The sequence below is a fragment of the Dermacentor variabilis genome, chromosome 7 (genome assembly GCF_050947875.1).
Source record: "Dermacentor variabilis isolate Ectoservices chromosome 7, ASM5094787v1, whole genome shotgun sequence".
In the NCBI taxonomy this organism is placed as follows: domain Eukaryota; kingdom Metazoa; phylum Arthropoda; class Arachnida; order Ixodida; family Ixodidae; genus Dermacentor; species Dermacentor variabilis.
The window spans coordinates 1,728,492-2,305,207 of NC_134574.1; the positions used below are offsets into that span (position 1 = coordinate 1,728,492).

The 576,716-nt window shown below is 46.0% G+C and overlaps 3 protein-coding genes across 10 annotated transcripts; 2 read left to right on the plus strand and 1 right to left on the minus strand.

Moving 5' to 3' along the window:
- Window positions 1-29,790: 29,790 nt before the first annotated feature.
- On the minus strand, window positions 29,791-408,214 carry LOC142587282 (uncharacterized). Of its 7 annotated transcripts, none has more exons than XM_075698154.1 (19): window positions 408,110-408,213; window positions 406,029-406,136; window positions 386,217-386,267; window positions 324,828-324,940; window positions 292,824-292,851; window positions 279,815-279,963; window positions 265,114-265,312; window positions 251,475-252,429; window positions 250,225-250,384; window positions 225,060-226,379; window positions 211,903-212,756; window positions 180,160-180,211; window positions 159,944-160,030; window positions 125,756-125,913; window positions 119,278-119,458; window positions 114,448-114,555; window positions 86,956-87,056; window positions 76,806-76,917; window positions 29,791-32,644 (listed from the first exon to the last, which is right to left on the minus strand). In XM_075698154.1, exons 2-19 carry the CDS (start codon window positions 406,099-406,101, stop codon window positions 32,033-32,035), a joined length of 5,313 nt encoding a protein of 1,770 aa, XP_075554269.1. In that variant the 5' UTR covers window positions 406,102-406,136; window positions 408,110-408,213; the 3' UTR covers window positions 29,791-32,032. The 7 variants fall into 7 exon arrangements, with proteins under 7 accessions (XP_075554269.1, XP_075554268.1, XP_075554273.1 ...); XM_075698153.1 differs by having other exon boundaries at window positions 180,127-180,211; XM_075698158.1 differs by lacking the exon at window positions 408,110-408,213 and adding an exon at window positions 393,105-393,242 and having other exon boundaries at window positions 180,127-180,211.
- On the plus strand, window positions 242,144-242,791 carry LOC142587967 (uncharacterized). The gene has a single exon (XM_075699367.1). The coding sequence runs from the start codon at window positions 242,144-242,146 to the stop codon at window positions 242,789-242,791; it is 648 nt and encodes a 215-aa protein (XP_075555482.1).
- A 51-nt stretch (window positions 408,215-408,265) lies between the features above and the next one.
- Window positions 408,266-480,496, plus strand: l(2)k10201 (zinc finger protein 511 lethal (2) k10201). Of its 2 annotated transcripts, XM_075698162.1 has the most exons (3): window positions 408,266-408,833; window positions 478,904-478,961; window positions 480,099-480,283. In XM_075698162.1, the coding sequence occupies exons 1-3, from the start codon at window positions 408,403-408,405 to the stop codon at window positions 480,141-480,143; spliced, it is 534 nt and encodes a 177-aa protein (XP_075554277.1). In that variant the 5' UTR covers window positions 408,266-408,402; the 3' UTR covers window positions 480,144-480,283. The 2 variants fall into 2 exon arrangements, with proteins under 2 accessions (XP_075554277.1, XP_075554276.1); XM_075698161.1 differs by lacking the exon at window positions 478,904-478,961 and having other exon boundaries at window positions 480,099-480,496.
- The last annotated feature ends 96,220 nt before the right edge of the window (window positions 480,497-576,716 follow it).

Sequence of the window (576,716 nt, forward strand, 5' to 3'; positions counted from 1 at the left end):
TGAATCACGGCTGGACTACAGGCAGCAGCGTGCGCTTTTTTCTTGAATTTGCGACTTTTGGGGCACTCCGGCGTCAATAATTTATTCGTCACGGACTTCGTGCACTTTGACCTTTCTCTTACTAGCCAGCGAATCGTCGGAGAAAAGAAACCTGCGGCTCCGCGGACGTCATGGTGCCCTTGCCTGTATGTGAGTGCTCTTTGTCCCGCATACCGTGAATCGTACATCGCACCATGGTGTACTGTTGTGTTCCGTTTCGCAAATCACGGTCCGGGAAGAGTCCCGGTGTTTCTTTCATCAGTTTCCTAGTGATGCAGAACTTTGCGCTAAGTGGCTGAAGAACATTTCGAGAAAAAATCTCGTCATCAATGGAAAGTCTGCATCGATTGTAGTATGCAGCAAGCACTTTCGTGACAGTGATTAGGCTCCCTGATGTCGCATCAAAAAACTCCTCCCAGGGGCTGTTCCGACCGTTTTTGAAGCGTACCCCTCTTATCTGGCACCTTGCTCTAAGAAAGCTCGGAAAGATCCCACAGATCGAGACCGTGTTCCCCCTCGGATACCAGTCAAGCGGAAAGCAGACGCAGCAGAATGTGAGCATGATGTTTCCAGCACAGCCAACGATGTCCCTGAAAAGCGCACGATGCATGATATCAGCACACAAACGACAAACAACGGCACTCAGCGCGCCAGTCGATACCTTGCAGTGATCGGAAGACTTCGCTCGCAGGTTACGTATCGCCGTTCTAGGTATACGAAGGTCCTGCAAGATCTCACAGCCGAGAAGAAAGTGGTCGAGTACTACCGTAACAGCAAAAGCCATGCTTCGGTCAAGAAGATTGTTGCGGATTCGCAGGAAGGAAACAAGAAGGCAGTATTCCTCCTTCATCAGATTGAAAGCTATGGACTGCAACGACCATGCTACCCAGAGGAAATCATTCGAGAGTGCGTGATATGGAGATTTCTATCGCCAAAAGGCTATGACCACGCCCGAAAATCCGGTCTTCTAACACTGCCAGCCAAGTGCACGATCCAGAGATACATGGGCCCAACTCCAACGTCATCGGGGATGAGCTCCGCGATGCAAGATAGGCTGATTCACGAAGCTTCGATGCTTAGCAGCAAGCAGCACATGGCTTCGCTAATAATAGACGAGGCTGCTATAAAGTCTAAATGTCTTTTTGACAGAAAAGCTGACACAGTATTTGGCTTCAAAGACAGACCGAACGACAACGTGCCATCCTGCTTAAAGGCCACTCTAGCAAACAGAGTCTTGTGCTTTGTGCTCCACGGTATCACTAGCCAGTACAAAATACCGTGCGCTTACTATTTCACCAGGCATCTGAGTGGAAAGGACTTGCTAGCATGGGCGAAAGAGGTCATATCAGCTGTGGAGTCATGTGGCTTCATTATTGTTCGCATTGTTACGGATAATTACTCTGCCAACACGACAATGTTCAAGCACTTGGGTAACGGGTGCCTCTCGACGGTACTGGAACACCCCCATGATAAGGACCGAATAATCTTCTTAAGTTTCGACCCAGTTATGTATCAGTGATGTTTTGCCATTTATATTACTTTCGCGGCCACAAGCAGCATTTACTGAGTTGTGCGTTTTCCTGTCATAGGTTGACTCGTGCTTGCCGCCGTGTGCTGCCTGGCCGCCCATCATCAGAAACTGAAGCTCTGCATCACCTGAGCCTTATCTTGGTTCCGCAGCGAACTTCACTGAGTCTGCGTCGCCGGTATCGGAAGCAGCGCCACCTGGACCTATAAAAGGACCAGCACTGCAGCAACTCGTTGGGATTCGCGGCCACAAGCAGCATTTACTGAGTTGTGCGTTTTCCTGTCATAGGTTGACTCGTGCTTGCCGCCGTGTGCTGCCTGGCCGCCCATCATCAGAAACTGAAGCTCTGCATCACCTGAGCCTTATCTTGGTTCCGCAGCGAACTTCACTGAGTCTGCGTCGCCGGTATCGGAAGCAGCGCCACCTGGACCTATAAAAGGACCAGCACTGCAGCAACTCGTTGGGATTCGCGGCCACAAGCAGCATTTACTGAGTTGTGCGTTTTCCTGTCATAGGTTGACTCGTGCTTGCCGCCGTGTGCTGCCTGGCCGCCCATCATCAGAAACTGAAGCTCTGCATCACCTGAGCCTTATCTTGGTTCCGCAGCGAACTTCACTGAGTCTGCGTCGCCGGTATCGGAAGCAGCGCCACCTGGACCTATAAAAGGACCAGCACTGCAGCAACTCGTTGGGATTCGCGGCCACAAGCAGCATTTACTGAGTTGTGCGTTTTCCTGTCATAGGTAGGCCATAATTTTGAGTTGTTCGTTTAGCCCTAGGTGATTTTTGTTTTGGCCGTTGATCCCCCCGTGTATGTGCCTTTTTTGATGTTCAAATGGGTGTGGATCTGTGCACATACCGCGCACGCATTGGTTTGTTTGCATGCCGCAGTCACAGTGGGGTTGAACTTTTACGTGACAGCTCGTGCTTTATTCACACGCTTAGCCCCAGACCCTCATTGACATTGCTGTGCATTTGTCTCGCTCTGCTCTTGCTTCGAGCTGGAGACGTGGAGAGTAACCCCGGGCCCAAGATTGAGGACGTACTGACCTTTCTGAAAGAGTTTCGTGAAGAAATTTCATCCGATTTAAAACAAGTTAACGACCAAATTGCAAGCTTAAATACCCGGGTCACTGCCATTGAAAAAAAGATTAGTAGCGTACCGGAAATCAAAAAGCACTTTGACGCTGTCAAAAATACTGTTCAGGAAGTTAAGACAAACATATCGAAAGCAAATGAAGAACTCGTCGATGTTGTGGACGACATAAGCAACAGAATGAGGCGCAACAACCTTATAATCAAGGGTATACCCGAAGAGGGCCATGAAGGATACGCCGAATCCGAAGCCATTGTGAAGAAATTTTGTTCCACTCACTTGAAGGTCAACGTTGGAGACATTGAGCGTGCTCACCGTATTGGCCAGCGCCGTCACGGTTTTCCCCGTCCTATTATAATTAAATTCCTCAACTTTAAATCTAAAACAGAAGTCCTACAAAATGCCCATAAACTGAAAAATCTCGAGTCCCCTAAAGTGTGGATAGAAGAAGACTTTTCGCCTAAGGCACAGTTGGCTCGTAGGAAGTTGCGCGAGTTTGCTAAGAGCAATCGTGAGGGAAACGAACGTTTTTCTATTCGTTATATGTCTCTACACTTTAAAGATTCTGTTTACCGGTTCGATTCACTCACTAATAATGTTGTACAGGTTGCTTCAAGGAACCAACCTTCCAGTAATTGACGAAAAACAACTGAGAGGCGTAAGTTCACGCCCGTACATGCAGTCTCGTTGCTCTTGGCAAATTTCCGCAGCCTTTTTCATAAAATTGATGCGCTGAAAACGCTCATACATACTTGCACCACAGATATAGTAATAGGTACGGAAACGTGGCTTTCCAGTGACATCACTAATAGCGAACTTGCACTTGATCCATCTTTTGTAATCTTTCGAAAGGACCGGGAAGGCTTCCGAGGAGGCGGAGTTATTTTGGTCATTAAAGATGACTATCAACCGTCTCTAGTGATAATCGACTCTCCTCTTGAAATAGTGTGGGTCTCTGCACGTATCGGACATGCGCAATGTGTCATTGGTGCATGCTATCGTCCACCCGATAGCCGTTTGGAATTTGTTCATTTTTTCAATGATGCTTTACAACAGGTCTTATCCCAGTTTCCAAAATGCATACTAATATTAGGGGGTGATTTTAATTACCCAGGTATCGAGTGGTCAACTTCTTCGTTAAAGGTAAATTGCAACAGATCTGAGTGTCTTCATTTTCTACAAACCTTGTATTTTCATCACTTAACTCAAGTCGTGCGCGAACCAACTCGGGGTGAACACATACTAGATATTATTTTAACAAATCATCCAGACCTTGCTACGACACATGTGCTAGAACCATTAAGTGATCACAGGGTGGTGCAATGTTCCTTTTCATTGAAACCTGCCAAGAAATATACAGCGAAAAAATACATTCTCAACTACGCACGCGCCGACAATGGCAGAATAATTGATATGTTAGCCTCATTTACAGCAGACTTTGCAAACAATTTTCAAAACAGAACGGTACATGATAACTGGAGCTTGTTCCGCGATAAACTCAAAGAAGTTGAAACTACATGCATACCAAGAATGACCATCAGCTCAAGGCAGAACGATCCGTGGTTTAACCGCGAAGTGAAGAAGTGTATAAACAAGAAAAAAAGAGCGTTCAGAAAAGCTGCGCGAACAAATGCTCCAGAAGACTGGCAAAATTACAAAACCATAGCACGCCATACAGAAACAACAATTATCGAAGCTAAACACAAGTTTTTTAATTGCACCCTTCCCAATATGATAAAAACTGATCCGAAAAAGTTTTGGCAAGTAGTTAACCCAAAAGCAGATCACACTGCTCCCTTACTACTTTCCGAAAACGGGGCAGTGCTCAACACAAAAGATAGCACTGAGCTATTTAACAAATGCTTCTCTGCAGTTTTTACTAACGAACTGCCACTTGATAACACTCACATACTTGAACAACCATCTATTCGATTCCCTTTTTCATCCATCATAACGGAACATGGTGTTTCTCGTGCCATTGACAGGCTTCCTCATAAAACGAGCCCAGGTCCTGACGGTATAAGCGCTAAACTTCTAAAATTAACCTCGCACTACTCTTCAGTTTTGTTATCTCTAATATTTCAGCAATCACTCGATACAGGGTGCTTACCGGAAGATTGGAAAACAGCATTAGTGATACCGGTATTTAAATCAGGTAATACAGCAGACCCTAATAATTACAGACCTATATCACTGACATCTGTCTGCTGCAAATTACTGGAACACATCCTATACTCTCACATTATAGCCTATCTTAACGATAATAACCTGCTCCTCAATAACCAACATGGCTTTCGCCAAAATCGCTCATGTCAGACGCAACTTTATGAACTCGTAACAGATATTCACATTTCTTTGCACAGATTGATTAGTACAGACGCCATTTTTATTGACTTTTCTAAAGCTTTCGACCGAGTACCTCATAATCGACTAAAACTGAAAGTTAGTAACCTACAGCTTAACTACAACACGACGCGATGGATTGAGGAGTTCCTAACGAACCGATTTCAAGTAATCAGTCTCGACAACTGCTTTTCTAACCGCACTCACGTCACTTCGGGAGTTCCTCAAGGATCCGTCCTTGGGCCACTGCTATTTTTAATATACATAAATGACATCGCAACTAATATTACCTCACACATACGTCTCTTCGCAGATGACTGCGTCTTATATAATGAAATAAGCTGCCCTGCCGACATCTCTGTGTTGCAGTCTGATTTAACAAAACTAACTGGCTGGTGTGACACATGGCAGATGGAAATTAACATAGCCAAAACTAAACACGTAAAATTTGCTTCGATACCTCAACCTACCTCTGACCAATATGCAATACGCGGTATTACTGTTGACTCAGTATCTTCAATCAAGTACTTGGGTGTCCTGTTTACCTCCAATTTAAGCTGGAATGCTCACATTGAACACATCACCACAAAAGCATGCAAAAAACTTGGTTACCTGAAACGTCACTTACACCTTGCTAACACAGATACCAGACTTCGAGCATACAGTACTCTTATCAGGCCTTCTTTAGAATATGCGTCAATAATTTGGCACCCCCATCAGTCTAATCTCACGAACCTACTCGAATCAGTTCAAAATAAAGCTGCGCGGTTCATCTTAACTTCATACTCGCGATATCAAAGTGTGTCCGCCTTAAAGAAATTACTTAATCTCCCTTCACTTGGCATGCGCAGGAAATTATCACGGTTGACCTTCTTCCATAGCCTTTACCACAGCAACACTGCATTCGCTCGAGCCCATATTCTTCCCGCTCCCCACATCTCTACCCGCACAGACCATGTTCATAAAGTAAAACCTATATTTGCCAGGACTAACGCTTATCAAAATTCGCCTCTCGTTTTATCTATTGCCGAATGGAACTCGCTACCTGCAAACATTGTCTCGCTTACGGAATCATCATCATTTCATGCAGCACTACTAACCTGTTTAGAGTGTGTCAACCTGTCAGAACCCACATTTTCTTGAATATTTACTTAAACAGCGTTTTAAAGTGCTTGGCATTGTGTAAAATTCACTCCGTTTCATCTGCTATGTATCTGTGTCGGCTGTTTACCTAAACGTTTATTTGATTTGAGTACCCATCGTGTTCCGATGGGTACTGATTGTTTGCATCACATTCTAGGTTCTTATGCGTGTTTCACACTACTAAACATTGTATAAATTTCGTTACCCTTTTCTTTCTTTCTTTCTTTTTTTTGTTTGCTTCTGCTAGATGTTTTTTATGGTTCCTAATGCCTTCATATATTTACATTGTACAGATTTCTCTCATGCTTGAACTTTTTCGTCCCCCCCTATGTAATGCCCTAATGGGCCCTTAGGGTACTCAAATAAATAAATAAATAAAATAAGGAAGCTTGCTCATAGTGTCAGCTATCATTGATGTGCACTGAACCGATAAATTGGTTTACTGTAAATAAAATATCTGTTAAACATTTTATTCTGTGTTCTTTAGTAAGGGGAGCGTTAACGCTTCCCTTTCTTCATTACAAAATTTGAGCAGAGTGTTACCGTTTACCGGTATCGTTGCCGTATGGCGGTGCACGTGCCGCTCAGATCCGCAGTACCTAAGGGCAGCTAGAGCCTGACGTAACGGTAACTGCTGCAGAATCCGGTCCCGCTCTGCATTACATCCCACGTATGGCGGAACGCGAAAAAAAGCATTTTCTAAGTGGCGATAGACATTACATTTAAGTCTCCCAGTTACTGAAACTGAAGAATTAAGTTGTACCAGTCAGAACTGCGTCGCGGGGTGATAGTGCTGCTATTTCGCAGCTTATCAGCACAGCAGCTGGGTATGGGCTGATTTCCTGATACTAGAAAGAAAAAGTCAAGCATGAAGCATTTCTGCGCACTGCTGCCTGATGCTGCGCAATAGTAACAAGCCCCAAAAGCCCGAAAACCTTTCAAAATTGATGCTGCAGCGAACGCGCGCATACATTCCGCGCCGGCGGAGGGGCTAAAGCCCCTCAATTTTTCAAAAGTAGCGCCATTCTTAGATCTTTCCGCCACCCCGCTCACCCTGGCGCGTCCTCCTCCACGCTTCCTGTCGCCCCGGCCTCCTCCGCTCCCCCATTGGCCAATCTGTGTCACGTGGAAGCAGGCGCCGCGCTTTTGTATATTTTTTCTTTCCAGCGCGGAGCAGGCGCCGTGCTTTTGTATATTTTTTTACTTTTCAGCGCGCGCCGACCTCCATTGTTGGGCCTGCGCGACGAAAGCACAGCAGGCGGACTGACGGAGTGCGTTAGCTTAATACAATGTGTAGGGCCGAGAACGTAATTGCGATGCCATGCTGCTGCGCCTTCGGTTGCCGCAACAGACACAGCGAGGGCAAAAAGCTTTTTGCTTTGCCGTCCGGTGGGCGCAACGCAAAATGAAGTGTGGATTCGCAGGATCAGGTGGGCTGACTTCGAGGAAGTGGCAAAGAACGCACGGCTTAGTGAAGTAAGGGCCATGGCTACTCACAACCTCTTATTTCGAGCCTAGATCACGCCTTCCGTTTCGAAAAAGTGTGTGTTCATGCTCTGTGTGGTTTTTAGCGCGTTGTCTGACTTTTTTTTTTCGAATGTGCTCTCTTTGTTTCATGTAGTTTCGTCTTGCGGTGAAATGCACGCATCTGCAGCTGGCCTGTGACATAAAAGCGACTTTATTCAGGGTGTGTTTTGAGCTCCACCAGAAGTTAGCACATTCTCGACGCTTTTGCAAGACTCAGTATGACTTACGATGCAGTCTTTTAGCTTCGAATGTACGCCCGCATGTATTGATTTGGTTTGTGGTGATTAACGTTTTTAACGTTCCGAAGCGACTAAAGCTAGAATGCAGGACGTAGTGGATGGCTCCGGATAACTTAATCTAGCTCGCCTGGGGATGTTTAACGTGCACTTTGATCGTAGAGTCGTACGTGGGCCGGTAAATTCCTCGATGGCGTTTCAGAATACTCGCGCGTGCGCGCTAGCGCTGCTTTAGAAGTTGGCGCCTCGGCGCGATTGTATTTCTTCAGTAAATTTTATTTACTAGTTGTAACACCTTGTCATTCTTTCGTATTATTGACGGCGCCTCCAGGGCACCAAAGCGGCAACGGGAACACCAAAGCTAGAAGCAGGGCTGGATGGGGCTCGCCGTAGCCTGTGCATGCCAAGGGGTTATAAGATCGCGGACAGCCAACACCTTGTCATTTTTTCGTATTATTGACGGCGCCTCCAGGACACCAAAGCGGCAACGGGAACACCAAAGCTAGAAGCAGGGCTGGATGCGGCTCGCCGTAGTCTGTGCATGCCAAGGGGGTATAAGATCGCGGACAGCCAATTTTGCATGTGAACACTCCCTGTGACGCCTGCATTATTGTAATGTCACGTGCTCTTCAGAGGCCTCCGTTAGCCATTACATTACACAGCCATTCCGGCTGTGTGCGGTCAGCAATCTCTCACGCACCGGCCGAGCAAAAGTATCCTGCAGGTACGTAAATGAACCTACGAAACCACGTACACATACTTTCACGCTGTCAACACCTGAAACTTTGGTAATTACGCGCGTGTTTGAGTACACCGCGAGCTTGCGTCGTGTTTCAGCAACACGAACTCTCAACGTCGCGCGCTTTACGCCTTAAATACGCCTTGAATAATGGTCCTTTTCTCTAGTTCTTCCGCAATTCCAACACTAAATTCTAAAGGCCAGTTACCGACTGACGAAGAAAGATCTCGATTGAAAAAACTGCTCCGCAGGGCTCGAACGAACTTTTCTGCGGATTTCCTCCCGTAGCGCGTTAGCCGTCGTCTGCTACGGCAGGCCCACCACCGGCGGCGCCACCGTCAAGGCCGCGCCGAGCGGAGGAGGAGGGAATAGAATGGCGCTACTTTGGGAGATTCAGGGGTTTTAGGAGGGGCAGGGCTGCAGCGCCCCGTCAAAGCTGCGGCCGCAGGCGGCAACTACCCCCATTGCGCAGGCCGTAACAAGAACGCGCGCCGCTGCCGCTCGAGTCCGGCCGTGCAAGTACCATAGAGTTTCTCAATGTAGTGAGAAACTCTATGGCAAGTACCGTTCCGTCTGTCACAATGATTCATTTTCTACTAGAACAGCACGTAAAAAGCTGTTTTAGCTTTATTATTACGCGAAAACATGTTTTGTCTAACTATGAGAACTTGTTATTGTGTGTACGACTACATGTTACGTAAAAAGTATCAGCGGGCCGCTAAAGTTGGAGGACAGACTACAAGGTTCGCGCTCGCTTTGAAAGAGTTGGTCGTCTGTTCTTGCTTTTCTTCGCTTGGTCATGCATCGTGGGTGAGTAAAGATGTAATATGCGTGAATGGAAACGTTTTATGAAGATTTTACTTTGAGAACGCGTTATTTGCGTAGCCATATCCACGTTTTAGACGAAGCCTCTTACAACACCAGCAAACACGAGCCTCGCAGACACATATACCGTCATTCCCATGACGGCACGCTGCCCCCTTAAGAAAGTCCCATAGACAGTGGCGCCAGATTACCCTCTAGGTGTTATAGCGTAGAGTTAGTATACTGACTCTAGAGGACAAGCTACCCATAGCATAGAGTTAGTAGAACAACTCTAGAGGAAAAGCTGGGCCGGAAAAGTGGGAACCTCTAGGGCGCCGCCCTGTTGCTACTGGTCAATGTGGCCAGCGCAATTACTATTGAAAGAGCTGAAAACAAGTACAGGTCACCTTATGGTTTGTCATCTAAAAACGCATACCTGATGGCTTTATGAGGATGGTACGTCAATATTAAGTTTACAGAAAGCGATCGCTAAGTCTGCAACTTATGTAAATCACGATGTACGCATTCATGCAATAAAAGATGACGCGAATTTCGGTTTCGAATCTGTTTTTTGGATGCGTAGTAGTTTCGCACAGATTAGGTTTGACATGCGATCGCGCGTCGACAGCGGACGCTAAGGCACACTCGTGCCTTATGTGCCACCGAAGCCCCGAAGTGCTCTGGCATATTGGCGGCGAGGAGTTACGGAGTCGCCATCTATCGGAAGCGCCTCGCTGTCGTAGTATGAGGGATCACGTGGCGCGCTCCTCATGGGTTTTGATGTCAGCGCTCACTGAAAACCACGCGCGAGCTCTCCCGGACATTTCTGTAAGTACTTTCGAAACGAGAGAAGTTTTTTACTGTCTAAATAATAATCTTGGGCAAACTGAAATCACAGACTCGTTTACAGACGCTATCTCTTTACCGAATACGTACTAGTGAACGCCACTGCGCGCGGTCGCGGCCGCGATGGAGACTTCCGAACCGGCTTTCTTACGTGAAAGGTGGGTAAACGCTGAGAGCAAACTATGTGAAATATGTTCTTATAGTGTTTGAATAACTAAATGTAGCGTAATAGAATGAAGCCTCAATGCAGCAGTCGCACAGATTCGCAGCGACCGACTGCGCGTCTGCATGCTTGTCCGCGCACTGTTTCGCTTTCGCCGCGTGCGCGCTTTCGCACCGTGCCATGAGCTTTAGGCCGCAGAATATAAGCATTTGACAGTATACAAGCAACCATTGTTGCGTGGGCGCTATCAGAGCTGCTCAAAAATAATTTCATTGTAGAGACTTCAACGTGATGTGCCGTCATGACGATTCAATCTTTTTTTTTCTTCTAAATTCTTGGACGTTTCAATATTATTTCTCGAGTTGCGTCGCACTGTATGTTTATCGGTGTTTTCAGCGTGCGATTTCCCACTGCTTCTTTTTTGTAATCCAGTGCACAGAATTCATAACACGAACATGACCATATGCCATGCTTTTTTTAATGTGCTTCTTACCGCTCCCTTACCACTCCAGTGAACTTGCCAGTATCTATAGCATCGACAAGTTCATAGACCAAACCGTCATGACATTAGTCGGGCAGCGGATTCGGGCGAGCGTCTCAGCGCGCGTTTTCTGAACATCGCAGACCCGGCGCCGTAGCAGAAATCTTCCTCGCGTCTGTGCTTGCTGCATACCCGAGTTGTAGCCGATGACTGTTTGCTGGTTTTATGTTTCGCGAGCCAAACTTCACGCAGCTTCTTGTCCTGCGGCTACGTGTGAATAAGGCTGACACCGGCCTCCGTTACGTGTGTCCGGCCTTGCGGCGCCGAGCAGTAGCCTACCATGTTGCGCGCCTTCAAAGGCAGCCACTACCTATTGTAGTGCTTTCAAGCGTTGTAAAGGAGACACTCGAAGCGGAAAAATTTCGCCACTAAATGAGGACCGCAGCGTACGAGGGAATTCAAACTCGTTTTCAGCTCGCTTCGGCGCTCCCGAAGCAGCCGACGCGGCCGCTATGTCCACGTGATCCCTCCTACCACGTCACGCCGACGGTGGCGCCAGCTTTTCCAGTGGTGGAGCTCGAGGCCAATACCGTCACATGTAAGTAAACGAATGTATCTCCTTGTTGAGACTATCACGCGAGTATGCAGCTCTTGTGGTGCATCACAATCGTTTGAGAAGCGTCACAGTAGAGCATTTTTCTACATGCGGAGCGGTGTTTTTATTTGCAGGTTTCCCTTCAGTAGGAAATTGCTGGACAGGCGGACCAGCGCACCGGAATTGTGCTGGCGAAGCCACAAGCAACTCATAAAATCTGTTTCATTGTGAGCAATCACTTTGAGCAATCATGCTTCTACAAAGGCCACACAGCAGAAAAACAGTGTGATGCCGAGTATTTCTGTGCCACGAAGTAATCAAGAGGCGAGTGCCTAATGCGGACGAAATCGAGTGCATCGAGACTTAGAACGACAGAATGCTGGGCTAGTTGGTAAGGATTCATTATGCAAAACAGAGGTGAGGCGTGCAGACAGGACACAAGAGTAGAGAAGTGGACGGCGCTCGTGTTGTCCACTTAGACTCTACTCTTGTGTCCTGCCTGCACGCCTCACCTCCGTTTTGCATAACGAGTGCAGCAACCCATATATTAATAGCGTAGGCGTTTTATTAACTGTGCAATATTTTCAACACTTCCTTGCATGCCATTTCATGTGGCATATCTTTTCTCCATGGTCACAAATATTTGTGCAGCGAATCTATTTGCATGATCGACTCCGCGCCTGTGGGACCGTTCACTTGCACTTGATGCTGAGTCTTTTACATGTATCCATAAACTGCAGATATTCACATCAGATCCCTGCGAGCATTTTCAAAATTCAATTATTTTAGACAACAGGCACATATGCAATACTGACATAATCTCAAATACCACTAAGCAGCTGGGACACATTTTTGTTGACCATACTCGCAGGTAAAATAAGTAGATCATGTGGACAGCTCCAGCTCATTTTCCTTAAATCAGTGTGTACAAGGGGTATGCAAAAATAATTTTTTTCTCGCGCACCGATTATTTTGCTGTATAAGCAAGAGAACCCACCACGCTAGTGTAACATATCTTGTACATCACACTAATATGTGCTTTAATTTACCAAGTGAGATGAGTTACTTTTATGGCTCATTCAGTCAAATCACGCTGCAAGCTGCATTCATCAATCTTCAATTGGATTTTGCAAATGTTTAATGAAACATGTTTCCCTTTTATGCAGATATGCAAGCCCTTCCGTGTGTTCCAAAGGTAAAATTTAAGCTCTAAATTAAAGAAGACATTTCTAGTCAGAAACAAGCAAAAATGGTGAATGCAGAGTATCAGAAGCCCAAGGTACAGAAATTATGAGAAGTCTTAAATGATTTTAAGGAAAGAATGCTATTTCAAAATGCAAAATTCTTTAGTGGAGGTCAAGCAAGTCACTATAGGTAGAATACTCTGCAAAATTATGCGAGTGAGGGGATGTCAAACAATGGGTCAGGAAATGCATTGTTTTTCTGCAAAACAAAAGCTGATTGCCATTACATGAGTCACTTTCGCATCATGACACTGCTGCTTGATAAATTCAGAAATAAACCAAAAACAAGACACGCAAAAATAAAAAAAACAATTTAATGATGCTCTATCCACACTGGGATAAATAAAAACAAACACATCAAATCTAATGTGGACATTTTATACACTTGTGAAACACTAAAGGAAAAATTCAGTTTCAAGCTATGGTACTTGCCGCATAGATGTGGGGGGCTTGGCACTAATAGTGATGGTTACCACTGCATTTAGAAATTGAAAGCATTCATGCAGACAAGGATGATCCTTTATATTTTTGGCTACCACTTCAAATGCCTCCACCAAGTGTTACAATGCTGCACGCAGCCATACTAAGGATCTCGCAGCAACACCTGCTGGTAAAAAGCAGAAGCAGTCAAAGTGTTGGTGTGTTCTGGACACTATGTTTGAAAACTTTTAGGTAAGAAGAGTGCAAGAAGCAGACATAACAACTGCATTTATTTCCATAATTCCCCATTTGAATGGCCTTTTCTTTTCGCTTAGATAATGCCTATGCCTAGCCACAGCAGCTCCCTCATACAGACTCCGCAAGCCAAGAGGCCATGGAGGCAAATGCAGGTAAGAGGCAAGAAGCAATAGCACTGGTATCGACATTCATCTAATTTCTTTCTTTTTCTTTCGTTTAGGCAGCCAGCACACCTCGAACAGCCACCTTGACTGCGGGTGTGTCACCCTAGTCGCCAAGGAAACATTTGAGGAAAAGCGGCAGGCAATGTGAACAGCCACTTCTCCATGTAAACGATACTCTTTCTCTCGGATGACTCCTACGCCTCGCCACGCCAGCACACTTGTGCACAAAGATGCCGTGGAGGCACGTGCAGGTCAGAGGCAAGAAGCAGTGGCACTGGTGTCGACATTCACCCAATTTCTTTTTATTACACTGAGGCAGCCAGCACACCTCAAACAGCCACCTTGACTGCGGGTGTGTCAGTAGATTCCTGTTGTACATATGCTCATAATAAACTTCAGTAAACTTGAACTTGATAATAAACTTGAAGGCAAATGGGACGTTGATGCATTGTTATTTTGAACATTTATTGTACACATACAATATATGTTATACTTTGCAGTGCTACAGAGCGTATTTTGAAGCTTCCCCCTATATTTTGCACCTTTAATTACGTATGTGTTGTGTGGCCCTCAATGCAGTTCATGTTGTAGAAGCTGCTTTGTCTGTGTATCGCACATTGGCTTAAGCTCGTGATATCCATACTTCTCTCAAATATACAAAATAAAGTTCCATGTAGTCCTCAGTGTTACAACAAAAAGTGAAAGTAAACAATCCGATCGTGGAATTGTATTTATTACAGTGATTCCCATGACAGTTACTGACAAGTTGACAACTTGAACTGGTCAATCCGTCCACAGCCTCCTCTATTTTTCAAAAATAAAGGAGGCTGTGATCCGTCATGGCAAGGAATTGTATGTATACATTTAAAAAAAACGGGTGTGTGTGCGTGTTTGTAGTGGGGGGTATAGGATTAGGGCGGTACGAAAAAATGTACCAACACCGTCCTCTAGTCCCATTGCGTTAAGGTACCGTAACAAAGCGTATTATGCATAAAGTTCATACAACCAACTCTGATATTACTACACACGCCAGGCGACGCGAGCTACATTTGTCATGACGCATTCGCGACTGCACCAGATGCCCTACATATTATTCTCGTTAATCGTGCTCACTGCACCGAGGCAAAAGAAAGATCATGGGCGCAGGCGCCTTTAAAGTATCTCGACCTTGCGAGGCACTGCTGCGCGTGCCAGGGGAGCTGTCCGTGCGAACACTCCCTGGCACACACCTGCCTCGGCGGCCCCAACCTACGTACCGTTCTGCTTCGAGCTTTGATCCTCCCACTGTCCCTTGGGTGCCCTGGAGTTCCTGTGCCGCCTGCTTTATTATAATCTCAGGTGCTCTCCTGAGACTTCTGTTTGTCGGTTACTGCCCTACAGCTGGATCAGTACTTATAATAATAAAGAAACCCGATCTATCGTCGCGACGATAGATCGCGAAAGCGCCTTTTGCAACATACCGCGCCCGTGCGAAGAGAATTACGGAACGCCAACGAGGAATCTGACCACAGCTTCGAGCTCGTAACCTCGTCGAGTGACACTCCCGCAACAGGCGTGACCGCTGAAAACCGCATACCGCCGGAAACTTAAACAGGATCATCCCTCGGTTGCATAACTGCCACCTGTACGGTCAACATGGACCACACCCACACCGTCCCGCAACATAGAATAAAGAACCAACTTATAAAGCCCAAACACACGGCAGCACCCACACATCACGCCACTACAAGTATAGAGGCTAGCCTCTATACTACGAGCGAGACGCTTGTAGCAGCGACACGCCGTAGCAGCGTAGCAGCCATGCTGCTACGCTGCTACGGTTGCCGGATTAAAACTGACTACTGTCACCAAGTCTAGCAAGCGTCTCAGGAGCTGGCAACCTCGGCGCGTAGCAACATGGCGCCGCTCTTGCGGTTCCCGATTTCAATGCATGGGCCTAAAGTGTACTAGACATTCTAGTACACTTTACATGGGCCCTATGGTCATAGAGTTTCCTACAAAATTTTGTAGGAAACTCTATGCTATGGGTAGCTTGTCCTCTAGAGTCAGTATAGTAACTCTATGACCCATAGGGCCCATGCATTGAAATCGGGAACCGCAAGAGCGCCGCCATGTTGCTACGCGCCGAGGTTGCCAGCTCCTGAGACGCTTGCTAGACTTGGTGACAGTAGTCAGTTTTAATCCGGCAACAGTAGCAGCATGGCGTCTCGCTTGTACTGTCGTGATGTGTGCGTGCAGCCGTGTGTTTGGGCTTTATAAGTTGGTTCTTTATTCTATGTTGCGGGACGGTGCGGGTGTGGTCCATGTTGGCCGTACAGGTGGCAGTTATGCAACCGAGGGATGATCCTGTTGAAGTTTCCGGTGGTATGCGGTTTTCAGCGGTCACGCCTGTTGCAGGAGTGTCACCCGACGAGGTTACGAGCTCGAAGCTGTGGTCAGATTCCTCGTTGGCGTTCCGTAATTCTCTTCGCACGGGCGCGGTATGTTGCAAAAGCCGCTTTCGCGATGTATCATCGCGACGATAGATCGGGCTTTTTTATTATTATAAGCACTGATCCAGTTGGGGTAGGGCACATGTAACCTACAAACGGAAGTCTCAGGAGAGCACCTGAGATTATAATAAAGCAGGCGGCGCAGGAACTCCAGGGCACCCAAGGGACAGTGGGGGGATCAAAGCTCGAAGCAGAAGGGTACGTAGGTTGGGGCCGCCGAAGCAGGTGTGTGCCAGGGAGTGTTCGCACGGACAGCTCCCCTGGCACGCGCAGCAGAGCCTCGCAAGGTCGAGATACCTTAAAGGCACCTGCGCCCATGATCTTTCTTTTGCCTCGGTGCAGTGTGCACGATTAAACAGAATAATATGGAGGGCATCCGGTGCAGTCGCGAATGCGTCATGACAAATGTAGCTCGCGTCGCCTGGCGTGTGCAGTAATATCAGAGTTGGTTGTGTGAACTTTATGCATAATACGCTTTGTTACGGTACCTTAACGCAATGGGTCTAGAGGACGGTGTTGGTACATTTTTTCGAACCGCCCTAATCCTATACCCCCTACTACAAACACACACACACATACCCCCCTCTTTTTATGTATACATACAATTCCTTGCCGTGACAGATCCATAGCCTCCTTTATTTTTGAAAAATAGAGGAGGCTATGGACCAATTCACCAGTTCAAGTTGTCAACTTGTCAGTAACTGTCATAGGAATCACTGTATTAAACACAATTCCACGATTGGATTGTCTACTTTCATTTTTTGTTGTAACACTGAGGACTACATAGAACTTTATTTTGTATTTGTGAGAGAAGTATGTGGATATCACGAGCTCAATCCAATGTGCGATACACAGACAAAGCAGCTGCTACAACATGAACTGCATTGAGGGCCACACAACACATACATAATTAAAGGTGTAAAATATAGGGGGAAGCTTCAAAATACGCTCTGTAGCACTGCAGAGTGTAACATATATTGTATGTGTACAATAAATGTTCAAAAATACAATGCATCAATGTAACATTTGCTTTCAAGTTTATTATCAAGTTCAAGTTTACTGAAGTTTATTATGAGCATATGTACAACAGGAATCTACTGACACACCCGCAGTCAAGGTGGCTGTTCGAGGTGTGCTGGCTGCCTCAGTGTAAGAAAAAGAAATTGGGTGAATGTCGACACCAGTGCCACTGCTTCTTGCCTCTGACCTGCACGTGCCTCCACGGCATCTTTGTGCACAAGTGTGCTGGCGAGGCGTAGGAGTCATCCGAGAGAAAGAGTATCGTTTACATGGAGAAGTGGCTGTTCACATTGCCTGCCGCTTTCCCTCAAATATTTCCTTGGCATCTAGGGTGACACACCCGCAGTCAAGGTGGCTGTTCGAGGTGTGCTGGCTGCCTAAACAAAAGAAAAAGAAAGAAATTAGATGAATGTCGATACCAGTGCTATTGCTTTTTGCCTCTTACCTGCATTTGCCTCCACGGCCTCTTGGCTTGCGGAGTCTGTATGAGGGAGCTGCTGTGACTAGGCGTAGGCATTGTCTAAGCAAAAAGAAAAGGCCATTCAAATGGGAAATTATTGAAATCAATGCAGTTATGTCTGCTTCTTGCACTCTTCTTGCCCAAAAATTTTCAAACAGTGTCCAGTACACACCAGGACTTTGACTGCTTCTGCTTTTTACCTGCAGGTATTGCTGCGAGATCCTCAGTATGGCTGCGTGCAGCATTGTAACACTTGGTGGAGGCATTTGAAGTGGTAGCCAAAAATATAAAGAATCATCCTTGTCTGCACAAATGCTTTCAATTTCTAAATGCAGTGGTAACTATCACTATTAGCGCAAGGCCCCCCACATCTATGCGGCAAGTTCCATAGCTCGAAACTGAATTTTTCCTTTAGTGTTTCACAAGGCGTCTGATATGTCCACATTAGATGAGATGTGTTTGTTTTTATTTATCCCAGTGTGGAGAGAGCATAATTAAATTGTTTTTTTTTTATTTTTGCTTGTCTTGTTTTTTGGTTTATTTCTGAATTTATCAAGCAGCAGTCTCATGATGCTAAAATGACTTATGTAATGGCAATCAGCTTTTGTTTTGCAGAAAAACAATGCATTTCCTAACCCATTGTTCGACATCCCCTCACTCGCATAATTTTGCAGAGTATTCTACCTATATTGACTTGCTTGACCTCCACTAAAGAGTCTTGCATTTTCAAATACGACTCTTTCCTTAAAATCATTCGAGACTTCTCATAATTTCTGTACCTTGGGCTTCTGATACTCTGCATTCACCATTTTTGCTTGTTTCTGACTAAAAATGTCTCCTTTAATCTTAAATTTTACCTTTGGAACACACGGAAGGGCTTGCCATTGCATATCTGCATAAAAGGGAAACATGTTTCATTAAACATTTGCAAAATCCAATTGAAGATTGATGAATGCAGCTTGCAGTGTGATATGACTGAATGAGCCATAAAAGTAACTCATCTCAAGCACATATTAGTGTGATGTACAAGATACGTTACACTAACGTGGTGGGTTCTCTTGCTTATACAGCAAAATAATCGGTGCGCGTGAAAAAAAATTATTTTTGCATACCCCTTGTACACACTGATTTAAGGAAAATGAGCTGGAGCTGTCCACATAATCTACTTATTTTACCTGCGAGTATGGTCAACAAAAACATGTCCCAGCTGCTTATAGTGGTACTCGGGATTATGTCAGTATTGCATATGTGCCTGTTGTCTAGAATAATTGAATTTTGAAAATGCTCGCAGGGATCTGATATACATATCTGCAGTTTATGGATACATGTAAAAGACTCAGCATCAAGTGCAAGTGAACGTTCCCACAGGCCCGGAGTCGATCATGCAAAAAGATTCGCTGCAAAAATTTGTGACCAGAAAAGATATTCCACATGAAATGGCATGCAAGGAAGTGTTGAAAATATTGCACAGTTAATAAAACGCCTACGCTATTAATATGTGGATTGATCCACTCGTTATGCAAAACGGAGGCGAGGCGTGCAGACAGGACACAAGAGTAGAGTATTTACAAGCAAACAACACGAGCGCCGCCCACTTCTCTACTCTTGTGTCCTGTCTGCACGCCTTACCTCTGTTTTGCATAATGAATCGTTACCAACTAGCTGAGCTTTCTGTCGTTCTACGATTTTGACGATTTCCTCCAAACGTACAGAGTCGTTAGAGTAGGTCCTTCTGATCATTACATTAACACCGCTCCGCATGTAGAAAAATGCTCTACTGTGACGCTTCTCAAACGATTGTGATGCACCACAAGAGCTGCCTACTCGCGTGATATTGTCAACAAGAGGATACATTCGCTTACTTACATGTGAAGGTATATGCCAGAGCACTTCGGGTCTTCGGTGGCACATAAGGCACGAGTGTGCCACCGATATCGACGCGCGATCGCATGTGAAACCTAAACTGTACGAAACTACTACGCATCCAAAAAAACAGATTCGAAACCGAAATTCCCGTCATTCTTTATTGCATGAATGCGTACATCGTGATTTACATAAGTCACGGACTTAGCGATCGCTTTCTGTAAACTCAATATTAACGTACCACCTTCATAGAGCCATCAGGTATGCGTTTTTAGATGACAAAGCATAAGTTGAACTGTACTTGTGTTCAGCGCTTTCAATAGTAATTGCGCTGGCCACAATCACAAGTGGCAACAGGGCGGCGCCCTTGAGGTTCCCACTTTTCCGGCCCAGCTTTTTCTCTAGAGTTGTTCTACTAACTCTATGTGTTATAGTGAGAAACTTTATGGCTGTGAGCATAGAGTTTCCTACAAAATTACGTAGGAAACTCTATGGCTGTGAGGGTGAGCACTGGCGGCCTCTACCGGCACGCTTGGTCCCTACTCAATGATCACGTGGTATTTCTTCGCCCGCGCGCTGCCGTAGGCGACCACGGGATGCGCAGGTCGCCTTTTATACAGTAGGTCGTGTGATTGAGTGTGGCCGTAGTAGTTCTGCCTATGTAGTGTTTTGCAGGCTTCACCTGTGCCTGTGACTGATCGTGTTGCTCAATAGCTTTGTGGAAAGTGACGTGGTATGTGTGAATGTCATCACAGTCATCGCGAGAAACTTGACCGATTTTTGTGTAAACAACGTGGACGTCTCGAAATGTTAGCTAAAAAATCAACCAGCAGCAAGCCAAGTCTGTGTTTTGTGGTTTTGCGAGCTTATGCTCGTGCGAGCAGCAGAATGACGAAAGATCCGTTACGTAATGTCAGTTCCACAAAATTAGCTTTGCTGCAATACAGTCATGTTATGCAGTGAAGCATACGTAATGTATTGCGGTAAAGTATATGTAAAAGTAGGCAGGGACCACTGCGTTACTGTGGCAATTTTCTTGTTTCAAGGTCACGCCCGTGCGCTGTTAAAAGGCGCGAACAAGGAAGGATCACGGTCGAAGCGTGTGGTAGAAACCTTGCCAATGTTTCAATTTGAAAAAAAAAAGGAAGCGATTTGGAGTGGGTGATGCCAAAACCAAAGCCTTGACTTTTGTATCATCAAAGAAGTTCCAAGAATATTCAATCATATTCCAAGCTCCTGCCTTATTTATGATTGTTTAAGTATATGTAAAGTATATGCATATATTGTGCACCAGCCTTAGCACCAATTCTAATGTACTTTAATGATGTAAGTTTAATAACACGTGACAAATATATAATTTGTGTTGTATGGTAAGCTCATTTATGTGTGTGTGTGCGTTCCTTTGACAGGAATAGTAAAGATTGGTTTGGCAAGCTGGCACCTGTACCTCGAGGTTGTGGTTCTTTCTCAGCGAGATACAAGGAGGTAATAAAAACATGTTTCAATTGAGAATTTGTGAAATAAACGGGTAAGCTTTTTATTGACAAGCCTGGCCAATCAAAGCAAGTTTTTATTGTGGATATGTTTACGGTACGGGAATAAGCAGCTACAATAAAATGTACAAGTTGTCTTTGTATGGCTTCAACTAAATATGAGAGATGTTTTTTATAGGTGTATCCCTGATTGATGAAGTATACCCTAGTTTTGAAGTTTGAAGTTTATTGAATACTTAGTGCAGATACAAAAATATTGATATTTAGTAGAGAAAAAGGTCCCATAGTGTAAACACTGTAGGGGGACCTTTTATAATGTTAAAAGAACACTAATACTACTTGACAGCAATAAAGCAGTGAGTTATAAAAATACGAAAATGCAAATAGAATATGATGCAAAAGAATAATACAATGGAAAATATAAAACGGTAGGGATAAGGCTTAAGCAGAAGTAAGAAACGAAGCAAACAGTATTAGAAACGACAGAACTGAAGATGTGTTTTAAAAGATATATTCAATAAACGGAGCTATAGGTTAAACATGAAATTGTGAAGCTGATGTTTGAATGACGATATAGAAAAGGCACATTTAATGTTAAAAGGCAATGAATTCCAAAGTTTGATTAAGACAAATGCTACTCTTTGTGAACCATAGTTAGTTCGTACCTTAGGGAGGACAAAATTGTCATTGGAGAAAAAGCGCGTAATATTTGAGTTAGTAAGATAAGAACAAATTGAGAAGGTTATGGTCTTTAACTACTTGATAAGCAAATGTGCAGACATTAAATTTGATTAGATTGTCAATATTCAGTATGTGCAGTTCCCAGTACAGATCGGTAACATGTGAATCTTGGTTGCTCCAGGTGAGAATGCGAATGGCTTGATTCTGTACCTGTTGGAGGGATGAAAGGTGGCAATGATATGTTTGACCCCAGGAAGCAATACAATAATTTAGATGACTGTGAATGAATGCATAATATAAGGTGACCAAAGTAGTAAAGTCAAAGTAACATCTAGCTTTTAGTAATACCCTAATACCATAGGAAGTTTTCCGCTGTAGCTCATTAATATGCAAATTAAATTTTAAGCGGGAATCAAGTTTGATACCAAGGAAGGAACATTGATCTGACAGATGAATAGGATGTGTGTTTATAAAGAGGGGCATAACTTGCGCGTTATTTATTGACCTGGAATAGAAAATTAGGAACTTACTTTTCGAGGGATTTATCAAAATCTTATTTTTAGCACACCATGTGCTAACGTTAATAAGTTCAGCGTTAAGGGTTGTTGAAATGTTGCTTAGAGAATTACTCGAACATAAGACAGTCGTGTCGTCAGCATATAAGATGCACTCTGATAATGTGGTTAGACACTGTGGAAGGTCATTAATGTATAGTAAAAATAAAAGCGGGCCTAGAATTGAGCCTTGCGGAACGCCGATGTTAATAATTTCTTTAGTGGAATAGATGCCGGAGATGAATACTAATTGCTCACTATCAGAAAAGTAACTACGGAAAAGATTGAGAGAGTTGCCAATAATGCCATAAGATGCAAGTTTAGAAAAAAGAATGTCATGATCAAGTGTATCAAAAGCTTTAGTAAAATCTAGAAAAACAGAACCAACGAAGTTACCATTGTCAATTTCTAGTTTACATTTTTCTGTGAAGTAAATGAGGGCTAGGTTAGTTGAATACTCTTGTCTAAACCCAAATTGTTTTGGATGAAGTAGGTTAAATTTTGTTAAGTAGCTAGACAGGCGAACATGTATTATTTTTTCAATTACTTTGCTAAAGAAAGGGGAGAATGGGTATCGGCCTATAATTAGAAATTAAGCATCTGTCACCTTTTTTAAATAGCGGGATAACCCTACTCATTTTTAACTCATGGGGAAATACACCGGTTTCAAAAATTAGATTGATTATGTAGGTGAGCACATCCGCAATATGATCAACAATCATTTTCACGTGGTTAGCAGAAATATTATCGATACCTGCGCTGGAGGACGTTATACTAATAATTGTTCTTCTTACCTCATCCGGGGTAACATGAAAAAGAAAAAATGAGTGACCACAATGATCAAGTTCGTCATGCGTACTGGCTGGAACGGGTATGGGAGAGTAGTAGTCACTAAATGCATTGGCGCTATCATAACAGATCCTTCATGATTAATGTTGGCTATAGGCGGGTTAATGGGTTTTTTGAGAAAGGAAAAGAAAGGAATATCTGAACCAGTACAATTAATTTCGTTTTGATAATAGCGCTTTTTGGCATTCTTCATTAGAATATTAAGTGTGTTGCAATATTGCTTGTAACGGTCAAGTAGATGCACATTAAATGGCTGTCTTTTTGTTTTTTTATATAGGTTATCTTTCTTATGCAGGCTATTAAGTAATCCCTTTGTTAACCATGGGTTTCTAGGTGAAGAATAACGTTTATGGCACTGTACACATGTTGTCGATGAAGATACAAAATTGGATATTGTAGAAATGAAAGCGGTGTATGCTGATTCAACATTATTCATTAAAGTAACACAAGACCAATCAGAATTAGATACCATTTCTTTGAATTTGTTGCGATCAAACTTATTTTTAACAAAGCTTACACTATTTGTGCGAGGACCGTTCTCAAAGAAAAGTGCAACTGGGAAATGATCTGTGATATTGCTTTGAAGAATATGAATGCGGAGGGAGGATGAAGAAGGTTCGAAAGTGCATGGTCAATAAGTGTTCCTAAACCGTTATTAGTGCAACGGGTGGGAAGGGAGAGTAGAGATTCAAGACCATAACCTTGGAAACAGCTGACATACTGAGTTAGATAAGAGGAGGAAGTATCAAGTAAATTAATGTCAATGTCACCCAAGATGACAACGGACTTTTTTTCTGTTGAAAGAATGTCAAGAATACTGTCAAGTGCTTCACAAAAAGCAGGAATTGGCGAATGTGGTGATCTATAGATGGTACCAAAGACAATATGACTATCAATGCCTATTACAGAATGATCAACCTCAATCCACACGGACTCACAACTTGCAAAAATATTATACAGTGTAAGTTTAAGGGAAGCAGAGTCCAAGAAAACTTGCAGCACAAAAAGCCATGTGTTCAGTTATTAGCATTAGTCAAAAAGTTGATATGCATTTGCATTGAAAGATCCCTAGCAAAAAATCTGATAGTATAAACTAATAAAAATTCTATCAGTTTTTTCTATTGCATTATGAAACGATACAACTGATACACTGATAAAATTCCTTTTAGTTCTATTCTTGACTTATCTGTGCTATTCTGCTTGTACAAGTCTACTAGTGTATTCTTTTTAATAGTGTAATAGTGTATTCGTATTAGTTTGCCAGATCTGTTGTCTATCAGTTTTTATGTGTGTTGTATAGGTGTAATGTGCTTCAAGGAGAAGCGAGCTTCCTCGTTTGCCCAAAAAATGAGTCAGAAATAATGTATTTATATTATCACAAAAGGCAATACATATAAATCAAATATGAAGCCCAGGATTTGCAAAGGAAAGATTATTGGAACAAATATACACCATACAACAGCTTAAAAAGAATAAAAATGTGATCACATTTAAAAGGGAAAAGATGTTTACATTGGCACACAAAAAAGTTTAGCCTCTTTAAACAGAATGTTATTGGCAATCAAGCCACCGAATTTGTTCACACGTACGCTACGGAGATTGTCAGAATTCACAATATGGAAAGCTAGTGAATGGAAGTGGTGGGTTCTTCATTATTCATAACCATGCCTACATGGCTTCATGGCAAACAGTTTTGTTAGGCACTGGAAAGCTGTGCCTGAACTTGGACGAAAGTGAAAAACAGGCTGTAGTCCACAACCCTGGCTGTGACTCAGCAAGTGTCACCGAATATTACCGCATGGTCATCAACCAACGAACACTCTACTTTCTCCAGTACACTTGGACTATAAAGACAAAAACAGTGCATTTGTGAGCTTCTCAAGTGCGTTTTTTCTTATTTGTAGAATTCTTACTGGAGCGAATTCTTGTATAAATCTGCAATGCCAGAAACTATTTCCTGTTGAAATTCTCCATCAAAAGCACCTTTCAGTCTGCGTCAGAAGAGAAGAGCCACTAGTTTATGTAACACTCATTGAAGTTATGCACCGTTGTGTGTTTATGGAAATGGACCACAATATTTTTGTAGCGACAATGCCAAACCTTTATGAAAGAGACTAATTCCCGTACTCAAGACATGGTAACGATAAGCAGTATGTCTTCAGCCATGGTACATGAATGTGTGGTAATAACAGTTTATAGCTTTAAGAAACAGCAGTTGGCAACAGTGCACCATGCTTTATGGCGTTCTGTAAGAATCAGCTTTTTGATGTTTGAATATATTAAACAAGCCAGAGCCATCAAAATTCTAGAGCGTTTAATTTTTCTTGCGATAGCTTCTTGTTTTCCTAATGAACCAGCTCGCTCAATTTGCCACTCTTCATTATTGTACTCTTGTTGATCAAATGCTTGGGTAATTGCATAGTCTGCATGTGGGCAGTAGTGATGCAGCTGCTGATGAATAGTCACAGTATCCAAAACATGACTATATTTTACATGACTTATGCATGGTTTCGGATCGGTGCCCTTACATGTAGCGAAAGACCCTACTTAACCGTGTGACTGCCTTGAGTGGGTGATCACAGTGAACAAACAGTGCTTCACTCGCAGATGGTGACGAGGTAAAGCTTCTCACTCTGTATCCAGAGGCATATAAAGCAGCTGAATAATGCCTTAAGTGAGCAGTTGTTGTATCAAGTTGAGCACTTGATACAACAGCATCACTTTTACATCATGCATCTGTCTTCCTCACTTTATTTTCTCCTTTGACTCAATGTAGCTGGCGCAATTTTATCCCTTAACTGTGACGGCATGACTAAGACACTGTCTTTTTCTGGATGAAGAAGCAAACTCTGAAATTTTATTTTAACAGTGTATTACGGTTTGAATCAAAGACCCCAAACACTATATATGAAGCCTGTTGCTGATAGTCTTCTTTGCTGTCGCGTGCTGAAGGCTACGCAGGTTAAACTGCTTTTACACATTTCGACGTGCGGTGGTTGAACTAGCACCCACACCCGCCGTGGTTGCTCAGTGGCTATGGTGTTACGCTGCTGAGCACGAGGTCACGGGATCGAATCCCGGCCACGGCGGCCGCATTTCGATGGGGGCGAAATGCGAAAACACCCGTGTACTTAGATTTAGGTGCATGTTAAAGAACCCCAGGTGGTCAAAATTTCCGGAGTCCCCCACTACGGCGTGCCTCATAATCAGGAAGTGGTTTTGGCACGTAAAACCCCATAATTTAATTTTTTTTAACTAGCACCCAGTGAAGAATTGTGTCTTCTGATTTTGCAATATGTGCACTGATGTTTAGCTGTTTTTGTTCATGAATATGTGGTTTTAAAAATGGTAAATCCATGTTCTTACATGAATAAGTTCTCAGATCTGTACTCACTTTTGCTTAAATAATATTGCTGTATTGTCATGTTCTGATATATTGCTGTAGATCTTGTACCAATAGCGATGCTTGTCCTGTTTCCTTGCTTCCTGTCAGTGTGCCATGCTAAGCTCACTTGTGTTCTGTCACATATCACAACACTTTTGGGATGAATGCCAAGGTGCATAGTCTGGAGAAAATGGCTTCATATGAAGTTGCAATATGATAAAAACGTGCCAATTAGACCTGGCGTTCTATACAGCATCTGCGAGCACAAATGGGCATGGTGAAGTTGGCAATTAATTCAGGCTGTGTTCTTCCTCTTATGTGTTTGTTTAAATGTGGCTAAAGTTGCTTGCTTATTCTTTGGATAATGGAGTGTAAAATAAACCCTAGTCATGTTTGTAGTCATGTTGCTTCTGTCTTGTCCTTGTTCCTTTGTGGATGGATGCGTTAGCGTTGTTATAATTTTCAAATCAAGTATGCATCAACTAACCCAGAAAGCAGCTTTAATAAAATCACGGCAGTGTCTAATTTATGGCGATCACAAACTCAGCCTGACATTTTAGAGCTGCAGTTAGTATCCACAGTTTTGAAAGTGCTTTGTTTTGCGTTTGTAAATAAACTTTATTGCAACAGTAGGAACATACCTATGAAAAGCGAGGACTAAGGGTACCTCAAGCTGCCTCATTGCAGCTTTTATCTTAGCCCCCGCCATTGTATTTTTAAAATGGAAACAATTAAAGAAAGAAATAAAGAAAAGAAAGTAGGAAGATACCTATGAAGAAAGGGGTCAGACAAGAAGACAGAATCCCTCCAATGCTAATCACTGCGTGCTTGGAAGAAGTATTCAAGCTATTAAACTGGGAAGGTTTAGGAGTAAGGATCAACAGCGAATACCTCAGCAACGTTCAGTTTTCCGATGACATTGCTCTATTCAGCAACACTGCAGACGAGTTACAACAAATGATTGAGGACCTCAACAGGGAGAGTGTAAGAGTGGGACTGAAGAATAATATGCAGAAGACAAAGATTACGATAAATAACTGGGAAAAGGAACAAGAGTTCAAGATTGCTAGTCAGCCTCTAGAGCCTGTGAAGTACGTTTACCTAGGTCAACTAATCATAAGGAACTCTGACAACGAGAAGGAAATTCACAGAAGAATAAAAATGGGTTGGATCGCATATGGCAGACATTGTGAGCTCCTGACTGGGAGCTTACCATTATCGTTGAAAAGGAAAGTATACAATCAGTGCATTTTACCATTGCTGACATATGGCACAGAGACTTGGAGACTGACAAAGAAGCTTGAGAACAAGTTAGGGACCATGCAAGGAGTGATGGAACGAAGAATGCTAAGTACAAATTTAAGAGACAGAAAGAGAGCGGTTTGGATAAGAGAGCAAACGGGTATTGATGATATTTTAATAGACATCAAGAGAAAAATATGGCGCTGGGCAGGTCATGTAAAGCGCAGACTAGATAACTGTTGGATCATTAGAGTGACAGAATGGGTACCAAGAGAAGGGAAGTGCAGTAGAGGATGGCAGAAGACAAAGTGGCGCGCCAAAATTAGGAAATTTGCGGGTGCTAGTTGGAACCGCGGTTGTCACAGGACAGGGGTAATTGGAGATCGCAAGGAAAGGCATTCGTCTTGCAGTGGACATAAATAGGCTGATGATGATGATGACGACGACGACAGTAATCCTGTTTTGGATATGTATTAAATGTTGCACATCAGTCTCGCAAAATTTGTAAATGTAATTTTGTCTTAAAGGAACTAGAGCATACCTGCTACAAAAATGGACTGATACTTTCCTCATGCAACTTCCCCAATGTAGTTTCACAGACTAAGTAACGCTGCTGTGCTTTGAAAACGAGTGCTTTAATTTATGTTGAAACATGTTAAGGATAATATATCTGCATACAAGCTGTAAAAAGTTTTGATAATTGAACAGTTTACACAGTTCATTTTTATTTGATACTCTAATGACCCAACTGTGTTTGTTAATCTGTTCACGTGGCAGGCAATGCATTCGGGCTTGTATATTCAGTTCATTTTAAAAACACCTCTTCATGTGTGCCGGCACCAGTCTGTGTGCTATTTCTAACATGCTTTATCAGTGCTTCAATTAGATTTCTGTTTGTCGTATGATGATCTCTATCTGGGTTTAAAAGACTGATACATCATGCTACTTGGTCTTGTATCTTTTAGGCAGCACAGTGAGATCGATCTGCTGCCTACCAGTCTGGTAAAGAGTTCTATGGGTCAGGTAGGAATATATATCACTCTTAGAAGGACCCGTACAACCTATACATATTTCTAAGAGACTTGTAGAAATTTCTATCAGTTTTTTTTGCTGGGGTACTGATGTTAGGTTTTTAACTATGGATGGCACTCGGAAGAGATATTAGTGGATATTAGGCTGAATATACAAACTCCCCATTATCTATATGTCACCGACCAATAATTTGGGTTTGACTGGGACTGCCTAGAAGTCTGAATAATCGGGAGTTTGAAATATCAAAATTCGCCAGAAAACAAGTGACTTTTATTCCACAAGTGGCTCCATGAGAAAGTGTGCTGTATTCTTGGATGACCACTTTCGAAGATACCTTGTATTTTTTGCGTGACTGCAGCATAAAATGCCATCTAAGAGCAATAGCATTCTTGGCACTGTGCCAAGCATGCTATCCTTTATCAACGTGTCTGGTTCTAGTCACGTGAAATGTGAAAGTATCCCTAAAAGGTCCAAAAATAAGGCCCAAGTTTGTCAACGGTTGCTGTGCACACACAGCAGTCATGGTCCAGCACTGGTCACCTCTACCAGAGTCGGGCAGATCTGGCGTTCCTCCAACTGCAAGGCCAGACACACCGCTGGGATGAGGGTTTGTAGAGATGCCATTGTGCAGTGGCCTAGGTCTTTGGTGGACCAATTAAGCGTTAAGGGCGTGAGAAAAACCAAGCACAAGATACCGTTTGGGTTCGATGCATGCACTGTGGTGAGATGCTAGTTGTTAGGGGGCCCCTTATTTTTTGGGGCCCCTATTCCAAAATAGCCTATCAGCAAGGTGCATCATGAATGTATGTTGCTAGTCGACAGAATAAGTCACTGTGCCGACGCCATTTTCCAACTGCTTAGCGGATCAATTCAGCAAAAGCTCAGGTTGTACTGCTGACTATCGCAAGTCAAATGAAAGGGACAACTTAAATTTCTACTTATTAATTCTGGTGGATGCAAGTGATAGTCACGTGATGGAAGTTAGCAGAGCTATGCCGGTGTTGCACGTAACTTCAGGTCGCGGTCGGGCAGAATCTGCACCCTTAAGCGCAGTATTCTGAAAAACGCTAAAAATAAAGTGAAGACTACTTAAAAACGTTTAAAAAACCTTTTTATTGGCAATAGTACACTATGAAATTCAAATATTGTCCAAATGTAACCTCATTTTGCAAATCTGCATTTGTAGCCAAGGCATTATGTTCCGAGTTTCAGACGCTAACTCGATCCGGATCACTGGACCATGCAGCAGCAACCACTGTTGATCGCGATCAAGAAATCAGAGGCCCTGATAGTGATCGGAAGTGTACATGTGACACTGGTATCAAATGCGGCAAAATTCCACTTGGATGAAGCACAGCTTTAAACACTACATTATTTATAAATAATGTAGTGTTGAAAGCTGTGCTTTTGAATATATTCAAATAAATCAAATGAGATTTGTAGCTTGAAGTTCAAAGGCATCCTCAAAGCACCTTGTATTCGAAGTGCACAAACAATACAGCAAACGGCACATGTTCTTTGCTTTTGTACACAATGACAAGGCACAGAAAAGAGAAATTCACAATTACAAAAAATGTAATTTCTGTCATACCTTCTTTTTTCATCTTTTTGTTTCTCACCATTTCATTAAGGACGAACTCGCTCAGTTTGCAATTTTACTGCATCTAAGCAAGTTAAGACACATTCACCAAAAGAATTGCGTATAGTGCTCAGTGTGAAACGTAAATGAATTTTGAAAAAAAAGAAAGGGAAAAAAAGTCTACTTGAGGCTTCTTTAATGGTACAAACATCTCTCATAATGAATGTGCTCTATGCTGTCTCAGTGACTAACAAGACGAACAGGAACATGTCAAGGATGAAAAAAAGGAAAGCTATGCAATTCTTTACAAAGCTGTTCTTGCACACAAACACTGGCACAAATGTAAATACACAGGTGCCTAATCATAAGAAAGCACACACTTTGCCAGGCATATATGTATGTGAAATGCTCACTCAATATGAAAAAAGTAACTTCATCCTTCACAGTTAATTGCCTCGTCTTGCATATTTTACACAGAATGTCACAGCCATCTAAGTGCCGTATACTATGATGCAGCCCAACTTCAGAGCCCTGACTACAATAATACAATTAATATAAGACTAGCAGTCATTAACTAATGTAGCCATTTTTTACAGTCACAGCAATAACAATGAGAAGACTGATACGATTTAATGGAACTTCATATTATAGTTCCTCATTTGAGGTTGTCATAGAACAATTGCACATCATCAATGAACTAATTCACAGCTGTAACTTTTTAGATGGTTTATGTCAGTAGTGCAAAAAAAAACAAAACAGCTGAACACTTTCTCAAAAAAATTTGATGCCACAAGAATACAAAAAATAGAGCCATTCGAGCAGAGTAGCTTTAAAGCAGAGTGTAGCATTTCAATCCCTCCACATTGAGAGCAAAATACAGTGGCAATCAATTTTATTTACCTGACCTGTTGTGTTATTGTGTGGATGCTATGGCTTGTTCTTACCGCACTTTTTTAGACAATCATGCCACAGGGACAAACAGAAGGATGATAACGTACAAGTACTAACGTTGTCACTGCCACATGGCATACACGAAACACCTCGGCAAAGCCTGTTTCTTTTCAGAAGAATGCTCACACAACCAGAGCACAACTTTGATCAACTGTACTTTTATAGGTCGAGCTAGTTGGTGAGATAAATTGATGCCAAGGAAAACAAACAGAAGCACCTGCTTTCATCTCTTTTCGTGTGTTTCGTTTAATGTTTTGTGTGTTTATCAGAGCATATGTAAGAGAAAGTATTGCGATTGTGCTCTGGTCATGTGAGAATCCCCTCTGAGCATCTATCCAATAAGGAATCAGCTTTCCTGAAGTGATTTGCATACGTCCAATGGCAGTGAATTGGTTGTACAAACATCGGTTGTTGGTGATAAAATGCTGTTGATGGTTAGTGCACATGCGTCATCTTCATTGTCACAGATTGTGAATGCAGCCTGCGCTACGGTATTTTCTTTTTTTCATGGCCCACATATTATATGAGACACAAACATACTGAAGCTGCAAAGTATGATGTTCACGGCTTGCGTTTTGAAAGAAAAGACAAAATCATAGCACTTGTGAGCAATGGGGTTGTAGCACTGCTGTGCTACGTAGCAGCACAAAACAGTAACATTTTGACTTTATGAGAGAAGAAATAGCAAATGTACTTAGCTCCATTAAATAGTCCCAAGGCAAGGATAATGATCGTGATCATAAAAGAAGTTTCAAGTTGTGTTTACAGCAATGCGATACCAGCACACATCACCGACTCACTGTTCGTTACTCAATGCGAACACAGACGCAAACATCTCTGTTTGGTCCAAGGCAGTGCTTAAGCCCCTGGCACAACTGTCGCGGTGTCATGTACCACGTCTGGTGCATGCTTGGCCTCCACACTTCGAGCAGTGTTTTTGCAAGTGCACAACAGGGTGCCACGGGCAGGGTGGTGCTCTTCAAATGCAGTTGTTCAGATGACATAGAAGAATTACTCGCAGTCTCTGTCGAGTGAACAGGACTAGCACCACCGACACATCGAGGTTTGACAGATTTGCGACAGGAAGGAGAGATGTCACCAGTGGGGCTTTGTACAGACGGGGCACTGCTAACTTCCCTGCTGTCCAAATCGAGTGTGCTCTTTCGAGCTCCGGGGCTCAGAACTTTTGGGATGTCGTTGGCAGCCGACTCCGGAACAGAGGCATAGCAGGAGGCAGCGACAAGTGGCGGACATTCGCACAGGGTTCCCGACTCAAAGGCCAAGTTCATGTCCAGTGCCACCTGCTGAATGCTGATCGGAGCCCCCAGCTTCTTGCAGCTCACAACCCAGGTTATCCGCTTCAGCCTGGGGCCGGTTGCCAGGCACGAACGCAAGATATTCCTGTTTGTTTTCACAGTCTGCATAGAAAGATGCGATTGAACTGTATTTTTTTGATATCCCAAAGCTGTCAAGAGATGCTATAGTGGAAGTGACAATTTGTTATGAATTTAAACACGTTCACAAGCCATTTGGGAGTGAAAAAATATTTTAGTGCAGAAAAGAAAAGAAAAAACCGACTAATTTCTTTTGACAACAGGCACTATCACGGTTCACTCATGACTAGAGGTTAGCAAATAGTCCAATGCCTTGTGCTGGCTGGTGGCGTCGAGACAAATCCTGGACCTTCCACAGCTGCACTACTCAATGCATTAAAGGAACTGCAGCCTGGACAAAATACAATCCTTGACTAGTTAAAAACAATCCAGGTGATGTTTACTGACCATGAAAAGACATTTGGCGACTTGAAGAGTAGACTAAAATTGAATCGGATTGTGCATCTCTTGCAACATTGCAGAGCCAAGTGGATAATTACATACGGACTGTTAGCTCCAACTGTATGTCTTCAAATCTTGAGATTGACGGCCCGCATGGATGGCAAAGAAAATATATCTAGATGGTTCAACCTTATATGTTACAGGCTCAAAGATGCACAAAACAAAACCTGGTAGGATTCAGAAAAACTGTTAATCGAACACTGCAAGTTGCACCTCAGCGCTGTTGTGCAAGCACAAGACTTCGAGTGTGCTCACCAACTAGGTACATTCCATCAGGATAGGTCAAGACCAATTATTGCTAGACTTGCCCATTTCAAAGAACACTTGCTGTCTTTAGGAAGTAAGCTAAAGGGCACAACTTATGGCATCAGCGAAGATTTCTCGCCTTGTGTCCGTCTCGACTTCAGTTTGGTAAATCCATGCAAGCACCCTTTCAAGCTCCGCTTCGACAAGCTTCTATGCGATAAAAAAACCTATATATTTGACCCTGCTACAGAAAAAGTTGTTGAAAAATCAAACTAGCATTTTCCCATGACTCTCAAACAATCTACACTCAACCATTGCTCCCAACAGAACCACGTTCCCCTATCTTTCTTGTTTACTAACGTACACAGTGTCATTGCTAAGTCTGACCTCTTATGTGATCTCATCTGTTCATGTAGCTCTAACATAGTTCTGTTACCTGAAACATGGCTCAACTCATCAGTCAACAATTCAAAAATCCTACCTGCCTTCAATAATTATGCAATCTTTTGTAAAGGCAGGTAGAACAACCTACGTGGTGGTGGTGCCCTCATCGATCGCAGCCCATCACCAATTACTTTGCTCTCCAGTTGAGTTAACAACTCCCTTAAAAATGTTCTCAGTTTGCTGTAAAGCTACCTTTGCACACCTACTAATCGGTATCTGCTGTCGTCCACCCAGCACCAATTCATCATTCATGCCACTGTTGCATGACGCTATGTGCACCATTTCCACTACCTGTGCAAATTCGCCCAGTCCACTTTTCGGCAATTTCAATTTTCCTTTCATAGACTGGTCTGATATAGAAACTACGTTATCAAGAAACAACTTGGCTAGCGAGTTCGTGAGTGCATGTCTAAACTTCGGGCTATCCCAAATAATCAGTAAATCAACGCGCATGACTACCCACTCTGCCAACACTCTCGACCTTATACTAACCATACATTCCAATAACTTATCCGATATCACATCGAACTTCCCAGGCTTTAACAATCACATAGTCATCCTTAGTACATTCCCTTGCAATTTACTTACCAGTGAAAGAGCTAAAAAGACACTCCCCCTTTACAATAAAGGTGACTATATAAGCATAGATAATGAAATACCAAAGTAATGTGAGCATTTTGCACCTGCTTTTCATTCACAGACCGTCAAGTCAAATGGGCAGCTATTCAAATCTGAAATCCTGCATTTATTTAACCAAATATTGCGACTAGAAAAGTAACTGAACACGCATGATCTCCATGGTTCAATAGAACTTTGAAAAGAATGAAATATAAGAGAAAAAAAAAACATATTTCGCTCATACAAGTCCCCGGGTTCTTTTTTGGAATGTTGATTAGCATGGCAAAAGTATCACAATGCAATGAATGATGCATTGTGACTTGCTTACATCCATAACCAAATGCAATTTCTTTTCCATTACACGCCCCTCGATGTTACGCAGCAATTGAAAAAATTTCTGGCGAATCATTAACCCTCATCAGGAGAGAATCATTTTACTTTGTGAAGACATGGGCACTATTATGCCGGAAAGAGAAGTTTATAATGTCCTAAACATCACATTCTCTTCAGTTATTACTAATGAATCCATTGACAATATGCCCCGACATCTCTTCATACACTGATACCCATATGAATAACATTACGTTTGACCCACCTGGCATTGGTAAAGTCATTAATTCACTAAAAAATTCATCATCAACCGGAATTGACGGAACCAATGCCAAGGTATTAAAAAACACTAAGCATCATTCCAACATCATCCTTGCCAAAATTTTTCAGCAATCTCTTAATGCGGGTACTATATTGGTTGACTGGCGTGTTCCCAGTAATCCTAGCTTTTAAAAAAGGTACAAGTCTTGTCGCAAAAATGATAGAAAAAACTAGCTTTAACACTTCCTTTTCATTTAATGCCCACTTTCTAGGCGATGACTCTGCTGTTTGTACAGCTTTCAATGACCATTTCAAAGCTGTTTTTATGACAGATAATAATTGTCCTCCAATGTTCAATATGTTTTTACAACCTATGCCGGATGTGAAAATTTCTGAGCATGGCATTTTCAAACTATTGCTGAAACTAGATGTTAAAAAATCTCCTGGCCTGGATGATATCCCAAATGCCTTATTTTTAAAAGGTATGCAGAACGGTGAGCAAAGTACTTGTTTGTATTGTTTAATAAGTCTCTCAAAGATGAGATGTTGCCTGATGACTGGAGGACAGTTAGAATAAACCATCACACAAATCCAGTGACAAATTAATACAAAAATTTAATGACCCATTTCATTAACATCTACTTCTTGAAAAATTTTTGAGCACATAATTTATAAACATATAGTTGATTTTCTTGAACAACACAAAGTGCTAACATATGCTCAACAGATGCAGTTACTCAACTAACACACAACTAATTGGAATTATGCCCGATTTCACAGCTGCAAAAAATAAAGGAAGACAAACAGATGTTATATTCATGAATTTTATGTTGAATTCCAATGGCGGAGTCGGAGTGGCCGACGGACTCCGCAAGCGAGCACTCGGCTCTGGCGTAGAGCAACACCTCTAAATCCGCGAGTGGAACACAACCTGCGTCGCCGGAGCAAGGCAGAAGCGGAACTTTTATCGCAGAGTTATCCAGGATGCCTTGCGTGTTGTCATTTCCTTCCGCTGTTTGCTCCCAGCACTACCGCACCGGTCACTTGTCTCTTCAGCGCCGTTCACCTGTTGTTGTTTTTTTAAAAGTGCGGAATGGATATCTCACCAAGCGTGCAGCAGCTTTTGCTTCCTCGCAAGTCGTGACCGGTAGCACCTACCAGCAGGCAAACGTGGTAAAGGAAATACGTCACGTAGAGTTCCAGTCCACTCCGCCGATTTTGGTGGAGCATCTCTTTCTGCTCCACGGAGTGACTCCCGCTCTGAATCCACTCCGACTCTCTCACTGGAACACCTTACTCCCACCCTCACTCTGTCATTGGAACAAACGTGCTCCGAAACAAGCAGAAAAACTTGCTCCGACTCTGCCATTGGAATTCAACATTAGTGAGCCATTTGACAAAGTCTCTGGCAATAAACTACTACATAAATTAGGTTTTATAATAACCAATTACAAACTGCAAGCATGAATTAGAGCTACTTTTTGAACCGCTATCAGTACATTTCCCTAAACGGCTCTCTCTCAAATTGCGTTGGCACTGAATATGGTGTTCCCCAGGGGTTTGTGCTTGAGCCTCTATTGTTCTCAATCTTTATAAATGACATCATTACTGATATTAATGTTAATATTAAAGGATATGCAGATCACTGCTTGATTTATCAAACAGTTAGTTCAATTGAAGATCAAGTCAGCTTAAACAAGAACCTCTAAAAATCATATCATGGTGTGAGGAGTAGCAAATATCTATTCTTTTGAAGAACAAAAATCTTTTTATGCAATTAACTCATAAGAAGAAGCCACTCTTTTTTCATTACGGAGCAAAAAGCACAGCTCTTTCAGAGGTAACAGAATATAAATATCTGGGCTTATGGATCACAAATAATCTGTCTTGGACAAAGCACATAGACGTGATTACAAGAAAAGCGCTATGCAAATTGTTTTTCTTGAGAAGCTCTTTCAAATTATCCACGCCTGCTGTACGCCTCCTTACATATCAGTCTATTACACGTTCTATACTTGAGCATGCATTGCCCGTTTGGGACTTGTACACAAAGACAAACATCAACAAACTGGAAATACAAGAAAAGGTAATACTGTATATTCATAACTTTTACGGGCGTGAGTAAGTTACTGAACACATCAAACAAAGAGGATTAAGCATAACTGAGAGTCGGCCTAGTTGGGACACATTCATCTTAATACTTTTTGTGCGCAAAGAAACAGGGACGAAGAAAAGTGCTCGTCCTTCTGATGCTCCTATTCTTCGTCCCTGTTTGTTTGTGCACAAAAAGTTTTAAGTTGAAAGTGGATTGATTACCTTCAGCTATAAATAGAAATTTAATTTGTTGACTAAAGTTCTTCTAACAGCTAGGAAAAGAATTGCCACATGTACCTGTTTCTCTTTATCGGGCGGCGTTTCAACGTCTAACAAATGTTATTGCACAGCGCAGGACGCGCCTGCATGTATCGGAAGTTTCTGGAATGTTATCGATGCTTTCATCCGCTGTCTGTGACCGAACCTTGTGTAATCTGATCGCATGTGTGCACGACGCGAATAATGTAGAACTTTGTGGAAGGCACGCGGATCCCAGCAATTACTCTGGAACATTCGACGACGGATGTATAAAAGCCGACACGCTTGACCCACAGAGCAGATTTTCGACGTTCGCCGCTATCGTTGCGCTATAAGTGTAGCCTGTTTTTGTGGGCACAGGTTCGCCCAATAAGTTAGTTTTGTCTTTCACAGTATTGCTACTGTGTTCTTCAACGTCACTACCACGTGACAATACTATAACATAGATACATCACATATTATCAGTTACTCCGGAGGCTATGCTACCGGACTACATTCCTTTACAATAACACTTTCAGTTACATGAAATAACTATTTTAATACTCTATTCTTCGCAGAACCATTGTTCAATGGAATAGCCTTGCCGATCGTGTTGTGATCCAAGATTTATTGTCTTCAATTGAATAGAATCCTAGGGTTTGATGTGCCATAACCACACTTTGATCATGAGGCACGCCGTAGTGGGGGACTCCAGATTAATCTTGGCCACCAGGGGAATGTGCCCCCCATGCACACGACACATGCGTTTTTGCATTTTGCCCCCATTGAAATGTGGCTACCATGGCCAGGATTTGATCCCGCGACCTCGTGCTTAGCAGCACAACAACTGGTGAGCCTAATGGTGGGCCCGGTGACTGCACGTTGGCGCAGTTCGCCAACTGCTTTGCTCTCGCCATGCAGAAGGTCATATATCTCATCAGAGAGAGAGAGAGACTCTTTATTAGAAAAATAGATAATTTTGCGGGTGCGTATAAAACCACTGGCATGCTACTCTGTATAGGGATGGGGAATGTGACTAAATGATTCCAGAGGAGCGTGGGAGAAAAAGAGAATAAAAATATATATGAAATGTGCAAGGGGAATTGATACTAATATTTACAGGTGACATGGCGGATAAATTTAGGCTTTTGTATATGAAATGTTCAATCTTTAAAGCTTTCCTATTAGACCAATTTCTCACAGGTATTTGAACAATAAATCCAAAACCCGCCGCTGTTCTGAAGGGCCGGACATTGGGCCTAAGATGCTAGGTAATGTTAACGGATCGTGGCAAATCATGTCCATTTGTTGCTTAAAATATTGTCTCTCGTCGCGGCTCGCGGGGCATTCTAGTAATATCTGCTTCACTGTCTCTAAGTTGCCATAGTTATCACAGTAGGGGTTAGTGGTAAGCCCTATGCAGTACAGATAATTGTACAGTCGTTCAGACGTTCAGTTGAAGACGATGGTACTAAGTGTCGAGGAAGTGGTCGTGGAATTTTCGGTTTCATTTCTGGGTCAATGTAACGCAGGAGGTTATCTTGGTGAAGTGGCAGATTCCAGATGTGGTCTTTTTCTTGGTAGGCATATTTTTTTTGCCATGTTTGAAGCATCGGCTTTTGTAAAAGATGTTCTTTTGAAATTGCGGTATTGGAATCCATTTTGGGGCAGCTTCATCCGCTTTTTCATTTCCCAAAATACCGGCACAGCCAAGTATCCACTGCAACTTTATGCAACGCCCAGCCATCTTAGCCTTGTGGTGAAGATAAGCAATGTAAAATGCTGCAGGTTGATTATTACAACACTTGTGCCTGTTCCACATAATTTGTAGGGCTGCTTTTGAATCCGTGAAAATCACCCGTGTTTAGGGGCTGCTGTTGAAGTACAGACACAATAGTCAAGTGTTCGTCGAAAACTCGTCTGGCGAGGAAACATAATGGTGCGAAAAAAATGTGCACTGGCCAAGAATAAAATAAAAATATAGCACCTATACTTATATTTTTATGAACCTATATTTAAGAACCTATATTTTTATTTTATTCTTGGCAAGTGCACGTTCTTTAGCACCAGTACATACACAAGGGCCATAATGCCATATAGCTCTACTGAAGTACATGATATCACTCGCTCAAGATGAAACGAGAATTGCTGCCCTGTAGAGGGAATGAAAAGTCCGCACGATGAGCGATGTGGAGTTTAGAGCCATCTGTGAAAATGTGCGTAGCAGCTGCATTATTTTTTGTGCATATATTCCAAAGCTATCTGATAAGGCGCTGCTTGAGGCATTTTCTTTTTCGCACTGATTTCAGGGATATATGGCATGATTTCCAGTGGGGACAGTGTCCATGGTAAAATGTTTCGTGGAATAATTTGTGACACATGAGCAGGAATCGAAATAGATGTGCTTCCGACGGCCTGTCCTAAGCTAGATGTAGCACTGGTTCTAGAAATATCCTTTAAAAAGTGGGCCTTCGTACGAATGACGTGTCAGAGGTGAATTCGGAGTGTCACCTGCAAAGATAGCACTTCCAAGAGGCAGGCATCCAGCTTCTGCTATAGTTTCTGAGCGGGACGACCCCTTTGGAAGGCCAAGACATACGTGAAGGCAGTTGTTCGGTGCTGTCTCAAGTTTTCTCTTGCTTGTGAGAGACATTTTGTGCAGGATCAGGAGGTAAAACCGTAGTGTTCCATCGACATAGGCCTTATGGAGGAGCACCATTGATCGATAGTTGCTGCCCCCACTGTGATCCGGCTAAAAATCGGAATACGTGCGACGCCGAGGAAATCTTCTCACTCAGTTTTTTCACTTCAGGCAACCATGCGAGGTTCCTATCGATCATCACTCCAAGAAACCTTTGCGTCTTGACGTATGAAAAGGTACGACCACCCAACACTAGTGGGTATTTTTCCATAAACCTCGGCAGAAAAGCCATAGCAACGCTTTTGTCGGGGGACAATTTCAGACCCCTTGGATTTAGGTAGGCCAATATATTTGCCAGCGCTCTCTGGAGATGCTGTCGGGTGGTACTGTGGTAACGCTCAGCGCTCCAAATGCAGATGTCGTTTGCATACAATGTAATTTTGACACCACAGGGCAGGTTTCTTCTCAGATAGATGAGGACTAAATTAAATAATACCCGCCTTAACACAGCTTCTTGTGGCACTCCCTTCTCGACGGCATAAAGCGCCGTGGGGCCATCTGGTGTACACATGAAAAGCTGGCGTCCTTGAAGATAGTCTTCCATCCATGCGTAAAGCCATCCTCCAAGACCAAGGGTTTCCAAAGCGTCAACTAGTGCTTTATGACAGACTGAATCATATGCTCACATGTTGCCCTAATGTCCAAAAATAATGCAGTAGGTGTGTTTCCACAGACCAATTCCTCTTCAATTGATGAGACCAAGGCAAAGACATTATCAATTGCAGACCTATTTTGCCGGAAGCCATTCATTTCCTCCTGATAAACTTTTGTTGTTTCCAGGAACCAATTTCGTCATTTGTGAATCATTTTTTTGAATAGCTTCCCTACGCAGCTAAGCAGAGATATGGGTCTGAAGGAGGTATAATTTGTCGGCTGCTTCTCTGGCTTCAATATAGGAATAACTTTTGCACGCTTCTATTCCGTAGGAACCTCCCCAGTTAACCCCCCACCCCCATGAAGCGTTGTAGTACTCCAGAAGGTGTAGGCAAGATGCGTGGCGTAGATTTGCGAGGGCTTCAAAACTCGCACAGTCATGGCCAGGTGATGATCGCTTGTCTGCGTCGCCAATTGCTGCCATGAGCTCTTCAATTGTAAAAGGTAACTGTAAGTCAGGAAGGGTCGCACTAGGCTGATGACTTCCAATATGCCGAGAAGGTTGTGCCCTGCTGGAAAGAAGCCTACAGTACTGCTCTGCCACCTCTTTCAGAGATGTGCACTCATGTAATAAAAGGGTGATAAAAGGATAAAGCTGTTGTGGCTTTTTGCGAATGCCTCTGATGACTCGTCAGATTTTGCCCAGCGGTTGTTGTATGTCCAATGTCCCACAAAAGCCCCTCCACCTTTTTCAGTTCAGTTTGCCGTATATGTCTTTGTGCCTGTCGAAAAGTTCTGAAGTCTTCGATATTCTTAGTACGTAGAACCTTCCTTTCGGCACGCCTTCGAATTGCACATAACCTTCCGAATTCCTCGCTGTTAGTAGGTACATTACAATTAGTACATGACCAGGGTTGTTGGAGAAGTATGGGAGAGGCCTTTGCCCTGCAGTGGGCGTAACCAGGCTGATGATGATGACACAATGCTTAGTGGCAGAGCAGGTACTTTGCTTGAGGCAATGAGCTATTGTCGGTATTAATTCTGCTTTCGTAGTTGAGGCTGCGATCCCTTTGTCTACGGCTGCTGTGTAAGCTTCCCAGTCTACTGACTTCATTATGCAAAATAGAAGTGAGGCGTGCAGACAGGACACAAGAGTAGAGAAGTGGACAACATGAACGCCGTATCAACTGAAGGGGGCACTGAGGCGAAAAAAGAAAGAAGGCACAAAACTCATCTGCGCATGCTCAGGAATGGTAACACCACGTGTCAATCGGGTAAACGTGCCGGCCTACGTGAGAGATAACTGTTAAGGTACTTAATCTCTTCCTTACGTAAAGTAATCGAAGGCCGACTCACGCACGCACTTCCACCATTATAGATATGCCATGCCTCTACCATAAGATGCGTATCTTCATTCTTTTGCCTGTACAATATCGCGCATTCATCTAACTCTGACGTGCAGTTACAATCTCGGCAATGAAGCGAAAGATTAGAAGGCGATCCACCGGTTAACGACCTTTTATGTTCCATTAGCCTCTGATTGATACACCGTCCCGTTTGCCCTACGTAGAACTGGCCACAGCTAAGGGGAATTTTATAAACCACACCCATATGACAGTCAGTAAAACAGTTGTTCTTATTGTGCTTCACTGGACAAATATCTGTTCGTTTTTTGCCTTTTACCCGCTCCTTTTTATTCTGTACGGCAGCGCATATCTTACCTAGCTTATTGGGAGCAGTGAAAGCAACATTAACATCATATCTAGTAGCAACTTTTTTAAGCCTGTGCGACACTGAATGAATATACGGAATAGCCACTACTCTTTTTTTGCTATTACTGCTTTCTGTAATCACGTCCGTCCCTCTCGAAACCGACTTCTTTAGGCGCTCAGCCACAGTGGCCACCGCTACACTAGGATACCCTGCTTCTAATAGGCGCCGGACCTGCGCATTAAAACTGGCGCTCATTTTGTGCATGCACGATCTGGTGAGGGAAGACTTAAGGCACGACATGGCAATTCCGTTTTTTACTAATTTAGAATGCTTGTATTGAAAGTTTAGCAACGGCTTCGAAGATCTTGGGGAGTACTGCCAACAAACATGATTTTGTTCGAAAATCAAAGAAATGTCAAGAAACTGAATTACGCGTCGCTGAGGAAATTCCTTGGTAAACTTTAATCCTCCCCCATAAAGTTTAAATTGCTCACTTACTGAGGTAGCAGCGGAATCGAATTCTTCCCTATTCCAGAAAATCAGGTAATCATCAACGTAACGAAATATCTTGATAACACTATCACCTAAGGCTTTCTCTAAGCAGTTGTCAACCTTACTCAGGTAAATGTTGCTAAGAATAGGGGCAGCCTTTGAGCCAATACAAATGCCTGATTTCTGCAGAAAAACGCCATCTCTCCACCCAATCAGCGTCGACTTCAAGTACATTGAAAGAATTTCTAGAAAAGCTCCCGTGGAAACACCGCATCTGTCAATAAAAGCCGACTCTTGCACTTGTTCTTTAATGCACTCATTTACGGAATTTAGCAACCCGTCATGCGGCAAGGAATAATACAGGTCTTCGATATCCATACTAAAAGCAGTACGTACAATCACCAGGATGTAATAGGGAAGAATTCGATTCCGCTGCTACCTCAGTAAGTGAGCAATTTAAACTTTATGGGGGAGGATTAAAGTTTACCAAGGAATTTCCTCAGCGACGCGTAATTCAGTTTCTTAACATTTCCTTGATCTTCGAACAAAATCATGTTTGTTGGCAGTACTCCCCAAGATCTTCGAAGCCGTCGCTAAACTTTCAATCCAAGTATTCTAAATTAGTAAAAAAAATTACCGACGATTACGTTACTTCCTAATGCGAAATTTGAGCGCAGCAAATAAGCTGTTTCACCTTTTGGATAGATTGAGGCAAAGAAATCGAGCAACACATGTATGCGCTATCACATAAATTTTTTTTTATTTTTCACACGTATTCCTTTAACAAAGACTCCACTAACAGTTCTTGACAGTCATGAAGGAAGCTTTGTGGTCGGAGAAATAGACTGATATATGTTCGACTTGGTACACCAATGCTTGATTCTCAAAGACGAGATCTATACAAGTGCCTCGCGAGGTTGTCACAGCCGTGGGGGAAGCAGAGGCTAAGCGCCGCCGCCGAGAAGACCCTGCCGTTCGCGCCGCCGAAGCGGAGGCTCATCGCCGCCGTCGAGAGCAACCAGCAGTAAGCGAGGCTGAAGCAGAAGCTCATCGCCGCCGCCGAGAAGACCCTGCAGTTCGCGCCGCCGAAGCGGAGGCTCATCGCCGCCGTCGAGAGCAACCAGCAGTAAGCGGAAGCGGAGGGGGGCGGCGTGTACACCCAGCGGCAAACGATGGGGGCAGAAGCGCGCGCAGCAAGCGGACAACACGATAAAGGGAGGAGGGAAGAGATAGCAGCGACTGACTGATGCCGCTGACGGCGATAGTGAGTCAACCCCAGCTATCCGCCACACAAGAACAGGGGGGGGGGACCCTTTCCTCCTCTTTCTGCATGGCGGCGACGGTGTTCTATGCAGTCACGTTATCTTGACTCTCTAGCGGCGTCAGCGGCATCCAGCGGTATCAGTCGGTCGCTGCTAGCGCTGGGGGGATGAAAGGGGGGCGGAGCTGGTTACGAGGCCGACGACGACGACGCGAAACCCAGGAACGGACGCCAAAGAGCTGCGCTCTAAAACGGAATTGCCATGCCGTGCCTTAAGTCTTCCCTCATCAGATCGTGCACGCACAAAATGAGCGCCAGTTTTAATGCGCAGGTCCGGCGTCTATTAGAAGCAGGGTATCCTAGTGTAGCGGTGGCCACTGTGGCTGAGAGCCTAAAGAAGTTGGTTTCGAGAGGGACGGACGTGATTACAGAAAGCAGTAATAGCAAAAAAAGAGTAGTGGCTATTCCGTATATTCATTCAGTGTCGCACAGGCTTAAAAAAGTTGCTAGTAGATATGATGTTAATGTTGCTTTCACTGCTCCCAATAAGCTAGGTAAGATATGCGCTGCCGTACAGAATAAAAAGGAGTGGGTAAAAGGCAAAAAACGAACAGATATTTGTCCAGTGAAGCACAATAAGAACAACTGTTTTACTGACTGTCGCATGGGTGTGGTTTATAAAATTCCCCTTAGCTGTGGCCAGTTTTACGTAGGGCAAACGGGACGGTGTATCAATCAGAGGCTAATGGAACATAAAAGGTCGTTAACCGGTGGATCGCCTTCTAATCTTTCGCTTCATTGCCGAGATTGTAACTGCACGCCAGAGTTAGATGAATGCGCGATATTGTACAGGCATAAGAATGAAGATACGCGTCTTATGGTAGAGGCATGGCATATCTATAATGGTGGAAGTGCGTGCGTGAGTCAGCCTTCGATTACTTTACATAAGGAAGAGATTAAGTACCTTAACAGTTATCTCTCACGTAGGCCGGCACGTTTACCCGATTGACACGTGGTGTTACCATTCCTGAGCATGCGCAGATGAGTTTGTGCCTTCTTTCTTTTTTCGCCTCAGTGCCCCTTTCAGTTGATAGTCGGCGTTCGTGTTGTCCACTTCTCTACTCTTGTGTCCTGTCTGCACGCCTCACTTTTATTTTGCATAATGAATACTTACCAACTAGCTCAGCTTTCTGTCGTTCTACCGACTTCAGTTTCACTTTTCTGGGCGACATCCAAAAATGAAGGGCAGGGATTAAGATCGGGTAGTGATCACTACTTCGAGTCTCGAAATCTGTACACCATCTGAACATAGGGGCAACTTGACTTGATGCAAATGTGATGTCAATGCAGCTACAGTCTTTGGATTTTTCGGGTATGTTATGCTGCCATCGTTCAGGGCTCTGTATTGTATCTTGCAAGAAGTTTGCATCTTTGTATCTTGCAAGAAGCACCCTGAGCACACGTATGTGAACTGCTCCAGATCTTGTTATGTGCGTTAAAATTGCCACAAATAATATGGGCAGACTAAGCGCTTGTCAACAAGTTTTCCAATCTTGATACGTCAAAAGGTGATCCTGGTTCTAAGTAGATGCCGATCAGGGTAAACACTTTAGATGCGATCACTGTGGTTGCGCAAATATATCAATTCTTATGTGGTGCTACGTCAATCACAGAGGCAGGCACGTCGTTGCGAAATCCAACGAGCAGTCGGCCAATTTCGTTTTGTCGCCTTGAATGATGAAAATAATAGCCCTTTATCCTAAACTGCTCATCGACACGAGACTCGGAAATGGCCATAAGAGAGAATCGGTACACTCGCGCAAGATACTTAATGTCTGCTAACTTCAAGCGCAAGCCCCGAGCTTTCCACTGGAATATAGTACATGTGTGGAAGTGTTTGTTGGTGGACAGCACTTGTGAGATGATTGTTGGCGAAGCCATTGTTGCTATTTCGAAGAATCACGTCGTTGCGCCGTGAAAGAAGACGACACCAGCAGTTCCAAAGCCAGGACGGCCTTTACCTCAAGGATGCTTTTAAATGATGGACTGGCACGGAGAATAGCCTTGGCTGCTGCAAACATCAGGGGAATCAGCATACTTGATATCTCATTTACAGCGCTACCATCTAACAGCTTTTCTTGGGTCTTCTTCTTCTGCTGCTGTCACCTTGGGGACACATGTTGTTGTGAGGTTGAGGCTACTTCACTTGAGGGCTTTGATTGACTCTTTGCAGATGAAGGCCTTTGCTGGTTTTGCCTCACGAGTGAGGCGAAGGAAGATTAGCAAGGGTCTGGACTTTGACTCATCTACTGGGACCCTGCTGGGAAAGCCAACAATACCCTTGACCAGCAACAAAATTCCGGAATCTTGCTATGCTATGTCTTTATGTTAGGAGGAATTTCTACTCGGTGGAAACAGACGGTAGCTCACGAGTTTACTGGTCATTCTTTCCGAGCTGACGTAGTAAAGAAAAAGGTCAGTACGATCATAAGTGCCTGTGAAGATGCTGGTGTTAAAATACATGCTGTTGTGACTGACATGGGGCCATGCAATCAGGCACTCTGGAGGCTATTTGGCATCACTGTCACAAAAAAAGCTTGAAAGTGCCATGCTCCTGACCCATGTGATAGTAACAGGTGGCTATATTTTATTGGTGACGCGCCACATGTGTTGAACTTGAGAGGGCATTTCACGATAGGGCACAAAATTCACCTTCCAGAAGATATTGTGGAAAGGAATGAACTGCCAACGGCAGTGGTCTCCACAGACCATGTCGAGCAACTTCTTGAACTGGAGGAAGACAACGAGTTTCGCCTGGCCCCAAAATTAAGCAAAACCTGCCTGAGCCCAGGGCATTATGAAAAAATGAAGGTAGGCCCTGCATACTCGCTCACACATCATGACACCGCTGCTGCTCTGTAGTGCTACGTCGAAAAGGGAAATCTTGAGAGGGACGCTCAAATAACTACATGGTTCTTTGACAAGATGCACACTTGGTTTACGCCAATCACGTCCAGAACCCGGAAACTGGCTGAGAGACATCTTGGTGTGAGAGGCGATGCCTTTTTTCAAGAAATAATTGGCCTCGTCGAAGCAATGAAAATTGAACAAGGCAGCCGTGGATGGAAGCCAGTGCAGACAGGAACCATCCTGACCACAATGGCAGTCATGGAACTGCAGGAACACCTTGTAGTGAAAGAGAGGTTCCACTTTGTGCTCCTTTCCAGACTAGGGCACGATGCATTGGAAAACTTCTTCTCAACGATAAGAATGAGGAACCCTGTTCCATCTCCTCGCGAATTCAAGTCCGCACTGCGCACTGCCTCTCTTGCTCAGTTTCTTCGGTGGAATCCCAGAGGGAACTACGAACGTTCAGACGCAGAGGAACTAATTAGATTTCCTGACAAAGTACAGCAGCCTTGTTCTGTTATTATATATCACCCAGCACCACAGAAAGTGGAAAACATGGAGTTAGACGACGCCTTCCTGTATGCGTGCGGCTATGCTGTAAGAAATGTAAAAAAGAACTGCAGCACATGTCGCATATGTGCAGATGCTATCACAGGTGAAGCTCTTGATGCCGCAGAAAACAAGTGGCTGCGGCTAAAGTCGTATTTGCCCGAAAAAATTCCGCTTGAATCGGCATCAAAAGCAGCACAAGGTTTGCTGAAGTACTGCGAGGCCTCATTTAAGATGCATGAGCAGAGCTTTTTAGGTGGAAGGATTCAGCTGCAGCATCTCACAGATGAAATTCTCAAGAACACAGTAAATGCAATACCCACATGCCATGATGTACCCCGCAAACTAGTGAATTGTTTTTTGAAGATGAGGATGCACATATTCTGCAACCACCGAAATGAGACAATAAAAAAGGATGCTGCAACAGCCAAATTCAGCAGCAGAAGCATTGGAATGCATCAAGCCGCTCAAGCCATTCGATGACTGAAGAATGGTGACATGCAGTTGTAGAAAAAAAATGTGCCGACTGTCACCTTTCTCCTGAAATTAAGTGTTTATGCAAGTGGAACTTTTCGTTGCTGTATGTGATTTAGTTTTCAGAAGCGATTGGGAAATGACAGTCTAAAAATAATACAGGACTGCACGTAAGAGAAATATATATCGCCTGGAGAGCAGTGCATGAAATCGAGCTAGTCATCACACTCTAGTCAGATTATTCAGACAGTTGGGAATGTGATATTTAAGTATTCAACTGGCATTTTTTTTCCGTGGTAGTTCATTGGGCATTTCACGATACAGCGAAGTTGTTCCTATGTCTCAAATAACCAGCTAGCACATTGTCAGGTCACATGCTTTACTTTGAGGTTCAAGTTATACATTGGGTTTAGCTGAGTGGACCATCTGCAACGTCGTAAAGACGAGAATATACTCCTGTGACCACCAAAAATGACGTATCAAAGATGCCTCAAGACCTAATTATAGCAGGAAAAAGCATCGGAATGCATCAAGCTGCAAAAGCCATTAGAAGACCAAGGAACTATGTTGTTACAACGCTGAACGGAAGGTTGAAGGAGAGTGCAAGCTTGCAGTTAAAGACGACGTTATGGACTTGCCTGCTCTGCCATTCACGTGTATATAACCTGCAAATAGATTTCCCTGTTTTTTGCTACTTGTATATTCAGGATCTTCTTGCCCTTTGCCGCAAGGTGGACGAGCGAATGCCAAAGAAAAGGCGAACCATGTACTGAAGGGCATAACAGATGACACATTTAACCTTCTAGCGTACAAGAACTTACCAGCAGCGACGACATAAAATGAATGCCAGTGAAGCTAAAAGCTGTCGAATTGTGCATCTGTATACCCGTCTTCCAAATATAGCCGCTACATCATTGTGTGAAGACCATTTCGCACCTCAGCCAACCACATCCGAGAGCTTTGTTCGAATCGTTTGCAGAGAGATGGACATTGCGTCGCTGGTTAGCTCCCAGACGTCTGCCCCTCAGCTATTTACACGCCAGAGTCGTTCGCCTTCCCTACCACCTATCGACCTTGACTATCGAAATGTTGTCATCTCGCAGTAATTTTTTGTATTCTTCGCCAACTGCCTTACCGAACTTCCCAAATATGATCTGTACTGATCGTCCGCCTCAGCACGCCGACCAGTTACGTCGGTTCCTTGCCTCGTTCAGCGAAATGTTTGACCTGAATGGTCGCCCTTTAGGTCCGACTTCCATCGAGGAGCATATCATTGACATTTAGGATGCCAATCCAATTCACCAGAGACCATACCGTGTGGCCTTGAATGAGCCACAAGTGATTGGAACGGAAGTAGAAAAGATGCTTCCTCAAGGAATCATTAAGCCATATTCCAGCTCGTGGGCATCACCTGTAGCCCTAGTTAAAAAGGACAAAGCCTGGTGCTTCTGTCTGGATTACCGGCGCCTGAACAACATAGTAAAAAGATGTTTACCCTATCCCACGCATCAATGACATCCTTGACTACCTTCACGGCGCAAAGTATTTTTCTTCCACCGTTCCTCGTTAGGCTACTCGCCGATAGCTGCAGACATGTACCGCGAGAAGACGGCCTTTGTAACACCGAGAGGTATTACTCAATGCAAACGCACGGCAATCGTGACATGCAGTTCTGGAGAGGAAAGCAGTGGGTATCACCTCACTTCTATGATTTCAGAGCTTATGATTTCAGAGCCTTGCTGTCTGTGATCGAGCCTTCACAAGGTATTGCAAAACAATGGCCCAAAAAGAATGCGGGAGCACACTTTAAAAAAATAGACTAGCCGGTAGGGCAATATGCGAAATCTGTCAGTTTGTTGCTATCTAGTCTAGTACCTAAGTGGGCTATATGCAATGTCTTTCAAATGCTTTATGAAATACTGGCAATTGTAAAAAAAAAAAATGCAGGGAAGGAAGAGCAATACAGTAATGATGTTCGATAAACATTTGTCAGCATTATCTAGCAGATGACACGCACTTTAGCATTCTCAACACTTGTTGCAGGAACTCTTCAAAATGTACAACTGTAGATTTATGTTATAAAGTGACATACATGAGATTAGTGGTCTTATGGATTGCTTTACAAGCTGTATGCTGTGAACTGAAAAGTGAAGTAAATGCAAAATTTTGTACTGGTCTTGCGATAGTTTTGCACACAGTTCTGCTTTACTTTGAACGCATTTGATCAGGGTGGAGGACCAAAGTTCCGATTTCTAGAGAGGGACAAATTTTTCAACTGCGAGGCAGAGAGCAATGGTCCCTGTGATAAGACTTCGTTTAGCTAGATGATTTCTGCAGAACATATTTGATTTTAATGCCCTGCACTGCAGAACAGAGCACTTGGAAATTAGTTCTGTGGAAGCCCACAAGGTAGACGAAGAATTGTGAAAGGGAAAGTTTGTCATTCACCCAAGCGTAGCCGAAGCAATAAAAATGTTGACTGACGTGGCTGCTTGGGCATGTTGACACAACATGATTGAAGCTTTTAGCACACAAGACTAGGACGAGAAGTAGGCATGAAGCACATGGGTACTGACTATCGTGTCCTGTCATGCGCGAAAAGCTTCAATGATGAAAGAAGCCTGCATGGGTATATCTTATTGGAACAATTTAGTTTGAAGCACGGGCCCAACATGTAGACCAATTTGAAACACGGGACCATATGTATAGGCACAACCCTGTTTCACTTCATGCAAGTATGACAGCTCTTTTAGGGATAGAGCGATAGACGGTTTTGCCACACAGGTATTGCCTAACCGGTCGATGGATTCTGCCTTGATAATTCCTTACTGTGCGGCAAACCTGTCTATTGCTCTATCTCGCAAGGGGCTATTGGACTTGCATGATGACAAAAAATGTCTGCAGGTTGTGCATACGTGATGTAAAATAGGGTTTTGCCTCTTTGTATGGTCCCATGCTTCAAAATAAACTTGTATGTCGGCGCTTGTGTGCTTCATATCTACTTCTCGTCCTAGTCTTGTGTGCTAAAAGCATCAGTTATGAAAGAAGCCCATATTGGTATATCCTGTATGAACTTTCTTTGTACTGCAAGGTGGAGGACAGTTAGCCTTTACGAACAGAATATATACAAAATGTAGGCATATGAAATGTTGACAGAGTGGTACATGCAACGCACAGTATTTGTTGATACAATAGCAGTAGGTAAAAGCCAATTTCACATTTACTTCACAAAGCTTGGATAGCTCTTAAACATTCAGCAAATCAACGCTGCTTCACTTCACCAAACAAGTAGATGTCATTTCGACCAATAACTAAACTGCCGTACATCAAAATTTGAAAGCTCTGAGTAAAGTTGAGTAAGTAAGGCTAAATAAAGCCCCTCCATCCTCGCTCCTGCCGGCATAAAACTTCGGTGGCGTGTAGATGGAAGTGCTTTAGCGCTGAGGCCAGGGACGGATGCAAGCGCGACAACAGAAGTATGACACACCTACCGCCCGAAATACTGCCGTGTTCGCCTCCTGAACACTCGCAATAAAAAAAAAAAAAGAAATAGCCATTGTAATTTCACGTTGCAACACACGATTCGCCGAACACCTTTGCTCACGCCACAACACACGAACATAATTTGCCGTACACATCTGCTCGCGTCACAACAATAACACAATTCGCAGTGCGCATCTGCTCACGTCATCCACATAATTCGCCATACACCTTTGCACGCGTTACAACATGCGCGCGCACACACACCAATTCACTGCACACCTACGCTCATATCACACAAGAAAAGCACACTTGTTTTCACCATGTCACTGAATGCCCTCCACGCAAATTTTAACTTGTTATATTTCACAGCTTCACGTCATTGCAGTTCTTCACGTAGTGCACGCACTTGGGACGTTCGTTACCTTCGATCTGCCGTACGAGACAAGGTTCAAACTCAGAATCAACAGCATAAACTCTATGCGTCTGCCGTACAAATTGGCGTCGCGAAATCCTTCATACCTCCATACGTGCTAGCTGGGGAGGATTTATGCTTCAAAACAAGTAGAATTCAAAAGGGACAAGCTGTTGTATTCCGCTGAAGTAGTAGTTTGCGGTCGCTGTTTTCCAATTGCACAAAAAATGGGAGCGGTCTCCAAGCACCCAGGCACTACGTTCTACTGTACGTTGTCTCTCGTGGCAAAACCCGTCGCAGGTTGACGCGAAGCAGCGAACACGGCCAGATCGCAGATTACAATAGGCGGTGGTTCTTAGATGGAATCGCATTAACAGTTTCAACCACTGCTGGTGCAATTAAAGCCTCTCTATCGACGCGAAAGCAAACAACGCTAAAAAACATAGCGTCACTTCCACTCGGAACAGGAAGCTGAAGCTACGTAAGTTCCGCTTGACGCCGGAAGCTAAGGGGGTGAGTGGGAGAGGAGCGAGGAGGAGGAGGGTAGGTTGGCGGTACTTAACCTGGTCGGCGGAGACGTGTATGGAGGGATTTTAGGTCGACCAAGTCTTTCAGCTTCTCTTTGCATGTGTCCCTGTCATTAAGCTCTTCCTTGTGGTTGTCATACCACACCTTTGCCGTGCCTTGTAGGTAGAATACCAAGTTAGCCAAAATAATTGTTGGATCCCATTTGCTGTGGGGACTTATATGCTCATATGTGGCGATACAGTCTTCCATGTCAATGTGGTCGGTGTCGCAGAACGTTCTTGGATCCCGCGGCTGAGCTAGCACAGCCGTTGAGATTGTAGGCATTGATGTGGGCCGCGCCATGTCGGGTCCTGTTTTGTCCATCATGTTGTCCAGTCCGAGGTGGTGACCACTGCGGAGCTTTGTTGTTGTTTCTCGTGGGTAACCCGCACCTCCACCAATTTGTTACAATGCAGAAGTCGCATATGAAAATGTACTTACAATATTTACAAGAGAGAACGATGCATGAACAACATGGCTTTTGAGACTGATTCCACCTCTATACGTCAAATCGTCTTCTTCTGAGTGGCGCCACTCTTGGTTGCACCATAACAATGCAACCGTATTCTAAGCACTGTAAACATCCCCGCCTTTCCTTGCTTGTCTCTCTCTCTACCTCATATAAAGCATATGCAATAATGTGGAAAGCAGGCAAATACCTTGTTTTTATAAACAATAGACAACAGATTAAACAAAAGCGAATCAAAATTGTGCAATGAAGTCAGCCAGTTGCATCCCTTCCTGCAAATGCTAGCATCCTTTCGAGTGCAGATGGTTCTTGCATGCCCACAACTAACCAAATGTGCAGACGTATCAGGATGCACAAGCCATGCCCAACAAGACAGAAGCAATGTTGTTAATGAGTCTGCAATTATATGTATTACTGCATAAACTAATAGCCATATCCCATCGTTACTGCCTTTAAAATTAAAGTATCATGCAACTTGCAAGATATACAATGACATTATGACATTTTTGTATCTGAATCTTTTTGTTAGATTGTGAGCTGCAGTTGGTTACTGATTTATACTATCATTTGATTTAATGGCACACATGTGCAGACTCATCAAAATTGCACTCTGCCGAGCCCATTTCATTGTTTGTCAAGTGGTTCATTTTTCGCACAGTCACTTGTTCTATCAATTTTATCGGTGTGTGACTATCAGAGATTTTAGATTTGATGCAGATGATGTTCTTAGATGCCCTTTTTTTCCGTGTTATTCATTGGTCATTATTCCCATAGTCGTGTAGGTTTTATCACTGGCTGGTCCTTAGGCATTTGCATGGAGCTATGTGTTGGATATTTTGCTAGTGAAGCATAGATGGTGCTTGCTATGTCAACTTTTTTTTTCTCCCCGGTGGCTTGGTAATGACTGTGTTCGATGAATTGCTTCCTCCGCTGCTCCATGTGTGGTTCTTGCTTGCTGATTTAATCTATTGTGCCAGATATAATTCCTCAGTGGTCGATGGATTGCTGTATTTTACTTCTAATGTTTGATGTGTGATTGGCTTGGTTCACCTGCATAAGGCAGGCTTGATGCGGAAATAAACTTAGTTGTGAGTGGCGCCGGTCCTGTCGTTTGTGTTCTTCTCGAGTCCTAATCCATTGCGCCTTGTGCTTTACTCATTCAGGCTCTTGCCATTTGCTATAGATTTTGCCGCCATGCACCACCACAGCACCGTATATAGGCATGTCCAAAATAAATGCTGACACCAAGAAAACCACTTACACAGAAGCTCCATGTCGTTTATAAAGTGTAATGTTTGGTTTTGATTGTTTTTCATATTGTTACGTAGGAAGATGCAGACCAAGAGCTATATACAAGTATATTTACAAGGGAATACGCCGCACTTGGCCAAGCGGACACAGCCCACGCAAGCCTCTAATCATCATCGTCTTCTCACTGTTTGCCTCTTCGTCATTGTAAACACCGTTCCGTAGCACTACCCCCGGCGGCAAAAGTGCCATCCCAGAGCAAGTAAAGGTCGGAAACAGTGTAGTAGGCCTTGAGCCTACTGACGTGCACGACATCACTAGAGGCCAGAGTAGAGGACGAGGTTGAGCTCACAGGAGCAATTTCGTACGTCACAGGCGTCACCTGGCGCAGCACGTGGTAGGAACCTGTGTATCGCGAAAGGAGCTTTTCTGAAAGTCCGACATGATGAGAGGGCAACCACAGGAGCACGAACACACCAGGCGAAAACTGTACGTCACGGTGGTGGGCGTTGTACTGATGCTGCTGAGTGGTTTGCGAGGCCGTCAGTCGAGCACAGGCAAGCTGGCGTGCATGGTTGGCGAGGGCGATGGCGTCGCGCGCATACTTGCTTGTTGAGATCGCAGCAGGATGAAGTGCCGTGTCAAGGGGCAAGGTCGGTTCGCAACCGTACAGTAGGTTAAATGGAGAAAATTCGGCGGTGTCGTGCCGGGAAGAATTGTAGGCCAATGTGACGTAAGGAAGGGCAATGTCCCAGTCGTGGTGATCCTTGGAAACGTACTTGGAGAGCATATCGGTAAGAGTACGGTTTAACCGCTCTGCCAGACCATTGGTTTGAGGATGGTATGAGGTAGTCAGCTTGTGTTGAGTGGAGCAGGAACGCACAATGTCGTCTATAACTTTTGAGAGCAAGTTACGACCACGGTCAGTAAGCAGCTGTCGCGGGGCACCATGAAGTAAGATAATGTCACGCAAGAGAAAGTCCGCGACGTCAGTGGTGCAACTGGTAGGGAGAGCTCGCGTGATAGCATATCGGGTGGCGAAATCAGTTGCAACGGCTACCCATTTGTTCCCAGAGGATGACGTGGGAAAGGGACCGAGGAGGTCTAATTCAACACGAAAGAACGGTTCCACAGGGACGGTGATTGGCTGGAGATGACCGGCAGGTAGCACCTGAGGTGTTTTCTGACGCTGGCAGGGATCACAGGCAGCAACATAGCGTCGGACGGTGTGAGCGAGACCAGGCCAATAGAAGCGACGGCGGATGCGGTTGTATGTGCGGGTTACCCCAAGATGTCCTGCAGTGGGTGCGTCATGCATCTCAAAGGGCACAGTCTGTCGTAGATGTTTTGGCACGACAAGAAGAATATCAGATCCGTCAGGGAGGAAGTTCCTTCGGTACAGAATGCCGCCCTGGAGGGCATATCGGCAAACGGATGCGTCGGTAGGTGTAGAGCGCAGACGCTCAATGAGTGCTCACAGCGATAGGTCTCGGTACTGCTCATCGGCGTGGTTCGCGAAGGCAGACACAGAGAAAATGCCGTTGCCGGTACTACTGTCGGCGGCGTCAGGCTCGTCTACCGCGTAATGAGACAGGCAGTCAGCGTCCTTGTGTAGGCGGCCAGATTTGTAGGTGGCAGTATACGAATATTCTTGGTAGGGCCCAGCGACCAAGTCTTCCTGCAGGATCTTTCAGTGAGCATAACCAGCAAAGTGCGTAATGGTCTGTCACAACGGAAAAGGGTCGGCCATATAAGTATGGGCGGAACTTTGCAACCGCCCAAACTAGGGCCAGACACTCACGCTCAGTGATGGAATAGTTGCGCTCCGCGGGTGAGTGGAGCCTGCTGACATAAACGATAACACGGGCGTTGCCACGCTGGCGTTGGGCCAATACTACGCCAATTCCGTGACCACTGGCATCAGTACGGACTTCGGTAGGTGCAGAAGGATCGAAATGGGCCAGAACGGGAGGCGTTGTGAGAAGGTCGATTAGATGCGATAATGCAGAGGCCTCGTTATCACCCCACTGGAAAGGGGCGTCTTTTTTCGAAAGCTCGGTTAGTGGTCGTGCTATGGCCGAAAAATTTTTCACGAAACGGCGGAAATACGCACATAGGCCAACGAAGCTGCGCACATCCTTGACACGCTTCGGAACAGGGAAGTGCGTAACAGCATGGATCTTGACTGGGTTCAGTTGCACTCCGTTCGCTTCAACGAGATGCCCAAGGACGGTAATCTGGTGGCAGCCGAATTGGCACTTCGATGCGTTGAGTTGCAGACCGGCTCGACGAAAAACGTCCAGGACTGCTGAGAGGCACTCGAGGTGCGTAGCGAACGTTGGGGAGAATACTATAACATCGTCCAAGTAGCACAGGCACGTCGACCATTTGAAACCGTGAAGAAGGGAGTCCATCATGCGTTCAAAAGTGGCAGGAGCGTTACATAGACCGAACGGCATCACTTTGAATTGATAAAGACCGTCGGGTGTTACAAAAGCAGTCTTCTCGCGGTTGAGATCGTCCACCGCAATCTGCCAGTAGCCAGAGCGAAGGTCAATAGAGGAGAAGTAGCGAGCACCGTGGAGGCAGTCAAGGGCATCATCAATCTGAGGCAGGGGATACACATCCTTTTTGGTAACCCTGTTTAGGTGCCGATAGTCCTCGCAGAAGCGCCATGAGCCATGCTTCCTTTTTACCAGTACAACAGGTGACGCCCATGGACTACATGACGGTTCTATGATGTTCTTGGCAAGCATTTTGCGAACTTCTGCGTGAATAACTTGACGCTCAGCCAGTGACACTCGATATGGGCGGCGATGAATAGGAAGGGCATTGCCGGTATTAATTAAACTACAGCGTATTAACAGCTGTAGTTTGGGCCAAAGGAGGATCGTTAAAGTAAAAAATATCTTATAGGAAAACAGGGATGTAGTGGGGCGCCGACTAGTGCGGACAAGCAAACATCGGCTCCCGATATCATCAATGATTTCACGAGGTTATTCACCCCAAATCGAAGTGAATTGCACACCAACGAAAGCATCAAGTTATACGGATTCCGTGGATACCGGATTTATTTCGGTGGGTGGACCCTTTCTTAACATCTTCTGCGTTCGAATTTTCAACCTCAGCGTGCAAAGGCAGGTAGGCCTAGGGCGACCACCGCACGTCACTCACTACCGCCATGGAAATCGTCACCGGTGAGACAATATCGCCGGAAGACGAGAATGACCCGGGCTGGATCGCGGCATATAACCGCAAACCACGCAAGGGCAAGGCCAGTCAACCCCAAGGAGCAAGTTCGTCATGTACACGTAGCAGACAAAGGGACGGCGATCGCACCGCCGGACCGAACAGTGCATACCAGCGCCTCGTCGCTACCTCGAGACTCCCTCAGCTACCGAGGGACACGTTCCGTATCATCGCGAGACCCCGAGACGGTCTCAACGTGGCCAAATCCACACCAGTGCAGGTTGAGCAAGCCCTGGCAATGGCGGCAGCTCTGGCTCCTCAAGACCTCACGGAAGACTCCATTTGCCCCAACATAACTCAGAATATCTTCATCATCTGCACCCCCAGCGAACGTAACGCAAGAGCATACGCCACGGTGCAACAGATTCGCATTAAAGACACCACGTATCAGGTCGCGGTATACCCTGCCCCACCCGATAATACCTGCAAAGGCGTATTCCGAGGCATTGACCTCGAGCTCAACGACTCCCAACTCCGAGAACTGATCGTCACGAAACGCAACCCCAATGCCTTGGAGGTGAAGAGAATCAAAAACAACCACAGCCGTGACAATCCTTTTCCAAGGAATGCTAGTACCAAGTTACATCTACTGCGGAGCAAGCATTGTTCGATGCACGCTCTTTCGACGACACACGGAAATTTGCTACAACTGTGGCAACATCGGTCACCGCGCGGATGTCTGTCCTAACCCCAGCACCACGTGGTGCTGGAAGTGTGGCCTCAAAACACCACCAGATGATCACCAGTGTACTCCTCACTGCACCCTGTGCGGCGGAGCACACCCTACCGCCGACAAGGACTGCAAACGCAAGTTTCAAGTCCCCTACATCCTGCGACAGAGACGCCGCCGTAGACGCAACCAACGCAGCCGCAACCGCTCCCGAGGACCGAGTGGCGCCAGTCACCGCGATTCGAGCGCCATCTCGGGAATTTCCGTAGCGACCACAAGGAGTCGCTCAGTCACATTGACACCCGAGCGCCGCAGCGCCCTCCGCAGCAGCCGCTCCCACTACAGGGGACGACGCAACAACCGCTCCCGCTCCAGGGGGCGCCCTACAACCGGCCACACCGAACTGACGTGGGCCGACCGAGTGCGAGGGAAACACCACCAGCAGCAGCAACAGGACACCTCATCTACCAAACAGGTAACGCGGTCTTCATTGCCCGAGCATGAGAGCGAGATAGTCACAGCTCTACGACAGGGACTCATGGGTCTCCGAGCCACCATACAAGTGCTTACAGCGCAGCTTAATGACGCGAAACAGGAGATTCAAAACCTTAAAACTCCCGAACAAGCACCACCCCAAGAGACAAACGTAAAAGTAAGCACAGTGAAATGCAAACCCCCTCCGCTCCCAGAGACGGAAGAAGAGTATAATGCACCGCAAGACACCCTAGACGAAATTCTGCGCCTCACGCGAGAGAACCTACAAAGTATTCATACCCTAACGAATCGTGTAGAAGTTCTCGAAAACAAAGTCGCCGTAAAAATTAAAAACAAAGCTAGTCGGCCACAACATATGGACACGACTACGCACCCTTCGGCGCCAACAGATTCCTCCTAAAACCATCATGGCTAACACGTCACGTAGAAATTTGGCAGTGGAATTGCGCTAGCTACGCGAAACGCAAATCCTCGCTGCAACAGTACCTCAAAATTCAACCCAAAAGACCGCACGTAATACTATTACAGGAAACCCTATGCGATACGCTTACGCTCTCAGGGTACTGCACCGTCTCAAAAAGAGGAGGGGACGCCAGGAGAGGCATCGCCACGCTCGTTAGTAGAAAATTCTCGCACATCGTTCACGACGTCCTACCGAAAAACAGTCGCATAGAGGCGATCCTAATCGAGCTCGTACCTAACTGACTCTTAAAGGGACACTAAAGGTTACTATTAAGTCAACGTGGACTGTTGAAATACTATCACAGAAACCTCGAAACGCTTGTGTCGTGCCAAGGAGAGACTTATTTTAAGAGAAAATGTGTTCTGAAGCGTCCGCGTACCTCTAGCGCAGTTCAAATCGCCCGCCCTCTGATTGAGGAGTACTGACATCATGGTCTCACAGTGACGTTGCGCCATCGGTGAGTAGAACGGCGTCCGCAGACGGCGCTACGGCTTTTCTGCGCAAAACGCGAACGCACGGCCAGAAACAAAGCCAAGACAGAGCCGACAGCAGAGCGAAAGCGGGAGTATGGTGGCTAGCGGAAGGAGGAACGAATTACGTCCCACATTACATCCCACGGCACACGGAGAGTCCGTTTTCGTTAAACTATAGGCTGCGGCGAGCTCGCAGCGTGGTCGGCGTGGTCTATGAGAAGCGACGAGCCTTTTCGCACTCGCAACAGGGCATAAAAATGTGCGAATAGACGCAAAACTCGGCCTAGAAACGTGCTTCGCCACAGCCAGGGCTCAATACGACCCAAGCTGGCACGACCCAGACGTCGCTTCCCGCACCGCCACCAGGCGCCGCTACTATACCTCAAACTCCAGCGCAAGACGCCCATAAGCTGGAACTTCATTCTGTGACGCTAACTTCGACGCTCGTCGCAATGGACCCTGACACCGACAGATTGGCTCGCGATGGTGGGCTCAACTTCAGCGATTTGAGCACCGACGAGTGCGACCTGCTGCTGAGGGCTCGCACTGCCGGCGTCGTTGCGTACTACGACGGCGGCCTCGACACCGGCTCTCCGGAGCGGGAAAGCAACGAGGGCTTCCCACGACATCACATGGACGTGGCATTCTCGCTGATTGTTCCAAATGAAAGTTTCACGAGCCAGGAGAACCCTCACAGCACGACGCGATAACGAAACTACTGAAACTCCAAAGCGTGCGCGGCGCAGAGTCGAGCGCGCAGAGTCGAGCGAAAACGAAACCTTTCGAACACCCATATTACTGAAGGGTAACGTCAAAATGTTATTTTTTCTTAGAATCGAATAGACGTAGACAAGTAGCATATTTTTCCGTCTTACAATCGAATGAAATGATATTTTTAATACGAGTAGTTGAGTATTAGTAACACAAATTATGAGGAGTCCTTTCGTCATCGGGCTAGTACCGGAATGTCGCTGGGGGGTCTCAAATCGTGTCATGCATTTACCTCAATTTCTCGGTTACTAAAGCTCTGTTCGCGATTATATTGACGCCTTAGACGTTCTAGAACATTGCTCTACCACTTTAACTTGAGTTTCTGGTAACCTTTAGTGTCCCTTTAAAACAAAGTGTTTTTGTATTAAACGTCTACAGTTCCCCCGCGCACTACAACCAATCCTTCCATGCGATCCTTACTAAAGCCACGTCATTGGCACGAAACTCACCGTTCATTATCGCAGGTGACTTCAACGCCCCCCACCCGTCGTGGAGTTACCCCACAATCAAGCCTAGCGGCAACAACCTCTCGCGCGCAATAGATGACCTGTCCCTCACCCTGGTGACGGACCACAGGTTCCCCAGCAGATTGGGTACGTCGACGCAGCGCAATACTACGCCGGACCTCACGTTACTCCGAAATGCTGCAAACTACACATGGACGAACACGCAAGAGAACCTAGGCAGCGATCACTTCGTCATACGCACAGAAATACCAAACACGACGGCCCCACCCCGATCTTTCACCCTCACAGACTGGGATACCTTCCGTAAGTTACGGAAGGAAGATACGAATACATATGAATCCTTCGCGGAACTCCTCTCTGCGATAAAGGGCGACGTAATTAGAGCCACGAAAACCATACAAACGGAACTTGAAGTCCCAAGGGTTAACCCTGACCTCGCACACTTACTCGAGGCCAAGGCTTCAATACTTGCGCGATGGAGGAAGCAACGTCTCAACAGACGCCTGCGCAAATGCATCGCGATCCTCAACCGAGACATAGACCAATACTGTACGGAGCTCACAAGACTCCAATGGCATGAACTGTGTTCGGCAGTCGATGGCCGCATGCGGACAGGAGGTAAGTGGAATCTCCTGAAACGCATGTTAGACGACAGCCAAACGAAGGATAATCAAAGCCACGCGCTAGACCGACTTCTACACTTACATAAAGAGAAAGGGGGAACGGAAGAGTCCTTCCTGGAAGAAATTGCCAAACGGTACCTTCTGCTAGGCGACGCTCACCCCAGCGATTACCCAATCATAAAGTGCGAAACCACTCCCAAACTAGACGCTGCTTTCACGGAAGCAGAAGTGCGAGAGGCGCTACACAACCTAAACAGCAGGTCTGCTTCAGGACCCGACGGGGTAACCAACCGACTGTTGCGTAAGTTAGATGACCAAGCCATTACATTACTCACGAAAGACATCAACCACGTATGGGAAACAGGAGAGGTACCAACGCAATGGCGCACTGCCACGGTGGTCCTCATCCCAAAACCCGGCAAACCACTTAACCTCGACAATTTATGCCCCATCTCTCTTACTTCATGCGTGGGTAAAGTAGCCGAGCACGTAATTTAAAACCGAGTGTCACGCTACATTGAGGAACACGAACTCCTCCCACACACCATGGTAGGGTTTCGACCCCATCTATCCACCCAAGACGTCATGTTACTCCTAAAGAGACAGATCTTCGACGTTAAAACAAGAGACGTTCGAGGCATCCTTGCCTTCGATCTCACGAAAGCACTCGATACCGTCTCGCACCGCTTCGTACTGGAGTCTGTGGCAGGGCTCGGCCTCGGCCAGAGATTACAGGAGTAGGTACGCTCCTTCCTAAAAGACAGAGAAGCCCGACTGCGAGTCTCGCAACTTAAGTCGGACCCCTACATGCTGGGCTCCGTCGAAACACGACAAGGCTCAGTTATCTCTCCATTACTATTTAATATAGTGATGAAGGAACTCGCAGACAACCTACGAAACATCCCAAACGTAAACTGCGCTCTATACGCAGATGACATTACCATCTGGAGCCCGGGAGGCTCCCTGGGAGACATGGAGCAGGCATTACAGTCTGCCCTAGATGCCACGGAAGGGTACCTACTAAACACAGGAATGAAACTATCCTCAAAGAAATCGGAATTATTACTATTTCGCAAGTCTTGCCAAGGAGTCCGCTGCCTAACACCTCTAGACGAACTTCCGATCGCACTACACACTAGAGACTGACAACAGATTCCGCGAGTCAACCACATACGCATTCTTGGGCTCCTAATCGAAGCCACTGGATGCCACGGACAGACGATCAAACACTTAACCGCCAAAACCGAAAACATGATCAGACTCATCCACAGAGTCTCGGGGCGCAGGAAGGGTCTCTGCGAAGATAACCTTCTGCGCGTATACCACGCGTTCCTTATGAGTCACATTAATTACGTCGCCTCTGCCCACAACTGGACGAAAATAGAAAAGACGAAGCTAAACACACTCATGCGCAAGAGCATCAAACAGGTCTTGGGCATTCCACAAAGAGCAAGTACAGCAAAGGTTGACCAGCTAGGCATTCACAACAACATCGACGAAGTGATCGAGGCTCAGACTATGGCGCAAATACTCCGCCTATCCTCGTCCAAAGCCGGTAGGCTAATCTTAAATGAAGCCAATGTCTCCCCTTCTCCCTATCTCGAGCACGCGGTTACCCAACCGAGCGAAATTAGAGACAAATACAAAGTCTCACCGTTTCCCAGAAACGTCCACCCACAACACAACGTGGGTAGGCGCAGGGCCCGCGCCCGCGCGATTCTCGACCGCATCCACGCGGATCGTGAAGCCACCACATTTGTGGACGCGGCCCAGTACGGCAGCACATCCTCTTTCGCAATAGCAGTCGTGGACGGCAACGGAACGCTACAATCATCCGCATCGGTTAAAACGAGCACCAGCGCTAAAGTAGAACAAATAGCCGTAGCCATCGCCATGGCAGACCCCACATTTACTTACGTCTTCACGGACTCGCGTGCCGCGATTCGGGCCTACGAATGCGGCAACGTATCTAAAGAAGCAGCGCGTATACTACTAGCGAGCACAAAAGAGGGCAAACGATGCCTCTCCTGGTTCCCCGCTCACATGGGGAAAGACATTCACCTGCAAAAAGCTAACTTCAATGAAACGGCCCACGACCGTGCGCGAGAACTTGCCCGCCGCGACGGTCCCACGGCTTCTGAGGGGTTGGACATTCAGTTTAATGACCCGCTGCTCACTTACCAAGAAATCACTTCCCACTATCGGAAACGCAGAACCAAATTCCCGCTCCCACACGCCAAACTCTAACGCGCGCAGGCGGCCGCGTTTAGAATGCTACAAACGGACTCGTATCCGTCACGAGGCCTACTAAGCCACTACAACTCAGAGATCCCGGCAAATTGCCCAGACTGCCCAGAACTTTATTGCTCACTCTCGCACATGCTATGGCAATGTACCGCGTTACCAAAGGGCCCTCTCTCCAGTGAGGCCGAATGGGAAGAAGCCCTCAAAAGCCCGGATCTCAAATACCAACTCAAGGCCGTCCAGAGGGCCCAAGAACTGGCGAAGCGTCACCATGTTCCCGTCCCGACTTGGGCGTCCCCTACGGTTTCGGCCGGAGGAGTTCCCCGCCTGGGATCTTCAACGGCTTGAAACTCCTCAGGACTTCAATAATGTTCTTGACTGACTGATAGGAAAACAGAACGCGGTAGAGCTCACGAGCGTGCTCGGACGGTATGTCGGGCGCAACAATCTTATGTAAGTCGGCGATGGTACAAGTTGCCAACTACGATGGTAGAGGAGGATTAGCTGAATTGTCTTCTACTGCGATAGATGCTACTGAGTGATCTTCGAATGAGCAAAGCTGGGCCAGAGACATCCTCCGTGGCAGCACTTGTGCCATCAAGCCAAAATTGACCACTGGCAGGCACACGCAATTCGCCGTGACAGATAAAACTGTAGAGGTATTGTGATCCCGTATGTAAGTAGGATGTCTTGCATAGGAGCCGCGATGTAGTGGCCGTCAGGCACTGGTGGGGATGACAGTCAACGTAAGTCAGTGCCGAAGGTGGCAAGCGAATGAAGTCGACAGAACTGAGGCGACTGGGGTGTGGTTCAGCGGGATCCAGAACAGGCAGGTCAAGGCGGAGAGTACTGACGGAACAATCGATGAGAGCAGAATGTGTGGAGAGGAAGTCTAAGCCGAGGATGATGTCGTGGGGACAGTGGGTGATGACTGTAAATAGCACGATAGTGGAGTGATTGGCGAAGGAGACGCGGGCGGCACACATACCAATTACAGGGGCTGTTCTGCCATCGGCGACATGGACAACAGGCGTCGTGGCAGGCGTGATTATTTTCGTAGCAATATTCCTTGCCATGGACACCACAACTATCTCACTCAAGTGGACACCTGAACTATTACTCCAAAAGTAAGCGAGTGTAAACGACACCATCCAGAAAGTGCAATTGTGTGGCATCCTGCAGGCATGGAGGTTACAATCCTCCGCGCGCGTAGCTGGTATTGCTGCAGAAAGAAGTGTGAAAGAAAGAAGAGATGCTCCTCTGTTGCTACGGGACACTTGTCTGGACAGAGCATGCGTTTGCGAAACCTGATGCATCGTCGCCTCCGCGATAGAATGAAAGAAAAAAAAGTCCCTCTGTTGTATCCTTAGTTTCAGTTTCGGATTGTCTTGATTGCTAGCTCCATGCCTCCCGAAACATTGTATGTGTACTGCGTCAAGTTCCCTTTCCCCTCTGCTGAATAAACCCAGTCTATGTTTGGTCCCCGTACAAGGAATTCCTCTTTCTTCTGTGGTGCTCTATGCACCTGGCCTTTGGCCTTACTTTGTAGGCCCTGTGTTCCGGCCATCCCGTCAAGGCAACACTACAACTTCGAAATACAACTCATGACGAGGTAAAACTTGCACTACTATTTATATTCCCTCCTGTTTCTTCTCTGCTAACAAAGCGAAACTAGAAAATGTCCAATGCAAGGCAGTCAGGTTTATATTTAATTGTTAGAGCTGGAATATAAGCCCAACAGCCCTACTGCACACCGCAGGACTTGAACAGCTGGACATCCGACGTCACCGCCGACTAAAATTAATTTACTTAGATTCTCATAATAAAATAAAGCTAATAAATAAAGCTAATAAAATAAGCATTTTAGTTCACTTCCTTACCCACCGCCCTACGCGGTCCTATCATTCTAAAAAAAAGGTCGGCGCATTTCTGTGTAAAAAAATGTTTTTAAATACTCATTTGTTCCTCGCACCATTGTTCAATGGAATGGTCTGCCTGGAAACGTGGTCAGTTCCGAAACTGTGAACTTGTTTTTAGAAGACCTGAGTGAAGAAAAGGCGACCCCTTAGCCTCCCCCCTTTAATCCAGCGCTGCTGGCCACCAAATCCCATGCGAACATGAAAAGGCGCGAGATCGAGAACAGTGCATAGCCACTCATTTCACGTGAAAATGACGGCACGCACAGTTTCTTATTCCGGTACCAGCAAATCTCTTCCCCGGTCGTCGCACGCCATGTTCACTGCTATCGCCAACAAACCTATTGCTATAAGCATCTTCTCCTATCTGTTTCACAGGGCGTGGTATGTAGTGCCATTGGTAGCATACTGCACACATTGGTAGCGTACTAACGCGTCGTCATTTCTTGCTGCAGCCAGCACAATGTGGGCATCAAGTTTTGCTTCGGTGGCACCCATTGTTGCCCACCAGCTCGATTTCGTTTCGGTTTCCAATTGCCCCACCAAAGCACCACGCAATAGGAAACCAACAAAACGCATCTTGGGCCACCCGATGACCACCAGCTTGATGCGCATCGGTGCCTTGTGCCATAACTATCTGCACGATGCTTCGCATTACGTAGATATTAACAATAGTTGAGTCTGTCAAAGTTTCTTTTAGTTACTTAAAATCGTACATTTTCCCGGTTAGTAAGATTTTTCTTGCGTTTTTTTCTAATACGTATGGACGAGCTTCTACTGTATATCCGTAATATATTTCTAATAATATATTATATAGCACTGATGCTGAATTCCAATGGCAGATTTAGAGTACACCTGGATCAAAAGTTATTGTTCTTTTTTGATCAAGCCTGTTTCAACGGCAGATCAAGGGCTGATCTTGACCCAAGATCACACCGCAGAGCACTCTAGACAGCTCCACTGATAGGCAAATTTTACCGGAAGTTTGTGATGTAGCTCCTGCAGCAGCCATTGACTGGGTCGTCCCAGTAGCAGATGGCATAAAGACAGTGCAGACAATACAGGACAGCATGCAAGCAATTCCTTGTTTGTCAGTAACAACAGATGGTAGTTGCTCCGAAAAAAAAGAAAAAAAAGGAAAGAAAAAACATGCTCCTGTGTACTATTGACACAGCAAGCATGTTAAAGCATGACACAGCTTACACAGTACTATTGACAGCAGCGGTACCAGTTTTAGAATGCAATACAAACTCGCCCAAACCTCAACCCTAGTGGCCCTTACACTCTTGGTATGCTTCACCGCAATGCTTTGAGTACGCTCCGCCGCGTAGCACTTCTGTATTGAGGCAAAGCTAACATTAAAAAACCAGCATTATGCTACGCTTCGTGCTTTCCTAGCTTCGAAGCCATTGGCGAGGATTGCAAAAGCTAAGTCGGCACCATTGCTAATAGCGGCAAATTGTTTCAATGAAAAACACACCACCGAACAGTAAGGAGCTTGGTAGCAAATGTCGGAGTAGCTAGGCCTAGCATTACTGCAGTGGTGGCTGCGGCTGCCAGTGGATCTGCGTGTGAGAGCACCGGTTCGAGGTGGCGAGATAATCAACATGGCAGTGGCTTCGATTAATGCTGTTTCGGACCTCCAGTGATGGTAAAAAAAGCCTGGAAAATCAGACGGCCAGAAGTTTTCCATCTGAAATTCCAGATGTTCTCATACAATGACTCTGTGGGGTACGTGGTGGTTCTGCGAAGGCGGCCGAATTATCGGGCATGTCGAAAAAATCGGTCGTTGACTGTAATTACACATAAAAGGCGTTCCGTACGGTACAAGAGCAAAACCAGAGACCAGAGTGACAACAAGATAATGATCGAAGCACTGAGCGTGAGGGAAGAACAGCCAACTAAGCTTCCAGTTCGCTTGCAGCACCCTCGGCCTACTTTCCGTTGTTTTGCGCCTCAGCCAGGGAGCGCCACGCTGCTCGGTGCGCTAAGCTGCGTCCACCGTACACATCTGCCTCGGCTGTTTTGACAACAGTGACGACAGCCGAAAGCGGCGAAAAGTCCAGTGTTATAAACGCGAAAATTACGAGAAACTATGCAGGAGGAGCCGTCGCGCAGTGTGCGGAATGTGGAAGACTGCACTCTTCTTTGGAGAGTGATTTCGTTCGCTGTTTGTGGCCACTGCCACAGCCCACATGCCGAAGCAGTTCTGGTGCAGCGTGGCATACTTTTGGTAAATTTTCTGTTTGGCACAAGAATTGGCATTTGTATCAAAATGGCGTGACTGGCACAGGATTCCCACTCCTGCTATATTAAATCAACTAGCTCAACAACATGTTTTGATGTGAACATCATTTTATATTGTTACGTGTGGAAAGACAAAAGACGAAAGAGGCTATTTACAGGCTATTTACACTGGAGCCAGAGAGCCAGGCCGACGCTCGCGCCAAGGGCACAGACCCACTTCGTCGTTCTCGCGGCGGCTCGTCTCTTGAGCATCTCGCGGATAATATCGTAATGCTACCCCCCTGGCGGCAAAAGTGCCGTCACGGTGCTGTTAAATATCCAAGGCGCGTGGAGAGGTGTAGGGCTTGAGTCGGGCGACATGGACAATGTCACTGGTTGTCACAGCGGAGGACGTAGTGGACGTGGCTAGAACGATTTCATAGGTGACATCGGTCACTTGGTGGAGCACGCGATACGGGCCTGTGTAACAGGAAAGCAGTTTTTCACAAAGGCCAACTTTACGCGATGGTGACCAAAGCAACACGAGGGTGCCGGGCACAAAATGGACATCCCGGTGACGGAGGTAGTAGCGTTGCTTCTGTTTCTCTTGAGACACTTCAAGCACGTGCAAGTTGGCGAGCATGGTCAGCACGGGCAATGACATCACGGGCATAATCGCTAGTTGAAGCTGTGGCGGACGGAAGCACAGTGTCCAGTGGTAGCGTCGGTTCGCGGCCATACAAGAGGTAAAACGGGGGAAAGCAAGCAGTTTCGAGACGGGAAAAGTTGTATGCAAAGGTAATGTAAGGTAGAGCCAGGTCCCAGTCACAGTGGTCGTCTGAAACGTATTTGGATAGCATGTCTGTAAGAGTGCGGTTCAAACGCTCAGTGAGGCGGTTCATTTGGGGGTGGTAGGAGGTGGTAAATTTATGCTGTATTGAGCAGGCATGCATGATATTGTCAATGACATTTGCCAAAAAGGTGCGGCCGCGGTCTGTAAGCAATTGATGCGGAGCACCATGCATAAAAATGATATCATGTAGGAGGAAGTCTGCAACATCAGTTGCGCAACTGGTCGGAAGAGCATGGGTTACGGCGTTGCGGGTCGCGTAGTCCGCCGCGACTGCAACCGACTTGTTTCCTGATGTATATTCCGGAAATGGGCCGAGAAGGTCCAAGCCGACACGATGGAAGGGCTCGGCGGGGATGTCGAGCGGCTGCAGGTAACCAGCAGGGAGCTGGGAAGGCTTCTTGCGTCGTTGGCAAAGTTTACAAGCGGTGACGTAACGTCGTACGAAACGGGCAAGGCCCGGCCAGAAATAAATGGCGACGTACACGGTCATAAGTTCGAGATACGCCGAGGTGTCCTGCTGCTTGTGTGTCGTGAAGCTTTTCTAGAACGGTGGAGCGGAGGTGTTTAGGTATTACAAGCAGGAACTCAGAGCCGTTCGGATGAAGGTTACGACGGTACAGAGTACCGTCGCGGAGGACGAAGAGGCGAAGAGCAGCATCGGCCGGAGGCGGGAGACGGTCGATGAGTGCTCTGATGCAGGCGTCACGGCGTTGCTCATCGGCGAAATGAAGCAGCTGGGATACAGAGAATACGCAAGAAGCACTGGCAATATTGGAGGAGTCAGAGTCGTCAACAGGGTAACGCGACAAAACAAACTGTCAGCGTCTTGATGCAGGCAGCCAGACTTGTACACCACGGAATATGAAAATTCCTGTAGCCTCAAAGCCCATCGACCAAGCAGGCCTGTGGGATCTTTTAGCGAGGAGAGCCAGCAGAGAGCATGATGGTCAGTGACTACGGAAAAAGGGCGACCGTAAAGGTAAGGACGGAACTTTGCAACCGCCCAGACAACAGCAAGGCATTCGCGTTCCGTAATGGAATAGTTGCGCTCCAATGGTGCTAGGAGGCGGCTCGCATAAGCAATAATGCGATCCTTGCCACGTTGACGCTGGGCTAAGATGGCACCTACGCCATGACCACTGGCATCTGTACGTAATTCTGTAGAGGCATCAGGGTCAAAGTGGGCGAAAATGGGTGGTGAGGTTAGAAGAGTGACGAGACAAGAGAAGGCGGCACCTTCTGCAGCACCCCACGAGAATTGTACGCCTTTCTTCAAAAGATTAGTTAGGGGCCTAGCAATTGTCGCAAAATCTGGAACAAAACGACGAAAGTACAAGCACAGCCCTACAAAACTTCGAACGTCTGCGACTGTCTTCGGAACCGGAAACTCTCAGACAGCGCGAGTTTTGTCGGGATCAGGCTGTACTCCGGAAGCGTCAACGAGATGGTCCAGAAGAGTAATTTGTCGGTGGTCAAAACGACATTTGGACGAGTTAAGTTGCAGCTTCGCCTTTCGAAATACATCAAGTATAGTTGTGAGACGCTCAAGGTGAGTGTCGAACGTTGGCGAGAAGACGATGACGTCATCGAGGTAGCAGAGGCATGTGGACCATTTGAAACCTTGGAGCAAGAAGTCCATCATACGCTCAAAGGTGGCAGCGGTGTTGCATAATCCAAACGGCATTACTTTAAATTGGTATACGCCATCAGGTGTGACGAACGCGGTTTTTTCTCTGTCCATATCGTCAACAGCAATCTGCCAATATCCCGAACGAAGATCAATTGACGAGAAATAGCTGGAACCGCGCAGGCAGTCAAGGGCTTTGTCTGTACGTGGGAGCGGGTAGACGTCATTCTTTGTAATGCTGTTCAGATGACGGTAGTCTACACAGAAGCGCCACGTGCCGTCCTTCTTATTAACCAACACCACAGGTGACGCCCAGGGACTCAATGAAGGCTCAGTGATGTTTTTATCAAGCATTTTGTTCACTTCATCTTGAATTACTCGGTGTTCCGACACAGAAACTCGATGCGGTCGTCGGTGAATAGGCGCAGCATCGCCAGTAAGAATGCGATGCTTGACCGCGAGCGTCTGGCCTAAAGGGCGATCGTCGAAGTCAAAATATCGCGGTAGGACGATAATACTTGGCAAAGGTCTTCAGTCTGCGCAGAGGACAGGTCCGTCGCAACCATTTTCTTTATGTTTGAATCGGCGCCCGAGGCTGGCGCGGGGGGCCTGCGAAGCTCGCAAAAACCATCGGTCAATAACACTGCCACGTGATGGTCGGCGAGAAAATCAATGTTGGCAAGGCAAATACCTTGCGGTATAATTTGCTTTGCCAATCCAAAGTTAAAGAAGGCATGCGAGTGTGGTTCGCAGTAATAGTAAGTATACTGTGAGGCACCGTAACGTCAAACTAGAGTGGAATGTCAGGCAGAGGAGTGACGAGGTACTCGCCATCAGGAACTGGTGGGGAAGACAACAGTTAAATATAGACTATTGACTTTGGCAGCAGGCGAAGAAAGCAGGTGGGGCATACGCGGCACTGGGGTGTGTCAGAAGGTTCTGCCAGAATCGGCAACTCAAGGCGAAGGGTACTGGCAGAGCAGTCAATAAGAGCAGAATGCGCGGAGAGAAAATCGAGGCCGAGAATGAGGTTGTGGGGGCAATGAGCAATCACGGTGAAGAGGACAGGAGTGTGGCGGCCAGCGATGCTGACACGCGCCGTACACATGCCGATGATAGGCACAGTACCGCCATCTGCAATGCAGACGACGCATGCCGATGCTGGGGTGAGGAGCTTGTTCAGTCGTCGTCGGAAGTCAGCACTCATATTAGAAAGATGTGCTCCTGTATCGATGAGTGCCGTGACAGGATAGCCTTCAATGTCAACATCAAGAAGGTTTTGGTTCGTAGGTAACGTGAGCAGAGGATTTGAGGGCATATATTGTATATGTATATTGTATATTGGGCATATATTGTAATTTTGTATATGTATATTTCTAGCCCACTTATATTTTTACTTCATGTTCATCTCGGCCTGCCGATCATATTTTTCTCTATTTCGTTCTGTCCTTCTTTACATAATTTACAGGTTGTGTTGTACGCCGATATTATTTTTATTTTTTGTTAGTAGTACTGTACATTGTAATCATATTCACTTTTCTGTTGTTGCACTAGAGCTCTTCGTTTCTGTAAGTGTACATTCTATAAATTTTATTTCTGTCCTGCCACCTATGTAATTTTTTTTCTTATAATTACCCACCGAGGGTCCCGGTTACAGTCTTCGACTTTGGGACCCTCGTCTGTAAAACGAAAATGTAACCGTTTCTTTGTGTGTAATGAATAAACTTGATTTGATTTGATTTGATTTGAGTCAACAACACAGCTTCACCTCCAGAAGCTGCAGTGCCTAGTTTTCCGGCTGGATCCGGGAGGCGATAGGCGGTCAAGAGGAGCGACGGGGTTGGGGTGAACGAGACTGATGGCGTCGAGGTGAGGGCGAGCGGCTGTAGCGAAGGTTCAAAGCAGGAGCATCAGCGGCAGTGGGTTCATGGCGGGTAGTATAGGGAACAGAAGGTCCAAAGGTGCGGGAATAAGCGGCAGCGTATGTCCGAAGAGGTGGTGACCATCGGTTGCGGCAGTGAAGAGCGACGTGGACGATGTGTCAGCAGTGAAAGCAGATTTGCCTGTCATCAGGGGTACACCATTCGGACGGGTTGGGGCGAGATGTGCCAGAATAAGACTGCCGGGGACGAGAAGGGCCGCAAGAGAACTGGGGAACGCTGGGTTAAGAAGTTGAACACACGGAGTTCAGACCCATGTTCTCAAATTCCTGTCTGATGACGGCCTGAACCATCACAATCGTGGTTGCTGGTGGATCGGGAGGCGTCGCTGAGAAAGCTGGCGAACAGGCGGCTTCGAGTTCGCAGCGATCAATACAGGTTACGTCGTCACAGATGGTAGTCTGAAGCGGTCGACCCTCACATGTCGACGTAGCAGCAGTGTTGGGTAGCCGCGTGATGTGGTGCAAGATACGGTGGCTCTTCGCTTGTTGAAGGCGACGGCATTCCTTTATGATGGCATCGATAGTCGAGACATTGCTGAAAACAAGCAAATTGAAAGCGTCGTCGGCGATGCCTTTTAGCACATGCGCCACTTTATCTGCTTCAGACATAGCATCGTCAGCTTTGCGGCATAGAGCCAAGATGTCAAGTATGTACGAAACGTATGGCGCTGTAGGTGTCTGAACACGAGACGCAAGAGTTTTTCTTGTGGCAACCTTGCGCGCAATGGGGTCGCCGAACAGTTCCCGTAGCTTTTCTTTGAAACTGTCCCAACTGGTTATCTCGTCGTCATGCGTTTGGTGCCACATGCGTGGGGTGCCGCCGAGATAAAAGATGACATTGGCAAGCATAATGGTTGGGTCCCGCCTGTTATTAGCGCTGGCATGTTCATAAAGCTTGATCCATTTGTCAACATTCTGTCCCTCCAGGCCAGAGAACACACCAGGGTCACGATGTTGGGCAACTGTGACGACTGGAGCAGTCGGGCAAGCTGAAGCCGTTGCAGAGGCGGTCTTGTCACCGGGAGGCATGGTGACAAGCTCGATGTACTGACCACTTCGGAGTTCCGTGGCGAGGACGGGGACCGCTAACATCCACCAGAATGTTACGCGTGGAAAGACAGAGATGAAAGAGGCTATTTACAGGCTATTCACACTGGAGCCAGAGAACCAGGCCGACACTCACTCGCGCCAAGGGCACAGACCCACTTCGTATGTTCTCACGGCGGCTTGTCTCTTTAGCATCTCGTGGATAATATTGTAATAATATTAATGGTGAAAATGGCCGTTCACTATTTTCAAACTGTAGGGAGCGTTCCGCTGCAAGAATTTTTCAAATTGGTTCATTAATAGCCGAGATAGAAATATTTCAGTGCCGCGAACCCATGGTTTCAGGAGGTGAGGGCCACTGCCAGGAGAGGCACTTCTTCCACTTGCCCCGTCTAGGCTCCGCAAGCGAAATTCTTTTCCTGTGTTCTCCCATACCGGAGCTCAAGGATCGTGTGACACGTATGTCACAAGCACACCTTCATTTTTTTCCCTTGCTTTTTTTGCTGCTCAGTGCACTTCTGCTGACAGTGTCGCGCTTGAGCTGTTGCGTTTGTCTCATATTGCGCAGCACAGGATTTATCACGCTGTACACAAGTACACCCGACTAGCGGTATAAGCCAGTGCTTCATGAATACTGAGGGGGACGCAAGCGGATCATACAGCATGATCGCATGCTCAAACATTGTAAAAAATAACATACTTTCAGTGTCTGCACACGTGAATTCACAACGTGGGAACATGCAGATGAAACAGAAGTAAATCTCTCTTGCAGTGGTGCAAAGTAAAATACAAACACACAGACGTTCAGTTTGTATGTTTTATTATTTCTCTAAACTTTAGTTCGCCTATTGAAGCAACAGATCACACAAATAATGGATGTTGCCTTGAATAATTCTCAAAGTCACATGTCACTGTGAGCAACGTCACAGCTGTGCGATGTACAACCGTGAGCAAAATTATACGGACCAGGGATTGTGCAATAAAGCCGATTTTTTTCCACAGCCTAGCAATGCAAATTGAAACTGAGGACCCCAGTCCAAGAATTGGAAACTTTTCAGTCTACTCGTCAATTTCAGTTTATGCATGCTAATGACAAGGAAATTTAGTTTTTTGGGAGACCCTGTGGTCCATATACTTTTGCTTACGGGTGAAGTAGGCGTACTTGTGCGATTACGTCCGCTCTACGACTGGGAGCACGGCGCCGCGAGGAGAATAGCAGACAGCATTTGGTTTGAAATTTCAGCTTTGTCCGAGGCATGTAGCGATGTAATACCGAGCAGACATGATCGTTAGAGTGCGTAGTATGCGCGGTGCGTGTCAGCTCAAAATGGCCAGACCTGGTGAGCGGCCCTTTAAGGGCTCAAATCACCGCAGGCACATCCAAAAAAGCTTGGAAGGCCTGCCAGTACACTAATTAGGCATATTGGTGCTCGTACTGTTATAGGAGATGGCAGGTGCATGCGTGTGTCATTAAGGAATGCATTCATAATGCAAAGAAGGGGTAAGGCGTGCAGACATGGACACAAGAGAAGTGGACAACACGAATGCCGACTGTCAACTGAAGAAACCACTGAAGCGAAAAAAGAAAGAAGACACAAAACTCATCTGAGCATGCTCTGGAATGGTAGCACCACGTGCCAGCCGGGTACACATGCCAGTCTACGTGAGAGGTAACTGTTGAGGCATTTGATCTCTTCCTTACGCAAGGTAATTGAAGGCCGACCCACTTCACTTCCACCATTGTAGATATGCCATGCCTCGACCATAAGACGCGTATCTTCATTCCTATGCCTGTACAATATCGTACATTCATCTAACTCAGGCGTGCAGTTACAATCGTGGCAGTCTTGACAATGTAAGGAAAGATTAGAAGGCAATCCACTGGTTAACAACCTTTTATGTTCTTGGAAAGCATATTTAGTGCCAGCAAACAAGGACAGAAGAGAGATTACATCAATCCTGAAAGTGTTTCCTGAAAATCAAGTTGTTGAGTTAGCGCATTGTGGTGTCGTCTCCCTTCTGTCCTTGTTTGCTGGTGCTAAATATGCTTTCCAAGTCAGTTTACCAACATGCCCAACAAATGGCAATGCTGGCTTTTACGTTTCATTAGTCTCTGATTGATACACCGCTCCATTTGCGCTACATAGAAATGGAAACAGCTAAAGGAAACTTTACATACCACACCCATACGACAGCCAGTAAAATTGTTGTTCTTGATGTGCTTCACTGGAAAAATTTCTGTTCTTTTTTGCCTTTCACCTGCTCCTTTTTTCTCTGCACAGCAGCGCATATCTTACCTAGCTTATTGGGAGCAGTAAAAACACATTAACACTATATCTACTTGCAACTTTTTAAAGTCTGTGTGATACTGAATGAATGTAAGGAATAGCCATTACTCTTTTCGTGCTATTACTGCTTTCTGTAATCACGTCCATCCCCCTCGAAATCGACTTCTTTACATGTTCAGTCACAGTGGCCACTGCTACGCTAGGATAACCTGCTTGTAATAGGTGCCGGACCTCTGCATTAAAAGTGGGGCTCATTTTGTGCATGCGCGATCTGGTGAGAGAAGACTTAAGGCACGACATGTCCACTTCTCTTGTGTCTGCACGCCTTACCCCTTCTTTGCATTATGAATCCTTACCAACTAGCTCAGCTTTCTGTTGTTCTAAGACATACTGTGTCCCATGACAATTGCCCCCTTACCACTTTTGTTATGCTTCAACAAGTAGCACTGGTGTACTGAGGTGAAGCTGACTGTTGGAAACCGGCATTATGCAATGCGTTGTGCATTCCGAGCTTTCAAACAAATCGCGAGGACCACAAAGGTGGAGTGAGTGCCGTTGCTGACAGAGGCGAATTCTTTAAATGAAAAGCGTGGCACAGAACGGCAAGAAGCTTAATAACGAACATCGAAGCAGCTAGGCCTAGCGTTGCCACGGGTGTGGCTATGGCTTCCAGCAGATCTGCGTGCGATAGAACTGGTTTGAGGCGGCAAGGTAATCAAAATGGCGGCAATGGTGGTGGCTTTGATTAATGCTGTTTCGGAGCGGATGTCACGGCAAAAACTTGGACGACGAAGGGTTCTCGCGTCCGAAATTTCAGACGTTCTTATACACTGACATTGACATTATACATTGGGCACGTGGTGGCGCCGCAAAGCCGTCCAAATATCGGACATGTCCCAAGAATCGGGTATTCGGAAAGTCGGTCATTGAGGGTACACTGGCAACTCCTCCAGCGGACGACACGGAGTCAAAGGGGATCTGTTACGATTCCTCTTTGTTACTCGAGCCAGCATTACCGCGACTTTCGTTCCATTTCAACAAAATTGCTGCTCATTTTCCCTGACACAAGCGCAAGTTCCCCCGAGTTTTCCCTGAGTGTTTCCAGATTATTCAACATGCCTGAGAATTCCCAGTTTTCCCTGTCATTAGACACCCTGAATTTGTTTCTGGTATTCGAACTTGATTAGAATTTGCACATCTGTGGATTTGATGCCCACACTACCGGTGCAGCCTTAATTGGTGCCAACTTTATCAAGCAGAGACAGAAGTCCAACAAAAGGTACCCACCAGACCACTGGTCAAAGGCCAGAACAGTAGATGACGCAGCTCACTCATTTTGCACAGCGTATCTGCAAGGCTGTTACGAAGCGTCCACCGCTTGAGATCTAGCCTTTGCAGCCTGCACAAGGGAGAACACACATTGCATCTTGTCAGCCAAGAATACTGTTACCAGACCAGTCAACCTAAAGATATGGAAATACTACAGTAGAAGAGAAATTGTCTAATTACTCCACATCTTTGTTGTTATGCAGGGATGCTGTGCAAACAACACTCTGTTCTATATACAGTGAAACCTCATTAATATGTACTCAGTGGAAATTTGGCATAAGTATATACAAACTGGCACGTGCAAGTTCGCATCTTTTTGCCATGTGCTGCAGCATAAAAAAAAAAAGAAATGGAATGCCACAGTAAATGTTACCTAAAATTCGCACTAAAATGTTATTTTATTGTTTTTTATATTTTCCCCAGCAGTAAAAATCAATTCCCATTTTTTTTTGTGCAACCCTAGTTAATAGAGCACCGGTGATAGCAATCCAGAACTTTAGTAGGCAGCACAGTAATAGCAGAGTGGACAATATATAGCATCAACTCATCTGAATTTCCTTGATGCGTGTGTGCACATTTCTCATACACTGATCTGAGAACTGACGCGGCTCCTGTGAAATGCAGCATCACCTGTTATGCAGCTCCAATCATTCTACGTAATTTCTGTGCAGTGCGTTGCCTTAAAGGCACACTTAAGAGAAAAATTATTTTAGCTACGTTAGTACAAAATAACAAAAAGCCACTCTTACTGCGAGATGCAAAGGGTGGCGATGCTGCCTTGTAGTTCTCGCTCGCTGTGACGTTTGTGGCCGTCAGTTCAAGCCTACTTAAATGTTTATCGAAAAAAATATGCTACTTTTTATTCTGAGAGAGTGAAAGACTGATTTCAGGGAGCTTAAGAAACTTTTACTGAACTACAGCAGCTAAAATACGAAAAAATACTTTGCAATCCACGAGTTCAGACTGACGTACTGGCCTTGGGGTTTTGGCATGCAACTCAAAAATCAAACTTCGACCGTCACTTTCTTCTTTATCGGTCAAATTTATTCTGTGACACTAACAAAAGAGTTAATCAAGAGTACTTTATCAATCCAAACTAGTTTAATGTTTCTTTTCACTGTCTTTTGAACACTATACTGTGCCTTCATGCGCATTTATTCTGTGCACTCTTCGTACCCACACCATTTCTAGCTGCACAAGCGGTGCATGAGTGCACTAGAAAACTTGGTGAGTCAACACAGTGATTGATGTGATGCACACGTGATGGACACGCGGACTGGTAATGCGGCAAAGAATGGCGGCGCATTTGGGCGGCGCATGCAAGGGCCACACCCCCGGCCCCAAATTCGGAAAAAAGAATTTCCAGCAAACACATTCAGCGGCCCGATGGCGCGCGCATGCATTGGCAAATTTTTGCGCACTGCGTACTTGCGCGTGCAGACACCAGATGGCGAAAGCTGTGCATCGACTTCTGACGCAATGGTAAATGCAGAGATCTGGTGTCTGCACAAATTGCCGGTTGTGCCGGCACCATTTTAACCAAAAGGTTTGGTCCCATGTAAGGGCTGCACCACATCAAAATTGTGATAGAAAAGTGCAGCCCTTATACGAGTTTATACGATATCCTGTCAAGCAGATAGATGAAGATGCTTATGTTGACGGTGATAAAGGCAAACCCATTGTTGGCTATCTTTTTTGGCGAGGCTGCTGCCACTTCTCAGAGCATTTCTGATGCTTAAAACCATGCTGACGCTGGAGACCGGTCTCCGCACTGTCAAGAAATGCCTCGTATTATTTTGCAGCACAGCACGTCTGCATCCACATTGCAAATCGAGGCGACATAGTTAGCCTCTGTGAGAAAAAATAAAAACTGTCATGGGTGCACACCAACCAGCAGGCATGCAATGAGCCATTTCCGTCTTTCCTGCCTTGGTCTTCCTTCTTCCACAACACTTCTGTGCTCCCCTTTGCAAGATACATTACAGCTTAAGCAGTCAGCCAATACATTCGACTGTACGAAGACTAGGTCAGGGATTCATTAAACAATGTTTTAATGATTATGTGGTTTTAAGCAGGTACATATTAACAGTGTTTTAATATAACAGCAGCAAGGATGACCTGCACAGCAAAAAAGAAATGTTTACAACATTCACAACCTAATTTTGTAATAGTGGCTGATTTGCTTTATAAAATTTCTGCTGTGGGTATGTTGGAATAACTAGCAGATCCAAAAAGATAAGACTTCGAAAAAGCAGGCCGTGACTGCATATGTACTCTTTTGCCGTAAACTGGATATAAATGAAAAATTGTGCAATTATTGGTGCCAATGTGACAATTGCAAATAAGGTCTAAAAATTAAGGATTCACCATAGAAGTTTCTAGGTAGGTCTTTTCCAACCACTTGTGGCAATTTTACGACATACCAGTTCACAGCTCCCAAACTGCAATGAGAAAGCCAAGCATGCAAAGTCACCTAATGAAATTAAAACATGTCAGCAGGTCTGAATCTGTCGCATCGGAAACGACACTAAGCCCACAGAGTTGCCAATAAGGCTGAACCAGGCAAAAAACTCTCATGGCTTTCAGGCATCCAGGGGCAGTCGTAATCTCTACAAAGCCAAATGTTTTGTGATTTGCCACAAGATTATGAACACCTGCATACATTATGAATGTGGAAGCTCATATTGAGGCAACCAGCAATTTGAAAAGAAAAAAAAAAGAAAGAGGGGAAAAGACGGAAAAAAAAAAACTGTCTCTTTAACGTGCCATGCAAGAGGTTTAAATTGCACTGGGGAACATGAGGAAGCTATCAAAGTTCTGGGCGAATACTCTCACCCTGAACCTCGCAAGATAATCTAGAACATCCAATCACTGCCTCTTGCAAGGTGAGCCCGTTTAAGAGGTCGCTGTTGAAATATGCCAGATTGTGGATGGCTGCAATTCTGGTGAGGCATGCTTGACCAGACGCTTCACGACAGGATGGACTGTGGTGTTAGGTCAAGTGCTTTGCAGAAGTAGTTGCTCAACGAAGAGAGAGAAAGGAACTTATTTACAGAAATGAGGAGGTTGGCCACTTTTGGCATGCACTGGGAGAAGAATGATGAGTGAGAAACTTAACATTACAACATTACAGAAAGCTGAAGCCACATTAAAAGAGTCAGATGAAAGTGATGCAATGAAGATATCTTGCATTTAGAAGAGCAGAGAATTGGGCAAGATGGTTAAGATTCGTGGTTGGGGGCAGTGTGAGGGACGAGGAAAGCAAGATGACTTACAAATGTGTTTGTCATCCAGCTTTCTGGGTTTCCTTCTCTTGTGCTGTCACCCACCAAGATATCCTCTAATTGTGCTGACATGACAAGCGAATGCCAGTGCACCAGCATTGTATGCAGGTGTCACAAACATAACAATGCTTGCAGCTCAGCGAGCGCTCACTGCTGCTGCTACAGCGGGCACGGTCACCTTGCAATGAGGTGCCTTAGTGAACGGAACACAAATGTGTGGACATTAACTGCGCCTTGCGCAAAGGACAGTTAAAGCTTCTGATTTGTTGGACATATACCCGGTGTAATACTGATACACCAATGGCAGTGGGCAGCAGTTCATCCATCGCCATAGTGCCCACAGAACTGTCTGAGAAGAACCGAGAACAGTAAGCTCCCGTTAAACCTTGTATTCACACATTTTTTTCGTCCCCTTAAACCCCTTGTGTGCTACGATATTACAGCAGAATCTCGATGATGGGATCATGCCTTATACGAATTTACTAAACGTCCCAGCCGAAAGTCCATTAGCTTACATTGTGCTAAATTTCGGATGTTGTGAACTCGTACCATGGGGATGGTACGAGCAATCAAGCTGCCACTTGGGGGAGCCGACGAGGAGTGGCGTGCCGGGCACACTAGCTTTGCCAAGGTGACCTCCGCCCCGCTTTGAGTGTGAACAGCATTTGCTTATTTTTTGTCATCATAAAAACATTTATGGCATGCAGACAAAAGCTTTACTGTACTGCTCAATGCTTCAGGACTTACCTGAATAGGCCTTAAAGTTGCCTCCTTCCATTACATTTGAACATGAAACCAAAACTGCAATAGTGGCATTGGCCTACCATCAGAGTCGTCAGTGCCATCGCAAGATAGCATAGAGCACGTTTTCATGAAGGCTGCTGTGGGTTATGCTCGACTACGATCTGAAATGGTATTCGTGGTCAATCACTTTCCGAGACCCGTGTCACCTTCACGAGATTTCACGAGACCAGTTGCATTGGCACATCTACGGCCGAATGCATTTCGGGCACTGTGCCAAGCCTGCACAGAGCGGCATGAACGCAGTCTGCACACTGTGACAAGTCCACTGATCTCTACTGTGTTTAATGCACACGTTTGATGCACAGTCATGTGAAATCATACGAAAGTGATAGCAGTACCTCTAAAACTGATCGCTTGAGGATGCCAAAACTGTGTGCTTGGTATCTGCGGTCAATAAAGAGCAAATGGTGACGACAATGTGCTGCATTAATTAAGAAAGCTTATTAAAGAAGTTCCCTTCTGTGAAGGTAAATTCTGCACAACTTTTTTTCTGATCGTAAATGTGGTGGCCATGCCACATTTTTATTTTGCAACAATGTTAGCGGAATGTGTACTTGAATATCACATTACCTGTTAACCTGAGTTGCAATGATGTTTTGTATTCATTTGCATGGGCCCAGAACTAGCAGTATTGCTAAGGGCCCAGTTGATCTTCAGCAAGGTTTGTAATCATAAATAGAAATAAGCAGAAAAATTATTATGCACTTCTATTTTCTTTCTTTAAACCCGCCAAAACTGAGTGCATGTTAAAATCGGGTAAATATGATATTTGATAAAACAGAACGATTCTACCTTCATTAATTGTGAAATGGCAAAGGAATGAGTGAAAACAACTGCTTGAAAATTCCAAATTGAGAAAATGGTGTCTGAAGCTTTATTTATCGAAATGATTGCAAGAGAGCCATAGAGTAGCTAAATCTTGCAGGGAAAGTAGTCCTTTGCCAGTAAGGTCCTGTTTTCTTTACATGTCTATGCAATCCTTGGCTTTCTTTAGCAGTGTCATGCTAAATCGGCTTGACCATTTTCAAATGCCTTGCAACTATATTAACGGCCGGCAATCACATGCAACCCAGTCTTGCTGCATCAGCAAGATCAGCAGCATTCACTTCCATGGGTAGCCTTATCTCAGTATTCTACGCCTTTTGTGGTGGCTGATGACAATTGCCAATGACTATTCAAAAGTTCGAAATCTGATCGCACAATACAAAGCAGCTTTGCCGCACCAAAGAAAAGTAAGCAGGTTCCTATACCTCGTGCAAATCATGTCCTTATCACTATCGGGCAGCAACTGGGACTCGGCAATGAAATGCACTCGAGATAACTAGGCAAATTTTGAAATGGTGGCCTCAGAACACGCAATATGCATGGCTCGCTGCTGCCAAGGTGTGTATGAAACAAGGACGCCAGCGATTCTGCATCAGCCAAGAGGAGAACTCCCTGCATGCCACGTGACTGCAGTAATGACTCATGACGCTAATTTTCCATTCTTTTGGGCTAGCTTTTTTGCTTTTACTTCTGTACGGAGAAATGCGGCACAGCAGTTATCTGAAGTTCCGATCCCATGTTTACAGCGATGCCAAGATGGCAGTGCTACAGTGAGGCAAAGCGTGCAACCAGTGGCGACCTCCTGAAGCCCAATTTTCTTCTCAATTTCTAAGCAACACACTGAAAAAGTTAAATCTGCTCAAACGCTGTTGTGTATTTCCTCCTAGTAATATTTCGGCATCAAATAAAGCAAGGCCCTAGGATGGTGGGAAAAAATATATTAAAAGATGAGAAATCTTGACCAAAGCATGGCTATGTCCCCTCTTAATTTCCCTATATTTTATTACCTTTCTGGGTGAGAAAAACTTTTTGCATCGTCCTGAGAGATTCGTATCTTCAAGAATCTACTGTATCTGTAAGTCTGAGCAAAAACAGCCAAATCCTTTTATAGCAGAAATTTTACAATGATTTAGCGTTTACTCATTCAAAATGTCAAAATTGGAGATCAACGGCACTCTACCGTGCAATACTCAGAAGAATACCCGAGTGCAATGAGAATCTCGGTCACTCAAACAGCAGTACGGTCCATTTTCAGGATCCCTCAATTCATCACTGATGCCAGCTTTCTTTTCTGGTGGCACTACTTTTGAAGACCTCAGTTGCCGACATGTTTTACTTCGTCCACAAAAATAAACTCACTCCTGCTTGTGCTGCCGTCTAGCAGAAGCATGACAAAGCACTAAGACAAAACCAGCTTGTTCATAGCACTGCTAGCAAATAAAAAGTAGTATTGACGAGCATAGATTAGCCCTTGCTATCGAAACGCATGTACTAACCAAGCTCGTTCAAGGCACAGAAGGGGCTAAATGGCTGCCAGTGCTCAGGAGATGAGGTACGCGGTGGCCTACAACAAAAAGGCTCGTTGATAAAGCGGCATGCTCCAAGCCAAGTGATTGGTGCTCAACGTGTCCGTGCAGATCGGGAAGCTCCTCCGATGCTGTCCTTGTCGAGAGCGTGGCCCAATGGAAGGAGCCCCAGTCCTCCTCCTCAACACTATAGCAAAGAAGGAGCTGTACCAACATTTCGTAAGACCTGTTCTTTTTCTCTTTTGCCTTACATAACAAAATTTCCAAAGGGGTTGGGCAATCTTTGGAGTACATTAAAACTCTGCCAAAACGAAATTAAATGTGTGCGCAAAAATGATTTATTGGGCAAACTTATTGTTGTGATAATATCAACATTGGCCTTACACTGCAATTTGCTAGTCTCCTCATTAACTAATAGGATAGAGCACTTCGGGGGTAACACAAGGGCCTGTTTTAGGACCGCTTTTATTCCTCATATACATCAATCGCATCACCACGAATATTGCCTCGAAAATACGGTTATATGCTGACGATTGCATGGTTTATAGGGACATAGACAGTGATGTTGATGCTTTGTCCCTGCCCTGCAGAGTGACCTTGAGCGAATACTTGCTTGGTGCCGTAAATGGCACATGAACCTTAATCCCAGTAAATGTACTTATATTAACTTTAGCAGAAAGCGAGCTAACATTCTCCACAACTATAATTTAGACAATGTTTTAATCGAAAAAGTAGATCAGGCAAAATATCTTGGTGTTTTCTTTTCTTCAGATCTTTCGTAGAATAAACATGTGGACTACATCACCTCAAAAGCTGGACATGTTCTTAATTTAATTAAAAGGAATTTTAAAAAAGCCCCTCAAGATGTCAAACAACTTCTGCACTTTTCTAATGTTCGGTCAATTCTAGAGTATACTGCAGAGGTCTGGGACCTGAACACTAAAATTATTTTGTAGAAGTTGGAGGCAATACAGAATAATGCTGTGCGGTTTGTTACTAACAAGTATAATCATGATGTTAGCGTTACAGTCCTAAAGCACACTGTCTCGTGGGACACTCTAAAAGTCCAGCACAAATTTTCTAGGTGTTCATTTTTCAAACAGATTGTGTGTGAAGAGGTGGCATTAAATCGACAAGTGTGCCTTCAGCCCCCCACATACATATCCAGATGAAGGGACAACAGCAAAAAAAATAGGCGAATATTCACACCGTACATCTGCGTTCCAAGCGTAATTTTTCCCCAAACTATTGAAGAGTGGAACGCCTTTCCCGACACTGTTGTCACGGCCCATACTGAATTGTTTTCTGCTGCACTCTGGCAGCATTTGCGCATTTATTTATTTATTTATTTATTTATTTATTTATTTATTCATACTGCAGGCCAACATACTGGCCCACGTAGGAGGGGCAATACAGTTTATAAGGTAATGACAATGCAACAAAAATAATAATAAATGTATGTATATATAAACAGTGCATTAAAAGGATGCAGCCCATAGCCACGTTACAAAAGTCAAAATGCTTGCCTTAGCACAGTAACTACAACAAAAAGAATTGCACATTCGAATTTATATGTGGATAAAAATGCTGTGGCAACAACAATCGGGCCCTGTAGGAAAAATACAGGAACTTTCACATAAAAAATGAGAAAAATAGTGAGAAATACTGCTTATGGTTGAGTTATTGTATGTGAAAAATATTTTTCCAACACATTTGTGAAGTTCCCCGATTGAAGTACATCAAAAGGGAGAGAATTCCATTCGTTTATAGTATGCGGATAAAAACTATTTATGTGAGATTTTGTTTTAACAAATAATGGTGTAAGGGAAAAGTTGTGTCTATGTCTTGTTTTTCGTGCATTAAGAGGCATTACATAATGAGGCATTTGAAGCCCGATTTTTTCATTTATGATGTCATGTAAAAACTGGATACGACTAACTTTACGCCTGTGTTCCAGTGAACTGATCTCATTTCTACGCATTAGTCGGATGGGGAATCTTCTCTTTTATATTTTCCAAAGATAAATCTAACGGCCTTCTTTTGTACATGTTCCAAATTCATGATGTCCTTTTGGTATGAGGATCCCATACAACTGCTGCGTATTCAAGTTTCGATTGCACGAATGTGTTAGCTGCTAAAATTTTGGTGTTTATCGGTGCCTTTTTAAGTTTACTTCTCAAGAACCATAATTTGCGCAAGGCTGCTGAACACGTGCAACGTGACTTGAACTGTTTTCATTGAGTGTGCGGCTGTCACCTGCTGGTTATACTGTCATCAGTGTCCACTGCTGTAATTACGTGAAACATTTTTTTTTTATGACGTGCTTGTAACTTTTTGCTTTATACTCACGTATAACACCCCCCTACAACAATGCCTGAGGGCGAATGTAGGTATGTTAATAAATAAATAAAGAGACTGCTCTGGAAAGGTCCAGGTTCAATGCCCAGCTAGGACATGTTTTTTTTGTCTGCTGAGAAACCTGTTTCCTTGCACCACTCTTGGGTGCATGACAATACAGTCGAACATCGTTATAATGATACAGGATATAACGAACTAAATGAAATTCCTTTTGAAATACCCATAGTGATCCATGTATTGAAAAACTTGTTTCAATGAAGTTAAATTGTCCTGCCAATGGATATCTCTGTCTCCAAAACACACACACAAAAAGAAAAAGAACCCGAGTGTGACGCCTCCTATACATTGCTTTCCGCAAGTTTTAGCACTCGTTCGCCGTGTCAGTTCAAAACAAGTGCGTTGAATGTGTCGTTGAGCAACATTGGTCTTTCTCACTGTCGCATGCACCTACGCACAAGCAACTCGGCGTCTCCACTTCTCTCTTGCCCATGCCTGGCTGCACGAGAAGTGGAGCGAAGAGATTTGAGCGCACGCTTTTGCACGGCATGCAGCACTGGCAGGTGCAGCTGAGCATGGCCTCCGAGATCTCCCCGGTGCCAACTCGTGGGTTGCATGCAAGCCGGCACAAGCTGCGCCATACTGCGCGGCTATGTGCGGTCATGGGAAATATTAGTGCATTCACTTCTCTATTTCTCTACAGCGCACCGATGGCCTGGCCTCAGAGCAATGCGTTGGTTCGGGCTAGCTGGTAATCCACATTTAATACTGTTTTAGTGCAGAATTTTACCTCAGAGATCTGCCCGGCGCAATCTCTAGGGTCGTGCCCGAGCAGTGCGTGTGGAGCGCCAAGTGGGCTGGGCGCGGCCTCTGAGATTGAAATGCTGCAGCCACAGAGGCCACCGGCTGAGCGAGCCATGGCGAAGCTGGCCACAGCAGAAGCAGGGTGCCACGTGCTGCTGGACCACGCAAAGTGGAAAGCGGATGAGATCACAATTGGAACACAAGGCAGCCATCTAAAGGCTGTCGCGTCAGGTGCCAAGTTGTTTGTTGCACACGCTGAAGATTCCTTCGTTGTATCATTCACATTTCATTGCATGTGTGGCCATGAAACAATACGGGGGCCACAAAGCGGTCTTCTTATTTACATGTTTACAATTGTGCACCCTATTATGCATATATTGCATTAAATGGCTATAATGGATATAACAATGTAACGGATATAACAAAGTCGTTAAAGCTTCCCTTCAACTTCGTTATAATGAGGTTCGAGTGTATTTCGCAAAAAGCTGTTATGTTAAAGCAGATGCTTACTTGTCCAACCTCAGCAGCATCGATCGGAAACCATCGTTGTCTTCACCACGCTCCAGTGTCAGCCGCCGAAGCTGCTTCAGCCTCCCAATGTTGACAAATGACTGTAGTAAAGAAAGCATGGCACCACTTAACGAGTTGTCCACAATACATCAATCCAGTAAAATAAGGAAAAATTGAATAGGTCAGAATCGCCCTCTGGTACTGGCAAGTGTATGCATCATTTGACGCAGTGGTGGAACAGCCATTTCACCTTTCGGCACATGTCCTGGTACAAGCAAAAAGCTGATTTGGCGCAGCAGCAAGCACTTTTGGTGCCGGGTCCAACACACATGTACTTAACATATACCATGCAAATTTTAACTGATAGAGTCAATATGTTGTGGAGACGGGTTTGCGCGAGGCTCACCATGCAAGTGTGGTCAGGAAAGGACATGATGCTCCTCCACACCGCAACACAGAGGGCACTATGGCCAGGTTCGTCGATACGGTACAGACAGGGCATTAAAGACAGATTGTGAACAAAAGCGTGTTTATTATCCCAGGATGCAACACAGTGCGACAGTGACGGCATGTGGGCAAAGGCTCACCGCAAGGCTTCTCTGCGCTATTTTATCCAAATAGTGCAGCAACCCGATTCGACACAAAAGTTTTGTGTCAACGAACATGGTGACACCGATCGTAGTGCTGGCACTCGCCGTGTGCCACATTTGACCTCATTCGCTATTACCATTCTTAACTATGCACCATGTGCGATTCTGATTGCAGCAGCACTTTTGCAAAGCCTCGCTATCACAACTAACCATCTAAGAAGCTTACCTTTAATCCCAAAATGTGACATTCTCCTTTGGCAAACTCCGCGGTACCATGTGGGCGAGTTCAGTGAATGCCAAAATAAAGTGCCAGCAAGACGGTACAGTGGCACTGCATTGGACGTCCGACAGAGAAGAATGTGTGAATGAAGAACCAGACAACTCCGGCGGGCCTTTAGAGTTTCTCTCTATTGGTAGCGAGGACTTACACAGTCACCATCTGTCGGATGCACCTCACTTGCATAGTATGAGATATAACGCGACGCGCTCCTTATAGGTTTGGCTGCCGGCGCTCAATAAAAACAGCATGCGAGAGCCCTTCTGGGCATTTTTTAGGCTTGTAGCGCAGCTCAGAACGAGCAAAAGGGAAGGTGTAATGAAAAGGAACGGAGAACAGAGTGACCGCTACCCCTTCACTACCCCTCCGAGCGGATGCAGGAAAAAGCATGCCAAGCAGTTCACTGCTGTACAGGGGTCACGTACAAGATCCCATTGACCTGTGGGATGGCTTACATAGGTCAGACTGGGTGCTGCATAATGACTGGGATAATTTGAGGGCTATTAGGGGACGTGGGACAAATTTGGCTGATAATTGCGCCAACTGCACAGCGTGTGAACCGCTACCGAGTGACATAAGAATCCAAGGCAAAGGTTGCGATAAGACTGCGCGTGAATTATTGGAAGCCTTTTATATCAGGAAAAGGGGGGATAAATGTGTGAGCTATATGTCTGTGAAACTCTTCAGGGCAGAAATCTAGTTTCTTGAATGTGTGTTGTAGTTTTAATGATTTGGGTTGCCTTGTCACTACATTTTTTCCATTGTTGTTATGCACTGCGCATGTCATCTTCTCTGCATATATTTGCCGGCGTGGCTGCAAATAAAATAGATGTCAGTTAGCGCCTGTCCTGTGTCTTTCTTGTCTGTTGTGTGTGTTTTCCAGCACGCTTACTTTTGAGCGATCTGCAATGCACCATCTAGCCCGTATGCTGGTGTTGTTAAAATGCCCCTTCCACCTTTCTTTTTGCTCGTTCTGAGCTGCGCTATAAGCCTGAAAAGTCACGATGTACCAACTCGCCCAAACTGCTACACTTTTGACTTTTGGACATTTCTGTAAGTACTCTCCAAATGACAGAAGTTCTTTACTGTCAAAATATTAATCTTGGGCAAACAGAAAGCATAGAAATGTTTACAGACGCTATCTCTTTGCCGAATACTTACAGTGAATGCCCACTGCACGCGGGAAGCGCGATGAAGTCCCCCAAACCAGTTTTTTGAGTGAATGATAGGCAATCGCTGAGAGCAAACTATGTGAAATATGCTCTTATAGTGGGCTGCCTGTATAACCAAATAAAGCATAATAGAATGAAGCCTCAATGCAGCGACCGCACGGTTCGTAGCGACCAACTGCACGTCTGCATGCATGTCCACACACAATGTTTTGCTTTCACTGCGAGTGCGTTTTCTCATTGTGCCGTGAGCTTTAGGCCAGAGCATACGAGTATGTGAAAGTAGTTAAGCAACCATTGTTGTGTGGACGCTATCAGAGCTGTTCAAAAATAAGTTTGTTATAACTAACGACTTCGGACATCTATATACGACTTGTGATGTGCCGTCATGACAATTGAATCATTGTTCTTTTTTTTCCTTTCTTCTAAATTCTTGGACGTTTCAATATCATTATTTCTCAAGTTGCATCGCAATGTATATTTATCGGTCTTCTCAGCAAGCAAGGTACAGCTACTTCTTTTTCTTAATCCAGTGTACATTCGCTGTTTGGCGCTAACACAAACATGAGCATATGTCATGCCTTTTTTAATGTGCTTCTTACCGTTCCCTTTCCATTCCGGTGAACTTGCCAGTATCAAGGATGAACAAGTTCATAGATCAAAGCTTCATGACATTAGCCAGGTAGTGTGCGGGTGAGTATCTCAGTGTGTGCTTTCTGCTACTCACCGAACATTGCAGCCCCGATGCCGTAGCAGAAATCTTCCCAGAGGAAGTGCCTGCTGCACACCTGAGTTGTAGCCGATGGCTGTTTGCCAGTTGCAAGTTTCACAATCCATGCTCCATGCAGCCCGCGGGTGTGTGTGAAGGCCGACACCGGGCTCTTCCGGCACATCATCACCGAGCAGCAGCCTACCATGTTGGACACCGCCTTCAAAGGCAGCCCATTGTAGGGATTGCAGGTGTTGTCAAGCAGGAGCGGGAAAAACTCCCCACTTATTCAGAACTGCAGCGCAGGTGGAACTTTCAGCTTTTGTCTTCTGCTCGCTCCGACACTTCCAAAGCAGTCTACGTGGCCTCCGTGTCCACGTGATCCCTCATACCACGTCATGCTGACGGCAGTGCCAGCTTTTCCAGTGGTGGAGCTCGCCCCCAATACAGTGAGAAACTCTATAGATGGGCCTCTACTTTCTTCTATGATTAATAAAGGGAAAAATCAGACATCTACCCATTCTTAGCAATTGCTACAACTGAAACTCATACGGGTTCCTCGAAGGAAAAGCCTCAGAGTTAAGAAAAATTTGTCCTGGTCCGGGACTCGAACCCGGGACAACCGCCTTTCCGGGGCAGCCACTCTACCATCCGAGCTAACCAGGCGGCTAGCAGATGGCAGGGCGAAGTCGAATTTGTCGATAACACAAAACAAAGGCAAGTGTCTGACATAGTAGTTTGACGTAGATGATGATGCTGATAGCGTGCTATTGGTTTTGGTTTCAGTTTTGCTAGCTACAAAGCATGAACGGAAGGAGGGTTTTACTCTCACACATGCCCTGGCGCAGGATGGCGCAAAGGGCCATTCTCGGTGCAGCTGTTCTACCACTGCCGATGGCACCAAACGCCTGTCAATTCAAAGGTACTAGGCACTGGTTAATTCCGACAACTGCCCCAGGCACACAGAGTGTCAAGCAAATAAAAAGCAGCACTGGCAGTGTAAGCCAAAATGAAGCAATGGAGTCCACATCACCACAGCAAGCAGAAATCCATCTGAAAATGACGAGTACATATTTTAAATTTGTTTATTTTTCTAGAATAGCAGCTTGGGCTTGTTGGTTTTCCATCCTGCTGTTAACAGCGCAAAATGTAGACGAGACACGAGACGAGAAGACGACACCACAAGCGCCGACTTTCAACAATGTTTATTCGAAAGAAACATGGCTTCTTAAACCATTGCCCACACATGTCTCTGTGACGTGATCGCACATCACGTGAAACACGCACTTTTTCTTTGTTTGCACTCATGATAGTGGTTGTACGTGCAAAAGCTCAAGTTCTTTTTTTGTCAGTAACAAGGACGGCATGCCAACACATTGGTCACGAAGTCTGGTAATCTTGGCTGCCTCAATTATCTCCCGGACCAGCTGGTCATTGTGTTTCTTCAGCACTTCACAGCGTCTGAATTCTGCGGCGCAAGCTTTAGAGGGGCAATCCCTGACATGGATACCTAGATTCCAGTTAGCCTGCTCGATGCTAAGTTTATGTTCCTTTAGTCTTTCGTTTGTGCATCTTGAAGTTAGCCCTTTATACTTTTTTCCACATTTTTGCGCCGCACATGACACTGCATTGTTCTTGTGCATTCAGGAAGTCACCATCTGTGGTAGCTACTGTCATCATGAGAATAAATCAATCTGCTGCAGACAACAGGCATTTGCAATTGAGTCTTGAATCTATGCACAGATGCTCACGAGACTGCCCCTAAAAACATCACCCTGATAATGTGCAGACATGTATGCTGCAAGGAGTCTTAACTATGCAAAGTGCTTTCCCGGTTCCTAGTGCTTCATTCGTGTTTTCAGTAAAGCATGAATCCTAATGTGGCATGTGTTACCAAGTTATAAAGCGATCTTGCAACACTACAGGGAATTCAGAAGGCTCTACCCAGCCCCGCATAGGAACCTTTCAGCCGCGGACTCAGCAACGTTACGCAGGCTCTAAACGGACACGTACATAAACCTACATAAATTGCACATATACTACCCAACAGCATACAAAAACATATGCCTGTGGTGTGGGAGCACACCAACGCTCTACCACATCACATGGGAATGCACAGCTCACACAGAAGAACAGGAAGATGATAACACGAGAGCGAGGTGGGAGGCATTGCTATCCAGCTCCGCCCTCGGGGATCAGCTCAGGCTCGTCCGGAGGGCAGAAAGGATGGCGAGGGCCAGCGGTGCCTTGGAATAGGGGCCCGACCACACGGCGTTACCCCGTTTTAGGGGCAACGAAGTTCTTTCTACCAATAAAGTTTTGTTCTTCTTCTACCAGAAGTTTGCTCATGCTGCGATAATAATAATAATAATATTTGGGGTTTTACGTGCCAAAACCACTTTCTGATTATGAGGCACGCCGTAGTGGAGGACTCCGGAAATTTTGACCACCTGGGGTTCTTTAACGTGCGCCTAAATCTAAGCACACGGGTGTTTTCGCATTTCGCCCCCATCGAAATGCGGCCGCCGTGGCCGGGATTCGATCCCGCGACCTCGTGCTCAGCAGCCCAACACCATAGCCACTGAGCAACCACGGCGGGTGCTCATGCTGCGAATATTAGAATGTGAACACTGCTTTATATAAACAACTAAAAAGGCTGTTAATTTTTCAAGAGCTATTCAATATTCAATTTTTATATGGTTCTATCGGATTTGTACTTGGTTCAGTCTGAAAAATGACGATTTGTATGATCCTAGCTATTTTAACCACGAAGAACTGGAACCATCTTTCTGCTAAAAGAAAGCATTTATCACTCTGGACTTTCAAGGCTTTTATCATCCGCTACCATGCCTCATGCATTGCCCCAAATTGGTGCCTTTGAGGCATAAATAAAATCAAAAGCATGAGGGCAGACATTCTTGTTCAAATGAGGCTGCCCTGTCTGAACTAGTACAGAGAGTAAAGCCCAGAGGAATAGACCTACAATAAATTTTGATTAAAAAATATTAATAATTAAGCATTACCATAATAAATACAGGAAGTTATGTCTTGAGAAAAAGGAGCCCAGCTTTTTTTTATATCACACAGAAATACTAACTGGCAATTTGAAACCATCAATTACGTTCAAAGATAACAAGGTACTAGAAAGTCACCTAATAATGTAAAAATAAAATAAAAAAAGAAGCAGACTCCTTAGACTCGGTAAACTTCCACCTTCTCAACACAATTTTCGTAGGAGACTTTCATGTGAAACACAACTAATAATCTTCCTTTATGACCTGCACATTAATCTTGATAATAACCTTCAAACTGATGCTATCTTTCTAGACTACTCTAAAGCTTTTGATACGAGTTTTGCATCACCACTTACTACTGAAATTATCTCGATTCTCACTAAGTGAAATGGATAAAAGAAGTACTATCTAAATGTTTCCAGTTCGTTTTTGCCAATAGCTACTCGTCCAAACTCGTTCCTGCTACATCAGGCATCCCTTAGGGCTTAGCCTTGGGACTGCATTTTTGCCTGATGTACACAAACGACCTCTGCTGCATGTATCCTATTCTGCATGTCCTATTCGCACGTTTGCTGGCGACTGTGCAATTTACCATAATGTGACCAACTTTTCCTTTACAAACATCTCTACAGAATGACCTTGATAACACACAAAACTGGTGATGATGATGGTGATGTATGGGGTTTTATGGCACAAGGGCCAGGTATGGGCCAAAGAGCACCATGTCTGTGGTAATGAGTTTGCAGTGTAATTATGATTACTATGAAGTTGGTGTGACGTGGCTGTAAAGGGGCCTTAAAATATACGCTCTAATATACGCTCTAAAGTGAGTAAAATCTGTATAATAAAATTATGGCGATGACGTATCACTTGTACTATGAACATTTAGATGCATTTAAAAAGAATGATATGAAAGGTAAAATATATCAGATTATAAGAAATGCTAGAGCACTGCTGCCTCCTTAGAGCCCTTGAGACACAAGGGCCTGGAGGCATGTGCTATATAAAACAACTATCACAGCGGCATCCTCTGGAAAGAGGATGCGCTACGAATTTATTGGGCTCATAACATGCAGGACAACCTCATTTAAAAAATTGAGGACTATTTTGGTGTTGAAAAATGGTTCCTTACCAAGAAACATAGCTGGGTGAAGAGGTATGCAGTAACGATATGCAAGAGGAAAATGTTTCTTTCTTTCAGATTCGGCTTTGCGACACTCCAAGAGGATGTGGAGGACAGTCAGCCTCTCACCACATCGACCACAGGTTGGCGGTTCATTTCCAGTAAGCAGAAAATTGTGTGTACCAAATGTGTGCCCTATTCTGGGGCGGCAGAATAGGACATCTGTTCACCGTGACTTTGTTGGGGAGGGCCAAAAACCTAACTGTGGCTTTATAACGTGCAGTCTTTCACACACTGTAATGTTGCAAGATCTCAAACCTATCTGTATATCATCTACGTAGATGGAATAAAAAATGGCCGGTGGCAGTGAAGGACGAAGTGTGTTCATTTTAACGATAAAGAGAGTGCAACTGAGTACTCCTCCCTGGGGTACACCTGTTTCCTGTATAAAAGGTCGCGACAATACATTGCCGATTTTCACGCGGAAGCTACGATCTGACAAATAGCTTTCAATTATGTTCAGCATATTTCCACGGATGCCCATCTCCGACAGGTCTCTCAAGATCCCGTAACACCATGCCGTGTCATACGCTTTTTCCATGTCAAGGAATATCGATAGGAAATACTATCCATGTATAAATGCATCGCGGAAATTTCCTTCAATGCGCACCAGATGATCAGTTGTCAACCGCCCCTCTCTGAAGCCACACTGATAAGGATCGAGCATATCGTTGAGCTCAAGGAAATGTATAAGTCTGCGATTTATCATTTTTTCAAAAATCTTACACATGCAATTTGTCAGAGCTATCGGACGATAACTTGTTGCCAAGGAGGGGTCTTTTCCCTGCTTTAGAACAGGAACCACAATTGCTTCTTTCCATGCGGATGGGAGGTATCCTGAAGCCCAAATAGTGTTGAATAGTGTAAGAAGTGTAACTTGTGCATCAGTATGTAGGTTTCTGATCATGTCATACATGACTATCAGGTCCCGGTGCAGTGCTTTTGCATGTATTCAAGGCAGCTCTCAACTCAGCAATACTGAAAGGCCGGTTATGAGATTAATTCTGTCTGGATTTTCATATTAGTGGCTTACATTCTTGTATTTGTTTGTATTTCAAAAAGGATTGTGAATAATGGTTTGAACTCGACACGCTCTCGAAGTGTTCCCCAAGTGAGTCTGCCTGATCTTTCAGTGTTTCACCTTGTGTGTTTACCAAAGGAAGTGAATATGTTTGTCGCCCTTTTATCCTATTAACCTTGTTCCAGACTTTGGCCTCATCTGTATAGGAATTTATACTCGATAAAAACTTCTCCCAACTTTCTCTTTTAGCCTGTCGACGGGTTCCTCTGCCTTGGGACTTTGCTTTCTTAAAGTTAATAAGATTCTCCGCAGTGGGAGAGGCGCGTAGCAACCCCCATGCTTTGTTCTGTTTTTTACGAGCGATCCTACAATTGTTGTTCCCCCACGGGACACGCTGTTTGCATGCCAGGCCAGTTACTTCTGATATGCATTTTGATGCAGCATCTATTATAAAGGCTGTAAAATACTCAACAGCAGCATCAATTCCTAACGACGACATGTCATCCCATGATATACTAGTTAGGCTTCGGAATTTCTCCCAGTCAGCTGTGTCAATCTTCCACCTAGGAGCATGTGGTGGATATTCGTTTTCTTTAGGTGATCTTAGCAGTATGGGGAAGTGGTCACTTCCGTAAGGATTGTTGTTAACTTCCCATTTAAGTTCAGACAGTAGTGACGGGGAAACTGGGCTAAGATCAATTGAAGAAAACTTTTTTGTTTGCAAGAGAGTAATATGTGGGTGCCTTCTTATTAAGCAGACACGAACCGGAAGAAAAAAGGAACTGTTCAACGAGACGACCTCGCGCATCGATACGAGAGTCTCCCCACAGGCTGCTGTGCGCATTGAAATCGCCAAGAACAACATAAGGTTCTGGCAATTGATCTATCAAGGACTGAAATTCATGTTTGTTTAGTTGGTAATGAGGGAGTATGTAAAGGGACCAAATGGTGATGAGTTTGTTTAGTAGGACAGCTCGAACCGCCACTGCTTCAAGGGGCGTTTGTAGCTGTAAAGGTTCGCACGCTATACTTCTATGATTGACTATGGCAACACCGCCCGATGATGCGACGGCATCATCGCGATCTTTGCGAAAAGTTATATACTGTCGGAGAAAGTTCGTGTGTTTGTTTTTTAAGTGTGTTTCCTGTAAACACAGCACTTTTGGATTGTGTTTTTGGATGAGTTCCTGCACATCATCAAGGTTTCTAAGAAGACCTCTGACGTTCCATTGAATTATCTGTGTATCCACGTTGGTAGTAAATAGGTGCTGTGTGTACAGAAACAGAAGTGTTATTTACAGAGATTTCAGAGATTAGATTACAGAGCTCTTTCGAGGCCCTGTAACAGGGGTTCTGCCCTTTCTGGAGCGTTTGAGGGAGCCTTGCCGCTCCTTAGGCGCTTGGCGCGCCGTGAGGAAAGGTGTAGTGTCCATTGCCTCTTGTGAGGTGCCGGATGCATGCTCTTGCGAGCGAGATGTCAGGGAGGGTCCCGCCTTGGAGGGCAAGACCCCTGCGCCCACCAGCCCGGCGGTCGATGGGGCTCCCTGGGGGATTTGGCTGCGCCGGCCGTTGCCAGTGCTGGAAGGGACCTGGGAGGTTGAGGCAGCCTCGGCTGCGCCCACCTTCGGGGTCGATGGTCCCTTCTCCTCGGTTAACGGAGCAGCGCTAGCTGCAACCGCCGCGGGGGCAGGTGGCGTGACTGCCTACTCACGGCTTGTGGGTCGGACAGCCGCCGGAGGCCGTTGTGACACTGCCCCCTGATGCGCCACTTCGGCAAAGCTTTTCTTTGGCAGGTATGCTACCCGCTTGCGTGCCTTCTTGAAACTTATGTTTTCCTTGGCTTTGATTGTAACAATTTCCTTTTCTTTTTTCCAGGATGGGCACGACCGCGAGTACGCGGCGTGCTCCCCATCACAGTTTGCACAGTGGAGAGCGTTCGCACAAGCTTCAGTGGTGTGTTCGTGGGCACTGCATTTCGCACATGTTTGGCGGCCCCGGCAGCTCTGCGAACTGTGGCCGAAGCGCTGGCATTTGAAACATTGGAGTGGATTGGGCATGTAAGGCCTAACAGGGAGCTTTATGTACCCGGCCTCGATTGACTCGGGTAGGACACGAATTGAAGGTCAGTATTATGTGTTTGGTCGCAATCTCTTTACCATCCCGCCTCATCTTTATTCTTTTCACATTGACAACATTTTGCTCACTAAAGCCCTACAAAAGCTCTGCGTCTGTCAGCTGAAGCAAATCATCGTCTGAGACAACGCCGCGGGTAGTGTTCATAGTGCGGTGCGGAGTCACTGTCACTTGAACGTCCCCAAACGACACGAGACTGGGTAACTTTTCAAATTGTTTCAGATTCTGGAGCTCCAAGAGGAGGTCTCCACTTGCCATCCTTGTTTCCTTGTAACCTCGAGCAAGAGCCTCAGTCAAAGACTTTGAAACTAGAAATGGGGAGATGGTGCGTACTTGTGTGTCTGACTTTTCCGAGTGAATCACATGAAATCGTGGGAAGTTGGGTCTTTCACGACCAAAGGACTTGAATACATCTTCGGTGCACCCTCTTTTCTGAGGGCGATCAAGGAGGGGTGGGAAGAACTTCGCCATAGGAGAACTTAATTTTCGGCAATAACACCACCCACCCACCGTGGAGCCCTACAGGGGGACGCTACAGGTACTGTAAAAAACAGGTCCTGGAAACGCCAGCTGTACGTTATCACTATAACCAAATATGAGATAACCTAGGTTGGCTATTCACACAAGGTTAACCCTCGCTGCCTGGAAAAATTGGAAGTAAGCGGAAGCTAGGAGAAGACAGGAAAGATGGAAAAGTCACAGAAAGGCGAAGGCTGGAGGGAGAGAGAGACAGGAAAAGGCAACTACCGATTTCCCCCGGGTGGGTCAGTGCGGGGGTGCCGTCTACGTGAAGCAGAGGCCAAAGGGGTGTGTTGCCTCCGCCGGGGGACCTTAAAGGTCCGAACACCCTGCATCGGCTACACCTCCAGGATCCCCTTTTCCCCGGACACGGCTAAGCTGCGCACGGTTACACGCGGGAGGGTCCAACCCTCGTGTGCTCGGGTACGTGGTGTCGCAGCACACCAAACGCCTGCTGAGGCAGACGCCCCTGCGGGGCACAAAACTGGTGCAAGCTTTGGCAAAGGACCTTGAGCCCTAACAAATGCAAGCGTGTTTCCTTTTCCTGCTGTCCTAACCCCCTTCTCTCTACTTACACGATTGCAGGTGCCCCAGTGGAATCAGTTCTAACATATTTAGGCACAACCTTGTCCCAAGGCTTTTCCTGGAATGCGACTAACATCATTTCGTCAGCAAAGAGTACCTTAAGGGGGGATGTTAGGCTGAAGGGTTAACTTTTGAAGCGCTCAACCAATTAAATTTCGTGAAATCTTCGGGGGTAGTTGATCTAGTTGTCATTAGTAGATCTTCCAAATATCAGCACCCTAGCGTAACAAGAAAGAAAGGTATAGCTGTGAAATTGAGCAATCTTGTGTGTCAACTTAGGAAAACTATCGTTTACAAAATAATGAAAATATACAAATTATTTGTGATTAGATACCTTCTAGATGGTTTAGAGTGCAGGATAAGGTCAGTTGCACATTTTTTATGTCATTTCTGTAAAAATGCCATCACTCTGAAAATGAAGTTTATTTTTTCGCTGCCATTACATGTCAAAGATCTGCTAAATATTATATGTTGAAAAAAATTTTGGCATCTGAAAAGTACTTTATCTTGTTCCTCACAAAATTTCAGTCTAGAAAAAACGTTGGAAGTAGCATTTGGTGAAGCAGTGTGGAAATTATACTTTTCCTAAAGCTTTTTTTTTTTTGCAAGAAGTGCGAACTGAGAAAAATCAGTTAAAAGATTTCAGAGCATGGCATTTATTCTTATGATCATAAAAAAATTAATCAAAGTTCCCTTCTGCATATGTCGGGCTCTCCTCTTCAACACGACGCTGCTCTGCGGCGATCGCTTGAAGGCGTCGTCTCTTTTTTTCAGCTTTAGAGCTATCCATCGCTCTTGCCTGCGCTCATGAAATGGCTTGCTTCGTTGCTTCCTGAACGTGCTTATTCGTCTGGACTCCATGTTCAAGTTCCAGCTTGTCGAGAACTCTCTTGATGCCACGTGCTCCATCATTGAATTCTAGCACAGCCAGGGCTGCTGCAGTCTCCACTGTTCTCAGTGATGCAAATTCTGTCTTTGGAGACCTTTTCCATACAAGAGCATTGAAGGACTCGTTTGCATTCTGTGTCTGCATTCTTGAACATCATGCAAGAAGCTCTGGCTTACTAAGCTTGCTGTAGAGAGGCACCAGCTCTTTGGCAATGTCTCTGCTGAAAGCTGGACGATGGGATCTTGGCACTCATGGCTTGTCCACGGCAACTAGGGCTCTGTGACAATTGTAGTGACACTAAGAGTCCTCACCAACTGGGAAAGCGTCATGTCGTGGGACTTCATCTGTTGAGTAGGAGTGAAAAAGCATCACAAATACTCCTCGTTGCATTTTTTTTACATCTGGAGCATTGTCTTTCAGGGCAGATGCATAGTAAGCACATGTTTTTTTACAACACTTTGTGTCAGCTTCCCCTTGTCTCCTAGACGTTTCGTCGTTTTCTTTAGTTTCTCAATTCCAGCGTACACTCGTTTCACAACATGGTTTATAAAGTCAAGCAAACTTCCTAACGTGGGCATTCACTTTGCGTTTCGTTTCTTGCCCACTATGCGGCCGCGTCTGGAAAAACAGCGTTCGGAGTCGCGTTCGACGGGAAATGCGCGCCACCAACTTGTGAGAAAAGTTAATTTTCTTCCTTTCTACTGCTCAGATAACTACCAAACTTGGTGAGAAGATTCTTTATTAAACAAGCAATTCAGAACAACTCAGAATAGAAAACACGTTTTTTTTTTCACCGAAATAGGTATTTTAGCCCCGCATCCCCCCTTAAGGTTTACGATACAGTAAAAGCTCGTTAATTCGACACCCGTTAGTACAGAAATTTGGATCATTTGGGACGGCTTTATTGGTCCCTGCCAAAGTACATGTTAATCTATGGGACCAAAACTTTGTTAATTCATTAGAATTTGGCCCCGCACCACTTAATTCGGACAAATGCTGATAGCTGCCACTACATGAAAGTGTGGTAAAGCAGCGCTGGCACCACTGGAGTGAAACTGAAAACTGAGAGGCATTGTCATCGTCATCAATTAATCGGGGCGACCACAGTGTCACTGAACGTCAGTGTATTCTTCCTTCGCTCCACTGTGCCTTCGATGCCATTTTCCCATGTGTTGTCGAGTCGGCATCATCTCTTCTTGCGGAGTTTACTTTTTTCATTGTGACCGTATTTTGCATGCCACCACCATCGTGCGCTATAGTGATTGCAATGATGGCAAAGTGGCAGAAGTACAAAGCCAAGAACTTGGCGACTATGTTGGAAATTTTGCAGACTTTGAACAGCGAATCGCGACAGCACGTTATGACCAAGTACAACGTGAAGCGGAGCACGTTGGGAATGTACGTGAAAAATGAACAGCAGATTCTCCAAGCCTTTGAAAGAGAGAAGTTTCATGCATCAAGAAAGCGGCTGCAAACCGCAGCTCATCTCCAGCTCGAAGCTTTGCTCCAGTGGGTTACTGACTGTCGCAACGCGCATCTACCTTTGAGCAGACCTCTCATCATGACACAAGGTGAGAAGTATGCTGCAATGATAAACACTGAATCGTTCAGAGCTTCAGAAGGGTGGTTCGTGAAGTTTCAAGAGGCACACGAACTCGTCTTCAGAAGTGTTTGCGGCGAAAAGGCCAGCGCTGACGAAAGCGTGACCACCCAGTGGAAAAATGTGAAGCTGCTTGAGCACATCGCCGCATATGAACCAAGCGACGTGTTCAATTCAGACGAAACTGCTCTATTTTTCAGAGCTCTGCCCGACAAGACGGTGACTTTCAAGGGGGACCCGTGCATTAGTGGCAAGAAGTGCAAGCAAAGGATAACTGTGCTTCTTGCTGCCCATATGACTGGCACGGAGTGCTTGTCACTTGTTGTCATCGGGAAGGCGCATAAGCCACATTGTTTTAAAAACACCAAAAGCCTTCTTGTCAAGCAGAGAGTGAAGAGGAAGACTTGGATGACCTCGGACATTTATAGAGGCTGGCTGCAGCAGTTCGACCGGCACTTCACGTCAAAGGGCCGCAAGATAATTATGGTTGTTTACAACTGCAGTGCACATAACTGTACAGTCAAACTGAGGAGTGTCAAGGTAGTTTTTTTGCCGCCAAACACTACATGTGCCCTTCAGCCAATGGACCAGGGCATTATTTACAACATGAAGTCGAAGTACCGAAAGCACTTGCTACAGTGAATGAGCTTATGCTCAGAAGTTGGAAAGCTGTATGAAGTGGACTTACTCGGCGTAGTGCACATCATACCCCACGTGTGGAAAAGATACACCTCCGCAAGTCATCGCCAACTGTTTTCGGCACAGCAGTTTTGTGAGGCCCGAGCATGCGACAGTAGCTGACAAGGTGTCAGCAGAGTCTGTCAATGATGACTGCCCGGCCTTCGATGCTGTCCTTCCCATAGATGTGACTTTTCAGGACTACATCGCGATTGATGATTGTGTCGCCACGACTAGTCTCCTGACTGATGAAGAAATTATTAATGACGTCACGGGTGCCTGGGAAGACTGATTCAGACGAAGAGTCATGCGAGGAGGTGCAGCTGCGACCTCATCGCACCTCACAAGAAGTCCTGGAGGCGCTTTGGATATGGGAGGGCGTCTGCCTGAGCACTTCCGACAGTTTGCGGGCTGTTGGCCACTTGGATGAATTAAGAAAAATTGTGATGTCAGCCAGAATCTGGGCGAAAAAGAAGACGACTATTGCAATATACTTCAGTAAATAAAGGTGTGCTTCTCCAACTTGATCCTAAGGTTGTCTTTCCTGATCATTTGTTAAATCGGCATTCGGATAATATGTACATTTTTCCCCGTCCCATGAGATCCAAATTAACAAGCTTTTACTGTACCTTTGTCATGCTCTGCAATATGTCAAGTTACTCGCGCAAATACAAATAATTTGTCCGACCTCAACTCGAATACGCTGCTGCTACTTGAAACGCTCACTAAACATATACCATCAACGTAATGAAGAGTTCGGCAAAAGCCCGTCTGGTCGGGATAAAACAAGACAAAAGAAAGACGCACACCGACCAAATAAAACTTTAAAAGGCAAGACGTTTCAACTGCCATACGGAAGCCTTGTTCACAATGGGGCAAAAAAATAGAAGTGCCTGCTTAAGTAGGTTTTAGCATGTGACGCAAGCACCACGTGTAGCATGGGGGGAAGGTTCCTTCGTTTTGATGGAGCACGTGTCCTGTTGATCATATCTCGAGGGACTCCAGGTACAGGTGTGACTTCTAGTTTGTTTCCTAGGCGATACACAAGCCCACGTCAAGTTTCTCTGCTGAAGCCATTCCCCTACTGGAGCAAGGCGAGCTTTCACGAGTCGTCACAACCGTCTCCTCCGCTTATCGCTTTGTTAAGCTGCATGCTACTCACGTTGCACGTGGCCGCTTCTTTATTCGTTTCACGCGAGAAGATCAGCACTGGTTGAAGGAGGGATGTCTCTCAAGCCAGCGTTTTAACAATGGGACTTGTCATTGTAGGGGCAACAGTCGCCGAGGATGCTCGATGAAAACACAGAGCTACGAAATTGCTAAGTGGACGAGTATAGTGTATAATGACAAAAGTCTAAATGTTAAAAAATGGGAGTGTGCTGGCCGCAGAAGGGGGCGGAAAGAGGGAGTGAAGTGGGAAGCTGCAGCTGATTCTTTCAAGCGACTGTAAGAATGCAAAATAGACAAGAGCCCGCACATGTAAGCAGTGCTTGCCAGTCCCAGGTGCTTAATTTTTTCATGAGAATCTTTTCATAATTTTTTTCATGAGGAAGTAGAGATATATTGTTTAAGAGTTATAAACATGAGCAATAAAAAAAAAATTAAGAAAAAGGTTAGCAGAAAGTGAGTTGTATCAACAGACTCACATTGGAGCTCATTGCTTTCATTTCACATTTGCTCCGATTAAGGTACGTCCTCACTTGTGGAAATAAGCGATCCCAAGGCGGCGTGCTTAAAGAAATGCGTCGCGTTTCGAAGGACGCATCACTGCATGTTTGCGGTTGTGGAGAGCGGCAGTAGCGGTGGGCAGGCGAGAGTTCTCGCCCTCTCTCGAGATGACTTGGGAGCCTGCAAGAATTCCTGCGCACTTCAGTCGTTGTTGCCGGCGAGAACAATGACCTCACCGCCCACGTGACAACTTTGGCACCTGTGATTGGCTTGCTTGGGTTTGCGGAAAGCGGCACTGCAAAAGAAATGGGTTTGGGACCCATCCTCCCGCGGCAGAAAATTCTTGCCGCGAAAGCGCCTTTCGTGGTGCGCATCTTTAGGCACGCCGCCTTGCGCGCACTTATTTCCGCAAGTGAGGACGTACCTTTACTCGGTACGCTCGGTAGCTATACAGCGTTGCGTTGCTTAGCACGAGGCCATGGGTTCGATTCCTGGCCATGGCTGCTGCACTGCCAGAGATTTAACGCAAGAAATGCTCATGTACCGTGCTTAGGGTGCGCAGTCAAGAACACCAGATGGCGAAAATAAATACGGAGGCCTCCACCACAGTGTCCCTCATTGTCCACTTTTCAGCTTCTCAATGTTAAACCTAACAGTTTAACATAACCTAACACTTCTCACACTGCTATGCTCTGAAAGAACAACACAATGTTATGCATATTTATCACAAGCGGGATAACAGAGGAAAGTAGTGTGAATGACTTGTTAATTTTGCACACATATCACAAAACAAACGCCGCATACAGAGTGAGGATCATTAAATCACAGCCTTCCGGCTCTCAAAGTGTGGAATGTAAATTCAACAGGACACCCATGAGATCAATAAATACCCACAGTCGCTGCAGACTCATGCGGGTGAACATAACCTCCTGCTGACTCACATTTTATTTAGAAGCATGAAACTGCCATGAGTGTCCACGCTCGCCTTCATCTAAGGGGCGATGCGGTCAAATTGTCAAAATGTCCAATTTTCTGATTTATTTATTTTTTCGCGATCCTGAGACCATTATTTACCACGTGGTCAAACATTATAACAAAATACACAGTAGAAATAGAGGAAACAGTACTTTCCTAGAGTGCTATCATCAATAACTGTGAAAGAAATTTGGCTTCAAAAGGCCCCATCACACCCTGGATCGCCCGGCTATCCGTTGATGCAGTGCCGCCATCTTGGTATCATTGTCAAGAGGAGAGATCAGGGTTAAAGACAGCCGAGTGACACATTTCTCCACCAAAAAATAAACCAGCAAACGCAAGCGAAAAAAGGCAAATGCGGCATTGCGATTGGGCAAAGCAGACTTGTGGGGCACAGGGCAAGTTCCTATTGGCTATTGTAGATTTGAATTGCTAACGAACCTCTGTTGCACGCGTTTGTGCAGCAGCAAGCTGGGCGTCATAGCAGCTTACGCACCTTTTCCATCATGAGCCCCAAGGAATCAAGTTCCGAACGGCCCACATGTGCGAAAGACCACGAAAGGCGTAGAAAACAGGGAGGAAACTACTTGTAGAAGCGTATGCCGCCGAGCTTGTTGACGAGGCACGACCGGCACACATGGGCGACTGGGAAAGTGTGCCCGCGTGCAGTATGCGACCACAGAACATTGCGAGCGATGATGAAGGTGCATCCTCGAGTGAGAGTGAAGGCGCATCTGCAAGTGAGCGTGAAGGCGCATCTGCGTGCGATGGTGAAGGCGCGTCTGCAAGCGATGGTGAAGGCGCGTCCGCGAGCGATGGTGACGGCGTGTCCGCGTGTGGTCGTGACAGCAACGCGACATTGGCGAAGGAGAAGTCGCGTTTAATATTCAACTGCGGATTTCAGCTCCAACTCTCCCTAATAAAAAGGTTGTGCAATGAGAGACAAGAGCGGACGTTTTGAATGCCCAGTCAACCATCCATCATGCCTCTGCATGATGGATGGTTGCACAATGATCAAAAAGGCAACCTAGGTGCACAAAACTGCTGCAAGAACGCAAAAAAACGACACCAAAATGTAAAGTAGATGTGTCCTCACAGGCAAAGGACTACATCTCAGGAGGGTTTTAGGTGCTCAAAGCATAAGTAAAGATTTGAATGTTTACAACAAATGAAGCTTTGAGCTACGTTTTCTCAGTTTTCATTTCTTATGCAGTTGCTTTCAGTGATTGCAGTGCCATTTCACAATCAATGAAGACAAAATTATTCTGTCTTTTGCACTAAGATCCTGGAACATTGAGCAGTGTAATAAAGCTGTTCATTTTTAACTGCAGCTCATAAAAAAGATAGTTTTTTTGCAGAAGTTGTTAGTAAGACAATATGCGTAGGAAAGCTAAAAAACTATTTTTGTGCTCATTTTGGCATTTAAAAAATAAACTAATAGCTTTATTGAATAGAATGGTCCTTTGTGAACATGCAGATGTAAAAATCTTGGCAAACTTATGTGTAATGAATTAATTAACTTGGGGAAAATAATTAATTTACTTAATGAATTATTTAAATTAAAATTGCTTTACATACTCATTTTTTTCCCAGGGTCGTAAATGAATGGAATCAGCTGTCCAACGATGTGGTGTTGCAGCCATTCCTGAATTTGTTTATGTCCCATATTGTGTAATTTCCTTATTTTTCGCTCTGTTACATTTGCACTTGCAGTAGATGCATTGATTCAGTTGTACTCGAAGCGTATCTTTTATTTCATGATGTCTGTATTGTCTTTTTACTAGCACATGTAATTTTTCTTTTGTTAGCCCTGCTAATCATGTCATAATGATGTATCCCCATCCTGCAAAAAACCTGTAACGGGATCGCAGTATTTGTAAGTAAATAAATAAATAAATAAATAAATAAACAAATAAATTACCATTAGAGACTATCAATTGTAACTCGAAAACTATAATAAATAGCACAAAACTAATTTCAGTTATGATATCAGCATAAGTCACCCTGCATGCCAAATTTAAATCAATCAATCAATCAATCAATCAAAAAATTGTATTCCATCCACAAATCTGTTCTTTTGTGGAAGACGAGGGCTCGAAAAAAAGTGGATCTATCCACTTGAGAAGCTTCGAGCCCCCGTTTACATGGCCTACAGTGAGAGAGTGGAAATACAAAAAAAAAATGGGTGTACACATTGAACAATGATAATTCCCTCAGGCATTCATGACAATAAATTCATCGATGCTTTATACAATTGTAACACTGCAAAAAATAATAATTCGGAAATCTGGAACAATATTGTACATAAATATGTAGCTTTCATACAAAAGAAATGGATCAATCTTTCGCAACAAAATATGCCTGGATTGCACGGTTCCCAGTTGTTTCTAATTTTATTCCGTATTGATGAAGTTCGTTTAACAGCTTTGGAAGCGTGTGACGAAGCATTTGTTTTGTTAACATAAGGCGTGCAAAGGGTATTTTCCAGGTATCATCTCTGCGTGAATTATAAGACCTTGTGAGTGGTATCAATTCTGAAAGTGTACGTAGAAGACCGTCTGAATCATATTTATATTTTCTAGCTAGATTTAGAGGGTACAATTTATGCACAGTGACAAGATTGTATTTTATAAATAGAGGTCTTGTGTGCGCAGTATATTCAATGCATGCAATGTGACGAAGTGCTTTCTTTTGCAACATAAGCAACTGGTTCAGGTTTGTTAACGTGGTTGTGCCCCATACTAAACAGCAATAATTCAAATGTGAAAAAAGTAGTGCGTTATAAATATGAAGTTTGACAGCTATTGGTAAGTGGAACTTGAATTTCGCCAGAATTCCTACTGCCTTAGCAATTTGCGTAGCAACGTGGTTAACATGGATGTCCAAGACATATGCTTTTGGAAAACTACACCAAGTGACTTTACTGAGTCAACAATTTCTATACGTGAATTCCCTAAGATTAGGTTCAAAGTGGGTGTTGCAGGGGACTGTCGAGGTGTGAAGATAATAGCTTTTGTTTTATTTATGTTAATTTCAAGTGAATTTATTATGCTCCACTTGTGTAAATCACGGAGAGCTTCATTAATTTTACTTTCAAGAGTTTCATAATGTTGAGTGCGAAGAAAAATTGTTGTGTCATCTGCATAAGTTATGTACTCTGCGGCGTGGTTATGTTGTGTAATGTCATTGATATAGAAATTAAATAGAAGCGGTCCAAGTATGCTCCCTTGGAGGACACCTGAGGTAACTGCGTTGCACGTAGATAAATTTCCCTGAATGCAAACACATTGCATTCTATGTTGCAGGTAGGACGTTATAAGCGCAAGAGGTGTGCCTCCAATTCCGTATACTTCATTTTTTAGTTAGTGTTAAGTGGTTTAGACGGTCGAACGCCTTTGAGAAATCGATATATATACCAGCTATCAGGCGTTTTTCATCGAATGCTTTCAGAATGATTTCTTTTTGCATGACAAGTTCTGTAGACCTGCCTTTTCTGAATCCGAATTGGGTGGGGCTGATCAAATTGTATTTGTTGGCAAACCCAATTATTCTAGCGTACATTATTTTTTCTAAGCCTTTGGAGAACATGGGTAGTATGGATATCGGCCTGTAATTTGATAAGTTGTTCCTTTCTCCGCCCTTGAATATCGTAATAACTTTTGCTATTTGCATTTTCTTTGGAAAAAACACCTGTCGAGAGAGCTAGATTATAAATATGCATGAGCTGTGTCAATATGATGTCAAGAACGTACTTTACTGGCCTGATTTGAATGTTGTCGATATCACATGTTAAGCTGTTCTTGAGAGATTTGTACACATTATTTATTTCACTATCAGTTGCGGGATTCATATATATGCTGGTAGAATTTCTCGAGATCCCATTTACTGCCTCCGGAGAATGAGAGCTAGTGACTAGATTTGTGAAGTAGTGATTAAATTCTTCTGCTAATTCAGCTCCTTGTTTAAGTTGATTGTTCAGCGTTATTTCACCAACCTCTGCATTTTTTGGTACCCGATTTAGCATCTCATTAATTTTCCTCCACATTAAGTCCAATTTCTGTTTTCTCCCTATATCGAAGCAACTGTAGAGATAGTTTCGCTTTGTATTCCGTAATAAGGCATTAGTTTTGTTTCTGTGTGTCCGAAATATGTCCCAATCATCAGTGTTATGCGTTTGGAGGAACCTGTTAAAAAGCTTATCTTTCTTTTTAATCATTTTAAGGCATTCCTTATTTATCCAAGGCTTGTGCGCTTTTTTACTTTTCTTGTGTACGATATATGGAAATGACTTCATGTACGCATCAAGAAATAGGCGCAAGAATTCGTCATATGCATCGTCAGATGTATGAGACATGTATACGGCATCCCATTTTATTTTTATAAGGTGATTGCGAAAGTTCTGCAATGTTTTTTCGCAAATATCTAGAATTTTCTTGGTTTGTGGAAGTGTCGTACGGTCTCTATTAAGCACTTTTGCCAACAAAAAAATAGGTAAGTGGTCGCTAATGCTTGATGCCAATACACCACCAATAACTTTGTGCTCTGGTAGGTTTGTTATAAATAGGTCAATTGATGTATTCGTTGTGTTTGTCACTCGTGTGAAATCTCTAATTACATTAGTCGAACAGTATGAAGATAGCATTGTCTGTAACTTGCTTTGAGCATTTGAGTAATTCAGCATGTCGATGTTACAAACACCCCCCAGTATTAGTACCAGGTCGTTTTCACTTGCATAATTCAATAAACCTTCCAAATACACAATGAATATATCCACAATTCCATCTGGAGGGCGGTACATTACAGCTACAATATATTTCTGTGATACAATAGCAACACACTCTGCATCACGTGTTATAAAGGAAAATTCAGGAAGTAGGTCACAGGTAATGCACTTCTTGATATTCAGTAACACTCCTCCACCACGTTTGTCTTGGCGGTTTAGACGAAAGGTCTGATAATTATCAATCTGTATGGCATCGCAGTCCGAATTAAACCACGTTTCGGTCAGCATAATTATGTCGAATTTAAAGCAAAATTGGTCCAGGAAGACGTTTAGCAAGTTGTGTTTATGGTAGGCAGATCTGATGTTAAGGTGGAAGCATGTTAGTCCAATATCGTTTTCGGAAGCTGCAAGACTGTTAACGTCTTCGGGTTGCAATGCCATGATGAATAGGAGTGATCTTCAATAGCCTGACGCCATTCACCTAAACTATTTTTCCGATGTCACTTTCGGTGCTTACGCGAATCACTGTGGACTGCTCGTCCTTTCGAGCAAAAATCTTACCATCTCTCGTCCATACGAATTTCCATTCTTACTGATTGCCATTCCAAGCAATTTCTTGAGAGTAGGGCAGAGATGCTCATTAACAAATATTGGCTTATTGCTTGAGCGACCAATGTCATTTGCTGAGAGCCTAGATTTCTTGCTTTAAGCAGAAAGGCGTCACGCTTTGAGCGGCTCTTAAATTGCACTATTATGTCAGAACAAGAATCATTCCTGGTTTTCACTCTGTGGCAAACATCAATGTCGCTCACGGTTACTGGTTCATTCAGAGCTGCACCCACTTGATTCAGTATTTCATGCAGATTTTCATTCCTATCCTCCTCTATCCCCTTGATTTCCACATTGCGGTTCCTAGAGTATTGCTCGCTATTTGCGATTCTTGATTCATGATCTGCAAGCTTTTTCACAGTCTTATCGCATTTCATCAATTTATTCGCATAAATAATAAAAAAAAATGTTTTCATTGCCACGTTGCCCCTTAAGGAGACACTAAAGGCAAATGTTAAGTCAAGCTAGAATGAAAGGACACAGGATGAGCGCTGACTCACAACTACGTTTGCTGAAACACACATCAGTTATATAAGCAACACAGGTTATCACATACATGGTCAATCGAGGAAAGCACAATTATACCTGATGTGTGTTTCAGTAAACGTAGTTGTGAGTCAGCGCTTGTCCATTGTCCTTTCACTACGTCGTCGTCTTGTTCACGCTGTTCCCATTATGAATGTACACCAACTCGCCCAACTTTCCACTTTAATAAATCAAGTTAGAATGATGGATTAGTGCTCGAGAATATTTAAGGTGTCAATATTATCGGGATTAGAGCCTTAATAATAGAGAAATTGAGCTAAATGCAGGACATGGTTAGAGACTCCCCAAAGACATTCAAGCACTTTCCCAATGACGAAAGCACTCCTCAGTTAACTTCTGTCACTAGTACTCAACCAGTCGATGCAAAGAGCATCTTAGTATTGAATTACAAGATGAAATAAAATGCTACTTGTCCAGTTCTATTTCATTTTTAGAAAAAAGAAGTAATTGGAATGACATAGGTGGACGAAAGGTTTTGTTTTCACTCGACTGCGCGCCGCCCACACTTTCATGCTTCCGTAGTTTCGTTATCGTGTAATGCTGCACTGGTTTTGCTGGCTCATGAAACACGCACAAACTGCAAGTAGCAGAGAATTCAACTTCCACGCTATGTAGCAGGATGCTCGAATGGTCTACGCCACTTGACCAAAAAGCAGCTGCAGCGGTGAATCCACCACTCTGGATGGATGTTATGAGTGTCTCCTTTGGAATGAGGCGGTGGGTTGCGCCACCAAGCTCTTGCTATTATGCTGCTTAATGTCCTACCTAGGTTGAACAATAAAAAAACAAAAAAGGACTATGAACTCCCACAACCAAATTTTCTGATCCCCTACTGCGCACTGTGCTTTTGTACGCCACTGTTGTTAGTCGTTTCCCTACTTCCACCAATCTTGCAATCGCCTCTAACTAATCTCTATTGCGGACATGTTTACTTTCCCCCTGCTCTTACTCAACCCAAAGGCTCAGGAGGCCAGAGGTGCCTAAATCAACTGCTGGGCAGACACCTTCACATTCTAATAAAAGATACTCCATCATTTCCCAAGATTTGCCACAGCAAGCACATCCTTCCATGTTGAATCTCGCTTTATAAGTCCGTGTTCTAATGCATCCTGATCTCGCTTCAAAAGGTAATGAGCTTCCCTCTGAGTTATAAATTGTTTCTTTCCTGATTTCGTTTTTTCCTCTTAAGTAGTTACTCATGGCAGGTTTCCTTTCCATTGCTGCCACTCATGAGATTATCTCAGCCTCTATGATTTTCCGCTTGACGTTCCATGTTGTTGCGTTGCTCACCATACAAGCCGCATACTTGCTGGTAAGCTTCCTATTTCTTTTCCTCCACTGTGAATCAATGTTATTCCTGTACAAATACCTGAACCCTCTCCCAGCCCACTTATTTTCTTCCATATTCCTCAGTCGTTCTTCATAATTAATTTTACTGCGGGCTTCCCTCACTTCAACACTTGTCCAGGCCATATCACCCTGCACAGCTTCATTTGTAATGTTCCCGTGAGTGCCCAATGTGAGGCATTAACGATTAATTAATCTGTAAAATCCAACGTGGACAGCAGAGGGACATCCCGTTTATGTATCTTCGGTAAGCCATAAAGTGCAGAGGGTACACACCGTCATGTCAAAGAAGTGACTAATTGAGGGAACTGTGCTCAGGAGAAACAAAGTGGGACACATCTGCTAGGAGTCTCTGCAGTTCCTTCTGTGCCCTCAAGGTAGGGTCCAAGGTGAGCCAGATGCAAGTGTCCTGGTCCTCAAGCAGATCCAACATTTTTATTTTGAAGACGGACGTATCCAGGAGAAACTGTGGCCTTGTCAGCAGGTACAATGACGATCTCAGAGTCGTCACGAAGCCGTTGAGGTGGCTCTTGTGTGCAAACTGAGGCACGCACTTGCAAGTGAAGCTACGGAAAGACTGGTATTGTTTATACAAGATCTCCAGTGTTGATTGCAATATATTAGGGAGACTTTAAACAGCAGCTGCACCAACACCATAATAATGTGCACAAGAAAAGAGTGGTGTCAAATGCTTTGGCAGAGCATGCAGCAATGACTAAGCACAATATAGACTGGGTGAACTCTAGTATAATTAGTCAGGAAAGAAACTGGAAGTCGCACTTCTACCTGGAGTCCCTCGAGATACAATCAACAAGACACAGGCTCAATCGAAATGAAAGAACCCCCGCCCCGTCTTACATGTGGTGCTTGCGTCACATGCTAAAACTTACTTAAACAGGCAATTCTACTAAATTTGCCCCATTGTGAACAAGGCTACCATATGGAAGCCGAAACAGCTTGCTTTTTAAAGTTTTATTTGGTCGGCGTATGGTTTTCTTTTGTCATATACCTTCAATGCGCTCAAATCTGTACTGAATCACGTGACTGCATTCATTCATTCTTCCTATTCGTATGACGTCAGCATTCATTGTTAAAAGCAGAATTTGGCTTGACACCTTTTTTTTTTTTTGTTGCCGTATTTCCATGCTCTCTTTCTATCAGAAATTCTTTTACAGCTCACTTAATCACCCTCCTTACATTATTCAGGGTGTCTACCAAGTTGACATTTCCAAATTCCCTGAGTTTTCCAGGTTTTCCCTGGGTGCCTTTGCCCATTTCCCTGAGTGATGCAAAACTATGTTTTATGTCAAGACGGGCTGAAACCATATCGCCTGATGCTGTCACTCTCGAGTGAGCACATGAAAAAAATTAAAAAGCGACTTAATCCAATTTGAATACTAAGGAGTAGTGTTTATGTTATTCAAAAAGAGAATAGAAGGCGGGGGTTAGTAAAATGCACAGCAAATAAAGTGTCTTCGAAAAAAAATTGCAAATAAGTTGGACATTCACAAATACGAATAAAAAGGAGATGCACATAGAAGCGAATATATTTGAATATATGAGCGATTTCTATCAACTGATAGCAAGCTCAGTGGTATCAGGCCCGAACTCTGTCACAATTGAGATTCTCTCTCAACCGCTCGTAAGTCAACCTCAACTGTCCTGACATACTCTCAGCCCGCGCACGACGCCCGAGTGTTGTGTTTCACTGCTTTAAAGAGTTTATTTTGGCTTGGATGCGGGGCACCTGCATCTCGGCATCAGCCAAAACTTTGTTTTTTGAGCTCAGGCTCCTTCAAAACGGCGGCAGCAAGCTTCCTTTCCCATTTATTCCTCAATGCGTACATCATTTCTGTTCTTGTCCTCCTTCTGCCACTCGTTTGCCCCCAAGGACCATTTGAAGCATCTTGGTCAGTTGCACAGTCCACGGCCGATTTTTAGAACTCCCTAGGGGTCGCGAAAACATTCGAAAAATCGGCCAGTTGGAAAAAAATAAATGCGTGTCATTTACTGCCCTTAGGGGCTCAAACCGCCACAGGCACGTTCGAAAACGCTCTGAAGGCCTGTCAGTACACATATTAGGCATATCGGCGCTCGTAATGTGACAGGAAATACCGGGTGCACGTGTGTATAATTAAGGAATACATACTGTTTTCCGTGGCAATAGCCCCTTCCCACGCTTGTTATGCTTCACTGCAATACTTTTGCGTATGCTTCACCATGTAACATTTCTGTACAGAGGCGAAGCTGACTTCCGGGAACCGGCATTGTGCAACGCACCGTGTTTTCTAAGTTTCTAAGCCAATCGCGAGGACCACAAAAGCGGAGTCCGTGCCATTGCTGACAGCAGCTAATTTTTTCAATAAAAAACTCGGCACCAAAACGGCAAGAAGCTTCATAGCGAACGTCGAAGCAGCTAGGCCTAGCGTTGCCGCAGTGGTGGCAACGGCTGCCAGCGGATCTGCGCGCGAGAGTGCCGGTTCCCGGTGGCGAAGTAATCGAAACGGCAGCGGTGGTGCCTTTGATTATTGCCGTTTCGGACCTGCGGTCACGACAAAACGTCCGGAAAATCGGACGGCGAAGGGTTTTTGCGTCCGAAATTTCACACGTTCTGATGCGTTGACTCTATGGGGTACGTGGCGGTGCCGCGAAGCCGTCCAAATTATCGGGAATCCGGAAAGTCGGTCGTTGACTGCACACTGGCAACTCATCCAGCCGACAACAGGGCGTCAAAGACGATTCACTGCGATTCCTGTTTGCTGCTCGAGCCAGCATTACCGCGACTTTCGACCCTTCCAATAATATTGCCGCTAATTTTCCCTGATAGAAGCCCAAATTCCCTGAGTTTTCCCTGACTTTTTCCAGACTACTAAAAATACCTGAGAATTCCCGGTTTTCCCGGTTTTCCCGGTTGGTAGACACCCTGATTATTCCATGTTCTTCACACACACATAACACCGCACCAGCCATCAACTGCAAGTTGCTCATTCTCGCACACATACCGTCACATTTCAAGCTTCATTTTTTCCTTGCGAACTAAGGACTGAAACAACTTTCCTTGCAATGTTACCGCCATCATGTCACTCAGAATTTTTGGAACCTGTTTTGATTGAATTTCACCGCAGCCACCTGCTTTTACCTAAGTACATGTTTATGTAATACACTGAACAGGGTTGTTAAGGAAATAAAGTGACTCGAGCAATTCCTTTGGATCTCCCTGGAGCATGCTAAGAAGAACATTCTTGTTTTAAGCCCACCATTTCAGACCAGTTGATGCAGTCACCCAAGTGCAGCTCTTCTAGGCCATGCAGGAGGCTGACAAGGAACACCACAGCTGGGGTCATGTTCTGCACGGTCACCAGAGACTGCAAGTACGCAGGAGACAGATCAGATCGCATCAAGTGCCATAGCTCTTCCAAGGAACCCCCAATGCTAGGTCATCACACGTTAGGTTAATCACATGTAGCCGGAAGAAGTGGAGCCGAGACGCGAGCTTACAGCGAACACAAAACAAAATGTTTATTGCCTCATCCAAACTCCCCAGCCCTGCTCTCGTCACTCCCTCTTCTGCTCACAGCAGTAGGTGGCGCTAGTAGCCGGTGGCGCTAGTAGCCGGTGGCGCTAGCAGCACAACACTAAAATTGCCACACTCCTCCCCCTTTAGTTCTTGTCATGGAGAATACCGGTTCACAGGGTGTCTTGTGCGGGCACCTTTTTGCAGTGCAACAGAGCTTTCTCCCGATAGGACGACTGCTGCTGGCAGCCCAGTCCTGTTGTGTGGCTGACTTTGTGGCTGTTCTGGCTCAGCAGCAGCTCCTGCAGGCTCCACAGGCACTGTTGCTTGTTGCTCAGCTGGCTGATCTAGAGGCACAGTGTTTGCAGATGGTGGTGGCTGTACAAGGTTAGGGCGAATGTGGTCCCCATGTCTGTGCCACACAGTTCCATCTTGTAATACAACCTCAGATGAAGCGTAGCTCGTAGGACCGCTAACAGGAGCAGGTACCCATGGTGGACCTGATCGGAAGTTGCTGGTAAACACTGGGGCACCCGAGTTCATTATTGGCGCACTGCGGCAACCCTCGTCCGCATGCAGTTTTTGCTTTACCTGCTTCATTTGAACAGATGATAGAAGACTTGGGTGCATGACATCCAGGGGTGTCTTGATTCTTCTTCCCATGAGCAACTCGCACGGTGCACGGCCTGTTACTTTATGAGGCGTAGTGGAAGAGCACCCTGGCCACTTGTGTCCTGAATTCACCCGGTGTGCTTTTCTTCAGTTTATCTTTGATAGTCTGTACTACCCACTCTGCAGCCCCGTTGGAAGCAGGGTGATATGGAGGCACCAGCATTCGATGGATGCCATTCCTGTTCAGGAAGTCAGTGTACTGTCTGCTGGTGAATTCGGACCCATTGTCGGAAACAATGATGTCTGGCAGACCATGTTAAGAAAAGGCAGTCCTGAACACAGAGATTGTGGCCTCTGCAGATGGTGATGGAACAGGATGAACTTCTACCCACTTGGAAAAAGCAACCACCATCACGAGGAAGTAGTGTCCCATGAGTGAACCTCCAAAATAAACATGGATCCTGGACCATGGCTTGTCAGGAAATGGCCATGGCATAACTGGTATCCTCTGGCCAGACTTCTGGTGCGCTTGGCAAACAGGACAGTTCCACACCTGGTTCGTCATGTCATTGTCGATTCCAGGCCACCACACATGGGACCTAGCAATCATCTTTGATTTCTCAATTCCAGGGTGGCCAGCATGCAAAAGCTTAAGTATTTGGGATTGCAGGGACTTGGGAATGATGACACGGGCTCCCCACAAGTGGCATCCTTCATGCAGACTAAGTTCATTGGTCCTCATAGCATAAGGGCCCCGTCTCCTCCTTCCGGAAAAGGGCTTCCAGTCAGGACAGCCTCAGCCACTTGTGACAGCATGGGATCCCTTGCTGTAGCATGTCTTACGACTGCAGGTGACAGGACATCAGGGTATGCTTGTTCTAACATGAAGACATTGGCAGGCGTAGAGTCATGAACCTCAGTTACGGGAAGAGGTAGCCGGCTGAGTCCATCAGCATGGCCTAGCATACTGCCTGGCTTGTAGACGAGCTTGAATTGATAGCTTGATAGTGTGAGTGCCCACCTGAGGACTCTCGGTGATGCCTGGCTTGGCACACCTCGACTTGAGCCGGAGTCCTAGCAATGGCTGGTGGTCTGTTACAGCGGTGAATGGCCTTTCCCACAGGTAGTGATGAAATTTGGGGACACCAAACACCAAAGCAAGACCTTCCTTGTCAGTTTGACTATAGTTCCGCTCAGCAGCAAGCATAGTATGTGAAGCAAAAGCTACAGGTCTTTCGGTTCCATCTGCTTCGGTCTGTGCCAAGACTGCACCAACACCATAGGGTGACGCATTGCAACTGAGCACAAGTGGTTTCTCAGAACTGTAGTGGACCAGACCAGGTGCATCTGACAAGAGCCTTTTACTTGTGATGAATGCTTGCTGTTGCTCTTTCCCCCAGCTGCACTTTTCGCCTTCAAGAAGCAGCTGATGCAAGGGACACAGTCTCGTTGAGATGTTTGACAAAAGCAGTCTGTAGAAAGCAGGCCAAGATAGCTTTGAAGCTCCTTCACATTCTGTGGCTCTGGTGCATAGATGATGGCCTCTACCTTCTCGGGGTTGGGCTTTAGACTTTGCTGGCATATAATGTGGCCCAAATATTCCACTTCGGGAGCGAAGAAAACGCACTTCTCCAGCTTCAACCTAAGGCCCACTTCCCAAAGTTTCTGCAAGACAATCGTCAGATTCACCAAGTGGTCTTTGTCATCAATAACAATATCGTCAAAGTACACAGCTGTTTTCAGCACACCACGAAGCAGATTTTCTATCCCTCGCTGAAAGATAGCAGGTGGAGCAGAGACACAAAAAGGTAAGCGTGTATACTGGAAGAGATCCATGTGTGTGTTGATGGTCACAAATTCCCGGCTTTCTACATCCAAAGATATCTGCTGGTAGGCGTCTCGCAGGTAAAGTTTGGTAAACTTCTGACCTCCCAACATGGCTGCCCACAGCTCTTCAGCCCGCGGAACTGGGTAGGTTTCCATGAGCGACACAGCATTGACTGTTTGCTTAAAATCCCCGCAAATTCTTATTGTGCCATTCTTTTTCTGAACTGGCACAATCGGCGCTGCCCATTTGGCTGCCTTCACAGAAACGAGAATGTTCTCACACTGAAACCTCAGGATCTCCTGTGTTATGAGGTCCACCAACGCGAACGGAAGTGGGCGCAGTTTGCAGAATTTCAGCACTGCATCTGAAGGCACAAAAATTTTGGCGGAAAATCCCTCGCACGTGCCAATGCCCTCTGCAAACACTTCAGGAAAATGAGCAATCAGTTCGCTGACATCATTAACTTGGTTAATCTGTTTGAATCCTTCGACACCAATGCCCAAAGCTTGGAACCAGTTGCGCCCGAGCAACGTTGGAGCAGTGCCGCTCGTGAGGTACAACAAGAGGACCCGTTCGTGCCCCTTGTATCCGATGCAAACGTTTGCCTTGCCCTTTACTTGCTCAAGCTCCCCACTAAACCTGCGTAAAAATATGTTTGAATGTTCTAGACTCACTTCTGGAAAGGCCCGTTGAAACTTGTCTACTGGCACTACAGAGACGCTTGCACCGGTCTCCGATTTCATCAGAAATGGCTTCCCGAACATTTCCACGGTGATGAGGAAGGGCGGCACAGTCAGCTTACCGCTTAGGTGCCACATGTCAAAAATATCAGTGCCGCGAGGAACATGAAGCACGTTGGTGTCGTCAACAGTGTTTACCTGTGCGGTACATGTTGATCGTGTTGGAACAGTCCTCACAGCAGATGTGTTTTCCTTCGCAAATGTGTTGGCCTTCCGCGAGTTGCAGACGACCGCCAAGTGCCCCACTTTCTTACAGTAGTGACACTGTGACTTGCTGTGTCTACATTGCGACGCTAAATGACTACTATAGCTGCAGTGGTAACACGCTATGCTCTTAGTCGCAGACGCTACCCGGTGAGTAGGCAAACCCAGTAAACTATTTGCAGTTGCCTCACACAGTTCACCGACATCCTTTTTAGCGGCTTCCATCGCCAGGGCAGTTTTCACTGTGTCCTCGAATGTGAGGTCAGAACTCTCGAGTAGCCGCGTCTGAACCGGTGCGTTGGTTATACTATTCGGTCTCTCAGCATGTTGTTGAGTTCGGTTCCATAATTGCAGTGTTCAGACGAACACTTCAGGGCTGCAACAAAGTCGCTGACTGCTTCTCCTTTGGAATGCCCCCTTGAATTGAAGCGAAACTGTTGCACAACGATGGATGGGGTGGGGGTGTAGTGCCTGCAAAGTACGGCCAGTATCTCGTCGAGCGTTTTATCTTGGGGCGTTTCCGGCTTAAAAAGGTTGCGAAGTAGTGCATAGGTACGAGGCCCGCAGCAGCTCAAAAATATTGACCTTTTCTTTGCTGGCACAGCGTCGTTGGCTTCGAAGAACTCTTGAACGCGCGTAAGCAGGCCAAGCGTCGCCTTCTCCCTCGAACGCTTCAATCCTACCAAAAGTAGGCATGGTTGTTCATGCAGTTCGGTGCATCTTCGTCGCCAGTTTGTCGCATGTAGCCGGAAGAAGTGGAGCCGTGACCCGAGCTTACAGCGAACACAAAACGAACTGTTTATTGCCTCAACCAAACTCCCCAGCCCTCCTCTCGTCCCTCCCTCTTCTGCTCGCAGCAGCAGGTGGCGCTAGTAGCCAGTGGCGCTAGCAGCACAACACTAATAATTGCCACATTTGCTCTTGTGCTCACTGAACCTTGAGTCAGACTACCTGGCATTGGCCAGAGAATGTCAGTTTTACCCTAGGTCTAGTTGTGCCAAAGCTTACATCTCAGCAACACTGTTAGCAAACTAGCTCAATACCACATCTCCCTGGGCTTTGCCATCATTCATTACTCAAAATACTACACACATCCAGTGGGTATTATTGTAGCAGTACTGTTAACAGTAAAAACACGATGCAGCCAAAAGAGAATATGAAAGCACAGGCATCAGATGGCTTCCCTCACCAGTGCTCGCAGATTCTGGCACCGCTGGGCCAGGTTGTGCGCCGGCATGGTCAAGGGGAGGAGAGCCAAGCCATGGGCCCCACGCAGCTCCAGCCTCTCCAGGCCTGCCACGCATAGCAGCTCCGACAGGCCACCCAGGGATGCTGGATGGTGCTGTGTCTCTCGGCCCACTGCCCCGCCCCTAGCAGAGAGGGCCCTTTCAAGTCAATGACCCTCCACGTTTATGCACAACAAAGGGAAGCTACACTCTGAATGTGTTCCAATGTCGGAAAGCATTGGAGACAGTCCACGTAGACAGCTAAAAGAGACAGCTTCGAGCCCAAGTAATAGAATGCATCCGAAAACATCTGGAATACTCTGGAACATGAAACCACCTCGTGGCAACAAGAAAAAGCTAATAAAACCACATATTATGGCTGTATTGTAACGCTTTGCATGTGCGGACCTATAAATAACACAATGTAGCTTACATTAGGTGTAAGCACTACATTAGGTCGCACTTTCCATTACATAGGAAAGTGCGACTATGTTTTCTTGTGTGCAGACGGCCTTCCTGTTAAGTTTCCAAGCCGTCTGCTCAGCCACCATTTTGTTTGGATAACAGAGCAGCTTGCATCACTTACGACTTTGATACTGTCTTCGAGAAGCTGTCTTTTTTGACAGCTCTGTTACAATTGGAATGAGACTTAATATGGCTACTGTCTGCTTAGTGCTCTACTTTACCATCTACGGTGAATATTGGAACACAGCCTATGAATGGACTGCTCACAGAGATGTAAGGTCACTCTTGAATACCCTGTGCCTGAAGATTTTGTACCATGCATAAGTGCAGATTTCAGTCTGCAGGTGAGTTCATTATGACAGAAAATATTTATCAGTATAAAACTAATGGTTGCACTCCAGCTGTTATATCCTGTATTACTTTCAGCAGTACAGTCGTGGACAATATGAGTGGGAACATGGAATTCGTTACAAACATTGATTACCCGTGTGCTGTAGATTCTGATCTGACATGTTAGAAAGTACGAAGCAGCTCTTTTGTTGGAAAATAAGACTCACTGAACATGTTTATGTGGGATATGTCCATTTAACCCTTACAACAGAGATGAAAGCAGCCAAGGAAGCTTCAGAGAAGCTCTCGGAGCAGCAAATTTGGCACTTTGGAGCAAGTTTGGAGCATGAATGGTCTGTTTTGGAGCAGTAAATATGCGTCTTGGCACAGCTTGGTAAATGCCAACATGAGTGAAATACAGGCAGACAAAGAAAAGGTATGCTTTATTTGGCTCTGCAGAACACTATTAGGTTACGGCAGATCAGTTCTTCGGAAGCCTGCTAGGCGAGCAAAATTCATACCAAGGAAAAATTGTCATAAACTCTACTGTAGCAAGAAACTAGAAAGCAAGCCTGTAGCCGTTTCTCAGAAACCACCATAAAGTTACATAAAAGATGTGTGAACTAAATCAATTGTACAATAAAATGCACAATCAGTGCATTTTACCAGTGCTGACAGATGGGACAGAGACTTGGAGACTGACAAAAAAGCTTGAGAACAAGTTAAGGACCGCACAAAGAGCGGTGGAACGAAGAATGCTAGGCATAACGTCAAGAGACAGAAAGATAGTGGTTTGGATCAGAGAGCAAATGGGCAGAGACGAAATCCTAATAGACATTAAGAGAAAAAGATGGCACTGGGCAGGTCATGTAAAGCACAGATTAGATAGCCGTTGGACCAATAGGGTGACAGAATGGGTACCAAGTGAAGGGAAGCGCAGTAGAGGACGGCAGAAGAATAGGTGGTCTACGAAATTTGCTAGTGCTAGTTGGAATCGGTTGCAGAACAGGGGTAATTGGAGATCGCACGAAGAGGCCTTTGTCCTGCAGTGGACATAAAATAGGCTGATGATGATGAAGGAGGGTAGTGCCTATCAACAGCATTTAGCCAAACAGGAATACTCTATTGGCAACCATGGAATAAAATATGGAAGCTTAAAGGGAAGCTGAAGAGTCTGTCGAATTCAATAAGACGCTCATATACGGATGCGGGAACCTTATAAACCATGTAGGTAAAATTTGGGGTTTTTTTTTCAATTAGGAGCGACGTAATCGTCGGTTAAAATTGCGCTTTAGCTCCGCCCCCCGTCGAATGCCGCGCGCTGCTGCTGACGCTGACGATGCGAGCGGAGACCGGAAACCGCGGTGTTGTGACGTCAACACTAGTGTTCCGTTCCTTCGCAGCCTCCGCGACCGTGCCTGACCGTGCTTGTTTCTGCGTGCGTGCCATCGTAATCTGCTTCGATCGACCCTGCATTCCTTTGTTGGTGCGTCTGCGTGTATGTAGAGTGGTAGTATGCGGCCAGCCCTGCAATTCGGCCTGCGCAGTTGCTGTATATGGCCACAGAATGAGAGAGGACTACTTGCCACTAGCAGCCTTTCTAAACGCAGCGCGAAAAGATCGGAGCAACGAAAACAAAGACGGCACAAGTGCGGACTGACTGATGATAACTGGTGTTGGAAGGCCTTATGAATACACGAACTCGCCCAAACCTGGATTTTGATTTACTGTGAGCTCCTTCGTGTTAGCACGCTGAACGGAAGGTGCATGCTTATCTCCCGCCCTTGACGCAGGTTTCGTCGCAAAGTGCCACGAATTTTCTATTTGCACGTGTGTTGTAGCACAGCCTGCATGCAGCTACCATAACGCAGTGCAAATGTAGAGTTTGCATGTGCTGGAAAGCCGGCGCATGCCAGGACGCTACGCTCCCCCCTTCTCTCGCGCACAGCAAGAAACCGACCGTCTCACGTAGCCGACGGAATTCGCCGCCTTTACGACTTCGGTTATGAGTAGTGTGCGGATGGTGCACAGATGAAGGTCACTACACGTACTGCATGAACCGGGAAGCTTTTCACGCGTTTAAACCGTCTTTGTAGATTGCCGACAGCTTTGGACAGTGCACAAATGCCGACGATCGCATCCCCGCTTACGTTCCACGAGGAAGCATGCAGAAACACAACACTACAATTGTTTGACCGGAAACGAGCTCACTAGATCGGCGAAAGATCGGCGAGATCACTAGATCGCTTTGCAAAAAACATACTCACCAAAGAGCATTTCCAACACATGGAGATCCCAAGACTTCGCTTTCGTTCACGTCGAAAGCACTGCTCGCACCAGCATCGTTTGCTTCTTCGAGAGGCCGGCTCTTCGCAATCGGCTCGTACATGTAGGGAGTAACGCCGAACTCCTCAGAAAAACGCAGTCTCTCTAAATTTTCCATTACCGTCTCAGAAAAACAGCACCAAACTACCTGGCACCGCGCTTCATGTGTAGCGGCAGCGGTCGGTTCGGACGAACACTAGTGTTGACGTCACGAGGCACCCTACCAATCACAGGCGGAAACGAGACGCGCGAGCTGGCCGCGTCCGCTGCTGCACTTTTCGTCGAAATAAAATATATTTGCGCTTTCTTTCGCTCAATTTCGATACGATATTCGAATTCGGAGGGTTGAAAACCATTATTTATACATGTTCACTCATTTTTTCTGGAACACCTTTCAGCTTCCCTTTATGCAACAAGCTTGTATCCACCCTAATCTAATCAATCAGACCACATCCCGGTCTACGGGAACAATAAACCGTTGACAGTCCATCGTGAGATGGGTTTTTATAAAAAAGCACTAAAGACGAAGACAAAGTCGAAGTAACACATACGACAGCACTGGCAAATTGTCTTTAGCACTTTTGTATGAAAACAGTCACGATGAACCAACTCGCCCAAATCAAGGTATTGTTGCGAGATGGGTTCTGCCGAGTTTTATTGCTAAAGCCCAAATGTAAAAGCAACAGAATAAATGTACTGTTTTTACAGAGCTCATTTAAGAACAATGAAATAAATGTAGCATAAGACCAGTGCAACATATGTATTTGTATGCATGACCCGGCAGTGCACTAGACGAGGCTGCCGCGCAGCAGTGAGAGTGCGCTATTTGCTGTCATTTGCCAGTGTCCGATATAAATTGCGAAAAAATGTTTATTTTATTGATACAGTTGAACCTCGCTACAACGAAACTGACGGGGCGCGCGAAAAATTTCGTTAAAGCGAAATTTCGTTGAGGCGAAAACAGGCCAAAAACACTGTCAGGTTGGACCACATAGTCCCAAAACATCATTTATTTCCAAAGAAGTCGGTCAGCTTCTTCTGCTTCTTTTTTTTTGCCACGAGTGCAGTGGCGCGGCTTTCGCACTCGGTGAACAGTTGCATCGCGACGTCGTCATCGTGAGCACCGAAAAATCTGCGGATCACATCAAAAGCATCCATCACTTTTATTGCAGGTGGTGGCGCTAAGTCCTCCGCGTCGCTGTCATCATCCGATGATGCGTCGTTGTGGCGAACGCCCTCAATTATAGCTTCGTCACTCAGCTCCTCGTGAGCTAGCACTTCACTGTCAACAGCGATGTAGTCGCCGATGTGAACATCGGCCGGCACATCTCCGGAGTCCTGAAGGGCTGCCCATGCCGCATTGGCCTCTGTGGAGGGTGGAGCAATTGTACTGCAGCCTTCCTCGTCCGACGTGGAGTTCGCTGCCAGTTGAGCATCGGAGTGAAAGCCGGCGTGCACAAAACAGTTGTAGATGATACTGCGACTGGTTGCCGTCCACGCTGCTGAGACCATCTGTACAGCCATGTACAAATCCACTTCGATTGCCCGACCGGTGTCGATGTTTAACACCAGCCGCTGAATCAGTCGCTGTCGATAAGCGCTTTTAACGCTATTGATGATACCTTGATCCAGCGGCTGGATTAAAGCCGTGCAATTCGGCGGGAAGAATCTTACTTCCACGCTTTGAAGCTGAACGTCTTCAACGTTATGCGCTGAGCAATTGTCGATGAGCAAACAAACCTTACGTTTCTTTGCCGTCATGTCACGGTCGAAAGCGGTTAGCCACTCTTTGAAAACGGCCCGTGTCATCCAAGACTTCTTATTGGCAACATATTTGACGGGCAGGCTCTTGCCACCTTTGAAGCACCGCGGCTTCGCACTTTTGCCTATCACCAGTGGGCAGCGCTTGTCAGACCCGTCCATGTTGCAGCACAGGAGCACAGTCACACGCTTTTTGCTATGCTTCCCTCCGCTGCATGGCTGGCCCTTCATGTGAAGCGTCTTGGAGGGGAGGAGCTCGAAGAAAAGTCCCGTTTCATCGGCATTGTATATGTCTGATGTGGCATATTTCTCCATTAATTCCGGCACAGTAGCTGATGCCCAAGCAGATGCAGCGTCGGCGTCTGATGAGGCCGACTCCCCACACAGCACTTTAGCGACGATTTCATGCCTGGCCTTAAAACGGGTCAGCCACCCTGAGCTGGCTTTGAAATCATTGATGCCCAGCATACAGGCATAGCCAAGTGCCTTTTGCTGCAACATGTTTCCGCTGACCGGCATCTTCTTTGCGCGCACGTCGAGGAACCACGTGTACAGAGCCTTCTCAAGGTCCTCATGAGCCGCTTGCGTCAGCTTTTTCCGCTTCGCGGATGTCCCCGAAGAAAGAGCTTGCGCTATCGCGTCTTTCGACTTCAAGATCGTTGACAGCGTGCTCTGTGAGATGCCGAAGTCCGCTGCAACATCTCCCTTTTTCCTGCCACTGGATGCCGCGCTGATAATCCGTGCCTTCTCTTCAAGCGAGAGGAACTTCCGCTTTCTAGATGAAGTCGCCATGCTCGCATTCATTACAGCGCACTAGCAGCACAAGCACGAGTGAAAAAAACTAGGGCAAACGCGCTGCTGTTGCCAGGCTGCTGCGTCCTTTGGCAACGGATTGGTTGCGGCTCTGAATTGGATTGGAAGAAAACGGGAGCTTGCCCCCGCGCCTTGTCGCAAGGCAGCCAGCCCGATAGTCATCAACACCAAGCTATGGCGGTGATCATGTGCGTTTCAGTGAGTGGATTAGTTTGGTCCAGCGAATGTTTAGCGAAACAAAGCAGCGTGGGCCTATGGAAGTACATAGATGGGCGGCGATATGCTTGTTTTATTGTAAGATATATTTTTAAATCGAGCTTCGCATAGCAAAAATTTCGTTGAAGCGGAAACGCGCCCCAAAAATGGTTCGTTGTGATGAGAAATTTGTTCCATTACTTTGTATAGCGAGCTGACGGGGAATTGGAAATATTTCGTTGAAGCGACGTTCGTTGTAGCGGGGTTCGACTGTACCTTCAATAATTCGACATTCGGTTAGATGGGTCAATTTTTTCGGCCTAGTGAAACTTGAATAACCAAGGTTTTATTGTACCGACTATGGGTGATAACAATGGGATTTTCCTGGCACTTGATTACTGCTATAAGTGGGTTCGAATTGTATAGAATTAAAGTACTACAGCAAATTAAGGTTATTTCAGTGTTTCGCAGTTTGATGTGGATGCTACGTGGTCGGGGTTTCGATGTGCAACAGGCTGAGGCAATGTGGATTTAAGCGCATGGGGGTCTCACCCTTTCCGGGTGATCGTAGCAGACAGGCTTCGGAGGCGAGGGAAGGCCCCGGCGAGGCACACAAGCTGCAGCGGGTTCACCTCCAGCACTACCAGCTGCACTGCCTCCAGTTGGCTGTTGCGAGACAACACAGGATCCAGGCTATCTTTATCCAGCACCTGTGCAAACAGGGGGACGCTCAAAAGAGTTCACGGTTCAGTTACTATGCAGTCCAGGCCAGCCTGTGCCGTCACTTAGCACAGGAAGCCAAGAGCCTGGAGAAATTGTATCTGTTCAGAAAAAATGATTTATTTATTTATTTATTTATTATTACTTTCAGGGCCAAAGCCATTAAAGAGGGGAGTGGGTTACAGCAAATGAGAAAAGGAAGCAAATAAATGTAGTTAGAATGTTTAAGTACAAAGCTTTTGATTATACAGTTTTAGCTAGGGTTTGCAATATTCATGGTTATATTGCGCTCAGTTTTACACAGACAATATTAAGTAAAGGGCAGGACGTGGACGGACGTAGTGCAATTGCGCTACGTCTGCGACTGCATATTTTTAGATTTTCAAAAAGCTTTTGATTCTGTCGCAGATAATTTATTATTACTGAAACTGTCTACCCTCAACGTTCCAGCCACCCTGCTGAAATGGCTCGAAGCGTACCTCGCCGGTAGAAAGCAAAGCATTGTTCTTGAAGGCACAAGTTCATCTGATATTGCAGTCTTATCGGGTGTTCCCCAGGGATCAGTTTCGGGCCCTCTTCTTTTTTTAATATTTATCAATGATATAGTTGACCGGGTTTCCAGTCGGGTTAAATTGTATGCTGACGATTGTTGCATTTACCGTGACGTCACATGTACAAGCGACTCTTATGAATTGCAAAGCGACCTCAACTCTGTCTTGGCATGGTGCGAAACATGGAACATGACATTAAGTTTTTCAAAATGTAAAGTTCTGCAATTTACAAATAAAAAGCATCCATTACCTACCCAGTACTCTTTAGGCGACATAAACTTATCATTTGTTAACAATTACAAGTACTTGGGTGTTATCTTCACAAACAACCTTTCTTGGAACAACCATGTAAACCATATTGCTGCCAAAGCTAGCCGTGTGTTAAACATTCTAAAACGCAATTTCAAGCAGGCCCCTGCTGATTTGAAGGAGGCACTCTACTTTACAAACGTGCATCCCATCTTAGAATATGGTTGTGCGACTTGGGACCCTGAAACAAAAACACTTATCAGCGAACTTGAACGAATTCAAAAACGAGCAGCAAGGTTTGTGTCCGCAAACTATGATTTCACGAAAAGCAGCTCTCAGATGTGCAAAAATTTGGGCTGGCTTCTATTGCAAGACAGACGCAAATACCTTAGACTTAAGCTATATTACAATATTTTTATAGGCGCAACAGGTTTGTCTAAAGAGTCATACATGAAAGCCCCCAGCTATATATCCTCCCGTTTAGATCATTTTTTAAAGGTTCAAGAATACCAGTGCCATATAAATGTCTTTAAAAACTCAATTTTTCCCAAAACAGTGCATGACTGGAATGAATTGCCAGAAGAAGTTGTGAGCTTCGCAATCTTCTTTTGAAAATGCTCTGTCACTCCTTTGTTGAATTAACTTTTATTAAACTAAATTTTTGTGCTGTGTTGCTGTGCGTTTTCAAATTTTTTGCATACACTTGTTCATGTGACAATATTTACGTATTTCTTGCTTTCATGATTCTTTTGTTATCAGTTTGCTCAGTATTGGAATGCGTTGTATTTTTATTGTTTGTCGTTTGTTATTTACAGTGTCATCTGCATGACGATGTATGTTTTGCAACTGTATCCCCCCTACAAAAATGCCTTCAGCGGGCGCTGTAGGTACCTGAATAAATAAATAAATAAATAAACATCACGAGAAATTGGTAGCAAACTAAGATAGTAACATGGTAAATACAAAATCAGGGTGTCTACCAATTTGACATTTCTAAATTTCCTGAGTTTTCCAGGTTTTCCCTGAGTGCCTTTGCAAAATTACCTGATTGATGCTGAACTATGTTTTATGTCAAGACAGGCTGATCTTAAAACTTTTTGAGCGCAAACAAACAGGGACAAAGAATAGGGGCAACACAAGGACGAGTGCTTTCTAACAACTGGTTTTATTTCTGAAGAACTACCTGCTTAAATACCTACAGATCTGCGCGATCTAGTCACCAGAGCACGTCTATAGTACATATAACACTTGTGATAAAAAGACGTGGACAAAAGCCACTCGGTCAACCTGAAAACAGCAAGGTGCATAAAACAACCACTTACAATAAAATGCGTTAAAGATGTGATGATAGAAGTGAATTTTCTTTATCTAACAATGAAACAGAAGGATGGATGATGCATTTTTCTTTTTGTTTTTCAATCCAGTGTGCTTCCACAATTTCCCTAGCGGTTTGATTCCTATGCCTATACAATATGCCTGTGCTACTAAGACAAGGTGAGTAATCATGTTCTTGGCAATGCATTGCCAAATGCATACTAGGGCAACCTTTCAGACTAGACAAGTGCTCCCTTAACCTCGTGTTAATGCATCTCGCAGTCTGCCCTGCGTACACATGACCACACGTAATAGGAATCTGGTAAACAACATTCTTCGCGCAATCAACAAATTGGTTCTTGCACGGATGTTTAACCCTACATTCTTTCTTTACATCATCCTTACTTTCAAACTTCTTTTTAACCTTAGAACACACACTACCTATTTTCTTTTTTGCCGAAAATACCACTTTTACTGCATAACTACCAGCCACCTTTTTAATTCTGTGTGAAAGGCCGTGCACATACGGAATCACTGAAACCTTGGAAGCTACATCCTTCTGCCTTTGATTCTTTGTGCATTGTCCTTTATTCTTTTTAAGTTCTTTCATTAGTCTAGCGCACGACGCCAGCATCACAGCGAGCGGGTACCCAGCCTTTCTCAACCTATCAACTTGCTGAAAAAATGCAATCTTTACAGTGTGGTGACATGACTTCAACAACGCTGACCGGAAACACGAAATGACTATCCCATTCTTCAGAAGCCTGGAATGGTTTGGGGCATAGTTCATTAGCGGTTTTCCAGCTCGGGATGAGAATGACCAACACACATGTTCCGGTAGAAATTCTAACTTGACATCAAGAAACTGTAGCTTATTATCTACCGGTACTTCCGAAGTAAATGTTAAGCCCTTGCCCAGAGAATTGAAGGCTTCTACAACCCTATTCCTGCAAGCACCCCTGTCTACAGGACAGCCTAAAATCAAGTAGTCATCGACATATCTGTTTACCTTACTTACTACACCTTCCAAATCTTTGGCCAACTCTCTGTCTATGCTTCCCAAAAAAATGCTACTTAGGATGGGAGCTACCTTTGACCCGATGCACACACCCCTTGCCTGTATATACGTTTCACCACAGAATCCTACATGTGTATTCGCTAAATAAAAATGCAGAAGTTCAAGAAAGGATTCAACGGCCATGCCGCACGTATTGCGGAATGACACCTCGTTATTATTATTTGTTATGCAATCTTTAACACTGCACATTAGGGGTCCATGCGGTGAGGAATAGTAGAGATCTTGAGCATCTATGCTGAATCGCCAGCTGCAGCTTGTACTATCTGATGCCAGACAATTCACAAGGCCTTCAGAGTTTTTCAATAAGTACGGATCCTGCACTTCTAGGGAATTAAACATTTTTTGCAGGAACTCCGCGACCAGAACTTGCCAACACCCTCGCTCAGACACAATTGGCCTAAACGGAATTTCTTGCTTGTGGGTTTTTGCCATAAAAAATATCTCCAATTTCATTCCTTTTGAGTTCTTTACACGTGACGCAAGCTTATCTTGGTCACATTCTTTCAATAGCTCCACCGCTTTCTTTTTTACATTTTCTACATTCACGTCACATTTCTTAAAGCACTTATTCACCACTAAGAAAGCCTTTTCTAAGTAACAATCATTTGGTACAACAACCAGAAAGCCTTCCTTGTCTGCTTGAACAACACGCAGATTATTCTCAACCAAATACTTAGCAGTCCTATCAACATTGGGTCTGGATCTGTCACTTACCGAAGCTTTGGCCAGCGCGTCCACACATTCCACCACCACATTGTTCTTTTTCTTTCTCTGGTACACTCCTAGCAATGTCCCTTGTAAGTGCTAACCTGTCGACGATGTCGATCCTTGGTTCCACGCAGAACTTTGGCCCCAACTTGAGAACCTGTTGATGCCATTCTTCCACCGTTGCACCCCCTAGTAATAGAAGGCGTCCCTCTGGCACTTCCCTTTTCTTCTTCTTCGGCAATTTTCGACGAACATCGTTCCATATAGCCTCAGTCACAATGTTTGCCTGTTGGCACCAGTCCCGAAAAGCCTTTACGTTGAAAACACCATCGGAAGTAGACGAACAGGCCACCTTTAGACATTCTTTGAAATGTCTAACCTGTCTCCGGCTCTCTGATCGCAAGATCTTGATCATTCTTCTCCCGTGTCCTGCAGATGGGGGCAACCATTTGGTCAACAACACCTCATCAGGGCATCAGGGCAACACCTCAAACGGGTCCCGGATCAGGACGAATTTTTCTACAACTATGAGGCTTTTCTTTCGAGGAACCCGTATGGGTTTCCTTTGCAGCAATTGCTACGAGCGGGTGGATGTCTGATTTTCCCTTTATTCATTACTTCTCTCCACCTTGCGGGCTTCCGCAGAACTACTACGTCAAACTCTTGCCTTTGCTTCATGTTGTCGACAAATTCGACTTCGCCCTGCCATCTGCTAGCCGCCTGGTTAGCTCAGATGGTAGAGCGGCTACCCCGGAGAGGCGGTGGTCCCGAGTTCGAGTCCCGGACCAGGACGAATTTTTCTACAACTACGAGGCTTTTCTTTCGAGGAACACGTATGGGTTTCCTTTGTAGCAACTGCTACGAACGGGTGGATGTCTGATTTTCCCTTTATTCAAACTAAGGAGTAGTGTTTACGTTACTCACGAAAGATAATAGAAGGGAGGGTTTAGTAAAATCCACAGCAAATAATATGTCTTAAAGGGACACTAAAGCGAAACAATAAATCAGTTTAGAATAATAAAGCATTGTTTGAGAATCCTCCTGGCAGTCATTTAAAAAAAAATAGTTTGATTATTAGATGAGAAAATGAAGGTCCAAGTATCAGTATTTGAATTTCGCGCCGAAACCCCAGTGCTGGTACGTCAGCGTGACGTCAGGGATTCCAAAGTATGTTTTCGCATTTGGGCCGCATTGGCTGAGTAAAGGTTTCGGAAACTTGCCATATTTAATATTTGGTTCCTTTAGAACACAATGTAGTCAATCCGTACCACTATATATAATTAGTAGGCCCTAGAAGATGCCATCAAAATCCAAGACGTTACAGCCCCCGGGAGCGGGAACTTAAGTAGACGTCGCCACCCGTATTTCGTTCTTGCACTTTTTCTGGCTTACCAAACGTCTTATCGTTGTAAGAGCGGTGTTTTTGGTGTTGTAGAACGGTGATTTACTGATGCAGAAGAAATCATTTTTCACTTTAATGTCCCTTTAAAAGAAATTCCAAATCGAGTTGGACATTCTCGAATACAAATAAAGAAGAGATGCATACAGAAGCAAATATTCCCCCCCTAATGTGAGCTATTTCTATCAACTATTAAGCTCAGTGGCATGAGGTCCAAACTTTGTCACAATTGAAATTTTCTCTCAACAGCTCATAAGTCAACCTCAACTATCCTGACATACTCCCAGCCCGCGCACGACACCTCAGGCTTGTGTTTCACTGTGTTAAAGAGTTTATCTTGGTTTGTACGAGGGACACCTGCATCTCGGCATTAGCCAACACTGTTTTTTGAGCTCAAGCTCTTTCAAAACAGCGGCAGCAGGCTTCCTTTCCAGTTCATTCCTCAATGCGTAGGTCCTTTCTGTTCTTGTCCTTCCGCCACTCGTTCGCCCCACGAACCATTTGAAGCAACTTCTTGGTCAGTTGTACAGTCTTAGAGGCCTGGAGTGCGGCCTGATACCAGTGACCAGAACCGCTAACGCACTCCCTCACCAGAGCAGGATTGGCCACCCTGGTGCAGTACTTGGCCCCAACCTCCCATATGAATACAACAATCAAACCCTGGCCCTCAGTCCCCAGCAGCTGCGAAGCAACTGACCACGGCGGTGGTCAGACCTGTGACGCAGCAGAGGGTGCTAAGAATCCCTGGATCCGGACAGAGCGCCATTGGAATCTGAACCTGGAAACGTTTAACGCTAGAACGTTATCTAGTGAGGCGAGTCTAGCAGTGCTTTTGGAGGAATCAGAGGGCAGCAAATGGGACATAATAGGGCTCGGTGAAGTTAGGAGGACAAAAGAAGCATATACAGTGCTTAAAAGCGGGTACGTCCTGTGCTACTGGGGCTTAGCGGAGAGACGAGAACTAGGAGTTGGATTCCTGATTAATAAGAATATAGCTGGTAACATACAGGAATTCTATAGCATTAACGAGAGGGTGGCAGGTTTTGTTGTGAAACTCAATAAGAGGTACAAATCGAAGGTCGTACAGGTCTATGCCCCTACATCTAGTCATGATGACCAGGAAGTCGAAAGCTTCTATGAAGACGTGGAATCGGCGATGGGAAAAGTCAAAACAAAATACACTATACTGATGGGCGACTTCATGGCCAAGGTAGGCAAGAAGCAGGCTTGAGACAAGTCAGTGGGGAATATGGCATAGGCACTAGGACTAGCAGGGGAGAGTTATTAGTAGACTTTGCAGACCAGAATGATATGCAGATAATGAATACCTTCTTCCGCAAGCGGGATAGCCGAAAGTGGACATGGAGAAGCCCGAATAGCGAGACTAGAAATGAAATAGACTTTATACTCTGCGCTAACCATGGCATCATACAAGATGTGGACGTGCTCGGCAAGGTGAGCTGCAGTGACCATAGGATGGTAAGAACTCAAATTAGCTTAGATCTGAGGAGGGAACGGAAGAAACTGGTACATAAGAAGCCGATCAATGAGTTAGCGGTAAGAGGGAAAATAGAGGAATTCCGGATAAAGCTACAGAACAGGTATTCGGCTTTAACTCAGGAAGAGGACCTTAGTGTTGAAGCAATGAACGACAATCCTGTTGGCATCATTAAGGAGTGTGCAATAGAAGTCGGTGGTAACTCCGTTAGACAGGAAACCAGTAAGCTATCGCAGGAGACGAAAGATCTGATCAAGAAACACCAATGTATGAAAGCCTTAAACCCTACAGCTAGAATAGAGCAATGAAGGGGGCTAGTTGGTGAACGTTCATGGTTATATTGCGCTCAGTTTTACACAGACGATATTAAGGAAGGACAGGACGTGGACGGACGTAGCGCAATACTGCGCTACGTCCATCCACGTCCTGTCTTTCCTTAATATTGTCTGTGTAAAACTGAGCGCAATATAACCATGAGCTAGAATAGAACTGGCAGAACATTCCAAGTTAATCAACAAGCGTAAGACAGCTGACATAAGGAAGTATAATATGGATAGAATTGAACATGCTCTCAGGAACGGAGGAAGCCTAAAAGCAGTGAAGAAGAAACTAGGAATAGGCAAGAATCAGGCATTAAGAGGAGACTGTACAACTGTTCTGGAGTGTACTTATATATTGACATTATTTGTTCTATTGTTCCATTGTTGTATTTGCACAACCTCTTCTTAATTTTTTTTGAACTGCATATTTTACTTGATTATTGTAAATTTGTTTTTGAACGTATGAATCGTAATACCGCTGTCATGTACGTGGGCCTTTAGGTATTTTCAAGTAGTGTTACTACCGCTTTTCGCCTAAGGGGCCCCCAACTGTCGTTGGAAATAAAGATTTGATTGATTGATTGATTGATTGATTGAGGCAAATCCAGCAATATCATTACTAATATGGATGAGATAGTTCAAGTGGCTGAGGAGTTCTATAGAAATTTGTACAGTACCAGTGGCGCCCAGGACGACAATGGAAGAGAGAATAGTCTAGATGAATTTGAAATCCCACAAGTAATGCCGGAAGAAGTAAAGAAAGCCTTGGAAGCTATGCAAAGGGGGAAGGCAGCTGGGGAGGATCAGGTAACAGAAGATTTGTTGAAGGATGGTGGGCAGATTGTTCTAGAAAAACTGGCCACCCTGTGTATGCAATGCCTCATGACCTCGAGCGTACCGGAATCTTGGAAGAACGCTAACATAATCCTAATCCATAAGAAAGGGGACGCCACGGACTTGAACAATTATAGACCAATCAGCTTACTGTCCATTGCCTACAAAATATTTACTAAGGTAATCGCAAATAGAATCAGGAACACCTGATTCCTGCCAAGGAAAGGACCAGGCAGGATTCCGTAAAGGCTACTCAACAATAGACTATATTGTCACGTGGTATTGACTGTGAAGAAAGAAGCCAAACTGAGAAAGACTGAACTAGCATTTTATTGGGCGAACTTGTGCTCTCAAAAACAGGCTACACTCAAAGAACAGCGACAGTGGCGAACACAGCAGACGATCGTTGAAAATCTGATCAGCGGGTCAAGCGCGTCGGCTTTTATAGATCAGTCGCCGAATGTTCCAGAGGAACCGCTGGGACCCACGTGTCTTCCACAAAGTTCTACACTATTCGCGTCACGCATACGTGCAAACAGATTACACAAGTTGCGGGGAAAGGCAGCAGATGGAACCATCGATAACATTCCAGAAACTTTTTTCACATGCAGGCGCGTCCTGCGCTGTGCGATAACATTTGTTAGGTGGTGAGAAATGGTCGCCCGATAAAGAAGTACACGCGTCATTACCCCCCTATTAAAAAGCATCGTCCCGATGCTACAAATATAAGAGACCAAAACACAACAGGACCCTTATTAAACAAAAGTGACAAAACAACGAAAAGAAACAAAGTTCCAAGGTCAGTTAGGCGAAGTCCCAAAGTTCATTAACGCTGGCAGTACGGCTTGAGTCGCACAACGTGGACTATTTCAGGTCATGAGCAGCGCCGCTGTGATAGCGAAATGCCGTCTGGCACAACCTCATCGTCCAGTGTGCCAATACATCGGAGGATTTTGTGCGGTCCAAAATAGCGGCGCAAAACCTTCTCGCTCAGTCCTCGTCAATGTATAGGGGTCCAAACCCAAACACGGTCACCAGGCTGGTACTCGACGAAGCGTCGTCGAATGTTGTTGTGTCGGCTGTTGGTACGCTGCTGGTTCTTGATCCACAGGCGGGCGAGCTGTCGGGCTTCTTCAGCATGCTGGAGATAGGTAGCGAGGTTAAGTTTCTCCTCGTCAGTGACGTGCGGCAGCATGGCATCGAGCGTCGTCGTCGGGTTCTTGCCATAAACCAGCTTAAACGGCGTGATCTGTGTTGTTTCTTGCAACGCCATGTTGTAAGCAAAAGACGAAACTAGCGTTTTATTGGGCCAACTTGTGCCCTCAAAAACAGGCTACACCCAAAGAACGGTGACAGCGGTGAACACAACAGGCTATCGTTGAAAATCTGATCAGCGGGTCAAGCGCGTCGGCTTTTATAGATCAGTTGTCGAATGTTCCAGAGTAACCGCTGGGACCCGCGTGTCTTCCACAAAGTTCTACACTATTCGCGTCGCACATACATGCAATGAGATTACACAAGTTGCAAGGAAAGACAGCGGATGGAACCATCGAACATTCCAGAAACTTCTTTCACATGCAGCCGCGTCCTGCGCTGTGCGATAACATCTGTTAGGTGGTGAGAAATGGACGCCCGATAAAGATAAAGAAGTACACGTGTCAATATTCAGACTATCAATCAGGTGATAGAGAAATGTGTGGAATATAGCCAACCCTTATATTGTCACCCAACTATTACAACTAAAATAGTTTACCACCAACAGATTGGCAAAAAACGTCTGCCTTTTTGCGATGGCTGGTCCTCAGAGAGCTCACGCGCAACCACGAACTTCGTCGTTCTCGCCTTAAGGGTCCTGTGTCATCATGTGCCAACTTATTTTGCGTCATTGCTCCCCTCTCAAAAGCGACCGGCCCAATCGCTTCAAGGGCAGCGGGCGCGCACTATGAGCGAGAGTGCCAACATGAAAAGGCAAAAAAAAAACAACATACAGGAATGTACACAATGCTGAAGCGGTTTGAGAGGATTGCTTATCCCTCGCGTGTGTAGTACGACTTCATCCGTACTACGTGGACAACTTCAGCATGGGGACAGCGTCGGTTCGAACCAGGTTCAGAGCTTTGAGGCACCACCTCGTAGTTCACATCACTGAGGTGGCGTACAACTTCATAGGGGCCGAAATAGCGGCGCAACAATTTCTCTGAGAGCCCACGGTGTCGGATAGGTGTCCACACCAACACGCGGTTGCCTGGTAAGTACTGGACATTCCGTCGGGTCCAGTTGTAACGGTAGGCGCCGGTATTCTGCTAGGTGCGGATGCGATTCCGAGCAAGCTGGTGAGCTTCCTCAGCTTTCTCGACGAAATCTTCAGTGGTGTCATTCCTTGTGGCTCCGTGGTCTACTGGGAGCATGGCGTCTAAGGGGGTTGTAACGCGACGTCCGTAAACAAGCTCGAATGGCGTCAACTCGGTTGTCTCCTGCACAGAGGTATTGTAAGCAAACGTGACGTATGGCAAAATTTCATCCCATGTTTTGTGTTGCACATCAATGTACATGGAGAGCATGTCGGCTAATGTTCTGTTTAGGCGCTCTGTTAAGCCGTCAGATGATAGGCTGCGGTCTTTCTGTGGTCGGTGTGCGTCAGTGTGACAACTTGTTGCAATAACTCCGCTGTAAACGCTGCACCGCGGTTAGTAATGAGTACAGCGGGTGCACCGTGGCGAGGCACGATGTTGTGGTCAAAGAAACTGGTGACTTCAGCAGCAGTTCCCCGCGGCACAGCTTTCGTCTCTGCATAGCGAGTTAAATAGTCAGTTGCCACGATTATCCACTTATTTTGCAAGGATGACGTGGGGCCGGCCCAAGAAGATCCATTCCCACTTGCTGGAATGGCGCTGGAGGCGGATCCAAAGGCTGAAGGAGGCCGGCAGGCTTGACGTGTGGAACTTTACGCTTCCGACAGTCACGGCACGTTCGCACATAGCACTGAACCGACGAAAATAGGTGTGGCCAATAGTATTTTTGCCATATGTGCACTAATGTCCTTGCAAAGCCTAAGTGGCCAGCACAGGGATCGTCGTGACACGCCTGTAAAACTTCCTCGCGCAGTGCCGCCGGAATAATGAGAAGGAACGTTTCCTGGCTGTTCTCGAAATTTTTCTTGTACAGGACATCGTTTCGCAGGCAGTACGACGTCAATCCTCATGAAAGTGGGCGTGGGACAACGTCAGCTCCCTCGAGATATCGGATGACTGGAAGCAGCTCAGAGTCTGCATGTTGATAGTCAGCCATGCGCACGACGTCGACGACACCAAGTAACAGCAAATCTAGCTCCAAGTCGGAGGATGTCAAGGGAATAGGAGAATGTGACAAGCACTCAGCGTCGCTATGCTTATGGCCAGATCTGTAGACAACAGTTATGTCGTATTCCTAGAGGCGGAGGCTCCAACGAGCGAGGCTACCTGATGGGTCTCGTAGATTGGCAAGCCAGCAGAGCGAGTGGTGATCGCTGATCGCTCGAAATGGCCGGCCGTATAAGTAGGGTCGGAATTTGCTGATGGCCCACACGACTGCTAAGCATTCTTTTTCGGTTGTTGAATAATTACCTTCTGCTTTCGTCAGACTATGACTCGCATACGCAATTACACGTTCTGCGCCACCTTGCCATTGAACCAGAATGGCACCGAGTCCAACGTTGCTGGCGTTGGTGTGTATTTCAGTTGGCGCGGTGTCATCAAAGTGCACCAGCACTGGATCAGATTGAAGGCGTTTACGCAATTCGGTGAAGGCCTGCTCTTGGTCTTCCGTCCACGCAAAGGGCACATTTTGTCGCGTCACTCTCGTGAGCAGTTCAGGAATCCTTGAGAAGCCTTCAACGAAACGATGGTAGTAAGTGCAGAGGCCCAGGAACCGCTGAACTGCCTTTTTTTCTTTAGGACGAGGAAACTCGGCAACGGCAGCGAGTTTTTCTGGGTCTGGTCGTACTCCTTGGGAGCTGACCACGTGGCCTAGAAACTTGAGTTCCTGGAAGCCAAAGTAACATTTTGCAGGCTTGATGGTGAGGTTGGCCTTGTGTATTGTGGTAAGGACACTTCGTAGCCGGGTGAGATGTTCATCTAACATGCTGGAAAACACAACAACGTCGTCTAGGTACACTAGACACCTCTGCCACTTTAGTCCAACGAGTACAGTGTCCATCATTCGTTGGAACGTAGCAGGAGCGGAACAGAGACCGAAAGGCAGCACTTTAAATTCGTACAGCCCATCGAGAGTCACGAAGGCGGTTTTTTCACCGTCACGTCCACTTCGGTTTGCCAGTAGCCTGACTTTAGGTCTAACGAAGTAAAGAACTGAGCAGGACGCAGACGGTCCAAAGCGTCATCAATCCGTGGCAGGGGATAAACGTCACGTTTGGTGACTCGGTTAAGCCGTCTGTAGTCAACACAGAAGCAGAGTGTGTTGTCTTTCTTTTTTACTAGTATGACAGGCGATGCCCACGGACTTGTCGACGGCTGGATGATGTCATCATTTAGCATTTCTTGAACTTGACGCTTAATCGCCTCCCGGTCCATAGGTGACACGAGATACGGATGCTGACGAACAGGCTGCGCCGACTCCTCTGTAACGATCCGGTGTTGCGTAACGGAAGTGCACTGGACTTTGGATTCCGTGGAAAAACAGCCGGAGAATTCTGTCAGTAGGCCCAGCAGCTGATCCTTCTGTACATCTGCTAAGTCAGCATTAATGTGGAGGCAGGTATTCAGGCTGGCGTGAGTTGATGCATCCGGTGAAGTCACTTGTAATGTGCCGATGTCGGAGAAGTCAGCAATGTCGTTCAGGAATGCCACAGCTGTACCTTGAGGGACGTGCTGATACTCATGGCTGAAGTTTGTCAAGAAAACTTGCGAGCACTTATGCTGCATTCGAACAAGGCCCCGGGCGATGCAGATGTGTCTTTCGAGCAGCAGCAGGATATTTGCCTCGGCAATACCCTCATAGCCGTCGAATGCATCGCAGGTGACGAGGGTCACTACACTGCTCCTTGGCGTGACCATGATGTTCTCGTCAACAATCCTCAAGGCGCTGACACACGTGTCGTCAGTGCTGCTCCCTGCTAAGGCCTGCGCCGTCAAAACGTTACCCGCGACTTTTATAAGTTAATCACAGCTCCATTAGCCTGCAGAAAGTCGATTCCCAGAATTAGGTCCCTCGAACAGCTTGGGAGGACAACGAAATCTCCGAGGTACGTAAACCCACGAATGCTCACTCGCGCTGTGCATCTTCCTACCGGGGTTAGCAGATGGCCTCCTGCAGTGTGAGACCCAGTCCACTCGGTAGAAACTTTCTTCAGCTTGCAGGCAAGGTCCATGCTCATAACTGAGGTGTCTGCTCCAGTGTCGATTAACGCCGTTATTTCTTCGTCGTCTATGGTGACGGGAATGTTCGACGTTACTACCTCTCGTAAGGTGTTTGACTCCGTCTGTACGTCTGCATCGTTCTGTTTTCGTCGTTGTCGTCGTAGTGGAAGATCTTGCGTACGGTCGTTGTCAGCGGCCTCACCTCCGGAAGTCGCTGAACTCAGTTTTCCCGACCTGCCAGGCTAGGAGAGCGGCGTCTCAGAGCGCCGTGAGTAAAGGCTTGGCTTGGTGATGGTGACCTGTAACGAGCAGGAGACGACGAACGGGGCTCCTGCCATCGCTGACCAACATTGCGACGATTCCCAATGAAACTCTATTTCCGGCGGCTGCTCACCAGGTCGTGGACGAGGTGCATTCGGCGAGAATCCACGGAGACCCACATGACGATAAGGACACATTGTGTAGATGTGTATGGCTTCGCCACAATGAAAACAAAGGGGCTTGTAGTCTGTGGTGCGCCAGACGTCGCTCTTCCTAGTCCTTGCTTCGGCGATGTGCGGTGGGCTGCGAGGCGGCCTGAAGCTTACGTCCATTTGTTGAGTGGGGTGTACCATGCTGCACGCACTTGAGGGTGGCAGACGGCGTACTGCTTCAGCGTAACTCATTTCGGCTTGCGGTCCCTGCTGTGGTGCCTCGTACTGTCCAGGAATATGGACGGCCTGTCAGACCTGGGCGCGCACCATTTCCGCAATGGAAAGTTGTCCCACAGGGGCAGTGGGCATCTGCATCTTCTGGAGTTCCTCCTTGACGACAGCCCTGATGAGTTCTCACAGGTGCCAACGTCGTTACCGAGGGTAACGGCAGAGAGCTCCCTTGAAATCATGGCGTTGCGGTTGTTTTGCCTGGCCCGCTGTTGAAGGACCTTTTCCATAGTAGTGGCTTCGTCATGGAACTCTGCAAGTGTCGTCGTCGGATTTCGAATGAGGCCAGCAAAGATTTCCTCTTTGACACCGCACATGAGATGGCGCACCTTTTTTGTTTCAGTCATAGAAGGATCCGCACGTCTGAAAAGCCGACTCATGTCTTCTATGTACGCTGTCACTCGCTCATTCGGGTCTTGAATTCTTGCCTCCAATGCTAACTCCGCCCTCTCCTTCCTGTCCGCCCTGGCGAAGGCATTGAGGAACTGCCTACGAAATTCTTCGCATGACGTCAGTGTCACCTCGTGGTTCTCAAACCATGTTTTCATGGAAGCCTCAAGAGCGAAGTACACATAGCCTAGCTTATGCTCGTGGTTCCAGTCGTTGAGGTTTGCAACCCGGTCAAAATGGTCAAGGCAGTCGTCAACGTCCTCTGAAGCAGTTCCATGGAAGAGATTCGACCTCCGGATGTGATTGACGACAACGTGCAATGCTGCAGGAGTGGCAGGTGGTGGTTGGTTTGTCATTCTAGTTCGTTCGGGTAGTGGACCGTGCTGTGGCTGGAGTCCCTGGAGACGTCGGCTGGCACGTAAGCTCGGCTGAACTACTCGCTGGGCTTAGGTCTGGGGTATGCTCCGGAGATCTTAACATCGACCGTACCCCGCATGTTCACCAGAAATGTCACCCAGCTATTACAACTAAAACAGTTTACCACCGACAGATTGGCAAAAAACGTCTGCCTTTAGCGATAGCTGGTCCTCGGAGAGCGTGCGCGCAACCACGAACTTCGTCGTTCTCGCCTTAAGGGTCCCGTTTCATCACGTGCAAACTTATTTCGTGTCAATATATAGCTTTCATTGATTACGAGAAAGCATTTCATTCTGTCGAAACCTCAGCAGTCATGGAGGCATTACGGAATCAGAGTGTAGATGAGCCGTACGTAAAAATACTTAAAGGTATCTATAGTGGCTCCACAGCCACAATAGTCCTCCATAAAGAAAGCAACAAAATCCCAATAAAGAAAGGTGCCAGGCAGGGAGATACGATCTCTCCAGTGCTATTCACAGCGTGTTTAGAGGAGGTATTCAGAGACCTGGATTGGGAAGAATTCGGGATAAGAGTTAATGGAGAATACCTTAGTAACTTGCGATTCACTGATGATATTGCCTTGCTTAGCAACTCAGGGGACCGACTGCAATGCATGCTCACTGACCTGGAGAGGCAAAGCCGAAGGGTGGGTCTGAAAATTGATCTGCAGAAAACTAAAGTAATGTTCAACAGTTTCGGAAGAGAACAGCAGTTTACGATAGGTAGTGAGGCACTGGAAGTGGTAAGGGAATACATCTACTTAGGGCCGGTAGTGACGGCGGATCCGGATCATGAGACGAAAATAATCAGAAGAATAAGAATGGGCTGGGGTACGTTTGGCAGGCATTCTCAGATCATGAACAGCAGATTGCCATTATCCGAGGGAAATTGTGTAACAGCTGTGTCTTACCAGTACTCACGCACGGGGCAGAAACCTGGAGGTTCGTCAAAAGGGTTCTACTTAAATTGAGGACTACGCAACGAGCTATGGAAAGGAGAATGATGGGCGTAACGTTAAGGGATGAGAAAAGAGCAGATTGGTTGTGGGAACAAACTCGAGTTAATGGCATCTTAGTTGAAATCAAGAAAAAGAAATGGTCATGGGCAGGACATGCAATGAGGAGGGAAGATAACCGATGGTCATTAAGGGTTACGGACTGGATTCCAAGGGAAGGGAAGCATAGCAGGGGGCGGCAGAAAGTTAGGTGGGCGGAGGAGATTAAGAAGTTTGCAGGGACGACATGGTCACAATTAGTACATGACCGGGGTTGTTGGAAAAGTATGGGAGAGGCCTTTACCCTGCAGTGGGCGTAACCAGGCTGCTGCTGCTGCTGATGATGATGAACAAAACGGTGCGATTTTATGAGAAGAAAGTGTGGCAAATGGAAGATTGTTTTTCATGGCGGACACACTTGCAATTCTTTTGTAATTAAGTAAGATAAAACGAATTGAATTATTTTGCCTGAGTTCTGATGAATTAATTAGTTTTTCAATGGCAGGATCCCAAGCAGCGCATGGATATTCTAGTTTTGGACGTATAAAGAAGCATATTTAGGTACAAAGGGGTGGTTGGAAAGTTACGGCGTAGGTAGCCCAGCATGCGGTTAGCATTTTGGATTACGTAAGTGGTATGACCATTCCAAGATAAGTTAGCAGAGATATGCACACCTAGGTATTTATGAGAGTGAACTAATTCCAAGGGAACATTATTTAGGTAATATTCATGCTGTTAGTTATTCGGGATAAACATCACTTTAGATTTTCCAACGTTTAGTCCCCTTAGCCTGTCTGCACCAGTTATCTACGCTATTTAGATCAGACCGAAGGTGGATAGCATCCTCAACATTAGTTATTTCACAAAAGATTGCACAATCATCAGGAAACAAGTGAATGTTAGATGACAGTGGGGAAGAAAGGTCGAAGGAAGGAGGCCTGCGGCTTTGTCAAGGTGTCATTTATGACAGTTTTTACTGCTGGCTTCCAGTGTCATATACCCTACATGACGATGAGCAAAACGAGAACAAGGTGAAAGCAGGAGCCAATGTTTTGACAAGTAGACTTGTCTTCTTGAAGGTGACCATACGCTTTCCTCGCCACAGCATATATAGGTGGGGTCATATATACTGTGGCGAGGAAGGCATATTTCGCCTTGAAGAACACACGTCCGCTTGTCGAATCACTGGCAGCTGCTTTCACCTAGTCCTCGTTTTGCTCATCGTCTTGAATTTCTATCTCCAGCCGTCCCCGTGTTTTCCCGTAAACCCTACATGTGACGCAAATAAAGGCCTTATTATAATTATTATTATTATGAAGGGCAAACAAAAGAGGACCGAGCCCTGAACCTTATGGTACACCGGGAGTTACACTTTGAAGTGGTGAGTTATGGCCGTTTGCGGTTACAAAGTGAGTGCGATTTGGTAGGAAGCATTCAATCCACATTAGCATCTTAGTGTCAAGGTTCAGCTAACTTAGTTCATAAAGTAAAAGTTTATGACAGACCTTATCAAATGCTTGGGTGAAGTCTAAAAAATGCAATCTGCAAATGATGAATGATCGAGAATACTGTCACATGGTAGCGGCGGTAAATAATACAGTAAAACCTCGTTAAGCCGTACCCGCTTAAACTGTAGTTTCGTTTTAAAAGTAGTAAAGTCAAATCCCCGACTCAGCAGCCATTGAACATAATGTGTTTTGTATCCGCATAAACCGTACCAGCTTACTGCGTACGCATTGGTTAAAAAGTAGCATTTCCTCTTTTCGTTGCGCAAACACAGCGGTGCGTCATCTCCATCGGGTGGCTCGGCAGAACAACAAGCCTCAGAGATTGGAACAACGGCCTCCAAGCGCCCTGTACATTTGCGCATGAAGCCACAACAACATCAACATCATTTCGACGCCGTGCCAGAGAGCGTTCTGGCGTTGTGGTCAAGACTGTGGCATGTGGCGTGTTTCGCATCCAAGCCTTGGAGTGGCGCCACCATCGAAACGACTACAGCGCACTGCCGGCGGCTGTAATCAAAACGCCAGCTAAGAATTTATTATGTAAACTTTATTTGCAACGCATCAAACCAGCACGCACAGAAAAACATTTCTATCTGAAATTATAAACCTTTCAAAGCAAATTCAGCTTAAACGCTTAAACTTTTTCTAACGTGCCTTCTCGAATGTTTAACTGCAAGAGAGAGAGAGAGAGCAGGCATTCTGGACCAGAAGACGAACAGTTGCGACAGAATTCGCCGTTGTGAAAGCTATGTGTTTCGGCTCAAACAGGAGGCACTCGCTCAAATCAAGGTGCAGTTTATGAATATTGAGAACGAAGTGGCGTGACATCTTCACCTACAGAATTGGAGGAACTTTAGCAACATACCAGCGTGGGACGGCTTTATGTGGTCAGATGTATTTCTTCACTCAGCGGCGGTCAGCTTGTGTTCACCAGAAATGTGTGGCGAGACTGTACGTAGTATCTTTTTGCACATAAACAACTATGCATGTTACGCACCAGTATATCTTCTGAAACGCTATTCACGTGCTTTTTATTTCATGTAAACATCGATGATGTTCTAATAAAGCTGTTTATTGGCCGCAAGTTAGCGTCGTGATTTCTCTCGGCCTATGCAGCAGTGCCAACCGTCAAAGGTAAATGTACAAGCTAATTCTGAGTCCTAAATAAGAATATATATATATAGTGGCATATACCTGGCCAACGCAAGCGGGCAGCGCAAAAGCGATAGCAGAAGCAGACGACGCTGGTGTCGGTCGTCTGCTGTGCGGTATTCCTCGCAAGCATCATTGCGCTTTCGATACACATGTAACTTTCTAAGCAACTAAAAATTATTCAGATGTCGTCTTTCATCTTTAAATTGAGATTGAAAGGGAATAATATTCAAAACATTATCTATTATTAGTTAGTAAACATTATTCTGGTATCAGTGCAACTACCGTTAGAATCCAGGCGGTGCTAGCGTCGCCTCTGAAAATCGGCCCCATTGGTCTTATGGAAAAGTCACGGGCTTGTTGTGGTGTCGAGAATGCGAGGACTCACGTCATGCCGAAGCTCGGATAAAAGAGACGCCGGGTGCTCAGCATCGAAGAAAAATTGGACATCGTCCGTGCTGTCGAACGTGACACGAAGTCGGCACTGGCACGTGACAGGGATCTGCTGTTGACTACAGTGTGTGGCATTTGGAATGTGAAGAAGTTGCTCGCCAGCGCTGCTGCGACTGCGAAGAGATGTCAGCTATGGGGTTTGACTTTTTGCCATCGTTGCCTCTGTTGTTGCCGAAGTGTCAACTAGCGACAGTGATGAGGACGACACGGAAAGCGACAGCACGGCGACTCAGGCCCGACAGTGGCAGAAGCTGCATGTTACGGCAGCCTCATGAATACAATCGTTGCGACGAGAACAGGGGCACGATAACTTAACTATTCCAAACGAAAAGTATTCCAAACTCTGACACCAGGCAATGAAAAAGGCACCCCGGGGCTTCTGCAGCACTACCGCGTGCATGCGCGGAGAATACGTAACGCATGCGAGTGTTTGCTGAGAAGAGGGGGCTGGCTGAAAAGCTGGCACGCAGCTTCAGTAAGTTTGAGGCCGCTGTCGTCGTGCTAGGCCGCCGCGGCATGAAACGAAAATAACACTTTTGTCGGGCAAAGTGAATAAATACTGCATGTTTCTTTCCCCTTTCATCGCACTCTCTCTGAGTTCCGTTTTCGACAGGTAAGTGTACAAGCTCATGCTATTTCGGTTAAACAGTACTACATGTACAGCACTAAAACTGTGAATGACGAAACTGACTTTTTATTGGGCGAATTTGTGCCCACAAAAGCAAGTTACACTCAAAGTGCAGCAAGAGCGGCAAACAGGGTCAGCGATCTTCGAAAATCTGATCTACCGGTGAAGCGCATCGGCTTTTATACACGAGTCATAGAAGGTTCCAGAGTAATCGGCGGTGCCTGCATGTCTTCCAGAATGTTCTACACAATTCACGCTGCGCATACATGCAATCAGATTACACAAGGTTCAGTGACAACACACAGCAGATAGAACCACTGATAACATTCAAGAAACTTCTGATACATGCAGACACGTCTCGCGCTGAGCAATAACATTTGTTAGACGGTGAAAAGTGCTGACCCGTAAAAGATAAGCAAGTCCACCTGTCAATGCTCCCATCTCAAAAAGCATCGTCCTGATGGCACAAACCCAACAAGAGAGCGAAACACAAAAGGACACTTATCAAAGAAACAAAGTCCAAAAGGAACACTGTCGAAAAAAAAAGTCCGAAGGTCAGCTACACAAAGCCCCAAAGTTCATTAGCGGGGGGTAGAATGACTTAACTCACACAACGTGGTTATTTCAGGTCGTGAGTGGTGCCGCTGTTATAGCGAAATTCCGTCTGGTACGACCTCATAGTCGAGTGTGCCAGTGCATCTGATATCTTGTAGGTCCGGCACAGTGCCGCAATAGTTTGTCACCGAGTCCTCGTCTGTGTATTGGGGTCAAACACAAACACAGTTGCCAGGCTGGTACTCAACGTAGCTTCGTCGGAGGTAGTAGTGTCGGCTGTCGGTACGCTGCTGGTTCTTGATCCGTAGGCGGGCGAGCTGTCTGGCTTCTTCGGCATGCTGGAGATAGGTGGCGATGTCAAGATTCTCTCGAACGGTGAAGTGCGGCAGCATGGCATCGACAGTTGTTGTTGGGTTCCTACCGTAAACCAGCTTGAATGGTAAGATCTGTGTTGTTTCTTGCACCGTCGTATTGTAAGCGAAGGTTACATAGAGCAAGGCAGTATCCCAGGTCTTGTGTTCAATGTCAACGTACATTGCTAGCATGTCAGTGAGGGTCTTATTCCGGTGCTCCATAAGACCATTTGTCTGCGGGTGATAGGCAGTTGTCCTTCTGTGGTTTGCGTGGGTATATTGCAGAATGGCTTGGGTGAGCTCCGCTGTAATGGTCGTTCCTCTCCAGGGTGTCTACCAAGTTGACATTTCCAAATTCCCTGAGTTTTCCAGGTTTTCCCTGAGTGCCTTTACAAAATTCCCTGAGTGACACAGAAGTTTGTTTTACGTCAAGACAGGCTGACCCTATGTCGCCCGATGTTGTCACACTCTAGTAAGCATGCTAAGAAATGACTTAATCCAGTTTGAATAGTAAGGAGTATATATAAAAAGAATCTGTAGCGAGGGGTTAGTAAAATGCACAGTGAATAAAAAAACTTAGAAAAAAATGGTAAAACTCATTGCAAATTGAGTGGAAATTTCTCAAATCTGAATAAAAATGAGATGCATACTGTCACGTGGTAGTGACGGTGAAGAAAGCAGCCCAAATGAGAATGACAAAACTAGCGTATTATTGGGCGAACTTGTGCCCTAAAAAATAGGCTACACTCAAAGAACGGCGAAAGCGCGAACACAGTCGGCGATCGGCGAAAATCTGATCAGCGGATCAAGCGCGTCGGCTTTTATACATCAGTCATCGAATGTTCCAGAGTAATCGCTGGGACCCGCGTGCCTTCCACAAAGTTATACATTATTCGCGTCGTGCACACACGCGATCAGATTACACAAGGTTCGGTCACAGACAGCGGATGGAAGCATCGATAACATTCCAGGAACTTCCGATACATGCAGGCGTGTACTGCGCTACGCGATAACATTTATTAGGAGGTGAAATGTGTCGCCCGATAAAGACAAACAAGTACACGTGTCAATACCGCCCTCTTAAAAAGCATCGACCCGGTGCTGCAAACGAAAGTAACAAAAAACACCCGTAGCAAAGAGAACAACAAAACAAGGAAGTTCGTCAGCATCCATAAAACGATTTAAGACGCACCACATGGACCACTTCAGATCGTGCGCAGTACCGCTGTGAATGCGAAATGCCGTCTGGCACGACCTCATAATCCAGTGCGCCAATACGTCAAATGACCTTGTAGGGCCCGAAATAGCGTTGCAATCGGGGTCCAAACCCAAACACGGTTACCGGGCTGGTACTCGACGAAGCGTAATCGCAGGTTTTAATGTCGGCTGTCGGTACGCTGCTGGTTGTTGATGCGTAGGCGGGTGAGCTGTTGGGCTTCTTCGGCGCGCTGGAGATAGGTAGCGACGTCAAGATTCTCTTCGTCAGTGACGTGCGGAAGCATGGCGTCAAGCATCGTCTTTGGGTTCCTCCCACCAACCAGCTTAAACGGCATGATCTGTGTTCTTTCTTGCACCGCCCTGTTGTAAGCGAATGTTACGTACGGCAGGACGGCATCGCAGGTCTTGTGTTCGACGTTGACGTACATTGCTAGCATGTCGGCGAGGGTTTTATTCAGGTGCTCCGTAAGACCATTCGTCAGTGGGTGGTAGGCAGTTGTCCTCCTGTGCCTTGTCTGACTGTACTGCAGAATGCCTTGGATTAGGTCCGCCGTAAAGGCCTTCCCTCTGTCGGTGATGAGGACTTCTGGGGCGCCATGTCGCAGCAGGATGTTCTCGACAAAAAAGTTTGCCACTTCGGCTGCGCTACCTTTCGGCAGTGCTTTCGTTTCAACGAAGCGGGGTGAGGTAGTCTGTCGCCACGACGATCCACTCATTTCCAGTTGTTGACGTCGGAAAGGGTCCCAACAAGTCCATCCCGATCTGCTGAAACGGTAGGCAAGGAGGCTCGATTGGCTGTAGTAATCCCGCTGGCTTTGTCGGTGGTGTCCTGTGTCGCTGCTGACAGTCTCGGCATGTTCTTACATAACGGGCGACGTCAGCGGTCAGGCACGGCCAATAATACCTTTACTGTATCCTCGATAGTGTCCTGGAGAATCCGAGGTGCCCAGCGGTCGGGTCGTAATGTAGAGCGTGCGATACTTCTGGACGCAGCCCTGAGGGAATAAGAAGGTAGTTGGCGCGAACTGGTGAGAAGTTCTTCTTTATGAGTAGGTTGTTTAGAAGCGAGAACGATGACAATCCTCGCCTAAAAGCCCTAGGGACAACGTTGGTGTGCCCTTCCAAATACTCGATGAGGTTTTTCAGCTCCGGGTTTGCTCGTTGCTGTTCAGCGAAGTCTTCCGCGCTTAATATGCCAAGGAAGGCGTCGTCATCCTCCTCATCTTGCGGCGGCGAGTCAATGGGGGCGCGATAGGCAATCGGCATCAGAGTGTTTTCGTCCGGACTTGTAGGTTACAGTGATATCATATTCTTGCAGTCTTAGGCTCCACCGCGCCAGCCGTCCTGAAGGGTCCTTTAAATTCGCTAGCCCACACAAGGCGTGATGGTCGCTTACGACTTTGAATGGCCTGCCATATAGGTAAGGGCGAAATTTCGCTGTAGCCCAAACGATGACGAGGCATTTCTTTTTGGTTGTAGAATAATTGCCTTCCGCTTTTGACGACAGGCGAGCGTAAGCTATCACGCGTTCAAGTCCGTCTTTTCTCTGGACTAGGATGGCACCAAGGCCTAGTCTACTTGCGTCAGTGTGGATTTCAGTATTGGTGTCCCCCCCGTCGACGTGTGCAAGCACCGGTGGTGAATGCATGAATCTTTCCAGAAGAGGGTTATAGCGCCGAAAAAACACAACACACAGCAAGCGAGACGGGACAGGCGCGATGGACAGGCGGGATGCGCCTGTCCCGTCTCGCTTGCTGTGTGTTGTGTTTTTTCGGCGCTATAACCCTCTTCTGGAAACATGCACCAACTAGCCCCCCAACAAGTATTACTCAATGCATGAATCGTTTGAGTTCTTCAAATGCGTCGGCCTGCGGCGTTTCCCACTTGAACTTGACATCACATTTTGTTAGATAAATCAGCATCATAGCAATGCATGAAAATTCCTTGACAAAGTGCCTGTAGTAGGCACACATGTCAAGGAATCGATGCACTGCCTTCTTGGCAATGGGCTGTGGGAACATTGTGATGGCAGCAGTCTTCTGCGGGTCGGGGCAGACTTCGGACTTCCTGATGACATGACCTACGAACAGAAGCTCATTGTAAGCGAAGCGGCACTTCTCTGGCTTCAGAGTGAGCCCTGATGACTTGATGGCCTCTAGTACTGTCCCAAGCCACCTAAGGTGATTGTCAAAATTTCCGGCGAAGACGACGACGTCCTCCAAGTAAACATGACAGGTCTGCCACTTCAATCCTGCTAACACAGTGTCGATGACGCGCTGCAACGTTGCAGGCACCGAGCAGTCCGAATGTCATGACCTTGAACTCGTAGAGGCAATCTGGTGCGATGAAGGCGGTCTTTTCGCGATCTCTCTCGTTGACTTCTATTTGCCAGTAGCCAGACTTGAGATTCATCGACGAGAAGTATTTTGTGTTGCAGAGCCGATCTAATGCGTCTATCCGTGGAAGGGGGTGTGCATCCTTCTTGGTGATCTTCTTAAGTCGATGATAATCGACACAGAAACGTAGGGTTCCGTCCTTTTTCTTCACCAAGACTACAGGAGATGCCCCCTGGCTTTTTGATGGCTGTATGATGTCGTCGCGCAGCATTTCATCGATTTGTTCTCTTATAGCTTGACGTTCTCGCGTCGAAACTCGTTAAGGGCTCTGGTGGAGTAGTCGAGCACACTCTTCAGTGATCATGTGATGCTTTGTGACTGGTGTTTGTCGAATCATCGATGACGTCGAAAAACAGCCTTTGTATCGTTGGAGCAGACTTCTGAGCTGTTGCTGCTTAATCATGGGGAGACTTGGATTTATGTTGAAGTCTGGTTCGGGAATTATGGTCGTCGGGGTACAACGTGCGACAGAATCCGAGAGGACAAACACGTTACTGGTTTCCAAAATTTCCTCAATGTACGCGATCATAGTGCCCTTGTTGATGTGTTTGAACTCCTGGCTGAAGTTTGTCAGCAACACTTTAGTTTTTCCTCCATGCAGTCGAGCGATCCCTCTTGCGACGCAAATTTCAACAATAGACGTTGGTCACCCTCGATGACGCCTTTTACGTTGGCAGGTGTTTTGGCGCCGACGGAAATGACAATGCTGGAGCAAGTGGGATGCTGACTTGACTTTCAAGCACGCTTAAGGCATGGAGACTACAAGAGCTCTCCGGCGGTATTGCACGATCTTCCCTCAGCATTATTTACTTCAACTTCAGGTCAATGATTCCACCATGTTGGTTCAGGAAGTCCATGCCGAGAATGACGTCTCGTGAACACTGCTGGAGGATAACGAAGGTGGCACGGTAAGTCCGGTCATGAACGGTAATTCTTGCCGTGCAGATTCTGGTCGGCGTGATGAGGTGTCCTCCAGCGGTCCGAATTTGAGGGCCTTCCCATAACTTTCTTCAAGTGGGCGGCGATGGGTCCACTCATGACGGAGTAATCAGCTCCTGTGTCCACTAAGGGACATGTAAACCTTGCAAACGCTGTAAGATTTGTCGGACGATCCCACCGCTGGCATACAGTTGTAAAAGTTGTCGGACGATCTCGCCGATGTCACTATTTGTAAGGGTTGAAGGTCGTAGAGAGGAACTTGGGAGGAACTAGGTGAACAGGGTTTATTTACACTATTTACATATTAAAGAAGAGATACATTCGACAGTCTAAGCGTGGCTCCCAAATGGAGCACGCAAGACGAGCATACAGCACACAGCTTATGAGCACACAGCTCACGAGTACATTGACGAGCACGAGCACGACGATGAGCACACTGTAGCAGCGACAAACAGCTGCATATAAACACTCCGTTCGACGTCATCATAGACTACTTGCCTTTTGGGAGGAGGAGGGCTCACACACACACGTACGCACTTTTACTGCCCCCCATGAGGGCAGACGACCTTCGCAGCACTCGGAGCTGACCTTCGCAACGCGGCCATCGTGGTGTCCATTGTCTTGCGTCCCCGTAGCCAGATGGTCACGTACGACCCCAGCCGGCACCTCTAAATTCCAGAGCTGCCTTTCTCCTGCAGTCGCCACATGTGTCAGCAGACTGTGATGAATCCTGCGGCCCCCGCACCGCAAAGCACCCTTCTTTTTTTGGGGGGTGGGGGTGGGGGGGAGGGACTCTTCTTGCTGCCGTAGTCCGCAGCTCTCTGAAGTAAGTTCATGGTTGGTTAGCGCTGTCCTCGCTGGTCCTCTGAAGGGCGCCCCACCTCGGGTCGATCGAAACACGTGCAGCGGGCTGAAATAGCTTTGCAGAGCAGTACCCCTGCAGGCCGATCTTCACAACGCATAAACCGCTCCCTTTTCGGTACTGACATGTCCACATTGAAATCACCAACAATGACAACAGCAGTAGCGTCATCGCAATGAATTCATGCAAAGTGAGTAGCCATGAACCTTACGGGACTATGAGTCATTGCATTTTTTGCTTGCTTACGAGGGTATGAACCATTGCTCACAGGGGTATGAGCCATTAATTGATGATGAGTTTCCAACACACTGTTCTTAATGTTGTACGAAGACGATGAAGGGAGCGAGCGGATGCATCTCAACTGGGCTCAATGTTTTTGCTTTGAACTGCCGGATTTTTGAGTCGCACCTTTATGAAAGTGAATCGACCGGATGCATGAAGTTGTGTGGACCATCAGGAACCTAAATTCCGAGGTAGGGGACCGTTTTTCCGAATTTAAAGGACTTTTGTGTGCCGAAAGGAGTGTCCGCCACTGGACCTAACGTCGACTTCGGCCTTGGCCGGCGAAGTGGTAGGCCCAGCCCGAGCCTCGGTGAAGCCGCCAGTGGAACATCGAATCATCGGTGATTACGCAAGTGAGCACTGACCTAAGATGATTACCACTATGCGTGTAGAGGTGGACGGCATCGAAATTTTGCCGTACCAGTGCACAAGATCGCAAGGCTGGAAAACTGCGTGAGAGAGTCAGGCACAAAGGCATGGGCAAGATAGGTCTAAATCATCATCATCATCATCACCATCATCCTGGTTATGCCCACTGCAGGGCAAAGGCCTCTCCCATACTACTCCAACTACCCCAGTCATGTACTAATTGTGGCCATGTTGTCCCTGCAAACTTCTTAATCTCATCCGCCCACCTAACTTTCTGCCGCCCTCTAAATCCCGTACTTCAAACGAGCCAAGATGGCGCCAAGGCCACGGCTGATGTCAACACTCAGAGATACAACCTCGGCGGTGGCGCCACTGGCAGTGATACACGTCACTCAAGGGCGAAACGTATAAACAAGGGCAAATTGTTGAGGCGCGTGCATGCCAGATTTGCCGCGCGGCGACATAAAGATGGTGTTCCGACAGCGAGGCGGGCTCCACGTGAGCGACGTGATGCGCATTGAACTAAGTCCTGCAATTACGGCGGTGGCACAGATCCCCGCCAATGAAGCAAGTGAAGACGTCATGTGCCCCAACCTACAGCAAAATATTGTAGTGGTGAGAACCTCCAAGAGAGAGCACGCCGACCGATACGCTGCAGTAGGAAGTATCAACACACGCGGCATGGCACACGAAATAAGTACCTACGAAGCGGCCCCCCCCCGACATGGTGAAGGGCGTCATAAGGGGCATCTCGCTCGAGGATACAACCTAGGAGATTCAGGACAATGTTGTGCACAAGCATAACCCAACGGCCCTACAGGCAAACCGAATAGGTAAGACCCGATCAGTCGTCATTGCTTTCGAAGGGCACAAAGTACCCAATTAGGTGAGATACAGTAACATGCTCACAGAGTGCACATTGCACAGAAAACAAATCGACATATGCTATACGTGAGGAAGAGTGGGCCACAGAATGGACATGTGCCCGGATCCTTCGAACACGATCTGCCAAGGGTGCGGAATTTACAACCCCGCCGGAGACCACAGATGTGTCCCCAAGTGTGGCCCGTGCAGAGGCAAACACCTGACCATGGACAAGGCCTGCAAAGCCCGCTTCAAGATGCCCTACTTCGTCCGCCGGCGACGCTGGGAACGGCGCCGAGCAGAGGAAGAAGACGCCAGGAGAAGGAACCGAGACAAGAGAGGTCCTGCAGGCGGACCCCACCATAGTGCATCCAAACAACAGGGCCAGTCACACGTGCCAGGCCACAGCAGCAACAACAGTGGCGGCGGAAACGGGTGCGAGAGTCGCGCCCGATTGAAGAAACCATCCGGGGGTCGCAACGGCGGCGGCAACCACTGCTTGTGCTCCCCTACCAATTCGAGATTCGGGGCCACTTCGAGGTCCCGGAGCGAGTCAACTGGACGCCTGCTGGTCCCTGCTGACAACTGGAGACCTGCTGGTCCAGCCCACAAAGGTGGGCTGGACCAGCAGGTCTCCTGTCGCTCGAACCAGCGACACCGAATTCCCATCGCTCACCCCTTCCCAACCACTTAACTCACAAGCGAATCTGCAAAAGGACAGTAGTGAAGTGATAGAACTTAAGAGGATCATAGAGCGCCAAAACGCTCCGATCCAGGAGCAGAAAGCCCTAATACGGGCGCTTATGAATAAGATTGGAACGCTGGCGAATAACGGCAGCTCGGAAAATGCAAGCCCCCAAAACAACAGCATGGCAGGAAACAACGCCACAGGCTTGCGCAGGTTGCCACGGAGGGACTCCCCCTTGCCCCACCTAGGGTGGGCGGCGGGAGAGGCTGGGGCCACGCAACGTGCATCAAGTAATCAAGAGGCGATGGATGCCGAAATGAGCCCCGCGAGCGGAGAGGAAGCGGTGACCGCAAAGACCACGACCACGGCAATGACACAGATCCCGCGAGGAGAGCTGGCAGCCACTTTGGCCACAATTTTCCAAATTAATGAAAGGCTAGACAAAATGGACGCCTGACTCGAGGCTGTCAAGAGTCGGCCTCACACGCCATCAGTGAAGCACAAGCGCCTAGCGCCAAAAGTAGCCTCAACATCGGTGAAGAACCGCTTCGCGTTCCTGAAAAAGGACCGATCCGAAAAAATCAAAGGTGCGATCACACAAAAGTGCAATCAACTTGAGATGTTTGGAAAGCATGATGCAGAAGCCAAGTAAGAAGCACGCGAAGAAAACCAAGGGCGGGGAGGGGATACCACCGTAATTTATCGATGGAACTGTCGTGGGATTTGCAACAAAGAAGCGGAACTATTATTACACATTGACGAGCAAGAAAACAAGCCCGATGTAATTGTTCTACAAGAAACAAACAGGAAACCAAGACTCCCAGGGTACGTCACTTACACGGACCCCACGGAGAACGGGACGGCGGTGCTCGTCTGCAGCAACGTGGCGGCAACTCAACATGTCATGGCACAGGGTGGGTGCGAGCATACGCTGGTCGATATTCATGTGAGAGAAATTGGCAGCTCAGGCAATTTATTTGTAATGAGCGCGTACTGCCGGCCGTCACAACGGCAGTACGAATTTGACCGCATCGTGAGCTAGGCGAAAGGGTTGGCGGGGACCAGGCCGTTCCTGATCCTTGGCGACTTTAACGCCCCTCACACAACGTGGGGCTGTAAGTTTCAGTCCAAGAGAGGAAAAGAATTGGCCAAAGCAATGGAGGATCACGAGATGGCCCTCCTGAACGAGCTGGACGTAACCACCAGAAGAGGCAACAGTGCCGCAAGGGACACCACGCCAGACCTGTCGTGGTTATTGGGCACACTAGACGTCTCCTGGAGAAGCGAAGAAGTGGACCTGGGGTCTGACCACAGCGTGATCGGCATCACGATCCGAGGCTCCCAATATCGGGCTGTGCTGGGGATGGCGCGGATCACGGATTGGGACAAGATGAGAAAGTTTACCCAAGAACAAGAGGAGGTGCCGAGGAAGAATTGGGACAAGCTGAAACACAAAGGACCTACTACACTGAATGGGTGAGGGACCAGAAGAAGGCCCTCAATAAATTTAGCCAAGAAATCGCAACGATGTCACAGACACCGTACGTGGACGCCAGACTGACCCCCATGTGGGTGGCCCGACACTCGTTAATGCGGCGGTGGAAACGTCAGAGACACAATGGAAAGCTGGCCAAGCGCATAGCAGTCTTGAACAAACAGATCGCCGAGCACCCGGCCAAACTATGTAAGGAAAATTGGCTGAAGACCTGTGACGGCCTACAGGGCAAGCTCTCGACATAGAAGACGTGGTGTCTCTTGAGGCATCTGATCGGCCCGCTGGGTAGCAAAACTGTGACCAATCGCAACCTCACCAAAGTATTGAACACGTAGAAGGGAGACGGCCACAGGCTCCTGGAAAACCTGAAGGCCAAGTACCTAAAGACATAGAAGGGCCAGTACCCGATGCCCGAGAAGTACAAAGGACCCGACAACGAAAAACTGGACCAGTTGTTTACCATGACGGAACTGTGGACAGAGATAGATGACAGTAACAAGAGAAGTGCACCCGGCAGGGACGCCAGAACTTACAAATTACTCGGTAACATGAGCGGTAGAGCGGTCCGCGGCCTCCAAGAGCACATTAACGAAGCCTGGGAGAGCTCGCAGTTGCCGAAGGAATTGAAGGACGCCGAGGTACGCTTCATTCCAAAGCCCGGCAAGGTCCTCACAATAGACAACATGCGGCCCGTCTCCCTCACATCCTGCGTGGGGAAGGTGATGGAGCATATGGTCCTTCACCGGCTGCAGAAGCACCTCGAAGAAACGGATCAGATTCCAGAGACGATTTACGGCTTCAGGCAACATCTCAGCACCTAAGACGTGATGATCTAACTCCACGAACTAGTCGTCAAGCTGGCAACGAGGCAAGCGCCGTGCGGGATACTCGCCCTCGATCTGAAGGGAGCATTTGACGTGTCCCATGCGAGCGTGTTGCAGAATCTAAACAAGACCCGGTGTGGCTGAAAGACATTTGGCTACATAAAAGATTTTCTGTCAAACCGAACGGCGACCATCAGGATAGGGGAGGAGAAGTTGGACCCTGTCGAGCTTGGTGATATGGGCACCCCTCAGGGATCGGTCTTGTCACCCCTGCTCTTTAATCTGGCCCTGCTGCCCCTGCCTGATCTACTCAAGCAAATCGAAGGCATTGACCACACATTCTACGCCGACGATATTACGGTGTGGATGGCCCGAGCCGGATCCGATGCCTGGATGGAGGAAGTCTTACAGTGGGCAGCAACGACCATGCACGAGTACGTAGAGTCGTGCGGACTGAGCTGCGTTCCCCGGAAATCAGAGCTGCTCATGATCCAACCGGGAAAATCCAAGAAGGAGCTGCCACCGAACGTGATTACCACCATCGCCAGAACGAGCATCAAGCCAACACAGCAGATTAGGATTCTTGGCCTACTACTTCAGAGCGACGGGAAGGCACAGGCTGCCATCACAAAGATCAAGACTACAGCCGGACAGATACTATCTAACAGAAATCGAGGCCTTAAAGAGGACGATGCCATGCGCCTGGTATGCGCGTTCGTCGTGTCACAGGTTAGCTACTCCGCCCCGTATTTCCAGCTGACGAAGGCAAATAGGGACACCCTAAACACAATGCTTTGTCAGGCAACGAAACAAGCACTGGGCATGCCCATATACTCGTCCATGCGAAAACTGCTAGACATGGGTGCCCACAACACGGTGGAGGAGGTCATCGAAGCCCACCTCTCTAAGCAGAGAATCCGGGTCAGTCACATGGAACATGGACGAGCAGTCCCACGCAAGATAGGATGGCAGATCGAGCCAGTACCTATCAAGACGGCCCTTCCGGAAGACAGGAAAATGATCATTCAGACCAAACCCCTTTACCGGAACATGACGCCGGGCAAGGACGACGAGAGGCACACCGCGAGAGCCAAAGCCCTAGCCCGGAAGCTGGAAGAGAACCCCGGGGTCCTCTACGTGGACGCCTCGGTCTGAAAACACAGTGACCGTGCAGCGGTGGTGGTTACATCAAAAGACAGGCTGATCGTCAGTGCATCCCTGAAGACAGCAGACCCCGCAGTTTCCAAAGAAGCGGCCGTGGCCCTTGCACTCACACAGCTGAGCGTGGACACCATAGTCACCGACTCAAAGACAGCCTACAGAAGCTTCCACAGGGGGGTAATCTCCTCTGCGGCCCGAGCCATTCTAGCCAAGCACAAGCCTCCGGGAAGAGCCATGGAGCTTGTGTGGGTCCCGGCTCACTCGCAGGTAGCAGGCAACACCATCGTCGACTACCATGCCTGAGAAATGTCAATCCGGACCGAGCCCGAGCCAGAAGAGCTACTGCACCCGGTTACCAGCTTTCGGGACATTACCCGGATGTACCGAGAGGAGAAGTGCAGACTGCCAGAACCGCACCCCAAACTCACCAAGCAACAACAGACGATCCTGCGTCGAGCGCAGGCGGGATCGCTTGCGCATCCCGTACTGATGAACCGCATGTACCCTGCGGAATATGATATGCTTTGTCCTTTTTGCAGAAGGGAAAAGGGCACCCTGCCCCACATCTTGGCAGAGTGCACAGAACTCAAGACCCGCCTCCTCCCCTTCCCACCAACACCCCCAATCATCAACCCCTTGACGATGGGAGACCTTGTTATCCAGCCCCGCCCTACCGATCCAGCTCGCACTGATGGACAGGGGCCAGGAGCTGCTGGGAACATATGGGTCCTGTAACTAGGGAACCACCCCGTCTGGTGCCTTGCACCACCGATTTATTTCAGGCCCAGTAAATGTTGCTTCATCATCATCTGTATGTTGTATGCATGATTAGAAAGAATTTAGGCACTGTTCGCTTCACTTTGCTGAGTACTTGTAGCCTCTACCTTACGGGGCTATGAGCCATTGCATTTTTTGCTTGCTTACAGGAGTATGAATGCTTATGTGGGTATGAGCCATTAATGATGATAGCTTTTGTTCCCAAAGAACAAAAATGCATGAAACTCTAGCCATATACAGCTTCGCTGTAGAAAGGCATGCCATATGCTTATGCTTGTGTAGCACCAAACAATGAAAGGTATTGGATTAAGAAAAAGAAGCAGCAAATTGCTCACTGACAAGACCGATAAACATACAGTGCGACACAACTTGAGAAACAACTATATTGAAAGATCCAAGACTTTAGAAGAAAAGAAATAAAAATATTGAATCATTGCGATGGGACATCACAAGTTGGCGTCGTAGGTGTCAAAGCCCCTAGCTATAATTATTTTTTGGACAGCTCTGATAATGTCCACGCAACAATGGTTGCTTTTGTACTGTCAAATGCTCATATGCTGAGGCCAAAAGCTCATGGTATGGTGCAAAAACGTGCTCGCAGCGAAAGTAAAACAATGTGCATGGACATGCATGTAGATGCGCACTAGATGCGCCGTGAACATGTGCGATCACTGCATTTGGCTATACCGACAGCCCACCATAGGAACATGTTTACTGCACGTATTTGGCAAGAATATGGTGCCTGTAAACCATTCTGTGATTTCTATTTGCACAAGATTATTATTTTGTCAATAAAAACTTCCTTTGTTTCGAGAGAACTTACAGAAATGTCCAGGAAAGCTTCTGCGTGGTGTTCTTATTGAGTGCTGACAGCTAAACCTATGACGAGCGCATCCCGTTATCCCTCATACTGAGCAAGCGAGGCGCTTCCAACATGGTGACTCCGTAAGTCCTCGCTCCCAGTAGACATTGTTCTTGCCAACGTGACGTAGTGTGTGCGCACGCACACTCCGGCTACATCGGGCTAGATACGCGCTTTAACCGTGCTATTATTTCTCTGACTTTCATTAGTTTGAATTTTGTATAATTCGAATTTTTGTAGCAATTAACAAGCTTTTACTGAAAAATGTATTGTCACCATCAGAACGAGTTATGTATGAGGTGTACTGCAGCAGGACTCCTCTTTTGTGCTTCTGTAACACTCGGCAACATCTAGCACTGCCAGAATGTATTGTCTGGGTTGTTGCCAGTTGGTAGTTCACAATTACATGCTGGAGCACAAAACAAGACAGCACACAAAACATGGAGCAAAAGATCCTCTTCTGCAACTTCCACTTCCTTCCTGTCCTGAATTCTGTCTTTTCCAGTGCTGCAGCATTTAATCATAACACACCTGAACACAAACTAGCCGAGAAGATGTTTTTCACTGACGAGGTAAAATGCATAGCATACCTGTGTTTCAAAAGTACATAAATATACATATCATAAGAAGCCAACAAACACTGGCACCATGGACAACACAGGGGAAATTACTTGTGCTTAATAAATGAAATAAAAGATTGATAATTTAATAGAAATGAAAGTGGATGAAAAAAAAAAAACTTGCCGCAGGTGGGGAACGATCCTACAACCTTCGCATTACGCGTGCGATGCTCAAATGGTAGAGTACAAATTCATGGCGTAACTTACGAGCTCTTCGGTCTGCATATGCTTTAACTTGGCCACGCACGTGTCCCAGTTATGCACATGGAGCTGCCTGAAGTCGACCCGCTTCCACTGCAAAAACAATCATGCAATGTAGAGAAAGGCCTGCTAATCTAGAAACGCAAACTTGAACCAAGCCTAGCACATCACATCTTCTAATTTTAATGTGCTGTTCAGCATCAAACTCAATATTCATATTTATTAATGGAAAGAAAACATATTTTCACATGGCGAAGACGTGCAAAGCATCTGCTGTTATTTAATTCTTTCAATGTCACTGGTACATTTCAATTTTCCTGTCCTGCCATGTAAATGCACTGCGCACTAACACAAAGTTGGCAAGCTCAGAGTTGATTCTACTGTACTGGTATAGAAGCGTACTTTCTTTTCTCTATCGGTTTTCTCAGTCTGGATTTTTGCTAGTGTGCTGTGGAATGCGCCCCTTCATGGATGTGGTTTTGGCATGCGGAGCGTCCGTTTGCAGATGCTCATCTGCACCTGCACAGGGAGGACACTTGCATCATTACGATGGCGATTCTTTGTTAAAATACTCGAACCGTAATGCACCACTCTAATGTGTTTCTGCCATCTGATGTGTGTTTATACAAGGTCTTTTTTCCTTCACATCTTTCGATATCTTTGCGAAAGCGTGCCTCCTTTACAGAGGTGCGGGAGCTTCTGTCGTCAGTGTGCTTTCTCCAGGATGGCTTTACCCTCTGTCGCGTCTTTTTCATCATTTGCTCTCTCTTTCATCTTTACTCTCTTTGCTTTGTGTGGCCAAGCTCGAACAAACAAGAGTGCTCCTTCCTTATTTTCACAATACTGCGGACATCTGTCCAAGCAGGAGGGCGCTCATGAGCAAATACAGTCAATTCTGGATATATCGAACTCAAAGGGGATCGCGAAATAATTCGATATATCGATAATTCGAAATATAAAATATGCATGTCAAAAGCTTTTCTAACAACTCCACACATCTCAAGGCAGTTTCCTGATGTCGTGATTAACGGGAACTTACCGATCTGTGCCTCCAAGGCGCGTAAAAAAACAAAAACACAGCCCGATGACCAGAGCACTTTATTTTGGAAGAAAAAAATCTGTGACCTTTGCTTGCTTTTTCTTCTGCACCATCAAGTTCATTAAGTTGTCCTCAAGCATGTTGACAGTGTCCAAATGAGAAAAGCCAGCTCCTTCCATTGTGCCACAACAGCGGCGGATGACGCTGAAAGCTGATGCAAGTTCAGCTGCAGTGCATAGTGGTTGGTCCTCTTTGTCGGAACCTTCGCCGCTGCTCTAGTCTGCATCCTCGTCACCCACAATCTCCGCATCAGCGTGATTCCGCTACAGCTTGCACGCCGTCATCAGCGCTGACAAAATCGCGTGCTGTTGCCAGGAATGCCTCAGGGTGTTGCGAGGAATTCCGAACACCGCGGCAACCGACGACTTTTTCTCGCCGGCCTCCACCCATTGAATGATGTCTGCCTTTGTTGAAAAATCCAAATTCTTGCGTATTTTCCCGGCCATGGCTCCAGAACACGTGCCAAAAGCGGAAAGAAAAACGAATTGCACCACACAAGTCTCAAGCCTTCGTGTTGGCCTCGTGAATTAAAGGAACAAAGCGAATCAAAATACGCACCGCTCCACATCTCCACACTACCACAAGCCCAAGCTGCACTGACCTCGTTCGTCTCGCTGCGCCAGCGGTGTCAGCCAACCAAAACACAGGAAACAGGCACCTGCGGTCAGCGTGGTTTCTCCCTTCTGTGTCCTTTTCACACCCAATCGCACTCCAAGTGCTCCTCGTCACGTGCCTTTTACCCACAAGCTCCTTTCTTAGAGTGCGAGGCGGCGCGCGTGAGATTGCGGGAACATCGCGAGAGCTTCGTGAGGAGAAGCGTACTGGCGGAGGTGGGGTGCGATGGGAGGAGCGTACTTGCAGGGGTGGGATATGGCGGGAGAAGCGCACTTGCCGGGGCACAGCTTAGCATGGAGTTCGATACATCGATACGCCGGTGCACGAGAGTTCTATTTACGCGAACATAAGCGCTATACTTTTGCATGGGATTCCCAAAGGGATTTTTCAACTGTTCGATATAGGCAATAATTTGACATAACCGGGTTCAATATATCCGGGATCGACTGTACAACCAAAAGCGAACATACAAAGATATACAAGGGTCACGAAAAGCAAGAGTCAACAAAATACATCAAGTGGTTGGCTGTGACCAGTTGGAATTTCCGGGCAGGGCATTCCAATCATTGATTGTTTTTTGGAAAAATGAGTATTTAAAGAAGTTTTTCATGCAAATATTGGCTTTGAGTTTGAGTTTATTGAACGTTACATTGAGGGAGTTACATATGGACAAAGGTATACAGAAAGAGGTCCCTTAATGTGAACACTGCAATGGGACCTCTTGTTAAAATATGCATAAACATAAAACAAAATAACAGAAGCAATTAGTGAAATGCACACATACAATACAAGCAAACAGAATCAGCATAGGGACTAACAAACAAAACAACTAATCAAAATTGAAGAACATATGCGAATAAGTGAGTAAATAAGTGAAGGGATAATGAAGAGTCACATATGCAAAAAAACATCAAACACTAATAAATCACACGACATGAAGTAACTGAATGAACATAAATAAGTATACACAAAATGCACTGGAGAGGAGAAAAGTAACGACAACGATCGTCATATAAATCGACCAGTCATGAACAGGCGAACTGAACATTTCAAAACAATTAATGAGGATGAGGTTTTAGCCTCCAACTATTCCACAGTTTGATGGTACTGAAACTTGTGGTATTTTTCCCATAATTGGTGCGAGTCTTAGGCAATAAATTTATTATTGTGGGAAAAACGTGTATTATTAGAGTTAGTCGTAAATTTCTTTCCTATAACATAAAGAAGACTTGGATTACACACGATGCGGTAGGCCACAATGAATAAATTAAAGAAAATAATATTTGAAATACGAAGAATATTTAATAAGGAAAATAGTGGAGCCGAATTAGTGAGATATACGCTATTGGTTACTATACAGAGTGGCTGTTTTTGGATATGTTCAAGAGGGCATAAGTAAGTTTTATGTGTAAGGCCCCACGACTCGGTAGAATAAGTTAATTGACTATGAATAAATGCAAAATAGAAAGAAGTTAGAATACGGAGCGCGAAATATTGACGAGCTTTGAGAACACGAATGCCGTAAGCAGTTTTCCTTTTTATTTGATTAATGTGCATGTTAAAGTTTAACAAACAGTCAAGTTCGATACCGAGAAATGTGCATTGATTAGATGGGTATATTGCATAGTTATTGACATACACCGGGAGTAAGACACACTGCTTTTTAGACCTAGAACTGAAAACAACGTACTTTGTCTTAGATAGAATAATAACAAGCTTATTTTTATGGCACCAAATAGTAACGCTCTGCAGATCACTGTTTAGCTGGGAAGTTAAGCTTGAAATGGAGTCACCTGAAGTGAAAATGGTGGTGTCATCAGCGCAAAGTAAGGATTCTGTGTGTGGTGAATACAGTCTCATAGGTTATACATGTAGAGGAATAGAAGAGGGCTTATGTGGCCCTCCATGTGGCCCTCTATGAGGGACCCCTATGTTGGTTGTCTTGGTGTCAGAAAGCACGCCTGAAATAGATACAGTCTGAGTACAATTAAGGAAGTAGTTAGAAATCCTTGACACGAGGACACATGGGTGGTGATATTCTGCATTGTAATTTGGAAAGCAAAACAAGTTTTCATCGGAATCGATAAGCCAAGTCTCAGAAATGCGGATTATCGAAAAAGGGAAGCGAAGGGAACAAAAAAGAGCCAGGAAATCATCAAAACGTTTGCGGAGGCTGCGCGTGTTGAAGTGGATGACAGAGTTTAAGTTTGAGATGATACAGAATGAAAGTTATTAGAATCGATATAAGGCATTGTGATGACAGGATATCAGATAAGATTAGTTCAAAGAGATGCTTAGGTCAGCTTCATTTCGAATTCGGAAGGCACGGCTGTCACGTTTTACATGCCTCGATGAAACAGTCATCCGTCTATAAAAATTGCCTTTTTCTTTGTTTTTTCAGTTTTAGGGTCACTGATAAAATCTTTTCATTCTGCTGGGTCAAGTGATCGTGCACATGCACGGGCTGAACATCATTTCCTGAAAAGCCAAAGTCGTTAGTCTGCAGTTGTGTCCTTTGTGCCTTGCCCATGAACTCAGCCTTCTTTATTTGGGAATGGAAACGTGCTATCAAGTATTTCGAATTCGAGCTTAAAGGAACACTATGAACTATGTCTACGTCAGTGTCACAAATGGGGCATCGAATTTAGTCACCAATGCTAAACTTGCTAAAGTTAGCTGAACAACTTTCACCCTCTGTGCACGGAACACACTTCATTTTTAAATTATTTTTGTGAGAGTATTGTTCCATCCCAGCAATTCTTTTTCTAAGTTCAGAATTCCAGGCACTCAAAGTCTTGTTTTCAGCTAACAAATATTCATGTTCAGATTTCAGCTTCTCTACTGTTTCATTAAGGAAATTCACATTGATTTGGAACTCGTCAATTTCTTTCCACATATTATCAGTCAATGGGCTTGGGATAGTAACCATCCTTGTATCAGCACAAGAAACAACTTCATCAACAACTTTAGCAATTTTGTTCTGAAGAATTTTTTCCAAGACTTCTATGCAATCTGCAAGTTCAGCACAGGTAGGCATAGCTAAGTTTGCACAAAATCCCAGAAGCAGCAGCAGACTTAATATACTTAATACTACAATATAATATACTTATATATAGCAATATATTTATATACTTATTATACTGGCTGTGTTAGGAGCAAGAAATTCGAGATGTGTCCTTAATAATATAGTCGTGTGGTTTTATTCCTAGTTTCCCATCGTAAAGCTGGCGAAATAAATTTAATCTGGCAGTTTTTCTTCGGCAAGCTAGTGGTTATTAGTTTGCAGTTTCCAGCATACTGGTTGGGGAATCACACTGTTTGAAGCATTTATATATGAAGCAAGCGGCTAACCTTTGAATTCTTTCTAGTTTTTCAATACCTTTCGGCAACAGCGCACCGTCCTACAAAGGTAATAGCCATCGTCTGCTTTCACAAGAAATTTATATTTAGTAGCCTTATTTCTTGAGGCTTCTGTGGTCACGAACACTTATGCGGCCCAGCTTGGCGGTTAATGCGCGCTTCAGCCCATCTATCTGCCCCATAGACGTGCCTCCGATTGGTGGGCTCAAGCCGTTGGTCCATGTGACGTCATCACAAGCAATCTTCGGTGAAGATTCCAAAACATAACACGTGCTGCCTGTAGTGCTTGATACTGCGCTTTGGGACATTAGCGGCACAGGGTGTCTACCAAGTTGACATTTCCAAATTCCCTGAGTTTTCCAGGTTTTCCCTGAGTCCCTTTGAAATGTTTCCTGAGTTACACAGAACTTTGTTTTATGTCAAGATGGGCTCCGTACATCATGTCGCCCAATGGTGTCACTCTCTAGTAAGCATGTTAAAAAATTAAAAAAAAACAACTTAATCCAGTTTGAATAGTAAGGGTAGTGTTCATTTCATTCAAAAAGAAAACAGAAGAGAAAAGTATATAATAGCTGTGTCTTACCAGTACTCACCTATGGGGCAGGAACCTCGAGGCTTACGAAAAGGGTTCTACTTAAATTGAGGACGACGCAACGAGCTATGGAAAGAAGAATGATGGGTGTAACTTCAAGGGATAAGAAAAAAGCAGATTGGGTGAGCGGAACAAATGTGAGTTAATGACATCTTAGTTGAAATCAAGAAAAATAAATGGGGCATGGGCAGGACATGTAATGAGGAGGGAAGATAACCAATGGTCATTAAGGGTTACGGACTGGATTCCAAGGGAAGGGAAGCGTAGCAGGTGGCGGCAGAAAGTTAGGTGGGCAGATGAGATGATGTTTGCAAGGACAACATGGCCACAATTAGCACATGACCGGGGTAGTTGGAGAAGTATGGGAGAGGCCTTTGCCCTGCAGTGGGCATAGACAGGCTGATGATGATAATATCAGAAACAGTGTCTGCCCCAAGACCGACACCTGAGGAACGCTGGACGTAACCGGCAATGATTCCGACAGCTCATTATAAATTCCTACGAACTGTTGTCGATTCTTTAAATTAGCCTGAACCCATCTTACTATTTTTGGACTAAGACCAGTGTCATACAGCTTGTGCACGAGTTTTGCACGGCAAACCCTGTCAAATGCCTTAGAAAAATCTAAGGCTATGACATCTATGTCTTCTTTGTTGTTTATGGCTAACGCAAAGAATTCAACTGTCTCAAACAGCTGGGTCAATGTGGAGAGGCGCCTTCGAAATCCATGTTGTTTAGCACAAAAGATTTTTTAAATTTCCGTGTGTTATACACTTGCGAAAGGTGTGTTCCAACAATTTACAAACAGTACATAGTAATAGAAATAGGACGGTAATTGTTCACGTTGAATCTGTCTCCTTCTTTGAATGTTGGCACTACCCTGCCCATTTAGCCAGCCATCAGGTAAAGTACCGGTGTCTAATGATGCCCTAAAAATTTTTTCGTCACTATAGCGTTTCAGAAATTCATTTGGTATGTCATCTGGCCCTGATGGCTTCTTAGAATTTAGTTTCAATAGGAGCTCTAATACTCCTCCCTCCGAAATTTGAATTTCGTCTCCGCAGGTGTCCCATGATTCCTGTATCGGGGGTTGATTTGACCAGACGAGAACACTGAGCAGAAGCAATTAATGAATTCCTTTGCCATGCGGTCTGGCTTGCTCCAAGTGCTATCATTCACGCAAACTGCAGTTATTGCTGGTCTTGAACCAGTCATCTGTCCGGGCTATTAGCATGTAATTGGTCAAAGCAGTTGAAATGAAAGTTGCCCTGGCTGTATTTAATTCAGTTCGAACATGCCCGTTAAGAACAGATATCATGTCAGGGTTTCTTGGCGTTGCCTGCCGAGCATGCATTACTCGGCATTTCAAGTGAACAACGGTTCTAGTGATCCACGGGCTTGCCTCTTCTACGTGTTTCCGTTTGACAGGTACAGGTTTGACGGTGGTATGCTACCTCCGACTGTTGACTTAAAATACGTCCAAAGACGCTGCACATCATTTTCCTCAGATATCGTGTCAAGGACTATCTCTAGATGATTGAGGATTGATGTGTCATCTGCCCTTCGAAAATTTAGCACATGCATATTACAATGTTTCGCAAAATCCTTATCGTCTATCCTAAGGGTGGCGCCTATGGTTTTACGGTCCAATATTCAATTTTCTACATCGATTTGGCAATTAAAGTGGTCATCCCATAAAAATATCAGATCAAGTATTGAGCGGCATTGGCCCTGTATTCGCGTTGGTTCATTTACCACTTCAATTAGACTATGTTTTGCCATTATTTCCAACATACAGTCCGCATGTAGCCTATCAACAGTAGTTGATATGCGTGCGTTTCATTTAACACCAGGCAGGTTAAAATCGCCCCTTAGTATTAACCTACTACGTTTGTTAGTTATGCTTACAATGTAATCATCAAGCTTTTGAAGAAACTCTGAGGAGCTGCCAGGGGCATGAGAAATAACACCAATTATTAAAACGAATCTATCTATGAATAATTTGCACCATATGCTCTCGAGATCCTCAATGACAGGAACTGGTTCGTACTTAATTGAGTTCTTGATTAACAAGGCAATGCTACTACCCCTTGTTCTCCTGTCATTATGTATGACGAAAAGAATTAAGGAAAACTTCTTCATTTTTAATGTCGCGTTGTAACTATGTCTCTGTGATGCCAACCACATGAGGGTCATGTATTAAAGGGACACTAAAGCAAAACAATAAATCTGTTTAGACTAATAAAGCATTGTTTGAGAACCCTGGGGGCACTAATTTCAATGTAATAGTTCGATTATTAGATGAGAAAATGAAGGTAGAAGTATCAGTATTTGAATTTCGCGCCGAAACCCCGACGCCGGTACGTCAGTGTGACGTCAGGGATTCCAAAATATCTTTTCGCATTTGGGCCACATTGGCTGAGCAAAGGTTTCCGAAACTTACTATGTTTAATATTTGGTTCATTGAGAACACAATGTAGTCAATCTGTACTGCTGTATAAGTAAGTAGGCCCTCAAAGATGCCATCAAAATTCATGACGTCACAGCAACCAGGTGCGGGAACTTCAAGGAGGCGTCACCACGCATCTTATTGTGGTAAGAGTGGTGTTTTCAGTGTCATAGAAAGGTAATCTGCTGATGCAGAAAAAATGATTTTTCCCTCTAGTGTCCCTTTAAAGATAGGCATTTGAATGGTTCATGCTTAATAACAATGCTTCAGGCATTTATATTTAGTAGCCTTATTTCTTGAGGCTTCTGTGGTCACGAACACTTATGCGGCCCAGATTGGCGGTTAATGCACGCTTCAGCCCATCTATTTGCCCCATAGACGTGCCTCCGATTGGTGGGCTCAAACCGTCGGTCCATGTGACGTCATCACAAGCAATCTTCGGTGAAGATTCCAAAACATAACACGTGCTGCCTGTAGCGCTTGATACTGCGCTTTGGGACATCAGCGGCACAGGGTGTCTACCAAGTTGACATTTCCAAATTCCCTGAGTTTTCCAGGTTTTCCCCGAGTCCCTTTGCAATGTTTCGTGAGTGACACAGAACTTTGATTTATGTCAAGATGGGCTCCGTACATCATGTCGCCCAATGGTGTCACTCTCTAGTAAGCATGTTAAAAAAAAAAAAAAAAACAACTTAATCCAGTTTGAATAGTAAGGGTAGTGTTCATTCTATTCAAAAAGAAAACAGAAGGGAGGGGTTAGTAAAATGCACAGCGAATAAAATATCTTCTAGGAAAATAGTAAAACCCATTGCAAACTGAGTCGGACATTTTCAAATGTGAATAAAAAGAAGATACATACAGAATATTTTCGACTATGAGCTATTTCTATCGATTGATAGCAAGCTAACTGGTATGCAGCCCGAACTTTATCACAAGTTAGATTCTCTCGCAACAGCTGGTAAGTCAACCTTAACTGTCCTGACATACTCAGCCCACGCACAAGGCCTCAGTGTTGCGTTTCACTGCTTTAAAGTTTTTTTTTTTTTTTACTTGGGTGACAGACACCTGCATCTCCGTGTCCGCCAACACTTTGATTTTAGAGTGCAAGCTCCCTCAAATAAAGCGGCAGCATGCTTCCTTCCCCGTTCATTTCTCCATGCCTAGGTCCTTTGTCTTCTTGTTTTCCTTAGGCTGCGCATTCGCCACACGGACTATTTAAAGCATCCTCTTGGACAATTGTGCAGTCAGCGTTCGATTTTTCGGAGTACCTAGGGGCCGACAAAACGTAAAAAAAAAATGAATGCATGTCTTTCACAGCCCTTAAGGGTTCAAATCGCCACAGGCACGCCCGAAAAAGTGCTGAAGGCCTGCCAGTACACTAACAAGGCATATAGGTGCTCGTACTGTGACAAAAGATGGCGGGTGTACGTGTGTATAATTAAGGAATATATGTCATACTGTGTCCCGTGACAGCTGCCCCTTCACACACTTGTTATGCTTCACAGCATAACACTTCTGTAATGCGTTGAGGCTAACTTTCGGGAACCGGCATTATGCAACGCGCCGTGCTTTCCGCCACTGCTGATAGCGGCGAATTCTTTCAATGAAAAACACGGTACAGAACGGCAAGAAGCTTAAGCTAGGCCTCGCATTGCTGCGGTGGTTGCTACGACTGCCAGTGGTTCTGCGTGCAAGTGTGTCGGTTCGAGGCGGCGTGGTTATCAAAATAGCGGAGGTTGTCGCTTTTATTAATGCCATTTCGGACCTGCGGTCATGGCAAAAGGTCTGGAAAATTTGACGGCGAAGGGTTCTTGCGCCCGAAATTTCAGCGTTCTTATACACCCTATGGGGTACGTACTGGTGCCGCGAAGCCGTCCGAATTATCTAGCGTCCGGAAAATCGCTCGTTGACTGTACTCTGACAACTCCTCCAGCTGATGAGGCGGCGTCAAAGACCATTGGTTACGATTCCTCTCTGTTACTCGGGCCAGCATTACCGTGACTTCGAGTTCCCTTTCAATAAATTTACAGCCAATTTTCCCTAATAGAAGCACAAATTTCCTGAGTTTTTCCATACTACTCAAAATCCCTGAGAATTCCCGGTTTTCCCGGTTGGTAGACACCCTGGCGGCAGAATCTGCAAAGAAAGCCAGCAATGTCTTAGCAACATGGTCGCTTTGGTGCTGCTGCTCCCAGTGAAGAGAAACGGACGTAGGGAAGGCTTTATGCGCTCTGGAAGCCCCGTAGACGTGCCTCCGATTGGTGGGCTCCAGTTGTCAGTCCATGTGACGTCATCAGAAGTAATCGGCGATGAAGATTCCAAGTGGGCGAGGCAGCAGCAATCCCGGCAACATGCTGAACAATTCCTTTTGCTTCATGCTACAGGTTACAGTACTTACTCTCGGAAACCAAGCTTCGACTAGCATCTGTGCTGCTTTGACAACGTTAATGGGCATGGACCAAGACGCTGGTGTGTATTCATTGACACGTGGTGAGTGCGGCATTATGGATCGACAAAGTTTTTCATGCGTCACAAGTCTGGGTATCGCCTCCACAAGAGTGACGTCAAGTCACATGCCTCATCGGACAGCTATAAAGGCACCTGACGAGCTGTGCTTCACCAGTGGGCGAGGCGGCAGCAATCACGGCAACATGCTGAACAATCCCTTTTGCTTCATGCTACAGGTTAGTAAATATATGCCAACTCCTGGTTATCGATCGGATAACCGGTTTTTTTCTGCTGCTGCCCTGCCCACTGCGTGTTAGTTATTTTTTGTCTAGTATAATTCGCCCATTAATTAGAGATCTGGTTTGCGGAGCCGTAGAAGAAAATCCAGGTCCAACAAAAAAAGATCTCTTGCTAGAACTGTTAAATGGGCAAAGTAAAATTCTTTCTACTATACAGGACATGCAAGTAACACAGAATGAAACGCAAAGGAACCTATCAAAACTAACAGAAAGAACTGATGACATCGAGCGGCCATTGGGTGGTTCAAGTGCACTGAAGTCTAAAGTAGAAAGCATCGAAACAACAATAACGAACCTCGAGGAACAACTCACCAACATAAGTGAACATGTTGATGATCTAGAAAACAGAAGCAGGAGAAATAACTTAATTTATGGCTTACATGAACCTAGAGTTGAAACTTCAGAAGACTTAGAACGAAATGTAAAAGATGAAGTCTTTAATAAAAAACTAGGCATTAACGTAACAGGCATCGAAAGGTGTCACAGACTGGGAAGAAAAAGCGAAAATAAAGCCCGTCCAGTGATTCTAAAATTTCTTGACTACCGAGAAAAGAATGCCCTGTTTAGAGCATTGCATAAACTAAAGGGTAGTAAATTATCACTACCTGAAGACTTTTCTAAGCGAGTACGTGACACACGGAGGCTTTTATGGCAGAGTTCTAAGGAAGAAAGGCAGAAAAACATGAAAGTAAAGCTGATTTACGGTAAGTTGAGCATCAACGGGGCTTTGTTTGGTTGGGATGCTGAAAAAGGATGCCGTTATCAGCTGAAGAAATCAGGTCTTCAAGACTGACAGACTAAGCGCAAGCGTGGCTCTTTAGGAATACTTAACCTAAATTGTAGGAGCGTTATAAACAAGCATACAGAGTTAGAGGGTATTCTTTTGTCATATAACCCAGATATTGTTGTCTTAATGGAGACATGCTTAAATGAAGAAATAAAATGATAGCGAGTTCAGACCTAGGTCAATTAATCACAGGGAACCCTGATCATGAGAAGGAAATTCACAGAAGAATAAAGATGGGTTGGATCGCATACGGCAGACAATGCCAGCTCCTGACTGGAAGCTTACGATTATCATCGAAAAGGAAGATCTACAATCAGTGCATTTTACCAGTGACAACATATAGGGCTGGGACTCGGAGACTGACAAAGAAGTTTGAGAACAAGTTAAGGACCACGCAAAGAGCGATGGAACGAAGATTGCTAAGCATAACATTAAGAGACAGAAAAACGTGGTTTGGATGAGAGAGCAAATGGGTATAGACGATATTCTGATGGACATCAAGAGAAAAAAATGGAGCTGGGCAGGTCATGTAATGCGCAGGTTAAATAACCGTTGGACCATAAGGGTTACAGAATCGGTACCAAGAGAAGGAAAACGCAATCGAGGACAACAGAAGACTAGGTGGAGCTATGAAATTAGGAAATGCGCAGGCACTATGTGGAATCGGTTGGCGCAGGACAAGGGTATTTGGAGATCGCAGGGAGAGGCCTTCGCCCTGAAGTGGACATAAAATAGCATGATGATGATGATGATGAGGGATGGGACTGCCCAAAGTCACTGGAGCAATTTTAGGAGCAAGTTGCATTTTGGAGCAGTTTGGGGAGCAGACACAATCTGCCTCTTTCATTTTCCTGTGCTGCCCTCTGCCGCACGCTGCTGAAAACGTTTTGGAAGGGTCCCCGGGATTTCCCCGGTTGATTTGTGTACCTGCGCCCATGTTGAGTGCGCGTCGGTTGTGCGTTTCGTGGACCGTGAATCCTTATTAATGGCTTCTTCGGGACAGCATGTCGTTCCTGAAGCCATGTAGCACTCAAAATATGACTACTGGGTGAGCAGGCCTGAGTGCGCTGTTCTGCAAACAGTGCGGCCGATAAAGGCACGCTGAGTTCCGTTTGGTGGCATGGCTGCCTTGGAATTCGTCATTGATTTTTGCGTTTGGACATCACTCTTTGTATTCTTTTTACACATTATTTAGATGTTTCGCATATTCAAAAAGTATTTGAGCGCAGCCTTCTGCGTTGGATTTATTAAAGCGGTGCACTTGTTTGCATCGACATCTACAGCCGCAGGTCGTTGTCATCGTCAAATATTGTGGAAAAGGTCCACCGCTGATATGAAATAGTGTCAAAATGTAGCAAAACATGCATATCTGCGCACATGTGCCATGTTGTTGCACTCTGAGACGAGTCAATATGAGTGTCCGAACCACTTAAACAATGGCAACTGTGATCCAGATACATATATTACGGGGTGTTAACTCATTGTCGCTTTTCTTTAACTCCATCATACTTATAGTTTTAGCCTGCCATAGAGCATTATTAGAGAAAACTGTGCTCGCATAAGTGCTCATTTGTAGGCCATGTTGTTCTCTCATGAAAACGTGCGGATGTCATCGCTCACACGGCGTTGGTATAAATGAGCAAGGCGGTTGTTTATGCTGCTGTATACTGAATACACCGTCTCTTGTTTGCCACTTGACGCAGAGGCAAACAGTGCATCTCTGAAACTGAGAAATGTGTCGGCAAAGCAACACGTACAGGTACGGTGACGTACAGATGTTGGCACAGCGCTGTGTCGCCACTTACCGCTTATTGTGCAAGCGCCGTGCGAAGTGAAGTGTGTGCGAAGTGAAGTGCAGCTGATTGCAAATCGCTAAAGCCAGAATTGAACTATAAAAGCAGTTTCGTTCGACCTAACTGCTTACATTTCAGTTCAGGTCCGCCGGTAGCAAGTGCACAAACTCAATGGTGCCAGGTTAACCTTCGCTGAACAGGATCGACATTGGCTCAACATTCGTGGGCACGGCTTGAGAGGGTTAAAGCTTGTGCATTTCAACTTGGTAGGCATGCTTGACTCATTTTGAGCACGAATAATAATATATACAAGTGAAGACGCTGTCGCTATTGTGTTGTCGGTTCGACGGCCGATCGCGCAGGGTTCGGTCGAACGATGGTGGGCACGCTGATTTTGCTGGTGCCTTCGACAAGAAAGCCTGTCGCAGTACAACTCACGCTCGTCGGTTGCGTTGTTGTCGACCTGGTATGATAAAAAGGTTTCAGTGACACACAATAGTCGGTCAATCATTGGAGTGAACGTCTTGTCGGTCTCGTATCGACCCAGTGCTGCCGGGACTTACGAGTACGTGCAGTATGGAACGCACTGCCACCACCAGTGTGAGGACCGATGCTGCAAAAAGACATTGTCAGCAACGCCCAAGTGTAATGCGCGTTTTTTTTTTTTTTTTTTTTGTTATATGTATTAGCGAGCCATTCATGAAAAGCGGCAACTACCTGGCTCACAGTGCAGTCCGGACAACTCGAACGATGCCCTGGCCGAGTTGTCCGGACTCTTTTAAAGTGGAGTTGCGGTCTTACACTACACACGTTTTCGGCACCGCACCGACGTTGAGCTACCAGTAGAGTTTCAACGCGGTACACGGCACGAGTGTTTGAAGCAGCGTGCGTCCGAGCTATTTTTTTTTGGGGGGGACTTCCCGGCGCACGGCCACGCACACGACCCTTCCAAAACGTTTCACGACTAATCTGATAGGGCATGGCGCATGCGCCGTCGCACCTTAAAGAGGCAGATTGCCTTTTTGAGATGCTTCGAGCAGACTAAATTTCATTTTGGACCAATTTATAGTAGAAGAAATTTCATTTTGTAGCAGTTTGGAGCAGGCCAACTAAATTTTGGTGGTATAATGGAATATGGCAGTGCACTTCAAAACCACAATCAAACACAGGGCCTCTTCCATTTTCGAAGTTCTGGCAGCCAGCCAGCATCCAGAGGGCAGCCAGCTAGTTCCGGTCCTGATAGAAAGTCACATAAGCTTGGATCCCATGACAACCCGAAGCTGCCCGAAGTTTGCAAAATTGAACGCCGGGTTGGGGGCAGCTGGCCGCAGGATAAATGTAAACATGCTGCCAGCATGGCAGCACCTGGCAAGGCCAGCGCGCACTCGGCGTAGTCGGCCCATTTACGCGTTGCCAGCTTAAAAAGATGTACAGCTGCATTTGGGCATACGGTCACTTTTGTAACCTAGCCAAAGAAGAAGCGAGAAAGGTGATTCTGATTACGAAGAAGTGGGGGGCTGGGATGATCTGTAATAAACAGTGATGACCGCCTTGCCGGTCTAGTTACCTGTTTTATTACACATTTGGAGCAGATGCATATGGATTCTTGTGCTACTCGCATGAGCCGCACCGATTTTCCATGGACAATGTTCACAGATGTTACAGTTTCCCATGATAAGCCGGTGAACGTTGCACATTGTGTCTACGGTGAAGAGCGGTCCTGTTCAGGTGAGCACGTCATATTGAACTCTTACTACTGCAACTTGTCTACCTGAAGTCGAACGCTGGCAAGAGCTCTCAAGAAAGCCATTAGTGATCCCCAGCATGACACAGACATTGTGCGTCCTTGTGAGCTTCGCGGTTCTACCGCAACAAATCCTGTCTTCACGAAAACGGAAGTAACCTCTCGTAACTGCGATTTAGAGGACCACAGTGCAAGTACGCTGGTGCACAATATAACGAAGTTGCAAAAAACGAATGCCAGAATCAGCAGTAACTATTTCGTGTTTTATTGCAAGCAAACTTTCGGCAAATGAGGAAGACACCCATGCAGCTTGTCGGGCCGGAGGTCTATGACTGGTTGTACACAGGAAGTGCCCAGGAATGGCTTGAATTTTACAAATACACCTGTGACAGGAATTGCTCGCGAGACAATAAAGACAAAGTTATGAACATGCGTCTGTACTTGGGAGGTAATGCAAAGATTTGGCATGAGCTTCTAGCTTCTGAAAAAGGCGAATGCCCATGGAGTAGATTGAAACAGCTTTTTTTTTTCATTCAGTGAGAACAAGTTTCAAAGCTGGGATAAAGCTATGTCTTACAAGTACAACTCCGGGCTGGTTCTTGACTATTTCTTTGAGAAATGGAGACTACTGCAGTTAGCTCTGACTCTGCTCTATCTCAGGCTTCACTCATCGTGCTCATTATGCTGGGACTTCTGGAAGACATGCGGTAGCGTGTTCAGCTTCAAAAGTCAAACAAAACAGAAGTTACTACAAAATATAAAAGAGCTGTGTTATAACGTTGAGCAACCTGTGAGCAGTTATGATAATGTGAAATCCCAAGATGATCTGGCCCCATAGAATAAACAAGTTGCATATCAAGAGGAGATCAGGAAGGCAGCTACACACACCCCTGATTACAATTCACCGCGACCACAACAGAAAATATTTCTTGTAGAGCGCACCAACTTGGTATATATTTCGGTGCATGTAAATGGAAAAGAAGTCAGTGCGTTAATTGACAGTGGAGCTTCCATCCCAGTTGTGAACAAGAAATATATACTGGACTTGAACCAAGTGAGAGATTTTCCAGTCAATGTGTACGGATACGACGGCAAAAGTAAGTGCACAAGAATGGGTGGAAGCAATCGTCACGTGTCAGAGTAAGAGTATCAAAACCTGAGCGTTGGTCCTCGATGGAGTAAAATATCAAATGATTTTGTCACGCCAAGTAAAGCAAGAGCTCCGTCTAAATCCTTATTGGGATGACCAAGTTACTACTCAAGATGATGGCCAGTTATCATCATTCTCCCTATTTAGTGAAAGCTTATTTTAAAGAGGAAAAGAACCGCGACTTCCGACGGGACATGACGTGACGAAGGAGTGGACAGGAGAGCGGTAGTCAAGCCTTCGGAAGCCTGCTACAGTGGATGACGTCACCAGAATGCACGCGGAGCTCCTCTGTGTAGGAGGTTATCCTAAGGCTACATCCAAGTTTAAAGTACCGTTCGAACTTTGAGATACAGTAAAGCCTTGTTAAACTGTACCCGCTTAAACAGTAGTTTCGTTTTAAATTTAGTAAAGTCAAATCTACAACTAAGCGGCCGTTAAACATAATGTATTTTGTATCCGCGTAAACCGGACCAGCTTAGTGTGTATGTATCGGTTAACACGTAGTGTTTCCACATTTTGTCGCGCAAACACTGCGGTGCGTTGTCTCCATCAGGCGGCCTGGCAGAACGACAAGCACCCTGTGCGTTTGCGCATGTAGCCATAGCCATATCAACATCAACATCATTTTGCCGCCATGCCAGAGAGCGTTATTGTGGCGTTGTGGCATCGTGCAATCAAGGACTCGGGTCATGCCGAAGCTCGGATAAAAAAGACGTCGGGTGCTCAGCATAGAAGAAAAATTAGACATAGTTTGTGCTATTGAACGTGACACGAAGAAGTTGGCGCTGGCATGTGACAGAGATCTACTGTTGACTACGGTGTGTGGCATTTGGAATACGAAGTAGTTGCTCAGCAGCGCTTCTGTGACTGCGAAGAGATGTTGGCTACGAGTTTCGGCTTTTCGCCATTGTTGCCTCTGTTGTTGCCGAAGTGTCGACTAGCGACAGTGATGAGGACGACAGTGAAAGCAACAGCATGGGCGATTCAGGCGCGACAGTGGCAGAAGCTGCGTGTTATGTCAGCCTCATGAATGCAATCGTCGCGAAGAGAACAGCACCCCGCAATGAAAAAGGCGTCCCACGACTTTTGCAGTGCTACCGCTTGCGTGCACGGAGAATATGTAATACCAACGAGGAATTTGCCATGCGAGTGTTAGTCGAGAAGAGGGGGCTGGCTGAAAAGCTGGCTCACAGCTTCAGAAAGTTTGAGGCCGCAGTCGTCGCTGCTAGGCCACGGCGGCATGAAACGAAAATAACACGTTTATCGCGCAAAGTAAATAAATACTGCATGTTTTTTCCCTTTCATCGCACTCTCTCTGAGTTCCATTTTTGACAGGTAAGTGGGCGATTTCATGCTATTTCGGTTAAGCACTACTACCATTTAGAACATACTTTTTCCCAGCTCTGGCCAACTACGGTTTAGCGAGGTTTCACTGTACCAGGAAAACTCTTGGCTACAGTTGATACGCTGCCATGCATCAGCACCCTGAATGCATCTCCCTTGGATGCAGTGGATCTCTTTGTGGCAGAAACGGTGGCAGCTACATACAAAGTTTTGCCACTCAATCTGGAGGATGTGCATCAAGCACAAAGCTCAGATGGTGAATACTTATCTCCTTCTGTGAGCGTGGGTGGCCTTGGAAGTCCAAGCTGCCGCAGCATGGCTCCACATGTTCTTCGGTGGTTGATGAAGCGGCTCAAAGATGTCTGTCTGGTGATTCCATCGTCACTCCGTTCAGCAGTCTAGGCAATGCTACACGAGGGATATCAAGGCATTACCAGAAGTAAAGCCCTCGCATGAGATTCAGTATGGTAGCCTGGCACCTCTACAGACATTACCTCTCTGGTCGCCACTGCGAGAAATGTGCTTCCACTCAAGTTAACTTTTCCAAGCTTCTTATCCCGACCCCTCTCCCTGGTCATCCATGGGAACTTCTTGGCATGGACTTATTTCATTTCAGTGGGGAAATCTTCCTCCTGGTAGTTAGATACTATGCCAGTTTCCCGGAAGTAATAAATTTAAGGAGAACAACAGCTCAAGCTGTCACAGATGCGCTAAAAACCATATTCGCTTGCCATGGGATACCCAAAGAAGCTCGATCTGACGATGGCGTGCCATTTTTGTCATGAGAGTTTGGAGCCTTTGATTTCTTCATAAGACAAGTAGTCCGCATTACGCCCAGTCAAACAGAGTAATAAAGAGGATGGTCATCAAAAACCTCTTCCCACAAGGCGAAAGACAACAACCTGGCTCCTCTAAGCTACAGGGACACCCCAGGCATCAATGGTTTTAGCACGGCTCAGCTTTTGATGAGTCGTCAGCTGAGGAACAAATTCCCCAGGAGGGAAGAGTTGCAGCATCCAAACTGGCCACTGACGTAGACAGTAGTGATGGGAGACGCGTCCTACAAAAGGAAGCAAGAAACAACAAGCACCATCAAACCTGTGGGGTCTCTCACACCCGTGCTCTTGGGACAAAGGAATGACAACACAGTAGTGCAAACAATCACAAGGGCATTTATTGCACCTTTCATAGATCAATGCCTGCTGGCCGAGTTGCTATCCACAAAACATGCCGATGGGCGCGCGACAAATCTAGAAGTCCGACTTACCGCGACCTGGTAGCGAGCGAATATGTTCGCCCCATGCTGGATCCAAACGCCTGGTCATTTGCGTGTACGGTCACGCGGACGGTGTCCAAGGCGGCCACGCGAGACGGTCTCGCAGAAGCATGGGTCGGCGCACGCGCAGCACGGCATGTCCGTCCCGCTTGCTACCCGAACCCAAAGAGAGTGCCTTGTCTTCCCGGCGCCCGAGTAACCCGCCGCGGCGCGACACTTGCGCCATCTCTCGCACTGCAGTTGTACCACTCCGACCGCCGCGGGCGCCAGGCCACGCGAGCCGTGCAGGAAAACAGCATATCAGGGGATGCGTGAGAGTCGCGCATCCCCACAAACCAGACATCAAATGCAACTTCCAGCAGGTCAGCCAGTCTGAGTGTGGCGGGAAAATGTAAAAGGAACTGTACTAAGCTTGGCACAGAGGCCCAGGAGCTCCATTGTAGAAACAGGGCAAGGGAGTGTCTTGCAGAACAACACGTGCCACCTTGTCCCCTTCATTACCAGCACCATCGCGGGCTTCCTCAGAATCAGCTGAAATGCAAGTTGCTCCTCCAACTTCTCAAGACCCTCCCAGTGTGACTGAAACAGCGAGTGACTCGGGACAGTCACTGGGACAGGCTGGCGATCGTGATGGTGTCGTTCGGCCGGACCACATGAAAGGGGGGGACATGTAGAGGCCACCACTCTACAATGTGGTAGTTAGTGGCACCCCCATTTATGCGATGGAGGTTTGCACGCAGTTCAATAAACAGTGTTTGTATGAGTTCAACCAGGACTGGTGGTCTCACTTGAATCTCCCACGGCCACGCTCTGGTTACCGCCATACAAAGGCTGTGAACGTAACAAATACCTCTTGCAAGCTCACCGGCTACAATTCTTAAGTTGCAATATGTGCTGTAAAGTATTTAGCTATCAAGTTAATTAATGATTTTTGTTAATGGGTTGAATATGTGTTTCGATTTTTCCTGCTAGTATTATTTGTCTCTATGAATAATCCAACTCAAGGAAAATAATTATTCTATCTGTAACGGGTGATCTTAAAAAATTTCATAAAACTTAAAAATTATCACTCTGTATCACTGTATAAGTAGGCAAAGTGTTCTCAATAAAGATTAGTTGCGAGTAGCGCTTTTCCCGTGTGTAGGTGTTTTCTCTTGCTCCACCTTGCAACTGCACTTACCAATATTCATCGTAAAATCCCAGCAACATGCATGCAATGGCTGTCATGCTTACCAAATACCAAGATCCAGGCATATGCAGACTCACCAAGTGAGGTATCGAGGTAACCATCCTCCACGCGTGACAGACCTGGGCGACCCTGAAAAATAGTACAAGGTTAAAACGGACAAAGAGATGGCTAAGGTGACTTCAGCACAGATGCAGTGCCATGCTGAGACACATTAGAAGCAAGAAAAAAAAAATGTCATTCCAATTGCAATCATACACACTGAGGAAGAACCATGGTGACATTGTAGTGCGCATATATAAACAAAAGACGTGATGGGACGACTAGTGACGTACTACAGTAATACTATAGAAATGTGCCCATCAGGCACACCTGGCAACGCTAGACACACCTTTCTTTGTGCAAACAGCAAGAAACTGACACTGCCCACACTACCATCCATCTCATACAGTAATTTCATTCACCCTCGCGTAAAAAAGCAACACCATAGGGTGGGAAAATAGGCAATGTCGAGAGCAAGGAAATAGGGAGAACAGAAGACTGGTTCTTGGCAAAGTGAGGAGATATGTGCAATATGTGCTACAAAATTCTAACTGAATGTGGCTGGCTTTTTGGCACATTATACACACCATTGAGAGGGATTTAACCTAGATCCTGCCTCTGCAAGCTTGCATCACAGCCACATTAGAAAGTTCTCTTCTTAGACTAATCTTTCTACTTTAGAACCTATGCATTTCCAAAGATTGGGACAAGGCGATTGTCCAGGTCTTTTCTTCTTTTGTGCTTGCAGTAAACTATCATTGTGACCAGTTACAGTGGCTTATTATTATTATCATTGATGATGATTGATTAATTTTAGTGGCGCAAGGGGCAGATATGGCCAAAGAGTGCCAAGGAAAAAATAATGAATGCACTGTGCATGGTAAAATGAAAAAAGAAAAGAAAGTGAGTTGGTAAAGGGCCCCTCATCAGGCCACATAGTAAATTTTGGTTAGGCTGGAAGTTATGTGCCCTCCAAGTTATCTGTTACCACAATATGTGTTCTTAGTGAAGGTTTCGACAAAAAATCGTCTGGTCAGGCATTCAAGCGAGAAAGGTTTGCAGCCACTGACCAAGTCAAACCAAAAGAAAAACGTTTCGGAACCCGTACGAGTTCCTTGTTCACAATGAGGTGGACAAGACGAGTAGTGGCATATTAAAGGCTAAGTTTGTGACATAATGACTGATAGTAGATGATTGGCATGCTTCCTGTCGCTCAGTTCATGGTTCCGGTTGTTGTTTGGATGAAGAATGACCCAAGAAGAAGCCACATTGTCAGATTTCGTTCTGTGACTAAAATTGCCATGTTGTCCCAATCTGTGTGATGTCCAGACATATGCGCATGCTCAGCAAGCGCACTAGAAGCGATATCTTCATTTTTGATGTCACGCTGGAGCTCCTTGAGTCGCCGTGTGAACTTGCCAGTTTCGCCAATATAGACCTGGCTGCAACCGCTGCAAGGAACCCGGTAGACAACCCAGGTAAGTTGATATCTGGTAGGCAGTCCTTAACGTTCACAAGCAAGTTCCGTAGCTTGGAGTTTGACACGTTCCCAATGCACAAGTTGTACTTCGCAAACACGCACGACAAAGCTTCGCTTATCCCGCGAACATAGGGAATGCCTGCACTAGTGGAAAAAAAAAATCTTCAGGTTAGCTGTCACTGGCTGCAAAACTTTCTTTTCAATTCTTGCCACAAGATGGTCGGGGTAGCCATTTATGGAAAGTTCCTGCCGTACCATCTTCAGCTCGAATTACTTCTGTCGGTTTGTCCGAAATTTTGCGGACACTGTGTGCCGCCCTCTTAATCAGCTCCTCAAGAAGGACGCTGCCTTCATTTGGGGCCCTGAGCAAGCTGGTGCTTTCACCGAGCTGATTGGGCTGCTTACCTCCCAGCCCATTCTCACTCACTTTGATGCGTCAGCTGCAAAGAACTCCATTCCGATGCCAGTGGCCATGGTATCGGAGCTATCTTGGCAGAGAAACAACAAGGGCAAGAACATGTTATTGCCTACGCCAGCCGCCTTCTTTCCCCTGCCACGCACAAGTATTCTATCACTGAACGCGAGTCTGGCTCTCGTTTGGGCAGTGGGCAAATTCTGCCCCTATTTGTACGGCTGGCGATTCACAGTCGTCAATGATCACAACGCTCTGTGTTGGCTTTCGTCCCAGAAAGATCCCTCAGGGCACCTTGGCCGCTGGGCTCTGCGCCTTCAAGAATACAACTATTCAGTTGTATACAAGACTGGCCGGTTACATCAAGATGCAGACTGCTTGTCGCGCCATCCTGTCGACCCACCTGATGTTTCTGCGACCGGCATCCCTGTCACTCTCTTTGGTCTCTCTCTGGCTGCTTTTCGCGATATTGGAGCGGAACAACGCCGGGACGCCTCCTTACAAGACCTTATTCAATGGCTCCCTTCAACGATGCCCGATCCTTCCCTTCGCATATTTGAACTTCACAATGGCATATTGTACTGCTCTAACATGCGCCTGAACAGCCCTGACCGACTCTTCATTGTGCCTGAGCATCTGCGTCAGACTGTTCTCGCCCAGCTCCATGATGTACCGACTGCTGGACACCTTGGCGTGTCACGGACTTATGACCGCGTTCATCGGTGCTTCTTTTGGCCTAGTCTATACCGTGACATCTGCCGTTATATCGCTGCGTGTGACCTTTGTCATTAGTAAAGGCAAGGCGCGGAAGACCAGGACTCAAGAAGAAGAACACAAACGACAGGACTGGCGCCACTCCCAACTAAGTTTATTTCCACAACAAGCCTGCCTTGTGTAGGTTAATCAAGCCAAGTCACACACGAAACTTTAGAAGTAAAAAACAGCAATCTGTTGACACACAGGAATCATATCTGGCACAACATATCAAATGAGCAAACAAGAACCGCACATGGAGCAGCACGGGAAGCAATTCATCGAGTATAGTCTTTTCCAAGCCAACGGGGACAAAAAAATGAGACATAAAAAGTACCGTCCACACTTCACTATCATGGCTTCGCTGGGCACGGCAGCGCAGTTGTGATGGTGGCATCTAACCCTTTCGTCTTCGTCGTGCAGCTTTGCTTCGTCCTGCTGTGCTCCGTGGCTGTGGTGCGCACGGACCATCCTGAACACGCCAGCTTCGCACAGACTGACCAGACCAGCGCGCAAGCTATCATGGTCGAAGACTTGCACGTGCAAGATGGTCTTCACGATTCACCGTGGGACTGCAGGATACGTAACTCCACAGTGCCTGTGCAGCTGCATGACCAACAAGCAGCGCCTCACCACAGCACCCGTATAAAAGGCCTCCCTCGGCACTATGGCTTCATTGGGTATGGCAGCGCAGTTGCGATGGTGGCATCTAACCCTTTCGTCTTCGTCGTGCAGGTGAGACGATATGGTTTATGCTTTTGGTCAAACGACCCATTTCTGCTATTGCTGCCGTGCCCACGGTCTTGCCTTTTCATTGGTTCAATCAGTTGTATATTGATTTGCATCGACATCGCATTGTATTTGAGAGAACTGCTATCGTTGTGCGGTGATGTAGAATCTAACCCGAGACCTGACATAAACCAGATTGCGAAACAACTTAAGGACATAGCCGCTGATATTAAAGAAGGACACCTCGTTCAGATGGACCAAAAGTTAGACGCGTTAACAGCAATCGAGGCAAAGGTGTCATTCTTTGAAAGTGAAATAACAGATATGAAGGTGCGGTTGCAAAGGCTTGAAGAGAGAGCCGAAGACCTCGAAAATCGGAGCAGACAACCGAATCTATAAGTATATGGCCTCCCTGAAACAGAGAGAGAAAGCAGTGAAAGCCTAGAAGCGGCTGTAAACGACAACATAATTAAGAACACCCTTGGTCTGGAACCCATTCGTATTGAGCGCATCCACCGTTTAGGTAGATACACAAGAAATAAAACCAGACCAGTCAGATTCAGGCTTCTTGACACTAGACAGAAGACTCAAATATTACGAAAAGGCTACAAGCTCAAAGGCTCCAACTTGTCTATCGGAGAGGATTTCAGCCGCAAAATGCGGGAGACTAGAAAAAAACTCTGGGAAAGTGCAAAACCAAATCAGGAAAAACACGAAAAAGTCTCTTTATCATATGACAAGCTCTACATTTATGATCGCGTATTTATTTGGGATCACGAAAAAAATGAAAGGGTGTCACTACAAAAAAACATAGAAAGAAATTGTCCATCAACCCGAAGTCAAACAAGCGTGAGACCCTAACAAAGAAACTTGAGTCCCTTACAGTGCTTAATATAAATGCGAGAAGCATAGTAAACAAAGTGGAACTCCTGGAAGGACTGTTACTAGAACACAATCCCGATATAGTGCCCATCACTGAATCTTGGCTATCCCCAGATATCTTCAGTCACGAGATATCTCCACCAGGTTACTCTGTTATTCGTAAAGATAGGCTGTCTCGTGTAAAGATAGGCGGCGTGGCCCTGCTCCTTAAGAATGATATTCCATTCCTTCCACTCCCTGAGGTCTCCAACGCGGAAGCTGTATTATGTAAAATACCGTACAGTGACACTGGTATATTTGCTGGTTGCGTCTATCGAAGCCCTACTAGTGGATCCGAAGGCGTGCTTGCCTTGCAGGGATATATGCAGTTCCACGTTCATAGCAGCAGAGTAATCCTCATGGGGGACTTCAATTTACCAGACCTGAACTGGAGTACCACGCACTACACTACAGCCATATCCTCAGCACTTATGGATCTAATGCTAAATTTTAGCCTTTACCAAGTGGTCGACCAGCCAACTCACTCACAAAGCTCTACGAATAGCATACTTGATCTCATACTCATAAGTAACCATTTCCCACTTCACGCAATTGAGATGGCAATAATCGGTGGTATATCGGACCACGACATACCTAAATGTAAGCTCTCGCTTGAAGGCAACATAAAGAAGCTAAGCCTGGAGCGTACTGTACTTGATTTTCGTAGAGCAGCTCATGACTGTATTCTCACTCACCTGGCGCACGAGTTTGATGTTTTTCTCCAATAAGCTTCAGAAACGTGTTGTTATGTCAACAATTTGTGGCATCAATTTAAGTTAATCGTGCTACACTGCACAACAAACATCTCGATGAAATGTTGCAAACCACAAAAGAAAAACCCATGGATATCGCGTGAGGTTCTTCAAGTGAAGCGTAAAGTAAAAAGACTTAGACACTTAGACATATTATTAAAAGAAAAGGGTCGAATGAATCACTGAAAGAAAAACTGACCTCCGCTCTAGCCGACTTCAGAGGAAAGTTAAAAAATGCGAAGCATCATTATTTCAGCATAACATTCCCCGAGATCATTACCAACAATCCACACAGGTTTTGGAAATACTTTCGCCCGTGCTCAGGTGTGTCACCTGAACAATCTGTAGAAGAGAAAATGGCTCGAGCAAACACATTCAATAACTTTTTCTTTTCGGTTTTCACTTCAGATAATGGCTTAATACCCTCCCTACCACGTCCACCTATAACCATCAATTCATTAAGCATTACCAATGCCGGAATTCTTAATCTATTGCTTAATATCAACATCAAGAAAGCTAACAGGCCAGATAATATCCCAAATGAGTTTTTAAACATGTATGCAGAATGGTGTAAGCCAATAACTTGCCATTATATACCGCAAATCACTTGTGTCCGCACAACTACCAGATGACTGGAAAAAAGCGAAGGTGATTCCTATACATAAATCTGGCGACAGCAACGAACCTTCTAACTACAGGCCGATCTCACTTACCAGCACATCTTGTAAAATATTGGAACATATTATCTTCAAACACATCACTATATTTCTCGACCAAGAACATATATTAATACCTCAACAACATGGCTTTAGAAGTGGCCTCTCAACGATCACACAACTAAACAAAGTAGTGCATGACCTTGCGCTCAACCTAAACAACTAAAGCCAGACAGACATGATCTTCCTCGACTTCAGTAAAGCAGAAGAGCACACATTTGGGCTGGTTGGTTCATGATTACGAGCAAGTAATCAGTAACCATTCAGTAAAGCATTTGATTGTGTAAGCCATGTAAAATTAGTTGCAAAACTAGAGGCTACAATCGGGGACAGTCAGATTATTGCATGGATAAAGAACTTCTTATTGCATCGAACACAGCACGTTATTGTAGATAGCACTCCTTCCAGGTCTGTAGCTGTCACCTCCGGTGTTACCCAAGGGTCAGTACTGGGCCCATTGCTATTTTTGATCTTTATCAACGACATTGCTGCTAACATTGAATGTGACATTAAGCTTTTCACGGATGATGGTATTATTTATAAAGAAATTGTCAGTTACGCAGACGACTTATTATTAAACAGAGCACTCGATTTGGTGTCCAATTGGTGTAAAGAATGGCAAATGTCAATTAACACCAGTAAATCTGTATGCATGTCCTTTACAACAAAAAAGAAGCCTTCGGTAAAGCCCCTCTTTAGCCTTCGGAAATTACTTACGCCCTCGGTGGCACTTGCCTGAATAAAGTAAATAACCACAAATACCTAGGTTTGACATTCTCTTCTGACCTTTCATGGAACTTGCATATTGATAATATTACCTCAGTCGCATTATGCAAGCTTTTTTTTTCTTAGACGATGTTTACGCCTTGCGCCAAAGCACACCAGACTACTAGCCTACACAACTTTTGTTCGCCCTATCTTAGAATACGCTAACATCATCTGGTTCCCGCACACATCAACTAACATATCAAAAATAGAAAAGGTGCAAAGAAAAGCTGTGAGGTTCATTTTTAACAAATACAGGCCCTATGACTCCCCAACAAACCTCTTAGCTAACGCAGGTCTTAATACACTATCTGTTAGGGCCAGAGAAGCCCACTTAAAATTCATCTACCAACTAATGCATGGCAGTTATAAGATAGACTGAGCTAAGCACATTATTTTGTCTACATCACGTCTATCACGAAAAAATCATCCATTTACACTAAACCAATACAGTGTTCGCAATGACACGTTCAAGTTTTCACTTTTTCCACGTGCAATCAAAGAATGGAATCTCCTCCACTCAGACATAGTTTCCTCTCCGTCACTTTCACCATTTATCAACCTACTAGGCACATCCAACAGAGAAGACGCCGCTTAACGCATCCACATATATTAAAGTGTAATACTTACTTCTGGGCGTGGAACGTCTGCATTTCAACCCCCAAACTGGCCACTTCTGCGCGGTTATGTTAGCTTTATAGCTTCTGCAATCTTACATGGGTCATTTATTCGCTAATTTTTATATAAATTCTAGTAATACTATATTGTTATACCAACTATATTGTTATACTGTTATGGCCATATTGTTGTACCAACCAAAAGTATTCTACTTCACATCGTCATTGGTGATTTCTACAGTAGTTAAAGAAGCTTTTTCTCTTTCCATTCTTTCTTTAACTGTACCATGTATAATGACCTGTTTGCTTCTTTTTGTAAAACTGTGCCCCCTTGCTTTGGTCTCACTGAGACTAGCAGTATTGCAAATAAAAATAAATAAAACTATCCACAACATAACACACTTCAAACGCCTAAGGCCCACTCAGTGATAAAACCCGCACGACTACAGGAATAATGACCAACAAATAACACGGAAAAAACATGAATAAAGGCGTCTAAGTGCAGCGTCCACGTCAAACCTAAAATCTCTAATAGGCACCCACCTAAAAAATTGATAAAACATATGACCGCGCGAAAAATGAACCACATGACAAACAATGAAATGGACAGAACAGTTTAACGATAAAGGTCTAAAACACAGTGTCTGCGTCAAAAAAAAAAAACAAAAAAAAACGCAACACTGGTGACATACACTGACATACACTGGTGAACCGCCTGAAATATACAAGAAATAGTCTATGAGAATATGCCTATGGTCACTGTCACATATAACGGTGTTCTGAAACTTATTTCCAATCTGAACAACAAATCAGCTGGCGGTCCCGATGGTATTCCGTCGCAGGTATTGAAATCCTGCTCTCAAGAAATTGCGCATTTTTTAGTCGCTCTGTTTAATAAATCATTAAATACCATTTCATTACCTGCAGAGTGGAAGGTAGCCCACGTCGTTCCCATACATAAAAACGGTCCCAAAGATGTACTAGAAAACTACAGGCCTATTTCTCTAACATGTGTATGTTGCAAAACAATAGAACACATCATATACAGTGCTGTGATGAAACACCTTCAAAGCAATAAATTTTTTTCGGATTTTCAACATGGATTTAGGCCTGGCTTGTCATGTACGACTCAACTGGTAGAGTTCGCTCAAGATCTCTTTTACTCTTTTGACGTTGGATTTCAGGTAGACTGTATATTTTTAGATTTCCGGAAAGCTTTCGACACAGTTTCTCATGCATTGCTTTTACATAAATTATCTTGTCTCGGTATACACCCTGCAATAGTACATTGGATTGGAAATTACCTGTCTGGACGAACACAGCATGTTTTAATAAACGGAACCAAATCAACACCTGTCACCGTAACCTCTGGCGTGCCCCAAGGGTCCGTTTTGGGGCCTTTGTTATTTTTAGTCTTTATAAATGACATTGTGCACAATCTAGAATGCAAAGTGAGGTTATATGCTGATGATTGTGCCATATACAAGAATGTAGAAAATGTTTGTGATGTTAGTAGTTTGCAGAATGATCTAAACAAAATTCATGCTTGGTGCATTAAGTGGGGCATGTCTTTGAACAATGCTAAATGCCAACTTGTGTCATTCACCCGTAAACGCTTTCCTGTGAGATCAGTGTATAAATTGGACGGACTACTTCTTGAAAAGGTCGAACACTACAAATACCTCGGGGTCTATTTTTCAGAAAATTTAACATGGAACAGACATATTGAATACTTAACCTTAAAATCATCTCGTATACTAAACCTTGTTAGACGTAATTCTTATAACGCCCCCCAGAAAGTAAAAGAACAGCTTTACATAACAAATGTTCGTCCGGTACTCGAATACGCTTGCCAGGTATGGGACCCTCAAAGCTCTAAACTTATAGAAAAGCTCGAACGTGTCCAAAACCGCGCTGCAAGATTTGTTTCTGGTAATTATAATTTCCGTAGCAGTATTACATTGCTTAAAGAGGACCTTGGTTGGAAATCACTAGCACACCGCCGATTAACTGCAAAATTAGAACTTTTTTTCCGAATCTACTTTGATCTCACAGGAATAAACAAGAACTTGTACATTTTCCCTCCCCACTTCATCTCTAAACGATGTGATCACGCGCTGAAAGTCCTTGAAATGCGCTGTCGTACTGATGTCTACCGTAATTCATTTTTCCCGCATGTTTCCGCACACTGGAATAGGCTTCCCAGGAGCATTGGTGAATGTAAAACGTGTTCAGAGTTTCTGTCTTTATTGTCACGCAGTCTGTCGTAGTATATTATCCCGTTTTCTTTATATCATTTGGCTGGCATTGCACTTCATGCGATAGTGTACCCTTTCCATTTCTGTCTTGCAAATTTGCACCGCATTTCACAAGACCGTTTTGCCGTCGAGATGACTCATCTATGTTACGTATTTTGTTACTCTTACCACCTGTGCTCTGCTGTATCAAGTTTTTGTCACATGTTCACTTTTCTTCAATTTGTCCCCCCCTGCAATAATGCCCTTGTGGCGCTGCAGGTACTTGTATAAATAAATAAACAAAAGCTTAAGAGCCACTAGAAAATTGTCAACAGAATAAAAAGTAGTTAAATAAAAGGACGACAGATGGAAAAACCTAAATGAAATCATGTTTGCTCATTTGATATTTTGTGCCAGATATGATTCCTGAGTGGTCGACAGATTGCTGTTTTTTACTTCTAAAGTTTCGTGTGTGACTTGGCTTGATTAACCTACATAAGGCAGGCTTGTTGCGGAAATAAACTTAGTTGTGAGTGGCGCCGGTCCTGTCGTTTGTGTTCTTCTTCTTGAGTCCTGGTCTTCTGCGCCTTGCCTTTACTAATTCAAGCATGAACCAACTAGCCCAAGCAAGAGTTTTACTTGACCTTTGTCAATGACGCAAAAAGCCGACCACACTCCCTGCTGGTCACCTTCAACCACTTGACATACCATCCGAACCATTCTGCTGTGTAGGTGTTGATCTTTTAGGACCTTTCCCTACGTCTGCTTTGGGAAACAAGTGGATTGCTGTAGCAATAGACCATGCCACTTGATATGTAATCACACAGGCTCTTCTGACAAGCTGTGCAACCGATGTCGCTGACTTCTTCCTAGAGAATGTCATCCTTCACCACGGTACCCCTTGACAGCTCCTCACCAACCGAGGCCGCTACTTTCTTTCTAAAGTTGTCAATGACATTCTACACTCGTGCACAACTAAATACAAACTTGCTACTGCTTATTATCCACAAACGAATGGTCCAACCAAGCGTCTTAACCGAAGCCTTACTGACATGCTGTCCATGTATGTCTCCGCTGACCATCGTGACTGGGACGTTGCTTGTTACTTTCGCCTATAATTCGTTCCGCCATGACACCACAGGCTTCTGTACATTCTTCCTCTTGTTTGGCCATGACCCTACACTACTTTTGTAGTGTAGGGTCACTGTTCTGCCTGCTAGTCTGAATTTCACACCTGAGTGTGCTTGTGAAGCCATACTCAAAGCACAAGAAGCGTGCCATATTGCCCAATGTTGACTTGTGGAGCCGCAGGACAATCAGCGGCGCTTATACGATGCCCGCCATCGTGACGTCCATTACACACCGGGCGTCCTGTTTCTCCTTTGGTCACCATTGCGATGCGTTGGCCTCACAGAGAAGTTACTTTCACGCTACTCTGGCTCTTACCATGTCTCGCATCAAGTAACTGATGTCACATATGAAATCGCCCCTCTTGAGCCAACCGTGGCTCAGCATTGCTCTGACATGGTCCATGTCGCCCGTCTTAAGTCGTATCACTCACCCGCCTCCTAACCAGCACCGAGCCGGTGCTTCCATAGAATTTCATGCAATAATTAATAGAGAACTCTGGTGCTAGTGTCTACGGAAGCTGCAATGAGAACAGTTGTACCAGCATGGAAATTATGAGAAATACATGGGTGTGACTAAACTTCGTCCTTTTGGCTTCAAATGGCTTTGTGACTTTGTAAACTAGTCATTTTCAACAATGTACTGCGTAATAAATAATTACAAAACATAATTAAAATTGTCAGACGGCTGGATTCGAACACAGGAACTCTAGAACAGAAGCCTAATCTTGAAACCATTAAGCCATGAATGCATGCATCGACAAGTGAATTAAGCGCCCTTATGAATTTATTGTGGGCATGCCACTGCCTTGAGACGCTTAACGCGTTTCGATTTTGCTACCTGGATAAGCTCAATCGTTGCAATTAATAGCAATTGTGCAAGTTCGCGGCGTCTTCTGCACTTCGAAGAGTACAGATTCCACTGAAATTTACGACAGCAAGATTTATATAGCGTAATATACAAAGCCACAAGGACATCAGAGTCCACAAACACGAAGATCAGACAAATCCATGTATTTCCCATCATTCCCATTGTGGTACGACTGCAGTGCTAGAGTTCCGTCTAGTAAATATTGTATGAAACTCTATGGGTGCTTGAGCCACCGGGGGTCATGTGACACGCTGATGAAGAAACGGAAGCTTGTTCAGAAGACGACGACGCTCTCGACTTCGTGCGCTGTCTGATGTCAGCTGCTAGAATTACTGTAAATATCCTGTAAATATACTTCTGACTACTTTTAACCCCATAACATTATCACTGTCACCATCTGCGTGTAGTTCAGATTCTCCCACCAGGCAATGCCACTCAGTCATGTTTCGAAAAACGGAAAAAACTGTGCTCTTAGCTTTCGCAGCATGCTCCGATCTGACCAGGTTGCGATGCTGTGACAGGTGATCTGCTGCAGTCAAGAAAAATTCCCCCCGCCGTCCTTCTTCTCAGGACGAGTTGTGCCAGGTACCATTGTTGTTTTGTTGCTGTGCATGGTGGCCTTCCCACAGGTGATTCTTTCAACAGCTTGGTTGAACATATCTATATGTAAAATGGTCGGTGCTGCTGATTAATGGTGGCTATAGGCATGGTAAGTGGTTTGTCACTGCCATTTTTTGATGTAGCTGTCATGTAAGTGCGGGCTGCTGCTCCGAAAACCATCTCGGTAGATGGCCTGCTGACTGCAGTGCTCACTGTCCCAGCGGAACACAACACTAGCTGTAATAATACGAGGGTCGTTCAACTCAATCCGGGACTTTTTTCCTTCCCGGTTTAAGTGGACCTAGGCTGGAGGTTTTGTATGCAATAGAAACTGGCCCCTGTGTCCTGTTACTGGTAGACGGCACTCATTTCTCACGCTTCTGGATAGACTGTTATTCAAGATGGCGGACAACAGTGTGAACGTCTATGTGGAACAGCGTGTTGTGATGAATTTTTTAGTGAATGAGGGCGTAAAACCTGCTGAAATTTACAGAAGACTTCAGGCTCAGTACGGTGATGTGACACTCAGTCGCAGCAAGACATTTGAATGGTGTAAGCATTTCAAAGATCGCAGTATCTCTATTACTGACGATCGCGATCGTGGTGGATCACAGCCCACAATAGTCATTATTGAGAACATTCAGCGTGCGGAGCAGCTGATCGTGGACAATCATCGCATAACCTGTCGTGAAATTGCAAGGGTGTGTAATCTGTCGTTAGGAACAGCGAACACAATAAATCATGCTCATTTGTTCCGAAAAATGAGTGCACGCTGGGTCCCAAAGCAGCTGTCTGCTTTCGACAGACAGAAAAGAGTTGAAGCCTGTAGAGAACTGAAGGAACGCTATGAAAGGGAAGGCCAGGATTTTCTGAATTGCATCGCGACATGTGACAAAAGACGGGTTCACCATTTTACCCCAGAATCCAAAAGAGCATTGATGCAGTGGAAGCATATGGAATCACCACTTTCCAAGAAATTTCGAACAGCTGTGTCTGCTGGTAAAGTGATGGGAAGTGTATTCTGGGATAAACAGGGAATCATTCACATTGATTTTATACCACATGGTGTCACTATTAACAGTGAGTATTACTGCCTTGTTACGCGTGATGTGCCCAAGAGTTAACAAAAGAAATGTCCGGGTTTGATCACAAAAGGTGTAGTCTTTTTGCAAGACAATGCATGACCGCATACCGCTCAACGAACATTCCAAACACTCCAGGAACTTGGCTGGCAGATATTACCACACACCCCCCCATAGTCCTGACTTAGCACCAAGTGATTTCCACCTGTTCGGGTGCCTGAAGGAATTCCTTGGAGGAAAACATTTGAACACTGATGACGAAGTGAAGAATGGTGTCCTACAATGGTTCCATCGTAATAGTAAATCTTTCTATGCCGAAGCATTTCAGGCGTTTGTTAAACGCTGGGTAAGTGTATAACTGTACCTGAAGGTTATGTGGAAAAATAAATCTACTTTACACACTGAAATTTGTTCTTCTAATTGTTTTTTAAAAAAGTCCAGGATTGACTTGAACGACTATCGTACAAAGAGATTGAGACTGAAATGGACTGAACCTTGAGTGACGTTGATTACCAACTATAGTTGGGTACAATTTTAGAAAAAAAGGAGTGTTTACTCTTTCAAGGTGGATGCACACGAGCCTCCACTAACGAATGCGCACTCTAGACTGATGTCGCGAGCCGGACAGCCTGTGACCTCGCTAATGGATAAGATGGCTGCCTGTGCTTCAAACTGGGTTGAATCTCGTCAGTCGTGTGCGTCTGCCCCTCGTCAGAGTGAATAATCAACCTGTTTGTCATGAACTATCACGTTGGAAATATTCATGCGAGCTTAGAAGGCACCATTTGTGCATTATGCAAGAAAGAGGTGAGGCGTGCAGACAGGACACAAGAGCAGAGGAGTGGACAACACGAACGCCGACTATCAACTGAAGGGAGTACTGAGGCAAAAAAAAAAGAAGACACAAAACTCATCTGCACAAGCTCAGGAATGGTAACACCACGTGTCAGTCAGGTACACGTGCTGGTCTACGTGAGCGATAACTGTTAAGGCACTTAATCTCTTCCTTATGTAAAGTAATCGAACGCTGACTCCCGCACGCACTTCCACCATTATAGATACAGATCCTGCATGCACAAAATGAGTGCCAGTTTTATTGCGCAGGTCCGGCACCTATCAGAAGCATGTTATCCTAGTGTAGCAGTGTCCACTGTGGCTGAGCGCCTAAAGAAGTCGGTTTCGAGAGGGACGAACGTGATTACAGAAAGCAGTAATAGCAAAAAAAGAGTAGTGGCTATACCGTATATTCGTTCAGTGTCACACAGGCTTAAGGAAGTTGCAAGTAGATATGATGTTAATGTTGCTTTCACTGCTCCCAATAAGCTGGGTAAGATATGCACTGCCATACAGAGGAAAAAGGAGCAGGTAGAAGCCAAAGAACGAACAGATATTTGTCCAGTGAAGCACAATAAGAACAACAGTTTTACTGACTGTATGGGTGTGGTTTATAAAATTCCCCTTAGCTGTGGTTAGTTCTACGTAGGGAAAACGGGATGGTGTATCAATCGGAGGCTAATGGAACATAAAAGGTCATCAACCGGTGGATCGCCTTCTAATCTTTCCCTACATTGCCAAGATTGTACCGGCGGGACGCCCGAGTTAGATGAATGCACGATATTGTGCACTGCATGGCTGCCGCTCAAAAACCCGATCTTGCTTTTTGTGATGTTTATCGCTCGGTCTGGCACGTGGCTACAACCTTTGGATCCAGCGATCACCGGCTGTCCATCACCAGCGTTGCTGACAGTTGCGATCTTCAATAATGCGTCCTCATGTCATAAGTTTAGCTTTACCGGGCACATCCCTTCCATGGTCAGCAGGCCGACAACACTACTGGCGGCGACTGCAGCGACGCAGGAGGATGTAAGAACACTGGAAATCCTGCGCCCCTTCAGTGGGCAAGGTGGAGCGGCAGCCATGCAGTCGCTCAAGAACCTGATCTTGCTTTTTGTGCAGGTTAGTAAACCCTCCTCTCTCTATTGTAAGCAGACTAGCAACGTCTGCCAGCTGCTCCTATCATGCCCAAGTGTGCTCTTTCAGTGCTTGTGTGAATGCATATTTGTTACGAAGCTCTTAATGTGTTGTGGTGACGAACTAAACCCTGGTCCTACTACTAACAAAGAAATACTTGATGCTATCACTAAACTTTACGAAAATGTTGACCGCTGTCACATTGAACTCAAAGAAGCTCTCAACGACCTAAAGATAAAGCAGGAGGCCTTAATACAGACCATCGCTAAACTAACAGTAAGATTATGCGCGGTTCAATCTTTTGTTGGATCATTTGATGGTTCTGCAGCTCTTAATGATGCACCACGTCTAATCACCGAAGCTGTCAGAATGGAAGGCCAGGCAGTCAATTCTTGACTGGATGATCTTGAAGACAGGTCGAGACGAAATAACCTACTGTTTTTTGGAATACCGGACTGCCTGACTGAGAAATCAGCTCAGTCAGAAGGCCTTCTTCAAGATGTTTTGTCTCGTCACCTTAACATACAAATCTCTGACTCGGAAGTTTCTCGAGCGCACAGGTTCGGATCCTACAAAGATAAAAAGACTCGACCAATTATCACCAAGTTTTCGTCGTCTAAAGTCAGGGATGCAGTCTGGGCGCAGAAATATAAGCTCAAGGGGACTGGTGTATCAGCTAGCGAAGATTATTGCAGAGCTACGCGAAACCCAAGGAGAATTTGTAAAGGTAGCTAGGAAGACGCACTCTCTTCGCATGAATAAACTGATCATGGATAAAAAAAGTATGTTTACTGCTCAGTAAGTGACAGCATACGCAAAATTGCTTCAGCACGATCAGTAGATACGCATGATAGCGCTGGCACTGTAACCGCACGTGCTGGCACTTCCAGTGCATCATAGCTATGCCCGCCCAGATCCTGCGCAAAAGACGCCTCTATTTTTCTTTCCAATATACGGAGTATTCTGAATAAATGCGTGGAATTGTCTTCCGCTATTGATTCCTGCTCTGCTGATATTGTTGGTCTGACGGAGACATGGCTTTCAGCAAAAGCAGACCAAGCAGCCAGCCTGCATGTGGTGAAAGGCGTCCCCAGCCTCCTGATCAAGTTCAAGTCCCTGTTCCAGCCAGGGGTGGGCACATTCACCGGCACGACGGCTGGTGTCTATGTACATCAGCGAGCGCGGCCACATTTTTTCAAGCCTCACCCACAGCATTCGCCCTGAAGGACAGGGTCACCCAGGAACTACGATTACAGCGAGAGGGCATCCTGGTGCCCGTCAAGATGTCTGAATGTGCCGCTCCAATCGTACCAGTCCTCAAGCGAGATGGCAGTGTCAGGATCTGTGGGGATTTCAAGGTTACCATCAACCCCGTCACTACTGTCGAGAAGTACCCACTGCCCCGGATTGAAGATCTCTGGTCAGCATTGTCCTGTGGACACAAGTTCACCAAGCTCGACCTCAGAGATGCTTACTAGCAGCTGGAGAACCAGGATGCCTCCCGGAAGTATGTCACAATATAGACAACATTGGGGCTCTTCCAGTACACACGCTTACCGTTTCATTTCATTTCATTTTATTACCTTAAAGACCCCTTGCGGGGTATTACATAAGGGGTGGGTGGTACAAAAATACAGGAGGTTGCCCACTATCTTATTTTAAAGACAGAATACTCGTTACTTCATCCACGAAGGCAGATGAGGTGGTGATGGCAGCGACGTGGTGGGGAAGGCCCTTCCAGCCTTTAGCTGTACGATGAAAAAATGATGACGAGCAGGTGACAGTGCGCGCGCTAGGGCGAGCAACATTTAGTGGGTGGCCTGTGCGAAGCGATATGCGTAAAGGTGGTACAATGTAAGGTGCGTGGCGAAGCGAGCTGGTGAAGAATTTATGGAATAATGATAAGCTCGCAATACGGCGACGGTGCGCTAGTGTGTCCAAACCAGACTCTACTTTTAATTGTGATGCGCTGATATCATATGAGTATGTCGAGTGAATGTACTTTACGGCGCAGTTTTGTATGGATTCTAATGCGTTGCTGAGGTAAATCTAGTGAGGATGCCATATGGGTGATGCGTATTCGAGTTTTGGCCTAACCAGTGTTTTATATGCTAGTAGTTTTACTTGTTGAGGAGCGTTGCGGAGATTGCGTTTCAGAAATCCCAAGGTTTTGTTAGCAGGTTATATGATGTTAGTTATATGAGAGCACCAGTTTAAATCATGCGTGATCGTAATGCCTAGGTACTTAATAGAGTTTACAGTGTCGATTGGAATGTCATTAATTGTGTAGATAAAGCCATGCCGATTACGGCTGCAGGAAATTGACATAGATTTACATTTATTATTGTTTAGTACCATTAACCATTGATCACACCAGGCTGTAATGTTGTTCAGGTCATATTGAAGATAAATGCAGTCATTACTATTAGTGATAGTTCGATAGACAACGCAATCATCAGCAAACATACGAATCTGAGAGGAAACATGCAATGGAAGATCGTTAATGTATATTATGAACAGGAGGGGACCTAAGACTGAACTTTAGGGTACGCCTGATGTTACGGGAGGATATTCTGAGGTAGTATTGTTACCACTGACGGACTGTGATCGGTTATTAAGAAATTCTTTTATCCATGCTAGGACATTGGGGTGGAAGTTCAAGCGAGAAAGTTTTAATAATAAGCGTTGATGAGCTACTTTACCAAACACCTTTGCAAAGTCAAGAAAAATTATATCGGTCACAGTGTTAGTATCGAGATTTGAGTGTAGGTCATGAAGAAATGTAGCTAATTGAGTGTCACATGACAGCCCTTTACGGAAGCCATGTTGCGACGGATGAAAAAAGTTATTACTGACTAGGAAATTCATTACGTGTGAGTATATGACGTGTTCCATTATTCTGCAAGGGATACTAGTTATGGGTATTGGACGATAATTTAAGGGTGAATTACGGTTACCTGATTTGTAGACTGGAACGACCTTGCTCTTTTTCCACTCGTTAGGAAGCGTGCCTGATGATAGTGATTGGGAATACAGCAGGGTTAAATACATGGCAGAGATGCGCTTCATGTTTTTTAAAAGCTTTGACGTGATATCGTCAACACCAGCTGATGAAGATAATTTATGATTATCAATTAGTGCGGATATTCCATCTGGGGAAAAAATAATATCCGGCATTGGAGCCATGACAGCAACAGTGAAAACAGGAAGAGGCAGGTGTGGTTCGGTAGTGAACACAGATGAAAATGGATTGTTAAGCAGTTTCGCACAGTCAATATCAGGTAAGATTTCACCATCTTTCGAAATTCTGACACCAGGGGATGACTGGGGATTGATAACCTGCCAAAATTTTTTGGGGTTACTGCTGAGCATGTGGGGTAGGTCTGAATGAAAAAATTAGTGCTTCTGTTGCCGGATAGCTATCAGGTAGGCGTGTTCAGATACATAGTATTTTTCCCAGGAGCTAGGGCTTGGCCTCAGTTTAGCGAAGCGAAACTGAAGTTTCTTTTTGTTTTACAGTTTTTTTAGTGCGTTAGTGAACCATGGTTTATTGCGATTAGAGCGAAGTAAGATAGTTGGTATAAACTGCGCAACGAGGTTAGTCATCTTATTTTGGAAGAGTAACCAGTTTTCTTGTATTAAGCGATTTTCAAAACCTAATTCAAATGATTGATAGAATGCGATTAGTTCGCTGTTTATGGTGGTATAATTCCCTTTTTCATACAGGCGGATTGTTTTCTGATCTGAACGACGTACTGTAGGTGAAAATGAGAAAACAGCGTGGATTACTTTGTGATCACTTATTTCGCATAGGTAGCTAATGGAGGACATGCTTTCAGGATGAGTGGTTAGTATGAGGTCTAGTATGTTAGCCGAGCCATGAGTTGCACGCGTTGGCTCTGTTATCATCTGGGAGAGGTTAAAATTAAGGCAGATATCTAAGAATTCTCTAGCTCCTGTCGTGCTAGTAACTGTGCTAGAATAATCTGACCAATTGATATGTGGGTAATTGAAATCCCCAAAGAGCAAGATGCAAGCATTCGGGAATATTTTTGTTAATTGGTTCAAGGTGTTATTCAGATGGCGGGGGAAGTCAGGATTAGTGTTGGGGGGACGATAACAGATGCCAAGAAGTAGTAGCTGCGGATTAGCGTGAATGATAAGCCATACAACTTCTAGGTCAGTGGCCACATTAACTGTGGAGCACATTAGATGTTTTTCTACTGCGATAAGAACGCCACCGCCCCGAGTACCCTGCCGCTGAGCCCGTTTGGCATGGCCTGAGCCCCAGCCATATTTCAGAGGGAGATGGACAACCTCTTCAGGGGCATGAGGCATGTGCCCCTGAAGCAGTATCTGTGGGGCCGGAAGTTCGAGGCGGTCACGAAGCACAAGGTGCGATTGGGGCTGCTGGGGCCTGACAAGGCAGTTCCTGTGCAGGCATCACCTTGAGTTGTACACTGGGCTTTGAGGCTGGCAGCTTACAGTTACCAGCTGGTTTACCATTCGGGAAAGGACCTGGGACCTGCAGATGCCCTGAGCCACTTGCCCCTTCCAGAAGTGCATGATGCTGTTCCGGAACCTGCTGAAATGTTCATGCTGGAACACGCGTACTCAGGGGTGCTCTCCAGATCTGCGGTATCGCAAGCGACCAGCCGGGACCCAGTCCTGTCTCAGGTGGTCATGGCGGTGTCCCGTGGGGAGGAACTGGTTCAGCAGGCCTATAGCCACAAGGCCGTCAAGCTGAGCTTGCAGCAGGGCTGCCTACTGTGCGGTTCCAGGGTGGTGATCCCACAAAGTCTCCGGTCCAGGGTCCTGCAGTTGCTGCACGCGGGTCATCCGGGTGTGGAAAAGACTAAGATGGTGGCCCGGCCATATGTTTGGTGGCCTGGCCTGGACAAGGACATCACTCACATAGTGCAGCACTGCCAAATCTGCTAGGAGCGTCAGCGGGCCTCACATCATGCGGAAATCACCCCCTGGCCGTTCCCACAGAGACTGCCGTCCTGCCTATATGTGGATTTTGGGGGACCCTTCAAGGGCCATTACTTCCTGGTGGTAGTGGACGCCTTTTCGAATGGGTGGAGGTTCTACCTGTCGCTACTCCATCGGCAGGTGCGACCATTGCAGCGCTATGACAGGTCTTCGCCGCCCAGGGTTGCCGGACGTCATCGTGTCCGACAATGGTCGTGCTTTCGCCAACACAGAGTACCAGGCCTGGCTGACGAAGAATGTAATCCGCCGGATGATGGTTCTGCCGTACCATCATCATCATCAGCCTGGTTACGCCCAGTGTTGGGCAAAGGCCTCTCCCATACTTCTCCAACAACCCTGGTCATGTACTAATTGTGGCCATGTCGTCCCTGCAAACTTCTTAATCTCATCCACCAACCTAACTTTCTGCCGCCCCCTGCTATGCTTCCCTTCCCTTGGAATCCAGTCCGTAAATCTTAATGACCATCCGTTATTTTCCCTCCTCATTACATGTCCTGCCCGTGTCACCTCCCCCCCCCCCCCATTTCCTTTTATTGATTTCAACTAAGATGTCATTAACTCGCATTTGTTCCCTCACCCAATCTGCTCTTTTCTTATCCCTTAACATTACACCCATCATTCTTCTTTCCATAGCTCGTTGTATCATTTTCAATTTAAGTAGAACCCTTTTCGTAAGCCTCCAGATTTCTGCCCCGTACGTGAGTACTGGTAAGACACAGCTGTTACACAATTTCCCTCTTGAGGGATAATGGCAATCCGCTGTTCATGATCTGAGAATGCCTGCCAAACGTACCCCAGCCCATTATTATTCTTCTGATTATTTCCGTCTCATGATCCGGATCCGCCGTTCCAGCCTGATCCGGTACCACCATGATTCGGATCCGCTGTACCACCCTGCTTCAAATGGTGCAGGCGAGTGGGTGGTGTAAACCATCAAGGACAAGCTCAAGAAGAGCCAGACTGGGGATTTCCGGATGCAGATTGCCCGGATACTGCTTCAGTATTAGACCACGCCCCACGATGTCACTGGTCGTGCCTCCTGTGAGCTCCTGCAGGGTCGGATGGTCAAGACACCCTTGGACGTCTTGCATCCGGACCTCCGATCCACAGTGCTCTTGAAGCAGCTGAAGCAGAAGCTGGCTGCTGACCAAGGGTGCCGTCCCCGGCCTTTGCCAGAGTCGGGAGCTCCAGTTCTCGCCAAGAACTTCCGTCCTGGCCCACCCTGGTCTGACGGACAGGTGGTGTTTCCTTTCAGCGCCTCATCACTGCTCGTCCGCATGCTAGATGGGGCCACGTGGCCCAGACACGCCGCCCATGTTAAGCCTCACCTCGGGACCTGGGCAGCAACCTCGACTGCCACTTCAGAGTTCCAGCCCGCAGGGGGACTAGCGGCAATAGCAGTCGCCTCTAGTGGGGCAGCGCCCACCTCAGAGGCTGCAAGCGTTGCCAGTGTTGCGGCACCCGTTGGGCCTGTATCAAGTCCGGCACCACTCACAAGGCCAACCACTGCAGACCCTCCGGATGGAGAGAGGCTGTATCGGCAGCACCCGACGTTGCCACACCCAGCCCATCAACATCGGTGCCCAGGCGGATACTCGATGGCGGAGGCCACCAGACCATTACTCGCCTGGGTAGCAGGCACCATCAACCCAGCTATAACGGAGGCAGAGCCTCGTACATTCAACTTGGAAAGTTTTTTTGTGGTCAACAAACAAACTGGGGGTAACGGGGTGTGACAAGCATGTGATGTCCCCTCGGGCATAATCTTTGTTTGCCTGCCAGGCTCGGTAGGAAACAGGTCTCTGCACAGCAATAAACACCGACGAGCACAGCTGCTTGGCAGTCAGTCATCGTTCATCACCACCACCCTACGGAGCGTCCGTCTAACGGAGGGTGCCTCGAGCCCTCCCTTGTTCACGAACCCGGGCAGATAGTGACAGTCATTATTTATACCAAGAATTATGCATTTTCGAAGCAGTGTTTTTGGGCAGGACTATTGTAGCTGCGGAGGCTGTCGAGCTACAGTCATCTGGGCGGGGCCTCCCCTTTTTTCTAAAGTTGTACACGACCAAGCCGGAAGTACTCCTAGACGAATTATATATCCGGTCCATTGATGTGGACACTGTCAGAGCCAGAATGCTAGGCAATAGCTCCTCCGCAGTCATCTTCTTCGACGACCCGTACATACCAAGCAGAGTGTACCACAGAGGAGGGGAATGACTCTGCTACCCCTTCAGAAGCACAGTACAATCCCGCAACAAGTGCAAGGAATCCAGACACCATACTGACGTTTGCCCCCACCCAGATTTGAGAGTCTGTGACATGTGCGGGGCAAAAGAACCTTTACCAGACCATCAGTGCAAGCCCATGTACAGCACTTGCAAGAGTGAGCACCTAGCTGGTTTCAGGGACAGCCCCAAAAGACTAAGGGAAGCGAGGATGACAACAACACTACCAAACCCAAAACCAAAGAAATTCCTCAGCGCGGAAACTGACTCAAGCAATATCGTCAATAATGCGCCTAGGGACAACTCCAGACCAGAAAGTATCTCTGCACAAGGCGCACCGATGGCAGCATCAAGGTCAAAATCCAGGGACTCGAGCCCAGGCACTAGGCAGAGAGAGATGCAGGAGTGGTGCCCGGGGACAAGATGGGAGCAAGTCTCGGAGCCGGACAGACAACATGAGAGGTCAAGAAGCCAGCAAGTGAGCTGGGCGAGTGTTGCATCTCCCATCACTCCTAGCAAAAGACCACAAATCACCTCTGATGGAGAAAAGTAGCTCATTGACGAGAATAAGAAACTGACCGAAATGGTCAAAAGTCTTACCGACACTGTTAAAAAGCTATCAGACAACATAGACACGCTAGAACACAAACAAGCCAAAGAGCATAGGCGGCCAAAACACTAGAAACACCGCCTACACCCTTCACCACCAACTCTCAAGACCGCAGTAGCGAAGAATGCAACTCGCGGACCAGGAGTCCAGAATCGTGAACGTGGTAGGCCAACAACTAATGAACTTCCAAAGTAACGTGGATCATATGACTAGAAACATAGATGACAAGACAAACAGGCTTTTTGAGCTGTTCAAACAACACAAAGACGATACTGTTACGAAAAGTTGGGAAGAAATGGTTTCATTTACAGGAGATGGACGATAATTGTAGCGTGATCATAGCGCAGTCCGGCCTCTCAAAACTTTTGATTCTCCTTATCTACCCTTATTTCTTTTGTACCTGCCTTTTGTATCCGTTACATTTCCCCGCAAACAGATGAAGCCTGTGGGGCGAGTCAGGATGGACAAGCAGGGTAGAAAGACTTCAGGCAAGCAATATGAGTCAGCTGAGTTCTGCTAGATCACCAACCATTGCAGAGGAAGCGAGCTATGATGTAAGTGAGTTCGCTCAGGCAGTCCACAACTACAAATGGGCCTGAATATTGTGACAAGAGCTTTTAGCACAATCCACGCCTGAGTTGCGGTGTCCAAAGAAGGACCAAGTCACCTTTTTCTAACGATACTTGTACGTGAAGGTCATCGTATCACTCTTTTGAACGACTTTGAGAAGCCAGAGTACGAAGACGAGCTATTCAACAAGACGCAGTCTTTGATACAAAATTGTCATGGTGCAAAACAAAGGGTAAGAGGGCTTTGCAGTGACTTTGCATACAGGAGATAAAATGGGCTATAGTTCGCAGTTTCGTGTTTTGCTGTGTTGTATGCATAAGTGATGAAGGGCAGCAGGTCGTTCCGGTTCTTATGATTGGAGGAGATGTACATGGCAAGCATGTTGGTCAGCATTCTGTTTGTCCTTTCAAGGAGGCCATTGGCCTGTGGATGATATGGCGTGGAATGACGGAAATGCGAAGTGCACAATCGAAGTAACTATTCAATAGCATCAGCAGTGAACTGGCGGGCACAGTTGCTGATGATGACACATGGTGGGCCATGACAAAGTACCACGAAACGCAGCAGGAAGACCACCACGCAAGCAGCGGTGGAAGAGGGTACGGCTGCAGTTTCTGCATACCGCGTAAGATGGTCTACGCAGACAAGTTATCCGACGGTTCTTGTTGTTAGATAACGGGAATGGACCCAAAAGGTCAATGCCTACCTGCTCAAACGGCGTACTGGGTGATGTCAATGGCCGAAGGGGACCCAGGGCTGCAGTGGTCGGTCGCTTGTGACGTTGGCACCTTTTACAACTAGCGACATAGCACTTGGTTGTTTCGTACATCTTGGGCCACTAAAAGTGCTCCTGCATGCGGTGTAGCATTTGTATGAAGCTGAAATGGCCGAATGTTGCATCATCATGCATGGCGCGTAGAACGCTGGACCAGAGACTCTTTAGGACAACAAGCAGAAAATGCACTCCATGCCCGGAGTAAATAGTTTTGTAGAGTACAGACAGTAAAGTGACCGCTGCCTTGAGAAGTAAGGGCGGTGACAAAAAGCGGATCGATGGTAAGATCATTCCGTTGTTCTAGCTGAAAGTCTGCCATGTCAGGGAACATTGAAGTAGCAGCAACGAGACAGTCGTCGAACTTCTCGGCATCGCAGTCAGTAGTTGCAAGAGGAATCCGAGAGAGGCAGTCTGCATCAGCAGGACAACGGCCACTCTTGTACGATACCACAAAGTCATATTCCTGGAGGTGCAGGGCCCAACGTGCGAGGTGACCAGAGGGATCATGCAAACCGACCAGCCAGCATAAAGAATGATGGTCGGTGATAATCTTGAATGGTCTACCATAAAAATAACACCGAAACTTCTGTACGGCGAAAACAGCTGCCAGGCATTCCTGTTCCGTAACCACATAATTGCTTGGCAGTCAGTCATCGTTCATCACCTCACCACCATGCTGCGGAGCGTCTGTCTGATGGAGGGTGCCTTGAGCCCTCCCTCGTTCACGAACTTGGGCAGATCGTGACACGAACCATTCAATCTAACCGGAGAATGTTAATAGATGAAGTGAAACAATTAACAAGGAAGGACATGCCTATTTATCCAACTTCATTGATGTCTTCTTCCAAGTTTTTGATGAGCGCACCATTCAAGCTAACTGGAGACTGTTCATAGATGAAGTGAAACTATTAACAAGGAAGCACATCCCTATTTATCCGACTTTATTGATGTCTTCTTCCAAGCTTTTTATGAGCGCACCATTCAATCTAACTGAAGAATGTTTACAGGTGAATTGAAACGATTAACAAGGAAGCACATCTCTATTTATCCCACTTTATTGATGTCTTCTTCCAAGCTTTTGATGGGCACACTATTCAATCTAATTGGAGAATGTTCATAGATGAAGTGAAGCGATTAACAAGGAAGCACAGCACTTTATTGACGTCTTCTTCCAAGCTTTTGATGAGCGTACCATTCATTCTAGCTGGAGAATGTTCACAGATTTAGTGAAACAATTAACAAGGAAGGACATCCCTATTTATCTTACTTTATTGATTTTTTCTTCCAAGCTTTTGAAGAGCACACCATTCAATCTAACTGAAGACTGTTCATAGATAAAGTGAAACAATTAACAAGGAAGCACATTCCTATTCATGCCATCACTTCTAATCCTAAGGCACCATGGTACAACAGTAGCATCAAGCATTTATTGAACAGAAAAACAGCTTTTTTTATCAATTTGCTCACCAATTACCAACCAAATCCGGATGGGAGATGTACAAATCTGCATGTGAGGCCTATGTAAATGCCCTAAAAACTGCCAGAAGATATTTTTATGACTAATGTTCTTCCTTCGCTGGTTAACACATATCCAAATTCTGGCACATCATCAATGCCTCTGCAGATAACAATATCATCTTGATTGGCTCATTGGGTGAACAAGTTCCTACTGACCAATTAGCATTAACATATCTGCTTGCAACTTTTTAAGCCTGTGCGACACTGAATGAATATACGGAATAGCCACTACTCCACCACCAATAGCAAAAAAAATAGTAGTGGCTATTCCGTATATTCATTCAGTGTCGCACAGGCTTTAAAAAGTTGCAAGTAGATATGATGTTAATGTTGCTTTCACTGCTCCCAATAAGCTAGGTAAGATATGCGCTGCCGTACAGAATAAAAAGGAGTGGGTAAAAGGCAAAAAACGAACAGATATTTGTCGAGTGAAGCACAATAAGAACAACAGTTTTACTGACTGTCGTATGGGTGTGGTTTATAAAATTCCCCTTAGCTGTGGCCAGTTCTACATAGGGCAAACGGGGCGGTGTATCAATCAGAGGCTAATGAAACATAAAAGGTCGTTAACCGCTGGATCGTCTTCTAATCTTTCGCTACAGTGCCAAGATTGTAACTGCATGCCAGAGTTAGATGAATGCGCGATATTGTACAGGCATAAGAATGAAGATACGTGTCTTATGGTAGAGGCATGGCATATCAATAATGGTGGAAGTGCGTGCGTGAGTCAGCCTTCGATTACTTTACATAAGGAAGAGATTAAGTGCCTTAACAGTTATGTCTCACGTAGACCAGCACGTGTACCTGACTGACACGTGGTGTTACCATTCCTGAGCATGCGCAGATGAGTTTTGTGTCTTCTTTCTTTTTTCGCCTCAGTGCTCCCTTCAGTTGATAGTCGGCGTTCGTGTTGTCCACTTCTCTACTCTTGTGTCCTGTCTGCATGCCTCACTTCTTTTTTGCATAATTGTTTTGTCAAGTGTGTAAAATTGCATTTGCCTGGAAAAAGAAAGAAGACTCTCGAGTTGGCTACAATGCGGCACCGCGAGTGTGTCGCTTTGGTCTCGTACGATGCATTCCCATGGCCTCTGTGGCGACATCTCTTTTATTGTTTGACCCCACGTAACCGCACAGCTAGTTCCATTTTACAGACAGCCAATTTGGAGAGCTTGGAGACAAGGCGGTATCGTGATAGACTAAACGCTTCTATTTACTGAATCATGACCAATAAGGAATAGATAAGAATTTATACTTTCAACCAGTACAGCGACGGCAAACTCGATCCTTCCACTCCAGGAAAGTCGGTGAATAATTTGCCAATACGAATGCTTTTAAATACTCGTTCTTCCCGCGTACAATCCGTAATTGGAACGACCTGCCCGCTGAGCTAGTTGAAAGCCCCACTATTTCGTCTTTCATGCGCGCGCTTGACCGTTTGCGATAAGTAATTTCCTTCTATTTATCAAGCGTTTTTTTTTTCTTGCGTTCTTATTCATGCACGGTTGTTCCCTGAGCTGTGACATCGAATACTCTCTTTGTTATGTGCAGTGCCGAGTGCTGTCATGCGCAACGTTAGGATGCTGCTTATACGGAATTTTTGTATCCTTGTATTGTTTCACTTATTCTTGTACTGTTTCTTGCTTTATATATATGAGCTGCGATATTGAATGCTCACTTTGTTATGCGCAGTGTTGAGTGCTGTTACGTGCAATGTTAGGATGCTGTTAAGGAATTTCTGTGCCCTTGTATTGATCATTTATTCTTGTATTGTTTCATATATACCCACTGCTGCCCAAGGCCTGACACTCAGGCTGGCAGTATGTACCAAATAAATAAAGAAAATAAATCTGCATGCGATAATGCTTTCTTCAGCCAATGCTAAAAGCCTTGTGATATACATACTCACAGATTAAAACATCACTGAAACTTACAAATCAGTCGTAGGGTGGAAAGTTATGTTCGAATGTTCACAGCGCTGGTGTCTTCCTTTTACCAAAATGGCGGCTTGCCTCACTCAGTAAGAATTGCAGGATAACACACTAGCAGCATAGTGTAGTTTTTTTTTTCTTTTTTTTTTAGAGATTACCCAGGCACGCCACATGAGTAAACTACGTTCAACATTCCCCGTCGGTTTGTGCAATCGCCAGTACAGCGAACGTATGGCATGAGACTCATCGCAAACGCTGAGCTTATGGCTCGCTTTTGTCGACGAAACCGCTTGCAGTATTTGCCACGAACGGCTGAAGTGTTTCCTTTATCTAATATTTTTGCCCCGAACACAATCAAAAATAATTATTCAGTCCCTCAAGCTCAAGAAATTGCCATGGATCATTCAATGAATCACGCACTCACTTCGCACACCTGCCCTGTGGTAATGGCTGTGCAGCTCTGTATGCAGCTGGAGTGAGGGTACGCACATGCACATAGCTGAATTGGAAAACGGTTCATTGTTTCGTCATCATTCAGTTTGGCACACGATGACAGTGCGCTGTCGACGTCTGCAAAATCTTCAAATGTAATGGCAGCAGGAATGGGCACACCACAACTTATCAGGTCATTGCCTATGCCATATTCCCCCAATGACTTGTCTCCAGCCTGCTTCTTGCCTACCTTGGGCATTGAAGTCGCCCATGTGTTTAGAGGGCCTTTTGAAGCTGAAAATAAATTCAATTGAAAGACTCCATCGCCTAGGTAAAAAGATTGAAGCTAGAGACCGACCCACCATCTTGAGGGTGGCTGATTTCAGAGACAAATCTAAAATTTTGCACCATTGCTCTATGCTGAAGGGTACGAATATAAGCATCAGCGAGGATTATTCAAGAAGGATTGTTGAGGTACGTAAATGTCTATGGGTTTCTACAAAGGAGGAAAGGTCAAAGGGAGCAAATGTTAAACTTCTATATGACAAAACCAAAGTTAATAATGTCCTTTATGCGTAGAATGAAATCACTAAAGAGCGCTATGAATATCAAGCACGCATTCAGGATGACCCCGCTTGAATTTTGGAAAGCGATTCCTTCAGGATATTGAATGTGAATGCAAGAAGCATACTAAATAAGGTCAAGGATATCGAAGCTATGATTTTAGAGCATGATCTGGATATTGTAATGATTACTGAGACATTGTTTCATAAAGATATATTAGATAGTGAGGTGAGGTATTAGATAGTGAGACAACACATGTCTTATGTAATGGTAAGGAAGGACCGGCATGGTAGAGGTGGGGGAGTTATGTTAATGATTCGTGATAATATTGACTTTTTTTTTGCTTCCTGTCCCCGTTGATATTAAGGCACTTTGGATTAAGATCATTTTTAAGAATCGTTCCGTCCACATAGGTAGTATATATATGCCCCGAAATTCACCATTCCAGGTTCTTTTTTGTCTCCGGCATTTTATGGGGTGCAATATACAACAAGGAGATAATATTATACTTTTGGGTGACTTGCGAGGAATGAAACAGATTTGATTTTCCACCAGCTTGTTTGATGGCGCTAATTACCTCTGCCACATACTGCGACCGAAGCAGTGGAGTTGCCGAGGCCAAAACTGGGCATCTGCTGCTGCTTCCCTCTGCGTGCTTGCATATTTTAATGTGAAAGTGTTAAGGAGCTCATGTCGCAGAAAAGCCGGTGTCGCAGAAAAGCCGTATCCCAGAAGGCACTTCATAAATAAAAAAAACTTTCAACATGGGCTGGGTGAGAATCGAACCAGGGCCTCCGGAGTGTGAGACGGAGACGCTTCCACTCAGCCACGAGTTCGATGGTTCAAAGTAGGACAAAAGCGCCTTTAGTGAATGCAGTGTTACCTTAGAAACATGCCGTAGAAAGTGATACTGTGGTGTACATCGGTAATTATGAGCATGTAAATTACAGAAGTCGCAGTTACACGAGTAGCAAAGTATGACTCCGCTACATTTCTTCTGCGCTCTGCGCACACGCAGAGCCATCTTGCGGCAAACACAGAAGACCCCCCTCCTCGCAATGTACGGCGCTGCCACGACAGGTGGCGCGCCACTCGCCCGCATGACACGGCTCCTCTTTCCGCTCACAGCACGATTCCTAGGTGCAGCGTTCGATGTGGGACACCTCTGACGTGATTGCTGCACCGTAGCGCGCCTGGTGGGAAAGCATCCCCTGCGATATGTGCCATGGTGCTGGCGTGGAGCCATACGTCTGCGTGGTGCTACCAAGCGAGATAGAGGACGATCCCATTGAGGCATCAGCCCCATGATCGTGTCCACCTTCATGGCGCGTCGCGGCCCGGCTGTAAGTTTGGCTCGCGTAGATCGTTTCTCCCTCCGAAATACTGAGTTCTTTGGTTCGTTCCGCTTGCTCAGGTGCACGTTTCATCATTGTGTGACTCAAGAGCATGCCGAACGAATGAGTGGGCGGTGCAAACGGGGTGCGATAACGCTATCGCGTTCCACTCTTGAAGGCGAAGCTTAAGCGTCCTCCAATTTTTTTCCTTCATCTGCTGACAGATCAGCACTGTGTTTACCTTCTTTTTCCTGCGTTCATGTCTTATCAAGATGATGAAGTCATTGCCAGTGATCATAATCATGTTAGTGTGCTCCCTTCTGTTGCAGTGTCGCCACATTCAAAAGACAACGAGAATGAGGTATTGGGTGTCACCTTCGCATCCTTGCATTCAGGATCTGTCTTGTCCTACAGAATCAGATATGGCACACTGTCTCCAACAACCTTTAAATCGGGATGTCTCGGTTTAGATGCATCAATGTTAAGAAGCAAGTGCGAGCGAGATCAACCAAGCCAACCAAAACAAGCACGAGTGAGAGCTGACACGAGCAGACGATGTGTAAAACAAGCAATCCGGCTGAACCAGACGCAAGTGCAAATAGAGCAGTTGGGTGGGTCCACATCATACCAGTTTCCCGCACATAGGTCACTGTAGGGCTCACTCTTATTGATCTCCTGTGCTCACGGCTCGCTTGCCGCCACAGCGAGCCATGGGAAATCGGCCCACGACCAATCCCCCCCGCAGCATGTGTTTTGCCACTAGTGTGGCTGGGGCATTACAGCACAACATAGAAACGGCGACCTTGCTGTTTCACAGAGAAGGTGAAAGTTATGCACTTCTTTTTTTTTTTCGAGTGCAGCATTCAGGAGTTTCTCCTAAGCCTTTCCTCTATGGCGAGGTCAGAGTAATGCTGGTAGGAGGCGGCCACTGCGTGATTTGGCACGCTACTAAGAGCATTGTCGCAGAGCAGTATGTTCGAATTAACCGTCCCAAATACTTGCATGCTCGAATTACTGGACGTTTTCAGCCACTGGAATGCGCATAACTTTGGCGGGACGCCGGCGTCAGTTCGAATAAAACGGCAGTTCAAATTAAGCGTGTTCGAATTAACGAGATTTGGCTGTACTAGATGTGTACAGCAGTGCTATATGTGGCTACATTACTTGAATGCTAATCGCATTACTGCTGAACAGTCATCGTGAGAGGAGTTCTGCCAGAATTGTTTTGTGCTGTGAAAGTACTGAACAAAGTGGGTGAGAAAAGTAGCTGCTCATTAGGAAGCCAGTTGTACCTTCTGAGAAGCTTTAGTTCAATTGGTGCTGCGCAATTACAGTAAGACAACACAGGAGTTTTTCTTCTCATTCTTTACTCCGGTTGGCTGAAGTAAAACTCTTAATGGTCATAGCACTGCACATACTTGATGACAGAAAAAAGTGTTTTATAGATACAGTATGTTCTAGTGTGACAGGAATTAGATGACATTTACAGGCTTAGGATGGAGTCCACTGGAAATAGCTGCGAAAGGCCTTCAACCTACAACTTAATGTTGTTGATGACAGCAATAGCAACATATTGGCTGGCTTGTCAGCAACAATAGCAGGAGACACAGCAATGGCAATATTCATATTTTGTAGCAGAAGCTGAAATAAATGCGACCTTGCCAACTAGTAATAATAACTAGTAATAACTAGCACTAAAACAAATTTAGCTATATGATCTCATTTGCCTATTTGCTTTTTGGAAGGAAGTTCACATGCATATGCATGGCTGCACAAATATATAAATTATCTTACTTGCACAGAGATGGCGTTGAAAGCCACTTGAAGATGTGATTCAGGACAGTGAAGCCCTCAGTCAAGTCCTCCATGCTCCTCGCAGACCTTGAAACAGCACCTTCTAGCTGCAACGCCCCGGCCAAAACACTTGGCCTGTCCCGCACGTAGGTCAGCTGACCACCGCTATCGACCCATATAGACACACTACTCAAACCAGAGTTTGAAGGCGCACAATGATGCCGTTTGCTTTTGGTGCGCCGAACTTTAACAGCCTTGGGAGAACATGGCACACTACTGACCAAGGCACAGTTCACTGGCACTTTGTCTTCTGGTTGCTGACATTCTGTATCTGCTGATTTTATGGTTGCAATGACTCCATCTCCAACGTGTCCTGAAGAGCACAGAGAATGGGGTTGCAAAGGGTTGACAGTTTGGTTCACTTCTGATGGCACTTCAGTCCGGTTGCGCGAAGTTTGCCGCTGCATGTCTAGTACCTCGTGGATGACTTCTATCTGTGCTTTTGAGATGTTGCTGTCCATGCGCCAGAAGGTGGATGTTCCGTCATCGGTAGGCTTATCTGCTTTGGCTGCATTGCTGAGACCTTTCCTCGCTGTTTTGTGTCCGCCACTATACTCTGTGTGTGGCACACCTGAAGAGTCACTGTCCTGCACCATCGGTCCACAAGCCAGTGAATACGATGAAGTGATGATGATTGAAGGTTGTGGCTCAACAGGCAGGGTGTCGAGTCCATAGATGACCTCTTCTTCCTCAGCAGTGATGACTCGCGATGCGCCTTCAATACTTGTACTTGCTTCATGACCTGGCGGAGCCATGTACACCGCATTCAGTTTGGTGGCCTCAGCAGCTTCAGGCTGCAAAAAATATTAATCAAAATTGCATTAGTCTGCAAAAAACTTTCCTTGAATAATAACTTTCCCGAAAAAAAAAACAAGAAAAAATGGTACGCAATCTTAATCTTTGACAGGTTTCTCTTAGTGGCACTCGCACCATGGTGTTGGAGTTCTTTAGGTTAACTTTAGGTGAACCGAATTCGGAGGCAACCGTATTGCACTAAATGGCTGGTTAAATATCCTGCCACCTTCGTCTGTGTGACGTCATCAGTGACATCATTACTTCTGCTTTCTACTTCTGGGTTTCGAGGAATTTCGCCAATGTCGTGCTCATGTGGCGGGTCTCTAAGGTCTACGATTCTGTGTTTTGGTGTGCGGTAATCAGTGATTTCTAATTATTTCTAATTATTCCGGACACTTCAGTAATTCAACTTGTAACTAAACTTATCAGTGTCACCAAGTTGACATTTCCAAATTCCCTGAGTTTTCCAAGTTTTCCCTGAGTGCCTTTGCAAAATTTCCTGAGCGACACAGAACTTCGTTTTATGTCAAGACGGGTTGACACCATGTCGACTGATGCTGCTACTCTCTAGTAAACAAGTAAAAAAAATTAAAAAAAAACTACTTATTATAGTTTGAATAATAAGTACTAGTGTTTATTTTATTCAAAAAGAAAACAGAAAGGTGGGGTTAATAACATGCACAGCGAATAAAATACCTTTAAAAAATTGTAAGAACCATTGCAAATCGAGTCGTACATCTTTAATACGAATAAAAATGAGTTGCATACAGCAGCAAAGATGTTCAGATATGAGCAATCTCTATCAACTGATACAAGCTGATTGTTATGCGGCCTGAACTTTGTCACAAGTGAGATTCTCTCTCAAAATTTGGTAAGTAAACCTAAACTGTCTCGACCAACGTTACTAGACTAGCAGCAGCGTAGCCAGGGGAGCTTTTCAGCCCCCCCCCAAATTTTTTCATGCTGTCAATGCACCGCCCACCCAAGCAATCCCCGGTGCCGGAAATCATTCTGAATTTTCTCGAGAATGTCTTTTTCACGCTCGGAAAGACATTTCAGCGCGAACTTTGTGAACTCGGGCTGGATTATGCGGCAGCGCCCATGCACCAGGAGTCACATAATGCCAAGCAGCCCCATCCGAGCACAAAGTTTCAAGGGCGTTTTGATGGCGAACGGGCTCGCCACGGCATCTTGCGGAGGCCGTGGAATCTACGCAGCGCATGGATGTCAATTACGAAATTTATGGGTATAAAGTTCTCGTGAAGTTTTGATGTGAAAGGTGCATTGACATTCCTAAAGTTGTGCTTTAGATTTTCAATTGCGGAACTTTGTGGGTTTGATGTTACTATAAATATTGGACGCCAAAGGTACATTGACGGTTCTAAAGTCTTACATCGGACAATACAACGAGACAATCCAAATCAACACACTGTCAGACAAGTTGAAAAAGCCAGCAGTGAGGTCAAATGAGATGAAGCGTTGTGGTGGTTCATTCGTGCTGTCATGACACATAAAAAATACCAACATTTTTTTTTTTCACCTACGCCAAAGCATCCATGTCAAACTCTAAAGTCAGCCAAGGTAACTACGTTCTTATTTATTTTTTCTACTTCGACCTTTATTTGCGAGGACACATTGAGGCTCTTCAATTTTTTTGTCCTCGCTACCCTACCCGCGGGCTGCCAGAGGCAGCCAGAGTGCATGAGTTTTTCTGGTGTTACCACAGAACACTATGCAAAGTGGTGTTACACTGACCACCGCACAGCACACTTCGGGGTGCGTTCGCTTTTCTCTGGCCAAGTGGATTTTCGCCTGGCAGAGTTTTGGGCACTTTCTGGCTAGCAGACGAGAAAAAGAAACCATCGTCACTCACCACCATCACTGTGGGGACTCAACGCACCGCGCTCGCTTGAGCGCAACCTCTCCGGAAAGTCTGGTCTCGCCAGTGTAGGATACCGAGCAGTACACGTATGGTTCTCGGTGGACCAAGCGTCTCACGTTTTCTTCTATATTCTTTCGGTAGCTACATTAGGTGCCCAAAGTAGGCATTTGATTGTGGCCGACATACTTTGCGCTTTTTTCATTTCGGTGCCACGGCCCCACAAAAGAAAAAAATGACAGTGTTGTGGCGCAGCGAATTGTCGTATGGTGAAAGTTCGATTGGGTTATTTCTTTTGCGGACACTAATGGGCCACAGGACGCTTCAGTTGCCAGATAGTCTTATTATACAGTATTGTGATAGCAATTATATAGCAATGATAGCCTCACTTCCAAGAAAGGAAAGGTCGTCATTTCCGCCGGAAGGGTGTTGTGAACTTTTCTTTTTTTTTTCGATCGTCCGGGGCCATTACTGATGAAATTTGCTAAATCTTGAGAGACTATCAATTTTTTTCATTATTGTAAAACGCCAGATCGGCTGCATGTCACAATCAAGAACAAAGTACATGGAAAATTGACGAATGGGGTCATCTTGTTCCATGACAATGCCATCCCCACGTCACTTATCTGATTAATACAAAACTGTCAATGTTCAAGTGGGAAACGCTGCAACTCTCTGCCATACAGCTCAGACCTGTCGCCTTGCGACTTCCACTTTTTGGAGCATTTGAAAAAACAGCTCAAGCAAACCAGATTCGTGTCGGATGATGACGTGAAAGAGTCAGTTGCAGACTTTTTGAAGCAGCAACCCAAGATGTTTAATGAGAGGACTGTGACGAATGTAGCATTGGTATGCCCGTCCGCTGCCATCGTTAGTCGAATAAAGAAGCGTTACGTTTTTATGTTGGGATTCGTCCTTCAGCAGACACGACATCCCACATCTGGTGACCCGGACGTGATCTGGCCTGAAGCCATCCCAGCCGTCACCCTAGGTCTTCGCGCCACCTTCAAGCCCGACATTCAGGCTACACCCGCAGAGCTCGTCTATGGGGTACCCCTCCGCCTCTCAGGCGAATTTCTCGCTGCACCACCATCCACCACCGCGACGTCAGATCCCATCGATTTCATCGCCCGGCTCCGACACACTATCGCTACCCTCCGCCCATCACCTGCAGCTCACCACTGTAAGACCGCCCCCTTCGTCTTCAAGGATCTGGCAACGTGCTTGCACACTTTTCTCCGCGACGACACTGTCCGCCGGCCTTTATGGCCACCTTACAGCGGACCCTACCCAGTTCTCCGTCGCGACAAAACCTTCACCCTGAGCATTAAAGGGAACGCCATCCGTGTCTCTATCGACCGGCTGAAGCCGGCCTACACCGATTCCGCTGAACCAGGGAATACCAGTACACCCACAGACGTCCATCCACGGCCGCCGACATCGCAGCCTGCTTCTGTCACTACACGCAGCGGACGTCGCGTACGCTGCCCAGATTTTTTTCAAGCCCTGAGGGCTCTCCACTCCGCGGGGGGGATGATGCGGCGACACACTCCGGGCATACTTCTGCGCACCCTCCGTCTTCTTATCATCTGGCCCGGCATAACACAGCTGCACGCTGGACTGCATGGTCGATAAAACATAGCGCCACCGCCACGGCACCCGAGGTATGCGTCACCGACGGAGGCTATAAAAACAGGCTGCCTGGCTGAGAAAGACCGCCTTCTACCTTCCGCTACTGTGACGAACGTAGCGTTGGTATGACCGTCCGCTGCCATCGTTAGTCGAATAAAGAAGCGTTACGTTTTTATGTTGGGATTCGTCCTTTGGCAGACACGACATCCCACACGTTTCTTCCTTTCGTGCAGTTTACCCTTCTTTCAGTATGAACCAACTGGCCCCATCAATCTTATTGCTGTAAGTGGATACCACTTTCTCATGGTATCACCAATTCGGATATGGGAGAACGCCAGCGAGCGAGAAACGCGCAAACTGCCCATCCGCATGAGCTCAAGGCTGCGGCGAGGCATCTGCAGTGGGGCTCTATGGAACGGTGCTGCCACCTGGCGGCTGTCACAGAAGTGGCGACAGCAACTGTAAGCACGCGGGTGGAGAGTTTAACAACTGAAGCTAGTCTAGTAACGTTGGTCTTTACAAACTCTCAGCCCACGCACAACACCTTAGTGTTGTGTTTCACTGCTTTAAAGAGTTTATTTTGGTTTGGATGAGGGACACCATCTCGGAGTCAGCCAACACTTTGTTTTTTGAGCTCGAACTTCTTCAAAGAAGCCACGGCACACTTCCTTTCCCATTCATTCCCCAATATGCAAGGTCGTTTTTGTTGTCGTCCTCCTTCTGCTGCACATTCATCCCAAGGACCATTTAGAGCATCCTCTTAGTCAGTTGTAAAGCCACCATCCAATTTTTCGGACTACCTAGGGTCCCCAAATACAGCAAATATCAAATTCAGTTATGCACTGGAAGTTGTTACGTGCCCTCTAGGGAGCGTTCTGCTGCAACAATTCTTCAAATAGGTTCATTAATAGCTGAGATAGAAATGTTTTAGTGCTGCGAGCCCATGATTGATGAGGGCCATTGCAAATTAAGACACTCTTTCAACTTGCCCCGTCTGGCCTCCTCAAGCGAAATTCTTTCCTTGCGTTCTCCCATACCAGAGCTTAAGGATTGTGTGACACATACATTATGGGCCCGCCTTATTTTTTTTTCCCCCCTCGTTTTTTTTGTTGTTGTTGCTGCGCGGTGCATTTCTGCTGACGGCGTCGTGCGCGAGCTGTTGCATTCGTCTTGTTTTGCGCAGCACACGACTTTGCGTGCTGCGCACAAGAGCACCTGACTAGCGGTATAAGCCAGTGCTAAGCGAATACTGAGGAAGACACAAGTGGATCACAGAGCATGATCGAATGCTGAAACATCGCAGAAAGTAACATATTTTCGTTGTCTGCGCACGCGACTGCATGATATAGAAACATGCAGACAAAACGGAAGTACATCTCTCTTACCGCGGTACGAAGTAAAACAAGAACATGCAGACATCCGGTTTTTGTGTGTTATTATTTCTTTAAACATTAATTCGTCGACTGAAGCAACAGATTACACAAATAATTGATGTTGCCTTGAGTAATTCTCGAAATTACGTGTCAGTATGAGCGACATAACAGCAGTGCGATGTACGTAGGCATACTTGTTCAATTACGTCCGCTCTTACTGGGAGCAGTGCACCCATGAGGAGAAGGCCAGACGGCATTCGGTTTGAAATTTCAGCTCTTTCCGCGGCGTGTAGCGATGTAATACTTAGCAGACACAATCGTTAGCACACATAGTATGCACAGCGCTCGTCAGCTCAAAATGGCCAGACTTCGTGAAGAGCACTTTGATGGCTCCAATCGCGGCGAGCACATCTGAAAAAGCTCGGAAGGCCTGCCAGTACACTAATTAGGCATATCGGTGCTCGTACTGTGACAGGAGATGGCGGGTACATGCGTGTATAATTAAGGAATACATACTGTTCCCCAGTGGGCACGGCGGCACAGCGTATGCAATGTCGTCTAACCACCTTCTGTTGCTTGAACAGGTGATGCTGATCGCCGCATCATATCAGCTGCATGCGTGGAACCAGTGCACCACCTTTGGACCGTACCAGCATTCAACTGGACCATGCTATCAGCGTTACTCTCGGACACGGAGACCAACGGCAAGAGACGGGAATCACGTCCGACACTATAAATCGGCCACTATCAACCTACGGCTTCAGTGGACACGGCGGGACAGCATATGCAATGTCGTCTAACCGCCTTCTGTTGCTTGAACAGGTTAGTTATTACAATCATTATGGCTACAAGAATGATAATCGCTTTGCTGTTGTGCTGCCGTGCCCAGAAGTGATTTTTTCCAGTTTTGCATCTTTATGTCGATTGCTGTCTGGCGATGTAGAAATGAACCCTGGGCCAGAAACGAAGGTGATGTTAAAGGAATTCTACGATGGCCCAAAAGGCAATACAATCAGATCTAGAGAGCGTGAGCAAGCGACTGAAGGTGGTTGAAAACAGCCTTAAAATATTTAAAGAACAGGCGAGTACAATTGCTCAATTGTCTAAAACAGTAAAACAGTTAGAGAGTACACTTCGGCGGCAGCAGGAAAGAATGGACAGCTTTGAGGACAGAAGTAGGCGGAATAACCTAGTGGTATTTGGAATAACAGAAGGCGAGAAGGAATCCTTAACTGACCTTGAAGCGAAAGTGTTAGTAGGTGTATTCGAAGAAAAACTTGGCGTCTACTTGAATACCATGGAACAAATACATCGGATAGGAAAAAAGAGCGCCCGGCCTCGGCCTGTAATTCTCAGGTTGTATGACTATAGGGAAAAAGCTAAAATTTACAAACATGCAGAAAGCTGAAGGGCAGCAGCATCTCCATTTCTGATGATTTTTCAAAAGAAACGCTAGCAAAGCGTAAAATGCTCTGGGATTCCGCGAAACAAGAAAGGGAGGACGGGCATCGCGTTCGCTTGAATTACGACAAACTGCACGCGGACTCTGACGTGCACACGTGGGATCAATCAAAGCGCAGCTGTGTGAAGGTACCGTATCCTAGCAGACGCCCAACTGCTGGTAAGGGTGACTGACCGGACAAAGAATGTGATTCAAATGCCTTCCGCTTGATCAATTTGAACGCTAGAAGTTTAGTAAACAAAATTGGAGACTTAGAATACATCCTGGCTAATTACGATCCTCATGTGCTTACAATAACTGAAACATGGCTGCAGCCCGAAATACAAGACCAAGAGCTCGTACCACCTAATTATAAAATCATACAAAGAGATTGCGATGCTCGTGGGGGCGGAGTTGCCATTGTATTCAAGGCCGATATTGACTGTGTGCAAGTGACTGGCATTCCAACACATGAAAGCATCTGGTGTGAAATTAAGCTAGATAAAACAAGGATAATTCTTGGAACTGTTTATAGACCGCCTAAATCACCCATTTCCTATCTTGAAGATATGCAGCTTTACTTAGAAAGCTTTAAAAAGCACAGCTGTCGCATAATCATTGCTCGGGATTTCAACTTGCCTGGTATTGATTGGTCCACGCTTAGCGTTCAGCCTTGCGAAGATGCTCATTGTGAACTACTTCTAGAAATAGCTTTCAGTAAGGATTTACAACAGGTAGTTCATGAGTGCACACGGGTAGTTGGGAAATCAAGATCTATATTAGACTTGGTGTTCCTAGACGGGCGATTTGAAGACTACGACGTATCAGTTGAAACCTGCCTCTCGGATCATAAGCTAGTTTATGTGGAGATAAAGTCTACCGCTGTATACCCGAAGGCTGGTAGTACTACGCATGTTCTGTGCTTCGATAGAGCCGATGACACAAGCATTATTGATCATTTTTCGCTGTGGTTTGATGAATTCACTTTGACAGATGACATCAATGCGATGTGGATTGCATTTAAAGATATTGTTTTTCACTGCGTAAACGGATTTGTGCCAACTCGGAAGAAGAAAATAAACAGAACCTGTGGATAACCCTCGAAATTATACATTTAAAGCGGAAAATTAACCGTGAGAGACAGAAGTGAAAAAAAGATCATAATAAAATTTCGGCACTAAGCTCTATATCGCGAACAAATATGGCTGCTGCTGAAACAAATTACTATGGCGTGACATTACCTAATTTTATGAAGCACGATTCGCACAGTTCTTGGCGCCATTTGTCGCATAATAACGAAGGTCCAAGTGCCATTGTCGCTAATGGCGAACTTGTGTCGGACAACTTGTATGCTTTAATGATTTTTTTCAATCTGTCTTTACTGACATTTCTGCAGATGGTCTTTCTCCCCTCTCTCTGGAATCCCCGTACACATCACCAATATCTAATATTCAAGTTTTACATCAAGGCATTGTAGCTCGTTTGCTTAAAATTAACGATGAGAAATCTGTAGGTCCAGACAGCATACCAAATGCCTTTCTGCGCAGATATGCGGAATGGGTAGCTCACTGTCTAGAGATCATTTTTAATTCTTCGCTAAAACAAAAACGGGTCCCAGATGACTGGCTAGTCACAAAAGTGGTTCCGGTTCACAAGTCTGGTGAAAGGCAACACATTGGAAACTATCGGTCAATTTCACTCCCGTGTGTATGCTGCAAACTACTTGAACGCATAGTTTCAAAGTCAATCTACACCTACCTTGAAGACAAGAAAGCTTTTTTTCCCAACCAGCACGGATTTCGACAGCACCTTTCGACTGTCATACAGTTGATAGAAACAATCAACGATTTTTCAGCTTCCTTGAACAATAGAACGCTATATTTTTAGATTACTCGAAGGCTTTCGATCTGGTCGTACATAACTAATTAATTAAAAAGCTGATGGAAATCAATATAAATTATGATGTTATGTGGATCCGCTCATATCTTACAGATTGGAAACAATACGTTGAAATAAATGGTAACAAATCTAACCAATTCAAAATTACCTCAGGCATTCCACAGGGATCCGTTTTAGGACCACTTCTTTTTCTAGTTTACATAAATGATATTGCTCATCACATAAGTAATGACATAACCAGCCGGTTATTTGCAGACAATTGTTTATTATATCGTGAAATCAATAACCAAAAGGATCAGGCGTCACTTTGTCAAGCCCTTAAAGCTGTAGAAGTCTAGGCCGCAAAAAGTAAAATGAAAATTAACGAATCTAAATCAGTCATGCTCAGAGTTACAAGCAAAACAAAGCATGTTATTGAGTGTATTTATGAGATGAACTCAACAATTTTAACCGAAGCTGAAACGATACAATACCTAGGTTTAACAATTTCGAAAGACTTAAGTTGGAAATCACACATAGAATTTGTGGAGCTGCAGAAAAAAATGTTATGGTTCCTTCATCAAAAATTAAAGCTAGCAACGACACCCGTCAAACTACTTGCATATTTAACTTACATTAGACCGACGTTAGAGTATGCCAGTGTCAGTTGGGATCCGTTTCAATCAGGATTAATAAACCGCATTGAGAAGATACAGAGAAAATCTGCAAGGTTCATTCTTTCCCGGTATTATCGTACTGACTCTGTTTCTGAAATGCTTTGGTTGCTTGATTTGCCTCCACTGCGTCAACGGCGGAAGTTGGCTAGACTTAAATTTCTTTTTTTGTTATCAAAAGACCATTTCAATATTGAAACAACACCCTATCTTGATCCCAGGCAGAATAGAAACGTCAGGTCAAGCAATCATTGCGTGTTCTCAATTCCAAAAGCATATCTGGACATGTACGCTTATTCATTTTGTCCGCGAACGATTAAGGAATGGAACAGTTTGCCGGCATCTGTTTTGCAGTCGAGTAGCATTAAAATCTTTGAGGAATGCGTTCAAAATCTTTTATGAAATTGTATCTTTGTAGTGCCGTGCAAACATTGTCACACTATTTTAGAAATAAGTACAATAGTCTTTCCTTTATGCTGCTTCTGATGTCACTATCACAATGTTACACACATGTATTTCTTAGCCAAAATATTGTATATCCTTATTTGTTTTGCATTGTATTTCCAGCATTTATTGCTTCATGTCCTATTTACGCTTGTAAGGTGTTTACGTTTTTTACGCTATGTGCAAACTTGCTGTACCCACCCTGTTACAGCCAAGATGGCCAATAGTATTTGAAAAAAATTAATAAATGACAATTGGCCCTATAACATGCTTGTTATGCTTTACCGCAATACTTTTGCGTATGCTTCACCGTGTATCAATGCTGTACTGAGACGAAGCTAACTTTCAGGAACTGGCATTATGCAACGCGTCGTGCTTTGCGAGCTTCAAAACAAATTGCGAGGGCCACAAAGGTGGAGTGGGTGCCATTGTTGACAGCTGCCAACTTTTTCAATAAAGAACACGGCACAGAATGACAAGAAGTTTAATAGCGAACGTCGAAGCAGCTAGGCCTAGAGTTGCCACGATGCCAGCAGATCCGCGTGCGATCAAAATGGCGGCGATGGTGGTGGCTTTAAAGCTGTTTCGGGACAGCGGTCACAGCAAAAATTCCGAAAACTCGGATGGCGAAGGGTTCCCGCGTCCAAAATTTCAGACGTTCTTATACATTATACAAGCCGGTCATTGGCGGTACACTGGCAACTCCTCCAATGGATGACATGGCATCAAAGAGGATTCATTACGATTCCTCTCTGTTACTCGGGCTACCATTACCGTGACTTTCGTTCCCTTTCCAAAATTACTGCTCATTTTCCCTGATAGAAGCACAAATTCCCTGAGTTTTCCCTGAGCATTTCCAGACTATTCAAAATCCCTGAGAATTTTGGGTTTACAGGTTTTCCCAGTTGGTAGACAACTCTGCTTATGCTCTGATATGATATCGTTACTTAGGAAGACGCAGACGAAAAGCTATATACAAGTATATTTACAAGGAAAGACGCCGCACTTGGCCAAGAAGCAACAGCCTGCGCTAGCCTCTAATCGTCGTCGTCTTCACCCTGCTCGCCTTGCCAAAATGCCCACTTTAATTTCCACTAATTTATCGTTTCTTTATTTCATTTATTCAGCACAAGTAATTTCCCCTATGTTGTCCTTGGTGTCAATGTTTGTTGGCTTCTCAAGATATCACTAATAAAAATCGGGCCCCTCGGTTAACCCCCTTTCCTCTCGTTTATTACATAACGAAGGTCTCGAATCCGGCAACATTGATGCCTTCAGGTAGCATATGTGGGTTTAGTGACCAGTTGCCTTCACCCAAAAAATCACGTTCTCGGGACGCCTGCGGCAAAAACAACGTTCCACGTCCGCCGCCAAGGTCTATGAGTGGTGGCGCTGGCTAACACTCCCAGGGTTCTACTAGTACACATAAATACCCAAGAAAGTGGATGGGGAAACGCCGCCGCGTTAGCTCAATTGGTAGAGCATTGCACGCGAAATGCGAAGGCTGTGGGTTCGGTTCCCACCTGCGGCAAGTTCTTTTTTCATCCACTTTAATTTCCATTAATTCTTCGCTTCTTTATTTCATTTATTAAGCACAAGTAATTTCCCCTATGTTTAAATGCTTAATGCTATGCTATGCTTAAATTTCCCACGAAAAGACGAAAAAATTTTCGGCCTGCATTTGCTGCGGGACATCAAAACAAAAATGGTGGCCGGCGGAGCAAGCCGAACGCACTGAATGTGATTTTTTTTTCTTCTCATGAGTACATTGCGTGCATTGAAACAGTTTCTTCCGTGTCAGTAATGAATAATATCATTATATCTCCAAGTTTGCGGCAATAACGTAGCCATGTCCACTTTGAGGGGACAGAAACAGATGGGCACGCTTAGCTGCCAGTGACATAGGAACACATGGCCAGCATGCTGCGGAAACTGCGGCATCTGTCTTCACTACTATCCTAATAAGGCACGTTTCTGCTAAGGGTGGGTGAATATCTTAGCTGTGTTACAAGCGTCGGCATATGAATAGGGTACACTTTTAACGTATCAGTGTAAACGTGGCTACTATTGTTGCAACTCACAATTTGTGGCGTGCTCACGAGTGCAGATGAGAAGAATCGAAAGGCGCCTATTTTGTTGTTGTTGACCACAACCATTATAAAGCCTACACATAATAAAGGCAAGTTTGGTTGCAGCTTTTTTTAGTCATGGAAGTGCAGAAAGTGATGAAAGCAATGAAATGAGGCATCTACTTAAGAATGTTTGGTGCATGCTGACCGCTTGGCTTGTCTTGCAGAGTCGTTCGCGTAGCATTCGATAGATGCTAAGTGCGATCAATATTAGCTAGACTTGGCACATGACATATCGCTGCGGCAAGTTTCGAGTGCGATCATTACATGGGAAATAAAAAAATGAATTTTGACGACAAAATTCAGGGGTGTGATCATTAGGCGAGTGCAATCATTATGCGAGTAAATACGGTACATAGCAAATTTTATTAAATCGAGGTTTGACTAGATTGAGATTTTACTGTTTCAGTCACCCTTAAGCAATGTGAATACAAAACCTCAAGTGCTGAAGTTGCACTCATTGCCAATGCCCTTCCGTTTTCCTGTCATATAGCAGCAGGCTAGACAAGAAAAAAGGCTGCTTCGCACCGTAAGCTGCCCAGTGTGCGGTTGACAAAAGTTGGTGAACAGGTTGGGGAAGGAGCACAAGTGCAATCAACCCCTCTGTCATCTCCAGAAGTAATTTCCTTTCTATCTAGTGTTGTAGGAGACAATTCTCTGGTAGGCTTCAGTGTGTATCAAGCTTCCTGCAAATTAGGCACATGCTGTGCAGGCTAAAATTAAATGCTCGCCAGGAAGGAAGAACATAGTGGCCTGTGCTAATGAAACATGATAAATAAGTATAGTATTCCTTTTACAAAACCAAAGAAGATGTCACATCAGTGAAGCAAAGGTAAGCAAATTAAAACTCACCGTGCTTGCTCTCCTTGCCTCGAGGGGCAAGTGCACTGCACCTGGTTCCAATTTTGGTGCAATTGCTCTTGCAGTATCCATTTTGGGCATGCCAGAAATGACTGTGCACTGTCTGCTTGCATAACTCAAAACAGGAACACTGGCTACTTCGCGGGCAACCACCTGTGTTGCAATTGGTGTCACAACTCCAAGCTCCGCAGAAGCTGGCACCAAAGGTGGGTCAGTGCACATGGTTTCCTGCAGTGACTCTTGTTGTTCCCCAGCCCCAACAGCCAAGCTTGTGACACTTGCAATCTTTGGACCGGTGCGAAGCAAGCTCCTCGTCATAACACTATGCTGAACTGGGGTCACTGGTGCTCGGTCACAATCTTCGAGCACCGCCAGTACCAAATCTGTGGGAATTGGCTCTGACCTAACTGCCTCTCTCGCTGCAGTGTTCAAAGGCACCGGCAGCACAGATTTGAGCGGCACTGTTGTTGCTTGAACACTAGTGGTGACCGTCTCTGGCAAGCTCAAGACCTGTCGCTGTTTGGCTGTCACCTGGGAAGGCAAGCTGGGTAACTGCACGGTATTCGATGCCTGTACTGACGACGGGGTTAGCGGTGCCTGGAGCACAATGGTTTGCCCACTGCCCATTTTCTGCAGCTCCTCGGCACGCTTCTGGACCAGATGACTGACAAGCGATTTCAGCTGTGTGTCACTCATGTTGCCAGAATTCTGAGTCAATTGGATTGTGCAGTAGAGACTCGGTACCACCGTCAGGTTCTGTGGACTCATGGACTGGAATCGCAGTGTGGGCATCTTGGGTGCTCTTGCATTGCCTGCAGCCACTGTCGAGCCTGGTCGTGGTGGCGCGGGAAGCAGGAGTGGCAGGCGAGGACGTGGAGCCACCTGTGCCGCCGGTCTGTATGATACCTGTGCACCTCCTGAAGAGGGACCCGCCATCGATGTTGGCTTTGAGGTGCCGCCACTTGCCACGACATGAATTACTGGCACAGAGATGGTGCTGCTTGAGCTTGACGTGGCAGGCATATTGTTGGCTGCTGTATAACTCGAAAAGGAAGGTGTTGTGCAAGTCACTATTGATGTGATTGAAAAACTGGGACACTGCTTGCGCACGGTGGCTCTGGAAGCGCTAGTGAGGCTGGGCTGGAGAGGTTTCGTTATGGTTTTCGTGGCAGGTTCTTTCAAAACTTGGACCCACGTAATTTCAGGCTTAGAGTTGGTGCTGTTGCAACTTGCAGTGGCATTTTCTAATTCTGAGATTGCTTTCGTGCTTTCCAATGTTCTTGCAGTCTTATAAGGCTTTTCGATGCAAGCCTGCAGAAAAATGAATACAAAAGAATAAAATAGAAAAGTTTGTGGCACATTTCAAGAAACGCTGCCATCTATAAAGCATCAAAGACAGCATGTTAAAACACATGTGGTTAAGCTTTGAGTAAAAGATTTAAAAGAAATATTAAAGGAACAAGTGTAGACATGGCACAAACAAAGTGGATGCCCCATCGTTCCTGAATCAAATATTTTTATTCATTTATATATACTGCAACCTTATACAAGATCTTAGCAGTGTGGTACACGAATAAGTACGCAAAACAGAATAAGTACAAAAAAGGGCGAGCTGCACTCAAAGTTTTCTTTACACAAGTGCTTAAAAAACCACCAATCCACAAAAACAAACTTTAGAAGAGTGAACTTCTGGGCTAGTTGGTTATCCGACATAATAAATGAGTTTTGAGCCAAGACCACACACACAAGAAAATGCCTGTGTTGTGTCCTTCATTGTGTATGTGGTCTTGGTGCAAAACTCGTTTATTATATCCCAAAAACAAAGAAGTTGAGCAACACTAGTTCAGTGATTTACAAATCGTACAGTCAAGCAGTGACATCACAAGCACAGAATGCTTTTCATTAAAGATATGTCGCAAAAAGTGATAATGAGTCCTGTATTACAGCTTTATTGGCCAGCTTATTCCAATCTACGACGGTTCTAGGAAAAAATGAATACTTGAAGCAGTTGACACATGCAGTAAATAGAGTTACAGTTAGCGACTGTGTCTGCTAGCGTAACCTGTTGTATAGATAAGGTGGGATGTGTCAATGTTGTAATCGCTACTTATTAGCTGAAGATAGAATTTGAAACGACATACATGATTAGCCGCTCCGAGATACGAGGTAATTGAAATGCACCCATATGTAGTGTAGATAAATTGAACAGCTTTTTTTTTTGTAAGCTTTCTAGCTTTATTGAATGGTTCCCATATACTTACAGCATATTCTAATATGGGGCAGATGAGTGTTTGGTATGTGTACTGTTCGTGTGGAGGATTTTATTACGCATCTTAGAAAAAAGAACTTGCGGTGGCACTAGGAATGATGAAACTAGCGTTTTATTGGCCGAACCTGTGCCCTCAAAAGCAGCCTTTACTCAAAGAGTGGCGATAGCGGCAGACACAGTCGGCAATCAGCGAAAATCTGATCTACCCGTCAAGCGCGTTGGCTTTTTACACAAATCATCGAAGGTTCCAGAGTAATTAGTGGTGCCCACGTGTCTTCCAGAAAGTTCTACACAATTCGGGTCGCACATGCAATTACATTACACACACTTTGATGACAACCGAACCATCGATAACCTTCAAGAAACTTCCGATACACGCATGCCCCGCTGAGCGATAAAATTTGTTAGACTGTGAAAAGCACTCACCTATAAAAGATAAACAAGTCCATGTGTCAATATTGTATTACCTCTGACAAAAAAGCGTTTTCTGTGTCATAGTCATGTAGTAGTGGCTTCTTTGTTTAATGTTATGCACATATATACTCTCTTTTCAAAATTAACGCACATCTGCCATTGTTGTCATTGTTTACATCATTCAACTACTTAATTACAGTCCCTGTTTAACCTAAGTTGGTCTTCTTTGGTTGTCATTTCATTGTACAGCATGCAATCTTCAGTGTAAAGCCTGGTTTTAACAATGAGGTTAGTGACAATATCATTTATATATAACAAAAACAAAACTTTGGCCAAACATTGAAAATATGCAAATGTTTCATAGCTGGACCAAACCAAGGTAATGTTGTTTTCCGTCACTTAGAGATACTCAAAATTATTCTAGCATCATGCATAACTAGATAATTAGTGAGTATTAATGAATCAACTTCTCAATTATTATAATTAGATGAAAAGTGCCATTGAGAGCATGAAGGATGCATTTAGAAGGAACATTTGTTTTTCCCCAATTAACAGTGTCTGCAACATTCTTTCATTTGGGACTAGACTGCACTCGGCTTCATGCCATGGCATGATTGCCATGACATGAAGACACGCCCTAGTGAGTTAAGGCGAACCTTTAGCTCGAGCCCAACTCTGACGTGGCCTATTCAAATACATGTAAAATGCAAAAATGTGATAACCCCCGGACCAATTTTAATGAAATTTATTGAATCTGAACAAAGTTAAATTCTAGTGACTGTTGGAAGCGGAATTTTGATTTAGGGCCTAAACTTGGGAAAAGAATTTTCAAAAATTCGGAAGTTAGAAAAAAGTAGGCACGCGAAGTTTACAAATTAATAGCTCTGCATCAAACAGGTATAGCGGTTTTGTAAACGGCATCAATTAGATCATTCAAAGCAGCCAAATTTGATATGTGAATTTATATCTTACATGAATTTGTTACGTTGTGTACAAGGGTTCTGCAAAAGCGGTATTTCCATATTACTGAATTTTGTCAGATCCATGTGTAACATGTCAATTTTGTCTGCGTTAGATGTACTATCAGATTCAATTCACAGAATTGTGTTATCATTTTTCCTTGCCGAGTTAGAGCAGTAAATGTGATAGTTTCGTTTTCAGAAAATTTTTGATTTTTGCCAATTTTTAACAAAAGTGGTTAAAAGATAGTGGTTTCTTTGACAAGCGGTGAAGAAACCACTATCTTAGCTAGGCATTATAATGAATGCACCAGACTTATCATCGAAGCAGAAGCAATTGCCCATGGTGACTCAGCTAGCAAGCCACCAATTGCATTAACAGACAAAGAACTGGTTTTTCTGAGGTCGCACATGTGCTCTTGTTCATCTTAGATCATGAATTTTGAATGCATACACATGTCGGGTTGTTGCTTTGTAGGGGGCGCTTTTGTCTTGGTGTCCCAGTATATATATATATATATATATATATATATATATATATATATATATATATATGTGTGTTTCTCATAATAAAAATCAGTTGGAACTCCGCGCTTGTCTTCGTCGTCATTTTTTGTCCCTCGTCTATGTATGCGCTGTAAGTGACGATTGATACCATGTAGTCTTTAAATGGTAGCTTGGAAGTGGCAAGACTAATAGCTACCATATTTACTCGATTCTAAGCACCCCCTTTTCTTCACGATCACGATGCCAAAAGTGAGGGGGGGTGCTTAGATTCGAAAAATCTAGAATGACCCCCCTCCCTCTTTTCACTGCGACATCACGACGAGATGGGTGCAAGAAATAAGATTTTATTTTGCAAACATTCAAAAGAAAAATTGGTGCACCCTCCACTTGTGTCAAATGCTCAGTTCCTATCAGTGCCACTCGACTTCGTCGCACCGCTTGAACCGCCGCTCTGGGTATCCCACAGCAGGTAGTCTTCCGTTCGCTCAAAGTGGTCTGTGATCGAGCACTTCTTAATTGATTTGACCACAATGTCCACTTGGACCCGCTTTCAAGCGTCCAAAATCCACTTTGCGATGGTTGGTGGGTACGCTTTCTGCAGCTTTAGCCATACAGCCGCACATTCCGGCTGTATACGGCATACTCGCGCCGCGGACGCCTCGGGACTCCGATGGCTCCGGCTCGATGACAGAGTGAGCAAGTGCGCTTGGCGGCCTTGGCTACGCGCTCTTCCTAATAGGGGGGTGCTTCGATTTGCAGGCAAACCTTTTTCCCAATTTTCTCGCGAAAATAGAGGGGGGGTGCTTAGAATCGGGGGGTGCTTAGAATCGCGCAAATACGGTATTAGTGGTTTTACTTTGCGTATTTTGCTAGGAAAGTGAGAGCATGGTCATGGTTGAGCACGTGCGAGAGCGTGTCATACCTTCGGTCTCCACAGCATTGATTGCTTTTGAAACAGTGGCGAGAGTTGCTTTGCGAAATTTTGCGTATCGGTTTTTGATAAAAGGCACGTGCTCTGCATTGATATAGTATTATAGTATTTGCATCAGTAGTAGCATTATTACATTATAATAGTATTTGCAAAAAGCCGTGCAATACATGGCGAGAAAGCCGGGAAAGCACGCAGTGTGCGGGGGGTGCCTCAAGGTAGATGAGGAGGCAGATGAGAATGGAGAGGGCATTGAATCAACCGGCACACAATGTGATGTTGATACTAGGCTGCAGAAAATGGAGGCTTTCCGGGAAGAGCATCTCAAACAGGTACAAAAGCTCAAAAATGAGCTAAACAGAAAGTGTGATGCACAGAAGGTAGTTGAAAAGAGACTTGAAGCAGCCGAGGAAAAACTGAACAGGGCCGCCATTGTGAACGAGAATGTGCATGACGATGGAACGCAGACCCCAGACGTGACAGGTGAGGGAGTGTCAGCAAAGTATGTGGAACGCATGCAGCATGATGAAGGGATGGCTGGAAAGAGCGGCACCTACCTTAAGCCTGCCACGTGAAAAAAGCAGGAGCCCAGGGGACAATGCCCCTTGTCGAGTTTGAATCACGCAAAAAAGGACAAAGGAAAGCAGAGAGGAAAGAGAGAGTGAATGGGCGATTATCACCAGTGACTCAAACCTGGCTGGGTGCTCAAAAGCAATTGTGGAGAGGGTTAAAGGCGATAAAAGAGTGGCAGTAGGGACATTTCCAGGGCAAACACTGGGTTCTGTCATGGAGTGAGCAAAAGAAAAGTTTAAGGAAAATGCCCACTTGTGCAACCTTGTCATAATAGCAGGTGGGCTAAACGACGTCCTAAACAGGAAAGGGACTGGAGTAGCCCAGCGCTTGGCGAAGGGGGTGGATGACTTGCGCAAGCTATATCCTCAGGTGCAGATCGTGGTGTGCACGGTGCCAGAAGTGCCTGTACGTGACACGTACAAAGAGCTGTAGTGGCTGCTAATGAGGCAATATGGAAAATGAGCCGAGAGAAAGGCTTCGAGGTTGTCGAAGTAAGCAGGGAAGTAAGAAGGTGTGGTGGTTTTAAACAAGACGGGATCTACCTCAAATACTGGCTGGCACGAGAAGTGGGCTGGAGACTTGGTGGTCGCACTGTTGCTTCTTTAGGGGGCCTGCGAGCACTCAGGAGGCCAAAGTAGATAGTAATGAAGAAGGTCCACTAGGGGAACCTCAGAAGAGCATCACCGTTGATAACAGAAAAAGGAGGAAAGCAAGAAGGAGAGCTTGACATGCAATATGCCACATAAACATGCAGGGTGGCAGAAGAAAGGAAAAGTGGGCAGATATTGAGGAGCAGTTAAACATAGATTAAATAGGGGTGTATGCGGTTACAGAAACACACGTTGGAGACTCAGAAGAGACGTCAGTTATTGAGAATTATGTTTGGGAAGGGTGCAACAGAACGAAGTCGGAAAGAGAGGGAGGGGGAGTTGGAATGCTCATCAATCAGGGAGCCAAATGGAACAGAGTAAATTCAAAATGTCAAGAGCATCTTTGATTATCAGATACAATGAGTGAGAAAAAACTTGGCTGGGCGTTACTTATTTATGGACCGGAAATAATTGCACGGAGAAGAATAAAGAGTTAGTGGAATGCATAAGTGCTGATATCAAGGGTTTCGGGAATGGTGCTGATATTGTCCTATTGGGTGACATGAATGCCCACATACAGGATTTAGATGATGATGATGATGTTTGAGGTTTAATGGTGCAAGGGCCAGGTATGGCCAAAGAGCGCCATACTAGTGGTGATGAATTTGTAGTGGTCTGATGGGTTCTGTGAATTTAATGTGACGTGGCTGTAAAGGGGCCTAAAAGAGTTGGTGTAAATTGCATAAAATCTACACATAATAAAATTATGGCAATGATTAATGACGTGTACTATGATCACTAAAATGCATTAAGAATGATGCATTATATAAAATATGCGAGATGCTAAATTTGCTTAGAGCACTACTGCCTCGGCAGAGCCCTTGAAATACAAGGGCCTAGAGGCATGTGCTATGTGAAATAATTATCACAGCGGCATCCTCTGAAGAGAGGAGGCACTACGAACTAATGGGGCTAATAACATGTAGCGCAACATTTTTCAGGAAACCTAGGACTGCATTGGTATCAAAGAGCAGTTGTGCACCGAGTAACATAACAGGATGAAGGGGGATGTGCGGCCGGTATGCTAAAGGAAAATGTTTCTTTCAGATTCGGCTTCCCTACACTCCAGGAGGACGTGGAGGAAGGTCAGCCTCTCCCCGCATCTACCACAGGTTGGAGGCTCATTTCCAGTCAGTAAAAAGTTATGGATGCCAAATGTGTGTCCTATTCTTAGACGAAAGAATGGGGCACCTGTTCGGCATGATTTTGTTGCAGAAGGCCAGAAACCTAATTGTGGCTTTATTACGTGCAGCTTATTATTTGTTTCCACGTCCCACAAGCATTGCCAGTAGTTTCGCAGTTTCCTTCGTAAGAAGGACTTCAAATCCATGACAGGGACTGCAGCGGTAGAATTAACGGCATGTGATGCAATTGATGTGGCCATCTGGTCCGCTAGAATGTTACACTGGATGCCCCTATGACCAGGCACCCAGCATATAATCACATGCTAGTTAGATATATACGCTTTACATAAGACGGAATAGAGTTTAATAATTACTGATTTTTGGGCTTACAGAATGATATCAAAGATTTCACAACACTTATGGAGTCCGTATATATAACTGATTTTTTGAGTTTTTATTTCCTTATATGCTTCACAGCCGACAATATTGCGTAGGCTTCAGCCGTGAAGATACTAGTTTCCAGATGCAGTAAATCAGATTCCGAGAAGGATGGACCGACGGCTGCATAGGACAACTTGTCGTGCAACTTTGATGCGTCTGTGTAGAATTCCGTGCAGGAATGCTTATGCTGGAGTTCCAGGAAATGTATTTGGATTTCAATCTCTCGAGCGTGCTTTGTAACTTGCATGAAAGATATATCGCATTGTATCATCTGCCACTCCCAAGGAGGTAGCAGCTTAGCTGGAGGCATTAGGCGATGTTTGAGGAGTGGGACATCTATTTCAGTGCTAAGCTTCCTCACACGCAGTGAAAAAGGCTGTCTTACAGAGGGACGATTGCGAAAGAGTGCAGCATATTTCATACCATTAACGGTATTAAAACACGGATGTTGAGGATTAGAGCGAACTTTTAGAAAATATGTTTGTCTGATTTATGTTCTCTGCAGATGCAGTGACCACTCATTTGATTTTACATATAAACTTTCAATGGGACTTGTTCTGTAAATGCCAGTGGCCAGTCGGATACCTGGATAGTGGACCGGATATAGCATCTTTAGCGCGCTCGGGGCGGCAGAATGATAGATCACGGCATCATAGTCCAATCATGATAGAATTAGGTTCTTGTGTAGATTCATCAAACATTTCCTGTTGCTGCCTCATGTTGTATAGGATAAAACTTTCACTAAGTTAATTGTTTTTAAGCATTTCACCTTGAGATACTTTATGTGTGCAATAAATGTTAGTTTAGAGTCAAGTGTGATGCCTAAGAACTTATGCTCTTTGTTCACAGGGATTTGCTGGCCATACATTTTGATATTGGGATCTGCAATGAGCCCTCTCTTTCTTGTGAAAAGCACACAAGAACTTTTGTTCGGGTTCACTTGAAATCCGTTTTCGTCTGCCCATTTAGACATTTTGCTCAAGCCCTGTTGTACTTGCCTCTCACACACTGCAAGGTTGCAGGATTTGAAGCCTATTTGTACGTCGTCGACGTAAACGGAATAGAAGATCGCTGGTGGTAATGCAGCACGAAGGGTGTTCATTTTCACAATAAAGAGCGTGTAGCTAAGCACAGCTCCTTGGGGTACACCAGTTTCTTGTATAAAAGGTCACGACAATACATTGCCGATTTTCACGCGGAAGGAATGTTTGGACAGATAGCTTTCTAGTATGTTTAGCATATTTCCACGAATGCCCATCCCTGACAAGTCTCGCAAGATCCCGTATCACCACGTTGTGTCATACGCCTTCTCCATATTGAGGAATATTGATAAGAAGAACTGTTTATGTACAAATGCATCGCAGATATTTCCTTCAACGCGTACAAGATGATCAGTTGTGGACCGCCCTTCTCTGAAGCCACACTGATAGGGATCAAGCATATTGTTCAGGTTAAAGAAATGTATTAGTCTACGATTAATCATTTTTTCAAATAGCTTATAAAGACAATTTGTAAGAGCTATCGGGCGATAACTTGCCGCCAAGGAAGGGTCTTTACCCAGCTTCAAGACGGGAATAACAATAGCTTCCTTCCACGAGGATGGAAGGTACCCGGCAGCCGAGATAGAGTTGAAAAGTGCCAGAAGTGTCATTTGTGTGTCTTCGTGTAAGTTCTTAATCATGTCATAGATGATTCTATCAGCTCTCGGTGTTGAGCTTCTACATGTGCTCAATGCAGCTTTAAGCTCGGCAATATTAAGTGGATGGTTATATGGTTCATCCGGATGGCATTTGCGATCAAGTGACTTAAGTTCAGCTAACTGTTCATATTTGAGGAATGATATTGTGTAATGTGTGGAGCTTGATACATGTTCGAAGTGTTTGCCCAGAGCGTTCGCTTGGTCCTCCAAGGTAGTCCCTTGGTCGTCCACTAAGGGCAGAGGGTAGATTTGTTGCCCCTTTATCTTTCTTACACCATTCCACATTTTTAACTTTTGGGTGTAGGAAGTGATGCCCGAGAAAAACTTCTCCCAGCTAGCCTTCCTTGCCTGTCTCCACGTGCACCTTCCCTGTGATTTTGCCCGTTTAAATTCTATGAGGTTTTCTGCAGTCGGGGAGCGACGCAGCAAACCCCACGCTTTGTTTTGTTTCTTTCATGCCAGTCTGCACAGCTGATTTCACCAGGGTACCCGTCTTGTACAAGAGAGACCTTGTGTTTGGGGAATAAACATTTCAGGTGCGTCGATTATAAAACAAGTATGCTACTGCTTTGTCTATGTTAAAATCAGTGATAAGATCTCGTGATAAGTAAGTTGATTCTTTAAAATGAATCCATTCGACGGAGGCTAGTTTCCACCGGGGGGTATGTGGGGGGCATTCATGTTGACGTATTGAATTTAACATTACAGGGAAGTGGTCACTTCCATAGGGGTTTTTGATTACATGCCATTGCAAGTCCAGGAATATTGAAGCCGAGCCAATAGACAGGTTTATTGAAGAATATGAATTATTATGAATGTTATAATACATTCGCTCCTTGTTGAAGAGGCATGCACTGGAGTTCACAAGACAATTTTCAATGATACGACCTCTCGCATCACATCGCGAGTCTCCCCACATGGTGTAGTTGGCATTAAAATCGCCTGCGAGTATGTAAGGGTCTGGAAGCTGATCAATTAGGTTATAAAAATCACTTTTTTCCAGATGAAAATTAGGGGGTATGTATAAGCAACATACAGTGATCAATGTATTAAAAAGAATTGCCCGAATTGACACTGTCTCGAGGGGCGTCTGAAGGGCGACATGGTGATAAGCTGCGGACTTGTCCAGAACTATTGCTACACCGCCAGACGAGGTATTCGCCTCGTTGCGGTCTTTACAGTAGATGGTGTACTGACTAGAATATGCCTCAGTTGTCTCGTTCCCACACCATCAATGTGGGAACAACCAATTATTTGAACTCCATTGGAAATGTAAATGAGTCCGAACTATTAAATTGTCAGAAAAAAACCAATGATTACTTTATCCAAGAAAGTGGTCAATTCATTGCTGCAAACACTTTCGCTTAGATGCAACTAAGTCCACCTGTATTTCTGCCAGTTTTGTGTTGTCTCAGTACGCAAATGCAAGGACTGCTAAGGCTCGAGTCCAATCCGCATGTGAAGGCTCCAGAGCACACGGCACATAATCATCATCATCATCCGAGTTAGAATTGCAGTTTAACGGAGGGAGAACTTGCTCAATTGTTTCATCATCATTCAGTTCGGCACACAACGACACCGCGCTGTCGACATTTGCAAAGACTTCAAATGTAACAGCAGCAGGGATCAGCACCCTGCAGCCTAGCAGGTCATCAATGATGTCTGCATTTGAGCTCGTTGTGGTAGGTGGCACTTCAGGCTCTTCAGTTGCGTAGCCCAGCTCATTCGGACTGCGAGGGCATCATCAGTGCCATTTGACGCGGACTGTCGATAACTTCACGAAAAAAACCTCTTGGAACCAGCAGAGCGCCGTCTAGAATAGATACTAAACAAACAAACAAACAAGCACAGAAAAGAGCAAGCCATGTGCAGTGATCCCGGAATGTACGTGATGATCGTGATGTTGATGCGACCTCACAATTCAGGCAAAGCCTCCAAGATTGGCATTTGCAGTCAAATCTCTGATGTTGAATTCCAATGGCGGAGTCGGAGCAAGTTTTTCTGCTCGTTTCGGAGCAAGTTTGTTCCAATGGCAGAGTGAGGGCGGGAGTAAGGTGTTCCAATGAGAGAGTCGGAGGGGATTTAGAGCGGGAGTCAGTCCGTGGAGCAGAAAAAGATGCTCCGCCAAAATCGGCGGAGTGGACCGGAACTCAGCGTGACGTATTTCCTTTACCACGTTTGTCTGCTAGGAGGCGCCACTGGTCACGACTCGCGAGGAAGCAAAAGCTGCTGCACGCTTGGCGAGACATCCATTCCGCACATTTAAAAAAACAACAGGTGAACGGCGCTGAAGAGACAAGTGACCGGTGCAGCGGTGCTGGGAGCAAACAGCGGAATGAAATGACAACACGCAAGGTATCCTGGGTAACTCGGTGATAGAACTTCCGCTTCCGCCTTGCTCCGGCGGCGCAGGTTGTGTTCCACTCGCGGATCTGGAGGCGTTGCTCTGCGCCAGAGTCGAGTGCTCGCTCGCGGAGTCCGTCGGTTGTTCCGACTCCGCCATTGGAATTCAACATGAGGCAAAGTGCTGCGACCAAGGCAAGGCCTCAGGGATTACCATCTAGTGTCTTATCTCTGAGGCTATACTTGAAGTCTCGTCGATGTTGCTAGAGGAGTTTTTGCTGAGACATAGTAACTAGCGCTAACAAGACTAACGGAAAAAAGTTGGGACAGGACAGAGCGCTAGACTTCAACTGACAGGTTGTACTCAGAAAAAAAAAAAACATGCAAGAAACCACTGCATGCTCAAATAAATGCACAGACGGACACATCAACGAATGTGCCACGTAGGAGAAACCTGATGTGCAATGAAGCCGATAGGCACCCATAGCAAGCAATTACAAAGCACTGATCAGGTTCTTCTCAAGATGATGTGAGAGTGAGAGCCAGAGATGGAGCGCTTACACATTCATCAGGAGCTTTTGAAATGCAATATGCCTCAAATATTTCCCTAACTGCCTGGCAAACTGTCTGAGCACTTGCATGTTATGAAGACACGAGGAGCATGTGTCCGTCTGTGCATTTATTTGAGCATACGGTGGTTTCTTGCATGTTTTTTTTTTCTGAATAAAGCATGTCAGTTGAAGTCTAGTGCTCTGTCTTGTCCAAACTTTTTCCGTTAGTCTTGTTAGCGCTAGTAACTATGTCGCAGCAAATGCATCAACACCAATTAGCCCAACTTTCTGCGTTAATTACCTGCTAGAGGAGATAATGGCGACAGAGTCGGCGCACGCTACAGCCATAAACGGAGTCCGGGAAAACAAATGTAGAGCTGGCGGCTGTCCGAAATATCAGTCATCCTTACACATTCAGTCTACGGGGCCATTGGCAGTGCCGCGAAGCTGTTAGAATTACCGAACATGTCCGGATTCTCGGTGTCCGATTTATCGGTTGGCGACTGTATCAAAGAGCTTGAGGTAGCACAAAAAGAAAGCTGTGCTCTTTATATGCTGCAGACACAATAAGCACTTCTTCCCGTCGTCTGCTCTTCCTTCATTAAACTTATCACCACACTCTGTCCGTCATGAAATTGATTCACAAAATATCTGTACAATATAATTACTTTCATGTCTGCTTTCAAACAGCGAATACTTATCTGTTGCTAAACAAGTGTTTAATTTGCAGTTATCATCAACCTAATGTGAAACAGCTTTTAACTTGCATTTAAAATGCCACATACATTTCCGATGTATCTATGGAATTCTTTAACTGGCGGTATGCGTTCCCCACCATCAAATGAACTTTTCACTGCACTAGCTGGCGATGCAGACTAACAACATATCTCTACTTTTCGCATCAATTCAACTTCAGTTTTTATGAATGTGTTAACTTTTTTGTACATTATGACTCCTACCCACTCTTGCAATAACCCTTCCTCGGCTGCAGTATGTTCAAATAAAAATAAAATCCACTGCCTACATTGCGATCTATTGTCGACAAGCTCAGTGGCAAAATAATAAGCGGGATGTGCATGCGGTAGCGTATCTTGGTCAAAGACGTGGGTTTTGTGCCACTGCAACCGCTAATCAGTCACGAGAATTCTACCTTTCACACTGCTTTTGTCCAAACTAGAAAAAGGATATGCTTACTCATTCAGTAAATGAAATCGTGCTGATATACAGTCATATCTCAATTAGGGATGGGTGAATATTCAATGTTGTCGAATATTCGATTGAATAGTTCTCTATTTGTTATTCGCTTTGATTCGAGTTAAGGTATTCGATATTTTCGCATTATTCGGCGGTCTCAAATAGGCAGCCAAAAGCCACAAACGGCTGGCACAAATACAAATCTCAGAGACTATATTTGATACGTCATGGCTGCCATACAGCAGCTGTAGATATCGAAGGCTATACATTTTGCATTAAAAAGCTGGAAATACGTCATCACTACATAGCTCACTACGTGGGCGGCCCACATTGGTGAAGACATCAATTTTCTTCCTTGCTTTCTTTTTTCTCCCCCTGGCAAAACGTCGGCGTTGCCCTGACCTTTAGTCGCGCCGCACGACTGGTGCGGCGCGACTAAAGGTCAGGGCATTCATGTGTTGGCCGCTGCTGCTATAGGTGAAGATGGCGTCGACCGCGCCTTGAAACGACTTTGGAGCCCGTGAGTTCTGAAGTGGGTACCTGGTCGTCATCGTGCTATCCATACCAGTTTAGGTGGTTGAAATCGCTGTGTTATCTTCCGGAGGCAGTCCCCTGATCTGGCCCGATGGAAGGGAGTCTCGACTGGTACTGGGCTGGTGGTTCCACTTCCAGGAGGGGTACGCAGCACGAGTTAGAAATACCCAGCACCTCCACCACTTTGTCATGTGTCTTCAAAGAAGACTCGCGACGTTTAATGCAGATAGCTGGCTCCCGAAAAACATTGCGGTGGCACCTGGCTATTGAGCAAGCGGGAGTGGCACGCGCGCTTCTTCCTTCTTGTTCTTGTTCTTCTTGTTCTTCTTGCCTCTTCTCTTGCACTGTGGCCACTACTGCAGGTGGCAATATGGTCACCTCACGTCACTTGGTCGGGGGCGGCTGAAAACTCAGGGGAGTGGCGTGCTGTGATTGGTAACGATGTAGATTTATAAAACCTCATAATAAATTACACGCTTTATGCGGAGCACTTAGATGTGTCAATTAATCATCAGAAAGACCTACCCTAACACTAGTACATTTGTACAAAATTGTCAAAATCGTTCCAGGGTCCCTTTAAGATTGTGCAAATATTTGAATACATGATTTTGGATAAAATAGCAAAAATTCAAATTCAATTTGTGAATCAGATATCTACTATTTGACTTTTCAAATATTTCGTTTTTTTGAACGTTTGGTGAAAGACCTGGCCGTGGTCAGTGCGTTGACGCACACAGTGCTCCTAAGCACACTTTCTCTGTTGGTACAAGGTTCAAATAGGTTGATGGGCACAATCGAAACACTTAAGCAGCGCATGTGGAAAGCACGAAAGCATATGCAAAGATCGGGCTGATTAGCCACTGCAAGGCCTCGGTGTTCATGTGTGTAGATTAGCACAGCTCGTAGATTTCTGGCCACATGCAAGCTCAAGCGCATAGGAACTTGGTATGAGTGCTAGTTGCCAACATGGCGCCAGCGGGCCTGAACACAGCTTCAACGGCCATCAATTTAACCCATACGTGTGATCTCGTAACCAATAAGTGACGAGTCACATGTAAGCACATATCGACAAGCTTTCCAAGACAGTTTGCGGCCCATTATCAAATCAGTCAGCAGCGAATTTTCATCATGCCCACACCATTATGCACACTGTCTAACCTGTTAGGCCCAATTTGAGCAATGTCGATGCGTGTTGGCGACTAAAGTTACGGCTTCATACCGAATCAGCACACATCTATTCACAGCAATCACACGACAGCCCAAAAGTCAACTAACCGCCTTGCCAACGAAAGCAAGTGTATGGGATGACCATTGCTCATGGCCGCTATCTTTGTGAAACACCATACAGTGGCCTCTCGTTTTGAGTGCCATGCATGGGCAATCTAGTAACGTTGCTCAGAAGGGCACATCGGTCACTCTTCATAGCTTCAAGCAACCCATCACAGAGCTAGCTTTGGATTTATGTCCTGGGCTCAAAAGTGTTACGTGACTAGTGCAGCCACTGCCCGGTTGCAAATGCGTTTACAAGGACAGCAGATGGATGCAGACGAAAAGAGAAAAAGATGAGGGGGGAGGGGTCATTGCGTAAGCTTGCCATGGGCCTCCTGATATTGAGAACCTATCACAGGCAGCAAATGATGCCGAGCCCAAAAGTGAAAAGGCAGCCACTGTTTAACGTCGGCGCCAACCGCGGTCGATTAGTGCTGTGCCAAAGACTGCACGGTGCTGTGCCGAGTCACATGATGCACGGCCCACTGTTGTATTCAGTTTCGTTATTCATCTGAATTTTTTATTCCTCAGGGGGCGCTTCTCTTCTTCTTTATATATATGGTTGTAAGTGTTGAATAAACGGCTTTTGTACATTGGGACAGCTGGAGTCTGACTCCCACCTTGGAAAATATCACAGTGGCGATGAGGATGTTGTGAACAAACCCCCAGCCTCGCTGCACCATCTGGATCCGCCCACCATGAGCTTCACAGGCTTGCTCTGCCACTGTTTTTCCTTCCGACGCCCGGCCGTCCGTCATTGCCATGCGAGCAGTGGGAGCAGATGTTCAACATGCAGTTGCTGGCATCCGGAGCCGCCGCATTCAAGCTGGAGCAATGCAAGGCTATTCTTTTGCATTGTTTAGGGGTGGAGGGCCAGTGTATTTATCAGACGTTACATGCAGGGACCAGTGCCGCAGCACTCGCCAATGACAAGTTTGTCGTGGCCCCACCTGACGAATACAACTCTGCACTCGCCACATGACGGCGTCAGTTATCCAGTCATCCGTCAGTTATCCACACTGACGACAGCAGCGGCAAGGAACGCGCATTTTCAAGACGCTGCTCTGATAATTACAGGCAACCCGGAGCTTCTGATTGCCATTCATCTACGTCAACGTGCGCTGGTCGCTGGGAAACGGAATTTTTCGTCCTGAATCGCTACCACCAGCGGACATGCCCCCAGTCGGACCAAGCTATAAAGGACACACTGCAACCTGCAACTGTCACACTGGCGGCAGCAGCGGCAAGGAATGCACATTTTTAAGACGCTTCTCTGATGATTACAGGTTAGTTACTAATTTGTTTTATTATATTCTCCTGCATATCGTTACTGCTGCTGCTGCTGCTGCCGCCGCCGCCAAAGGTCATGTCACACCATTAGAAAAAGAGTGTTCGTTGTGTGGTGTGCAATTCAATGAATCAGATTTCCAAATAGATTGTAGTGGCTGTGGACATAAGTATCACATGGGAAAGTGTGCAGGGATTTCTGATGCTACAATTAAAGCTAAGGGGGAGCAGTACTGTAGTGCATGGCGCTGTACAACTTGCAGACATTCGAAGGGTCGTGCTCCGCCACTCAACAAATCTGATAATGAATCAGATGCGCAGTATGTTCGAACAATGTTGGTATCCATAAACGAAAAACTGGAATACCTTCTGCCCCTAAAAAAGATGGTTGAAAGTATTGAAGACACGGTCCAGTTCACGAGTGAACAATACGACGAGCTCTTAACGAGAATAGAAAAGAATGAACGTGAAGTAAAGAAACTAAAGCACAGAATAGAAAAGGTTGAGGCCAAAGACAGTGAAATGATGCAGCTGAAAACGGAAGTGGACGATTTGGAATGGAGGAGTAGAAAGCTTAAGCTTGAATTTCATGGAATTAAGCCGGTGCAGAATGAAAACTTGCTTGTTGAAATAAATAAGCTGACTGTGTTAAACAACTTGCCGCAGCTTCTGGAAAATGATATATTGGCAACCCACCACCTGCCTTCAAAAACAGATAAGACACCCGGTATAATCTGTCGTTTTGCCAATCAGGCTATCAGGAATAAATGGTGGCAAAGCAGGAAAAAACTGTCAAGTGAAAATGACAATGTTTTTTTGTCGGAGAACTTAACTAAAAGGACACGCGCCTTGTTGTTCGAAACTAAGCTCTGGGCCAAAACTAACAACTACAAGTACGTATACAAAGTTCTCGTGCGGGAAACAGACAGGGCAAACGCAGTAGTCATTTCTAATTCTAGCAACCGCGACAAAACTGAGTAAGACAATCAGCTGAACTGAAACACTGCTATGGCAAATGTACCCAGTACGCCTTATGTATTACCGCACACTTTTACTATTCATTTAGAGCCAACATTTCGCAAGTTTTTCAAATGTTTTCACCTAAACATGCGATCATTTAGAGCCAACATTTCGCAAGTCTTTCAAATATTTTCACCTAACTAACACCTAACAAGGAAAATGACCTACAACTTATTGAACAAACGAAAGAATCATTTGACGTTATTATGCTGATGGAAACATGGTGTACTGACGATGTGAGTATTTTCCAGCTTCCATTATATAATACTTTCTATCTGAATCAACCAACCGGTCGTGGGGGTGAAGTGTGCATGTTAACTAGAAAACCATTAGAGTGTGAAATATTGAATGAGTTTTCCATGGTCACTCAGGATTATGAGTTATTGACTGTAAAACTTCATAACACAGTGTTTTCTGTTTGTTATCGCCCTCCAAGTGGTTCTGTTACATATTTTCATGAATTCTTAGATACTATTCCTGCGTTCATTAATGACATGAAATTGGACAAGATTTTTGGTGGGGACATCCACATTAACATAATGAAAAATGATTCACCAGAACTCAGGCTTAAAATGCTATTAAAATGCAATGCATGCTGGAATACTATAAAACTGCCTACCAGAGTGACCAAGAATATGTCATCTCTAATCGACATATTCATTACAAATATAAATACAGATTCAGTTAAAGCTGGCGTATTCGTGTCGGATTTGAGCGACCATATGCCAATATATCTAGGTTACAAGGGACATCTACAGAATAAGGAATCACAGTCGACACACCTTATTCAACCAATAACTGAACAAAATCTTTTTATGTTTCGTACCAATATCCTGCAAAGAGCCTGGAATACTGTATTTGAATGTAAAGATGCAAATGACACTTATGAATGTTTTTTTAGCCTCTTAAAACCAATATACGACGATTGTTTTCCGTTGAAGTGCGTAAAACAGAAAAATAGGGTACGTAAGCCATGGATTACCCCTGAGCTCTCTGTTCGAATACGCAAAAAGAATGCTTTACATGCTGAATTCATAAAAAACTAAAGATCTAGAACTTTTCTGCCGTTTTAAGAAAATTCAGAATCGTCTAGATAAAGACATAAAAAAGGCGAGGCGCGAGCATTGTTTCAATGCCTTTAGTTCTTCGAATTCATCTTCGGATGTTACATGGAAAAACCTACAATCTCTGCTAAATTACAATGTTCCTGCTGAACGGATGCATCATTTGAATATAAATGGTACTGAGGTAAAGCACAAAGCACTTGCAGATGCTTTTAACAAACATTCTGTTAACGTTCATGAGAGTGGCCTGTTGGGCTAGTTGGTACATGGTTATGCTAGGAGAATGCCAGCAAACTTGAGAGTAGGAAAAAATTGAGAGGCAGACATAGACAAAGTGACAGGAAGGTGGCTGGACTAACAACTGAACTTTATTCATGAAAACGACGTCCCCCAAGTCCGTACTGAACATGCGCAGGCACAACCAAACAAAAACACGGTCAACACCATATCTATACACGTCTACAGTTATCAAGAAATAATAGCTCTTTCTTGGTTAGGAACACAGATGGCGCGCTTACACACTTCTCGGGGCCAAGTTTATGGATGCGATAGGCTTCAATCAGTTCTCTTTCCTGCTGAGTCTTAGCCTTCGCCAAGATTGAAACGTCATTGAAGATAGGATTACAACCGCACTCCTTACAATGCAGCGGAAGATTACCTCCTGTGCCTGTGGGTATTAGATTTGCATGCTCACACATGCGATCATTGACACAGCGGCCGGTTTGTCCTATATAATCTCTACCACATGTCAAAGGAATACTGTACACTACACATGTGTCGCACGTGCGGTGCTTCACAACATGCTTGGTATTGCACGTACTCTTTCGCGAACTGTGCTGCGAGACCCTACTGCAAAGTTTTGCAAGCTTACAAGGCGCAGAACAAACCAAACTGACGTCGTTTCTTGCCGCAACCTTTTTCAATCTATGAGAAATGCCATGTACATACGGCATGACCACCAAGTTCTTTTTTATTTTGTCGCGCACTTCGCGATCCTCCCTGTTTTTCTTTTTCAAACGCTTGTACACAGATTCAGCCACTGCAGTGATCAAAGTCTTTGGATAGCCTGCCGCTAACAGTCTCCTTTCTTGCTGGGCGGCACTGTCTTGCATTAGATGCGTACAACTCTTTTCCACCGCATTCGACAAGCACAAAGAGGCTATGCCACGCTTGACCAGTTTCGAGTGAGCGGATTGGTACGGTAGCAACGTCTTTTTAGTTCTTGGACTATAAGCCCAGCAAATGTGACCTTGAGTGTGAAAGGTTAGAGTCAGATCTAAAAACTTGATGGAATTTTCTTGTGGTGCCTCGTGGGTGAAACTAAGATGCCGAGAGCAATGCTGAAAAACTGATAAAATACTGTAAATGATATCAGGGAGACATTCACCTCGTCTGATATTTAAGAGAACCAGGAAATCGTCGACATACCTGAACACCCGGGCAACACGGTAATCGGTAATGGCGTCTGACAACGACTTGTCGAATTTCGCTAAGAAAATACCGCACAGTACCGGCGCAACACTTGACCCTATACAGATACCATTCTTCTGTAAAAACATCTTGCCGTTGAATTTAACAAAAGTTGCCGACAAGTAAAAAAGTAACAGTTCCATAAAACTCTCAGTCGAGAGCCCACAACTACCTTGAAAAGAAGTCTCTCCTTGGCATTCGATAGCTTCCCGCACTGCCACAAAAAGTTCTTCATGCGGAATAGAATAATTGAATAATAATAGAATAATAGAATAATGTCTGTGGACATTGAAGAACTGTATTATTCTATTCCGCATGAAGAACTTTTTGTGGCAGTGCGGGAAGCTATCGAATGCCAAGGAGAGACTTCTTTTCAAGGTAGTTGTGGGCTCTCGACTGAGAGTTTTATGGAACTGTTACTTTTTTACTTGTCGGCAACTTTTGTTAAATTCGACGGCAAGATGTTTTTACAGAAGAATGGTATCTGTATAGGGTCAAGTGTTGCGCCGGTACTGTGCGGTATTTTCTTAGCGAAATTCGACAAGTCGTTGTCAGACGCCATTACCGATTACCGTGTTGCCCGGGTGTTCAGGTATGTCGACGATTTCCTGGTTCTCTTAAATATCAGACGAGGTGAATGTCTCCCTGATATCATTTACAGTATTTTATCAGTTTTTTAGCATTGCTCTCGGCATCTTAGTTTCACCCACGAGGCACCACAAGAAAATTCCATCAAGTTTTTAGATCTGACTCTAACCTTTCACACTCAAGGTCACATTTGCTGGGCTTATAGTCCAAGAACTAAAAAGACGTTGCTACCGTACCAATCCGCTCACTCGAAACTGGTCAAGCGTGGCATGGCCTCTTTGTGCTTGTCGAATGCGGTGGAAAAGAGTTGTACGCATCTAATGCAAGACAGTGCCGCCCAGCAAGAAAGGAGACTGTTAGCGGCAGGCTATCCAAAGACTTTGATCACTGCAGTGGCTGAATCTGTGTACAAGCGTTTGAAAAAGAAAAACAGGGAGGATCGCGAAGTGCGCGACAAAATAAAAAAGAACTTGGTGGTCATGCCGTATGTACATGGCATTTCTCATAGATTGAAAAAGGTTGCGGCAAGAAACGACGTCAGTTTGGTTTGTTCTGCGCCTTGTAAGCTTGCAAAACTTTGCAGTAGGGTCTCGCAGCACAGTTCGCGAAAGAGTACGTGCAATACCAAGCATGTTGTGAAGCACCGCACGTGCGACACATGTGTAGTGTACAGTATTCCTTTGACATGTGGTAGAGATTATATAGGACAAACCGGCCGCTGTGTCAATGATCGCATGCGTGAGCATGCAAATCTAATACCCACAGGCACAGGAGGTAATCTTCCGCTGCATTGTAAGGAGTGCAGTTGTAATCCTATCTTCAATGACGTTTCAATCTTGGCGAAGGCTAAGACTCAGCAGGAAAGAGAACTGATTGAAGCCTATCGCATCCATAAACTTGGCCCCGAGAAGTGTGTAAGCGCGCCATCTGTGTTCCTAACCAAGAAAGAGCTATTATTTCTTGATAACTGTAGACGTGTATAGATATGGTGTTGACCGTGTTTTTGTTTGGTTGTGCCTGCGCATGTTCAGTACGGACTTGGGGGACGTCGTTTTCATGAATAAAGTTCAGTTGTTAGTCCAGCCACCTTCCTGTCACTTTGTCTATGTCTGCCTCTCAATTTTTTCCTACTCTCAAGTTTGCTGGCATTCTCCTAGCATAATTCTGTTAACATTGGAGCACACTGCGCACCGATCAATGATCCTGAATACATTTCTCAAAATTCCAGTTCGATATTTCTTTATCCAGTACAAGGGGGGGAAATAAATAACTACTACAATTCTCAGCCTAAAAAACAGTAGTGCCAGGGATATTGACGGCCTTCAAATTAAACCTATAAAATATGTTGCTGATCTTATATCTCAGTGCATTACTTATGTCTTTAAACTCTGTTTAAACGAAGGTACCTTTCCTCATAGGATGCAGAGAGCGCGTGTCATTGCACTTTTTAAGAAAGGTCATAAGAACGATATGGGAAATTACCGGCCATTATCAATACTTCCCGTGTTTCCAAAGGTTTTTGAAAAAGTTATATTATGGCGGCTAACCGAATTTGAGCAAAAACATAATCTGCTGACAGTCAGTATGGTTTCTGTAAGGGGATGGGCACTCACCTCGCTTTGCTAGCACAAAAAGAACACCTACTACAGCATTTGGAGGAAGGCAAACTTGTTCTGGGCATCTTCATTGAGCTATCAAAGGCATTTGATTGCATTAATCACAATCTTCTAATTCAAAAACTTGAACGCTATGGCTTTCATGGCAATGTCGCTTGTCTTATACGTTGTTATCTAGAATACCACCAACAAATAGTTGTCACAAATGGCTATCACTAAGATCTACTACCTATCTCCTCAGGCGTCCCACAGGGTAGCATTCTAGGGCCTTTTATATTTAATATATATATGAATGACATTGTTAAAATTAATGAAAGCGTGAAATTTATCATGTATGCTGACAACACCAGTATACTGATAGGTGGTAAAAGATTTCACTAGAAGAACGCTAATTTCACGTTAGCAAAATTAGACGAATGGTCACGTAGGAATAGCCTGCTGATAAATGAGAATAAAACTAAAGCTATAATATTTCTAGCTAAAAACAAGCATATATCAATCAGCAAATTCATCTCAATAAATGCAACACCTATTGAGATTACTTCCAGTATTAAAACATTAGGTGTCACTTTTCATGAACATATGTCATGGGATGCTCATGGGGATAGCATGGCAAGTAAATTTGCACAAGTAATAGGTTTAACATACAGAATTCGCCATATACTTCCACCGCAAACTATGATGTTATCTATAATTCATTGTTTTTCAGCAGAATAAATTACTCCCATCTAATATGGTCTGACACAACACAGGGAAACTTAAACAGGCTTCATGGGTTGCAGGAAAAGTTCCTTAGAATTGTTGAGGGCTTGCCCAATCACTTGTACGTACAGCATCTTTTTGACAAGTACAACGTAATCCCAGTTGCCAAACTGTTCGACTACATCTTAGGCAAAGCATTTAAAACGGAAAAATACATAATAGCTGCTTTTTACAACATTTAGCTAACCTACAGGAAAACATTTCTGCTCGCCTGAAACGTAATACTATGCCCTGGAAAGTGAGAACTTATAAAACAATGTATGGTCTAAAGACACTACAGAACAAATTACCAAGGTTACTTAATAGATTAAATAATGAACACGTAAAACTTGAAGATATAACATTCAAAGAACTTCGACAGCATTTTAACAAATTCTAAGCCGTTACTTTCTTAACTTTTCATTTCTGCAAACCAAGCTTTTCTTTGCCCCGTTATCCTAACAGTGTACATGGTGAGGAAATGGTTCCGTTTTCCCTCTTTCAATTTACAATGTATGCTCCATCTGTTTTGTTTCTCTTTACCATCATTGTGTATGTATTACTGTTATTTCTTGCAGATAAGTGAAACTGCATTTATGTTATTTCTTTTGTGACTACTCCATCGTTGACTGTGATGTTTTATTATATGAGTGAACTTGCAATTTGTATTTCCATCTTGCCTTATTTTTTGTGTACGTTACATTGTACGTTCGGAATGTGTAATTTCAAATGTGACCATGTATATATGCCTTTTTTGTCGTTATGTAACTGCCCCGTGTATGGGGGGGGGGGGGCCTTCGGCTCTGTCAAGCTGTCATTCATGACAGCTTGTACTGTAGGTTTCCCGTGTCGTGAACTCTTATGGGACACAAATAAAGACATTATTATTATTATTGTTATTATTAGTTTTCAACCTCGTGCAACGTTATCGTCGAGCGTGATCGCTTTCACCACCGCAGCCAAAACAAAGGCAAGTCAGTTCACGACTTTGTTGCCACTTTACGGGAGCTAGTGTCACATTGTTCGTATGCCTCGCAAGATGATGATCTGCGGGATGAATTCGTTGCTGGCGCAGCTTCCAAGCACATACATGAGCGGTTACTGCTCGACTGTTCCACACTTTCACTCATGAATTCAGTTCAAATTGCACTTCAGTTTGAGCAAGCGGCTGAGGAGCTAAAGGAGCTTTCTGCTTTGGTTGAGGCAATTTCATTGCGGCAGCGTCGTAAACCATCTTTGCATTCTTCGCAAAAGGGTAACTCACAGCCGGCAGCCCCTTTTTGCAGAATTTAACAAGGAGCACGGGCGGCTTACGTGCGCCTCGCCTTTTTTACTAAACACGTCTCTTCTTTGTTCTTTTTTGCAGTTTGTTTCATACTGCTAGCTCTAGTCAGCAGCTGGAAGCAAGTAGAAACGTTGTAAGAACTAGCTTTGTAATCATATCTGTTACACCTATTATCTGCTGTTGGCAATAAAGTATCTGCCCTTTTCAAAAGAGCACCTTGCATGCTCTTGAGCTCAATCTCTCAGTAAATGACAAACAAACGTAACTTGCATTGTCCCTTAAGGTTTCATTTAATGACAGTCGACTGTATTACATTGCCTACTAGAAGCATAAGCATTCACAAGTAACGTGCAATGTGACGTAGAGTTGCCTGCACAGGAAGTACTATTTGTAGCATAAGTAGTTCCATCTCAGAAAACGTAGCAGATTAAGAGCAACTGCAATGCCGAAAGCTCGGAGTGGTACTTCTATGGCCGCACTGCTTGGGTAGTAGCTTCCACAGTGTTGTCTACTATGTGTGAAACAGAACCATGAAAAACGTGCCCCTAGCAACAAAATGAGCAAGGCCTCTGTTGGCATAACGTTGGCCACACACTGGGATGCCAGCAGGAAGTTGGGTGACAGACACACCTTACAGATGAAGCGCCCCTTGGCAGCGGCTGGATGGCTGCTCGTCCTTTCAGCACACACCGCATGGAACAAGCACAGGCAGTGTGTGCACAGCAGCTGCGGTGTCTGGCCCTGTGCCCTGGGGCACCCGAGACTGCATGGCTCGCACGACCTTTGCACACTGCATTAGCCAACGAGAACACGATGGAAATGTGCAACCAGCTCTGCTTTCCTAATAGTCACAGGCTACACACAGTAGACTCCCAAGTGTCAGGAACAAACTTTTTGTGAAATTCTAACGACACAGCAAAGCAATGGTGTCCTTCCAGCTGCATTCGTGGCAGTGCTGACATAATGCAATACTAACGCTGTCTGGCAATGGTAAGTGTTGAAAAACGAATAAATCAAACAGTATCAGAGGCATTGACTGAAAGCCTAAAAGCATTCCCAAGGAATTTGATGGGAAATCTGCAGAGCTGAGGGACATGACAGACAATGGGCACAAATAATACAAGTATGCAGCATGTCCCTAACAATGATCAACAGTAGCATTTAATAAGATTTAACACTAAATAAAAACAGAGTATGCAATGCACATTGTGGGATATAAAGTGCCACCCTACGCCTTATTTCCCAGCTTGCAAGTGGCGACAGCTATTGGCCAAGCTCATTCTCCGGAAACTGGCACTCCTGCGGCAACAAGGACGACATGGCTAGCGCGCCTCAGCTACTTTACCACACAGACCGTGCTTATTGCTCTCAGGGTCAAATCTTGTACGCGGGAACATGTCACCAGGACGCGCCTTATTGGCCTCCCCATGACCACCCACAGGCACCTTGTCCCACGAGTTTTATTCTCACAGGCCCGCAACCAGCTGCCTACGTGGGATTTCTGCACCAGTGACTTCTCGTGCTTGGTCGACAGCTACCCGGCCACCTAGCACAGCAGGCGCGCATTGGTCTTGCAGTGAGCCTTTGCCCACAAGCCGTGACCTGTTGCACTCTGGTGTATCTTAGTTTAATAAACCTGTGTTTGTTGGCTATCTGGCCTGGAAGCCTTTCCTGCGCCGTGTCAGAGAGTCGACGAACCCTGCCTTTCATGACCGTTGTTCATATAGAGAGCATCACTTAAACACAGAGCTTTTGCACTGTTGGTAACGTGTATCACGGCTCAATTACCCCTCTTTCCCTTTGGGGAAATGTAGTACCAATAAAAAAATTTGAATAAATGGCTTTTGCAATGTAAATAGCAAAAAAGAAAGAAAACTCACGAACAGGCTGCAACAACTGCCGGAGATTTGCTCTGTGCAACACTTGGATGGGCCAAGCGGTGAGCAAGATGATGCAGGCTGCAGCTGGCTTTCTCCATTGATGCATCGTCATTGAATGTAGACGGCTCTTCTGTGGATGCAGGATTGCAACCGGCTGTCACCCCCCATGGCATCCCCTCACTCTGCTCTTGGCCCTGAGCTTCTGTGACAGCAAGCGTCACACCATTCTGTCTCGCCTGTAAAAGCTTGTATATGTCCCAGGCGGCCGTATTCTGCCAGTAATCCCTGCGCATATTGGGTGTGACAAGAGCCACGGTGGTCTCATCTGCTGATGTCTTTCTGCAAATGTCTGCTCGCAATGAAGCACTGGGAAGTCCCTTAAGGAAGTCCTTCACTAACACAACTGGATGCTTCGAACCTATGCTCATAAATGCGTGACTGCATGCATCAGAATTTGGCACGCTTCCTTCTTGGCTATCTGGTGTTTCCAGCGATTGCTTGGACATCCGGAACTCTCTCAACGACTGTGGCTCGGAAGATATGTACCTTGTTGTCACCGCCTCTGCCAAAGTGGCAGCCTCTTGCAATTCCTTCACAGCGTCACATCCTAAAGTGCCTTCTTCTCTCGGTGACCAAGACCCACTTGCTAGACTGTATTTGTCCTTGCTAGATGGGGACCGCTTCTGTGAACACCTCTGCTTTCCAAATGGAGACTGGGAACCTCGTTTCGAATCCTTTGTGGCATCACCAGACTGTGTGCCTACACTTGGCAAAGCCAAATTTCTGGGTGTAGACTTAAGACCGGAAGCCTCACTTGCAGAGGACTTCTGTCGTAAAGGTGTCTTAGGCACAGCTGATAGCAAACTGTGAGCTTTGTACTTGGCTGTGTAATCGAAACGCTTGGCAGTGCCTTTGTGGGGTCCATGTTGTGTCCGCAAACCCTTGTGGGCCAGCCCTGGGCAATAAAACAATGCCGGTGAAAAAAACAAAGTCCAAACAAAAAAAGCATGCAAGAAAAGAGCAACAAAGAAAGCCTGTGTAACAAAGACAAAAAACATACAGTCAAATACGCCTATAACGATACTGGTTTTAAATATATGTCAGTTATAACAATGAGAAGCGTCTGCACCGCCAACTTTTAAAATGTTTTCTATGGTGAAATAGCCCGCTTAATAGAATGCCCCCATGCCACATTATCAGTTATAACGATAATATAATATTATAATATTGTACAATTTTATTCTTTTGGTTTATTTTTTATATATATACGTGTGCTGCTAATATTGTATAAATTTTATTCTCTTGGTTATGTAACAATGTAAATTCATTCCTGCTTGGGCCAAGCAATGGCCTGCAGTATTCTGAAATAAATAAAGTCTGGTTGCTGGGTGTCCGTGCCTAAAAGTAATGGAATGTGAAATCCTTGAAAAGAAAAAGAGAAATTTGAGCTTCTGCAACCTTGCTCGCTGCCCCAATGACTGCTGCTCGCTTGTAAAATACAACCTGTTTTCCAGCCTTCTCCGCATCATCAGCCTCGCGTGCCTCTCTCCCGTCGCACTCCACCCCTCCATACTCAAATGGGCTACACCAATAGCTCTATGCTGCACCATCCTCCAAAACACAAATGGACCATGCCAACTCCGTTAACAGCACTGCCATAGAGAAAGAAAGACATGACGCTGCTCACAGTTTACTTGCCGGCCCCTCACTTTGCACAGTCCTGCCAACGGATCAAGTTGGTCGTGCTTGTCTTTGTTGGTTGCGTAAAGTCATTCCTGGCCACTTGGTTTCTATGCGTTGTATGACTTGCCACATAAATGAAAGATGGCTGATCCACCCGCTGATCATCGGCAATGCACAACATTGCCAGTTAAAAGAAAACGCACTGCTATAGATTTGGAAATGAAGTGCAGTATTGTGAAGGACTACAAAAATTCTGAAAAAGTGCGTGAATTGGTAAAGAAGTACAGACTATCACAACCGATAGTGTTGACAATCATCCGCTCGGCAGAGAAGTCTGACAAAGAAAACTGCTAGGTAGACAACGGGTGCAAACGTGTTCGACAAGGTGCCTGTAAGGTGGTAGAAAAGGCCCTCTATGAGTGGTTTCTCGATGCAAGTACCAAGAACTTGCCCATCACCAGGCCAATTCTGGCCACATAGGCAAAGCAGTTTGCCATACTCAACAATGATGTGTTCATCCAGTGGCTGGCTACAGTGCTCGAAGAGAGGCACGGCATTGTTTACAAAGTCGTCACCGACAAGGGAGCTTCGCCTGACGTGGAGGCGAAAATGTGGGTGGAGGAAACACGGTCCCACATCCTCAACAACTATGTTGACACTAACGTATATTGACATGTGTACTTGTTTGTTGGATGACCCCGTTTCACTGCCTAACAAACGTTGTTGCACAGCACAGCATGCGCCTGCATGAATAGGAAGTTTCTCAAAAGTTATCAATGGTTCTATCCACTTTCTGTTGTCAACGAACCTTGTGTAATTTGATTTCATCATGTGACGCGAATGATTTAGAACTTTCTGGAAGACACGAGGGCACCAGCGATTACTCTGGAATCTTCGATGACTGATGTATAAAAGTCGATGCGCATGACCTGCAGATCAGACTTTCGGCGATCGCCAACTGTGTTTGTCAGTATCGCTGTTCTTTGAGTGTAATTTGCTTTGAGGGCACCGATTCACCCAATAAAACGCTACTATCATTATTCACAGTTTTGCTGCCTTCTTCCCCATCACTACCATGTGACAATATAATGGCATTGAAACAGGACTGTTCTTGTCCATGTTTCTGTCCTAGATACATGCACTCAAAGGAAACAGGTGTAAGGGTGGCAGAAACAGCAAGCTGTGCTTCACTGGTTCAATCGTCGCTTACAGCGCATACATAGACGGAGGACAAAAAAGAACGACGTAGACAAGCGCTGACTTCCAACTGATTTTTATTTTCAGAAACAAATGTATATACCCTGAAACACCAAGACAAAAGCACCCTCTACAAGCAGCAACCCAACATGAGAATGCATTCAGAATTTGTTACCTAAGATGAACGAGAGCACATGTGCGACCTCAGGAAAACCAGTTCTTTGTCTGTTAGTGCGATTGATGGCTTACTAACCGAGTCGCCATTGGCGATCGCTGCTGCTTCAATGATAATTCTGGTACTTTCATTGGAATGCCTAGCTAAGAAAGTCGTCTCCTCAAAAATTGGGACACAGTACCAATTTTTGAGGAGACGACAAGTACCAGAATTATCATTGAAGCAGCAGCGATCGCCGATGGCGACTCGGTTAGTAAGCCATCAATCGCACTAACAGACAAAGAACTGGTTTTCCTGAGGTCGCACATGCGCTCTCGTTCATCTTAGGTAAAAGATTCTGAATGCATTCTCATGTCGGGTTGCTGCTTGTAGAGGGCGCTTTTGTCTTGGTGTTTCAGGGTATATACGTTTGTTTCTGAAAATAAAAATCAGTTGGAAGTCAGCGCTTGTCTACGCCGTTCTTTTTTGTCCTCAGTCTATGTATGCGCTGTAAGTGACGATTGAACCATGGAATACCAACTAGCCCGTACTCAAACCATGTGCTTCACTGTTTTTGTGCGCCAGCATGGTTGAGAGCCACAAGTGGCCTGCAGTTATCATTGGGAAATTAAAACCCCCGCAGCTTCCATGGTCCTGCCAGGAAACCAGTGCACTGCCGTCACAACCACAAGGCATAAGTGACGTGAGAACTTATTTGTGAGTGGCTGTGAGAGAGAGGCTTGGTGGCCTGCCAGGCTCAGTTAGGCTAAATTGGTCACCGCACGAATTAACACCGGCGAGCACAGCTGCTCGGCGGTCAGTGATCATTCATCACCACCACGATGCGGAGTGTCCATCTAACAGAGGGTGCCTCAAGCCCTCCCTTGTTCACGAACCCGGGCGGATCGTGACAGTGGCGACGAGTACCCACGGATCGTCCCAGCCGCGAGCGGCGAAACACCGCCTCCCCTGTTGCTGCTGCCATGCTGCTGTACAGAAGGCTCGAGCCGTTCGAGGGAGATGGGTCCACCTGGCCAAATTACGAGGAACAAGTCCACGTGTTCTTCTGGGAGAACGACACACCCGACGCCAAACAGCGGGACATTTTCCTGGACAGCTGCGGGACCTGGGTCTTCAGTCTCCTGCTCGACCTTCTCAAGCCAGCCACGTTGCATGTTAAGATGCTTGGTGAGCTGCTCGCCATACTACGCTCGCATTACAACCCGGCACCATTCACACTAATGGAGCGTTTCCACTTCAACAACCAGAGCCGCAGAGAAGGAGAGACCCTCTGGCAGTTCGTTGCTGCGCTACGAGGGTTAGCGAGTGCCTGCGTTTTCGGGGACCAGCTGGACTCGTCGCTCGGAAACCGTTCCGTGTGTGGTATATATATCACTGCCATGCAGACGCGACTCCTGGAGCTTCCTGACCCCTTGCTGGACGCCGCCGTGAAGGCAGCGCTGGCATTGGACACTGCCACCAAGGACTCCAGCAAGATTGCCCATGTGACTGGCTCACCGTCGGCAGAAGCAACGGTCAACAAGTTGGCAACAAAGGGCAGTACCTGCGGTCGCTGTGGTGGTGCCCACTCCCCCTCACAGTGCCAGTCCTCTCAAGCACAATGCTTCCTGTGCGGCAAAACTGGGCACCTGGCATGGGTATGCCGAAGGGGGAGGACAAACAGCAAGCAGCAGCAGCAGCCTGGTACAAGCCCAGGTACCACACAAGTCCGCAGCTAGGGTAGCCGGCGCAAGGGTACGTGGAGGGGGCGTGTGGCAGCAGGCTCAAGTTCTGCCGCGGCCAGGCTCTATGTCGTGGCCGAGGAGCCGCCGATTTTCGACATGTGGCACACAGGCCTCGTACCGTTGTCTGTGCCGCCCTACATGCTGACTGTCGATATTTAGAAGCGTACGGTGAGGGGCTAGTTGGTATGACATAATGAGAACAAAGAAAAACTGCGCAAGAAAGAACAAGACAGAGAAAGAACCACACGACACAAGCGCAGACTAACAACTGGTTTAATGCTCCAACGCCACTTTCCTACCAACAACAGAACGCATGCGCACCAACCGCAAAGACCAATGCCGCTATCATGTAGTAAAGCCTAGAAACGCCAACTCCTTGCGGTACAAATGTATGGAAGCCTCACTAACACATTTATCCGGCCCTAATCTCGCGATTTCTAAAGCTTCGATTACTTCACGCTCTTTCTTATCACTTGCGCGTCCGACAATCTTAGTCCTGCCTGCAGGTCTTGCAATGCTTAGGAAGATGCTGTCCTCTAGAATCATCTAGTGAATTGGCATGTTCTAATAATCTAATATTAATGCAGCGGCCTGTTTGTCCAGCGTACACGTTGCCACAACTCAGCGGAATCTCATAGATGACATTCACTCTACAAGGCACGAACTTGTTCCTGTGGTTAGTGCTGCACTCGATTTTCTTTTTCCTATCAGGTCTAGCTAAATTGCACAGACTGGACAGCTTACAAGGTGCCAGAAAGAGAACCTGTATGCCGAATTTACCCGCGACCCTCTTCAGGCCGTGCGAGACCCTGTGGACATAGGGCATAACTTCATACTTCCTCCTCTCCTGTGGATCCGCCCCACGAGGCTTTGAACTTGGTCGGAAGGACTTCAACAGGGACTTGGCAACAGCCCGAAGAAGGGCCAACGGAAAACCACCACCTCTGCTGGGCGTACTTGCCTAGGTCGAAAAAAGCACTTCTACCCTTCAACTCGAGCCATTCGAAGCTGGTCAAGAGGGGGATCGCTTCAACGTGCCTCAAGGCTTCGTTAGTGAAGTCCTGTCCACACAAGCTTCAGTCTAGTTTTGATGCCCAAGCTGATCGCCTTCGGTCGGCCGGTTTTCCGTTGGCCCTTCTTCGGGCTGTTGCCAAGTCCCTGTTGAAGTCCTTCCGACCAAGTTCAAAGCCTCGTGGGGCGGATCCACAGGAGAGGAGGAAGTATGAAGTTATGCCCTATGTCCACAGGGTCTCGCACGGCCTGAAGAGGGTCGCGGGTAAATTCGGCATACAGGTTCTCTTTTCGGCACCTTGTAAGCTGTCCAGTCTGTGCAATTTAGCTAGACCTGATAGGAAAAAGAAAATCGAGTGCAGCACTAACCACAGGAACAAGTTTGTGCCTTGTAGAGCGAATGTCATCTATGAGATTCCGCTGAGTTGTGGCAACGTGTACGTTGGACAAACAGGCCGCTGCATTAATATTAGATTATTAGAACATGCCAATTCACTAGAGGATTCTAGAGGACAGCATCTTCCTAAGCATTGCAAGACCTGCAGGCAGGACTAAGATTGTCGGACGCGCAAGTGATAAGAAAGAGCGTGAAGTAATCGAAGCTTTAGAAATCGTGAGATTAGGGCCGGATAAATGTGTAAGTGAGGCTTCCATACATTTGTACCGCAAGGAGTTGGCGTTTCTAGGCTTGACTACATGATAGCGGCATTGGTCTTTGCGGTTGATGCGCATGCGTTCTGTTGTTGGTAGGAAAGTGGCGTTGGAGCATTAAACCAGTTGTTAGTCTGCGCTTGTGTCATGTGGTTCTTTCTCTGTCTTGTTCTTTTTTGCGCAGTTTTTCTTTGTTCTCATTATGTCGATATTTGCGGGCACCCAATTTCCATGGAGCTGGGCACAGGGGCCAGCGTGTCAGAATTGTCCGGGAAACTCTTCAAGTGTACTTTTCCTGGCGTGTCCGTCGAGGCTTCAGGTGTGATGCTGCGCAGCTACTCTAGGCAGCTCTGCCAGGTCCAAAGTCAGGCACAGGTCAGCGTCCGCTTTGGCGAATGGGAGGCAACCCTTCCCCTTTACTTAACCAAGGGGTCGTTGCCGATGCTGCTGGGTCGAAACTGGATTCATGCTCTGGGCGTTTGTCTGTCAGAGTATCAGGAAGCCAGCCTGTATGCAGTGAAAGACGTCCCCAGCCTCCCAGTCAAGTTCAAGTCCCTGTTCCAGCCAGAGGTGGGCGCATTCGCCGGCACGACGACTGGCATCTATGTACCTGAGGGAGCCCGGCCATGACTTTTCAAGCCTTGCCCACTGCCGTTCGCCCTGAAGGGTGGGGTCACCCAGAAGCTGCAACACTTACAGCGAGAGGGCATCCTGGTGCCCGTCAAGACATCTAAATGGGCCGCTCTAATCTTACCAGTCCTCAAGCAAGACGGCAGTGTTAGGAACTGCGGGTGATCTTAAGGTTACCATCAACCCCATCGCTACCATAGAGAAGTACCCTTTGCCCCGGATTGAAGATCTCTGGTCAGCGTTGTCCGGAGGACAGAAGTTTACCAAGCTTGACCTCAGAGATGTTTACCAGCAGCTGGTGCTCCAGGATGCCTCCGGGAAGTATGTCACAATATCGACAACTTTGGGGCTCTTCCAGTACACGCACTTATCTTTTGGCTTGGCCTTGGCCACAGCCATATTTCAGAGGGAGGTGGACAACCTCTTCAGGGGCATGAGGCACGTGGCGGTGTACTTGGACGACATCCTGGTTACTGGCAGCGATGACGGGGACCACCTACAGAACCTGCACAATGTCCTGGCACGACTGCTGTACGCCAGCCTCAAGGTCAAGCTGGAAAAGTGCATTTTCCTGGCCCCCAGTGTTGAGTATTTGAGTCATGTCATTTCCCAGGCTAGCCTAGCCCCCGCGCCTTGCAAAGAGATGCGTATTATGTGTAGACTTTATAATGGTTGTGGTCAACAACAAAAAAGGCGCCTTTCGATTCTTTTCATCTGCACTCGTGGGCACGCAACAAATCGCAAGCGGCAACGATAGTAGCCACGTTTACACTGATATGTTAAACATGCGCCCTATTCATACGCTGACGCTAGTAACCCAGCTAACATATTCACCCATCCTTAGCGGAAACATGCCGTATTAGGATAGTAGTGAAGACAGATGCCGCAATTTCCGCAGCATGCCAGCCATGTGTTTCTATGTCACTGGCAGCTAAGCGCGCCCATCTGTTTCTGTCCCCTCAAAGTGGACATCACTACGTTATTGTCGCAGACTTGCCGATACTAACGATATGAATACCTTACTGGATACGGCAGAAACTGTTTCAATGCACGTAATGTACTCACGAGAAGAAAAAAAATCGCATTTGGCCCATTCGGCTTGCTCCGCCGGCCGCCATTTTTGTTTTGGTGTCCCGCAGCAAATGCGGGACGAAAAAACAATTTTTGTTTTTGTTTCGCAGGAAATTTAACCCGTGTAATGGTCGCACCCCCGATTTCGCGTCAATTTTTCTGACAAAAAAGTGCGATCATTATGCGAGTCAATACGGTCCAACACACGTGAATGAAGTTGGCACATAATTTCATCAAGTACATACATAGATAGCACAAATAATGAATGTGAATAACAAATTCCGTACTTTTTATCCTGAAACGTAGTCCGTTAGTTTTTGCATGAATGTAGGTATACAGCTTATGGCGGCAATTTGGTGCGGCAGGTTGTTCCAATCTGTTGCAGCACGAAATAAGAATGAGCCAAAAAAGCTGACAGTACGAGTGCGAGGGCGGCCAACTCAGTACGTGTGCTGAGTGCAGTGTGATATGCGGGCAGCGGGAATGCCATACTTATGCGATTCTAAGTCGACTCACATGTAAGTCGACACCCCCCCCCCCATATTGCGTGTGACAGGGAAAAAAAAAATGAAGAGCATATCCGAGGGCGCATTCAATAACGAAAATTTATTGGCAGCTGGCATGGTCACTGGACTACTTGTCACCACTAGTGCCATCGTCCTCACCAGTGCTGCCATTGTCATCGCTGCTACGGTCCCACAGCGCGTCGTCATCTAGCAAAATTCCACATTTGGCAAACAACCACACCGTGACATATTGTGGAACAGCAGCCCACGCGGAATGCATCCAACCGCATGCAACCGTCAGGGAGACTCTTCTGACAGATCTTGTTGGCGTAAGTTCACGGCCTTCTGCCACTAGCCACTTGTATTTACGACGGAGATCCGGGCTTGTTTCATGACCATGTCGCAATTCACTGGTAGTGACTAATCCCGCATTTCAGCGACGTATGCCACAAGCTTGGCCTACAGCTCCGGAAAGCATCCAGACTTCGGCCCGTGGGAAATTCTCCACTTGCCGTCACAAGTGAAAATTTTGCTTCGCCGCAGTCGCAACTCTCGCACCACCCATTAAGAAACATCGAACTTCCAGCCCGCTGTGCAGTGATTTGTTTGTTCAGCATAAAGAACGACAGCCCTCTTGAACGCTGCTGTGAATGAGTGCCGAACGTCTAATGGGCCTGGAGCACTCATGACGACTGAAGAAGCATGGAAGTAGCACGTAGCCGGCAGTAGAGTTGAACATGTCAAACTAAGAACTACAGGGAAAGGTAAACACGTGAGCAGTGTCTGCTATTCCATGAACTTTCGGTACTACTACTACGATATCGAGCGCCACAATTCTGAGGGCACTGCCATGAATGGAACATTGGCATTTCCATCAACTATTGGCACCCCCCCCCCCACCCCCACCCATGAGTGTTGTGTGCACTGTAAAACTCTCAAAGATGTTGGAAAACCCTTCCGAAAAGCGAACAAATGCGCGGGATAGCGAAAAGTTACGGCTAGGGCCATAGAGCAAACATAAAATTGTAACTATCTTGTAGCTCCCCTGATATCTCGTTGGTCTCGCTTTTTTGGCGGTATCATGTTTTGGTTTCGATTGTAAATCAACGCCCCCACTTCAGATTTTCAAATAAAAGAAATAGGTAGACTTACAGTCGTGTAAATACGGTAACTTATGGTGGTTAAGTATGATAAAGCTTATGAAACAGAGAGAGTTCAGATGCGATGACGATTTGGAAGGGTATTGAAACCAGATTCTTTTTCAATGACGACACACTGAAATTCTCGCTAATTGTACTCTTTGTTAGTTCCACATAATTTCCGTATGTCAATTTTTATTATGCCATATATAGTTTAGTAAATTGCTCATCTCCAAGCAAATTATGCAATAAAGCTGAATTTCTTCAATTTATGGAAAGTTATTTGTTTATTTATTTAGGAATACTGCAGGCCTTAGAAGGCCCAGGCAGGAGGGGAAAGGTACATACAAAAAGAAAACACAATAGATTGACGAAGGAGTAAAAAAAAGCTCCGGAAAAATGTAATAGAAAGTACAATTACATAATGAGTAAAGCACCTCTAAATAATGCATAGAGAGTGGCAGATACAAATTGAAACGCTGTTTCACAAGCACAATTTCAAAGCACAGAAGATGTAATAGAAAAACGAAGGAGGAGTGCATAATTCAATATTACTACAATGCGCAAATCAATAAATATTGCACAACGATACAAATTGAAACGAGATTTCGTAAGAACAAGCACTAATATTAGATAGTAATAGACGCTATTGAGTCAGTGCTGAGAAGTTTGTTATAGGGTAGGCTGTTCCATTCCGTTACTGTTCGAAGGAGAAAGGAAGACAAAGGCGTTAATGATGCAGCGTGGCGATGTCTAGTTCGGCAGGCAGCAAGGGGTGTTATGTAAGGTTCGAGAGAAAGAGATAGTTTATTGTTACTCAGCAAGAAGAGAAATTTAAGCCTGTGAATTTTTCTTCTTAGTTGCAAAGACTGAATATTGTGTTCAGCCATTAACTGAGTTGGAGAATCACTTGAGCGATATTTAGAGAAGATGAACCTTACTGCTTTACATTGTAGCATTTCTAGCGCATCGATGTTAGTTTTAGTATAGGGATCCCATACAATAGCTGCATACTCGAGCTTAGGACGGACAAGAGAGGTGTAGGCGATAAGACGGGTTTCAGAAGGAGCGTGTTTTAATTTATGCCTGAGGTAGCAAAGCTTCTTAAAAGCCGAGTCGCAAAGATGGGAGATGTGCGAGTTCCAACTAAGGTTACTGGTTATTGTAACACCGAGGTATTTATATTCATTCACCTCCGTAAGAATTTTTGGATGCTAGGCTATAGGTAAACGACAATTTATTAATTTTTCTAGTGATCTTCATAAATACTGTTTTATCAATGTTAAGCTGCATATCCCAGCGCGCACACCAAGCTCCGAAGCTCCATGTCTTGAAGGTTAGAGTTTAGAATAACTTGATCTTGTCGGCAAGTGATCTCATTAAAGAGGAGGCAGTCATCAGCAAACAGTTTTATTTGTACGGTTAAGTAACAGTGTCTACAATGTCATTAATATATATGTTAAATAATAAAGGTCCAAGAACACTACCCTGAGGAACACCAGAAGTGACAGGAAGGGTGCTGGAAGAGCAATTATCAACTACTACGAATTGCGTACGGTTAGAAATATAAGCGCGAATCCAATTTACGGGATGTGAAGGAATGTTGAAATGTTCAAGTTTTTCTATTAGCTTTGCGTGCGATACAAGATCCAATGCTTTCCTGAAGTCCAAGAATATGATGTCAGTTTGCCCTGATTTGTCGATAGTGCTAGCAAGACTGTGAACTACAGTGGTTAATTGGGTTACAGTGGAGAGGCCCTTTCGAAACCCATGTTGCATTGGAGATAGAATGGCTCTATCGTCGAGAAATTTATTGATTTCAGAAGCAATAATGTGTTCTAAAAGTTTGCAACAAGATGAGGTTAGCGAAAGGGGACGGTAGTTTGCCACCAGGGATGGATCGCCTGCTTTTAGTGTCGGAACAATAGGAGCAGAAAGCCAGTCGTTGGGAAGCACCGCCGATGAAAGGGATGCACGAAAGATGATTACGAGAAAGCGAGATAGCATTTCAGCGTACCTGTGAAGAAACACGTTTGGTAGGTTATCAGGCCCAGGAGATGATTTTGTTTTAATATTCAGAAGCATAGAAAAGACGCCAGACAAAGAAATAAAACTAAAATCATTGTTGTGTGCTACGCCATTCACACGAGGGGAAACAGGCGAGTTCAAAAAGACACTGTTAAAATAAGCATTGAAGTGAACAGCGATATCTTGTTTAGCGACGACAGGATTTTCCTCATGCATAATATGGTCAACTGATTTACTTTTTTTACTAAGATAACCCCAAAACTTGGAAGGAGCAGTTCTGATGAAGTTAGGAAGGGTGAACTGGTAATAGCGAAGTTTAGCAACACCGATAGCCTCATTTAATTTTGCTTGGTAGGGTTCTACTATGTCACGAGAAAGACCCTGTCGTCTTAGTCGTTTGACCTTTCTCTTTATGTGCACTATGTCACGCGTCATCCAGGGAGTAGCTCTATATGTTCTCTTGGTTTTATTTGGAATAAAGTTGTCAATACAGTGCGTACAAATATTCTTAAATTCATCCCAAAGTTGAATGGTGTCATGTCCCCCAAAACTGCTAAGACGAAAGTCAAGATAATCCAGTATGCTCTTATCCCTGGCGCGTGAAAAATCTTTTACAGTAATAGTTTTACAATGAGTAGATCTGAGAGGATCAAGGTAGCAAGAAAAAGCCACAAGTTCATGATCAGAAATGCCATGTTCAACAGAGACAGGATAATTATATAAAGTCCGGCTAATAAACACAAGGTCAAGTATTGAGGCAGACGTAGTGCTAATTCGTGTTGGCTCAGTAACCACTTGCTGCAAGTTGTGCATCAAGATTATATTACGCAACTGCTCATTATTTATATTAACATCAGCACTAGGAGTTCCGTGAATCCAGTCAACTCCCGGAAGATTGAAATCCCCTATCAGAAAAATTTTTTTGTGCACGAAATTCGCCATGTGATCACGCAGATCATTGAGAAATTGCAGAGCGGAATCGGGAGCGCGGTAAACAGCAAAAATCAAAACAGAACCATTATGGCATAAAATTTTTAGAGAGATCACTTCAAGATTATCAGCTTGACGTAGGAGAACTGCCGAAATATCTTGTCTCACCAAAATAGCAACACCGCCCCCTCTAGTAGGTCTATCACGACGGAAAGCACGGTAATTAGAGGGAAAGACATCCGTATCTTCTATTTCGTCATGCAGCCATGTTTCTGTGATGACGAGAATGTGTGGGTTACGCGCAAGAATTATCGCTTCAAGCTGATTACTCTTGTTGATAACACTGCGTGCATTGATATTTAAGATTCGGAATTCTTGAGGGGGAGCAAGTCAGTCCTTTTTTGAAGTACTGCGATAGTCGTGGATTTTAATCCTGGTGTTCGTGGCATCATTCCATATAAAGTATTCATTGTTGACCCGTAGTTTCGCATCTATCAAAGTAACTTTTTTGCCCTCTTTCTTTTCAGCCTTCGCGCTGAAAAGAAAGAGGGCAAAAAACCCCCGTACCCCGTATCCCGTAAAAAAAACTAAGTACGTATCTTTAAACTAGCACATTCAAATACATAAACTCATCAAGTTTCATCAAAACAGATCAAGAATTAAAAAAAAAAGTTTTGAAGTGCAGGGTCCCCCCGTAGAGGAACCAAAGGGTTCCTGCTCCATTTGCAGACTAGATTTCTTCAGGGGAACACAGTAGAGGAACACAGTAACCAGCACGTGTAAAAATGAATGGTAAGTTAGTGCTGCGCAACAATAATGAGTTCGTTATTTTCTGAAAGATTTACATAGTTTAAAGCCCGACTGTGCTATGAAAAAGAGAGAATCAGTTTGTACTTGTCTTAGCAGCCAAGTGGACGTGGTCATGACTAAATTTGTGTCGCAGCTGGCTGCGGGTCTTCCCTGGTGAACGCAACTGCTTGCAGCTGCTATGCTGATCCTCACAGCAGCACAGGCGCTTGCGTGTCATCCGACGCCCAGTCGTGGTGTCGTCGCTCGCATGGTGCTGTTCTCGCTCACGTGGTGAGCCACCAATCTGCAAGACAAGTATTGTTATTAGTGCATTGTTTCATGTCCACCATAAGAGAAAGGCTGCCGTGTTTTGTGCTAATTTTGAAAAATTCCTTCTCTGGCTGGTTGGATGGCTATTGGACACTCTAGCATATGGTCCTCAGTCTATGTGTTTAGCTTGCCATCTAACATTCCCACTAATAAAGATGATCGTAATTATCATTATTACCTTTATCTTGAGACACTGTTTTATGCCTGCTAATCTCATCACCAATCAACTGCCATCCGTGTATTTATTTCCCCTTGGTACACATTACATTAAAACGCTCATAGAACACAGGTCATTTTGTCACAATCTCCACCAGAATATCAGCTGCTAGCATTTGCTCTCAAATCTACACTATTGTTTTTTCGTATCTTGACATCAAGTCTACCATTTACTATTTCATTGCTTATTGCGCAGCTTCTTTTTTTTTCCTCGTTATCCTCCACGCTTCAGCACCACAAGTTAGTACTGGTAGGATGAAATAAATGTATACTACTCTTTTTATTATTTCCCCTTGGGCAAACTCATATCATTGCACCATCTCTTTATCCATGCCAAATTAAACTACAGTAAAACTTCATCAGAGCTAAACCAACACAGTCATGTCATGTCTATAGAACATTCACTGAACCAGACACGTAGCATAATTGACGTCCAAAAGACAAGCCAATTTATATTCATTACTGACTTACAAGTGTTCTGGATACCACTTACCTCATAATAACGACGATCTTTGATTCATTCACATGTGTCCATCAACAAAAAATCTATTTTTATTGAATAATAACATTTTATTCCCCAAGAGAGGGAGAGAACTTATTTGAAGGAACGTAGAGAGGTCGGTCTGAGCTTGCGTGCTCTAGCCTGCTACTGCTATTGTAGCCTGCTAATTTAATACTCTCGCGAAACCAATTGAAATGGCTAATTAAGTCGGTTAACGAGCTTGTGCCGTGTAACCCCGATTATACGACTTTCTCGGGACCGCGAAAAAGCGTCGTAAAATCTAAACATAAATTATGCCTATAAAAATACTACTTATTTTGCGTGACGGATTTACAAGAAACTTCAATGTAAACTTCTAACATACTCTGCAGGACTTGGAAACCCAAATTACCAATAAAGTAAATGCGATAAAAATTAATGCTGCTGTACAGGTACCGATAATGGTTTATTTAAACGAACCTTTACGGCACTCCACTGCCCACTGCCATGTTTCCCGCCAGCCGGCGCGAACTTTAAAAAAAGTTGGTAAGTTTCTTTTGGACCTTGTTTGATCCATGACCCAAGAGCTTTTGCTCGAGTTGGGCAACGTCCAAAGGAGATACTCTGCGGTGTCACGTGAACAGATGAAGCTCCGGATGCCGTCTATCAGCCGTAGCACCTTGGCGAACGTGGTAGGCACAGGCACGGCATCTGTGGCATTGTCGTTGTCCTCATCCGATGTCGCAGAGGTGTTGGCACTAAGCAAAGTCTCCTCGATGGCATCACCCAGTGACATCTCACCGCAGATCGCAACGTTGTTGTCGGCCTGCACGTACTCTGCGAAAGTCATGATGAGGTTTAAACCCTCAAAATTGTCGTCGGCGAAGCCTGCATTGGCCTCAAGCGGCATCGAGGTTGTTGCATCCCCAGCAGAGGAGGCAGTCTCTCGCTTAAAGCCACAGTGCTTGAACGAGTTAGCGATACTGCTTCGCGACACCACATTCCACGAACTGACAATAAAATGCATGGCGTCGAGCACAGTGATATTTTTTTTCCGACTTGCTGCGCTCCATAGCCGCCAGCCAATGCTGCACTGACTGCTTCCGGTACCCTTGCTTGACGCACTTAATGATGCCGGCATCCAGCGGCTGCAGCCCGCTTGTGCAGTTGGGCAAAAAAAAAAAAAAAAAAAAAAAACAAGCTTTATCTTTCTCAGGCTGGACATATCGGGTGGGCGGCACAGTGCGTAGTCCACGAAAAGCAATATTTTCTTCGCCTTAGCACCCATTTTGTTATCCAGCTGCTGCAAAAGATTGCTGAAGAGCGAAGGCATCATCCATGCCTTTTTGTTGAAGTTGTGGCGGCACGGCAGCGTCTTCAAGTTCTTAAAGCGCTGTGGCTTTGCAAGCTTTCCAAAAACGAGCATGGGCAGCCTCTCGGAACTGTCCTCGTTAGCACAGAGTAGTGCCGTCACACTCTTTACTATGCTTGCCACCATGACAACTGTCACCCTTAAACGCAAGGGTTTGCTCGGACTGCACATCGCAAAAAATACTGCTCTCATCGGCACTGAAAATGTCACAGGGCTTGTATGCAGCAATCATCTCCGGCAGCGACTCCATCCACTTGTTCACCATCGAAACGTCCACGGAAGTGCAGGAGCGGCTGAACAAAATGCTGTTTCGCCTTTTAAAGTGATCCAGCCATCCGTTCGATGCCTGAAAGTCGTCGATGCCCAGACGCAATGCCCCAAGGTCCGCCGTTTCTTTTAGAATGGCGCTGTCAACGTTGATCGCAGAGCTCCGTGCTTGATGCAGCCACTTGACGAGAGCTTTTTCTAACTTCTCATGCTGTCCTTCTTTTACCGCTTTTTGCTTACACGCGAACTTGTTGGCATTCTGCAATATCACCGCTTTGTTTGCCACGATCGTCTTAAGTGAAGATTCGGGTATGTTAAGGTCGCGGGCAATGCTGGCTTTCATGGCTTCATGCTGCTTTTCCGCTTCCTCGATAATATTCAGCTTATCGCCGAGCGACAGGACGGTCCGCCTTCGGGACATTGTGCGTCGCATTGCTCGACACAACTCAAAACCTCCGCTGAACGCTGGTCGCTAGGATTACGACAAAAAACACGTGTGATAAACCTAGGCCTCTCCGCGCTACCTCATTGGCGATTTGCTGCTTGGAAACTGGAAGAAGAGAAGTGCTCCCCCAACCCGACGAGAGGCGCCGCCGCTGAGAAGAGATGGAAAACGTGATTGTGGAGAAGACGCTATTCCAGCACAGCGGGCGTCGCAGGTGGCTGCTGGTGGAGGGGAGAGAAAGGAACGATGAGACAAGGCAGGGAAGAAAACTGCGCTGGAGCGAACCAGTCGAGCGGTGTCAAGTGCTCCGCATGCAGAAAGACGGAGCGAGGAAAGAGACCCGCGGTACTTTTCTTTCATCCTCCATTCCGTCCCGCGCTTCCCGAGGGTCATTGTATAACGTGGGTCAGCTGTAAAATTGTGTCGGGTAACCGGGGTTTTTAATGCATTGCTTCTATGGGGACTTCGCCGGGACTGTGCTAATCCGTCGTAAAACCCGGGTCGTCTCAAAACCAGGGGACGTATAACCAGGGTTTCACTGTTTGTCCTCAATGTAACGAAGATAGGTGTGGGGTTTTAGAGGGTAAAATTTCAATAGGTCTGCTTCAAGCTGCCCCATGAAAATGTTCGCATATGTGGGAGTGAATGGTGTTCCCATGCTAGTGCCGAAAGTTTGCACATAGTGAGCAGAATCGAATTCGATATATTCGAATTCGATTCTGCTCACTACCTGCGAACGTTGCATGAAAATGTTCGCATACGTGGGAGTGAATGGTGTTTCCATGCTAGTGCCGAAAGTTTGCAAGTATTGAGTAGAATCGAATTTGAAATATTCAAATTCTATTCTACTGACTACCTTTCACCCAAGTATAAAACTTACTGCTCACCACTCTCCTAGTCAGATCAACTTCCTGGCCCCGACGGTCCACATAGAAAACGGAAAACTGAGAATGACACTTTACCGAAAGCCTACAGAAAGAAACGCTAGCAGAAAGAAACTATCCACAAGTTGCTCTCGATAGAGCTTATGATGTCGCGTCAAGATTGGAGAGACAGTCGGAATTAACGAAGAAACAGCCTACACCAGAATCTGACAGATCGCCGGCCTTCATAACAAAATATTCTAATGCTCCTCCAAACATAAACAGCATCCTAAGAAAATACCACCCAATATTATCAAGTAACGAGCATCTGCGAAAGGTATTCCCGGATGTACCTAGGGTTACCTATCGCTGCAACAGGAACTTTAAAGACATGTTAGTGCACGGACAAGTCAGCCAACAGCATTCCCCCATAATAAAAGCATGTTGCCACCCTAAGTGCAAAACCTGCAGGCACCTTCAAAGTGACATTAAAATTAAAAGCACCATAACTGGTTATGCACACGAAGTCAAATCTAGCTTCACTTGTACAAGTTTGGATGCGATTTATATGCTTGAATGTTCCTTCTGTAAGAAACAATATAGCGGTGAAACTGGACAATCAATGAACGTCAGATTAAATTAAACGGACATTGCGTGGGCACAACTAAAAAGCTTCCCAAAGCCGTCGCCGAGCATTTCAACCAACCAGGTCATAACATTTGTGAACTTAAACTCTACATCTTACAGCCAAATTTCCGTTCTGAATGAGAAAGAAAATACAGAGAATCATACTTTATCCATAAGTTTAAGACATTGCAACCAATAGGCACAAATGTTTCAAAGGGAGCTTTAGAATCTATTCGCTATGCTAGATGCTAGATTTCAACCTATAGGCAACAACACTTAGCTTGGTTTCTTAGCGTTTCTTTTTTTTTAATTTTTACTTGCTTATTTATACCATTTTGGTATTTTCTTGTTTTTTTCCCCCGAGCACCAGTTTCTGCTGCTCCTTCTATTATCTCTTTCAGAGACACGATAGCCCATTACCACCGGCGAAACAGGTAGTAGAGGGCTGCTGTGCACGGCATTGACACGTGGGCTGACACACAGGCGTTGAAACGTGATTGACGCACGGTTGTTTCCCTGGCCTTGTGCACAGCACTCCTTTATTCTCAATTCGACACCCTCCCCGCTAACACACTTTCACTCGTTTCCACACCCACCCACCTTACGCCCTCTCCTCTTTAGAAGAACCCCACCTATATTTACTGTGGCAAGGAAAGCATATTATCGCCTTGAAGAAGACAAGTCCACTTGTCAAAATGTTGGCTCCTGCTTTCACTTTGTTCTCGTTTTGCTCAACCACAATCCAGTTAGTTGCCAGCAGAAGACTTAGGGAAGGGCCCAAGCAAATCTATGCCGATCTGTTGAAATGGCTGTGTTAGCAGTGTAACAGGCTTCAAGAAACTGGCTGGGCACTGACGTGAAGCCTCTCGGCGCTGGCAGTGATGGCACATTTTCACGTAACGCTTCACTTCCTGAGCAAGCTTAGGCCAGTAGTAACATTGGTGAATTCTGGCCAAAGTACGCACAAATCCTAAATGGCCTGAAGAGAGCTTATTGTGGCAGGCAAACAAAATATTGGCACACAGAGTGGACGGAACAACAAGGAGATGTCCAGTCGCTGATGGGTAGTTCTTTTTGTATAACACATTGCTGCGGAGACAGGACGAGGATAGCTGAACGCGTGAATGTCCGTGAAATATGCAAACTGTGGCTTTCAAGGTAGTCAACAAGTTGCCTAAGTTCTAAATCGTCCCGCTGTTATTGGGCCAAGTTGGGCATACTGAGAGCTCAGAGAAAATGACTCTCATCATCGGTATCACCTGACACCATTGCAAGTGGAGCATGCGAAAGACAGCATCAGTGTGCTTCTGGCCAGATTTCTAAATGATTGTTGCGTCAAATCCTTGCACACAAAGGCTTAACCTGGTGATACGCTCAGAAGGGTCTTTAAGGTCTGCTAGCCAACAAAGGGCATGATGGTCGGTAACCACTCTGAACGGATGGCCGTATAAATATGGCCAAAACTTAGCTATTGCCCAGAAGACAGCTAAGCATTCCTTTTCAGTAATGGAGTAGTTAGTTTCTGCAGATGTCAAGGTGCGGCTAGCATAAGCAACAGCATGTTCAACACCATCTTGCCACTGCACGAGGACTTGACCAAGGCCGATGTTGGTAGCATCAGTCTGCAGTTCAGTGTCGGCACCTTCATCAAAGTGTCCAAGGGCGGTGCCTGGAGGTGCCGCTACAACTCGGAGAAGGCAGTGCCTTTCTCTGCTTCGAACCCCAAACAACCGGGATATCTTGTTTTGTTAAATGAATGAGAGGTTCTGTGATCTTGAAAAAATTCTCCAGAAAGCGCTTGTAGTATGAGCAGAGGCCCAAGAAACAGTGCACGTCACGTTTGTTGGCTGGTGGTGGAAACGCGGCAACAGCCATACTGTTTTCTGGGTCTGTCCGAACCTCTTTGATACTAACATAACTGAGGAACTTCAGTTCCTGATAACCGGAATGGCATTTTTCAGGTTTTAACAACAGGCCTGCAGATCGAATTGCAAGGAACATGGACTGAAGTCGCTGCAAGTGTTGTCCAAATGTCCAAGAAAAAACAATGATGTCTTCTAGATAGACTAGACATGATTCCAACTTAAGACCTGATAGCATGGTGTACATCATCGTTTGGAAGGTTGCAGAAGCTGAGCATAATGCAAAGGGCAGCACCTTAAATTCGTCCAGGCTGTCATGCGTTACGAAAGCAGTCTTTTCGCGATCACTTTCATCAACTTCTATCTGCAAGAATCCGCTGCACAAATCCTTTGAGAAGTATCAGGCATGCCGAAGGCTGTCTAGAGAGCCATCTATGTGGGGAAGAAGGTGGATAGCTTTTTTCGTCACCCTGTTCAGTTTGCGGCAATTCACGCAAAACCGAAGTGTGCCGTCCTTTTTCTTCACAAGTACAACGGGGGACACCCATGGGCTGGTTGATGGTTGAATTACGTCATCGTCTAGAATTGGCTTCACTTGACAATGAATCGCCTCTTGCTCCTTTTGTGACATGTGGTAGGCGTGCTGACGCAGGGGACGTGCGGTCGGTTTCGTTATAATACTGTGCTTTGCAATGGCAGTCTATGTTACTTTTGACATGGATGTGAAACAATCACTAAACATGCATAAAATATTTCGTATTTGCTCTTTCTGTGTGGCTGAGAGCTCAGGATTTACATCGACTGTATATCATAGCCATGGTGTCACTCCTGACGGTTGAAGAAAGCTCAGCAAGCATAGAGCTTATTGCACCTCCAATATCTTCAAAGTAAGCAATGGCTGTTTGCTTTGCCAGGTGTTGGTATACTTGCCGCTGTAGTTCGTCACTAAAAGCTTAGTTAATCTGAGGTTCAGCTGAATAACACCACGGGTGACACGGACTTGCCAAGCCAAGAGCACTGACAAATTTCCTTCAGCGATGCCGCTACTATTATGATCGCAGTCGTTTTCAACAATTATGAACATACAAATTTGCGCCAGGAATGTCACAGTGTCATCAAGACACAGTGCTGTCTTGCGCATGTTACTATATTGCAGTACCGGGGCGTAGTTGTCGGAAAACGTTATAATCAGCTCCCGAAGACCCATAACAGCACAGTGCTCGCGAAGAAAACGCATCCCATGGATGACTCTCCGCGAGCACTCACGCAACACAATAAACCAAGCAACGTACATTGACTGACGGATTTGGAGCCTAGTGGTGCATCTCCCAATCAGCATCAAGAGATGACCGCCTGCTGTCCGGAGGCTTGGTCCATGCTATGGCGTCGTGAGTTTTCTCAGCTCAGCAGCTAGCTCGGCACTTATAATAGAATTATCGGTGCCAGTGTCCACGAGGGCAGTTACTGGGTAGTCGTCAACTTGAATGGGGATGTCTGCAGCAACACTTTTGTAGTTAACAGTATGTGGCTGTGAAAAGGAATTGTTGGCGGTCGGCTGGCATATCGGGGGACAGGGATGTTCTATAGATCCGTCAACAGCAGCCCTACACCCCCAGAGGTTGCTGCTCCTAGTTTCCCTGGAATAGGCTTGGGGACCTGATGGATATGCCCCCAACACTATGAGCGAATGGCAAGTTTTGGCCAGGTGACGTAGAACATTGCAGAGATGGAGACCGGGACTGGCGCCGCGGAATAGTCGGGACTGGTGGCTCGTCAAGTACTCATAAATAGCTCGGAGACACATACCATTACAGAGTTGATGTGCGCCTGGGCAAATTCCAGGAAGGCCTACTGGGCGGTATGTGCACTCTCGGTGTAGGTGACTTGCTTCACCACAATGGCAGCTGAGTGGCCAATTGTCTGGAGTGCACCACACACTGGATTTAAGCACATTTAGACTTGGGCTTGTGGAAGGCAGAGGGCTCGAAAAGTACTGAGGGCTTGAGAAGTACTGTGTCATCTGTTGCGTGGGTGGATGGGATGGACAGCCGACTGCCGGCACAGGAGGTCTTAACGCTGCGGCATATGTCAGGAGAGGGGCTGCGGCTGGCGGCACAACCAGTGGTTGTATCAAGTGCCTGACCTCTTCGCGAACCACATCACTTAAAGCCGTCACATGGGACTGAAGAAACATTGCATGAACATGATGCAGCTCCTTGTGTACAATACTGTGCACGAGCTACATGAGGGTCGTCAAATCAGGAATGGCCATTGTTAAGAACGGCCAGCTGCAGTGCAAGTTTGCCACCCAGTTGCGACTGTGGAAGCAACATCTCGGTAGCATCGCCGCCAACCTCTAGCCACAGCGTGACTAAATCGACTTTGTGTCGGTGAACAAGACGCGCATCCCCCACTCTCCGTCGCTTCAGCTAGGATGCGTTCAATGAAGCAGGCTTTGTGCTGAAACCGCCACCAACCTCTAGCCTCATCGCCGTTGTGACGGAATGAGTTCGGCGGGCCAACTATTGTTCCCAAACTCCCCAACGCGGACCTGATCTGCTACGGGTGCGCGAGTTGCCACGGGAACGCCGTTTTGCGCTGCTTCCCACGCACCGGCCAAGACGCAAGACAATGCGCTACCCGGAACGACTCCGAGTTCTACGGGGCCCCTTTGACGTCGGCTCCGGACCTTCGCACCTGTGTGTATGCGTGTGTGCGTGTGTAAACCGTGCCGCAGAGAGGCAGCTAGTTTGCGATGACTAAACGAACGTTCGCGTCACCTTGTGTGAGGAGAGGACCGAGTGTTTAAAAACCGCTGTTGTGCGGCTGCTCAGGACATTCTCAAGCAGTCAAGTTAGACTGATGTACTTTCTCAAACAGTCATGTTAGACATATAAATACTGTAAATAAACCCATATTCCTCGTTCGCGATGAGAAGCAGTCCTTCCCTTCATCAAAATCCTCAGCGTGGATAAGTTGGACGACGGCATGGGCCAGCTACCTTCTAATTCATGCCCGACTCCAATCTTGACAACGGATCACGAGCGATGGGATTGAGCCCTCGAATCTAACACCATGGACGACGAGTGAGACAAAGTTGCTTGGGCATCATACCGCGATGACTGCCGCCGTAGCATACGCTCCATTGTTGTTGCGTTGTTGAGAAATTCAGCTATGGTACCTGGTGGGTTGCAGAATAGAACTGCGAATAACTGCTCTTTCACACCCCACCTCAATAAGCGTACTTTCTCTTCTCCTGTCATTCCGGGATCAGTGCGCTGGAACAGCCGTGACATCTCCTCAATAAACATGACGAGACTCTCATTATGTCCGAGTCCTGGAATTGAGAGGGAATCTCCTTGCTCCTTCCAGTCTGGACTTCTGTAGGTTTTGTGCAGCTGGTCACAAAATTCTTGCCAGGTCGCCAAACTAGCTCCGTGGTTTTCAAACCAGATGCGAGCGGAATCCTCAAGAGCGAAGTAAACGTTCCAGAGTTTCTGGTGGTCATCCCATTCATTGACAATGGCAACTCGATTGTAGCGGTCCAGGCAGTCCTCAACATCCTCGAATGCATCACCTTGAAACGACCTTGGGGTTCGCGGCGTGTTGAGAATCTACAGAGCAGGCAGAGTCGTCGTCTCTCCAGTCTGCCTACTCGAACTCGTTGTCATGGTTGTACACATTACTGAGAGGGAGTGCAGTTCTGGTTATGTGAAGCTTATTAGTCGTTTCTGCGTCCCACAAGCGTTGCCAGTGGCTTTGCAGTTTGTTTCGGAGGAAAGGCTTCATGTCTGTGGCAGGGACTGCAGCAGAATGAATAGCCTGCGATGCCATTGATTTGGCCATCTCATCAGCAAGCACATTTCCCTGAATTCCTCTATGGCCAGGAACCCAGCATATTATCATCACATACTACATGTCTATGTGATGAGTAGATGTTACATAAGTGTGTGTAGAGTTCATTGAAGACAGGATTTGTCTGCTTTTGTAAAGAAATGAGTACTTTTACAAAACTTAACGAGTCTGTGAATATGACTGCTCTGTCAAGTTTCAGTGTCTTTATATGTTTTACTGCAGACAGTACTGCAAAGGCTTCTGCAGTGAAGATACTTGTTAGGGGTTCAACACATCAGATTCAGAAACAGCGGGACCAACAGGAGCGTAGGATACGCCAGCATGGGATTTGGACGCGCCTGTAAAATTCTTAGGAGTACTTCGATTGAAGCTCACGTAAATGCATAGCAATTGCAAGCTCAGGAGTGTGCTTCGAGACCTCTACAAAGGATATGTCACATTCTATCACCTGCCACTCCCAGAGCGGTAATAGATTAGCTGGAGCCATTAGGCAATGTTTGAGTATCGGGACATCCATTTCTTCACTAAGTTCTCTTACACGCAGTGACAAAGGAAATCTTATAGAGGGTCTGTTACGGAAAAGTGTTTCACACGTCAAGTCGTTTATTGTCATGAAACACGGATGTTCCTTATTAGAGCGCACTTTAAGAAAGTAGGTGAAGCTAATATATGTTCTCTGAAAATGGAGTGACAACTCATCTGACTCGACGTATAGGCTTTCGACAGGGCTTGTTCTAAAGGTGCCAGTGGCCAGGCGGATACCAAGGTGGTGGACAGGGTCTAACATTTTTAGTGCGCTCGGGGCGGCAGATTGATAAACCACGGCACCATAGTCCAGTCGTGATCAAACTAGGCTCCTGTAAAGATTAAATAAACACTTTCTGTCGCTATCCCATGTTGTGTGGGATAGGATTTTAAGTAAGTTCATTGTTTTAAGACATTTTGCTTTTAAGATATTTTATGTGTGGGATGAATGTAAGCCTGGAGTCAAGTATAACACCTAGGATTTTGTGTTCCTTGTTTACGGGTATTCATTGCCCATATATTTCAACAGTGGGATCTGCAGCAAGCCCTTTTTTCCTGGTGAAAAGAACGCAAGAACTTTTGTTGGGGTTCACTTTGAACCCGTTTTCGTCTGCCCACTTGGAGACTTTGTTCAAGCACTCTTGTACCTGTCTCTCATAGACTGTTTGGCTGCAGGATTTGAAACCTACCTGTATGTTGTCTACGTAGACGGAATAAAAAATAGATGGAGGCAATGTTCTACGAAGTGTGTTCATTTTAACTACAAAGAACGTGCAGCTCAGTAGGCCTCCCTGGGTTACCCCAGTTTCCTGTATGAATGCACACGACAACGCATTACCGATTTTCACCCGGAATGTACAGCTGTGCAGGCAGCTTTTTATAATGTTTAACATAGTGCCGTGGATGCCCAGCGTCGATAGATCACGCAGGATACCGTAGTGCCAAGTTGTATCGTATGCCTTTTCCATGTCGAGAAACACGGATAAGAAGGACTGTTTATGCACGAAGGCGTCACGAATGTTTGCTTCCATGCACACTAGATAGTCAGTTGTAGTCCTAGTTGTCGCCAGCTGCGGCGAAGGTCATCGTCGAAGGTGTTGCGATCGAAGTTGGGAGCTTCCTGTTGGTCACAGTGCATGGAACAGTTTACCCGCAGCTGCACCAGTCACATATATATGACAAAAACTATTGAGTTTAATCTAATGAAAGCAGACAGTTGCCACACAGCACCTTCACTGAGAGTATGTCCTCGTCGTTGTCGACCTCAGCTTCTGCAGAAGTGGCAAACCCACTGCACAGCCAACTGTTATGCTCGTGGCAGCACTTGAGATGCAAACTGAACTCACTAGACATACAAAAAACAAAGTTCCTTTTCTGTCAACATCAGGATTGCTACATTGACACATTTTCCTATTTCATCATATATCGACTTCTCGATAATAAGCCTCGCCCACTGATTACGATTCAGAGCTATAATGGTGCAGCTATCAAGCATTGCAGTGCATGGCGAGATGTCTGTTGTCTCCGTTGTTTACATTATTGCAATGTTCCCTTAACTGGTCATCACTTCTGTATACGCAGAACTATGTTTTATGTCAAGATGGGCTGAAACCATATTGCCCGATGCTGTCACTCTCTAGTAAGCATATAAAAATTTTTTTAAAAGAACGACTTAATCCAATTTAAATACTAAGGAGTAGTGTTTATGTTATGCAAAAAGAGAATAGAAGGGAGGGGTTACTAAAATACACAGCTAATAAAATGTCTTAAAAACATGCAAATCGAGTCAGGCATTCTCAAATACAAATAAAAAGGAAATACATAGAGAAGCAAATACTTTCGAATATGAGCTATTTCTATAAACTGATAGCAAGCTCAGTAGTACGAGGCCCGAACTTTGTCACAATTGGGATTCTCTCTCAACAGCTCGTAAGTCAACCTCAACTGTTCTGACATACTCTCAGCCCGCGCACGACACCTCAATTTTCTGTTTCACTGTTTTAAAGAGTTTATATTGGTTTGTATGAAGGACACCTGCATCTTGGCATGAGCAAACACTTTGCTTTTTGAGCTCAAGCTCCTTCAAAACGATGGCAGCATGCTCTTTTTCCCGTTTATTCCTCAATGTGTAAAGTCCTTTCTGTTCTTGTCTTCCTTCCGCCACTCCTTAGCCCCACGGACCATTTGAAGCATCTTCTTGGTCAGTTGCACAGTTCACGTTCAACTTTTCGAACTCCCTAGGGGCCTCAAAAACATTCAAAAAATCGGCCAGTTGGAAAAAATAAATGCATGTCATTTACTGCCCTTAAGGGCTCAAACCGCCACAGGCACATTTGAAAACTCTCTGAAAGCCTGTCGGTACATGTATTAGGCATATCGATGCTCGCACTGTGACAGGAAATACCGGGTGCATGCGTGTATAATTAAGGAATACATACTGTGTCCCGTGGCAATGGACCCTTTCCACGCTTGTTATGCTTCACTGCAATACTTTTGCCTATGCTTCACCAAGTAACATTTCTGTACGGAGGCGAAGCTGACTTTTGGGAACCGGCATTATGCAACGCACCATGCTTTCCAAGCTTCCAAGCCAATCGCAAGGACCACAACGGCGGAGTCAGTGCCATTGCTGACAGTGGCGAATTCTTTCATTAAAAACACAACACCAAACGGCAAGAAGCTTGATAACGAACATCGAAGCAGCTAGGCCTAGCGTTGCCGCAGTGGTGCCTACGGCTGCCAGTGGATCTGCGTGCGAGAGCACTGGTTCGAGGCGGTGAGGTAATCAAAATGGCAGCGGTGGTGGCTTTGATTAATGTCGTTTCACACCTGCGGTCACAGCAAAACGTCCAGAAAATCGGACAGCAAGGAGTTCTCGCATCCCAAATTTCAGACATTCTGATACATTGACTCTATGGGGTATGTGGTGGTGCCGCAAAGCCATCCAAATTATCGGGAATCCGGAAAGTTGGTTGTTGACAGTACACTGGAAACTCCTCCAGCCGACGACAGGACGTGAAAGATGATTCATTACGATTCCTGCCTGTTACTCAAGCCAGCATTACCGCGCCTTTCGACCCTTTCAATAATATGACAGCTAATTTGCCCTGAGAGATGTACAAATTCCCCGAGTTTCCCCGAGTTTTCCAGACTACTCAAAATCCCTGAGAATTCCTGGTTTTCCTGGTTGGTAGACACCCTGTTACTTTAAGAAGTGAACATTATGAAGATGGCAAAAGTGCACCTTGAGCGTCCATATAATTGCTATCGTAATAAAAGTAGGAGACGCGGTACGATTCAGCTTCCGGCACGGCGTGAGACACAATCGCACCCGCCGAATGCCATATCAGACGCCGAATCATACCGCACGTCTCCTACTTATGGCAGCAAGTTTAGGATGCAATCATTAGGCCAGAAAAAGAAAAAAAAAACCTTTTGATTGGAAAAGTGGGGGCTGCATTCATTATGCAAGTGCGTTGATTATTCGAGTAAATACAGTATGCATTCCCGAAATTTGGAAATGCGCTGGTGTTCCAGTAATTTTGAGCTTCAATGCATCAAAGACTTATCATTAAAATAAGTGGAACAACACAACATGTTTACCTCAAGTTTGAGAGCGTTTATTGCATAACTGGTGCTAGTTTCGAAATTTGTTTTAAGTGGATGTGCCTTGTGAAACCACTGGCCTCAATTTGTGTATTGCAAATGTGGGCTAAAGTAATTAGTTATAAAGTTGATTGGTTGAACTTTTTTAATTGGCCAATTATGCGTCTGGATTTCCAGTCTAAGTAATGTCTACCTCTTGAAGTAATCCTGCTGAATGAGTAGATTTGTGCTATATGCCACAAGAGATTATTAAAAATTCTGTTAATGCTACTAAAAGAAAACATTCAGTACAGTAATGCAAGAAGTGTGTGTGCAGTTATAGGTATGCAAACTGGGCAAGGTACAGATATGCCCTACCCCCTCAGTTGGTGCAGTGTCAGCAGGCGCAGGAAGTGGAGTGCCACGCAGTGTTGCCTTCCGCACAATTTCGTGTGGCGGCTTATGGATGGGCAAACGAACAAAGGTGAAGTGGTCAACTGTCAGGGGTATCCCACGATTGCTCGCCACTGCAAGTACAAGAAAAAAACATCACTTCCCCGCAACCAAATGCACAGTATTCGTGCAATGCTAGCAATTATCACATCAGCATGCATAATTGCATATGAGCAAATACACTACTTCATCCAGGTTAAACATTCAGTAGTGGCAGCACAACAGGACCAAAGTATTTGAGCCCGTGAAGAGCAAGCGATTACCTCAACCAGTTGCACTGCTGTGCTTATCATTCTATCTTGATATGATTTCATTGCCTTTTCCTATAAATATCAGCAGGTGCCTCAAATAAATTGCACCAGAAGGAACAGCACTTGAGCTCTCTGTTTATTTGTATTCTTTTGGTTCCACATGCATTGCACTGTCCATTTTACTCGCTAGAATAGCAGCTTGGGCTTGTTGGTTTTCCATCCTGGTGGTAACAGCGCAAAACGTAGACGAGACACGTAGACGAGATCATGTCTCGTCTATGTTTTGCGCTGTTAACACCAGGACTGTCCACTTTAAATCACAAATACCTCAATTGCTTGTTCTCTTTTCGCATGTGGGGGGGGGGGGGGGGGGGCATTCTGCTATTTTCATGCAACAATGATGTTGAAAATCAACAATACAGAACATCAATGGTGACCTGGCAGTGTTAGATGTTTTGTAGGTAGAACAGAACATTATCATTTAAAAATATTCACAGAGACAAGTTAGTTGCCTGCAAATACATGTACAGGGTGTCTACCAAGTTGACAGTTCCAAATTCCCTGAGTTTTCCAGGTTTTCCCTGAATGACTGGGCAAAATTCCCTGGGGAACCCAGAAATTTGTTTTATACAAAGATAGGCTGACATCAAGTCGCCCAATGCTGTCACTCTCTAGCAAGCATGTTAACAAAAACGACTTAATCCAGTTTGAATAGTAAAGAGCAGAATTTATTTTGCTCCAAAGAAAACAGAAGGCAGGTGTTAGCAAAATGCACAGCAAACAAAATATTTTCGAAAGAAATGGTAACGCCCGTTGCAGATTGAGTCGAGCATTCTCAAATACAAACAATGCATACAAATATGCATACAAAAGCAAATATTTTCCAATATGCACCATTTCTGTCAACTTATAGCAAGCTCATTGGTATGAGGCCCGAACTTGCTAACAAGTGATATTCTCTCTCAGCAGCCGGAAAGTCAACCTCAACTGTCCTGACATCCTCTCAGCCCGCGCACAACGCCTGAGTGTTGCGTTTCACTGCTTCTAAGTGTTTATTTGGTTTGGATGATGGTCACCTGCATGTTGGCGTCAGCCATCACTTTGTTTTTTGAGCTCCAGCTCCTTGAAAGAAGCAACAGCATGCTTCCTTTCGCGTTCATTCCTCAATGCGTAGGTCCTTTATGTTCTCATTCTCCTTCTGCTATGAGTTCATCTGACGGACCATTTTTCTTTAAAGTTAAATTATGGGGTTTAACGTGCCAAAACCACTTCCTGATTATGAGGCACGCTGTAGTGGAGGACTCCGGAAATTTTGACCACCTAGGGTTTTTTAACATGCACCTAAACCTAAGTACATGGGTGTTTCCCCATTTTGCCCCCATCGAAATGCCGTCACAGCGGCCGGGATTCGATCTCGTGATCTCGTGCTCAGCAGCCCAACACCATAGCCACTGAGCAACCGCAGCGGGTCACGGACCATTTGAAGCATCGTCTTGGTCAGCTGTACAGTCAACGTCCGATTTTTTCGAACTCCCTACGGACCACGAAAACGTCCTAAAAAATCGGGCAGTACGAAAAAAAAAAGAATGCATGTCTCTTATTGCCCTTATGGGTTGAAATCGCCACATGCACATCCGAAAAAGCTCTGAAGGCCTGCCAGTACACTCATTAGGCATATCGGTGCTCCTACTGTGACAGGAGACAACAGGTGCATGCGTGTATAATTTGGAATACATAATTTGTTCAAGAGAACAGAGCGGTGGGCTAGTTAGTACTATATTGTTGTGGGAAGAAAGCAGGCCCACGAGTTAAAATAACGTATTTTACAAATGGTGGATATGGCGTCCAGGCAACTGCCAGGCTTTGTCTTGCTCTAGTCCAATTCGGCTTCTTCCTTCACTTCACCATATCACCCTCCCGGCGGGGTAGCGCAGTCCTGGTGCAAGTTGTACAGCCTCACTTAATGGGGGGGACATAGGGCTTGAGCCTGGTAACGTCAACAACATCGTTGGTTACGTTGGGAGGCACTGAAGGCTGACCGACTGGGGCAATCTCGTATGTCAAGTCGGACAGTTGGCGTAAGATCTAGTACGGACCAGAATAACGGGAAAGTAGTTTTTCCGACAAGCCGACGTGACGTGAAGGCGTCCAGAGAAGGACAAGGGAAGCAGGTGAAAAATGGTGGTCTCGGTGCCGAAGGTCGTAGCGTCGCTTTTGAGAAGTTTGCGAGACCTTGAGGCAATGACGGGCGACATCTCGGGCCTGGGCGGCTAAGTCAATAGCATCGCGAGCGTAACCAGTGCTGGATGATTGTACTGCGGAAGGTAGCAACGTGACAACATGACGGAAGGTAACAAGATGACAGGAGGTGATGAAGAGCTGTTGTTTGCTCGGAAGGAAGGTCAGGGGCGATAATCTTAGAAACATTGTCCGCAGGCGTCGAGTACACAGGAGTGGGTGACAAAGGTCCGTTCGTACTGAGGAAGGACTCAGATGTCAAAAACGAAATCTGAAATTCTTCCAAAGGAGTGATATGCGCTATGGCGAACCCGTGTGGCAGCACATGTGACGAAAATTCAAAACTGAGGATGGGCATGCAAGCGCACTTTTCGCGGATCTGGATTAAGAGGCTCGGCAGGGCAATATCGCGAAACAAAACAACATCAGTAAGCGGCGACACGACGTACTGGCCATCAGGTACGGGAGGACAGGGCGTCAGGACATTTGTAGCACCTGTGGAGACAGCCTTGCAAATTGAGCAGAACATAAGCGGTGTGAAGCACAAGTGGTTGCGTCGGCAGGAAGTGGCAGATCCAACTGTACAACACCTGCAGAGTAGTCAATTTGGGCAGAGTGTTTCAAAAGGAAGTCGAGGCCGAGAATTAGGTTTTGTGGACAGTGTTCAAGGACGATAAATAGAACAACGGTATAATGGCCCCCAATGGTCACACGTGCTGTGCACATCCCAAGGACAGGTGACATACTCCCATCAACGAGTCGCACAGTGCACGGTACGGCGGGTGTCAGAACCTTTTTGAGCCTTCGGCGGAGAGCAGTGCTCATAACTGAAAGCTGCGCTCCTGTATCAATGAGAGATCGAACAGGAACGCCATCAAGTTCAATGTCCAGTAGGTTTCCACATGTAGGCAAGGTCAACAGAGGATTTGTGGGCCGGGTCGGAGTTGCAGCTTCACCTCCTGGAGCTGCACCGCCTAGTTTCCCGAAGCGAAGCGGCCGGTTGCAGAAGGGGACAAAGAGCGGTGAACGAGAGGCGAACGGGACCTACGACCTTGCGGAGATGGGGAGCGGCTGGATCTTGGTGGAGCACTGTCGGCATTGATGTTCCTAGTCGGTGTATAGGGCAAGAAAGTATGATTGTCTGGTACTTGGTGGTAGTGACTCAAAGACGACCACCGAGGAGGCGACGACCAATGGTTGCGGCAATGACGGGCGATGTGTCCAATACCGGAACAATTAAAACAGATGGGTTTATCATCCGCTGTGCGCCATTCAGCTGGGTTGCGGCAGAGTGGCGGAAAGCTTTGCGTTTGGGAGCGAGCGGTCGGAGAAATTTGGTAGGTGTTTGTATGGCGGACCGAGCAGAGAGATGGAAAGCCCAAACTTGCTATTTCCTGCCAAACGACCGCTTGTATAAGGGAGATAGCGGGTACGCTTTCCTGACAGTCTGAACGAACTGGAGCCGGGGCCATGGTCTCAAGCTCACGGCGAACAATGCGCATTATTTCTTCCGGTCCTGTGGGCTGAACGAACTGCGGTGGGTCTTCACAAGAAGATGTCGCGGCGGTATTGGGCAATCGGTCGAAAGTTTGAGCGACGCGGAGGCCCTTCGCTTGTTCGAAGCGCCAGCACTCCTTTTAATTGCATCCACAGCAGTGGCACAATCCTTACATATCAGGAGATTGAAGGCATTGTCTGCAATACCTTTCAATATATGACCAATCTTGTCTGCCTCGATCATGTTGTCATCAGCCTTGCGACAGAGAGCCAGCACATCCTGTATGTACACGACATAGGATTCTGTGGACGTCTGAGCACGGCACGCAAGTTCTTTTTTTGCTGCCAGCTGACGACTGACAGGTCTGCCAAACAGGTCTCGCATTTTTTTCTTTGCAGACATCCCAGCTCGTTAGGTCAGCTTCATGTGTGTCATAACATTGCTTCGCAGTTCCCCTCAGATAAAATATCATGTTTGCTAGCATCATTGTAGGATCCCACCTGTTGTTGTCGCACACTCGCTCGTACATCGTAAGCCAGTCCTCGACGTCGGCGTTTTCCGTGCCACAAAATGTCCCCGGTTCCCGCGGATGAGCGAGGATGACCGCTGGCACGGGCTGCTGAGGCGTTTTTGCTTGTGTCGGTTGATTTGCCATTGTGGCGGCAGGTAGATGACATCCGCTGCGAAGTTCTGTGATTGTACCCCGCACCTTCCACCAAAATGTAGCTGGAAGAAAGCAGCCCCACGAGTGTAAAATAATGTATATTTACAAATGGTGGATATGGCGTTCAGGCAACTGCCAGGCTTTGTCTTCCTCTAGTTCAATTCAATTTCTTCCTTCACTTCACCGTAACGATATAACTAGTGCTGTGTCATCGTTTCCTTCTCTTGTCCTTGTGTTTTTTCTTCCGTGTTTTCCCACACTTGCTATGCTTCACCACAATAGATTTGCGTATGCTTCACCTCATGGTATGATTGTACTAAGGCAAAACTAACAGTCGGAAACCGGCTTTGTGCAACGCATTGTGCTTTCCGAACGTCGAAGCCATGGAATCGCAATGACCAAAGGTGGAGTCAGTGCCATTGCTCACAGCGGCAATTCTTTCAGTGAAAAACACGGCACCCAACGGCAAGAAACTTAATAGCAAACGCCTACTAAGTTGCGGCGGTGGTGATTGATTGACGATTGATGTTTGATGTTCAATGGCGCAAGGGCCACGTGTGGCCAAAGAGCAACGTGCTAAAGTTAATGAGTTCGCAGTGGACTGGTGGGTTCTGTGATCTTATTGTGCCGTGGCTGTAAAGGAGCCTAAAAGAGTTGATGCAAATTCCATAAAATGTACGAGTAATAAATTTATGGGAATGACTATTGATGTGTACTATGAACATTAGAATGCATTGAGAAAGAATGATGCAATATATAAAATACGTGAGATGCTAAAATTGTCTAGAGCACTTCTGCCTCACCAGAGCCCTTGAAAGCCAAGGACCTAGAGGCATGTGCTATAGAAAGAAAACTATAGCAGAGGTGTCCTCTGGAAAGAGGATGCACTACGGAATTAATGGGCTTGTCACGTGTAGCACAACATCTTTCAAGTAAGCGAGGACTGCTTTGGTCTTAAAAAGCGGTTCTACATCAAGAAACATGGCCGGATGCAGAGGGATGTGATGGCTGTATGCAAAAGGAAAATATTTCCTCCTGTCTCTTTCGGTTTCCCGGCACTCCAGGAAGACATGGAGGACGGAAAGCCTCTCGCCACATCTACCAAAGGTTGGAGGCTCGTTACCGGTCAGGAGAAAGTTATGAGTGCCGAATGTGTGTCCTATTCCTAGCCTAGTGAACAGGACGTCTGTTATTCGTGTTTTCGTTGTTGGGTGCCAGAAACCTAACTTAGGCTCAATTATGTGAAGCTTATTACTCGTTTCTGCGTCCCACAAGCGTTGCCAGTGGCTTTGCAGTTTGTTTCGGAGGAAAGGCTTCATGTCTGTGGCAGGGACTGCAGCAGAATGAATAGCCTGCGATGCCATTGATTTGGCCATCTCATCAGCAAGCACATTTCCCTCGATTCCTCTATGGCCAGGAACCCAGCATATTACTACATGTCTATGTGATGAGTAGATGTTACATAAGTGTGTGTAGAGTTCATTGAAGACAGGATTTGTATGCTTTTGTAAAGAAATGAGTGCTTTTACAAAACTTAACGAGTCTGTGAATATGACTGCTCTGTCAAGTTTCAGTGTCTTTATATGTTTTACTGCAGACAGTACTGCAAAGGCTTCTGCAGTGAAGATACTTGTTAGGGGGTTCAACACATCAGATTCAGAAACAGCGGGACCAACAGGAGCGTAGGATACGCCAGCATGGGATTTGGACGCGCCTGTAAAATTCTTAGGAGTACTTCGATTGAAGCTCACGGAAATGCATAGCAATTTCAAGCTCAGGAGTGTGCTTCGAGACCTCTACAAAGGATATGTCACATTCTATCACCTGCCACTCCCAGAGCGGTAATAGATTAGCTGGAGCCATTAGGCAATGTTTGAGTATCGGGACATCCATTTCTTAACTAAGTTCTCTTACACGCAGTGACAAAGGAAATCTTATAGAGGGTCTGTTACGGAAAAGTGTTTCACACGTCAAGTCGTTTATTGTCATGAAACACGGATGTTCCTTATTAGAGCGCCCTTTAAGAAAGTAGGTGAAGCTAATATATGTTCTCTGAAAATGGAGTGACAACTCATCTGACTCGACGTATAGGCTTTCGACAGGGCTTGTTCTAAAGGCGCCAGTGGCCAGGCGGATACCAAGGTGGTGGACAGGGTCTAACATTTTTAGTGCGCTCGGGGCGGCAGATTGATAAACCACGGCACCATAGTCCAGTCGTGATCAAACTAGGCTCCTGTAAAGATTAAATAAACACTTTCTGTCGCTACCCCATGTTGTGTGGGATAGGATTTTAAGTAAGTTCATTGTTTTAAGACATTTTGCTTTAAGATATTTTATGTGTGGGATGAATGTAAGCCTGGAGTCAAGTATAACACCTAGGATTTTGTGTTCCTTGTTTACGGGTATTCATTGCCCATATATTTCAACAGTGGGATCTGCAGTAAGCCCTTTTTTCCTGGTGAAAAGAACGCAAGAACTTTTGTTGGGGTTCACTTTGAACCCGTTTTTCATCTGCCCACTTGGAGACTTTGTTCAAGCACTGTTGTACCTGTCTCTCATAGACTGTTTGGCTGCAGGATTTGAAACCTACCTGTATGTTGTCTACGTAGACGGAATAAAAAATAGATGGAGGCAATGTTCTACGAAGTGTGTTCATTTTAACTACAAAGAACGTGCAGCTCAGTAGGCTTCCCTGGGTTACCCCAGTTTCCTGTATGAATGCACACGACAACGCATTACCGATTTTCACCCGGAATGTACAGTTGTGCAGGCAGCTTTCTATAATGTTTAACATAGTGCCGCGGATGCCCAGCGTCAATAGATCACGCAGGATACCGTAGCGCCAAGCTGTATCGTACGCCTTTTGCATGTCGAGAAACACGGATAAGAAGGACTGTTTATGCACGAAGGCGTCACGAATGTTTGCTTCCATGCACACTAGATAGTCAGCTGTAGATCATCCTACTCTAAAACCACACTGATATGGATGAGGAAATCTATTTAATTCAAGGAAGTGTAAAAGTAGACGGTTTATCATTTTTTCAAAAAGTTTGCATATACAACTTGTGAGGGCAATTGGGCGGTTACTTGTTACTAATGTGGGGTCTTTGCCTTGTTTGAGAATCGGAACGACCAGGGCTTCTTTCCATGCGGTAGGGAGGTATCCCGCAGCCCATACTGCGTTAAGAAGGGCTAGCAGAGTAATTTGAGTATCACTGCGGAGGTGTTTAATCATGTCGTACGTGATCCTGTCCAGTCCAGGTGCGGAGCTCTGACATGAAGTCAGGGAGGCTCTCAACTCGGCGATGTTAAAAGGCGCATTGAAGAGTTCGTTCTGTCTGCATTTGCGGTCGATAGCCTTGCGTTCTGCCACTTATTTGTGCTTTAGAAACGCCTTGGAGTAATGGTTAGAACTGAAAACGTATTGGAAGTGTTCGCCAAAGGAGTCAGCTTGGTCTTCCAAGCGGCTTGCTTTACCGTTTACTAGGGGCAACGGATGAAGTTCTTGCCCCTTAAGCCTTTTCAGCACATCACATACTTTAGATTCTTGAGTATATGAATTTATACCAGAGAGAAAGCTCTGCCAGCTTGCGCTCTTTGCCAGTCATTGCGTCCTTCTTCCCTGTGATTTAACCTGTTTAAAATCTATAAGATTTTCCGCTGTAGGACTTTCACATAGTTTGCTCCAAGCTTTATTTTGTCTCTTCCGCGCCTCTCTACAATCGTCATTCCACCAGGGGACCCGTCTTTTGGATGAAGTGCCCTTTGTTTGAGAAATGAACTTTTCAGCGGCGTCCATGATAAAAGCGGTGAAGTATGAAACAGCATGGTCGATAGTAAAATTATCTATAAAATCCCTGATATGTGGGCGGATTCCCTAAAACGTTCCCAGTCAGCTGAGGCCAGTCTCCAGCGAGGGAAGTGGGGATGCAAGTCACGTTTGTTTACGAAGTTCAGCGTTACTGGGAAGTGATCACTTCCGAATGGGTCTTTAATTACATGCCATTCTAAATCAGGAAAAATGGAAGCGGATCCGATCGCCAGGTCTATTCATGAGTACGAGTTATGGTGCAGATTATAATACATTGGTTCTTTCTTATTAAAGAGACACGCACCGGTGGTTAAAAGGAAATTTTCAATAAGTCGACTTCTCGCATCGCATCGCGAGTCTCCCCACATTGTGTTATGAGCGTTAAAATCTCCCACGAATATATAAGGCTCGGGAAACTGGTCAATGAGGTTATAAAAGTCTGTTTTTTCGAGATGCTGATTCGGCAGTATATAAATGGAACAAACAATTACTACTTTATTAAAAAGAATGGCCTGAACTGACACTGCCTCAAGGGGTGTGTTAAGGGCGATGGGTCGGCAAGCTACCGCCTTGTCTCCTATTATTGCTACACCGCCGGAGGCATTAGCCTCCGCACGGTTTTTGCGGAAGATGGTGTAGTTTTGAAGAAAATTTGTATTGGTAGGTTTGAGGTGTGTCTCTTGAACACACAGCAGCTTAGGATTGTATTTGTGTATTATTTCTCTAATGTCGTCGAGGTTATGTAGAAGTCCTCGTACATTCCCTTGTAGTATTTGTGTTTACATTTTGATAAATGTGTTTGGTGCTCTGTGTTTAAGAAACAGATTAGTTCACGGGCCTTTTGCAGGTGCCGTGACGGGAGTTTTGTCTCTTTTGGAGCGATCGAGAGTGCCTCGCCACTCCTCAGGCGCTGGTGGCACCGTCTGGCTGGTGGTTGTGTCCATCGCCTCTGGCGAGGCGCTGAACACGCGCTCTTCCCAGTGCTTTGTTTGGCATGAAGGCCTCGGCACATTGGACGAGGCCTTTAAGGGCACCTGCACGGAGGTAGATGGCCCCTTCTGCTGGGTTGGCGTAGCAGCGCTAGCTGCAGCCGCCGGGGGGGGGGAGGGGGGATGGCGTCACTGCCACCTCACTGGGTGTGGGTCGGACAGCCGCCAGACTTCGGCAAATGTGTTTTTGGGCAGGTAGGATACCCGCCTGCGTGCCTCCTTGAATTTTATGTTTTCCTTTACTTTGATCGTGACAATTTCTTTCTCTTTTTTCCAGGATGGGCATGACTGCGAGTATATGGCATGCTCCCCTTCACAGCTTACGCAATGGAGAGTGTTCTCGCAAGCTTCAGAAGTATGTTCTTGGGCACTGCACTTCGCACAGGTTTGACGGCTGTGCGACTCCTGCCCGATTGACGACTCGGGCAGGACACATGATCCGAAGGTGATTATCAAGTGCTTGGTTTGGATTTCTTTGGCATCTCGCCTCATCTTAATTCTTTTGACATTGATTACATTCTGTTCATTGAAGCCCTCCAAGAGTTCAGCCTAAGTGAGCTCCAGCAAGTCATCGTCCGACACAACGCCGCGGGTGGTGTTAATAGTACGGTGCGGAGTTACAGTTAGTTGGGTCTCCCCAAATGACACTAGTTTCGGCAGTTTCTCGTATTGCTTCTTATCACAGAGCTCCAGCAGGAGATCACCGCTTGCCATCCTGGTCGCCTCATAACCGGCTCCAAAAACATCACTCAAAGTCTTCGATACAAAAAAGGGGAAATAGTGCGCAGTGGTTTGCCGGGTTTTTCCGAGTGAACTACAGTGGAACCCCGTTCATACGTTTTTCACCGGACCGGGGGAAAAAAACGTAACAGCCGGGAAAACGCAACAGTGAGGAAAGCTCCGAAAATGAATGAAAAAAAAGGGCAGCTTCAACTATAGACAATTTATTTCCACAGAGTGCGCTTAGTACTTAAAAAAGCCTAGAATGATGGCTTGCCGTTTCTTTCGCTCGGTATAAATCGCCACACGTTTCTCAATAGCCTGGAAGGCCGCATTGCTGTCAGCGTCGCTGTGAGGTGCGACGTACCTGCAGAGGAGGTCTAGAGCCGCGACGGCTTCTCCAAAGCTAGGATTTGGCCACTGCCCGGCATCATGCGGCTCGTGCTCCTCGTCGTCACCGCGCCACGGGAATGGCAATGGACGAAGGAATATCCGCGGGAAATTTTGCCCTCTTTGGCGTAATCATGCTAACCTGCTAACGACTGTTTAGTATTGCTGCGGAGCGCGCGCGTCCGAGCAGCCCGGTTGCACGCGGCGCGGCGTGGGAGAAATGTAAACAAGAGAGGAGAGCTGTCCCGGTAGGCGGAGCAACGCCACGAGCAACGCCAACTTCCGGTTTCACTTTTGCTTCACAAAGAGTGACGTGAGGGCCTCTCCCGAGTTTCCTTCCTCCGTGAGTCGACCCGTCCAACAACCATGCGGTGACTCTAATCACAGTGATGATAGTGAGAGCATTTTTCACGAATGGCCATTTAGTGCGGCCTCTCGAACTGGCGTGCGGCTTTTTGCAGCCAGTTCCATAGCCAAGCCCGGACAAGCCCAGCCAAAACTCGTCAAAAGTCAAAATGGCGGTTGGGGCGTGTTGCCTACTTCAGCCCAGGCGGGTTCGGGGTGCTAAGTTGCGACGTATCATGCGGGAACGTTTTCACAGCTACGACGTAACAGCGGGGTTCCTTATACATTGAATCCTATGGAAGCTATGCCGGGACCGGATGAAAACGACGTAGCAGCCGGGAAAACGCAGCAGTGAGGAACGTAACAGCGGGGTTCTACTGTACATGGAAACATGGGAAGTTGTGGACTTGGTGCCCAAAAAACTGAAAAACTTCATTGGTGCACCCTCTTTTCTGAGGGCGATCAGGGAGTTGAGGAAAGGAGCTATCCATAAAGATATGTGATATTTCGGCAGTAACGCCAGCCACCCACCGTGGAGTCCTACAAGAGGACGCTGCAGGACCTTTGAAACACTGCCTGCAAACGCCAGCTGTGCATTACCACTATAACCAAATATGAAATAATCTAGGTTGGCTATTCCCGCAAGGTTAACCCTTGCTGCCTGGAAAAATTGGAAGTTAAGGGGAAGCCAGAAGAAGACAGGAAAGGTGGAAAGTAAGGGAAAGACAAAGGTAGTAGGGAGAGAGAGAGACAGGAAAAGGCAACTACCAATTTCCCCCGGGTGGGTCAGTCCGGGGGTGCCGTCTACGTGAAGGAGAGGCCAAAGAGGGGTGTTGCCTCCACCAGGGTGCCTTAAAGGTCCGAACACCCGTAAGCGGTTCAAGCCCCAGGATCCCCCTTTTCCTGGACACGATTAAGCCGCGTAAGGCTACACGCGGGAGGGTGCAACCCTCGTGTGCTCGGGTACGTGGTGTCGTAACACACCAAACGCCTGCTGACACAGACGCTCCTGCGGGGGCGGTGGTGGTGCCTACGGCTGCCATCGGATCTGCGTGCGAGAGCACCGGTTCGAGGCGGCGAGGCAATCAAAATGGCAGCGGCAGTGGCTTTGATTAATGCCATTTCGGACCTTCGGTCACGGCAAAAAGTCCGGAAAATCGGATGCCGAAGGGTTCTTGCGTACAAAATTTCAGATACGTTTTTAGAGACGTTCTATGGGGTACATGGTGGTGCCGAGAAGCCGTCCAAATTATCGGCATCTGCAAAGTCGGCTGTTGACTGTACACTGGCAACTCCTCCAGCCGATGACATGGCGTCAAAGACAATTCGTTGTGATTCATCTCTCTTACTCAAGCCAGCATTACAGCGACTTTCGTTCCCTTACAATAAAATTAGAGCTAATTTTCCCTGATAGAAGCACAAATTCCCTGAGTTTTCCCAGAGTATTTCCAGACTACTCAAAATCCCTGAGAATTCCCGGTTGGTAGACACCGATGTAGCACGAGTGCACAAGAAAATAACCAAATGACAATAAAATGAATAATAATGTTTCTCATTTCAACGCAACACCAGTGGACTTAGAACAAGAGAAAGCTAAGCAGGTTGGTAGGAATTCATGCTATAGAAGATCAAGCGTGAAAAACATGGACAGTATGAAAAAAGCAGGAGTGCAGTTGATGGTGTCCTTCTCATTCCTCTCGTGTCCATGTTTTACACTCCTGCTTTCATGTACCATGAAACCTGCTGATGAGCTTATTCTACGTGTGCCAGAAGCATCATACATCAACATTTGCTAATAAACCACCCATTGTCTTTTCATGGATTTCGTGCCCTTCCCATTCTAGCTCGTTCCTCATGCCTCACAGCTGCTTCTGGGCAGCTGAAGGTCCACACTTTGAGCACAACAGACACACTTCGGGCAAAGCTGAGGTTGTACAAAGATTGTTAACACAAAAAGCAACCAAAGTATCTGCAAAAGCTGACAGTGGGCAGTAGTAAGAATGAGAAAGTCCACATTACGCTACTTACAGTACGCTGCAACTTCAGGTCTTGATCTCTAGAGAAAGAGGAGGCAAAAAACGAATAATTATTCTTCTGTCATGGCAGAATACAGAAATAGAAGGAGCAAAAAACAAGTAGCTCTGCGCTTTTCGAGCTGAATGCATTTGAACTATAATAATAGTCTATGCTAGTTTGTCATAAGCAGTTTTTATGGACATGTCTGTATCGTCCATCCAATCACTGTTCCTCAAATGCAAGTGTCAAAATGGGGCCTCTGAGTATTAGCGTCTTGGCATTTCACACCCCCTGGTTGTAGTGCTAAGAAAATGCACTAGAGCCATGTGTCCTCACCTTGCAGCTCTGTTTCACATCACAGGAGACAAGAGCCACGTCAGTTTCAATCATGTTTTTTTTCTTTAGCTTCTAAAGTAAAGTGGAATGCATTTGGTATCCATCACTGCATATTGTCACTGCTCACTGGAGACAAGAGCGGAAAGCGGTATTTATTCGAGAGAGTTAGGGCAAGCGCTCAGTCCAGATTTCTTCTTCTCTAGCGCCTCGCTTGCACAGACGAGGTCGTCGTCTTTATCGTCAGCGTGGTTGGGCAAAGATGGTGTCGCGGCATCTGCCCCCCTCCAGAAGGAGCATCGTCCCGATGCTGGGCGGGTAGCATCCGGTGTCCAGCAAACCACAGAGTCTCCACGTCATTCAGAAAAATAAGGTTTCATGCGCACCACGTGCACAGTCTCAGGCAGGTCGTGACGGCGCCTCGAGCAGGATGGGCTGTCAGGAACGACTTTATAGTTGATGTCGCAAAGGCGTCGTAGAACCTTGTACGGCCCGAAGTATCGGCGCAGAAGTTACTCCGCGAGGCCTCGGCGGCGTACTGGAGCCCAAACCCAGACTCTCTGGCTGGGCTGGTAGACGACACATCGATGGTGTTGATTGTAACGTCGGGCATCACGGTCTTGCTGGCTGGCTATGCGAACGCGCGCGAGCTGTCTTGCTTCTTCGGCGCGCACTGTAAGATTTGCGGCGTCAGCCTCGGAATCGCTGGAATCATGAGGAAACATAGCACCCAGCATTGTAGTTACTTCCCGACCGTGGAGGACACTGAAAAGCGTCATTCTTGTTGTTTCTTGCCGAGCCATATTAATAATATTTGGGGTTTTACGTGCCAAAACCACTTTCTGATTATGAGGCACGCCGTAGTGGAGGACTCCGGAAATTTTGACCACCTGGGGTTCTTTAACGTGCACCTAAATCTAAGCACACGGGTGTTTTCGCATTTCGCCCCCATCGAAATGCGGCCGCCGTGGCTGCCGAGCCGTATTATAAGCAAACGTTACATAGGGTAATATTTGGTCCCAGTTGTGTTCCACATCGACATACATACTCAGCATGTCTGCGAGAGTCTTGTTGAGGCGCTCCGTAAGTCCATTGCTTTGCGGGTGATAGGCTGTTGTCCTTCTGTGTGCCGTACCACTGAGGGTGAGTACAGTTCGCAAAAGTTCAGCCGTGAACGTGGTTCCCCTGTTGGTTACGATGACCGCTGGAGCACCGTGCCTCAGGACGACGTTTTCGATGAACTGTGTGGCCTTGGCTGCTGTGCTGCTAGGAAAAGCCTTGGTTTCAGCATATCACGTGAGGTAATCTGTCGCAACTATGATCCATTTATTTTCGGCAGAAGATATTGGGAATGGGCCCTGGTGACACTGGTGGACGTGCTGGGTATCACATCATCACCTAATGATAGGGACAACTCCTGCGAGTAGCCCTGCGTCCAGCCCTTCAAGACATCATCTACGCGTCGAGACACCTGTGCACCGCGCAAGCCGCCGCCTGCAAGGTCTGTGCCCGGAATTCGGCCTCTTCCAAGGAACTTTGCCAGCGACCTCACCGATTCAGGAAATGGCGCTTGCAAGTCGAACACAGGTGACCATTCAAAACAATCTAGTCCCCACTACCTTCCACAGTGACACGTATGAAGACGCCGAAGACTGGCTGGACCAGTACGAACGCGTAGCTAAGGTCAATCAGTGGCGTCCGGACCAGAAGTTTTCCAATGTGTACTTAGCTCTTGAAGGTAGCGCATGGATGTGGTTCCAAAACCGCGAGGCACATTTGACAACGTGGGACGAATTTTGTCGTCGGCTACTTGACACCTTCGGAAGCACTGATCGCCGCGATAATGCACAACGCCTTCTCGAGTTGCGCATTCAGAAGCCCAACGAAAGTGCTACGATGTTTGCCAAGGACATGTCTCGTTTGTTTCGCCGCGCGGATCCCAACATGCCCGATTCGAAAAAGCTGAGCCATCTCATGCGCGGCGTCAAAGAACAGCTTTTCGCTGGTCTTGTGCCTAACCCACCTACAACAGTAGAAGAGTTCATTAAGGAAGCCACAGCAATCGAGCGGGCGCTGCAGCAGCGTTGCCGGCAATACGAACGCCTTACTAATGATGCGCCTGCCGGTGCCGCAGTACTGACAGTGACAGACGAGACCTCGCTGCGTGAACTAATAAGAGGCATTGCGAGGAGATTGCGAAGCAAACTGCGACACCAAAGGAGTTCATTGTTGCTTCGGTCGCTGAAGGTGTCCGCCAAGAAATCCGGCAAGCATTTGCATCGCCTGAGCCACTCCCTGAACGTTGTCCCGAGCCACGCTTCGAGCCGTGCGCATACAGCTACGCAGACGCTGTTCGTCGCCCGCTTTCTACTGGGCCAGTACAGCAGTACCACCAGCGGCCACCCATTGCTGCCTGGATACAGAGGGAGCATTTGAGGCGACCCCAGCTTCGCAGGACCGACGTATGGCGCACCGCTGATCGCCGACCATTGTGTTTTCAATGTGGTGAACCAGGGCATATTTATCGTTTTTGCCCTAATCGCCAGGGTGGCACCCAGGAAATGTCACCTGCCACACCGCGACAGTTTCCAGAGAGACATCGATGCTTCGACGACAGTGTCACTCGGGAACAAGGCAGCTCAGCTAATCTCCGGTCGCGCTCGCCGTCTCCGTTGCGTTATTCTTCACCAAACCGTCGCAGTTTGTTTCACCAAACCGTCGCCGACGTGGTGAGAGGCCGCTCTCCAAGCCCACGGCGGGGAAACTGAAATCGGCGACCTCCGGGGGGAAGGTTGCAAGTCGTCAAACCGCCGAAAGTCCCCCAACATTACAGAAAAACGAGCAGAGCAACCCGGAGAAACGGAACGCAGACGAATTTGTGAGTGCCGACCTACTCTTAACGATTGATGGGCACGACGTGACAGCTTTAGTTGATACTGGCGCAGACTTTTCGATAATGAGTGAGCAGTTGGCAGACCGGCTTAACAAAGTCAAAATGCAATGGACGGGCCCTTATATTCGAAATGCCGGGGGCCAGATAATGACACCTATAGGAAAATGTACTGCACGACTCCAGATAGGAAACACAGCTTTTGTTGCCAGTTTTATTATTTTAAAAGAGTGCTGCAGATCCCTCATCCTTGGAATGGACTTCTTGCGGGAGTACGGCGTCATGGTTAACATACGGGACGGCGAAATAACCTTGTCAACTAGTACAGACACGAGCCAAGGCGAAGAGCACCAACGTACATCGTTACATGTCGCCGACGACGACGTCTGCATACCACCACTATTATGCAGTCTTGTCTCCGTCAGTTGCAGAGAACAATTTAACAAGGACGGTGTAACCGAACAACTAACTGCACTTCTGTTCCATCAAGGTGTTGCCATCGCTCGCGGTATCGTTAGCCTAATCGGGGGTCGCACAGAGGTACTTCTGACAAATTTTACCGATGAACGCCGGCACATCAGTAAAGGCACCGCTGTAGCGTACTTTGATGAAATTGACCACGTTCAACACTGCTTTGCTGTAAAAGAGGAATCGACCACCGATACGATGGCACATGCACCCGTCGTCGATGCTGACCCAGGTTTAGCGTTGCAACAGAAACAAAGTCTCAGGAACTGCTTGACGATTTTAAAGACTGCTTCTCTACAACCTCCCGAGTACGTCAAACTCCACTGACGAAACACCACATCATTACGGAGGAAGCAGCTATACCCATCCGACAGCATCCGTATCGTGTGGCTGAGAAAGAGCGGAAAGCAATACAGCAGCAAGTCAAGAAAATGCTAGAAGATGATGTCATCCAGCCGTCAAAAAGCCCTTGGGCATCGCCCGTGGTACTCGTTAAGAAGAAGGATGGTAGCCTGCGGTTTTGCATCGATTATCGCAAGCTCAATCGGGTTACAAAAAGAGATGTGTATCCCTTACCACGCATCGACGATTCCCTCGACAGGCTACGGCATGCACGGTACTTCTCATCGAAGGACTTAAGAAGTGGATACTGGCAAATGGAGGTCGATGAGCGGGATCACGAAAAGATGGCTTTTGTAACATCTGATGGGCTCTATGAATTCAAAGTTCTCCCTTTTGGTTTGTGTACCGCCCCAGCCACGTTCCAAAGACTAATGGATACTGTTCTCTCAGACCTTAAGTGGAAGACTCGCTTAGTCTACCTAGACGATGTCATTGTTTATTCTGCCACATTTGATGAACATCTCAGACGGCTACGGTCGGTTCTTCAAGCCATACGGTCCGCTGGGCTTACCTTAAAACCTGAAAAGTGCCACTTTGGCTATGAAGAACTATAGTTTTTGGGCCACGTAGTAAGTCACACAGATGGTGTCGCGGCAATAGTGTATGTCTAGTTAACACTAAGCTCAAAACAAAAACCTTTACTAAGCAACATAGAGTTTTTGAAATACCATGCTCTGCCAGCAACAGAAAGCTGTCACTTTTATCATCATCATCATCACTTTAGCATATGCAAAAAAAGATGAAGGCGATAGCCTGCATGCTCATGAGACATTTATTAAATTACTTAACCAGGGTGTGAATAAAGGGAAAATCGGACATCCACCCTGTTCGTAGCAATTGCTACAAAGGAAACCCATACGGGTTCCTCGAAAGAAAAGCCTCACAGTTGAAGAAAAATTCGTCCTGGTCCGGGACTCGAACTCGGGACCACCGCCTATCCGGGGCAGCCGCTCTACCATCTGAGCTAACCAGGCGGCTAGCAGATGGCAGGGCGAAGTCGAATTTGTTGACAACACGAAGCAAAGGCAAGTGTTTCACGTAGTAGTTCTGCAGAAACCCGCTAGGTGGAGAGAAGTAATGAATAAAGGGAAAATCAGACATCCACCCTGTTCGTAGCAATTGCTACAAAGGAAACCCATACAGGTTCCTCGAAAGAAAAGCCTCACAGTTGAAGAAAAATTCATCTTGGTACGGGACTCGAACCCGGGACCACCGCCTTTCCGGGGCAGCTGCTCTACCATCTGACCTAACCAGGCAGCTAGCAGATGGCTGAAGGTGGATGTCCGATTTTCCCTTTATTCATTACTTCTCTCCACCTTGCGGGTTTCCGCAGAACTACAACGTCAACCAGGGTGTCTACCAAGTTGACATTTCCAGGTGCCCAGAGTTTCCCAGTTTTTCCTGAGTGCCTTTGCAAAATTCACTGTGTGACACAAAACATTGTTTTATGTCAAGACGGGCTGATATTATTTTGGTTTGGAAGTGGGACACCTGCATCTCGGTGCCAGCTAATACTCTGCATTCTGAGCTCAAGCTCCTTCAAAGAAGCGGCGGCATGCTTCCTTTTTTGTTCATTCCTCAGTGCGCAGGTCCTTTCTACTCTTGTCCTCCTTCTGACACACATTTGTCCCGCAGACTATTTGAAGCATCCTCTTTGTCAGTGGCTGGATCAACAGCAAATGATATCAAGGAAGCTATCTTGTCAAGCAAGATCTTCACAGAAGACCACCAGGCGGTGCTCACTTGTCTCGGCATCGCTACTTAAAGGCCATCTTCATCTGCTGTCGACCAGTCTTGGCAGCAGCGGCAGTGCTAGCGCACCAGCTCACGCGTTCCTTTCTGCTTGTACAGGCTATCTTGTTAAACATGATCTTCCCAAAAGGCCCCTCGAATTTGGCTGGATCAACAGCAAATGACATCAAGGAAGCTATCTTGTCAAGCAAGATCTTCACAGAAGACCACCAGGCGGTGCTCACTTGCCCTAGCATCACTACTTAAAGGCCATCTTCATCTGCTGTCGACCAGTCTTGGCAGCAGCGGCAGTGCTCGCGCACCAGCTCACGCATTTTTTTCTGCTTGTACAGGTTGGTTACAACAGCATCTGTCATTTTCTTTCTTATCCTGTTACTGTTCGCTGCTGCCAAGAACTTTGTCCTTGGCAGCAACTTTGTCCATAATGCAAGAACTTGTGTCCTTGCATTAAGGTTTTAGTGTTTTTTAGTTGAGCGCTGTTAAATATGCCCATCTGTGCTGAGCTCGCTAAGAGAATAAATGAACTGGAGTCAAGACTTCTTAATGAATCGGATCATATGACTGATCGCATTGTTGACAAGATTATCATTAACATGAAGACATCTAGGGTCGGCGTGCTGGACCTAAAGAAGCACATGGACAGCCTTGAGTAGAGTCTAAAGTTTCTGAGTGATCTGGTTGAAAAGATGCACAGTGAGAAGGCCTCACTTGTGGCAGAAAACAAAGCCCTGAAAACGGAAAGCTGTTCACTTTCCTGAAGGGTATCCGAGCTCGAGCAGTACTCTCACATGAACAACATCGAAATCAGGGGTATACCCTATACTCAGGGCGAGGACTGTGTTGCAGTTTTGGAGACAGTGGGCAGGAAACTTAGATGTCCCATGACTTCCTCTGAAACCGATGTTCATTGAGTGTCTACTAAAGATAAGGGCAAGAAAAACTTAACTGCTAGATTCTGTTCTCGAACGAAAACGAATTATTTCATCAGCAAGAAACAAAAGGCAAGGCTCTGCCTGAATGACATTAGCAAATATGACAAATTTCCTATATTTGTTAATGACCACTTGACATCACAAAATAAGGCACTCTTTTCTAAAGCACTGGTGCCAAAAAAAGCCAACAACTGGAAGACTTGTGAACAGATAATTGTCAGGTTAAGGCTAGAAAGACAAATGAGAGCTTTGTTTGTCAAATTGCTGATGAGTCTGACTATTCTGTCTTCAACTGCCTCTATTCTGACTCTTAAATGTCATTAACATCCACCATGGATTCTCACCTGTCAACATCTGCGCCAAATAAATTCATGTCGCGTGACTACCATTAAATTATTCACTTCAATGGTAGAAGTCTACGCAAGCATTTTGATCATTTTCAGCACCTGTTTTTGACACTTAACAACACCTTTTCAATAATATGTATGACTGAAATCTGGCTTAGTAATGATGACAAGGACCTATTCTGCTTTAACTCATATATTTCTGAGTATTCTCACAGAGAGACAATTAATCACGGCGGTTCAGCTATATTTGTCTCATCTAACATTCCATATAAATGACAACATGACTTGGAGTTGAATATTATTAATTGTGAATCTGTGTTCAATTTGATTCCCCCGTCTTCAGTATAGGCAACAAGAACTTAGTGTTGGGCTGCATTCATCACTAACTTTCTTCTTTAGTAACTGACTTCTGTGGTGTGCTTGATCAAACCATGGACAAAATTTCATGCACTAATTGTAACGCAATTATAATGCACGATATCAGTATTATTCTCATAGGTACTAATTCATCTCATTCTTCTAGTTATTCAAGGATCTTCCATAGTTCTGAATCATCATCATCATCATCAGCCTGGTTACGCCCACAGCAGGGCAAAGGCCTCTCCCATACTTCTCCAACTACCCAGCTCATGTGCTAATTGTGGCCATGTTGTCCCTGCAAACTTCTTAATCTCATCCACCCACCTAACTTTCTGTCGCCCCTGCTACGCTTCCCTTTCCTTGGAATCCAGTCCGTAACCCTTAATGACCATTGGTTATCTTCCCTCTTCATTACATGTCCTGCCCATGCCCCATTTCTTTTTCTTGATTTCCACTAAGATGTCATTACCTCGCGTTTGTTCCCTCACCCAATCTGCTCTTTTCTTATCCCTTAACGCCACACATATCATTCTTCTTTCCATAGCTCGTTGCGTCGTCCTCATTTTAAGTAGGACCCTTTTCGTAAGCCTCCAGGTCTCTGCCCCATACGTGAGTACTGTTAAGACAGCTGTTATACATTTTTCTCTTGAGGGATAATGGCAACCTGCTGTTTATGATCTGGGAATGCCTGCCAAACGCACACCAGCCCGTTCTTATTCTTCTGATTATTTCAGTCTAATGATCTGGATCTTCAGTCACTACCTGTCCTAAGTAGATGTATTCCCTTACCACTTCCAGTGCCTCGCTACCTATCGTAAACTGCTAATCTCTTCCGTGACTGTTAAGCATTACTTTAGTTTTCTGCAGAACAATTTTTAGACCCACCCTTCTACTTTGCCTGTCCAGGTCAGTGAGCATGCAGTGCAATTGGTCCCCTGAGTTTCTAAGCAAGGCAATATCATCAGCGAATCACAAGTTACTAAGGTATTCTTCATTAACAATTATCCCCAATTCTTCCTAATCCAGGTCTCTGAATACCTCCTGTAAACACGCCGTGAAAAGCATTGGAGAGATCCTATCTCCCTGCGTGATGCCCTTCTTTATTGGGATGTTGTTGCTTTCTTTATGGAGGACTACGATGGCTGTGGAGCCGCTATAGATATCTTTGAGTATTTTTACATACAGCTCGTGTACACCCTGATTCCATAATGCCTATTAGACTGCTGAGGTTCCAACTGAATGAAACACATTCTCGTAATCAATGAAAGCTATATATAAGGGTTGGTTATATTCCGCACATTTCTCTATCACCTGACTGATAGTGTGAATATGGTCTATTGTTGAGTGGCATTTATGAAATCCTGCCTGGTCCTTTGGTTGACAGAAGTCTAAGGTGTTCCCGATTCTATTTGCGATTACTTTAGTAAATACTTTGTAGGCAACAGATAGTAAACTAATCAGTCTATAATTTTTCAAGTCTTTGGCATCCCCTTTTTTATGGATTAGGATTATATTAGGCATAATAAATGTTCAGTTTTGCTTTGGTCGGAAGAAGGCGCCGACATCGAGACAGAACGCCTGTGACAGCAGACATTTTTGTGCAGATATTTTGAATATGTTTATCCCAAGTAAGGTGCGAAGAAAAACTGACACCTAATATTTTATGTTCATCCACAATTTACAGTTCTTTACCAGCACACACTAAAGTTTGATTACTAGTAATAACTTTATTTTTTCCGCGGAATAACATTACTTTAGTTTTCGAAGAGTTTATTTTTAGGCAATTAGCGGCTGACCATTCAGATAGCTTAGTGAGTAGATAGTTACATTTTTCAATTAATTCTTGTGAATTCGGACCAGAAATGAGAAGATTCGTGTCATCGGCATACACGATAAATGTTACAGTTGTATAAATATTAGTAATGTCGTTAATGTAGAGGTTAAAAGCATAGGACCTACTACGCTCCCTTGTGGCATGCCATTTAGTAAAGGAACAAAACTTCTTGTGTCTTATGTATACTGATTGCTTTCGATTAGTAAGGTAAGACTCAAAAAATGCTAAAGGAGTACCTCTAATGCCATTCTGTGATAATTTCCATAGCAAAATTTCACGATTTATGCAATCGAATGCCTTACTGAAATTTCCAGTACACTCTAGTAAGATTCCAGTACGCTCGAGGTCATGAGCCATTGTGTATACAGGGTTGCCAGTTTTTCTAGAGCAATCTCCTCACCATTCTTCAACAAATTTGCTGTTACCTGATCTTCCCCAACTGCCTTCCCACTTTGCATAGCTCCCAAAGCTTTCTTTACTTCTTCCGGCGTTACTGGTGGGATTTCAAATTCCTCTAGACTATTCTCTTTTCCATTATCGTCATGGGTGCCACTGGTACTGTATAAATCTCTACAGAACTCCTCAGCCACTTGAACGATCTCATCGATATTAGTAATGATATTGCCGGCTTTGTCTCTTAATGCATAAATCTGATTCTTGCCTATTCCTAGTTTCTTCTTCACTGCTTTTAGGCTTCTCCGTTCCTGAGAGCATGTTCAATTCTGTCCATATTGTACTTCCTTATGTCAATCGTCTTACGCTTGTTGATTAACTTGGAAAGTTCTGCCAGTTCTATTCTAGCTGTAGGGTTAGAAGCTTTCATACATTGGCGTTTCTTGATCAGATCTTTCGTTTCCTGCGATAGCTTACTGGCATCCTGTCTAACAGAGTTACCACCGACTTTATTCTATTCTAGTTTGGATATGAATGTTTAATTTCTCTCCCTACTCGTCCTAACACTGCCGATGGCACCTTAATTGATCAAGCATTATCAAACTTAACAGATCCACCTGGTGCTGGCATTGTTACCACCATTATTACTTATCACTATAGTGTTGTTTTACGTCTGCGCAATCACTCAGCATTATGTAACACATCATTCTACAGAGTTGTACTTGACAAAGAGATGTTCCTTGCTAGCATAACTGAAACTGACTGGTCGGAAGTTGTATCATCTAATGAACCTCAAAAAGCTTTTTCGCAGTTTTTAACAACACTTTCATCGCATTTCAACTCTCACTCTAATAAAATAAAATGCAGAAAAAAGGTATCATAGCCACAAAATCCATGGTTACAGATAGCCTTGTGAAAGCAATGCGGTCTTGTGAAAATTTGTATAAGAAAACAAATAAGCAACCTTTCAATACTAAACTATCTCCACATTACAAAAAGTTTTCTAACTGACTTTCTACACAGCTGAGAAGTGCGAAGAGGAATTATAACAAACAAAAAATTATAGAGTGTGGTAATAACACTAGGAAAACATCTTGAAGGGGCAGCGCAATAAGACGATGACAGAAGGCAGGAACACACAGGAAAGCACTGAACTCACAACTAACTTTATTCGAAGGCATACACACCCTTATCTACACAACCCATAGCCACGTGCTCTCCCATCTATGGCGTCATTATCAGTGCGCAGGCAAAAAACCCGCAAAACCATTTAATCTAACGCTACGCTATGAATTGGCTTAAAAATTCAAATTCACTGTCATGCAAATTTAACGATGGCATGCTTACACAACGCGACCCTTTTTTCCTGATAAAGAAGGCCTCAATAATCTCCCTCGTGGTCTGATTTTCATGCGCGGTAAGTATTGTGGTGTTTTTATATATTGGAGTGCACCCATGCTCAGAGCAATGCCGCGCGACATGCGAGTAGGCATTACCAGTTAGTGAGCGCCTATGTTCAGACAATCTAATATTCAGGCAATGACCTGTTTGAACGATGTATACGTGACCACAGGAAAATAGAAGCTCGTAAACAACTCCCATTTTTTATTAACTAAACCAATCCATGTAGCCTTGTGAAATGTGGTGGACTGTGAGACCTTAACTTGTTTAACAATTGCCCTGAATATTCTTGCTGTATCACAAATTACCATTTTTACAACTCGCCTCAAATGTGAAGTTTTGACAAAAATGAACGCTATTTAAAAATCAAAATAAAAAAAACTCATCGTAAATTTTTCGAAAAATCTCGTAAACAGCTGTTTGCAGGCACTTCAAAAAGCATATTAAAAACATGTTGCATTATTCCATTTGCAATCACAATAGAGGTGGTAGAAATGAGAGCTTTGCCAGAATGCAGCAAGGTGCTAAGAAAAAGGGACATCGGGGTAAAAAGAACGTGCATAAGGCTCTGACTTGCCTAAACTTGACCGTGAGTGCGACGTAAAGGCAGTTTTGACTTCTGCATAAAAGCATGTTTAGTACACTACTTATTCGCATGAATGGGAATAAAGAAGTATTACATTACCCTATGTAATACCCTCCCTAGAGGGCCTTTAGGGTTATTGTGAAATAAATAAAAAGAAAATATAACCTTTACATGGCTCTTTTATTTAACAGCAAGTGCGTGCACCTTGCAGCGTAGATCATTTGTGCCTTCTGTTAAAGTAGGTTATTTCTATGTGTGCTACAGAATTAGTGGTTAACTCTCTGTGAATGTACACAGGTAACAGAATGTATGGCAGGTAAATGCCTCTGAAAATTTCATACTGGTCATTATATAAACGTCATTATATAACCTAAGAGGCGGTGGTGGGAGTGGCAATAGTGTTGGTTAGGGCAGGGTTAGCTGGCAGATAGTGGCAGTGATTGCTTTTTTACCGCTTCTGAAGAAAAAGGAACTGTTAGATTACTATACAATGAAAAGTTCACAGTCCCTAAGGATCACCACTTGTCAGAAAGTTCACAGTTTCTTAGAAAAGCTGGAAAGAAGCACAACACTTCCTCTTTTAGATACTTGGGTCTTTTGGGAAACATTACCTGTTCCGCGCACTCATGAGGAAATTACCTTCTGTGCAAAGCCTCAAGTAGAGCATTTCTTTATTCATTGAAGTATTGGCAGGACCAGATGAAGTCTCAGCCAAACTTGCTGGTATACAATGCATGGGATAGTTGTTGAAGCACCACTGATGAATGGGAAACGCTGATAGTGTGCTGAAAACCTGTCCTCGGTTTACGAAGCGCTGCAGTACTGGTAGCTCTTTCTTCTACAGGACCAACTGATTCAGAGGGCCAAAACATGCAGTTCTAATGAAGTGAATCCAATATGCAGTGGCACAGTTGCTTGCCTGTTGGCTTACTGACCCGCCATTGTACACTTGTTGATGACCCAGATGTGCCACATTCAAGTGCTCCAGCTTGGAGGCAGGGAGAGAGAACAAGGCACTTCGAGCATAGTTGATGTATGCGCTCAGAAAGGAGTCATCCTTTTCCGATTACCTGCAGTAGTGTGAGACACTAACAAAATGCAATCGAAATTGGTGGCGTCAGGCTCACTTAACCAAATGCGCCAAGACTGTATGCCTGGAACACGTGGCAAAGATTTCCACTGGTTCTTTTTGAGGCGGCAAAAGTTCTCTACTTCATCCGCATCTGCATAGAGCAGTTTTAAGTTTTTCAGCGTTGCGGTCATCTGCGCCACCATTTCAGAGGCTGACCTAATGACAATTGTGCTGTCTGCTCTGAGATTGTAGAGCGAGGCTTGGTGCTTTACTAAGCCACCAACACCATCGCAAGCATATTTGCCATGTCCTGTGGCCGAAAAAAAGCAGCTTCGTTGACACGTTGACGCTTTTACTGTATGCGAACGAACAATGGAAACAATTTCTTGTCGATGAGCTCACGGGAGTCCTTACAGTGAAGGCTTATTGTTTGCACCATACAACTTCAAGAATCGGTTATCAGAAGTATACATCAAATCGGCATACATCAAATCAAGAAGGAAAATAAATTATCCGACGATTTAGTGAGAGGGCTCTCACTTTCTCACTTTCGCTTTCGCACTGAAAGCGCGAGACCGAGATCCGGAGGAATTCCTGTCACGTGGTTGCTCCAATCGCTCTGGGAGCAGCCAAACTATCTGTCACCTATAGCCACGCTTTCTCTAAGTCCATTCTCGAGAAGGCTCCGCATTGCTCCAAAGTGAGTTGGAGCACGGTTCGAATCCACCGAGCTTGTACAGTTATCAAATCGAATGTACCATTAGAAACCTCCATAGCGGGATACTCTATAGGCCCACACAGACAGTCTTATGTCTCTCATACATCTCTTCCATTATTTTTCTTCGTTTTTCTGTCATATTTCAAAAGACTTTCCCCCTTCCGTATCCCTCCTTCTGTGAGAGCTCATAAAGCTGACACTTGTTTTTGAAATGGCTACTGGCGCCGCCAGACACATATGTAACATGTTTGTCAAGCTGAAGTTCTTCCTTCGTGAACTCAGATTTTTTCCAGTGCAAAGCAAACGTGTGCAGCATCATGACACACGTCATCACTGATGACAGCAAAACATTGAGCACATCCTCTACTCATGACGACACACGTAAATAGCGATACTTTATTGGTGCCAATGGCATGATTGTAATACCACGTTCGGTACAACAGCTGTCCAATTCTCTGCAAAGTGAAAGTGAAAAACACAGGATCCATGCTGTTGATATCGTTTGGCGTCGAATATTGCTGATGCTTGAATGCCCCTTATGTAATCATGGGTGATCTACATGGGTGACAAGCCATACACCAAGCTTCTGCAGAAAGGCAGTAGCCTGTGGTGTCTTTTTGACAAGGTCGCCACTTTCCTATACTGCATAGTTTACCTCTGTCTCTTCAGGGATTCCCAAAGTTGTAGTAGTTAAAGCATCCCCATTTGCACAATAATTACAATCGCCCAGGAAACAATTGGTAGTGGGCGAGGTGCAAAGACATAGTCCTTTGAGGTGGGTAATTTTATAGGCACCTTCAGCAAGCTCTTCTAGCGCGAAAACACACTGTGTGGCGTTGGCGCAATACATGCAAAAGCACACTTCTTGTTATGCTATTTTGGCCGGGGAGAACAAAACTTTGAGAGCCCAATAGACGTATCTGGATTGGATTCCTTAAAGAGATACGTCTCCTGTACTGAGCAGGCCATGAACCTCTTGGCAGCATACTCTCTCTTGTTCCCATCAACCGAAACAGATACTACATCCTTTTCGTTGGGACTCTGCCGAGAACATCCGTGCTCATCTTTGGTATAATATTCCACAGCGGTCTGGACGTCTGTTGGGTTCAACTATGTTCTCTCAGGTGCGTCGGCTGCTCGCAATACTCCATGCTTCTAGCGCCAACGTCGGGGTTTGTATATCATGTAGACTGACAAATTTGGAATGAGAGCTTGAACTTTTCGGCGCTCCATTTGGCTTGGCAGCAGAGTCAACAAGCGCATTCAATCTTGGTACGAAGAGCAAGTGTCATAAGCTTCCTTAAAGTTGGTGAACCATTCGTTGCAGACGCTGCATTTGGTACCTGAGGGGTCCGAATGGCGCTTGCACTCTACGAAGTGAGATTTGGACCTTGCAGTGCAACCGAGTTGAATTTACTTTTGCACCGGGCAACAGTTCCTTAGTCGCGAATCCGACTTCTGCTGACGCACGTGAGGCAAAATTTTAGGTGGATGTAGGCCCTTCTTTCTACCTCCCAGTTCGTCTTCTTCTGGTAGGAATTCATCCGCTGTTTCAGCAGGGAAGGCGTCGGAAAAATAGAGCATTTCTTTTAGTCGCCGGAAGCAATTTTGGCATACGTCATCCTGTGCACGAAGGGCAGCTCGCGGCAAGAGTTTCTGCAGTGCAGATGCACCAACGTCTCCAACCTTGCGGGAGTTTGTTTGAAGCGGTATTTTCTGTTTGTGCACCTTCAAGTAATCTGCACAAAAAACCCTACCACCGCTGTAAAAGTGAGCCATTGCAGCTCTACTCACAGCTCAAATCACTTCAAACACTGTTAGCGCTTGTCTATGATGTAGGATGACTGTGGGATGTGCGCAGAACCCTCAGCACAAAACTGGCCTGTCGTCCCTTTCGAGGTCGTTCACGCCCGATACAAGGAGATGTAAAACTGACAGCACCTACCTGAACTAAGTGGAGGCAAAAATTAGGGTGTATTAGATTGACTCCAGCACTCACGTACGGGGCAGAAACCTGGAGGCTTACGAAAAGAGTTCTACTTAAATTGAGGACGACGCAACGAGCTATGGAACGAAGAATGATGGGTGTAACGTTAAGGGATAAGAAAAGAGCAGATTGGGTGAGGGAACAAACGCGAGTTAATGACATCTTAGTTGAAATAAAGAAAAAAAATGGGCATGGGCAGGACATGTAATGAGGAGGGAAGATAAACGATGCTCATTAAGGGTTACCGACTGGATTCCAAGGGAAGGGAAGCGTAGCAGGGGGCGGCAGAAAGTTAGGTGGGCAGATGAGATTAAGAAGTTTGCAGGGACGACATGGCCACAATTAGTACACGACCGGGGTAGTTGGAGAAGTATGGGAGAGGCCTTTGCCCTGCAGTGGTTGTAATCAGGCTGATGATGATGAGATTGACTCCGTAGTTAATCCACATTAGCTTCATTTTTTATAATATGTAAAATAACTGTACCCTCACCTATAGATGGTGTTTAAAGGATGGTACCTATGATGTATTACAAGCTCCCCGATTGCTTCCAGCGGCTGCAATCAACAAGAGCATGACATTAGAGATTAGCTTGTGTTAGCCAAAGAATGCCATCACTGGGACATTAATTTGGACACCATCTATACCTGAAAAATGATAAACTAAATCATTGTTTCCAAAACGGGGATCACGGTGTCCTATCTCGGAATTGTCGAGAAGAAGGCAGCTCTTGAGTAGACGACAGAAGGCAGCGCGTCCGAAACAATTGGAGTGCACGTAGCTTCTCCTGATTAAGGCGGCGGCCACACTGCTGGAAAATTTCAACGAATTTTACTTCGCTTGATCTGTCTGCTACCGCCTCCCATGGATCCACTCCCCATTCTGCTACACTCTACCAACTCCATCAAAAGAGATTATTTTTACAGCAGCCGCATCTTAAAAGCGTGAACTAAATATGGGCACAATGATGGCCAAGGAGAGGCATCACTCCACGAATTTATATAGGAAATTCAGACATTTTAGAACGGCGTGGTTGAAATAATAATTCTAGTTTACCAAAACTGCCTTTACAACTCAACCCCGGTCAAGTTTAGGCAAGTCAGAGCCTTATGCACATTTTTTTTTAATTATCGTTTTCAATGTTATATACAGCATCCAAATATACATCGCCACGTCAGGAGGGAGGCTAAAGGCTGTATATGCCTGACGAGGCCTATCCTCCTCGTGCTGACAAACACTGCATTTGAGACAACAAGCTTTCTTGTAAAGTAACATTAAAATCGCACAAAAATAGGACATCCCCAATATGTACAGTATATAAATGTTTCGAGATAGTACTTTTTGAAATTACAGCTGTGAAAAGAAACAGAAAAGAGAGCACACAAAACTCAATACACCGTTATCCAGCAATGTTGTAAATCATCTGCCACGTTAAGACTACAGTAGGTATAAGTTGTGTGTTATGACCTAAGTAACAGATCCATAACTCTTTTTTTGTAAAGTATTTTACTCGGGAACTCGTGTATTAGCGTTTCGATAACTTTGTTGTCCTTCAAGAAAGTCATAATGGTATGTTCAAAAGTCTGAAGCCCATAGTTAGTTCTAACCTCAGGAGTTTTGCGAGAGACATATCGGAGTTCATAAACAGCATCAGACCGTGCAACTGAACAAAAGCTAAGGTTAGGTTTGCTGTGGATCAAGCAATGAGCCTCTATTGCCTGTCGAAGTGTTGTTAACTTATATATGTTAAGAAGGCCCATTGGTCGCCAGTATTCTCGTGTACTCGAAGTGTAGGGAACATTAAGAATTGCTCTAATTGCTTTTTCTTTTTGCGAGATAAATAAGGAGTTTAGGTTTGTAGACATTGTTCTACCGCATACAAATAAGCAGTAGTGGAGAAGTGGCCGGATAAGGGTAAAATATACGTGTTTTTTACGCCAGGTTCGTAGACGAAGCCTTAATTTATGCATTAGTCCGACTGAGCGTGATATCTTGGGACGCACGTAATTAATATGCTCAGCCCAGGTTAACTGCTCACTGAAGACCACATCAAGAAAATGTGAAGACCTCACACGTTCAACGTTTTCTCCTCTGAAACTGAGGACAGGCTCGAAGGTTAGAATTTTATTTTTATGTTTAAACACTACAAATTTTTTTTCACATTTAGCTGAAGCTCATTTGCATGTATCCATAATGACCGTTCAGACAAATATTTGTTTGCATTTGCTAAAGCGTTCAAGAAGTCATTGCCGGAGAAAAATATGTTAGTGTCATCTGCATACAGAACTATATCAGCTGAACTAGGTACATTGATAATATCATTAATGTAAAGTAAGAAAAGTAAGGGCCCTAATATGGAGCCCTGTGGAACACCTGTACATATTGTGCCAAAAGCAGATGGAACACCATTTATAACTGTGTACTGTATCCTTAACGATAAATAGGTATTAATAAGTTCCAGAGCAATACCTCTTATTCCATAGAATGGTAATTTACGTAATAATATTTCATGTTTAATATAATCGAATGCTTTTTTGAAGTCTAGGAATAACCCAAGTGTAATAAACTTATTTTTAATATTACTAATAATTTTGTCTTTTATTTTGATAAGTGCCATGTCAGTGCATTTTCCTTTCTGGAAACCATACTGATCAATTATTATTGCTGATGTTTTAGTGAGGTAAGATGTTAATCGGCTCTTGATAACGTTTTCTGCAATATTGGGAAAAAAAAGATAAAACTGAGATTGGGTGCTAATTATTAAGGTCATGATGATTCCTGCCTTTGTGAATGACACACACCCTTGCCGTTTTTAAGTGCTTCGGAAATATCCCTTTTTCTAACATTAAGTTGCATATGTGCACCAGGACGGGTGCAACTACATTAGTTATAGTTTTCACTGCTTCCGCTTTAATATCGTCAGTTCCAGTAGAAGAACTATTCTTTAGTTGTGACACGTACTTCTGTATCTCATATGGTGTCACCGGCTCGAGATAGAGTGAACTTGCCGAGCAGTTAAGCAGATAGTGAGTAGGGTCTGGACCGGTAGAGTTGATATTGTTATTAGCACATACAGTTAGAAAGTAATCATTAAATTTCTTTGATAGAGAGGCACCATCGCTGTAAACCGTTACGTCGATCTTGATCTCGTTTGGTATCGATGGGTTGGCTTTCGAATGCAATTTATTGAAAACTTTCCATATTTGCTCCGAGGTATGTTTCTCAAAGAACATCTTGCTATAATATTCTTGCTTAGCTGTCTTCAAATCAGAACTTAGTTTATTTCTCGTTCCTTTGAAAATATGAAGTAAGTTTAAATCTCTACTTTGTAAAAACTTGGTGAAAAGTTTGTTTTTGTGAACAATTCTTTTGTAGAGTTCCACATTTATCCAGGGCTTTTTCGACCTTTTGTGTTTTGTACGACGAGTCAGTGGAAAAGCAATTTCGTATATTGCTAACATTTTTTTCAAGAATATATCATAACAAAGGCTGGGGTTTGTTTCCTTGTATACGTCAGACCAGTCCAACTGAAGGGCTAATTCGTAAAAATGGCTCAATGTTTTCTCATTATATTATATGGAACAAGAGTGCTGTGTTGAATTATTTAACTCATATTTATGAATAGGTAAGATAGCAAGAAATGGAAGATGGTCACTGAGATCAGAAGCCAGTACATCAGAAATAACATCAGAGCATAGAAAATCCGTAAAACACAAGTCAATACTAATTTCACTATTTTCAGTTATTTTTGTCGGTGCCGTAATTACCCATTCTATCAATTATAACTTGACAAAATATCAGGTAGGTCTCTGGACGCCACACTACCTGATTTCATGTCAATGTTAAAATCACCGAGTACAACAAGCGAGTTGTTAGTGTTAGGAATGTACTGGAGTGTATCCCCTAAATTAAAACTACAATTATACCATTTGATTTAACAACCAAAACTTCATAGTCAATGTGTACTGTAGAGAACTCTTCAAGATAAGTACATGCTATACCGTTACGAAAGTAAAGTGTGATGCCTCCTCCTTTAAGATTTTTTCTGCAAAATGATACGTTGGAATAGCCATCTAGCGATACGGCGTCCTGGCAATCTGTGAACCAATTCTCTGTAAACGACAGAACATCCAGTTTGTAGTCCAAGTTGCTGAGAAAAACACTAATATCATCAGCTTTATTAATTAAACTTCTTGTATTCAGACAGAATATCGAGAATTTATTGCCCTGTTCACGAAAAGGATATGCTACAGTTTTTTTTTTAATTGTTCAACACTGTGGTATACACAGGTATGCGGGTTGCGTTCTTTAGGGACGATTCTTATGCATTGCTTGAAAATCTAGTTTGTGCCTGCGTTTCCATTTGTTACAGGGAGAAAGCTATGTGATGAGCTATGCGATACCCCGATGTCCCTTTTTCTTAGCACCTTGCTGCATTCTGGCAAAAGTATCATTTCTACCACCTGTATTGCAATTACAAACAAAATAATGCAACATGTTTTTAAATATTTTTTTTGAAGTAACTGTGAACAGCTGTTTACGAGATTTTTAGAAAAATTTACCATGGTATTTTTTTACATTTATTTTTAAACAGCGTTCATTTTTGTTAAAACTTCACATTAGAGGCAAGTTGTAAAAATGGTAATTTGTGATACAGCAAGAATATTCAGCACAATTGTTAAACAAGCTAAGATCTCACAGTCCACCAAATTTCACAAGGCTACATGGATTGGTTTAGTTGATAAAAAATCGTAAATATAGCAACTTTTGAAGATTTTAGCAAATTAAACAATTTTTCTAAAGCACTTCCGTTTTGCATGGAAGCCTCAAACAGAGCTAGCTGACCTTTCACTACATCTACTTTTTACACATAAAAATGTATTCTTTGTAGCTTTAATATATTGTATTTCACTGTTCTGAATTTGTGAAAATGCCTTGTGCATGAAACACGCACCTCCCCACTGAAGAATCTCGTTATTTTTTCCTCCTAAAATATTCATTTGGCAAAGAAGCAAGTTCATTTCAGTGCTACCGAGTGATATGCGCATAAAATATAGTTTTCAATGAAATCTAAAATATGAATTTTATGACCCATGTTGACCTCTTGTGGAATCACCCAACTTTCTGATTCCGCTTCATGCTGTAACATGTCCTTTAAATGCTTACATAATCCATCTTTCCTTTTTCCAACAACACCTGATGAAGTAATTTTAGTAATTAGAACCATTAAAGCCACTATTGCTGGCCGACATAACATTAACGCTTCCTACATTAAAATGATCGCGCAATATATCGCTAGCGTCCTCTCAGTTATCATTCACCTGATATTAAAACCGGTGTTTTTTCATGTGAACTCAAAAGCGGTCGAGTCATTCCCGTTTTCAAAAAAGGTGATCAAACGCTTACACAGAATTATAGACGATTCATGCATGACCCTATAGGATTAGAAGGCCTCCAGATACACAAAATGTGTTCAGCTCCAAAAGCAAAGTAGCCAAGTAGATGCATTGTTATGCTCAATTGGCTCTGCCAGACACAGGGCAATGTTCTGGCTTCCACTGGTGGCATTGTGCAAACACTTTAGCAGTCGGTCGTAGTGAGCAACTGTGTGCATACAATACTGTAGTGATCATATTAGAAACGCTATAAATAGAACACCAAAAAATAAATGTTGTTGTCAAAGGGGGTAGACATTTCCGCCTTGTTTACCGTCTGGAAGCCGAAATGTCTCCCCTTTTAACAGTCTCAGTCAGTATTCTGTTTATTGTGTTTTATTGCAATAGCAATTATATGGACCCTGCAGGCACCTTTCTGCCATCGGCGTCGCCGTGAGGTTCCGTATAACTGAAAACATGCGGTGAAAGCCGTTCGATCTCATGTGCGCAAGTGAGCAACGCGGCCCAGAACACGGCCCTCTCCTATGCACGCGAGGCAATGGGTGTCAGCCGAGGGAGGAGGGACGTTTTTCTCCGGCAGCAGCCCAAGTGTCTCGACGTCCTCCTCGCACACCGCACCATACAGAGTAGACACATTGCGGCGTCTACTATGGCATTGGCCACGCGAATCGCGGACGCCAAAGTAGACGCCTTTGGCGGACGCCGTTGGGACGCTTTGACAGTACTCCTGTGTCATGAAAGCAACCTGTGACGTGGCCAAAATGTGCACCCATGCGGGCCGCATCTTCAAAATGATCTGCGATGTTTGCAGTGTGCACGTAGTGGCGGTAGTTTCGTATGCACTGTGCTTTCGATGTTGCGTTCGTGTTAAAGTGACAGATGCATGGAGGTCAATTGGCTCGCAGCTGCTGCCGTGACTTTGAACTCCACCGTTTTCACAGACAGTTTCCGCTGTCATTGAGCGAGATGTGTTCATGTTTACCTGTGCACATGTGACACCGTGCTGATTAATTTAGTCTCAGAAATAGCAGAAATGGCTCTTTTCCGACGTCGAAACCTGGCAGTAAGTGGGTCGTCGCGAATGATTATTCGCGACGACCCACTTACTGTGTTACTGTGTTGCAACAGTTCCGTGCTCCGCACTGGTGTCATCACCACCGCAGCCGCTCGCAATGCCATCCTTCTTGGAGCGGCGCGATTATTCATTGCTACGGCTGCCGTGGCCTCCGCGATCAACTCCGGCAGGAGGCGAAGCGGCTCCCCTCGGAGGCCACGCGCGGCTGCCACACGTGGCCGGAGCTGATCGCGGAGGTCACGTGGGTGCCATAGGTGCACGCAGCGCTGCATACTGGCAGTGGCGAGATTGTGCGAGATTAGTCTTGCAGCGTGCGCAGCGTATGTCGAGGCGTGTGTTGGCCGAGCGCCTTTGTGCGGGAAGCTCGTAGGCTAGGTTGTTCCACGAGTGATTCGGAATTGACTGTACCTAGTCGCGCAGTTTATAGCCATGGCAAACCGTGGCTCTTATCGCACGCTCGACCTGGCAACAAAAGTCGAGGTTTTGAAGGAAGTTGAGAAGGGAGGTGCCGCCAAACAAGACATAGCGCGGAAGTACGGGATCAAGCCGAACACGCTCTCTAACTACATCAAGAACAAGCGCACAATAATGGATGCATTTGAGAACGACAAGTTCCAAGACTTCTCGGAAGCGAATGCGCACCGGCGCTTACCCAGAGTTGGAGAAGGCTCTGCTGGTTTGGATTAGGGAGGCCAGGAGCAACAAACTTCCTCTCAGCGGAGACATCGTTGTGATGAAAGCCCGAACGCTTGCAGCAATGTTGGGGATCGATGACTTCGTTTCATCAGATGGATGGCTGACGCGCTTTAAAGATCGCCATGACCTGGTTTTCAAGAGCGTGTGTGGTGAAAAGGCGTCCGTTAACCAGGAAACATGCGCCACGTGGAAGGACGGAAAGCTGCGTGAATATCTCGCCGAATACAGACCGGAAGACATCTTCAATGTCGGTTACTTGTGATCGGGAAAGCCGCGAAGTTTTAAAGGCGTGAAGACGCTGCCTGTGGACTATGAGGCGAACAAAAAAGCGTGGATGACAGCCGAAATCTTCAAGAGCTAGATAAGCAAATTGGACCGCAAGTTTGCTGCTTCGAACCGCAAGGTGTTGTTCCTTGTCGATCACTGCAGTGCTCACGTGAATGTGCCAGCCTTGAGTGCAATACGCCTCGCATTTTTGCCTGCAAACACAACGGCTGTTTTGCAGCCAATGGACCAAGGCATCATCAAGAATGTTAAAGTCCTGTACAGGCGGCACCTCCTCGAGCACATGATTTTGTGTATGGATAGCTCCACAAAGTACTAGGTGAGCCTGCTTAGTGCCATCCACATGTTGGCACGAGCATGGGATCGTGTGAAGCAAGAAACAATCGCAAACTGCTTCAGGGCTTGCGGTTTTGTGGCAGCTTCTTCGGAGGATGCCTCTGAAATTTCAGCGGAGGAAGCGTCAACAAGCGAGCTTGACGGCACTGATTTTGGTGATGCTCTCGGGGACGTCAATTTTGAAGATTACATCGCCGTAGACAAGGCGGTCGAAACGTGCGGTGCGCTGATGGATAGCGAAATTGTAGAGATTATTCGGCCCCAGGAAGCGACCCAGGAAAGCGACAATGACGTTGAAGGCGAGCCGCAACCTAAGGCTGCCGATGTAGCTGCGGGCCTTGCTCTTGCGGAGCGCTTCTTTGCCGCTCAAGGTAACGCGGAAGAAGCGTCCAGCCACATCTACAGCCTGCAGAACTTGCTTTCAGCAGGCGATTCGGCAAGAAGAAGCAAAGCAAGATGACTGACTATTTTTCTTAGAGAAAATACTCCATTTCGCCACAAATAAAGTGCTGTTTTTTGTGTTTCGTGCTTAATTGGAAGTTCGTGTAATTCGAAGTTTTTTGCGGTCCCCATGAACTTCGTATTAACGGGAGTCGACTGTATAAGCTAGCTCAGAGTACCGAATTCCGTTCTTTAAGGGATGCTTTACTCATCAAACTTCGCAACGCCCGTGACAAATTTCATAATCAGACTATGGTTACATTCCTAAAAAGCTCCCCAGACAAGTTTTGGCATTTCCTGTCCGACTCTAATCGTAGTGTTCAGCAGCTAAGAATAAACAACAGCGTAAGTTCTAATCTTAATGATATCGTCAATGAATTAAATGACACATTTCATAAAGCATTCACTCGACTTTCAGTTCTCAGCACCCATGATAAATCATATACGCTATCTACATCTCAATCAATTCCTGACATTTCAATTAGTCGTGAAGGAATTCTTACTATGTTGCTTGATATTGACGTAAAAAAATCACCTGGAGCCGATAGTTTGCCTAACAACTTTCTTCGATGCTACTCCGAACTAAGTTCTGAATTCCTATACATAATTTTTAATGCATCTCTTAAACAGAGCTCACGGCCAAAGTAATACCGGTGTTTAAATCAGGTGATAAACTTATTCCTAACAATCACAGACCTATTTCCCTCATAAACACATGTTGTAAGCTCTTGGACCATACTATCGCTAATCACATATCTAACCACTTGGAAGCGAATAATTTTTTTTTTTTCAGCATGGCTTTCGTAGAAAGTTTTCAACCTCAATTCAATTGTTATCCATTGTACATGACTTTGCCAGTGCCATTGATGACCGCCTGCAGATTGACGCAATATTCCTAGACTTGTCAAAGGCATTTGACTGTGTGCCACATGCAAATCTAATTGAAATTTTTAAATCACTTGGACTACCAGAAAATACAGTGCATTGGATTCAAGCTTATTTAGCGAATTGTGTTCAGTTTGTGGAAATCGATGGTGCGAAATCTAAAAGCCTGCCTGTTTTATCCGGTGTACCACAGGGGTCAGTGTTGGGACCCCTGCTGTTTCTTATCTATATGAATGATAATGCTGAAAATTTGGATCCTAATGTCAAGGTGAAATTGTTTGCTGATGATTGTGTAATTTATTCCACAGTAAAGCGCAAGATATAGTCCGGCGTAACGCGCGCGCGCGGCCACGCGCGGCGCGGTTAAGCGACGTCGGTGAAAAGCGCGCAGTCTACAGTCCGGCGTCACGGCGTAGCCGGCGTGCCCGGGCGCGCTTGGCGAGCACAACGCCGCCGGCGCGGACATAGAGCGTGTTCTATTTCACGCGGCTGCCACTAGACCAGAATGCACTGCGCGCTGCAGCGGCAGCGAGCAGAAGGCAGAATGGCGGGCTGCGGTGCGCGTATTGACAGTGCGGCTGTGGTTTTTTCAACATCCGTGTGGGATGACAGCGCGAGTGAGGACGCCTGCTTGAAGCGATTTGCAACCTTCCATGTGTATACGATGTGAAACGCATGGACTACCGCGACACAGAGCGGAAGAACAACGCGTGGGAAGCTATACGAAAGCAGTGTGGTCTCGCCACAGGTAAGCTGCATTTCGCAGCTCCTGTACTAGTTGGTGGTAGTCGCCGAGTTGAGGGCGCTTGTTGAATAGCTTTCGCATGTACATACATGGTCCGCTTCCGTTTTTGACGTAGCCGAAGTACTAGCAATATGAGTGCGATGTTCTGGCTGTCAGGCACGGCGGCCGCATTTCGATGGGGGCGAAATGCGAAAAAGACCCGTGTGCTTAGATTTAGGTACACGTTAAACAACCCGAGGTGGTCGAAATTTCCGGAGTCCTCCACTACGGTGTGCCTCATAATCAGAAAGTGGTTTTCGCACGTAAAACCCTATGTTTTTTTTTTTTTTCTGGCTGTCAGGACAAGTTAACGCCATTCCGCAAAAGTTTTTGTTTTAGGCGCACAATCAGCGCGCGGAACGAGAAGCGCGCGCGCTACCCGAACGACGAGGGTATATGCAAGACGCGCATGCGCCATGTAAACAGCTGTTCGCCGCGGCGGTGAAGTTGCGCTCCCAGACGCACAGATGGCGCCAGCCTCGAGTTGCGCGCGCACGCCGAACTCTAGAGGAAGCAAATTTCTTGCACCCCTGGCGTCGCTAGCGCAGCGTATCCGACTTCGCCTGCCGCGGCCCGGCGCGCCGAGAACGTCGGACTATATCTTAGCCTTAAGGAGTTCTTCATGCCAGGATACACTTAACAATAGTCTTTGTAAAGTCGCGGACTGGTGCGACAACAGAGGAATGCAAATAAACTTTTCCAAAACAGTGTCAATGACAATAACATTGAAGCGAAAACCACTACTTTATACTTACCACATTGGCAATCGGAACCTTGAATCAATTACCTCTGTCAAATATTTAGGCATAACAATTAACAGTAACCTAAAATGGGACACCCATATTAACAACATATGCAACAAAGCTTTAAAAAAAACTTTTCTTTCTATGTAGAAAGCTAAAGAAGTCCCCTTCATCTGTCAAGCTGCAAGCTTATCATTCCCTCGTACGCCCAGTCCTAGAGTATGCTTCCATAGTGTGGGACCCGTTCATTAAAAAGGAAATTGACAAACAAACACATTCAGCGCCTGGCTGCACGGTTTATTTGCTCTCATTACAAAACATCTTTCAGCGCCTGGCTGCACGGTTTATTTGCTCTCATTACAAAACATCTTTATCAGTTTCTGGCATGTTAGGCCAACATGGACTGGATCTGCTCCACGTGCACTGTAAAATCGCCAGGCTGAAATTTTTTTAGTTGTTTCATAATCAAACAGGTTTAGCAAATGCCACATATATTACCCATGCTCCACAAAGGTCATTGCATATTTTTCATTCTAAAGTAGTTCAGTCATACTTTGCTCGAACTAAAATCTTTCAAAAATCATTTTTTCCACTTACGAGCGAAGAATGGAATCATTTACCGGAATGTGTTGTTGAATGCACTTCTTCTGTTTCATTTGAAAATATGTTGATAAATCAGCTTTTGCAAACCCTCTCCTCCTTGGGCAGCATTGCTGCCTGCAGTATTGTGTAAATAAATAAATAAAAAAATAAAATATTTTCCCATGCAAACCATGCTTCTGCCTCCCGGGGTCGAGTCACTGTGTAAGCAAATGTCACCGGGATTCTCCCTGACTGGTCTCCCTAGTGGCGGCCCTTAAGTGCCCTCTCCAGAGTCATCATCATCAGCAGCCTGGTTACGCCCACTGCAGGGCAAAGGCCTCTCCCATACTTCTCCAACTACCTCGGTCATGTACTAATTGTGGCCACGTTTTCCCTGCAAACTTCTTAATCTCATCCGCCCACCTAACTTTCTGCCGCCCCCTGCTACGCTTCCCTTCGCTTGGAATCCAGTCCTTAACCCTTAAAGACCATCGGTTATCTTCCCTCCTCATTACATGTCCTGCCCATGCTCATTTCTTTTTCTTGATTTCAACTAAGATATCATTAACTCGCATTTGTTCCCTCACCCAATCTGCTCTTTTCTTATCTCTTAACGTTACAACTATCATTATTCTTTCCATAACTCGTTGCGTCATCCTCAATTTAAGTAGGACCCTTTTCGTAAGCCTCCAGGTTTCTCCTCCGTACGTGAGTACCAGTAAGACACAGCTGTTATACACTTTTCTCCACTGAGTGCTTCATCGCAATGGCAGATACTCACAGGCCTGCAACGAGGTGGTTACGTAGGACTTTTGCTCTTGTGACTTCTCGTTCTTACGCTCGGTGGACCGCTACCCAGTTAGCCCTAGTGCAGCAGGTGCGCATACTCAATCAGTATTGTGGTTAGCCTTTGCCCGTAAGTGCCATGACTGTCACACTGTGACCCACCGTGGTTGCTAAGTGGCTATGGTGTTAGGCTGCTGAGCACAAGGTCGTGGGATCGAATCCCGGCTATGGTGGCTGCATTTCGATGGGGGCAAAATGCGAAAACACCCGTGTACTTAGATTTAGGTGCATGTTAAAGAACCCCAGGTGGTCGAAATTTCTGGAGCCCTCCACTACGGCATGCCTCATAATCAGAAAGTGGTTTGTGGCATGTAAAACCTCTGATCCAAACCGCTCTCTTTCTGTCTCTCAAAGTTATGCCTAGCATTCTTTGTTCCATCGCTCTTTGCGTGGTCCTTGACTTGTTCTCAAGCTTCTTTGTCAGTCTCCAAGTCTCTGCGCCATATGTCAGCACCGGTGAAATGCACTGATTGTATACTTTCGTAGCATTGCCATTTGTTGGGCGTGTTGGTAAATTTAAAGCATATTTAGCGCCAGCAAACAAGGACGGAAGGGAGACAAGGACAAACAAGGACAATTGTGTTGTATCCCTTCCGTCCTTGTTTGCTGGCGCTAAATATGCTTTGTATACTTTACTTTTCAATGATAATGGTAAGCTCCCAGTCAGGAGCTCATGATGTCTGCCGTATGCGATCCAACCCGTTTTTATTCTGTGAATTTCCTTCTCACGGTCAGGGTTTCCTGTGATTAGTTGACCTAGGTAAACATACTCTTTCACAGACTCTAGAGGCTGACTTGCGATCCTGAACTCTTGGTCCCTTGCCTGGTTGTTCATCATTATCTTTGTCTTCTGCATATTAATCCTTAACCCCACTCTTACCCCCTTATTCAATGCAACTTGACTGACTTGCCTGACTTGATATAAACGACGCCTAGTGCGAATGAGCCCAAGAGGCTGATTGCATTTCCTTTGGTGCGTTCACGACATGCATCATTTAAGTCAAGCGTGGGCTTCAAGTTAAGATGCATTCCTGAATACTGGGGTTACACTCTCTCTGTTAAGGTCCTCAATCATTTGTTGTAACTCATCTGTATTGTTGCTGAATAGAACAATGTCATCAGCAAACTGAAGGTTGCTGAGATATTCGCTATCGATCCTTACTCCTAAGCCTTCTCAGTTTAATAGCATGAATACTTCTTCCAAGCACGCAGAGAATAGCATCGGAGAGATTGTGTCTCCCTGTCTGACCACATTCTTAATCAATCAATCAACCAATCAATCAATCAATCAATCAATCAATCAATCAATCAATCAATCAATCAATCAATCAATCAGAGCAACTTTATTTCACAACTTTAGAAGGCGAAAAAGTGGCCGAAGAAAAAGCTGCTACACTGCAGTTTGACTGGGTTCCAGCCACCCATCAGCAATGGAGACGAAACACATTTATCATTACTAAACCATAATATGCACTGTACCAGACATACAATGAATCCAAGATTACATTACAATCAAACACGCCTCTCTAAGGACATGTAGGAAGTAAAAATGAAATAGAAAGCCTAAGTACTCATAATATACATACATAATACAATGGCTAGACACAACAAAACAAAAAAAAATTTATTCCGTGAATAAACTTTTTATATCTTTCTTCACTAACGTTGTGATGTCAATATTTAGTGTGTCATAGTGATTTAATGTTGTTGGCAATGTATGCCGAATTCTCTGACAGCCGTATTGTGTGCGCGAAAAATGAACGTGCCATGGTGCTGGATACTGAAAAGGATATGTTGTCAGGGTGTGCTCAAGTTGTGCAATATCGAGAAAAGCATCTAATCTGCCCTGAACTGCTTTCTTATAGGAACACAGTAGAGTGTAAGTGTACAAATTTCAAACTTTAAGGCTATTATGCTTTTCAAAAAGAGGCGCGGTGTGTTCTAAATAAGAAGCACTTGACACCGTGCGGACTGCCCTTTTTTGTACTAAAACTAGTTTGCGTAGGTTCTCTGCTATAGTGTTACCCCAAACTAGCACTCAATAACACAGATAAGAACTAAACAGGGCATCATAAAGCAATCTTGTAATTGCCACCGGGAGATTTTGTCAGCACCTGTTCATTATTATGCCCATTGTATTGCTTAATTTAAGCAATAATGACTGAATGAGCTGGTTCCAGGACATATGATCATTAAATATAACGCCAAGTGTTTTTACACATTTTTCAATCGAAACATTGAACGGGCCAAGCATAAGGGAATCAGGCGCTCAATCTGTCTTTTCGTACTCTTCCTTCCCAAGTCTTTATTTTCCTTTTTTGGCGCAACAATGTATTCTTTGAATCAGGTACCTCAACCAATCTTCCTAACACACGAAACAACACACACTTTGTTTTTGATTCGTTCAGTGCCAAACAATTTGTCTTGCACAATTCGTTTGCTCTAGAACAAAACGCATCTGCCTCGACACATAGGTATCTTCCTGCTCTTCTTGTGTAGAGTTAAGGTAGCTGTAGAACCTCTGCAGGTATTCTGCAAGGTATTTACGTAAGCATTCTGTACTCCTTGATTACGTAATGCCTCTATGACTGCTGGTATCTCTACTGAATCAAATGCCTTTTCGTAACCTATGAAAGCCATATAGAGAGGCTTATTGTGCTCTGGGGATTTCTCTATAACCTGATTAATGACATGGATGTGATCCATTGTAGAGTACCCCTTCCTGAAGCCAGTCTGTTCCCTCGGTTGACGAAAGTGCAGTGTTGCCCTTATTCTATTGGAGATTACTTTGGTAAATATTTTACATAATACTGGGAGTAAGGTGGGCCTGTAATTTTTCAATTCTTTAATGTCTCCCATTTTGTGGATTAGTATACTGTTTGCATTTTTCCAGTTTTCCGAGACCCTTGCAGTCGACAGATACTTCATATAAAAAGCCGCCAGTTTTCTAAGCATTACGTCTCCTCCATCTTTGATTAAATCGACTGTTATTCCTTCTTCTCCTGCTGATATTCCTCGTTTCATGTCTTGCAAGGCCCTTCTGACCTCATCGCTAGTTATAGGAGGAGTTTCTGTATCCTGTTCATTATTGTTTCTAATGGAGGTATAACAACGGCTACAGCAAACACGTCTCACTGCTAACTCTGTGCACTACATAGACAAAAGCAAGTGGTGCATGCCAGGCAAAATCGAACAGCACATCAGCACCGATGTACACTGTTGAAATCATCACCAAATGTTGTCAAAGAACACAAACAGCACACAAATCTTGGCTTGCATCGGTTCCCACAGTGCGTGGGTTCTGCATACATATTTTTTTTTCTATTGCGGAGGTGACGACGCATCAGGTTTTGCGAGCGCATGCTCCGCCCAGACAAGTGTCGCCTAGCAATGGAGCCCCATATCTTCCTTTTCTCTGCACATGTCTCTTTCTTCCATGCTTCTTTTTGCAGCCGTGCCAGCTACACATGTGGCGAAACGTCCATGCCCACAGGTATGCCACACAGTCACAATTTCTGGACAGAGACGTTTACACGCCCCTCGGAATAGTTCAGGCACGTGCCTTATGCAAGGGAGTTGCAGTGTCCAAGCTAAGGAATGTGAAAAATAAACTAACAAAAAGAAGCATTGCCCTTTGAGGCCACATGTAGCTCTGGACAGCAGTAGTCTCGGCATCTCCTTTGCGCGCCACACTATATATGGTGCTGCAGTGGTGCGTGGCGGCAGACTCCATGGAATATAACAACAGCGTGGGCCGCAAGCCAACAACGGTGTTTTTGTGGATGCTCCTATGGTGACAACTGATAAACTATTTGGTTGATGAGCGAAACGGTTAATTCTTGAGCTTTCACTATAACAACCTTTTGCACTAATGAACAATTTGCCACAGTCTCCTGAAGTTCGTTATATAGATTTCATTGTACTGACACACATCGTACCTAGCCAGGTAGCGAACCAACACAGCTTTTTCTGTCATTGGCGCGCTCCCTGTGGCCACCCATGTTGTGGTAGTGCAGTAATGCCACTCGTCTGCTCTCGTCGCTTCCGTGGCACGCATAGGAGCTTGAAAAATATTAACCTTCATAATAGGAACAACTGCTGAATTTTCCTTGATTTCCTTTCTAAAGGGAAAATGCGCCGCATGGTTGATAGGAAATTTGCATCAACAATACAGTGCAATTTGGCTTTCACGCTCAAGAAAAAACTAGCCTAAGTACAATGTTTTAGGTAGACATGAAAGACAACCAGTGAACCTATTTGAGCAAAAGTTGCTGCATTTAATACAGAGAGCAAAAGCGATACTTGCAGATAGACAGACCAATAATACTTACCATCCTTTTTGGCAATATTATACCAACTGCTGGTTAGCCTTTGAGGCTTTCCATCTCTGTTCATTTTCACTATACTACTGCCTTTGCAGATCACAGCACTCTACTACCAAATAGCCCAACCAGAAGCATTACTCAATACTCACCAGTTTGAGCCCGCTGCTTGTGTGATAGTAGACGTCAGCCATTGGACGCCCATTGTCCTGTCCAGGCCCCACAGCAGAGTTGATGGCCCGCATCACAACCTCCCTCCAGAAGCCTGTTTGTTGCAAGATGGCTCCACATTAGAGAGTGCAATCATCAAAGAAGAAAGCAAAAATATAATTAGCCCTCTCCTCTTTAGCACAATAAACTACTACCACTAGAACAAACGCAACTTGCATGACTTCTGTGAGACTGCATGGGGCAACGGGAAGAGGGGCACAGAAAAACAGGAACAAGAGCTTACGGCCGACTGAAATTTTATTGTCTGATAAAAGACTTTATGTAGAAAGTACAGAAGGAAAAAAACGAAGAGTGGGCTTGGCGGCACCATGATGGAAGGGCAGACGAACTCACTTTTGTTCTTCACACAGGCGGTGTTGCTGTCGTGTCTGGTTCAATTGCAAGCCGAGGATAAATTCAGACTTCTTCCTAAAATTGAGTACTTCAGTGGGACCGCTTCAGTGTATTTGCTGAAACAACTGACTTCATACTTCTGCGCACCTGGGCATTGACTGCATCGCGGGAAGCAACAAGGTCATCGGTAGCACCGAATGGGGCGGTTTCTTCGACGATGGACTATCACTGTGGCAACAGTGGGCTTGGTGGGATTTAGAGCCGGCACGCTTGCCGACATGCAGCTTACACCACTGTTGTTTCTGCAGGTTTTCGGTGCTTCCTGGACGGTGATCGCACATCGACCGCTTGGTGGGCGTGCGGTTAATCTGTGCTACCCCGAGCAATCTTCTGACCCATCATGGCACATATCGACAATCGACGCAAGCTCATCGCTGTACGAAGAACACTGCAAGGCTCGCTAGGATGGTTTCTTCGACCATGACGTCGACGGCAGGCTCGTCGAGCATTGCGAAACACGTGACCCGGGACTGGCTTATATAGCTGCGCAGCACCTTGACTGCGTGGGATTTAGAGCCGGCACGCTTGCCGACATGGCAGCTTACGCCACTATTGATTGTGCAGGTTAGTACTGCTCACCTGATTGAAACTTCTAAAGCAGTCATGGCGTTGCCGGCTCTTCCCACGCGGGCGAGTGTTGCATGTACAGCACGAGTACAGTGCACTGGACGTGATATACGTTTTCGTTTAGTTGTGAACCGAGTTTTATGGCTCGTTTTACTCTTGCTTCTTTCCGGCGACATTGAGCTCAACCCTGGGCCTTTTGATAAAGGCGAAATGGATTTCTTGAAGAAACTACAGGATACTATTATGAATAAGTTAGAAAACATTGACGCCAGGATAACTAGTCGTGATGCCAAAATGGCTGAAATGGACAGCAAGCTTGACAAAACCCAAGACCAGATAGGAAACGTTATGAAGCTAGTACAACAACAAGCAACTGTAATTAGGGATCTAAGTCATCAAGTAAGAATTCTGCAAAAGAAAAATGTAGACCTCGAAAACAGAAGCCATAGATCGAACCTCGTGTTTTACGAGATAGATGACAATGATTGGTCCGAAACATGGGAACAATCTGAAGCCTTGGTTAAGGGTATCTGCGCTACAAATTTGGGAATGGAACTGCAGTCGGTTCAAAGGGCACATCGGGTTGGTCGCTTTTATGAACGGAAGAAAAGATCTATAATTGTAAATTTTTCATCCGATAAAGAAAAAATGGCCGTTTTGAAGAATGCAAGCAAGTTCAAGGGCTCCTCTTACAGTGTAGAACAGGACTTTTCATTTGAAACTCGAGCAGTGCGAAAGAAACTATGGGAATACGGCAAAGTAAAGAAGGCGGATAAGAAAAACCAGGTTAAGTTGAAGGATGATAAACTGATCATAAATGGCAGAGCGTTTAATGGGACGATGAGAAGGAAGACGTTATTGCCCTGTCAAAACGGTGACGTACAAATTATATTTGCTCTATTTATCGTGATTTAGTTATTGCAGTGCCAAATTGCCATAGCATAGTCAACAAGATAGATGAATTTGCCGGATTGGTTGAGTCATTAAAGGCAGATATAGTGTTTGGTACTGAATCCTGGTTAAACCCATCCATTACTGATAGCGAGGTGTTCCCCTGCAACTATACTGCTTATCGAAACGACAGATCGGGTCATGACGGTGGTGTTTTTATATTAGTTCATTCATCCCTTTCGTCTTTGATGTTGAACATCGGTCATGACTCGGTCGAGTTGGTATGGTGCACAGTTACACTGGCTAATAATCTTTCTTTTGTCACTGGAGCGTTTTATCGATCACCAAGCATGGATTTCAGTGTTTTGGAAATGCTGTACGATATTGTTTCGGAGGTATCTGGCCAAATAACACTGCTTGCGGGTGATTTTAACTTGCCCGACCTGAAGTGGGAAAACGGTACATGCGAGTTAATGAATGCAAACCGTACTAATCTAGAAATGAGGAACCTGGTTGATAGCTTTGGCTTTTTTCAGTATGTCCACGAACCCACACGAATTAATAGTACCCTAGATCTTCTCTTTTGTAATTCGCCAAATTTAGTTGGTACTGTTGATATCATTCCAGGTATCAGTGATCATCGGGTTGTGGTTGCAGAGATCAAAACGAAAGTACAGCACATAAAAAAAGTGCATCAGCAGAAGAGTTTTCTTCTTTGAAAAGGGCGATTATTCATCAATTTCTGATAAACTTCTTGATTTTCTTCCTGTTTTTTGAATGCTTTGCGGAGGAACATGAAGCAGAATTTTTTATGGAGCACATTTAAACAAAAGCTATTTGACCTTACAGAGAAGTTTGTACCAAGTATTGAATCGGCTAGACTCCAAAAGCGTAAAAAACCATGGATCACCTTTCGTGTATTGAGGTTAATTAAAAAACGAAGGCATGTGTTTCAAAGATATAAAAGAACAAAAACACAAGCGTGTTTTTAAAAGGTTACAAGAATTAACACGCGAATTCAAAGACCTGTCGAAAAAAGCAAAAGAACAGTATCTTAAACGATTAAATGACAAAATGAAAACAAATCCTAAACCGTTCTGGCAATATTTGAGGGGATGTGGGTCTGATCCTGGTGGAATAAATGAAATTATTTACAATGAATGCATTCTTTCTGACGATGCAGAAAAAGCGACATGCCTAAACAGATATTTCCAATCAGTCTTTCTTTCTCAATCTGCATGCAGCCCAAAATCATCCAATAGCAACGTTCCTCTTATGAAACCAATCGAACTCAGTGTTAGCGGCATTGAATCTCTACTAAAAAAACCTTGATGAAAGTAAGGCTATCGGTCCTGACGGTATCTCTCTGAGAATTTTAAAAATAGTGTTCTCACGCCATCTCGCTTTACCGTTATTTAATATTTCACAAGTCATTAACTACTGGTCAGATCCCACAGGACTGAAAAAATTGCAAATGTAGTCCCTATTCACAAAGCGGGCTCTAAAAAAAGAAGTTACTAATTATAGGCCTATCTCACTTACTTCGATTTCGTGCAAGATCATGGAACATATAATATATAAGGCTATTATGGAACATCTAACGGACAACACATTCCTTACAAACAGACAACACGAATTTCGCAAGGGGTTTTTCATGTGCGACACAACTGATTGAATTTTTATGATGACCTGGCGTCTGTAGTTGATATGGGTGGACAAATAGACTGCATATTTTCTGGACTTCCGCAAAGCATTTGATACTGTTTGCCATTCTTTACTACTTCATAAACTTTGAATGTTAAGTATAGATTCTAGTGTTTTTTAGCTCGATAAAGAACTATTTGTCAAATCGCCGTCAACGTGTGGTCCTAAATGGTACTAATTCAGATTATCTTGAGGTCACATCAGGCGTCCCGCAAGGATCTGTTCTGGGGCCTCTTCTTTTTTCTTATATATATTAATGATATTAACTTAGGTATTAACTCTAACATGCGGCTCTTCGCAGATGACTGTATTGTGTATAGAAAAATCGATAATGAAGATGATGTTCTCAAACCGCAGGCCGACCTAGATCGTATTTGCGAATGGTGCTCAAAGTGGAAAATGAATTTGAATACCGGAAAGTGCGTCCATGTGCGGTTTACTAAGAAGGAAAAAAGTAATCGATGCCAGCTACAGTCTAATGAATAATATATTAGGTAATAAATCCAAGACTAAATATTTGGGCGTGATGCTGTCGGGTGACTGCTCTTGGTGGGCACACGTGGACTATGTAGTTGGCAAAGCGGCAGTTGCTTTGAATTACAGTCAAAGAAATTTAAAATGCGCAAATTCTAACCTTAGAAGCACAGCGTACCTAACTTGTATACGACCTATTTTGGAATATGCTTGTACCCTATGGGACCCGTCACAGATATGCCTTATAAACAAACTAGAAAAAATACAAAACAGAGCTGCCAGGTTCGTCTCGGGTAGGTACGGGAGGAAGTACAGTTGCACAGCAATGAAAACAGAGCTCAACTGGGAGTCCCTGTCGTCTCGCCGAAAGAAGCTGCGGCTAAAGCTTCTGTATGAAATCTAACACAACAAAACTGGAATAGATAGGGAAATGTACATAAAACCACCAAACTATATATCGGCACGCACTGACCGTCAGTGCAAAAATTAGAGAATACCGGGCTAGGACGAGCCTGTATGCCAATTCTTTTTTTTGTAAAAAACTATCGCGCAGTGGAATAGACTGTCATGTGAACAGGTGTGCAGTGAGAATCAAGATGTATTCTTTTCATGCTTGTAACCCCCCCTGCTGTAACGCTTTCGGGCTAAGCGGGGATATGTCTGAATAAACAATAAAGAATAAAGGTGGCACCGTGATGAAAGGACCGACGAACTCACTTTTTGTTCTTCACACAGCAAACACTGACAAACGCTCTTATGCTTGTTTCAAAGACAACTGTCTTGGTTTGCTAGTGCTGCTGAGCCCACAAGCCCTTTGTGCAATTTCCAGTGAATGTTTGGATGTTACGATGCAATTGTTATGTTGTGGTGACGTTGAAACAAATCCGGGTCCTGAATGAGAGTTACTAGAACAAATTCTGGCTGAAATTAAAGGGTTGAAGACTGATGTGACCGACCTAAAGGCAATAGTTGCTAAGGTCGAGACTGTTGTGTCTAGTATTCCTGAGCTAACTAAGAAAAATAGAACAATCAGAAATAGAAATTTCTAACGTACGTTTGGATGGCATGCAGAGAAAACTTGAAGTTCTCGAAAACCGCAGTCGAAGCAATAACCTCATCGAAATGGGTCTCTCAGAAATAGAAAATGAAACATCAGAGAAATCAAAAAGTGAAGTAGTTGCAGAGTTTTTTCTAGAGAAGCTTAATGTTTTCTGCTACGACTGTTGAACGCCTGCACAGAATTGGAAATTATTCTCCAGGCAAAACATGGCGAACATTCCTGCGTCTTACTAACTTTGAAGAAAGGCAGGCTGTACTTCGGAGTGCTCGGAAACTTAAAGGGACAGGTATTTTTATTAATGAAGACTACTCAAAGGATGTTAGAAGCGACGGAACCTTTGGAACAGTGCTCTGAGGGATAGGGAGAGCGGGCACAAAGTTATTCTTGTTTACGACAAGATGACGATTGACGGCAGCACTTATGCCTGGGATGACATGAAGAAGCAATGTTATGTAATGTATCAGCAAAAGATAGACCCAAACGCAAGTGGAACTAGTGCGTTATCTGACTGATGCCACTAAACGCGCAGACTTCACTTGCTCAATATGAATGCCTGCAGCCTTTTAAACAAAAGCTTTGAACTGGAGTATGTGTTGACCAAGCACGAGCCTGATGTAGTGATAGTGACGGAAACATGGCTTCACTCTGAAGTTTATGATCAAGAAATCTGTCCACCGGGGTACACAGTGATAAGGAACGCCTGTAGTAGCTGTGGTAGAGGTGTGGCGATTTTCATTGATAGCAGACTGCGGTATACAGTATTTCAGTATCCTTTAGATATAGAAACAGTGTGGTGTAAAATTTTTTTGGGGGGGTGCGGGGCTTAACGAAGTTGTCATTGGTACAGTGTATCATTTTTTTGGGGGGGTGCGGGGGTTAACGAAGTTGTCATTGGTACAGTGTATCGCCCACCTGGGACAAGCGCAGCAGCTATCGAGAGACTGAATGACTTCACACTGTCTGCATGTGCAACACAAAAACGTTATTGTAGCAGGTGATTTTAATGTTCCTGGAGTATTGTGAGACAGCATGTTGCCAGGAAATAGGGAATGCGAGTCTGCCACCGCACTAATTGAAATGTGTTTTGAAATTGAAATTGAAATGGACGCTCCGCAGCGTGGTGGTGCTGAACGATGACTGACCCCCGAGCAGCCGTGCTCGTCGGTGTTTATTGCGGTGCAATGACCAATGTTGCCTGCCGAGCTTGGCAGGCCACCGAGCCTGGCGGCGAACGACCATTATGCCTGAGGGGGCGTCACATGCTTGCTACACCCCCTTACCTCCAGTTCGTTTGTTAAATAAAAGAAACAAACGTCCATGCTCAAAATACGAGGCTCTGCCTCCACCCTAGCTGGGTCGACGGTGCCTGCTATCCAGGCAAGTAAAGGTCCAGTGGCCTCCGCCGTCGAGTAACATTTGAGTAACTGGTGTTGATGGGTCGGGTGTGGCAATGCCGGGTGCTGCCCAAGCCAGCCTCGCTCCATCCGAAGGGTCTGTAGTGGTCGGCCTTGTGAGTGGTGCTGGGGTCGACACCAGTCCAACGGGTGCCGCACCACTGGCTACGGTTGCCGCCTCCGAGGTGGGTGGCGCTCCGCTGGAAGCGACTGGTGCTGCCGGTAGTCCTCCTACGGGCTGGAACTCAGTGGCAGTCAAGTGTGCTGGCCAGGTCCCAAGGCGAGGCCTGACATGGTCGGCGTGTCTGTGCCACATGGCCCCGTCTGGCATGCGGACAAGCAGCGATGAGGTGCTGGCAGGAGACACCACCTGTCCGGCAGACCAGGGTGGGCCAGGACGGAAGTTCCAGGCGAAAATTGGAGCTCCCGACTCTGGCAAAGGCCCAAGACGGCACCCTTGGTCAGCAGCAAGCTTCTGCTTGAGCTGCTTCTAGAGCACTGTGGATCGGAAGTCCGGATGCAAGACGTCCAAGGGTGTCTTGACCATCCGACCCAGAAGGAGCTCACAGGGGGCACGGCCAGTGACATCCTGGGGCGTGGTCCGGTACTGAAACAGTATCCGGGCAATCTGCGTCCGGAAATCCCCAGTCTGGCTCTTCTTGAGCTTGTCTTTGATGGTTACCACCACCCGCTTGGCTGCACTATTTGAAGCAGGGTGGTACGGCGGAACCATCATCCGGCGGATTCCGTTCTTCGTCAGCCAGGCCAGGTACTCTGTGCTGGCGAAAGCACGACCATTGTCAGAAACGATAACATCCGGCAACCCCTGGGCGGCAAAGACCTGACGTAGTGCTGCAATGGTCACACCTGCTGATGGAGTGGTGACAGGTAGAACCTCCACCCACTTCGAAAAGGCACCCACCACCACCAGGAAGTAATGGCCCTTGAAGGGTCCCCCAAAATCCACATGTAGGCGGGACCAGTGTCTCTGTGGGAATGGCCAGGGGGTGCTTTTCACATGACGCAAGGCTCGCTGATGCTCCTGGCAGATTTGGCAGCTCTGCACCACATGCAGGCTGGCTTCCCGGTACTCTGGCAGGCGAACGCCCAGTGCATGAATCTAGTTTCGGCCCAGCAGCGTCGGTGATGACCCCTTCGTTAAGTAAATGGTTGCCTCCCTGTCGCCAAAACGAACGCTGACCTGTGCTTGGCCCTGGGCCTGGGTGAGTTGCCCAGAGAAGCTGCGCAGCACCACGCCCGAAGCCTCGACGGACACGCCGGGGAAAGCACGCTTGAAGAGTTTCTCGGCCATTACTGACACGCTGGCCCCTGTGTCCAGCTTAATGAAAATGGTGTGCCCGCAGGTTTCGATGGTCAGCATGTACGGCGGCACAGATGGCGGTACAAAGCCTGTGTGCCACATGTCGAAAATCAGCGGGTCCTCGGCCACGACGTGGAGCCTGGCCGTGGAAAAACTTGTGCCTGCTGCCTCACGCCCCCACCGCGTACCCTTGTGACGGCTACCCTGCCCACGGGCTTGTGTGGTACCTGGGATTGAATCAGGCTGCTGCTGCTGTTTGCTGTTCGTCCTCCCCCTTCGGCATACACGTGCCAGGTGCCCAGTTTTCCTGCACGTAAAGCATTGTGCTTGAGAGGACTGGCACTGTGAGGGGAAGTGGGCACCACCACAGTGACCACAGGTACTGCCCTTTGTCGCCAACTCGTTGACCGCCGCTTCCCCCGACGGTGAGCCAGTCGCCCGGGAAATCTCGCCGGCGTCCTTGGCGGCAGCTTCCATTGCCAGCGCTGCCTTCACGGCGTCGTCCAGCGAGGGGTCAGGAAGCTCCAGGAGTCGCGTCTGCATGGCGGGGTTGTTGATGCCGCAGACGAAATGGTCCCAGAGCAGCGAGTAAAGCTGGTCCCCAAAAACGCAGGCACTCGCAAACCCTCGTAGTGCAGCAACTAACTGCCCGAGGGTCTCTCCTTCCCGGCGGCTCCAGCCGCCGGTTGTTGAAGCAGAAACGCTCCATTAGTGTGGACGGTGCTGGGTTAAAATGCGAGTGCAGTATGGCGAGCAGCTCACCCAACGTCTTAACGTGCGGCGTGGCTGGCTTGAGAAGGTCGAGCAAGAGGCTGAAGACACGGGTACCGCAGCTGGCCAGGAAAATGTCCCGCTGTTTGGCCTCAGGTATGTTGTTTGCCCGGAGGAACACGTGGACTTGCTCCTCGTAAATTTGCCAGGCAGACCCATCTCCCTCGAACGGCTCGAGCCTTCCGTACAGTGGTGCAACAATGGGGGCGGTGTTTCACCGCTCGCGGCAGCGTGGGACGCTCCGTGGGTACTCGTAGCCATTTTCGTCGCCAGTGTCGCGAGGATCTCATCTTCATCACCAGAGTCAAGATCCACCCGGGTTCGTGAACAAGGGAGGGCTTGAGGCACCCTCCGTTTGACGGACGCTGTGCAGCATGGTGGTGCTGAATGATGACTGACCCCCGAGCAGCCGTGCTCGTCGGTGTTTATTGCGATGCGGTAACCAATGTTGCCTGCCAAGCTTGGCAAGCTACCGAGCCTGGCGGCAAACGAACATTATGCCTGAGGGGGCATCACATGCTTGCTACAAGAAGTATGATGTCCGGCGACACTCACGCGAGCCAGACACATGCCAATAACCGCTGGTGTTCCGCCGTCGGCGACTTGGACCACTGGCGACGGGGCAGGAGTAAGGACTTTCTTGAGACGATTCCGAAGCTGAGCATTCATCACAGATATGTGCGCGCCAGTGTCAATCAGAGCAGTAACAGCTACGCCATCCACGTTCACTTTAATGAGGTTCCTATGTGTGGGCAAGGTCAGAAGAGGACTTTTGCGTTGGGTCGGTTTGGCAGCAATATATATCAGCAATGGGCAGCAGACCCATTAATTCAAGCCAGATTATTTGCAGATCATTGTGTTATTTTCACTGAAGTAACCTCCGCAGTTGACCAACTTAAACTTAATTCTTACTTAGATCAAATACATGAATGGTGTAGGAAATGGCAAATGTCACCGAACTTGGAGAACACTGTATGTAAGACAATATCGCACAAACAAGCCCTTTACAGTTCAACTACTCCTTATAGGGTACCCTACTAACTCGAGTGACCGAATACAAGTACTTGGGTATAACTTTGACTATACGAGTTGGATGACGCACATTGACAATATAGTAGGCAAGGCAAATCAAAGATTAGGATTTATGCGACGGACTTTCAAACAAGCACCCGCAGAATTCAAACTTGTCTTATACAAAATGCTAGTCTGTCCTATAATGGAATATGTGTGCGAAGTCAGGGATCCGTACAACCAAAAGAACGCACTTAAATTAGAAGGTGTGCCACGGCGTGCCTTGCGCTTCATTTTTTCCAAATATCGAAGACAACACTCGGTGTCACCGCTTTATAAAAAGGCAAACCTTCCTTTACTTAAAATGCGAAGGAAACGAAAAAGGCTGAGTTTTTTTTTACAGCATTATGAATCACATGGTGCTGGTAAAGAAGGAACGCTATATACCGGAGACAACGTCACGGGTAATAAGGAATAAGCATTCAAAGGACGTGAAAGAGGGCAGATTTTCTAAGGATTGTTTTAAATATTGTTTCTTTTTGCAAACTGTGAGAGAATGGAATAAACTGGCGGAAAGAGTAGTACGCGCAACAGACTGCGAGCAGTTTCGGACCAACCTTCAACAATACTCTTCTTAGTGGCGCGTGATTTCAGTTTTTGTTACCTTATAGTACTGTACTAATTGAAAAGATTTTGCGCCAAAAAAACAACACACACAAGAAAGACGACGACACCACGGGCGCTCCTGAAGGTCAACAGAAGGAAGATAGAAAGGCGAGCCCGATATAGAAGAAATATACTTTAGAAGAGTTAACTGCTGGGCTAGTTGATGATCTTGCATATTGAAAAGATTTTGCGCCAAAAGAAACAACACACACAAGAAAGACGACGACACCACGGGCGCTCCTGAAGGTCAACAGAAGGAAGATAGAAAGGCGAGCCCGATATAGAAGAAATATACTTTAGAAGAGTTAACTGCTGGGCTAGTTGGTGATCTTGCATATTCACGTGGCAGTGACGATCAAGGACACAGTAAGAAAACTGTGAATGGTGAAACTCACTTTATTGGGTGAACCTGTGCCCAGAAAGACAGGCTGCACTCAAAGCTCAACGAAAGCGGCGAACACAGACGATAGGCGAAATCTGATCTGTGGGGCAAGCGTGTCGGCTTTTATACATGAGTCATCGAAGGCTCCAGAGAAATCGCTAGTGCCCGCGTGTCTTCCAGAAAGTTCTACACAAATGGTATCGCACATACAAGTAATCAGATTACACAAGGTTCAGTGAAAAGCAACAGCAGATAGAACCATCAATAACATTAGAGAAACTTCCGATACATGCAGGCGCATCCTACGCTGACGATAACATTTCTTAGACGGTGAAAAGCAGTCCCCGGTGAATGATAAGTATGTGTGTCAATATGCAACCTCACAGACATGCCTTTGTTCTGAAGATAAATTTCATCATTGAATTCCACATAGGTTGATTCAAGTTAAAACTGCACCAGACTGAGGAAATTTCCCGAGCTTAACCCTGCTCAGTTTTGAAACTCAACCTCACCGAAATTTTCAGTGTATTCGCTGATGCATTCCAACAAGCTCTTGTGTAGAAGCGAGTAATAAAGCTCCTTAATTGCAAATGGGAATGTGACTAGCTTATGATATTGCAAGGAAATCAATCACCTCTCAGGAGTTATTAATCAAAAATGGGTCTTCTACGGATAATGACTTGAGATTTTGTTGTAGAAACAAGCCAAATTCTTTCTGCCATGCTCCTCTTTATGAAAAAATGACATGGAAGGTAGATCAAATTTCTGAGTTTTTGCCAAAAAGAACATCTCCAAGCCTTGTCTTTTTGCTTTTGTCAATTCATTCTTCTGAAGCATGTAAATTAGCTCCCAGCAAAGTTGCTTCGTCTTAGTGTTCACTTTTGTGTTGTGTTGAGTTTAATGACACATAAGCAACTGCATCATAAGCAACGTAAGGATCATGCGCAAAACACAAGGTATGGATCCTTTAAAAAGCTGGATCACCACTGAGTCCTTATCTGGGCAAGAGGCTTGAGGGTGCCAAGAAATTAACTAATGACCTCGGCCTCCTGCTGAGAAGGTGGATGAGGCCTTCTGTAATATGTAGCGAAGCACACAATGAGGTTTCTGAGAACACGTGCACATCTTCGCCTAAAATCAAAGCTGGTGAAAAGGAATGTGCTCATTGTAAACCGACTAAAAAACTTCTTCCTCAGTGTTTCAAGTTTTCTGCAAAAGAAAATAAGATGTCGTTTACTGTTAGTTCATCTCCACATGTTTCACAATAAGGTTTGTCGTGCTTTGTTAGTATGAAGCTGTGTGTGAGGTGTGTGTGTCCTACGGGGGCGAAGGCGGCGTAGAATCGCTTCTTTTAAACGTTCTTGGTGTGTGAAAGATTTCCATTCGTCTAACGCAGGCTTTAACATGTGTAGTGTGTTGTTCACTTCATTGTTCCAAGCAGATTGCCATTTTTCCATTAGTTTATAATGTATTGACTTCAGGCAGTCTTTAGGAGGTATCAAAAGTGTGAGAGTTTGGGCGAGTTGTTAAGTCATTACTTTTTTAGGCTTGTAGCAGCTCAGAACAAGCAACGCTCACCCTGTTCTCCGTTCCTTGTCATTACCCCTTCCACCTTCCTTTCTTGCTCGTTCTGAGCTGCGCTGCAAGCCTAAAAATTTTTAGGAGGTATATTTATTTTCTTGATTTCTTTGTGCCGGGCTTGCGTCATACACACATCTGCTCTTTCATTGCCACTAATTTCGACGTGGCTTGGAACCAAGCATAATTTAATGTGTGGTGGCTTTTATTATATTATGTATAATGTCCTCCAATCGCGGTGTAAATGCGTTTCTGGAGTTAAGGGCTCCAAGTGCACTTAGGGAGTCTGTGTATATAATACTACTTGCAAGGTTCTCCCTTACTATTTTCTCTACGGCTATAGAAATGGCGCAACATTTAGGACAGAAAAAGGATGTACACTGCGGTAGACTTACTGCATCCTCCCAGTTCCCTTAGTAGTAGTATAAAACTTTTATTTAAAAAAAGAAAAAAAAATCACACTCAGGTCCAGTGGGTGGGTCCCTCAGTCCAGGGCCCCACTGGCGATCGCGGCACGCCGGGCTTGGTCGAGAAGGGCCAGTTGGTCCTCCCGCACCGTGCTGGCTAGCCACACCTCCCACTGCCTACTGTTGAAATTTTGCCCCATAAGGGGTGATTGGATTTCTTGTGGCCGACTCTGGCACGACCATGTGATATGGTCAAGAGATGGCCGCCCTCCGCACCAAGGGCAAGTGTTGGGATACCGGGTGGGGTGTATGTGGTGTAGTAGGAGTAGGTGTGGGTATGTACGGGTTTGTAGTCGGCGCCAGTCCCGCATTTGCGCTGAGTCCAAGGATGTGTCTGGAAAGCTATACCGTTGCCTTCCTCGTCTCTGTGCCTCCAAGATATCTTTTGCTGTGATCGGAGATTCTACGAGAGTGCGTTCCGTCGCTCGGATGCTATATTCTCGAGCGAGGCGGTCCGCCCTCTCGTTACCGCTCACTCCGGCGTGCGCCGGACACCACGTAATAGCGTGGTGTTCCGTGAGATTTCTTCCTAGGATTTTGACGGTGAGTTTGGGCAGGGTGCCTGCCATGAAAAGGCGACATGCCGACTGCGAGTCGGTTAGTATTACCGCAGACCGTGCTCTATTTTCAGCGTCACGTATAGCCAGAGCCACCGCAGTAGCCTCTGCTGTGGCCACCGACCCTGTTCTGACTGTTGCGGAAATAGTAGTTTGTGCGTTTGTGGCTACCACAGTGAAAGTTTTGCTATCCTGTTTGCACGCGTCCGTGTAATAAACCTCCGGATTTCTACCGAACCTGCGTTCGAGTGTCCTGGCCCGTGCAAGGCGCCGTTGTCTGTGGTATTTCTCGCTCATGTTTTTAGGGATTGGGGACACAGAGATCTGCGCTCGTATGTTCGGTGGGAGTAGTTCTGTTTGGTCGTTACAATGTGCCGGTCTGAGTGGATACCCTAATCGACGGAGAAGTGTTCGACCTTGCTCCGTGGAATTGAGCCTTTCTCGTTGAGCGATCAGTGTTGCAGCCACGAGTTCTTCAAACGTGTTGCTAATACCCATTGCATTAAAAAGGGTCGTGCTAGTGCAAATCGGTAGACCAAGCGCCGCCTTATAAGCTGTGCGTATAAGGGCGTTTATTTTAGTTTCCTCTGAGTTTGAGATTTTGGACGCCTGCACTTTCAACATGGGCAGTCATTTTCGAACCACCAGTATAAAAGCCCTCGAAACTGCTGTATTTTTCCTCTAGTGCAAGGAAATCCTGAATAATAAGTTGTGGTGGAGTTAGTGCTTTACAGAACTGTGTTAGAGTGAGATCACAGGCTGTGTGAAAGATGAACCACAACGTTAGTAGATCATGTCTGTGGGCAATGCCAGGTAATGTGTCTGCTATGCCAAGGTACTGACACATCTCAAATCTCAAGAGCAGTGGTCTAGTAGTTTGTTGTTTAATATTATTCTGGAAAGACATTTTGTTACAAGTGAATAGCAAATGTGCTTTGGTAGTTATTGCACCTTAATATATGCACATGTCAGAGCGGCTCTTCTACTTTCTAGTGGGGGTTCATTTGTTTGTACATAAAGGCTAGCTATAGGAGACGTTCTATACGTGCCACATGAAAGACGCAAGCCTGAGTCATGTACTGGGTCTAATTTATTTAAGTATGATGGTCTTGCTGAGCCATACATTATACAGCCATAATCTAAGCAGGAATGCACCAAACAACGATAAATGTGAAGAAGGCATGTTCTATCAAACATGCAGTGTTTACATGACAGTACTTTGAGCATACTCAGCAATTGGGAAGACTTCTTTTTGGTAAAAAGGATGTCACAAGAATGTGAACTTGGTGTCAAAAAGTTATGCCTACGAATTTTTTTTTCTTTCTTTACTGGAAGTACAGTTTCATTTAGGGGCAGGGTGGGGTCAACCTGCAGACCTCTTTTGAGTGAGAAAACAACAGCAACTGTTTTTTGTGGAGAAAACTTAAATCCATTCCTGTCTGCCCAGATCGCGAGTTTGGTCAATGTGAGTTGTATGTCTCTCGCATGTTGGCAAGCTGGAGGATGTGCATGCTATTTGAAGGTCATCGACAAATACAGAATACATAATGGACTTTGGAATAATTTTTGCTATGGAGTTCATTTTTATTATGAAAAGTGTAGTACTTAAAATACAACTCTGCGGCCCTCCATTATCCTGGACAAACTTCTTCGAAAGGGTTGCACCTAGGCATACATGAAATGAACAGTTGGGAAATCTTTCCGGCAGTTCAGCATCCTACTGCGGGTACCAAGGTCTGCTAGGTCGGTGAGAATCCCAAACCTAGCAGGTGGTATCACAAGCCTTATCTCAATCTCCAAAGAAGACTGCTAGACAGTGTTTCTTGTGTACGAATGCTTCTCAGACTGTGTTTCCCAGGCAAATATGGTGGTCCGTTGTCGCATGCACTTCTTTAAATACACAATGGTGGATGTCAAGGAGTTCACGTGATTCAAGAATGAACATCAGCCTAATGTTCCGGACACTTTCAAGTGATTTTGCGAGACAACTTCTGAGAGCTATGGGCCTATAACTGCTGATGGTGGTTGGTGGTTTTGCAGGCTTCAGAAACGATACAACTACGGCTTTTTTCCAAGCCTCCGGTATTTTTCCTAATACCCATATTCACTGCGTGCTTAGAAGAAATATTCAAGCTATTAAACTGGGATGGCTTAGGAGTAAGGATCGACGGCAAATATATCAGCAACCTTCGATTTTCCGATGAGATTGTTCTATTCCGCAACACTGCAGACGAGTTACAACAAGTGATAGAGGACCTTAACAGAGCGAGCATAAGTGTGGGGTTGAGGATTAATATGCAAAAGACAAAGATAATGATGAATAGCCGGGCAAGAGAACAAGAGTTCAGGATCATCAGCCAGCCACTAGAGTGGGTGAAGGAGTATGTTTACCTAGGTCAATTAATCACAGGAAACCCTGATCATGAGAAGGAAATTCATAGAAGAATAAAAATGGGATGGATCGCACACGGCAGACATTGTTAGCGCCTGACTGGAAGCTTGCCATTATCATTGAAAAGGAAGGTGTACAATCAGTGTATTTTACCGGTGCTGACATATGGGGCAAAGACTTGGAGACTGACAAAGAAGCTTGAGAACAAGTTAAAGAAACCGTGCAAAGAGCGATGGAACGAATGCTAGGCGTAGTGTTAAGAGACAGAAAGAGTGGTTTGGATAAGAGAGTAAACGGGTATAGCCAATATTATAATTGACATTAAGAGAAGAAAATGGAGCTGGGCAGGTCATGTAATGTGCAGGTAACACAACCGTTGGACCATCAGGGTTACAGAATGGATACCAAAAGAAGGGAAACGCAGTCGAGGACGGCAGAAGACTAGGTGGAGTGATGCAATTAGGAAAGTCGCGGGCGCTTGTTGGAATCGGCTGGCCCGAGACAAGGCTAACTGGAGATAGCAGGGAGAGGCCTTCGTCCTGCAGTGGACATAAAATTGGCTGATGATGCTGATGATATCTTGTGGAGGAATTGCAAAAGTGCATTTACGGCAGCTTCGGACAGGTGAGTCAGCATTTCATAATGTATTTCATCAGGGCCAGGTGCGGTTTACTGGCAGACAGTACTTTTTGGATTTCCTCAAGTGTAATTGGTGTGTTGTAAGGCACATTTGTACTTCCACTTGTCGGAAGTCTGTTTTTTTGCTGTACGTTTGTACTTCATGAACGAGTCTGTGTAGTGTGAGGAACTCAAAACATTGAAGAAATGTGCCCCCAGTATATCTGCCTGTTTGTGTGCCGGGAGCTGTTAAACATGGAACTGTGAAGCGGGAGAAGCCGCCATTTAGTTTATGAATTTGTTCCCACATTTTTTGTACATGATTGAACTGCTGATAGATGATGTATAAGTTTTCCAGGAAGTTTTCTCAGCACTGTACTAGAACCAAATGTGTGTACCATACATGTTTTGTGAGGATCTGTTGCGAATTTTGTCTATGTATTATTCTATGTGTTTTGCTCCTGGAATCCATCGAGAAGCTCGTTGTCACTGAGGTTCAAGAAATCCTCTTCTAATATTACTCCACTGCCTGTGTCGAGCGAGCGATGTGGAGAGATAGTGACACTGATGTCACCGATACTTGTGAGTGCAGAAATCTTTTCGACTTGGTCGTTCTTTGTCAGTTCAAGAAGGATGTCCCCACTTGCCATCTTTGATGCTTTGTAGCCTGGTCCGATCGTGTTTGATAGGCATTTTGATATGAGGAAAGGTGATAGTTTACTTGCAGTTGTGTTCCCTTTGCTTTGAAAGACATGGTACTCAGGGAAGTATCTTGGTTCGGTTTCAAAAGGAACTGGAATGTTGCTTCGGTGTGCCCTCGTTTTTGAGGGCGATCTTGGGGGCGGGGAGGGGAGCATCTTCCATGCAAACCCTGGAAAATTTGGCGGCGATGGTACCAACCCACCCCCGAGATCAACAAGGGGATGCTACTAGGTTGGGATTCATACCTGCGGATGCCAGCCATGCATCACTGCTAGAACCTAATATATATATATATATATATAAACGGTACCCGCTTAAACAGTAGTTTCGTTTTAAAAGTAGTAAAGTCAAATCCCCGACTCAGCGGCCATTGAACATAATGTGTTTTGACATAATAGTTCTGCAGAAACCTGCAAGGTGGACAGAAGTAATTAATGAAGGGAAAGTCAGACATCCACCCGTTCGTTGCAAATGCTACGAAGGAAACCCATAAGGGTTCCTCAAAAGAAAAGCCTCGCAGTTGAAGAAAAATTCATGCTGGTCTGGGACTCGAACCTGGGACCACCGCCTTTCCGGGGCAGCTGCTCTACCATCTGTGCTAGCCAGGCGGCTAGCAGATGGCAGGGCGAAGTTGAATTTGTCAACAACTCGAAGCAAAGGCAACAGTTTAATGTAATAGTTCTGCGGAAACCCGCAAGGTGGAGAGAAGTAAATAATGAAGGAAAATCAGACATCCACCTGTTCGTAGCACATGCTACGAAGGAAACCCATACGGGTTCCTCGTAGCATTTGCTACGAACAAGTGGATGTCTGATTTTTCCTTCATTAATAATGTGCTTTGAATCCGCATAAACCATACCTACTTATTGCGTACGTACCGGTTAACACGAAGTGCTTCCCCTTTTCGTCGCGCAAACACGGCGGTGTGTCGTCTCCATCGGGTCGCCCGGCAGAACAAAAAGCCTCAGAGATTGGCACAACGGTCTCCAAGCGTCCAGTGCATTTGCGCGTGAAGCCACATCAGCATCAACATCATTTTGGTGCCGTGCCAGAGAGCGTTGTGGCGTCGTGCAAGCGAGGACTCAAGTCATGCGAAAACTCTGATAAAGAAGACGCCGGGTGCTCAGCATAGAAGAAAAATTAGACATCGTTCGTGCTATCGAATGTGATACGAATAGTCGGCGCTGGCATGCCACGTGGGTCTACTGTTGACTACTGTGTGTGGCATTTGGAATGCGAAGAAGTTGCTCAGCAGTGCTGCTGCAACCGCGAAGAGATGTCGGCTATGAGGTTAGACTTTCGCCGTCGTTGCCTCAGTTGTTGACGAAGTGTCGCCTAGCGACAGTGATAAGGATGACATGGAAAGCAACAGCACGGGCGATTCAGGCCCGACAGTGGCAGAAGATGCACATTACGTCTGCCTCATGAATGCAATCGTCGCGACGAGAACAGCACCCCACAATAAAAAAAGCGCCTTGCAACTTCTGCAACGCTACTGCGCCTGTGCACGGAGAATATGCAACGCCAGCAAGGAATCTGACATGAGCGTATTTGGCGAGAAGAAGGGGCTGGCTCAAAAGCTGGCTCACAGCTTCAGCAAGTTTGAGGCCGCTGTCGTCGCTGCTAGGCCGCCGCGACATCAAACGAAAATAACATGTTTGTCGAGCGAAGCGAATAAATATTGCATGTTTTTCCCCTTTCATAGCATTATCTCAGAGTTCCATTTTTGACAGGTAAGTGGGCGATCTCATGCTATTTCGGTTAAGCAGTACTACCGTTTAGTACATACTTTTTCCGAGCTCCAGCTAACTACAGTTTGACGAGGTTTCACTGTATATATATTGTAAGATACGAAAGGCACGGACAAGAAGAAAGAAGAGAAGATGAAGAGTAAGAAGAGAAGATGAAGAGTATGAGGAGTTCCACCACGCCGGTTGCCCTTCCTCCTGGTATGAAAATCGCTCTCTTCGATGAAGCCGCATGTAGCTCAATAGCGGGACTAACTACGGACGTCTCTACAGCTTGCTCTCCTTGCGATAATGGCCATTTTGAAGAGCTAATGCTTGGCATGATCAGCAAGGCTCTCGGTACATCGGAATGGCAAGTACTGGTACATGTCCTAGCCAGGCATGAGGCTGCATTTGACTTCACACATGGAGATGCACCCCTTCATTTACCGTTGTCCCGCGCTCATCACAGAATAGGTACCGGCTCCGCACACCCCATCCGCCAGAAGCCCTACCGAGTGTCATCCTCCGAGCGCAAAGTTATTGCAGAGCAAGTCAAGGAGATGATGAACAAAGGTGCCGTTCAAGAGTCGTCTAGTCCATGGGCAGCCCCAGTAATCCTGGTCTGAAAAAAAGGTGGCTCCTGGAGATTCTGCGTGGATTACAGACATCTAAACGCAGTGACAAAGAAGGATGTCTATCCACTACCGCGAATCGATGACGTCATTGATTGCTTACACGCTGCTCCTTACTTCTCAACACTTGATTTGCGATTGGGGTATTGGAAAATACCTATGGACCCTGCCGACAAGAAAAACACTGCTTTGGTGACTCCAGATGGCCTATTCGAATTTAATGTTATGCCTTTTGGTCTTTGCAATGCTCCTGCCACCTTCGAAAGGTTCATGGACACAGTACTACAGTCGAACCCGACTATATCGAACCCGGTTACATCGAATCATTCCATATATCGAACAATTTCTGGATACGGTATAGTTACAATGAGCAAATATATAACAAAAATTACGCTTACATCGAACAAAACTAGTAGCGACTCCCGATATATCGAACGTCAAGCGGCGGAAAGTGCCCCCGGAAGTTGGCTTTCCCTCGCGGTGACGGGAAAACACGGCGGCGCGGCTCCATCCAACCGCTCTCCCTACGTGACCGCGCTACCTCGGAGTTGCCGACACCCCCTCTACGAAAAATGATCCTGGCCCGCCCGCCCACAGCGCTTGCTCAGACAGCCAATCAGAGGCTCTTGTGCCCTCGTCGTGCAAGATGGCGAAAGTGCGAGTTGTCTCGCTGCTTATCTGGTTCATTGTGCGCGCCTTCTCCCGCAGTATTGCCGTGATGAAGCGGCAGAATTCGCCTTTCGTCGTGAAGCACGAAATCATAAATCGGGTCGAACGCGGTGACAAGTCGGATGTCCCCGCAACGTACAAGATTCCGAGGTGCACTCTCGGCACGATCTTGAAGGGGGAAATTAGGGCTAAAGCGGCCTAACTCGCGACCCGGTGCCCGTAGTGCCCGTGGCCCCGGACGCGTACGCACGGCCGTGTACGAGTGGTTCATCCAAAATAGCTTCAGCCGTACAGACTTCAGAGTGCTCGGTGATGACTGTAAATTCTGATTAATGCGACGAAGCCGTTGCCGTTGTTGCCGAAGTTTGAAGCGAGCTGTCAGAATTTCCGGAAGCTGTTGACGAATCAACGGTGAAGGAGTTGGTGAGCGCAAATGATGGTGTCGCGACCACGGGAGAGCCCGAAAACGAAGACTACACTGCCGACATCGTGCCGCGCACAAGTGAAAATGGGCACAACGAGGAAAGCAGCGACCGTCTTTGGCCCACATCCTCCAAAGTGATTGGTGCGCTCGCACTAGTCCTGTGCTTCTGCGCGAATGAGGAATGTTGCGGCCTCAGATGCTCCGACTCCTTAAACAAAGTGGAAAAGTGCGTGCCTCGCACGCAGCGAAATTGCCCAAGCAGAAGAAAATGCAGGACTATTTCGTGCGAAACTAAGCTAGTTTCATCAATAAAGTGATCTTATAAATGGTATGTGCTTTTATGACATCCAATTATTTAGCAGGCTTATATCGAATTATGCTCTATATCGAACTGATAGGCGTTTTTTGGCGAGTTCGATATAGCCGGGTTCGACTGTACGTGGTCTAAAGTGGGAGATATGCATGTGGTACCTTGACGATGTTGTAATCTTTGGCTGCCCGTTTGAGGAACATAACGAACGCCTCAGCCTTGTTCTCGACTGCATCGAGAAAGCTGGACTGGTTCTAAACTAAAAAAAAATATCGGTTAGGCGAATGTCAAACACTGGTCCTGGGTCACTTAGTAGACAAGGATGGCGTCAGACCCGATCCTCGTGAGATTGAAGCGGTGAGCTCCTTCAAGCCACAGCAATCAGCACGAGAACTTCGTTCGTTCATTCACTGGCCTATGTTCATATTTTCGTCGTTTTGTTCCCCGGTTTGCCGACATCGTTTACCCGTTGACAAGTATTTTGCGACAAAATGCATCCTTCAATTGCACACCAGAGTGTGACGCATCATTCTCTCAACTGAAGTTTATACGAACGTCAGCACCGCTCTTCTGACACTTCGATCCATCTTGCCCGACTGAAGTTCACACTGATGCTAGTGGAATAGGGATAGCAGCGGTGCATGTACAACGTCACAGTAGCGCAGAACATGTCGCATATACCAGCCGTTGCCTGAGCAGATCTGAACGCAATTATATGGTTGTGGAACAGGAATGCCTGGCAGCTGTTTTCGCCATACAGAAATTTCGGTGTTATCTTTACGGTAGGCCATTCAAGATTATCACCGACCATCATTCTTTACGCTGGTTGGTCGGTTTTTGTGATCCCTCTGGCCGCCTCGCACGTTGGGCGCTGCGCCTCCAGGAATACGACTTTGTGGTGTCGTACAAGAGTGGCCGTCATCACGCTGACGCAGACTGCCGCTCTCGGATTCCTCTTGCGGCTACCAACTGCGATGCTGAGAATTTTGACGACTGTCTCGCTGCTGTTACTTCTACATTCCCTGACGCGGCAGACTTTCAGCGAGAACAACAGAGTAACGTTACCCTCGAACCGCATTTTGTCGCCGCCCGTACTTCTCAAGGCAGCGGTCGCTTCACTGTCCGTGATAAATTGCTCTACAAAACTAATTACTCCGGGCATGGCGGATGCGCTCCATGCCCGGAGCGCATCCTCTGCCATTTCTGCTTGTTGTCCCCGAGAGTCTCCGCTCCGACGTTCTACGCGCCATGCATGATGATGTGACATCCGGCCATTCTGGCTTCGTACGAACGCTACACCGCACGCAGGAGCGCTTTTACTGGCCCAAGATGTACGAAACAACCAAGCTCCATGTCGCTAGTTGTGAAACATGCCAACGTCCTAAGCGACCGAGCACCGCAGCCCGGCCTCTCAAACTCCTCACTCTCTTCGTCTTCTCTTCTTTCTTCTTGTCCGTGCCTTTCGTATCTGTTACAATATATTGTGAGCATTATATTACTCCATCTTCTTCATCTGTGTATATTCATCATCATGGCCAGCACCATTTTCTTCGGTGCGTGACCTGCTAAATAAACCATCGAGCTGTCTCGCAAGTGCTGGAGGCTGCTCTCGATTCCTTGGGCTGCCACGACCGAGTTTCGCTGGAGCTTCATTCAAGTTGCTACTTGCTGCACTTTTCTACCACCATGCCCCAAGAAGATCCACCAGGAGCCTCTGGCATCACTGTGTCTGCCCCACCGGCTGTTCCTTCATGGAGCGTCAGCATGCAGCAGCGCCATCCCGCCATGTTCGCTGGCCTTTGTAGGGACAACGTTGACTTGCTGGACAATTATGACTGCGTGAGTGAGTCTAACTGGTGGTATGATATGCACAAGCTTTGCAACATCGCATTCTACCTCACTGACGTTGCCAGAACTTGGTTTCTTAACCACGAGAGCACCTTACCTGACTGGGCGGCATTCAAACACCAGCTTCAGCAGAATTTCGGCGCCCCCAACGTCTGCTCTGAGGTCGCCAAGAAAAAGCTTGATGGACGCATGCAACTTCCCAGGGAAACATACACCTCTTATACTGTGGACATCCTCACCCTTTGTGGCCGTGTTGATGCCACCATGACGGAATCTGATCCTGTTCGTGATATCTGTTATGATTTGCGCCAGACGTGCCGAAAGGATCAGACAAGTTCCGGGTGAACGACGTTTATTAACCCATGCTTGTGGGTTACTGGCTCGGGCAAGAAAAGGCACCACTAGTGAGCAGCCCTCTGCTTTTAACACATAGTAGCACATGCGCACTTTGCAGAGTGCTCTTAATATGCGTGCCAGCCGACACAAATCCACCTCCCCTTTTAATAACGCAAACAGTGATTCAGAGTCCAGCTTAGAATCTATCTGGTGGGTGAAGTTCGAGGTCCGCCTCAAGAGTTGGCCACCACACGTAGCTGCATGCTAGTTCCTTGCCGCACGCAATTCCGGAATGACTGTCGTGGAGTTCGTCCAGAACAAACCCTTGCAGCTTTGCAGAGACGACTACCGTATTTGCTCGCATAATGATCGCACTCACGTAATGATCGCACCCCTGAATTTTGGCGTCAAAATTAGATTTTTTTTTATTTCCCTCGTAATGATCGCACCCTGAACTTGTCGCAGCGATATGTCGTGTGCCAAATCTAGCTAATAATGATCGCGCTTGCCATCTGTCGAATGCTGCGCAAACGACTCTTCAAAAGTTACCAAGCGGACTGCACGCACCAAAAAGATTCTTAAGCAGATGCCCCATTTCATTCCCTTTATCACTTTCTGCACTTCAAGAATAAAAAAAAAATGACCTACAACCAAACTTGCCTTGGCTTTATTATTTGTTCGCTTTATAATGGTTGCCAATTTAACAATCTTATTCATTACTGATATGGAAGAAGCTGTTTCAATGCACGTAATGTACTCACGCAAAAAAAAAAAAATTGCATTCAGCTTGCTTTGTCAGTTGCCATTTTTGTTTTGATGTCCCGCACTGTTACAGCGGCCGCCGCCTGTTGGTTGATGTGTTTTCATCACACAGCAAACGCGTTCCGACCACTTCCATGGACACCGCGTTTTCTACATTTTGCAAGGCGGCCGTGGGCTCTGTGATTGTTTTTCTGTGTTGGTGCCGTTTCACCATGGGACACCATGCAAGTTTTACGGCGTTTAAGCTTAAGGCTGTTTATGCGTTGGAGCATGGCAACCGTGCTGCCAGCAGGCATTTCAGTGTCGACGAAATCAGAGTGCGCTATTGGAAAAAACAGCGTGAGCAGATGATGGCTACTGATAGGATGCACTGGCTTTCTGCGGGCCTAAAACTGGCAAGTTCCCTCACGTTGAGGAGGTGGTCTTTAAATCGTGAAGGGCCTGCGCAAAGATGGTTGTGCAGTATCATTGGAAATTATACAGATACAGGCGTGTGCTGTTGCCAGGAAGCTGGGTATCGTCACAAAGGACTTTAGTGCTAGCTCCGGTTGGACGACTCGCTTCATCAGAAGACCGTCCGTGGAGGTGCTTTGCTCCTGGATCGTCGAAGCGCGGAGTGGTATCTCCGATGAGGTCCTGGCGAAGAGCTTTAAAAAGACCAGCATATCTAACATGCTGAACGGGACAGAAGACTACTTTCTGTGGCACTCCGAAGATTCCCCCAGCGACTACACTGCCGGTTCCGACATTGAAGCTTACAGCGATAACTGTGAAGATTCAGACTCGGAATAAAGTTAGTTGCCTTTATTCAATTAGAAAAATAAAAGGGCAATGTGCAATTCACGTAGTGCCTACGTAATGTATGTGTTTATTACAAAGGTAAGCCTTACTCAACTTTTATGTTTGGCTATGTTTACCATAGCCATCGTAAGAATTCTGACCTGAAGCTTGCCCTTTTGCGTCTTCGGTGCTCAAAAGTTTTTTTTTTTTCGGAAATTCTAACCCACGTAATGATCGTACTTCTGAGGTTGCGTCAATTTTTTTGACAAAAAGAAGTGCTATAATTATGTGAGTAAATACAGTACTCTTGCACCCAACATCACGCATCCCTGATGCACTATCAGTTCGTTGCACCTGCGAAAAAAAGGCTTCAACTGCTCATCCGTGATCGACGTGGGCCACCCCACATTTGTGAATTCCTTCACTTTACAAAGAATTCGGTCTTTACTCGTGGCAGCCACAATATCTAGACTAGAAACAGGCGACAAGTCCAATTGCAATGAATAAAATGCTTCTTCTGTTTCTTTGGTTCCCGCTTCAAGATCTGGCAGCGGCAGAGGCGAGCAGAAATCGGCTTCCACATTCTCACTCGATTTTTTGAATTTTTTGAAGATAATATTGTACAAGTATGTTGCCAACGTAATGGCTTAGTGTTGCAAACGAGCAGCTGTGATGGTGGGAATCCCGGTTGTCGGGCCCAATATTGTTTGAACATGCTTATGGCCTGTGACCATAGTGAATGAGCGCCCATAAAGATAGAAGTGGAACTTCTTTAGACCAGTAATTATGGCTAATGCTTCCTTCTCCAGTTGACTGTATTTCTTTTCTGCTTCAGATAGCGTTCTTGAAGCATAAGCAATGGGCCGTGCCCTTCCGTCATCAAAGACATGGAAAAGGACTGCTCCTACACCATACTGTGACGTGTCGCATGACAGCCTAAGTTGTCTTTCAGGGTAATAGTGTGCGAGCGTAGGTGGTTGTGCCACTAGAGCTTTCACTTGGTCGCACCCTTTTCTAGCATGTTCGTTCCAGTGCCACGCTACCTTTTTATGCAGAAGTCTGAAAAATTATTGAGCTATTTTTCCTAAGTCGGGCATGAACTTGCTGTAATAGTTGACAATGCTGAACAAAGATTGAAGCTGCTTCTTTGATTTCGGCTCTGGTGCCTGGAGAAGTGCGTCAACCTTTTCTGACAAAGGGGAAATGTCTTCAGCGCTGATTTTGTGATCCGGGCTTGTTTCATGACCATGTTGCACTGCAGTGGCAGGGACCGATCACGCATTTCAGCGACGTACGACGCAAGCTTAGCCTACAGCTCCGGAAAGCGTCTTAGACTTCGGCACATGGGAAATTCCTCACTCGCCGTCACAGGTGAAAATTTCGCTGCGCTGCAGTCACCACTCTCGCACCACCTGTTCAGAAACATCGAACTTGCGGCCCGCTCCAGAGTGATTAGTATCTTCGGCGTAAAGGATGGCTGCCCTCTTGAACGCTGCTGTGAACGAGTGCCGAATGATTAAAGGGCCTGGAGCACTCATTACGACTGATGAAGCATGGAAGTAGCACGCAGCCGGCATACAAGTCGAACTCGTCAAACCAATGCCTTTGGTAAAACTATAGAGAAAACTTAGCGCAACAGGGAAAGAGAAACCCGTGAGCGGTGTCTGCTCTTCCATGAACTACCGATGCTCCACGCAAGCGCCGCCGTTATGAGGGTGCCACCGTGAATGGAACAGCAGCGCTTCCATCAACTATCGACAGCGCCCCCCCCCCCCCCCTTGGGTGTTGTGTGCACAGTAAAACTCTCAGAAATGTTGAAAAACCCTTCCGAAAAGCGAACAAACACCAGAGATAGCGAAAAGCTACGGATAGGGCCATATAGCAAACATAAAATTGTAACTACATTGTAGCTCCTGTTGGTCTCGCTCTTTTGGTGGTGCCATGTTTTGGTTTCGATTGTAAGTCGACCCCCCCCCTTCAGATTTTCAAATGAAAAAAAAAGAAAGAGTCTACTTACAATCGTGTAAATACGGTAATTGGTTGACAACAAACAATCCCTTGTGCGTATTCAACGTTAGGTATTGCTTTGAGGCATCAGACATGACCACTTGCTGATAAGCGCAGTTCAGGTTGATCTTTGAAAAATGCGTGCCTCCAGACAGAGCCGTGAAAAAGCCATTGACCTTCGGCAACGTATAATGTGTGACGTCAAGGCACAAATTTATTGTCACCTTATAATCGCCACAGAGGCGTATGCCACCATCTTTCTTGATAACAGGTACCACTGGCGTTGCATAATCTGATGTAGTAACAGCCGTTATGATGCCCATTTTTTTCATTTTGAAAGCTGAGCCTCAACTGCCTTTCACAGCACAAATGGCACATTTCTTGCTTTAAGAAACTTTGTTGGCAGATTAGGCTTGAAATACAGCTTGGCCATTTCCTCTGTAATCATGCCTAACTCATCTTTAAAAAGAGAGTCGTATTTTGTGATGAAAGCACGCAGCCTTTCCTCTGAACGACAAGGAAAGGGTAGTTTTGACTTTGGCAGGTGGTGGACGTCTCAGATTTTGCTCAATTCTAGCCTAATTGCCTGACGCCATTCCCAGCCCAGCAATGGCGGCCCCTCCTGGTCGACTACGTACAAAGGAAGGCTCGCCGTGTTACCGCCATGCTGCACCTTGACCTGTAGGACACCATTTGGGATCACCAGGGCTCCTGTATAGGTGCGAAGCTTGACTTCTGTCGGCTTGAGCCTGGCTGATGAAAAAAAATTGGCGGTATTATTCAAAAGGCATGACCATGATGGTGGCACCTGTATCTAGCTCCCATAGAGACTGTCACACCATTTACTTTCATCAGTACCATGATAGGCTCAATACTGGGAGCAGATACGCCCTTTACGGCTACCACTTCTGAGTGGCATACCACCGATATTTTTACAGTGTCCTCGATGAGGCGTTTCCCATGCAACGTGCCGGAAGCACTATGGCAAACTCGTTGCAGGTGCCCTCTTATTGTTGCACTTACAGTATTTGTCATTTACGTGGGGACACACTTTGCTGGAATGTTTTGGCGACTCGCAGCGAAAACATGCCTGAGACTGGACACACGAAGTCACCTGTACCTTATGTATGAGGTTGGCTGCAGACACACCCGGTCGGGCTTCAGCAGTGCTTTTCATTACCGCCTCCATAGCCACAGCGCCCTCTACCGCTCTCTGAAACGTGAGCTTGCTATCCTCAGTGAACAGCACTCACTGCATATCCTCTCTTAAAAATCCACACATGAAGCGATTCCGGAGGGATTAATCTAAAGCGCTTCCAAAATCACAGATTCGTGCTAGCTTCCGTAGCTCGGCAACGTAATCAGAAATGGATTTGCCTTCGACTTGCTGCCTCCTGTGGAACTTTGCTTGCTCACCAAAGATTGACAGCTTTGGCGACAGATGATCCCTCAGGGTCTTCTTTAGTACCTCGAAACTCTTGGCTGAAGGCAGCTCCAGGGCAACCAGCGATTTTAGAAGACTGTAGGTACTGGGGCCGATGATGCTCAGGAATGCATGTACTCTGTCACCTTCGTTATGTGGCGGAAGATTAGAAATGACATTAGTTGTTCTTCGTACGATGCCCAGTCATTCGTGGAAATGTTGAATGGTTCCATCTGGCCCAGCTGAGCAGCAAACTGTGTCGAACCTGCACTAGCTTCTTCGTTCATGATATCAGTCAGCGAAAAAAAGAAAAAGCCGCACTCTTCAATCGCCCATACTGAACAGAGGCTGAATGCCTGGAACACTTGCCTTCCTTGATGCTGCGCAACTCTTCAAGATCCCATCTTCGTCGCCATGTGTTATGTTTTGAGCCAGACGTGCCGAAAGGGTCAGACAAGTTCCGGGTGAACGACGTTTATTAACCCATGCTTGTGGGTTACTGGCTCGGGCAAAAAAAAGGCACCACTAGCGAGTGGCACTCTGTTTTTAACACTTAGTGGCACATGCGCACTTCGCAGAGTGCTTTAAACATGAGCGCCAGCCGACACAATATCCTAAAGGGTATTGCCCACGTCACATTCAGCGCACTGGGGATCAAGAATCCGGATACTGTTAACAATGTGATTGCGACTTGCCAACACCAAGACGCACTGCAGGACATCCGTTTACAACCTGTCGCCTGTGACATGCCTCCCTCCTCGAATACAGACCTCCGTATGTTGATTCGGAATCCACGAAGAGCTCCAAGCATGTGACCTGCTCAGTCCTTCCGTTCTCCAGCCTCAACCTTCGGTTCCTGGCCTGTGCAACATCATCAAAGAGGAGCTGTTTTCCATGACCTGCGCTGTAAGCTGTGCCCCTCCATTGCCAACGACGTCGTATGCTCACGTTGTGGCTATGCAACCTGACTGACAAACGAGGTTCAGACAGCGCCTCCTGCTCCTGCTACAGCAAATTATCTGCCGACTCTAGCACCCCGTCCACCTGCCACAGCATTTTACACTACCCAGCCTATGTCCCACCCCGCCCCATTTGTTATTATTGCGGCATTCGTGGGCACATATCACGTTTTTGCCGAAGACAACAGGACGAACGTCGTGGCTATGATGTTTATGAGAGAGACTCGTTGCTTCCTCCGAGTCCCTACCAGCGCCGGTTTTTCCCATGCTCACTTTCTCCACCTCCTGAAACACCTCGCAACTACCTTCCATGACGCCGCAGCTCACCCTACCCTCTTTGACACTCAACATCACCCCTGCAACCAGCAACCCACACTCCTGACTACCGATCGGAAAATGAGATGGTGGAGTTTTTGGAGTGAAAGCTGCATGGCTCGCACAGACAATTCTTTCAGCGTGCCCGGCCAATACTTTATTTGTGTGTGTAAAAAGTGTACCAGTTTTAGCATTGATTGATACGGGAGCAGCTATTTCTATTATTCGCGCTGACTTGTGCTCTCGCCTATGAAAAGGTACTACACCTCACAGTTGAGCTCTTCTACGTGGTGCAAATAATGTGATTCGGTCATCGGCACAATGCACCGTTCGAGTTTTGATTGACGGGATACGCCACCATATCCAGTTCGCTTCCTGTGTTCACTTCCTGTGCTCACATGCTTATACTAGGGTGGGACTTTCTCCCTTTGGCATCTGCTTTCATCTCGTGCCATCAACGCCTCGTTAACTTGACAGAGACCGACAATTCCGACGACGTGTACAAACTGCGCCTTCACTTACGAACTGCTGACGATTGTATGGTGGCTGACGATTGTATGGTGGCACCTGGCCGCGAACAACTACTTGTAGTTAACTCTGACATCATAGATAGTGACGTTTTAGTTGTACCGTCAGCCTGTTGCCTATTCAAAGGGATTGCTCTGGCACCCAGTCTTGTTCGCTTCACTAACGGCACGGCCATTTTGGTTGTACTCAAAACAACCACTGAGCCAGTACTGCTTCCTAAAGGCACTGTTGTCATGTGCGTCTTGGACACTCAGCCTATCTCTGTGCTTACCTCAACTACTGCTGTTTCGCAACCACCCCCAGCTATAGATGCGGTTTCTGCTTCCGTTCTCACTAGTGCCATCAGCACTGATTTAACACCACAACAGACAGTGGAGTTACTGGCGTTGTTATCCAAGCATAAAGACTCCTTCAATGTGCACTCTCCTCTTCTGGGACAGACTCCTGCGGTGGCTCATCGCATACACACTGATGGAACTTCTATCATGCACCAGTGGCCATATCACGTTTCTTCTGCCGAAGACCAGATCGTCGATACCCACGTCGCCAACATGCTGAAACGAAGCATAATCCGCCCTTCCCCAAGCCCTTCATCGTCACCTGTTGTTTTGGTGCGCAAGAAAGCATTTTGCTTATCTACGTCACATTCTTGAGGTAGTGAAGGCAAGCTTTTTTGTTTGTTTAGGATGTCCCTCCCGTGACCTTTATGTGGATGATTAATTTCTGGCTGAACTGACCTCACAAGATGCGCACATTTCCGCCCTGACCTAAGCTTGACGATGCCTTTAGCCTTCAAGGGGTCGTGTTGTTACTGTAAACATCCCCGACTAAAACACTTCTGTGCGTAAATCTGGGGCACTGATCATTTCGCTTTGCCGGCAATTACCAGACATTGAATTTGATATGTATGCTATTTAGCACTTATTTACATTTTTAACTTCGTCCTAACTACAGACGTTACAGGATAAGACACTAAAATGTGCTCACATGACCACTCCATGCTGGAATTTATCGTAAACGACAGCCTAGCCATGTTTCTATGCGAGCAGCGTCTGGAAATCACGACATGCACTTAATGGGGCCGAGCCACATAGGCATCCAAAAACAACTCTTGTCGTTTTGTTGCGCAAGAAAAACGGCTCAGTGCGATTTTGCATAGACAACCGTGCTTTGAACAAAATAACTCGCAAAGATGTATATCCACTGCCCCAAATCAATGATGTGTTAGATTCGTTACAAGGCGCACAGTATTTCTCCAGCCTTTATCTACACTCCGGATACTGGCAAATTCCTATGCATGAAGCAGACAAGGAAAAAGCTGCGGCCATATTCTGAAACATTACCCTTCCGCGATAGTTTTGCCGCCGCAATAGTCACTTTCAATAAATGAAGCAACTGCTTACCAGTGACGTCAGCGTGCACTATCAACATGTGTTGTCGAACGCTTTACATCACATGAGAGAGCGCACCGTGCGAGTGCAGAGCGGCTCGGGTGTGTTGTTTTCGAGTGTAGTGGCCACAGTACGGGTTCTGCACATTGACTACGGTTGGTTACGGCCACTTTAGGTAAAATAAATTGAAAAAGAAAGTGTGGAATGTTTTATTTTATATGAATAAACTGTGACGAAGAATATCGGCAGGCTAAAAAGCCCTGTTGCCATCGCGTGGCTCATACCCAGTTTGTTCACTGGCTGTGCCTTAGCTGCTGTTGCCGCGTTGGTCGCTGCTTCTCTACGACCCGAATAAACTCCCTTTACAATTGGTGGAGCTGCGGGGTATGACAGGAATTCTGGAACTTCGCAACCAGACACTGCAGCCTGTCTTCATTATGCCGGAAGAAGGACCACTGCAACCACAACCCACTGCCCTGGTGACTACCATGGTCTGCCCCGGCCCGTAGCATCAACGCGACCCACCCATCTTCAGCGGTACTGAAGACCATGACGTAGAAGACTGGCTCGCTGGCTACGACCGGGTGAGCATCCAAAACCACTGGAACGACACCAAAAAACTGAATTACGTATCGTTTTATTTGAGCAGTGTTGCCAGCGTGTCGCACCGCAACCATGAACATGATCTCACGATGTGGACAGCCTTCAAAACTAACGTGACGGAGGTATTCAGGCACCCCGCCGTTCGCAAGCTTTGCGCCGAGCAACGTTTGCGCAGTCGTGCGCAACAGTGCGGGGAGACATTTACCAGTTATACAGAAGATGTTGTCGACCTCTGCAACCGCGTTGACGTCACAATGGCTGATGCCGAGAAGATCCGCCATATCTTAAAAGGCATTGAAGATGACGCCTTCCAGATGCTGCTGGCGAAAAATCTGGCGATAGTCTCTGAACTCGTCAGTCTCTGCCAAAGCTACGACGAACTCCGCAAAGAACGCATAGCCACCCGCCAATCTCCTCCTCAGGCGACTTCAATGTCGAGCTTGGCTGTTTCCCCGGATAACATGTCGCTGCTGCTACAGATCAAGGAGTTTGTCCATGAAGAGGTGGCTCGTCAGCTTTCTCTGATTCCCCTTACACACGGCCAGTCGAATTCTCCGTTGGCACCCGCTCTCCGATCTGTCATCAAGGAGCAAGTAGCCAAGCACATTCCACCTTCTCTCCAGCAGGCTCCGGTTGCCGCTCCCCTGACGTACGCCGAAGTCGCTTCGAAGCCTGCACCACAGACCTACGGCCTTCGCCTGCCTTTGCGCCCGCCCGTATCCGCTCCAGTCCAGCAACTGGTGCAGTATGCACAACCTCAAGATCATTGGCGCACGGAAGACAATCGTCCGATTTGTTTTTATTGTGGTCATGCTGGACATGTAGCACATCAGTGTCGCCTCCTTACACCGAATGTCCCCAACAATGTGCGTCCATATGCGCCACGTTTCCAACGACGCCGCAACTATTCGGACACCTTTGAATCTCCTGCCGTTGAGACCGCATTTTCCGCTCGCCATTCACCTTCTCGCCGCCGCTCCCTTTCCCCCATGCACCATCAGCGGTGCCCTCTGCACCAGAAAAACTAAAGATCGCAGTTCAGGAGGCGAGAACTGCGATGTCTGCGAAATGTATAAGGCCTCACACTTCCCCAAAAAACATTATTGAAGTCGCAATAGAAGGAACATTGACGCTAGCACTTGTCGACACCGGCGCTGCACTTTCAGCGATAGATGCCTGTATTTGCCGCAAGATAGGAAAAGTGATGCCACCGCTTTCTGGACTGTCCCTTCAGACTGCCAACGCGCAGCATGTCGAGCCATCCGGCGCCTGCACCGCTCGTGTCGTCATTCAGGAGGTCCTCTATATCATAGAATTTATCGTGTTGCCATCTTGTTCACACGACATCATATTAGGTTGGGACTTTCTCTCCACGCATCATGCGATCATTGACTGCGCCCGTGCCGAAATCGAGCTGTTTCAGTTTTCGACCGTAATTATCACTGACCATAAGGACCATTGTCGCAAAATCTCTGTTTCAGAAGACACCGTTACACCTGCCTGGTCTTCCACTCTTGTCAGCATCTCTTGTGACTATGTAGATGACGGCACAGTACTCTTCGCTCCGTCTGAACTCTTAGTTCGCTGCCGTTCACTACCACTGCCGTTCGCCGTCCTCGAGTTCGAAGCTGGCGCCTCTCTCATGTGTGTCTCCAACTCATCGGCTGAACCAATTACCTTATGCCGCCGTGAAAGCCTTGGCAGAGCAGAGCCACTGACCTCATCTTCAATATTTGACATGATGGACGACTACACTTATATTGCTGCTCTCGAGGCATTGTGTCCTCAGTCACTGCCGCGTTCTTTTACGCCAGCTATTGCCAGTGATCTTACGACGATGCAGCGCGACGAATTTCTTCGCTCGCTCCAAGGCTTCTCTTCCTCTTTTGATTGCCAAGCAACATCACTCGGCTGCACAGTGACTGTTTCGCACACTATCGACACTGGGAGCCATGCACCAATTCAACAGCGCCCCTATCGAGTATCGGCAACTGAAAGGCGCGTTATCAATGACCAGGTGAACGATATGCTCAATCGCAGTGTCATCCAGCCTTTCCAGAAGAGACTGGATGACACCTTGGGCATCACCAGTCATCCTAGTTTAAAAAAAAGACGGCACCATACGATTTTGCGTCGATTATAGAAGGCTTAACAAGATTACCTGAAAGGATGTATACCCGTTGCCACGTATTGAAGATGCACTTGACTGTTTGCAAGGAGCAGAGTTTTTTCCTCCTTAGATCTCCGCTCTGGCTATTGGCAGGTGCTCATGGCTAATGCTGACTGTTCTAAAACCGCGTTCGTAACACCAGATCGCTTGTATGAATTCACTGTAATGCCGTTCGGTCTGTGCAGTGTGCCCGCCACCTTCGAACGCATGATGGACGGCATCCTACGCGGCCTGAAGTGGCATACTTGCCTCTGCTACCTCGACGACGTTGTCGTCTTTTCCCGATTTTCTGACCCATCTTCGGTGTTTATATCAAGTTTTGACCTGTCTCCGGAATGCTGGTCTCCAGCTTAACTTAAGAAAGTGCCGATTTGCAGCTCGAAAACTGCCTATATTAGGCCACGTTGTCTCCAAAGGAGGCATTCTTCCTGATCCTGATAAACTTTGCGCCGTATCCAGATTTCCGAAGCCCACTAACTTGAAAGCACTACGCAGCTTCATTGGCCTATGCTCCTATTTTCGACGTTTCGTTCGCAATTTCGCTACTGTGATCGCACCACTAAACCAACTCCTACAAGGCAACAATGAACTTTCTGCTTGGTCGGAAGCCTCCGATGATGCCTTTACGACTCTTTGTCGCCTACTCATGTCTCCGCCGATCTTGCGCAATTTGGTCCAAGCGCAACTACAGAACTTCACATTGACGCCAGTGTTGTCAGCCTTGGTGCCGTGCTCGCACAGCGTCAGAACCCTAATGCCGAATACAGGGTCGCTTCTGCCAGTCGTACCCTCACGAAACCTTAGGCCAATTACTCAGTAAGAGAAAAAGAGTACTGGCTATCGTATGGGCTCTTCAAAAATTTCGCCCATATCTCTATGGTCAACCCTTTGGTGTGGTGACGGATCATCACGCTCTTTGCTGTTTGTCACCTTAAAGACCCGCCGAGCCGCCTCGCTCGGTGAGCCCTCCGAATTCAGGAATATGATATGCATGTCGTCTATCGCTCTGGACGCAGACACTCTGACGTCGATGCCCTCTCGCGCTTCCCAGTAACTTCCGACAGCAGTACTTCTACCTACAGACATGATATCTCACCATTTGACATCCTGGACATGGCCTCGGAGGAGCGTAAGGACCCATGGATCATAATGATATCCGACTTTTTGTCAAATCCTCCGGCAGCTTCGGCACCTCGAGTGCTACGCCGACAGGCACAGCATTTCACCATCCGCGACGGACTTTTGTACTGCCACAACTACCACAATGACGGCCGCACATGGCTCTTAGTAGTACCCCGCCACCTTCGACAAGATTTATGCTCCGCTTTTCACTCTGACCCGTAATGTGGTCACAGCGGAGTGTCGAAAACCTTCACACGGCTTCGCCTACGATATTATTGGCGAGGGATGTACAACTTCGTCCACAAATACGTACGCTCCTGCATTGCCTGCCAATGCCGCAAATGTGTCCTGCCTTTCTCCACCGCACCTCTCCAGCCACTTCCCTGCCCAGCTCAGCCATTCGACCATGTCGGCATTGATTTATACAGGCCTCTTCCATCTACTGGCACTGGCAACCGATGGACGTTTCTGGAAAGTTATTGATGCTTCTATCCGCTGTCTGTTGTCACCGAACCTTGTGTTATCTGATTTATCACCTGAGGTGAATGGTGCAGAACTTTGTGGAAGGCATGCAGGTCCCAACGGTTAATCTGGAACATTCGACGGCTGCTGTATAAAAGCTGATGCGCTTGACCCGCTGATCAGATTTTCGCCGATTGCCGAGTGTGTTCACCGCTACCATTGTTCTTTGAGTGTAGCCTGTTTTTGAGGGCACAAGTTCACCCAATAAAACGCTCGTTTCGTTAATCACAGTTTTGCTGCCTTCTTAACCGTCACTACCACGTGACAATATGCTGAAACCGCCGCCTTGCCTGCCGCATCAGCAAAAGACATCACCTCATTCATTCTTAACAACTTTGTTCTCCGCCATGGCGCACCCCGTGAACTGCTGAGCTATCAGGGTCGCGTATTCCTCTCGGATGTCCTGCAGTCACTCCTATCTGAATGCCAAATTATTCACCGCACTACTACTGATTATCATCCACAAACCAATGGCTTAACAAAACGATTCAACACAACCCTTGGTGACATGCTATCAATGTATGTTGCGTCTGACCACTCCAACTGGGATCTTGTACTTCCATTCGTCACATACGCCTATAACACTGCCTCTCAAGCCACTACCGGATTCTCAGCATTCTTTCTGCTTTACGGCCGCCATCACTCCAGCACCATTGATACGGTTCCCCCGTACCGGCCGGACCCTGCTGAATGCTCACCTATTTCTATGGTCTTTCAGTATGCCGAGAAATGCCGACAACTGGCCCGTTCTTTTGATGTCTGCTCAACAGTGCTGCCAAAAAGAGCGCCATGACCTCAGCGCACCCCCTCACCCCTTCCCTATCGACTCACTCGTGTGGCTTTGGGCACCGCCTGTTGCTGCTCCTGGCCTTTTGTCCAAGCTCCTCCCGAAGTACCACGGGCCCTACCGCATGGTTGCGCAACCATCACCTGTTATATACGTGGTCAAGCCCGTGTCACCATCTCCCGATCTGCGTCATCGGGTACGAGAGACTGTGCACATTGACCGGCTGAAGCCATATTACGATCCGCTCACCTTTTCCTAGATCGCCAGGATGGCTACTCTTGAATTCCGGGGGTGATTGTGACGAAGAAGATCGGCAGGCTAAAAAGCCCCGTTGCCATCGCGTGGCTCATACCCAGTTTGTTCACTGGCTGCACCCAAGCTGCTGTTGCTGCGTTGCTCACTGCTTCTTTACGACTCGAACAAACCCCCTTTACACAACAAATGTCGCCACGAAACAATGCGTGTAAGACGCCACCAAAAAGGCTACTATGAACTATCACCAAACTTATCTCTACTACACTTCACCACCAACTGAATGCCAAAAGACGGGTTCGTTTATTCAATATATGTCGAGAGCACCCAGCAACACCATGATGTTAAAATGACGTAGGCTGGAACTACTAGACGCCACCGTTTATTTTCCAGTTTTGCTAAAACCGCCAATCAGTGCGCAGCGTTGATGGAGGCATGGCCAAGGCGATAGTTTTGCGGAAGGCGAACGTTTCAGAATACGGGCCCTGCCTTTGCCACACCCAATGAACTTTACGAATTTACCGTAATGCCTTTTGGCCTGTGTAATGCTCCTGCCACATTTGAGCGGATGATTGGCACCATACTATGGGGCCTAAAGTCGAAGACCTGCTTATGCTACCTTGACAACATCATCGTATTTTCGTCGACCTTCCATAAGCACTTGCTGTGCCTCGACGAAGTCTTGACATGCCTGTCAGCTGCTGGTCTTCAGTTGAATACAAAGAAGTGCCACTTTGCCAGCAAAACCATTAAGGGGGGATGAGGGGATTGGAACAAACTTTTTCATTTTTTAACTTAGAGTGATGAAATTTGGCATACAGGTTTGAAATAGCATCAAACAGACAGCTACAAAGTTTCACAATAATATCTTCAGTAGTTTTTATTTTATCATTATTTATATATTGCTTACATGTTGCTTGCTCGTGGAAAGCCTAGCGTGACAGCAAAATGGGTTATGGGTCTGTAAATGTTCTTAATAGTTACTGAGAAGTATAGTCTAAGTCAAGATTCTCTTAATTTCTTTTTAAATTTCTCTGCTCTTCTTCTAAACGATATAGTATACACCTTCTCTTTATGTTTAGAATGTATCATGCTCCAATTATTGTGTAATAAAAAATGGTGAGCCTAAATGGTAAATCTGAGACTGTCTTGACATAAGGCACACTTCAGCAATTGCAGCAAAACAAACAGGATTAAAATTCGTGCTCCCATTGCCGTGCTATGCTTTCCACGAGCGAGGTGATAAGCCCAAAACAAACTTTTGAGAAAACAAGCCTCAAAGTTCCATACTGGCACACACTGTCTAGAATGCTCCTGCATTGTAAAATTTGATGTCCTTGGCAGCAGGTGACTTCTTAGCCCTCTGTCCTTTCAGGAGATGGACTTTGTGTGCCTTCTTCATTCGCTGGGAATCTTTCTCGACAGGCCGCTGAAGAGACAGGGCACCAGGGCGCAGGCCCAATGTTGTGCACAGGTCTGAATAAGCTTTCAGACTGCCCGAGTTGTACCTTGAAATTGCCTCGTGCACTGCTGTTTCCACGGCAAACAGTGAGGCATGCTGGTCTTTTGATACTAGTGACCATATCACTGAATGGAGACTCTCAGCCGCGTTTTGAGTTTTGCCTCCTTTGCATCGGGCCAGCAACTGAGGGTCTGAGAGGCGCTGGTACACAGGCAGAAGTGCTTCAGCAACTTTAGCTGAAAGCTCGTACGTGTGAGCTGGTGCTGGCTGCCCTTCTGCCTCAGCTGATCGGTGGTTGCACCAGCTAAGGGGGCCAGGGGGACACAGCTCATGGTGGGGCTCATCATCTGTTGATGTGATGTGGTAGTATGTTGCCATTACTGCCCTTTGCATTTCCTCGACTTCTGAGTGGTTCCGCAGAGCAAGGCCATAGTAGTTCGTCAGTTTTTTGATGAGCTGCTGTGTCAGGCCCCCCTTTCCACCTAGTGGCTCTCCTTTCTTTGCCTTGGCCACCAAAGAGCGAAGTGCAGCCCCATTCGTTTTTTCACATGATTTATGCAGTCCTCTTTAGATAGCTGCACAAAACCATAAACTTCTTCATCACATAGAGTGCGAAACATGCGGCTGTCCCCACCACAAACTATGTTTGTGTAACGTAAATCATTTCTGCTCAAGGAGCGCCTGGAGAGCTGTAGTGCACCCTCAACCTCCATTCTTCCAGAATTCACATCAGTGTTTTTCTGGCACTGGTGTTGCTGCTTCCATTCAACATAGTTGGGGTCACTTTCTGCTGGCTGTCGGCTGCACCCAAGGCAGAAGTTGGACAGAACTATGCAGTCCGACACAAGCCCTGTATGGAATTCAATTATACAGCCTACGCCGATATGGGAGCTGTGGCCGCGTGTCAACCATGTGCCATCATACACTACTGTGATGTTCTTTGAAAATGTAGTCTCCATTTCAGTGTACACCTTTTTCACTGCCTCTACAGCATCTGTGAAGATGTTGTGTGCAGCTGCCGCTGCGGCAGGCTTGAAAGTCTTTTTGAGGTGCCCATCATATGTTTTGTGGTGTAACCCACGATGCGACACATTCATAGTGGCCCAGAAGTCATTAAGAGCAGTTGGTCCTTTCCCAATGCTCTTTATTGTTTGCATAGCTCCGACGTTGACCTCAAAAGCTCTAGAGCCGCTCTTCCTTTGTGAGGACCACTCAGACTGTAGGGTACTACCACAGGAAATGCATGAAAGTACCATCTTCAGAGCTAGCCCCAGTTCAGTCTCGCGGAGCACTGCTAGGCCGGGCTGCTGACAAGTTGGGCAAAGCGCGGAACCAATCAGCGAGTTCAGAGCAGCAACTTGAACAAGCATAAACTCCTATTCTGGAGGTGCGGGAATGGCATTTTCCTGTGAGCCAGTCAGCCCGAACTTGCGCTCCGTTGCTGAAACCGCGCGAAGCGATTCGCGAACTCTCGACGCTTGCAGTTTTGCAGTTTCCGCGGACACAAATCGTGTTTTCAGGTGAGCTTGAATAGTGCGACGTTCACTGGGCGAACAGTCAACACTGTGATGAGCGGCAAGGTCGGCCACCGGCGCATCCGCGGCAGCGAGCGTGCGCCCGCGTTGCAGCTCCGTCGAAGCGCCAGAACTCGTCGATGGCATGAGACTGCCTTCACTGGCGGTTGTTGGCTGCGGAGACATCTCGGCGTTGAACGACTCACCACGGAAGCGCGTCTTCGATGCTCTGCAGTCGGGCGGCGATGACCGTTGCAAGCCCACTCCGTGATCTGTGCTGGACGAACTTGCGACGGGACGCTTTCGAACGTGCGCGGATCAATTGCACGTGGTCGAAGTCCTCGAAACACAAGAAAAGGAAAGGCCAGAAAGGCTTCCCAGCAGCGGACAAGAGCAGACGCTCCTTGCGCTCCTTACCTCAGCCGCCATTATGGCGCGGCGTCGGCCAATGAGGAGGCGCCTTACAACGAGCCGCGGAGCAGAGCCAATCGGGGCGCGGCAGCCATTGGCTGCTCCGTGCTGCCACCCTCCTGTTTTTCTTTTTTTGTGCGCTTGCTGGCTGGCAGGGGAGGAAGGGAAGGGCTGGGACAAAGAGTCAAAGAGTCTGGCTTTCCAACGATACCAAAATGGCGGTGCTCCGTGGTGGGAAAGCCGAGCAGTCGCGCCTTGAACTTCGCGGCTTTTTCGCGATTTCGGGCGGATGTGTGGACGCCGGCACCGACAAATATATTTATTTTCAGTGTTTAGAGCTTGTTTTTTGGTGAAATATTTCAGTACAAGATAGAAATGATGCTGTAGATTCCGAAAAGTGTACTTTTCAAAAATCTATTTTTTTCGTGAAAATCGCGATCTGATCCCCGCTTCCCCCCTTAAAGTACTTGGACACCTTGCCAGCAAGGAGGGCCTTCGACCTGACCCCAGTAAGATTACCACTGTCCTCCGCTTCCCCAGGCCTCAATGCGCCAAAGACCTGCATAGCTTCCTTGGCCTAGCTTCGTATTTCCGGCGCTTCAGATGTAACTTTGCCACCATTGCAGCGCCACTCCATCAAGTCCTTCCTTCTGGAGCTCCTACGTATGGTCGGAAAAATGCCAAACTGCTTTTGACGCCCTCAAGAGTGCCCCGGTGTCCGAACCTGTGCTTTGTCATTTCGACAACACCGCACCCACTCCTACATACTGACGCCAGCGGCCACGGTACTGGCGCTGTTGTTCTGCAGTGTCATCAAAATTCCGAAGAATGTGTGGTTGCATATACAATCACACATGCATAATGAATCCTTACCAACTAGCTCAGCTTTCTGTCGTTCTATGCATACACAAGTTGCACGCTAACGGCTGCAGAGAAAAATTATATGATTACCGAGCAAGTGTTTCGCCTTTGTTTGGTCCATCCAAAAATTGTGGCCTTATCTGCATGGCCGCCACTTTGCAGCCACGCCTTGTGCTGGTTGGCAACGCTAAATAATTTAACGGGATGGCTTGGCCATTGGACACTTCATTTACAAGAATACAATTTCGACATCAGGTCAGGAAAAAAACACCAGGATGCCGATGCTCTCTCTCGTTGTCCTCTACCACCCACCGTTTTCAACCGCTGCTTGCTTACCACCTTCCATGAGCCGTTATGGAACAAAGTCACAGATCAACTCGTACACCTAATGCTCGGCTCCGTTGGCAGTTGAAGAACATCAAGATCGAAAATTCTATATTATACTGGTACGTGTTTCATCCCGAAGGACATCGTTGGGTTCCTGTGATTCCCTGGTCACTTCGGGCCCAGATACTGGAGACCTTTCATGACAATCCCACTGCCGGTCACTTTGGCTTCCATAAAACCTATGAGCGAATCCGCAGCCACTTCTCTTGGCCTGGACTTGCAACCAGCATAGCAAAATACGTGGCTTCCTGTTCGCTCTGCCAACACCGCAAACGACCGACCTCACCTCCGGCTGGACTGCTTGAACCTGTCCCATGTCCTGAAGCTCCTTTCGTAGTCGCTGGTGTCAACCTCTGTGGACCGCTACTCTTATCCGCTGGTGGTAAACGATGGATCATCACAGCTGTCGACCACTTGACATAGTACGCTTGACCACTTGACACGGCAGCGGAGGTTGCAGGCTTTTTCTTGGAAGTCGTCATTTTACAGCACGGAGCTCCACGTGTCCATTTGAGTGACCACGGCAGGACCTTTCGATCTAAACCTCTTAACAATGTTTTCCGTGCATCCAATACCACCCACAAAACAACTTCCAGGTACCACCCTCAAACTAATGGCCTCATAGAGCGCTTTCATCGCATGTTGTCTAACATGATATCAATGTACATCAACCCTGACCACACCAATTGGGACGTCATTCTACCATTCATCACTTTCGCATGCAACACAGCCGTCCAACGCACTATGGGGTACTCACCCTTTCTTTCTTGTGTTGGTCGTCAACCGATCACTACCCTCAACGTTTCTTTCTTTGGTGTACCTGTGCCCTTGTCCACACATCTGTGTGAGCAGTTCGTTTCGCGCATTGCCCGGTGTCGCCAATGTGCCCTCCTCAGCACTGACGCCATTTAACAAGACCACAAAACTCGCTATGATGCATCGCACCATGTCATTTCCTTCCACCCTGGAGACAAAGTGTTGCTGTGGACCCCAGTTCATGCTCCTGGCTTATGTGAGGAATTTCCATCCTGTTTTATCAGGCCCTACACTGTTCAGGAACAGACTTTGCCAGATAACTACTGCATCACTACCATTGTTCTGCCTTTGGACGACCGCTGCCGTACCACAGAGATTGTGCATGTTTGACGCTTAAAGCCTTTCATACGGCGTCCACCGCCATAACCAGTGGCCAGGTTGGCCGCTTCCGCAGGCGGGGGAATTGTCTGAGCATTATATTAATCCTTCATCTGTATATTTTCATCAGCATGACCAGCATCACCTTCAGTGTACAACCTGTTAAATAAACCTCCAAGGTTTAACAGCTGTCTCACAAATATTATATATATATATATATATATATATATATATATATATATATATATATATACACACACACACACACACACACACACACACACACACACACACACACACACACACACACACAGTAAAACCTTGTTATAACGTAACAAGATATAACGAACTAATGGATATAACAAAGCAATTGTGATTCCCTTTGAAATACAATAGATGCCCATGTATTGAAAACATCGTCTTAACGAAGCTACAATTTCCTCGCAATGGGTATAACGAATCTTTTTTATATTCTAAGAGCGCAGATCTTTGGCATCCGTTCCTGCATTTCGCAACGCCATCGTGCCTCGCCATAACCAGCCCCGTAGCTAGGGCGAGTGCGCTGCTCTAGCTATGCGCGCTCCTGGCGCCATCTCTCGCCCACATCATCATCATCAGCAGCAGCAGCAGCAGCAGCAGCCTGGTTACGCCCACTGCAGGGCACAGGCCTCTCCCATACTTCTCCAACTGCCCCGGTCACGTACTAATTGTGGCCATGTTCTCCCTGCAAACTCCTTAATCTCATCCGCCCACCTAAATTTCTGCCGCCCTCTGCTACGCTTCCCTTCCCTTGGAATCCATTCTGTAACTCTTAATCACCATCGGTCATATTCCCTCCTCATTACGTGTCCTGCCCATGCCACCCCCCCCCCCATTTCTTTTTCTTGATTTCAACTAAGATATCATTAACTCGCATTTGTTCCCTCACCCTATCTGCTCTTTTCTTATCCCTTAACGTTACACCTATCATTCTTCTTTCCATAGCTCGTTGCGTTGTCCTCAATTTAAGTAGAACCCTTTTCGTAAGCCTCCAGGTTTCTGCCCCGTACGTGAGTATTGGCAAGACACAGCTGTTATAAACTTTTCTGTTGAGGGATAATGGCAACCTGCTGTTCATGATCTGAGAATGCCTACCAAACGCACCCCAGCCCATTCTTATTCTTCTGATTATTTCAGTCTCATGATCCGGATCCGCAGTCACTACCTGTCCTAAGTAGATGTATTCCCTTACCACTTCCAGTGTCTCGCTACATATTGTAAATTGCTGTCCTTTTCCGAGACTGTTAAACATTGCTTTAGTTTTCTGCAGATTAATTTTTAGACCCACTCTTCTGCTTTGACTCTCCAGGTCAGTGAGCATGCATTGCAGTTGGTCCCCCGAGTTACTAAGCAAGGCAATATCATCAGCGAATCGCAAGTTACTAAGGTATTCTCCATTAACTCTTATCCCCAATTCTTCCCAATCCAGGTCTCTGAAAACCTCCTGTAAACACGCTGTGAATAGCATTGGAGAGATCGTATCTCCCTGCCTGACACCTTTCTTTATTGGGATTTTGTTGCTTCCTTTATGGAGGACTACGGTGGCTGTGGAGCCGCTATAGACATCTTTCAGTATTTTTACATACCGTACGGCTCGTCTACACCCCGATTCCGCAATGCCTCCATGACTGCCGAGGTTTCGACTGAATCAAACGGTTTCTCGTAATCAATGAAAGCTATATATAAAGGTTGGTTATATTCCGCACATTTTTCTATCACCTGATTGATAGTGTGAATATGGTCTATTGTTCAGTAGCCTTTACGGAATCCTGCCTGGTCCTCTGGTTGACGGAAGTCTAAGCTGTTCCTGATTCTATTTGCAATTACCTTAGTAAATACTTTGTAGGCAACGGACAGTAAGCTGATCGGTCTATAATTTTTCAAGTCTTTGGTGTCCCCTTTCTTATGGATTAGGATTATGTTAGTGTTTTTCCAAGATTCCGGTACGCTCGAAGTCATGAGGCATTGCGTATACAGGGTGGCCAGTTGCTCTAGAACAATCTGCCCACCATCCTTCAACAAATCTGCTGTTACCTGATCCTCCCCAGCTGCGTTCCCCCTTTGCATAGCTCCCAAGGCTTTCTTTACTTCTTCTGGCGTTACCTGTGGGATTTCGAATTCCTCTAGACTATTCTCTCTTCCATTATTGTCGCCCACAGCATGAGCCTTTCTCTCTTCGCTTCTCCTCCAATGCCTCCCATGTGCGGCAACAATCAGAGTGCCGGCTCAGTGGCGGCTGATCTCGATGATGTGCTGCTGCCCAAGCCAAAACTTATAGCTGCCACTGTGCGTACCCCTTCTCCCCCTCCCCTCCTCCGAGGCGGCGACCACGCAGTATTCTCCGGTGGCCGAAGCACTGGCTCGGTATCAGCAGATCACGGTGCGCGCGTCCCAAGCCAAAACGCAAAGCCACCTTCAGTTGACTCGCTAGCAGCGTCAGCGCCGTCAGTCAGTCGCTGCCATCTCTTTGTCGCGCAATGCTTCTGTGTGCCTACGCGCTGCTTCCCGCAACCTCCCGATAAGCGAGGCCGCTGCGCCAAGCTACACTCCGTTTGCGGTGGCTGGCGCGAAGTGTTCCACACCAGACGGACTGTCCGAGGTTCACAGATGGTTTATATTATAATGTGATCTGTCTGCCTATATATAAGTAGTTTAGTCTCGGTCAGCTCTTTCTGAGCCATGAGCGAGGCAACCAGTGGAAGTCCTTCGTCTGCTGCTGCTGTTTTACGAGTTGCCCGAGCAGAGGCCCAGCGCCGTCGCCGCCAGAATCCAGAGGTGCGCTACGCCGAACCGGGCACTGGTGCAGCAAGTCTAGGATATATCCATCTAGTTCTCTGACCACAAAGCTACCTTCCTGACAATCAAGAACAGGGAGTGGAGTGTCTCTTGAAGAAGTGAAGAATAAAATTTTGTTACTGTACATACATGTCTTGCTCAAATTATTTGCGTCAGCATAGAGAAAAGCCGAAACAGCTGAAGAGCTGTGCTCAAATTTAGCATTAGGAAGTAACTTATTCGTAGGCAATTTTTTTTTTCCCACAATGACAATTTACTGACCATTTTGGTACCCGTCAGGTCAATGTCTTATAGCATGCAATGTTCGCAGCCCCCATGCAGGTCTCCCGGCCTCCCCTTTCCCGTGGAACTGGTGGACACGCCCGCTCTTCCGCTTCATGCGTGGGGTGACGCCAACTGCGGCTTTGTTGCTGCTTGTCGTTACTCATGGTGAAATTTGTAGCACGCGCAATAGACAAGGACGGAGAGAGGGTGGACAGATGAGCACTTACTCATAACTGTTTATGTTTGGAAAGAGACAGAACATAGAAGTGCCAGCTATCTGCACTGAGCATGTGCAAAACGAGTCGTCAATATTTATATAAACAGATTACCAAGGTTCAAGAAGTATTCAAGAATACAAATTTTTAGTGATAGCAACTGATGGCTGACTGATGCATTTTTCAGCACATCTTTTTACATTTATTTATTTATTTGTTTGTTTAGAACCTAACAGGAGTGGGGGAGTTAAAGAAAAAAATGTACACGACCAAATACATAACAATACAGGTGTGGCAAAATAACAGACAGGTATGTAACATAGTAAAGTACAAGATCGAAATCACAGTTCCCAATAATTTTCAATAGATTTTAGTATACTTCCGGAATAAAAAATATGGTGCGGCAGGTTGTTCCAATCTGTTATCGTGTGAGGAAAAAAGGGTGTTTAAAATTGTTAGTATGGACAAAGACAGGGGTGAAGTTGTGTGAATAGTATCGTCTTGTGGGACGCGAAGATAACGGAGCAAGGATGTCTGTTAGGCCTAGAATACATGCGCTAGATAGACGGAAAAGAAATTTTAGTCTAACTATTTTCCTTCGACATTCTAAACATAGAATTCTATTTTTATTCATTAGCTCAGTTGAGGAGTCAGAGTGGCGAAAACAGTTGAAAATAAAACGAACGGATAATCTTTGGATTTTCTCGAGATTGTTAATATCTTTTTTAGTGTGCAGATCCGAACCTCACATGCATATTCCAAGCTAGACCGTATTATTGTATTATATGCGAGGAGTTTTGTGCTAGGGGGAGAGTTTTTAAGTTTATGCCTTAGCAAGCCTAATTTTCTGCGTGCGGACGAACAAATTTTTTCAATGTGGAAAGACCAAGTGAGTTTGCTGGTGATTGTGATGCCAAGATATTTATAACTATCTGTTAGTAAAATTGGGGTTCCTTTAATACTGTACTGGTAAATAAACGCTTGTTTCTTATTAGTGATGCGCATAAATACAGTTTCTGTAATGTTATCGATGGTTCTATCTGCTGTCTGTTGTCACCAAACCTTGTGTATTCTGATTTTATGGCGCGACGTGAATGGTGTAGAACTTTCTCGAAGACACGCGGGCACCAGTGATTACTCTGGGACCTTTGATGACTGATGCATAAAAGCCAACACGCTTGACTTACTGATCAGATTTTCAACGATCAATGACTGTGTTCGTGCTGTTGCCGTTGTGAGTGTAGGCTGGTTCTGAGGGCACAAGGTCGCCCAACAAAGATTTAGTTTCACCATTTACAGTTTTGCTACCATGTTCGTCCCAATCACTACCACGTGACACCTGGCGGATGTGCTAATTCGTTCATGTACTGGACTCCTCCGATAAGCCCAGACTGCAAAGACAACACCAACATTGTCCCAGATCATTGGGCAAGCCACCGACTGCAACAGCTGCCTCCGGAGCACGGACTTCTACCTGAGACGACCAAGAAGATCGTGGCCAAGACAATCCCAATGGCTGCCCCCACATCCACCATTCTGGTGCAACCTCGGGATCCACCAACCACATAAGAACTATTACACATGGAATGTACCACGTTTTTGCACTAATTATAAATTACAAATGTTGTCTTATAACCTGCCCCATGTTCTAAACACGTATACACATACAATAGGATAGACCAACGCTGAGCTGCGGAAGTATTTTGTTGAAATGTGATTGTATGACTTTGCTTGTAGATGCCGTATGTTCGCTTGTTTACTACTATTATTTTTGAACATATGTATGACCATTCCAGCATTTCAATTTTCGATTTTATTGTTAAAATTTTGTGCAATGAATATTAGCCTCTGTATGCATAAATGGTTAATGTTTCTATTTATCGAATGTGGCTATTGTATGTGTGTCTAAGATTTCCTGTTACTCGTCTGCTACTGCTTGTAGGCATTTTCTGGACACAGTCAAGCTGCACAGGTAGCTTTTGGCCAGAAAACCCTCCAGTTGAACCTGAAAAATGAACCTATCATTATTATTATTATTATTATTATTATTATTATTATTATTATTATTATTATTATAACCTTCCATGGATCGTCGTCTGGAGACCCAGAAACCTTGCTAGAGATCTATGAACAGATCTCGACTTTCAACAACTGGGGCTTCGACGACAAGCTACGGCATGTATACTTCGTCTGAGAAGATGCCACCAGAACGTGGTTTGAGAACCGGGAGTCGACCCTGACAACATGGGACTTCTTCCGTAGTGGCTTCCGGGGGACTTTTACTAAGGTCGTCTGCAAGGGAAAGGCCAAAGCTATGCTAGAAGCCCGAACGCAACTACCCAACGAGAACATAGCGTTCTTCACCGAGGAGATGAGGCACCTGTTCCACCACGACGAGCGCGAAATTACTCAAAAGATATTGCGCAACAAAAAATGACATGGGCCTAAGAGAAGATGACACACCAAGTGCAAACTTTCAACCAAGTTTATTGTACTACTGAATCGATTTTATACATCTGAAGCAGTGTAGACTGCGCATACGCTTACATGAAAATGAACTGCGCATTCATGTAACATAGTTATGAGTCATGTGATGCCGCCTCCAAGAAACTTAGTTCTTTTTCTGTGAGAGCCAGTGAAGGGAAGCTATAACACTTATCACCCAATTTTGCAATAATCTGCGCTTGAGATGTTTCATGTATGAGCTGTATGCTGCCACGGGAAACAATTGTGCATTGGTTCTAATAGGTTTGCATCCATGATCGCGACAATGAATCGCCAAGAACCTACCGGAGCCATTTTTTATGTCGCTGCTGTGTTCGCGGAGCCGATCATTGAGGCAACACCCAGTTAGTCCGATATATTGCTTCCCACATGAAAGCGGGAGATTGTAAGCAACCCGGTGGACACACTCGACAAACTTTTTGTGGCGATGCTTTCTGCACTTATCGGACGGGACGGCATTTGGATCCGTCAGCCTGCAACGCCTGCCGAGCTTGTTGGGAGCAGAAAAAACAACTCTTACATTCGCCCTTTGGGCCATCTTTTTCAAGTTATGGGATATCCCGTGCATGTAAGATATAACACTTTAGGGCGTTTACTTTTGTTTAATAAGTGTCCTGTGTTTCGCTCTCTTATTTTGTAGCATTGGGACGATGCTTTTTTTAAGAGGGGGGTATTGACACAAGTACTTGTTTATCTTTATTGGGTGACGATGTTTCACAGCCTAACAAATGTTTTCGTACAGTGCAGGACGCGCATGCATGTATTGGAAGTTTCGCGAAAGTTATCTATGGTTCTATGCGCTCTGTTGTCACTGAACCTTATGTAATCCGATTTCATGTATGTGCGACGCGAATGGTGTAGAACTTTCTGGAAGAAACGCAGGAACCTTCGATGATTGACGATTTGATACAGTCGAACCCACTTATAACAATATTAAAGTGCCGCGAAAATTCCGCTGTTATAACTGATAGCTGTTATAACCGGGTTGCAACAGAACTGCTTGTTGGCCTAGTTGGTGCTTGCTAAAAGACATGTTTTTGCCGCAATTGAACACTCACAAAAGGAAGACACATAAAGACAACACAGGCGGCTGATTTATTTTGGGCTGTGACCCAAGAATATATATATACATACACGCATGCGCTGGCTGTTCACAGATCTACGTTACCCAGCGGTCAAACAATCTAGTTTCTGATTTATAGAGCACGATAGATGTATCACTAATGCAATTTGTTCCTTTCTTTTTTATATAGTAGGCTTCCATCAGCTCACATGCTGTTTGAAATCTTCTACTGCCAAGAATCCTAATCTCAGAAAACCGTGGTTTGCACATGCAGGCCTTGCACAACACAGGCCTTGCAGCCGCCTGTGTTGTCTTCATATGTGTCTTCCCTTTGCGAGTGTTCAATTGCGGCAAAAACATGTCTTATAACCGGGTTGCATGAAAAAATCAATATAGGCGGATGGCAGAGGTGATATGAGAAAACTACCGTATTTACTTGCATAATGATCGCACTTTCTTGTCAGAAAAATTGATGCAAAATCAGGGGTGCAATCATTACGCGGGTTAAATTTCTCGCGGAAAGAAAAAAAAACGTTTTCATCCAGCGTTTGCTGCGAGACACCAAACACGCGATTTTTTTTTCTTCTCGTGAGTACATTTTGTGCATTGAAACAGTTTCTTCTGTATCAGTAATGAATACCATATAGTGCGGAATATAGGTCAAGTTTTTTTCCACGAAATATTACTAAAAGGTCACCCTATGACTTATATACCGGCCCTTGGCACAACATGACTAGTCGTCTGGCAACATGTAGGAGCGCAGACCTTTCGGCATCCACATCGTTATCGCCCCCCTTGGTGACCGATGCGGCCCAACGTTAACGCGGCCTATGCAGTTGGACCGACGCCACCTTCCCTTTTTGTGCAGCGATCGTTCCTGCCGTTACTAATTTCCCGAGAACCCGCAAAATGATTATGAGTACTCGACGTCAGTTCACTGCGGCATTTAAAAAGAAAGTAATTGAATATGCTGAAATTCATGGGAACATGTCTGCCCAGCAGCGATTTGGCGTGTCGGAAAAAAGCATCCGGTACTGACGAACGCAGAAACTCAAGCTGTCTGCATGCAACGCGCGGAAAACTGCCTTTCGCGGGCGCCGCGCGGTGCACCCAGAGCTCGAAGACAAGGTGGCGGATTTCGTCCACAAGCATCAAGTCAGATCTTTGCCAGTGACAGCGGAACTCATCCGCATCAAAGCTATTGAGATCGCCCGAGAATCCAGACTGCCCAAGGAACAATTCAAGGGCTCCATTTATTGGGTTCGTCGCTTCATGCGACGGAAGGGATTCGCACTTCGACAGCGCACATCAATCTGTCAGAAGCTGCCAGAGGCATACGAGGACAAGCTGGTCGAATTCCAGCGCTATGTTATCCGTCTCCGGCAGCAGCATGGCTTCATGTTGGGACAGATCAGCAACGCTGATGAAACGCCGGTGTGGTTCGACATGCCGTCACCCACCACAGTGTGCGAACATGGTGCAAAAGAAGTCAAGCTTCTTTCTATGGGGAACGAGCATTCGCACTTCCCGGTGATGCTCACGTGTACTTCAGACAGCAGAAAGCTGCCCCCATACATAATCTTCAAGAGAAAGACGCTGCCGAAAGAGGCTTTCCCGCAGGATGTTGTTGTTCGCGTGAATGGAAAGGGCTATGTAGAAGAGGCCCTCATGCTCAATTGGATTAAGACTGTCTGGAATCGGCGACCTGGCGCACTCTGCGGTATCCGAGCATGCTTGTTTTGGATGCCTTTCGCGGGCGCTTGACCGCAGGTGTGAAGCAGGCACTCCGTGACGGGAGGACGGAACTCGCCGTCATTCCGGCAGGAGGCATGACATCAACACGTCAGCCACTGGACGTCGTGCTCAACAAGCCCTTTAAAGACCGTGTCCGTGAACAACATAATCAGTGGATGGCCGGCGAAAACCCGACGATCCCAACCGGCCGGCTGCGCAGACAGCCTCTCTCCACTGTGGCCAGATGGGTGTCACAGGCTTGGCGCTCACTGCCTGATGATATGGTGGTACGGGCATTCAAGAAGTGTTGCATTAGCAACTCCTTGGACGGCACCGAGGATGACATGTTGTGGGACCCAGCCAGTGATAAGCAGTCGTCTTCGGACGAGGGTTCTGACAGCTCAAACGAATGATCAGGTGATGCCACTGAATAAAACAAAGTTTTATGCCTTATATTTTTTATGTTGACTTCTTTGCTTCAATGTAAGGGGGTCGACCTATATTCCGCCTCGACCTATATTCCGCATTATACGGTAATATCGTTAATATCGGCAAGTTTGCGGCAATAACGTAGCCATGTCCACTTTGAGGGGACAGAAACAGATGGGCGTGCTTAGCTGCCAGTGACATAGAAACACATGGCCGGCATGCTGCGGAAACTGCAGCATCTGTTTTCACTACTATCCTAACACGGCACGTTTCCGCTAAGGATGGGTGAATATCTTAGCTGTGTTACAAGCGTCGGCGTATGAATAGGGTACGCTTTTAACACATCAGTGTAAACGTGGCTACTATCGTTGCCGCTCACGATTTGTTGCGTGCCCACGAGTGCAGATGAGAAGAATCGAAAGGTGCCTTTTTTGTTATTGTTGACCACAACCATTATAAAGCCTACACATAATAAAGGCAAGTTTGGTTGCAGCTTTTCTTTAGTCATGGAAGTGTGGAAAGTGATGAAAGTAATGAAATGAGGTATCTACTTAAGAATGTTTCGTGCGTGCAGACCGCTTGGTTTGTCTTGAAGAGTCGTTTGCGTGGCCTTCGACAGATGGTAAGCGCGATCAGAATTAGCTAGACTTGGCACACGACATATCGCTGCGGCAAGTTCGGGGTGCGATCATTACACAGGAAATTTTTAAGAATCTAATTTCGACGACAAAATCTAGGGGTGCAATCCTTACGCGAGTGCAATCATTATGCGAGTAAATATGGTATATAGGCAGGGAGGCCAGTGCCCCTCCCCACCACCTTCCTCCACCCGGCTGCTGATTGTGCTCACTTGTTTAACTGCTTCCTGGATACTCCGATCGCGTGTAACAAGCCGCGGCTGTTGGTGCTAAAGAATGGCACCGCTATAACAACTGCAAAGAGGTGTCACGGGTGGCAAGCGATCTGCGAGCGCCGCCGAGCCATCACTTTAGTGGCCTCACAGGGCTATCTTAAAAATTGCGAGAAGGCTGCCACGGCAGTCTGTCAGCTTGAGAAATCCAGAAGAAACGCTGAGGAGAGATCACCACAAGCATCTCAGCACGTACTTCTCACTGGCTTGCACGAGAAAAGATCAGAAGAGTATATAGGCTTGGGCTGGTTGGTAAAACATAGTTACACTGCAAGCATAGCGCACAAAGGACGATCCACAAAGACTAGACAGGACAAGCGCTTGTCCTGTCTCGTCTTTGCAGATTGTCCTTTGCCTTATGCTTCCAGTGTAACAAGAAAAGAATCCGTCACCCATGCATGCTTTATGCAAAGCTTGCAGACATCCTTCTCCAAGGCATAAAAGTGCTCCACCAAGTGCAGCGGAAGGTTCCTTGTGAAAACGAAGCCCCGGAGGGACTGAATCCCGCCGGGCCTCGTGCGAGAACAACATTGAGGCAGCCTGCTCTACCGCGTCATCGCTGCTGTCGTTGCGTTGATATCCAATCCAAGCACATTCGCAACGATTATCTCATCGGTTAAAAGCACTTAGTTCCCAAATCTATAGTCATGCACTTTCTTTGCACTGCCAACAGCATGCATTGCTGATGTCAGCGGGTGGATCAGCCATTTACCGTGTTGGGGGCAAGTCAAGCGAAGTTGAGAAACCGAGTGGCCGGGAATGACTTCAACACAACCAACAAAAACGAATGCAAGCAATTTATTTATTCTTTTATTTATTTATTTTAAATACTTTCAAGGCCTGTAGGCGCTACAGAAAGGAGTGGTACATATACACAGAAAAAGAATGCAGATCAATGAATAAAATATTTGTTAGATGGCATGGAAAACAGCAGTCTTGAACCTCCATGAGTCTATAATAGTAGCGACCGATGTGGGGAGGTCGGTCCAGTCATTGCAGGCGCGAGGTAAAAAAAGAGTAATAGTACACGTTCGTGCGACAAGATGGCACGAAAACTTTATGAAGGTGATCGCTGCGGGATGAAAAGTAGGAAGGAGGAGTAAGAAGTTTTTCTTTTAATACTGGTTTGTGGTAAATCTTGTGGAAAAGGCAGAGGCGACTGTATGCACGACGTACTGAAAGTTCCGGTATGTTAAGGGTTTGCTTCATGAGTGTTACGCTAGCATGACGAGAGTAATTAGATAGAATAAAGCGGGACACATGGTTCTGAATGGCTTCGAGGGAGAGGGTTAGTGATACTTGAGGGGGATCCCAGATGGCCGAGGCATATTCTAATTTTGATCGAACAAACATTTTGTAGAACGACAATTTTAAAGATGCAGGAACGGCGTAAAAGTTTCTGCATAGATAGCCTAGCATGCGATTAGCGTTAAAGTTATAAATTCAACATGGTTGTGCCATGATAGATCATGAGTGATGTAAAGGCCGAGATACTTGTAAAAATTAACTTGACAAAGAGGAGCGCTATTCAGAAAATACATGCGTGTGTCAGTATTGTTAGAGCGGCAAGATATGCGCATATATTTACATTTAGTTTCATGTTCCACGCATTGCACCATATACCGTATTTACACGATTGTAAGTCGACCCCTTTTTTAAAATTTGAAAGTCTGAAGTTGGGGGGTCGACTAACAATCGAAACCAAAACATGGCCCCGCCAAAAAAAGCCATACCAACGAGAGCTACAACGTAGTTACAATTTTATGTTTGCTCTATGGCCCTACCCGTATCTTTTCGCTATTCCGCGTGTTTGTTCGCTTTTCGGAAGGGTTTTTCAACATTTTTGAGAGTCTTACAGTGCATGCAACACTCATGGGGGGGTGTCGATAGTTGATAAAAGTGCCGCTGTTCCCATTTGCGGCGGCACGCTCAGAACGGCGGCGCTTGCGGGGAGTATCGGTAGTCCATGGAACAGCAGACACCGCTTGCGGGTTTCTCTTTGTCTGTTTAAAGCACGGAGGAAGGAAACTAAGGAGAGGCCGTGACATCACTCTTTGTGAAGCTAAAGTGAAGCCAGAAGTTGGCGTTGCTCATGGCGTTGCTCAGCCTATCGGGCCAGCTCTCCTCTCTTGTTTACATTTCTCGCGAAACCACGCCGCGCTGAGCGCAACCGTGCTGCCCGGACCCGCGCACTCCGCAGCAATACTAAGCAATCGTTAGCACGTTAGCATGATTCCGCGAAAGAGGGCAACATTTCCCGCGGATACTCCTTCGTCCGTAGCCTTTGCCATGGCGCGGTACATTGCATACAGCATTGCATGCGCATTCATTCCACGAACTTTAGTTCCTCCTCTCCCACCTGGCTGCAGCAACATCCGGTAGAGCACGGTCCAGATAACGCAGCGCAACAAATCATGGAGACCAACACAAACCTGCCCGCACGGCACTTTTGCCACAGTACGAAACCTACGGCGCAACACGTGTGCGCGCACAGAACAATAACAAAGCCGCCATTGTGGCCCGAAAGGCGGGGCCACTACAGCAAAGAAATAAAAAAACAGCAAAACAAAGGAGAACCTACTACGGCATTTCCTCCACACTTTTGTCCTAGCGCATGGAGGGGGTAGGGCCTCTCCTCAGTTTCCTTCCTCCATGGTTTAAAGGCATTGGTATTGGTTTGACTAACTTTTTGACGCGCTCCACTTCGGCTATGTGCTACTTCTACGCTTCCCCAGTCGTCATGAGTGCTGCAGGCCCACTAATCTTTCGGCACTCGTTCACAGCAGCGTTCAAGAGGGCTGCCATCCTTTACGCCGAAGAAACAAATCACTGCGCAGCGGGCCGCAATTTCGATGTTTCTAAACGGGTGGTGCGAGAGTGGAGACTGCAGCGAAGCGAAATTTTCACCTGTGTGACGGCAAGTGAGAAATTTCCCACATTCCGAAGTATGGACGCTTTCCGGAGCTGTAGGCTAAGCTTGCGGCGTACGTCGCAGAAATGCATGATCGGTCCCTGCCAGTGAAGTGCGACGTGGTCATGAAATAAGCCCGGACCTCGGCCTTAATTTCAAGGTTCTGCTCCGCCGTGAGTACAACGAGTGGCTGGCGGCAGAAGACTGCGAAATTACGCCAACCGGACCTGTCAAAAGAGCCTCCCTGACGGCTGCGTGTGGTTGGGTGCATTTGGCGTGGGCTGAGGTTCTGCAAGATGTCCTGGTGCAGTCGTTTGCCAAATTTGAAATTTCGCTGGACCACGACACGCTGTGGGACCGCAGCAACGATGACGATGGCAGCACTAGTGAAGACGAGTAGTCCAATGACCATGTCAGCTACTAATAAATTTTCGTTATCGAATGCGCCCTCGGTTTTTTTTTTTCTTTTTTTTTCCCCGGTCAAGCGATATGGGGGGGGGTCGACTTACATTCGAGTCTACTTACAATCGTGTAAATACGGTAGATAAATTGTCAAGCTCGTCTTGTCTTGAGCTGTTTGCAGAACTGCACTGAATGAGGAGCCAGCGAGCAACATGATGATAATGATGATAGTAATCTAAAGAAAGGAAAGATGCTCAATTGATTCTGCAACCCGTGAGGGAGAACTACATGCAAGAGAAGTGGTTCTTACAGGGGAGGGGGTAGTGCTGCCTCTGCCTGCCACGCAGGCAGAGGCAGCACTACACCAGAGTCTAGCTTAAGATGGCGGCTTTCTGATGAACATCATGACATGGTGTAAAGCACACTCAATTTCGCTTGCTATGCTTTCTTCCAGATCTATTTGTTCAGATACTTGTCTGCTATCATTCTGCACAAACTATATATAAAACTTGGCTCTCTGAGAAATGTGGAACCTGCAGTTACAGCTGAAGGCGCCTTTCTTGTCCAATATATGGATGACCACAGTGTTGACTAAGGAGGTCGGTGTCGACATTGACGTGCAGCGCTCACATTTTTTTACAGCATGTAGTCACTGCAGTTTACTCCCTGCACACACCCGCAGTGCAAGATGAGCAGTAATGCAGCACTGGTGCCATTCATGTTCGTCCTGCCAAAGAAGACATTGCTGCTCCTATTTTCATGTGAGAAACCCTACACATCCCCATTGCCAGAGCTGTGGCAGACGATCCACATTTTGAGGTGGAAGTGGGCTATTCGCTTGAAGAAACATCCAGATTTAGTCCATTTGTCGACTTCACTTTAAGGGTACAGAAATTACTATGCATACATATGCTATTAAAATTAAGCTTATGCAGCGACATGTTTCAATCTCTCCTGATGACACAAAATGGGTTGCCAGTTAGAGAGCTTGCCCGACTGACGTCACAGGCCTTCGCCGTGCATCAGGAGACAAGGCAGCTGAAAACTCGGGGGAGTGGCACTGTTGCCATTAGTAACGGTGTGCATTTTTAAAATCTTGCAATAAATTACGTGCTTTTTGCAGAGTGCTAAAATGTGTCCCTTAGTGATCAGAAGGACCTACCGTAATAACTCAGTACATTTGTACAAAATCGTCAAAATTGTTTCAGGGTCCCTTTAACCTTTCAAGTGGTTTGGACGAGCTCAGTTCATCAATGCGATCCTGGTTAATTTTGCTTTGAACAAGCTCGGCTCGTGAACCGCAATAATCCAATTTTTAAAGGGACGAGCTCAGCACATCTCTTTAGTTTTCCTTCTACTACGTAGACAGCATATCATATTGACCACAAATAAAGACTGGGACAGTGGAAGAGAACTCAAAAACGACACGGCATGTCATTTTTGTGTTCTCTTCCGCTGTCCCAGTCTTTATTTGCAGTCAATATAACATGCAGTAAACACCAACTAGGCCAAACTGAAGTTCTTCTGATACACAGACAGCTTTGTTTAAGCCTTTGTTTTACTACAGAGATGTCAGCACATTTTCAGTGCCTTGAAGGCTATGTTGATTCAGTCTTTCTGTTCTACAACAAAGGTGGCAGCACTGGAAGGTGTTTATTGCGATCTTTGCTTTCTGCTACATATACAGTCACCGACGGACTTTTCGGACTCCAAACATTCGGACATGCTCGATTATTCGGTCTGCTTCGCGGCACCGCCATTCTCCCCATAGACCATAATGTATAACAACTGCAGAAAGTTTGGACACCTTGCAACCTCTCGTCTGATTTTTCGGACACTCCTTGAGAACTTGATCGAGAGCACCATGCACCGACTCTGACCGGTGCGTGGTTCAACTTGCAGAATGCCATTTTTGTTTTGAAAGGAGCCTCCCTGCTGGTTCAGGACAACAATCATTTGGGCTAGATGGTGCATACTTGAATTAGGAAGTTTTGAAAATCCGACGATATGCTGTCACATAAAAAAAATATGCCGCTTGTCCTGTGTCGTTCTCCCCGCCGTGATCGTCTTAGCGCTGTTCTTTCCTCCTTGCTGCCCCACGAAGTGGCGCTACTGCGAGTAGCGCCACTTCGTGGGGCAGCAACGCTTCGCTCATCATCATCGTTTCTGCCTGGTTAAATAGAGTAGCTACAGCAGTTCCAATCTCAGCTTAGTAAGCCATGTCAAGACAATCCAGCAGCTGACTTGTTTCTTTGTGCATGACGCTGCGCGTAGGCCACGTTTTTCGTTTGTGCGACTGGTGTCGGCATGACTGTGTGGTGGTGTTTGTTTTGTGTGCTGTGTCGAGGTTGCAGTGATCCAACACAGCATACGGAAACATCGTGTCAAGTGTCTAATGGTGCCGAATGTGTCTGCGCAGACTGCGCTGGGGAATGCCGGCAAGCGGGTGCCGAGGGGCCTAGGATTTGTCACCTTCTGATGTGCTCTTAGTTGAAATCAAGAAGAAATGGGGCATGGGCCGGACATGTAATGAGGAGGGAACATAACCGATGGTCATTAAGGGTTACGGACTGGATTCCAAGGGAAGGGAAGCGTAGCAGGGGGCGGCAGAAAGTTAGGTGGGCGGATGAGATTAAGAAGTTTGCAGGGACAACATGGCCACAATTAGTACATAACCGGGGTAGTTGGAGAAGTATGGGAGAGGCCTTTGCCCTGCAGTGGGCATAACCAGGCTGATGATGATGATGATCTGCTCCTTACTGACGCCGAAAATGTTCTGCCGAGACCTGCGCAGTGGTTGCATTGCGATTCCGGACACTGTCTCATTTGACAGTTTAACAGGTGCCGACACTGCTGTGCTGACATGCGCAGAACTTGACCACACCGGGATCATTTGTCAGGTTCTTGCTGCACCGCCAAACGATAACTCCGAGTTGGAAGATGATGCACCATGTGCTACGCTGCCATCGCATGTGGAGCGTGTACTAGAAATGACTGTGCTTTGAGCCGCCTACAGTGACCGTACGACCCTCTCCGAGGTTCAGGCTTATCTGATTGCGCGTAAACGGAACAGCGCGCGATGGCGCATTCACGATTTCTTCAAGCTTAATGCCGAGCCCGAGTAAGTGCGTGGAAATAAAGGATTTTTTTTTTCTTAATCTGCTTTTTTGGGCACCTGTTTATTCGGACATTTCCACACTCCCTGTGAGGTCCGAATAAACGGTTGGCAACTGTATATCAGCACTTTTTCTCCGCAGAAAGACTGCATTTTCGGAATTGCGTGCTTTTTGCACCTACTGGCAGATTTGGAACAATCTTGTGCAAGCCCTTTGGCAAAGCTCAGTGCTTCATGAACTTCCACAACATTTGTGACCTGCTTTAGAAATGCAAGAATGGTCAAAAATACTTTCATCAGTGAAGAACATTGCTTCGCAGAATAGTTGATTTGGAAACAGCGTAAAACAAAACATTTTTTATCGTTTCTAACTGTATCGTTTGTGGCAATGACAAGTACATAGATATTGCACAGTGAAGAGGTAAAATGAGGTTTTCACACGTAAACATCAAGTAAATTGGTTAAATGTTTAGAAGGACCTTTGATGAAATGAAGTTTGAAAATAAGCCATAAAATAACGAAGCAAAATAAGGTCACTTTTGATCAAAATAATAAAACACTTGAGAGGTTAAGAGATGGAAAATAGTCAGTCGAGCTAGATCGATAGATTTATTTGTCTGAAAGCCCATCATTGTATTCTGTGTGCCATATACAGTCAAGCCCCCACATACCAAACGTGGATATATCGAATTATTGCATATATTGAACACTTTCTATAACACCTGGAAAATTACATGCATTTTTTTATTTTTTATTTCAAACGGGGTCGGACGTAGAATGGATATATAGAACTCCACCGCCCCAGACCACGTGCACTATGTTGACAAGCGGTGAGCTTTCTCGCAACACCCTCAAAGTCAAAGATTGCGGTGGCACCCGCCGTGGTTGCTCAGTGGCTATGGTGTTGGGCCGCTGAGCACGAGGTCGCGGGATCGAATCCCGGCTACGGCGGTCGCATTTCGATGGAGGCGAAATACGAAAACACCCATGTACTTAGATTTAGGTGCACGTTAAAGAACCCCAGGTGGTCAAAATTTCCGGAGTCCTCCACTACAGCGTGCCTCATAATCAGAAAGTGGTTTTGGCACGTAAAACCCCATAATTTAATTGCGGTGGCGCAATGGGCGTTCCCGACTGCTGCGCACTATAGCTGCACACATTGATCTCGCTGAGGGCGCCATTTGAACATAGTGGTGTACGCACGTGGTGGCTTGGCTAGTTCAACGTCAACGACGCATTGCATATGTCGCACTGACTATCCTCGGTGCCGCGCTCTGCACCTGCCACGCCTTGCAAGGGCTGGCAGATTGCACCCGCAAAGACGCACGACAGTGTGCACTCACTGGGCTCACTCACAGGTGTCTTTGTAGACAGCCCTTAATACTTTGTTATTGACCATGTCTCAAAATGCTTCGATTGATGAACATGGAGATCACAGCAGAAGTAGCGGCCAAACAAAGGAGCTGCCAAAGTTGATCCCGGAAACGCAGACTTTACCCAGCTCCCGACTTCAACAGAGGCTGTAGCTGCTTTGGCCCTTCTACACTGCTACTGCAGCGCAATAGAGGGCACCGGCCTGTCGCTTGTGGATGGTTTAGACTATGTTGAGGGCTCAGTGTTTAAGCACGCGGCTGCCAGTAAGAAGCAGGCTACACTGCTGCAGTGCTTTCAGCCAAAAGAATACTCTGTGTGAAGCATCAAGTGAGTATTTACTGCGCCACAACTGATTTGCAGAAGTTTTTGATGCATTTCTTATGTGATTTCATATATCGAATTCTGGCTATATCGAACTAAATATCCAGGTTCGACTGTATCCCTATCTTGTGTAGAAAATTGCCACCAAAGGTTTAGCTCCTAAATTCAAACTGCCACAACAGACAAAAAGTTGATGCAACCTTCATGCGACTTTCCTATGTGCAGCTCTGGGTGCATTAGGCATCATATGAGAGGTACCATAGTCCATAATGGGCGGTACCACTCCAATTTTCCTTTGTCATTTTGTTACTTACAAAAGAGCTCTGTTCTCGCTACAAATTGCCAATTTTTTATTACAGAAGCCTTATCTTACAATCAAGCTGAACTTCATATTTTCCTTTAGTGCCCCTTTAGTGATCCACAGTCCTCTAGTTAGTGGGCTAAGGATAATTGGTCGTCATTATCATCACCAGCAGCACACCCTAAAGGCACTGCAGGATCAAGGCATTATCCAACTACTCGTCTTGCGTCAGCTGTTTCAATCCGAAGCTTGAAAATTTCGTCATCTCTTCACATCCCCCAATTCTCTGCTGGCCTTGACTGCGCTTCTCTTCATTTGGTAGCCATTCTCTTGCTCTAATAGGCCAGTGGTTCTGTCCTCCACGTTACATTACACACTACTCTGGCAACGTGCGCAACTCTCAACTAAAATATCCGCTGTGTTCGCTATCTGAACCACACTGTAGGCTTTGTGTATTTTGAGCTGTTATACCGGTGTCAATTTTTCATTATTTGTTGCACAATCCTTGACAAGTATGTCAATATGCTCCCTTTTGTAAATGACTGAATGCTAAATAAAGATTGATTGATTGATTTTGTAGGATTTCACTATACTACAACAGAGGAAACAAAAAAGTAGTGGCAATGCTTCCAAGACCCACATACCATGCTCAAATGGCTTGAGGTGCTCCAAGCAAAAGGTTGGTCCCTTCTTACCTGTAAAGAGAGAGAGATTTTATTAACAGAAAAGAATGAACTGAGCTGGTGGACTCTAGTCTGCTACTCTGTACTAGGGGAGTGAAAGTATTGGGAGGAGAAGAAAACGAGTGAATACCACAAAAACACCACAACAAACAATGCAAATCATTAAAAGAGCAACATTCAACTATTACAAAAAATTAAGCAAGAAAGGTTTTCTAATAAAAATTTGATCTCACAACAACTGAGAGGTATTGAGAGACGAGCATACAGAAGAAATGACAGCTGGGCTAGTTCGTACAAATTCATACTGCGCACATGGGAGGAGAAGGAAGAAACAGATGACACAAGCACAAGCGCACAAAAGTTTTTTTTTTACTGCAAGGCACATTAGTTACATCTGGAAGTGACAAACAAAAAATTATCACATTAACACATCTGCCATGGGCCGGTTTCTTACCAGCCATTCCGTGTGAAATCGACTAGCTTATTTTTTTCGAACATCATTAATATACCTTGTTTTCTAATGTATAAGTCAGTTTCTTTCTCAATTTTCCTCGGTGCGTCTTACAGAATGTTGCGAACTTCTATACACTTTTTTTTCCCCCGGAGAAAACTGCTGTCAAAATCGAGTTGGACATTATGGCCACGTGAAGTGTGCTGGGTTAACCTCCTCTAGCAGTTGCTACAGGTTGTGTGCATGCCATGGAGGTACCGGGTTCTTCTCGTGAACGAGTTGCTGAGTGCCACGCGAGAAGTGCAGAGCAGCAGCCCAAGCGCCGGCGGGCCAACCACAATTCGACTGACCCCAAAGTCGTCGCATCTGCAGATCACTTTCAAGATACGGTGTGCGCTGATGCGCAAAATATTCAGTTGCTACCAGAGTAAAAGCAATCCCCACTCCCTCTCGTGCTGCCTTGCCGCTTTCCTGCCTTGTGAGCAATCCGGCTCACCATCGCACGCTTTTGCTCGCACATGCAGCATACGGCGCACGGGGACGATGTTATCGCGGAAACCACAAAAGGGGTGTTGCCACAGTCTGCACGATGCGCTGAAGCTAGAAATCAGTTCTGTTTATCTCCCCAAGAAGGTAGCACAAATTTTAAAATGCTTCTTGTAATTCCTAAGAGGTGGCAGCACCTCCCAGTGAGCCCGCATTATCATTGTGGCACAAAATTTCAAACGGAGGGTCGAAACGGTACCCGTACGGCAAAGACCTTGCAGGACAGAAAACTGCCGCCGTACATGTATGGCAAAAACCTTCATATTAAGGATCCCGCCTAAATTTTGGGGTTGTTAGTGTTAATTTGGGCAAGCCAAGAAGATCCCCTCTCATTTATCAGGACTCCCTCCGTGATTGCTCAATTTGTCAGCACAAAATTCCTTCAAAATTGGCGTAGCGAAATGCAGCATTTGTTGTTTCTGCACTTAAGTTGTTTTTTAAGCCTAGTGGGACTAAAGTGAGATCCAAGATACGTCATCTCGGCGCAGAGCCATGTTGTGGGGTTCGTTTTGCAGTTGCTGGTCTTTGTTGTATGTTTTGGAGCAGTGTCACCATTTCATCGCTGGTGGCTGCAAGCCAAGACATCCCACCCCTTACCACCAGCCATCCTCTTCCTGCCTAGCGGTTATCAGCACTGGCCAGTCAAGATTTTCCGGGCCATGGAGGAGCTGTTACGTTCGACCAGCAGGGGCTGGCAATCTTCGGGGAAGCGACCGACAGAAAGGCACCACCATGGCTGCGGTGGCGACTTGTGTTGTAAGGAGGACAATGCTCCGCGTCCCCAATGGAATGGCGCCGAGATGGGTAGAGGCAGTCGGCGGAGCAAGTATTGTTAGTGTGTACGCCAATAACGCCTTCACGGCTTGATTGGAGCAGGGGAGCTCTTGAAAGATACTTTGCGGTGTCGTCTCATGCAGCTTAGAAGTCGTCAGTCAATGGACAGACGTGGCAGCTACTGACTGCAGTGTCAACTCTGGGATGAAGAGGCGCCTGCTCGAGACAAGCACCGTGTCTGCGAAAACCCTCTCACCTTGGTGTGGTCAATGCAATCTGTGCAGGAGTGCGTAAACCCTCCCCCTCAAAGGTGGGTCAGCTACGATGACTTTGGACACTCCGTTAGGTCGAACCACTGTTTTCCCTCACTTAGAGATCTAGGGAGGACAGTGTGTTTATAAGCAGCCGTTGTCGGCTCTTCAGTCTGCATTCCTCTTTCAGGCATGCTAGACTGATGAACTGCAGCGTTTTCCTGTAGATACTGTAAATAAATCCCATATTCCTTGTTCTCGGTGAGAACAAGTCTCTCCCTTCAACAGCGTCCTCAGCGTGGATAAGTTGGACGAAACCATGGGCCAGCTACCATCTATTTCATGCCCAAACCCAACTATGACAGACTCAACCTACTTGGGCTTTTCCTTTCTTCAAATAAGGGCAACAAATGGGTTGCGGTTGCAATCAATAACGCCACACGCTTCGATATTACAGGAGGTCTACCTACAAGTTCTACCTTCGCATACAATTAGTCTCGCCAGAACACTGCAGGTTACTCACCATTTTATCTACTGTTTGGCCGCGATCCTGTTTTGCCCATTGACACTGTACTTTCACACAGTCACATACCGCTTATGCCCGCGATGCGATTTCTTTGGCAGCACACGCCCGTCAGATTGCCTGAACTCGCTCCACTGATTCCCAGGCTTCCCAGAAGTCCTGTTACGATATGTACCATAGGGACGTGCAGTATTTACCTGGCTCCCTCGTGCTCCTATGGTCATCATCTCGTTGTGTGGGCCTATCAGAAAAACTTCTGTCGCGATATTGAAGTCCCTACCGAATCTTGTGACAGCTTTCGAATGTGATGTACGCATTGCTCTCAAAGAGCCAGGCCAGTTGTCCGTACAGCTAAGAACTGATGTTGTTCATGTCCCCCGTTTAAAGCTTTATTTGCGTGCCTTTGCCAGTACATAATCACTAGTGCCGAATCGGGTGCTCCGACCGCAGTGGCGTAGTGTTGTGTTGCAAAGTAGGACATGCAGACAAGAGATTATGATGAAGAATGGTTGTTACGCTTTGGTCGCCATGTTCTAGTGTCAGTTGGTGCCTTCAGCATTTGCCTTGCAAAAAACAACATTCGGACTTGTCTCCGCCTCACAAGAATACAGTAAAACATCGTTAATTCGAAATCCCGGATAATTTGAAGGTTTTCTGCGGTCCCATATTTTCCAATGTAAATTTGTCGAAATAATTCACACCGGTGGCCTAGGCTAACCCAGTTATTTAGAAGATTTAAGGTGCTATGCGGCAATTCCCGATCCCCATTTCACCGCATACTAGACGAAACAACGGCCGTTCAGAGCCGCGACGTGACGCCACATAGCAATTGAAATTACATATAGACGAAGCGCCTGACCCGTAATACTGCTAGCACAAAAAAAATGTACACGGTACGCCCCATGCACCGCCGAAACACGCATCTGCAGAGGAAAAGACATGCTTCACTGCAATGCAGCAGGCATATCGGCTTCTGTCACATGCTCTCGTCACCCACTCCGCACGCTCCTCGCAATCGCAGCGTCAGCGCGTGTTCCATGCCGCTGCCATCGGCTGCCGTATGCCCATTCTCTCTCCGTGCCTGCGGCGACGTGTGCGTGCACAACGCCAGTCTGCGCTGTTTCTTCATGTGCGGTAGTTAGGGGTGTTGCGCCCAGCACTATTTTCTTTTTCCCTGAACTGTGCAGAAGTGCCAGTGAATGAAGATGCCAAAGTTTATGACTTTGACCCTGCAGCAGAAGTTCTGCTTGATCCAAGAAGTGGGTAAGAACGCGTTACAAGACCGAGTTGCTGAAAGGCACAGCGTGCCCCTCTCGACGTTGTCCACAATATTGAAGAACAAGTAGAAGGTACTGGAGGCCTACAGCAAGACATATTCTTCTAAGCGTTCGTGAGTACCAGGGTGTCTACCAAGTTGATGTTTCCAAATTCCTTAAATTTTACAGGTTTTCCCTGAGTGCCTTTGCAAAATTCCCTGAGTGATGTGGAACCATATTGACATGTGTACTTGTTTGTCTTTATCGGGTGACACGTTTCACCACCTAACAAATGTTATCGCACAGCGCGGGACGCACCTGCAGAAGTTTTCAGAAAGTTATCAATGCTTCTATCCGCTGTCTGTTGTCAGCAAACCTTGTGTTATTTGATTTCATCGCGTGACGCGAATGGTGTAGAACTTTGTTAAAGGCACGCGGGTACCAACGATTAGTCTGGAACATTCGACGACTGCTGTATAAAAGCAGACGCGCTTGACCCGCTGATCAGATTTTCAACGATCGCCAACCATGTTCGCCGCTATCGTTGTGCGATAAGTGTAGCCTCTTTTTGTGGGCACAGGTTCGCCAAATAAAAGTTAGTTTTGTCTTTAAGAGTATTGCTACTGTGTTCTTCAACATACACCGGAGTTGCGTCACTGGCCACCGACGACCTGTGTGAGACTATCCGAGCGGTTGTGCGGGAGGAAATACAGAAGCTGTTGCCTTCATCACAGCCTCAAGTGGCTTCGATTGCCGACGCCGTACGTGAGGAGCTCCAACAACAACTCGGAGTAGGCCCTGAATAGCCACAGCCTCAGCCACAAGCGATGACTTACGCCGCTGCAGCCCGCCGTCACATTCCCCCTCCGCGCCCCCGGCAGGGCCCAGTGACGACACAGTTCCGCCGTCCAATACCACCCCCGCCGCCAGCACGCAAAGCCGTCACCTCACGTGGCGTTCCAAAGAAGAGTGACGTTTGGTGCGCCCCCGACCACCGCCCGCTTTGCTATCACTGCGGAGAAGCCGGGCAAATCTACCGCTGATGCCCATACCGGGAGATGGGACTCTGAAGGTTCACCGTTAACGCGCCGCGACCACATATAGGCGAACGACTTCGCGATATCTACAACTACCTCGCCATCACTCAGTGGAGCCTCGACGACCGTCCCGTTTGCCGTCACCAGGCCTCTACCTGTCGCCGCAGCGCCGACCATACACCGGCCCAGCCCGGGGCCGCTCTGCGAGCCCATATCCGGAAAACTAAAAGCAGCAACCGATGGAGGTGCGGTTGCTGTTCGTCAAACTGACGAAGATCGTCCGCCACCGACGAAGAGGTCATCTCGACGACATAATAACAACACGCCGCCGTCCCGACGAAGTCAGGAAGCCAAGACTGCACCGACGAAAGATGACTTAACGATGCGACGTTCCAGCTTCAGTTCAACATGACGCAGCCATGATCCGACGCCAAGACCTAACTGCAACGCCAGACAAAGAACCAGCGACCTCGACGTCCTTCTCGACGGCCACGCAGTTACCGCCTTAGTGGACACAGGGGCTTATTACTCCGCCATGAGTGGACACATCGCCACCCAGTTGAAGAAAGTTAAGACTACATGGGAAGGCCCTCAGATTCAGACTGCTGGAGGACACTGTGGTATCCTGTGTTAACTTCGGGTTTCGGTTTTGGGTCGTTTACGTCAGGGCGCCACTCAGCGCCAAACGCTGTAAGTTGCCTCCGCAGAAATAAACATTCATTCTTTGTCTGGTCCCCGACTGAAGCAGTCCGGCTCTTTTTTGCGGAGCTGTGCGCCCCGGCCATTTAGGCCTCATGCCGTAAACCTTTCGTCCGGCCGCCCCATCGAAGCTACAACAAACTGGCGATGAGGTAAACCATTACCCTGCTTCCTACGTGCCCTTGCCGTTCTTCTGCTCCTCCTCCTGCTTCCGGCGTGCAAGACTGCGCAACTACGTCTCCTCCCTCAACCGCAACTCCCCCGCCTTTGTTCTCGCTGCCTAGCATAGCGTTCGTACCCCCCATACCGCCTTTCCTGCCGCTACCCGGTACTCCTGCGGTACCGTGGCTCACGTGGAAACGGTACTTTTGCACGTTTCTCAAGGCAACCTGAGGCGAGGCACTACAAGACGAGAGGAAGAAGGCCATTTTACTGAGTAACTTAGGCTTCGAGGGGCAGCGTCTCAACTACGACCTACGACGGCAGCGTCTCTCTACAACGGCTACTACGTTCGAAGACGTTCTCCGCATCTTCGACCAGCACTACGAAGAAAGCACCAATCCCCTGGTGCACCATATTATCTTCCGGGAAAGGAAGCAACTACCCGGAGAAACCTTTCAGGACTTCGTCACCGTGCTACAAAGGCTAGCGCCTGCTTGTGCGTTCGGCGCTTGGCACGAGTCCCTTCGCGACCAAATCCTCCAAGGCGTCGCATCAACAAGAATTAGAGAAAGGTTACTCTACGAAGGAACGTCCCTCACGCTCAAGAAGGCCCAGGAAATCGGACGAACCGTACAGCAAGTTCACAAAGAACTTCAAGTCTTTAACAGCTCGTCTATTCAGCGCGTCTCGACACAACACCAAGATGGCGTCGACAGCCGTCACCTTCCTTGCCCGGGCTCGCAAGATGGCGGTTCCTGCCACCCTTCTCCCTCGACCCGGCGGCTTCAAAATGGCGCTCGGCGGCATGGCGGAAAGTCGCGACCTGGGGAGGCCGGCCAACATGGCACGCGGCCCGAACTCCGCGGAGCCAGTTGAGACATTGCGGGCCATTGCTACCGATGTGGTTCACCTCACCACATCGCATCTGATCCAGGCTGTCCAGCCAAGCACGTTTCCTGCCGTGCATGCGGAAATGTGGGACACTTTCGCTTCAGTTTGCCGTTCAAGGAACCGAATGCATCGACAGTCCTCTGCTCGTACGCAGCTTGTTTTCACTGCATGCCAACAAGTGTCAGGAGTTCCAGCTGACCCAAGCGTTCAGTTTCCGTCTCTCCCGCACAACGCTCCCTCGGAGTTCACCCAGCCGTACTCGGGACAATCGGGACTTGTAAGGGACTTCATCCACGACGTTCATCTTGGAGCTTCAATGCAACCAGTCTCGGCAAAACTGCGTCCTCAACCTCGGGTTCTCCGTGAGCAAGTCTGTGCTGCAAACGGTATTTCGCCCCTGGAAAACAAAGTTCAGTCAGTTGTTAAGGCACCGCAGCCAACTGACAAGAAGTCACTGCATTCATTTCTCGGCGTCACGCGATACTATGCTAAACTGATCCTGCACTACGATGAATTGGTAGAGCCGCTTAGGAAACTGCTAAAGCAAGGACAACCATTTGTCTGGGATCAGGATACCGAGTATAGCTTCCAGACTATTAAGGAGGTGATTGCATGCGAATTTGGCTCTTACGCCAAAAGTGTTAAGACGTACGTGGACCGTCGTCGTGCATCAAAATGCCCTCAATTTCGTCCAGGAGATTTTGTCCGAGTACGTAATTTGAGAAAGTCCGATCCTAAATACTCGGGACCATTTAAGATTTCCCGTAGGGTAGGTCGCAATACTTTCACGCTTGAAAATGGCAAACGATGGAATGCATCCAAACTTGTGAAATGCCCTGCACTACAGGATTTTCTTGGAAAATTCACCGAAAACAGTCCCTCCAGTGACTACCCTTCCCTAGATGATTGTCTCCCACCTTTTCTTCCAGTTACTACTATTATAGGGGACATATTACGTTTCTTGTAGCGTAATCGTGCAGTACGCACATCATTACTACGGTGCTGACCGCCATACGAATTTGTCTTTCATGCCAAAAAGCTTTTTTTTAACATTAAAAGTTGTTAGCATTCTTACAGGGGACTATGGAGTGTAAAGTGCTTGTACGCACAATCTCTAATCCACGACAGCCACAGAGACTGTCTCGAGTCAGGCTCAGGGCAAATGAGCCACCCATTAGTGCTGTCCCAGGGGGCACACAGATGTTTGTACTGTCTACTTTTGTACTTTGTGAATTTTTTTTTTCATGTGTGATCTGTGTGTGCAAGGCTGCATCTCATAGTCTTCCCAAGACGGGTACTGATACTCTGCAGAACTGGAGTGCAATAGTTCATATTCAGTTTTCATGTTGTGCGTTTTCCTTAAATGGGGAAGTCAAAGATGTCATTTTCTATTGTGTAAAGATGTCATCACTAAACATGTGTGTTACAGTGCTAACATGTGTTCTTTGACTTTTGTTGCGAGGAGAGCGAGTAGAGCATTTTTCCTTTCAAGGGAGAGGTGATGTGGTATCCTGTGTTAACTTCTGGTTTCGGTTTTGGGTCGTTTACATCAGGGCACCACTCCGCGCCAAATGCTGTAAGTTGCCTCCGCAGAAATAAACATTCATTCTTTGTCTGGTCCCGCCTCTTTCTTGCGGCGCTGCGCGCCCCGACCGTTTAGACCTCATGCCGTAAACCTTTCGTCCGGCTGCCCCATCGAAGCTACAACAGACACCTCATAACGCCGACTGGAATGTGCACAGCAAGAATTACCATTGACGACCGGACTTACCCTGCCACCTTCGTTATCCTCCAACAGTGTTCACGAGACGTCATTCTCGGTATGGACTTCCTGAACCAACACGGCACAATCATCGACCTGAAGTTGAAGTCAGTAACGCTGTCGGAAGATAAAGCGATACTGCCCGAGAGCCCTCGTAGTCACCACGCCTTGAGTGTGCTCGAAGATCAAGTGAGCATCCCGCCTCGCTTCAGCATTGTTATTTCGGTCGGCACCAAAACACCCACTGACGTAGAAGACGACATCGAAGGCGACCAACATCTACTGCTCAACCGTGAAATTTGCATCGCAAGAGGGATCGCTTGACTGTGCGGAGGAAACACGAATGAGTTGCTGACAAACTCCAGCCAGGAGTTCAAGCACATCAACAAGGGCACGGCGATCCCATACATCGAGGAAATTCAGGAAACCAGCAATGCGTTTGTCCTCTCGGATTCTGCCGCATCTAACCCGACGACCGTAGTTCCCCGAACCAAACTTCGACATAAATCCAAGTTTCCCCAAGATTAAGCAACAGCAGCTCAGAAGTCTGCTCTGACGATACAAAGGCTGCTTTTCGACGTCATCGAGGATTCGACAAACACCAGTCGCCAAGCATCACATAATCACCGAGGAGTGCGCTCGACCACTTCGCCAGAGCCCTTACCAAGTTTCGCCGCGAGAATGTGAAGCTATAAGAGAACAAGTCGATGAAATGCTGCGTGACGACATCATCTGGCCGTCGAAAAGCCCGTGGGCATCCCCTGTTGTCCTGGTAAAGAAAAAAGACGGAACCCTACGTTTCTGTGTCGATTATCGTCGTCTGAACAAGATCACGAAGAAGGACGTATACCCCTCCCATGGATAGATGACGCATTGGCTCGGCTCTGCAACGCTAAATACTTCTCGTGGATGGACCTTAAGTCTGGCCATTGGCAAATAGAAGTCAACGAAAGAGATCGCGGAAAGACCGCCTTCATCACCCCAGACGGCCTCTATGAGTTCAAGGTTATGCCATTCGGACTGTGCTCGGCGCCTGCAACGTTCCAGCGCGTGCGGTTTTAGCAGGATTGAAGTGGCAGACCTGTCTCGTATACTTGGATGACGTCGTCGTCTTCGCCGGAAACTTCGACGATCACCTTAGGCGGCTTGCAACAGTACTAGAGGCCGTCAGGTCATCAGGGCTTACTCTGAAGCCGGAAAAGTGCCGCTTCGCTTACGACGATCTTTTGTTTCTAGGCCACGTCATCAGCAAATCCGGGGTCCGCCCTGACCCACAGAAGACAGCTGCCATCTCAAAGTTCCCGCAGCCCATCGACAAGAAGGCAGTGCGTAGATTCCGTGGCATGTGTGCCTACTATAGGCGCTTTGTCAAGGACTTTTCAAGCATAGCGGAGCCGCTAACACATCTAACCAAATGTAATGTCGAGTTAAAGTGGGAAACGCCACAGGCCGATGCATTTCAAGAACTCAAACGACGCATGCAGTCGCCGCCAGTACTTGCACACTTCGACAAGGATGCCGATACCAAAATCCATACTGATGCCAGTAGCCTAGGCCTCGGTGCCGTCCTAGTCCAGAGAAAAGATGGACATGAACACGGTGATATCCTATGCTAGCCAGTCGCTATCAAAAGCGGAAGGCAACTATTCCACAACTGAAAAGGAATGCCTCGCCATCATTTGGGCTACAGCGGAATTCCGCCCTTACCTATATGGGAGGCCATTCAAAGTGGTCAGCGACCATCACGCGTTGTGTTGGCTAGCTAACTTAAAGGACCCTTCAGGACGGCTGGCGCAGTGGAGCCTCAGACTAAAAGAATACCACATCACTGTAACCTACAAGTCCGGACGAAAAAACTCGGATGCCGATTGCCAATCACGCGCCCCCATTGAGCCACCGCCGCAAGATGATGAGGATGACGAAGCCTTCCTGGGAATAATAAGCGCAGGAGACTTCGCTGAACAGCAACGAGCAGACCCAGAGCTAAAAGGTCTCGTTGATTATTTGGAAGGGCACACTGACGTTGTCAATAGGGCATTTAGGCGCGGATTGTCTTCGTTCACACTTCAAGACAACCTACTCGTCAAGACCTTCTTACCAGTCCGCGCCAACTACCTTCTTGTTGTTCCGTCGGCACTCGTCCAGAAATACTGCACGCCCTACATGACGATCCGACCGCTGGGCACCTCGGTTTCTCCCGGACGCTATCAAGGATACAGGAAAGGTATTACTGGCCACGCCTAACCACCGATGTCTCCCGTTACGTCAAGACATGTCGAGACTCAGCGACGCAAGACACCACTGATGAGGCCAGCGGGATTACTTTAGCCGATCAAGCCTCCTTACCGACCTTTTCAGCAGATCGGGATGGACTTACTGGGACCATTTCCGACATCAACTTCCGGAAACAAGTGGATCGTCGTGGCAACGGACTATCTCGCCCGCTTCGCTGAAACTAAAGCTCTACTGAAAGGCAGCGCAGCCGAAGTGGCGAAATTTTTCGTCGAGAACATCCTGCTGCGACATGGTGCTCCAGAAGTCCTCATAACCGACAGAGGAACGGCTTTTACAGCAGAGCTCACCCAAGCCATTCTGCATACAGCCACACAAGCCACAGAAGGACAAGTGCCTACCACACGCAGACGAATGGTCTCACGGAGCGCCTGAACAAGACCCTCGCCAACATGCTAGCAATGTACGTCGACGTCGAACACAAGACCTGGGATGACGTCCTGCCGTACGTAACATTCGCTTACAACACGGCAGTGCAAGAAACAATACAGATCACACTGTTTAAGCTGGTTTACGGCAGGAACCCGACGATGATGCTCGACGCTATGCTGCCGCACGTCACTGACGAAGAGAATCTTGATGTCGGTACCTATCTCCAGCGCCCCGAAGAAGCCCGACAGGTCGCCTGCCTACGGATCAAGAACCAGCAGCGTGCCGACAGCCGACACTAGAACCTCCGACAACGCTTCGAGTACCAGCCCGGGGACCGTGTTTGGGTATAGACCCCGATACGACGACGAGGACTCAGCGAGAAGCTTTTGCGACGCTATTTCGGACCCTACAAGATCATCCGACATATTGGCGCACTGGACTATGAGGTCGTGCCAGACGGCATTTCGCATTCACAGCGGCATCGTGCACGATCTGAAGTGGTCTACGTGGTGCGTCTTAAACCCTTTTACGGATGCTCACGAACTTTCCTTATTTTGTTGTTTTCTTTGCTACAAGTGCTTTTCTTAATTACTTTCGTTTGTTTGCAGCATTGGGTAGATGCTTTCTTTTAGAGGGGGGTATTGACACGTGTACTTGTTTGTCTTTATCGGGCGACACGTTTCACCGCCTAACAAATGTAATCGCACAGCGCGGGACGCATCTGCATGTATCCGAAGTTTCTGGAAAGTTATCGATGCCTCTATCCACTGTCTGTTGTCGCCGAACCTTGTGTTATCTGATTTCATATCACGTGATGCAAATGGTGTAGAACTTTGTGGAAGGCAAGCGGGTCCCAAGGATTTGTCTGGAACATTCGACGACTGCTGTATAAAAGCCGACGCGCTTGACCCGCTGATCAGAATTTCGCCGATCGCCGACCGTGCTCATCACTATCGTTGTGCTGTAAGTGTAGCCTATTTTTGTGGGCACAGGTGCACCCAATAAAAGTTAGTTTTGTTTTTCACAGCATTGCTACTGTGTTCTTCAACGTCACCACCACGTGACAATATCTTATGTCAAGACGGGCTGAAACCATATCGCCCAATACTGTTATTCTATAGTAAGCATATCAAAAAAATTTTAAAGAACAATTTCATGCAATTTGAATATTAAGAAGTAGTGCTTATGTTACTCAAAAAGAGAATAGAAGGAAGGGATTATTAAATTCACAGCAAAAATTCGAAAAAAATTCTTCGAAAAAAATTGCAAATAGAGTCGGACAATCTCAAAAATGAAAAAAAAAAAAGGAGTGCATATGGAAGCAAATATTTTCGAATATGAGCTATTTCTATCAATTGACGGCAAGCTCAGTGGTATGAGGCCCGAACTTTGTCACAATTGAGATTCTCTCTCGACAGCTGGTGGGTCAACCTCAACTGTCCTGACGTACTCTCAGCACACGCACAAAGCCTCAGTGTTGCAATTTGGTTTGGATGAGGGCACCTGCTTCTTGGCATCAGATAACACATAGTTTTTCGAGCTCAAGCTCCTTGAAAGAAGCGGCGGCACGCTTCCTTTCCCATTCATTCCTCAATGCGTAGGTTTTTTCTGTTCTCGTCCTCCTTCCACTGCGCGCTCACCCCACGGACCTCTTCGTCAGTTGTGCAGTCAACGTCCAATTTTTTGGACTCCCTAGGGGCCGCAAAAATGTCCGTAAAATCGGGCAGTTCGAAAAAAATGAATGCATGTCATTTACTGCCCTTAAGGGCTGAAATCGCCACAGGCACATCCAAAAAGATGTACCAGTACACTTGCTGGGCATATCGGTGCTCGTACTGTGACGGGAGATGGCGGGTGGACGCTTGTATAATCAAGGAAAGGAAACTGTGTCCCGTGACAATCACCCCTTCCCACGCTTGTTATGCTTCGCCGCAAGACTTTTGTGCATGCTTCACCGCGTAAATTTTCTGTATTGAGGTGAAACTGACTTTTGGGAACTAGCATTATGTAACACGCCGGGCTTACCGAGCTTCAAAGCGAATCGGACCACAAAGACAGAGTCGGTGCCATTGCTTACACTGGCGAATTCTTTCAATGAAAAACATGGGGCCGAACGGCAAGAAACCTAATAGCGAACGTTGAAGCAGCTAGGCCTAGCGTTTACCGCGGTGGCAAGGTAATCAAAACGGCGACAGTGGTGGCTTTTATTAATGCCATTTTCAGGCCTGCGGTGACAGCAAAAAGTCAGGAAAATCGGACGGCAAAGGGTTCTTGCATTCGAAATTTCAGATGTTCGTATACATTGACTCTATGGGGTATGCGGTGATGCCACGAAGCCATTCGAATTATTGGGCGTCCTGAAAGTTGGTCGTCGACTGTACCCTGGCAACTCCTCCAGCCAGCGACTCAGCGTCAAAAGACCTATTCGTTATGATCTCTCTGTGTTATGCGAGCCAGCATTTCCGTGACTTTCGTTTCCTTTCAATGGAAGTACCGCTAATTTTCCCTGATATAAGCACAAGCTCCCCGAGCTTTCCCCAAATATTTCCAGTCTATTCAAAATTACTGACAATTCCCGGTTTTCCCGGTTGGTAGACACCCTGGTACTATATACGGATCCGAACGAAAATTTGTCAGAAATTAGGCTAGAAGTTTTGGTTTTGTTATTGCTGCCTGGCTATGGCTTGACTTCGTTATTGCTACGTGACTACAGCATCATTTATTTATTGTTGAGTGCGCACCTTGGCAGCACATGTACAAACCACACTTCGCGAAGTGCATCTTTTTTATTCCGCATTGAAGGACCGAGATGTCCGGACCACAACAACAGTACTCGGCCGCTTTCAAGAGAAAGGTTCGTTTAGCCGCACAGGACATCAGCAACAGTGCGGCCGGCAGGAAGTTTGGTGTCAACGAGGGAAGCATTCATGGATGGCGTCGACAGAAGGAAGCCTTCGCAGAAAGCTTCTTCGCGTTCCACTGCATGCTAAAAGCATGCAGTGGAACGCGAAGAAGCTTTCGCGGCCCAAAGAGTGGGACATTCCCGGAAATCAAACTCGCCCTGACTGAGTTTGTATGCCAACAGCCAGCCGCGCATCTAGCTGTGAGCATGGTGCTTATGCAGGCAAAAGCTAAGGAGCTTGCAAGAGAAAAAGGGCTACCGAGCTCCGCCTTCAAAGCGAGCAAGCACTAGACTTATCGCTACGTGTGCCGTGCTGGTTCTTCCTTACACCGCCAAACTTTGATTTCACAAAAGCTGTCAGAATCATTTGAAGAGCTGCTTGTGGCTTTCCAGTGCCATGTTATTTCACTGCGCAAGTCCAAGAACTTCCAGCTAGGGCAAATCTGCAATGCTGACCAAACACCGGTTTATCTGGACATGTCATCGCCCCTCACCGTGCACGAAAAGGGTACTAAACAAGTTTATGTCCGGTCCACTGGCAACAAGAAAATGCGAGTTACTGTCATGTTGTCGTGCACAGCAGATAGACACAAGCTTCCGCTCTATGTCGTCTTCAAGCGCAAGACAGTGCCTAAAGGTGAGGAGCGGCCAATAAATGTGGTCGTGAGATGCCATGAGAAAGGCTGGATGAACGAGAATCTTCTGCTTGACTGGATAAAGTCCGTTTGGTGTAGGCGGCCCAGCGCACTATTGTTGCTCCCGTCCATCCTCGTGCTGAACCCATTTCATTGCCATTTGGCAGACTCAGTGCAGAGGCTGTTGCGTGAATCCGGCACTGAACTCGTCGCTATCCCGAGCTGGATGACATCTCAGCTGCAGTCTTTAGATATTTGCGTGAACAAGCCGTTCAAGGACGTGGTCAAGCGGTGTTACGCAGATTGGATACGCTCAGGTGAGCCTGCAGTGACGCCGACCGGGCTGCTGAAGCGGGCTTCGCCAGCCGCGCTATCCAAGTGGATTGTTAGTTTTCCTAACTCGTATTATGTGCGGATAAAACTTTTTTTTTCCATTTCGAGTCCCAAAAATTTCACCTCGTACTGTATGCGGATTCGTATTATACACAGGTTTTTACGGTATACACACGCTCTGAACCAGCCCCCGACACAGTGTGTCAGACAGCAGCAGTGGTGGGAAAGTCGAAGGAAGAGACAAGGAAAGCTTTGCTTTAAAACTATCGGCCTAGATTAGAATAAATACCATAGTTAAACTACCCAAGATGGAAAAGAGAAAGTTTGGCCGAAGAGCTTTGGAGTGGAATCGCTTCTGAGCTCAATAAAAGTCAGCAGTTCACCTCAGATCTAGCGTGAGCAAGGGACAAAAGTTCAATTATATATAATTATTTATTAGCATCTTTAACCGAAAAGGCAGCATCTACTATATAAGGGCTACAGTAATCCGCAGATGAAAATTATGATGAATCGATAAAATACTACAAACGATAGGAAATCGTGCCCAAACAGTGAAGCTACACACAAACGAGCGAATGACATAATCCATTCAGGAGTCCGGTCGAAGGTGGACAGCGTCGGTGGCAGGATGGCTGCCGCTGGCGTGGCTTTCATCACGCAGACCGAACGCATGGTGAGCACCGCACTGGAAACTAGGAAGGGGAGGTCAATCCCACTTCTGACATCATGCTGTGTCCACTCCTGTAGAGCAGTGATATGCAAGCAAAAGACTGACGCCACTCCGATGTAGCCACGCGCTCCAAACCTGTGTTATTAGCTGCTTTTTATCTTTTTTCCTCAGTGACCTCACAGGCCCATGCACACCAGTGCTTGGCCAGAACAGAGTCAACCTATAACACTACCGTCATATGGGATGATCCACTCGCCAAAGAAGAATGTAACAAGTGGAGGGACCAGATGTTTGAAGCGGAGGAGCAGGGGGTTGTAGAAACTCTACGATGCTGCTACACAAGCAAGGATCAAATAGTACAAGTATACAAGTTGCATATGTGTTTGCCGATGCGAGTCCAACAGCATAGGGAGTGGCAGCATACTTGGTAGTAGTGTACAATGATTGAACAAAAGAGCCAAGGCTATTGACAGCGAAAAGCCGCGTCGCTCCAATTAAAGAGCTAAGTTTAGCAAGATGAGCTAATGACAGCGGTGATAGAATCAAGATTAAGCAACTACATCAAAAGTCACTTCACTGAAAGAATTCAAGAAGCAGCTTGCTGGACTGACTCAATGATTGTACTTCATTGGATCAAAGGGACAAGCAAAAGGGATACATTTGATACCAACAGAGTCGCAGAAGTAAGAGAAAAAAAAACTACAAATGAGTGGGTCGTTCATTAAAGGTGAAGACAATACAGCCAATCTACTCACACAAGGTATAAGCAAAGACGTTGATGAACTAAAAAATATGGTGGCACGGAGCCGAATGGGTTATCTCCGTGGAGCCAGACAGGGCAAGCGTGATTCACACAAATGTGCAGATCGACACGAAGCGCAATGTCACACCTGCACAGGAACAACAGAGAATAAGATAATCTTGCAAATAAATTATTCATCATATGGGCGGCAGTCATCATATGGGCATGGGTATTAAGATTCATAGACAATGCAAGAAGAGAACATGGGGCCATTAACAGGAAAAGAGATTATAACTGCAGAGATATAGTGGATACGACGAACACAAGTACGACTCAAGGAAACAAGCAGCAATGCTCATTTCAGAGCTAACTCCTTTAAAAAAAGGGCACAAGAAGTCTACTGCGACGACAGAGGACTCATAAGACAGGAAGGATGTTTGCACTACAGCCAAGAATCAAACCGGCATGTCATTGTACTTCCAAAGGACGGGTATTTCACAGAACTACTGATATGTCACGTTCATCAAATAATATGACACGGCAGAGTTGAAGCAATGCTAGTGCAACTGCGGGCTAAGTACTGGATATTGCAAAGTCGGCAAGCTGTGAAAAGAGTTCTAAACGGTCTGTAAGAGGCATAACACAAGACCGGCCACTCAAGTTATGTCTCCCCTTCTGACGGACAGAGTCAATGAATCGGGGCCATTTCAAGCCACGGGAGTTGACTTCAGCGGAACACTTCATGCGAAAAACAGATACGAGATTGTAAAACAATACGTAGTAATTTTTACCTGCATGGTAACGAGACGTGTAGACTTGAAAATGACTAACCACATGTCGGCATTAAATTTTTTACAAGCTTTCCGGCGATTAACCGCAAGACGGGGTATGCCTGCCATAGCCTACTCTGACAACGCCAGGACTTTTACAAAGGCTGAGAAGGAAATCAACAGAATGCTTGAAGCTGCTAGGCAAGAACGGGTGAAGGATTGCGGCAGTATACACCAAATACAATGGAACGATAGCCGAGTGCAGCCCGTAGTGGGGAGGATTTTACGGGCATCTCATACGAAGCCTGAAGACTTCAATGTGAAAAATCATTTCAAGAAAAACAACTCCAGTGGTAGAGCTACGCACAAGTGTAGAAGCTGAAGGAGCACTTACTAGCAATCGACCATTAACTTACGTGTACGGCAAACACTATTGAGCCCATGCCACTGACACCTGGAGACATCATAGGCAGACAACAGCTTCAAGACAGACAAACAAGGCCATACAACGAAGATGTTGAAGAAGCACTGCAAAGTAGATGCAAATTCATGAAAGCTTGGTGGAAAAGACGGCACCACAAATATCTCGAGGAAATAGGAGCTACTGTCAAAGCAAAGTCTCGAGACAGAGAGAGAGAGAGCAAAACTTTATTGCATATAAATAAAATAAGGCACGATGGTTGGAGCCCCTATTCCAGGGCCCCACTGGCACGAGCGGCTCGCTGGGATTGGTCCAGAAGAGCCAACTGGCTCTCCCGACCCTCGTCCACAAGCCATGCCTCCCACTGCCTATTCCTCATTAGTGGATTTTGGTGTAATATGGGGCTGTCTTTGTGTGGAGGCCTCCTGGGGTACTCCCATGTGATGTGCTTTAGTGTGGGTGTGTCTGTGCACCACAAACACTCGTCAGTGAACCTCATGAGGTGTATTCTGTGTAGGTGGTGTAGGTTGGGGTATGTATTCATCTGAATACGATGCCAGTCCCTCTCCTATTGGCTGTTTAAATCGGAGTGAGGATGTCCAAAACGTCTCCGCTCCTGCCTTTGCTGTTAGAGAATGTCACGAGTATTAGGTGGAAGGTCGTCGCTAGGCCATGCCGTTGCTCGGACGTTTAATTCTCGAGCAATACGGTCTGCCCTCGCGTTTCCTTCCAGTCCTTCGTGTGCCAGACACCATACGATAGTGTGGTGACCCTCTAGTTGAGTGCCTAAAATTTTGATTATTGATTTGGGTTCCATTCCATGTAGAAACAGGCGGCAAGCCGCTTGTGAGTAAGATAATATGACAGCCGAATTGGTTTGGCGCTCGGCGTCCTGAATGGCCAAGGTGATGGCTGCAACCTCTGCCACGCATGCCGAGGCGATTTTGAAGGATGCCATTGTTATTTTGTTGTTGCATGTAGAGACTATCGTGAAAGTGTCTGAGCTGGCTCGACTGGCATCCGTATAATACACTCCCGGTCCCATGCCAAAACATTTGGGAAGTCTTTACCCTTGCTCTGCGTCGTCCGGGATGCTACTTGAGGTGCATGTTTTTGGGAATTGGGGCGACCGCGATGTGCAAGAGCCGGACCTGCACAACCTTTTCAAAGAGTTTCCGAGCGCACGACGTTAGGGAGATGGGTCGAAGGTTGTTGATGTTACGAGGCTTACCTGGTTTAGAAATTAGAATAATTTTTGCTTCCTTCCATTCTTTCGGAAGGACGCCGTCCACTGTCCAGACCGTGTCGTTAAAGAATTTGGTCAAGCCCTTTAGCGTGTCGTCACTTAGATCACGAATCGTTGCATTCGTGACCTGATCTACCCCTGGGGTCATGTTTTTCTGAAGGAGTGTGCCGCTGCATAAACCTCTCCAAAGGTTATGGGGGCGTCCAGTTCCAGTTGGTCCTGACCTTCGTAAACAGGTTTGATGAATTGCCTAGTCTGAACGGTTCCTACGTATATCTGTTTAATTTTGTCTATCATGTCAGCTTCCCAACCTTCAAACTCGTTTTCAAGCAGCTTGAGTGTGCGATTCGCGACTGTTTTTGTTCCTCCCGGGTCAATCATACTTCGAAGAATTCGGCACATTTTCCAAAATGTTTTTCACCCTGGTTTTCAATTATCACCACACCACCTTTGGACAGTGGTTTTACTTGTCGCGACTTTGCTTCACGTTGAAGCAAAGTGGTAACAAGCAAAACCACTGTCTAAAGGCGGTGTGGTGTTAATTGAAGACCAGGGTCCAAGAACATATTGGAAAATGTGCCGAATTGGAAAAAGTAACTCAGGACACGATGGAATAACAAGGACTTGTCTACTTCGCACAGGCAACAAAGTATTTCTCAGAAGATCTATGAACATCTACCCTCTTGAAGGGTGCTTAGAATAGCCTGCCAAAGCCTATCTCAGGGCAAGTTGGGAGAGCAGGGGCCTGTAAAATATTGTCATCAAGGCACTCAAAGAGCAAGAGAATGGCTCCTTGTCACAAGCACGTGCTACTTCTTTAATAAACCATTCATGTTCAAAGCAGTTGCTGGTCTCAATCATTTCAATAAGCTTCTCAAATGCCATAAAGTAAAGAGGCCCACTGGCTGTGCATACATGCATTAATGCCAGCAAATTCTTCACTAATCTAGGAATAAAACTTTATGGCAAGAATACCACGAGCCCTAGCAGCTTCACACAAAATTTCCTTCAAGGCAACCAAAATAAGGTGTTACTTACGTTGCTTGGGGTCAGGACCACCTGACAATGACCGGCCAGAATCTGTGCTGGTCCCCGACGGCCGTCCCATCATTCAGGACGCTCGACTTAATTCCAGTCAAAACCTGCCTATAATAAAAAGCTGCTAATTATCCACAATGAGCACAGCACTGAACAAAAATGTTTAACATAAATGCTTTGATCTTAAAGTAACATTTTTTGATGACAGAATGTGCAGAATCATTTTTTACTGTGAAATTCACGACCTGCTGTGAAAAGCATATGCTACAATTCCCATGTTTCACATATCTATCAGGGTACCTCAAGTAAAGTCAATTAAACCAGGTCCAAGCCAACGTAATCAGGCCCAGATAAAAAAGAAATGAGAAAGTGGGCAACAGTGTTACACTTCATCGTGAAACACATTGCAATGTGAAGTGTGCCAGTAACAAGGTTCAATACTGCACTGCCGCCAAATTGATTCCACAGGCTTCTTTAAAACAGCCTTTAAAAGATTAAAAATAAGAGCTGAACCCATGTTGCAGTGCAATTCAGCTTTGGAATATTTAGCACCACAAGAAATCAATAGTTCTGCAATAAAGCAAATAACAAACATAATGAGAGCGTTGAATGTTGAGCAAGGGGGCTATTCTGTAAGTGTCCAACAAGTGGACATGTCCATTTCGTCTTCTGCTGAAGTTCTGATTGGCTCGGCTACGGCTCGCATCAGGAGAGGCAAGCGACCTCAGCCAAGCAGCAAGCACTTCAGCAGCAGACAAAGTGGACATGTCCATTAGGTGGACAATTACACAATAGCCGCCCAGAAGAACACAACTGTATACCGCTGTGCTTTCTGCAGCAGATTTTCACTGCAGCACACTGCACCGTTCAGTCAGAGTGCAACAAATGCTGCTTCCATTTAGCTGAAACTTCTATGCATACAGTTCATGTAAGTGCTTACAGCATGGCCTGTATGCGTACGAAACCAACCATATTTCATAACATCGACTTTGTTTTCCAGTCACCCGCTTTCTATAGTCAAGTGGCTCTGGTGCTGCCAGAGCCAATGACAAACGGTGAAAAGAATAGGGGATGAAACAGAATGCTACAAAACAGTGCAATATTGTTGGGTTTTGAACGAGCACTGGCACCAGGTTTCTTTAGAACATTAGCTAAGAGAAATGCCAATTGTGCAACATGCCATGGCAATGACATTGACAAACACTAATGCACATTCATTGGCGAGCATTCCACATTAATTAGCCCGTGTGTGTGGATCTGCAATGGCAGACCACAGAGGGTCAAGCAAGCCCTTGAGGTAATGTAAAAAAAAAAATTGCCTCACACCAAGCCTGCCAGTGCACTGAAATAGCGCTGTTTTGACATTGCCACTACTTTGCCTGCTGCTCCTGGCGATTATACTGCATTAGAAACATAATTGACAGATTTACTGTGCTTAAGTCTTAAGCACACGCCTGACACGGGAACGCTGCGATTGTAACAGACATGTCAACGTCACCAAATTCTACGCTCAACTTTGGTTCGCGCTTCATTTTCTCACGTAATGACATTGACAAATATGGCGACGGGGCGCATAGCGCAGCATATCATAGTGTAGTATACGCGACCACCGCTAGAGTCGGCAACCGCGTTAAGTCCTCAAACACCTCATTCTCTTTGTTTCAAATAAATCTTTCTGAAATGTTAAAATACACACAGGCGAACACGGGACATTGTCGCAAAGCGAGCCAATAAGGTATCGCATTCTTTAACAAGACAGCACGGCTTGTCGAAAGGGGGCCGTTTGTGCAAGACAAAAACAGCTCTTTGAACGAGCGTGCGGCGCGGCTTGTACGTTCAGTGCGGTGACATGTTTCGACATCACGCGACCAACTGAGCCAAGCATTCGCGCGAACGGCGCCGCGCAAGACGCGCGAGCGATACCCGCGCCGAGCGGCCTCACCGAAACGAGCGCACACGCATAAGCACGGTGGAAACAAACGGGCACGCGATGTGCATGCCGCAAAATCAGTGCCCACCCTGCTAAGCACACTTCATTATCTGTCCGCGAATTAGCCGGTGTCAACTACAAATTCGCTCACCTAGTGAACAATGACCTGTTACGTCCGCAACTGTCGCCTTATATCGGCGACAAGACTTTATAGCAATGGCTGCCCTCGCCAGCGACTACGACGACGTGCGGCGGTCAAAAATGCTCCTGCGCTATTCTGACGACAGGTCACTGTTGTTCCGCAGTCATCATCAGCAGCCTAGTGGCTTACGGTATAAAAGGAAGTTGAATATCCGCAGTTGTAGCAGTAATCGCGCGGCAGCTTGCTGCGTGTGAAGCGGACGGCAGCTTCGGCACAGTACCGCGAACCAAGCCCGCGCGAGTATGGACTGGACGACGGTTGAGCCGTTGCGGCTTTCGAGCGGTCAAGTGCGAATCCTGCTCGCTGAAGGCGTGGATTTGAGTGCGCGATCCGCAAGGAACAAGGTGACAGTTCTCGACGCTGACTGCGATCCCGGTGCGCTTGAGCGCCGCCACCGCGGGACGCTGAGGTGCGCATGCCCGAGGGAATTCGACAGCGTGCGCGAGTTCGAGAGTCACTACGCTAGCCGCCACCATCTCACGTGCGCGCAGTGCCGCATCGCACTGCCGACGGAGTACTTGCTTGAACTGCACATCGCGGAGTCTCACAACCCTATCTTCGCGGCACGTCCTACGTCGACTAACCATCCCAAGTTTGAATGTGTGGTCGAAGGCTGCACAGAGCGCTTCGCAAGTTGGGCGGACCGCAAACAGCACACAGTGGATGCGCACAGGTAGAGTGAATGAGGAGGATTTTGATTGCCACGCGACCTCCTTGTGGCTGCGAACTCTTTTTAATCCCTTTTTATCGCCGTAAATATGTACACCCCTCCTGCAGTTGCTGACGTAGGCAGTATGCGGTGGCGCTGTTAAGAGAAGCGATGGTGGCCTCGATGTAGCGCGCCGCTACGTCGAGGCACCCTATTCGTAAGTTCCGTAGACTGTCACACCACCCCGCGGCCATCAGCGAATTTTCTCAAAGACTATCGGAGTAACCGCAGGCGGCGCGGCGATAGCGAATTTGCTTGCTTTCTTCGTGGCGGCCAGTAAGCTTGATTATCTGTTTCTTAAGCATCGTTTGTGCAAGATGAAGTTCAAGAACAATTGCATGTGCTACATGCCGTAATGCACCAACAGAGCTGTTGCCAACTGAAATGAACCTTCATTAATTCCGCAAAATGTGTCGCAGAAGAATAAATGGGTTGTCAAGTTTCGAATTGGCAAGCCGGTCACACCACTGATGAAAATGTGCAGTGAGCATTTCGTCTGCAGTGACTTCTGGAGTCACTTAGTTAAGAAAACGAAAGTTATCTGCTGATGTGCGTACATTTGTCTGTTTTTCTATGGAGAATCAATGCATTAGTTACAAAAATAGCGCTTGTGACAGTATATTTCAGCAGCTCAAACAATGGCGTGGCTTTGATCCCGAGTATATGTAGTACGTGGGCAAGCATCTGAAGTATTTGCTCAGGCCTCGCCTGCATCAACTCGTAGTGTGTTGTTGCCACGGTGTCTCGTTTCGCTGAAAAAGCTTGTTTTCGTGCTCGCTGCACCCCATGCTCCGTCGTGCGGCCATGCTTGGACTGTGCTCTTGTGGCCAGTGCAACGAGAACACACGAGCATTTAAGATAAAATTTGACATCTTTGTATCACTTTGTCACAGCTCTAGAGAAAGGCTTCAGTAGACCTATGTGGGCGGGCGTAGTAAGTATTTGACAATGCTTCACCGGCAGCAGCCCGCAGTATGGTCGCCATTGTCTGGGCCTGCCAGAAACACACGTGTTTACATTCTGGGCTGTTTACAGCGCACAGCCAAGCTTTGCAGCTACAGCGGCCCTGAAAACAAGATTGGTAGAACATGAAACACAAGACACTGAATTTGCAACGGGAGCGCAACAAGCTTCTCTCGTGACTCCTGGTCACTCAGAACGATAATACGACTGCACCATCCAAAATAAAACAATCGGCAGGGCTTTCTTTACATCTGTACGTGCTAGCAAATTGCAGTTGCGATAACCTCAGTGATATCCTTCCTTTAATTATCAAATACAAATATCTGCTCATAACTAGTTAAAGGAGCTTTAGGACATTATAGAGCAGTAAAATTAACTGTTCATCGTGAAACGGGAGTGCGCGATAGGCACGCTTTGCGGGGCGTCGTGATTAGCACAAAGAAAAATATTCAAGACAAGCTAACGTACCTTGATAAGAACCTTCCCGGTCTTAAATAATTTCCAGCTCAGGCGGCTTCTGCCGGACATATGACATCTGCAGGCAAAGCCCTTGCACAGTCATAGCTGATGCACAGCAGGCCTTCATGCCGCAACAAATAATGCGCTTGGCATTCATGATCTCTTCCCCTTTAATGAAGCACCGTATCCGCATTACTGAGGTATCTATGTGGCACATGGTGTCACTTAGCAAAAGTGATTGTGAAAAAGGTAGAGCCATCTTGTAGCGCTAAGCCAAATATGAGCTGACGTGAAGGACTCGCATGTGCGCAGGGGTTCCTATACTCTCTGTGGGCACGATATTGAGTTGCCTTATGTGCCACCTATAGGGGACGGAACTTGCGAGTAGCGATGGCAGATTGGGTGTTACCGGCTTTTACCCCGTTCATAGGAATTGACACGGGATCAAAAGCTTTTACATTTATCATGCAGCACAGGATGCACTTTGTGAGAATGTTCCTCGTCTATCTAAAGAGCACAGAATACTATGCAATAAGATTTTTTCTTACGGTACATTTGACTGGTCCTCACCATGCTCCGACTCGGATTGCAATGATGTGGAGTCTGCTCTTCATTGGCGCCAGAGAGTGTTACCATGCTGAACCTGCTGCTGGCTTGTCAGAGCAGTCGGAGACTGGGAAAGTAAACGCATTGGCATGCCTTCTCTTGTAAACAAACGAGGCACGCAGGTGCTGAGGCCAGCTGATGTCACACCAACAATGGGAACTGCAGGAGCCACAGAGCTTGAACTCCATCAGATATTGGTCGCTGTCCCACGTCAAAAGTAAGAGCAAGGCTCTGAAAGAACCAGCTAAATGTAATGCATGCTATCGGAGCCCTTTGGAGCACTTGAAAACGACCAGCCAAATGTGTCATTTGCATTAGCTGACATTCTTGAAAATGGCTTCTCTTACATTGCTACCGTACCCTTTTTCACCAAAGTATCTGCTGTAAGGAGGTCTGCAGGTAATGAAGAATGGACATATTCTTAAATCACTGTTGAACATTAACCTACTATGTTTTCTGCATCTTGCATACAAGTAAAACTCCAAACAGACACGATTGCCAAACTGAAATGTAGCAATGGCAGTACAAACACCCCAGCTCACCCTGACATATGCTAGCACCCTCTTTTTTGCTTTTTTGGTAAACTTAAAGGTCTATATATGAGGTGTCCCAGCTAAGTATAGCGAAGGTCAACGAAAAAAAGAGATTGAAAAAACATAGTGCAAGACGAGGTATTAAGACATATGGTCATTGGTCATTGGAGGTTTGACGACCGAACACCATAGGTCTTGAAATTTTATCTTGTACTGTATTTTTTCAATCTTTTTTCATTGGCTTAAGTTACCTGGCTCACCCTGTACATTTTGCATATTGTCACAGTACTGTGATCAGAGTGACAATAACGACCATCAATAATGAGACAAAAAAGACTTTGCAGAGCTTAGGCTAGACCATCCAGCATATTGGATGCTCCATGATAATTTGTTAGTAGACTGTATAAATACATTTTTAATTTGCCTCTATCTGCGTACCTGCAACGTCTTGGTAGAGGTATGGGCTTCAGAGCAAGATGGAACTCCGCAGCAGTATTGTCCTCGGCTGTCCTGCCATACCGACAGGTGAGGCCACTGGTTCAACCCCAAAATCAATACCCAGGCAGCCATGTAACCATGCCACCTTCTCCACCGTCAGTGTCCACTAATGGCTTGACACATATGCGCGTCTCACTAAGCACATTCGCTGGGACCCAACAGCGATGCTCGCAGATGTTTTCTACCTCAAGGCTACAGCTCGCACCTGTTCTGAGACTCGCGACCCAGATCTGACCAAGTGGGACATTTGCAAGCATAAGCTACTGAGTCTCTTCACAGGCTTGCTGGTTGCTAGTGCGCCGCTGCGAAAGAACTCTCCTGTTGGGCTCAGGTACCTATCGAATCGTATATTGCTTGGTGTTCTAGCTCTTTGTCGCCAGGCTGACAAAGTAAGCCACATTCTGAAAAGCATTGCCGATGCATTCTGCTTGCTTGTTTTTGATGACTGCTCCACTGTCCACAAAATTGCCTGCAAGTGCTACAGTTTCGAAGGTGCAAAAAGTCGTCGCATCGTCCAAGAGTTCATGCAACTTCCCAAGACCTCCACCATGTGTCATGCGATTATGCTCTTTGTCCTTTCAGCCATCGACTGCCAATAGCCTTGCATGCATTGTGCACTGTGAAATGGAGGCTGTGTCACCATCCTCTTCTTTAGTGCACCTTTCTGAAAATTCTCCATTAACCTCCTTAATTAAAACTGTTCTCCCAGAACAACTGCAAACATCTAACCGATCTGTTACCTAAGTTGCCCTTGGATTAGCCCTAATGCTCTGCCTCTTTGACCACTCACAGCACTTTGGCGCTATTAGGATCCAGCTCAATAATACTGACGACCAGCCAATCTGCTTTCACTGCAGCAGCATGGGACACATTTCCTTCTATTGTCGTTATTGTTAACCCTAGATGGCATCTCGTACTGCTGGATTAGGCACTTTGAGCATCACAAGCTCCTGGTCATTATCCCCTTCATCCAGCATCGTACACATTGTCACCTCGAGCCATACCCTCTGCCACCTTCTAGTGGGTGCTGGGGCGGCACTTTCACCATTGGAAGTAAAGTCGCGGTGCTGCAAGCAGAGTGAGAATAACGGCAATCTATAAAATGAAAAAGACAATGCAAACTTAGGCTAGACTATCAGCCGCAGTGTCTCCTCAGAGCTAATTTGTAAATACTCTATACAACTATACAACTCTTTGTCTTTCTACCTGTGACAATATTGACACATGTATTTATCCTTTTCACGGAAACTGCATTTCACTCACTAACAACTTAATGTTATTGCTCAGGGCAAGACACGCCTGCATTATTTGTAATTTAGTCAAAGGTTATCGTTGAATCTATCTCTTGTCTGTTGTCACTGAACCTTGTGTCCCTGCAGAAGTGTCTGTGTCAGCAGGCGTTTGGTGTGTTGCTACACCATGTACCCAAGCACATAAGGGTCGGACCAACCCGCATGTAGGCGTGCGTGGCTTTGCTGTGTCCGAGGAAAAGGGGATCCTGGGGTTTGAGCCAATGCTGAGTGTTTGGACCTTTAAGACCCCTCAGTAGAGGCAACACACTCCTTTGTCCTGGGCTTTGCGTAGGCTGCACTGCCGAACCGACCTACCAAGGGGAAATTAGTAGTTCCCTTTTTCCTGCCCTCCTCTGCAATCTTCATCTTTCTCTCTTACTTTCGATTTTGCCTGTCTTCTCTCTTCTGTTTACTTCCTACTTTCCTCGTGGCAAGGTTTAACCCTGTGTATCATATCCAGCCTTGGGTTTATAAGGTTATAGTGGCAGCGCATAGCTGGCGTCTGCAGATTTCTCTAAAACTGTAGTGTCCCCATGTTGGGCTTGGTGGTGGGTGGCTACTACCGCTGCCGAATATCCAAGAAACTCTATGGAAGGAGCTCTTTCCCCCTTACCAGATCGCGTTCAGAATAGAGGCCGCACTAATGCAACATTTCAATTTACATTCTGAAGCAATGCCCCAACATATTGACATGTGTACTTATTTGTCGTTTTCTTGAGAACTGCATTTCACCCACTAACAGCTTAAAGTTATCGCTCAGCTCAAGATGCACCTGCATGATTGGAATTTATTGGAATGTTATCGATGGTTGTATGCGTTCTCTGTTGTCACCGAAGCTTGTGTAATCTGACAATGCACAACGTGAATAGTGTAGTACTTTCTGGAACACGTGCCGGCACCAGCGGTTACTCAAGAAACTTCGATGACTCATATATGAAAGCCGAAGCGCTTGACCGACTGATTAAATTTTTGCCGGTTGCCGGCTGTTTTCACTGCTATCATTGTGCTTTCAATGTAACTTGCTTTTGTGGGCACAGGTTTGCGCAATAAAAAGTTCGTTAAACTATTGACAGTTTTACTGCTGTGTTTTTTCGCGGTTACTACTACATGACATCTGGTGGAGGTGCTAGTGTGTGCATCTACCGAATGCCCCCACAAAGCTGTGATCCAGGTGAGCATCCCACCTCGCTCAGCATTGTTTCCATTGGCACTGATACGCCCGCAGACGTAGAAGGTGTCAACAAAGGCAGCCAACGTCTACTGCTCAATCGCAAAATTTGCAGTGCAGGAGGGATCGCTCGACTGCAGGGAGAAAAAACAAAACTGATGCTGACCAAGTTAAGTCAAGAGTTCAAGCACGTCAACAAGGACATGACGATCGCATACTTTGAGGAAACTGTGCAAACCAGCAATGCATTTGTCTTCTCTGATTCTGCCACATCTACCTCGATGACCATAGCTCCAGAACCAGTCTTCGAAATAAATCCAAGCCTTCCCATGAGTAAGCAAAAACAGCTCAAATGTCTTCTCCGACGATACAAAAACTGCTTTTCAATGGCGTCAAAGATTCGGCAAGCACCAGTTGCAAAGCATTGCATAATAACCGAAGAATCTGCTCGACCAGTTCACCAAAGCTCTTGCCAAGTGTCAACGCAAAAACGAGAAGCTAAAAGGCAACAAATCGAGGAAATTGCTGTGTGACATCGGCCATCAAAAAGCCTGTGGACATTCCTGTGGTCTTAGTAAAGAAGAAGAATGAAAGTCTGCTTCTGCAACGATTATCGCCGCGTGAACAAAATCGCCAAGAAGGACGTATACCCTCTCCCACGAATAGACAACACATTGGGCAGACTCTGCAATGCTACGCGCTTTTCGTTGATGGACCTCAAGACTGGTTACTGGCAAATTCAAGTAGACAAAAGGGATAGAGAGAAGACTGTGTTTATTACACCAGATGGCCTCTTTGAGTTCAATGTGATTCCATTCAAATTTTGGTCTGCGCTTGCAACGTTCCAACATGTGATGGACACAGTCTTGACAGTACTGAAGTGACAGACTTGTCTTGTCAACTTGTATGACGTTGTAGCTTTTGCCACGAATTTCGAAGATCACCTGAGACGGCTTTGGACAGTACTAGAGGCGATCAAGTCATCTGGACTCGCCCTGAAGCCAGAAAAGTGCCATTTCACTAACAAAGAACTTCTGTTCCTAGGCCACATCATCAGTAAGTCTGGAGTCTGTCCTGACCCACAGAAGATAGCTGCCATCGCTAAGTTCCCACAGCCCATTGACAAAAAGGCAGTGCGCAGATTCCTTGGCCTGTGTGCTTATTACAAATGCATTGTAAAAATCTTTTCAAGAATTGTGGAACCCTTAACTCATCTCTCAAAAACTGAAGGTAACTCTAAATGGCAAACACGGCAGGACGACGCATTTGAGGAGCTGAAACGACGGCTGCAGTTACCACCGGTGCTTTCACTCTTTGACGAAGATGCCGAGACGAAAATCAACACAATGCAAGTAGCGTAGGCCTCGGTGCCATGCTAATTCAAAGGAAGGATGGAGTTAAAAGCGTCATAGCTTAAGCCAGATGGTCATTGTCAAAAGTGGAAGTGAATTATTCTATGACGGAAAAAGAGTGCCCTGCGATCATTTGGGCTATGGCGAATTACTGGCCTTACATATATGGCAGGCACATTAAAGTGGCAAGCAACCATCAAACCTTGTTTTGGCTGGAAAACTGAAAGGATCCTTCAGGCCGCCTAGCCCGATGGGGTCTCTGACTCCAATTGCCTGTCGCATGCCCATATTGACCCGCCACCGCAAGATGAACTGGATGGTGACTCCTTCATAGGAACAAAACCACAGACGACTTTTCCAAACTGCAATGAGCAAACCCAGAGTTATGAAGCCTTGTGGAGTCCTTAGAATGCAAGACCGACATTGTCCCTGGGGTATTTCGGCGTAGACTGTCTTCATTTTGCTTGTGCAACAACATCTTCATAAAAAAGAATTCCCCAGTCTGCGCAAACTACCTTTTCATTGTGCCAGCAGCACTCTGACCAGAAGTCTTGCATGCCCTGCATGACAATCAGAGCTGGGCACCTTGGATTCTCCTGTACGCTCGCAAGAATACAAAAGAAGTAGTATTGGCTGGTCCTGATCACCAAAGTCGCCCACTACATCAAGATGTAGTGACTGCCAGCGACACAAGACACCACCGACAAAGCCAGCGGGTTTACTACAGTAAAACTTCATTTGGGCCTAGTTGGTACATAATTGTGAACTTAAACTTCCAGCGCAAACATCTAATACAGACCACAAAAGAAAGATACAACACGCACTGGCACTGACTAACAACTTCTTTATTTCTTCGTCGTCGATGCACATATATATATATAAACCCTAGGCCACACAACCGCACAGGTGCACGGATTTCATTACTGAGATCAGCCATATTGACATGTGTACTTATCTTTATCGGGTGACCACGTTTCGCCGCCTAACAAATGTTATCGCACAGTGCAGGATGCGCCTGCATGTAAAAGGAGTTTCTGCAATGTTATCAATGGTTCCGTCCACTGTCTTTCACCGCAACTTGTGTAATCTGATTGCATGTAGAACTTTGTGGAAGACACGCAGGTCCCAGCGGTTAATCTGGAACATTCGACGACTGGTCTACAAAAGCCGACGCACTTGGCCCACTGATCAGATTTTCGATGATCGCCAACTGTGTTCGTCACTATCGTTGTGCTTTAAGTGTAGCCTGTCTTTGTGGTCACAGGTTCGCCCAATGAAAGCTAGTTTTGTCTTTCACAGTATTGCTACTGTGTTCTTTAACGTCACTACCACGTGACATCTGGTGGAGGTGCTTTTCGTCCATGTACCGGACGCCGACGCAAGCCCCCGACAAGCCGTGATCCAAGCCCGGACTGCAAAGAGAACACCAACATAGTCCCGGACCATCGAGCAAGCCACCGTCTTCAACAGCTGCCCCCGGAGCACGGACTTCTACCTGCGAAGACCACGAAGATTGTGGCCAATGCAAGCCCAATGGCAGCCCCAGCGTCCCCCATCGTGCTGCAGCGCCCCCCCCCCCCCCCCAGCCCAGGGAACCACCGACGTTCCGCGGTTTCACATTTGAGGACCCGGAAACTTGGCTTGAGACGTATGAGAGGGTCGCTGCTTTTAACAGCTGGAACAGCGATAACAAACTGCAACATGTCTTCTTCGCATTGGAAGATGCTGCCAGGACGTGGTTCGAGAACCGAGAAGCCACCGTAACGACGTGGGACCTGTTTTGAAGCGGCTTCCTGCAGACCTTCACAAGCGTCGTACGCCGAGAACGAGGCCAAGCACTACTAGAAACCTGAGTGCAGCTGCCTAATGAAACCACCGCAATCTTTACAGTAGAAATGAGCCACCTATTCCGCCACGCCGACTCGGAAATGTCAGAGGAGAAGAAAGTCCGCCTACTGGTGCGTGGTGTAAAGGAGGAACTTTTCGCCGGAATGGTACGGAGCCCACCGAAGACCGTCGACAAGTTTCTTCGCAAGGCCACCAGCATCGAGAAGACACTGAAAATGCGGAACCGGCAATTCAACCGCCGCACGAACTCTACAAACTATGCTGGAGTTCCGTCACTGGCCACCGACGACCTGCGCGAGACTATCTGAGCGGTCGTGCGGGAGGAACTACAGAAGCTGTTGTTTTCATCACAGCCTCAAGTGTCTTCAATTGCCGACACCGTGCGTAAGGAGCTCCAACAACAACTCGGAGTAGGTCCTGAATCACCGCAGCCTCAGCCGTAAGCGATGACATACGCCGCTGTAGCCCGCCGTCACGTTCCCCCTTCGCGCCCACGACAGGGCCCAGGGACGACACAGTTCCGTCGTCCACCACTATCCCCGCCGCCAGCACGCCAAGCCGTCACCTCACGTGGCGTTCCAAGGAAGACTGACATCTGGCGCGCCCCCGACCACCGTCCGTTTTGCTATCACTGCGGCGAAGCCGGGCACATCTACTGCCGATGCCCATACCGGGAGATGGGGCTCCGAGGGTTCGCCGTTAACCGCCGCGACCACAGATTGGCAAACGACCTCGCGATATTGCCGACTACCTCGCCACCACTCAGTGAAGCCCTCGACGACCGTCCCGTTCGCCGTCACCAGGGCGCTACCTGTCGCCGCAGCGCCGGCCATACACCGGCCCAGCCCAGGGCCGCTCTGCGAGCCCATATCCGGAACACTAAAAGCAGCAACCGATGGAGGTGCGGTTACTGTTCGGCGAACTGACGAAGATCCTCCACCGCCGACGAAGACGCCGAAGAAACTACCTCGACGACATAATGACATGCCGCCGTCCCGACGAAGTGTGGAAGCAAAAAATACGACGACGAAAGACAACCTGACAACGTCCCATACCAGCCAGAGGTCAACGCGACACAGCCGTGATCAGAGGCCAAGACCTAACTGTAACGCAAAACAAAGAACCATTGACCTCGACGTGCTTCTCGACGGCCACGCAGTCACTGCCTTAGTCGACACAGGGGCCGATTACTCCATCATGAGTGGACACATCGCCGCCCAGTTGAAGAAGGTTAAGACTACATGGGAGGGCCCTCAAATTCGGACCGCTGGAGGACACCTCACCACGCCGACTGGAATCTGCACAGCAAGAATAACCATTTATGACCGGGCTTACCCTGCCACCTTCGTTATCCTCCAACAGTGTTCACGAGACGTCATTCTCGGTATGGACTTCCTGAACCAACACGGCGCAATCATCGACCTGAAGTCGAAGTCGGTAACGCTGTCGGAAGATAAAGCGATACTGCCCGAGAGCCCTCGTAGTCACTTCGCCTTGAGTGTGCTCGAAGATCAAGTGAGCATCCTGCCTCGCTTCAGCATTGTTATTTCGGTCGGCACCAAAACACCCACTGACGTAGAAGACGACATCGAAGGCGACCAATGTCTACTGCTAGACCGTGCAATTTGCATCGCAAGAGGGATCGCTCGACTGCATGGAGGGAAAACTCAAGTATTGCTGACAAACTTTAGCCAGGAGTTCAAGCACATGAACAAGGGCACGACGATCGCATACATCGAGGGAATTCCGGAAACCAGTAATGCGTTCATCCTCTCGGATTCTGCCGCATCTACCCCGACGACCATGGTTCCAGAACCAGACTACGACATTGATCCAAGTCTCTCCGTGATTAAGCAACAGCAGCTCAGAAGTCTGCTCCGACGATACAAAGGCTGCTTTTCGACATCATCGAGGATTCGACAAACACCAGTCGCCAAACATCGCATAATCAGTGAGGAGTGCGCTCGACCACTCCGCCAGAGCCCTTACCGAGTTTCGCCTCAATAATGTGAAGCTATAAGGCACCAAGTCGACGAAATGCTGCGCGACGACATCATCCGGCCGTCGAAAAGCCCGTGGGCATCCCTTGTTGTCCTGGTAAAGAAAAAGACGGAACCCTACGTTTCTGTGTCGATTATCGTCGTCTGAACAAGATCGCAAAGAAGGATGTATACCCCCTCCCACGGATAGATGACGCATTGGCTCGGCTCTGCAATGCTAAATACTTCTCGTGGATGGACCTTAAGTCTGGCCATTGGCAAATAGAATTCGACGAAAGAGATCGCGAAAAGACCGCCTTCATCACCCCACAGTTCATCGCCCGCAGTTTTAGCTGTTTAGATTTAGCTTTTTGCTCACCATCTCTTTTTAATGATCTTAGGTGGGAGGCCCTCGACACGCCATATGGTAGTGATCACTTACCAGCAGTCATTAAACTCCTATCATCACCATCAACCTTAACCACTAGGCCACGCCGATGGAAACTAAAGCTGGCTAATTGGCCGCTCTTTACCGAAAATTCGAAACTGGAAGATGTCTTTTCGCCAGACCTAAGCGTTCATGAACTTAACAAAAAATTCACTGAGGTAATAATCTCAGCGGCAGAAAAGGCGATACCCCAGTCATCGGGAAATGTGAGCAAAAGGCTAAACCCCTGGTGGACGAAGGAGTGTGCCAACGCTAAAAAAGAACAAAATAAGGCCTGGGGAATCCTACGGAGGTACCCCACCTATTGAAACCTCTTAAACTTCAAACGAGCCAAAGCCAAAGCACGATTCATTAGAAGACAGGCTGAAAAATCTTCATGGCAAAAATACATATCTTCAATCAATAGTACAGTAACATCAAAACGAATGTGGGAGCAGGTCAGAAAATTTAGAGGAGAGTACTCATCGTACACAATTCCACTACTCACATGTCCAGGCACACAAACAACAATACAAGAACAGGCAGATATACTTGGCGAACATTTCCGTGATGTATCCAGTTCAGGGAATTATACAGAGGAATTTTTGCAATACAAACAGTCCGCTGAAAAACAGAAGCTGCCCACTACTGGCGCGTCAAATGAACCGTATAATTCCCCCCTGACACAACAAGAAATAAACAGAGTCCTCTCTACAGGGAAAACAACAGCGCCAGGTCACGATCGTATTCACTACGCCATGCTGGCCCATCTATCTCAGGCATCTGTAGAGGCTCTCCTCAAATTTTTCAACATAATCTGGGAATCTGGTATAATGCCCGAAGAGTGGAAAAAAGCAATAGTAGTTCCATTTCTAAAAGCCGGTAAATCCCCAACATCCGCAAGCAGCTACAGACCCATTGCCCTCACAAGCTGTTTGGCAAAATCATATGAAAGCATTATCAATATAAGACTCTCATTTATTTTAGAATCAAGGAACCTCATAGACCCCCATCAGTGTGGATATAAAAAGGGTTGTTCAACCACCGACCATCTTGTCCGTCTTGAACATGAAATTCGACATGCATTTTTACACAAACAACACTGTCTTGCAGTTTTCTTCGATTTAGAAAAAGCCTATGATACCACATGGAGATATGGAATTTTAAGAGACCTGGCTGACCTCGGCATCCGTGGTAAAATACTGAATTGCCTAGCTGATTTTATGTCTAACAGAACATTTCAGGTACGTCTGGGTTCAGTTCATTCTAATACATTTACACAGGAAAATGGCGTTCCGCAAGGCTGTGTTCTCAGCACGACGCTGTTTATAGTAAAGATGAATTCAATTAATAAGATTATGCTGTCATCTCTTATGCACTCTGTTTACGTAGACGATCTCCAAGTAGCTTGCCACGCCTCAAGTTTGCCAACCTGTGAAAGACAGCTTCAAATGACAATAAATAAACTTACACAATGGGCTAACAAAAATGGTTTCCGTTTCTCCACACAGAAAACAGTTACTGTTTTGTTCTCTCAGAAACGAGGACTAAACAGCGATCCAGTCCTAAAATTGAACGACACCATATTGCCGGTGAAACAAGATCATCAGTTTTTAGGAGTAACCTTTGACAGCAAACTTAATTTCCTAACTCACATAAAAGCACTAAAGATTAAAGCAAATAAAGCTCTAAATATCCTTAAAGTTTTGTCCCATAAGCACTGGGGTTCCGACCGAACGTGCCTTTTAAGAGTTTACCGGTCTCTTGTGCGTAGCCTTTTAGACTACGGCTCCGTGGTTTACGGCTCAGCCAGACAGTCATACATCAAGCGACTTGATCCAGTACATAACCTTGGACTGCGACTGGCAAGTGGCGCCTACAGAACGTCACCTGTCCAAAGTTTATATGTTGAGTGTAATGAACCCTCATTACATCAGCGCAGAGCATTACTCACTTTTTCCTACGTACTAAGAATTCAGTCATCACCACAACACATATGCTACAATATACTCACACAATGCAACTCACGCCTACACTATACAAATAAACCAAACACGATTAAACCGCTTGTCCTGCGATATGAGGAATATGTTCGGGATTATAACATTTCTTGCGAAGTCCTACAGGTTGCCAGAAAGCCACAGCGTTTGCCCCCGTGGTACGATCTTGAACCGCTATGTGACTGGACATTGACACATTTAAAGAAGAGACACCCCACGCGAACACATCACACAAGAATTCCGTACACTTCAGGACAAATATCAAAATAACATGCAATATTACACTGATGGCTCTAAAACGAAAGAGCACGTGGGTGTGGGGGTCGTAACGGAAAATTGGGCAAAAAGTATTCGATTGCCACAACACGCCTCTGTTTTCACGGCCGAAGTTTTCGCTATATGGCTTGTTGTAAAAAAGATTATCGCTGATAAACACAAAAATGCAGTCATATACACATTCTTTAAGCACACTAAAGGCTCTAAACTTTAAATCTGAGTGTGAACCCTTGATTGGAGACATTTTAAACATGGTGGTGCTTAATGAATACGGGAGGTCAATTCGTTTCTGCTGGGTCCCAAGCCATGTTGGGATACCGGGTAACGAAGAAGCTGATAGATATGCATTGATGGCAGCGCACAAAGACATTACAAACACAACACTCCCATACAAAGATAGCATCCGTGCAATTAGAAAAGCCTTAACGGTAAAATGGCAACGCGAATGGGACCTTTGTGCCGACAACAAGCTACATCTCACGAAACCCATAGTTGGCGAGTGGAAGTAATGCTATCATCAGGAGCGGTTCATCGAAGTAGTTTTATGCCGACTACGCATTGGCCACACACACCTCACACACAATTACTTGCTTACGAAAGAAGACACACCAACATGCGAGAAATGTCAACAGCCACTTACAGTTATGCACATATTACTCACATGTACGCAGACGGAAACACACAGACGAACACTTTTGCACAAATTGTATCAACTACACATACCTTTACACCCTGCTCTGATTTTAGGGGATGATCCGCTAGTCCCATTGTGTGACGTCCGTAAATTTCTACACGACACTGGATTTTTACATAAAATATAGATTACTAACCCAGCCTTTTCCTTCACAAACTGGATTTTAAAACACCTTGTGTTTGGCGCAGCATAGCCTTAGCTGCTTTTGCGCCATTAAACCCCATTTAACTAACTAACTAACTAACCACCAACAAGGCCAGCCGGATTACTACAGCAGATCAAGCCTCCTCACCGACCTTTTCAGCAGATCGGGATGGATTTGTTGGGGCCGTTTCCGGCGTCAACATCCGGGAATAAGTGGATGGTCGTGGCGACGGACTATCTCACCCACTTCGCTGAAACTAAAGCTCTACCGAAAGGCAGCGCAGCCGAAGTGGCGAAATTTTTCTTCGAGAAGATCCCGCTGCCACATAGTGCTCCAGAAATCCTCATCACCGACAGAGGAACGGCTTTTACTGCAGAGCTCACTCAAGCCATTCTGAAATACAGCCAGACAAGTCACAGGAGGACAACTGCCTACCATCCGCAGACGAATGGTCTCACAGAGCGCCTGAACAAGACCCTCACTGACATGCAAGCAATGTACGTCGACATCGAGCACAAGACATGGGACGCGGTCCTGCCGTACGTAACATTCGCTTACAACACGGCGGCGCAAGAAACAACACAGATCACGCCATTTAAGCTTGTTTACAGCAGGAACCCAACGCCGAAGCTCGACGCCAGGCTGCCGCACATCACTGACAAGTAAAATCTTGACGTCTATATGTATCTCCAGCGCACCGAAGAAGCCCGACAGCTTGCCCGCCTGCGGATCAAGAACCAGCAGAGGACCAACAGCCGACACTACAACCTCCGACGACGCTTCGTTGAGTACCAGCCCGGCGACCGTGTTTGGGTATGGACCCCGATACGCCGATGAGGACTCGGTGAGAAACTACTCTGATGCTATTTCGGACTCTACAAAGTCATCCGACGTATTGGCGCTCTGGACTATGAGGTCGTGCCTGACGGCATTTCGCATTCACAGTGGCGCCACGCACGATCTGAAGTGGTCCATGTGTGCGCCTTAAACCCTTTTACGGACGCTGACGAACTTCTTTATTTTTGTTGTTTTCTTTGCTACGAGTGCTTTTGTTTATTACTTTCATTTGTTTGCAGCATTGGGTCGATGCTTTCTATGAGGGGGGTAATGACACGTGTACTTATCTTTATCGGGCGACCATGTTTCGCTGCCCAACAAATGTTATCGCACAGCGCAGGACGCGCCTGCATGTAAAAGAAGTTTCTGGAATGTTATCGATGGTTCCGTCCACTGTCTTTCACTGCAACTTGTGTAATCTGATTGCATGTAGAACTTTAAGGAAGACACGCAAGTCCCAGCGGCTAATCTGGAACATGCGACGACTGATCTATAAAAGCCGACGCACTTGACCTGCTGATCAGATTTTCGACGATCGCCGACTGTGTTCGCCGCTATCATTGTGCTTTAAGTGTAGCCTGTCTTTGTGGGCACAGGTTCACCTAATAAAAGCTAGTTTTGTCTTTCACAGTATTGCTACTGTGTTCTTTAACGTCACTACCACGTGACAATATTATCACATACGCAGACGTAGGAATTAAAATTCAGATGGGTGCATTCCTACGTTTGCGTATGTGATAATTTGGCAGATCTCTGTAATGAAATCTGTGCGGTTCTGTGGCCTAAGGTTTATATATGCATCGACGACAAAGAAATAAAGAAGTTGTTAGTCAGCGCCAGTGTGTGTCGTATCTTCCTTTTGTGGTCCGTCTTAGGTGTTGGCGCTGTAAGTTTAAGTTCGGGTTTATTACAGCTGATTGAGCCTCCTTGCTGACCATTTCATCAGATTGGGATGGATTTGTTGGGACCCTTTCAAACGTCAACATCTGGAAACAAGTGGGGCATTGGGGCCACTGATTACCATACCCGCTATGCCGAAATGAAAGTTCTGTCTACAGGTGGCACAGCGAAAGTAGCCAAATTTTTCATCAAGAACATCCTGCTGTGACATGGTGCGCCAGAAGTCCTGATTACTGATAGAGGAATGGCTTTGACAGTTGCGCTTGCTCAAGTCATACTGCAGTATAGCCAGATTAGTCACTAGAGGACCCCTGCCTACTGTTCCGTCAAACGCTCGCCGACATGTTAGCTATGTACACTGACATTGAATACAAGATGTGGGATGCCATCCTGCTGTACATTACCTTCGCTTACAACACAGTGGTGCAAAAAACAATGCAGGTTGTACCATTCAAGCTGGTTTACCACAGGAACCCGACAGTGACTCTCGATGCCATGCTGCTGCACGTCACCGAACAAGAGCCAGCGCGCCGAAGAAGCCCAGCAGCTCGCCCACCTGCGGACCTAGAACCAGCAGAGGACCGACAGCCAACACCACAATCTTCGATGACGCTATGTTGTGTACCTGCCTGGCGACCATGTTTGGGTTTGGATTCCAGTATGCCAACAAGGACTTAGCGAGAGGCTTGCAATGCTATTTTGGACCCTACCAAATCATCCAATGTATTGACGCACATGCCAGATGACATTTCACAATCACAGTGGCACCACTCATGACCTGAAATATTGTGCGCCTTAAGCCCTTCTAATACACGAGAAGAAAGGGGGTTAACCGAGGGGCCTGATAATTATTAGTCATATCATGAGTAGCCAACAAACACTGACACCAAGAACAATATAGGGGAAATTACTTGTGCTTAATGAATGTAATGAAGAAACGATAAATTAATGGAAATTAAAGTGGATGAAAAAGCAACTTGCCGCGAAATGCGAAGGTTGTGGGTTCGGTTCCCACCTGCGGCAAGTTGTTTTTTCATCCACTTTAATTTCCATTAATTTATCGTTTCTTCATTACTTTCATTAAGCACAAGTAATTTCCCCTATGTTGTTCTTGGTGTCAGTGTTTGTTGGCTTCTCATGTTAAAGCCCTTCTACCAACACGAACTCTGGGCCTTTTTCTTTGTTTCTTTGTTTTTCTCTTCACTGCACGTGCTTTAGTTTCTTGCACTCGTATTTGTGGCATCGGGACAGTGCCCTTTAAGAGGGGGTCATTGACACGTCTACTTATTTATTCTTTTCTCTGGTATTTCAATCACTAGCAGCTTAAAAGTATTCCCGAGTGCAAGATGCGCCTCCATGATTGGAACTTAATGGAATGGAATGTACCACATGATTTGTATAGTACTTCCTGGAAGACGCGCAGGCACCAGCAATTACTCTGTAAACTTCAATGACTCGTGTATAAAAGCCGAAGCGCTTGACCAACAGATAAGATTTTCCACAATTCCTGGCTGTTTTCACCGCTATAATTGTGCTTTGAATGTAACTTGCTTTTGTGGGCACAGGTTCGCGCAATAAAAAGTTAGTTAAACTACTGATAGTTTCACTGCTGTGTTTTTTCACCGTCACTACTATGTGACGATGCGTGAAGTACCATGTTTTACATAGCATAGGAAACACTTCTGCAAGGAAGCTTTCCCCATTTTGGTGGCAAAGAGCCTCGCACGAAAACTCGGACCAGCCTCAAGGCTTCGAAGGTGTTTAGTAGATGGATGGAAACAACTTTATTTTAAGTCCGGCAAAGTTTTAGACCCGGGCTCAGATCTCCCATAAGGGGACTTCCTTGTTGCCGCTTCTCAGCCTGCTGGTCTGCCCACTCTTGTGTCTTGAGGCTGGAGCTGCGCAGAGTGGCGGCCCACTTCTACGCAAGAGCCCTCCAGATCTATAAAGCTCCTAGAACTGAAAGAGGAAGAGCAAGTTAAAAAGCTTTCAGAGGTTGCCCCAGTGTGCAGCAGTCACGATTTTACCTCACCGCTCGTTAAACACGAGCAGGGCTCATGATCTCAAAGGAAGACTTCATGAATTTGAGTGATGAGAAACTCCTTAAACATTTGCAGGAGCAAGGCATCACAAAAGTCCAAAGAATCATCCTTCGACGAAATGATCCAGAAATTTCCCAAAAAGCATGTCGTTCTACGTTTGCCGCTTGTGGTATAGTGTCTCCCCCTGCCAGATCTCAGTGTTATCAGACATTTATGTTTCGTAGTAGTCTAGCTAGATGGCGCACCCCCCTTCTGTCATGTGACGAGCTTGGACCAATCAGGAGGTGCCATCTGGCGAGTGGAGTCCTTTTTGTAATAAACGGCCGCGAGCCGGCGCAGTCCTTTGTCTGGTTTTCAGCAGCAGCAGTTAGCTCCGCGTCTCCCTCTCTGCGTCGGGCACTCGCCGCGCGTTCGCTGGGCGCGGGCCCCCGCTTGCCTGCCGCCGCCGACACAGCACCACTAGTGCATTGCCCAGTTCCCTTGAGGCTGGCTACGTCAAGGTTAATATCAGGCCGTATCTTCCCGATCTGAGACGATGCCTTAAGTGCCAAAGGTTCATGCCAAGTGCCATGCTTCTCTTTCTTGTTGAGGCAAAGTAACATGTGCAAAATGCAGCTTCAATGATCATGATACTGACAACGGTCATTCTCCTTGACATTTGGTAAGCTGCAAAGGGGATCACCCTGTCTACTCACGGTCATGTCCCATCTGGAAAAACGAAAAGAAAGTCGTTGCAATCACAGTCAAAGAAAAAATATAATTCTATGAAGCTAGGAAACGTTTATCACACCTACATAAACTCAGCTATGCCAATGTGGTGCATCAAGGGGCTGCACCACATAAGCCCCACGAGCCTACAGGGTCTACTAGCAGTAGCCCTGCGGTGGCTCCTCGAACCTCCTTGGTAGTTGCAGCTGCGACGAGGTTTATTGTCGTACACAACATTGTGGAACGCTAGATATCTCAAGGCACTGCAAGGGCTGTCCGTAGCACGGGGCTCGCTCGCAATCGCGGCACAGTCCTTCGTCTTCCTCTTCAGTCGACACATACACAGGGGTGCGTCTGCTTCATTACAATGCCCCGAGAGCGAAGCGTGGCCACTCTGGCAACTCAGGGCGCGGACAAGATGAGAGGTCGTAATACGGTTTCAGGCGGTTCATATGTTAGTAAGTAAGTAAGTTTATTTTCCAGGTTCAACTGGAGGGTTTTCTGGCAAAAAGCTGCATGAGCAGCTTGACTGTCCAGAAAACCCCCTACAAACAGAAGCACATGAGTGGTACAGAAATCAGACACACATACAATAATTATAGTCAATAAAGAGAAAACATTCACCAGTTATACATACAGAGTGTAACAATCTGTTGCAAAAAAAAATTAAACAATAAAATCGAAAAATAGAGACGCTCAAATGGTCATACAAATGTTCAGAATAAAATGGGAATAATCAAGCAAAACGTAAAGGACATAAAATCACATTTCAACAAAATATTTCTGCAGCTCAGCTTTGGTATATCCTATTGTGTGTTTATATGTGTTTAGAACATGGGGCAGGTTGTAAAACAACATTTGTAATTTATAGTTAGTACGAAAACGTGGTATATTCCAAGTATTAATCGTTTTTGTGTGTATGTTAGCTTGATGCATGTCCAAAGATGCCAGAGTCGAATAAAAATCTGCAATGGATGCTGTCAAAAAATACATTTTTTGTAACAACTTAAAATGATACAAATGGTTGACCCTGACAATGTTATGTGTTTCAAAAGCATACTTGGAGGTAGTTGTATTATCAATATTGGTGATTATTCGAACAATTTTCTTTTGCAGTACGAGAACCTTATTTATGTTAGTTTTGGTCATTGTGGCCCATACTAAATTGCAGTATTTAAGGTGAGAAAAGTGCGTAATAAACTTGTAATTTACATTTTAAAGGTAAAGTTTCACGATAGAACCCGGCAGACGGATGAGAGTTTCTTGCAGACAAAGTCAATATGGGCATCCCAGTTTAAATAGCGGGAAAAATGTACTCCAAGTATTTTGTGTACTTCAACTATTTCTATCTGGTGATCCTCCAAGTGAAGCATGCAATGCGGTACTATCAGTTTGTTTCTTGCGCGAAATATTATAGCCTTGGACTTTGTAGGATTAATTCTTAAATTTATTCATCCTTGACCAGCTAGACAATTTAATGAGTAGGTCATTACATTTCACCATTAAATTATTAAGGTTAGGGCCTGAAAGAAGTAGTGTGCTATCATCCGCGTATATCACAAAAGTACGGTCACAAAATATCACAATATTGTAGTCTCTAGCCCACGACGACGCAGGTCTGATGACACTGTGAGCGGCTCGACGATGTAGCTGACCGATGAAGTGGCCTCGATGATACGGTATAGACCGTGATAACGCGCCAGGAGTTTGAAAGGAAGGTCAGGAATGTAAGCTGGTATCCAAAGCCACACAAGCAAACCTGGAGCAAAGCCGTGTGGCAGTTCATGAGTATGGTCACGTCTTTTCTTTTGATATTCTTGAGTCTCACTAGTCAGGGCATGTGCCAGCTGACGGCAATCTTCAGCATATTTGGCGACTTCAGAAAGCTAAGTATACTCTGTAGCGTCAGGTTGGTACAGCAGTATTGTGTCCAGTAGGCATGAAGCCTCACGGCCATACACAAGGAAAAAGGGGGAAAAGCCGGTGGTCGCTTGCGTCGCGGTGTTGTATGCGAACGTAACAAAGGGGAGTATGGTGTGCCAGTTGGAGTGGTCGGATGAAATATACATCCGCAACATGTCGCCAAGTGTGCGATTGAGCCGCTCGGTCAGACCGTTGGTTTGGGGATGGTACGCAGTCAATTTGCGGTGAATTATCTTGCACTCAGCGAGGAGAGCTTGGATGCCCTCCAAGAGAAAGACACTATCCCTATCACTCAGTAGTTCTCAGGGAGCACTGTGGTGACAAACAAAATTGTGAAGGATGAAAAAACCAACGTCAAGGGCGGTCGCTCCTGGCAGAGCTGCAGTCTCAGCATAGCATGTAAGGTGATCTACGCCGACAATAATCCAACGATTTCCACACCCGCTGCATGGAAGCGGGCCTTAGAGGTCGATGCCGACGTGTTCGAATGGGCGAGACGAGCAGGGTAGCGGCTGCAACGGTCCTGTGAAACGCTGGGTAGGTGTCTTGCCTTGTTGGCGTGTAGTACAAGACTGAATGTACTTTTGCACAAAGTTGTACATGCCTCGCCAATAATAGCGCTGACGCAACCTTGTCTAAGTTTTGAGGACGCCGGCATGAGTGCTTAGAGGACTAGTGTGAAAAGATGCGCAGATGTCAGAGCGCATATGACGAGGTATAGCAAGGAGCCATTTCCACCTGTCGGGCATGTAGTTGCTGCGATATGGAATGTTGTCCCGCACGGAAAAGTGGGTTGCTTGGTGACGCAGTGCTTGTGTCAAAGGGACATCAGACGGAGTGGCAAGGTAGTCAAGTAACATTACAAGTGTTCGGTCCTTGTGCTGCTGTGTGAGCATGTCAGTGATGGTTAACGGTGACAGGGTGAACGAGGAAGCTGACAAAGATGCCAGATCAGGCGTCAGTGGGGAGCGAGAGAGCACATCAGCGTTGGAGTGCTTGCGACCGGAGCGGTACATGGTGCGGATGTCGTACTCTTGCAAGCGAAGCGCCCAATGTCCCAAGCGTCCTGATGGGTCTTTCAAGGAAGAAAGCCAACAGAGGGCATGGTGGTCAGTAACTACAGCAAAAGAACGGCCGTAAAGGTATGGGCGAAACTTGCTTAGTGCCCAGATGATCGCTAGGCACTCCTTTTCTGTGACAGAGTAATTTAATTCTGCTTTCTTTAGAGTATGGCTCGCATAAGCGATGACGTATTCATCATAACCAGCTTTCCATTGCGCTAAGACCGCGCCAAGGCCAACTCCGCTAGCGTCAGTATGAATTTCCGTGGGAGCGTCAGGGTCGTAGTGGTAAAGAATCAGTGGTGAGGTCAACACGTAGTGCAACTGCTGAAATGCATCACATTCAGGTGACCACGTTGCTATGCCGTTACTGGCGGAAAGTAAACTTGTCATGGACGCCACGAAATTGTGTACAAAGCGCCGAAAATAGGAACATAAGCCAATAAAACTTCTGAGGGTTTTAATAGACGTGGACGTTGGGAAGTCTGCAACGGCGCGGAGCTTGTCTCGGTCCGGGAGGACACCATCTTTTGAGATAACGTGACCCAGGATGGTTAGCTTGCTTGCAGCAAAACGGCACTTTTTTAGGTTAAGCTGTAAGCCGGCAGATGTGAGACAGGTCAGAATGTCATGCAGGCGAGCGAGGTGTGTTGGAAAATCTGTTGACAAGACGATGATGTCGAGGTAACATAAACAGGTCTTTCATTTGTGGCCGCGAAGGATGGTGTCGATCATATGCTAAAAGTAGCAGGCGTGTTGCACAACCCGAAGGGCATTACATTAAACTCATAGAGGCCATCAGGTGTAACGAATGCAGTTTTCGGACAGTCAGGTTCGGCCATTGGAACTTGCCAGTACCCAGAGTGTAGATCCAAGAAACTGAACTATTCTCTGCCTTGTAAACAGTCTAGAGCGTCATCGATCCAAGGCAGTGGATAAAGGTCTTTTCTCGTTATCTTGTTTAGGCATCTGTAGTCGACACAAAAGCGAATGGAGCCATTTTTCTTTTTTACCAACATGACAGGTGAAGACCAAGGACTTTGAGAGGGACGGATGACTCTGTTTGAGCATGTCATCCACTCTCTCTGTGACGATTCGGCACTCTTCGGCGGAGACACGCTATCGGTGCTGTCGCTAGGGGGAGTGGGAACTGGTGTCAATGGTGTGAGAAACACCGGTGGCATGGCCCAATGACATCTGATGACAGTCGAAAGAAGAGTGAAACTTGTGAAGGAGAAGAGTATGGATTTGGGCTGGTTGGTGCATGATTATGAGCAGTAAAACAGCGCTAAACAACAGGACGAGGAGAGGGACACAGACACCAGCACTGACTAGCAACCAAGTGTTAAAACTGGATGACGCACATGTTGTTGCTCTAGTGATACCAGTAATGAATTCGGAGCTTCGTCGCTGCCTTAAGAAGGTTCCTACACCACCCACAGCACTGTTCATTCGTGTCGCCGGTGGCGGAACGTTTCCCGTGCTAGGGATGTGCTCCACTCGAATAAGTGTGGATGACCGATCCAGTTGCCGTGCTTGAGAAATGCTTCCATGAACTTACCCTCGGTATAGATTTTCTCTTTGCCTATTCTGCCCTTATTGATTGTGGAACCGGCTTGCTTCAGCTAGATCTACCATGCTATCATGACGCTCCTGTTGCACGCAAACCGCACTTGTGCTCAATGGATTACGTTCGTCTACCTCCTCAAGCCATTATATATGTAAACTTGCGGTCTTTTTCTCCCATTCTCAATGGCGATTACATCTTGACCCCAATCGTTGACGTCTTATTCGCCAAAAACATTGCTCTTCCTCACACCCTTATTAGAGTTACGGATAATCAAACGTCTCTACCCACATTGAACTTTAGCTGGTGCACGCAACTTACCCAGGTGCCGTGACTCTAGCCCATATCTTTTCTATTGATGAGTGTACCGTTTCTGCATTCGTCACTGACGCTACTTTGTCCTCTGCCCCTTCTCCTTCCTTGCACAATCTCGTCGATGGTGATATTGACAAGATATGTCTGACCTCCTTCCTGCTGAGAAAGCAGATATGTGGTGTATTTTGAATTCCTACTGCGACATCTTTCACTTAATGACCGTCCTTTGGGACGGACATCTGTGGTCATTTATAAGATCAATACTGGGTACTCCAGCCCAATCAGACGACGTCCTTATCGCGTGTCCTATGCCGAACGAGAATTGATGCAGCGTGAAGTCAACAAGATGCTCACCAAGAACGTCATTGAACCTTCATGCAGTCCTTGGGCATCACCGGTCATCCTAGTCAAGAAGAAAGATAGCAGCAGGTGCTTCTGCATAGACTACCGCCACTTAAACAAAGTAATGCGCAAGGACGGCTACCCTCTGCTGCGGATCGATGACGCTCTCGACTGTCTACACGGCTCTGCCTTCTTCTCTTCTGTCGACTTGAGGTCAGGATGGCGCTCTTGCTGGCGAGGGTTCTATGTTACGCATTATTCCCGCACACTGAAGCACGCATCCTGCCGAGCATGGAAGAATGCGCCAGAAAGACTGTGAAGACGACGATCAGAGTAGCGCTCGTGTTGTTGCTCTGTCATCTAGCCTGCAGCCGGCTCTCTCTGTATATATTTTTTAAATACAATTTCCTATCTCTTTTGGCTACTCTCATTCCCGTGGCAATATTGTAAAGGTCCCATGTGAAAGCAACATTCTTCTTAAGTTTGTGAGTGGGCAAGGGGTTTTGACGAAATTCTTGATAAAATGATGAAATACGAGTATAGCCCAACAAAGCTTCTTACGTCTGTGACGAAAGACGGAACAGGAAAGTTCTGGACAGCGCGAATCTTGTCAGAGTTTGGTTGAACACCAGTGGCACTGACGACATGGCCAAGAACAGCAATTTGACGTCATCCAAATTGGCATTTGGATGAGTTCAAATACAGGCCGGCACATCGGAAAACAGCAAGAATAGCTAATAGACACGTTAGATGACTCGTGAAAGTTGGTGAAAAGAGTATTACATTGTCTAGATAATACAGACATGTGGACCAGTACAGAGTATTATTCTTTCGAAGGTTGCCGGGACATTACAAAGGCCAAACGACATAACCTTGAATTGGTAGAGGCTGTCAGGTGTTATAAAGGCAGTTTTCTCATGGTCCTTGTCATCTACCGAGATTTGCCAATAACCTGATCGGAGGTCTATTGATGAAAAGTACTTCGCTCTGTGCAAGCAGTCCAAGGTGTCATAAATACACGGCAAGGGGTAGACATCCTTGTGTGTGATTTTGTTGAGGTGTCTGTAATCCACACAAAAGTACCAACTGCCATCCTTCTTCTTGACAAGGACAACAGGGGATGCCCATGGACTGGATGTTGGCTCAATAACATGTTTAGTCAACATCTTGTTGACATCTCGTTATATCACTTGTTCAGCACATGAAACAAGGTAAAGCCTGCGGTGTATCGGATTGATCACCAATGTCTGGGCTAAAGGGTGGCTGTCAAGGTAAAAAATGTAGCGGTAAGTTTGCAAGAGATGGGTGGGGATCAGCAGCTTGGGCCAGAAGAAGATCAGGTGCAATAATCTTGCTAAGTTCGTCCTTGAGAGTCGGTGAATTGGAGGTTCCTGTAGACGGCAACAGAATTTCGGTGGCAAGAGCCAATATCTCGCAATCGTTCACAGGCATGATGTCGCCCAAACATATGCCTCTGGGAAGAATTTGAGTCGAGCAGTTAAAATTGAACAGTGGGAGCAAAGTCTGGTTGCCTGTAACAGTGAGCACCAGTATCGGGAACGGCCAAATTTCTTTCAAAAGGTATGTCAGCGGTGGGACATAGTACACAGATGCTGTCAGGAACAGATGGAAATGACAGTAGAGTGATGTATGTAGTGGTTTGAGGCGACAGGCAGATGTCTTTGGGAGAGCATAACCGTGTTTGTGTGACCGCGGTCACGCAAACACTCACAACTTTCCCAGGGCTGCTATAGTCCACCAAGGCGGACTATAGAAGTTGTGGGGCAGCTTAAGCTGAATGACACTAGACATGCAATCAAAAAGGGCTGAATGGGACGATGAAAAGTCTAAGCCGAGTATAATGTTGTAAGAGCATTGTTCCAAAACGGCAAACAATACATTCGTTAAGTGCCCCGCAATGCCAATACGAGCAGTGCACATACTAAGCACGATAGGCGTTTTTCCATCGGCAACACAGAGGGTGTGGGATCCAGCGGGTGTGAGAACTTTGTTCAGGCGCCGACGCAATTGGGCACCCATCATGGATACGTGCGCGCCAGTGTCAATGAGTGCTGGGACACTGAAGCCATCGACTAAAACGTCCATCGAGTTCTGTTTGGTCGGCAAAATGATCAGAGGGTTTAAGGATCAGAGGGTATTGCGTTCGAGTCGACAATGCAGCGTTGCCTCTGGGAGCTGCATCGCTTAGTTTTCCAGAGACGGGCATCGGGGCTGCATAGGGGACGGTGGGGTACGAACCTGCAGGGATAAAGACGATGGTCAATGAGCTGGTGGTGAACGGGACTGGTGACATTGGAATGACGACGAGGGACTGTTCCATGGAGCACGAGTGTCATTGTTTGGCTGTTGCAGTGCCAATGAAGGCCAGTAATGACACTCACTCTGTTCGGGGCAATAATAACTGGTGAATGGTGGTCGCAGGGTACGGTTGTTAAATGGCGAGCAACATGATCAATACGCCAGTAGGCAAAACAGATTAGCCAGTCGTCTGCAGTTCGCCACTCAGTTGGATATCGGTAGCGTGCAGAATACCACGGACCAGTCTATGTACCTGGAGCATGAGACAGCTGTGAAGCGGCAACAGCACATACAGAATGAGCTCGCAAATAAGCTAATTCTTCGCAGAATATTGCCTGCACAAATGATGCTGTAGGCAAGTTGTTCAACTCACTGGGGGGGGGGGGGAAGGCTGCAGGAGCCATGGGTTCAAGTTCTCGCCGCACTATCAGGTCATCTGATGATGATGGTTGCTGCACTCCTAGCCTGTCGTCACAAGAGGATGTCACAGCTGTGTTCGGCAGGCGCGCAAATGGCATTGCAATGCAGGGACTCTTGGCCTGCTCAAATCGTTGACACTCTTTTATGATGTCCTGTACTGTTTCACAATTTTTGCACATGACCAGGTTGAAAGCATCATCAGCGATCGCCTTCATACATGCCCAACCTTGTCTGACTCGGCCATATTGCTGTCAGCCATATGGCACAGAGCCAGCACATCCTGGACGTAAGAGATGTATGATTCTGTGAATGTCTGGGCGCGAGTCATTAGTTCTTTCTTAGCAGTGCTCTTCTGCCTGGCGGGACAGCCGAACAAGTCCCTCAGCTTCTGTTTGCACGTGTCCCAGTCGTTAAGCTCTTCCTCGTGGTTGTCATACCGCACCTTCACCGTGCCTTGTAGGTAGAAGACCAAGTTAGCCAACATAATTGTCAGATCCTGTTTGTTCTAGCCACTTATACGCTCATACGTGGCGATCCAGTCTTCCACATCAAGGTGGTCAGTGCCGCAGAACATTCCTGGATCCCAAGGCTGAGCCAGCACAATCATTGCGGTTTTAGGCATTGATATGAGCAGCACCATGTCGGGTCCTGCTTCATCCGTCACATTGTCCAGTTCGAGGTGACAACCACTGCGGAGCTTCGTTGTTGTTTCTTCGGGATACCCCGCACCTCTCACAAATTTGTTACGTTGCAGACAGGGGTGTAGCCGGGGGGGGGGGGGGAGGGGGGGGCTTATGGGGCTTGAGCCTCCCTCCCCTCCCCAAATTTTTTCGTGCTGTCATGTACCGCCGACCAAAACAACCCTGGGTGCCGGAAATCAGTATGGATTTTGTCTAGACTGTCTTTTCACGCTCGAAAAGACAGAGACATTTCAGCGCAAACATTGCGAACTCGGACTGGATTTTGTAGCAACGCCTATGCACCTGGAGTCACATAACGCAAGGAGCCCCATCCAAGCACATAGTTTCCAGGGCATCTTGATGGCAAATGGGCTCGTCGCGGCATCTCGTGGAGGCCGCGAAATCTACGGAGTGCATGGATTTCAACTCTGAAACTTAATAGGTATGAAGTTCTCATAAACTTTTGATATGAAAGGTGCATTGACATTTCCAAGGTCGTGCTTTAGATTTTCAATTCCGGAACCTTGCAGGTTTGATGTTACTATGAACATTTGACGTCAAAGGTGCATTGAGTTTTCTAAAGTCGTACATCGGATCATACGAGACAAGCCAAATCAACACATTATCGGACAAGTTGACAAAGCACGCAGAGAGGTCCGATGAGATGAAGCATTGTGGTAGTTCATTTGGGCCGTCGTGTCACAGAAAAGAATATCATTTCTTTCATGTGCGTCATAGCATCCACGTCAAGACACTAAAGCCAGCAAAGGTAACTACATTCTTGTTGTTATTCTTTTGTACATTGACTCTTATTCGTGAGGACATATTGAGCCTCTTCAATTTTCTTGTTCTTGCTAACCGCGGGCTACCAGAGCCAGCCAGAGCGCATGCGTTTTTCTTGTGTTGCCCTGACCACTGTGCGGGGCAATATGTGTTTTTCTCTGGCCCAGTGGATTTTCGTCTTGCAGAGTTTTAGACAACTTCCGGCTAGCAGATGAGCATAAGAAACAATGGTCATTCGCTGCCATCACTGTGGGGACTTGACGGATTGCAACGCGCTCGCTTGAGAGCAACCTCTCCAGAAAGTCTCGTCTCGCCAGTGTAGGATACTGAGCAGTATGGTATGCGTATGGTTATCTGTGGACCAAGCCTCTCACGTTTTCTTCTATATTCCTTCAGTAGCCACATTAAGTGCCCAAAGTAGGCATTCGATTGTGGCCAACCTGCTTTCCTTTGCATTTTTTTTTATCATTTCGGTGCTCCCTCTAAAAAAAAAAAAAGACATTGTTGCGGTGCAGCAAATTGTTGTATGGTAAAAGTTCGAACTTGTTACTTCTTCTTTTGCGGAAAGTAATGAGCCGCAGGACACTTCAGTTGGCCGATACTCTTGTTATATTATTGCGATAGCAATTATATGGACACTTAGGCTCATTCCTGCCATCGCCGTCACCCTCATGAAGTCCAAGGGTGATAACATCATGACTGAGTGCCACATGCTGTACGTGCAAGTCAAAGCATAGTGGTGGGGGGGGTGGCATGGGTGAGTCGACGATGGTGGCTCAATCATGTGTGCGCAAGGAAGAAAAGCGGGGAGGATGCGCGCCGCCTTCTGTTGCGCGCGATACATCAGAGGGAGTAGGGGGAGTAGAGGGAGAGAGGGGTGGGCGAGCCTTAGGATTCTGTGATCTGTGATTGTGCAACATGTTTATTTGCCTTGTTTGGCGCATTATGTACAGTGACTTTTTCTTAGCTACATAGATTTTTTGGAGACTTATTCGTATATATAAATATCTTGTTGCGTGGTTTTGTGTATACTTGCAGTGAACTTTGTTTCCAGTGACACTTTTCTGCCCTTTATCAAGCTGTATTTTCGCATTTGTATATTCCATTGTATCTTTGCATTTCTAATGTACGAGGGCAAGTCAAATGAAAGTGAGCCAACCAACCTCGCGCAATAATGGTTCGGTTCATTATCTGTGAGGCATGCACGTAGCACACAGGCACCTCTCATTTACAAAAGGAACAAGCATGTGTGAGGATAAATGTTCTTTAATGCTCTCATACACTGCATTGAAAATAGTTGTGTGATATAATGGACGCTCCAAAAGTAGAACAGCGTGGTGTCATGAGGTTTTTGACAGCTGAAGGTGTTTTCCAAAAAAAATTATTCGCCGTATCGTTGCCGTGTACATTGAACATTTCATTTCATTGGCCACTGTGAAGCATTGTTGCAAACGGTTCAAAGAAGGATGTGAAAGTTGCAAAGACGATCCAAGACCGGTCCAAAGTCACCGTGCGATCACTCCCAACACAATTGCAAAGGTTCATGAGCTGGTTGGAGCAGAACGGAGGATAAGCATTGATGAACTGGCAGAGTGTGTGAAGTTCGGTTCACTCCATAATTCATGAACATCTCTATTATCAGCTCTTGTGTGTGCACTGGATGCCCAAGATTCTGAACCACCGCCAGAAGACCGAGAGGTTCGGTGCTGCCTTGACTCAACTGATCCTGTATCGCAATGAGGGTCATGACTTCTTGTCTGTAATTTTGACCAGGGACGAATCATGGTGTCACTACTATGAGCCTGAAACACAATGGCAAAGCTTACAGTGGAAACATTCGAATTCATTACCCCCAAAGAAAACAAACGCCATCATTTCTGCCGGAAAGATTTTGTTGACTTTTTTTTTTGATCATCAAGGGCCATTATTGATCGAATTTGCTAAACCTGGAGAGACTATCAACCGTTTCCGATATTGTGAAATGTCGTATTGGCTGTGTGTCGCAATCAAGAACAAATGATGTGGAAATTTTATGAATGGGGTCACCTTGCTCCGCAGCAATGCCTGTCCCCACGTCGCTGATGTAGTTAACACAAAACTGGCAATGTTCAAGTGGTAAACGCTGCAACATCCGCCATACAGCACAGACCTGTCACCTTGCAACTTCCAGGGCAATTGAAGAAAACATAAAAGGACGTCTTGTTGGGCGAGTTGGTCACAATTAATTTTTGGTGCACTACACACAAGAAACAAGGAAAGAAAGGGGACAGAGAGCCAGTCCCCAGATGGGACAGGCACTCTGTCTCGTCCCCTTCCTTGTTTCTTGTGTGTGTGTTCGCGCCTAGTACCAAAGATGAAAAAGACAGCTCAGGGAAACCAGATTCATGTCAGGCAATGACATGAAAGGGTCAGTTACAGACTTTTTGAAGCAGCAACCTAAGGAGTTCTATAAGACGGGAATTGCGCGACTCGTTAGTGGGACAAATGTCTAAATGGTCGTGGAGACTACTTTTAAATAGAGTACGTTGTTTGTCATATATTCTCATTGGCTCGCTTTCATTTGACTCACCCTCGTATATATTGCAGAACTCCTGCTTTTTATATGTGCTCTCTGTTGCGACTATAATTTGCAGTAAACCACGTTGTGGGGCTAGTTGGTGCATAGCTTTTAATAGATGAAGCGCCAAAAGTGACGGCACACAGGAAGGAATACAGACAGGACAAGCACCTTGTCCTGTCTGTATTCCTTCCTGTGTGCCGTCACTATTGGCGCTTCATCTATTGAAAGACTATAATTTCGTTGCAATTACTCACAATACATGACCAGTGACAGCTGCTCCTGCACAATACATTGGAACAAATAACAGCGTCATTGAGATTTTCCCCTGGCTGTTGCATTTCTACAAAATTGTAAACAAGGTTCTTTAATGACAGTCTCCTTAAAATATTTGTCCTCAACTTGTTCATTTCATGGCCTTTACATTTTTCATGTCAGCAGCATGCACTGCTTTGTTGGTTTCAAACTGATATAGTTCTAAAGTTCGTGTGATATTTTGTTTACTTATTAAATAGATAAACATGGAAGCATTGATAGTTATTTCGGGTGCATTATTTGGGACATACAAGCATACTCTTTCACGAAAAAACACCTATTTTACTTGTCTTCACAGTGCGTAGCATTCAAATTCGTTTGCAGCATCTTTGGCTATGGCAATGCAGTTATTATTCATGTATTTCATCCCTCAACAAATTTCGTAATGAGGTCAAGCTGCAATGTGAGCCCCCCCCCCCCCTGTACGATATTTCTGGCTACACCAGAAGTCACATATAATGATGTATTTACAATGTTTATAAGAGAGACAACGATGCATAAGCAAGATGGCTGTCTAGACCAATTCTACCTACACACATTAAATCGTCTTCTTCTGACTGACACCACAACAAGATTATTCTATCTTGCATCTGTCTTTTAAACTCGGGAGCGCCTACTTATTTTTCACCTACATCACACAAATTTAGCTGTCTTGGTTTAGCATTCTGTTCGCCTTCCCTTTTCATTTATTATTAGCTGGGAAGTGTTGGACTATCCACACAGCAGTGACCACTTTCTGTAGTCAAACTGTCATCAACTTTACCCATCATCACCTGCTGGCTGCGTCATTGGAAAATCCAATGGGCAGACTGGCCGCTTTTTATGGAACCTGCCAAACTCAAAGAACATTGTCCAGCTGATGTAGGTGTTGATGAGTTTAATGAAACATTTACTAATTGCGTAATCACGGCAAGAGAAAGAGCTATTCTGCTATCTACTGGAGAACATTGGAAGAAATTAAACCCTTAGTGGGCATAGGAATGTCCGGTAGTAAAAGAAGAACAAACTAAGACCTGGGGCAATCTTCGTAGATACCCAACATACAAAGACCTAGTTAACTTCGAACAGAAAAGAGTCTATGCACGATACCTCTGTAGACAAGCCTAAAAACACTCTTGGCAGAAATACGTCTCCTCAATTAATAGTTCAGTCGCCTCCCAACGCATGTGGGAACAGGTAAAGAAATTCAAAGAGGATGACTCGTCCTACACAATTCTCTTACTCTCTCCTGGTACACAAACAACACTCGAAGAACAAGCAAACATTATGGGGGAACACTTCTACAGAGCATCAAGTTCAGCCAACTACACAGACACATTGTTAACATAGGAAAACTGCTAAAAAACAACTGTTACCAACGACAGGTGCATCCAAAGAACCGTACAATGCTTCCCTCACATTCCCAGAATCAAATAGTGTACTTTCTGCTGGAAAGAAAACTGCCATTGGTATGGACTGCACTATGTTTGCCCACTTGTCAGAAACTTTTATAAAAGCACTACTAAAATTCTTCAACAAGATCTGGGAAACTGGTCAAATGCCAAGAACATTGGAAAATGCCGTAACTATACCTTTTATAATATCTGGAAAGCCTTTAACATCCCCCAGCAGCAACCACCCTATTGCTCTCACCAGCTGTTTGGCAAAGTCATACGAATGTGCTGTGTACACCAGGCTAACTTTTAGCCTCGAAACAGAAAAGTCCTTGCACATACATCAATGTGGTTATAAAAAGGGTTGTTCTACAACTGATCACCTGGTCTGGTTAGAACATGAAATACGTAATGCCTTTTTACACAAGCAGCACTGCCTAGCTATCTTTTTCGACTTGGAAAAGGCACATGACACTGCATGGAAGTTCAGCATTTTGAGGGACTTGGCAAGCTTAGGGGTAAGATGCTGGAGTGCCTTCCTGATTTTATGTCCGATTGAACATTTCAGGTGCATGTTGGCAAGGTGCTGTCGCATGTATTCACCGAAGAAAACGGTGTGCCTCAGGGCTGTGTTTTAAGTACAACACTGGTTGTCATTAAAATAAACTCTGTTATTGAAGTCATACTATCTACCCTTATGCATTCTCTTTATGTTGATGATCTCCCAATTGCTTTCCGTGCATCTAACGTGACAACATGTGAATGGCAAATCAAGATCACTCTAAACAATTGACACGATGTACTAATAAAAACGGCTTCCATATTTTCCTTGGAAAAAAACTTTTGCTGTGATATTTTCTCAGAAGAAGGGCTTGCAACTGGACCTCGCCCTGAAACTAAATGAAATGATACTGCCCGTTAAACAAGAACAAGCTTTTTGGGGGCTTATTCTATAAAAAGCCTAAAGATCAAAACAGATAATGTACTCACTGTGCTGGGGTTCTGATCATAAATGCCTCCTACATATTTCTGGAGAATCATATATCTGGGGAATCAGGTCTGTGCTACGATTTTGATGTATACCAAAGCTGCAACAAAGGTTTTTATGGCTACCAGGATGGCTACCAGCTTGGGTTGGGTGCTGGTGTTGTGCTCCAGCTGTGTTCGAGCCTTCCGAAGTGAGACGACAATCTAGTTGTTGCTGACAACTTCTTTACTGGCCCTCACCTTGTATAGGAACTCACAAAATGGGAATCTCCTACATTGGCACCGTCCACGAAAACAGACTCAAGTGCGCCAAGTTGATGGATGACAAATCAATAAAAAAGCGAGGTCGGGGTACCTGTGGTACTTCCGTTGCCTCCTGTGATCTAAAGACGATGGTGGCAGTGAAGTGGTATGACAACCGCTCTGTAACTCTCCTTTCCAACTGCATTGGTACCAACCCAGTTACCTCCGTGAAAAGATGGAACAGGAAGGAAAAAAAGCATGTCTTTGTAGATTGCCCAGCGATCATCCCTGCCTATAACAGATCGATGGGTGGCGTGGACCTTCTTGACAAAGTGTGCTTCTTGTATCGCTTTCCCATCAGGTCAAAACGCTGGTATATGTATTTATTTTGGCATACGCTGAGGATGGCTGCTGTTAATGCATGGCTCATGCAGAAGAGAATCCTTCAGCAGCAGGAATCGTCACCCACACCCTTGAGAAAATTCCTGTTTGAGCTCACTACAAGCCTTATCTTGCAGTACAAGCGACCACCAGGGCGCCCTTCAATTGAGAATGTCGCAGCACTCAAGAAAGTGTGCTTAAATGTACCCCGCAACGTCAGAACAGACAGCAAGGAACACTGGCCCACATGGAAAACACGGCGGAACCGCTGCAAGGCATGCCCAGGGGCGTACACGTACGTCTCTTGTTCAAAGTGTCAGGTGATGCTTTGTTTGAACAAGGATCGCAACTGTTTTGTAAGTTACCACCAGTAGGCTGCCGACAGGCCTACTTATGCTTTGTATTGTTTTAGATGTGATATGCGCCAAAAGGGACGGTGCTAATAAAACAGTTTTTCACTTGGCTTGGCCCTAGTCTTCTACATTACTGCCCAGCGTTGCATATATACAACCCTCCATGATTAATTCACAGACTATACTGTCGAATTTTTTATTGAATATTGGTCCTCCCAGTGAACCGAAGAACACGAGGAAGAAATATTAAAAACTTTGGAATAGTGTTTCATATACTGGGAATTAATGGGTTAATAACCTAAAGATTGAAACAAATAAGGTACTCACTGTACTAGAAGTCCTGTCCCGGAAGTGCTGGGGTTCTGATCATAAATGCCTCCTACATATTTATCGTTCTTTGGTACATAGCAAACTGGACTATGGATTCATAGCACATGGTTCAGCCATACAATCGTACCTTAGGCGGTTATATCCTGTGCATATTGAAGGACTACACTTAGTAACTGGTGCCTATAGAACCTCGCCCATTCCCAATTTGTATTCCAGGAATAACGAGTCGTCTTTAAGTCACAGAGGAACACAACTATTGTTGACATAACTTCTAAGAGTTCACCCATTGCCAGACCGTATTTGCCATAACATTATCACACGCTGCAACAACCAACTACACTACATGTACAAGCCAAATGCTATAAGACCACTCGTACTTAGATTTGAGGAAAAAGCCCTGAATACAATGTCCCTACTTAAGCACTTTCTGTCATGCAAAGGCCAACTGGATTAGCTCCTTGGAATGATTTTGCAAAATTTCTCGATTTTTTTATTGATACATCTAGAAAGGCAAGATACGCTTTGTGAACATGTACTTGTACTACATGAATTTCACACAGTGCAAGACACGTACGATGCTTACATGGAATTTCACACCGATGGCTCGAAGACACCCATTTATGTCAGAAGCAGCATGGTTGAAGGTACATGGGAACACACATTTAGACTACCAGAGTGCGTATCAGTTTTCACTGCTGGGTGGTATGCCTTGTGGATGGCAGTTGAAAAGATTTAAAGTGCCTAATACCGAAAATCAGAAATTTATACAAATTGTTTTAGTGCACTTAAGGCCCTCTATATACATTCACAAAAGGAATCCATCATAGGCGACATCCTAAACATGCTAACCCACCTAAGTAAAGGCCAGACCATTCATTTCTGCTGTGTCCCAACACGAATGAACATTGAAAAAGAACAGCAAACTTCAACTCATTAAACCTGTCTTTGGGGAGTGGAAGACATGCTATCATCAAGAATGTTTCATTGAAGTAATTCTTTGTCGACTTCGCATAGGCCACATGCGCATCACACATAATTGCTTATTGACAGAGGAGGAACAACCAACATGAGATAAATGCCATGAACTGTTAACAGTAATACAGATATTAATTGCATGTCCAAATCTCGAAACACATAGACAAAAATACTTCCTCATATTGTATAAGTCACACACTCTACTTCACCTGATGTTGGTGTTAGAAAAAAATGCACTGGTACCTCCGACTGACGTGATCAGTTTTTTAGACGTAACAGGTTTTTTAAGTAAGCTTTAATTACTGCATTGTACGTTGCATTTACTAACAAAATTTTGTCACCCTGTGTCTCGCACAGCATAGCCTTAGTTGCTTTATAGTCAATAAACCCAATTTAACTAACTAATGAACTTTGTGTAATCTGATTGTATGTTGAATGTGAATTGTGTAGTACTTTCTGGAAGGCACATGGGCACCATTGATTACGCTGGAACCTTTGATGTGTAATTCATAAAAGCCAATGCACTTGTCCCACAGATCAGATTACGGCATCCCATGTCTTGAATTTGACGTCAACATACATCGCTAACATGTTGGCGAGCATCTTGTTCAGGCATTCCGTTAGACCATTCTTCTGCAGGTAGTAGGCGGTTGTCCTTCAGTGACTTGTCTGGCTGTACTGCATGATGAAATTCTGCATTTCTGTGTCGATTACCGTCACCTGAAAAAAATTACAAATTAGGATCTATACCCCCTTCCATAGATCAACAACGCATTGGACCAGCCCTGCAATGCAGATTGAAGTCAATGAGAGGGATAGAGAGAAGACTGCCTTTATTGCCCCAGACAGCATCTATGAATTCATGGTGATGCCATTTGGTCTTTACCCAGCACCTCCACCACATGTCATGTTGTAGCGACAGTGAAAAACGCAGTACCAAAAACTGTGAATCGCGAAACTAACTCATTATTGAGAGAACCTGTGCCATGAAAAACAGGTTACACTCAAAGCACTACCATAGTGGTGTGTGAAGTCGCTGATCGGTGAAAATCTGATCTGTGGGTCAAGCGCGTCGGCTTTTATACTTCAATCATTAAACAGTCCAGTGTAATCACAGGTGCCTACCTGCCTTTCAGAAAGTACTGCACAATTCATGTTGTGCATACAATCGGATTACAAAAGGTTCAGTGACAACAGACACAAGAGATAGATACAGCGATAACCTTGGAGATCAAGTAGGCGTGTCTTGCCCTGAACGATAACATAAAGTTGTTAGCGGGTGAAATGCAGTCCCAGAGAAAAAGGTACATGTGTCAGTCTGCAACTTGCAAAGAATGAAACAGAAGCTGCCAAAGGAATACCACTTCGAGCATCAAGTGCAGTCAAGGGGTGTTAAAGTGCACAATCCCTTTTCCATTGTTACTCATTTCTTTTAGCTTAAAGGTGGTCTCTCCATAAGTGTGGTTAGCTGTCTAAAGTTAAAGGTGATGCAGAGTGAGAAGTGCGTTTGTCCAGCATGACTACAGTCTGTGTATGCATATGGGCAAGAAATACGGAGGAAAGAAATGATGCCAAGATGAGTGCTGGCTCAAAGGAGGAGGATCGTTTGTTGTTGTTGCTCACTTGCTTGTTGCACAAGCAGCTCATGTTGCTCTAACCAAGGCACAGATCGGAGCTTTTTGCCCTGGAAAAAAACAGCGTGCCAGTTCTTTCTTTATTTATTTATTCAAGCATATGGAGTTTCTTCATGTTTCACCCATGCCTTGGTTACTTCGACTAGTAGCAGTAGTACAAAGCATTTATTGAAAAGAGAACCAATGTTGAAGCTGGCCAAGCTTCGATCACCAGTGGGTCCTTAGTCAAAAACCCCTGCAGCAGCAACTGACTGCGGTGCCCGTCAGAGCTGGTCGTGCGGATCTGAGCTGATCGATGCTGCTTCCCACTGGTCAAGGGTGGGGCTGAGAATGGGCGGTAGGTTGGGTGTACATGGCCACACTGCATGATATAACGAGGTTTATTTATCACAGTGAGGACATCTATAAGAATGGCATCATATCGGCTAAGATGGGGATAGGATAGGAAAAAACAAGCATAAAAATTGCAGGTTTGCATAAATTTGTGTAAGTGAACAACACGTTATCATTATCATCATCAGCCTGGTTACGCCCACTGCAGGGCAAAAGCCTCTCCCATACTTCTCCAACTACCCCTGTCACAACACGTTATACGCCGGCAGAAAAGCACAGAGCCAAGTTGTACGCAGCCATGTCGGACACGGGCACGTTGCAGATGTCATATCTCGCATGTGAAAAAAAAGTACATAAAGCATAATGATTACAGACTCATAATGAAAAAGCAAAAATAAACAAAGCGAATAGTAAGTTGAAAAAAAAAAATGCGATGATTAAGATACAGTGCGACGTGACAAAAGAGGCACTAAAAGAAAATGTTATTTGAAACTGGGATTCTTTATAGGTCATAATGATTGCTAGACGTACATGCGATATTTATCATCAAGCCTTAGGGATCAAAAGATTCTATTGCTTTTAATGCAGAAAATAACTTGTTAGGACAAGAAATTCCTACAACTGAGGAAGGAAGTCGGTTCCACTGACTGACGGTTCTTGGGAAAAAATAGCTGCTAAAAGCCGATGTATTACATTTGTGTTCTCTTATCTTGTGTTCATGATCTTTGCGTGCTGACGTGTAGTGAGGCTGGTTTATGTCAGGTCATGCGGAATTCGAGTATGAGAGTGATATATGCTGTGTAAAAGCTTCAGTCGAAACAACGCTATTCGGTGCTGGAGATATTGCCAGTTTAGAATTGCCTTAGCATTGCCTTGCACTAAAGTGCTTGTCATACATTGCTATATCTAGTACATATTTTGCCGCTATGGACTGAACTTTTTCTAGCCTCTCTTTGGTAGTTACTGATGAAGGGTCCCACACAGAGAGTGCATATGCGAGCGCAGATCTTGCATATGATTTATATAGCAACTCCTGGGTTTGTTGTGGAAATGCGCATGTATTTCGTCGTAAAAATCCCAAGCTCTGACAAGCTTTGCCTACGGTATAATCGACATGCCGATTCAATGATAAAGAGGGGCAAAAGTAAACGCCTAGGTATTTATATTCACGCACCATTTTTACTGGAGAGCAATTTATCGTGTATTAAAATTTTCCAGAATCTTTTCTTTTTTTTGGAGAACCTCATACACACCGTTTTCTCGAGATTCAGTTTCATTTCCCATCACTCACACACTCGTGTATGGCACATAAGTCGTTTTGAATTACGAAGCAGTCACTTTCAGATGTAACTTTACGATATAATATACAGTCATCTGAAAATAACCTAATATGGGACTGTACATTTTCATTAATGTCATTGATATAAAGTAGGAAGAGAAGGGGCCCCAGAACTGATCCCTGAGGTACCCCTGACGTAACATTAGTTTTTGCAGATTGTTCGCCGTATACGACTACATATTGTCGCCTCTCGCATAAATATTCAGTGATCCATGCAATAACATGGGTATAATACTAAAACTGGTTAGTTTTTGCAGTAACAGCTAATGTAAAACGGTGTCAAACGCTTTTTGAAAGTCAAGAAATATACAGTCAACCGATGATTTGTCGTCCAGGGCTGCCGATAAGACGTGTGAACTCTACTAGTTGTGTGACGCATGATAATCCTCATCTAAATCCATGCTGATTTGAGTTAAATAAGGAATTACTATCTATATGTTTGACTACTGCAGTATATAGAACATGCTCTAGAACTTTACTGCACACAGAAGTTAGTGAAATGGGACGGTAGTTATTAATAACATTGCGTGGGCCAGTCTTATGTATAGGAGCAACTGATGCCATTTTCCAATCAGCCGGCAGTGAACTGTGTCCCAAGGACTTCTCAAAAATAATTTTCAAGTACATTGACACTATATGCGAGCAAGACTTCAACATAAAATTAGGTAAACAGTCAGGGCCTATAGCTTTTGCACAATTTAAATCACGAAGCAGTAATTCAATGCCCAAGCTTCGATCACTATTTTAGGCATGGGTGTGGATTCGTGTTTCAACAATTTCGGATATTTCTGAAGATCTGTTGGGGCAGAGAACACTGATGTAAAATAAAGATTGAACAACTCGGCCTTTTCTGTGGCGTCGCAAATTGTAACATCGCCATCGCTCAAAGCGAGCATAGAAATGTTCTTTTTTATTTCGTTTTATATGCTTCCAAAGTTCCTCGGACTTTGCTTTATTTTACCTTCTATTGTTTTAAAGTAGGCTGATTTTGTTTGGACTGTAGCATTGTTCACTTCCCACATTGCCAGTTTTAGTTTACATAAGTTCTCTTTAGAAGGGTATCGTTTGAATGAACGGTAAATTCTTTGCCTACGCTTCACTAAAACATTCATCTAGTGTACCATGGCTTACTTCGATTACGCCTTCTAGTCAATACCCACGATGGAACAAACCGGTTGCGCAGTTCAACGATTTTTTCTTTAAATAGAACCCATAGGTTTTCCACAGAATACTCATTCGCAGGTGTTTTGAACACAACAAAATACGCTTCCAGTGAAGTATTGATTGTTTGAATATCAACCTTGGTGTAATTGTACATGCACCGACGCTTCGCATTGTAAACGCTTACATGTTTTGTGTTTATTTCGCATAGCATGACGTCGTGATCACTTATCCCTGGCAATATTTCAGTGTTCTGAACCATTTCTGGCATATTTGTGAAAAGAAGATCTAGGATATGACTTCCTCGCGTAGGTTTCAGCACAGTTTGTCTTAATGAAAGAAGGCTCATAAAATCGGCAATTTCAGATTTGAAGCTAGGGGAGCTTCCAGAGGCTATCGGCTGTTCATTCCAGTCGAGATTAGGTAGATTAAAGTCCCCACCCACAATGACGTAATCGGATGTGATTTTTATTGCTGTGGCAGTGAAATGACACAATTCTCTGGCTGAACCAATTGGTGGCCGGTAAAAGGAGCAGACTGATAGTGATTTGCCGTTCGAGAGTTTCAGCTGACACCAAACAGCCTCACTCCTATCCTCTATAATATTTACACGTGTAGAAGGGATGCACTGGTCCACCAAGATAAATACACCAACTGTGTGATAATTTCTATCCTTTCTATAAACTGTAAAGTTATCAGAAAATACTTCAGAGCTCGCTACGTCTTCATCGAGCCATGATTCAGCGCCAATAACTTCACTAAGTTTGACCATGCGCACTAAGTTGCTGAAAGCATCAACTTTGTTTTTAATGCTCCTACAGTTGACTACCAAAAAGGAAAGTGAAGTCGATAAGGACTTATTGGGTTATTTTCACGGCACAACCTTGTCTGAACGATCGTCATAGGTGTACTTGATGCCGTCTAGGTAAAGTATGTCACGCTTTAATTGCACACATGCGTCCTTACTTTTGTGCACTGCTTTCCAGTTTATGTACATCACAGACTAGGTGAGGGTACCAGACAGTGGATGCGTATTCAAGTATGGTCTTGCCAAGCTTTTGTAGGCGGTCAGTTTGCATTCCTTAGGTGCCTTCTTATGGTTTCGCCTTAAGTAGGCTAACTTTCGCGGTGCTTTCGCACAAATTATGTCTATGTGGCTGTGCCATTTCAAATTAACCAACCCGCCATAGTTGCTCAGTGGCTATGGTGTTGGGCTGCTGAGCATGAAGTCGCGGGATCGAATCCCGGCCACGGCGGCCGCATTTTTGATGGAGGCAAAATGCGAAAACACCCGTGTACTTAGATTTAGGTGCACGTTAAAGAACCCCAGGTGGTCAAAATTTCCAGAGTCCTCCACTACGACGTGCCTCATAATCAAAAAGTGGTTTTGGCATATAAAACCTCATAATTTAATTTTAATTTATATTAACCATGAAGGTTACGCCTAAGTATTTATATTCATTACTACTGGCCAGCATATTACCATTACAACCATATGTAAAACTCAGAGGTTGTTTCTTATTTGTAAAAGTCATTGATACAGTTTTCTTAAAATTAATAGCCATCTGCCATTTCCCACTCCAGTCATAGAAGAGTGAAAATGCCTTGTTTAGTTTTTGTTGATCAGTTCGGTTAGATACAGAGATAAAGCACGCAATCATTGGTGTATAATCTTATTTTAATGGAAGAGTCAGCAATGGCCTTAATAACATCATTGATATAAATAAGAAATGAGTGGTCCCAGGACCAAGCCTTGTGGGTGCCCCGAAGTTACATTGATTGTGGCCGTCTGTGAATGATTAAAATCAACGTACTGAGACCTTGAACATAATCAGTTAACCAGGCAAGGAGCTTATTGTGACATATCCTATCAAATGCTTTTGAGTAGTCTATAAATATTGTGGCTATCTGTCCTCTTAAATTTAATGCCGAAGCAATGTCATGAGTGAATTCAATTAGTTCTGACTCAGTAGAAAAGCCTGACCAAAAGCCATGTTGAGCCTGAGATAAAGTTATGTTCAGTTAAGTACTCCGCTATATATTTGTGAATTATATGCTCTAACACTTTACAGCATGATGATATCAAGGATATTGACCTGTAGTTTATAATATGCCTGTTGCCGTCCTTATGAATTGGAATGATTCGAGCATTTTTCCAGAGTAGAGGTACAGTTGATGTTTCCAATGACTGCTTAAAAATTACTGTTGGGTACCGCGAGCTCCACTCGGAATAAAGTTTTAAGAACATATTTGGTATACCATCTGAACCTTCGCTCTTTGTTGAGCCTAAATTTAGCAATAGACTGTGCACACCGGAAGCTACTATCTTTTTGGTTGGCAAGAGGGATATTATTTCGGTGGTATTAAAAGGGGGAGTGGTTCTGTCACCCAAAGAGAAAACGGACTTGGAGTGATCGCTGAAGGCCTGAAAAATGGTCGAAGAATCAGAGCAAGGCACACCATTGAGAATTAATGAAGAGGGCTTCTGGGATCCGGAGGAACAACTGCTTTCCAAAACTTGGCTGGATTTTCGTTCATGAAAGTGACCAGAGTATTGTTGAAGTAAAAATGTTTCGCCTGAGTGATTTTAGCATTTAGTGTAGCTTTTAGGGACGTCACTAGTCAGATCCCGTCGGGTGAAGAAAAGCTACGGGGCTTCCGGTGCCTCTTAGTGCAGTGAATGGGTTGGTAATGGAGCGTGGAACCGGCGAGGTGGCGGTGACCCTTACGAGTTTTCTACTGCTCACGCAGGTGTTTTCTGCGAACTTATCCACGGCGGTCCTTTCTCACAGATTTCCGTTCAATGACATATGCCTGGAATTGGTCGACAGCGGTTCTTCGTCTTCAACAGATTTATTTGAGGCCTTCAAGCTACAAGAGTGTCCAGCCGGTGATGAATTTGAACATTTTCCAATTCCAAGCTGGCAACATTGCCAAGTGGTCGTTGACGCTGTCTGATATCAGCTACAATATCACCGGAGCAGCACTGTGACGATGGGGCGTGGAACCAGCGAGATGGCGGTGACCCTTACGAGTTTTCTACTGCTTATGCAGGTGTTTTCGGCGAACTTTTCCACGGCGGTCCTTTCTCACGGATTTCCGTTCGATGACGTATGCCTGGAATTGGTCAACAGCAGTTCTTCGTCTTCAACAGATTTAGTCGAGGCCTTCGAGCTACAACAGTGTCCAGCCGGTGACGAATTTGAACATTTTCCAATACCAAGCTGGCAACATTGCCAAGTGGACATTGACGCTGTCAAGTGTCAGCTACAAGATCACCGGAGCAGCACTGTGACGATGGGGCGTGGAACCAGCGAGATGGCCGTGACCCTTACAAGTTTTCTACTGCTCACGCAGGTTGGCTCTTTTTACCCTTTGAAAGCATCGTGCTACATTTTGCCGGTTCCACCCCAAACGTTCTACCTTACTTTTTCCTGTCGGCAACGCGGTTCTGCGTTGTCGAATCGTGTGCATGTCAAGCGGCATATTTCACTTTTTCGTGGCCCGGCATTTTATCTACTTATTTTGCTGCTTTGTGGCGGAGATATTGAGTGTAACCAAGGTCCACCAACTGCTGAACAAATTTAAGAACTGTTAAATGATCAAAGTGCAATACTTTCCAAGTTATCACAGCTCACCGCAGACGTTACTGACATTAAAGCTCGGCTTCTTTCGTTGGAAACTAAGCTAGCAAAGATCAACACAATTGTAAAAACCTTAGCTAGCGTTGAAGATCAGCAGCGACAAGATCATGATGCTTTGGCTAGCATGATTAAAAAATCGCACTTGGAAAATCGTGAGAGGCGCAATAATTTGCTTTTTTATGGCTTGGCGGATTCTAATGCCAATGAGACGGCAGCCCAGTCTGAGGAACTCATCATAAGTCAGTGCACTGCGAAGCTTGAATTGCCTTCCTTAGCTATTGAACATGCACACAAGCTGGGTAAAGTCTGCGGAGGAAAAAATCGGCCGATCATTGTTCACTTCAATTCTTTTAAAGACCGCCAAGCCGTGCTTGCAAAATCCTTCAAGCTCAAGGGATTGAACGTTGCTATATCTGAAGACTTTTCCCATACTGTGATAACAGAGCGCCGTGACTGAGTTGGCTATCTTGTGCGCATGTCTTCCCTGTTAAACCCGTCGCACGTGTGCCGATAAACGATACATCGTGCCTACATAAATCGTTGTTTTTTGTGCAATAAAAGAATCTTGCAAAAGCTGCTGCTGCGTCCACATCGGTTATTACACTGGCGACGAAACACGGTTGTGCCCATGCGGGGAGGGCGTTTCCAGCAAGATGGCCTTCGGCGTCCGTATCGGCGAATTTCACTGAAATGGTAACTCTTCGTGGGAGGATTACGTCGAGCGTATAGAGCTATGCTGCACTCAAAACAAGCTCAAGGAAGACGCCGACAAGAGGGCAGTATTGCTGAGCTGCTGTGGGGAGGATACATACTCCCTGATAGCTACCCTCGTCAAGCCTCTCCGACCACTGGACTGACTACCAGTCCATCGTGAAAGCCGTGAAGAACCACATCAACCCGAAGCCATCCGAGCTATATTCAAGGTACGTGTTTTCGAAGCGAGATCAACACGGCACCGAATCTGTCGCAGACTACGTTACAGCTTTACGTAAGCTAGCCAAGAACTGCGGGCTCAACGACAACCAGCTTCCTCTTGACGTAATGCTAAGGGACCGGTTAGTTTTTGGAATCTTTTGGAAGTTCCGCCCATACTTAAATGGCCGACCCTTTTCCGTTGTCAAAGACCATCACGCGCTTTGCTGGTTATGCTCACTGAAGGATCCTACAGAAAGACTTGGTCACTGGGCCTTACGCCTCCCAGAATATTCGTATACTGTCACCTACAAATCTGGCCGACTACACAAGGACGCTGACTGCCTGTTTCACTACCCGGTAGACGAGCCTGATGACGCCGACAGTAGTACCGCCAACGGCATTTTCTCTGTGTCTACCTTCGCTAGCATCGCCGATGAGCAGTACCTAGACCTATCGCTGCGAGCACTCATAGAGCGTCTGCGCTCTACACTTACCGGCGCATCCGTTCGCCGATGTGTCCTCCAAGGCGGCATTCTGTACCGAAGGAACTTCCTCCCTGACGGATCTGATCTTGTCGTGGCAAAACATTTACGACAGACTGTGCTCTTTGAGATGTATGACGCACCCACTGCAGGACATCTTGGGGTAACCTGCACGTACGACCGCATCCGCCGCCGCTTCTATTGGCCTGGTCTCACTCGCTTCATCCAACGCTATGTTGCTGCCTGTGATCCCTGCCAACGTCGGAAAACACTTCAGGTGCTACCTGCCGGTCATCTCCAGCCGATCACAGTCCTTGCGGAACCGTTCTTTCGTGTTGGATTAGACCTCCTCGGTCCCTTTCCCACGTCATCCTCTGAGAACAAATGGGTAGCCGTCGCAATTGATTATGCCACCCTATACGTTATCACGCGGGCTCTCCCTACCAGTCGCGCCATTGACGTCGTGGACTTTCTCTTGCGTGACATTATCTTACTTAAGCGCCCCGCGACAGCTGCTTACTGACCATGGTCGTAATTTCCTCTCTAAAATTATCGCCGACATTGTGCGTTCCTTCTCCACTCAACACAAGCTACCTCATACTATCCTCAAACCAATGGCCTGACAAAGCGGTTAAACCGTACTCTTACCAATCATCATCATCAGCCTGGTTATGCCCACTGCAGGGCAAAGGCCTCTCCCATACTTCTCTAACTACCCCGGTCATATACTAATTGTGGCCATGTTGTCCCTGCAAACTTCTTAATCTCATCCGCCCACCTAACTTTCTGCCGCTCTCTGCTACGCTTCCCTTCCCTTGGAATCCATTCCGTAACTCTTAATGACCATCGGTCATCTTCCCTCCTCATTACGTGTGCTGCCCATGCCCCCCATTTCTTTTTCTTGATTTCAACTAAGATATCATTAACTCGCGTTTGTTCCCTCACCCAATCTGCTCTTTTCTTATCCCTTAACGTTACACCTATCATTCTTCTTTCCATAGCTCATTGCGTCGTCCTCAATTTAAGTAGAACCCTTTTCGTAAGCCTCCAGGTTTCTGCCCCGTACGTGAGTACTGGTAAGACACAGCTATTATAAACTTTTCTCTTGAGGAATAATGGCAACCTGCTGTTCATGATCTGAGAATGCCAGCCAAACGCACCCCAGCCCATTCTTCTGATTATTTCAGTCTCATGACCTGGATCCGCAGTCACTACCTGTCCTAAGTAGATGTATTCCCTTACCACTTCCAGTGCCTCACTACCTATCGTAAACTGCTGTTCTCTTGCGAGACTGTTAAACAGTCTCTTGCGAGACTGTTCTGCAGATTAATTTTTAAACCTGCCCTTCGGCTTTGCCTCTCCAGGTCAGTGAGCATGCATTGCAGTTGGTCCCCCGAGTTACTAAGCAAGGCAATATTATCAGCGAATCGCAAGTTACTAAGGTATTCTCCATTAACTCTTATCCCCAATTCTTCCCAATCCAGGTCTCTGAATACCTCCTGTAAACACGCTGTGAATAGCATCGGAGAGATCGTATCTCCCTGCCTGACGCCTTTCTTTATTGGGATTTTTTTGCTTTCTTTATGGACGACTACGGAGGCTGTGGAGCCGCTATAGATATCTTTCAGTATTTTTACATGCGGCTCGTCTACACCCTGATTCCGCAACGCGTCCATGACAGCTGAGGTTTCGACTGAATCAAACGCTTTCTCGTAATCAATGAAAGCTATATATAAAGGTTGGTTATATTCCGCACATTTTTCTATCGCCTGATTCATAGTGTGAATATGGTCTATTGTTGAGTAGCCTTTACGGAATCCTGCCTGGTCCTTTCGTTGACGGAAGTCTAAGGTGTTCCTTACCGATATGCTGTCCAAGTACGTTTCCAAGGACCACCACGACTGGGACATTGCCCTTCCTTACATCACATTTGCGTATAATTCTTCCCGGCACAACACCGCCAGATTTTCTCCATGTTATCTACTGTAAGTTTTCGCCTGGTGCGCTCGTGCTCCTGTGTCGCCCTCTCGTCACGTCGGACTTTCAGAGAAGCTCCTTTCGTGATACACAGGGCGCTATCGCGTGCTGCGCCAGGTGACGCCTTTGACGTACGAAATTAGTCCTCCGAGTTCAACCTCGTCCTCTACTCTACCATCTAGTGATGTCGTGCACGTCAGTAGGCTCAAGGCCTACTACACTGCTTCCAAGTCCAGCCTTTAGTCACTCCGGGACTGCGATTGTGCCGCCGGGGGTAGTGCTACGGAACAGTATTTGCAATGACGAACACGCGAGCAGTGTGAAGACGATTGAAGGATAGCGCGGGCTGTTGCCTCTTGGCCAAGTGCGGCGTATTCCCTTGTAAATATACTTGTATATAGCTTTTCCTGTGCGTCTTCCTACGTAACATATCTGAACTGGACATATCACATTGAACTAGTTATGAAATCATTGTCATCTGCCGCAGATGCATTGTTCCATTGCCGTCATTTTTTTCCAGAGAAAGCAAAGTTGCAGATATATTATGCCTTGTTTGAATCGCGTCTGAATTATTGTCTGCTTGTATGGGCTACCACCCCGAAACATAATCTTCATGCACTTCTTGAACTTCAAAAATGAGCACTTCGACATGTAGCGAATGTGCCTTTTTCAATTTTACTGCGCAACTTTTTGAAAGTTATAACATAATACGAGTAACTAAGATATTTGAATACAGGCTACTGTATTCTTTTTCCTTCGGCTCCGAAAATTTTATAACATTTTTAAAAAATGCGTCACGACTTAAATATGAAAGAAGTGATGCGCGTACCCGCAGCAAAGACAGGTGGTTAGTACCACACAGGCGTACAAAGTACCTCATGCAGTCGCTAAGACACACGCTACCTTTACTGTTAAATAAATTTGGGAAAGAAAACGTTATAAGTACATTTACACGAAAACAGATTAGAGAGTATTTTTGTGAACATATTTTTGAAAAGTGATCTTTGTAATTAATGTAAACATGACCCATTGTATTTGTATATCCTAATAGATCAGTGTTTCCATTGTTGACTTACTGCTGCCATGTGAGGGCCTTCAGGCACATTCAAGCTGTATGTCGCATCTTTTCGCCTGGACGACCCCCAACATGTTTTGTTGGAAATAAAACAGTTTGATTGATTGATTGATTGATTGATTGATTGATCGTGCTTCGCAAGATCACCATAATGGAAAGTGCAATGGGGGAGTGGTCCATTGTGTTAATCCAGCGGGGCCATCAAAGTCTTTCTGAATTGTGTTGCGCATTTGTGTTTTGTATTGTGTTAATCGTAGTATTTATGAATCGGATATGCATTGTAGTTACCAAGTGACACACTGGGGCTGCACATTTAATTTAATTAAATACAGGGACACATTTTTGAACCTATTGGGAAGTCTGAGAGAGACTGCTGCATGCGCACTTTGCTGCGAGAGAGAAACGAGGTCACTATTGGTGTAGCCAATAGCCCACCACACCTTTTCTACGAGATAATTATGACATCACAATCTTGTCTTAATCCCGTCCCCCTCTGTGTCCCTTCCCTGCAATAATAAGTAGACAAATGTATGTTTTGAATGCATAAACATTTCTATGTCTACCCAACAAGAAATTTCTCCATCCGTCATGCAAGACGATTGCAATGGCTCACACCCCCTTAAACAATGGCTCATAACCCCACATTAAGGTTTTTGTGATCGGACCACGAGCGCTTCGCCTAGGCATATATGCAGCGTCACTGTAAAAAAAATAAACGCCTTTCTGCCTGAGACTAAGACGATCATGAGGCGTACTAACCAGGGCCAGATTAAGAAAAATGGGGGCCCTGGGCTAATGCGCATGCTGGCCCCCTTTCCCTATACTGAACCCCCCCCCCCCTGTCGCCTGCTACGCATCTGGAAATATGCCGCTTCATTTCAATTCCACCAAATTAAAAAGAACGAAGTGTGATCAACGGGTTTATTATTATTGTTATTATTATAAGGAAAACAACAAAACTTGCCTGAAACGTGTGCTGTGGTAAACACCAACATATATGTTCACTTTGTGACTAATCTGCATTCTGTTTTCAGCAAAAGCTAGGCTTTAAGGGAAAGTTTAGTGCACTCAAGACGAACAAGAACGTAGAAAAGACAACACAGCTCAGATGTTGATCCTTCTGAAGCTAGGCTTTGCTTGCATCACTAAGTTTATACCCGTGAGGAGACTCATGGTTGTATCCAAAACATTCTTTATTAAAATTCAAGCATCAGACTGCAGTAATAATAATACATGTTACTCTATAAATGTGCAATAGATACATACAATACTTAAGGCAATACAAACACCATAAGAATGTACTAGAATACAGAGGAAAATTACCAACTGTAATTGCAAAACATTATTTGAAAATATTTTCGTTAAAGGTAAGACAAGCAAGGATGACACCAAATAAACGTGGCACTATCAAAAACAACAAAAATACAGTTCTTTATAAGCACGCTAAATATCACAAGAAGAACAAACAAGAGACGAACAAGGAAGATTTGCATATCTTGAATTACACTGCTCAGCGTTTCATTGGTAACGAGGAGGCTGGGAGGCGACACAACAAACTTATTGGAATTATTCATGTCTAGCGCAAATACTCCTCTAAAATGGCACCTTTAGCGCCCTCGCTTTGGCGAAATCAGATATGGTCTGTTCGAAGGATAGATGGCGGAGGAGGTCACTTTCAATGGACATGATAGCAAGTGACTTCACCTTGTCGTCAAGGAGGCTCGAACGAAGGAGATTTTTTATCAGCGACAACTTGGAAAACGATCGTTCGGTCTTACAGTTTGCCACGGGTATACTTAAGTACATTCGCAAAGCATTAGAAAGGTTCGGAAACACATCAATAAGCTTTCTTTCGTGCAGCAACTTCATTATTCCCAGGGGACTCGTGTCCTGGCACAGAGTTGTGCAGAAAGTTCGCAAACAATGATTTCAGCTGAAAATGCTGGCTCCAAGTCATTTTTATAGGTTTTCACCAACTTCTCAGCCTGCTGTGCCAGAGATGCCTCGCTCCCAACTTCTGTTAGCAATTTTAAATGTCCGAACTTTCGCGAAGTTCAGTGTTACTCAATATGATGCGTTTGCCCTGATGCTGATAACATTGATTGATACTTAGCTTGCGTGCTCTCTCTTCGAAGGTATCAAAGAGAGGTCGCAAATAATTAACAAAACCTTCTAGAGAGCTCAGCAGGTCTGCAGCAGTTGAAATGTCTAGACCTGATTGCTGAAGAGCTATGCTCGTTTTGTCAAAGCGCTCCAAGATTTCACTCCAGAAAATCGCCATGAATGCAGTCTCTAGATTTGTCGTTTTCTTGAAGAGAGAGTGCGCTTTGTTCCTAGTGTCGCCGTTTTCTTCCTCGTTCTTTGATGTAGCTTCAAGGCAACACAATACTGCATTGAAATTTTTCAGAATGGCCTTGCATGATTCAGTGTGTCTTGACCACCTGGTCGCAGAGATACTTTTCAAAACAAGCTGCTGGCCAGTTCCGCCCATGCTGTCCAAAATATACCTCCATTGCTTAGGTGAGGCAGCAAAGAACACATACAGTCTCTAAATTACAGTGAAAAATTTGACTGCCTTAAGGCAACTGTCAACGCTACACGCGCCAACTAAGTTCAATGAATGACCAGCACACGGGACGTAGACTGCCAATTCGTTCAGATGTTTGATTTGAGCTTGCAGTCCTTTGTATTTTCCTCACGTATTACTCGCATTATCATAAGCCTGGCCCCTACAATCATCAATTGAGATGCCATTGGTCGCCAAGAGGGACATCACGGTATCGAAAAGATAAAAGCCGGTAAGCGATTCAGTTGGAACAAATCCAAGAAAGCGTTCGTACATTTTCCCATTTAAATAGCATCGTGAAACAACTGACAGCTGATCAGCGGGAGTAAGGTCTGGAGTCGAATCAACAATTAAAGAGAAGTATTTTGTGCGTTTCACTTAGTCAACGAGACGTTCCTTGACAGCCTTCGCCATATGCACGATAAATTCATCACAAATGGTTTCTGACAGATACGATGGGTGACCTTTTTCTTTGTTCCCATAGTGTTTGATGTGCTCCTCTAGAAAGGGATCAAACTTTGCAATGGCCTCAAGCACTCCCATATAATTGCCATTTCTCGGTGAACCAAAAATCTCCTCACTGCCCCTAAACGCTAGGTTGCGCTCAGCTAGAAGCGTAACTACAATGACTACGAGCTTCACCTCTGTCCAGTAAACGGTCTCGGTGACAAGATGCTTAACCAGCTCCTCGTCAATTGTGCTGCTCGAGTTAGAGCGGGCGAGCCATGCTGCCACATAGTTCCAGTGCTCGACGCCATTTTCATGTGCGCAATCCTTTTTTTCTGCTCTTTTCCAATCGGAAAAGCCGTGCGTGGTGAAAGCACTGGGGTTGCTTGAAATCGAAAATAGTTTGCATATGAAACAGTAAACGGAACCTTTGGACTCTGCATACATTAACCAGTGTCGCTCGTACGCCTCCCTATTTACAGCCTTTTGCACGAAAAGATGAGGTGACATATAGCGTTTCTGCGTTTTGTATTGCCTTTCGAAAGACGGAAAATTTTCTGCCCGATTTTGAAAATACGATGGCTCTTTCTCAAGGCCTACACTCCGAAAGCTGTCAGTAACAACGCCTGGCCACTTAGCAGGGTCACTTCGGAGAATCTCGCAACGTACCTCTTGCTGCGGGGGTGTCTGTAGTTCTCTGTTGCCGCAACGAGAAGCTGTCTCATTTGTCCTCTCGAGGCACACTTTGCGAGTTGTGACATGATTATTTGAAGCCAAACTAACAGGAAACAAGTGAGTCGATTCTTGGAGTGTTGTTTCCTGGCGCTCGTCAGTAGAAGGAAACTCATCAGGGAGATTTGGCACCTGTTGATCAGCAGTTGTAGAAATCGGCCGTGGCAGGCCGGACACCTGGAGCTCTGTGGCAGGGGCCCGGCCGAGTAGCATAGACGTTGCTGACTCAGGAACAGGACAGGGCTCGGCTAGCGTCGGTTGCTCAGAAATATGGATGACCAAGGGATTCCTGCTTTTGCAGCTCGACGAGCTCTCCCCAAATAATCGGGCTAAACGCATGCTGTTACATTAGGCAGGGGGCCCTGTCTGCTCGTTCCGGTTTTCTCGCTTCATACATGTCGCTCGAAGTTCTTTTGCCCATGGTTCCATATACTAAGCAGATTAGAATAAATGGGCCCCCTTCTCGTACTGTCCGAGGTGGGGCCCTGGGCTGCAGCCCCCTTAGCCCCCCCTTTAATCCAGCGCTGGTACTAACAGATGAAAGTTTATTGAACATACCCGAGTAAATGCTGGTTAGCACGCAATAAATCGAAGTTACACAAAAAGCAGAAGCAAAAACTGATGTGTGTCCATACAGATCCCAACAGGAAACGCATCCAGCTTCGAAAGTGTAACAGAGGCCATGCTCACATAATATTCTCCCAGTGTCTTTATATCTACAGCTTCCATAATTTCTCTAAGCAGTCGATCTCCACAGAATGCTGGCTTCTTCCTCTACAATGCACTCTCGACATCTGAGCGTGCATTGTAGAGGAAGAAGCTAGCATGCTGTGCAGATCGGCTGCCTAGAAAAATTATGGAAGCTGTAGATCTAAAAATGCTGGGAGAATCCTGTCAGCATGGCCTCCATCAGAAATGGATGCATTTCCTGTCAGGAAACACAAACATTAATTCTTGCTTCTCCTTTTTGCGTATGTTCGGTTTATTGCTTGTCAGCCAGCATTTACTCGGCGTGTACATTAAACTTTTCGTTCTTGGATCATCTCAGTTTTATTGTTTCTCCTATGTGCTCTCTGATGCCGTTTGCAGCCAGGCTATTCTTTATTTTACTGGACTGCAACAAGTCACTTTAATGGCCCTTATGATGCTTCTGTGTGCCTTATAAAATCTTTTATTTGGCCAATGTAGCAAGAATGTATGATGTGAAGCAGTAAGAACAGGATACGCTAACTTCTAATTAATAGGTTTACTGTGAAAATGCAGTGGTTCATAAAGGTTACCAGAAAGTAGTACAGCAATAAAACCTGTTAAAAGCTAGTGCTAGAGGAAACCAAACATTAAAACTGGAAAGGGAGAAAATACATATAAATATACAAGTCTAGGGAAAAAAACATTGTGATCACCAAGTGCGCATGTGGCTACCTTCCAAGAAACCCTTTTTTTTTTCAATGGCATGGAACTGGAAGAGTGCTTACATAAGCAAGCTGTCAATCTGTCTATTGGAATAAGAACAGTGTTTCTTGAAAGATACTGGCATGCAGGATTGGCAATTGCAATTATTTTTTTCCTGCACTTGGAATTTTTCTGTATTTTCTTTCTGTAGCATCTTTATTTATGTTTGGCTACATCAAGCACTGATTTTCATCTAGCCTGCAAAGATGTATATTTTTTTGGTAATTTGTATAACTCGCCACGTTTTTACAATGAACCTTAGTTGAAAGTTAGTCCTTATCCATCTCTAGTGTTATTCTGTTGATACTGTTTCAAGCTATGCACTCTTGCAACATTTGTGTGTGTGTGTGTGTGTGTGTGTGTGTGTGTGTGTGTGTGTGTGTGTGTGTGTGTGTGTGTGTGTGCGTGCGTGCGTGCGTGTGCGCGCGTGCCCACATGGATTTGAATGTGAAATCGGGCCCTGGGCAGAGGTGTCATTCTTCTCCTGTTGCGCTTTAGTTAATGATGAATACACAACAACTTGTCCACTTTTCAGTTCTTATGTCAGGCTTATAAGCCCGCTTGTGTCCTGGAATATCTGCGTGCCTATGTATCCTGTAATTTAATTCTTGGCCATTTGCTTGCAAGCTGCGTGTCCATCTCCTGATTTTCCTGACAATCTTGTGTGATGTGCAGACCCAGACAGTTTCTGGTGAATCCATGCAGGTTTGCAGGGTGTAATTTGTACTACAAGTGCTGCTTTGATTACTTTCAGATCAGCTTTTCGAAGTGTATGATGCCTGGAATGGTACTCGCTTATATGGGGTTTAATTTTATGTAGTGTCATACTACTATTACACTGCTATTGCCACATCAGTTTGATGCCTGATGTTTGCTTGCATCTTCATGATTATCAACCTCCTCTGTGTGTTTGGCAGTTGCATATAGTCGCCTGGCCTAATTATTCGCCCCCATATTGCACGGTATGTGCCTGTTGTGTTTCAAGTTCAGGTGCTCCCGAGGTTGTTTCTGAAGGAATGGGTAGTCGTCTTTGCATCTCATATGCTAGCTGGCATAGTATCTTGGGACCAGGTTGTGAGCTATTGAGGCAAAGAATTTGTGCTGCAGACTGCAACTCTACTGTCTAGGTGCTTGTTCGTTTGCTCTTTCTCATAGAGATCTTCAATCATGGTAAAGTCAGAAAGACCTGTTATTACCCGATGCCTGTATTCGTTGAGTTGTCTTTTTTGTGCACTGCTGGTAATTCATACCTTACAATACCTTGGACACAAGCACATCATCTGTGATTTTCCATAGTATCCGTTCGTCCACCCCCATGATTTCAAGATTATTCTTTTCACTAGGTGTAGAATTTGCGTCCAGGCATGTCATAGTTGTTTCACCCACGTGCTGGCTCTGCCATCGTGGTCTTACACTAGTTGAGGATTTGTGGAGTAAAACAAGCAGTTCTGTTGCAACAGATTTGTGGATGTTGACTTGCAGGTTTATTTGTCCAGCTATGTGGAGCACAATGTGCAGTCTGGGTAGTTTTTGATTCTAGTCTTCTTCCGACGTCGATTTAAGCTTACTTATGAGAAAGCGAGAAGCCAGACTGGCCAAGAAAGTCTGCAGTGTTGTCGAGAGCTTGCTGCATCATTCTTGATTTCTGTATAAGATAGCTTTCCCATAGGCTGTAGCGATTCTTGTAGTGTGCCTGTGTTGTTGGTGTGGGTGGGCCAAATGTACCTCCAACTCTCACCTGGAATTTTCTGTCCTTCAAAAAGTTACTGTTTAACTTAAGTGCTGTACCAGAAATTTGTTTGCTCATCGTTCCTCTTATTAGAGAAGCATGAGGTACTGCTGTTAAAAGCCTCTTCACTCTCTTCGTTCTTTCATAAGTGGTGTTACACAATGTCCTGCAATAAAGTTTCTGCTGCTTATGGCTCACTCATATCTGCCAGAAGGGACAACTCTTGACAAAGGTTTTCTTTCTGCTGTGTGTGCGACGTAGTATGAGCATTCATGCCTTGACATTTATGCATCTGTAGAACCAGCTTCCTGACAGAGTACTTGCTATACCTGATTATGCTTATTTGTGCACTGCTGTTGAACAATACATATTGATGCAATGAATGTTCCCTTTGCTTTCGATTGGTAGATTTTGCATAAGCATGCCCCCTTATGCAATTGTATTTAGAAGTTTAAGGGTTCAATAAAAGGTGATGAACTAAATTTAAGTGCAAGAGCTCTTCTTTTTTTACCTATGACTCCCATCGATATGCGCCTTCCATGGCTGGCAATTGAACCCCTCGCCTTGTGTTAGCAGCAGAATTCTATAGCCACAGTTGCAGGTCAATAAATTGAAGAACAATATTTTTGTCTATAGATTTTTTTTCTTGCCTGTTATGTAGGTAAAACTTGGAATAAGTTTGTCATTGCAAAAAAGGAGTTTGGGGTCCTTTACTGAATAAACCACATATTGTGTATAGTTGAAATGCAGAAATCCCCAGGTTATATGTTCTTGCAAGTAGCATGGTATTTCATTACTTGTAAAGATAGTAATCACAGCGGATATCATTATATGGGTTTACAGACTAATATGTGTGATCGCATACTTATTAGAAACATGTAAGGTATGAATGTTTCTGCACACTTGATCAGCTGTGAACGTGCAAGAACTGCTTGTACTTAAAAGATTCAAAGTTTCACAGGAAGGGATGCGACTGGCTGACTTCACTGCAGTTTTGATTTACTTTTCTTTAACGTGTTGTTTTCTACTGTTTTATCCTCACAAGAACAGGCTGTTTGCCTGCTTTTCGCATTGTTGCATGAGTTTTGCATGACGGTGCAGGAGGGTACGTTGCCACTATAGCAGTCGAATAATTTACTGAATTTACTAGCTGTAGAGTTAATTACATTTCAAAGCAATGTTAATACAGGTGCAGTAAAGATACAAAGTCTGCAACATATCGAATGTTTATTGGTTTCTGTGCAAGAAAAAAAATATCCAGATTACAGGTGCAACTTAACGTGCATGTAATATTCGAAAACAAACTAACGACACTGTTTATTCAAGGCACAGATTTAATGCTATCATATGAAGTTCATTACGATAGCCTACACTTTGCTCTGTGAAATTTAATAATGAAATAAGATAACCTTTCAAGATGCATTGGGAAATTCACGCTTGAAAACCGACAAGGAAATGCAACTGAACGGTACTGCATTCAGCACAACGTTGAAACTTCGGGTACTTTACTGTCTTGTCATTTGCCCTTTTCGAGGTTGAAATTATTTAAGCTGCTCCGTACGCACGATTTTTGTAGGCTATTCGACAAAAGAAAATTGTGAAGACCCCAAAAGGCCATGTCGTCTCATAGCAACTCGCAAAGGTGTACAAAGCAGACGTGAAAATGCCCTTCATTTGCTGCGTAGCGTGTCGCCGAACGCGTAGAAATGGGAGAACGAAATTTGCGGTACATGTTTTTTTTATTCTCCCTTCGCTTACGTACCGAATTCAGTAATCCACGTCTCCGCGCATACCACACGAGACGTTGATTTGCGGGATCGCCAGCCGTTTGTGCGCAGGCGCGAGTAAGAGCGGGTGCGAGAGAGAAAATCTGGGGTCTTTTGCTTCATGAATATATGACTCTGCCTAGGCACTACGGAGGAGGTTTCTTAGTGCGCGTTGCATTCCTTTGTCCCCAGAAATGCCGGCACTGCGGAGTGCATTCGAGTGTTTACGCTCAGCCGCTGGCTGGCCGCGCGGTGAAGCAGTGGACACAGACGCCCCTTGGTGATCGCTGTGTCTGAAGGGGCAATGCTCCGATTGGTGTTGCAAAAGCCGCGGGTCGCTTTTTTCGTCGCGACGATAGATTGGATTTTTACAAGCACTGCTCCAGGAGGGCACATGTAACCGGCAAACGGAGGCCTCAGGAGAGCACCTGAGGTTATAATAAAGCAGGCAGCACACGATCTCCAGAGCACCCAAGGGGCAGCGGGGTGATCAAAGCTTGAAGCAGGGCGGCCCGTGGGTTGGTGCCGCGGAGGCCGAAGTGTGCCAGGGAGTGTTCGCATAAAAAAAATTGTGTCCGCGATAGTGGACAGCCGATCTTACACAACCCTGGTACGCGCAGGCCTCGGCGAGCTCCAACTCACGGATCAGTTCGGGTTCTAGCTTTGGTGTCACCGTTGCCGCTTTGGTGTCATGGAGGCGCCGCCAATAATGCGAAATAATGACACATTGTTCAGGGTGTCTACCAAACGGGAAAACCGGCAATTCTCAGGGAATTTAAATAGTCTGGAAATACTCAAGAAAGTTCAGGGAATTTGTGCTTTTATCACGGAAAATTAGCCGTAACTTCATTGAAAGGGAACGACAGTCGTGTTAATGCTGGCTCCAGTAACAGAGGGATTGCAACAAATCGTGATTGACGCCGTGTCATCGGCACGAGGTATTGCCGGAGTAGCTAACGACCGATTTTCCAGACGCCTGATTTTTCGAACATGCCCGATAATTCGCACGGCTTTGCGGCACCACCACGTACTCCATATAGTCAATGAATATTACCCTCACTGCAGGTCTGAAATGGCATTAATCAAAGCCACCACCGCTGCCATTTTAATTATCTCGCCGTCTCGAACCGGCACTCTCGCATGCAGATCCGCTGGCAGCCGTAGCCACCACCGCGGCAGCGTTAGGCCTAGCCGCTTCTACGTTTACTATTAAGCTTTTTGCCATGCGGTGCTGTGTTTTTCATTGAAACAATTCGTCGCTGTCAGCAATGGCACTGACTCTGCCTTTGTAATCCTCGCAATTGGCTTCGAAGCTCGCAGAGCACAGCGCATTGCGCAATGCCAGTTTCTGAAAGCTAAGAAGTATTACGCGGTGAAGGATAAGCGTGGGAACGGGCAATCGTCACGGGACACAGTATGTATTACTTAATTATACACACGTTGTTAAGAACGGCCCGCTGACGTGAAAGTTTTGCCGGCCAGTTCCGACAGCGGGCGTCAACTTTTCCTGGAGCGCCGCCACTAACCTTTAGCCACGGCGTGACTAAGTCGACTGTGTGTGGAGAACAGTGCACGCGTCCTCGACTCTCCGTCGCTGGAGCCAAGATGAGTGCGACGAAGCAGGCTTTGTGCCTGAGCCCGCCACCGCCAACCTGGTCTGCTGTGAACGAGGGAGTCCCCGAGGAAACATAGTTCAAGGCCCCTTCCCACGCGCCGTTCGAGACGCAAGACATGGGCAACCGGCCGCGCTGTGGGGGTCAGCTCGGGGAATAAAGGGCACCTTTCATGACGTGGGCCCCGAGTTCGGCGAAGACCGCCTGACCTCGGTTGAGGACCGTGAACCTCGCGCAAAAAAGTGTGTGTGTGTGTGTGTGTGTGTGTGTGTGTGTGTGTGTGTGTGTGTGTGTGTGTGTGTGTGTGTGTGTGTGTGTGTGTGTGTGTGTGTGTGTGTGTGTGTGTGTGTAATCCCTCGCGCAGAGAGGCGACTTGTTTACGATGACTGGTCGAACGTTTCCCTCAGCTTGGGATCGAGGGAGGACCGACTGTTTATAAACCGCTGTTGTGCGGCTGCTCAGTACTTTCTCTCGCAGTCATGCTAGACTGGTGAACTGCAATGTCCTTATGTAGATACTGTAAATAAACCCATATTCCTCGTTCTCGATGAGAAGCAGTCCTTCCCTTCAACAACGTCCTCAGCGTGGATAAGTTGGACGACGGCATGGGCCAGCTACCTTCTAATTCATGCCCGACTCTCATCTTGACAACTGATTACGAGCGGTGGGATTGAGCCCCCAATCCTTACAGCGTGCACCCCCGTCTCCTCTCACAGTACGAGCACCGATGTGCCTCATAAGTGTACCGCTAGGCCTTAACAGTTTTTTCGGACGTGCCTGTGGCAATTTTAAAGGGAAGCTGAAAGGTTTTCCAGAAAAAATGAGTGAACATCTGTACGTAATGGTTTTCAACCCTCCGAATTCGAATATCGTATCGAAATTGAGCGAAAGAAAGCGCAAATATATTTTATTTCGACGAAAAGTGCAGCAGCGGACACACCCAGCTCGCGCGTCTCGTTTCCGCCTGTGATTGGTCTGTGTGCCTCGTGACGTCAACTCTGCCGCTGCCGACCGCTGCCGCTACACATGAAGTGCGGTGCCAGGTAGTTTGGTGCTGTTTTTCTGAGACTGTAATGGAAAATTTAGAGAGACTGCATTTTTCTGAGGAGTTCGGTGTTACTCCCTACATGTACGAGCCGATTGCGAAGAGCCGGCCTCTCGAAGAAGCAAACGATGCTGGTGCGAGCAGTGCTTTCGATGCGAACGAAAGCAAAGTCTTGGGATTTCCTCGTGTTGGAAATGCTCTTTGGTGAGTATGTTTTTTGCAAAGCGATCTAGTGATCTCGCCGATCTTTCGCCGATCTAGTGAGCTCGTTTCTGGTCAAACAACTGTAGTGTTGTGTTCCTGCATGCCTCCTCGTGGAACGTAAGCGGGGATGCGATCGTCGGCATTTGTGCGCTGTCTAAAGCTGTCGGCAATCTACAAAGACGGTTTAAACGCGTGAAAAGCTTCCCGGTTCATGCAGTACGTGTAGTGAGCTTCATCTGTTGACTACCACTCACGTTGACTACCGATCACGTTAATTACCACTCACATTGACTACCACGCACGTTGACTACCACTCTACATACACGCAGACGCACCAACAAAGGAATGCAGGGTCGATCGAAGCAGATTACGATGGCACGCACGCGGAAACAAGCGCGGTCAGGCACGGTCGCAGACGCTGCGAAGGAACGAAGCAGAGTTGACGTCACAAGACCGCGGTTTCCGGTCTCCACTCCGCTCGCTCACTCAAAGGGGGGCGGAGCTACAGCGCAATTTCAACCGACGATTACGTCGCTCCTAATTGAAAAAAAAACCCAAAATTTTACCTACATGGTTTATAAGGTTCCCGCATCCGTATATGAGCGTCTTATTGAATTCGACACTCTTCAGCTTCCCTTAAACCCTTAAGGGCAGTTAAAGACATGCATTAATTTTTTTTTGCACTGCCCGATTTTTCTGATGTTTCTGCTAACCCTAGGGAGTCTTGAAAAATTGGACGTTGACTGTGCAACTGACCAAGAAGATACTTCAAATGATCCATGGGTTGGGTGAACGCGTAGCAGAAGGAGGATGAGAACAGAAAGGACCGACACACTGAGGAATTAGCAGGAAAGGAAGCATGACGCCGCCTCTTTGAAGGAGCTTGAGCTCAAAAAACAAAGTGCTGGCTGACGCCGAGATGCAGGTGTCCCTGATTCAAACCAAAATAAACTCTTTAAAGCAGTGAAACCCAACACTGAGATGTTGTGTACGGGTTGAAAGTATGTCAGGACAGTTGAGGTTGACTTTCCAGCTGCTGAGAGAGAATCTTAGTTGTGACAAAGTTCAGGCCTCATACCGATGAGCTTGCTATCAGTTGATATAAATAGCTCATATTCAAAAATATTTACTTTTATATGCATCTCTTTTTCATTCGTATTTGAAAACGTTCCACTCAATTTGGAATGGGTTTTACCATTTTTTTCACTGTGCATTTTACTAACACCTTCCCCCTCTTTTTTTTTAAAGTAATATAGATATTACTCCTTACTATTCAAACTGGATTAAGTCTTTTTTTTTTTGTTTCAACATGCTTACTAGAGAGTGACAGCACCGAGCAACATGACGTCAGCCTGTCTTGACATAAAACAAAGTTCTGGCTCATTCAGGGAATTTTGCAACGGTGCTCAGGGTAAACCTGGAAAACTCAGGGAAATTGGAAATATCAACTTGGTAGACACCTGTCGTATCCGCGCCGCCGCTATCAGTGCGTGATCGACGAAAGACAGGAGACGACTGTAGTCCAAAACGCCAGCAAGGGGAAAGAGCCCAGTCCTTATTTCCACAGCCGTTTAAGTAGAACCAGCGTGACGTGAGTGACACGTGGTTCCATACATGCGTCAGGCGCAATGACTCGGCGCGCCCGGCGAGAGCGTGCTTTCAGCCGCAGAGAAATACATTCCAGCACATTCCCCCTTTTGCAAAATGAAAGTGGTTTTCGTGCATGACATTTAGCACACCCACACATGAACAAAAAGCAAGAACCCTCAGTGGTAATCTACCACGGACAAAACCTTATTCATCAATCCCGTATCGAACTGGTCGCTTAACCACTCTACCAGACTTGGTCACAGTCACTGCAGCAGAAGGTACTAAAGTTGAAGTCATAGCCCCCGATGCTAAAGGTAACGAATCTGTTAAGGTAGCGGGTGACTCCCTGTTCGTAAAAACCAATTTGGATGAATCACTTTCGTTTGGAAACTCGTAGCTGCCTTCTGCCTTCCTCTGTTCTGGCAAGTGGTTGAGCATTCGTCGGTTACGCCGCAGCGTACTCCCATCTTGGCTGCGTATTATGTAGGACCGCGGTGTAGCGGCTGTGGCTAACACTGTTGCTCTGGTCTTCATGTCCGTTACCCAAACGGAATCACCAGCTTTTAGTTTGTTCAATTCTCGGGTTCTGTGGCGCCTGTTGTAGTACCGTGCTTGTAGCTTCTTGTTGGCACTGTCTTTGGCTGCAAGATTAAGCAGCGGTGGCTGCACTGGACCACGCAGCTGCGGCGCCATTGGAACTCTTGTCCTAAGACGCCGGCCCATGAGGATTTCAGCCGGACTAGGGCCCAGAATGGCTGGGGTTGCCCTGTAGGCAAGCAGAGCCAGGTACGGGTCCTTAGATTTAAGGATCAGGCGCTTAATTGTTTGCACCATACGTTCAATTTCCCCATTAGCCTGAGGGTACCTAGGGCTAGTAGTGACGTGACCAAAGCCATAATCATGTGCAAACTTATCAAACTCTGTACAAGAAAATTGTGGTCCATTGTCTGTCACTACGGTCTCCGGGATGCCATGGCGTGCAAAAATGCTTTTTAGCCTTTCTATCACCGCCCTAGCTTTTGTTGAGGGAAGGAGGGCTACTTCCGGATACCCTGACAGGTAGTCGACCACGACAAGATAATGACAGTGGTTAATAAAGCACAAGTCGACCCCAACTCTTTCCCACGCGAAACTTGGGGTTGAAATCAATGGCTCTGAGTTCTGGTTGACAAAGCGCGCACAAGTAACACATTCTTTCACTTGCCGCGCAAGTTGTTCGCCGATGCCTGGCCACCAGACCAATTCCTTTGCCAAAGCTCTAGTTCTCGTGATTCCCTGATGTCCATCATGTAGTTTTTTTAGTACTTCCTTTCTTAGGCAATGAGGTACCACCAGTCTGGTGCCTTTTAGCAGCATGCCATTGCATTCGGCAATTAGTGCTCTTTCCTGCCAGTACGGAACTAAGTAGCAAGGAAGCTTTGGTTTTTTTGGCCAGCCTTGGCGACACAACTTAAGCAAGGCTTGACAAACGACGTCAGTCTTTTGCACATCGCGTATTCTGTTAACAAAATTGTCACCCATTTGAAGCCCTTGCACACATGTTTTGACGAAAGATGACACTTCCGAGACGGTCAGTTCACCGGCTAGTTTATCTGCTTTCGTCGGTGCTCTTGAAAGAGCGTCCGCCGTTATCAAGCTTTTACCGGGAATGTACACAATGTTAAAGTGATACCGCATCAGCCGCATTCTGAAGCGCTGAACCCTTGGCGGCAACACATCAATAGGCATTTTACCAAGCAACGAAACGAGAGGTTTGTGGTCCGTTTCAAGCATCACCTCAATACCTCTTATGTATTCGTCGAATCTTTTGGCAGCCCATGTTAACGCTAGTGCCTCCTTTTCCACTTGCGCATAGCGCTGCTCAGTTTTGGTCAGTGACCTTGAAGCAAACGCTATCGGCCGGCGCTCGCCATTGCGTTGTTTCTGGAAAAGGACGGCACCGAGACCGTAAGACGAGGCGTCCGCCGAAAGAATCGTGGGAAGGCGTGGATCGTACATAGCCATGCACTTTGCTGAGCAGATAAGAGATTTCAAGCTTTCAAAAGCCGTGTTCTGAGCAGGGCCCCAAGCCCAGTCGGTCTCTTTCTGCAAAAGCTCCCGTAGCGGGGCAGTGGTTTGCGCCAAGTTCGGCAAAAAACGGCCTAGGTGGTTGGCCATGCCCAGAACGCTGCGTAATTGCGATATATCAGAGGGTGCTTTCAGCTCTTTAATGGCTCTGAGTTTGGCCGGATCCGGCTGTACGCCTTCCTCGCTGAGTAAATGGCCCAGAAAGCTTATGCTTCGAACACCAAACACACACTTTGCTTTGTTTAAGGTAACGTTAGATTGGGCCAGCTTAGCTAAGACGTTCGATAGTCTAGGGTCATGTTGCGCTTTGCTGTCGCCAAAAATGAGAATATCGTCCATCAGGTTAACGACGCCAGGAAGGCCTGGCAGGATTTCAGACATTCTTCTTTGAAAATACTCTGGAGCTGATGTAATCCCGAATGGCAACCTAGTGAAACAGTACCACCCAAACAGTGTAATGAACGTGGTCAGCACTTCTGAGGCCTTGCCGAGTCGCACCTGATGGAAGCCGGAATTAATTTGGAAAACCATTTTGCACCGGCAAGAGAGCCCAGTGCTTGGTCGACAGTAGCCGATGTGTATCTTTCTCTTAAGACAAACTTGTTCAATTGCGTAAGGTCTACGCAGATCCTTACATCTCCCGAGAGCTTTTGTACAGGTACAATGCCAGCACACCACTCTGTTGACTCTTCGACTTTACGAATGACGCCCATTTGTTCCATCTTCTCGAGTTCTCGTTTTACAGGCTCCTGAAGCGGTATAGGAATTCTGCGCGGTGCGCTTATTGCAAATGGAACAGCATTTGGTTTAAGCCTTATTGTATACTCCCCCGGCATAGTGCCCAAGTTGTTGAAAACCTGAGGGCACAAAACTTCGTAGTTGGGTTCCTTGTGAGCCACAGAGTCAACGAACTTGATGACTCCCAACGCTTCGAGAGCCGGCAAACCCAGCAGTACATGGCGCAAAGGACTGACCACATAACTCGTTTGGCGCGAAGTTTGTCCCCTCCAAAATATATCCGCCTGAAACTTGCCCAGAACATTTAAGTGGTCACCGCTAGCGCCAGTCAAGACCTCGTCGGCCTTTTCCAAGCTCGTGGGAAGTCCCGGAAATGATGCTGGAATTACGGACACTTCTGCGCCTGAGTCGACCTTTGCAAAAACAGGCACGGAGTTAAGTAATACCTGAACGTAACGCGCTTTGGCGCGAGGCGCCTCGACCGCGCCCAAAAAAACCTCCCCATCGTCCTTCTGTACAGATGACACTTGTACCTTTCGCTGGTAGCCTCGAGAAGTCCCTTTGAGGCACGCCTTGCCAAAGTGTCCCTTTAAGCCGCAGTTGAAGCACCTCTGGCCTCTCGCTGGGCAGGCTGTCCTTGGGTGCGAGTTGCCTCCGCAGAAGATGCACGGTCCCTCAGAACGAGCTGATGTCGGCCGGGTTTCCTTGCTGTGTTGCGGTTTCCTGCGGTAGCCCACTGCGTCGACATTGACGTCCTCACATGGCTTGTACGGTGCGTATTCGTGGACCTCGTTGCAGTTTCGAAGTTCTTCTTGCTGCTGCTGAACGGTCTCTTTTAGGCGGGCCCTCGCCAGAGCTGTTGCGAGAGACAGCTTGGGATACATTTGGAGCGATTTGGAAAGTTGTTCATCCCGCAGGCCCACGATGAACCGGTCCCTGATGAGGCGCTGCTTGAATTCTCCGAAGTCGCATTTGTCCGCCAAGACGTGTAAAGCAGTCATAAACTGGTCAATTGACTCGCCAGGCATCTGGTGCCGCTTGTGAAAGCAAGCGCTCTCGTAGACAATGTTGCTCTCCTTGATGAAGTAATCGTCGAACTTCTTTTTGACCAGCTCGAATTTCTTCGAATCTTCTACAGAATGATTGAAGGTGGCGAAGATGTCTCTTGCTTGTCGACCTATGGTATAAAGCAGAGTGCGTACTTGTGCCTCTTCCGGGCGCTCATTCAGGCCCTACACATAGTGATAGTCGTTGAAGTGCAGTATCCACGCCGGCCACTCTGAGGTAGTGTCGAAGTCCAGCGGTGGCGGCTGCTGAAGACCCGGCGGCGATGCAGTGGCCATTGCAGCCTCCCTTTCTGATGACGTCCCGACGCTCTTTTCAATCGCTTTTCAAAAGTGGGTGGATCGCAGAACTTCTGACACCATGTCGTATCCACGCCGCCGCTATCAGTGCGTGATCGACGAAAGACAGGAGACGACTGTAGTCCAAAACGCCAGCAAGGGGAAAGAGCCCAGTCTTTATTTCCACAGCCGTTTAAGTAGAACCAGCGTGACGTCAGTGACACGTGGTTCCATACATGCGTCAGGCGCAATGACTCGGCACGCCCGGCGGGAGCGTGCTTTCAGCTGCAGAGAAATACATTCCAGCACTTTACAATTGTTACAATTACAATTAGTAATTACAATTACGTTGTTACAATTAGTAAAAAACACGATTGAATTAATATAATTACGTCCATCCGCCAACTTGTGACGCTAAGCTCAGCACTACCGCGCCCCGCGACTTTTTTCAACGTATGTGGCCTGGGCTCTACTACGGTCGCTCCTGCTCCCACAGAAACATCTGTGATGTTATTTACAAAGTACATCGCTGTAAAGCGCGAGAAAACTATGATCCGCCATGACTTACTTAGCACGAGCGCCGCAGGGGCGAGACAGTCTGTCCGGCACACAACGGTCGCCAAATCGGGCGTCCGTGCCCGCTGCTTCACTTATATTACAGCGCCGGCAGTCAGCATCCGAGCGTAAACAAATTCGACACTACTACGCAATGCCGGCACGCCTAGCGATAAACGGCTACAACACGCATAGGAAACCTCCTCGGTAGGGCCTAGGCAGAGTCATATATTCAAGGAGCAAAAGCCCCCACATTTTCTCTCTTGTGCCCGCTCTTACTCGTGCTTGCGTACAAATGGCTGGCAATCCCTCAAATGAGCATCTCATGGATCACGACGCTTCGCCCTGTTCCCAACCGACGCCTTTTGCGCTTTGGAGCGTGCCAAAGCTTGCCGACACATGCCAGTGGTAAGACACTAGCAAGAAATCTGATAGGATAAACTAGTAAAAATTCTATCAGTTTTTTTTATTGCGTTATGAAACGATACAACTGATACACTGATAAAATTCCTTTTAGTTCCATTCTGGACGTATCTGTGCTATTCTGCTTGTAGAAGTCTACTAGTGTATTCTTTTTATTGGTGTAATAGTGTATTCGTATTAGTTTCCCAGATCTATAGTCTATCAGTATCTATGTGTGTTATATAGGTGTAATGTGCTTCAAGGAGAAGCAAGCTTCCTCGATTGCCCAAAAAATGAGTCAGAAACAATATATTTATATTATCACAAGAAACAATACATATAAAGCAAATATGAGACCCAGGATTTGCAAAGCCACGATTATTGGAACAGATATACACCATACAACAGCTTAAAAAGAATAAAAATGTGATCACAGTTAAAAGAGAAAAGATGTTTACATTGGCTCACAAAAAAGTTTAGCCTCTTTAAACAGGACGTTATTGGCAATCAAGCCACCGAATTGGTTCACTCGTACACCACGAAGATTATCAGACTTCACAATCTGGAAAGCTAGTGAATGGAAGTGGTGGGTTCTTCATTACTCATTAACATGCCTTCATGGTTTTTTGCGGGATAAGTACGTCAGACATTCCAGTTTGCTTGTGGAGGGTGTCTATATACTTCTACTAGACACCGTCACTTCAGATGACCGTAATGAGATCATCTGTTCTTCTCTCGAAGTTTGTTGTGAGAGCACAGTCTTTGTATGGATTGGGTGCAATGACATACAATGTACACCAAATCCTGCATCTTCCTAAAAGTGCGGCTAAACTAGGACCTCATTGGTCGCATTCTTCATTTGTATTTGAAGGCGGAAATGAACTTCTTGTGAAATTGGTCAGCGGAGCTAATGATGTTCCTTTACAAATATTGGAATGTTATGTACTTGCTCGAAAGTTACAGGCGGCTAAAGCTAGTTTAAATCTTTCACCAGAAGCAGTGAGCTTTTTGGTGTACAGGAGAGGAGAGCTGGTCAGCAGACAGTTTTTTTAGGCACTGGAAAGCTGTGCCTGAACTTGGATGAAAGTGAAAAACAGGCTGTAGTCCACAACCGTGGCTGTGACTCAACAAGTGTCACTGAATATTACCGAAGGGTCATCAACCAACAGACATTCCACTCTCTCCAGTACACTTGAACTATAAAGACTAAAAATGCTGCATTTGTCAGCTTCTCAGGTGTGTTTTCTCTCATTTGTAGAATTCTTACTGGAGCGAATTTTTGTATAATTCTGAAATGCAAGAAACTATTTCCTGTTGAAATTCTCCATGCAAAGCACCTTTCAGTCTGCGTCAGAAGAGAGGAGCCACTAGTTTACGTAACACCCAGTGAAGTTATGCGCCTTTATGTGTTTATAGAAATAGACAACAATATTTTTGAATGGACAATATACGAAACCTTTATGAAAAATACTAATTCCCGTGCTCAAGACATGGCAACGATAAACTGTATGTCTTCAGCCATGGTACATGAATGTCTGGTAATAACAGGTTATAGCTTTAAAAAACAACAGTTGGTAACAGTACACTGCGCTTTATGGCGTTCTGTAATAATCAGCTTTTTGATGTTTGAATATATTAAACAAGCCAGAGCCATCAAAATTCTACAGTGTTCATTTTTTCTTGCGATAGCTTCTTGTTTTCCTAATGAACCAGCCAGCCCAATTTGCCACTCTTCATTATTGTACTCTTGTTGATTAAGTGCTTGGGGAATTGCATGATCTGCATGTTGGCAGTAGTGATGCAGTGGCCAAAACATGACAATATTTTACAGGACTTATGCACAGTTTCGGGTCGGTGTCCTTACATGTAGCGAAAGACCCTACTTAACCGCGTGACTGCCTTGAGTGGGTGATCACAGTGAACAAACAGAGCTTCACTAGCAGATGGTGAAGAGGTAAAGCTTCTCAGTCTGTATGCAGAGGCATGGAAAGCAGCTGAATGTTAAGTGAGCAGTTATGCTACTTGATACAACAGCATCGTTTTCACACCATGCATCTGTCTTCCTCACTTTATTTTCTCCTTCGACTCAGTGTAGCTGGTGCAAGTTTATCCGTTAACTATGGCGGCATGACTAAGACACTATCTTTTTCTGAATGAAACAAGCAAACTCTGAAATTTTATTTGAACAGTGTATTACGGTTTGAATCAAACACTCCAAACACTATATATGAAGCCTGTTCTGATAGTCTTCTTTGCTGTCGCTTGCTGAAGGCTACACAGATTAAACTACTTTTACACATTTCAATGTGCGATGGTTGAACTAGCACCCAGTGAAAAATTGTGTCTTCTGATTTTGCAATATGTGCACTGATGTTTAGCTGTTTTTGTCCATGAATATGTGGTTTTTAACATGGTAAATTCATGTTCTTACTTGAATAAGTTCTCAGATTTGTACTCACTTTGGCTTAAATAATATTGCTGTATTGTCATGTTCTGATATATTGTTGTAGATCTTGTAGCAATAGCGATGCTTGTCCTGTTTCCTTGCTTCCTGTCAGTGTGCCATGCCAGTTTGTTCTTTTTGCACAAGCTCACTTGTGTTCTGTCACATTTCACAACACTTTTTGGACGAATGCAGGAGCGCATGATCTGGAGAAAGTAGCTTCATATGAAGTTGGAATATGATAAAAACATGTGCCAATTAGACATGGCATTCTATGCAGCATCTGTGAGCACAAATGGGCATGATGTTGGTACTTCAGTCTTTGTTTTTACTCTTATGTTTTTTTAAATGTGGCTAAAGTTGCTTGCTTATTGTTTAGATAATGGAGTGTAAAATAAACCCTAGTCATGTTGGTAGTCATGTCACTTGTGTCTCATCCTTGTTCCTTTGTGGATGCATGCGTTAGCGCTGTTCTAATTTTCAAATCATGTATGCACCAACTAGCCCAGAAATAAGTTTTAATGAAATCACTTTGGTAGTGTCTAAGTTATGGCATTCACAAACTTAGCCTGACATGTTAGAGCTGCAGTTAGTATTCACAGTCTTAAAAGTGGTTTGTTTTGCCTTTGTAAATAAACCTTATTGCAACAGTAATCCTGTTTTGGATGTGCATTAAATGTTGCACATCTGTCTCGCAAAATTTGTAAGTGCAATTTTGTATTAAAAGAACAGACCTGCTACAAAAATGGACTGATACTTTTCTCATGCAACTTCCCCACTGTATTTTCACAGACTAAGTAACACTGCTGTGCTTTGAAAACGTGTGCTTTAATTTATGTTGAAACATGTTTAGGATAATATATCTGCATACAAGCTGTAAAGTGTTTTGATAATTTCACAGTTTACACAGTTCATTTTCATTTGACATTCTAATATCCCAACTGTGTTTGTTAATCTGTTCATGTGGCAAGCAATGTCTTCGGGGTTGTATATTCAGTTCATTTTAAAAGCATCTCTTCAGGCATGTGGGCACCACTGTGTGTGTGTGTGTGCAATTGGATTTCTGTATGTTATATGATGATCTCTATCTGGGTTTAAAAGACTGATACATCATCCTATTTGGTCCTTTAGGCAGCACGGTGGGATCTATCTGCTGCCTACCAGTCTGGTAAAGAGTTCTATGGGTCAGGTAGGAATATATATCAGACTCATAGAAGGACCCGCACAACTTATACATATTCCTAATAGACTTTTAGAAATTTCTGTCAGTCTTTTCGCTAGGGGAGTATTTAATTTGGGCGCGATTGGCGATCGTTCGGAGCGTGCATTCGGTTGTGCCGCGAATTGATTGGCCCATACTGCGCCGACTTGGCGCAGAATTAAAACTCCCGGTCCCAACGCAGGAGTAGCCTGCTCTATGGGGCCTTGCACCCCGTAGCTCACAGGACCTTTCAGTAAAGTTATTCCACCTATCCATCCAATCGAACGCGCGCTCCGAACAACGATCCCCTAAGAGCGCGATCAGTTGATTGATTGATTTGCAGAAGTTTTTCACACGTGTTTTAAGTGATTTTATATATCGAACTATTTCGCAATCACCGCGCTGTTCGATAGATTGAGGTTTGACTGTATAGCCATCACATCAGTGTGTCTAAAATGGAGATCATTCCGGGCTGAAAGGCCTTAGGTGCTGCCTGCACATGAAACTTGGCCTTTCGTATGATATTTATTCTGAAAAAGCAAGAAATCAAAAGCTGCATTGGCCTCTTAATATCTTCAGTACTTATGCTGCAGTGACATGTTCAAATAGCTTTTTCCACATAAAAAATAAGACAAAACAAGTTCATAAAGGCAATCATGGGATCCGATGTGGCCCTAATGTTTTGCACATCATTGCGACAGTGCACATTGTAGCCCTAATGCATGAACGCTATGTGCAATCCACACATGTACTTGTACTACTTAATGTTTGTGTTTTTGTATTTATCATAATGAGCCTCATGGCTTAGCATATTGAGGCAACACTTCGTGTTTCTTTGTTCCATTACATGTATTCCACTTACTGCAACAATGCCTGTATGAATCTGCTGGCCCTTGTAATATGTGAATAAACAAAAGTAAATTTCACGTGAAATTTAATTATCATCACAGTACTTTTAGGAAAGTGGTATCCGGCAAACAACACCTTCTTGTCAATATACATAATGTGTCTTATGTTTTCTTGCCTTGCCTTTTATCAGTGACTGGGTTGCTGATTTTACGCATGCTGATTTTGACAGAAGTGAACCCTTGCATTAGTCACAGTCCTTATGTGATCTCTCTGCAGATACCCAGCTGGCTTTGCCTACTTCCCACACGCACCAGTGGCTGACAAACATCAAGCCAGGCCAATCCAGCACAGGGATGTGCCAAGACGAATTTGCTTCGGCCGAGGCTCCCAAGTTGCCTGGCACCAGCAGAGACCACCGTCCACTTCTCGAACACCACGAGACCTTGACATGAGGGACGTGGCAGAGGCACTGGACACTTAGTTTGCCGAGTGCATGCATATCATCATGTACTAACTGGCTCTGCTACTTTGTTAGAGACAGACAGTCTGCGACGGGCATCTCTCCTAAGACGACAAGGTGTGCCAAACATTTCGACAGTACCCTGTGGGTTCTGGCAAACAACTTCGTACTGCCTTGTAACACATGCCATATTAAAAGCTGAACTTTGTTTCCATTAGGAAAAATTCGCCACTGCTTACGTGCATGTGTGATTGGAAAAGCATTGTAGTGCCTTCGGCAAAATGTCTTTTTCCACACGTTCCTTGTCTGCGCCAGCTCTCGCATGCATTCTAACCGTGCCTAGGTAAAGCCAAATCAGAACGCGCCAGGTGTCTCGTCTAAATGCACCCATGAGGAGTTCATAATTAGGACCGCTCAGCGGCGTTCATAATGGGTTTTATTTTATGCACTCATTTTACACACTCGTTAAGTGGTGCCACCTCCTCATCATTGGATGTGCCGTCACATTTGTTTCATTCTCGTGTGCAACGAACAGACTGGACAGCTGGGTTGTCAACAAGCAGAATCACCCACGCCTTTATTCTGCATCGTTATTTATAGTCGAAGGTGGAAAGGGTTAGTAACAGTGAGAGGCGGGTATATGCACGTTGCAATCGTGCATATAGATTGCACATGCACTTTCATCAGATATGATACATCCTCTTTCCAAACAGTAATTACATGAGGAAATTAATACTGCTGGCTCGTCTGCTAGAACTGCTGGTCATAACCCAGACGCTCTCGCTGCCGCGTCTGTCGTTGGCTGCGTTGCAATGGTTGAGGCGATGGCTTTTGAGCTACCACGGGCGAGGCTGCAGCAGTGGTTGACGCCACACCTTGAACTGGGGTCTGATTGTCGGTCATATCTTCGTCGTCTGATGAGCCAACCTCATATGATTCCTTCGTCGCCAGAAGATGCCGACGGTTGCATCTCAGCACAGTATTGTTCTCTGTGCGCACATAGAAGGATCGTGGGCCGGCTGATCCGACCACCTTGTCTTTCCTGGCCCATGATGTTCCATTCACGCGTACCGCGTCATTGTTTCTGAGGCCTGGTAAGGTGCGCCTATGACGGACTTCTCTGCCGGTGTTTCTTGAGAGTTACCGACATTAGATTGAAGTCCGGCAATGGTGTGCGCAGCCGCTTTCCTTGCAGCAGTTCCCCAGGAGACCGGCCACCTTCAACAGGACTTGCCCTGTAATTTAACAAGCCCAGCCAAAAACACTCTCCTGCAGCTTTTGTTTTCTTTAGAATACGTTTCACCACCTGTACACCCTTCTCTGCGAGCCCGTTTGATTGAGGATACTGCGGGCTTGATGTCACATGTTTGAAGTCGTAACGCTTTGCAAAAATAATAAACTCTTGGCTGCTAAACTGTGGGCCGTTGTCTGTACAAACCTCGACTGGGAGGCCGTACCTTGAAAATATTTCACTCAGCCTATCGATAACAGCACTGGCTGTTGGCTCGGGCAGTAGCGCTACCTCAGGGAAATGGGACATCGAGTCGTATGCGCACAAATAATCCCTTCCCGAGTACTGAAAAAGATCGATGCCGATGTGGTAACATGGCTGCGTAGGCATAGGTTGCATGATTAAAGGCTCCGATGGCTGCTTATAAGCATATGTCTTGCAGGTTGGACATCTTTCAATCAAGGACTGAATGTCCGAGTTTATGTTCGGCCAATAGACCATTTGTCTTGCTCTAGCTTTGCACTCTACCTGGCCCAGATGGCCTGCGTGGATCCGTTTCAATATGTCGCCGCGCATGCTTGTGGGTATGACTACTTTCGTCCCTTTCAATAACATGCTGTATACTACGGACAGCTCGGTGGCCACTGGTTTAAGGGGGCCGTCGACAGGTTCCCCCTTCGCAAGCTTTCTTAACACAGTGCCAAGATGTGGATCGAGAGCCGTTTCCTGTGCAAGTTTTCTAGCTGTCGTTTCACTTACGAGTGCTGATATGACCGTGACGGCATGAATCTCGATGTCACTCGTGTCTAAAGCTGCCTTGAGTCCTGAAACAGGTGATCGGGACAGCATATCAGCAAGGGCCATTTGTTTGCCAGGAATAAATGTTAGCGTGTAGTCATATTTCATCAATCTCAAGAAAAATCGTTGCACTCGGGGTGGCATATCACATATGCCTTTCTTTGAAATAGTGATCAGTGGACTGTGGTCACTCTCGAGGATGAGGGGGCGGCCATAAACAAAATGATTGAACTTTTCGCAACCGAAAGCTAATGACAACGCCTCTTTTTCAATCTGCGAATATCTGTGCTCCGATTCTGTCAAAGCTCTTGACGCGTAGGCGACCGGCTGCCAGCAGTCCCCATGACGTTGCAGGAGCGCTGCACCAACACCACTCTGAGAGGCATCTGCAGTTACTTTTGTCTCCAGACTCGGATCAAATATAGCAAGCAATGGTGCATTACTTAAATCCCGACATATAGCCAGCCATTCCTTTCGTGGGTTGGTGTCCAATCAAAGATGACGCTTTGTTTGACGACGGATTGTAGAGTAGACGTACGCTGCGAGAGTGACGGTAGGTACTTGCTGAAGTAGTTAACGACTCCCAGCAGTCTTTGTGCCGCCAATTTGTCCCGAGGTTTTGCCATTTTTAAAATACCATCAATGAGATCTGGATTTTGCCTAATGCCCTTGTCGCTAATGATGTCACCCAGGAACAGTACTTCTTGCAGGCCAAAGCGACACTTGGATGCAGGCCATCAAAAACCTCGTTAAGGGCTTTTTGAAGCACTTCGCTAGCCGAAGCTATACCGAACGATAGTCGAAGAAAGCGATAGCGGCCGAAGGGCGTCGCGAATGTGCATATCTTCGATGACTGTTCGTCTAATGCGATTTGATGAAATCCCGCATTTGCGTCGAGACGCGAAAAAACTTCGCGCCTGCTAAGTCTACCTCAATATCCTCTCTGCGCGGCATTTGGACCTGAACATCGCTCCCGAGGGCTCCGTGGTCGCTGCGCATGCATTAGCTGAGAGAAGGTGAGAAAGGAGGACAAGTTGTCTTTACCGGATGTGACATCACATTGTTGTTTGTTTTTGCTTTTATGAAATAACTACTCTCGAACTCGGACGGCATGGCTTGCGTCTCGTTCGCACGCGTACGTATGGATGTGGTCCGCTTTTAGTTTTTGGCGAATGCTTAGAAGCTTCAAGTTGCTGACACTGCGGTGGGCCAGGGCTTGATGACATTTGTTGCCCAGCTGCTGGTGCTACCGCGACGTACTTAGAGCAACGGTAAGTGTTGTGCGATTACCCGTTCTCTTGCTGACACGTAAAAAACCGGTTGCGCATTCGAGCTGTGGTCGATGTGATCTCGAAATTCGAAGTGAACACGAAACGGTTGTCACAGGTCCCGCAGTGATCGCAGTATAATTTATTCGTTCGTGCCTTCAACACTGCAGTTCCTACTCGTTGCACCAATGTAAAAAAATAAACAAAAAAACAGCGACATCTTCCACGCGCCAGAAATGCATGCACTCACTCGCAACTAGCGTGGATGTCGTCCTATGATGTTTATCGCGTTCTTAAGTCTATTTTTTTCTCCATATCTTTAGGATGACTACGCTATGCCCTTCTTATTTATCCATGCAGTGCATTGCTGCATTTAATTACCTTTCTCACTGCTGACCACGGTATGGGCGTCAGAGGCTTTCATTCGTTGCAGTGAGATAACGAAAGCGTATTTCCTTCACTTAAAGCTTCTTAGTAGCTCCTTTTGCGAGCCGTGGAGTTAAATCATACAATATGTACGTTGTGAGCGAGCTGGTAAACGAAACCACTTTACTGCTGCTGCTACTATCACTTTTACGGGAATTTTCAAATTAAACATATATATATTAGTATGAATCGGCTCACCGAGCTTTATATGCACGTCCGTTGCTTTCGTTCATAGATCATGTGCGTAGCTTTGCAACCGTGACCGATATTGTAAAAACAGCAAGAAGAGAGATGACACAAGTAATGTATCTGCTTTAATTGTTGTATGTGCTGTTTTTTTAGAATATCAACCAACTCCGCGCAGTCGTGCTGTTTACAGCTGAAACGTGTTTTTTTCTTCTTGCATGCGGAGCATTTGCTTCTAATTGTGGCAGTAACGTTGTGCATTGTCCTCGGCCCAGATCGCTGACTGTGTGCAAACTTGTCTAATTTGTTTCACTTTGCTGCTGTCTTTACAGCTTCTGCTTATTTCCTCTGCCTGCACCTTATATTTGTTGTGTTTATCGAGACTTGACCTGTCTCTGCCTCGTTGAAGACAAATGGACACAAGTACAAGTACTGGTTGCTGTTGGTTTGTTTGGTTTGCTCAGTCTGAGCGTGGTATGTATATCCATTTGCTAAAAGGGTATGCAGCTGCGTCTAATGCAGGTACTGCTCATCTAAAGGTAGATTTAATAAGTAGTGGTTTGAGTGAGAATTAGTTGTTTTGAGTGATGTATGACACCAGAGAGTTATTGTTCTAGAAAGGTAACAAAGCCGGTCCACAAATTTAAGGTATGGAGATGCTTAACCATTTAAGTGTTCTAAGTTGCCATGAAGTATTACACACTTAAAATTTCAGTTGCAAAAGACATAGTAGAAGAAGAATCCAGAGGATTTGCTGCCAGATGTCTTGAGACAATAAATTGTAGAGAAAGCATTATAGTGTGAGCTGCCAATGATTGTCGTCAGCTCTAACCCATTTTTCTATATAGTCACTGTTGCTTCATTGTCTGTTGCCATCACATGCTTGTTATAAACAAAAAATTGAGCTGAATGATTCCCCCTGATTTTTTCTCGCTCATAAGATACAAATGTTTCGATTTCGGCTGCCTTGGGGCCTCATGGTAGAAAACAAGTGTTTATTAGCCAGTTGTCAGCTTCTAAGGTCATGTGCTTTGTAATGTGGGTGTTTTAAAGGATACTACATGTCTGCCATCATAACTGTGAGTGCTGCTGCCTAGCACTCCCATGGCTATGCATAGTACATATGCGCAGCTATCCAAGAAAATTGACATTGGAACAATTGCCGTTGAAGCTCACTTGGTAGAGCATTGCAAGCACAAGGCAGAAAACGTGGGTTCAGCTTCGTTGTCTCTTATGCAAAGCATTATCATGAGCTGTCTCCTGGCTTCTTGGTACATCCAGTCAGATAGGCTCAATAATAGTTAGTAATGTGCCTGATGGTGGGTCGTTAATCTGGGTCCTTAGTGCAGCAGCCCAATTCTTTACCCATTAGGCTAAAGATGCATGCATAGCGCGCCAGATTAATCTCATTGGTTCTCTCGTAGCAGCTAATTTTTTCAGATGTTATGTGACACAGAGTTTGGGATTCACCCGTTTCAGCTCAGATGCAACAAAGCAGGTGTTGTGTCTATTTCGGTGAGAAGTGTGTGCAGTTGTTTTGGTTTCTCTGTGTTGACGTAGTGTGCTTTGTATTTCATGTGGTGTTAGGCATTGCCTCAATTGCAGCTTCAATGCTGTGCCCATAAAAGCAGTTGTAGGTAGGTGCTCAGGAGTAACGGGAAGCTCATTCTTCCTCATTCTCTCTTGCATACAGCAGGTAGTGGGTCCAGTTTAGTGCCATGCACCTGTGGGGGGCATTTCCTTGTTCTTATTCTGCTGATGTGTTGTACATAGGGGGAAAGTCAATCCTCTACATCATGGTTGTCAGTGCTGCTGAATGCAGCGCAGTCTCAGTCTCGCTGCCTTGAAATGTCATAAGAGGTGACATCTGGGGGTAAAGTAGCATCTTGCTGTACCTTGTCATCGGGCATAGCCAAGGTTGTGGTTGCGCAACCCAAGGATCCTGGAACTTTCTGTGGGACCAATGGCACCGATGTTGAAAAGTGGGCGGCTATGTACGAATGTGTGAGTGGAATCAACAGATGGGACCCCACGCGTGTGCTAGTTAACCTGTTGTTCTACCTAACAGGCACGGCAAATGTGTGGTATGAAAACCACGAAGAGGAGCTAACCAGCTGGGACCAATGCAAAGAGAAGTTGACAGAGTTGTTTGGCAAACCAGCCGGCCGTAAAATTGACGCAAAACAGGAACAGGCCTCCTGTGCCCAATCCCCGACGGAGTCCTATCTCTTGTACATCCAAGACATGCTGGCACTTTGTCGTAAAGCAAACCCGATCACGACATGACAGAAGCTGAGAAGGTCGGGCATGTGCTTAAGGGTTGCTGACGACGCCTTTAATCTGCTCATGTGCAAAAGCTGCTCTACAGTTGATGTTATCTTTAAAGAGTGCCGACAATTCCAGCACGCCATAAGCCGATGCGTCTTGCAACCATTCGCCAGCCTTCCCACTACTGCTGCAACGCCAACGTGTGAAGATCAACCCACACAGCAGCATGCGTCGCCATCGGAGGATGTGGTGCAAATCGTTGACGTGAACTGGATGTGATGGCGCCTGCATTTCTGTTCGCCTATCCCTGATGCTACAACCTTTTCAGTCCCCTTCTTACAAGCCATCATTCACCAGGAACTTGAAAACATTGGCTTACGTTCTGTCTGTGCTGTTGCCAATCCCAGAGCTAACAAACGCCCTTCTACTATTTTTTCTCCACCCCGACGTTTCTCTCCGCGTTATTGCAACCCGACTGAGTAGAGAACTGCGGATGACCAGCCGATATGTTTGATATAAGTTACTTATGTCACTTTGACCGCCCAGCCGCAAGTTCCTGATGGTGAATATGTGCTTCGCCCCATCATCGATGTGCTTTGAACCGGTCACGGTTACTAATAATGACATTGTTTTACCTCTTCTGAATTTCAGCCTGTGCCCTCAAGTGATTCTGGCCAGCATGTTCTTGGACAGTGTTTCTAGTGGTTCTGAATTTGATATTGAGAGTCTGAATTCTGAGAGTGGTTTATTAGTGCCAATCGCAACACCCAGCTCTGGTTCCTTAACGGACAACTTTGCGAAAATGACTGCACTTAACCTCACCTCGGCACAGGCTAGGGACATACGTCTCCTGCTTGAATCGTACAGTGGAATCTTTGATTTCGGCAACAGGCCTTTAGGCTGAACATCTGTTGTTCACTATCATATAAACACTGGAGACACAAATCCTATTTGTCAGCGTCCGTATCGTCCATCGCATGCTGAACGTTGAGCCATCCAATCAGAGGCGGGCAAAACGCTCCGCAAAGGGGTCATCGAGCCATCAGCCAGCCCTACGCCTGTCGTCAGTGTGAAAAAAGAAAGATGGTGCCTGGCATATTTTCGTCGATTATTGCCACTTAAATGAGATCACGCGAAAAGGCGTCTACCCACTACCATGCATCGATGACACCTTGGACTGCTTGCGCAGAGCTAAATACTTATCGTCCATCGATCTTCGATCCAGCTACTGGCAGATTTCGGTTGAGGAAATGGTTCGAGAAGACAGCCTTCATCACACCGGATGGCTTATATCAATTCAAAGTCATGCCCTTTTGCCTATGCAATGCTCCTGCGACATTTGAACTTGTGATGGACTCTCTTCTGCGATGCTACAAATGGACCACCTGTCTTTGTTACCTTGACGAAGCTGCTTTTTCTCCCATGTTGGGCAGCTGCCTTACCCAACTCCCTGCCATTATTGCGGTCTTCTGAAAAGCTGGCCTCCAACTCCACGAAGTGTCAATTTGGGCGCCATCAGATTGCCGTGTTAGGGCACCTCATTGACGCATCCAGTGTCCAACCAGATTCGGAAAAAGTTCGTGCCATACGCAGTTTTCCTATGCCACATTCTGCTTGTGACGTGCGCTGCTTCTTCGGCCTGTGTTCTTACTTTTATCGTTTCATCAAAAACCTTGCCAACATTGCTCTGCCTTTGACAGATCAAAAAGAACACTCCATTCTCATGGGGCCTGGAGCAGGCTCATGCATTTGCCGCTCTCATCAGGTTTCTGACCACCTTTCCCATACTTGCCCACTTTGATCCATCTGCACCGACCGATGTCCACACTGGCGCAAGCGGCCATGGCATCAGTGCTGTTCTCGATCAACAACAGAATGGTACGGAGTGCGTGATAGCTTACGCCAGCCGCCTGCTGTCACCTGCCGAGAGAAATTACCCCATCACCGAGTGGGAGTGCTTCGCTTTAGTTTGGGCTGTCGTCAAGTTCCGGCCATATTTGTACGGCCGTACATTTTCGGTCGTTACAGACCACCACGCACTCGGCCGGCTGTCTTCCCTCCGGGACCCGACAGGACGGCTTGGTGGCTGGGCTTCGTGGCTCAAGGAATTTTCATTTATTGTCAATTACAAGACTGGATGCCTCCACAAGGACACTAACTGCCTCTCGTCACCCCGTGGATCCACTTGATCCTTCTGTGCGTGATCCGGTGACCTGCGTGATGGCTTTCACTGACATGACTGACATGCGCACCAAACAATGCGACGAGTCCTTACAGTCCATCATTGCCGGAGTGCAATCACTCCGACAGCACTGACGGCACATGCCGCATGTTCTTGCCGTGCAACGGCATCCTCTACCACCGCAATATGAATGCTGATGGCCCTGAGTTGCTCCTTGGCCCTCCTCATCATCTGCAATCTGTTGCTCTTGAACAACTTCACGATGCACCGATGGTGGGACACCTTGAAGTTTTGCATACATACGATCATGTACAACGCCGGTTCTTCTGGCCAGGTCTCTACTGCTTTGTGCACTGTTATGTCGCAACTTACGAATTGTGTCAGTGCCGGAAGAAACCTCCCCTACCACCTGTCGGATGACTCCATCCAGTTGAAGTTCCCTGTGAACCATTCTCTCGCTTAGGCCTTGACTTACCTGGCACTTTTCCGATGACGACTAGAGCTAACAAGTCGATTGCCATCGCTACTGATTACATGACACGCTATGTGATAACAAAGGCGTTGCCGACTAGTTATGCAACAGACATCGTCGATGTTCTCCTCCACGACGTTATTGACCACCATGGTGCACCTCGACAGTTATTACAGACCGCAGCTGCTCATTCTTGTCTCTAGTTGTAGACGACCTCGTCCACTCTTGTGCCACTGACCATAAGCTGTCCACCGCCTACCACCCACAAACAAACGGTCTTATGGAATGTCTCAACCGAACAATCACAGAGATGCTGTCGATGTAGGTCTCCAACGATCACCGGGACTGGGACACCACGCTGGCCTACGTGCCGTTTGTGTATAACTTGTCCCGATGTGACACTGCAGGATATTCACCCTTTTATCTTTTGTATGGTTGGAACCCCACTTTGCCCTTTGACATCATAATCCCTTCTGGGCCACTTGTTGCAACTGACCATGCTCATGAAGTCATTGAAGCTCACAGGGCGTGTCAAGTCGCCCGTTCTCGTTTATTAGCCCCGCAGCATATACCAAAAGAGTTATGACTGATGCCATCGCGATGTTAAGTTCCCACCAGGTGCTTGGATGCTCCTTTGGTCACCATGTCGTCGGGTTGGCCTCTCCCAGAAGCTTCTGTCTCACTACACAGGGCCTTATGAAGTCCTAAGTCAAGTTAGCGACATAAATTACGAGATTTCGCCACTTCAGTTTGATGCATCCTCAAGTCTGACGCCTGTTGACGTCGTGCATGTTTCGCGGCTGAAGCCATACTTCGCTCGCGATTCTTTGCCTACCATGAGCCGAGACGGCGCTTCACCACCCGGGGGTCCTGTTACGGAAGGATGAAAAAATAGAGGAAGAAGACCGCAGCACGCTGGCTGCTGCGTGCTGTTGGTGGTCAGCCATCTTAACTACTCTGCCTCATCTTGTATATTGACACGTGTACTTCTTTATCTTTATTGGGCGACCACTTCTCGCCGCCTAACAAATGTTATCGCACAGCACAGGATGCGCCTGCATGTAAAAGAAGTTTCTGGAGTGTTATCGATGGTTCCGTCCACTGTCTTTCACCACAACTTGTGTTATCTGATTGCATGTGTGCACGACGCGAATAATGTGGAAGGCACGCAGGTCCCAGGGACTGCTCCGGAACATTCGACGACAGATGTATAAAAGCCGACGCGCTTGACCCGCTCATCAGATTTTCGACGACCGCCGATCGTGTTCGCCGCTACCATCCTTCTTTGAGTGTAGCCTCTTTTGAGGGCACAAGTTCGCCCAATAAAACGCTCGTTTCGTTAATCATAGTTTTGCTGCCTTCTCAACCGTCACTACCACGTGACAGTATATATTGTAAATACAGTCTTTCTATACTCCCAAAATCCCTGTAACAGTATGCTTTGCCTCTGGCATGTTCATGATCTCCGATAGTATATAAAACTGTGATGCAGACTAAGCTTCACAAAGAATTATGTTCCGTCTCTTCCTTACAGGCTGCTGTGTTTCAGCTAAATCTGCTTTTCCTGTGTCCAGTGGTCTTGTCGTTCAATTAGTGCTTGCCTATTTCTGTTACACTGCAACCTCTCTTCTCTCTCCTCTTGTCCTCCTGTCCTTTTACACTGCTGCAAACTTTTAGATTTCAATACTCGAATGATTAATACAAAGATTGATGCTACCATATTATATGTAACGGCTGTCAGGACGGCAATAATTTAGGTGGACCTGAAACTAAATAAAAAAAAAAACAAAAAACAAAACAGGCATGTGTGAGTAGGAATAACTTCCTTGTGGCAAAACTGGCTCCATGATAAACTTTGCCTCAAGGAAATTGGTCTTAAAAGTCTCAAAACCCATTTGCGCATACTGCATAAGCCAAGTTTTCCACTCGTCAAAACAGTAGCCGCCACAAAGTGTTAGGAAAGAGGCAAAGAAACCATGCCTTTGCATTCGTACTCTCCTCACAAAGCTTGTGTCATATATGCAATCACTCACCATACACAAACACATTGGTCAACACTGCAATGTTTGGAAGAACCCAAACTAACACTATGTAGCCATTTACCTGCAGTATGCCTCCTGTAACATGAATGCCCACTGTGCTTGGAATCTACATAACTTTTTTTGATTTCTCAGACATTTGGAGGTAGAGGCCAATGCATTAGACAGAAATCCTGCTTCACTGCAGCAGTGTTCAGAATGTAGTATGAGGTGCTCTGTCTGGCTGGAAGTTGAAGATTGAAATTATATTAGTCGTTAAAATATAGTAGCCAGTATTGAAACTACACATGCACTCAAGGCTGAGCCACATTATGAGAACACGGAAGAGCAGACACACACTTGAGCTGCATTGTGTAGCTTTACCAACAAGCTTAGCTGTACACTGAAGTAAGGCATGTTTTGGGCTAGTCAGCTCATAGCTTCAGCAAAATTTTAAACTCTGCGAGGAAGACAGGACATGAACAAAAACATAGATGCATGCACAAAGTGTAGACTTCCGACTGGCTTTGTTTGGTGAAGGCAGAGAGTTTATAAGGTTCTTCAAAATGGCAAAACAAAGAACATTCGCAAAGAAACTGTGCATGAGGCAGTGACAAAAAATAGCAAGGCCACCTGTGCATTAAGAGCGCAGTAGAGTCCCAATGTGCACATCTAAGAATTCTATTTCTTTCCTTGATAGGGATCAAGAGGGTGAGCTAACTTAGTTGTCACACCTTTTAGCGATGTGGAATGCCTTGACCCTTCGAAAGGAATTTATTCTGTTCCTCATAAGGCAGGCAGCTTTTGCTGTCGCAGCTCCTGCACTGCAAGAGGAGATTCTCAAGGAAAGAATTAAAGTCTTAGATGGGCACATTAAGACTCTCCTGCACTCTTAATGCAGACATGGCCTTGATATTTTTTGTGAATACCTCGTGCACAAATTATTTGCAATTGCTCCTTGTTTTGCTATATTGAAGTACCTTATATATTGTTTGCTTTCACAAAATAAAACCAGTTGGAAGCCTGTGCTTTGTGTGTGTCTATGTTTCAGTTCACGTCCTGTCTTCCTCGCGCAGTTTAAAATTTTGCCTAAACAGTTGTATAGCTTGTGTATACGATGAGTAATTAATATTATGATGGCTGCAGCACAGCAATGGTCTAGTGGCATAGTGTAGACATAGTATAGAGATGGTACTAAGTTAAAAATTTGGAAATGCCATAAATTGTGCAATCAACTCTTATCCCTCGGTTTCCTGCAGCTGCAGAGCACTTGACCACTGCAGCAGTCAGGCATGCTGTATATTGGGCAGTGCCAGGAATTGTGAGATCGAGACAGGCTGCCACTAGAAGCTCCTTGGGCCAGGTGATAACTCAAATACATCCAAATATTTCTATATTTCACTATATAAACCTTTGTAGAATGAGGAACTTTTCAAGGGTGAAGTTGTTTAAAGGAACACTATTTATTACTAAATAGTCACCAGTTCCTTTTGTTTTGTAAGCCAGATTGCATGTATTTGACATTGGTTACTGACTCTTAATTATTCTCGCTGACCAATACAAGCGTATGCACTCACATATGTTTTCAAACAAAACTATTGTGTGGAGCCATGTTTGTGTTGGAATAACATTGGTCCCAATACAGAGCTTTGTGGCACACCAGATCTTACTAGCGATCGCAGAGAAGGAAGTTATTCAGTAGTTACAAATTGGTACCGTTTAGTTAAGAATTTACTAATCCAATTCGTAGCCCTGTCAATTTGAAGTTTACTGTCGTTTGTGTATCGGACCAAGCCGATGTCCCCTGGCCTGGGCGGTCCCTGGCGCTTCACCTAGTGGTGGCCTTTGAAAATAGCAGCGTGGCACCAGTGGTTGCATCAGGGTCTAGGCTCATGAAGATAGACAGCAACGTGCACAGGGCAAGGAGTTCGGCGGCCTGGTACTCGTCACATTTGTGGAGAACACTATAGTTTTCGCGAGTTCTAGCCCCTACCTAGGGTACCAGTCTGTGCACTGCGTGTGTGTGTGTGTGTGTGTGTGTGGTGTAGGATTGCTCGTTGGCAGCACGTGCTCATGCAGCAGCTGACAGGCCTTCGATGTGTTTCGCCCTGGTGGTGCGGTCGTCTTTGTGGTTCTAGAGCTGCGCTGGCATTGCCCAAGAACAGGATGTATCGGCATGGTGCAGAATTGCAGAGTGGGGGCGCTCCATTCTATTCCCACTTCATTCCTTCAGAGTTGTGGTTTATGTGATTCCAGTCCTTTTGTCGGAGTTCTGACAGTTGAACCATTCCCACTCCTTGAGTGGTCAAACTAATCTACTCCAATCGTCCAATTACAGTAAATAAAACGCTTTCTGTATAATTACTTACTACTTGCGCCCTGATGCGATAGCGTAGAGGTAGAGCATCTGCCTCACATGCAAAAGGACTGTGGTTCAAATCCCGGAGCCACGCAATTTTCCACTGGATAAAAAAAAATCCACATGTTGATACAGCTGTATAAACAGACCTGGTGGCCTGACCCCGGTGACCAGATCCGGTAATGGGACTCCCTCACCAGAGCAGGATTGGCCACCTTGGTGCAGTACGTGGCCACAACCTTCTATATGAATAGAACAATAGTCCCCAGCAGCTACAAAGCAACTGACCATTGCGGCGGTCAGACCTGTGATGCAGCAGAGCATGCCAAGAATCCCTGGATCTGGACAGGCCGCCATTGGAATCTGAACCTGGCAATGTTTAATGCTAGAACGTTTTCTAGTGAGGAGAGTCTAACAGTGCTATTGGAGGAATTAGCGGGCATTAAATGGCATATAATAGAGCTCAGTGAGGTTGGGAGGACAAATGAAGCATATACAGTGCTAAAAAGCGGGTACATGCTGTGCCACCAGGGCTTAGCGGAGAGATGAGGACTAGGAGTCGGATTCCTGTTTAATAAGGATATAGCTCGTAACATACAGGAATTGTATAGCATTAACGAGAGGGTGACAGGTCTTGCTGTGAAACTTAATAAGAGGTACAAATTGAAGGTCATAGAGGTCTACGCCCCTACATCTAGTCATGATAACCACGAAGTCGAAAGCTTCTATGAAGATGTGAAATTGGTGATAGGTAAAATCAAAACAATATACACTATACTGATGGGCGACTTCAATGCCAGGGTAGGCAAGAAGCAGGCTGTAGAAAAGTCAGTGGGAGAATATGGCAAAGGTTCCAGGAATAGTAGGGGAGAGTTATTAGTAGAGTTTGCAGAACGGAATAATTTGCGGACAATGAATACCTTCTTCCGCAAGCGGGATAACCGAAAGTGGATGTGGAGGAGCCCTAATGGCGAGACTAAAAATGAAATAGACCTCATACCCTGTGCTAACCCTGGCATCATACAAGAAGTGTACGTGCTCGGCAAGGTGCGCTGCAGTGACCATAGGATGGTAAGATCTCGAATTAGCCTAGAGTTGAGGAGGGAATGAAAAAAACTGGTACATAAGAAGCCGAGCAATGAGTTAGCGGTAAGAGGGAAAATAGAGTAATTTCGGATCAAGCTACAGAATAGGTATAGGGCTTTAACTCGGGAAGAGAGCCTTAGTGTTGAAGCAATGAACGAAAATCTTATGGGCATCATTAAGGAGTGTGCAGTAGAAGTCGGTTGTAACTTCATTAGACAGGATACCAGTAAGCTATCACAGGAGACGAAAGATCTAATTTTAATGCCACCCCTTATACATAGCTTTCATTGATTACAAGAAAGTGTTTGATTCAGTCAAAACCTCAGCAGTCACAGGCATTATGGAATTGGGGTGTAGACGAGCCATATGTAAAAATACTTAAAGATATCTACAGTGGCTCCACAGCCACCGTAGTCCTTCATAAAGAAAGCAACAAAATCCCAAGAAAGAAGGGTGTCAGGCAGGAAGATACAAACTCTCCAATGCTATTCATAGCATGTTTACAGGAGGTATTTAGAGACCTGGATTGGGAAGAATTGGGGATAGGAGTTAATGGAGAATACCTTAGTTGCAATTCGCTGATGATATTGCCTTGCTTAGTAACTCAGGGGACCAATTGCGATGCTTGCTCACTGACCCGGAGAGGCAAAGCAGAAGAGTGGGCCTAAAAATTAATCTGCAGAAAACTAAAGTAATGTTTAACAGTCTCGGAAGAGAACAGCAGTTTACGATAGGTAGCGAGGCACTGGAAGTGGTAAGGGAATACATCTACTTAGGGCAGGCAGTGACCGCGAGTCCAGATCATGAGACCGAAATGATCGGAAGGATAAGAATGGGCTGGGGTGCGTTTGGCAGGCATTCTCAGATCATGAACAGCAGGTTGCCATTATCCCTGAAGAGAAAAGTGTATAACTGGTGTGTCTTACCAGTACTCATCTACGGGGCAGAAACCTGGAGGCTTACAAAAAGGGTTCTACTTAAACTGAGGACTACACATCGAGCTATGGAAAGAAGAATGATGGGTGTAACGTTAAGGGGATAAGGTGAGAGCAGATTGGGTGAGGGAACAAACGCGAGTTAATGATATCTTACTTGAAATCAAGAAAAATGGGCATGGGCAGGGCATGTAATGAGGAGGGAAGATAACCGATGGTCATTAAGGGTTATGGACTGGATTCCAAGAGAGGGGAAGCGTAGCAGGGGGCGGCAGAAAGTTAGGTGGGCGGATGAGATTAAGAAGTTTGCAGGGACAGCATGGCCACAATTAGCGCATGACCGGGGTAGTTGCTGTTTATTCAAGCATTTTGCAAATGTGGCTCGCTTTTAAGCACCCCTTCTTATATCTAAAAACACAGAAATGAACATCCAGTACTCTTTTTTAACTTTCACTAAGCTTATTGTATAGCTCAGTGTTAACATACAGGTTAAAATACAGTATTTACAGGTGAGGTTACAGAAAGCAGTAATAATTGGCAGTAAACACTGCTTGGATGGTGAAAAACATGGGAATCAGGTCATTTTATTTTCGACAATTTTTTTTGGCATAGGAGGCTAAACAAATGGTGATGTAGCAAAACTGTAAAGACTGAATAAAATGGACGTGGAATGCCTTGATGACTTCTCTTTCTGTTTTTTATTTTACCTTCGAAAGGAATTTATTCTGTTCCAGATAAGAGAGGCAGCTTTTGCATCTGCAACAGAACATCGGTGGATGTTGTGTGGAGCACTTTTTCCATGCTTTTTCACTACCTGAGCACGGTAACTTTCTTGGTGCTTCATCACGCAATTTATACAATCAACTTCCATTAATTCTACCCTCACGAGACTGACGGGTCGAATTAAGATGCAAAAACCTGCTGAAGCACCGTTGATTCATTTGGAAATATGTGCTTGAGTAACACGCCTCTGAAGCGAATGTGCATCAAATTTCTATTTGTCCACAGTATAAAACTAAAGTAGAAATGACTTAACTCCAAACCAAAGTAGAAACCTACGCGCACCTCATTTTTTAGAATGGCAGCTGATTTTCTAAAGCCAGCTTTGCCGTATTACAGCCATGATATGTGGTAAAGCATATGAAAGCTACAACCACGGTTTTAGTTTCGCAATCGATTGCACAGCTGAGAAATTTTCGTCTCAATGTCTTTCGAAAACAAAAAGTGTTCGTTAGAATCGGATAGGTACCACAACCGGACATTGTCAGCTACCGTTACTGCTTGAAAATCTTTCTCGGGTGGGTCAAAAATAGGCATTTCAGAGAGATGGCATTTGTTTAATGCATTCACTGTCCCCTAAGCTCTACTGAGACATGCGCTGCCACTAAAAGGGGACATTATTGGGGTCTGGTCAAGTTCGCATTATCCGGCGAATGCCAGTTTTAGGATCGAAATGATGAATGTTTAATCCCATAGAAATGCATGGGCGTCGGCCAGGTTCGAATTAACTGAAACAATTAAATGAACCGGAGTCAGATTATTGGAAGTTTACTATACACCTCTTTCTGTTCTCCAAAAGTTGCCATTTTAATATAGTTTTCTTCTATCAGTGTGGCAATGGTGCTAAATTTAGCATTTCTTTGAATCATCCATTGTTCCAAGGACAAGCTACAAAGTAGGGGCACACTTTGAGACTTGAAACATTTCCACATATAAAGGCAGGGCATGTTAACATCTGTACAATTAACATAAGTTGGCTGTATTGTCTGCATAGCATGTGGTTGCTTTTTTGGAATGTGGTCTTTCTGTAAAACAAAGTTGCATTTGTTTCAAATAAATTGCTGAACCATTGCGTGTGTGTTTTCCTGTGCTCTCTGTGCTGATTGTGCTTTTGAAAGTGCAGTGAGCAACTGCAGACTGAAATGCACAAGGCTTCACTTTATCATGCTGGGAAGCATTTTGGCTTGACGAAGGAGCCTTAACCCCTTCCATGCACACACTTTTTTTGTATAAACACATCAAATGAAAGACAGTGACCTCTTCTCATGTATTTTAAAGCCTGGCAGTGTTAAAGACAGAGGGAAGTTGTGCAAATACAATTTACTGTTAAGTATTGCTGCTAAAACCTCATGCTTGTGTATAGTATATGCATGCAGTGCTGGCTATGCCGTGGTAGAGCCGTGAAACAGCTTTCACCACACTGCTTGCTATAGCATTGCTGTGTTCTGCAACCTGAGGTCAAAACTATGAATCTCTAGAAGTTCAGCAGCACAATTGACAGCTATTTCCGTATGTTCGATGCACTCCTGGCCAGGGACTTTTCGTCCTGTAGAAGAAACAGCTTTCACCACACTGCTTGCTATAGCATTGCTGTGTTCTGCAGCCTGAGGTCAAAACTATAAATCTCTAGAAGTTCAGCAGCATAATTGACAGCTATTTCCGTATGTTCAATGCACTCCTGGCCAGGGACTTTTCGTCCTGTAGGCAAAATAGATGGCTCCCTCGGACGCTGTTTTGGAAAAAGTGCAGCGTACCTCGAAAGCTTGCTCACAATGCTTCACCAGGAGGTTTTGACAGCGAGAGTGGAAGGGGGCACAATAATTTGACTTTACATGGTGCAGCACAATACCTTAAAATGCTGCTGCTTCTGGCTTCTATTTACTATGACATGCTGGTGCACCTCAACATGGAGCAACCCCATTTTACTAAAATTCTGAATTCTTCTACCAACATGATGTGGTGTGGCTATCTTTGATCACTGTATAAAACCGGGGCAAACAGCATGTCTAAAAAGTACAAAAGCTGGTATAACTGTAATTAATGACCTGCAGTCATCCGAAATGTGCAAAATCGCAAGTATTGGTCAAACTCAAACACTGCAGAGTTTAAGTAGTCCTGGCACAATTTTTTTCTTATGCGTGTGTAGCTGTCACTCAGTTAACTACACTACAAAACTTCAAATTCCTTCTATGTGCAACAAATATATCCTTAACGCCAACATTTAAACATGTGCCAAAGGCAGTGTGGCCCCATAATCTGGTGACAACACTGCATGGTAGGTCACAAACAAATGATGCATGCTGCAGTTGTTCATGAGTAAGCCATGCCATTATTAGGTCATTGAAAACTGAGCACGTTAGGTGCACTATGCAGCACAATATTGGTCTTTCCTTTCTGTCTTGGTGCACACTGGGGAGTGGGTGCATGTTAAACACCTCAGGCGATTAAAGTTAAGTCGGAGTCCGCAACTATGGCATGCCTCATAATCGTATCGTGGTCCTGACTTATAGAACACTAGAATTAAATTAATTTTAATTTAGATGTTTGAGAAGAGTCATAAGAAAATTTATTTAGTGAAGCAAGTCTTAGCACACATTAAGAATCGCTCAAAGCACATGCAGCTTTCAGTGCCATGGTGTGGTCATAAAAGCTGCCACTTGGAACCAGATTAATATAAAAAAATTGAGTCCAATAGTTTAATGTCAGTGCTCCTTTACATGTAAGCATGAGGGACACATCTTTAAAGGCATCATCTAAATCCTGTGTAAGTATTTATTGGTGAATATCAAATGGCCCTACATCTAAGGAAGTTATAGGGTGTTATGATAACAGGAAGCCACAAGATTTTTGTTGTGCACTCTTCCTATAGAGACAATATAGGGCAGCAACAAAATAGTTGGGCTTAGTGAAGAATTCAATCAAGATCCTTGCCAATTTGGCAGGTTCACTATGATTAGAGATAATGCAGGCCAAGCACCTTGAAATGCATGCCCAAACCTCATCAGCATTGCATCACTTATTTCAAATAACTTTCATTTTGTCATTTTGCCAGATTAAAAGTTCTCAAAAACCTGCTTGACTGGTTTCAAGAACTTTTCGAGAACAGTTTGGTTCCATTCGAATGCAGCATCGTCAGTCTTTAGTGAACTAGACCCATCTTTACTGATATGCTATGATATGATATGGTAGATCAAAGCAAATGCTGTCAAAGTGCATGTGCAAGAGTGTTTGGAGTGGGCATTCCTGGGTTATGTTACCAAGAAGGGAGTTTTGAGCTTAATGCACACAGCAGCTATAACAAATAAAAACCAGCACTTTACTCATTTTTTAGATACCGCAGGGCTTGCGCTAATGCTGGTCATAGTCTACTATAATTTCTACCATATATTGCCCTTGTCGTGACAAGTTATTTTTATTGTCCTACAATATATTCCCTCTGTGTACAATCAACATCTCTGCCAAGGACAACAGAAACAGTATGATTGGAAACTGCAGAATTCTCCATCTGCAGAGGTGGCTGGCTGATTGCCGTATTAGATGCTTTGTGAGCTGGCATTGATGTGTAAATCTCAACTCATCTGCAAGCATACAAAATAGGCTTTGGGATACTTTTACCACAAGAAGAGAGACTAGAATGACTGTTGCCTGTGACATATGGCACATACCCATGACGAGGGATCGGCTAGGATTCCCCATGAATACATCAAATAGCTTTATATTCCCACTAACTTGATAGTACATAATACTGATATGTAACAAAAATAAACAACAAAGTAACTGAAAAACGAACAGGTCTACTACGATTGAGCCACAAGGGGTAAGATGGAAACATTTGTGTTAATTGTATGAAAAAAATGTGCCTAAGATGTCATCTTCCCAGCAGCAACAGTATGATCATGCACAAACTAGCATTGCTCTTCAGGCACACCCCAGGCTGCTCACACCATTTTCTGCAAGATTTGAAGCCCAACAGGCAAAACGGGTGAATACCTTCAGCATAAAAGAAGAAAGTTATTCTATTCCATATCCTCACATGAAACGCAGCAATATTGTTACAAGCCATTTTCACACATTGAAGGCATCAGCAATGTGATGAAGACAATTGAAGCACTCATGTTCTTATTTCCATTGCAATACAAACCTACACTTGGTCATATGAAGGTGCATGTGCCAAATTCAACCGTGTACTGTTATGAGGCACATGGAACAGACATTCCAAGGAAGTGAAATATTTGTAATGCAGTTACTTAATTTGTCCAGTCAGAAGGGGAATGCGCTAAATACAAAAAAAAAAAACCCTACAGGCCCACTATGCAATGCTTTTGCCAAACTATCCAAAACTTCGATGTGTGCAAGTCCACAATGACCAGGAGAAGAAGTAAACAAATTTCTTGAAGATGGAATGAAAAAGAAATGTTGCGACAATTGAGAAATGAGTTCTTTGCTTTCTAGTGGCACACGGATAGACAGTCGGTGGGCACAATTTGAACTTGAACTCATGGCAGTGTTGCAGGGGCAAATACCACTCATACTTCCGAGAAGCGTCGGTTACAATACTGAGTTGGAAGGGAAACTTTACAAATACTTCTTCGGAAGTACAAGCATCTGACCAGTAAGTAGTTGAGCATGACTAGGGGAAATATGATCAATTTCACAAATAGCACCATTCCAAAAGAACTGGCACACTGCATTGATTTCTCAGGTGACAACTATTTTTCGAAAAGCCTCTGCGCGCGTTAATACAACCTGAGGCAGCTTAAATCTAGGTCACATGGAATCGAAAAATACAGCAGCGGGTGTAACACTTAAATTTGCTATTTCGCGAACATGAGCGAAAACTTCAATTTGAAAAGGTTTGCTCGAAAGGAAAACTCACGCCCGTAACCCTGCTGCCCATCGGTAGTTGTGTGAGTAAAAAATAATGAAAGACATCTGCACGATGAATAGACACTTCGTCGAAATTTGAAGCAGATCGTTAGTGTATATGTGCACTGGATAAGAGCGAAACATGTAACCGACTGACTGACAGAAGTAAGGCTCATAGGATAAGTTTTCTCCATCTACACCGATAATGCAGCACGTATTGTGCAATTAAATCGCCCGCAATGCGCAGCAATTACCGCACTCGATTAAAGTCACCATCGCAGCGACGCGCTATTTATTTCAGGACCAGGAAAAACAAGGTATTCACCTAAGTACAGCGGCGGTTTAACTGTCGGCAAGCCTCTAACTCGCATATGACGAAAGCAAATGTCACGGAGTCCAAGCCCACGATTGCTCAAGTAAAACTGCGCTCGCACGAATATCGCGCACGTTATACGCTTTCGACACGCGCAAAAGCACGCCAAGCGCGCGCAGAACGTCTTGCAGCCGACACGACTGCAATGGCTAATCTTCGTTCGAGAGTAGCTCTTTCAAAAAAGTAAAAACAAGCAACAATGTGACGTCAAATCCTGCGAAAAAGAGTTGTTCTTTCTCACCTTCTCTCAGCTCACGCGTGCGCAGTGATCACGGAGCGCTCGGGGGCGACGTTCAGGTGGCATTTGGTAGTGCTCCCTCTTGATGTTTTCGTTGATGCGTCTTGGGTCCATGCAGACTCACAATTTGCCGTCTTTCTTTAGTGCAATGACAAGGGGACTTACCCAATCTGTGGGGCTGCTGACCTTCTGGATGATGCCTTCCTTTTCCATTCTGCCTAGTTTAGTACGGAGAGGCTCTCGCAGGGACAGGGGCACTCTTCTAGCTGGCTGGACGACTGGCGTATCCTATCTTGGGCGCCGAGCGCCACACGTGTTCCGCGCAAGCGCATCGTATGTTAAACGCATGCACCATGTGCATGCTGTGCAAACAACTTATCTGTTCTTGTTAAAAAGACACACCCCTTCCTAAAACCTATATATGTACACATGTGCAATAAGTCGGGGTTCTTTCCCCCACTGCCCCGGCCCAGCATGTTGGTCTTCCTAGACGCTACGATACATGGTGTCAAAAGTGTGATGAGTAGTGAAGCACGGCTTTGATCTTTGACGGGCAGCACTGTAGGGACTACGTAATGGATTCATTGAGAGCGCCTGGTCCGTTAAACATGACGGGAGAAGCGAGCAAGAATTGCCAGACGTTCAAGCAGAGATTCGCGAACTCTTCCTTGCGGCATCAGAACCGGATGACAAGAAGCGATCAGTGTCGTCGAAGACAGCGCTGTTTCTCAGTGTCGCAGGTGAGGACGCCGTCGAGATATTTAATACGCTGAGCTTCGCAGAAGGCGAAGACAAGGCCGACTACGCGACGGTCATCAAGAAATTTGACGATTACTTCAAGCTGCAGACCAACGAAGTACATGAACGCTACATATTTCGGAAGAGAGTTCAAAGCAAGGTGAGCCACTTGAACACTTCCTGCGGGACCTCAAAGAACAGGCACGGGCGTGCAATTTCGGCGCGCTTCAGGATTCTATGGTCCAAGACCAGATTGTGTACGGAACCAACGACGACAAGATGAGAGAAAAGCTCCTTAGGGACTGCGAGTTGACATTACAGAAGTCTGAGCATGTCTGCAAGGCAGCCGAAACATCGGCTCTCCGCCAAGAAACTTGGGAACGAGGTCAAAAGCAAGTAGACACCACTCGCAATGCATGCTCGAATCCAAAAATGGCGCAAGCCAAGATGTACAAATGCTTCAAGTGCGGACGCACGCATCAGCCTAGAGACTGTCCCGCGTACGGACGAACGTGCAGAAAATGCCAAAGGAGAAACCACTTTGCGATTTGCTGCAGGGCCCCCGAGCTGGTCGGTGAAATTCAAGATCACGAAGATGACTTCAGCGTCTTAGAGGTGTCTGCAAGAGCCGTCATAAGCGAATGCCACTGGATGGTTCGAATGAACGTCAATAACGTTTCGATCGAACTAAATGTCGATACAGGGTCTCAGGTCAATTTGATGCCCGTTGTAATATACAATAGGATGCGCCCAAGCCCTGAAATGAAGCAAATTAGCGCGGTGCTACATTCATACGGTGGAGACACGATCAAACATATTTAAGTCGTCCGAACGGAAGTAATGCTGGGCGACCGAACTGTTCCCCTCGAATTTTTTGTGGTGCGCAAAAGTCTCGCAATCCTAGGCCTACAAGCAACCGAACGACTTGGATTGCTCTCGCGCGTCCACAGCGTATCACAGGACGACTGTGAAGAAATCGTGAAAGAATTTCGTCACATTTTCACTGGGACAGGCTGCGTGAACAAAGTGTATCACATGGTTCTTCGAGACAATGCCGAGCCAGTCATTACACCAGTTCGACGCGTACCGTTGGCCCTGACAGAACCATTAAGGGGTGAACTTGAGAGGATGGAGCACGCCGGAATCATCACAAAAGTCACCGAGCCTACTGACTGGGCGAGTCCCTTGGTGATTGCTAGAAAAAAGAACGGCAAAATTCGTCTCTGCATTGACCCTCGGAAAATCAATGAATGCATAAAGAGGGAGCACTACATGATGCCGCGACGAGAAGGTATAGAAGTTGAGTTATCTGGTGCAACTGTATTCTCCCGCTTAGACACTAACTCTGCATTCCACCAAATCCCTTGGATGACTCGACATCACGCATTTGCACGTTCTCAACCCCATTTGGTCGTTACCGCTTTTTACGATTACCCTTCGGCATATCGTTCGCCCCTGAGGTGTTCCAAAAAACGCTGAATGAAATTTTCGAAGGGCTTTCCGGCGTGAAAATATACGTGGACGACATTCTGGTATGGGGTTCGTCGGTAAAAGAGCACAATGAACGTCTGAAATCTGTGCTGCTATCAGCAACACGCGCCGGCTTAACCTTAAATCATGATAAGTGCAGTATCGGCGTCCATGAAATCGAGTTTCTTGGAGATGTCATCGATAAAGCAGGCATCAGGCCGAGCCAGACGCTGATTATTGTATGCTGCACATGCCGACCCCAGAGGACAAGCTCGCGGTGCAAAGGATGCTAGGTGTCGTCAATTATCTCGACAAGTTTCTTCCATGTTTAGCTCAAAGAACAGCTCTTCTGAGGAGCTTGATCAGACAAGACGTTGTCTTTGAATGGACCAATAATCACGAAAAGGAATGGCGAGAACTATGTGATTACATCAGCACACAGCCCATGTTGTCGGTATTCGATCCGGCCAAAGCAACAAAAGTGTCATGCGATGCATCCCGAGACGGAACCGGAGCCTCTTTGTTGCAGTGTCACAACGACACATGGAAGCCCGTGGCATATGCATCGCGAGCGCTTACCGAAACGCAACAGCGTTATTCTCAAATTGAGAAAGAAGCTATGGCCGTGGTCTTTGGCTGCGAAAGATTTAATCATTTCGTCTATGGTCGCCAATTTGCTGCTGAAACAGACCACTGCCATTTGATCGCTATCTCGCTGAAAGCCATTGCTGCGTTATGACGTTTAATTAAAATTTGTTCCAGGTAAGCAGCTCCTCGTGGCTGACATGCTGTGCCGTGCCACAACCAAGACAACGGCCTGCGACCTCGACAGCAACGATGTAGAGGTGCATACCGTGAGTACGGTTTCCTCGCTTGTTAGTGAGAACACACGGAGGCGGCTGATTGCGGAAACGGCGCGTGACGAACAGCTAAGAAACGTGCTGCGAGATCTAGAAGCTGGAAAATGCTTGGAGGGGCTGTGGAAGCGATTCGAAGGCGAGTTACCACACGTGAAAGGAGTGTTGCTCAAAGACTGCAAAGTAGTTATTCGGGCTAGCATGAAAAGAGAGACACTGGAAAGAATTCATCAAGGGCACTTGGGAATCAACAAGAGCAAAGCCAGGGCAAGACAGTTAGTTTTTTGGCCAGGAATCAACTCGGACATAGAATCTTTCGTGCACACATGTTCGATCTGCAAAAAGTATGCATATAGCCAACTTCGAGAGCCTCTACTGATGCGCCCTGTGCCGGACCAACCGTGGTACCGTGTCGGCATTGACATTTTTGAATACGGCGGGAGGTCGTACCTGTGCGTTTACGACGCCCTGTCCAACTTTCCCGAAGTGGAACTGCTCAAAGACACCACGGCCAAAACAGTGCTTGACGCAACAAGTTCGATCTTTGCTAGACACGGCATTCCCATAGAAGTTTGTTCTGACAATGGCCCTCAATTTTCATGTCGCGAATTCGCGTTGTTCTCACAATTGTACGATTTTAGGCATGTACCCACGTTCTAATGGGTTGGCAGAAAAAGGTGTTCAGATATAACTAAGCGTATCCTCAATAAAACGATTGAAGCGAAACAAAATTTCGGGTTGGGACTGCTCGCTTTCAGGACCACTCCACTCGAGTGCGGCGCATCGCCCGCTGAGCTGCTGATGGGGCGAAGGCTCCGCACAACAATTCCCGACGTTCAAGGCAACCCCAGTCACGAGGTGATCCGGCGCCTTCAAACAGATCACTCTAGGGGATCAATGACATGCCTGAGCCCTGGAGATGCGGTCCGGATCAAGAAAGGTGCATGGGACACGAAAGCGAAGGTTCTCAAGCCTGCTGGTTACCCGAGGTCGTATACAGTCGTCACAGAAAATGGCACGGTGTTGAGGCGCAACCGGCAGCACCGGCTACTGACCCGGGAGCCCTTCCGAGGCAGCGTACAAGAAGACGACGACTACGAGGGAAACTCGGGCGAAAGAAATGGGTCCGCACCTAGCTACACAGAATGTACAGCCCTGTCTATTCCCTCTGAACCCTGTGCCCCAATTAGTGTCTCGTCCACACCGGCCCCAATAAGGCCGCTCAGACACCGTCAACCGCCTCAACGTCTGGCCTACGACGAGAACTTCGCGCAAGTGCCTTGAACTAAAGTGCCTGACAATTTTCATTAATGTTCTTTTCCCATTTCTTGTTTTGTTTTTCGTACAAAGGAAGATGTATCGTATCTTGGGCGCCGAGCGCCACACGTGTTCCGCGCAAGCGCATCGTATGTCAAAACGCATGCACCATGTGCATGCTGTGCAAACAACTTATCTGTTCTTGATAAAAGACACACCCCTTCCTAAAACCTATATATGTACACATGTGCAATAAATCGGGGTTGTTTACCCCGCAGCCCTGGCCCAGCATGGTCATCTTTCTAGACGCTACGATACAACTGGCACGGCATCAAAGCTTGTGCAGCGCAATCTTGTATTCACGCGGGGCGCGCCCTGTTCCGTGGAAAAGACGTAGGAACTCCTTCACAATTGCTTCGGTGTTGCTCGTCGTCACGCAGTCAACAGCGCGCTGTAGGATGCCTAGCTTCTCGCTGGTTTCTAAGCCTAAGATAGCGCTGTGGTCCTTCTTTACCCCAAAAAATACTTCGTACTGAATACTTCTGAATACTGAATACTTCCCGACATGCTTGATCATGTTGCCCCCATAGGATCTCAGAAAAGCGCAACTGGGCATCAGACTGGTCATCTCGTACTTGCGAAATATTGAAAGTGGCAACACGTTTGCCTGCGATCCTGTGTCCACCTTAAAGGTGACGTACTTGCCGTCAATGCATGCGTTCCCCTGCCAGTCTCGCTCTCTGTTTGCGCTGCTGCTGGCGACATTCAGTACTTCGAAGTCGACGTTCTGATGCTGCACTTCGTATACGCGCTCTTTCTCGCTGCAGCAACATGCGAAGTGATTTCGCCCATTACACGAGTAACAGGCTTTGGCGTAAGCTGGGCAGCGTCTCACGGCACGCCTTCGGTTGCAGCGGTTGCATTTTAGGTCGTGCCTGGACCCTCTGGGAGTGCTCTTGCTTGTTTTTTCAGCTCGCGTAGAAACTGCTCAAAAGGCTCCGCCTCACCTTGACTATACGAGAACGGAGAGCGTATCACTCGTGGATTTCATTCTGTCGCTCCGTGCAGTATTCTTCGAACTTGGCAATCACGGTATTGTAGTCTTTCTTGTTCTCTTCGCCGCTGAACACAAAATTGTTGAAAACGTCCAAGGCTTCCTCCCTCGCCACGCTGATGAGCATGGCAGTCTTCGCCGCTTCCGACCTTGGATTGGCTTTGCATATCGTCGCTTGCAGAAAAATCTCGAACTGCTGACGAAACTGCTTCCAGTTCCTTCCGCCATCCGCTGTCAGGCGTTGCGGTTCAGGTTGCCTCAAGTGCTTCATGTCGTTGCTTCTCACGTTCACCTATCCCAGGCACCATTCGCTTGTGCTGGTAGCCTTACATCCCACTTCTGACACCATGTTTCGTTCTCGTGTGCAACGAACAGACTGGACAGCTGGGCTGTCAAGAAGCAAAATCACCCACGCCTTTATTCTGCATCGTTATTTATAGTCGAAGGTGGAAAGGGTCAGTAACAGTGAGCGGCGGGTATATGCACGTGGCAATCGTGCATGTAGGTAGCACATGCACTTTCATCAGATATGATACAACATGCCCAATAACAAACACACTAGGCCTTTAGTGTGATGTGACGTGTGAAATGACAGACGCACTATAGGCATAGTCAACCAGAGCCATGGAGCAGCCGTGGCGCCATCGTGACGTTGGGGAAGCGTGCTCGTCTCGCACCCAAGACTTGAAGGAAGGAAGGAAAAAAAAACTTTATTTAAGGCCAGCACTAAGGCCCACTAAAGTAGAGCGCCTGCCCCGCTAAGGCTCGTTGTTCATCCTCCGAGTCCGAGTGAAGCCAAGCACTCCAGGAAGGAGGGGAAGGGGAAGGAAAATGAGGAGAGGCAACGGCAGTGTTACATGAGTACAGAATGTGTTCTGCACCTGCCCTTGTCTCCGGACAGTTGGGGCAGTGAGCTGTGCTACGCCAACCGAAGTTGTAGAGCATTAGTGGCTTGAGAATAGTGTTCGTTTGAACTTTACGAAGGACATGTGCTTGTTCCGTGTTGAGTGAGGAGTGAGGTTGGGGCAAAATAGTGCGGTTTTCCTTGATGTTCTTGTAGTGTTCAGCTATTTGCGCTTTGTACGTGGCAGCGTCTTCCACTGTCGTTGGATTTGGCCAGGGAATCGAGGGCGCCCGGAGGTCAATTTCGCGGGCACGTTGATGAACCAACTCATTTCCCTCGATCCCAGCATGACCAGGCACCCAACGCAGGGTGATTGTAATGTTCGGTTTGCGGTTACAGGATTCTGTTAAGATGTCATGTAGGTGTGTTTCCAACAGTCGGTGTTGTATGTTGCGAATGGCTTTGCTGGAGTCGGTATAAAGGTTGATGTTACTGGAGTGGTGCTTAGTGAGTAGAGAGGCTTCTTGTATGGCATATATTATCGCGTGAGTCTCCAGAGTGGCTATGTTGGGGGGGTAGGAAAATGGCCCAGCTGTTTGGATGATCGGTGCTGTCTGTCCAGGTGTATATATTGTATACGCGTATGATCCCATGTCAGAGCGTGTGGCGTCCGTGTATATCGTGACGCATTTCCTGTCTATATGGTGATATCTTGAAGAAAAGAGCGCTACGAAGACGCGGACTAAAAGAGGATCATGTACGACGGACAAGGCGCTCTTCCTCTTTTAGTCCGCGTCTTCGTAGCGCTGTTTTCAAGTATGCAAAACCAACTCGCCCACATCAAGCTTCTGCCGCACCCCAGAGTTTGATGCTCACTCAGACCGAAATTCACAAAATTTTCTTTTCAAGGCCATTGGTTTACTTTGTTTACAGGAACCTCCCTTATAAATATGTCGTCATCCAATAATTTTTTGACAGGTTTGCACCATTTGCCATTGCCAGATTTTTGCGTTATGGGTCATATAATGATTTCGCATTGAAACAGATCAACAAGCCCATCGCTGTTCCAGCAGCCAGTTAAAATAAATGCGTAGGTTGTGTAAATGCTGCTTTATTGTCAACGAGGCACCTGTAGGAGCAGGAAATGGCGCTAAACGACAGGACAAGGAGCACACAAACCACAGCGCTGTTGTCTGTGTCCTCGTCTTCGTCCTTTCGTTTAGTGTTGTTTTCTGCTCGTAATCATGAATCGACCATCCGTACCCTTCTGCACTATCTGTAACAATTCTAAAACAGTGTTTGTACTTCTATTGTATGTATATGAAGCCAAAAATTAAATTTATCTGCTCTCTTTATATTGTTGTGACAAGGCAGAAGGAAAACTGACCCCTCGGTTCACCCCTTCTTGTTCGAATATATGCAGTCGAGCCTCGATGTAACAAAATATTTTCATTTCCTGATCTTGGTTGCAATCAAAACCGTGTACTATTTGCTTTCACGATTTAACGAAGTAATTTCGTGACATGTTTTCGATTTAACAAAGTTTTCGGCTATCTCAAGCATGAACGTGGAGCCTGTATGGCTAGTACATAAGCAAAAAAAAAAAAAAAAAAAAACTGAAGAAACGTCGGCCTGCATGAAAAGATTGAGCAGCAAAACCAGCGTCAAAGCGCGCGTGCCAGTACACTGCTGCGCTATTTGTCGCATTGCTAAACAACTTGCAGAGGCAGCGGGGTGCGCGGCAGTTCACAGCGCTCGGAGAAACGCGAGACCTGACGAAGCCATCTGCACAATGACGAGGGGGAGGGGAGCAGGAATGCGCACCTGTCCTCCTCTCATGCGTACACTCTTTCCCCGGCAAGTTCAAAGGTAGAGTCGAAATGTTTCGTTGTTGCCTTTGCCCGCGCTTTGTTGTTCTCACGCGTCTAGTGTTGGCTGTCGTATAATCTCAAGTTTCCAGGACACGGTGTCAAGCGCTCGTTCGCATTGTCACTGCGAGTTTGTGGTCATTGAGTGAGATCTGTTAATGCTTCTTTGATAGCTGTTAATGTTTGCCTTAGTGCGCGTGACACCGATTAGACTACGAACCTTACCTTGTGTAGTTGGCTTTATGCTAGTGTCATCAATGCTCCGCCTTTCTGGCGAAACTGTGACATTTTTTTCTGCTCTGGAAGAGTACCCGTATCTTTCTACACTTTTGTGTTTATTTTGCGGGCGCCAGCTGCGTGTACTAAGCGCGGTCAGTCATGGCGTCCAAGATTTACGGCACCACGCGACGCAGCCGACGCAAATCTCGGACGCCGTGAGCCCTGTAGATGCATTGCTCCCGTCGCAATATGCACCGCATGCGCTGGTGCTCATAACCATGCTATTATGGCCCAACTTTCTTGCAATTTGTTTATAAGCGTTTCCTAACGAGATACGATCCAGCAGGAATGCTCTGGGAATTTGTGAAGTTCTTTTTAATGCTGCAACTTTGAAACTTCGGAGTAACGAACTTCGTGATTGAACGAAGTTTTTTGCTGCAAGTACAACTTCGGTATATCGAGGTACGACCAGGGGGGGGCACTCCGTACGGCTCCCATTGGCCGTTTTCGAGCATATGTTCTTTCGACGCTAGCGCCAAGGTCCCCTTCAGTTACCGCCCTAGCCAATGGGCGACGCAGAAGCAAAATGGCGGCGAACATGATTGTTTACGTTGTCATGGCAACAGCAACAGCAGCCGCGCGGCACCTCCTCTCCCAAACGTTTTTCTTTCCTTTTTGTTTTTATTATGCCAACCCGCTGCACTCCCTTTCCCCCATGCCGCGCGCGCCGCTCACTTTTTTTTGTTTTTACCTGTAAGCGGCGCGTTAATTTTTTTTTTTTGCTTGCGAGCGCGCCACGCGCCAGCTCGCAAGCAATGCGCGCGCATTGGCATTGCTTGCGAGCTGGCGCGTCGTGCGCCGTGGGCTATGCGTTGGCACGCACGCAGTCTTGCCCATACTTATATTATACCAGCATGTGCCGGGACATAAAAAAATTTCCACTTCCAACACAACATATGTTTAGTCTCGCTTTATTGACTTCGTTTCCGAAAACAGATTTTTCTTACAACGTGGTGGTGATACACGCTCAAAAAATGAGCAAAAGTGAAAGGTGCATGACATATACAAGAGTACTAAAGACAAAAGTTCACAGATGGTGAAATAACAAAAGAAAGCGCTAGAAAACGCGAAGGCCGTTTCATGTACACACGTAAGTTTTATATAATGTCCTCAAGGCCTAAATGTAGACGAGCTCCTGACATGTGCACTAAGATATTGCACAAAATTGGACGACGTGTATGACATAGTCATGACAACTATAAAAAGGGAAAACTCACTGGTAATGGCAAAAACAATGACACGCAAAATACCTGAAAGATAGAATAAAATGCTAACATTGTTTGATTGAGAGCCATACCAAAAGAAAGCTTACTTATAAATCTGCACGAAAGTATATGAATTGCGTGACATGTAATTTTTCATCTGTTAGTAGGTTTGTAGAACGTGATACACAGAAAAAGCACTGAGGGCGGTATGGAAAGCTGGGCAAGTTACTGAAGTTGCAGTACGAGACTTGGCACAGGCACAGAAAAACACAAGTCACAGACCAGGTGACAATAAGGAGGTACATCTATTTGTCAGCTTTCTCTACCGGGAAGAGGCAAGTGTAGCACAATCAAGGCGCAACGACGTCCGGAGCCTCTTGGAGTACACAAATGGACAGGGCTGTATTCGTGTACATGCGCCTTCTGATGTCCTTGGGTCTGAGCGCTCACCTGTTGTCTTTAGGCACCCGGAACAACCTTGCAGGACTTGTTTTTGAGGTATTTGTGCACCACTGCACGATGCACGAGCGGTACGAGTCCTGAAACGGGTGAAACATCGCGGAGCACTAGTACACAGCTACCGAGGACCACAGAACTGACGAAACTAGCCACGTCGGTCAACGCACAGCAGGGCACGCATCTCGATGACAGTAGATAACAAAAAAGCGTTACGTAGCGGACTAAGCAGCCGGCGGGGACGGCATGGCGGCGCGGACGCGTAGACAGTCGAAGGAGAGGGAGTTGAGAGGGTATTACGAGAGAGGGCGTAGAGAGAGGAGTTGAGCGGGGGGAAGGGCTTGGCCACCTCGATCGGCGCGCGTGCGCGCGACGATCAACGAGGCCATGCAAGGGAAACGGATTTTTGCGTTCGCCCATTACAGAGATGGCGCCAATTTCCTGTGCCACCGAAACCGGGGAGTGCCCCCCCCCTGGTACGACTGCATATAATTTAATTCGCCTGGATTGGCATAACATCAGAATGAAATTGAATGTAAACATGTAAGCCCATTTCATGCATAAAATGTAAAAAGGGCAGAGCGCAAAAAAGATAGTGTGGTGTTTCGGCCCTAGCCGGACGCCGAGCGCAGCCGGGCAGCGGGCAGGAAGGAACTGAGCCTGGCTCCTATCCCGGCACGATAGCAGCAACAACCTTTATTTCACGCAAGCAGCATATCTATATAGCAAGCACTCATGTGACAAGTGACGTCACGGACAGACAACGTTTCAGGCATCAGGGCGAGAGCGCTCGATAACGCAGACACATATGACACGCGGCACAGGCGCTATCAGCACGTCTCCCCTTTTTCTGAAACGATACATCGGCATTTGCAATGAAACTTAGCGCTGCAGCCAACAAAAGATGAACACATTTTAATGGAAGCAACCAATGCTCAAAACAAAATAACAGTCAGTTACTGAACCCATATCGGTCTGGCGGTCGGACATGACGGCCAAATCGCGTTATATATCCAGAAGGGTCAGTTCGGGGCAAGGGAGTATTAGATGGATCGGCAAGTGCCTTGTTTTTAGATGGATTAGTTTCCCGTTCCAATTCTACCCGACTATCATATGCCTGCGGAAACTCATAGCTACCTCCTGCTTCCTCGCAGTCATTCTGCTGGGAAACAAAGTGAACCGAGAATTTCCTGTTTCTTTCTAGAACTACACCAGTAGAAGTTCTAACTACATACGACCTCGGACGTTGTGCAAGACGCAAGACTCGCGCTTTCACTTTGCAGTCTGTCACCCATTCTTCCGCTCCTGGTTTGAGGACTGGCAGCGGAAGAGCCTTACGACGACTATTGAAGTACCTACGCTGTCGGATGGTTACATCGCGATCTCTGAACTTTTTCAGGCTCACCCTCTGGGGCAGAAGGCTCTTGGGAGGGACAGGGACTGTTGTGCGTAGCCGCCTGCCCATCAGAAGCACTGCAGGGCTTTTCCCAAGTGGCCCTGGGGTGTCCCAGTGCGCTAGCAGCGGAAGATAGGGGTCCTTAGCTTTTATAATCAGCCGTTTAATTGTTTGGACCATCCTTTCCACTTCCGCATTTGCCTGGGGGTATCTGCGGCTCGTCGTCACAGTGCGGAAGCCATAGTCGTGAGCAAACGACTGAAATTCCCGAGATACAAATTGTGTTCCATTATCCGTCATGACAACCTCTGGTATGCCATGTCTTGCAAAGAAGCTCTTGAGGTGCATAATGACAGTGACACTCTTTGTCGAAGATAGCAAGGCTACCTCTGGGTATCCAGAAAATCTACGATTACCAAATACCATTTTCCCTCAATATGGCAGAGATTAACGCCTAGTTTTTGCCAATGACGCTGTGGAGTGGCTGTCAGAATCATTGGTTCCGAATTTTGGTCCCTGTGCTCCGCGCACACTGGGCAATCGGTCACCAAAGCTCTCAGCTGGCAGCTCAACCCAGGCCACCATACGGACTCTTTGGCTCGAGCTCTGCATTTTTCAATTCCTTGGTGACTCGTGCAAGCGCATCAAGACCTCTGCACGTAATTTTTGTGGGATCATCAGCCGCACACCTTTGAGTAGCACGCCTTCAGCGACTGTCAGCGTTGCTCTTTCCTGCCAGTATGGACGCAAGACCATCGACAGCGATGAGAACTTTGGCCAGCCTTCCAGGCTGGATTTTACGAGAGCTTGATAGACTTCATCGGCTGCTTGTTCAGCTTTGACTCGTTCAAAAAGGCTAGCCTTGACGGCATTTGTCAAACAGCCAGAAACGAACTTGGTGACTTCGCCAACATTCAGCGCATGAGCATCAATTTGTTTTCCCTGAATCGGGGCTCTAGACAATACATCTGCAGTAACGAGGCTCTTACCTGGGACATGCACAACAGCAAAGCTCAACCGCATAAGCCTCATGCGAAAGCGCTGAATACGAGGTGGCAAAACATCTAAAGGTGATTTTCCCAACAACGTTACAAGTGGTTTGTGGTCGGTTTCAAACAAAATTTCAAGATCTTTGATGTACCCTTCGAATCGTTCTGCCTCCCAAGTCATTGCCAACGCTTGCTTGTCAATCAGAGTATCTTGTTTCGGCAGGCGTCAACAAGCGTGACGCAAATGCAACAGGTCTTTTTTCATTGTTTGGTTGAATTGGCATCAGTACGGCCCCCAAACCGAATGATGACGCGTCAGCGGAAAGAATCGTAGGGTACTTTACATCATAGTTAGCCATGACGCGCGTCGAAGAGATAACGTCTTTGACGTACGACAGCGCTTGCTCTTGGGCTGGTCCCCACGCCCATTCGGAACCTTTCAAAAGCAAGTGACGTAAAGGCGCCGCTTTCGAAGCCAAATCTGGTATGAATCTTGCCAGATGATTATCCACACCGAGCAGCCATCGAACGTCAGACACGTTAGCTGGCGTCGCCTGTTCGTTGATAGGACGAACGTTTTCAGGATCCGGCTTGATGCCATCTCGACTAAGCTCACAGCCAAGAAATTATATCTCAGTTACCCCAAAAGAGCACTTTTCTTTGTTTAGCGTAACGCCGGCACTTGCGAGACGATGCAAGTTAGACGTAGGTGCTCGTCATGTTGAACCTTGTCGTTGCCGAAAATGAGCACATATTCCATAATGTTTATCACGCCTGGGATTCCTTCAAGTATCTGCGACATCTTTTTCTGAAAAAACTCGGGGGCTGACGTTATTCCAAACGGCAGTCTTTCAAAACAGTATCGCCCAACTGGCGTTATGAACGTAATTAACAAGTGGCTTTCGGGCGACAACTTAATTTGAAAGAAGCCAGGATTGGCGTCCAATTTTGAAAACACAGAGGCCCCACTTAAAAGGCCGAGGCCGTCATCCACTGTCGGCATGACATAGTGCTCGCGAAGTACACTTGTTTAATTGCGTCAAGTCAACGCAAATACAACCGTTCCAGATGGTTTCAGTACTGGCACAATTCCTGCACACCATTCTGTTGGTTCCTCGACTCTGCGGATCACACCATCTTGCTCCATACGCTCGAGCTCCTGCTTAACTCGGTCACGCAAGGGTAAGGCTATGCGACGCGCAACAGGAATTGCAAGAGGTAGCGAGTTCGGCTTCAGTCTAATTTTGTATTCTCCTTTTATCGCTCCTAGACGACTGAAAAGCTGCGGGTAGGAAGCTTCGACGGCTGTTGCGCTACTGACCGTGTCTGCGAATAACTTCCAGAGCCTCAATCGCTAGGAGACTGAAAAGTACGGAGCGTAATGGTGAGACCACGTATACGATTTGCTGGACAGTGTTTTGTTTTCACTGGATAGTGGCATGAAACTTTCCCAAAACATTCAGTGGCTCATTCGACGGGCCTGCTAGGATTAGGTCGCACTTTTCTAGCCTGGTAGGCAAACCGGGAAACGTTGAAACAACGGAAACTTCGGCACCGGAATCTACTTTAGTGAACACCGGAGTGCCGTTAATGACGACCTGTACATACCGAGAATTAGAGTACTCCCTGTTCACCGCGCCAACGAAATATGCCCCCTTGTCCATATGGAGAGATGACAGTTGTACCTTCTTTCCATCACGTGCAGCCTTTTCCCGACATACAGCTGCAAAGTGTCCGGAACAACCGCCGTATAGTTGCATTTCGCTGCTTTTGCTGGGCACGAGGCTCTGGGGTGAGGGGGGGGGGGGCGCCTGGTCGGTATGACTGCGCTCTGGGGCGCCGTCCTTGTATTCCAGGTTAACGGTGCTTTGACGAGCTGCCCGAGTGCCGCCCTGAAGAATTCTTCCCGGGCTGCCCTGGCTTGCTGACCGCGTCAGGATTGCTGGTCGCCGCTACCAAGGGTTCGTCGTCGGTTTCTTGCAGTTGCTGCTGCTGTCGTTGGACGGTCTCCTTTGAGCGCGCTTTTGCCAAAGCGCTGGCGAGAGCCAAATTCGCATCCATTTGAAGCGACTTATAGAGCTTAGCATCCCTGAGGCCGACCACGAACCTGTCGCGAATCATGCGCTCTTTTTCCTTGTAGTCGCACCGGTCCGCCAGCGTGTACAACGCGGTAACTAATTGGTCGACTGCCTCTCCAGGTTCTTGAATGCCACGGCGAAAGCATGCGCTCTCATAAAACAAGGTTCCTTGCGGCTACGAAGTGCTTGTCGAACTTCTTTCTGACGACTTCGTATTGCTTCTGTTCTCTACATTTGCATTACCCGATGAAGATTTCTCTTGCTTGCCTGCCCATCGTATAAAGTTGAGTCCGGACCTGCGCTTCTTCACTCCCTTCATTTAGGCCCGAGGCGAAGTGGTAGTCACCAAAGAGTTGGATCCCAGAAGGCCATTCGAACGTCTGGTCGAAGTCAAACCTTGGCGGAGCTTGAACCGCGAACATGCCGTGAAAGGGCTTCACTGCGTTGTGTTCTGACATGGCGCCGGTAGAAGTTAAGGCAACGCCCTTCGAATGCCAGAGAATCGCACTTCTGACACCATGTGGTGTTTTGGCCCTAGCCGGACGCCGAGCGCAGCGGGCAGGAAAGAACAGCCCGGCTCCGATCCCGGCACGATAAGAACAACTACAACCTTTGTTTCACGCAAGCAGCATATTTATATAGCAAGCACTCATGTGACAAGTGACGTCACGGACAGACAACGTTTCAGGCATCAGGGCGAGAGCGCCCGATAACGCAGACACATGACACGCGGCACAGGCGCTATCAACGCAGACAGGGACACGAGAGAGCGACATGGACGCAGCGCTTTGTGCGTCTCACTCTCTCGTGTCCCTCTATTTTTTGCGCTGCGCCCTTTTAACGCGACAGCGTTAAGGAGCTCGTGTCGCTGAAAAGCCAGTGTTGGCGGCGTCGGCGGCGTAGACCGTGAGCGAAAAATCCCTGAAGGCATTTCATAAATAAAAACAACGTGCAAGATGGGCTGGGTGGTAATCGAACCAGGGTCTCCAGAGTGTGAGACGGAGCCGCTACGACGCAGCCATGAGTTCGATGGTTCAAATTGGGACAAAAGCGCCTCTAGTGAATGCGGCGTTGCCTTAGAAGCGTGTCGTAGAAAGTTATACTGCTGTTTATATCGGTAGTTATGAGCATGTAAATTACAGAAGTCGCAGTTGAACGCGTAGCGAAGTACGTTTCCGCTACATTTCTTCCGCGCTTTCCGCACACGCAGAGCCATCTTGCGGTAAACACAGAAGACCCCCTGCTCGCAATGTACGGCGCTGCCCGACAGGTGGCGCGCCACGCGCGCGCGGGTCTGGGTTGTGTTGTTAGAGGCTGTGTTGAAGGTTATCATCGCCAGAGGCGCCTCATGACAGCGGATCTGCACGAGGCTTCAGCGACTTCGTTCGTAGCTAAGTACTCTTTTATCTTTATTAGCTAGTGTTTTGAAGTGTTTTCTTTTGCATGGAGTAGGGGCGCAAATTTTGAATTCTTGGTAGGAGTAGTAAACGTACCGGCTTTGTCTAGGCCTGGCGGCTCCCCCGTTAGGTCTAGGTGGTAGGAGGGACCTATTTGATAGGCTTATCTAACTCTTTCAGCTAGCTCTTCGGATTCTTACATGCAGTAGGGAGTGATAATTCTTTATTTTTGTTTGGGATAGCGGTCGAGGTCGGCTTTGCGTGAGTGATTTTGCAAACTTGCTCGTTGGGCCTAGGGACGTAGGCCTAGCGATGAAATCTAAGAACGTGAAGGCCGCTGGGGACGACGAGCAAGTGCAGTGCGACGAGTGCTTGGGATGGTGCTTCCTCGACGAGACTAAATTCCAGAATTTAGCAGACGCGGAGGGGTCTAGCTTCATGTGCAGGTCGTGCGAGGGCGTCAGGGAAGCCGTCCAAAAACTGGAAGGGAATTGGGCGGCTAAGTTCGAAGAGCTAAAGGCAAACCTGAGGGAGGAGCAGGAGAAACGGGTAGCACTGCAGGCGAAAGTTGAAAATTTCGTCAAGGTGGAGGCCAGGCCGCGCATTTAGTAAGGACTGTGGCCGAGCTAGAGGAAGAGAAAGAAAGGAGCGCCGAACTGAAAAAGCGGCTCGACGCACTTGAGACGCGGGCAGCGGAGAATGTCGGGTTAGGACACCAAAGTGGTGGCAAAGACTCAGAAAGTAGGGTAGACCCTACAGGCGAAGTGGGAGGCAGGGAGTCAAAGCATGCGGTCGCCAGCTCGCCGCCGGTGAATCGGCGTAGCTATTGGCGGCGAGGAGTTACGGAGTCGCCATCTATCGGAAGCGCCTCGCTGGCGTAGTATGAGGGATCACGTGGCGCGCTCCTCATGGGTTTTGATGTCAGCGCTCACTGAAAACACCACGCCCGAGCTCTCCCGGACATTTCTGTAAGTACTTTCGAAACGAGAGAAGTTTTTTACTGTCTAAATAATAATCTTGGGCAAACTGAAATCACAGACTCGTTTACAGACGCTATCTCTTTACCGAATACGTACTAGTGAACGCCACTGCGCGCGGTCGCCGCGATGGAGACTACCGAACCGGCTTTCTTACGTGAAAGGTGGGTAAACGCTGAGAGTGAACTATGTGAAATATGTTCTTATAGTGTTTGAATAACTAAATGTAGCGTAATAGAATGAAGCCTCAATGCAGCAGTCGCACAGATTCGCAGCGACCGACTGCGCGTCTGCATGCTTGTCCGCGCACTGTTTCGCTTTCGCCGCGTGCGCGCTTTCGCACCGTGCCATGAGCTTTAGGCCGCAGAATATGAGCATTTGACAGTATACAAGCAACCATTGTTACGTGGGCGCTATCAGAGCTGCTCAAAAATAATTTCATTGTAGAGACTTCAACGTGATGTGCCGTCATGACGACTCAATCTTTTTTTTTCTTCTAAATTCTTGGACGTTTCAATATTAGTTCTCGAGTTGCGTCGCAATGTATGTTTATTGGTGTTTTCAGCGTGCGATTTCCCGCTGCTTCTTTTTTGTAATCCAGTGCACAGAATTCATAACACGAACATGACCATATGCCATGCTTTTTTTAATGTGCTTCTTACCGCTCCCTTTCCACTCCAGTGAACTTGCCAGTATCTATAGCATCGACAAGTTCATAGACCAAACCGTCATGACATTAGTCGGGCAGCGGATTCGGGCGAGCGTCTCAGCGCGCGTTTTCTGAACATCGCAGACCCGGCGCCGTAGCAGAAATCTTCCTCGCGACTGTGCTTGCTGCATACCCGAGTTGTAGCCGATTACTATTTGCCAGTTTTATGTTTCGCGAGCCAAGCTTCACGCAGCTTCTTGTCCTGCTGCTACGTATGAATGGCTGACAGTGGGCTCCGTTGCGTATGTCCGGCACTGCGGCACCGAGCAGTAGCCTACCATGTAGCGCACCTTCAAAGGCAGCCACTACCTATTCTAGTGCTTTCAGTCGTTGTAAAGGAGACACTCGAAGCGGGAATATCTCGCCACTAAATGAGGACCGCAGCGTACAAGGGAATTTAAAACTCGTTTTCAGCTCGCTTCGGCACTCCCGAAGTAGCCGACGCGTCCGCTATATCCACGTGATCCCTCCTAGCACGTCACGCCGACGGTGGCGCCAGCTTTTCCAGTGGTGGAGCTCGAGGCCAATAGTGAGCAGCGCAACACGCCCCGAGTGAGGCGAGGCTGCAGCCACAGGAAGCTGGAAAGAGCGGCACTAGAGTTACTGTATACGCGGCGTGCACGCCGATGGCCGCGCCACTGGTGGCGGCCTTGCGCAGAACGCACGGGAGAGGAGCGAGCCGCGCGCCGTAGCACGCCGTAGTTTGTTGCGTCGCTGATAGTGCTTCTCCGTCTTATTTGTGTTTTCAGAGCAAAATAGGCAACACCCTTCGCATGTGTGGGATGGCCAAAGCTTCCGAAGAATGTCGAAGAAGAATTGTTGCAGGGTGGGGGGCTCAAATACCGGCGAAAACGTGCCGGCGATACGGTTCTAATTATTCCCCGCAAAGCCTCATCAGCAGGAGCAACGGTGGCAATTGATCGTCGCTTCGGCGCGAAATTTCTTGTTCTCATCCTTTCCTTTGTCGTTTCGGTGTTTTTCCTTTTTTATTATTATTTATTTACTCGATTGTAGTTAGACGCGTAAGCGACGAAGTTCGTCTGCAGTGCAGCATGCGGTTTAAAGGCATTTCGCTAAAGTTCGGAATGCCGTTTGCCGCTTATATTGTTTTCCGCTTCTTTACCGTGTTCGGCTAGCTAGGCAGCACGACTGCATGAGCGCATTGTGTTGTATGTTAAAGCTACAGAAGTTTGAAAGAACTGAAATTGTTAGTTTTATTTGGTCCGGTAAATCCTCGCACCAGCTGTCGCGCACTTCATGTTTTTACATCTATTTTATGTGTGGTTTCGCACATGTTTAACTGTTGCTAGTTGCTTCATGCATAACTCTTGATTCTTTTGAGCTGCGAGGTTTTCACCCTGCCTGGTTTGTAAAGGGTATAAATCACGCTGTGTCTTATCGGAATGACACCAAGCAAATGCTTCTTTAACAGCTTTATTCATTTCTCCCGAGGGCATCTTAGATATTGTGGTCTTTTGGGAAATGTGTTTAGAAAATAGGTAGCTCAGGGCGAGAATTGCTAATAGTTGCTGCATATGGTATTTTTGTTCCATTTCTCGCTGATCCATTTTTCGCTGAATAGTTCGCGTCACGTTTGGTAAGTCATCACACCTTGATGCTGTCTGAGCAGACTTAACACGCCGAGTGATTTGTTTGTTTCACAACGTAGTCGCTTCTTGCAAGTGAATTTTGTACTCACTGAATTATTTATTATTATGCTTACGCCGCATAGGACTAAACCCGGCCTTGCCGCCAGCGCTGGATCTAATTTGACTGGCGCTAGTCTGCCTTTAAATATATCATGTGGCACCTCTCTCTAGTAACATTTAAAAAAAGTACTGCAAAGTTAGTAAGACTATAGCTTTGTACGTTTCCAAGCAGCTCCCTTAGGGAATTGAAAATTTCAAAAACTGCAGCGCGAACGGCACGCGCTTTTATTAACCCGTGCGTTTGGTGGCTTCGTTGACTATAGTGTACGCGTTTCTATCAATAAATTCGCAATTATTCTTCTTCAGGGGACTTTCACTAGACTTATTCGGCGGCGTCACATGTATTCATCGGCAGAAAAATCACAACGGCATATGCAGACATCGCACCGTGCGGATTTGTTATCTAAGTATGCACTAACGACGGGTGCTTATTATTGAGGTGCAGAAGCAGCATTACGGCAAGCGTAGAATTAAAAAAAACACGGTCGAGACATCGCATTAGTCAACAAAATTTGTCGGCTAGTTTACATGAGCTCCACTTCATGTAAATGGTCTTCATGGCGTTTTTCTGCGGGACGCACCTGGCGCGTATGCGGACCATGTTGCCCCAAACACCGGTAACATCTTGTTCATACCCGCTCCCACAGAGGTCTGCGTCTTCCCTACAGCTGTCACCGCAGAAGAAGCAGTCTGGCGCCCGAACAAAGGACAAATCGCAGCCGCGAACTTCAGTCACCCTTGCTGCAAAGCGTTGTCGTCTGCTACTGCTCCCGCGCGTATTGTTGGAAGCGCCCGCTAGGTGGCCATCAGTGGCGCCTCTATAGGCGGTGCACGCGGCCTATATGCTACCACGGGCAGCAGAGTTGCGCGTGCGTGCGTCTATTTGTCGTACAAAAATCCCTCACGTGACCTGATCCTAGGTGCCTAGGGACTGCATCGTTTAGGGATTTTTGAGAAGGCGCGATGCTGGCGCCGAGCGACGCCGTGGCGTGTTCGTCCTCGGCGTGATCGTTCTCTGGACCCCGCGTTGTTCAACATTGCTCATGTGATTGTACGTGCGTTGCTTGTGTGTTGGTTGTAGGTTCTGCGTTACTTGGCGGAAAGCCGCGAGTAGTGGTGGTGCGGCAGTGCGGCTTTCACCTCGGTGAGCTCTGGCAGTAGAGAATCTGCGTTGTGTGACCCGTGCTTGCTTGACAATTGAAATGTCGAAGTGGCCTAGCGCATCGGCAGCGAAGTTCTGCGAACCGCGATGTGGCGTCGCCGTGTCCGACTTTGCTTAACGGACATCGAGGGATGTGCTGCTCGCTACAAGTCATGTAAATGCGACTGCGTCTACCGCCCACTGTTCAGTGCTGAATGTGTTTTAGGTGTGCTATGCTTGAAACGAGTGGTTCAGCCGTGCAGCGGGGGGTGGTGGAGGAGCAGAGTGGCTTGTCTCCATTTGCACGTTCACAGATATGTACTCCCGTTTTGGTCTCATTAGCGGCTGTCGCGGGATTGTGGTGTGCTCCTTGCCTAGTATGAAGTTTACGATGCTAACACACAGCATGTTCACGTTTTTCCGTGCTATATGTCATTTGCATGACGACCGAGTTGAAAACAAGGCATATGTATCTGTTGTTTTCGTTTGTGTGTTGTAAATTACTACCTGTTGTGGAAGTTCTGGAAGTCTTATTACGCAAGGAGTACGAACGTAAACATATAAACATATTTCTATGTGTGTGAAATTATGAATTACCCAGAATAGCCTTTACGACTGATAAGTGGGCTACACAGCCTGTGTGAATCAGCTACCTTTTGTTGCGACGCTCTTCCATGTGGTAGACTGATGCATGGTGCGCGTTTATTTCTGTACTGTTGTAAAAAGCATTTGTTTATTTACTCAATACAAATGTACTGCTTCTTCGCCGCAGTGCATTTTAGTTACGCGGTAAAGGATACTAAAAGTGGGAGGGGGCCGCTATCACCCAGCATAGTATGTCCACTCAGGCGACCTGAGAGGCGGCGGTTGCGCGAGTGTATAATCATAGGGTATAATTAAAGAACTCTTTTTATGTCCAGTGACAGTGGCCCTTTTGCACTTTTAGTATGCTTCAACGCAGTACATTGCTTAGGCTTCACCGCAAAACATAGGTGTATTGCAAAAAAGTTAATCTTAAAAAGCTCAATTATGCAACGTTTCTTTCGTAGCTTGCTACACCGCAATACAGAGGTGGAAATAAGCATTGTGCAGTAAAGCATACTAATAGTGGAAAGGGCACATAGGTTTGCTCATTATTTTCAATTGTGATATAATTTGCAAGTGCATCTGTGCTCTTGGTAAGCTTAATTGACAATTCTTTGTACATTACAAATTCATATTGCAGGGAAGCCTACTAAGGCACATTCGTCATTTTGTAACGCAGTATTCACCTTCAATGCAGGAGCACAATGCGGATTCATACCTATGCTTCTGGCTGGACTGCACGTGCTCTTTGAGAATTGATTCGTTTTGCATAAGTGCACTGGTACTTTACTCTAAACTGGAGGGCTGAAGTTTATACGGAAGCACAATTTTTATTAAGGGGACAAGATGTTGCCAAGATGGTTGCAGCACAGCTTTTTTTTCTTCCAGGCACCTTTTCTGTTAGAAGCTTCCATTGCAGTGTTTCGAGCCTCTTTGAGGCAGCATATAGTGTATATAAAAATCGGACACCGATTGGGAACATCACCTATGCTCTCTGCAATAAGCTGTGCACAGGATAAGTTCATGCCTATATATAGAAAAAAATGTAGCATGACCAGACAAAATAAAAGGGGGTGGGCTGCAGCAATACTAGGTGTTAAGTGGTGCCTTATCCTTTCCCTTCAGTTTTCTGTTTTGTGCTTTCTATTATGGATCCTCCACAGTAACTACACGAGTGCTGAACTTGAGCTTGTTGGTTTCAGATCTGGTGGTTGTTACTAACAGAACAGTGTGATACACGAACAAGGGCTTGGAGGCATCCGGTCACCTTGCTTGTCTCATGGTGTCGCTTTGTGAGCACCATGAGCCTCCAGACCAACTCGGAAGAAAGGTTTCTTGCAATCGCTTCTGAACTGTATTGCCACCAAACCAACAGTGCTCTCAATGACAACTTTTGGACAGTAGAATGCTTGCACCCAGCAAAGTCTAAGAAGGAAGCATTCAGGATGTGCCAAGTGGGCCTTTTGAAGCTGGCCGCATTGCTGAAGGGGCTTTGCCTATCCGCCCTCTTTATGGATGCACAAGGATGATTTCTTCTTTCAGAAGGATTGTTTCAGAGGTGTCACATGGCAACAGTGTTGGGTGTTTAGTAGCAGATAAGCTTGCCTTTGGCCACTGTCAATAATCTGTTTTTTCTCCAATGCCCCTGTGAAATGCCTAATTTTTGGACACAACGTGCTCTCCATGCATGCATGCATTTTTAGCTTGTAAAGATGTCTATTACCCCTTGCCTCAAGCTGGTCCTTGCTGATGTCAACCAAGAAGGCAGTGGGGAGTATGGCGATGCATACTTACAAAGCACTGCTAATACCAGTGAAACCAGATTAGTGGAGCTGCCGTTTTTTTTGTCCACTCCATCTTCATCAGTTACAATGAGCAGTTCTTTGTCCAAACAGAAGGCATATGTAGTTGGTCATGCATAGCCTGCGCACTAAGATTTGTTGGCGTGTTACAAGAGACGTGCCTGAGAACCTTAGCAGTGTCTATACGCAAAAACCTTCTGATGTGTTGATCACTTCCTTCTCTTTATCACAGTTTGCCTGATGAAGCCAGCAACTTGGTCAATTAGATGTTCAACAGGCTTCCCACTAGTTTTCCCAGCGTCTCCTTTACCAGTGTGCTGCTCATAGATATCTGTTTTCTTGACCTTGCACTGCACTTCAACCGTGGCCACACCTGCTGAACCTATAGTATGCGATCAGAAAAGTGCTATACATCACGTTGCTCCAAACTCATGACAAGCTAGAAGGCCTTGAGGAACACCTTCATTAATTTCCGTCCTCATCATACTGTAGGAAGCTTCGCATGACAAGTGCAACAATTAACATCTCCTGGTTTTTCAGTGCTATTCCTGTCCAGCTTGCTGAAAGCTATCCTGAGTGTTTCAAAAGCAAAACTGCTGCCGGACAAGAAGTGCATAAAGCAAGGGTAGCTATAACCATATATGTCACACAAAATGAAGAAGGCCACCGAGTGTACAGGCGGTTTAATTCATATCCAACAAGCTTGGTTCTCTCTTTGCAAGTGAGTAAACCCAACTTGCCCCAAAAACATGGCCTGTGACAAACTATGTGCCAGATGCTGTGTCCCCTGCAAAGCTGAAGATGTGTACAAGATCCTGACACCCGCAGTGGCTTCTACACTGCGCAAACAGTTTACTATAAGAACGACTGCCTCAACTAATATGCTAATAACATGAAAACGGGCAGAAATTTGGCTATTCATTGGGCCCCACTGCAGGTGCAAGCCACTCTTCCGCCAGATGCGTGTTGTTCACAGGAACTGGAGCTATACAAATGCAGATAAAAACAATGATGTTTGAAAGTAGTAGAGTTGAACTATATTCTGCACAAACAGTGCTACTTGCAGTGCTGGTAACTTATAGCTACAATTCATGGCTGCCCCACCATGCAAAGGCACTATTCTTGAATTAACTTCTATTTATGGTGGCCATATATTGCAAGTACATATCATCCACATTGTGTGCAATATGATTAAATGATGTCAACTTTGATAGCCATTCCTAATCTGAGATACAACAAAAGAACTAATATAGGCAACAAATCGTAATTCAAAAAGACAACCAGTGCACAGGATAAGTGACAGACTTCCTTTTATTGAACAAAAGTCACATGTCAACAACAGTGGGTAGCAAGCTTGGGTGACAGAGGCAAAACTTAGCGAAATGCTACACTCATACTCAAATGTAAAACAGCCTATGACACAAAAAACATTATATTTTACTGAATGAAAGGGCAAGACTCCATCCAAGAATGCACTATGGCACCACATAATTGACATGGTGTAAAAGATGTTAACATGCCCTCTCCATAAAAAAAAGAAACACTTAAAACATGCCTTAAAAGGCAATGTGCAGAGTCTGAAAGCAAGGAAAAACAACCCAAAAAAGGTTTTGCTAAGTCTTTCAATGATTAAAATTGTCAAGCTGTCTTGTCACTTCTTAATGAATCTGCACAGCGGAAAAGGATGAAAAGAAAGCCCAATAGCAGGGCCACAGAAAATGTCACCAAATAAATAAACCTTGCTTACCAAGGATACTGGTTTAGTTGTCTGACTCTGCAAAATAATTGTCTATGAGCTTTTCTTGTTTAGAACGGTTTAGCAGATAGCGGAAAAAATGGACATGAGAGCACCAGGTGCATGCATAGTCGATGCACGAAGAGCCACTGTTTTCTTACTTTTTTTCTCTACTACTATTCACGAATATGTAAGTGCCTTAATAGCACTGCTAAAATCCTACTGCAAAAAACAAGATTGGGCAAGTTGTGGCATAACGAAAATTGGAGTTCCACTCATACTGTGAAAGTGATGCAATAAATGGGGAAATATGCGCAGGAAGCTTGCTTCATTCGGTGTTTGTTGAAGTGAACACTTGCCAGCGCAAGTCAGTAATCTCCTTTAAAGAAGTAAAATAAGTGGGAGTTGTGCCTCCCAGTGTTGAAGTGGAAAGACTAGTTTTCTTCCTCCTCTTTCACATCCAGACTTGGTCTCTGGTCTCCAGAAAAACAACCCTTTAGCTTCTTACTGCTGAATTAATTTGGTTTTCTCAAAGCTATATTTGAGCTACCCATTGCTAGGTCTCGCGCTCTGCCCCATCAACCAGCCCCATCCAGCAAATCTGAGAAGCCAAGCACTAGAATATTAATAAAGCAGATGCACCCAATCACTGTTATTACATGTAAGAAGAAAAATTAACATAGTACTGCCTTCACAAGTGGGGAAAGTGATGAGTAAGAATTTGAAGGCGTGGACGCCAGCTCTATATACAGCACGCAGACATTGAACAGGTGTTAGCCAATCATGGCACCTGTTGGCTAGATCGCACTCTCCAGGATCGGTATTCGCCATGACTGTACCTTCAGCAGAGTGGCTGAAATGTAGAATTGTGGACTGCCAATCTTTTGATCATATGTTTGAATGAATCACAATGAGAACTTTATCTGCAATATTCTAGCAATAAATTTGGGAATTAGAGCGACAACACCAGTAGACATCAGAACCAGGGGAGTTGGCCCATAGCAGCTATTGGTGTAAAAAAGAAGACTGGCATAAGAAGAATTGAGATGTGCACGCTACATGCCTTTGTTCTGGTAGTGTTCCACTACTTTGGTGCTACAGTTAATGATCTCGAATGAGTTCAAGGAGCAAGAATTTAGTCCAGAAAAAAATATTACGCATAACAGCTGTATCTAGTTGTATCATTTGCCTATGCCGCTGTATATAACCCTGTCCACACTGCTAGGAAGGGAAGCGTAGCAGAGGGCGGCAGAAAGTTGGGTGGGCGGATGAGGTTAAGAAATTTGCAGGGACAACATGGCCACAATTAGTATATGACCGGGGTAGTTGGAGAAGTATGGGAGAGGCCTTTGCGCTGCAGTGGGTGTAACCAGACTGATGATGATGATGTCCACACTTACCTAAAGCACATGAGTGGCATCCTAAACAAAATTGAGCTTTTGATATTGCTTTGGAGAAAATTAATCTGTTTCAGCCTAACAGTATGTATACATATTGCGCATACCTGCATTCGGTGTACCTTATCACCAACTGTTAAGTCACCTTGTTACCTCATCAGCAAATCGCTCCTGCAACCAAGTGTGCTGGTCCGGGTTTTACCTGCATTTCCACCTGTGCAGTTGGTAAAAGTCTTTGGCTGTTTACTATAACTTCATATTCAAACATATCGTTGCATTAGAGGCTTTCACACCACTAATGACTGGGCAGGCTTCACGAAAGGCCACCAGTACCTCCTCATTGCAGACTGTGCTCAACATCCTTCTTGGTTGGACTGTGACTAAGAACCCATACATCTTTCCTCCAAAGCGGCTGGCATTGACGATGGTTTGATGCAGAAAGAGGCTATTGTCTTTCCCAGATGCTGGTTCAGCCTCGCGAGGCACATTCCTTCAGTCAATATGCACACTGTCAATGTGAGTGAGACTGATCAAAGGTTGTCTATGGTGTCAGGTTTCTTGCCTGGTTTCGGTAGTGGCATCATGACCAAGTGTTTTCACTCTGTGGGGAATTCCGATATTCCAGATTTCATTGATTACAAGCAATAGTGCTTGCTTCCTTGTTTCGGCAAGATTCCTCAACATCTGAAAAATGACTCCATCTTTGCCATGTGCACTCTGTGGTGTCTGCTTCGTCAAGGTGGCATCCTCTTGGCCGTATGTCTTTGCATCCCCAGTGCGGGTGATGTGCATTGAGCTCACCTCGACTGAGTATTACGTGCTTGTGAAAGCGAATTTGAAGCTGTCAAAGCCAAGTGAAGTCGCCTTGGCTGTGGTGCCTGGTTTTGGGACAGAGGTAGACCATTGCCAAAACGGCTTTTAGCCTGCAGCACACCACTGCAACTTTCTGATGAGACATATGTTTATTCAAGCCGTTTCTTCCTTGCCCTAATTCAATAATAGCCAATTTTAGCAGCTGCAAATCAAACTGACTTCAGAAGACTGCTGATTTTTTAGCCACTTCTAGTAGATTATTGCATGGTTAATTTTCTAGTTGGGCATGACATGCTTTGTGCTTAAAAAATGAACTGTTTAAAGAATTATTGGAGTAATATTAGGACAGGCAACTCTGATTGAATCATCACTGCTTTTTTCGCAAAATGTGGCAATGAGCTAGGCAGATGCTGTCGCAAAACCATAGGTTGTACAAGTACAGAAGAAACAAAATTGGAGTTCTGAAATTTAAAGCCATATTTTTACAGCCTCTCTTTATACTGCTGACATTAGAGAGCTTTAGATTAGTGGACGCAAGCAGCGTTCGTAAACAAGCACCATGTTTGGGTATTTCTGGCACCCATGTGGTTTGCATAACAAGCAGCACACGAGTCGTTTGCGTCCTCTTATGCAGTACTATTATTTTCATTGTAAAACAACCAATATCAAAGTAAGTCTGATCAGCCTGCATCAATATGCTAGAAATTTTTAAGCACTTAAGGTGTGTTGGTTGAATGTTTAAAGCACTTCACCACACCCTTGGTCACTAGACTTGAACTTTCCAGTATTACTTGCTAATCAACTCTTGAGGTGTTTACGTTGCTTTTCTGTGCTGTAAGATTAGTTTGACAGTCCTAATAGAATTGTTAAAGTGAAGGTATGAGCTGTTGTATTGGCCATGTCATTCTATAACTGTTAGATCTGACACTGTCAAAGCACTTGGCAACATTAATCAGCTTCACCTCACTATATATATGTATTGCGGTAGGACCATTCAGCACGTGAAAATAAAAATACCGGCAAATAGAGAGTTCGAGAGCACCTGAGATTATAGTAAAGCGGGCGGGGCAGTACCTTCAGGGTAACAAATGTGTTGCGGTGAAGTTATTGCAGACGTATATACACATTCATTCGTCCCAACTTTGCACCGAACCCTGCGTCCCGTTGCTAAAACTAAGAGCGCGAAAAACGGGCACAAATGCAGCTGAAGATTACAGGGCACAGTATTAGGCTCCACCTCACTGTGCTTATCGCGCCCTTAGTACGAATAATATTAAACATCTACTCTGCATTTCGTGGAATTCTGGCAGATCATGTGACATCACTAAAGCTCCGTTATGTTCACAGCACTACGCGATAATTGTCGTAAAGAAAAGTAAATCACATGAAGTGACGGATAGTGCACTAGCGCTGAACACGATTGAAAACATGCGCTGCCCTATTTCAAGGACGCGTGAACAGTTGTGAGCAAACACCACCTTATGCATTATATTACTTACGTAAGTCGTGGCGAAAAACACGTGCAATACCTCCGCCTACGAGTCCCGTCAAGTAAAAGTGCATGTGCGATGTGATGACGCTGCCGAAAAGGGGCGAACACGACGACGCTGCTGCACAGCGCCGGTTCGCAAATTGCATTGCCGTGGCGCTACGCCACTTGAATATTTCAATCGTCAGCACCAATGAATTCTTCAGAAATACGGATCTCACACCACCAGAGTTCACCGAGACTTAAAGCCGACATGCCACACCACTACTACTGCGCGACTTTTAGCCAACAAGTACTGATCCCACTGCGGAGACACACGACCAGCGGTCGGCGTGGGCCGGAGATTCAACGCACGCCACGGCATCGCGGTTCGCAGAACTTCGCTGCCGAGGCGCTAGGCCACTTCGACATTTCAATTGTCAAGGAAGCACGGGTGACACAACGCAGATTCTGTACTGCCAGAGCTCACCGAGGCGAAAGCACAGATGGCGAAAGCCGCACTGTCGCATCACCACTACTCGCGGCTTTCCCGCCAAGTACCCACAACCAACACATAAGCAACGTTGAACAACGCGCGGTCCGCGCGGTGAACGATCACGCCGAGAACGAACACGCCACGGCGTCGCTCGGCGCCACCATCATGCCTTCTCATAAGTCCCTAAACGATCCTGTCCCTAGGCACCTAGGATCAGGTCACGTGAGGGATTTTTGTACGACAATTAGACGCACGCAGTAATGTGTGACACTAAGTTCAGTGTTACCATCCAGCGTCCCGGGTCAGTGGTTCATTTAGGACTTTTTTCGAAGTTAAAATCCCAATCGCAAGTGAAAATCGGTGTTGTGGCACTTCCGAGCAAGCTACTGAATATGGACAACTAAATTTTCTTTGTGGTACAGGCGTGAACTTTAGTTGCTGGGCGATAGCGCATCTACCATGACTAAACGAGACTTCTAACTGAAACTAAAGCTGCTTCTTGGTCCTTGACGTAGAAAATCATGCGCCGATGCTCGGCTTCTGGCGAGGCGTAGTAGTAAAGTACCGGGCTTGGGATTTGCAGGTCCGACGTTCGAATCCTGGTCGGAGCTTTTTGGTTTTTTTTATTGTGCCAAAATGCTCTCTCTTTCTGTTTTCAAAAAATATATATACGGTGTCCAGGCACCGCGTATTTAACGCGCTAGAGCTGTTTTTGGCACCAGTACCCAGTGCCTCCCAGTACGCCGCGCCTGCCCAGCATCCAGCGCGCGGCACTGGGCGCATAATCCGGCGCTGCCTGGACACTGGATACTGGGTTTTGCAATAGGCATACCTGCTTATGTGCCAAAGCTCTCAACGTGTAGGCAGTCTTAAATATTACTGGTGAATAAATGACCAACCATTAGTATTTCGACTCTGGTACCCCATTAAATTTGCTGTAGAAACGTACCCACCTACTAGCAGGCACTGGATATCAGCCACACCTTCAAGTGCCACTTCATTATGTGCCTTTATACTGCAGGGATTCGAAAAGTAACCTTCTGTGGGAGTGTAGTGAAAGTTTTTCTCTCACAGGATTGACGTAGCTACAATATGGGTAATAATGCAAAACACGTACAGTAAAGGCCCTTACCGTATGTTAAATAACGACATTAATTCCTCTTGCATCCTGCTTCACATAAGCAGTAGTAGATGAAATATCTTTACTTAGTTGTGTAACCTTTTTATGTTCAGAAACAGCAACCAAAGCAGTGCATTATCCTGAAAATGTGAGCTGGATTTTTTATGACAGTTCTGTGAAAGCAGTGTGGTGCATGGGTTTGAATGGGATCGAATAAAAAGCTTTTTCGCTTTCAGAGCGATTCGTGCAGACGGGAGCAGAGCACTCGGTCATTATATCATTCCGATGGGACTGCGCGGACACTGCGATGAACCAACTGTGAGATGCGCTGCGCACGTTGTGTTGTTTCTCCGCAGCTAGTGCGCACGCGAACAGCGAACGCCAAGATCGGCCGGATTCGCTTTGAATTTGACTGGCGATAACTTGTGTCAATCCAGTTCGCTGCAGCGGCGGCGTCGGGAAATACAAAAATTGGCCCGGGCATCTGCTTCTCCGCAATGCACGGTTGCTTGACTACCACGTGATGACGCTCTGCCAATAGGGGCGCTAGCGGCGTGATAAAACAGACGCGCAACTCTGCTACCTGCGGTAGCATATACAGTAATTCTAGTTTTATCACGCCGCTAGCGCCCCTATTGGCAGAGCGTCATAGCGGAGAGGAGGTGGCGCTTCAGTTTATTAACTTGCTAGTTTTTGCGTGTGAACGCCCGTGATAGCTCGTGAGGTCGTGCGGGACGAGCTGCTGGCGTGACACCCACTCGGTGGCCCCGAAGGATTGTGCAAATTGATGAATGCCTCCTTCGCGGCAAGCGAAAACACAATCGAGGCCGCCTGATGACGGGCGACAAGGTTCCGCCGAGCCGGCAAAATCACGGCGGCATTGCAGACCTTGGACCATGGGTATTCGGCATGACCTGCGTGACCACCGGGCAGTTCCGACTATTCAAGGTCGACAGACGAGACGCGGCGACGCTAGGCCCCATTATTGCAGCCAACGTTGAACCGGGGACCACCATCCACAGTGATGAATGGGCCGCATACAACGGCATCCCGAACTTAGTGGATGCTAACGGAGTGAGCCTCAATCTGCAATGGGAAACTAAACCAGACAGCATGAAATTTGTGGACCCGATCACGGGCGTTCACACGCAAAAAATGGAAAGTTATTGGCATGCAGAAAGTGAAGCGCCACCTCCTCTCCGCCTGGAGTCGCACCTCACATGGCTGTGTTGGGTAGTCAATTAATGGCCACACGCGCTGCAAAGACTCATTTCTGCGTTTGTTAGAAGCGATCGCTCGGCGCTACCCAGTGTGAAGGTACATGACAAAGTAATGAAAAACAAAGCGCAGTGTTCTGACCCTTTGCTTTTGTATGAATGTTTCCCGGCATTGCTGCGCGCTTACGTACACGGTACGCCAGCGGCGCAGCGTTTTCTTATATATAAGCGCGAGCAGCGAGCGATGTGTTCAAAGACCAGCGCAAGAAAGCAGGCGCACACCAAATATGCGCGCCTGCACCTAGCCGCACCGAATCAAGCCAGAGAAAAGGAAAGCAGCGACAAGCGATCGTATAAAAGCGCAGTGCACAAGCCAGACGCACACCAATCTGCGCTCGATAAAGCGACTGTATAAAAACCTAGTGCAGAAACCAGGCGCACATCAATCTGCGCTCAGAAAAGCGCGCGTAAGCACGTAGTGAGCCGCGCCAATCCAATCCAGAAGCCAAAGGAGAGGGGGGAAGTAATGTGTGACACTAAGTTCAGTGTTACCCTACCGATTTGGATAGCCGTTTGTTGTTCTTCACGCGAAGGATATGCAACGTTTTCTTAGTTCAGTGATGCCTTTCAGTCGACACGTATGTCTATGCATATATCTTCGTCAGAGAAGCGCAGGCTAGGACTGTGATCCTTCGGCGACAGCACATATATACCTGTGTTCATGACGCGTCACATCGGCGCTCATCGCTACTTGTGCTGCTTGTGCGCTCATGCTACTTGTGCTTATTTAAGGACACTGATGCGAAAGCTGAAATATGGTGATTTATCCTTGTTAGACTTCTTGATTCCTGAGCCTAGACGCGCCGAGAGCGTGCAGATGGACTCGGCGGATACGCTTGGCATAAGCTTCGGTGGGGACCGATCTCGGCGCCTTTTCTTGACGATCTTATTCATTCAGCTGTTTCGATGCACTTTGTTTGCGATTAGGCGGAAAAGCAGTCCACAAGCGATGCAAAAGCGCCCACGGTCGATCGACAATACGGTAGGCAAGTCGCCTGCAAAAACAGAGTGCGGCTTCACCGCATAGATTTGGTTGCTTGCCAGGCAAGATGGCGGACCTACGCGCAACTCTGCTACCTGTGGCAGCATATACAGTAACTCTAAGCGGCACCTACCTTGAGGCCGCCAAGCGGAAAAAGCAGGAGCCCCGGGGACAATGCCCTTTGTCGAGTCCGAATCACGCGGAAAACGACACAGGGAAACAGTGAGAGGTAGGAGAGAGTGAAAGGGTGATTATCGCTGGCGACTCAAACATGGCTGGGTGCTCAAAAGCGATTGTGGAGAGGGTGAAAGGCGACAAAAGAGTCGCGGTAGGGACATTTCCAGGGCGGACACTGAGTTCTATCATGGAGCGAGCAAAAGAAAAGCTCACGGAAAATGCCCACGTGCGCAACCTTGTCATAGTAGCAGGTGGGCTAAATGACGTCCTAAACAGGAAAGGGCCAGGACTAGCCCAGCGCTTGGCGAAGGGGGTGGACGACTTGTGCGAGCTAACCCCTCAGGTGCAGATCGTGGTGTGCACGGTGCCGGAGGTGCCTGTGCGTGACAGTCACGTACAAAGAGCCGTAATGGCTGCCAATGAGGCAATATGGAAAATGAGCCGAGAGAAAGGCTTCGAGGTTGTCGAAGTAAACAGGGAAGTGAGAAGTTGTGGTGGTTTTAAACGAGATGGGATCCACTTCAATTACAGGCTAGCACGAGAAGTGGGCTGGCGACTTGGGGGTCGCGCTGTTGCTTTTTTAGGGGGCCCGCGGGCGCTCAGGAGGTCAGAGTAGGTAGTAATGAAAAAGGTCCCCTAGGGGAACATCAGAAGAGCATCGCTGTCGATAACAGAAAAAGGAGGAAAGCAAGAACAAGAGCTCGCCATGCAATAGGCTACATAAACATGCAGGGTGGCAGAAGAAAGGAAAAGTGGGCAGAGATTGAGGAGCAGTTACATAGAAAACAAATAGAGGTGTATGCGGTTACAGAAACGCACCTTAGAGACTCAGAAGAGCCGCCAGTTATTGAGAATTATGTATGGGAAGGGTGCAACAGAACTAAGTCGGAAAGAAAGGGAGGGGGAGTCGGAATGCTCATCCATCAGGGAGCCAAATGGAAAAGAGTAAATTCACAATGTCAAGAGCATCTTTGGTTATCAGGTACAATGAGTGGGAAAGAAACTTGGCTGGGAGCTACGTATTTGTGGACCGGAAAAAATTGCACACAGAAGAATAAAGAGTTAGTGGAATGCATAAGCGCTGATATTAAGGGTTTCGGGAATGGTGCTGAGATTGTCCTATTAGGTGACATGAATGCCCACATACAGGATGTAGATGGCTATACCGACAATAAAGGGAAGTCAATGCTAGACCATTGCGAGCAACATAACCTCGTGGTCGTGAATACAGGGCCTAAGTGTGAAGGACAGATCACGTGGGAAGTGGGAAACCGGCAATCGACCATTGATTACTGTCTGATGACAGAAGGAATTCATAATAAGTTGAGAGAAATGGTCATCGATGAGGAAGGGTTTAGCAGCATAGGGAGTGACCATAAACGCATCATTTTGAAAATGGGATATATAGTTGGGAAAGAGAGCAAGGAAAGCACAATGGCCAGACCAAATTTGAACACTGAACAAATAGCAAATATAGTCACTAGAGTTGAGGGAGCACTTGACAAGTGGCCAAGTAAGGAGTGGGAATATGGTGAGCTTCTAAGTGTAATAACGACAGAAATACGGAAAGAGAAACAACATGTTCGTTGGAAAGGAAAAAAGAAACCGAAAAGCTGGTGGAACAAGGAGATACGAGAAGCGATCGCCGAACGACAGAAAGCATCTCGAGAGCACAGGCAGGCAAAGAAGGCGCATTGCCACAGGATGAAGTAACCAGTAAATGGGAAATATACCGGGAGAAAAAGTCTATGGCTCAAACACTGGTGCAAGCAAAATTAAAAGGTGAAAGTGAACGTTGGTTGTCAGAAATACGTGAGAAAAAGAAGGCCGCGCCTAGAATATTTTGGAATCACATCAAATTATTAGGCAGGAAGTCAACAACAATACAACAGTATATCCTAGACGAAGATGAAAACAGACTGGATGGAGAAGCGGCAATAAATTACATCCAAAAAGTAACAGCCGAATCTCTCCAAGGCAAGGATGAGGTTGTATTTGAAGAGAAAGAGAGCATGAAAGAGACCCAAGTGGAAAAGGAGCCGGTGCTGACAAATTTAGATTGGAAGAAAGCGGAAGAGAAAATTCCTAAGCGCACAGCCACAGGGCTAGACGAGGTTCCCGTTAAGCTGATAAATGAACTGGGATCAAAAAGTAAGTAAGCTCTGGTGAAAGTAGTGGAAAAACTTTAAAAGATAGACGAATACCAGACAGTTGGCGACAAAGTAGAATGAATTTAATTTATAAAGGTAAGGGGGAGATAGACAGAATTCACTCGTATAGACCGTTGACCATTACATCGGTAATATACAGGCTAGCAATGCAGGTAATCAAATTAAAGCTTCAAGCATGGGCAGAGAATAATGGCATTTTGGGAGAGCTTCAGAATGGCTTTAGAATAGGTAGCCGTTTGGATGATAACTTGTTTGTTATTACTCAGTGTATTGAAATATCAAAAGCAGACCGTTGTATGTGGCCTTTTTGGACATAACAGGAGCCTACGACAACGTAGATCGAAACATTTTGTGGGATATTCTGGAAGGGGATGGCTTAAGTAACGATTGTCTACAGCTTTTGAGAGAGATTTACCTAGAAAATACCGTTTGCGTTGAATGGGAAGGGATGAGGAGCGCGGAGAAAGTTCATATCAACAAGGGACTGAGGCAGGGGTGCCCTTTATCCCCGCTGCTGTTTATGATGTACATGGTGAGGATGGATAGGGCGCTAGAAGGAAGTAATATCGGGTTTAATCTCTCATACAAACAGGCAGGTACAGTAATAGAGCAGCAACTCCCAGGTTTATTCTATGCGGACGACATTGTGTTGCTCGCTAACAAGCAAAGTGATTTGCAACGTCTGGCAAATATCTGTGGACAGGAAGGCAACAATTTAGGTTTGAAATTTAGTGTTAGAAAATCTGATGTTATGGTATTCAATGAAAACAGTGAACAGGCAGTGGAGATACAGGGCCAAGAAATACCTCGGGTAACAGAATATAAATACCTTGGTATATGGATAAACGAAGGCAATGGATATATGGAAACACAGAAAAAAATCATAACAGTCAAGGGGAAGAGAAATGCAGCTATAATGAAGCACAGCACAATGCGTTGGCGGGCTAGTTGGTGCGAATCCATGAATACTTTGTTAAGCGCAAAAATACAGACACAAGAAAGACGACAGGACAAGGCGCTACTCTCAACTGACATCATTTTATTGCGTCACTCCGTTATAGACCGCTCAAACCAGAGGAACATGCGCAGTGAGCACCATGCGGTGGAGCCACCAACATCCGATCCCAAGAGCGCACTCATGCGACAGAATCCAAAAAACCAAATTCAGCGCTGTACAAGGTTAAGGAAGGCACACTAATGCACAGTGACCCCAATGACTGAATGAAAAATGCTTCTGATAACTCTCGGGCGGTGGTGTCACGACTCTTCTTCAAAATTGTGGTATCACGAAACATGGGTTTGCATTTGCATGTTTTACAATGCTGAGCCAAATGCGAACCTGTGCCTGTTGGTATGGATCGCTCATGTTCTCTCAGGCGCTCGTTAACACAGCAGCCTGACTGCCCTACATACACTTTGCCACATGACAAGGGAATTTTATAAACCACACCGACGCTGCAATCTACAAACTTCACGTGGTTCTTTTCACAATCAGGTTTTTTACTTGTTTGAGAAATACGGCTGCACAACATCGACAGTTTCTGAGGAGCGGAAAACACTACCGGAATTTTGTATCTGGTGGCGACATTCTTCAGATTGTGAGCCACTCTATGGCAATACGGCACAACTTCAGGCCTTTTCTTTTGTGTGCTGCAGTTACTTTTTTGCCGCTTGCCTTTCAGTTTTTGAAGCAATACTTCCGAGACTGACGGAAATAGGCTGCAGGCTGCTGGTTACCCAAGTGTGGTGGTGACGTCAGTCTCGGAAGTATTGCTTCAAAAACTGAAAGGCAAGCGGCAAAAAAGTAACTGCAGCACACAAAAGAAAAGGCCTGAAGTTGTGCCGTATTGCCATAGAGTGGCTCACAATCTGAAGAATGTCGCCACCAGATACAAAATTCCGGTAGTGTTTTCCGCTCCTCAGAAACTGTCGATGTTGTGCAGCCGTATTTCTCAAACAAGTAAAAAACCTGATTGTGAAAAGAACCACGTGAAGTTTGTAGATTGCAGCGTCGGTGTGGTTTATAAAATTCCCTTGTCATGTGGCAAAGTGTATGTAGGGCAGTCAGGCCGCTGTGTTAACGAGCGCCTGAGAGAACATGAGCGATCCATACCAACAGGCACAGGTTCGCATTTGGCTCAGCATTGTAAAACATGCAAATGCAAACCCATGTTTCGTGATACCACAATTTTGAAGAAGAGTCGTGACACCACCGCCCGAGAGTTATCAGAAGCATTTTTCATTCAGTCATTGGGGTCACTGTGCATTAGTGTGCCTTCCTTAACCTTGTACAGCGCTGAATTTGGTTTTTTGGATTCTGTCGCATGAGTGCGCTCTTTGGATCGGATGTTGGTGGCTCCACCGCATGGTGCTCACTGCGCATGTTCCTCTGGTTTGAGCGGTCTATAAAGGAGTGACGCAATAAAATGATGTCAGTTGAGAGTAGCGCCTTGTCCTGTCGTCTTTCTTGTGTCTGTCTTTTTGCGCTTAACAAAGTATTCATGAAGCACAGAGCGCTATGGGGATACAATAGGTACGAGGTCCTCCGAGGTATCTGGAAACGGGTAATGGTTCCAGGACTTACTTTTAGAAATGCGGTTGTTTGCTTTAAATCAGGGGTACAATCAGGAGTCGACGGGAACCAAAGGTCAGTGGGTCGCCTCGCATTGGGCGCTCACGGGAAGACTACAAATGAAGCTCTGCAGGGGGATATGGGTTGGACTAGTATTGAAGTGAGGGAAGCTCACAGTAAAATTGAGTATGAAGAACCGCTGAGGAATATGCAAGACAGTAAATGGGCTGGGAGAGTGTTCAGGCATCTGTACAGGCAAAACATTGATTCACAGTGGAGGAAAAGAACTAGGAAGCTTACCAGCAAGTATGCGGCCTGTGGGGTGGGCAACACAGCTACAAAGAAGGTCAAGCGGCAAGTCAGAGAGGCTGAATTAAACTCATGGGTGGCGGCAATGGAAAAGAAACCTGCCATGAGTAACTACTTAAGAGGAAAAAACGAAATCAGTAAAGAAACCATTTATGATAACTCAAAGGGAAGCTCATTACTTTTCGAAGAGAGATCGGGATGCCTTAGAACACGCACCTATAAAGCGAGATATAAGAAGGAAGAAGAAGCATGCGCTTCCTGCGGTAAAGCTAGGGAAACGACGGAGCATGTTTTATTAGATTGTGAAGACGTCTACCCAGCGGTCGATTTAGGCACCACTGGCCTCCTTGAAGCCCTTGGGTTCAGCGGGACCAGTGGAAATGTAAACATGTCCGCAATAGGCATTAGTAAGAGGCGATAGGAGGATTAGTGGACGAAAAGTAGGGAAACGACAAAAAAGGGAGACGTACAAAAGCACAGTTAGCAATAGGGGATCAAAAAATTTGGTTGTGAGAGTTTATAGTGTTTATTTCTTTTATTTTTGATCGTTGAACTTAGGTAAGACATTAGGCAGTGTAATAGCAAGAGCTTGGTGGCGCAACCCACCGCCCCGTTCCAAAGGGGACGCTCATAACATCCATCCATCCATCCATCCATCCATCCATCCATCCATCCGGGGCTGTGCGGGGACCGGTGCGAGGCGCGTCGCGACCTGGCTGTCTGTGCCGATCACGACGTTTGGTTCCGTAGATCGTTTCCCCCTCCGAGGCACTGAGTGCTTTGGTTCGTTCCGCTTGCTCAGGCGCACGTTTCGTTGCCGCGCCGAACGCTGCGTTGCTCGACGCTCACCGCGTGATTGGTGGGTGCAAAGTCTGATGTGAGGAGCCTCGTAAGTGATCGCTGCGCCGTATCGCATTGCCTTATACCCCTTGGCGGGTCGACGGGAACGCTGTCGCGATCCACTCTTGAAGGCGAAGCTTAAGCGTCTTACATTGTTTTTCCAATGAATGACCAACAAGCCCAAGCTTCCACGCTGAGTCATGCATAAAGTTCACATACGCATATATATACTGCAAGTACACATAATTATTACTAAATATTGCGCTGTCAAACCCCGAGTTTATTTTGGCATGTGGCAGTAGCAGTATGTGGTCTTCTACGAGAGGTGGCAGTACCTTCACAGCACCATCATATGTATCGTAGCGCCTAGGAAGACGAACATGCTGGGCCGGGGCAGTGGGGGAAAGAACTCCGATTTATTGAACATGCGTACATATATAGATTTTAGGAAGGGGTGTGTCTTTTTATCAAGAACAGATAAGTTGTTTGCACAGCATGCACATGGTGCATGCGTATTGACATACAATGCGCTTGCGTGGAACACGTGTGGCGCTCGGCGCCCAAGATACGATACATCTTCCTTTGTACGAAAAACAAAACAAGAAATGGGAAAAGAACATTAATGAAAATTGTCAGGAACTTTAGTTCAAGGCACTTGCGCGAAGTTCTCGTCGTAGGCCAGACGTTGAGGCTGTCGACGTTGTCTGAGCGACCTCCTTGGGGCTGGTGTGGACGAGACACTAATTGGGGCACAGGGCTCAGAGGGAATAGACGGGGCTGTACATTCTGTGTAGCTAGGTGCCGACCCATTTCTTTCGCCCGAGTTTCCCTCGAAGTCGTCGTCTTCCTGTACGCTGCGTCGGAAGGGCTCCCGGGCCAGTAGCAGGTGCTGCCGGTTGCGCCTCAACACCGTGCCATTTTCTGTGACGACTGTATACGACCTCGGGTAACCAGCAGGCTTGAGAACCTTCGCTTTCGTGTCCCATGCACCTTTCTTGATCCGGACCGTATCTCCAGGGCTCAGGCGTGCCACTGATCCCCTAGAGTGGTCTGTCTGAAGGCGCCGGATCACCTCGTGACTGGGGTTGCCTTGAAAGTCGGGAATTGTGTGGAGCCTTCGCCCCATCAGCAGCTCAGCGGGCGATGCGCCGCACTCGAGTGGAGTGGTCCTGAAAGCGAGCAGTCCCAACCAGAAATTTTGTTTCGCTTCAGTCGTTGTCTTGAGGATACGCTTAGTTATCTGAACACCTTTTTCTGCCAACCCATTGGAACGTGGGTATCCCGGGCTAGACGTGACATGCCTAAAATCGTACAATTGTGAGGATAACGCGAATTCGCGACATGAAAATTGAGGGCCATTGTCAGAACACACTTCTATGGGAATGCCGTGTCTAGCAAAGATCGAACTTGTTGCGTCAAGCACTGTTTTGGCCGTGGTGTCTTTGAGCAGTTCCACTTCGGGAAAGTTGGACAGGGCGTCGTAAACGCACAGGTACGACCTCCCGCCGTATTCAAAAATGTCAATGCCGACACGATACCACGGTTGGTCCGGCACAGGGCGCATCAGTAGAGGCTCTCGAAGTTGGCTATATGCATACTTTTTGCAGATCGAACATGTGTGCACGAAAGATTCTATGTCCGAGTTGATTCCTGGCCAAAAAACTAACTGTCTTGCCCTGGCTTTGCTCTTGTTGATTCCCAAGTGCCCTTGATGAATTCTTTCCAGTGTCTCTCTTTTCATGCTAGCCCGAATAACTACTTTGCAGTCTTTGAGCAACACTCCTTTCACGTGTGATAACTCGCCTTCGAATTGCTTCCACAGCCCCTCCAAGCATTTTCCAGCTTCTAGATCTCGCAGCACGTTTTATAGCTGTTCGTCACGCGCCGTTTCCGCAATCAGCCGCCTCCGTGTGTTCTCACTAACAAGCGAGGAAACCGTACTCACGGCATGCACCTCTACATCGTTGCTGTCGAGGTCGCAGGCCGTTGTCTTTGATGTGGCACGGGACAGCATGTCGGCCAGGAGGAGCTGCTTACCTGGGACAAATTTTAATTGAACGTTATAACGCAGCAATCTCAGAAAAATCTTTGCAACCTCGGCGGCATATCACCAATCGCCTTCTGCGAGATAGCGATCAAAGGTCGGTGGTCTGTTTCAGCAGTAAATTGTCGACCATAGACGAAATGATTAAATCTTTCGCAGCCAAAGACCACGGCCATAGCTTCTTTCTCAATTTGAGAATAACGCTGTTGCGTTTCGGTAAGCGCTCGCGATGCATATGCCACGGGCTTCCATGTGTCGTTGTGACACTGTAATAAAGCGGCTCCGATTCCTTCTCGGGATGCATCGCATGACATTTTTGTTGCTTTGGCCGGATCAAATACCGACAACGTGGGCTGTGTGCTGAGGTAGTCGCATAGTTCTCGCCATTCCTTTTCGTGGTTATTGGTCCATTCAAAGACAATGTCTTGTCTGATCAAGCTCCTCAGAAGAGCTGTTCTTTGAGCTAAACATGGAAGAAACTTGCCGAAATAATTGACGACACCTAGCATCCTTTGCACCGCGAGCTTGTCTTCTGGGATCGGCATGTGCAGCATGCAATTAATCAGCGTCTGGCTCGGCCTGATGCCTGCTTTATCGATGACATCTCCAAGAAACTCGATTTCATGGACGCTGATACTGCACTTATCAGGATTGAAAGTTAAGCCGGCGCGTGTTGCTGATAGCAGCACAGATTTCAAACGTTCATCGTGCTCTTCTACCGACGAGCCCCATACCAGAATATCGTCCACGTATATTTTCACGCCGGGAAGGCTTTCGAAAATTTCATTCAGAGTTTTTTGGAACACCTCAGGGGCGAACGATATGCCGAAGGGTAATCGTAAAAAGCGGTAACGACCAAAAGGGGTTGAGAACGTGCAAATGCGCGATGTCGAGTCATCCAAGGGGATTTGGTGGAATCCAGAGTTAGTGTCTAAGCGGGAAAATACAGTTGCACCAGCTAACTCAGCTTCTATATCTTCTCGTCGCGGCATCATGTAGTGCTCCCTCTTTATGCACTCATTGATTTTACGAGGGTCAATGCAGAGACGAATTTTCCCATTCTTTCTTCTAGCAATCACCAAGGGACTCGCCCAGTCAGTAGGCTCGGTGACTTTTGTGATGATTCCGGCGTGCTCCATCCTCTCAAGTTCACCCCTTAATGGTTCTGTCAGGGCCAACGGTACGCGTCGAACTGGTGTAATGACTGGCTAGGCGTTGTCTTGAAGAACCATGTGATACACTTTGTTCACGCAGCCTGTCCCAGTGAAAATGTGACGAAATTCTTTCACGATTTCTTCACAGTCCTGTGATACGCTGTGGACGCGCGAGAGAAGTCCATGTCGCTCGTTTGCTTGTTGGCCTAGCATTGCGCGACCTTTGCGCACCAGAAAAAATTCGAGAGGAACAGTTCGGTCACCCAGCGTTACTTCCGTTTGGATGACTCCAAGATGTTTGATCGTGTCTCCACCGTACGAATGTAGCACCACGCTACTTTGCTTCATTTCAAGGCTTGGGCGCATCCTTTTGTATATTGCAACGGGCATCAAATTGACCCGAGACCCTGTATCGACTTTTAGTTCGACCGAAACGTTATTGACGTTCATTCGAACCATCCAGTCGCGTTCGCTTATGACGGCTCTTGCAGATACCTCTAAGACGCTGAAGTCATCTTCGTGATCTTGAATTTCACAGACCAGCTCGGTGGTTCTGCAGCAAATCGCAAAGTGGTTTCTCCTTTGGCATTTTCTGCACGTTCGTCCGTACGCGGGACAGTCTCTAGGCTGATGCGTGCGTCCGCACTTGAAGCATTTGTACATCTTGGCTTGCGCCATTTTTGGATTCGTGCATGCATTGCGAATGGTGTCTACTTGGTTTTGACCTCGTTCCCAAGTTTCTTGGCGGAGAGCCGATGTTTCGGCTGCCTTGCAGACGTGCTCAGCCTTCTGCAATGTCAACTCACAGTCCCTAAGAAGCTTTTCTCTCACCGTGTCGTCGTTGGTTCCGTACACAATCTGGTCTTCGACCATAGAATCCTTAAGCGCGCCCGTGCCTGTTGCTTCAGGTCCCGCAGGAAGTGTTCAAATGGCTCACCTTGGCTTTGAACTCTCTTCCGGAATATGTAGCGTTCATGTACTTCGTTGGTCTGCAGCTTGAAGTAATCGTCAAATTTCTTGATGACCGTCGCGTAGTCGCCTTCTGCGAAGCTCAGCGTATTAAATATCTCGATGGCGTCCTCACCTGCGACACTGAGAAACAGCGCTGTCTTCGACGACACTGATCGCTTCTTGTCATCCGGTTCTGATGCCGCAAGGAAGAGTTCGAATCTCTGCTTGAACGTCTGGCAATTCTTGCTCGCTTCTCCCGTCATGCTTAACGGACCAGGCGCTCTCAATGAATCCATTACGTAGTCACTACAGTGCTGCCCGTCGAAGATCAAAGCCGTGCTTCACTATATACTCGTCCCACTTTTGACACCATGTATCGTAGCGTCTAGGATGACGAACATGCTGGGCCGGGGCTGTGGGGGAAAGAACACCGACTTATTGCACATGTGCACATATATAGGTTTTAGGAAGGGGTGTGTCTTTTTATCAAGAATAGATAAGTTGTTTGCACAGCATGCACATGGTTCATGCGTATTGACATACGATGCTCTTGCGCGGAACACGTGTGGCGCTCGGCGCCCAAGATACGATGCATCATATAATGCGCTTGGCACATTATAGCCTGCATGGGTGCTGCACCATAAAAATGCAAAATCATCATCAGCAGCAGCAGTGCAGCATGAACTTAAACGTGCACACACCGTTCTGTTCCACTGCGAGTGACTTTCATTGATTTTTAATTATTTTATTACTTATTTCCAATACTGGTGAGCCCTGCCGGGCTGTCACAGTGGCAATACAAAGCACAATGTAGACGCAAAGAACGCAGTGAAGTTTTCTTCAAAGAGTCAACCATGTTATTGCTCGGAAACACACAAGAATTCAAGTTATTCTACTCAACAATTGCCTTGACAATGAAAGAGTGCTTAAAGACATCAACTCTTGGCACATAAGGCGTTATAGCGTAATTGTGGTTAGTTCGTGGTGAAACCCTTCCAGGAGGCTTCAAATACAAACTGGAATGCAGGTTAAGCTTATTTATTATTGTGATAGAGTTGATATAAAAACTTAAGGCGTGCGATTTTCCTGCGCACAGCCAACTTAGTGAGACCAGCCCTGGCGAGCATGGAGGTTACCGAGTGCGTTTCGTCGTAATCAGAAAAAATAAACCTAACCGCCATTCGCTGAATGCGCTCTAATTTATCTGTTATGTATTATTGATGAGGGTCCCAAATTATACAAGCATACTCTAAATTTGGTCTAACAATGGTAGTGTATGCCTTAAGTTTAATATCTAGTGCAGCAGCATCTCAATTTACGCCGTAGCAAACCAAGCTTGCGCTGGGCTGATCCGCATATGTTTTCGACGTGTTCATTCCAGGTGAGTTCAAAAGCGTGGCAGTTTGGGCGAGTTGGTATGTCATAACTGTTTAAGGCTATTAGCGCAGCTCAGGACGAGCAAAAAAGGAAAGAGGAAAGGAAAGACCCTGTTTTGCGCTCCCTTTGATTACCCCTGCCTCTTTCCTTTTTTGCTTGTCCTGAGCTGCGCTAATAGCCTTAAACAGTTATTCCAGGTGAGGTTACTAGTGATTGTTACGCCAAGATATTTCAGCTTTGTGGAACGCTTAACTACATTATTATTTACAGCGTACCAAAACATCAATGGAGTTTTCTTATTCGTAACTGTCATGCAAACAGATTTATCAAAATTGATTTGCATGTGCCATTTTCACACCAGTTATAAATTCGACATAAAGCATCATTTAGCCGTTCTTGATCAGAAACACTCTTAACGCGGCAAAGCAAGAGGCAGTCATCGGCAAGCAACCGCACTTCAATCATAGGATGTACATCAGTTGTGATATCATTAATATACTGTAGGAACAAAATTGGACCCAAAACCGAGCCCTGAGGTACACCTGATGATACAGGAAGGAAAGAGGAGCACTCGCCATCTATTTCAACAAACTGTTGTCTGTTGTGTAAGTAAGCCTGAATCCACTTAATTTTTGATTTTACATCATACCCATAAAACTTTTCAATTAGCTTGCTATGGCTAACCCTATCAAATGCCTTTGATAAATCCAGAGCGATAACATCAACTTGTTCGCGACACTTAAGGGCGTCAGCAAAACTGTGTATTGTTTCAAATAATTGCGTGATAGTTGACAGACGCCTTCGAAAACCATGTTGTTTGTTGTAAAAAATGTTATTGTTTTCAATATAATCTACTAACTTATTAGTAATTATATGCACTAAGATTTTGCAAGCCGTACAAGTTATGGAAATCGGACGGTAGTTCCTCATGTCTAGCCTGTCTCCAGCCTTATAAACAGGCATAATCCTCGCTAATAACCATTGACTTGGTAATGCACCATTTATTAAAGGGAAGCTGAAGAGTCTGTCGAATTCAATGAGACACTTATATACGGATGCGGGAACCTTATAAACCATGAAGGTAAAATTTTGGGGGGGATTTTTCACTTAGGAGCGACGCAGTCGTCGGTTAAAATTGCGCTGTAGCTCCGCCCCCCGTCGAGCGCCGCGCGCTGCTGCTGACGCTGACGATGCGAGCAGAGACCGGAAACCGCGGCGTAGTGACGTCAGCACTGCCGTTCCACTCCGCAGTCTCCGCGACCGTGCCTGACCGGGCTTATTTCTGCGTGCGTGCCGTCCTAATCTGCTTCGCTCGACCCTACATTCCTTTGTTTGTGTGTATATAGGAGTGGTAGTTGACGTGCGCAGCATCAATTGAACTTGTAGGCCCATCATGCGGGCGTTCTGTGCAGCCTACGGTTGCACGAACACCAGCGGCCGCGACGATGTTCCGATGTTCCATTAGTTCCTGCAAGACAAGAAGCTTTCAACTAAGTGGGAGGCTGCTGTGAAGCTAAACAACTTCAAGCGCTCAAGAACAACAGTGTTGTGCTCTAACCACTTCCGTGACGATTACTACCGGAGTTTATCAATAATGCGTGCTTTGGGTTCTCCTAAAAAAAAATTAAATAATTAGCACGCGGAACGGAAGGTGCATGTTTATCTCCCACCCTTGACGCAGGTTTCATCGCCAAGCGCCGCGAATTTTCTATTCGCACGTGTGTTGTGAAACAGCCTGCATGCAGCTACCATAACGCAGTGCAAGCGTAAAGTTTGCATGTGTTGGAAAGCCTGCTCACGCCAGGACGCTGCGCTTTCCCTTCTCTCGCACACATAGAGAAACCGACCATCTCACGTAGCCGATGGAATTCGCTGGTTACGAGTAGCGTGCGGATGCCGTGCTGATGAAGGTTCTATACTACACGTGCTACAACAGCCGCTAAACTTTTCCCGCGTTTAAACCGTCCCTGTAGATTGCCGACAGCTTTGGGGCAGTGCACAAATGCCGAAGATCGCATCACCGCTTACGTTCTACGAGGAGGCATGCAGGAACATAACACTACAGTTGTTTGCCCGGAAACGTACTCACTGGAACGCTGAATGCAGCTTAGCGAAAAACATACTCGCGCAAGAACTTTTCCAACACAAGGAGATGCTAGCACTTCGCCTTCGTTCGCGTGGAAAGCAATGCTTGCACCAGCATTTTTTGCTTCTTAGAGAGCACGGCTCTTAGCAATCGGCTCGTACATGTGGGGAGCAAAGTAAAAACCCCTTACAAGTGATCTTGCACGCGGCAGCGACAGCGCGACAAGCGAGGTGATGGCTGTCGCGTTCACTCGTCGCCTGCAAGCCGAACTCCGCGCGAGCGACGGCTTTCAGCGACGACTTCCCGGTATGAGGGCAGCAATATACGCGCCGAAACTAGCGTGATGCTTGCTTTATCAATATAAGTTGATGTATTTTACTGAAGAAGGAGCATAAAATATTTCTGAAGGTCTTGCACTAGGTTCTTATTCTTGCACGTGTAAAATTCAATAGTTTGCCCGTTCCGTGCGACAAAGAGTGGTATTTCAGTGATGTACATCCAGTTTCGGTTTCGCACTATTGGCTAGTCGCCCATAGCGTTTCCGACGAGCGAAGAGTTCTAGATTTCTAGAAATGAGCGATCGTGCGGCAACACCGAGCGATCTGTTCAAGCGACGGCCCGTTTTGGCGCTCGAAGCCGTCGCCCGTCACCGTCGCACGCAAAATCGCTCTCGTGGAGTTTGGACTTAACCCGAACTCCTCAGAGAAACGCAAGCTCCCGAAATTTTCCATGACCGTCTCAGCAAAACAGCACCAAACTACCTTGCACTGTGCTTCGTGTGTAGCGGCAGCAGAACACCATTGTTGACGTCATGAGGCGCCCGACCAATCACAGGCGGAAACGAGGCGCGCGAGCTGGGCGTGTCTGCTGCTGCACTTTTCGTCGAAATAAAATATGTTTGCTTTTTCTTTCGCTCAATTTCGATGCGATATTCGAATTCAGACGGTTGAAAACCACGACTTACTGCTCTTCACTCATTTTTTTCTGGAAAAGCTTTCAGCTTCCCTTTAATGACAGAGAAAAGATTTTAACCAAGAAGCATGCAATCCATTCACAGTATCGCTTTAAATACTCATTCGGTATTTTGTCAGTACCAGGAGACTTTCTTACGTCCAATTTTAGCAACATGTCCACTATACCTTCTTTAGAGATAAAAAGGCTATCATTAGTATGGTTCTCGCATTCTAAATCTATTGCAGCACTCTCATCTCTTTGGCTGAATACAGAACCGAAAAAAGTGTTGAATTCTTAGGCAATAATTTGGGGATTGTTGCACACGGTATCATTTACAACTATTCCATTGATTGAAGGCTTTGATCGGGCAACGTATCGCCAAAATTTTTGAGATGATGTTTTAAGGTAATTAGTGTTGTAGCGAAAAAATACGTTTTAGACGCTCTTAATTTCTGGCGAACTTGAGTGCTAAGGGCCGATATTCTCTCAGGATGTTTTGGTTTCCGTTGCCGCGCACGACGTATCTGACGTTTTAAATGTATTAACTCACGATAAACCCGTGGATTGCTTTTATGTAAACGCTTAGCTCTTTTTGGGACAAACAGAGATAATGAACTGGTCACCACCTCTGTAAAATACCTCCATAATTAATCTACATCATTTTCTTCCGGCTTACGGTCTAAAGCCAATTCTAAATAATCCAAGATGGCCGTATCATCGGCTCGGTTAAAGTTATAGACATGAGCGATCCGGTTTTTATTTAAACATTTTATATTTTTTTAGAGTGGCTACGACAATTTTATGGTCCGAGATACCTTCCCTCACTTCAATATTATATTCAAAGGTACTCTCTGATAAGAATAAGAGGTCTAAAAGGGCGCTAGAATTTCCATTTATTCGCGTAGGTTTCTCGACCACTTGAACCAAGCCATGTTTCACCTTGATTTCCAGCATAAGTTCCGCATGTGGCCTCTCAAGTGTCCCAGGGATTCTTGCATCCCAATTTACTCCCGGTAATTTGAAATCACCCATCAAAATAACTTTACTTCTATCTGTAGATATTGTTGTTAAATGCTGATCAATCTTCTCAAAGAACTCAATAAGGCTTCCCGGGGGTCTATAAATTACACCGATCACCAACGCAAAATGGTGAAAAAACAACTTACACCATACGCTTTCATGCGCATAAATTGACGGCAGAACTTCATATCTAAGTGATTTTTTAACTAACAGTGCAACGCCTCCGCCTCTCGACGCCCTATCTGTACGCAGCACGTTATATGCGCCGGGAAAAACTTCATCGTCCGCAATACCCTCATGGAGCCACGCTTCAGTTATTGCTAATATATGTGGATCATGTAATAGCGACACGCATTGAAGTTCGTCAACCTTTTTCACAATGCTGCTAGCATTTACGTTTATCAGCCTGAGTTCATGCTCCTTTCCTTGTCAGTCTTGTCCACGGGGGCCGGCTTCGGCGTTAGTGCGCATCCTTACCTTACAGTTAGACTGATCGTTCCATGTATAGGGGATGTCGTTATTGAAAAGCTTGTCATGAACAAGCCTTACCTTAGATCCTTCATTTTTATCAGTTTTAGCCGATTGCCAGAGCAACTTTCTTTTTTGAAGCGTTTAGTACGAGTAGTCGTCAGCGATACTTCGTGCCTTTCAGTTTCTTGCAGTTCTTGAAGATAGCTATTTTTTCATTGTAGTCGTACAAGCGTAAAATAACGGGTCGATCACGGTCATCCCTTCTTTTACCAAGGCTGTGAATTCTTTCAACAGACGTCGGTTTGACACCAAGCAGTGTGAAAAATATGTTGATGACCATATCTCCAATGTCTTCTCGCGTCTCGTTAACACTTTCGTTTACACCAAACACAATCAGATTATTACGCCGGGCTCTGTCTTCAATATCTCGTATTTTTTGTTGTTGACGCTGAACAGTCCTTTCGAGATTTTTAACAGCAGCCTCGATATTTGCCAACTTCACACCCTGATCGGAAAATCAATTAAGCTTCCCTTCAATGTGCGTAAGCCGTGCTTCTACAGGTTTTCCCGCTCAATTTAATCCGAGCGCCAGTCAGTTTAATCCCAGTGCCAGTGATATTAATCCGAGCGCCACTCAATTTAATCCAAACACCACTCAATTTAATCTAAACGCCAGCCGAAATAATCCAAACGCCAGTGAATTTAATCCAGGCACAACGGAATTCAAGAACCTTTGGATTTCAAGACTTCTGAAAATTTGCGAAAATATTATGTGTTAACACTCTCAACACGAAAGAGCGGGGTGGTAGACCAGTAGCTATCCTGCCACGGGACTAACGACAACTTTTGGAGGTTTTGAAGCGAAAACCTTCACTACGCTAGTCAACACCGCGCATCGCCCCAGCCGGCGTATGTCGGAATTGGCTCCGTAAGCGTGTTCGGAGTCGAATTGGCTCGACAAGCGTGTTCGGAGTCTGCGCAGGTGGCCACTGCCGCGCGCTATGCGTCATCGTTTGACGTTCGCTGCAAGCGCGTGTTTATCGCAGAGACTTGCCAGAGAATAAGCGTGCGCATTCAACATGGAAGGAGAAGAGAGTGATACTACCAATACAGAGAGCTGCGTTTATTTATGGCTGTACGGAAATCGCAAGACAATGTGCCCAACAATGATGAATAAAGAAGTTTAATAATCCTGCATAACTTGTGGTATATATCATTGATAAGCAATTTGAATAACTACACAAGGCGCACGTATAGCATAACCATAAGCTAACCAAAGCATATCCATAAGTGAAACCATAAGCATACCCAATGGCCCAATACCCAATCATAAAGCATAATCATAAGCTGAACCGTAAGCATATCCATAACTTAAAACATAAGCATATCCATAAGTTAAACCGTAAGCATATCCAAGGCTAAATCATAAAGCATAACCATAAGCTAAACCATAAGCATCACCGAACCTTTTCGCTTCGAGATATCCAGGCTTAACCTTAGCTAAGCCCCAGCCAATTTTTTTTATTTTCTACTTCGTTATGAGAGCGACACAGAAGATGAAAATTCTCCAAATTAATTGAGAGGAAACGTCAGCATGAGTACGTCGAGTTAATGGTACACATGCGATTTGATTATGGCTATCAAACGAAACAATAAAGGTTGATTCGATGATAATCACTAGGCCCTCGCCGGGAGGCTTCGGTCGCTAGCGAATACGATTCACTATTCTACTGCGATATCCGCAGCCTCCAATCAAAGACCTTGTCATCGGTACCACTAAGACAGTCATGAATACCATTTAATTGCATAACTGATATGGTCGAGTCACTAGTGATCACAAGTCAAATACAATGCGCAGTTCGGGGTTCTTGGTGTTTTGCGCAACATAACGTCATATACATCCAATGAAATACGATGAAACGAGTGGTTCACTATGCCTACTATAAACTCATATACTTAAGTCACTGGTGTATATTATTCACCTATTTTACTATCCCTGAGGCAGCTTTCCCTCGTGAGTGCCGTCAGTAGTATCAATGAAGCTGTAGCACGATGAGCACTTTTGCGTTACCACTGCCAACTGATACCGCCGAGTTTTTAGTCATCACTAGTGATGCACTCTCTGCCGCGTTCTCAAATTTCCATGCAGAATAGCATCATAAATATGAAATGAAATGTAATTTAGACGGCCATTCAATAACTATAATTTGATAACTATAGGAAATACTAAGATTGATTCACTCTAGTTATGAGAATCACTTTGTGTAGTTTGATGGTCACAGCTATCATTCATGCACACCGTCAATGGTATAAATGAAAGTGTCAATAAATGAGAGTTTTAGTCAGTCAACATTGCTAATTGACATCACAGAGCCATTAATGATCACTAGCGATAAGCTCTGTGCGGTGTTCTTGCACTCTTATCCTGCATAACGTCATGCATGTCAAATGAAACTTTTAAACAATGATCCAATTATGATCATTTACGATCAGTGAGCATTTGGTCTGCTACCATTGCTACCTAATAGTGAAGAGTGATTAGTGATCACTAGTGACAAGCTCAGTTCTTTGTTTTCGTACTTTTTACAGCCTAAAGTCATGGGTATCAAATTAAAATTGAGTCAAATGGCAATTCAAGTTTAATAACTAGGAGGTGCTAAGCATTTGTCACTAGTGATTACGAGCCACTTTGGTATGGCGGCGGCAGCCATCAATCGTGCATGTGGTTACTGATATCTATCAAAATGTTATTGAATTAGTATTTTCTCTACTACCATTGCTACCTGATAGTAAAGAGCTATTAGTGATCACTAGTAATAAGCTCAGTTCAGCGTTCTGTTACAATTAGGGTTTGTAGTGTCATGGATGTCAAATAATAATTTGAAGGATGATTCAAATTTTATAACCTGGGGTTGCTAACAATTAGTCACTAGTAACCACGAGTCACTTTGACAATGGTAGCCATCATTCGTTCATTTTGCTATAGGTGAATATTTTTTCCTCTGAGATTGCAGATGTGGTCGAAATACTGGTGGTCGATGGTGACTATGTGCACTTCAATTTTCTTGACTACTCGCAAATCACAGCTTCCTGGAGATAAAATGAAAAGTCGCTCAAAAGGTGATTCGTTTATGACGACTAGGAACTGACATGTGTGAGCCAATTGACGCAAAGAAGCCGAGGTGAGGTTATAGTTGCCAACTTTCTGAATTCTTAAGCCTTGTTTCACTAGAACGGCGCAACAGGCACCAATATACTTGAAGAAATAAATGGAAACAAAAATGTTAACGTAGCAGGAGGAACGCTTCATCAATTGGCTTATAGTAGGTTGATGTGCAAAAGAGCTCATTCGAAATTTAGCAGAAAAGGTTAGTATGTTAAGTGCCATTAAACTATTATGAAGCAATTGATTGCGTTGCAAAGGCGACGCCTGTGAATCGTTTATGTAAACAATGACCATAAGAGCTATGCACAGATCTGCGAGAGGAAACTTTATTATTATAAACCAAAAGTACTTTGTTGGAAGACTGTCGACTTTCCTTTGAGTGCAGCACTGAGCAGTTTTCACATATCGTTCCACTCTAGGGCAGCTTGCACAAAAGTGTAGTTGTGCCTGTCGTAGGCAGCGCACTCAACTCGCAGGATGTGCTGCATTGACTCTCCCGCGGCCTCAACCAACAGTGCCCGGCGATGCTGTTTCTTGGAGATACCTGGTGGTGTCATGAAAAGACGGTCGCGACGTTGGAAAAAAAAAAAAGCCTTCACACCAGCCTTGAACTTCGAAAAAAACGTCTTCGATTGGATTGAAGAATGGGCTGTATGGTGGAAGCCGCTTCACTGAGTGCTCAGTAGTGGCCAAGAGAACCTGCTCAGCACGGCGGTGCGCTGGCGCGTTGTCAAACAGGAACACAGCTTCAGGGCCAGGTTCCTGATGATGAACCTTCTTGGACAGATCATCGAGAAATTCGTTGAATACAGCCCAGTGGATCTTGTCCACTAAAGTCCAATGCAGAAGGCCATTTGCAGACATGCAAGCCAAAACGTTTATATTCGCGCCCTTCGTGCTGGTTGCCCTTCGTGCTGGTTGTTGGTTGCAAAGGCCGAGGGCACGTGTACTAGTTGCCCTTCAGATACGCTTACCGAAAAAGAGATAGCTTTTCTAATGAGATAGGGAGGTCGTGATGTCACGATGGGCCATTCTTGGTTGTATCTATTTAAAGTCCTGTTTCTTCAAAAAAATCATTTAGTTGGAAGTAGCACCTTGTCCGTCGTACACGTTGTTCTTTTAGTCCGCGTCTACGTAGCGCTCTTTTCATCAACTATGCAAAACCAACTCGCCCACATCAAGCTTCTGCTGGTTGCAAGACGAATAGCTGGGGCGCCTCGTTTCGCTCTGCCAAAACTTGTGCACCTGAAAGGGGGTTTATTGCAGCTCGTACGAGGGATCGCAAGTCGCTCTTGATCGCGAGTCCTAGCCGTTCGTATCAGCAGCCCGAGCTCGGGTCTCGCGCCGCAGCGGTGGCAGTTCGCACAGCGCCACATGCATGTTACCCACTACAATTGCCCCCACGGCGAAGAGGAGCCATCCTGGCGACCTAAGGTGATGACACGATAAGGGGGTCGTGGTACGGCTTCAGGCGACTGACGTGAACCGTCTCGCGGCCACGGCGGCGTTTGTCCGAAGATGGCGTCACCGGTTCGACCACATAATTCACCGGCGATGTACACGCGACGATCCGCTACGGACCCTGATATTTCGGAGCAAGCTTTGGGCTAAGGCCAGGGGATTGGAAGGGCAGCTGAAGCCAGACGTGAGAGTCCACGGCGAAGGACTGTGTGGGCTGCCCGTTGTCGCGTCGATCTTTGTGGATACCTTGGGTATCCGACGTAAACGAGCGAGCCAGTTGGCGGCACTCTTCAGCATGGCGAGCAACTTCGGAAAGAGGGGTGAATTCAGAGGCATACGGATGATATGGTAGCACGGTGTCGAGGGTACTGGATGGTTCACGTGCATAAAGAAGTAAAAATGGGGAGAAGCCTGTGGTAGCCTGAACGGCGGTGTTATACGCGTACGTCACAAAAGGGAGGACATCGTCCCAATTGGAATGATCAGACGCAACATACATGGTGAGCATGTCACCCAGAGTGCGGTTGAACCGTTCCGTGAGACCGTTAGTCTGTGGGTGATACGCCGTAGAGGTGCGGTGAATAGTGCGGCAAGCGGCGAGTAGCTCATTAATAACTTCGGATAAGAAGACACGGCCTCGGTCGCTGAGCAGTTCTCGCGGTGCGCCATGCCGTAAGATGAAATGCCGTAACATGAATGCGGCGACGTCGCGAGCAGCAGCCGAAGCAAGTGCAGCAGTTTCGGCATATCTTGTGAGGTGGTCTACTGCAACAATTATCCAGCGATTTCCTTTAGCAGTGGATGGAAGAGGCCCATAGAGGTCAATGCCAATCCGATCAAAAGGACGTGCAGGACACGGCAAAGGTTGCAGAGGGCCAGTCGTATGAGGAGATGTCTTGCGTCGCTGACAGGCTACACATGACCGAATGTATTTGCGGACATAAGAATACATGCCGCGCCAGTAGTAGCGCTGACGGAGCCGCTCGTAGGTTTTCAGGACGCCAGCATGAGCTTGTTGGGGGTCGGCGTGGAAATACGTGCATATGTCGGAGCGCAAATGGCGAGGGATGACTAGCAGCCATTTGCGACCATCCGGCTGATAGTTTCGGCGGTACAAGATGGCGTCCCGTAGCACGAAATGGGTGGCTTGGCGACGAAGGGCTCGAGGGCATGTAGCCGTCGAAGAACTGTGAAGAATGTCAATGAGAGACACAATCCACGGATCTTTCCTCTGTTCAGACGGCATGTCAGTAACAGCAAGTGTAGCAACCGGGTACTCTACGGGGGAGGGTGGCGTTTCGTCGGATCTCAAGGGCGATCGGGAGAGTGCATCGGCATCAGAATGTTGGCGCCCGGATCGATAGATGACGCGAATGTCAAATTCTTGGAGCCGAAGAGCCCAACGTCCAAGACGGCCTGACGGGTCCTTCAGTGACGCAAGCCAGCAGAGCGCGTGGTGGTCTGTCACAACATCGAACGGATGGCCATACAAGTAAGGGCGAAATTTGTGTAACGCCCAAACTATAGCCAAACATTCTTTTTCTGTGACAGAATAATTGGTTTCTGCCTTCGTGAGGGCCCGACTCGCATATGCAACCACATATTCCGGAAAGCCAGGCTTGCGTTGCGCAAGGACGGCTCCAAGACCAACGCCACTGGCGTCCGTATGAACTTCGGTCGGTGCAGTCGGGTCATAGTGGCGTAGAACAGGTGGTGAGGTAAGCAGACGACGCAAAGTGGTGAAGGCTTGGTCACATGCCGGAGTCCAATCGCGAAGGTCACCTGGGCCAGCCAGAAGCTTCGTCAGAGGAGCGATGATGCAGGCAAAATTGCGTACAAAGCGTCGAAAATACGAGCAAAGGCCGATAAAACTTCGGAGCTCTTTCAGTGTAGTCGGCCGCGGAAATTCTGCGACAGCACGAAGTTTGTCAGGGTCGGGAAGGACGCCGTCTTTGGAAACGACATGGCCAAGTATGGTCAGCTGGCGGGCGCCGAAGCGGCACTTTTTCAAGTTAAGTTGAAGGCCGGCGGTGGCAAGACAAGTAAGGACGTCGCGTAGACGAGAGAGGTGAGAGGTGAAATCAGGGGAGAAAACTATCACGTCGTCTAAATAACACAGGCACGTCTTCCATTTGAGGCCTCGCAGAATATTGTCCATCATTCTTTCGAATGTCGCTGGCGCATTGCAGAGGCCGAATGGCATTACCGTAAACTCATACAGGCCATCAGGCGTAATGAAAGCTGTTTTCGAGCGGTCGGATTCATCCACTGGCACTTGCCAATAGCCCGATCGCAAGTCCAAAGAAGAAAAGAATTCAGCACCATGTAGACAATCCAGGGCGTCATCTATGCGCGGTAGAGGATAGACATCCTTTCGTGTAATCTTGTTGAGGCGACGATAGTCCACACAGAAACGAATCGAGCCATCTTTTTTCTTAACGAGTACTACGGGCGATGACCAAGGGCTGCAGGATGGCTTGATAACACCACGGTCAAGCATGTCTTCAACTTGCTCGGTGATGACACGACGCTCGGTGGATGACACGCGGTGCGGACGCTGGCGTAATGGTGCGTGGTGTCCCGTATCAATGTGGTGAGAGACGGTACTTGTGCGGCCTAACGATGCTTGGTTCCAGTCAAAAGACGCGTGAAACTCATTTAAAACAGTAATTAGCCGCTCACGTTGTGTCGGCTCGAGGTCATCGGCAATGGAGCGACAAAAAACATCCGGTGGGACTCGGTTAGATGGCACATGGGGCGTCAGTGCTGTTACGTTGGCAGTATCGACGTCGTCGGCCATGGGGAAGTGCACAATAGCGTCAGCGTCCACAGACTCGATGGTGCCAATAGTCTCGCCACAGTGCAAAGCCAAAGTGCATGAATTTGGGTTAGAAATCAGTATTGCTGCAGCACCATGGTGAACCGTGAGGAGGGCGAAAGGCAACAATATAGGCTGGCGGCGAATGAAGACGGCAGCGGGTGTAAACACGACCGTCGCTTCGGCAAGCGATGCGCATGAAAGAGGGACAAATACAGCACTGTGAGGAGGAAGGTCAGTATCTGAAGCTACACAGATCCTGCTAAGATCGTGAACTTGAAAGTCGCGAGATGGCAAATCGCACAGAACGGAGAATTGAACCTCAGCACGTGCACAGTCGATGACGGCATGATGGCGCGACAGAAAATCCCAACCGAGAATGACATCGTGGGAGCAACAAGTTAACACAAAGAAATCAATGGAATACAAAATGTCTCGAATCAGCACTCTGGCAGTGCACATAGCGACTGGCTGTACTTGTTGCGCACTGGCTGTTCTAAGCAATGGAACCGAAGGCTTCATGGTCACTTTCCGCAATGCACGACAAAGCTTCTCACTAATCACGGACACAGCAGCACCTGTATCGACGAGTGCAAGGGATTTGATGCCATCAACGCACACTTCAATGACGTTAGCGGGGGAAAAACGAGGACTTTGATGTTCCGACGATGACGCAGTTCGTGCCTCAGGAACTGCGGAAATCAGTTTTCCGCCTCAGTAGTACTGGCACTGGGTCTACGACGCATGGGTGAGAGTGAGCGCCGACGAGGGGAAGGCGAGCGACGAGTGCCGTAGAGCTGTGACTGCGGTGCCGGTATGTCATCAGCAGCGTAGACTTCCGGTGGTGGTCGTGAAGGCATACGGAAAGGTCGGAAGTCGGAGCTGGGTCGTCGCGGGGTGCCCACGAAGGCCGGCAAGCGCCGGCGGCAGAAGCGCACTACATGACCCGGGGTACCGCAGGCATAGCATATTGGGCGGTTGTCAGCAGTGCGCCAAGGATTTGGACCCTGCTGCTGTGCACTGAAAAAGGGATCCGCCGGCTGGCGAGGCGAAGGCGGAGGAGAGAACACCGGCGGGCAAGGCGCTGAAGGCGGAGGAGAGAACCTCTGTAGACGAGGCGCCCGTGCAACGGCTTCAGCATACGTCAGAGGCGCGGCCACGGGAGCCGGCTGACACGGAGGTGGAAGAGCTTCGGTCACTTGCTCTTGAATTATCTGTCGGAGCGCTGGAGCCAAACATTGAGAAGGCTTCTCCGTGGTCGGCAAAATCGAGAGCTGTCGTGCGACCTCCTCGCGCACAAATTCTTTTATTTGCGTCAGCAAAGTTGTGTGGTTGTCGCCAATAATTAATGCTGCTAACGAATCTTCCGTAGACGGTGGGCGCCGAGCTAAGATGCGTTGTTTCCGTAGCTCGTCAAAACTTTGGCACAAATTGATAACTTCGGCCACGGTACGCGGATCCTTCGCTAACAACATCTGAAAGGCGTCCTCATCAATGCCTTTCATAATGTGTTTGATCTTGTCCTGTTCTGACATTGACGGATTCACGCGCTTACACAGGTCAATGACATCTTCGATGTAACTTGTGAAAGTTTCACCATGATGTTGCGCACGCCCCCGTAAGCGTTGCTCTGCGCGAAGCTTGCGCACAGCGGGGCGCCCGAACACTTCAGCGAAACTTGTTTTGAATGTGCTCCATGTTCCGAAATCGTGTTCGTGGTTTCGGAACCAGAGGTTCGCGACGCCAGTTAAGTAAAACAACACGTTGTGCAACTTGGTGACGTCGTCCCACTTGTTATGCTGGCTCACCCGTTCGTAAGATGACAACCAATCCTCCTCGTCATGATCATCGGTGCCGCTAAAGATCGCAGGATCACGCTGGCGCAACACACCGGAAACGATGACCGCCGGAGGCTGTGGTGCATCTTCCTGGGTGGTTTCGTCAGGCATGGTCGTAGCAGTCGGTAGCGTCCGGCTTCGGAGTTCCAGTTTCCGAGGTCTACCCCGCACCTCCACCAAATGAAAGGGGGTTTATTGCAGCTCGTACGAGGGATCGCAAGTCGCTCTTGATCGCGAGTCCTAGCCGTTCGTATCAGCAGCCCGAGCTCGGGTCTCGCGCCGCAGCGGTGGCAGTTCGCACAGCGCCACATGCATGTTACCCACTACAGCACCACACGTTGAAATTCGCTTCGTCGATGTAGTACCGCGTGACGTTGGTACCCTCGTTTTGAAGCCATTGAGCGAACTTGCGGTGCTCTTCCTTGACATCAGGACGGTTACCGTCAACCGGCCTCTGAGTAACTAACTTAAGTGTATAACCATGGCCATCGAGAAGCTGATGGATGGTCGACTTGCTGATTTCGGTACCGGGAAACTTCTCTGTCAAAGACATCCGGATTTGCATAAGCGTGAAAGATGGATTCTTTGCTAGAGTTTCACTCAGGGTATTGACCACATCTCGGTCAAAATTTTTTGACGAGCCACCACGTTTCTTGGCTGTTTCGCAACCTGCTGTGGTGATTGAGCGCACAGTCTTTATATTTATTCCCAGTCTTTGGGCCTATTGCTTCAAGTCACCACCTCGTCGGTACACATCGATTATGCGGGAACGATCCAAACGCGAGCGCGCCTCTTCGTGAGGCATCTTTCCTGGTCGTCCGGCAACTCACACCTTGCCTGCTTCCGTGGCACAAATTTTCAAAATACTCACTTTGCATTAAAGCTGAGGCACGCCTCTCACGATGATCGCACAACGCCTGACGCTGGTCATCTGCCTGTCGTCTGCACGGAAGTGCTGCACGCCTGATAGAATCAGCCGCATGTCGTCTGCTTTAGTTAGAACGGTAGTCTTTCGTCTCAAACATTAGTTCAAGAATTTATGTTTTGTAAAAAGCTGCCATAATTCCCAGACGCAAGCTCTTACAGTCTTTATTACCCGATATAACGAAGTGCCTCATTTACAATAGCTAGACAATCGTGGTAACACCCCACAGACCACTGCAACTTCATTGATCGTCTGCTCGCGCCCTGCAAGAAAAGGCTTTCACTATCCTGAACCTTCTGCGAAATTTGAGCAAGACACATTAGACAAATATCAGTGAAGCTTCGTTTGGCCTTCTTGCGTTCACTGGTGCAACTTGACGCGTTAGCACAAATTATTAGGCTGATGAATAAAAATTACTTTGAACTTTTTCTCTGCGACATCAAAGCACTTTGATGCTCGGAAGTCTAGCTTTTTCAAAACCCCCCTAGCTTCTTGCGAGCCCATAGTATATAGGGATGGTCTTACTTTTGCCTAGCCAGTAGCATATGGCAAAGACCGGAAGCGAAACTGTAATACTCAAACGGGAAAATTCATTGTGGCCATTCGAAGGGCTTCTTAAAGTCGAAACACGAAAGTGGCAGGCTCATGGCGGTCGCGAGAGTAAGCTTTCCCGCAGTTCAAGATTCGCCACCTTTGTGAGCCATTGATGAAGCTCAGGAACGCCTGGCGCGCATCCAGCTCAGGAACAAGCGCGCATCCAGCGGACGCACACAGTGAACAGAATTATACAGGAATATTGGCAAGAAGAGAGCATCCCCGATGATGGACCTGACTAATGTCCACAAGCAATGACTGAGAGAGATGACAATAAGCAAGGCCATATATACAAATTAAGCTCTCCCTGAAAGGAATAATGTACGCAGAAACACGTCAAAGCAAAACAAATGCAACCTTTCTCGGCATTTATCATTTACCCTGTTATTATTACGGCCTTCTTTAAGTGAAGAAAAACAAAACACAAATTGTAGCACACGCAGGTATGCTTGCTTCTCAAAAGGAGTGATGCTTGTTTTTTTTTTAAATATTGTAAAGCCGTTCTTGCCGATTGCATCTTGAGCAATTATGTGTCCATTCCAGTCCTTTTGGGCGTTTCGTCGTTTGTTGCCGCCCTTTTTACTCATTCACATCATTCGCTTTTTCAAGAAATTTGTTAGAACAGCAAACCGTCAAATGGGCCACCTTTCTCTGAACGTATCAGACCTGCGAAAACGTTCTGTACGCATCACAGCTACCATACGCATTGTAAGGCACCGTGAACGTCCTGTTGACCTTCATAGCGTATTACCGCAGTTTACATATGTGCGATGTAAGGGAAATGTGATGTGATTTGTCATTTCCAAGGACTAAACCATATGAGATCCTACACAGCATAATCTAATTACGCTGCTAACGACTTTTCATGAGATGCTCTTACAGTGAAGAATTGTTTATACCCGGCAAACAGAACTGCGCAAAATCACTATTTATTGCTACTGACTCGCTGATGTTCTTTATATTCTTCAAATTATTGCTGGTGTATTGAAACTTTACTCAATTGCAGAGCGTACAAGTAGACGCTGTGATGGTAAAAATTATATACTTACTACTGGCTCAAACTTCTCATTTCATAATTGTCATACCTTAAGCAACTTTTGAGCAACCTTTCATTTATGTCCATGAAGCTGTGATTTGTGAGTAGTCGAGAAAATTAACGTGACCGTAGTCAGCATTGACCCCCAGTAATTCGATCACATCAGCAATCTCAGAGGAAAGTAATTAGGGATACACATTCAATACCTGTGGCAAAATGAACGAATGGTGGCTACCGCTGTCATAACAAACAAAGTGATTCGTGATTACTAGTGACTAATTCTTATCATCTCCAGGTTATTAATCTTGAATCATTGTTTGAATTACTTACCATTTGACATGCATGACGCTATGCAGCATAAGAGTGGAAGAACACCGAACAGAGCTTATCGCTAGTGATCATTAAAGGCTCTGTGATGTCAATTAGCAATGTTGACTGACTAAAACTCTCATTTATTGACACTTTCATTTATACCATTGACGGTGTGCATGAATGATAGCTGTGACCATCAAACTACAAAAAGTGATTCTTCATAACTAGAGTGAATCAACCTTAGTATTTCCTATAGTTATCAAATTATAGTTATTGAATAGCCGTCTAAATTACATTTCATTTCATATTTATGATGCTATTCTGCATGGAAATTCGAGAACGTGGCAGAGAGTGCATCACTAGTGATGACTAAAAACTCGGCGGTATCAGTTGGCAGTGGTAACGCAAAAGTGCTCATCGTGCTACAGCTTCATTGATACTACTGACGGCACTCACGAGGGAAAGCTGCCTCAGGGATAGTAAAATAGGTGAATAATATACACCAGTGACTTAAGTATATGAGTTTATAGTAGGCATAGTGAGCCACTCGTTTCATCGTATTTCATTGGATGTATATGACGTTATGTTGCGCAAAACACCAAGAACCCCGAATTGCGCATTGTATTTGACTTGTGATCACTAGTGACTCGACCATATCACTTATGCAATTAAATGGTATTCATGACTGTTTTAGTGGTACCGATGACAAGGTATTTGATTGGAGGCTGCGGATATCGCAGTAGAATAGTGAATCGTATTCGCTAGCGACCGAAGCTTCCCGGCGAGGGCCTAGTGATTATCATCGAATCAACCTTTATTGTTTCGTTTGATAGCCATGATCAAATCGCATGTGTACCATTAACTCGACGTACTCATGCTGACGTTTCCTCTCAATTAATTTGGAGACTTTTCATCTTCTGTGGCTATCTCATAACGAAGTAGAAAATAAAGAAATATAGGCTGGGGCTTAGCTAAGGTTAGGCCTGGATATCTCGAAGCGAAAAGGTTCGGTGATGCTTATGGTTTAGCTTATGGTTATGCTTTATGATTTAGCCTTGGATATGCTTACGGTTTAACTTATGGATATGCTTATGTTTTAAGTTATGGATATGCTTACGGTTCAGCTTATGGTCATGCTTTATGATTTAGCCATTGGGTATGCTTACGGTTTCACTTATGGATATGCTTTGGTTAGCTTATGGTTATGCTATACGTGTGCCTTGTGTAGTTATGCAAATTGCTTATCAATGATATATACAATAAGTTATGCAGGATTATTAAACTTCTTTATTCATCATTGTTGGGCACATTGTCTTGCGATTTCTGTACAGCCATAAACACAGCTCTCTGTATTGGTAGTATCACTCTCTTCTCCTTCCATGTTGAATGCGCATGCTTATTCTCTGGCAAGCCTCAGCGATAAACACGCGCTTGCGGCGAACGTCAAACGATGACACATAGCGCGCGGCAGTGGCCACCTGCACCGACTCCGAACACGCTTACGGAGCCCGAAGAGCTGTCCAACCCAGACGACGCACCGCCAGAGCCCCTACAGTACACTGAGACGCTCGAGTACTACCGGCAGAAGCTTGATGTGGGCGAGTTGGTTTTGCATAGTTGATGAAAAGAGCGCTACGAAAACGCGGACTAAAAGAACAACATGTACGACGGACAAGTCGCCATAACTATCCCCCTTCCAGAAGAGGGTGATAGCGCCGAAAAAACAACACACAGCAAGCGAGACGGGACAGGCGCAACTTCCAACTGTTTATTCACCGCGTATGCGAATGAATATGAGGTCAAACAAAGATGGATAGCAAGAACCACACATGCGCACGAGGTTTTTACAAAAAGAGGATAAAGATAGGTGAAGTACACACGTATCTCACGCCCGTGTATCTAAAAAAGCAGTTTCATTCTTATAAATGGAGATAGATGGGGCGCTAACACAATCGCTACAGTTTCTTTCAATATAGTAGGCCTCCAACAGTTCACGGGCTGTCTGGTCCTTACTTCTGTTTAAAACCTTTGTTTCTTTCAGCCTTGCCACACACTTAATCTTCCTTTCTTCTCCGCAGGCTTTACAATGATGCGGCGGATGAGAACCAGTACCATTTTTTAAGTCGCGATTATGTTCCGCTAATCGGTCATTAATACAACGGCCGGTTTGTCCGATGTACTTCTTTCCACATGTGAGAGGTATCTGATATACGACACCCAGGGCACATTTAACGAGCGGAGCTGCATGTCTCTTTTTACAGTCAGTTTTGTTTACCTTGTTGGGATCAGTTTTAACGCACAAGCCAGCCAGTTTTTTTGGGGCGGAAAAAACCACAGGAACCTTATATTTTGTCGCTACATGCTTCAAATTGTGTGCTACCTTATGGGTGTACGGGATGACAACCGGTCTGCTTTTTCTTTTTGGGAGCTCATCTTGGTCGCCCTTCTTTGTACTTTCTTTTTTCAATTTCTTCAGCAAGGCTTCCGCTACTCCGGTTAAAATCGAGGTTGGAAAGCCTGCTTTTTCCAACTTCCGAATCTGGGTGTTAAAGCTTTCCTCTGCCTTATGGCAACAAGATTTCTTCAGCGACGCTTCCAGGCACATCTGAGCAATGGCGCGCTTTACTGTCTTTGAATGGGATGAATCATAAGGCATTAGTTCTTTTTGTGCGCGAGGGCGATACATCCAGCAAAATCTTTGGTCATTAAGGGTGATGTCAATGTCTAAAAACTGCAATCTGTTGCCTTGGGCAAGCTCATGGGTGAAGTCTAAACCTTTTCAAAGTAGTTTAAAACCAGATAAAACTTCTTCCACTATTTGTGGGTAAGATGAGAAAACCTGTTTCTTTAAAATAATTAAAAAATCGTTAAAGTATCTAAAAGTTTTCAGCACTTTGGCTTCGTCGAAAGTATCCGCCAGTGACCTGTCCATCTGCGCGAGAAAGATGTTACAGAGCACTAGAGCGACGCAGGAACCAATGCAAATTCCTTTTTTCTCAACAAACAGCTGATCTTCAAATAATACCACCGTGCAAGACAAGTAATACTCTAACATTGCCAAGAAATTCGCAACAGAAACACCGGCAGAGTTCTGGAAGGAAATCGCCCCATTCATTTCAATGCACGACTGTACAGCGGCTAACAACTCAGTCTGTGGGATAGAATAGAACAAGTCAACAACGTCAATGGAAAACATATAACCTGAAGACTTATTGTCATTCAAAAATTTAACATCAAGAGAGTTCCTGCAAGAAAATGGGTCTTCGACATCTAGCCCATTAAGTTGCCTTAGCAGGAAACCAAGAACTAATGCCTTATGATTCATCCCATTCAAAGACAGTAAATCGCGCCATTGCTCAGATGTGCCTGGAAGCGTCGCTGAAGAAATCTTGTTGCCATAAGGCAGAGGAAAGCTTTAACACCCAGATTCGGAAGTTGGAAAAAGCAGGCTTTCCAACCTCGATTTTAACCGGAGTAGCGGAAGCCTTGCTGAAGAAATTGAAAAAAGAAAGTACGAAGAAGGGCGACCAAGATGAGCTCCCAAAAAGAAAAAGCAGACCGGTTGTCATCCCGTACACCCATAAGGTAGCACACAATTTGAAGCATGTAGCGACAAAATATAAGGTTCCTGTGGTTTTTTCCGCCCCAAAAAAACTGGCTGGCTTGTGCGTTAAAACTGATCCCAACAAGGTAAACAAAACTGACTGTAAAAAGAGACATGCAGCTCCGCTTGTTAAATGTGCCGTGGGTGTCGTATATCAGGTACCTCTCACATGTGGAAAGAAGTACATCGGACAAACCGGCCGTTGTATTAATGACCGATTAGCGGAACATAATCGCGACTTAAAAAATGGTACTGGTTCTCATCCGCCGCATCATTGTAAAGCCTGCGGAGAAGAAAGGAAGATTAAGTGTGTGGCAAGGCTGAAAGAAACAAAGGTTTTAAAAAGTAAGGACCAGACAGCCCGTGAACTGTTGGAGGCCTACTATATTGAAAGAAACTGTAGCGATTGTGTTAGCGCCCCATCTATCTCCATTTATAAGAATGAAACTGCTTTTTTAGATACACGGGCGTGAGATACGTGTGTACTTCACCTATCTTTATCCGCTTTTTGTAAAAACCTCGTGCGCATGTGTGGTTCTTGCTATCCATCTTTGTTTGACCTCATATTCATTCGCATACGCGGTGAATAAACAGTTGGAAGTTGCGCCTGTCCCGTCTCGCTTGCTGTGTGTTGTGTTTTTTCGGCGCTATAACCCTCTTCTGGAAACATGCACCAACTAGCCCCCCCAACAAGTATTACTCAGTTAACTATCCCCCTCCTCATCCTTCGCTTAATAAAGCAGATGCCGCTGTCTGGCGGCAACTGCAGACCAATTCATTTCCTTATCTCCACATGCGACATATCTTTCATCCCACCCTGTACCCTTCCTATTGTCCCCACTGTGGGGCCAAACCCACGATGTACCACTCCATATGAGAATGCCCTAACCCTTCAGGTGTTCCTCCTTTACCCAACCCTACCCTTTCCTCTTGGGAGTCTGCGCTGCTCAGCACAAGCCAGCAGGAACAGCAACGGCTGATGCAGCGGGCTCGCGAAGTCGCGCATGGCAATGGAGCCCTGGACTGAGGGCCCCACTCATCGAGGAAATTTTCTACTTGCTTTACGAAATAAATGTTTATTCTCTCTCGAGGGGGGGCGCTGCGATCGCCAGAGTGTGAAGACGTGTCCCACTTTGGCTCTTCGATGTTTTCTTTTTAGCTTGTGTTGAACTACCATTCTACGTGGTAAAATATTGAGCAACGACACTGTGAGCACTTTCTGTGAGTGTGGTGTGCTTTTTCACGGCTCCAGTTGACGTTTTTTTCTGGCTACGAGGACATTTTCGACGGCGACCCGCTGACCTAAGCCTAACCACGTCTGGGCCTAGCCCGAGTGCGGCCTCGGCGAGGCCGGCCAGGTGAGCACGGCATCATGTCGCCACCACAGCAACATTCGCACTCGAGTGGACCCAGCGCGGGAACTCCATGCTCACCTCAGCTTAGAGACGCCGAAAAGTTGAATAGCCCCTCCAAAATGCAGACAACGCGACGAGCGAAGCGTGCAGAGAGCGTCGAAACGCCGGGTGAACGCCGAGCTGCAGCCGAAGACGCCGTGCCGCGTCCCTCGATGGAAGAGGCCAGAAGGAGGGAGTCGCAAGTGAACGACCAAATGGATGTTCAGGATGACAGCGTGGACGACAACGATGATAGCAATGACGAAGACAACGAGGAGGACGACGGATGGTCCTTTTTCAGCAAGCGGAAACCAAACAGAAAAGTCAAGCCCGAACAGCTTCGCCTCGAGCGGGTAAGTCGACCTCATTTTGCACTCTCGATCAGGCCACTTAACAAGTTACACGTCCATGACATACCTAAGCAGGCTATAACAGCAGCACTAGAGATGACGGCAAGAAGTTGGGAACTTGCAGAATTATCAATTTTCCGCTACGACCCTGCAGCGAACTGCATAAAGGTTACTGTCAGGGATGAAGAACACGCGAAGAGGCTTGCGGCGCTGACACGATTAGCTGAGAAAATGAGCGGTCGCGTTCGTACGTATGAAGTGATAATTGAAAGAACGCCAACACAGAAGGTGGGGAACAGCCGGGGGGTCATCAAGGTGCGTCCCGGCCAGACCATTGAATATATCAAGGATCACTTGAGATGCGAGACGGCAACTATCCTAGAGGCACGTCTGCTCGGGAAGACAAACATGCTGCTGCTAACATTTAATACGGAATCTCCCCCAAACAGGCTCGTGTTCGATTATGAGATCACAAGGGTGCATGAGTACAGACCGAAGGTTATAGCTTGCTACAATTGTCACGGCTTGGGACACATTGCCAAGTATTGCCCTTCAGACGAAGTGTGTAAACAGTGTGGTAGAAAACACCCTGAAGACAACGAATGCGATGAAGAGCTATTCTGTGTCGCATGCCAGAAACAGGGCCACATATCGCTAAACTCAGCATGTCCTAGCCGTGCACCGAAAGACATTAAGAAAGTCGTGCAGAACATAGAAGAAGGTCAGAGGACAGTGACCTGGTCTGAAAAAGTACTGGCGGGAACATCCACACAACCCACGCTGTCCGCTCACTATGAGCAACAAATAAAAGAACTAAGAAAAGAAAATCAGCAGTTGAGAGCAATGCTGCAGCAAATACTCGCGCGACTACCACCAGAGCAACGAGATACGCAACCACCGCCAACGCCACGGCAACGTGAATCAGAGACGCCGGCAGACCGAGAAAAACGCACGCGTTCTAATAGTCGGGTCGGGCGATCAATTAGTCGGAAAACCACGGCAAACTCTAGAAAGCTGCAACATGCAGGACCTGCACAGACCCAGCAGAACCAGGCACCGTCAGTGCCAAAACCACTAACAGCCCAAGACTCGGCGTATGCGCAGATGCTGAGCATCCTAAGGCAGGAAAGACACACTGAGACCCAGCGCCTCGAAAAGAACCTACGGGAGGAATTTCAGACAGTAACGAATGCAATACAAACTCAGATGCAGGCGATATTCACGGAAATTCAGAGAAATATTCAGAAACAACATGACGAACCTAAAAGGCGCAAGCCAGCAGATGAAAGATGACGGCACGGCCTATATGCATCCAATGGATCTGTCGAAGTTTTACTCAGAATGGATCCACACTAAGACAGCAAATTAAAAAATTCAAACCCCTTGTTGTGCTTCTACAGGAGACAAGGGGACAATGCACTATTCGAGGTTACCGAACCTTTCAGCAGGCTACGATACGACACCAGGGAAACCAACAAGCGCAAGGCCAAGCTGCTCTTTTAGTAAGACATGACTGCACCGCAACCCAACTGCAGATACCAGATTTGTGTAATGATTTTAGAGAAATTGTGGCAGTAAAGCTATGTCCACGCGGCCACCGGCCAATGGTTGCAGTCTCCACGTACTACAGACCCCTAACGGGCAAGCACCGGAATGACTCCTACCAATGGCTCAGTAAGGTGCAGGCACAAGCCGGAGGCCTTCCCATTCTAGTGGGGGGCGATTTTAACGCCAAGCACCAAACATGGGGCTACGCCAAAGCTGACCCGAGAGGACGCATACTGCACGATGCAATAGAAATGTCAACTCTGGACATATGCAACACACCAGAAACACCAACCCGCATAGGGCTACACGCGCGACAACAGGACACAACGCCCGATCTGACACTAGCCACTCCAGGGCTCATAAGGCAATGGAACGTAGAATCGACGACATGGGGAAGCGACCATTTACCAATAATTATCACGCTCAATCGCAAAAAGATCCGAGAGAGGAGAGAAACGGTGCTTTTTGACTGGAAAAAATTTAGAATGGCTACCGGGGACTCTTTTGCGGACTTTGAACAATTCAGCGCTATGGTAGCGGAGGCACGGCCGGAGGCCAGGGAAACTATCCCATGCGATGACACTGCAACTCACATGGATATGCACCTTGCAACTCTATGGCGGAAGGTCAACCGCCTCACACAGCAATACCGGTATAAAGGAAAGCGTCACAAAGATCTAATGCGCCTTAAACATCAATACCGACTCATCAAGGAATACCAACAACAACTCGAAGCAGACACGTGGCACAATACGTGCGCGAAGCTTGGCCGGGAACCCGGCCTAAAAAGGCTATGGCAGATTTTAAGGAGCCTGCTTGGGAGCAAAAAAGGCGCACCTCCTCTCGCGGAGCTCTTTTTGCGAGATGAGCCTGCCGTGCTGGAGGACCGCGTCATCCACACTTTCTTCCCACATACTGCCGAGGCGCCTCCTGAACCGCTGCCTTCTGCAACGATAAACAACGCGAAAGAGGAGCTAGACACGCCCTTTACGCTGGGTGAACTCGTAGCAGCCCTTGCACAAGGCAAAACGAAATCAGCTCCCGGGCACGATGGCGTGACTTGGCAAGAACTTCGAAACCTCAGCAATGAAGCTCAAGAACAGCTCTTAACAATTATCAATGAATCCTGGGAATCCGGACTAGTGCCAGATTCACTAAAACTATCTCTCATCTACCCCATACCGAAGCCGGGCAAAGACCACACGAAACCAGCTAACCTACGCCCCATAGCTCTAACGTCAACTGTCTGTAAATTGATAGAAAGAATGCTACACACAAGAATGCAGCACTACATCGAATATGTACAACCGGGTTTGCATCCTGCGCAGGCAGGTTTTCGGCCGAACATGGGCACACATGACTGCCTCTGGTTGCTCCGCAGAGTGATCAACCGTAAGTCTCGCAAACAGATGCCTGACTATATTCTTGCAGTCGATATGCGTAAAGCATTCGATAACGTGAAACAAGAGGCCATCTTACAGGAACTGGCAACCAGGTACCCTAGCCAAAGAACATACAATTGGATACGTAGCTTCCTCCAAAGCAGACCAATCCAGCTCCATGGCAAGGCACCGGGATGGAGTCCGAAGACCTATTACTTGGATAGGGGAGTGCCCCAGGGCTCCATCCTCGGACCTATGCTATTCAATCTGGCCATGACACGTGTGGCAGAAAGTCTTGAGCGAGACACATCAGCCCGTTTTACTATTTACGCCGACGATATAACAATATGGACGGAAGCGGCGGATTATTCCGACATACAGAGCATGCAAACTGAGCTGCAAGCAGCGATCCTGAGCCTTAGCAACACTTTAGATAACCTAGGACTGCAACTCTCGCCAGAGAAGACAGAATTGATCAGCGTAGACGGAAAGAAAGCAACCAATGTAAACAAGCAGATCACTTTACACATCGGCCAAAGCGATATTACGTCGGCCAATGGACAAATTAGGATTCTTGGAGCACAGATTGCTAGCTGCAACAGCCCCCAGCTATGGATTCGCACACTAAAGCAAAAATGGAGACCGCTGTTGCACATGGTTAGACGAATATCGAGCAAGTATGGCGGAGCGCGTCAGAAAGCGTGCCAAACGCTTGCAAAAGCGGTCGCGGTTGGAAGGATTCTTTACGGGGCACCCTTGTACGAATTCTCTGAACGAGACCTCGGCGACATCGAAAAGTTACACAGGGCCACCCTCCGTACGATCACTGGGCTACCAAAGCACACGAGGAACGAGGACCTGCTCAAGCTCGTAGCGATTCCACCCATACGGGACATAATCAGTGAAGCACGAATTCGAATGCGATCCCGGTTGGAAAACACGACCCAAGGAAAACAGATCATGGCGTGGGATAAACAAGTCCATGCGAAGCCAGAGCCCGCGGAAGCGACCATAACGCCACCATGGGAAGCACCACTGGGCATACGGAGGCAACAACGCCCTATCGCCAGACGAAACGCGGAAGCTAGAAAAATATTTGAAAAGAGATTGGGATTAAGCACGCCGCAGCACACCACTGACATCTACACGGACGCTGCAATCACAAACGACATAGCAAGCATGGCCTGGGTTAGCACATCTGCACCCCAACACAATGGCTATCACACATGTCAGCTTCCTGGGGGTGCAACCTTGCACGCTGAGCTCTTAGCTATATGGGGTGCGGTCAACACCATTCCCATTGACATGGGAGACATTGTAGAGCAGAGTGTGCGTAATAATTATCGGATCCTTACTGATTCGTACGAAGCAGTGGCCGAATTAACGGGGCCTACGACAGATGATGCGGTGGCCAACGACACCAGAAAAAAGCTAAAGAGAATACAGGACAATGGAACAACTGTTGAAATCCTATGGACACCGGGGCACACCGGCACGGATGGGGGAAACGCAGCCGCTCACGCAGCTGCCGCGCAAGCGGGTGGGCTTGATTACGCGTACAGCTCCCCACACTCCATTTCCTCGCCAAACCCCGTGGACCAAAATCCATACCTAAAGATATTGGCTGCAGGCTCTCCTAGCAGAGCACTGATGCATTACATTCGTACTAAAATAAAAGCAGACAGTAAAAGAAGATTATTAGAAGCTACACCAGTACATTTGTTTGACGACAAGGGCGGGCTTACCCGCACGGAAGAGGTTTTCTTGAATAAGGTTATGGCCAACGCTGCATACACACCACACATACTTGAGAAATGGCACCAACCCAGACAAGCTACGATTGCGAAGACTTACACCCGATGTACACATTGCCAGGAGTCATGCAGAGCAGACTTGCAACACCTCATTTGGAGCTGTGCAGCTTTTTCACAAGGGAGATCCAACATTCAGCATCTACTACACGGAGACATTAGAACACTAGGAATTACAATGCAAACTAACCCTGAAGCACAGAAAGCCATTGCGACATATGGCAGAAAAAGTGGCCTGTTTCGAGTAGTGTAGAGGGGGTCGATCAGCCCATGTGAGAGCGGCGGAACTGCACATGCACCTGAGCCTGCATAAAGCGGAAGATCCCAGACTGAGATGAAGTGTTTCAGCCAACAGTATGGGTACCCACATTCCCTTCCCTCCTAATCCCCATCAGCGGCCTAGAGCCGTCCCCTTCCTTAAAATAAAGGCTTTATTCATTCATTCATTCTCTCTCTCTTACGGAGCCAATTCCGACATACGCCGGCTCGCGCGATGCGCGGTGTTGATTAGCGTAGTGAAGCTTCTGGCTTCAAAACCTCCCAATGTTGTCGTTAGTCCCGTGGCAGGATAGCTACTGGTCTACCATCCCGCTCTTTCATGTTGAGGATGTTAACTCATAATATGTTCGCAAATTTTCAGAAGTGTTGAAATCCAAAGGTTCTTGAGTTCCGTTGTGCCTGGATTAAATTCACTGGCGTTTGGATTATTTCGGCTGGTGTTTAGATTAAATTGAGTGGCGTTTGGATTAAATTGAGTGGCGCTCGGATTAAAATCACTGGCACTTGGATTAAATTGACTGGCGCTCGGATTAAATTGACTGACGCTTGGATTAAATTTAGCGGGAAAACCTGTAGTAGCGTTTGTTTTTTCAAGATTTTTTCAAGCATTTCTTCAATAGGAGGGCCCGGGTTGCTTTCTATGTCCCCGGCCAGAAGGACTTCTAGGTACGACCATAGTGCATGCAAAACATCATGGCACTTCAATGGGAGCGGCAGCACGACAAGGCACAAACAGTTCGATCGTAACTGCGAAACATAGAAGTAGTAACGAACCTGTAAGGCAATCCAAACGTGTCTAAACGACATTGTCGTCGTGGTGCCGTCGCTCCCAGTGAAGGCGGTCAAGTACGGGTTGTGCCTTATATGCTCGATGCCGGTCGATGACGTGCTCCCGCCTGGAAGGTTCCGTTGGCTCATCCCGAGAATGTCACCATCGCCTGCTCGAAGCCATGATGAATCGGGCTGAAGTGGACTGTCGTTGCAGGTTGATACGGCGCTGGCGATTAGCGGCAGCATCTGTAAGGCAATCCAAACGTGTCTAAACGACATTGTCGTTGTGGTGCCGCCGCTCCCACTGAAGGCGGTCAGGTACGGGTTGTGCCTTATATGCTCGATGCCGGTCGATGACGTGCTCCTGCCTGGAAGGTTCCATTGGTTCATCCCGAGTATGTCACCATCGCCTGTTTGAAGCCATGATGAATCGGGCTGATGTGGACTGTCGTTGCTGGTTGATACGGCGCTGGCGATTAGCAGCAGCTTCTGTAAGGCAATCCAAACGTGTCTAAATGACATTGTCGTTGTGTTGCCGCCGCTCCCACTCATTTTCTGGTAATGAAACTTGCTAACAATAGCTTGTTTTCCTTTTATGATGAATAAAGTATGAGCTGACAGGTCACACGGCGCACACAGTCAGCTCCGCAATCCAGTGCTTATAGTCAGGGGGGCTCAGGAGCGCCAATCCTTCCACTCGGCAGGCTAACTGTAGCACTGCGGCATCCATTAGAGAAGCGCTGGTGGTGATTTTATTACCAGTGGTGCTCCAATTTTTCTATTAATTTTATCGTGATTAGTCGGTTCATGAAGCATGAACAAAAACAGGAAAGCAGGTATTGTCTTACTGCTGCATGCATTTCTCCAAGGCGCCAGATATGACGGTCTCCATCCTTCTTTGGCTAAGATTCTTGGCATACTGTTTGATGAGCCATTTGAGTGCGAAGCTACCTGCTCATGAATTAGGGAAGGTTCGTCTTAGTTTCTTTAGGTTACCAGTTAATTTTCATTCGCTTAGTTGTGCACTACAAGTGCTGTGTTATACCAAAGACGCATGCATTTTGTCCACTGTTCTAGGTATGTAAGTGTAAAACCATAAAATATATTGTTGTAGTGCCCGAGGTACCAGTAACCCAGAAAGCTTATCGTCGATAACATATCTACCCGAAGTCAGCAAGCACAAAGTGATTCACGCCACATTTTTCTTTCAACCCGTAAGTTGCCATTTAGTCAATAGAAACATCTGACTGTACAATAGGATAGTTATGACACTATTAATAACGAGCTGAGCGAACTATTTTCTATGTTCATGAGGTTATGTTCCTTCTGCTCTACTAATGAAAACTGGACCATATTTAAAAACAAACTAGGTTATCTGATAGGCTCATACCGAGAATAACATTCCATGGAAACCGAAACAAGCCATGGCTCACAAAAACACTTAAACCACCTGAAAACAAAAAGGAACGTCTCTACCACTCAGCCAAACTAAATGGACACCCCTCTACTTGGGGGAAATACTTTGTGGACAAAGTCGTTTATCTCAGGGATACATGGAATGCTAAATCTTCAATTTTCCACCATGAACTGCCTGAGGTGCTTACATACAGGCCTTGTCAATTTTGGCAAATATTAAAGGCTCATGAGATGCGCATGATCAGCGTGATAAATGCGCTTGGCGAAGTGGTCAGTGAGTGTGCTGACAGTCTTAACGCAGCCTTTCTGTCTGTAATCATGAGACTCCAACTCCATACCTTCCCACATCTGCTAACAAACCTGTGCGTACGTCACCAATTATGCTCTCGGATGACGGCGTCACCTTGGTAATTGACAACATCAAGCTTTCATCGTCAACAGGAATAGGTGGTATTAACTCCAAACTTTAAAAACATAAGAAACCTGTATCTTCTGCCCACCTAACTTTGTGGTTTCCGCAGTCACTCTCTACAGGCATATTACCATCCGGCTGGAAAGTGGTCAAGGTTGTTCCAGTCTTCAAATCAGGTAACAAAGAGTGTATATTACAACTACAGGTTTTCCCGCTCAGTTTAATCCGAACGCCATTGAAAATAATCCAGGTGCCAGCCAATTTAATCTGAGCGCCAGCATTTTTAATCCCAGTGCCAATAATTTAATCCAGGCGCCATCACTTTTAATCCCAGCGCCATACGAATTAATCCGCGTGCCAACTCATTTAATCCCTGCGCCATCCATTTTAATCCAAGTGCCATACATTTTAATCCCAGTGCCAGTCAATTTAATCCTGTTGGAAATTGATTGAGAAACGAATAATGCTTGCAGAAGAGCTCGTACCAGGCGTCATGAATGCCGTGTATTCATTGATGTGATCACTATATTGGCGTCTGCACTACAGGAGCACAGTTTCCACGCTACCGGTCTTGTCATGGTTGCTTCAGAAACACTTCCGTGTTTTATGCCGCTCGCTCATTTCCTCCTTCTTGAGTCGCATTCCCGAGTGACAAGAGACTCACATAAGTGAATGGAATGGAATGGAAAACTTTATTGACTCTTTTAAGGATTTAGCGGGTCGAGGCCGAAGTCTTAATTCTTGAAGCTTGGGTCCTCTTCAGCCATGGATGGGCCCCGAGTCCAGGGCTCCGCTGAGCCGGGCCGCCTCGCACGCGTGCGCTATTAGAGCTCTTTGAGCCTCTAGCTCGCGGCTGGTGAGCCAGCTCTCCCATTGCTCCGCACTTGGTGTTTTGTGTTTGTGGAATGCCTGGTTTCTTGTACACTCCCATGTAATGTGGTATAGTGTTGGTTTAGCTCCACACCACGGACAGGTTGCGCTATACTGCGTGGGGAACATCCTACTTAGTATGTGTAAGTTTGGAAAGGAGCCCGTTTGCAGTCTCCGCCAACCTGCGGCCTCCTCCTTTGTTAATGCTTTATGTGGTGGGGGATATTGATATCTTAGCCCCTTATAGAGGTAAGTGAGGCAGAATCGTGACGGATATTACGTGACTTGGGTCGCGATCATGACATGCGATTTCTTTCCCTATCGCCTTGCATATCGATCGACATTGTTCGCGAGGGTAAAAACTTGCTCACCATTGCTCAGGCACTTGGCATAATCACTAAGCGATTCAATATAGCTCACTAATCTTATATTTTCTATGCACTCTTATGCTTCCGTCATACATACCAAATGAAATGGTTCTGAGAATGTAACAGCTTATCCTTGAGCGACATGATTAGCTCACTTGTGACTCGCTCGACGCCACCGCCGTCGCACCTCTCCTAACCTGCCTACTAACATATCAAAGGAAATCGCTTTCAAAGCTCAAAAACATGCCCCCTGTCAATGACTCAAGTGACGTGATCACTAGCGACTGGCGTGACGTCACCACGCTAAACTGCCAGCATGCATATCAAACGAAGGGGCTTATAAAGGATAATAACCGGCTCACTATCAC

What these genes read in the sequence shown, in the direction of transcription:
- LOC142587967 (XM_075699367.1), top strand. Translation starts at nt 242,144, where the DNA reads ATGTTGGTATCCATAAACGAAAAACTGGAATACCTTCTGCCCCTAAAA.
- LOC142587282 (XM_075698153.1), bottom strand. Translation starts at nt 406,101, where the DNA reads ATGATGGGACGGCCGTCGGGGACCAGCACAGATTCTGGCCGGTCATTG. An exon ending in GCAGTTGTTGCAGCCTGTTC is followed by an intron (nt 250,385 to 251,474) that starts GTGAGTTTTCTT and finishes TGGCTAATGCAG; the next exon opens with TGTGCAAAGGTCGTGCGAGC. An exon ending in TGCCTGGATCTTGGTATTTG is followed by an intron (nt 160,031 to 180,126) that starts GTAAGCATGACA and finishes TTGTTTTTGCAG; the next exon opens with TGGAAGCGGGTCGACTTCAG.